At 38.8% G+C, this 576,716-nt stretch overlaps 6 protein-coding genes across 16 annotated transcripts; 2 read left to right on the top strand and 4 right to left on the bottom strand.

Annotated features, from left to right (window-relative positions):
• Positions 1–151,219: 151,219 nt before the first annotated feature.
• On the bottom strand, positions 151,220–336,094 carry DCDC2C (doublecortin domain containing 2C). 3 transcript variants are annotated; one of them, XM_078149064.1, is made up of 14 exons: positions 335,305–336,094; positions 330,891–330,942; positions 301,038–301,114; positions 289,874–290,005; positions 283,705–283,842; positions 270,165–270,207; positions 241,140–241,266; positions 235,094–235,194; positions 224,208–224,273; positions 213,558–213,596; positions 188,497–188,557; positions 178,280–178,315; positions 156,877–157,125; positions 151,220–151,538 (listed from the first exon to the last, which is right to left on the bottom strand). In XM_078149064.1, the coding sequence occupies exons 1-13, from the start codon at positions 335,598–335,600 to the stop codon at positions 157,058–157,060; spliced, it is 1,236 nt and encodes a 411-aa protein (XP_078005190.1). In that variant the 5' UTR covers positions 335,601–336,094; the 3' UTR covers positions 151,220–151,538; positions 156,877–157,057. The 3 variants fall into 3 exon arrangements, with proteins under 3 accessions (XP_078005190.1, XP_078005191.1, XP_078005192.1); XM_078149065.1 differs by lacking the exon at positions 178,280–178,315 and having other exon boundaries at positions 335,305–336,092; XM_078149066.1 differs by lacking the exons at positions 151,220–151,538; positions 178,280–178,315 and adding an exon at positions 187,822–187,866 and having other exon boundaries at positions 157,045–157,125.
• A 4,467-nt stretch (positions 336,095–340,561) lies between these two features.
• Positions 340,562–382,873, bottom strand: ALLC (allantoicase). Of its 2 annotated transcripts, XM_078149753.1 has the most exons (12): positions 382,784–382,873; positions 382,400–382,494; positions 371,382–371,432; positions 370,137–370,224; positions 363,344–363,469; positions 361,047–361,126; positions 359,490–359,622; positions 352,132–352,287; positions 349,014–349,087; positions 345,984–346,092; positions 342,613–342,737; positions 340,562–340,935 (listed from the first exon to the last, which is right to left on the bottom strand). In XM_078149753.1, the coding sequence occupies exons 2-12, from the start codon at positions 382,487–382,489 to the stop codon at positions 340,759–340,761; spliced, it is 1,209 nt and encodes a 402-aa protein (XP_078005879.1). In that variant the 5' UTR covers positions 382,490–382,494; positions 382,784–382,873; the 3' UTR covers positions 340,562–340,758. The 2 variants fall into 2 exon arrangements, with proteins under 2 accessions (XP_078005879.1, XP_078005880.1); XM_078149754.1 differs by lacking the exons at positions 382,400–382,494; positions 382,784–382,873 and adding an exon at positions 380,949–381,080.
• A 14,194-nt stretch (positions 382,874–397,067) lies between these two features.
• On the top strand, positions 397,068–399,149 carry LOC144455837 (uncharacterized). Its single transcript, XM_078149752.1, has one exon. The coding sequence runs from the start codon at positions 397,955–397,957 to the stop codon at positions 399,032–399,034; it is 1,080 nt and encodes a 359-aa protein (XP_078005878.1). The 5' UTR covers positions 397,068–397,954; the 3' UTR covers positions 399,035–399,149.
• A 22,959-nt stretch (positions 399,150–422,108) lies between these two features.
• COLEC11 (collectin subfamily member 11) lies at positions 422,109–494,373 on the bottom strand. Of its 4 annotated transcripts, none has more exons than XM_020965862.2 (7): positions 494,160–494,373; positions 484,380–484,535; positions 474,443–474,514; positions 443,372–443,443; positions 434,674–434,727; positions 423,341–423,436; positions 422,109–423,158 (listed from the first exon to the last, which is right to left on the bottom strand). In XM_020965862.2, exons 2-7 carry the CDS (start codon positions 484,507–484,509, stop codon positions 422,749–422,751), a joined length of 834 nt encoding a protein of 277 aa, XP_020821521.1. In that variant the 5' UTR covers positions 484,510–484,535; positions 494,160–494,373; the 3' UTR covers positions 422,109–422,748. The 4 variants fall into 4 exon arrangements, with proteins under 4 accessions (XP_020821521.1, XP_020821523.1, XP_078005876.1 ...); XM_020965864.2 differs by having other exon boundaries at positions 422,109–423,140; positions 494,160–494,372; XM_078149750.1 differs by lacking the exon at positions 443,372–443,443.
• Positions 494,374–506,429: 12,056 nt separating this feature from the next.
• Positions 506,430–519,531, bottom strand: RPS7 (ribosomal protein S7). Its single transcript, XM_020965855.2, is given in 9 exon segments — positions 506,430–506,543; positions 507,528–507,678; positions 514,111–514,175; positions 515,340–515,379; positions 515,381–515,471; positions 518,004–518,013; positions 518,206–518,277; positions 519,170–519,252; positions 519,425–519,531. Coding segments are annotated over 9 exon segments (615 nt in total). The 5' UTR covers positions 519,450–519,531; the 3' UTR covers positions 506,430–506,465.
• A 16,542-nt stretch (positions 519,532–536,073) lies between these two features.
• RNASEH1 (ribonuclease H1) lies at positions 536,074–576,422 on the top strand. 5 transcript variants are annotated; one of them, XM_078149748.1, is made up of 8 exons: positions 536,076–536,348; positions 539,973–540,088; positions 540,772–540,927; positions 545,755–545,854; positions 547,464–547,540; positions 549,934–549,988; positions 551,839–551,923; positions 552,686–552,789. In XM_078149748.1, exons 1-7 carry the CDS (start codon positions 536,218–536,220, stop codon positions 551,918–551,920), a joined length of 717 nt encoding a protein of 238 aa, XP_078005874.1. In that variant the 5' UTR covers positions 536,076–536,217; the 3' UTR covers positions 551,921–551,923; positions 552,686–552,789. The 5 variants fall into 5 exon arrangements, with proteins under 5 accessions (XP_078005875.1, XP_078005874.1, XP_020821490.1 ...); XM_020965831.2 differs by lacking the exon at positions 547,464–547,540 and adding an exon at positions 576,293–576,422 and having other exon boundaries at positions 536,077–536,348; positions 552,686–552,810; XM_020965830.2 differs by lacking the exon at positions 547,464–547,540 and adding an exon at positions 553,134–556,814 and having other exon boundaries at positions 536,079–536,348; positions 552,686–552,810.
• Positions 576,423–576,716: the final 294 nt, after the last annotated feature.

Here is a 576,716-nt window from a genome sequence, read left to right as displayed (position 1 = left end):
CCTTGTTATAGTAATAGATTTATGTTGGTAAAAGTTCTGTATGAAATTTTTATATTCTATATGTGTGCCCTTTCTTCTGTCCATCACCCACTTTTCATTATAAATACATTATTTGCACAAATCAGGACTGTGTTGTTCCAAATTCATTCAGTATCTTTTTTTTTCTTATCTTTCTTCTTCTAGCTGTGTATTAATTTTGATCTTCTAACAAATCAATGATCTCACCAGTACACAGAGAGCTGACTCAGTATTAATGACTCTCAAATTAAAAACAAGTAAATTCCTGTCTATTAAAATGTAATCATTTTTGTGATGTTATCTGGTATTTGACCAATATCTATTAATTCTATTCTCAAGGAAAGTATTCATGATGTAGAGATGTGAGACTGTTGTATAGTCTGTGGGTCATTTAATCAGTCAATCTTTAAGTGCTTAATATGTACCAGGCACTATGCTAAGTGCTAAGAATACAAATTCAAGCAAAAAGAAAGACCAATCCTGCTTTCAAGAAACTTAAATTCTAATGGGGGAAGACAGCACATAAAAGGAAGCTGAAAAACCAGGGTAGGAGGAAGTAGAGAAGGAAGAGGATGTGGTTAAGAAAGAAACTGGGAGAGTCAGGGACAGAGCCCAGGGGGAATAAAGGAATAACCATGGCTGGTCCTGGGCATTTTCTGAAAATAGAGGTTCTGGAGGGAACCAGAGAGTCAGAGGAAGAGGTGGCAGGGGCAAGTCTACACATTTTTAGGCTCCCTTATTCCGTATTTCTGACCCATGATTTCCAACATATCTGTCAGTCAAGTTAGTATTCACTAGGCCTGGGGTCAGGAAGACCTGAGTTCAAATTTGGCCTCAGACACTTACTAGCTGTATGCCCCCAGTCAAGTTATTAAGGCTCTAGTTGCCTCAGTTTCTTCAACTGTAAAAAGGAGAGAATAATAGCACCTACTTTTCAGAGTTATTGTGAAGATCAAATGAGATAATGTCTACAAAGTGCTTAGCACAATGCTTGGCACATACTTGGTACTTAATTGTGTTTGTTTCCTTCTTCTAAAAAGCATTTATTAAGCACCTACAATGTGCTAGGCACTATGCTAAGCACTGGGGATAAAAAGAAAGGCAAAAAGACAAAGCAAAAAAAAAAAAAGCTCCATTCTCAAGAGGCTCACATTCTAATGGGGAGACAAAATACAAACAACTATATTGAAACATGATATACAAAGGAAAATTGAAGATAATACACCATCATTAAGAGTGATAAGGAAAGTCTTTTTGTAGAAGGTAGGATTTTCATTAGGACTTGAAGAAAGCCAAGGATGCCGGGAGGTAGAGATGAGAAGGGCAAGTGTTCTAAGCATGGGGGACAGCCAATGAAAATGCACAAAAGTAGGAGATGGAATGTTGTGTGAGAGAAACAACAAGAAGGTTGTTTCACTGGCCTACTACGTGCCTCACAGGTTGGATGAGTAAGGTGTAAGAAGACTGAAAAAGTAAAAGGGGGCTGGGTAATAAAGGGCTTTGAATGCCAAAGATAAGATTTTATATAAGAACCTGTAGGTCACAGAGAGCCACTGGAGTTGATTGGATGGGGAGGTAGGGGTGGACATGGTCAGATTTGTACTTTAAGAAGAACAATTTAATAGCTGAGTGGATGGGACTGGAGCAGAGACAGGCAGACCCACCAGCCGGCTATTACAATAATCCAGGAATGAGGTGATAGGGCCTACACTAGAGTGGTAGCCACATCAGAGGAGAGAAGGGGGCATGTTTGAGAGATGTTCCAAAGGCAAAATTGACGCACCTGGGTAGAAGTTTGGATATGACAGGGGGAGGGGGTGAGAAATACTGAGGAGTCAAGGGTGACATCTAGATTGTGAGCCTGGGTGACTGGGAGGATAGTGATAACCTTGATAGAACTAGGGAAGGGTGGAAGGGGGAATGGTTTAGGGAGAGAGAAAATGAGTTCAGTTTTGGACATGTTGAGTTTCTGATGTCTACTAGACATTGAGTTTAAGATATCGGGAATGCAATTGGAGATGTGAAACTGCAGGTCAGCAAATCAATTAGAGCAGGATAGGCAGATCTGAGAATCATTGGCATAGGGGGCAGCTAGGTGGCACAGTGGATAGAGCACCAGCCCTGAATTCAGGAGGACCTGAGTTCAAATGTGACCTCAGACATATAAAAACACTTACTAGCTGTGTGACCCTGGGCAAGTCACTTAACCCCATTGCCTAGCCAAAAAAAAAAGAAAAAGAAAAAGAAAAAAGAGAATCATTGGCATAGAAATGTAATTAAATCTTTGTAAGCTGCAAAAATCATATGATCTCATGACCAAACATCTCATGAAATTATATTAACCACTGCTTTTGAAAGCATTACAAAACCAAATCTGTCAACTCCTTTATTTGTTTCTCAAAGAAGGCATAAACCATCTTTCCATAAAGATGCAACTTCCTTCTTTATTTCTGGTTTCTTATAGAGCATAAAAATAAAGATCAATAGGATCTAGTTCCTCCCAGAGTAAGTGGATCCACTAATTGATCACTGGACAAGGATCTGGCATTTAGAATGCCAACAGTCAAATAAAGAACATATATGATCTAAATTCTGTGATTCCTCTCAACCCCTTTCCCCTTTTCCATCACTCTGTCACCATAATTGTAATACTAGAAGGCAGTCATATAGGACTGAGGGCCATTTAGTATTTTTCTTTGTTTCACTGGGTTTCATTACCAAAGAATTAATTACCACATAGCCTATTCTATTGCTGATAATCATTGTCTTAGACTATACAACTCTCAAGTAAAGGAGGAGGGTATGGGGCTTCAGGAGCACAGCAGCTGGCTTAGCTTTCACCACCACTTATGTAAATAGCACCCCCTCCCCCCCCATTGTCCCAGCTCTACCAAACGACCCAAGGAATATCTTGTTCATGATGGCTTCAGCAGCAGAATGTGCACTACAGGGATTTGTCTTTCTACTAGGAGAATGATAATGGATTTTAAACTGTTTATATCAGTCTTAGAAGCAAAGACCTGAGAGATTTGGAAGAGGACAAGGTGCAGAAGGAAATAGTCCTATTAGCTACTATTTGTTAAGATGCATGAATGGAAAAAATAGCCAGAATAACTTGGAGTATCTCCCCAGAGACATTAAGGAGCATTTGAAAATGTTCATCTTTTGTTGTTTTTGTTGTTATTGTCATCTTGAACATTGCAATAACTAATGAACTAACTGTCTCTTTGGTTGATGATCCGAGGACCCCTGCCCCTGCCTCTTTCTTCTTTATACTTAGCCTGGACTTCAGAAAACAGACTTGGTCCAAGACAGGGCTCAAAGCCTTTCCAGCATGGTCTAACCTGCCAGAGCTTACATTCTCTTGGCATAACTTCAGAGAACCCACAGTCATAAAACATGTCACAATGAGGAATAAGAGTAGATCTGTCTTTTCTGTTCAATCATTTCAGTCATGCCCAACTCTTCATGATCCCATTTGGGGTTTTTTTGGCAAAGATACTGGGAGTAGCTTGCCATTTCTTTCTCCAGGTCATTTTACAGATGAGGAAACTAAGGCAAACAAGGTTAAGTGACTTGCCCAGGGTCACACAGCTGGTAAGTGTCTGAGGTTGCAGTTGAACTCACGAATATGAGTCTTCCTGATTCCAAGCCCAGTGCTCTATCCACTGTGCCTCCTACCTACCCCATACAACTGTCTAGAGTTTTTCAAATAGCTTTTTAAAAGAGATCAGAGAGGACAATGCATTCTAGTCCAGTTTAATCCAAATTCATCTGATAGTCTCATTGACATATATTGACAGTGCTTTTATGGATGCAGTCCCTTCACCAGTATAGGTTGTAACTCACCCACACTATCTCATCCACTCTAATTTTTGTTGACATCTTTCCATAAATCTTTCTATAATCCTGATATAAGAGTACCCCTCTTCATGTACAAATTTGCAGATCCCTTTCACAAAAGCTCTCTGGATACTGCCCCAATCTAGAAAAATGCTGGGAATCTCAACATCTAGCTTGTTTTCCTTCCTAAAAAGGAACCTCACTTCTCTTCGCAAGGACCCAAACTATGCCCAGTGTGCTGGGAAGGCATAAATAAGCAAGACCACAGGCAGAAGAGGGCAGCTACAATGATGAGAATGCTTAGAGATCATGCCATTTAAGGATCAGCCAAAGGAACTACGGATGTTTAGCCTGGAGAAGACTTAGGCCATATGTGAGAGTAGTCTTCAAGTTTTTGAAGGCTTGTCATGAGGAAGAGGGATAAGAACTATTCTTTTTGGTCCCAGAGGAAAAAACCAGGAAAGTTGTAGGGAGGAAGATTATGACTACTTATAAGGGAAAACTTCCTAACAACACTATCCAATGTGGAACAAGCTGCCTCGGGAATGATGGATGTCCCCCCATACCCATTCCCCACCCCACCCCCCTACACACACTAGAGGTCTTCAAACATATACTAGATGACCACTTATAAGCAGTACTGTAAAGAGGATTCTTAAGGTGGAAATTGAATTTAATGGCCTCTGACATCCCTTCCAACTCTTGCATTTTATATTCTGAAATCAGAAATATGCTGAACAATTGAAGTGAGAAATGGAGGAGGGAACTTTTCTCCAGAAGCAAAGTATATCCTGACATTTGGAACCTTGGTTCTAGGTCAAAGGACCGTCACATCATTCACCTCCATAGGCTTTAATTCCCCACCGCTTGTATGGGATTGATAGAATGGCTCTCTACATGACCCTCCTCTAGTCTTGACATTAAGCCTCACTATCCAGTCAACACTGATTCATCAGAAATAGTTTTACTTTCATTATTCAGACATGTCCAGAATCCACACTATCTTAAGAAATAATCATAACAGAAACAATGCGATATGATGGAAACATTTGGGATTTATGACCAGAACACCTAGATTCACATCCAACCTGCACAGTTTATTATAGTGTTGTCTTGGGTAAGTCACAACTTCTCTAAGGGGCCTCAATTTCTTCATCTCTAAATGAGGAAATTAAACTAGATGATCATCTTTAAGGCTAGTATCATGCAACAAAAAGAGACTAGCTTCAGAGTCAGATTATCTGGATTTGTTACTACCTAAATAACCTTTAGCAAGTCATTTAACTTCTCTGAGACTCAAGTTTCCTTCATCTGTTAAATGAAGGGGTTGGGCCAGATCTAGGACCCTATGATCCTTCCCTGCTTTAAATCCTCAGATCTTCAAGGTAAGCAACAACACAGAGAAGATGAAACCTCAGGTTATTTTACTGGTAAACATTTAAACAAGAGGAAGAAATGTGAGGTTCCTGCCGTGAGCCTTTACCCATATTTATCCTGAAGCAGTTCCTCTACCAAGCTGAATCCTCTCCCAGTTTTGCTGAGCAGCATGGCCTGCCTGGCAGGAGGAAATCATTACATAGGGATATTTTGTCTAAAGCTGTTCAGACAAAATGTCAATAAGTTGGCTCAGCTTGAAAATATGGCAGAAGTCTAGAATTGTCACTGCAAGATAAAGCATATAACCTTGTCTTCTATAATCAGAATCAGGCTATGTCTTAGGAATACTCTATTTTTCTACCTTTCCCTCTGTGATTGCAGGCCCTTCATTTGATCAGTTTCATATATCCTAAGGAGCACTTGAGTCCTGAACTATTTGTGTGTTACATCAAATTAATCTTTCTTTAAAAAGGGTTATTTTCTTTTTAAAAAAAACTACAATAACTGAGAAAATTGGAGTTGGTATAACTAGTACCTTCCATATTGACATTAGATATTCATTAGAAAGCATTATTACAGTTTACAATAGGAAGTATTTCAGTGATTGGAGTTTTCAGCCCAACCTCATGACCCATGACCTTTCCTCATATTAGAGAACATAGATAAGCATATAGACAGATAAATAAACAGCCAGAAAGATAAAAATGATTGTTTTTATTATCTGCCTTAATGGAATGATACCATAGGCCACCAACTACCCTAAACCTTATTTTAGCCACTTTTAACCCTTCTTACCAGTCATGTCAAAATATAACAATTGTCTATTGACTGGTTTACATTTCAGACACTGACTCTCCTCTTCTTCCCTCTCCCGGAGATATGTGAATGGAATTCTGGTATTTGTAAGTTCAGAGGAAGGACAATTCCCTTGAAGCCTTGAGAGTGATTTCAACTTTTTTGGTCTATGAGCTATAAGGGGTATTTGACTCATGCCTGGGAGTTTTTTGTTGTTGTTGTTGTTGTTGTTGTTGTTGTTTTAAAAGACACACATAGCCTGCAACAAACCAGACAGAGAAGTAGATGCCTTGCTTTAAGAAGGCATGGCAGATTAAGCCTCCAGAGAAAAGTGGGATGAGGAGAGGCCAGTGGCAAAAGAAAAGATTGCAGACTAAAGCGTGTTCCAGGTAGGAGATGGGCAAGGCCTGAAAAGAATTTAGCTCCATCTCAAACTAGCAGGTTAGAGGAAACAGAAATGATCAAGGCCAGGCTAGCCAACTTTCTATACTCCACAGCGATACCCAACAGTGTTCCCTGTGCACAAGCAGGAACGGCAGCACTCAGAACTGTGACTAAGGTAAAAATAAATCAAGCTGATAGCTCTGGGCCCTACACCTCTTTTCACTGAGCAGTGATGCAGGGCAGCAGCTGCTGAGAAAGGAGATGACTTCATTAAATGGTACTAGGGTTTGTTTGTTTTTTTAATCTAAGACTCATAAGTGTACATCTAATCAATGCATAAATTCCTCTCACTATCAATAACAAAGTGGATGAATTGCCCCTTTCCCCCTTTCATATGCCTCCCTTACACTACCATTTGATTTCTTCCTTTACTCATCCTAGCTGCCATTGACCTTTGTCTTGGGCAGATCTGATTTACTTTTCTCCATTAACACCCTCTTCCAATGACTGATCATGGAAAGAAGGGATGGAGGTGACCAGGTCCCACCACGCTGGAAACCTTCATGTACAGGCCTCAGAATAGATTATAGATGTGCTAACCAAGGAATAGACTAGTAATCATTACCAGGCTACCATGAATTAATGAATTTCTAAACTGAAGTAACTCTCAACCACCATCTAAACAGTCATTTAGGGCCTGAGTTGAGAGAAAACCATTACTTCAATTCCTGGATATGTTCAACTTGAAACTGATGCTCAATCACCTATTCAGGAAAGAAAACACAACAAGCAGCAAAGGACAGTAGGGGCCCTGGGTCAAGTTCATCTAATTGAGTAAGGGCTCCAAATGGCATAAGCAGGAGAGTGAAGGGACCACACACACACACACACACACACACACACACACACACACACACACACACACTTACATGGGAAAGTGAAAGCAGAGAATCCATTACTTGCCACACAGGAGAATCACTGACAAGAGGGCCAAACTGGAAACTGTTTCTCCGTTTAACATAGGGCAGGGAAAGGACCAAGGGACCAGGCAGGATTTTCACCATTATCCTAAACTACTATGTCCTTTTATAACTGGGCCACCATATGGCCAGAAGAATCCAGGAAGGTTATTAACCCACAAAAGACCCAAGCAATGACTCATTATGTCCTCAGAATGTCCAAAAGTTTCTTTGTTCTTGTTCAGTTGTATCCAACTATTTATGACCCTGTGGACCATACTGGGGTTTTATTGGCAAAGATACCTGAGTAATTTGCCATTTTCTTCTCCAGTGGATTAAGGCACATAACAGGTTAAATGACTTGCCAGCAACTTACAGGTAGTGTCTGAGTTCAAAACTGAATGCAGGTCTTTCTGATTTTACGTCCAGCACTCTATCTACTGAGCTATCTAGCTGCCCAGAAGTTTCTAGGGAGACTCAATAGGCCCATTTGACTTCCACTGCTCCCAGATTTATCCTGTATTACAAATAGAACAAAATTTTATTGTCTACTATATGTAAGTTACTGTGCTAATTGCTGGGAGGAAAATAACAGTGCCTAACTTCAAGGCTAATTGAAGATTTCCTTGATCCCTGCAGCCTAAAATAAATACCACTTTGAGTTTCTCATATCCTTTTATTTCTGCCTTTAAAATTTTATTTGGAATTATAGAGCCAAAAGGGACCTTAAAGATAATCTACTCTAACTCCCTCATTTAACAGATGAAGGTTTGGAATCAGGGTGGTAAACACTTGCCTTGGGTCACATAGATAGTAAATAGCAGAGTCAGAATTTAAAACCCAGTCCTCTGCCAAATTTAGTGTTTTTTCATGTTTTATTTTTGTATCATGGTTATTTTTACATGTCTTACACAAAGACTGTAAGCTGCCTGAGGTCAGAGGACTTCTGTTTGTATTGGTATAAGAGAAATATGTAACACAATGCATTGACATAGAAGGTACTGAATAAATATCTTTTGAATTATTGAATTTTGTTGAATATCACCAAACCCAATTAGTCTAGAGCAATTATACAACTAGATAATTATATTTTAACATTTCCCCAACCTCTTTTTCTGGGCTTAATATCTTTTCATATTTCATTTGCCAGTAGGCACTCTTCAGCATTCATTATTGTATGTCTTTGTGCTTAACACTTTTATCTTCTTTTGTACCATTCTTCTCTTTGCCCTCTGCCCTTTTACTTTATGCCAGTAGCCCCTAGAGCCACCCGTTATCTTTGGCTCCCAGACCTCTTTAATCTTCCTTATAATGCCTCTCTAGCTACTCCTGCCCTTTCCCATTCCCTTCAGGCCCACTTGACCTCTCTCTAGTCTCCTTGCCTTTTCACACTCTGCTAGGCCATCTCTTTTCTTCTCTACTCAAGGGTATCATTGTTGGGGGACCTAGGAAACCAAAATGCAGACATGGAAGGGATGAGTAATGAGTGAAGCCATGGTTTTACTTTGTGCTGCTGTTTAATAGAGTATAACTCAGTCATCTTTGTCATGAAAAAGTTCAATTCACCAAAAGATGATCCCTAAAAATTAAGGTAGTGCTTGAATGCTGAGTTTATGATCCCAAAGCACTGGTGGATGAAGGAATTCACAGGAATTTGGTTTATTTATGGTAGGTACTAAGGAATAAAATCCACTGTCAAAGTCATATATCCTTTTAACAATGCCAAGATCTGTTTTCTTATATAAAACGATGGTATAGTGGGAAGAACAATTGACTAGAATAATAGCTGATATTTATAAAGCACCTACTATGTGCTAGGCACTGTGCCGAGGGTGTTACTGTTATTTTCTCATTTGCTTCTCACAATAATCCTGGGAGGCAGGTGCTATTATCATTCCCATTTTATAGAAGAAGAAAATGAGAGAGAGGTTAAGTGACTTACCCAGTATCACACAGCTAGGAGTGTCTGAGGCTGGATTTGAATTCAGGTCCTAACTCCAGGCCTGGCACTTTATCCATTGTGCCACCTAACTACTTAGAAGTCAAAAGACCTTTCTTCAAGTCCCAACTCTGACACTAACCATGTGACCTTGGGTAAACCATTTCAACTTACTGGGCCTCAGTTTCTTTTTTTTATTATTATTATTAATTTATTTTGATTTATCAACAATCACTTCCATATGCTTTTGAGTTTAATTTTTTCTCCCCCTTTCTCCCCACCACCCTCTCCAAGACAGCACACAATCTGATATAGGCTATATATATATATATATATATACATTCTTATTAAACATATTTTCAGATTAGTAAGTAAAAATTAGAACCAATAGGAGGAACCACCAGAAAGAGGAAACAAAACTCAACAGAAGAGAAATGGGCCTCAGTTTCTTCATCTGTAAAATGGTTGTTATTCAGTCTTGTCTGACTCTTTGTGACCCCATTTGGGGTTTTCTTGGCAAAGGAGTAGTATGGCATTTCCTTCTCTAGCTCATTTTACAGATAAGGAAACTGAGGTAAACAGGGTTAAATAACTTGCCCAGGGTCACACAACTAATAAGTGTTTAAGGCTGCATTTGAATTCAAGTCTTCCTGACTCCAAGCCTGGCACTCTATACACTGTGACACCTTAGCTGCTCCTAAAATGGTAGGATACATGATCTCTAAGTTTACTTTTAACCCTAACATTTTGTGAGTTTCAAGTTTTAACAAAGGGAAATAGGAGTTTAAGAAAATTTGAATTGCCTAGTACAATTCACCAGGGGGGGAAGGAAATAATTTAAGGCTACTCTGACATCCAGTGTCACTAATATTATTCCCTGTTAACCAACCTGTTTAAAGCACACACACACACACACACACACACACACACACACACACACACACACATTTAAATGGATCTATATCATTAATGTAGTATTCCTTTCAATGATGCAGATCTCAACCCATCCACACCCTTTCACCCTATATGATTCTTGCCTATGTCTTCCTCTAAATCTTCCATGATCCACAAGGTGGGTTTCTTTCTCCAGCTCCTTTGACGTCACATAAGCAAGTACAATGCACACAGGATATATTCACTTGTGTTCATGGAAAATATTAATAATAACAATGACAATAATAATGATAAATAGCTAATGTTTATATAGTATTTACTATGTTCCAGGTACTATGCTAAGAACTAGAAATACTAATCTGAAGGACTAAGGAAAAAAATTACTCAATGCCTCTGTACTCAACAACTTTTCCATAGATCATGATATGTCCTGATTGTGCAGAGCATCTGTGTTTGCAGAGCAACTCTTTTGTGGCAAAGTCTAGATTAGCACTGAACTCAAAAAAGCAAGAGTACCAATGTCTCTATGAGAACTATTAAGAAGTTAGGGGCACTAGGTGCCCCCTTTGGGTACAATACCACCCCAGGGAAACAAGGAAGAGGAAGAGAGAAGAAGAAATGTGATGCAGGAACTCCATTTGGCAAAATATGTGTTCAAGGCCTACAGAGGCTGTTCTTATACAGTACTGTGAAGCACTACCATTTCATTTTAACTGGACTTTTAATTTAAATTTCCATAGTTAACAGATTGCTCACTAAAGCAATGAATAAGTCGAGTTTTCACCTCTAACCTCAATCAGCAGGCTCTTGTGTAGTATGCACAGTATAAAAGCCATAAAGTCACAAAGAAGTTTCTGAGGTTATGTAGATGCTTCTCATGCAGAATGTCATAGAAGGTGCCTGAATAAAGTTGCTTTGAGATGGGTGATTCCATCTCATAGATAAGATACCTTATTTCAGAGGCATGCTAGATAAGCCTCATGCTTAACCCTTGATTTTGAACTCTGAGGCTCCTCCTGGCCTTTGGATTGTATCGCTGTTGCTATGTTCTTTCTCTCTCTCATTTTCAGTGAAGGCTTTTCACTGCACTGCTATTTGGCTGACAAGCCCACAATTCTGAGATTGGGCCAAGGCACGGGGACTAGTCAACACAAATAATAAAGCAATAAGGCATGGAGGAAACATATAGCAACAAACAGTGGCATCTGAACAACACATTAACAACCAATAACTTCACCCTTCCATAACTTCCATATTTCCCTAAAAAATAAATTGGCCCTGGATTTGAGTTAACACTGAGTCTCAGGTTTTATATTTTTAAAGTGTTCTTGGAATTTAATTCTAAGTTTCTAATCATATATTTGGCACAATGTGATATTATGGGAAAAGCAGTATTTAAGCAAATAACATTTTGCATTCTGGAATACAACCTTTAAAAAAAATGTGCATTCCCTTTTAATTCTGTCTCTAATTACTGCACTCTATACCACCCAGAATGGAGGAGAATTGATAAGATATGCAAATGAAGTAGCAATTCATAGCATGTATTAAAATTTACATTTAAACTGTTAGTTAAGCTATATGCATTTGTAAATGTAAACATTAACCCTCAGGAAAATTATTTTTTAAACTACAACACAGTTGGAATGGATGCAATGATATACCACAGAAACATAATCAAACGTGGAGAAGACTCTTCTTATTGCTCCAAATAATCTAGAAATGGGTCCAAAGAGTTGAATTCAGTTACATGATTGAGTTAAGCCAGTCACATAAAAAGCTGTCTTTCCAATATCACATTGTGCCAAATTTCTGATTAGAGAGTTAGAGAATTAAATTATAAGAATACTTTTAAAAATCAAAACAAAGAACCTGAATCCAGGTGTTAACTGAAACTGAGGGTCCATTTTTAGTAAGAAAAATATGAGAATTATAAAGATTGTAGGTTGTTCAGTGTTCTGTGTGGGAATTTGATGCCATCCATTCTCCTCTCCTGTAAAATGAGGGTGTTAAGATTAGATGACTTCTAAATCCCCTTCTAGCTCTGAAGCTGACACTGAAAGCCAGTCTTATATTCTAAAACAATTCAATTCAATGACAATTAAATATATATTTACTAAGCACCTACTACGTGCAAGATTGAATGCTAGGTGCTAAGGAAAATGCAAAGGTAGGGATGTATTAGCAACCCCATCCTCAAGGGGCAACTAGGCGATATAGTGGATAGAGTTCTGGACCTGGAGGCAGGAAGATCTGAGTTAAAATCCAGCCTTCAATACTTAGTAGCTGTGTGACTCTGGGTAAGTCACTTAACCTATGTCTACCTCAGTTTCCTCTTCTGCAAAATAGGGATAATAGCATCCACCTCCCAGAGTTGCTGTGAGAACAAAAAGAGATAATATATGTAAAGTGCTTTGCAAACCTTAAAGCATTATATAAATGCTACATTCTTACAATAATATGGAAGATAAGTAGGCAAATAGCTATAATACATGTGAGAACATGATAATCATATGCAAGAGGTATAAAAAAAGTGCTTAGAGGGAATATACTTACAGAATGAGCTTACTTGCCCTTTGGGAAAATTAAGGAAGGTTCTATGGAGGAGGTGACATTTGAGCCAGACTTTGAAGCACTAAGGGTATATCTCAGCAAATGAGGGAAGGGGGAAGGATATTTCAGTCATGGGAAAGAGTATGAACAAAGGAATAGGAGCAGGAAAATTTAGGGCATGTTCTGTGAATAAGGAGCCCAGAACAGATCTCAAGGTTCTCAAACACCAGGATAAAGAGTTTGACTATTATTTCCCTAGTTATAGGGATCCAGCAACAGATTTTGAACAGTGGAACATCGGTATATAGGATGGACTGAAATGGGAAGAAACTCTACTTGCCTGTCCTGCTAGGGGAGAAGCCACCTATTTCTACCATCACAAAGACCCTTGGAATGCTATTATATGTAGGTTTAAGCCACCTTAGACTTTGGTCTGAGGGTCAGAGAACTGAGCTGACTAAGTAAAAAAAAAAGTAGGGTTGGATAAGAATGTTCAGTATTAGATCAAATATACAACCTCCAAACCCAGACCTGTATCCAATGCCTAGTCAAACAGTATTTGAATCCCTCAGGGCTTCAGTGTAGACCTAAAATAATCTAGTGAAAATCTCCTTCCTTTCTGACAATTTAGTAAGAAAACAGAATCAAGAAAATATGAAAAGTAAATTCACGAAAAGAGAGATTAACTGAATTTCTAATGGTCTCTAAGAAATAGTTCAAATTGAGAAGTTCAAGTTGGTACTGAACCAGCTCGACCCTGCTAGTTCTTAGGCCCATTCTGTCAGCATACAGCCCCATTTCAACATCCAGTGACATGTTTCAATGACTATGATGATGAATATTCAGTAGAGTAAACACCACTGGCATTTCCTAAATCAATATTAATAGAAACTCTCAGGCAATCAATATGCACAATGTAAACCTTCATTGATGCAGCTTACAAATGGCTGCGTTTCCCCTTTTAATGAATAAGCATATACATATATACAAACTCTCTCTATGAAAGCGGGCTGAGACATTCAGAGCTCATGCTTGGGATTTCTACCCTTCCAGGGACTTTTCATTTTCACATCAATATGTATGCCTCATCATGACATAGAAACAATCTGAATTCTCAAAGGTCATGGAGGCAGAACAGCTCTGCTGTCCCTATCAAGCTCAAAATATTTCGAGTACAGGCCTAGACAGATTGCACGGGGATGTTTGTACATTTTTGGTGCTTAATGAATGATAATTGAATTAAATTGAACTGAATTATCATCATGGACCAGCCTAGCTAATTTCAAAGAGGCTCATCACCAGAAAGTCGGCCACTAATAACTTTTTTTAGCCACAGCAATTCAAAAAGACCATCTGCTATGACCTTGTAAAGAAATTGTGATCTTGTGGGTAGGAGCGGTAACTGTATTCACAAAAACATAGATCCTTAAAGGAATGAAGTCAGAAATGTGAGTGGCTGACCCTAGTCTTGCCTCTGAGTTTCACATTTTGGTGCTTTGTAGGATCTCAAGGAAGCAGGGAGGTGGCACCATTGAGAGAGCACTGGTCCTAGAGCTGGGAAGACTTGAGTTCAAATGTGGCCTCAGACACTAGCAAGGTGACCCTGGGCAAGTCACCTAACCTTCAACTGCTTCAGTTTCATGTGTAAAATAAGGATAATGATAGCACCTACTTCTCTAGGTTATGGTGAAGATCAAATGAGATATTTGTGAAGAACGTTGCAAATTTTAAAGCACTACACAAATGCTAGCTATTATTACTAATTTAGATGCAATGGTATAGATTTAAATCTACCCATGCTTTCTCATCCTGTGAAATCTTGTCCATATCAACATAAAATTAAGGGGGCCTTTATCCAGGTCTCTTTTTTTTTTTAGATTTTTGTTGTTGTTGTTGTTGTTGTTAGCTAGACAGTGGGCTTAAGTGACTTGCCCAAGGTCACACAGCTAGTTAAGTGTTATGTGTCTGAGGCCGGATTTGAACTTGGGTCCTCCTGAATTCATGGCCAGTGCTCTATCCACTGTGCCACCTAGCTGCCCCCCTATCCAGGTCTCTTAAACAGATGTGAGTACAAATGGAGTGCATGGGCTACCCAACTATTTTATCAATATACTCTTATCCTCTTTTTAAAAATTTCCCAGATTTGAAGGTTGATAGTATTTTATTTTGAAGCCCAGACCCTTTTCCATTAAGGTTCCTTTACTCTCAAATGGGCCTCTACCCCATATCCCTGGAGATGGTGGCCCTTCTGTCTTCTCTGCCTCCAGTTCCTTCCTGGCCTTTTGGGGCAGCTGAGTTCCCCATCTGTTCCAGACTGGAATAGGAACAAAATCCCTTCTTCCCTTGACCTCAGACTTAATAACATTAAAATAACATTACCAGGTAATAAGAGAAAAAGTAACATTAAGCAAAACTAACCACCAACTGATTTCATGAGCTTGGGCGAGGCACTCTCAATTTCTCCAACTCTAAAATAAGAGGGCTAGTCTGGATCATCAACATTACTTCTAGCTTTGAATTCTATGATGTTATACTCATTTACAACACATTCTAGCTTGTATCTCAGGCATGATTCTATGTATAAAATTGAGTAAAGATCTTGTGATGGCCAAGTTTTTGTGGTATAGAGGTATTTAACCAGTATTCAGGAAGACATGAGTTCAAATCCAGCCTCAGACACATACTAGCTGTGTGGCCCTGGGCAAATCATTTAATCTAGTTTCTTCATCTGTAAAATGAGTTGGAGAAGGAAATGGCAAAGCCCTCCATTATCTTTGCCAAGAAAACCCCAGATGGGATCACAAAGAGTTGGACCCAACTAAACCGACTATCTAATAGGAGGTCAAACAGCCTTCCCATTTTCTTTAAGTTCTCTAAAACTTACTCTTCACTCCTTCCAACCTGATATGGGAGAGGAAAAGGAAATACTGATAAAGGAATAGGGGACACTCTCCCTTCCTTTTCTCTCTAACATTTGGAGTTTGAGGCTACAGTGTAGACACACTAACAGATAGCTCAACGCTGCCAAGAAGAAGGGGAAAACCAGACTCATTGTCCCATCCACCTGAGTGATCAGGAAAGTGCTTCAGGATGCTAGTGAAGCAACTAACCAGAAAAGCTCAGCCTCATCCCCTCTTCAAGGGTGTATCAAATTGCCTGGAAGGTGCTATGTTGGAAAACGGAGAGAGGGAAGGAGAAAAATGGAACAGAAGAAAATTTGCTTCTATACAGCCCCATGTAGAATTTTGATTAAAGAATACTAAACAAAGCAGACTATTTTCTGTGTTTTTTTCACATTTTCAAAGATTTAACTTGGCTTTAGAAAGTAATTTCCACAAGCAAGACCCCAGGGTATATCTTGCAAGAACAGGGTACATTTAGCTATCGAGATACCCTTCTCATTACCCACTAAAACTACCGACCCAGGCTTGAAAATCTGTTTGATTGCTCAATATCTGAAAATCTGGTTTTAGGGAGGGAGGAAGCAAGTATTTATTAAGTGCCCACTATGTGCCAGGCACTGTGCCAGATGTTGCTGTTCAGTCATTTCATCTGTGTCCAACTCTTCTTGATCTCGTCTGGGGTTTTCTTGGCAAAGATACTGGAGTGCTTTGCCATTTCCTTCTCCAGCTCATTTTATAGATGAGGAAACTGAGGCAAATATAGTTAAGTGACTTGCCCAGGGCCACACAGTAAGTAAGTGTCTGAGGCTAGATTTGAACTCAAGGAAATGAGTCAGCATTGTGCTAAGCACTTAACAAATATTATGTCATTTGATCTTCACAACAATAGTGTGAGGTAGGTGTTATTATTATCCCCACTGTGCAGTTGAAGAAACTGAAACAGACAGAGGTTAAGTGACTTGCCCAGGGTCACACAGCAAATAAGTTTCCAGGGCCAGATTTAAACTTGGGTCCTCCTGACTGAAGGCCCAGTGCTTTGTCCACTATACTGCCTGGTTGCTGTTAGGCTCTCTCTCAACACCATAGACCTAGATTCTACATTGGAGGTTAGGGTGGAAGGTGGAGTAATGGAGGGAGAGCTGAAATTTAGAACCAAAGAGAAACAGAAGTCCAGAAGGCCAGCTCTAACTTTACTGCCCCATTTTTGAGGGGACACAAATAATTCTTGAGTGGGCTAACATCTCCCATCTCTTTCTCTTTCCCCTTTCCAATTAAAGAACTATATGGGATAGAGTCACTCAAAGCAGAATAGGCAGGTAATAAAGCCATCATTGATGGTGGGGCCCTATTGAAATTGCATTCTTTGTCTATTTTTTAATATATACCTGCCCAACTTTTGGAGATTTGGGGGGAGGGGGAGTTTCTATTGTGTTGTAGAAGTTGGGATATTATCATCCCCTGAACCAAGATTGAGAATCCAGTTGCAGAAAATACCATCCCATCAAGGGAATCTGAATCATCAGAGAGAACATTAGGGCAAAAGATGACCTTTTATTCATAGGGTCATTGGATTTAGAGCTGGAAGGAAATCTGTTATCTCTTTTACTTTAAAATTGAAATTATTTGCATCAGTCAAGAATGTAACTTATCCTTGTGAATGGATGGCCTCATTTTACAATAGTAGTGCACAGAGATCATGTGAGAATAAACAAAAAATAAATTTACATCTTACATTTTAGGGCTGAACAAATGCTTTTCTCACAACAACCCTCCGAGGTAGGTAATGCAAGTGTTATTATCCTCATTTTGGATACGACAGGGGTTATATGTGCAATCCCATCCGACTAGTTGTGACCTCATCTTGGGTTAGCCCCACCTATACAGCAGAGACTAAATGAAAAGTATCAGCCAAACATCATTCCGGGGCTGGAAAATGTGTAGGTGTGGCTGCTATGTGCAAACATTGAGAGAGGGGGAGAGGAAAAGGGAATGCAATCAACCTGTTTCTGGCCCTGCAGCCATTTTTCAATAATGAGGGGGAGAGAGCCAAGTCTGCTCAGATGGGTAGGACCTGACTCAAGAGGCCAACGGTAAGGCAGAAAAGGCTAAAGTCACAGCTACATCAGAGCAGCCACAAGAGAAGAGCAGACAGCAGAAGAAAATTCAGTGTATGTGTCCAGATTGCTGGTTGCTGCCCTTGAGGAAAAGTCAGAAACCAAACAAGTGTCCCCTGACCTGCACCTAAACAGTTAGATGCACAGTGGTTAGCATTAGGTCTACTCCAGCCTTAGTAGAACTATGACCTGGACAAGTTACTTAATTGCTGTCTGCCTCAGTTTCCCCTACTGTAAAAAGGAGATAATAACAGCACCCACTTAGCTGGGTTATTGTGAGAATCAAAGGAGATTATATTTGTAAAGCACTTGGCACAGTGCCTGGCATATCGTAGGTAGTTAATAAATGATTGCTCCCTTCTTCCTCCACTTCGTGACTTCTATCACCTCACTTGACACTGATCCTCCTGAAGCCTGTAAATTAAACATCACAAGGAAGTGTCTGGCTGTTCCTTGTGGGAGTGAATATCATGGAGGCTAAGTCTAGACACCTCAATAAACTATGACTGAGAAATCTTGGGTTTGGGACACACCTCTAGACTAGCAGAACACTGTCCAGGTCTGCAAAGAGCCGTAGAAGGCACGTAGACCTGCGGCAGTGGTTTTAAATACCACTTGGGTACATTCCTTTTTACTTGTGATATCCTATGATAATAAGTAGGGATCTCTCCTGGACCTGTGCTTTCATCACTATAGGGAGCTTCCAGGTAAGGAAGCTCTCTCTCATAGTGCATATCAACACCTTTTCTAAAATTTAAGCTTAGAACAGGGGTGGCCCTCTAGGTCCTCAAGTGTGACCCTTTGACCGAATCCAAACTTCACAGAACAATTGGATTCGGTCAAAGGGCTGCACTTGAGGACCTAGAGGGCCACATGTGGCCTCAAGGCCACAGGTTCCCCATACCTGTCTTGGAGTATTGCCTAGAGCCCAGAGACCTTAAGCAACTGGCCCAGGGACACACAGGCAGTATGTGTCAAAAGTAACAAGTAAAGAAACGATATACAATCAAATCATGCTCTGTGATGATATCATTTAGAATATGTTCATGTAATTAGGTCCTTTGAAATACTACACAAAGAGGGGAGGGGATAGTTTTCCTAGTAGAGGAAGTTTTATTCCTGACATTCAGCTTACACTTACCTCTCTGAAGATATTATGTCTACTTCTAGCCTCTGGGGCCTAGCAGAACAAGTCTAATCCATCTTCCACATGACACACCTTCAAATATTTAAAGAAAATGATCATGTCCCCTTGCAAATTTTCTCTTCTTCAGGCTAAACATTCCCAGTTCCTTCACAGGTTATCTGTCAGCAAAGTAAGGCTAGGAACTTAGGGAACATGGCAAGGCCAGAGTACAATGAGGAAACCCAGAAAACAAAGGATCACATAGGATTTTCTCATTCACTGGGCTCTGTCTTGCTTTTAACCTGCTCATCTAGGTCCAGGCAGCTAGAGCTGGCAAACAGATGTACTGAGCTTCACAAAATTAAGATTTTGCTCTACACTTCCGAGATAACGTATTAAATTAGAGACATTTTATTAAATCACACAGTCTACTGACTTCACTCACAAGTAATGTTCAAACAAGTGTCCCTGTTCCCTAGATGAACCGCAAAGTAAAAACTCTGACTGGATTTACAAAATAAAAAAGCCTGTCTTGGCAATGTCAATGTTGTTCAAAGAAAAAAAAAATTACACCAACTGGGGAATCTAAGTTTCAGTCAGGAAGCATATCCTGCAACGAATAAGTTAGGCATTGCCCCACCCCCTCGTCCCTTTTTTTTTTCCTTTCCTGATAGAAAACAAGTTACATATGAGAAAACATACTTGAAATCTCAGCACCTGGCCTGGCTGCAAGAGCCATTTTCTATGACCATAGTCGGGGGGAGGACCTAGACATCAGTTGGTGGAGAAATAGTGACATCCAGTGGCCAGTTAGGTTAACCAATAATTCATTTTATTTTTTCAATTGCCCAGGGGGAGGGGGAGGGGAAAGTAACTGTATATCTTGTAAACGTGATATTCCATTGTATTCCTATACGCTACCTACCCCCCCCATAAACATTTGCTTCAAGTTTGTGGTCAGATTTCAAAACTTCCCAAAGCGAGTTGCCCAGGAGTAGTACTGGATTCGAAGACCGGGACAACGTCCTAGGGTTGGAATGGCATTGGGGGGAAATGGGGGAGTATCAAATACAACTCCATATTACAGAGTAGGATACTGAGGCTTTGAGAGGTTGTGGTTTGCATAGGGTCACACAGGTAGTAAGAGTCAAAGCAGGATTCAAACCCATATCTTCCTAATTCTAAATGCAGTACTCTATCTGGAACATAGATAATAGCCATTCCCATGAGTTCTGCTAAGAGCAAGTATAAGTAAATAACACTTTCCACTTTCTCCAAGTGTTGCTGTATGTGTTGATGAGAAGAATGACTGTCACAATACAAATGCCAGAAGATAATGTTTTTCATGTCAGAAGAGATGTTATTTTCCTTGACTTTCCTTCATGGTTCATCTTTACAAACTTCTTACATATGGTTAATATGGTCCCTTCTTCAGTGACTTTTTTTTTAATGACTTCATTTTGAAAAATGGAAAGAGCATCAGGAGGTGCTTTCTGATTCTGGCTCTCATTCCTATGCATGGTATAGCTTCGGTTTACAATAGAAGTACACAGAGATCCTAGTTTTGCTTGGGTTGTTTGGTATCTCTGAACCTTACTTTCCTTACTAATTTAATCTGCCACCAAGTCTTGACTCTCCCTTCACAATATCTCTTCTACATGTGCCTTTCTCTCCTATCAAACAGCCACCCTCTCCCTCAAGTATAACCCCTTCATTACCTTTCATGTGGATTATTGCAACAGCCTTCCTTGTCGGCCTCCCTACTTCAAGTCTCTTCTGAACCCAATTCATTCTCTACCCAATTGACAAAGTGATTTTCTTAAAACATAAATCTGACCCTGTTATTCCACTACTCAGTAATTCCAGTGGCTCTCTCTTACATCCAGGATTAAATATCAAGTTCTCTGTTGGACATTTAAAGCCTTTTGGACCCTCCCTTTTCTGTCTTCTAATATATTACTCCTCTAGATGCACTCTGTGGTCTTTCTACAATGGCCTATTTGCTGTTTCTCATACAAAACACTCCATCTCCTGTCTCCATGTCTATAATTCACTGAAGTATGGGTAGTTGTAGGAGGACAGGTGGGAGGACATTGCTAGACTATCCCCCCCCCACAACTGCTAGCCTTCCTTCTGAGATTACATGTAATCTACTCTCTATATATTGTATATTATGTCTAATTTTTTATTTTTATTTTCAATTTATTGAATAAAACAAGCATTTCCATAACATGGAATAATAAAAAAGATGATTGCGTATGAAGCTACATATCTATGTACAACTTCTATTTCTTTTAAATATATAATAAAGTTATTATGTAAATTTCTTTTTTTTCTTTTTTTCTTCCCTCCCCCTCTACTCTAGAGAGGGCTACCATGAGATTCAAATATATGTGTGTGTGTGTGTATGCACACATACATACACATACACACACACATATATGTAAAGTTGTTCTATACATACTTCTACTTATCAGTTCTTTCTCTGGATACAGATAACATCTTCCTTTAAAAGTCCTTTGTAGTTAATTTGGGTATTTATAATAGTCAAAATGATTTATTTGCTCAAAGTTGTGTGGGGTATATCCTTCATTAGAATGTGAGCTCCTTGAGGGTAGGGAGAGTGTTGTTGTTATTTAAATTATTCTTTAATTTATTTTTAATATTTTACATTTTCCCAATTACATGTAAAGACAATTTTTAACATGAGTTTTTTACAAGTTTGAGTTCCAAATTCTCTCCCACCCAACCATCCTTTCCTCATCATTGAGAAGATTTGATAAAGGTTATATATGTGCTGTCATGCAAAACATTTCAATATTAGTCGTGTTGTGACAAAAAACAGACCAAAAGAAGGGAAAAAAAGAAAGGGGGGAAAAAAGCAGTATGCTTCTATCTGCATTCAGACTCTATCAGTTCTTTCTCTGGAGATGGATAGCATTTTTCGTCATAGGTCCTTCAGAATTGTCTTGGATCTTTGTATTGCTGGGAATAGTTAAGTCATTCACAGTTGATCATAGCATAATTTTGCTGTTACTGTGTACAATCTTCTTCTGGTTCTGCTCACTTCACTTTGCATCAGTTCATGTAAGCATGTCCAGGTTTTTCTTAAAGCATCCTGCTCATCATTTCTTATAACACAATAGTATTTCAGTATAATCATATGCCACAAACTGTTCAACCATTCCCCAATCAATGAGCATCCTCTCAATTTCCAATTCTTTGCCATTGCCAAACAAAAAAAAAGCTGCTACCAATATTTTTGTACATATAGGTCCTTTTCTTTTGTCTTTGATCTTTGGTGTATAGACCTACTAGTAGCATTGTTGGGTCAAAGGGTATGCACAGTTGTATAATCCTTTGGGCATAATTCCAAATTGCTCTCCAGAATGGTTGGATCAGTTCACAACTCCACCAACAGTGCATTAGTAGGGACAGTGTTTTTGCCTTTCTTTATATTCCTAGTACTTAGAACAGTGCCTAGTACACATTAAGCACTTAATAAATGCTTATTGACTGACTAACTTTAACCACCATTTGGTATTGATCATCACTCACCTATCCTGTTCAATTTGAAGGATTTACATCCTGAGAAGTTACTCTAGTGTCTTGTGCATGCTCCACTGGACAGTGACCTTTTGTCCTCTAACTCAGTTCTCACTATAAGCTAGCAAATCTCTGTCAAGTGGTGTGTGAGTTTATGGGTTGATCCAATCAAAAATCAAATTGAATCTTCACCCACTGGCAAACCTGACCTCTTTACACTAGAATTTATATAGTACTTTAAAGTTTGCAAAACACTTTACAATTATTATCTCATCTGATCCTCTCAACAGCCCTGGGAGAAGAGTGCTATTACTATCCCCATTTTACAGATGAGTTAACTGAGGTAGACAGAGATTAAATGATTTGCTTAGGGTCACACAGCTAGTAAATGTATAAGGCTGAATTTGAACTCTGGTCTTCCTGACTTCAGATCCAATGCTCTATTTACTGAATCACGTATAACTCACTGAACCATAGTTTCCTAATCTTGACATAATTGCATTGTCTCTTTATAGAATCAGAAAATATGCTAGAATACTTTATACTGTGGGTTTTCCATTGCATAATGAGGTAGCTAGGTGGTGAGATGGATAGAGCGCCAGGTGTGCAGTCAGGAAGACCTGAGCTCAAATAAACCTCAGACACTAGCTGTGTGACCCTGGGTAAGTCAGTTTCCTCATCTGCAAAATGAGTTAAAGAAAAAATGGCAAACCATTCCAGTATCCCTGCCAAGAAAATCCCAAATGGAGTCACAGAGAGTTGACACAATTGAAAAATAACTGAACAACAACAACAAAAGAACAGCACATAATAACTAGTAAACAAGGCATAATAAAACATCTACCAAGCAGCTGTGCACTTGCCCCAAGCCTCAACCCCTTAGCTCCACCTCTCCTCCACCTCCTTCAATACAGATGATGTCTTAACCTAGGGCTTCTAGGAATTGTGCAGTCTGAGTTTGTTTAGCTTCCCACAACTACGCACCCTGAAAGCAGACAGAGGAGGGCCCTCTTAGTATTGATTTACAAATCCAGCTGTAATAGTCTTTAGATTGAGGCAAAGAAAAGGCAAAGACAGAATTTCTGGAGAAATTATGGATCTGGGGATGACTGTATGGGGGATGGGTTATGGATTTGGATGGATTCAGGGTCTCTGTTCAGCTTCAGACTGGAGGAGAAGAGGAGTTGGTCCTAGTTTTCTTCTTCCTATCCAATCTCTCTAGCCACAACTAACCCACTATCGAGCAAGAGGAGAGTGCTCAAAAGCCTGCCACCACCATCACACTCTTTCTGTCCCCTCTGACTTCGATCTTGGCAGCCCCCTGTCATAGCTGCATCTCTGTCCTCATTTCCCATCACCAGTCCCAGACAAATCTCTAACATTTCAGAAAGCGATGTAGGAGAAGAAGAGACAGAGTGAGGAGGGTGAATCACCTTTATAATAAGTAGATGGGAGAAGATATTCTCTAAGGCCCCTTCAGCTCTAAAATTAGAGAATTTTGTGGAATATTGATTTGTGATGTGGATTACAAGTTGAATGCTAGACACTATAAAGGGCACGGCATCTGGACTAATTATTACTGTTTCAAAAACCTTTACAACTAATTTAAAGATATAAGTAACCATGTACAGTAAGAGAATCAAATCCCTTGGGCTCTAGCTCTAAGGCTTTGTTTATGATCATGTTCTTTTTAAGGAAGTTGATCTTTTTTAAAAATGAATCTAATTCCTCCTAGTTTTGAAGTGTACATAAGTTCAGGCATGTCAGGTTCTATAAAGCAAATATGTCTGTGTCTGTGTCTACATAAACTACTATTTTTACCCACCAATTAATCATTTAGTTTAGTCAAATCACAAGTAATTCAGTCACCCAAAAATCAGTCAATTTGACAGACTGAACTGACTGATGACTTGATTTAATTTTATATATATATATGTATATATATGTGTATATATATATAAAATTTTTTTTAACTGAATTGAAGGTATGTAAAACAACACCATTGCTCTAATCTTTCCTACAGAGCAGAGCCTACATGTGGGAGAATTTAGCTCACTGGATAAACCTTTCAATTATTCATAGTGAAAGAAAAATAGGATAAGAAGTAAAATATCTATGGCATTTAATTTAAATGTCATCTCCCCCCAAAGTAAGCCCTAAAAAAAGTTCGAAGTCATAATAGGATCCTTCTTCGAAAAATGAACTGGAAATTGAATGGAGAAAAAAAAATATGAGATAGAATTCATGAATGATAAGAAAAGTTCACCATATTCATCCACAAGACTTCTGTCATCTTCTTCCAAAAATGACTAGAAAATCTCCTTATTTTCTAGAGCAATTCTTTTCTAGAATTTTGATTACACATTATTTCCATAATGTATTTCCCACCAAACTGACCAATTTGTTCTTTCCCCCTACTCTACATTTCATCTCCCATTACCATTCCTTTACATAAACTGTTGACCATACCTGGAATTCTCTGTCTTTGTCTCTAGCTTCCTTGAAAGTGCTCTGGCACTAGGAAGCCTATCTCTACCCAGTTGCTAGTGTCTTCCTCCTGGAAGTTATTTTGTATCTATTGCAATATATTTTATGTTTAATTTTCTGTGTACATATGCATATTGTTTTCCCACAATAAAACGTAAACCTCTTGTGGGCAACAACTATTTCATTTTTTGTCTTTGTATCATGGTACAATGCCTGCACATAGTAAGCACTTAATAAATGCTTATTGAATGAATGCGTGAAATTAACCTATTTTTCCATTTAAGACTCATCAATAATTTGATTATGTTCCACACATAATGCTAAGAGAGGGAAGTCCACAAAAAGATGATGTTTTCAATAGTGAGAATTGACTCTGTCTCTATAGTTCTGGAAGAACCTGTTAGTTTCCCCTTAGGCTGATAGTTGTTACCTACTATAAGAGTTCTTTCAAAGGCAAAATAACTACAGAGGTAGAAAAAAGGGAGGAAGCTACCACTTGATAGTAATTGCTTCTCTTTCACTCTTGTTGAATAGCCCATGTTTGCACCAGATATGTTTCTTGTGCAGGTCTGTGCTGCCTGCCAAAGGTGTTCCTACCTGGGTTATTGTTGTTTAGTCACTTCAGTTGGGCCTGACTCTTCATGCCCCTGTTTGGGGTTTTCTTGACAAAGATACTGGAGTGCTTTACCATTTCCTTCTCCAGTTTGTTTTACAGATGAGGAAACTGAGGCAAGCAGGGTTAAATGACTTGCCCAGGATCACACAACTAGTAAGTGTCCGGGGCCATATTTGAACCAAGGAAGGTGAATCTTCCTGTCTTTAGGCCTGGGACTCTATCCACTGTACCACCTGGCTGCCCTTCCCAGCTGAGCAGCATATGAAAAAAAGAAAAAAATTTTTACAACCAGTGTCTCTGATAAAGGCTTCATTTCTAAAATATATAGAGAACTGAGTCAAATTTATAAGAATATAAGTCATTCCCCAATTGAGAAATGGTCAAAGGATATGAACAGGCAGTTTTCAGAGGAAGATATTAAAGCTATCTGTAGTCATATGAAAAAATGCTCTAAATCACTATTGATTAGAGAAATGCAAATCAAAACAACTCTGAGCTACCACATCATACCTATCAGATTGGCTCACACGACAAAACAGGAAGATGATAAATGCTGGAGAAGATTTAAAAATTTGGAACACTAATGCATTGTTTGTGGAATTGTGAACTGATCCAACCCTTCTGGAGATCAATTTGGAACTACACACAAAGGGCTATAAAACTGTGCATACCCTTTGACCCAGCAATACCACTTCTAGGTCTATATCGATATCCATATTCTAAGATCATACAAATGGGAAAAGGACCCACGTGTACAAAAATATTTATAGCACTTCTTTTTGTGGTAGCAAAGAATTGGAAATTGATGCCATCAATAGGAAAATGGCTGAACAAGTTGTGGTATATGAACGTAATGGAATACTATTGTGCTATAAGAAATGATGAGCAGGTGGACTTCAGAAAAACCTGGGAAGACTTACATGACCTGATGCTGAGTGAAGTAAACAGAACCAGGAGAACACTTTACACAGTAACAGACACATTGTGTGATGACTAACTTTAATAGACTTAGCTCTTCTCAGCAATTCAATGCAATGCAAACTCCAAAAGATTCATGATGGAAAATGCTGTCCACATCTAGAAAAAGAACTATGGAATCTGAATGCAGATTGAAACATATTATTTGTTCTCTCTCCCTCTTTTTTGGTTTTTTTTTTGGTTCTTCCTTTTTCATGGTTTCTCCCATTGGTTCTAATTCTTCTTTACAACATGACTAATGTGAAAATAGGTTTAATAGGTTTAATATGTTGATCCTATATCAATTTACATGCTGTCTTGAGGTAGGGAGAGAAGAGAGATGGGGAGAAAATTTGGAACTCAAATCTTGTGGAAGTGAATGTTGAAAACAAAAAATAAATAAATTTATAAAAATAAAAAAAAAAAAAGAACATAAGCTCCTCGAAGGCAGTGACTATCTTTCTTTTTGCTTGTGTTTTTATTCTCAGTGCTTAGACATGGTGGCTGGCACATAGGAAGCATTTAATAAATGATAGTTGACTTGACTTACTTTAAAACCCTGAAATCCATTACCTGGCACAAAACAGGTCAATCTGAAGAATCTATGCAGTTCTATAATAAGAGTTTATTAGACACCTACCAGGTGCATAACATTCTGTTTCAGACCTGATAAGACAGTGTAATGTAGTGGGGCAAGCAAAGAACTGAGAATCAAGAAATGGGTCATATGCCTGGCTCAACACTAAATACTCATATGAACAAGTCATTTACCCCTCTCTCTTTCCTTATCTGTAAAATGTGGGTGTCAGGTGATATGATCTCTATGAACTCTGCCAGTTCTAAGATCCTGTAAATTTATTTAACTTTTCTGGACCTTTCTGTTCCCTCATTTGTAAAATAAGAGAATTGGGCTAGAAAACCTTTAATATCCCTTCCTGCTCTAAAGCTTCATGATCCAAGTTCAACGCCCTTAAGGAGTTTACAATCTAATCAGGGACATTAATTAAGGACATGAAATAATACTAATAAAAGGCAGAGAATGTGATAAGGCACAGGAGTGTGTAGGAGTACCACAGAAATATTAATGTGAGGGAAATCAGACAACATGACAAATCAGAGCTTGATTTCCTGTTCTGTGGTTGTCTAGACAATTAAGTGATGGAGAAAATGTTAATAATTCACATTGAACTTAAAAGTATTCCTGCATACATATTTTGGAGAGTCAGTTGTTAAACATGTATCAGCACACCACTGGGTAAGGGCCAAACAATCTGTGAGGTCCCTTCTAGCTCTAGGACTCTATAATACCATCTAAATGCTCTGAGCATACAGAAGAGAACATTGTGGGCTATAGACACCAGGGTGGCCTTTAATGGAAAAGGCAAGCTACAATCTAAGATTCTTTGCTAGCTAGGTTCTTTTGATAATGTGCATGCATAACAAGGAAATATTAAAATCATAGATGTGGGAGCTGACAGGGATCTCAAAGATCTTAGGACCCTAGAGCTGGAAGGAAATTCAATCTCATCTCATTAAAATCCCTCATATTATAGAGGAGGAAAACCAGTGGCCAAGCAAGGATCCAAAAAGAGGTCTCTAATTTCAAGTCAAATATATTTTCCAGGTCACCACACTACCTCACTACAAGGATGTGTTTCTCTGATTCTCTCTTAGAAGCTACACTAGTTCTCTCTCATTCTCTCTCTCTCTCTCTCTCTCTCTCTCTCTCTCTCTCTCTCTCTCTCTCTCTCTCTCTCTCTCTCTCTCTCTCTCTCTCTCTCTCCCCGTGTCTCTCTGTCTCTCTCTCTGTCTAGCTCTCTGTCTCTGTCTCTCTCTTTTTCTTTCTCTCTTTCTCTTTCCTAGCAATTGCATTAATTTCAACCTGCACCAAAGATTAAAGCTCTGGAATAAAGTCTTAAAAGTCTTGGAGAAATCCTTTCAAATTCCACACCAAAGCTTAGAGCTAGCTTTTCCATATTTAATCAAAAGCACTCGGGTGCTTGCTTTCAAAGATGTTACCAGAGAGCCCTATACCCACCAGCAGCAGGCTATAGCTCTTCAAAGTGCCCAGTGGATTGACCTTAGCAAATCATGGAGTGCTTAGAAGCTGAGGGTGCTTCACTGAGCATGGGCTGAATGCTGAGCAAATTTTCAATGTCATTTGTCGCTTAGTAGAACGATGTAATGGGTGCTAGGGTCATTAGCTATGATGTATGGAAAGGGAGACCAGAATCTTTTTTCACTTTCTCTTTACTGTTTTCTAACCTAATTGGCAAAGAGCCTGAAGAGGAACTACAATTAAGGATTCCTTCCAAGTCAATATGTGAATATATGTATCTTGTATAAATAATGTCAAGAAGGGTATGAGGAAAGGAAAGGAAAAACTGGTCTGAATTCCTCCCTTAGAGAAAAAAGAAAAAGTATAGCATCCCCAAAGGGAAGCCAGGACAAGATAAGAGGAAAAATGGAACAGATAAATTAGATAATCGGATTTCTCTTTCCTGGAAGGAATTTCATTAGTGAAATAATTCAGCTTTTTAATTATAAATAGGATCTATTTCATACTCCAAATCTACTACTGATTTCCTGGCTGCTATATACTTCTGACTAGGATGTCAGAATGAGTCATTTCCTGGATCTTGGCAGAAAGCCATATAAATGGATTCTCATCCAGATGAGGACCAAATTGAAAATGAATAGTGGTGGCACTGTTCTGGGAATTCTAGCAATACATGTGCCTAGACTGGACTTTGTGCTGTTCTTTAATTTTTATTGTTATCTTTTGTTTGACAGCTATTTCTGGATATGTCCCTCCCCTACAACTTCCCCTGAGGCTACTCTTTTAGCAAAGAGAAGCATTTAAGTAAAACTACCCATCAGAGCAACCTATCTGACAACATTCCACACCTATAGTCCTCCATCTCTCCAACGAAAAGAGAGAGATGCATTTCCTTATCTCCTCTCCACAGCCAGTGGCAATCATATGGCAATCATAATCATATAGTTGGGTCTTGTCTGATTCTCCTTTCCATTTACTTGTTGTACTCATCATATACATTCTTTTCTTGGTTCTGCTTACTTCATTTCACATCAGTTCATGCAAATTTTCCAACATTCCTCTGAATGCCTCATTTTCCTCATTTCTCATAGCATAATAATATTCCATACCAATCATAAGCATAATTTGTTCAGCTGTCTCCCCAAATCAATGGATACCCACTTTGTTTCTGGTTCTTTGTACCACAAAAGCACTCTGCCATACTTTTTCAAAATAGACTTCAAAAAGTTCCCTGTTACAAATTTAAAATAACTATTTATGCTTGCAACCATGAAGAGTAGGGAGGTCAGGTAAGACAAGTTGTCTATATTCTCATTAGAAATCCTATTTAGCCACTCTGTTTGCAATGGCTGAACAATTTTCTAAAAGAGACCAGGAGATCTTTGTTGTGCCAGGTCAGTGAATAGGAAATAGAAAGGAGAATGTCTTGTGACACTTTTATTGAATATTTACTATAGCAAACTGACACATCTGGTGAAAATGAGAGTAACGCTCTGCTCCCAGTCCCCCAGGATTCTGGTTTCAGACTCTGCTCAGGAAGCTTAAGCTCAAATCAATTATACTGACCCTGTCACCTATATTCACAGGTGCCACCCAAAGCTATGCTTTCCTCACCTCCCCCCCTCATTCTTATTTACCTAGTTACTATACCTCTTCATTATGGTGAATCATTAAAAAGTCAAAACTGAGGGATCTTAGAGATCGTCTAGGCCAACTCACAAATTTCACAGTTGAGGAAACTAAGTCCAAGAGAGAAAAGGTAATTTTCTGGGATCATATAGCTAGGGTCCGAGTTTGAATCCTACCTCAGACATTTACTAACTATGTGACCACTGAGCAAGTCACTTAATCTCTGTTTGTTTCACTTTCCTCAACTTTAAATGGGGATCACAAAAGCACCTACCTCCCCAGGCTGTTATGAGGGTCAAATGAGATAATATATGCAAAATATTTTACAAACTTGAAAATGCTATATGAATGTCAGTTGAGTAATAGTAATGGTGGTGGTAGTAGTAGTAGTAGCAATAGTGGTGCTAGTAGTAGCACTAGTACTAGTGGTGGTGGTAGCAATAGTGTAATAAGAGTAGTGGTGGTGGTAGTAGTAGTAATAGTGGAGTAAGAGTAGTGGTGGTGATGATAGTAGCAGTACTAGTGGTAGTATTGGTGTTAGTAGTGGTGGTGATGATGATTGTAGTAGTAGTGGTATGGTAATAGTAGTGGTGGCTATAGTTGTAAGGGTAATAGTGGTGGGGGGAGGAGAAAGAGGAGGAGGAGGAGGAATGGTGGTGGTGGTGGTGGTGGGAATGGTGGTGGTGGTGGTGGTGGTGGTAATGGTGGTGGTGGTGGTGGTGGTGGTGGTGGTGATGGCAGTGGTGGTGGTAGTAATAATTGTGGTACTAATAGTAGTAGCCCAAAAAACATTTCATTAGATATGGAGGAAACATTAGAACTCATCTAGTCCAGGAGTTAGCAAATTATAGTCCGCTAGCCACTGCTTACATGAGCTAAGAACAGTTTTTACATTCCAGTATCTCTGTGCTCCTTACTAACCCCCAGTCTATAGGCCTCAGGAAATTTTGGAAGCAGGAGAGGGTACTGCTTCAGGGAAAGGTAAGGCCCCTGAAATGGGGAGGGTAAAGGTATATAACCAAAGAGGCAGGTACTTTCTCCTTCCCATGCCATTCCTCCCACCTATAAGGAGCCCCTTACCTGACTTATCATTATAGAGAAAAGGGGAGTCTTCCCAACCTATCATGGGTCTGTAACAGCTACATCTCCATCCTCACCATGGCTGCTCATTGAAGGGACTAGCTGGACCAGGGCCAAGCCTCTTTCCTTATCCTTAAGCCAGGCCAAAGTTTAGATCCTGCTAGCTTCAGCCTGTCTTCTCCCCAGGCAACCTGGGAAGTCATTTATCTATTTTCCCAGTGAGACCCCTGCCTCCACTTTTACCATCCTGTCACTGGTTTGCCTGGACACAACTCTGCCCCCATCCCCAACACACACACACACACACACACACACACACACACACAGAGTCAACTTCAGTGCTTCTACCAGACTTCATTCCTACTTCCTTCCATAAAGGAATATAATGGCTTCTCAGCTGCCCTTTAAATCTCACTTCTGAAAAGTGCAAATTTCCCACCCTTCTACAGTTTCCTCAGGTAAATCCTCTGTTGTCTCACTTTAGTGCTACAGCACTGAAAATTCGTGTTTAGCTTGCTACTGAACTACAACATCCAGGTCTTTTTAAGGTGAATTCTATAAACCAGGTCTTCAGTACTTTTCTGTCTCTAGCTTTGTTTTGTTTTGCTTTTTCATTGTTAATCTATTTTGTCCCAAAGTGGATTGTAAGCTCCTTGGGGAGAAGAAGTATATTTTCCATTTCTTTGGTATCTCACAAAACACTAAATGAAGCTCTGTGTATTTAAGAAATAATCAACCTAGGCAAGGTTCATCGGATAAATGAATATGGATGATGAAAGGGTTGGACAAGAAGCTGCTTCTTCCATATATAAATCTATGATTTTATGACATAGCAAGGATAAATGGAGAGAGATAATACAGATGGATCTTACCACCTCAAAAGAAATAGGCCTGGGGTTTTCACTACACTGAGATGTCTCAGTCATGTGTTAGAAATACAAACGTGGAAATCTAATAATTACATTCATTTAGATCTGGTGGAAGCTAAGGAATGGGCTTATCCTCTGCAGAGATCTTTATACAAGGCTCCTGTACAGGGGAAGAACAGTCTATCCTTACCACTTCACCAAATCTCCTCTGTCATGTTTGAAAGAGACCCAAGATTGAAAAGGCAATTTGCTGTCTAGGCCATTTGGGGCTTAGCCTCTTTGCTGAATCAGCCAAATAACAGCAATAAATTTTGCAAGGTGCTTTGTTCCTTACTAAGGCTGTGTTGTCAGTTTCTTGTTGTTTTGAATCCTAGTGGAATTCCTCCATGTTTGGAGCTCTCATTATTTATGAAGGAATATCTCTCAATTAAAAAAAGGGTGAGAAGTAAGATGAAGATTAGACATATACAATGCTCTGAAGTAGTTTTCAGGTAATGATGCTATTTTTACTATTATCAACAAGAAACTCAAATGGTTATATTATGTTTAAATTAAACTGTCTTTAAGTCAGGAAGACATAGGTGGGGCTGTGGATAGATCACTGGACCTGGAGTCAGGAAAACCTGAACTTAACTCTGGCCTCAGACTTTTACTGTTACCCTGAGCAAGCCACTTAACCTGTTTGTCTCAGTTTTCTATTCTGCAAAATGGGGAATGATAATAGCACCTGCCTCCCAGGGTTGTTGCAAGGATCAAGTGAGATAGTGTTTGAAAACCACTTTGCCAACCTTGAAATGCCATATAAATGGTAGCTATTATTATGATTATTATTACTCAAATCTTGTCTTTGATACATACCAGCTATGTGAGTATGGGCAAGTCTATAGACCTCTCAATACTCCCAGACAATTCTCTAAGGCTTTAAGTTAGTGATTTGAAAATTAGTGAAAGAAGTCTCCACTCCAGGAGTTCTTTAAACCAATATAATCATAATTCTGGACTGAAACAAATACTTGTCAACTACAGACCAAACCTATACCCAAGAGAAAAACCTGCTTAATGGTCTATCATAATCTCTTGCTGCTTCTAGAGAAACTTAATTCTTTCTTGTCCTATACTCAGAGAACTAGAAACAATGTTGTCACCTGTAAATCTTTAAAGTCCTTCCCAGTTCTAAATCTTGTGATATGTAGTCTATGAAATCAGCAGATTGTCATGGCCCCTGCTCTACCCTTCATCTGAATATGTCATTTTCGTATCATTGCGTGTATAGTAAAGCCTCTATAATCTGGGCTTCCACTGAATGAAAATTCCTCATCATTCAGATACAGTGAACATAATTCTTATCCAATCATCTCCAGCATTAAGTACAAAAACCTCTGCTTGGCATTCAAAGCCCTTTATAACAGAGAGAGAGAGAGAGAGAGAGAGAGAGAGAGAGAGAGAGAGAGAGAGAGAGAGAGAGAGAGAGAGAGAGAGAAAGAAGAGAAGAGAAGAGAAGAGAAGAGAAGAGAAGAGAAGAGAAGAGAGAGAAGAGAGAGAAGAGAAGAGAAGAGAAGAGAGAGGAGGAGAGAAGAGAAGAGAGAAAGAAATCCCTTTCCAGTTTTTTTACATCTTATTACAAGCCACATTCTCTTAAATCCAGTGACGCTGGACTCCTTGCTGTTCCATGAACAAGACATTCCATCTCTCAGTCCCAAGAATTTCTCTGGTTTTCCTCCATGCCTGGAACACTGTCTTTCCTCAACTTTGCCTAGTGACTTCCCTGGCTTCATTTAAGACACAATCTATCTTCTACAAGAAACCTCCTTCCCCAACTCCTGTTATTCCTAGTGTCTTTCCCTTTGTTAACTGTTTCCTATTTATGCTGTATATAGTATGTTTGTATATACCTGAATGGTGTCTCCCTCATTAGATTATAAGCTCCTTGAGGGCAGGGCTGTCTTTTGCCCCTATTTGTATGCCTAGAGTTTAGTATAGTGCCTACCACATAGCAAGCACTTAATAAATTTTTATCTATTAATCAATAATCATACCAATAATTTGGTAGGATATGTATGGTATGATGTATATTTGAGCAATAACATATCAAACAATCAATAATCAAACCAAGGTCAAGAGAAGTTAAGTGACTTGACCAGGATCACACAGCTAATAAAAATCTGAGTTAAGATTCAAACTCAGATCTTCCTCATTCCAAGTCCAGCACTCTATATACTGTTCCACCTAGTCACCATTTACTATGAGTCGTTACTGTTACGTCCTAAGGACCTCCCAGCTCTGACTTTTTTAATGAGTCTGAACACATGAACAAAATTAACCCCCCACCCCCTACCAGGATCAATGCTGATCCACACAGATGCATGTTTCCAGTTCCCTGCATCCTCATATTCCTTACATTAATCTCTATCTGGTTATTGAGTTAGAAACTGGATCAGAGCCAAATGGCAACTTCTGTTACAAAATTCATCTTCTATTCTATCCCCATCTGAGAGAAAGGCATTGGTGGCCCCTATGAAAGGCCCAGGCTAGCTTCAAAACTGAAAACCTGAAAGAAAAGCATAATTAATCTATTACCTAAATAACAATCCACTAACAGGTGTTACTGCAGGAAAATGTAAGCCTTCTGAGTGACTGCACTATGATATTAATGAGGCCAAAGTCATGGGGTCAGTCCCCAAATGGACTAATTAGCTTTGCACAGAAAAACAAGAAAAGTCCATTCTATGTCCAGAGACTTCCCCCTAACCTGGCAAGTCCCAAACAGCACACAATTGGTCACAAGTGGGGCCTAAATGGATGAAAGTTTCTCAAGTCAACACTTCACTGTTCTCAGGAAGTAGTGTGCCATAATGGAACAAGAACTGGGCAATCTATTCACCTCCTCTCAGCCTCAATTTCTTCATCTGCCCAATGGAAATTATACTACCTGTCCCCTCAGAGATGTGAGCAATGAAATATTGTAGTGCCTGTTTTCTGACCACAATGAAAATCATCTTTTTAGTACCAGTCCCCTTCTGGTGACTGTATACGGCTATGAATCATGGAGTGAAAGTTATGTGTGACCCAGATAGCGATAAAGACAATGTAAGATGGTGGAAGAATGTTACCAATGATGACTTGTGGACCCAAAATAGTTCAAAGATGTAATTTAAGAAATGTGTACTTGGAAAACCAGGTAGGCTGGTCATATAGTAAGAGTATGGAATAATTTGTACCGCTTAAATGCTAAACATACCTCACAAAGGGCTAAAGAATTTAGAGAAAGGAAGATTCCAAATGCACTAGGTAAATCCTCTATATAGGGCTATATGCTGTGTAATGTTGGGCAAATTGCTTCATCTCTCTGGGACTTAGTTTCCTATCTGGAATATGGAAAATTGGGTTTAGATCACCTATAAGGTCCCTTCTAATTCAAATTCTATAATGCTACGACATAAACAAAAATCACATAGGATAAAAGGACTTAGGGAGTCCCCTGCTCACCTACAGTGAGCTCTAGGATTCGGCAACATATTAAAGCATTGAAAGCATTTTGTAAGTGAAAAAGCACTATATAAATATAGCTATTATTATTATCATTCCTCAAGTACCTCTTCATATTTAGACAAGCAAAGTTACCCAATGTCATAACTGTTTAAGAGGATTGATACATTCAGAGCCAGAACTAGGGAAAAAGTGTGATGTTAGCAAAATTCAGTGCCCCACCACTAATATGAACAAAGTAACACTGTTTCTCCACCACTGCTTCTACCCCTTATTTAGGCAATATTTTCTTTCAGCAGATCACTCCATGAAAGTAACCCTATAAATATAATAACTACTGCTGTCAGGCCTAAGCTCATCCTGCAGTGCTAGAGAGCATAGGACGGCATAAAGTATTCCTCTGCCTAATGTTTATGGCTCTTCATAATCTAGTTCCATCATTTAATTCTGGCCGTTCCTCATATTTCTCATTTTCTCTTCTGCTATACTTCAGCCAAACTAGAACACTATCTATCCCCTGAGCATGCACCTCTCTCTCCCATGGCTATGCCTTTGCTCTGGCTGCTCCCTCCTATCCCTCTTCATCTGTCAAATTCCTACCTACCATTTAAAACCCAACTCAAATTCCATCTCCTCTCTGAAGTTTCCCTTAATTCCACTGGTCAGTAACAACTTTCTTTCTGGACTTCACATAGAATTTGTTCTTAATTACCTTTCTCCTGGCTGCCTATGTTTGTATCTTATGCTCCTGCTAGTGTGTAAGCTCCTGAAGGCAAAGAAATATTATAGAAATATTATAAATATTATCAAAAATGTGCAATTCTTTTAATGCCTAGCACAAGGATTTGTGAACAAAAGAAGCCTCCTAAATATCTGGTAGAGAGCAGTTAGGTGGCACAGTGGGTAGATAGAATGCTGGGCCTGGAATAAGAAAGACTCATCTTCCAGAGTTGAAATCTGGCTGTGTGACACTATGCAAGTCACTTAATTCCATCTACCTCCATTTCTCATCTATAAAATGAGTTAGAGAAGGAAATGGTAAACTCCTCCAGTATCTTTGACAAGAAAACCCCAAATGGAGTCACGAAAAGTCAGACAAGACTAAAACAACTGAACGACAAAAAAAAAATTTGGTGACTCAATGAATGAATGAATTTAATTCATACCTTTACTTCAAATCTTTGGTCAGTGGCCTGGGATTCATACATCTTCCCTTCTTGCTTCATTGTTGCTCAATCTTATTAAGACAAATTCAATTCTATATGATTCAAGAAACATTAATTATTCTTACTGTGATACCGTGCTAGATCATGGACTATCTAATTCGTCCTTAATAACCTCTGACCTGAAAAATTGATTCTAGATAATCCTAGATGTAGTACAAATATTCTGAGAATGATCAATTCATCTCTCCTCATATTAACTCTCTAAGTACAGAAATTATAATTTGGTACACAGTACCCTTGCTCCTGAATTTTTTATAATTTGTGCATCTCCTTTGAGGAAAATAAAGGTGAAACTGTTGAGGAAAATAATAGGATTTAAAGTTAAAAATTAGATTAAGCTTAATAACCATGTTAATAGTAATAATAGCTTGCATTTATATAGAGCTTATATTGTGTCAAGCACTGTGCTAAGTGCTTTAAATTATTACCCACATTCAATATTATTATAGAAGTACAAAATTGGAAGGGATACAGAGTCAGAGGAGCCCACCCAACATCTGAAAAAACAAACAACCATATAACCCTACAATGTATTCAATGAGTTGTCATCCAATCTTCTTTGAAGGCCTCTAGTCAAGGTTGAAGACCTCTTATGAGCAATAACCTTCTACCTCCCTCCAGAGTGTGCTCATTCCAGCATTTAATAGCTGTCACTATTAGGTTGTTTTTTTCTTGACATTAAACCTAAGATAGCCTTTCTGCAACTTTTCCCTCTTGTTCCTAGTCCTGCTCTCTACTTTTAATCAGCAATCCTATCACCAATAAATCACTTCTTCAGGTAAAATATTCCTGATTCCTTCAACAGATCCTCATGTGCCACAGACTTGAGACCCTCTGCCACCCTGATTACCTTCCTCTGGACAATCCCCAAATTTTCTTAAAAGATGATGTCCAGAACTAATCTGTTTTCCAGATGTGGTCATACTAAGGGAGAGTACAAGAAATCTATCACCTCCCTCATTCTGGACATGAGTAGTCTCTTAGTTAAGCTTAAGATAGCATTAGATTGGAGGGAGAAGGTGGTTTGGGTTTGGTTTGGGTTTTTTTTGTTGTTGTTGTTCCCTTCCCTCCCAAGATGGAGGCAGATTAATTTAAAGAGCTAGCTTTCAAGCCAAGAAGATCTGGATTCAGGTTCCACCTCTGATATATACTAGCTGTGTGACCCTCCCTAAGTCACTTAACTCCTCAGTGCATTAGGTCAAACACATAGCCCTAGTTTGGCCCAAATAAAATTAAAATATAATTTGGAAATATTTAAGAAAATAAATAAAAATACAATAAAATATACATAACGTCAATATGTGGTTTTCTAAGTCAACATGTGGCCTACAAGGATCCTTATGTATGGTTTAGCAGCCTCTGTTTCTATTTGAGTTTGACACCACTGCTTTAGGCAACTCTACTGACTATCAATTTGGAGTGGGGGGGGGTCACAATATGTATTGAAAAAGGGAATTTCTTCACCCAGAAATCTGACATATGAATGAAATCACAGATCTATTTGTCCATACCATTGTTGACTCATCTCAATCTTGCAATCCACCAAAACCTCTAATCTTTTTCACAGGAACTATTGTCTAGTTATGCTTCTCCCCTCTGCTATTTGTTTTCAGAGGGAACCAAAGTCCTGAAAAGTGAAGTAAGTTGCCCAAAGTCATACAAAGTCATCAGCAACAGTGCTGGCCCTCAATCCCTGGTTTTCTGACTCTCAATTCAGTGCTCATATACCCATACCACACTGCCCACGAACCAAGCTTGTTAGACTTGTGTATAGAAGAAAAATCAATGGGCGGTAAGTGAAAGGCTGAAGGTTTTTATTTACAGACTCTGATTATTGATTTAGTATAGGGTGCTTAGAAGTTCTGTTTGGGCTGTTGCCTAGCTTTCTTACTGTTCCTTATATAAGACTCTCCTATCTACATATGAGACAGTCCTGTCTACCTACCTTCTTACTGGTTGTTATCAATTCCAGGAATATATTTCCTCTTCACCTCAGCCTCTTAACATCCCTATCCCTCTTCAAGACTAAACTCATACACTGCTTCCTCAATGAAGCCTTCCCTGGTCCCCACAGCTTTTACTGCATAATTACCTTGCAGGGGTAGGGTTGTATATATTTTACATGTGTGTTTTATGTACACATTGTCTCTCTTGAGCAAATGTAAGCTCACTGAGGGCAGGGACTGTTTTACTTTTGTCTTTGTATCACAAATACAGTACCTGGCACAGAATAAATGCTTAAGAAATGCTTATTGATTGATAACTCAAAGCCTCTTGTCAATTACTTAGAATCATAGACATTTAGAGGACAAATAAAACCATCTGCCTGCCAGTAATTCAAGTGGAGGCTTGGTGAGCCTGCATCTAGAAGTGTATGTCAGTCCCTAATGGAGGAGGCCTCTCTCTGGTATAAAGCATGTGTAAGTACTGAATGACTATTTCCTATCACTTTACTGCATGGTGACAGAACACTTTGGATGAGCTATGAGATGGAACTCAGTGTGCCTACAAAAGACACAAATATACAGAATTGTGAGCTCCTTAAGGGCAGGGACATTCTTTGCCTCTTTTTCTATTCCCAGTGCTTAGCGTAGTGCCTGGCAAATGTTGTTGTTTAGTAGATTCAGTCATGTCTGACTCTTCATGACCCCATTTTGGGGGGGTTTTCTTGGCAAATATACTGGAGTGGTTTGCCATTTACTTCTCCAGCTCATTTTATAGTTGAGGAAACAGAGGCAAACAAGGCTATATGACTTACCCAAGGTCACACAGCTAGCAAGTGTCTGAGGCCAGATTTGAATTCATGAAGATGTCTTCCTGATTCTTAGCCCAGTGCCCTATGTACTGCACCACTTAACTGCTCACATATTAGGAGCTAATAAACATTTATTGAATTGAATCTCTCTTCCCTGGTGACAAGAGAGGCAAGAATTACTATAAGCTTCTGGGTAGGGAGAGCAGTAGCAGGTATGGACACTAGCTGCCTTATCTCTGCATCTGGACCACCATGTGGTCATAAACCCCTGGTGTTTTTTGTTTCTACTTTTTCTATTGTGTCTATTTCTTTCTTTAGCTTAGGTGAATGAGTATCAGAGAAAAAATGGATTAGATTATGACCTTGTGAGTTTCAAGAGGTCAGAAGAATCTCCAGAGGTCTAGCAACAAGTCCCTATCAGAGTTTGCCAGTAGCCACAGCTGCTGCCAGACAAGAAGTCAGCCTTGAGTAGACCCCTGCTTGACTCCACCCAGAAGTAAACCAACTGGGAAGTGGAGATACCAGCTCTGCCCAAAGGAGGGAAAAGTTTATGTGTCAGCTTTGCCACAGCCAGAACTGAACTTAGTGAGAGCAATGCTTTATAGCAAGCACTTTCAGCATAGAAGTGATTGTGAGATTTCAGAGGTTTTTGTGCATCCATTTCAGCTTCTCAGTAAACAACCTAATTCTAAAAGCTAATTGAGTCTAGCTGACTAATTGGTATCAACTAATAATCAATGGGAGAAGCGGCCTTGCCCTGGAGACCTGACCTGCTAGCCCGAGTGTGTGTCCAGAGAATAATTCCAGAACCTATACTGCTACACTTAGAATTAAAGAAATTCAGAAGATAAATAAAACAGAAATTCCTGAAACCTGGCCGAAGATAGTATTTGGCCAAACTGTGAGTGCCTCTATCTGATTTGTTAATTATTACTAATAAATTCCTTACTCAATCACAATGATACACGGTTAGCTGTCAGTCATGCTCCTCATAGTATTATGAAGGAATTCACACCTGAAAAAATAATAATACCTCCCTATATAATACTCCCAAGATTCCAAAGCACTTTATGTTGATTATCTCATTTGATTCTTACAACAGCCCCACATGGTGAACCCTTTTATTATGCCCATTTTACAAGAAGAGAAATCTGAGAAGGTGAATGACCTGTCTCTGCTCACATAACTGGTACATATCAGAAGTAGGACTGTAATGAAGCTAACTCATGGATGTATACTTGCACTATTTCCACTACACCACCTTGCTTTTCATATAATAATGAAATAATTAGGGAATTAGGGAATATAAGGTAGAAGAGGGAACACTAACCACCCTGGTGCAGTAGCTGGATGTTTCTGATTGAAAACTCCAAACACCAAAACTGCTGACTGATGCCAATGGACCTTTGAAAAGGCATCAATGCAGCTATATTTCCTTACACTTTCAAAGTAACCTCAACAATGATAGATACTGGGAGGTGAGAGGGAGATAATTTGAAACAGCAAATAAAATAATTTTTTTTAAAAAGAAGAGGAAATTTGGAAGACTTCTGTGGTCAGATAAAGAGTGAAGTGAGAAGCATAAGGAAAACAATCTGCACAATGAAAACATTATGGAGCAAGTCCACTTTGAAAGCCTTTAGAACTCTGATCAATGCAATGATAAACAACGGATCCAGAGCACCACAGATAAAACACGTCTCTCACTTCTTGCCAAAGATGTGATGAACCTAAAATGCAGAATGAGACATATATTCTTGGACATGGCCAATGTAGGGATTTGTTTTGCAGAACTGTGCATATTGTTAAAAGAGCTTTATTTTTCACTTTTAAAATTGTTCAATGTGGGGAAGAGGGGAATGAACAGTAGGGAGGAGAGATAATAAATACTTATTAGAATTTTTTTTTAAAAAAAGCACTAACAGATGTCCTAACTCTTTAACCCAAACAGTGACTAATATGATATTCTGAGTTGAGGATAATCTTCCTAGACATATGTTTTAATTTTCTTCCATTGTGCAATTAAGAAACTAGACATTACTGTATGACTACATTAGCAAACTAGTTTCTTGCAAGTACCACCTTCCCCCCTCATTCCACCCCAAGCACCCCACCCCCAGGTAGTAAAGGTAGAAGATGTCTGGTCTTCATAGAGTCATAGATTCAGAACTGGGAAAAAACCTTAGGTCTCTGCTTTTGTGCATGTGTCTCTATGTCTATCTTTAACTCTCTCTTTTTCTCATTCTCTTGTTTCTTCTTTTGAGACTAGCGCTCCCTCTTACCAGGAGTAGAAGTGAAGTGACTACTCACTGGCTCATTACAATGCTAATCAGTATAATATTGGTTAGGTTTATTATCATCTTTTTTGGTGCCATGAAGAAAGCGCAAATATGCATATTAGCTTATGGATATTTTCTACCTTGTTCAGTTTGTTTTTTTATTATTATGAACTATGTCCCTTTATGGACAGCAGACAACAAATGTTATTCTTCCTTTGTCTTAAAATTTTTTTTTGACCTGAAAGAAGGAGGAAAAAAGGTAGAAGATGAAATACACAGCCTTTATGAAACACTTTAAGGAAAAATAGGTACAATTTGGGGCCTGACAGCCTTAACAGTGTCCCTTTTCAGCTAAATAAAGAACTTGATGAGATAGGTCTCAAAGAAACAAGATACTATAATTTGGTCATATATGCCAGGATAGATTGAAATGTGATAAAAGTAAGATTAATGCAATTTTCAGCATGCCCTTACCTGGAAATAGGATAGGTTTCTAGACATGTTGACCTCTCTGTGAAAATGTAATGTATCAGGATATACAGCACTCCTGAGGGAAATTCTTTTAAAAGACTGAATATATCTGGAAGCAAAGTCGAAGGAAAGCTCTGGAGATGCTAAGAAAATTTCTCACCTAGTATTAAAGAATTGGGATGTCACTCAGCTACTAAAAGTAACTGTAGAAACTTGTAAAAGGGACCTGGGACCTATAGCTAAGAAGAGTCATCAGTAGCATTTTTTTTTTCAAAAGAAGTGACAAAGTGCAAAGTATAACATGGAAAAAAAAAGAAAGAAATGCCATTCAAGTGAGAAAAATTTTATCAGCCTCAACTCAAGACTGAAAAAGAGAATAGGTTTCTTAGAGCAAAACCTAAGGCATCCACTAATAAAATGTCCCCTCCAGACAGTACCATCCATAATAAGGTGCTGGTCCCTTGAAATTTCAAAACATTTTCTTATGAGAGCTTATAGAGAGAACGTATCAAAGAATATAGCACATGAACAAAGAAAAGGGCACTGTGAATCAGGCAAAGAAATGTATACACCAGACTCGCTCACAAGTTCCTTGAAAAGCCAGCCATCGTGCAGTTCATAATTCAAGTCAGAAAGCTGATATCTCCAGAGAAAAACAATCAGCAGGCTCTGGGTGTAGGAATAGTTCTATTAAGGAAATCTAGGCTGTGCCAAAGAAAGGAAGGAGCATTGGAAAGGTGCCTTCCTCATTTCCTGATTCTTTCCCAAACAATATGGGTTCAATGAGGTCCCAATGGGGGTGAGGACGTTGGAGCTGCTAACACCAGCTGTGATGGGAACTCTACCAAAAGAATCAGCTGTGAACATAGTAGAAACATAAGATATAGATAGATGGAGTCTTTAAAAGGAGAGCGATAGCTAACAGTACGTGAGAGTTAGAAGGGACCTGAAAGATTGTACCCAGTTTATAGAGAGAGAAACTGAGGCCCAGAAAAGGGAAGTGGCTTGCTTAGATCACCCAGCAATGTAATAACAAGGCAGGTATTTAAGCCCAGGCTTCCTAAGCATTAGCCTGTACACCACACGGTTTACCACACTATATAAATTTAAATACACATATTAAGGGCAGCTTCTGATGCCTGCTTCGTGTGGAGCTTACCCTGGGTTTCTAATTACTGTGCCAGCAGAGCACAAACTCTGGAAGGTCTTACCAAGCTAGAAAGGCTGTTGTGGTCTCAGATTAAGGACAGAGGGGTAAGTAGAGGCTCATCACTGAGTTGGCCCCCAGGCAATTAGTTTCAGACCAGCACTACTCTTAAAGACTGTCTATTAAATGCAAATTGTAACCAAGGATGGTGTGCTCAACCAATAAAATCCCAGCTCATTGAAGCATTCGAGTATTTAGGGACAGTGTGTACTGTGGAAATAATACTAGCTTTGTCCTCTGAAGACAAAGTGCCTCTGTCATTCATTACCTCTGTGACGCTGGTGGTCATTTGACATCTCTGGGACTCAGTTTCCTCATTTGTAGAATGAGAGTTCTGGATGACACAGTTTCTGAGTTCCCTTCCAGTTCTAAATCTATGATCCCATAATTTCATTATAAGTTATTTAAAGGGGAGGGGGGAAGAACCTTCAATTTGCATGTGTAGATTTTGGAATTTGCTTCTCCCCCTGTCCTAGGGGCTTTCTTTTCTCCATCTTTCTTTATCCATCACTATTGTGGCTTGCCTTCCATACAATCACCTTTTCTCTCCCACAGCTTCTACTCTTCCCTTCTCAGACAAAGTATCTAGGCTTGATTAACCATCAATTTACTCCTCTCCACACATTCTGCTGAGCTGGTTCTGCATGCAGCAACATTCCATTTCCCACCTAAGGGCTTTTGCAGTCCCTCCTCACCTCTGCCTCTCTCTGGTTTTCTTCAGCAGTCAGTTGCTAATACACCTGCCTCCCAAGCTACCTTGTATCCACATTACATATGTTTATGTACAACAGCATGTAAGTTCTTTCAGGACAGGGACTCTTTTACTCTTGTCTTTGTATCTCAGACCTTTGTACAATGTCTGGCATGTAATATGTACTCAATAAATGTTTACTTATTCATGAATAATTTTTTTTTTAAAAAAAACCTATTAGCCTCTGAAGGTCTAGAAAGCGTGGGAAGAAAGTTCAATCATCAAGACATCATTTTATAGACATTGCACTGACTTTCCCAAGGATTTCTTACCCTGAACAACCACACTAAACACCATTTATGGGACCAATGATGCAGATGGGGATAAAGAAGAGAGGGGATGACAGGGTAAGGGAAATACTCAGATGAAATAAAATGCTTGATGTGCTTACAAGCTAGTAAGGATGATAAAACATGTACAAAAATGACAACAAAAAAACTAGAGACTAGTAAATGCATGAGAGAGGCCCACAGTGCTAGGAGAGAACAGGAAAGAGATTCTTTTCAATAGTATGAATTTAGGGAAGGCTTCAGGAAGAAAATGGCAACTGAGAGGTCCTTGAATCATAACAACGAATATTCCCCCACTTCGAGCTTTCAAGCTGCCTTCAGGGGAAAAGATTATTAACTTACATTATATATTATATAATATATATAATAAATTATATAATTTATATATAATATATTATATTATATATAAATTATATAATTTACATGATTATATAATCACAAAATCATAGAATTTCAGGACTGAATGGGACCTTAGTGGCACACTAGTCCGACCAATCCAAGCACTAAAAAGAATCTCTTTGATAATCTATTTAAGTGTTTATCCAGTCCTTGACTGAAGATCCCCAGTAGGGGCTAATTCCCTGTTTCTCAACACAACCCATTCCATTTAGGGACAGCTCTGATTGTTACAAAGTTTTCCTTGACACTAAGCATTAACATTTCTCTTTGCCATGTCAACCCATTACACTTGGTTCTGCCTTTTGAGGCCAAGCAGAAAAAAAAATCTCATTTCTCTTTCACATGACATCCCTTCAGATACTTACTTGAAGACAGCTATCATGTCCACCACTTCCCCCCATGTCCAATCTTCTCTTCTGCAAACTAAACATCTCTGCTGCTTCCTTCATTCAGTCGTTACATGACATGAATTCAAGGTCTTTCAACATTCTGGTAGCCCTTCTCCATCTCTAGTTTATCAATATTCTTCTCAAAATGAGAAGTCCTGGACACAACAGTCCAGATGTGGTCTAAGCAGGGCAGAGTAAGTTTCCACTGTTATTTCTCTACTGCTGGAAGTTTTTTGGTTGCTATATCATTCTGTTAACTCATATTAATCGTGCAGCCCACTAAAACCCCTAGATAATCTTTTTTTTAGACAAACAACTATCAAACCATGTCTCTCCTGTTTTTTTACTTATGCAGAGACAGCTAGGTGATACAATAGATAGAGCACTAGGCCTGGCGACAAGAAGACCTGAGTTCAAATCTGACCTCAGACCCTTACTAATTATGTAACCCTGGGCAAGTCACAGCCTTTGTCTGCTTCAATTTCCTCATCTCTAAAATGGGATTAATAATAATACCTACCATATGGGTTTGTTATGAGGACTGAATGAGATAATATTTTTAAAACACTTAGTACAGTGCCTTGTACATAGTTTGTGCTAAATAAATTCTTATTTCCTCCCTTGCTTGTACTTATAAAGTTTTTTTGAACCCAAGTGTAAGACTTTCTATTTATCCCTACTCAATTTCAACCTACTCGATTCATTTCAACATTTTACACTATCAAGGAATTTTGGAATCCTGACTCTACCAACCGGTGTATTAGCTATCCCTCTAGATTTGTGTCACTTATAAATTTGATAAGTCTACTATCTACCTACCTTTCCATCCTTGTTATATATTACTCCCCTTCACATATCTTGTAGTTGAGCCAAACTGACCTTGTTCCTGTCCTTCACACACAACACTATCTCCTGCTTTTGAATGGGCTATCTCCCTCCCCCACCCTCATACCTGAAACACACTCCCTCCTCACTCCCACTTCCTAGAATTCTTAGTTTCCTTCAAGGCTCAGCTAAAGTACCACCTTCTACATGAAGCCTTTTCTGATTCCCCCTTCCAACTGTTATTGCACCCCCTAAAGATTACTGAGAATTGATTTTTCCATTTGTGTATGAATACATGTTTACATCCACAGACATTCATACACATGTTTATGTGTGTGTTTACATGTGCAACATACATATAAATGCTGTAATCCCTGAATAAGCCTAACCTCCTTGAGGGCAAAGACGATTTCATTTTTACCTTCATATTTCTAGTACCTGATACAGTGCTGGGCACATTAGAGGTACTTAATAAATACTTGTCAGTGGATTGGTTGATTGGTCAATATTTTTATCCAATTTATTTTATTGATAAAAATGTTAAATAACGTAGGACCGAGCACAGATTCCCAGGGCACTCAACTGGAGAAACCTCTTGCCAAAATGACAGTGAATCACTAATAACTATCCTTCAAGTCCAGCCATTCAACTAGTTCCAAATCCACCTAACTATGCACCCCCTATCTTTCTACCTTTTCCATAAGAATAAATAAGACCTTATTAAATGTTTTACTATTTCCCAGCTTAATAACTTTATCAAAGAACTAAGGTAAGAAAAATGCAAAAGGAGTTTACAGAGGCAAAATGCAGTTATCTCTTCCACATTGTGACTTTCCCCAATGTGGTTTCATATATTGTGGGTGGGCATAAGAAATTAAATGGGAATTTTTTGAAAGTTTTGTGAACGCCTGAGACAACACGCAAAGGCCAGAAAACAACACAGAAAAAGTTTTAAAACTCACAAATACATAAAATATATGCACAGTATTTTATACTTCAACATATTTTATCTTTTAATACTATTATAATTCAGACTTCTTCTCTGGTACAAAGGGAGGGTCAAAAAATTTTACACAGATTTTCCAGATTGTGGAGGCAATGAATGGAGAAGAGAAGATTGGAGGCAGGGGAAGTGGTAGACATCATAGTTGTCTTCAAGTAAGTATCTGAAGGATCATCATATGGAAGAGAAACGTGATGTTTTTCTGCTTGGCCTCAAAGGGCAGAGCTAGGTGTAATGGGTCGACATGCCAAAGAAAAACATTAATGCTTGATGTCAAGAAAAACTTCCTAGATTTTGATTCTCAGTCACTGCCCTTTAGGACTCTCCAAGCTTTGAGTCCCCTTTGCAATTCTTAACATGCCAATTCTCTATGGAATTCCTCAAGTTTCATCAAGTATGGAGTCTCTTTGGGCACTTCTAGGTTCCAGCTTTTAGAGGGAAGCTGGAAAAGGGCAACCTCACTTCAGATCACTGAAGCAAATGACTCTGCAAAGACTTGAGAGGAGTCAGCAATCTCCATCATGTCCCTAGCACCAGCATGCTTAAAATAGAGACTTTAGTGAGTTTCTCCTTGGATGAGACAAAGGACAATCTCTCTCGGTTGAGTTGAGTTGTCTCACTCCCAATAGGAGAACTCTCTGTACTCTGTATTGCCTAGTATATATTCTCAGATTTCTGTTTTGCTATGATTAGGATAAATAGATTTCTTTGCTATTCTCTGTGTGTGCTCATTGTCGAACTGGTATTTGGAGGAAAGGGTCAAGCCTTGGATATGAGCTGGGTTCCCCTTGCTCCCAATAATAATGACAAACAGATCAAAAGTTAGACTGAACCCCAATATCACATCCCCTAGACTAACAATATTTAAGGGAGTAGATAGATATAATTCAAGTCTGGTGCCCCCTCTCTCTGAGGAGAGAAGAGAGGCCTCCTGCCCCAAACTCTTGCTTCCTCTCCTGGCAGGTATGAATGTCTCCCCTAGGGGAAGGGTAGGCGGAGAAGAGGCTAGAGATGCCTATTCTGCCTCCCTTCTCTACATTTAGGATCCACTCACTCACAACATACACAGAGAAATCAAAGATCCTTTTGACTGAGTATATTTTGTGTACGTGTGTGTTTGTGTCCATGTGTGTACGTATTGTCTCTCCTGATAGAAGGAAGGAAGGAATGAGCACTATTAAAAGAATTTACTATATGCCAAGTACCATACTAAGCCCTAGAGATACAAACAGAAAAACAAAATTAGTCCATGCTCTCCAGGAGCTTTTTCTCAAATTGGAGAAGACGATACATACAGGAGGGTCCATCTGCAGAATATATAGAAAAGCCTAGAGGTCACAAGGGTACCATGGAGAAAGAGATCACAAGACCTTAGAGTCTTTAAAATATATCCGTTTTCAATTAGATCCTTGAGGACAAGAACTGTGTCATTTTTTGTCTTTGTATTTAGCACTTAGAACGGTGCCTGGTGCTTTTAGATATTTAATAAATGCTTGTTGATTGATCAATCAATATAATCCATATGGAAAGATATAGCTATGTGGGCATTATATTGAAGAATACCCATTTTCCAACCCTTGCATTGACTGCAGTAGAAGATGACTTTGGATCATTTGTATGAGAACAAAGCAGGAGGGGGCAGTCCATTTATAATAAAATATGGCTCTCACCATCCTGATTACTGTCTCCATTGCTGTCCTAACAACAGACAATTTAATTTAATTTCCTTTCAGTGATTGTCAAATCCTCTCCTTATTTATTGGCCAGTGCTCATGTGCCACTGTTGCAAAGCACACATTTCCGTATTGGACAATTTGGTTTTGACAGGGACGATATTTGGATGTATGTTCTTTGTTTATAAAAAGATCCAATCAGCAGGGGAGAAGCAGGGAGGACAAGCCTTGTTTATCCTGTGAGGGTAGTTTTACAAACCAGCACATTATCTCCAGTAGTTTAACTCTGACAAGGTGTTAGGAAGGCAATTTTTCTCACGCAAAGTAATCACGATGAGCCCACTGCTGGATCCAGAAAAGTAAAGAATAAACAGCAAATTTATGTGGTGTCTTTAGGGGCTTTCATCATAGGAATTATTTACCTGTCAGGGATCATCTATCATACAAATGCATATTTAGACAACTTTTAAAATGCATATTAGCTACCTGATAAGCAGCAACAGCTCCGGTGGAATTATTACAAGCTGTCGTGTCCATAGATGGAAGTTTCGGTCTTTTAAAAAATGAAAATGTGTATTGCTTTTCTAGTGAAGCAAGGAGGCTTCTCCCAGCTCTCAAAGTCAATTAGATTCATCCTTGTAAATCAGCTTTTTTGGTCCTCTGGAGTGCTTACAAAGCCCGAGATCTAACTATGGCATGAAAACATTATAAAACAAAATCAAGCAATTTTGATTTGATGCAATTGGCAAAGGCTCAGTATCAATTAAGTCTGATTTGATAGAAAAAAAAGGTTCCGTCTCAAGTGCCATCCTTATGTGTGTCTATTCCTGACCACACACAAATACACCCTGTTGTTAGCAATCCTCCTCTCAAAAAAACGCTTTTTATATAGCTTCCTAGGCCTAGAACTGGAAGGGAATCAAAAAGCTATCTACTCCAAACCTCTCATTTTACAGATGAGAAAACTAAAGCCAGAGAAAGCCAAAGCCTTCTCCCATTGGTAAGTCCCTCTGGGGGCCTCCATTCTGAGGTGGGGCACAGACCAACCATTTTCACCACATTCCTGGCTCCCCTTCTGACCTTCAGCACTTTGACACCAGAACCCACAACAGGTACTATCTGTTCCCAAACCACCTCCCTGTGCCTTCTTCCTCCATAAGAATGTAAATTCCTTGAGGGCAAGGATTGTCTTTCTTTTTGCTTTTAATGTTTATTTAATAAATGCCTATTGACTAAGTGACTGCTTGTATTTGCATCCTCAGGACTAATATAATACTTGGCACACAGTATTTAAATTCTTGTTGACCTTGCCTTGCCAAAGGTTAGAAATAAGATTTTAACCCAAGTCCTCTTATACTGTTTCCACTGTACCACGTTTAATCTCACATCTTCAAATTCCTATTCCTATCCCCAAATTCCTATTTTAAACTGGATATCCCAGAGACATCTCAAACTCAATATTCAAAACAGAACCCATTCTCTTTCCCCTGAAATCTACTTCTCTTCTAAACTCCCATATTTCTGTTGAAGACACCACCATTATTCTAGTATCTCAAGATCATAACCTTGGCATGATTCTCAACTCCTCATTCTCACATGTACCACATATCAAATCTATTAACAAATTTACTGTTTCTACACAACATCTGTACCCTTCTCTCTACTCATACAGCTACCATCTTCGTTCAGGTCCTTATTGCTTCTTGCCTAAATTATTACTATGGCCTCCTAATAGATCTCTGCCCCACTTCAACCTTCAAGTCACTCCTCACTTCAATCTATCTTCCACACAGTTGCCAAAATGCTTTTCCTTAAACATAGTTCTTACCATGGCAATCTTCCTTGTCAATAAACTCCTTTGGCTTCTTATTGACCCTAGAATTTTATATAATCACCTCTGTTTTACTTTTAAAACCCTGTAAAACCAGACCCTAACCTATATTTCCAGTCTCACTACTGACCCTTTCTCACTATTAAAAAACTGAACCGGGCATTCCACCTCCAGTCCCCATGTCTTTGTACTGGCTGTCTTCTGTGCCTGCAATACACTCCTTCCTCACATCCATCTCCTTGAATCTCTCTATTCCTTCAAGTCATATCTTAAGTACCACCTTCCACATAGATCCTTTCCTGATCCCCTTCCCCAAATGTTAGTGTCCTCCCTCTCAAATACCTCAAATACAAGTAGTCTAAAATACTCTCAAATACAAGTACATTTAACTTCTTTGTATGTGTTTGTATTTATTCTCTTCACATTTATTATATATACTTATATATGTCTTTGTTTTCTCTCCATTAGAATGTTTTTTATTTTATTTATTTTATTTTTTTATTTATTTTATTTATATATATAATATATATAAATAAATATATTATTTATTTATTTATTTTGATTTTTAATTTAATTTTAAATTTTTATTTTTATTTTATTCTGAACTTAAGAAATAAAACAATCATTTCCATAACATAGTAGAATAGAAAAAAAATTATTGTACATGAAGCTACAAATCTGTTTTGTACAACTTGCTATTCCTTCTAAATACATAATAAACTTATCATGGACATTTGGGTTTTTTTTCCTTTTTTTTCTTTCCTTTCCCCCACCGCAGAGATGGCTACTATAAGACACAAATATGTCCATACATAGGCACGGTACCCTATGAGCAAAGTAGAATTGAAGCAGAAGAAACATAAGACGCACAAATTTAAATAATCCACCCAAAATGTTCGCATGGATTATTTGTGCCCAACCTGCGATAGAACACCATGAAGTTGTGTTGGTCTGATTAGCCATAGGAGGACATACTGCAACTTGGCTGTACCATAGCGATGTCTTTTCAGTCTTCTTCAAGAATGTAGGACAACAACCAACCAACCAAAACCATTCCATACATACTTCTATTTATCACTTCTTTCCCCGGATACAGATAGCGTCTTCCTCCACGTGCCCTTTGTAGGTAAGTCAGATATTTATAATAGTCACAATGACATTCACTCAAAGTTGTTCTTAAAACAATGTTGCTATTACTATAGTCAACATTCTCTTGATTCTACTCATTTTGCTCTTCATTATTTCATGCAAGTCTATCCATGATTTTCTAACATCATCGAACTCATCATTTCTTTTATAGCACAGTAGTATTCCATCACAATCACACACCACAACCTGTTCAGCCATTCCCCAATGAATGGGCAATTTCCAGTTCTTTGCCACCACAAAGAGAGCTGCTATAAATATGTTAGAACACATAGGTTATTTTCCTTTTCCCCTAATCCCAGTATCTTACACCATTACTATGTTAATTGTTTGCAAGCATGGATTGTTTCACTTGGATCATATCTTCAGTGTCTAGTGCATGCCAAGCATATGGTTGGTGCTTAATAAATGCTTGTTGATTGATTTATTAATTGATATTTACTTTTCTGTATATACACTGTTTCCCATCTGTAGAATTCAAGATCCCTGAGGGCAAGGATGTTTCCATTTTCACCTTTGAATCACCCTTTTTTTGCCTTTGAATCACCAGGGTTTGGTCCACCTACACATATAGGTGCTTAATAAATGCTGTTGAATTGAATTGACCATTCTGTCTTTTTTCTCACTCAAACCTCCAAATTCAGTTCAACTTAAAGAATCATAAGTTTATATCTAGATTTAGATGTAAAATGGACCTTAAAGATTACTTAGGCTAAATCTTTCATTTTAAAGAAAACAGGCCTGGAGACCTTAAATGATTGGTCCAAGGTCACAAAGACAGGCAAATGACAGAATTAGAATTCAAACTCAAGTTCTATGACTCCAAACTCAGGGTACTTTTATACCATCCCATGATGCCTCTACTGAATTCCATCGAACAAATTTTCCAAAGCACCCACTATATGAAAGGCCCTGTGCTATGCTGTGGAAGTACAAAAGCAAAAAGAAAATAGTTCCTTCCCTTAGGGAACTTATATTCTATTAGGGGCATTTTGTTGCTAAGTCATTATCAGTTGTGTCCAACTCTTGGTGACCCCATTTGGGGTTTTCTTGGCAAAGATACTATAGTGCTATTTCCTTCTCCAACTCATTTTACAGATGAGGAAACTAAGACAAACAGAGTTAAGTCACTTGCCCGGAGCCACACAGCTAGTATGTGTCTGGGCTGGATTTGAACCCAGAAAGATGAGTCTTCTTGACTCCAGGTCCAGCAACTCCAACTCTATCCACTGCGCCACCTAGAGGCCATATGAGAGGCATACAGCATGTAAGCAAATAGGTAAAGGGATAGAGATCAGACCTGTGGTTTCATTGGCATAGGGAGTGCCTATGCGAAGAATCTCCTTTCACTAATGCAGGTCGGCTCCTTCACTATAACTTATAGTCACTGAGAGTTGCCTAGGGAACAATAAGACATTAAGTGACTTGTCCTGGATCACATAGCTAGTATGTGTCAGAGAGTGGAAACAAACTCAAGTCTTCATGGTTGTCTGGCTTAAACCCTGCTGACTTTCAAAATAAGTGCTACCTTACACACACACACAGACACACACACACACACACACACACACACACACACACAGAGTAAAGATGAAGCAATTACAACTAGGAGAATTAAGAAAAGTCTTGTTTAGGAGGTGGTATACATAGCTAGGTGACTCAATGGATACAGCACTGGGCCTGGAGTCAGGAAGACTTGAGTTCAGCTCTGGCCTTAGACATTTACTGGCTGTGTGACCCTAGGCAAGTCATTTAACCTCTGTTTGCCTTCATCCACTGGAGAAGAAATGGTGAACAACTTCAGTATCTTTGCCAAGAAAATCCCATGGACAGCATTGGCATGCCATTGTCCATGAGGATGTCCCAGAGTCGGACACAACCGAACAACAACAGGAAATAACTGAGCAGAATCTCAGAGCAAGTTTAGGCATTGAAAATGTGGGTGTGAGGAGGGAGAATGTCTCAGGCCTGGGGAAGAGCCTGTGCAAGGACCTAGAGGGAAAATGGTACATAGGGTAAAGAGTAGGAGCAAGAGTCAGGGCCTAGAACTTGAAGGAGGAAAAGTCTGATGATGTCAGAAATGTATTGTTGCATACTTTTTTTTAATTTAAGAAGAGGGGGGAAATGAAGAGGATGAGGAGAAAGAAAAGGTTATAATAGAAAGAAGTCTGTAGTCAGAAGAATTAATCTGGAGGACATACTATGTCTTTTAGTAGCTGTGAGATTTCACAAAAGTCATTTCACCTCTGAACCATAGTATCTCCATATGTAAAATGGGTATTGACAAGAAAATATTTTGTAAACCTTGAAGGACCATGGAAATGTGAGTTATTATCACTGAGGGGCGAAAGGAGGAAAAGCAATGATAAGAGAAGAGCAATTCCATATAGAATTTGTACTTAAAAGTTCTCTGAGGCTACAAGCTGCTTTCCTTTTTTAACTTCCCTTTCTAACCCAATCAGTTTTAGAAGGGGAAAAAATAACAAAATAAAAAAGCCTTTAAAAGCTTCCAAAGGTATCTGACCACACATCAAATTTGGATTTTAGAAGGCAAAGGAAAAAATATATAATTTTATAAAGCGGGGAAGGGGAAGAGGGTGAATCCTATTTCTAAAGGTAAAATGTGTATACATATCTTTATAAACAGTGTAGGCCTAGATAAAGAGGCCCCATTCCTTTGGGTTTTTCTTGTTTCATTTTTTTTCCTTAAAGAAAGAGAATGTATAAAGTATCCTGGCGCATTAAGCGCTTCTGTTTGAACAGGTCTGAGCAGCCTGGCAGTCTTGCCCATTGCATATGAGCATCACGTGACAGGCTTAGTAGCTTCTCATTCAGCTGAATAGGCCCCCTTTATCTTTAGTCTCTCTGATCTATGGCTTTCAAACTGGACAATATCTAGCTACTTTGTAGACTAGAGGCATGCCTGAAAGGCTTACTATAAATCAGTAAGCCTGACTTCTATGATCATTCCAGCACATAGCTCAGAGCCTGGCATATAGTAGGTGCTTAATAAATGTTTGTGGATAGATTGATTGATTTCAGAAGATTTTCCCTCTGATGTACCTGCCCTCCAACAAACATACAAATGCATACAGGAATGCTGAATAAGTTCCTTGAGGGATATAACAAAAACTGATTCTTGTAATAATCCTTCATTATTCCCTCTCCTTCAATCCCCATATATATTCAGTTACCAAATCTATTCAATTCTACCTTTCCCAAATTTTTTACATCTATCCTCCTCTTTGCCTCCACATGACCTCTTTCCTAGTTCATGCCCTCCCTATTCTTTTTGTCTGAACTGTTAGAAAAGGGTTCTAATTGGTGTCCCTGTTTCCACTTTTTCCTCTTTCCAATCCATCCTACACAAAGCTGACAAATTGACATCCTAGAATACTGATTTGACAACATCACACTCTACTCAAAATTTTTCAATGGCTCTATATTGCTTTTACTTTAAAATACAAACACCTCAGCCTAACTTCTCAGACCTTCCCCAATCTAGCTCCCACTTACTTTCCCACTCATCTCATATTCATTAACTTCACACACTTACCATCTTGGTCAAACTGGCCAGGGCGTTGTTACCCAGCCAGAACAGTGCAGCTCCCACTTCTCTGCCTTTGTACAAGCTGTCCCCTATACCTGGAATACACTCTTCCCCCTCCTCCACTTCCCACTTACTCATAGAAACCAGAACTTGCTTTAAAGAACAGTTCAGGTACTACTTCCTACATAAAACCCTTTCTTGAAATCTCGCCAGTTAGAAGTACTTTCTCCCTCTTGAAAATAATTTGCATATATGACATATTTACTTACTTGTGTACTAGCTATATAACACCAGAAAAATGCAGACTTCTCCAGGACAGGAACTATTTCCTTTCTATCATATATTCCGAGTCTGGCACAGAGCCTTGCACCATAGAAGGACCTAAATGAATGTTTATTAAGTTGAAGTGAATTGTACACTTTCTGGGCCTACCATAGTGGCCTGCCCATAATGCATTAAACAATGCCTCTATACTCCCAGGATGTATAATTTCAGCCATTTCCTGATGGATGGCACAACCCCTCTAAGCCTTAATGGACAGATTATTGGATTGCTATGTTCAAGAAAAGTTAACCCTCTGGTGATCAATCCATTAATCAATTTATGTTTTAAAGCCCCCATTGTATGCTAAGCATCATGCTAAGTACAAGTGATATAAAGAGAAAAATAAATTAAACAGTGTGCCTTTAAGAAATTTACACTCAGGGCAGCTAGATGGCACAGTGGATAGAGTACTGGCCCTGAAGTCAGGAGGACCTGAGTTCAAATGCAGCCTCAAACACATGATATTCACTAGCTATATGACCCTGGGAAAGTCACTTAACCCTATCACCTCACCAAAAAGAAGAGGAAGAAGAAGAAGAAGAAGAAGAAGAAGAAGAAGAAGAAGAAGAAGAAGAAGAAGAAGAAGAAGAAGAAGAAGAAGAAGAAGAAGAAGAAGAAGAAGCAAGCTTACATTCAATGGAGGAGTAACGTGTATACATGTGATAAATTATAAAATCAATACAAGGTAAAGGGCTCTAGGTGGAGCAGTGGATAGAGTGCCAGGCCTGTAGGCAGGAAGATTCACCTTCCTGAGTTTAAACCTGGCCTCAGACACTTACTAGCTGTATGACCCTAGGAAAATCACTTAACCCTGTTTGCTTCAGTTTCCTCATCTGTAAAATGAGCTAAAGAAGGAAATGGCACATCATTCTCATATCTTTGCCAAGAAAATCCCAAATGGGGTTACAAAGAGTCAGACATGACTAAAAATTACTAAACAACAACAAAGGGAACTAGACATTAGGGGATTAGGAAAGACCCTATGTAATAAAGAGCACTTCAGCTGACTTTAATGGTAACCTGTGACAAAATTCTTTGTACTTGATTTACCTGATGCTTAAAGGAGAGCATAATATATATCTGGCATTAGCCAGGTCCTATTCCAGACTTTTCCACCTTGGTAAGACCTGCCAGATCTTGAACTTTACTATCACAGCCTTCTTAGAACCAAGTTCAGTTCATGTCGCCATGAGGTATCAGAGGAGGTAGAGATTACAAATATAGAGTAGATCCTTAATAAAGGTATATTGAATGACTGAATTACTATCTACAACAGCAGCTTCACTCTTTTCTCCATTCATACTATCTTCAAGCACAAGAAAAGAATGGTTAGTAGACACTCCCAGAAAGCTAAGGTGGTGGAATAAGCAGTGAATTGCTGTAACTTTCCCATATTCACCTCTAAAAAAGTCATAAAATAGCACCTCAAAATAAATCTTAGAATAGCAGAATCAGAAAAAGATGGGGTAAAACAATCTTTTAGCCCAAGAAACTTGGAGGAGTGACAAGAAAGGCTGGGGTGAAAAGGGAGTACAGTCCAGGACAGGAAGCATCTCAGCAAGCCAGCAGCAAGTCCCACCTCAGCAAACCAACAGAGGATCCTGAGCCCCATTGTGGTAGAGCAGACAAACACCAATACTAGGACCCACACATACACATGCTTCCGCAGAGCATGAAACAAAGAAGAACTAGAATATGAAATATGAAAGAAAGGATTGGGGTCAAATGATGAAGGATCTCTAACTTGTGTTTTTAATCTTAGCCATAATTTGGATTAATGCAATGTGCAGGCACAATACAACTTTGTCTAAGCCTTCATTTTGTACATGATCTAACATTCTATTGGGTTCCAAAATGTATTAACCTTTAGCAGTAATCATTATCTATCTTTAACACTTCTAGCTCTTTGTATCCAAGTAAGGAAGCTCCCCCTGGACTTAATAGTCCTGACAACTATTGTCCCTGACTCCAAGAAGGTCATATTCTTTGGGTAGACACAACATGTAAATAACTACATACAACAAGATATGTATAGTGTAAATGAAAGGTAATCTCAGAAGGGAAGGCACTAGCAGCTGGGACAACCTCCTCATTGTTATTGCTTATCTTTCATTTTTGAAGAGGACCAATGACATCACAAGGTCATGTCTTGACTCATTGATGAATATCATTCAGACTGCATGCAATGGATTTGGGGTCAACAGACCTTGGTTCAAATCCTAGATTTGTCACAGATCAACTATAAGCCTCAGTTTCCTCATCTGTCCAATAAGTAGTTAGACTAGAAGATTCCTTTTTTATTCTAGATTTCTAAGATTCTGTTCTGGCTTAACATGCTGTGATCCATTCTATCATTTATTCTTTAGGTTAGATGGATTCAAAGCCATCTTGTGAGTTTCCACATGATAGGAGCCCTTTTAACTATATGGTCAATACCTTCCTTGCAAAATGTTGGAAAGACTGAAATAAAGACATGGGCATGAATATATATTTAGGAATCCTACCTGGACAGTAATTTCATAGGCAGCTCAGTGTTATGTGCCAGTCTGATTAACTCAGGATCCCAGTAATAAGTGCTTAAGAGAGCACGGAATTATGCAAGCACATAATCTTAGAGCTGGAAGGGACCTCAGAGGACTTCTGATCCAAGCTGTTTATGAAGCCACTCCACAACATATTCATCCAGCCTTGTCTAGAAAAATCTCCAGTGAGGGAAAATACACTCCGCAGGGTAGACTATCCTACTTGTGGATAGTTCTAATTGTTAGGCAGCTTTGGATGACAACAAAACGAAATCTGTTTCTGTTACTTCTATAAATTCCTCCTAATCCTCCTCTCTGGGGTAAGAAGAACAAATCTATTACCTCTTCCACAGGACTCAATACTCAGTACTCAAATTGGGCTGTCATGTTCTTCTTCCTCACCGAAGTCTTATCTTCTCAAGGCTAAATATGCTTAATTTCTTCAAATAATCCTTACATACCATGAGGCCCTGACAATCATGATGCTCACCTCTCTGGTCATTCTCCAGCTTATCAATGACTTTCCTAAATTATGGGACCCTAAGCTGAACACAATATTCCAGATGTGGTCTGACTAAGAATGAAGATGGCAGGAAGAACAGTTCAGTTCTACACTAGGCCTCTCTTAATGGAGTCTAAGATGGCAATGGTTATTTTGGTTGCCATATAAGACATTAATAGTGATATCACTGATAACTGACTTTTATTGGTTTGCAATTCACAAAAGCCTTAAGATCTTTTTTTAGATGAATTTCCATTTGGCACCCTCCCCTATCTTGTATTTGTGAAATTTGTTTGTTTTTTCTTTAACCTAAATATGAGACTTTATATTGATCCTTATTCATCTTACTCAGTTATGCCCAATATTCTAGTATGTTGATATTTTATTGGAACCTGTCATCTAACATGGTGGATGTCCCTTATGGATATTAGGTCCAATATTCAAACATGTTGATATTTTATTGTTATCTGACTACATTATCCAACATGGAGGCTACACCATATAGCTTTACATGATCTGAAAATCTGTTAATGCTCTATGTCTTTACTCAGATCAGTGATAAAAAACATTAAGTAACAGAAGGCAAAGCCCAGCTTTCTGAGGTACTCCATTGGAGACTCCTTCTAAGTTGGCATTAAACTATTAATTAATGATTATTCTTTGGTTCCAACCATTGGATCAGTTCTGACTCAACCTAATTGTACTGTCATATAACCCACTCTCTAAGTTCAGCTGATGTTCAGATAACATTCATTCACTAGGTATTTACTGATTGTCTCCTTTTCAGCTTAATAAGACCTAGAAGAAGTCACTTTCTTTTTGCATAGCCTTAATGGGTTCAGGATGATATGTGGGTAAAAAGGACTGGATCTGGAGTCAGAACACTCAGATTTAAAATCCCTGTCCACAATGATAGGATGAAACACCTTGCCAAGTATTTGGCTAAAATCTACGTAAACTATATCTAGAACATTCCCCTAAGTCTACCAATCTAGTAATCTTGCCAAAAGAAAAGTAAGATCAGAAGTGTCAAATCTGAGGTTTGCAGGCTTGAAGCAGCCCACAAAACTCTCAAGTATGGACTGAATGAGACTAAAATGCAATTGTGAAATAGTTAACAAAATAAATAAAAATACACTACAACATAGATAATGTCAATTTGTGGTTTTCTGAGTCAAAATGTGGCCCATAGGAATCCATTTGCATTTGAGTTTGACACTCCATTCCCTCTCATTTTATAAATGAAGAAATTGAGATCCAGAAAGGAAGTGACTAGTCTAAGCACATGCAGGTAGTAAGTAAGCAGAGTCAGCTAAGTGGCAAAGGGGATAGAGACCTGTATTTTTAGGCAGAAGGATGTGAGTTTGAATCCTATCTCACACACTTACTAGCTGTCTAATGCTAGGCAGGCAAGTCACTTGATGTTGCCTTGATGATTTCAGCTTCTCTGTCTTTCAAATGCGGACAACAATAATAGCACCTAACTCATTAGGTTGTTGTGAAGATCACCTAAGAAAAGAAATGGAAAGTGCTTTATAAACCTTAAACCACTATATAAATATAAGCTGTCGTTGTTGTTGTTGTTTTTTATGACGATGATGGTGGTGGTGGCAGTGGTGGTGGTGGTGGTGGTGATGATGATGATGATGTAAAGTTTCCAAGTTTTGAACTCAGGTCTTCTGACTCCAAATCTTTCTACTCTTTCCACAGCAACAACAACCACAAATCATAGAACCTATTTGTCCAAAGTCACATAGCAAGTTAGTGATAGAGCAAGGACTAGAACCAGAGGTTTCCTGACTCCTAGTCCAGTATCTTTTACTAATATGGATATTTTATCATGTAACATCAAAGCTGGACAGGACTTTGGAGGTCCTTTAGTCCAACCCGTACTTGAAGCAGGTACATCCTCTAAAGAAAAAAAAAGACACAAGCTCAACAGCTTCCTCTTAAACAGCTTCAGTAACAGGGAAGACACTGATAAGAGAGGTCGTAAGTTTGCTTCTTAAAAAACGTTTTTTGATAATTGAACTTCAACATGATTGGTTTCTCTTATAACCTTATGTGCTGTATTTTATACGATTTTTAAAAATTATTCTGAGAAAGGGTTCATAGGCATCACCAGATAGTCAAACGGAGTCTCTCTCTCTCTTTCTCTGTCTCTGTCTCTCTATCTCTCTCTCTCTCTCTCTCTCTCTCTCTCTCTCTCTCTCTCTCTCTCTCTCTCACACACACACACACACACACACACACACACACACAAAAAGAAATCTTTCTTTAGAAGATTTTCTTTACACTAGAATACTTGCAAATAGCCTGCTAGCTAGGCTCCCTGAGGTGCTTCTTCCCACTCCAATCCATCTTCCACTCAGCTGCCAAGGTGATTTTTCTACAGCATAGGTCTGCCTTTGCCTCTTCCCCTGTTCAATGAGCTCCAAATACAAAGTGCTCTGTTTGGCATTTAAAGCTCTTCACAACCTAGCCCCTTACTACATTTCTGGCCTTCTTACACCTGACTCTTTTCCATGTTCTCTGTGACCCAGCTACACTGACCTACTGGCAGATCCTTAAACATGAGACTCCATCTCCCAACTCTGCCTCTGCACAAGCCATGCCTGCTTTATACCTCACTCCCACATCTCAGTTTCCTTGGCTTTCTTCAAGATTGAGTTCAAAGCCCACTTTTTGCAAAAGAACTTTCCGGGTCTTCCTAGTTGCTAATGTCTTCCCCTTTCAGAAAGCCTTCCATTTATACTAAATACATCTTCTATGTACATAGCTATTTACATCTTTTCTCTCCTGACAGAATTATGTTCTGTGAGGACAAGGACTATATTGTACCTTCCTTTGTATTCCCAGTGTTTAACACAATGTCTAATAAATGCTTTGACTGACATTAAGCCAAAATATGCCCCTCTGAAATTTCTACCCAAATATATTGAGATTGAATTCCTGCAGCTTGAACTGCAACATGCTTCTAGAAAATCAACATACTAAAATCATGCTCAGTTAATGTAGCTGCTGTCACACACACATGCACACTGATATACCAGGTATTTTGCCAGCATCATTTTGAATAGCTAGAATTTGTATAATACTTTAAGGTTTGCCAAGCACTTTACAAATATTACCTCATTTGATGTTCACAACAAACTTGGGAATAGGTGCTACTGTTATCCCCATTTTCCAGATGAGGAAACTGAGGCAGACAGAGATTAAGTCACACAGCTATGTAAGGTCAGATTTGAACCAAGGTTTTCTAGACTCCAGGCCCAGTATTCTCTTTATTTCTCCATCTAGCTGCATCGTTTGTAGCATGGAACCTGAACATTTAAATAAGTGTATAAGCATCTCTAAAAGAGAAATTATTTAACTGATTACTACAGTAGGAAAGCTAGCTAAAGTGTTACATTTTTAAAGAATTCATGCTTCTGGCACATATTAAACCTGAAATCCTGCAAAGGCTGCTGAATAAGGCTGTATTAGCCTGTTTCCAGCTTTTTAGTGGATCTTAATTAGCATCATGAATGCAGCCTTTGAGAGTTAAGTAATGGAAACTCCATCCCTCGAGACAAGTAAAATTATATGAGACAAATCACTACAAAGTATGTTTTAAAGAACCATCTTATCCTGATGGGAGCATAAGTCTAACTTGCAAACAGGACTCTCACATAGAACTTATCAGTGGTATAGTGGAATGAGTACCAGATTTGTCAGAGGGTGCTCATTTGAGGCCCAGTTATCTTTATCATGGAACTGATTTATGGCTCAAATAAGATAATGCCATGTAAATGATTGTAATAAATGTTTGTTACAATGGAAAGAATAGCAGACTTGAGTCAGAGAACCTTAGCTGTCACTTCTTAGCTGGATAATCACAACTTAATCACTAAACCCTATCAAAATCTCAGTTTTCTCATCTATAAAATGGATATAATACCTGTACTGCCTACCTCACAGAATTTCTATGAGGAAAGCACTTTGTGAACTGCAAAGTACCAAATAAGTGTGAACTATTACCCTGTGCTAAACACTGCTTTTGGAATACTGATCCTTTCTGTGAACCGCAGGCACCAAGAAAAATTATGAACATGTTCATGAGATCAGTCCAATATTAAGACTCTATATTTGATCAGCTTGATGTCCTGTAGCATTCTGACTTGATGTGTTGAGGTCATTTATCTTAAACACTGCTACTGCTGCAGCCGTTGTTGTTTGTCCTTCATTCTCAAAGAGGATCATGACATTGGGAAGATGATGTCATGACTTGCAAGTAAAGTGGATTTAAGTAAGGCAGGCTGGGCAAAGTCACCAACTTTACTCTCTCCTCCAGAGCCATCTGGGTCCAGTGGCGAGATACAGATCAGGACAAGTGGAGATGGCCTGGGATGCAGTGGGAGATCTTGCTTTATTAAGCTGAGGTCTTTCTTGGGTCTCAGTTTGTCTAAGGCAACTCCCATTCAATGATTAAGGCTAGGAAAGAAATGAGGCACGGAATGGCCTCTTTTACTTAGTTAAAAAAAAAAAATCAATCTGGAAGGGGAAGACCCTGAGGGTTTCTGGCCAAAACGGATGCAATTGATATTTACAGTCACTCTGAGCCATCAGAGACCAAATGATGACCACATGGGGCTTGGGGTGGGACCTATAGTTAGACAATCAATCAGAGCCAGAATGATTTGGGTTTAAGACATCATCCTTAAAAAGAAATCTAGGGGCAGCTAGGTGGCACAGTAGATAGAGCTCCTGCCTTGGAGTCAGGAGGACTTGAGTTCAAATCCAGCCTCAGACACTTGATACTTACTTACTAGCTGTGTGATCCTGGGCAAGTCACTTAATCCTGATTGCCTCACCAAAAAAGGCAAAAAAAAAAAGTCTAGCCCACAAACCCCAAGATATCTTCTGAGGTTTCAGGGATCAAAATTTATATTCCTTTGGGCAGAGCACCTGCAGGTAAGTGTATGATTCCCTGTGTGGACAGTGGGGGAGGACGAAGGGGAAAAAAAGAGGGAAGGAAGGAAGAAACTGCATTGCCCAAATGGAACTGGCCAGTTGGGTCCCCGGTGGGGCAGCTATTACTACTTACAGATTGCTGATTGTTGTTTGTCCTTCATTCATGAAGAGGACCATGACAGCAGGAAGGTGATGTCATGACTTGCAAGTGAATTGGATTTAAGTGGGGCAGGGCTGTGCAAAGTCACCAGCCTCACTCTCTGCTCCAAGGCCATCCAGGTCCAGTGGCAAGATATGGATCAAGACAACTAGAGATAATACTGCTGTAGCTGATTAGGAAAAGAAAACATTGAGAACTAGACATGTACAAACACTGACAGATGACAATTCCTAACCCAAGAGCAAAATTGAAGACATGATTAATAATGTCTACGTTGTTTCAATCATCAGCAATTTTAAAAAGTGCTATAAGATTACTGGCTCACTTTTTGTCCCTAATAGCCGCTGCAAAACATGACCTTCACAGCACTTTTATTATTTAACAGCCCTCTTTGTAAAAAATGCAAAGTTCCTATTTCCTCTCCAAATGCTAAACATATGCTTTAGTAAGTAAGCCAGTATATGTATGGCTTTGCAAATTTTAAAGTCCTATATAAATACTAGCTATTATTGTTGTTAAGTTATTATTGTTGTTATTATTATTATTAAATAGCCATGAAAAGTAATTATTTGTTTTTCCAAAAAAAACAGGTATCAATACTGTAATCTATTTCAAGGAATTGGCTGAAATAGAGATATTTATTTTTGTGTGTGCAGACATGGGGATTATTCTCCACCATTATATCAGAAGAACAGTTCATTGATAAGCTGGAGAGCAATCGGATGGTGGAAGACCCAGAAATAATGCCATTGGAGAATCACCTAAAGGAACTGGAGATGTTTAACCTAGAGAAGAAAAAAGAGACAGGACACAATAGCTGCCTCTAAGGACATGAGGGGCAATCATGTGGAAGAAGGATGAAACTGGTTTTGCTTGGTCCTACAAGGACAAAACTAGAAGCATTATCAGAAAGTCTTCCTAATAATAAGAGCTATCCAAAAGTGGAATCATCTCCCATGGGAGATATTGTATTCTACCTCACTCAAGGTCTTCATACAAGAACTGGAATGAGCCTATTGGAGATGAGGCAAAGGGGATTCTCAATGAGGTTCTGTGATTCTCTGACTCTTCCTCTGGCGCTTCAGTATGGCATGGATGACCCTGGACTACAAAGGTAATGCTAAGGGACTGCAACCTATAGAGTGTGTTTTCAAGTTACTAAGGCTAGAATAGCAACAAACTATTCCCAGAGCAGGCAGCTAGGTGGCGCAATGGATAGAGTACCAGGCCTAGAGTCAGGAAGATTCATCTTCCTGAGCTCAAATCTGGCCTCAGACACTTACTAGCTGTGTGACCCTAGGCAAGTCACTTTAACCCTGTTTGCTTCAGCTACCTTGCCTGTAAAACAGGTTGGAGAAGGAAACAGCAAACTATTGCAGTATCTTTGCCAAGAAAACCCCAAATGGGGTCACAAGAGTAGGACACAACTGAAAAATGACTGAACAACAACTATTTCCAGAGGATCACCTCACCAAATTCAAAGAGGCTCGTACCCAGTTTGGCTACCAAGAGATAAAAACTTCAAGCCAACACAACTCAATATACTTTATCATCAGCTTTAAAAGATTGCTCGGAGTTAAGCAGAACTGAGAGCAAAGGGTAGATGTAGCAAAGACGCATATTACAATTTGACATATGGGAGGAAAAACTTACTAACAATTAGATCTCTACAAAGACTGAATGGACTACCTTGGGAATGAGCTCCCCTTCCCTAGAGGTCTTCAAGCAAAAGCTAGATGACAACTTTTTAGTTATGTTATAGAGAATATCTTTAGGCACAGGTAGAGCTACAGGGCCTCTTGAGGTCCCATATAACTGAAATACCATGTTTAGGGAGTGGGGGTTGGAAGGAGGCAGGAGAAGATGTTCAGCAAACTGAAATGGAGGAGGGGAGAAGCAATGTGCTATTATTGAACAAACTATCAATTTATTTGCTTCTTAGCTTCTCCTGTGGGTGGGGTGTTGCTGACACAAAGGTGAAAATGCATACTAGCAGGAGAACAAACGTGACAGATACTATTTGTGTACTATTTGACAATGTAATTTTTCAGGGAGCAAAAGGGAAGTTTAGGCCACACTGGAAAAAATCATTACTGTAAATCACTCTTCGGTCACTATCAGAAGTCAGTTGCAATTTGCACTTCTCCTGGCTGAATATATGACCAAAGGTATTCATTAAATGCTAACACAGAAGCTTGCTGAAAGTTTACCTCTTTAGGTTAAAAAAATACTAATAATATATATTTTTATGGTTTTAAGTTTTATAGGGTGCTTCTCTGACAGTAACTCTATGAAGTAGGTAGTAAAATTACAGTTTTCAACATATAGAAATTAAGTGGTTTATTTGCTCAAGGTGCCACTACTTAGCGAGTGTCCAGTTGAGTCTAGAACCCAAATGTCCTGATTCTAATTCCTGCATTATTTCCACTCTGCCACCTGCCTCTCAAAAATATTGTGGTTTTTTTTTACCATGGAAAGTGAAGAAATTTTTGAGATTTTAAAACACTTATTAAGCACACTTCCAAGTACTAGGCACTCAGAAACAAATCAAAAATCAAAGTCAACCAATTAAATTAAATTAAAATTCAACTAGTTTCTATTTGGTGACTACTAATGAACACAATGCTATGTGTTAGGAACACTACGAGAGGTGTCAAGCTTTTAGAACAAAGAGTGGCTAAGTAGTTAATATCTTTAAACTCAAGTCTATCTTGAAGTAAAAGTTCCTAGTCATTGGGCTTGGGATCTCTGTGGACAACCTCATTGGAGCTCAATCAATTTTATCCCCTTATTTTAGATTATGCCTGTTCCTCATAGCTGTTGAATCATTTCAGTCATGTCAGCCTCTTTCTTACCCAATTTGGGGTTTTCTTAGGAAAGATACTGGAGTGGTTAGCCATTTCCATCTCCAGCTCATTTTACAGATGAGGAAACTGAGGCAAACAGGGTTAAGTGACTTGCCCAGAGTCACACAACTAGTAAGTGTCTGAGTCCAGATTTGAACTCAGATCTTCCTGACTCCAGGCCTTGTGCCCTATCCACTGTACCACCTAGCTGCTCCCTTCCTTGTGTGTGCAAAGGCTATTTACCCAATAGCAATTTTAGGGTTTACCTTTATAATATGCATACAGAGAAGTGTAAGATAAGATAAACTGATAAGGTTTAAGATAAGCATAAAATAAACTAAGGAGAGAGAAAGCACAACCAATTGGGGGAATCAGAGAAGGCTTCATGGAGAAGGTGGCAGTGAGAGACTTGAAGCAAGAAACTATTCTAATGAGTGGAAAAGATCCAGGAGCACGTGCTGGTCAAAAAGAATAATTTGTGTGAATTTGCAAAGGTGGGAGATGGAATTACAAGTTGGAGCATGGAGTATGTAAAAATGGGGCTGGAAATGTGTACTGAAGGAAGGTTGGAGAGGGCCTGAAATGCCAGGAAGAGGAGTTTAATTCATAATCTCTGAAGATTCCAAGTTGACAAACCTGGATGAATGAGAGGATAGTGATATCTTCAACAGAAATAGGAAAGATTGGAGGAAGAAAATGTTTAGAGGAGAAGATGTTGAATTCTGTCCTGGCTACATTGAGTTTGATATGTTGAAAGAGACAAGAGTCCAGCAGATCATTGGAAATATAAGAATAGAGTTCAGGAGAGAGATTAGAGCTAAATATAAAGATGTAAGAGTCATTTCCATAGAGATCTTAATTGAACATGGGGGATCAGATCAAAAGACCAAAAGATCCAGAGCTAGAAGGAACCTTAGAAGTCCCGTGGTCCAACTACTTCAATTTACAGAGGAAGAGTGGGAGTATCACACAGGTTAAGTGGTCTACCTAAAGGTACACAGGTGGTGGCCAAAGATTTGAATCTCAGATTCCAAATCCAACATTGTTTCCATTATGCTATACTGAAAAGATCACCAAGAGAGTTTAGAGAAGGAAAAGAGAAGACAGATGCCTGGTCCACATCCAAGAAAAGGAGAAAAGGGACTTCTGGTTAAAGATGGTGGCAGAAAAAGTCAAAGAGGAGTCTATGTCGGCCATATCCGCTGAAAAGGATGACCTAAAAAAAAGCACCAGCTTAACCATTATCAAGAAATACAAAGAGTAAAGTCAACAGTCTGCTTCATCCAGCCTAGGACTGGCCAAAAAGAGGGGCTTTTTTCAGTCTCATTTGATAAGAATAGGCAGGATAGCCAACATAATTTCAGATAAACAGGTTCAAAATGTCCAGCTGTAGCCAGATCAGGACAGTCTGAAGATTATGTCCCCACAACCGCACTTTGACCACAAAGCCCTGGGGAAAGATAGAAACTAGGAACAGTACCCAGAATGGGGAGGATCTATGGTGGTAGAAGCCAAAAGAGGCTTCCAACCAGAGATGGATGCCTGCAAAGCTCTGATTGGAAAACACCAAAGCCTGCCATACCAGACACATCAAAGGAGGTGAAAGACAGAGGCAGAAACATAGAAAGTCAAGTTCAGAACCAATGAGAGCTGACTACCCTGTCCAAGAATACAAGAGGGGAGAAAGCCAGATCTTGGCACAAAAACAAAAATAAGAACTGAAACTGGGGCTGTGTTATAAGCAAATAGAAGGATACAAGAACATAATAAAGACAGAGATCAAGAGATGGCCAAGAGGTAATCCTAGAAGTGACTAACTCCAGAATCATTGCAAACAGAGCCACAGAGAAAGGACTTTATGGACAGCAATGACTACAGAAATAAAGCAAGAAAGAAAAATGGAATTACAGGTGGAATAAGAGTTCTGGAAGAGAGAAATGGAAGGAGAAAAAAATAGTTTAGAAGATAAAATTAACTGGGGAATGGCTGCACAAATAATGGCATTTGAATACAAGGTAATATTAATGAGCTGTCCAGAATAATGAAATGGCTACTTTCAGAGAAACCTGGCAAGACTTGAATGAACTGATGTAGAGCAAGGTGAGCAGAACCAGGAGCACAATAACCACATCATAAAGGAAAAGATTTTGAAAGATTTAAGGACTCTGAACAATGTAATAACCAGCCACGCCTCCAAAAGATGAATGACAAAAGCATTCCTCCCACATCTTGACAGAGGTGATGGATTAGGGATAGAGAATGAGATATACATTTTTGGACATGGCCAATGTGTGGATTTGTTTTGCTTGACATGCTAATGGGCTACAAGGATGCTGAGTTTTTGTTTTGTTTTGTTTCATGAGGAAATATTGATAGGATAAAAAGGAGCTAGTGATAGAAATGCCAAAAAAAAAAAAGAGGAAAAGAAAGAGCATGGATGAAGCATTTGAAGAAGAGATTAAAATAGTTTAGACAGTAATGTAGACAAGTGAAACAACTCTGGAACTGATATGTTAAATTGACTGTGTACTTCATAAAATGAAGAAATAATAAATAAAGGTGTGCATAATAAGGTTTGCTTTTTTTTGTTCTTTATATATGGAATGGTTGGTGGTTGTTGGTGGTTGTCAAATACAGAAAAACAAAAACTCCAAAAATGAAAGGAGACAGGATACATCTGATAAACTGAAGACCAGAAGTCCAATGTTCTTTCCATTACAATGCACTGCCTATCAAAAGAATTAGCAGGCACACACACACACACACACACACACATACATGTGTACACGTGAACACACATATTGTGCTCTGTGATGCTATTTAATTTTTTAACATATTGTGCAGTCCCAGCTCTCCAGAAACTTGACCATCTAAATTGGACAACACTGTCATAGGTTCACATGCAAAAGCTCTTAAATAAAAACAGATATAATCAACACTGACCTATGTGCAAACCTCTTACAAGGAGCCCAGTTCCTAAAAACAATTATTATTATAACAATAATATAACACTTCAGACCCCCCAAGATTATTTTCCCCCACCAGTTTACTACAACATACATACTACTGAAGACCTTACTGGAATATTGGTGGGTCAAAGCCAACTTTTCCTTCAGTTCTAGATGTAGGCCTGCTCCTATGCAATATGCAAGTCTACTCCCAGGAAGAGGCAAGAAGGGAGTTTCCAAGGGCCCTGATTTATGCCATTTGGAACCTACTCAACCCTGAAAGTAGGAAATTATCACCTAATTTTCATAAAATCATAGAATGTGGAAGAGATTTAAGATATAATCTAGTCCAAATGCTTCATTTGATAATGGGGAAAACTAAGGTCCAAAGAGGAAAATCAAATTGCCTAGGACTTCACAGCTAGTCTATGCCAAGTTTCTTGAAGGCCAGTCCAGTGTTCTTCCATTAAATACTCATGGCATACTTCTTAGAGGAAGGAGAATAGAATTACAAGGAGAAAAAGAGCATCATGAAAATATCTTTTTTAATGCTTGGGGGGGAAAGTACAGAAGGGGATTCAGAGTAGTTTTGTTACTCCTCTATTAAATTTAATATACCTCTTAAGAAACAAACTACATAACAGAAATTCACAGCTTCTTTTATAAGACTTTTGTTCCTTTTTGCACATTGAAATGTTTACTAAGGTCACAGTAAAAAAAAAAGTTTTTTTAAATACAATTTCAAGACATATTTGAAATATCTAGTATTTTCAATGTGCTTTTTAATGAAGAGTTCATTCTACAGAAATATGAGGAAAAAGCCTGGAGTCAAGAATCGATAAACAGAGTAAATGAGAAGGTCAACGTGAATGGGAAAACATCAAAGTCTGGCGAAGACCTCTGAAGCTAACTTGAAGGAACTTAGTATTGATTCAACAGACATTCAGCTAAAATTTATACTTGCAAAGCACTGTGTCAGAATTAGGAAAAGAAAGAGAGGAAAATGAAAGAGTCTTGGTCCTCAAGAGGGCTTACATTTTACTGATGCACAAGAAAAGCGGTATGATACATCGAAAAGACCATAGATCTCATTGAGCTGCACACTGTGGACAGTACCTGTGTGACTTTAGGAAAGTTGCTTCCCCTTTCTAGGTCCCAACCTTTTCACCCATAAAAAGAGAATGGCAAACTAGAGAATCTCTAAGGTCTCTTTGAGTTTTAATGGTATAAAACATTCTTATAAGGAGATTAGGTTTTTCTACAATGGCAAAAAGTGAATGGCGAAAGACTACAGTAATAATAATAATAATAATAGCTAACATTTCTATAGCACTTCAAAGGTTTAGAAAGCTTTATATGTGTATGTGGATATAAATATATACGTACATATTCATATACATATACATATATTACCTCATTTGATCTTAATAACAATACTGTGAAATAGGTTCTATTATCTCGTTTTATAGATGATGAAACAGGCTGAAAGAGGTTACCTTAGTGTACACAGCTTTGTACCTAGGATTATACAGCTAATACATGCCTGAAATAGGATACAAAGTTATGTCTTCCTCACTGCAATACTCTATGCACTATGCTATTTAGATGCCTTTAAAGAGGACCTAATCCACTTTGAGTACTTCCAGGGAGGACCCCATCCCTGAAAAACACTTGTATGCCTGTTCCTCTATTTATTTTGGTCAGGTGTTCATTTCAGAGTCAAATAATCCATGTAGTTCTTCCTAAATAAGTAATAAATCCTTCCCATTTTCATAGTGCATAGTACAAAAAACCCAAACACATCCTTTCCAAGATTCTTGGGGTCTTCCAAAATCAACTTGTCCTAAAATGAGGTCCACAAACCCACATTTACCAAGACAACCTACCACTCCTCCTTGATGTTCCCCTGGTTTTTTTTCATGATCATTGTCTCTCCTAGCTTCCCAGCTACTTATCTGACCACTCTTTCTCTATCTCCTTCACTGATTCATCATCCATGCCATATTTAATAACTGTCAATGTAACCAAAAGCTCAGATCCTGGGGCCCTATTCTCTTTTCTCTCTATACTCTATTGCCTAGTGACCTCATTAGTTGCCATGGATTCAATTACCAATATATGCAAATGATTCTCAGATCTATATAACCAGCCTAAGTGTGTCTCCAGTGCTCCAGTCTCATATCACAAACTGCCTATTGGACATTTCAAATTGGACACTCCAACGCATCTCATTTCAAGATGTCCAAAAGAGAACTCATTATCTTTCTCCACAAACTTCCCTCTCCTCCAGACTTCTCTATTACTGACTGGTGTACCACCATCCATCTGACTATCCCAGATTCTCAGCCTTGATGTCATCCTCTATTCTGCATTCTCACTCATTCCAGAAACCAATTCAGGTGACATATCTTGTTCCTATCTCCATAACTCTCCCTTACGTTCCTTTCTCACCACTTACACAGCCACCACTGTAGGTCAAATTCTCATCATCCCTCATCTGAACTGGTACAATAGCCTCCTATTTGGTCATCCGACTTAAACCTTCTCCCCACCTCAATCTATCCTACCACATAACTGCCAAAGTGATTTTCCTAAAGCACAAGTCTGATCTCCCCTCTATTCAAAAAAAGTCCACTGGGTCCCTATTATACCTAGTATTAAATAGAAACTACTCTCTTTGACATTTAAAGGTCTTCACAACCTTCCTAACTTGCCAGACTCTATATATCACTCCCCTCCATGTAATAGGAATCATAAGTTTCCTTTAAGACTCAGTGCCACCTTTTATAAGAAACCTTTGCTGATCCTTTTAGCTTCTATCATACTTTGTATTCATTTTATATATGTTTAATCTATACGTATATATAAAAATATGCTTATTAGAATGTAAGCTCCCTGAGGGCAAGGACTATTTGTTTCACTTTTGTACTTGGGTTTCCAGCATTTAGGACAGGTCCTGGTACAGTGTAATGCTTAATAAGTGCTAATTGGTTGACTGATGCCTCTTTCTACTACTTCCCATAAGCTAAGAGGGCACAAGTAGAAAATACTGTTAGAGTAGACCAAGATCATGAAGTTCTTTCAATGAAAGATTAACAGGAAAGACAAAAGTGAGATCACCAAGTAGAGTGGTAAAGCTCTGTCTCTAGAGACTTGACATGCAATCCAGCCTCTGACACCAGTTGTGGAAGCAGGAGCAAGCCATTTAATCTGTCCTTGCCTCAGCTTATTCATTTGTAAATTGAGGTTGATAATAACAACTGAAGCATTTCCTTCCCAGGATTGCTGAGGCACGGTAAAGTATGTAAAGGACTTTGTCAACCTCAAAGGGTCAGCCATTTATGGTTGTTAGTTTTTGTTTTTTAATGTTTATAGTTGTATTATGGTTGTGTGGTTGTAGTTTGTTTATGGTCATATGGATGTAGGTTGTGTTTAGACCTTAGAAATGATTTTTCTCAAGCCAGCCTTGATTTATTCTAGCCTGGTACAGCAGGCATGTGAATTACTACTTGTAGATTTAATAGACCCTTAGTACTGGAATTCAACCCTTTAATTTTACAGATGAGGAAACTGGAGTTTCCTCAGAGTAACAGGTTTTTTGTTTCTCGTCTTTGAATGTGGGGACCACTGAACCTATTTCCACCCAGAAGACCTTTGTGATGCGTATAGGAAGCAAATGTGAAATCAGACTCTTATCAAAAGAATTAGGAACTGGAAATTACTGGGTGTTTTGCAAGATGGAATTTCATAATAATTATAGCTCCAATTCACCGTACTTAATGGTTGCCTACGATCCAGCAGTACCTGTAGGCAGAGTGAGACTTGATTGTGCGATGTGGGTTAAACTAGAAACCTATACCCAAATCTGCTATTTCTTCCAGACCTCCACAGCCTCAAAAAAAAGAATGTTCTCTCATGCCCCATAGCACTATTTCCTGGTTTAAAGTGAGCTCAGTTAGACTCTTATAGTCCAGAATATCTGCACCTAACCAGGGTAGATAACAGGGAAAACTCTAGTCAGATGTTCATACTTTTACCTCTGAAAGCTATTAAAATTGAAAGCTCCAAGGGGGAATCAGATATTGACACATTAGTGTCAAGGAAGAACCTCTGAGTGATCTTTTAATGGAAGAATCCTGGAGAAAACAAGTGTTCAAGCTATCATGCCAGTCTCCTAATAGATCTCTCACAATTCTCTCCATTCTTGGCATTCACTTCAGCTACCTACCGTCCTAGTTCACTTCTAAGTTGATCTTTCCACCTTCCTCCTTTCTCCTGCTTAATCTATTCTTTATTGTGCTGCCAAAACAATCTTCCTAAGACACAACTTGGACCATAATAATGGCTCACGTTTCTAGAGCACTTCAATGCTAGAGAAGCATTTTACATGTGTTATTTCATGTGAAACGTGGGTAGGTGCTATTGTTATTCTCATTTTATAGAAAACTGATACTCAGATGTTAAGTGACTTACTGTCCAGACAGTGGTTTAGCATCTAGCACAATGGATCATTTAGAACCTGACCGCTCAAATAACCAATTCTTTTAGGAGACAGAGAGACAGGACAGAGAAACAGAGAGATACAAAGATAACCCCAGGTAAAAGCATTTACCAAGGCAGTTAAAATCAATTCATGAAAATAAAAGCAAGTAAAAGTCACAGGCAAAGAAAGAAAAAGCAGTCATAGGGAAAACAATAATATTGAAATACAGTTATCAAAAAAAAAGTTTTTAAGGTCACAGAACCTAGGTTTAGATCCTAGAGACAGGATAAAATACAAACCCATTCTAGCATTAAAGATTCTCTGTAATCTGTCCCTAGCCCACCTTTCCATCTTTATTTTATGTTACTTCCATCCATATGCTCATTCTTCCAGCCAAACTAGATTATTAAACATTCAATCTCTCACCCTTGTATTCCCTCAGGCCATTGTCTATACCTGGGACATATTACCTCCTCATTTCTCTTTTGGATTTCTTGTCTTCTTTCTCTCTTTCTTCAAGGGCCACCTCTTTTGTGAAGCCACCATAAGACCTGTAGCTGATAACATTTTCTCTACCCTCAAATATTGCCACAGCACTTTGTCGTATCTCCTCTTTGCACCCTGTACTCCCCACCTGGTAATATACTTGCCTGTGTGCAAGTTGCAATCCTCCAGGTGAATACAATCTTTGTTGTTGTTGTTCCGGTTGTGTCTCGTTCCATGACCCCATTTAAGGTTTTATTGGCAAAGATATGATTCCTTGAGGAAACTGAGGCACACGGTGTTAAGTGACTTGCCCAAAATTACACAGTTGGTTCATCCAAGGCTGAATTTGAACTCAAGAAGATGTCTTACTGCCTCCAGGCCTGGCACTCTATCCTCTGGGCCACCTAGCTGCCCTGAATACAATCTCCTAACAGACAGTCTATTTGATTTTCATTTTTGTATCAGGTGGCACAGTAGGTAGAACACTGGGCTTAGAATCAGGAAGACTCATCTTCATGAGTTCAAATCCAGCTTCAGACACTACCTGTGTGACCCTGGGCAAGTCACTTAACCTTGTTTGCCTCAGCTTCCTCAGCTATAAAATGAGGAGAAGGAAATGGCAAGCCGCTTCAGTATCTTTGCCAAGAAAATTCCAAAATGGGGTCACGAAGAATTGGACACAAATTCAACAACTCAACAACAACAATTCCCAGACCCTGGCAAAGCTACCATCCCATAGAAGGCTTAATAACTGTTTGCCTGATTGAATTAAAAAGAACAGGACCTCCTTTAGGAATAGGGGGCTGTGCCTGTGATTTCACTGGTATAGGGAAGTCCCAGGTGAGGAAACTACCTTTGCCAATGTAAGTAGGCACTTTTATGTAAATTATTTTCTTATTGAGTTGCCTTGAGAGCAACTTGAGAAGTTAAGTGATTTGCCCAGACCCGCACAGTCAATATGTGTCAAGACAGGATTTGACTCCAGGCCTTCCTCACTTTAAGGCTGGCTCTCTAGGCTTTATGCTATGATACCTCTTAGGGACTAGAAAAAATAGAGCTGTGGGATTGGGGTATACAGGTGATAGTTGACTTACTTCACAGGTTTTGCCCAGGGCCTCAATTTTAATAATGATTATGGTGATGCTGATGGTGGTGGTGGTGATAATGAGGATGACTTTAAGGACAACCTCTACAGCAAAGCCTCTGATAGAGCAGGGACAAGAGGCATCCTACCTGGTCAGTGCCAGAAAGTCTTCAGTGGGGAGGACTCATGTCAAAAAAGGCCATAAACCTGGGATTCTTATCAGAAGGGTAGCATCACTTCCCCTAACTAAAGATGGTCAAAAGGGATGTGGCTACATTCCCAAGCTGGAGTGAAATGCAGAAAGGCATAGTCTTGAGGAGGAACATAACGCTATCTGCTTATGGGGATCAATTTGGATTAGCAAAAGAGGTAGTAGTCAAACAAATCTAGAGACCATGAAACCTATGTTATTGGTCCATTTTTGCAAGATATTACCTACTTTTCCACTCAATTAAACAAGAATTTATTAGATTTCTAACAAGGCATAAGGCACTCTGCTAGTCACTGGGGATGGAATCAAAGATTTTTTTTTAAATGAAAAATAACCCACATCCTCAAGGAGCTTACATTCTATTGGGAGATACATTTATACAGCTAAATATGTACGTGATCATTTGAAAAGAGATAGAACTAACTAGGAGGCTTAGCAAAGGCATGAAGTAGGACCCTGATCTAATCTTTGAATAAAACTAAGCTTTCCAAGAGAGAGAAGTCAAATGGGAGGGCATTCTAGGCATGAGGGACAGCTTGTACAAAGGCAAAGAGTATATCATTTAGGCACTATGTTCTTTGTTATTTTTATCTTTTTCATTTCATCAACACTGGAATCTTCTTAAAGGTATAATAGCACATGATCCTCACTTTAATCTTTTGCTTCTATTTTCTGAACGTGCAATAAACACAGCAGAGCCCAAACAAGTCATATTTCATTTTACATTAGAATAGCTAACAGAATTTAATTGATGCCTTGTCCTAAAGATTATTGGTCATTTAATTTGTAACGCCTTTGCATCAAGCACCTTTCATTCTTACATCAATTGGCATGATCATTCAGTCATTTCTAATTTAAAAGAATTTCTAATTAACAAGTTCCATTTTTCTAATTAATTTTTCTAATTAACAAGCATTTCTAATTTAACAAGTTTTCTCCCCCACCTAAAGAATTTCACAAAAATATTCACATTAAATAAACTATTGGCATATTACCTAATTACAAAAGTTACTAATGGAACTAATTCATTCCTGAAAATCTGATTACATTATAATTATTACTTTTGATTTGCCTAATATTATTTCACTATAATATCCTAGGTTTTCTAAATCATTTGTCATTATAATGAGCACAGATATCCTAAAGATACTTTCTTACATGAACTTCACTGTTACATTGTTTGTTTATCTATATGTCTGTCTTTTCTGCTTATTTTATTGCTACCAAACCTCTGACTTTATCAGCTTGGGAGCTCCTAAAGAGGGAGTTTTCTCTAACAATCCTCATCAGCACCTGCTAAGCACCCTGAAAATAGAAGCAGACCAGGCCTGGGGCTGGCAAGAGAAACAGCAATGAACCCTGGATTGGTGAGCTGGAAGACAACCTCAGTGAAGAAGCAGGAGGCCCTGTCTGAGGCACACCTATGGCAGGTAGGACAACTAGTTTTTGTGTGTTTGTTTGTCTTTTTGCCAGGGAAGGGGGGAACCACTAAAAGGGAAAAGGGAAAGGCATAGAAAACAAATTTCATCTATTTTACAATTTTGTTTTTAAGGTATTCTGGGATACTCATAGCATTTAGAGTTGGACAGAATCTTAGAGATGGTATAGTATAACCCCATGATTTAACAGATGAGAAGACTAAGGTTCAGAAAGTTTCATTTTTTTACCCACACTCACACAGCTAGTAAGTTTTAAAGCCAGGATCCAAATCCATCATTCAAAAAAAAAAAAGCATGGTAGATTTTGGAGCAAATTTGTGTTGGCAGATGTTTAACAATTGGCTCTCCAAGAAACCACATGACACACTTTTAAGTTTAACCTGCATTATTAACATTTTCTCCACAGCTTTAGATAATCAATAAAATAATAAATCAAGTCCTGATTTATAATATTTGCTGATTTCTGAGGTATAAATGCTCACATTTGAATGAAATTAATATTACCTTATTATATTAATAACTAATTTTTAATTTGTGATCCACCCTTTTCTTTTTATTTCTGTTAAAAACCCAACTCCTGAAAAGATCAGTCAGTCTTTGAAAGACATGGCGGAGTGATGAGATTTGCTCCTAGTCCTCAAGCCACATGCTTCTTAGTTGGGTGGAACCCCACCCAACTAGGAGACTTCCTTTCTGGTTATAGAATAAACAGAATTCTCTTTGTTAGGAGGAGGAATACAGGGTCCTTGGTCCTCCTCCATTAGAGTTTAGGGCAATTCAGCTCAAGTAGGAAAAAACTAGCTAGAGATGCCTGGATGAAGATGGCTTCCCCTACCTTGAAGCCACTGAGCTGGAGAAGCTAAAGACTTTTAGCCCACTTCCTCATTAAATGTCCACCAATCAGAGCTGATTTTCACTTGTCAGGTGAGTTTCCTTTCAGAAGGGATTTAATGTATTTCAGGATCTCCCTTGATGTCTTTCATTACAGAAACTGCTAACCACTAATTTATTGATTACCAGCTAGCCTAATTAATAAATTGATTATTAATTACCCAGAAACTATCTCTTCCGGTTTTCATTTGTCTCACATTGAAATTTTACAAACAGTTCTTCAATACACCCCTAATATGGAATCAAAGGACCTGGGTTTGAATCCCAGCTCTGCTACTTACTACCTATGTCATCTTGGGCAAGTCATTTAACCTGTCTGGGCCCCAATTTCCCAATATGTAAATGAAGAGATTGGATTAGATGATCTCTACGGTCTCCTCCAGCTCTAAATCTATGATTCTATGGTCCAATTCCTCTGACTCCAAATCTGGTACTCTCTCCATTACACCAATCACCTCCCTAAGGTAAGAGCAGGACTTAGAATGAAAGAAAGAATAAAAACAGAGTTGCATTAGGGGAGCTCTAAGGACCCTTTGAGCTTTGAAATCCAATGACAGTAAAAGAGAGAGAAAACACACCTTATACATCCTCCTTTCTCAATTTTTTTTGTCAGAAATGAAAGTATATTCAATATCATTCCTCCTTAGTAGTCTGAGGCTGATAGAAACTGGAGCCATTTGTGTTTTCATTAACTTTGTTTATAACACTCATAGAGCTTCGAGGGACCTTAGATATTGTCTGATCCAACCCCATCATTTTACAGATAACCGCAAGAGAGAAGGTAGTCTGCCCAGGGGCACACAGGTAATAACTAAGCTTTCCCCGGCTCCTGGCTGTGTTAATCAATGGTTTGGAGAAAAACTGAGGAGATATAATCAAGGGGATTTGCATTAGAAAATGTGACCTTCATATTAACCTCTCTTGTCAGAGATACATTATTTTTTTGGCTATTCTTGTTGTTTTTAGGCCCCTATTAAGATTCCTTCCTCATGACATGAAAGTAGGCCTGCTTTATCAAAGGCTATGCCAAGAGAAATCAAGCTAAGGCAGGTTCTAAAACATTTAGCCATAGCAAGTCTAAAAAACTCATAAAGGGGTTGCTATCTAGGTTGATAGAAAGAGTAGCCTTAATAACAAAATCTGGGTGCCTGTAGTTTTATTAGTGAATCTCTAGTAAAACCAATTTCTTCATTTACACATTAGGAAATTGGGGCCCAGACAAGTTAAATGACTTGCCCAAGATGACATAGGTAGTAAGTAGCAGAGCTGGGATTCAAACCCAGGTCCTTTGATTCCAAATTAGGGGTGTATTAGAGAGCTGTTTGTAAAATTTCAACATGAGACAAATTAAATATTACTGCTAATGTGACCGTTGGGGCAGTCTCCCTCATGATATGATGGGTTCAGATATGCTTTGGGGGAATTTCACTTTTGTGGATGGGTGGTCCCATCCAGGTAATCTTGGAATTTCAGTATTCAGCACCTCTTCTTCCCAGGGGTTTGTCAGCAATGCCTCTTAGCAGCATATAGATTCACAAGGCTCAAAATATGTGTTCCATTAGAATTTAGCTGAAAAAAAATTTATTAAGCTCTCTGTACCAGGCCACGTGCTGGTCATAAAGGATACAAAGACATAAACAAAACAGCCTCTGCCCTCAAGAACCTTCCTCCCAATCTAAGAAACTTTGCTAAGTGACTTGTTCTTTAGCAGTCTTTTGACTTGTGTCTGACTCTTCATGACCTCTTTTGGGGTTTTCTCGGCAAAGATACTAAGTAGTTTGCCATTTCCTTTTCCAGATGAGGAAACTAAGGCAAACAGGGTTTAGTGACTTGCTCAGGGTCACACTGCTAGTAAGTGGCTGAAGCCTGATTTGAACTCAAATCTTCCTGACTCCAGGCGTGGCACTCTATTCACTGTGCCAGCTGCCCCTACTAAGTGACTATTACATACAAAGCACTGTGCTAGGCACTAGGAGACCACAGGGTACAGTATAAAAAGTGCTAGATATCAATTCAGAGAATTTGTATTTAAATTCTGACTGCTGTTTGACCTTGGACAGGGCACTTAACATCTCTAGGACTCAGTTAACCCATCTGTAAAATAAGGAGGTTTAACTAGATGACCTCTAGGGTTCTTTCTAGTTCTTCATATCCCCACAGAAACTTGCACCCTTGGAGTCATCCTTGATACCTCTCTGTTCCTTACTCCCCATAATCAATAAATAGCCAAGACATCATTTCAATTTCCTCAACATCTCTCATCTCATCCCCTTCTTTTCACTCACAAGGCCACTACAAGAGTTCAAGCCCAGTTTTACTTGAATTTTTCTAATATTCTAATAGCTTCCTAATTTATCTCCCTACCTAAAGTCTCTCCCCTCTCCAATCTATTCTCCACACAGCTGCCAAAATGATTTTCCTATACATCATAGATCTGACCACATCATTCCCCTACTCAAAAAAGAGATAAAATTCAAAAATGTCTGCTTGGGATTTAAAGACCTTCACAACGAGGCTCCAGCTGCCTTTCGCCCTTCACAAACTCATTCAGCCAAATTGGCCAACTTTCTGTTCCTCACACATGCTATCCCATCTGCCCCCCACCCCACCTCCCCATGCCTGGAAAGCACCACCAGCTCAGGTCTGCCTCTTAACATTCACAGTTCTGGAAACCTCAATGTAATTATGAATAATGACAGCTCACATTTATATGGCATGCTACAATTTCTAAAGAGCTTCTCATACATTATCTCATTTGATCCTCTCAAAAAAAACCCATAAGGTTTACAGTTATTACCATACCTATTCTATAAATGACAAAACCGAGGCTTGGCAGTATGTAGGGGATTCCTCCAGGTTACTCAGCCAAAAAGAGGAAAAGCCAGCGCCTCCAACCCAAGTCTTCTGATTCCAAATCCAGGGCACAGGCCACAAGGGGATAGGTAAAACAATTTTACCTCTAGCCTCTACCACATGAACTGAGAGAGTTTGAATGATGTTACAGATAAGGCCTGGAGAAGAAAATTCAATCAATTCCAACATGTCGTCAGTTTTTCCATGCACATCTCCAAGCACTGATGTAGATATACTTCCTTCTCCCTCCTTCTTCCTCACCAGGCTCTTCTGATAAGCATGTTTTTAATTGGACATGACACCATGTAACTATGGAAATGATTTCATGTGGCTGCCTTAGGGTGGCAATAAAGTAGCACTCCAGTACTTGGAAAGAAAAAAAACTGGGAAGGCTTTTAGTTTAACATGCACACTTGTACCTTTGATGAAATGTCCTGTTTTCCTCTGTCAGAGTTTTTCAACCTTCATACTAATACAAACGCTACCCTTGTCTGGAAGTGCACTTCTCAAATTTTCTCTCCAATACTTTATTCGACTCCTTTCTTTGCCTTTATCCCCTGTTTCCTTTGGGTAGAGTCTGAATCTCCCCCACTCAACTGTGAACTCCTTGAGACTAGACCATTTCATTTTTGAACTTTGTATTTCCAACACCTGTCATGTGCTTTCTTTTAAGTTCCTACTATGTACAAGGCCATTGAACACAGCAGATGCTTAATAAATTTCTTGAATTAAATTGGAAGTATAAATCTAAATCTGGAAGGAACCTTAGAGGTCATCTAGTCCAACCCCCTCATTTCGTAGATGAAGAAACTGTGGCCCAGAGGTAAAGCAACTTGCCAGAGGTCTCATGGGGAATAGGAGGCAGTCAGGATTCAAATTCAGGTCCCATAACTCCAAGTTAATCATTCTTTCTACTGAGTCTTGGTGGCTCTGCTGAATTAGTATCAAAATAGATTCCAAAACTATCTTCATTCCTAAAGAAAATACTACTCTCAGGCTCTTTCCTTAGTCATCTCTTCTTTCTGTACTCAATTCCTTTCTGATCTGATCTTTTCTTATAGGTTAAATGATTACCTCTGTACCAATGACTGCCAAATCTACAAATCTAGTACCAATCTATGTTTGAGCTCTAGTCCCATATCTCCAACTACCTGCTGGTATCTTCAGCTTGACATACCTTCCGAAACCAAGATGTCTAAAACAGAACTTATCATCCTCTCTAAAGCTGTTCCCCTCCAAACTTTTCTATTCTTGTTGAAGTCACCACCACCCTTCTAGTCACTGAGATTCAAAACCTGAGAATCATCCTTGATTCTCTTTCCTTGTTCACCGAATCCAATCAACTGCTAAATTCTAACAATCCTACCTCTACAATTACTCTTCAATAGGTCTCCGGCCCACTCATGTTCTTTCCCCTCTCCAATCTATATTCTACAGACCTGCCAAAAATAATTTCTCTAAGCCATAAGGTCTAATTATGCCATTTCCCTGTTCAAAACAAAACTAAACAAAAAAAAAAAACCCTTCAGTAGCTCTATTGCCTCTAGGATGAAGCACAAATTCTTTAACTCAGTATTTATTTTTAATAACATTTTATTTTTCCCTAATTACATGTAAAACGATTTTAATGCTCAATTTTTAAAAAAGTTTTCAAGTTCCAAATTCCTCTCTCCCCTCCCTCTTCCCTGAAGTGGTAAGCAATTTGATATAGGTTATACATACTCAATCATGTAAAACATTTCCATATTAGTCATTTTGTATAAGAAAACTTATAAAGAAAAAAAAGAGAGGGAAGGGAGAAAGAAAGAAAGAAAGAAAGAAAGAAAGAAAGAAAGAAAGAAAGAAAGAAAGAAAGAAAGAAAGAAAGAAAGGAAGGAAGGAAGGAAGGAAGGAAGGAAGGAAGGAAGGAAGGAAGGAAGGAAGGAAGGAAGGAAGGAAGGAAGGAAGGAAGGAAGGAAGGAAGGAAGGAAGGAAGGAAGGAAGGAGAAGGAAGGAAGGAAAAGGAAGGAAGGAAGGAAGGAAGGAAGGAAGGAAGGAAGGAAGGAAGGAAGGAAGGAAGGAAGGAAGGAAGGAAGGAAGGAAGGAAGGAAGGAAGGAAGGAAAAGGAAGGAAGGAAGGAAGGAGAAAGAAAAAGAGAGAAAAAGTGTGTTTCAGTCTCTAAGAGACTGAAGGCAGATAGCATTTTTCATCATGAGTCCTCTGGGTTTTTCTTAGATAGTTATATTGCTGAGACAGTCATTGACAGTTGTCATTATACAATATTGCTATAGTTTGTGCAAGTATTTCCAGGTTTTTCTGAAATCAGTCTGTTATTTTTTATACCACATTATTCTTACACATATATTCCATTGCAATCATATATGACAACTTGTTCTGCCATTCCCCAATTAATGGGCATTCCCTCAATTTCCAATTCTTAGCCACCACAAAAAAAACCTGCTATAAACATTTTTGTACAAATAGGGTTTTTTTCCTTTTTTTTGTATCTCTTTGGGATACAGACCTAGTAGTGGTATTTCTGGATCAAAGGATATGCACAATTTTATAGCCCTTTTGGCATAGTTCCAAATTGCTCTCCATAATGGTTCACAACTCCACCAACAGCACATTAGTTTTCCCTCTGAAGAACAGAGACTATGAATTATCATCCTCTAGATTATTGAAATGAGTGAACTTTGCAAAAATGTATTTTATGACATTGGTTATTTTATCCCACCTTGAAACTGTAGTCACTAGTATCACTAAGCAGTGAGAAGTTCTGGATTGCTATGTTGAAAAGGGGTGGAGAGTCCCTACCTTTCTGAGATAAAGGGAATTATGTAAAATTCTCCTCAGAATTATGGGATAGGAAAGGTTATACAATTGTAGAAAACATTCAGAATACATTAAAAAATAGTTTGGCTCTATGAGGAAATCATAAAGAACTGACACAATTATGCTAGTGTTTCAGGTTTCAATATATTTTTCTCCCATTAATTATCTGCATAACAGCGAATCTTTGAAAGTATTTGGATATCAATAATTCTCTGGCTAAAAGGTAAATGCTAACAATGCATAATTTTTAAGAATAATTTTCTTTTTTTGTTTTTTGTTTTCTTTTTGTGAGGCAATCAGGATTAAGTGACTTTTCCAGGGTCACACAGCTAGTAAGTGTCAAGTGTCTGAGGCCATATTTGAATTCAGGTTCTTCTGACTCCAGGGCCAGTGCTCTAATCAGTGCACCACCTCTCTGCCTTTCAATGACTTTCAACCTAGAATTTGGGGAAAAAAATTAACACTTCAAAAACTACAGAAAAGGTTTATTACTTACAAGCTCTTTTTATCAACTACTTAAGGAGGAACGAAAAATTACAAAATTATTTTATATGCTAAATTGCTTCACACTTCATCAAGTTATTTTATATCACTGGGTAGTGGGTAGAGTGCTGGGATTGGAGTCTGGAAAACCAGAATTCAAATACTACCTCAGATATTTATTAGTTGTGTGACCCTGAGTAAGTCTCTTCACCTCTCACTGCCTAAATTTCCTCATTTTTAAAATGGAGAAAATGAGGGCAACTATCTTGCAGGGGTGTCATAATGATCAACTCTCAAATAAATGTCAGCTATTTTTATAATCTGAATGACAATGCACATTCAGTCCGAAGAGTTAGCTAAAAATGGGCCCTTGGGTGTCATGCTTTAAGCTTTTGGGACACCCTATGACTACAAAGTCAAGCTAGAAAGCCAACTTGTACTAAGCAACCCTTAGCTCTGGGAAAATTCCAGCTCTTTTGCACAAATGCAGAGCGTTGCATTTAATGTCATGCTCCATTTGTATGTGATTAACTTCCAGGGAATCAATTTATCTTTCTTAGAAATAATACATTCAGCATCTTTATTTCCTGGCATGCCAGGGTGTGGCAATTTGCAATTGCAACCAAGTGACTTTACATCTGAGTGCACATGCATTCATTCCAACTGGAGGCCAGACCCTCATTAATTCACTAGATCAGGCTGGAAAAGGGCTGTTTGAGAAAAAAAAAAAAAGGAGGAACAAAAAGGTCTCTCTTGTCTCTTAAACAACATCTACATTGGGAAAATCCTAGAATTACCCATAAGATATTTGGGGAAAGATCAATACATGAAAGTGAAGATACCTACCTTAATAATTGCCACACAATTCAGTTCCAGCTCCTATCACTTTTCCACCAAAGATTCTATGGAATTGAGAAAAGACTCCTTGAAAATAAATTTTTGTCTTGCCTGCTGTCAAAAACTGCACATAAAATCAGGGGACTACCACTGCTTTTCCATTAAACCTTTAGGACCTAGATAGGATGTATTCCATGAAATTCAATTACAACATTGAATTTCAAAGAAGGGCTCTGGGAACATGATGAATACTCTCCAAAGACCCCACAGAAATATATATGCAAACCTTCTAGCAAAGGTCGACCTATTGATTGACCAGGAAAGGACACTTTAAAAGGCAAAGCATTTTAAAAAATTAACACCACCAAGGTTCGCCTTAATGCTTTCAAGCAATGTCTTTACTCATGTAATATCAATCTAAATAGTTCGTTAAAATAGATTGATTCATGTCAGGGAAAAAAAATACAAGAATGATATTAAGAGAGCTCCACATCCTACCTACATTGTGAGCTTGCCTTTAGGAGAAGAACCAACTGGGGGGAAAAACTCAGCTTTCTTTAAGGTTTATAAAATCTCTATCCTTCAAAGCCTACCGAATTCCCACAGTGTTCTTAAGACTGGAATGAGGAGAAGTCATAGGTTACGTGGTTTGCCAGGGAGGTTGCGACCTCTTGAAGCATTAGCTCCATTTGTAAATACCCACAGTTTTCAAGTGAAAAGACTGGAAACTCATTTATGTTTCTGGAAACATAATTGGTCCTATATAGTGAAGTAAGAGGGGCTATGGAAAGGCCCAGGGAGGTAGATCATTAGAGCTAACAATGATGCTGGCAATTATGCATGACAATCAAACATTAAATATCGAGGGCAGTTGAGAAAGGGATACAGTGAAATCTTGCGAAAGTTTAATGCTCCCTAGGATCAGCGTAAGACAGAAAAATTCACATCTTCCATTTGCCGTTCCAACAATTAAATGTGTTTCTTTTAAAAGAGATGTTCGAAAATTGTGCCTCTGCCACCAAGGCCTAGCATGTGTGTACTGTCTGGGCCAGTAGATTAAATGGGGTCAGTGGGATGCGTAGGAAAGAATGATGGACTTGGAGTGAGACGGAACCTAAATTCAAGTTCCACCTCTCTCTCATATTTACCAGATGAATGAATGTAGGCAGGTTCCTTAACATCTTTGAGCCTCAGTTTCCTCATCTATAAAATGGGCATGGTAATACTTGTAAAACTGATCTGTTAGGGTTGTTATAAGGATCAAATGAGATAATATATGTAAAGCACTATTTTAAAAGATGTTTCATTATTTGCTTATTTATAATTAAAGAGCCATGCTTTCCTATGGTCTAAGACTGGATTTTCCATTTTCATCTCATGATTCATTTGCCTCGGTCAGTCCTGCTTATTGATTTTTACCTGGAGTTTTCATTCCTGCAGTATGAGAAGGTGGAAACTTATTTACAGAGAACCCTCTTCTCAGGGACAGCCTGTTCAGGAAAAATGGATTTTTTTAAAGAGAGAATACAAATTAACTTAAGCAAAGGTAAAATCACCTCCAACCTGAGGCCTTTCCTGATTTCCCATAGTTTTCTAGCATCCATGCCACCCCCACGCGCACACACTCACAAGTACAAGCATGCACATACACACACAAACACATGCATGTGTGCGCGCACACACACACATGCACACACAAACATACCTCAAACATTTACCAGTTACCTCAGTTTACCATGTGTTTTATCCTACAAAGCTGTGTTTTCCTGTTCTTTCACATTTGTAAACTTTTCTTTATACCATATTATAAAAAACACTCATTCAACAGTCCAAGTTGAATGAGCCCCTGAGTTGCAGGTGAGTGAAGATACCCCAGTCCTTCACAGACTGGGTGCAGGCCAAGCAGCAACCCTGGATGGGTTTATTGTTTATTATTTATTGTAGAACTTATGTATTTCTCAATTATTTAACATGCATAAAAATGTGCTATCATTTTTATTAGGTTCCTTTTTTGTATGTGTATGTGTCACTGATTAATGTTTTTATTTTTCCCCAATTATACATAAAAACAATTTTTAACATTCATTTTTAAAAAAATTTTTGAGTTCTAAATTCTCTTCCTTCCTCCTTCCTCTCCCCCCTCCTGATGAAATTTTTGAGTGTTAGGCCCCAACCCTATTTTTCCTATGAGCCATGTATTTTTTTTAATTGTATAATTTCGTGTAGCGTGGGGATTTTTAGGAACACACATATTGTATTATAGCAGAGCTAACTGTACTTACATGTGTGCATATGGCCTCCCCCTACAGATAGAAGCTGCTTGAAGCATGGACTCTTTGCTTCATTCATATCTTTATATCCCCATCATCTACTTAGACATGGCTGGCATAGAGTAGACACTTGATGAATTCTTGTTGATTGAAACCATAATTGTGAAAAATCCTCGCACAACGGTTTCAGATGGTCCCATGCAATAGCAGGCATCTTTTGTTTTCTTGGTGGCAAGTAATGTTGCTTGCCTTTCTTTAATTTTATTTATTTTTAAAAATTTTATTAATTTATTTTGATTTATCAATAATCACTTCCATATGCTTTTGAGTTCAAAATTTTTCTTCCCCTTCCTCCCCACTACCCTCCCCAAGACGGCGTACAATCTGATATAGGCTATACATTTACATTCCTATTAAACATATTTTCACATTAGCGGTGTTGTAAGTAAAAAATAAAGTCAATAGGAAGAACCATCAGAAAGAGGAAACAAAATTCAACAGAAGAGAAAAAAAACAGCAATTCAACTTTCATAGCTCTTTCTTTGGATAGCATTCTCCATTACGAGGCCTCTGGAGATGTCTTAGATCTTTGTATTGCTGGGAAGAGTTAAGTTTATCAATATTAGAATTCGCACAATGTGGCTGTTATTGTGTACGACGTTCTCTTGGTTTTGCTCATTTCCCTCAGCATCAGACCATACAAGTCTTTCCAGGCTTTTCTGAAGTCAGCCTGTTCATCATTTCTTATAGCACAACAGTATTCCATTCCATTCATATACCACAGCTTCAATAGCAGGTATCTTCAGAGAATCTTTAATAAATGTTTCATCACATGTGAATCTGCTCCATCTCCTCCCAATCCCAGCCCCATACCACAACCCAAACAACTTCACAGCTTCACAACCCACAAATACCCAGACCAACAACAACAAAAATATAAACAAAAGAATTCTATATTCCAGAGAGCAAGAAGGGTTAGTTTTGTCTCCCCTGAATGATGTTGGCTATGATGTTGGACCAGAAAGAAACACATTCACTATTCATGCAACAGTGGAAGTGACACATTTTAGAGACTGGAGAGTGTTAGAAAAGGATAGCCACCAGACACTGTAGGAGTAGTGTTCCTCAGCAGACGCATAACTCTGCAGTTGCAAATATCAGAGATACCCCAAAATGAAGTGGGCTGCATTAATTCTCCAATACTGGGATTTTTTAAAATAGAGACTGAAAGGCCATTTGTCAGCTAAGTGATTGAGGGGTTCTGTCAAGGAGAAATTGAACTGGATCACCAATTTGAATCGCTTCCAAAACTGTTTCTGGGAAAGATATTTATGAAAAAACCAAAGACAGACAAGGAATAATCTTAAAGCTATGATGGCATAGGGAAGGGTGACTTCCCCTGAACAGGGATACAGGGGTAAGGCATACATGCCCAGGGCAGTGGCATAAGCATATAAATCTCTGCTGCACGGCAGCTGATGTGACAGCTCTCATTAATGTTGCTGTGCCACTATAGGTGAATACTACATGTAGAATATATAACTACTCTCCACTATGAAGTATAAATTGTCATCTACTAAGATTTTCCTTTTCTTTTTTTTTTTTTGATTTTCCTTTCCAGACCAATTTCTTTAATGTGGTGGAAGAAAAGAAAGTCTAAAAAGTGGCTCATGACTTTCGGTGAAGATGCTAAATCTTCCCTATTTCACAATTTCTTACATACAGGAAATTCTTACATATAAGAAAAATAGATCTTCTAAGTTCTAGTAGCTAGCCTGTCTCAAACACTATCTGTGTGATGCTAGGCAAGTCACTTAACCTCCCTGATTCCTAGTTTCTGTAAAATGGGGGTAATAATATCTATGACATCTATACCACAAGACTGATGAGAGGATCAGATGAGGTAAAATATGGAAATGCATTTTATAAACATTAAAGTTAGTTATTATTTTCTTTTTTAACTTGCTCTTTATTTTTTAATTATAACTTTTTTTCAATCACCAAAAATCCACCTTCTCTCCCTCCTACACCAACCCCTTAAGACCACCTAAGAATGAAAGAAAAACAAAATCCCTGTCAGAAACATGCATAGTCAAACAAAACAAATTTCTGCCTTGGCCATATCCAGAAAAAAAAAAAGAGTTTCATTCTGCACTGTGAGTTTTTTACCTCTCTGTCAAGAGGTAAAACTAATGTTTCATCATTAGTTCTCTGTAATCGTGAGAGGACATTTTGCCAGTCAGAGTTTCCAATTACTTCATAGTTGTTTTTCTTTACCATGTTGTTGTCATCATATAAATTATATCCCAGTTCCATTCACCTCACTCTGTATAAGTTCATACAAATCTTCCCAGATTTCTCTGAAACCATCACCTTCATTATTTCCTATAGCAAAATAGTATTCCATCATATTTATACACCAAACTTATTCAACCATTTCCCAGTTGGTGGGTATATCCTCAGATTCCTCTTCTTTGCCACCTCAAAAAGAGCTATAAATATTTTTGTAGATTTTTAGAGTTTGTTTTTCTTAACTCTAATAACAATGATAATGATAATCCCTCAACCTACACTCCCTCTAATCTCCCCTTTTTTCTTCTCTCCTTTCTCTCCTATTTTCCTATTAAGAGAAATGTTTCTCTTGTACATAATTGTGCATGTGTGTGTGTGTGTGTGTGTGTGTGTTCTTCCCTTCTTTGCCCAGTTTGGATGAATGTGAGGTTCAAGTGTCAGCCACTTCCCTTAACCATCTCCTTGTTTAATTAGATTTCCACTTGCATTATGTCCACCTTAATTATGTGAGATAATTTTTCCTAACTCCCCCTTTTCTAGTATATCCTTTTCTCCTCTCTTTCCATTCTTCTCTTAATATTATCCAAGCAGGATGATTTCAGAAAAACCTGGAAAGACTTGTGTGAACTGATGCAAAGTAAAGTGAGATAAACCAGGAGAACATTGTACATGGTAACAGCAGTATTGTACAATGAAGAACTGTGAACAACCTAGCTTTTCTCAGCAATACCATGATCCAAGATAATCCCAAAGGATTCACGATGAAGCACTCTATCTGCCTCCTGAGAAAGTGCTGATAGTGTCTGAATATAGACTGAAGCAGGCTGTTTTTCACTTTCTTTCTTTCTTTTTTTTAAAGTCTTCTTGCACATGATGACTAATATGGTAATGTTTTACATGATTGCACATATATAATCTATATCAGATTACTTACCACCTCAGGGGAAGAAGAGAGGGAAGGAAGGATGGAATTTGGAATTCAAAACTTAAAAAAAAGAAGGGTTAAAGAGTGTTTTAACAGGTAATGGGGGGGCAAATAAAAGATTATTTAAAAAAATATATTATCAAGACATAACAGAACACTCCTAGGCTTTATCTACTTATACTCCCTCTATGACCCCTGATGATGATAGGATTCAGAGGAAAAACATGTATCATTTTCCCATATTAGAATGTAAACAGTCTATCCTTGTTTAGTCTTTTATCATTGTTCCTGTTTACCTTTTTATGTTTCTCTTAAATTCCTGTGTTTGAACTTCAAAGTTTCTACATAGATCTGGTGTTTCCATCAGGAATGCTGAGAAGTTCTCTATTTAATTACAAATCCATTTTTCCCCTCAGGATTATATTGTTTTGCTTGCTAAGATATTTGTGGCTATAAGCTCATATCCTTTGCCTTCTAGAGTATCATCTTACAAGCTCTCTACTCCTTTAGAGTGGTAGCTGCTAAATTATGATCCTGACTGTGGGCCCTTGGTATTTGATTTTTCTTTCCAACTTCTTGTACTATTTTCTTTGACCTGGACTCTCTGGATTTCAATATCCCTTTTAGATAAGTCTAAAGGTGGGGAGGGATAATATAGGTCTAACAGATTGCTAAAAAAAATAGAAGTAAAGATGCATGGCATCTTCTAAATGGGATTACTAAAGAATATATGTATTTCTGGGTATCACATTGAACTTTTATAAAAATTGACCCTATATTAGGGCATGGAGCTATAGCAAACAAATGTAAACCAAGAGAAACAGTAAATATATCCTTTATATAGTGCAATGCAAAATAACTGCAATCAGTTCTGTCACTATAAACAAAAGACACAGGAAATTTAATGATGAAATCCTAAATAATGAGTGGGTCAGAGAACAAATTATAGAAACAATGATACTGTGAAAAATTATAATGACAATAAATAAAAAAACTGTAATAAGCAAAAATAGGAGATGTTAAAATTTTAAAAATAATCTGGAAATTTAAAAAAAAAACCATGGAATTGACAAATAAAAGTATAAGCTAGTTCTTTGAAAAGACCAATAAAGTTTATAAACTTTTAACCAATCTAATTTTTAAAAAGGAAGAAAAATGAATTTTAAAATGAGCTAGGTAAAATCACAATAAAACCAGAAAAATAAAAAGAATAATGAAAATCTATTATTTTACACAGCTATATGCTAACAAAACTGAGAATATACACAAAGAAAAAGTACCTTCAAAAATATAAAGTGCTCAAACTAACAGGAGACCTATTAAAGGTCTCAAACAACAATAACTCAGGCTTAGAAAAAGAAATAAAGTTAGCTATAAAGGAGTTTTTAAAAAAAAAAAACCTTCTTGTCATGATGCATTCACAGTAGAATTTCACCAAACTTTTTTTCCTCAGGCAACTGGGATTAAGTGACTTGCCCAAGGTCACACAGCTAGTAAGTGTCAAGTGTTTGGTCCTAGGCTGCATTTGAACTCAGGTCCTCCTGACTTCAGGGCCAGTGCTGTATCCACTGCCACACCTAGCTGCCCCTCATCAAACTTTTAATGAACAATTATTAGTCCCTATACTACATGAATTATTCTCAACAATTGCAAAAGAAAGCTCCCTATTAGATTCCTTTTGTGAGATACAGTCCCAATACCTAAACCAGGGAAGGATGAAGTACAGAAAGACAATTGTAGATCGACATCATTAATGAATATCAATTCAAAAATTTTAAATAAAATCCTATCAAACTACAGTAATTAATCCAAGAAATCTTCATTATGACCAAATTGGATATATGCCAGAGATTACAAAGATGTATCAACATTAGGCAAACAATCAATACAATTAATCATATTCAAAGTGAAAACGTCCAAAACCACATGATTATGTCAATAGATATGAGGAAAACCTTGGTGGGGGGAAAAGTGCAACACTCACTCGTGCTAAAAATCCTAAAAAGTATATGCATAGTCAGATCTTTTTTAATACTGTGAAAAGTACTTAAAACCAAAAGCAATCATGCAGTGGAGATAGGACTTTTTGTATAGGACCTTTTCTAATAAATACAGGAGAAGCAAGAGACCCTACTCTCCCCATTGTCATTTGATATAGTTCTGGAAATGCTAGCAAAAGCGAAAAGACAAGAAAAAGAAATTGAATTCATAAATATAAGTAAAGATGAGGTAAAACTATCCCTACTTGCTGATAATACAATGAATCACTAAGAAAATCCTGAATGATCAGAAAAGATTCTAAGTGAAACAATAGCTTCAGCAAAGTTGAAGAGTACAAAATAAACCATCAAAAACCAACTGCATTTCTAAGTAATAATAACAAAATCCTAGAGGCAACAATGGGAAGGGAAATCTCACTCCAAATAACTACAAAATGCATAAAGTTTTGGGGATCAATCTACCAAACCACACAAAAGGCTTTTATAGATTCAATTGTAAAATTATCCTTGAGGAAACAACCATTTGAATAGCTAGAGGGATATTCAATGCTCATGGCTTAACCAGGCCAATATAATAAAAATTACCATACCACCAAAGCTAATTTATACTTTTGATACTATACCAATCAAATTATCAAAGGGATACTTTATAAAGCTTGACAAAGTTATACAAAATCCATTTGGAAAAATAAAATATCTAGATTATCAAGGGAAATGATGGAAAAAATGTAGGGGAAATGGAGGAATAGTACTTGCAGACCTCAAACTCTGCTATTGGCTAAAACTAGAGAGGGAGACCAATGGAATAGACTAGACAAGGAAAAATCAGAAACAACGAAATTCAATAACTCAGTGTTCTACAGAAATTTTTAAAAAAGCAAATACTTGGGAAGGAACTCCCTATTTGATTTTTTTTAACTTCTGGGGAAACTGGAAAACAGTTTGGCAGAAATTAGGCTTAGATCAACACTTTACATCATACTCCACAATACATACTGAATAGATAAATGGCCTTAATATTAAAGATGCTATAAAATATTTAATATACTATTAAAATTAGAAAAGAAGCAGGTCATATACTTTTCACATCTATCGGTAGGAGAGTTTTCTTAACCAAACAAAGAACAGAAGATAAAATATATAACCTTGACTAAATAAAACTGAAAAGCTTCTACACATACCAAATTAATGCATCTAGGATCAGAAGGGAAACAGTCAAATGGGGGAAAGAAATTTCACATCAAAGTTTGATATACAGGTACATAAGTTAGAGGGAGGGAAGCAGGGAGAGAGAGAGGTGTCAAAGGACATAAACAAAGAGTTCTTAAAAGGATAATTGCAAACTATTAGTAATTGTACAAAAGAATACTCCAAATTACTAAAAATATGAGAAATTCAAATTAAAATAAATCCAAGGTTACAGCTCATCTCCTGAAAATTGGTAAAGATAACAAAAGATGAGAATACTCAGTGTTGGAGAGGTTGTGGCACACTGGTGCATTGTTGGTAGAGTTATAAATCGGTACAATTATTTTGGGAAACAATTTGTAATTATTCAAATATAGTGATGAAATTTCAATATCCTTTGACCCAAAGATTCCTTTACCAGGCTTAGACAACAAGGAGGCCATTGATAATAAGTCCTTATATATACCAAAACATTTATAGTAACACTTTTTGTGATAGCAAGAATTAGAAACAAAGCAGATGCTCATCAACTGGGAATAGCTAAACAAACTGTGGTACATGTGTATAATGGAATGTTATTGTTGAAATATTAAGAAATGATGAATGTTATGAATACAGAGAAGCATGGAAAAACCTATACAGATTGATACAGAGTGAAGTAAGCAGAGCCAGGAAAACAACATACATGATGAATACAACAATGTAAATGGAATAAACAAACATAGACATACAAAAAAAAAAAAGGAATCAAAAGTGAATGTTGCAAAACTATGAAGAGCAAGTGGTAGAAAGATAAAAATCATCAATAAATTTTTAAATGTTTAAATGAGATGATATATTTAAATGGTTTTGTAACATTTAAAGGGCTGTGAAAATGCTATTTATTCTTATAAATCATTGCTTTATTATTATCTTTATTATTATACTCCAAGCCAAATTACTTCTACAATGTTAGGTATTTGTCATTTGCCTTTATTTTGTTTTGTTTTGTTTCTGTCTGGAAAAGATTTCTTACTATAAATGTATGATGATCTATCTCTCTTTAATCACTAGCTGACAGGGTTATCATTCAAAAAAATTGCCCATGTTTGAACTGTGCTAAAGGGGAAGCACAGGCATCATTGAGCAAGACCCTTCTATAGTTTCCACTTTAGTGCACTTGTTCTGGAGATTAATGGACAGTTTGTTGAGGGGAATGTGAAAATAAGAACAAATGTACCTCTGATTTTCCTTTTAATTTCTCCCAGCTCTGCTTCTCTTTCCAGGTAATTGAATATTGGTTTATTTATTTTTCCTCCTCACTAATTTAATTAGAAGAATGCTATCTCCTGATTGGAGGTGAAGAATGTTTCAGCTTAACACACACATTCCCCCAGGAACCCTTTGGAAATAAGATAGCTTTTTATACCTGGTCTTCCCATGTGGACCTTCTGGGCAGAATAGAACACCAGAGCATTCTGGTCTTCCACTCATCTTTCTTTCTCCTTAAGAAAGGGAAGAAGTTGTGAAGAATTTGATTAGTGGCTAATGAAAACAGTTTGAAACCATTGTGCCGAAAACTTCACTGAAATAATTGCAGCTTTACCTCCAAATTTCAAATGAAATGTATTGGACTCAATCAAAGAACTTAAAACTCTGTTAAGATTAACAAAAACCTCAACTTTTGTGAGCTTAGACCTAAGAATGCAACCTACAGATAAGGGCTGATGGACAATGGCAAATACCTGGGGAGCCCAGCAGAGAGGAATCTGAAAAGGGTTCTTATGCCCAATACAAAATGTCAGAGTCTTTGCATATTTCTCTGTGGACACAGATGACAAAGATAATGTATTACAATGATATCAAGATCTGTGACTTTGATCATTGACATTGGGCTATCTCTACTACAGACTGCAAGCCTGATCCACTTACGATACATAAAATAAAATAAGATGAAATGAAATAAAATAAAAGTAATTCTAATTAAATGGTTCTAACCCTGAAAGAAAGAGAATGACCTTTGTTTTGGTACTTTACAAATGGTAATTATTTTTTATTCAACAGAGAGGCACTTTGTCTTTTTTTCTTTTCACGAAAACCTTATATTTACCCATATATCTCTAGGGAGGGGCTCAAATAATTTTTTCCAGTCCTTTCAATATCCTTATAAAAAATTAGAAAACATAATATAAAGGACAGATTCCCGGGTGAGGGGGGAGCTGCAAAGTAAGATTCAAACCCTGGTTTCAACATTTTCTGGTTGTGTGGTCCCAGGCAAGCCACTTAACCTTTCTCAATCTTGGGTTATTCATCTGTAAAATGAGAATGATAATATTGAACTCAAGCCTGATCCACTTAGGATACTTTTTTTAGTTTTTTTAATTAAATGAAAGAAAGAGAATGACCTTTGTTTTGAAAGAAAGAAAATGACCTTTCTTTTGGTATTTCTTCATTTCCTACCAATTGCACTGCTTGTATTAAACGCCATCATCTCATCATCATGTTCCTTCCTCCTCCCCACTAGGAAACTCATAATCAGATTGCATCAGCTTTGGGGCTCATATCTCATCATTATGCTTAGTTTCCTCTTTTTTGGGGAGGGGGGGAAGAATCACTTACTAGTCCCATTCTCCCTCTCATTCCCTTCACTAACCCCAATTTTTAAAAAATACATTTTAAAAGCCTTATAATACATAAACAAAATTAAGCAAAATAAGTTGGCCCAAACCCCTAATTTTAATGATGAGGAAACTCAGATTCAAGTTGAGTGACTTGGCTAAAGTCACACAGGTAGTAAGTAGGAATTCTACCCCACATACCCTAACTCCAAATCTAGCATTCTTTCTATTGTACTATGTTACTGCTTTATTACTGGATTCTGATATTATGACTACTATCTGAACAGTATATTGATGTTTTAAAGAGTCTTCCTGTTTTGCTACAGCTAAGATGAAGTGATTCAACAATTTATTACTGTGATACTCAAGCTCACAAATGTCTACCATAGCTTTAGTCAAGATTAGTACTATGAACAGCTTTTACAGAAAAAATGTTCTGGTACAGGTTGTACAACTTTCATTCTTCTTCCAGTTATCTCCAAGGATAATTTGAACTAAATGTGCATAGCACTTACTTAATAGAATGGCTTCACAAATGATTATGGGGAGGGGCAGCTAGACAGCATAGTGGATAGAGCATTGGCTCTAGAGTCAGGAGGATCTGAGTTCAAGTCCAGTCTCAGACACTTACTAGCTGTGTGACCTTAGGTAAGTTACTTAACCCCAATCACCTCAAAAAGAAATTGCTGATGGGGAATCCAAAGAGTTTCTGACAGCCTATAATTTTAGGAAGAGATCCAAATGTGAGCCAAGAGAGGAAAGAGTACCCAAAAGAAAGGAAGTGTTTAAAATGTCAAAAACTGCAGAAAAGTCCAGTAGAATGAGAATGAGGAAAAGCCATTGGATTTGGCTGTTTAAAGTAGTTGACTTTTCTAGTCCTGTCTAGCTCAGGACAGTCTCAGAGGCCAGGAGAAATCCTATCCAGGACTATGAATCCCACAAATCCCTGCCACCAGGTCCTAGAACATTTTCTTGCACACAGGAAAAATCTGAATACCCAATTGCACTTAATTTTTTAATGGTGATAACTTGCTGTCTTCCATGTGTTCAGTTACCAGGCTTTGAAAACAGTTTCCCAATTTTCCTCTAATATCCTGATGTCTTATTCTAGGATTAGATATGGCTTCTAATCTTGCCACTGATATTCATGAATGTCCTACCTGGCATCATAGTGCAGAGAAAAGAACATTGGATTTGGGGGGTGCAGAGGGAAGGAGGAGGTTCAAATCACAACTTGGCTACCTGTGTGAACTTGGACAGATCACTCAACTCACCCAGCATTCAATTTACTCACCTGAAAAATAAGGGGATTGGATTAAATGGTTTATAAGGTCCCTTCTAGTTTTAAACCTATGATCCTTTGATCTCCATCTTATTTCTCCTCCAAAATCTAACTCATATCAATCCCAGTTCTAGAAATGACAGAGTAGATTCACCATGGGAACCTCTTTATAGCACATTTTGCCCCCAGCCGTGTTCTCCCATGGCAACAACAGCATCTGGTTCTTTTCTCCAAAAGTATCCTCACCCCTCCTACTCAGGCTAACAAGACATCAGATATCAATCAGTCAATAAGCATTTATTAAAGGTCTACTATCTGGCAGACTCTGTGATAATTGCTAGGGATATGAATACAAAATTGAGACAGAACCAGCCCTCAAGAAGCTTTCCCTCTACTTATAGTGTATTTACAGGGGTAGTTAGGTAGCACAGTGAATAGAATGCCAGCCCTGGAGTGAGGAAGACCTAAATTCTAATGCAGCCTCAGATACTTAATAGCCATGCGACCCTGGGAAAGTAACTTAACCCTGTTTGCCTCCATTTCCTCACCTGTAAAATGAGCTGGAGAAGAAAATAGCAAACCACTCCAGTATCTCTGCCAAAAAAAAAATGCAAAGGGGTCATAGAGAGTCAGACACAGCCAAAAAAACAACAACAAATACAAGACAGGTACATCCAGCTCATCTGGTATCTACTTTATGAAGCTTTCCATGACCCTCCTCTTTCTCTCCCTGCCCCATTTGGCACACAGTAAGTGCTTAATAAATGTTTGTTGTTATTATTATTGTTTGATGATGATAATGTGTCATAGATTTGGACATTTTTTAATTTAAATTGATAACAAAAATAAAACAGGCACCTAAACTCAGGAAAGTTCTCCCCTTCTCTGAAAACTTCAAGCAATTTTCCTCTTCTTGTAGATCCTACCTTTTTAGACCCATCTAGTCATCATGGCTAATAGTGCCATGGTAAGGATTGGTCCAGTTTACTTGTGATTGCATGGGGTTCTCTACTGTGCCAATCTTTCTTCCACTTTAGGAAACCCAAGAATAAATGCATGCATGAATGAACATTTACTAATGTTTACTATGTGCCAACCACCATGCTAAAAGCTAGGGACATAAATTCAAAGACATTCATTGCCCTCAGGAACTCACCTTCTAATAAGGGAGAGGACCTACATGGGGGAAGGAGGCCAAGGAGGAGACCTTTGGACTTGAAAGTTACTTATGTGGGAAATGGGACCATGAAGAAATAGACCTATCTTTCCAGGAACAATGGCAAAGTTGAGGTGATCATCATTCTTAGAGAGGGGGGAAGGAAGGCTGGAAAGGATATAAGTATCCATGAATTAGTAGAAAGATAACTGTTCAAGGGACACATTTTTAGGTAATATATTCAAAGGTCAGAATAGAAAAATCAGGAAGCCACCAGGCCTCAGCTCCTGACTAAGAGAGAATAGAATATGGCCCCAGAATATTGAATTCACTCCCACTGGAAGAGGAAGAATCAACATGGTTTAAGGTAATCTTCCTGATACAGTGTCAGGGTTACACCACTCCTCTACTCATGTGTCTATAGGATCGTTATATTGTAGATTTCTAGCTAGAAAGGACTTGGTTACTATTGTTCAGTAGTTTCCATCATATCTGACTCTTCATGAGCTCATTTGACTATAGGTCATCCAATCCAACCTTTTCCTTTTACTCGGGAGGAAACCAAAGCCCAGAGGAATTAAATGATTTGCTTAAGGTCACATATATAATAAATAGAAGTGCCAGAATTCTCACTTAGGGCCCTTGACTCCAGATGGAGTGCTTTTTTTTCAGAGCTCCACGCTGCCTCCGGATGTTGAGCCCATTACCATAGGAGCCTTACTGACTCCATTTTCCTCAAGCTGCCCTGCCTCTCCTCAATCATGACTAAGTTGTTCTCCTTCATCAGCACCATTCAGCAAAAATATATTAAGCTCCTACTATGTGCTGGTCACTAAGGAGAAAAAGACAAAAAGGCATTCCAGGCATGGAGGACTACTTATACAAAGGGATGGCAACAGAAAATGGAATGCTGAGTTTAAGGGAATAGCAAGTTGGCTAATTTTACTAGAATATAGCATATACAAAGGGAAACAGGATGAAATAAGCCTGGAGTCCAATTATGAAGGGTTTCAAATGCTAAATGGAGAGGTTTATATGTTGTACTGGAGGCAAAAGCAAGTCTGTGAAAGTAAGCTCTTAAGCAGGGAAGTGACATGGTTAGATGTCCTTTAGGAAGATCATTTTGTTTGCGCTATGAAGGATGGAACAGAGAGGAGAGGAATCTGAAGCTTAAAGTCCAATTGGTTATTTCAATAGGCCACTCAAGAGATAATAAGGAACTGAACCAGAATGGTAGCTGAGTGAGTGAAGAGAAGGGGATCTATGTGAAAGATGTTGCAGAAGACTTGGCAATGGTTTGCATATGATTTAGAGTCAAGGGTGATTCTGAGGCTGCAAACCTGAACAACTGTAAGAATGATGGTGTCCTCAACAGAAATAAGGAAGATTGGAGGCTATAGAGATGCAAGCATTTTCTAGGATGACAACAGAATCAGTGTCCAATTGAAAGCCTTGTATTCTGGGACAATCGTTCTGAAATTCTACAGAGGGTCCCAAGGAACACTTCCTCATAAGATATGTCAAGGTTCTCTTAACACTACCTTAAAGAACAAGAAAAAAAATTGGTTGAAATATATGATGGTGACAGATGTACCAGTCAGCCTAGATCTTAAGATCACCTTTGCCCCCCTCCTCCGCTATATGATCAAATCATTCACAAAGTATTTCCACACAGTATTATCCTCCAGTAGTCCTGATCTATTTCTGGCTACTGGACCCAGATGGCTCTGGAGGAGAAAGTGAGGCTGGTGATTTTGCACAGCCCTTCCTCAGTGTAATCCAATTCACTTGCAAGCTATGGCATCATCTTCCTGATTGCATGGTCCTTTTCAAGAATGAAGGACAAAACACATACACACACACACACACACACATACACACACACACAAAATCCCCATCCAAAGTCTTTTTCCCACATCTGTGGTGCGAAAATATGAGAGAGTCCAAGCTTTCTTCCTCTCTCTGAGTCAACTGTAAATGACCCTTGAGGTTCAACAGGTCCAAAAGTCCCCTACCACCTCCACTTCTATTGCATACAGAGCAGATAAGAAAGGTGGAAATGAATCTCTACTTACAAGTATGACTTTAGTTACACCTTAATGATGCTACCTTTTTGTCTACTGAGCATAGTCAGAAACATTCAATTTAACTATCCATAGATTTTCTAAATCTTAGAGCTGGATTGGAACCTTAGAGAACATCAGATCCAACCCTCTAATTTTGCATATGAGGAAACTGAGGCCCAGAAAAAGTGATCAGGCCAAAATCATGCAGAAAGTAAGTAACAAAGCCAGGATTCTAAGCTAGATTTTCTTACTCAACAAGTCCCAAGCTAATAATAAGCATCTATTTTTGCAAGAGGCAGAAATTACCAGCCTTACCTTCTGAAAACAGAGCTATGTTTTATCCTGAAACACTCTTCAGACAACATTGGGTTTCCGGCTGTATCTTCTCTACCCCAGGGAATTGGTTTATAGGACTCCTGACCAAAAAGAAATTCAAGGTATCTTCCCTTTCTATTAATATTATCTTTATGTGTCTTTTTCCATTTATTTATTATTCATATTTTCCAATATAACCTTAAAACCTTTTCTAGATAACAGCCTTTCTTCACTGTGATCATTACTCATTTACAGCAATTTAATAAAGAAATATTATCCATATTCAGGACATTGACTGTAATTGAGGGGAAAAATTAGCACTATACATGCTTCAAAAATAACAAGATCCCAAGGGCAAAATCCTTTTTGTTAGCTATGTGTGCATTTCACTGAAACTGAAGCACATAGGAGAAACAATGAGTGTGTGTGTGTGTGTGTGTGTGTGTATGTGTGTGAAGCTTCAATTTATCTTGCTCAATTTTCATTCCAGTTTAGTCGCTACCATTCTTTGAAGAGTTTTCTAGTATGTCAAATAGTTATCGTTAATGTAAGTTTATCTTGATTTATTATTTGTGTTTGTGACTGAGGGAAATGTGCTGGATTTGGAATTAAGAGACCTAAGCTCAAAAACCAACTATTTGTTATTTGTTATGACCTTGGGTATATCAATAAATTCTCTGCATAGGCAGCTAGGTGGCTCAATGGATAGAGTTCTGGAACTGCAATCAGAAAGAAGTGAGCTCAAATCCAGCCTTAGAAATTCACTGTGTCACCCTGGGCAAGTCATTTAACTTGTCTGCTTAAGCTTCCTCAACTGTTAAACGGGGATAAAAACAGCAACTACCACGTAAGACTGTTGTGGGAATCAAATGAGATACAATTTGTAAAATGCTTAGCACAGTGCCTGGAACATAGTAGGTACTTAATAAATGTTTGTTTTCTCTTTTCCCTTCCCTAAATGATCTCCAATATTTCTTCTAGTTCTATAATCTAGGGTGCTATGGAGTCATTCCTGATTTTTTTTCTAATTGTGCCATCATCAGTTTTCATAATGGTCAAGAAACGTGAGAAATTGTCAGGACTTCAAGAAACATCATCAGTTGCTAAGTAGGGACCTAATGGTGATGAATTATTTCTGTTCCCTTCACACTTGTCACATACAATGCTCATGGTACTTTTTTCTTCATAAAGCATTGACTAAATCAAAAACCTCAAAGAACTTGACATCTTCAAGTATTTGATGGTTCTGCAGTGGAATAAAAATCAGACCTACCCTGCTTGACCACATTGGCTGAACTAGGAACAGTGCAGGAAATCACTGAAAGGCAGATTACTACCCATCATGAGAATTAGTTTACCAATAGTCAGATCTGTCAAAAAAAAATGCAATGGATCTCAACAGGTACCTTAATAGATAGAGCGCCAGGCCTGGAGCCAAGAAGACTCATCTTCCTGAGTTCAAATCCAGCCTCAGATACTTACTAGCTGTGTGCCCCTGAGCAAGTCCCATACCCTTATTTGCCTCAGTTTCTCATATGTAAAAATGACCTAGAGAAGGAAATGGCAAACCACTCCAGAATCTCTGCCAAGAAAACACCAAAAGGGGTCATGAAGAGTCTGAAATGACTGAACAACAACATGTCAGTAGGAACTGAGTACCTCATCGGAAGTATTCGAACACAGGCTTGGATCACTTGCCAGACACATTTAAGAGGACTTTCTGTTTCATTAAATCCAACAAATAGTTAATGTCTATTTTGTGTCAGGCACTGTGCAGGGGCTGGAGTTACAAAAAACAAACAAATAAATCAAATAGGCCCAAACCTTCGGAAAGTTGTATTAGGCGTTCTACTGGGCTCAATTCAATTCAGCAAAGATTTATTAATCACTCAACAGACATTATAATAGGTGCTGGGGATAAAAAGACAAAAACAAGTACACTCGCTGTCCTTAGGGAGCTTACATTTTATATTCTACTGGGTTCAATTCAATTTAATTCAATAAGCATTTATTAAATACCCATTACCATCAGGCCCCATAATAGGTTCTAAAGACACAAAGACAAAAAGTAAATAGTCCATGACTCAAAGACCTTACATTCCATGAGGAAGCAACATTATATTTATAAAAATTAAATACAAAATATATGCAAAGTAATTTAGGGGGGGCGGCCACTGGCTCATAAGTTTCCTATAGAAAATGACATTTGAGCTGGCCTTTGACGGATTGTTGCCGTTTGCCCTTCATTCTCAAAGAGGACCCTGACATCAGGGAGGTGATGACACGACACGCAAGTGAACTGGATTTAAGTGAGGGAGGGCTGTACAAAGTCACCAGCCTCACTGTCTTCTCCGGAGCCATCTGGATCCAGTTCAAATATAGATCAGGACCATTAGAAATGGTCCAGGATGAGGCTTTGATCGAAATCAGGGATCTAAGAGGCCAATGTGAGGAAGGAATATATTCTGGCCACTGGACTAGGTTCATGTGTCAGGTAGAGATTAGACTGACCTCTGAGGTCCATTCTAATTGTGAAATTCTATGATATGTTCTCTTATTAAAGCTACTTTTTCTTGGAGTTTCGTGTTATGATGTCTATGCACAAAAAAATTCCTTCACCACAACTCCTGCCCATGGGTAAACTATGAGATGAAGTTTACACTCTTCAACTTTTCATCATACAAATACTAAGGACCCCAGTGTCAGGCCTCCTTACTCTCATCCCATTAGATGAAAAAAAAAGAGCCAGAATATGAAAGGGGAAAAAAGCTGCTCATTAAAACTGGTATCTCTATTAGTCCAATGTTACTGTACTTTCTCCCAGTATTTAATAATTTTTTTCAACATCATTAGCCAATATGTTCCTTTCAGACTCTGAATTAATTTACTGTCATTACTAACTCTAGTCTAATCACTCTAAAATATATCAGAAACCATCACTATCACTGAGAATATGTAACAGGAGATCTGAATTAGTTTTGTTGTCATTTACGATTATTATTATCTGGTTTCACTCAAAGATAATAACTCACATTTACAAAGACCTTAAGGCTTGCAGAGAACTTTTTTCTCAATGGCCCTATGAGAGATTGTCAGAGGTGTATTGATTGGGGCTGTGTGTAATAAGTGCCAACTTTTGTTTAATTCTGAGAATAGTTGAAATGAGGGCAATTCGTGAAGAATTTTGAACCTAGCAGGATTCATTAGTTCAGGCACAGATGAGAGGAGATATTTCAGCTGAACATAAAAGAAGACACCTTCATGCCATGCCACCTGCCTCTGATCCTGCTCTCCCTCTCCTAGCTTGCCCTCTCCATCTATGGGAGCTGCAATTAATTCAACATTATCATGCTTGAAAAGAATATGTCAATCAATTGCCCCAGTGCTCCACTAGGCATCTCTGTGACTTCTCAGTCCAAAATACTCCTCCCTAGTGACCCTTGCTTTATACGAAGTCCTCTCATTACAAGTTCTTTGAGGGCAGGGACTATCTTTCTTTTTATATTTCTATCTCTAGTGCTTAACACAGTTCCTGGCATTTGGAAAATACTCAATAATTTTCTTTTTGCTCATTAATTCACTTATTCAATCAGAACTATCCAAAAGAGGAGGGAAATTTCCCTATAGTCCTTAACTATGCCCACATTAGTCCTCTTCTGACACCTCTATGAAGCAGACAGAAGTGAGACAGAATTCTGGAAGGCTCTTTTAGGGGACTAGCTAACCTGGAAAGACTTGGTGGGGGAGACAATCCTACTGATGGATTGATATCTCTAGTGCTTTGAAAATAAGCCTAGGTTGATTCCACAAGATTCCTCACCATAGTGGATACAGGATGATAAACTTTTCAGATCTTATGAAGACTATCCACAGAGGTAGCCGCTAGGTAATGCCTAGAGTACTGGGCCTGAAGTCAGAAAGATTTTACTTCAAATATGGCCTTACTAGTTGCCTGACCTTGGGCAAATCCCTTAACCTTTCTCTGTCTCAATTTCCAAATTGCACAATGGAGGTAGTAATAGTACCTATTTTCCAGGGTTATTGTAAAGATCAAATGAGATAATACTTATAAAATGCTTAGCACAGTGCCTGACTTAATAAATGCTTCCTTCTTTCCTTCCTACAACAACATAGAGAGTTGTGATCTTCACCACGTGAGGGAGTATTTATGCCAATGAAATCACAGATCTTTGAAGTACTGACTTAAGGAAAGACATGAATTATATAAAGATTCCTACCAAATCAAGGAAAGTACAGTGAAATCTCAGAATTTTCTTTAGAAGGGATCTCAGAGACCATCAAATCTAACACATACCTGAAGAGGAATCCTCTCTTCAACATCCCTAACAAATGATCATCCAGCCTTTGCCTGAAGACATCCAGTGATAGGAAACTCATTTGCTCCTAAACTGAGCTTTGAAGGAAACAAGGAATCTTAAAAGGTGGAGGCAAAAAGTAGTGCAATCCAGGCACAGAAGACAGCCTGTCACAAAGGTGCAGGGATGAGAGATAGAATGTTGTGTCTGTAGGTCAGATTGGTTAGATAATAAGACTCGAAAAGTAGACTGGAGACAGGTTGTAAAGTGTTTTCTTTTTGGTTTTTTTTTGTTGTTTTGATTGCTTTTTACCATAGCTCAGTTGTTTGTTTGTTTGTTTTAAGGCAATTGGGTTTAAGTGACTTGCCCAGGGTCACACAGCTAGTAAGTATCAAGTGTTTGGTCTGAGGCTGGATTTGAACTCAGGTCCTCCTGACTTCAGGGCCAGAGCTTTATCCACTGCGCCACCTAGTTGCCCCTGTAAAGGGGTTTAAATGCCAAGAAGAGGAGTTTGTATTTGCTCCTAAAGGTAATAAGGGTCCCCTGGGATTTATTGAGCCAGGGAGTACTGTATCAGACCTGTTCTTGAGATCTATTGATTTACAGCTGCGTGGAAGATGGATTGGAGAGGACAGAGACCAATTAGAAAGCTAATATAATAATCCAGGAGAGAGGTGACGAGGGCCTCAGCTAAAATGGTGGCTCCGTGATTGAAAAGAAAGAAACATATCCAAGAGATGTGAGAGAAAGAAATGGCAAGATTTGGCAATTAATTCATCATGTGAGGTGAGTCAGAAGCAATAGTCATAGACAGTATTTTGTATTTATCAATCAAATAATCAACAACCATTTTTAGCGCTAGAATAGAGTGCCAGACGTGGAGTTGAGAAGACCTGAGTTAAAATCTAACCTCAGAAACTTTCTAGCTGAGTGACCCCTGGCAAATCATATAACGTCTGTTTACCTCAGTTTCCTTATTTGTAAAATGGAGATCATAATAGCACCTACCTCCCAGGGTCATTGTGAGTATCAAATTAGATAATAATTATAAAGCATTTAGCACGGTGCCTGGCATATAGTAAGCACTATATAAATGTTAGCTCTTATATTATCATTGTTCTTAATCCTGACTCTACAAACACAAAAAAGGTAATTGGTGGATAGGCACTGGGCAACTTGGTGGGGATCAGGAAAGGCCTCAGGTAGATGGTAACATTTGAGCTAATCCTTGAGGGAAACTAGGGATTGCAAGAGGCAAAAGTGAGGAGGCAGTTCATTCTTAGACACAGGCGACAATCTACATGCAAAAGCATGGAGATAGAAGGTAAAGTATGACATGGGAGGAATAGTACAAAGGCCAATGCAGCTGGACTAAGGAGTGCCAGAAAGAGGAAAGGGGAGAATAAAGCTGGTAAATGCTATTATGACGTCCACTTAACAGTTGAAGAAACTGAGGCAGACTGTATTTGAGTGACTTATTCAGAGTCACACAGCTAGTAAGTTTTTGAAGCCAGATTCTAACTCAGGTTCAAATTTCTAGTCCCTAGATCCCACAGTCTATCAAATGTGCCACCTAACTGCTAGAGGAACTGCAGATACAAGACAAAAGTGAAACAGTCCCTGACCTCAAAGAGCTTACTATCTCTCAGAGGAGATAGCATGTGCATATTTAAGCACACAGATAGGTAATGAATTGATACCAGACCTATGATTTGATTGGCAGAGAGAACTCTCAGATAAGTAATTTTTTTGTTTGTTTGTTTAACACCATATGCCCATAAGCACTGGATATACAAGTATAAGTGAGAAAGACACGCTGCCCTCAAAGAGCTTACATTCTAATGGGAGAAGACAGCATATGGGCAGAAGCTAAAAGGGGTAGAGGAAGGTACATCCACAGGGACATAGTTTGAAAATGCCCAAGATGGGATGTGAAGACCTCAGTTTCAGCAAGACAAGGTTAAAACTCACTTATTAGAGCCCAGGGTCCCAGAATAAGGAATGAAGAAACTTATCCTACCAATGTAGATTGGTTTCTCTGTAACTTACAGTCTTACAGAGTTGACTAGAGTCCTAAGAACTTAGGTGATTTGTCCTGAATCATATAGCCAGTGTGACCCATTAGATTGTAAGCTCATTGAGAGGCTGTCTTTTGCCTCTTTTTTGTATCCCCAGCACTTAGAACGCTGTTGGGCATATAATAAGCACTCGATGAATGTTGATTGATTGACGTGTCAATAGCAAGACTTGAACCCAGGTCTTCCTGGGTCTCATCATGGAGTAGTAGATATAAATTTATATAGGACAAACACAAAACAAACCCTTCCCTGAGCACATCCATACAACAAAGCTTCTGGAACTATCTTCATATATATATTGCATATATTATATATATAGATATAAATAACAATATATAATAATATATTGTATATATTATTTAAGGATGAGAGAACTGTGTAAATGAAAGTGATGCTTACTCACTACATCTCTTGACAAGTAATCATTTAATTAGTACTATAGCTGCATCTGATTAGATATTAGCTGAAAATCTGTCATAACTGAAGAGAAGTCACAGATGTACAAGAACAATATTAGCTACATGTGTACTTAACGATGAAAACTTTAACTGACAAAGACCAATGTTTTTCATTTTCATTTTATATATATTTATAGCAGAGCTTTAAAAAATGATAAATCAATTGAATTTACTAAAACAAATATGTAATGAGTACCCACTATGTAGAAGATCCTTTGTTGGGTACTAGGGATACAAAGTCACAGAGTACTTGGTTTCAGCCCCCAGGAACTTATAATCTATGGGGGGTGGAGAGACATGGTAAAGGACAAAGAGATGACATACTCATGGTGAAGTATACTACCCACCTACTGATGGAGAAATGATGGACTTGCAGTGCAGAATGAAACAACTTATTTCTTGGATACAGGCAATGCTGGAATTTGATTTGCCTGACAATGCATTTTTGTTATCAGGCATTTTGTTTTCTTTTTTTTCCAATAGGGAGAGGCAAAGTGGGAGGGAGAAAAATAGATTTTTGCTCATTGAAAAAAATTAAATTAAATTGTATGAAATAAAATAAAAACACATCTCTGACAAGTCCTTAAATTTAAATGCCTTGTAACATAAAGTAGACAGATTTTTAAAGAGAGAAAGAGAGAATAGATTTTTGTTCTAACAGGATTTCTGGGAACACAGTACAAAGTTCTGAAATATAAATAGTCATGCATGAAATTACCCTAACAAAGAGTAACGAAATAAAAAGGTCCCTTAGCAAAGAGAGTTAGCGCTCACTTGTAACCTCATCATGGATCAATCAAAAAGCCTTTATTCAACACTTACTTGGACCACACACTGTGGTAAACACTGAGGAAACAATGAAAACAATATCTGTCCTCAAGGAGTTTACATTCTAATAGGGAGATAACAAGTACATGGTTCAAACTCTAATTACATCAATATGGCAAAATGGAAAGTCTACAGAGTTTGAAGCCAGAAAAGCTCAAATGGAGCCCTAGTTCTGCTCTTTGCTACCCTTGCTCCCTTACTAACTTTTATGGCTTCAGTTTCCCAAGGTGTTCAAACAAGAAGATTTCTGAAGTCCCTTGCCACTTAGACACTACAATCCTGTGGCTTCTATTATAATAGTTTCCTAACTCACATAGCCTCTCTTCTGTACATCCTTCAAAATGCTATTTCTATAATCTTCCCAACCAGTGATTCTGAGTCTCCCGACTGACAGGATGGGACAATTTAGCTAATACCTACAGCACCCTCTGTATAGGGCCCTACGCTAGAAGATGAGGCATGTGCCCAAATATCCACAGCACAACAAAGAGCTTTCCCCATTTCATTCCCCCACTCAAAGAGCTTATTGTTGCCATTGTTTAGTCATTCATTCATGTCCGACTCACCATTTGGGGTTTTCTTGACAAACGGTTTGCCATTTCCTTCTCCGGCTCATTTTACAGATGAGGAAATTGAGGCAAACAGGGCTAAGTGACTTGCTCAGGGTCACACAGCTAGCTAGGAAGTTTCTGAGACCAGAATGAACTCATGTCTTCCTGAATCCAAGACCAGCATTCTATCCACTGTGCCACCTAGCTAACCCCCTCCTCAAAGAGCTGACACTCCTCCAAACCTACTAAATAAAGTGTACATTTCTTAACCTGTTTCTCATGGCCCTCTACAATCTCCTTCCAATTTATCTTTCTAGCTTCATTTCATATAATACTAACCTAACTGAACCATTATCCATCTCCTATTCTTACCTGCTCTTTCCACCTCCTTGTCTTTTGCTTGTATTACCTCACATGGATGAAATGGACTCTCTACCCCCAAATCTATTTACAGGAATCCCTTCTTTCCTCCTTGAAGCCTTCTCTGATCCTTTCAATTGAAAGTACCCTGTAACTCTTCAAAATTCTCATAGAACTTTGGTCTTCTCCTTTTCATTTCATATTATACTGTGTCCTGTGGATATTTGGGGACATGCCTCATATTCTAGCATCTAGTACAGGCCCCTAAGAATAGCAAGTATTTAATAAATGCTTATGGATTGGATTAAGTCTGGTTATGTATCCACTGATGAGAATTCTTACTTCTAAATATTTCACAGGACCAGGACTGATCTTTGCCCCTGGGGAAATCAAGCCTATGTCACAGCTTCTTTATTGACATCTTACCTAGATTCTGTATGGCTTTCATCTAACCAGACATCTCATTTAGCCAGTGAGCGGTAAAGATTTTCCCAGTCATAGGCCAATACCAAGCTCAGTACTTCTTGTTAGTCTCTGCACACTTTGAAAAAATGGGACAAATTGCATGCTCTAAAAAAGCCTATTGGTTTTTCAATAGATAAAAAATCAAAGGATATGAATAGTTTTCTAAAAATCATTGCAAAGTATAAACAGTGATATGAAAAATTGCTCCAAATAACTAGTAATATGGGAAATATCCTGAAATTACTATAATGTAAAAAATAAAAGTAGAAATAAAAATTAGTTTAAAAAAATTTATAGGGACATTGTGATGAAGTGTTCTGAAGGAGGTGAAGGTTTGGGCAAAAAGGAAAGGGATAAAAATTAAGGAATATAATCACTTAAAGGAAAGGCATCTCATTCCTAATCATTTTAGGACTGTGTGAAAGAAATAACCAAATTTATTTTATTGTAAAACTGAATTACAATTATTAGCTTAGTTTAAGCCTAACAATATAATAGCCCTAAGGTCAATGCATTTCCTTCTGTAGTTTTAGGTAATTTATTTTAGATGAAAAGTTATAAGTTTAATCACTATAGCTGTAAGCCCCCAACTAGGAAAACAGCTAAGATTTATGCAGAAGTTGAACTCTTTTGATTATTTGAGTATTTTATATATTTGAAGGTATTCCTCTCTTTTGTGTTCTAAGTTTTGTTAGTGTATAACTGTTCATAATATGTTCCAATTATTCTTTTTATTTCCTCTGATTTTGTTAGGATCTCACCTTGCTCATTTGCTATTTTGTTGATTTGATTTTCTGCCTTCTTTTTAATCGGATTAACTTAAGGTTTATCAATTTTATTGATCTTTTTATAGAGCTAGCTTTTAGTTTTATTTATCATTTCTATGGGTTTTTTGTTTTCATTTTATCTGTTTCTCCTCTAAATGTTAATACCTCTTCTTTTGTGCTTATTTTAGAAGTGCTTATCTGTTGACTTTCTAATTTTTAAAAATGCATATTCAGTTCATTAATCTTTTTTTCTATTTTGTTCGTGTATATTTGTAGGAACATGGTTTTCATGCAAAGGATTAGTTTAGTTGCACACCAGAAATTTTTGTATGTTGTTTTATCATTATCATTTTCTTTCACATAATTATTCATTGTTTCCATGATTTTTTCTCTGAACCACTCATTATTTAGGATTTCATTGTTAAGTTTCTGTTTGAGTAGGCATCTTTTGCTTGTGTTCCCTGAACCAATGACTATTGCATTCTAATCCATAAAAGCTGTATTAAATATTTCTGCCTTTTTAACATTTGTTTGTAGCATCTCTGTGCCCTCATATATGGTCAACTCTTGTAAAGGTTCTATATAGAACTGAGAAATATGTATATTCTTTTTGCAATTCCATTTAGAAGATGCCATAAGTCTTTAACTCTAGTTTCTCCAACAAAATTTTTAGTTCCCTATTTTCCCTTTTTTAATCTTTCTGTTACACTTGCCCAAAACTGAGAGAAGGATAACATTTTTTGTCACTTGTGTTATTATCTATATCTTCTTTTAGTTTAGTTAATGTTTCCTTTGCGAACTGGAATGCTAAGGTATTTGGAGCATGTAAGTTTATTATATTGGTTTGTAGTTTTTGATTCCTTTCAGAATACTGTAGTTTCCCTGCTTATCTTTTTTATTTTTGAATTTTGTTGTGCTTTGTCAGCATGCTTGCACTTTCTCCTTTTTTGCATTCACTTGATGCATATTAAATTTCTTCCATTCTCTTATTTTTATTTTGTGTATGTCTTTGTTTTTAATGTGTTTTTCATAAGCAATAGATTGTAGGGTTTTATTTTCTTATTAAACCTGTCTCCCTGTTTCATTTTATTGAATTATTTAATCTATTTATTTTTAAAATTATGAGTTAGCTTTATATTTGCCTCCATTTGTCTCTAATATCAGGTTCTTCAAATTATGATTTTTCCCTCTTTTGCTGTCAACCCAGGACTATGTTCCTTCAGTTGTTTTAGCTTAATCTTTTTAAGGTAGCCCTATTCCCACTGTCTCTGTGCCATTTACCCCTGTGTTCCCCCTCCTATATGTTATTCCTTTCCCTTTGAGCTTTTACTTTTTAATTCTTTTTTTCTTTCCTGCTTTTATCAAGTTATGTAGTTCTCTTCCATTTTCCCCTCTCAATTAGTCAAGTAGATTCTCCCTTCTCCACTATTTCAATTAATCCTGTATATTAGTGTTTTAAATGTTATTTGTGTACCCCTTTCCAGAGAGGATTTCCCTCACACTCTTTATCATATATCCTCTCTTTCTGTCTACTCTAGAATTTCATTCTCTGGCTCATGAACCCTATAATTATCTAGTCTCTCTCTATTCTCAATATTCCCCATGCAATCAAAACTTCTGAGATATCCATTGTGAGCTCGCCCCTCTAGACCATTTTTCCCACTACCTTGTAGAGTTTACCCTGAAGATTCCACTTTTCCATTGTGCCTTACTTCCAGAATAATGCCAATTCCTTCAGATGACAGAAAGGACAATGATAGGACCCCATCACCACCACCATATATCCCTGATTATGCAGCCCACAAGTGATCTATATTCTCCCCCTAGTTCCTTCTTTTCCTCATTTACCTCAAAATCTCCTCCCTGAGTCATGTCCTCCCACCAACTCCTCCCCTCCCTAGGTAGGATGAGTGATTTTTTTCAAGCACTAAATCCCCCATGCTCCATCCAATGTAAGGTTTCCATATCCCTTCACAGGATATCTTTCACCCTTAGAAGCATTCATTAGTGGAACCCCTTCCCACCACCAAAACAAGGCCTCCCTCTTTCCCCCTTCTCTTTCTAATACTTACCTCCCCCTCTCACCCTCTCTCCCTCAGGCACTTCTCTTCCTGAAGTCACAGGGGTCACCTTCCCCTCATTGCTAGCCTTCAATTTGAATGAGGCACATCACACTCTTCTTTATGCCACTACTCTCCTCCCCACCTTGCATGAAACCTCCTAATTTATAATGTAGTCCACCAAAAAAAAATATTGATCTACCTGTAGGGAAAATGTTTCCAGGCTCTATCTTTAATTCACCAGGCCCACCCCTTCACTATTACCTGCCCTGGACTTTCACCTTCAATTCTGTCTCCTTGTGCGCTTTTAGAAAGAAGTCTCTTATTAATCTCTTTGCTATAGCTCTGTTGCTGTTGCTGTCCTTGGTTACTACATTCATTCCTCCTGCATTTCTGTTGTCTGGGATGCTCGAGAAGCAAATAATCTCTTCAGTTCTGGTTTTCTTTCTAAGAATGTTTCAAAGGCCTCTTTATTGTTAAACATCCATCTTTTTTTCATTTATGTTTAAGCTCAGACTTGCAGAGCAGGTCATCCTGGGACCATCCTGAGCTTCCATTGTTCTTTGGAACATATTATTCCATTCCTTCCTGCATTTTATGGTGGGTGCAAAATAGTCTTGGGTCATTTAAATTTTTTTTCCTTTGTATTTGAAGAATTTTCTCCTTATTACTTACAAAAACAGGTTGTCCCTGAATTGAATTGTTAAATTTAACCACTATATGCCTTAAAGTTTGTAGTCTTGGGGGGGGGGTTGTTTATTTGTTATGTCTGGAGGCAATCTATGAATTATTTTATAGGTATTTCATTTTCTGTGTTCAGAAATTCTGAGCATTTCTCTTGTATTATTTCTTGAATTATGGTATTCAGATTTTTTGTCTTGGGTTTTTCTGGAAGATTCTTAGGTTGTCAGTATATTAGCTTGGATAGTAAGCATATTTTCTTTTAGCTGTTTGGGGATTTTTTGCTTCTCTTCTTCTAGATTATCTTTCACTTTTGTATGTATGCATTTCCCATCTATTGATATCTTTTTTTCCTTTTTTGGGGAAGACCAGCAGAGGTTCAAGTTTTTTCTATTCTGACCATTATTTTTGCTGTGCAGGCCATAAATTCTGCTCTCATAATTTTCATTTTTCTTTTAAACCACTCATTGGTTTGTGTTGTGGTTCCATGTCCTCCTTGCATTCCATAGGGTCCTCTATCTCATCAAATGTTGGATTGTTTTCCTTTGTTTTATAACATTTATTCATATATCCCTGAATTCATTTATTAGATCTGCAGGAAATATTTCTTTCTACTTTTAACATTTTCCCCACTGATATGTTTGTGTTCAAGGTCTTTGAATTTTCTTTTTCCTGAGATCTTAGGGAATTTCAGTCTTTTCTTCTCCTTACTTTCCTCTAATGCTGATTTTCTGTCTCCTTCCCCTCTGATGGTAATTTTTTTTTAGTGAGGCTTTCAGGGTTAAGTGACTTGCCCAGGGTCACACAGTTGGTCAAGTGTCTGGTCTGAACTCAGGTCCTCCTGACTCCAAGACTGGAGCTCTATCTACTGTGCCACCTAGCTGCCCCCTGATAGTTATTTCTTTAGAGGCTGAATCTTAATACTTCTCAACTTCCTCCTGCACTGGGCAATTTGTGGTTCACCAGCCTGAGTCTCTACCCCAAGTGACTTTTGATGGGAAGGAACTAGGCCCAGCCAGACAGAGGCTGAGTTCTTTCCCTCAGGCTTAGCAGAGTGCAACAAGTACCCTATACACAGCATCCTGTCCTGTTGTATTGTCCTATTCTCTCTGTTCCTTAGTTGTCTGACCTGTCACTAGCAGTTCAGAGAGTTGTAATACTGGTGCTACAGGGTTGGTTTTTGCAGTCTCTGGGGGGTGAGGAGGAGAGGACGGGATTGGGTTTTGCTGCAAACCTGTGTGTTGTATCTTTGGATTGGTTAGTATAGCTTCAATGCTAGTACCATTGTGAGCAGTGCTAAGTGAGGGGAGAGAGTGAGAAAAGAGATTTAGGTAGATGTCAGTTTATGTTTGTTTGGTTTTTTAACCTTCTTTTGGATTCTGGGTGTCCTAGTCTAAGGAGACAGTTGAAGTTGTTTTATCTTTGGTACAAAATTTCTATTCTGGAGATTTTCACAAAGTCATGAGGATGATAGAAAATGTCATGCCCCCAACTTGTTCATCATGTGACAACTTCCCCATCCTAATCCCCCTGTTATTTTCTTTAAGATAACTTTTAAAGTTTCTGTCTCCCTAGGAAATCCTGGCTTTCATGTACTTTTTGAAACAAGGTAAGCAAACAAGTTTTAAGAATTGCCTGTTTATCATTGAGCTTTCTAGAGTCTACAAATAGTTAGTAAATCATCAGTAGATTACAGTGTTTGATTTGTGAGGTCTACAATAATTCTTGTTCTTGAGTGACCCTTGTGAAGGCCAAAGGACTACCAAAGCTTTTTATGGGAATTTATTACTTTTGAAAAAGCCCTAAATTTATGGAACTCAAGAGAAGAAAGGTTTCCATATACATCCATAGGACAAGGTTAGCACAGCAGTAGCTGCTTGACCACTGGATCTAGTCAAGTCCATCAGCATTTATTAAACATATACTATACACAGCATATATATACACACATATATGCATATATATATACATATATTTGTGTGTATGTATGTATGAATGTATTTTGTAAGTTGAACACCATCACAAAAGCAAGCTTTCTCCTTCCTACCTCTCCAGTCTCTTACACGTTATTCCATTGCAACAAGATATCATTTTCTCTAAAAGTAATAAAGCTATGACTAGAACCTTATTGTCTCCTGCCTCCTTTGATGCAGCTTCCTGATCACATAAAAAGCCCTGCACCTATAGATTCAGTGTCCCATGGATCTGGTGCATGTCAGAAGACCAAAAGAATTACCATACCCTGTGCTGCTGACCATATGGAGATGAGGGTGGGGCACATATAGAGAAGCTAAGTATCACTATATCCTTGTTGTTTGCCCTTGATGCATTAGGGCAAAAGGAATTTCCTTTTGTCAACTGCTCAATAATATAAGAGTGCCTTATTTCATCCCAACATCCAACCTGAACTAACACAGTGCTGGAATTAGACTTGCCCCCTAACACTTGTGGTCTATAAGCTTTCAATTTAATTTATTTTTTTAAAACACAGAAACTTTATTTAATCTGTTTTTTTCAGATCCAAATTCTCTCCCTCCTCTTTTCCCACACAATAAGAAGGCAAGAAAAACAAAACCTATTAGAAACACATTTAGTCATACAAAGAGAATTTCTGCATTAGCTACATTCCAGGAGGAGGAAAAAGAAAGAAAGAAAAATATATTTCAGTCTGCCCTCTGCATCCATCAATCTGGAGGTGGATAGGATTCATTGGAATTATAGTGGATCATTTTGTTGATCAAACTTCCTAAATCTTTCAAAGTTGATTATCTTTATAATTGCTCCTATTGTTTAGACTTTCCTTCTCACCTCATTTTGCATCAGTTCATACAAGTCTTCCTGGGTTTTTCTGGAACTATACCCTTCATCATTTCTTATAGCACAAGAATATTGTCATATTCATATAACATAATTTGTTCAGTCATTCCTCAATTGAAGAGTATCCCCTCAGTTTCCAATTCTTTGCCACTACAAAAAGAGCTACTATAAATATTTTTGTACATGTGGATCTTTTTGGTCTTTCTTTGATCTCTTTGGGGTATAACCCTAGTAGGTCTATGAACTTTAAAAAAATATTTTGATAACTATATTTCAGTGTAATTGCTTTCCTTTGTAATCCTGTACAGTTTATTTAAAACAATTATTCTCAGAAGGGTCCCATAAATGACCAGACTGCCAGAAGGGTCCATGACATAAAAAAGGTTAAGAACCACTGACTTAGAAGCTATGTAACCTTGGGCAGGTCCCTTAAAACCTCTCAGCTTTAGTTCCTACCTCTGTTAAGTGAGGCTAAAAATATCTGCCCTATTTACCTCCTGAGGTTATTGTAAGGATCAAATGAGATGATATATGAAAAAGGTCTTCAAAAACTATAAAACGCTATACAAATTGTGGGATTATCATTATTGCTTGACTGCCAGGTTCAAAGAGGTTATCTATGCTCTATTGCCTACTAGGAGCAGTCCTGTAACAAACTGATCTCTCATAAGCTATTGAACAGCTGTCAGGTCCTACCAGACTCAGAGTCAATGATCAGAGGCAATAGCTTAGAATACCTACCCCTCACCTAAGCTATCCAGTCCCCTGAGCATTCATTTTATGGCTACTTTTAGTAGTGTGTCTTTCTCACATTTGACTTTCAGAATTATTAAGTCCTAGGGTCTCTACTTTTTCTAAACTCCAACCTTCTCTTAGTTCCAAGCACATTCTGAGTTTTTACAGTAACTAGAAAAATAAATTAAATGCATTTATAATAAGGCTGTGAAGCATGTTTTCTAAGGCATTCACTAACTGACAGGCAGTGAGCTCAGCTTGTTGAAACAACTTAGCAAAATCCCAGTAAGAGAAGTCAAAGGATAGAAAATAGAATGAGATTTCATGAATAAGAAAGCAATTTTCTTTCAATACAATATTGAATCTTGGAGCAGAGAAATGAGATTATTTTATCATTTAGAGCTATTGGGATGGAGCCATATTGGACTTGGATAAGATATCTAGATTTCAAATCATTTTTTGTCCAGTACTTATTACAAAATACTTCCCTAGCCTGATTTGAAATAGCAGGAATACAGAGATCCCAGGGGTCATAACCATATAGCAGTACCCCCACACCACTCATAAGAGTCACCATATTATTTGTTAAGTAGTAGGTTTATATGTATATCATATTGATCATCAAGCATTTAATAATATGAAATCATCAAAACTCAGTGCTGAACGGGACCTTAAAGGTGATCTGGTCCTATCCATTTATATGAGGAAATTGAGACCTAGGGAGGTAAAATTACTTTACCAAGGTCAACTATTCATCTTTCATTTAATCAACAAACATTTAATAAGCAACTACCATATACAAAGCATTGTTGTTTTTAGTTCTGGGGAAGATAAAAATGATTAAATAATAGAAAAATTTTAAATGATGAAAATTTAAATGATAGAGTCAAAGAAGAGATAATACTATACACAATTACAATTTATAATAAGTGTATCAGAGAAATACAGAACAAAGTTCGGTGTGAAGTCTAAGGAAGAAGTTCATTAGCAACCAAGAAGTTTAAGGAAGGTCATCCATTCAGGTTGCTGTCACCTATATACAGAGACCACAAGTAGCTTACCATCAATAAGGAATATGCTTTTGCACTTGTTTCCTGAAAGTGGTGGTGCATTTGCAGTGATCCATCTAAACTCTTTTACCTGGTTCCTCTTGTGAATAATAAAACATATTTGTAAGGCAGATGACCAGAATCAGGGATACCATTTATGCCTCTAGAACAAAGCAAAACTAATTGAGCCCCCACACAGGGTATGATGTGTGGACCTTTGATGTATTATTGCTATGTTTTCAACAAAGTTAACCAGCCACAGATACGAATACATGCCTACCTACAGCCATCATTGTTCTTAATGTCAGAAACCAATATTGTCAATTTCATTGTAACCCATTAGTAGAATCATTAATAGAATCGTAACTGAAAGGATAGAATACTTGCAGTTTGCAGGACTTTTTAGAGAAGCAGCAAACTTGAAGTCCTGGCTCTATCAATTTTGTTGTTACCCTGGCATGGCATGTAATTTGAGGGAGAGAGGGGTTCAGTTTCTCTACCTGTAAAATTGGAGAAAATCACACTTCTACTACCTATTTCATGGATTTGCTGTAAGAATCAAATAAGAAAATGTTAGAATATAAACTCCAAAATATTGCACAAACATAAGCTATTATTACACCTAATAATTATGCATTCTCTGTAGGTTGCTTTAACTCCAATAAACAGGGACTGAGAGGCAGTAACATGGTAGGTAATGGACTAGCCTAGGGATTATTATGAAAGTCCCATCTCTGACACATCTTGTATAACCCTGGACAAGTTACTTAACCTCTCAGTTGTTGTTCAGTCATTTCAGTCACATCTGACTCTTCATAAGTCCATGGGGTTTTCTTGACAAAGATGCTGGAGTGATTTGCCATTTCCTTCTCCATCTCATTTTACAGATGAGGAAATTGAGGCAAACATAGTTAAATGACTTGCCCAGGGTCATACAGCTAAGTAAGTGTCTGAGACTTGATTTAAACTGAGGTCTTTCTGATTCCAGGCCTGGCTGCACCCCTCTATGCCACTTAGCTGCTCCAACCTCTGGGTGCCTAAAGACAAGTCTCTAACAGTATAAATTGTAGAACAATTGAAATCAGTAGATGTAATTTCCTCACTGGGAGCTCCCTACATTGAAAAAATGCCAGATAAAGACACAGTTCCACTCACTTCTTCAAAACTATGTTCTATAATTTGTAAAATATATTTGGTTAGTGTCTAATGTAAGATATGGGTGATCTGTATGTGGCATCATGTGGCTGATATGGTATCAGCCCTACCTTGTTTTAGGGGAGAATTCCTTTGCAGAATTACTTTCTGCCAACATTGCCATCAGCCTAGCAAGGAAGAGGCAGGCAGCACCTCTGACCACCTTAGCCAAAGTGATCTTTCCTTCACTTTCCTAACTCCAAAAGGTGGTATCAGGCTAGCGTTGTATCTATCTACCTACCACACATAATCACACACAGAAAATATCTGTAGACTAGGGGTACAAAAAGGGGTTCAGAGTAAAAGACACTTTTTTAATGCTTTCAAGGGGAAAGTTAACACTTAACTTACCATCCACAGCATAGGTCCTTTCCACCAAACACTGATTAAACAAAAGAGCACCAGGAATAGTTAGTCAACTTCGTTTTCAAAGTAAGTTTTAAATAGAAACTAAGGAAGTTATACATATTAGAAAAGATGACAGAATATTTAAGAGTTGAGGAGCTCTTCAATAAAGGGATAAGATTTCAGCTCCCAAAGAAAAAAATACCTCATTAAGGGGAATCCATTCTTAGCTATCTCTGGTTGCAGGCACTGGAAGTCAAGAAATGTGTTGGGAGACCAGCTTCCCCAAGTGTCTGCAGCTCTCGGGAGATCTCCTGTCTGCAATTAAAAAACCACACTTGTCTCTCCATCTCAAATTCTGCCTTTCTCAATCCAAAGAAGGTCCATTCTCCATTTGTGCAGGTACACAGCCCTTCAGGCTAAGCAGTCTTAAAGTTAATTGGGTATATCTTCTCTTTAGGGTAGTGATTTCCAAACACTTTAGGTTGTGTATTTCATCAATAAAAAAAAATTGTTAGCATACACTCCTGATCTGTATATATTTACCTACTTATAAATTATATTATATATTACTGTATTAATAAATATACATATACATTACAAAACTTTAACAAAAAAATAGAAGTTATAAAATAAGCCAAAGATGAAATAATTGATCCTATAGTAATCAGTTATTCACTAGAGTTTATCAAGTAAAAGAGAAACATGGTCAGATCTGCACTTTAGGAAAATCACTTTGGGTACTGTAGGGAGAATGGATCAGACAGGAGAGAGACTTGAGACAGGAGGGCCAACAGCTCAGGCAAGGAATGGTGAGGGTCTGAACTAGGGTGATAGCTCCATAAGTAAAGACAAGGGGGCAGAGATTTTGAGGTGGTATATAATAACAACACTATTTGTCCACTGAGTGGTTATATGGAGTGACAGAATGAGGAGTTGAAGATGACACAAAGATGGTGTACCTGAGTGAATAGAAGAATGGGCGTGGGTGCATTCAAAAGTAATAGGGAAGTCTAGAAGAGAAGTGATACAGTGGGAAAGGTAATTTACTAAAATCTGTGATGAGGATCACAAGCCATCCATGGCTGCCCCACTCAAAATGAAACATACCAACCCTCCTAGCTATCATCCTCTCTCTCTGGTTTATATTCTCTGCTGTATATACTCACTGACTCTACTATTCTTTTCCTACTCAATTCTTTTGTAATCTGGTTTCCAACCTCACCATTTGACTGAAACCATTCTCTCCAAATTCACCAGTGATCTATTTACCAAACCTAATGGCCTTTTCTCGATCTCATCTTTCTTAACCTTTGTGAAGCATCCGACACTGTTACTTTCCCTTGGATTCTCTCTCCTCTTTTGGTATTCATTGTCACTGCTGCCTCCAGGTTTTCCTCGTCATTGTCTAACCAATCCTTTTCTTTTGCTGGATCTTAATCCATATAATACTCACTAACCATAGGCATCGCCTAAAATTCTATCCTAGCCCCTATTTCCTTCTCCCTCTATACTGTCTCCCATAATGATCCCATTAGCTCCAATGGACACAACTGTTATTTCTATGTAGATGCTTCTCAAATCTATATATCCAGCCCTAATCTTTCCTGACCCACAATCTTGCATCATTAACAGTGCTTTGGATATCTCTAACTAGATCTATCCTCTAGATCTAAGGCATTTCAAATTCAAAGTGCCCAACACAGAACTTAGTATCTTTTCTTCAAAACTCTTCCCTCTTTCCAAATTCCCTGTTACTGCCAAGGGCACCACCATTGTTTGACACATTGTCTGGTTCCTCTGCTAATAGAGTAATTCTTGAGAAACAGGAGTCCCTATTTGCTTAGACACCAGATTGAGACCCACAGCCCTTGCATTACTTCCTGAATCACAGAACCCTGCTCATCAGGATAGTAGGGTACCTGCTGAGGGTCCTGGACAGCACTTCATATATATTAGAAAAACTGCCCACCGCTAGGCTGGACCTAGTTCCTGTAGTACCAGAAGGAAGGGACAACTCCTAAGTCATTCAGAGGCATAGTTATTGGCTGTACGTTGACAATTGCTACAGCCAGCAGTCAGCAACGGGGGCAGCGAGGTCTAGAGGTAAATGTCCCAGGTGAAGAGGGGAGGAAGGCAGTGACCCAGAAAAGCACATGCCAAGAATGGAGAGTATGCATGTGGCTCTTAGGTGACAGGTAAGAGCTTTCAATTAAAGGGAGGCTTCAGGAATTTTTTAAGGCTTTACCATGGGATCTCCCGTCATCTTCACTATTGTCTTGCCACTAGACTTTGATAACTCTAGAAGAGTGTGAGGCTGATTACTTTGTGCAATTCTGCCTCACTTAAAACCAATTCACTTGCAAGTCAAGCCATCACCCATGATGTTATTGATCCTCTTTGAAAATGAGGGCAGCTAGGTGGCGCACTGGATAGAGTACCAGCCCTGAAGTCAGGAGGACCTAGTTCAAATCCAGACTCAGACCAAACACTTGACCTTTACCGGCTGGGTGACCCTGGGCAAGTCACTTAACCCCAATTGCCTAAAAAAAAAAAATGAAGGATCATCAACAACAACAACAACAAGTATGGGTGGGAGGTCAAATCCTATCAGGGTCAGTTGTCTAGGGTGTTGGTCTAAATGGCTGGCTTCTGGGTTGGTCCAGTTAGGCACTTCCTAATTGGTCCCAAGGTGGATGAGTTTTTCTGTACCTGTCTTCCTGATCATTTATTAGGTGGGTGGGGTGCCTTCACCTTGATGGCCACTTAGGGAGTCTTATCACAGCCCCTCTGGCTTCAAGAACAGGCAGGCCAGAGACTAGATTAAAGGAGAAGGGAAGTACAAGGGACCCTGGGCATAGTGCAGGTCTTGAGGGGTATACACCATTCATTGCACACTAGTAAGCATTGTATACTCTATAACCATCCTCACCCAGGCTCACAACCTCAGTATCAACCCTGACTCCTCTCTCACACTCATTCCAAGTGGCAAATCTGTTGCCAATTCTTGTTTCTAGCTTCACAAAATCTCTTACTTATGCCCCCTTCTGTTTACTCACACAGCCTCCATTCCAGGCAAGCTCTCATCCCCTCCTTCCTGGATTACTACTATAGCTTCCTGATAGGACGCCCTGCTTCACCTGTCCTCCACTCCAGGCCATCCTCCTCTCAGCTACCAAAGTATTTTCTTAAAGCATGGGTCTCCCCATGTCATCCCCCCCGCTCAATAAATTTTAGTAACTCCCTACCTCCAGGATCAAACATAAACTGCTCTGATCAGCATTTAAAGTCTTTCACACACTTTCTCTTCCTGTCTTCACAATCTTACAACTTATTCCCTTCCACAGACTTTACAATCCAGCAATCCCTTGCACATGATATTCCATGCTCAATGCCATGCCTTTTCAGTGGTTGGCCCCAGGATTCTGATGCTTTCCTTCCTCACCTTTGCCTACTTGCTTCGCTGGCTTCCTTCAAGACAACTCCAATGTCCCTTTCTTCAGGAGGTTTTTTCAATCCCTCACCTTCCCCTACCTCCACTCCTTATGCCTTCCCGCCTACCTTGTTGTTGTTCAATCGTGTCTGACTCTTTGTGACCCCATTTGGGGTTTTCTTGGCAGAGATATGGAATGGTTTACTATATCCTTCTTTAGCTCATTTTACAGATGAGAAACTAACAGAGGTAAGTGATTTGCCCAAGGCCACACACAACTAGCAAGTGTCTGAGGCAGAATCTGAACTCAAAAAGATGAGTTTTCCTGACTCCAGGTTGGGCACTCCATCCACTGTGCCACCAAGCTGCTGAATTACCTTCCATCTACTCAGTTTATACCTGTTTCCATGTTGTCCTCCATCATTTAAAAATGAGCCCCTTGAGGGCAGAGTCTGTGTTTCTGCCTTTCTTTGGATCCAAAGAACTGAGCATAACACTTACCGTATAATGAACACTTAATTAATGCTTGTTGATTGATTAAAAAAGGGAATGGCCGGTCTCTTGCTCACTGGTAACTGCACCTAGGCACAAACCCTACCCTCCCAAGGATGTCAGCCACAGACATGAGTTCTTCTGAAGAGAAGAGGTAAAAATGTTGGAGATAAGGAGTAAATTTTCCCTATGGCACCTGCTCAGCTGCTGCAGTGGGTATCCATGGAGTATTTCAGTTATAGCTGTTCTATGGAGCTGATATCAGGTTCAGGAAGGGATAAGTTAGGAGCTCTAATAGTGGAGGCAGGAAGTAGAAGGAAGCAATGTTGGAGATGTATTTGTGGCTGTGTTGGAGACCAGCCCCATAGTTGGTTATCGTGGGGAAGGTGGGACTTGACCCATTTTTCCATCTTCTAATTAGCTGGTCACGCACACCCTTTGGAGTCAGGCCAACCCTCTCCCCTTGGGGTCAGACCACCAGCAGCCACTTTGGAGACCACCGTAATAGGGGAATTAAATTCAAACACAAGTAAATACAGTATATAATATTACATGATCAGCAAATTGCAGGGGTATAAACCAAAGGGTTATGCAAGGAGAAAGATGGGAGAATGGAGGAGGTGGGAGGGATCAGAATAAATAAAGCAATTATCAAGTGCCTATTACATACAAGGTTATCTACATTACCTACATACATTAGGCACCAAGGTTACCTGTACACACACACACACACACACACACACACACATTGAAACAGTTTCTGCTCCTAGGCTTAATGGAGGGGGTAGCATTTCAGCTATGTTAAGATATGAATAGGAATTCAACAGGTAAAATGTGTAAGAGTTTTTCCCTCTGTCTTACTCACTACACAATTTTTGGACCCAAATTGAGTCGCAACATCTTGGACAGAACAATACATCTACCACTATCTCTTCCCTGTGCTTCAGCATATAGATACAGACACTGATACACACACTCCCTGAGTATCATCTCAAATTATTTTAAAGATAGAACTACCAAGGTTATCAGCAACCTCTTCAACCCTTGCACAAAACTAACTCCTCAGGACTGACAGAGCTGATCTGATGGTTTTATCTGTTCCTTAAAAGCAAGAAAATAGCTCATTCGGCACCACAATTATATTTTATCACACTAGATGGCTATGATTACTGAAAAACGCAGAGGACTCAAATAGCTTCTGAGACAACCGATCTCTAGGTCCATCAGGGCTTTTAGGCATGGACTAAAATCTTTCAAATAAATAAGAAAGGCTTTTTTCAAATAATCATAATAATAATAAAAATGAACAATTGGATAGCTGAAATGGCACCTGAAAAAGCTCATTGTTGCCTACATTTGGCCAAGATAAAGATTGGCATGAATTCTATCTCAGTTAATGACTGCTGCATGGGAAAGGTCTTTTCCATCTCTTGGCTTACAGTACCACATGCCAACGAACAATGATTTTGTCAGAAATTGGATGAAATGAAATATAATTGAGAAGAAACATGTGTCATTCTTCTATGCAGGAACTTGACCTACCCTGAGAGCTAGACAACCAGTTACACGTGGATGGTGGAGTGCTCAGAAACAGTTCATACTCTCTCACAATTATAATGAATCTTCCAACATGCGAGGTCTGTCAAACACTGTCATAAATGGAACAATTAACCTACCTAGGCCTCCAAATGCATATGGTTTAGATGTAGTCTTGAAATAGAGTGTCACTATAGGGTGTTCCAAAAGTCTGGGTGCACCAAGACTTTTGGTACACTCTGTACTCTAAATTAAAGAGTAATATCATTTGAGAGACTTCCCATACAATCAATGATCTATAATTCACGTAAAGATGCTCTTACAAATAAGAGACTAGGTAGAATAGTACTAAGAGCATTGGTCTTCAAGTCCAAAGACCTCGGTTTAAATCTGCTTCTTCACTTCTCTATTTATTCATTGCATGATCTCATTTGTCTAATGTTCAGTTTCATTGTCTATAAAATTGGGATGATTTGGACACAATCACATAAGATTTTTGTTAGGCAAGCTCTTTGTAATATTTAAATGCTAGATAAATGGGAGCTTTTGTTATTATTTCTCTGAGAGATTCCATTTTGTGATTATCAGAGGCAAAGTTTTTATACTGACCAACATGTATAGTGCTGTCAAACACAAGTAGAAAGAGAAGCCACTAAATTTTAGACAAGGATCCCTGCAAGTTGCATATTAACATTATTTATATTCTATTGTATTTTTATTTTGTTAAGTATTTCCCAATTACATTTTAATCTGGTTCCTCCACACTCCAGGGTGTTGGAGCAGCAGGGCCACCTACAGGCTATTTGTTTGATACCTATGGCTTCCTGGATAGAGTACTGGACTTGGAGTCAAGAAGACCTACATATGAATTCCACCCCAGACACTTACCATGTACTGGCTAGATGATCTTGGGCAAGTCATTTAACCTCTGTTTCCTCATCTGTAAAATGGGGATAATAGCAACTCTAGCACTTACCACAAAGGGTTGTTATGAAAATAATAACTGGATAATGTATTTAAGGTGCTTTGCAAAGCTTAAAGTTATTCATGTGTGTATATATTTGTGTGCATGAGTTATCATTAATACTATTATATTATTAATTTTGATCTCATCTTTCTCAGTGTTCAGGCAGAGACAACCCTGGTTTAGCACTGGTGTTATTTTTTTACATTAAATGTTTCATAGACATTGCACAAAATGAATAAAATAACTGCCTTTTTGTAATTGAACAAAGGTATTGAAATGTAAGTATTGGGATGTAACATCTGCTTCTGTAGGTTCACTGAAAGCGTGTTTGAGACATCTACATTAACCAACAGAATAATATGGATGATGTGTGTACTTTATCTTGTTCCTACCTAGTTTTTAATTTCTTTCTCTGGATCTCGATATTTTGAATACTATTCATTCCATGTAGCTTAGAGATTGTGTTTATTTGGCATATATTGTTCTTACATTTTTATGGATCAATGTTAGGTCCAAGTGATTGTGGGCAGCAATTTTTTCTATGATAATTATCTAATTCCAATATAGTTTTTACTTGTTGAATTCTCAAGGATATGGGGGGGGTTCTACTTGGAGTACAGTGATTTGTCATCTTTTAATTTATGAAAAAGAGCAAGTTTTCAATGTATTATTCGGCCACCAGATCATATCTTGCTGGGTATTCAACAGGTACTAAAGTTCTTTAACATATAGTAATGTATTGCGTATTTTCCACCATTTCTTTGAATAATATGCACTGATCCATAAATCCAGGATTCTTAAAGATAATCCTTTTGTAATTTCAGGTGGCAATGACCTGATCCTGAATTGCTTTCATAAATCTCTCCATCTCTGCAAACAAATCCATAACACTCATTTGTTCTGTGTATCTTTGCCATCATGTTGCTAGATGAGTTCATGTGGATGATAACAGTAATATATGATTACAATCATTATTATTATTATTTATGTTCTCATCTTTTTCCAAAGAACTGTTTAATGTGTTTTTGGTGAAGCCATATAGCATGATGTCATCCATGTATATCAAACGAGATTATTACTACTATGATTTTAATCTCATTTTCATCTTTTTCATGATAGAGCTAGTATAAGGACATGCTCCTGTCACCCTGTTATTCATTTGTATTTCATGTTCTGAGAACTTTTGCAAAGGCTGTTTTTTGGAATTAGAGTATTGGATCGTAGGCTCAACGAAAATATCTTCAAGACAATTCTAGTAGCAGACAGGATAACAAGGCTGATTTGTACCTGATCTTATTCCTAACTAGTTTTAATTTCTTCTGCTAAGCCTCTATATTTTGAAAGATTTTCATTCCATATATTTTGAAGGATATGAGTATTAAGTATGGTGATATCAATTCAAATGTTGTCCTTAAATTTTTGTCATTAATGTTATGTCCATCTTGTTGTGGGCAGCATTTTGGTCTATGATTATGGTTTGGCCCCAGTAAAGTTTATTTATTGAAATCACAAGGATATTTGGGGATTTGTTTCTGTAATACAAGAATTTGCCTAATATATTAGTTCATAAAGGACAGTGAGCTTCACATACATAATTCTAGGCACCTGATTGTGTCTTCCTGGGTATCTATTAGAGGCTAAATGTGTGCAGCCTTCAAAGAAATGTTGCACAAGTTTCTCCACTACAATGAGTAGTCTTCACTGATCAATAAATCCATCTCTGTTAAGTGCAATCTTTCTAAAATTTCTGGTGGCATGATTTGATCTTAATTTGGTATCATAAACCATTAAGCTTCTATAAACAAATTCGCATGCTTCAGCCAATAGCATGATGTAGGCCTGTTGGCATATTCTTCATTGAATTCATATGCATGATGCCCACAGAATGCTTTTTTATTTCACCCTTGGATCTTAGCCATTTCAAAGGTTCCTTCTATAGAAAACCCCCTTTTGGTTATTCAACAAATCCATTCAGGTGTACCTGTTGTAAGCCTTTATTATTGCTTTGTGAAGTAGGATCTATTTATTTTAAAGACATTTCTGTAAATGTCAATCTGTTTATCATGTATTATAAGAATATCAATTTTCTTCCTCTTTTTTGATGAGGAAGTGTTAATCTTTCTGTACATACCTTTAGATGAGTTCTATGTTAACATTATATCTATAATACCACCTCTACTGCCTGAACTTACATTTGTAACTGCTACACCAGTTTCTAAAGTACTTTGTGCATGGCTACTCAAGAACCCCCACCAGTACTTCCCATTAATATCAGTCAATAATTTATTTCTTATTAGCTAGCATAACAAAAATAGTAGCTTCAGAACATTACACTCATAAACCTGGGGCATACCATCTCACAAATATACACAACATGACATTTGGAAGGATGGGTTGAAGTATAGTGGTATCATATAATGGTAGACACATAAGTAGCATTCTGCACATGTGCCAAAGGCAAGTCAAAACTCCTGGTACTGTGGGGCCTAGAAGTCCTTTCCCTGTTCATAGAGTCCTTACACTGAGTTTCCAAAGTCTTTGCCTCTCTATAGAGTAACTTGATTAGCAGGGGTCATTCTTCTTGAAGCTGGTTTCTCCCTTGGGTGACTGTATTCAAATCTGTCTGCAGTATATATCTCTGATCCCTGTTGGATGTAGCCCCTCTGATTGACCCAGTAGTACTGATGACATGATTGACAAGAAAAGAAATTTCTTCCTCTCCCTTGCAGAATTCTCCTCCACAGATAGCTAGCAGCCAGCAATCTTTCACAGTCTCAAATGGCTAGCTGGAGTATCTTCTGCTGGAAGACTAGATACATTGTTGTTGTTATTGTTATTACTGTTTAGGCACTTCCATTGTGTCCAATTCTACGATCTCATTTGGTGCTTTATCGGCAGACACACAAGAGTGGTTTGCCCTTTGCTTCTCCAGCTCATTTTACAGATGAGGAAACTGAGGCAAACAGAGTTAAGGGACTTGACCAGCATCATACGGCTAGTAAGTGTCTGAGGCCAGAGTCGAACTCAGGAAGATGAATCTTCCTGACTCTAGGCCCAGCACTGTATCCATTGTGCCACTTAGCTGCCCTAATATAATCTCAGAAACAAATCCTAGAAAGTTGCCTGAGACACACAGATCATAAAGTAAGGCAGGTTTGGAACCCACATCTTCCTGATTTCAAGCCCACTAGTCAGTCCACTGTTGTATATCATAGTTGTTTACAAGTTATCTTTACCATTAGAATATAAGCTACTTAAGGAAAGAGACAGTTTTTGCCTCTCTTTGTATCCCCTCTTAGCACATGGCCACAAATATGGTAAAGACTTAATAAATGCCTTAATAAATCAACTGTTGATTGACTAAATGACTGAAGGAATGAATGAATGGATGGATAGATGGATGGATGAATGAATGAATGAATGAATGAATGAATGAATGAATGAATGAACGAATGAATGTACAAGCTACCAATTACTATCAATCATTAAATTAACAGGTCAGGTTAATGAGCTGCCTCTATGCCTTTCATATTTGGCAAGTAAAACAAATATTGTAGTTTTAAGTTCAAGTGACATAAATGCATTAGAAGAATCCAAACTTAATAACTTTATATTTTGGTTGGGGTATTTTATATTTATATGAAGAGAATGAAGGGAAATATCCATAAACTAAAATATTCAATGCTATGAAAACTAAATTCTTAAAATTTGTGCTTAAAGTATGTTTTCCTTGTTTAAAAACTGGTTAAAATGCTCTTCATGACTCCAAATAGAGGTTCATTTCATCTTACACATATGACTATCCTTGAAAACGTATGTGTTAATTGAATTGTGGTTTAGAGGATATAGGAATTCCGTTGTGAATATATGGAGAATAAAGGATCCTTTTGTAGAATAGATAGTTGCTCAGTCATTATGGTCATGCCCAACTCTTTGTGCCCCCGTAGAGTAGATAACCACCCCTCAATTTATTTTTCGAGCTTACTTAGATTTTCTTATAGCATGTTTGCTTAGGGCAAAGAATAGCATTGAGGAGGAGTTCAGGGCAGTCTTTTAGTTCAACCAAACTCACTGGCTATTGCTAGATATATTGCCAATGGCTATTCACCATACCTATGACTTCCAAACTAAAACACCCTTCTCATTACATGTATTTTTTTTTTGTCACACCTAATAGATTGTTACCTCTTGGGAAATGAGGATTATTGCCTTTAAAAAAAAGTTATTCCCCAGAATCTAATAGTGTCTGAAACATAGCAGGCTTATTGACTGATAGACTGTCTTCTTCATTAAAAAGTAAACTGTTTATAGGCAGATACTGTCTAGCTTTTGCACTTGCATCCCCAACACCAAGTATAGAACTTGATACATATTAAGGGCTTAATAAATGCCTTTACATTCATACATTTTACTAAGGAGGACAGGACAGGTACTTAGATGAGTATAATACAGAGTACGGAGTGATGACAATAAAGGATAGATTTTTTTTAAAGTGCTCAAGGAAGATCAGCAACCATTTATATAGTTTGCAAAACACTTTACACATATCTCATTTTAGCCTCACAACAAACCTGTGAAGTAATAATAACAGTTAAGATTTAAATAGTGCTTACAATGTACCAGCACTATGCTATATGCTTTACAATTATTATCTCATTATCATTTCAATTACAGATGAGGAAACTGAGGCAGTCACTGATGAAGTGTTTTGCCCAGGGTCAAAGAACTGGTAAGTGCTTGAAAATGGATTGGAAATCAGGTCTTGCTGACTGCAGGACCAGTACTTTATTCACTGTGCCATCTAGCTGGCTCTAGAAGTAGTTGAGGAGGGCAAGAAGACTTTTAGCTGTGAAAATCAATAAGAAACTTGAAATTGTGGGATTTAGGGCCCAAAAAAACCTTAAATATCAATTAGCTGATACCTCCTCCCCCTTATTTTGTAGAAGAGGGACCTGAGGACTGAGAGAAATTTATGACTTGCCCAAAGTGACTCAGGTAGATAAGTGACAAAGTAGATTCAAATCTGGATTTATTGAATATTCTTAGACCATATTCTGAAGTTCTTATATAGATGCAGTCCCAGCCCCCATCCCACCCCCCCCACACACACACACACTCCCCAAATAATAAAAGAACCTTTCAAGAAATCCCAACAAAATAAACCTCATCCATTTCTTCAGTTGTGCCACAATGGAATTCTACTACCAGTGAAACCAGCCTGATTACAGCTTTTCTCTAGCAAAGCCCCACACTAGTCCTCTGCCCCACCCCCAACTTTGCACATTGTGAGTAATGATGCCCAAGCAGATACTGTCAGAAATCCTTGCATGGGAATGAATGGACCAAGGAGCCAATCACCTCCAGGTCACTAGTTCAAGTACAACTCAAGTGATAAGCAGCTGAAGGCTATTGCCACCTGGTGATTCTCCACTGGCCAGAATTAGTGCTCTTGGGCTATTTGTTAGACAAAATCGAACATGTCCACTGCCCGTAGGGCCCTGAACTCATGTACCCAAATAAATACAGGTGAGATCTTGCTACTGCAAATTTTGTTTCCAGGACAGCTAATGCAGCACCTTTAGCCAGCGGGGGGAAATATCACAAATGGTTTTAGAAGTTCAATGTTCTGCCGAAAATAATCACAGCTTTTAAACACTGGCAATGAAGCACATAGCTGTGAGCACCCTGCTTCAAAAGCACACTATTTGGACTTTAGCAGGAAATTAATAAGCCTGGAAATCTTTTGAAGTGATAAAGCCAGGCTTATAAATTAATTCATTCACAGTAGATAACTCGTTAACATAACACTCTAAAGTTTACAGAATGATTTCCTCTCAACAACTCTGTAAGTGTGCAAATATTATCCTCATTTTATAGATGAGGAAACAGACAGATAGGGGAAATGATTTGTCCACATTCACACAGTTAGTAAAAGCAGAATCTAAATTTAAACCCAGGTCATCTGATTCTAAACCCAATGTGCCTTCCATTGCATCATTTAATTACAGGATCTCAGAGTTGGGATGGACCTCAGAGGCCAGCAAATTCAATCCAGATCTAAATGGGAACTCCCTCTACAATATACCAGACAAATAGTCATCCAGGCTTTATTTTAAGACTTCTCTAATAAGAAGTAGGAACTTTTGCTGTTGTTATTTTTTTCTATTTTGTTTTTGTTTTACTTTGTATCTCCAATCAGCACAATGCTTGGATGTAGTGAGCCCTTAATAAATGCTAGTTGATTGACTGTCTAGAAAAACTGTGTGGCATATTGGCTGAGGAGTTGGCCTCGGAATCAGTAAGACTTGCATTCAAATCCAGCCTTCTGACATATACTGGCTGTGTGACTCTGAGCAAGTCACTTATTTCTTAGTTCCCCCAGAAAACTTTCCAAGACTACAAGTGGCAAAGCAGGGAACCACATACATTGGAAGACATAATTTTTTCATCAGGAATAGAATCACAGGTCTCCCTTCACCTCCAAAATAAAGGAGAACATACATAGAGCACTGGACATTGAGTTAGGAAGATCTAGGTTCAAATCTTGCCTCAGGAACTGCTGCCGAGAAAGGCACATCTCTCAGCTTCCATTTCCTAACCGATAAAACAAGAATAATAGCATCTACCTCATAGGGTCACTGTCAGGATCAAATGAGATATTACATGTGAAGAGTCTTGCAAACCATAAAGCACTATATCTGTCAGATATCATTATTACTTTCCAGACAGTATCTGGAATCCCAAGCACAGACATATCTGCTTACTTAATTTTCTGCTTTGTCTTTTTTAATTCTGATATTCCTACAAAGAGAAGACATTTAAGTGTATTCATTCTGTAAAGATTTCTCAACATATGGGTCTACACAAATCTGCTTTACCATTTCACACAGAAATCTTTCGAGCCTTTTGCTTCCCATTCTTCAACTCCAGCATTACTGGGAAATATAATATGAAACTTTCTACAGCAACTCAATATCAGGGCTATCAATACTTTAATAAGCCAGGGAGAGTCATAATTCCAAATTCCATTTCGGAAATCACTGGGAGCTGTTCTGATAAATCATTTTTTTTCTAGAAGCCAAATATTCTTGCCCTGTCTCTCTTGAGCCATCTGCAATTACCACACGAAGGCAGAAAAGGGTTAGGCAGCAACAGAGGGATTTGCTATCTCATGTACTTCAATCTTGGTGAAGATCTATATTGCAAGCAGCTTCATGAGAAATTCCTCAAGAGATATCAGCCTAGCAGCCAAAGGCCAGCTTCCCCCGTCAGTTGGTTTCTTATATTTATATGCCCTTCCTCTTAATCCAAAGCCCAGGTCATCAAATGGTAGACTCTGTGTCAGAATTAGCAATGTGATGTAGAAAACTGGGTAAAACAAATGAGACTGAAACAGAAAACTGTATTTGTCCTAAAGGAAAAGTTTAGTTTTCAGAATTCATTTCATTCTGTCCTGAATATCTCTGCCCCATTTATCTTAAAATACTGCTTTCAAAATGTTTCCTGCCTGCTACAAAAATAACAATAATAATAATAAATAATAATTTTAAAATGCTACTTGTGCCCCTTCCTTACCTATAAGATAAAATCTGAACTCCTTGGCCCAGCACTCAAGGCCCCTCAAAAATCTGCCCTCAGCCTGCTTTTCTGACTCCTATTGTTCCTATTGTCATCAGGCCAATATGTAGCCACCTGGATTTGGATCCGAAGGACCTGGATTCAATTTCCAACTCTGCTGCCTAATATTGTGTGACCTTAGGCAGGTCAGTTCTTGATCAATAAGATAAGGGTTTGTCCTGGAGGACTTCACAATTCCCCTCCAGCTCTAAATCTTCAATCCTACCTATTAGTCCCTCTGAACACAAAGCATTGTGGGAATGTGGTGATCATCTGAAAAAAAAAAAAGACCCTAAGTATTTATTCGGCATTTATAATTTTCTATATTTGCTCTTCTTTTCATGTGTATATCATACCTCCTTATAAATAGATCCTAAGCACCTTTAGGGCAAAGGCGAGCACATGGTGCAATCAAAGGAACACTGGATTTGCTTGTATGACCCCTTAACAAATCAGTTAACCTCTCTAAATCCTCAGTTTCTTAATCTATAAAATGAGAGGGTTAAAATAGGTTATTCATAGGTCCCTTAGGGCTCTAAATCTATTATCCTATGATCAGATCCCGTGATCTGAGAGAGCTAAGTGGTGCAGTAGATAGAGTGCTGGGCCTGGAATCAACCAGTCAATCAATAAATATTTATTAAGCATGTGCCAATCACTGTGTACTAGGGATACAAAAAGAGCAAACCATAGTCCCTGCCTACAAGGAACTCACAATATAATGGGAAGATAAAAGATCAAAGCTGGCCTTAGACATTTACTAGCCGAGTGACTTTGGACAAGTCACTTAACCTGTGTTTACCTCAGTTTCTTATCTGTAAAATGGGAATAATAATAGCACCTACCTCATAGGGTTGTTCTCAGAATCAAATGAGATATTTGTAAAGTGCCTAGTATAGGCATATAGTAGGCACTATATAAATGCTAGCTATCATTATGATCATCTATAATCCCTGTCTTATACTTCTTCATTTGCCCCCAGGGGTCTAGTATACTGCTATGCAAGTTATGGGTGCTCAAATAGACAATGATGGTGATAAGAAGGTCATAGATTTAGAGCTAGAAGAGACCCAATATATCCCAGAGTCTGACACTTTCATTTTACAGATGAAGAAATTGAGGTGCAGAGAAATTAATGTGATTTGCCCAAGGTCATACTTCTCCTTTGATAGCATGTTGTAACCTTCTCTTGCCCATAATACAGCCTTCTGTTGCCCCTAAAGGAGCCAAAACTCACAGGGTATAGTATTTTGTGTTCTCTCTGTCTCCCAATGCCTGGAATACTCTTCCTCCTTACTTCCACCTTTTAGCTTCCCTGGTTCCCTTCAAAGTTTGGTTCAAATCCCACCTTCTGCAGGAAGCCTTCCCAAGTCCTTCCTGAGAGCAACTTCCTCTCTCAGATTACCTTCCTTATACTAGATGAACAGACAGACAGACAGATAGATGTACAAGATAGACAGACAGGTAGATTGATGAATAGACAGATGGATGGATGGATGGATAGATAGGGAGATAACAACTAGATAAATACAAGATTTTATATATAGATAAACATAGATATATCAAGAGAGATTGATATCAATATTGATAGAGAGATAGAAATAGAGAGACAGAGAGAATAATATAGATAGAGATAAAGATATAACTATAGGCATAGAGAGATGTAGATATAGATAAAGGAGAAAGTTGACACATAGTTAAGTACCATACAACTATTAGTATTGTTATTACTTTATAGTAGATATCAATATCTAGATGCATATTATATATTTAAATATATATATGTATGTATGTATGTATGTGTGTGTGTGTGCATGTGCGTGTGTATCTTGTATTTCTCTAGTTGTTATCTTCCCCCATTACAATGCAGGCTCCTTGAGGACAAGGACTATTTTGACCTTTTTTTTTCTCTTGCATCCCCTGTGCTTAGCAAAGTAAGCACTTCATAAATCCTTTCTGATCTATTAACAGGCATCACTTAAACAAGTTTCATGTTTAAAAACCTAGGCCTTTATTTTATGGAGAAGTTTGGAATTATTAAAAATCCACATTCTGGTGAAGTGTCCCTGAACGAGTCACTTAACCTGTCTTTGCCCTCCAAGATTAAAAATTGCAGAACAAGTGCCAATCTGCACTGGAAGAGTGAATTCAGCACCAGGAGCTCCCTTCACTAATGAAACCACAGGTCCAGTCAAACAAGAACAATAACCAAATAAAATTCCCCATAATGCAATCCAGCTTGCTTTCTTCCTGCTCTTCAGTCTCATGCCAAATTCACTGTCTATTTGTAGAGCCTTTCCAAACCCTATGGCTGTCCTCCAACTGCATATCATAACTTAGACAATAGATATTCTTTATCTGCTCAGTTTTTCCTGTGCAGACAGTAAGGCCAAGCTTTCTTGGTAACTAGTTACCTTTCTCTTTTAGCATAGTTTCATCAGAGTAATAGCATATTGGGAATTAGGATTGGAGAAATTGTCTACTGAAACCCTTTTATTTTACAGATGATGAAACCGAGGCTTAAAAAGAATGTCACACAGGTTAGATACTAGTAAGCTGAAAAGATGGAACTTGAACCCAGAACCTTTTATTCAAAAGATTTTCTTCCATATCCTCGGGACTGCCAATCAGTATGCTTTCCATTATACGCTTGTGCCTTCACTCAAGCAAATTCATCTTGATTCCATGACATTGATCTAGTGGTTAGTAAAGAAATTGGAGCCTAAACCATCACTTTCAAAGCCATTCCTTCTCCAGTCCAATTATATGACATTTCATCAAACCTTTGAAGCTATTCTGCTAATAATTACAAACTGGCCAAACTTGAGGCGGGAACAAGGTGAGTGTAGAATGAGTTCCTTCACATTTGCTGAAGCAATTTTGTATCTGGAAAATGAATCTATTGATTCAAAAGCAAGGAAACCTGTCACCCAGAACCAGAGCTCTGGATAAGCAAAGACATAGGCTCCATCTTAAGTGCTCTCTCAGTAATTCATACCTTCCTTGTCTCATATCCCCACCTCAAATCTCTCTGGGAAAATCAGCAGCCAACATGGTTTCAGTTCTCCCCTAGGGGTAAGTTCAGTTTCCTCCTTGCCAGAAAATTCGAGTTTGTCATCAGCTTTTAAACATAGAGTGTTTACTCAAGACAAATGAGGGCAAATTTACTTCAAAACACATGTAGGACAAGAGAGCACTAGTAACCTAATTCCTCATCACAAAAGCAAAAGAGAACAGTTTATATATCTCACTCGTTTATATCTCCATCTATAATTGAATGATTTTATGGTCCCCAGGTGAGTGGTGGTTCTTATCCCCCATCTCCCAGAATGGATCAAGTCTGTTTCCCCAAATCCATGATAATGGTAGAAGTCCCAGGGGCCTGAATGTACTATAGTCACTGCTCCCATGGCAGAACTGGGTACTGCCTGCCTACCTAACTGCTGCTCATTCCCTCTGGTGCCACTTTTGCCAACACCTCCACCTCTCCCATTGTTGCTCCCATTGGCTGTGGCCACTCCTGTTTTTAGCCCATTCTGAAGGTCCCAGAACTGGAAGTGTCTTCAGTCACAAGGCAGTGACAGAAATCAAACTCTCTTCCATGTCTCATATTCTTTCTTCTTCCCAGATGCCCCTGCTCAGTACTTTTTGCTTTGTGCCTGAGGCCCACGACATTCTGGGAAGTGGAGTCTTTTCATATCACCATGACAGATACATTTTACCTGTTCCCATCTGCCATTCTCCACTATGTTTTCAAAAAAAATACTAAGGAAAAGACACAAAAGAGAGTGAAGACTATCTCTACTGACTACTGCATTCAGATTATCAAGTCTTTCCTGAATACTTGCTGTGGGAAGAAAAGAGTGAATGGAGGTAGCAGAAGGAATAGTCTACAGAGGCAAAAACCTATTTTTCATCTTTGTTCAGGATAAGGGAGGTGATAGTCCCATCTTATTTGGCCCACAACCGACTAGAGTACTGTGTTCATTTCTGTGTGCTAAGAGGGACATCGATAACCTGGAGTTTTCAGAGGAAAGAAACCAAAGTGACAAGGGTGGTACGACTACACCACACAAAGGCAATCACTGAGATATTTATCATGAAGAAGAGAAGACTTAATGGGATCATGACAGTTCTCTTCAAGTATCTTAAGGAAAATATGAAAGTCATGTGAAAGAGGGATTCCAGAATCACAATCAGAGAATTTCATGTTTGGAAGGGACCTCAGTGACCATCCAGTACAATATTTACCAGAAAGAGAGAGAGAGAGAGAGAGAAAGAGAGACACTCCCTTTCGACATATATAACAAGTGGTAATGTAGCCTTTCCATGAAGACTTCAATGAGGGTTAGCCCATTGCCTTCTGAGGCATCCCATTTCACTTTTGTAAAACTGTAATTGTTAGGAAGTGCTTCCTGTCATCAAGCCTAAATTTGTTTTCACCCATTACTCCCAGTTCTGACCTCTGGGGCCAGAGACTCTGATTCTTTATGTTACAGTTCTTCAAATACCTGAAGAAATCATAAGCCCCACCCCCTCCAAAGTTTTCTCTTTTGTAGACTTTACACCCCACCCCCCAAGTTCATTCAACTGTTCTTCATGTGGCATGAATTCAAGGCCCTTCACTATTCTTTTTGTTTGTTTGTTTGTTTTAAGCAATTGGGATTAAGTGACTTGCCCAGGGTCACACAGCTAGTTAAGTGTCAAGTGTATGGTCTAAGGCCACATTTGAACTCAGGTCCTCCTGACTTCAGGGCTGGTGTTCTATCCACCTTGCCACCTAGCTGCTCTGGCCCTTCACTATTCTTGTAGCCTTCTGGATGTCCTCCAACTTCTCAATACTCCTCACCATAGTTGAGGGTTGTGCCTAGAATCAGGCACCATGACCCTGGTGTAAATTAGTGGGTATGGATTATCAAATGTGGATTAGATTTGTCCTTCTTAGTCCCAGAGGGTGGAACTAGGGGTGATGGGTAAAAGTTACAGAGGGGTATACTTCAACTCAATGTAAGAAAGACTTCCTAACAATCAGAGCGATTCTGAAGTGGAACAGGCTGATCTAAGAGGGAGTGAGTTTATGCTTCACTAAAGAATTTCAAGCAAAAACTGAATACTGCTTGTTGTTGATGTAGAGGAGATTCTCAGTCATGTCTGGATCTCGAGTTCCCTTCCAGCTCAGAAACTGTACAATCTCTTTTGCTTATGCTCATCATCAGTACTGCAAGGTTGAATGACCAAGCATCCCACAAAAATGCTATTTCTTATTGCCTTTGGGTATAAAAGAAACCTAATGCACCAATCCCTTAATTTCCCTCTCTAAGACTTCCTTCCATTTAGCTTCAACTTCCTTATATCTTCTGGTTTCATTTACAATGTGAGAATGTCAATATTTATGTGGTACAGTTCCTCCAGTTGCTAACAATCACTGCCAAGTGTCTACGGATATGATATGATATGATATGATATGATATGATATGATATGATATGATATGATATGATTTCTATACGTATAGAGAGATAGACAGAAAGACATTGAGACAGAAAGAATGCTCTGGTGCTAATTTATATGCTAGAGTCCTTCAATACTTAAAGAAAACAAGTATAAACAACCCCTCTATAACTTAACCAACCCCTGCTACATATTGGCAGGATGGGTCCCCAGACAATGGCTACTTCTCCTCTCAGAGCACTAAGACAACATGATGGGTAGTATTTCCAATGCTATTTTTCATAAACCTCCATCAATGTGCTTCTCCCACAGATTATTAGTTGATAGCAATTAGCTAATCAGACTTAATAAGCTTTTAAAAAGCAAGTATTTACTAAAGTAGTAAGGTGAGAACAGCAGTCACACAGCCTCCTGTCTAACCAGAAACACATTCTCCCACTGGTAGGTACAGTGTCCAGGAGAAAGTGGACTGGAGCTTAAAAGCACATGTGACAGAGGTAATAAGAACACCTCTACTGGACCACTATTCAATCAAAGGCATTAAACATATATGTAGATATACATATATGATGTATGTATACATACATATCATATACACATACATATGTATGTATACATACATATCATATACACATACACATAATCTTTGTCATCAAAGATCTCATAGTTGATCACAATGTAACATAAGTTTAAGGTCTGGGGAAAAGCCATTCAATTTAGTGGTTAAGAAATCATCGGTGACTTTTGAGGAAAACTTTGCAGCAGATTGAGGAGTTCAGAAGCTAGATTTCAAGGAGCTGAAGAGTACCAGGTGAGAAAGTGGAATCACTGAGTATGAACAACTCTCCCTAGGAGTTTGTTTCTGAAATGGAAAATGGATGTTGGGTGATCATAAGGAAGAACAAGGGCAAAAGAAAGAAAAAAGGAGAGGTGCAGGAAAAGGAAAAACTTCAATAATTTCAAATTTTTTCCTTAAATTGACCTTGAGATGATAGAATTTTAGCTTTAAAGAACCGAAATATCAAATGGTTCTACCCCTTCATTTCACAAAAGAGAAACCTGAGGCTCGGAGAGATGAGGCCACACAGGAAAAAAAAATATATATATATATATACACACACACACACATATATATATACTGCTTACAGCCATTGTGCCGCTGTCACTCACACCCCGTGCTCCAGATCTGCTTGTGTCCTCTTTTACCTTCTTTACTCATGCTACGACTACAAGGAGCTCAGAACTTGCCATGAAGTTGAGTTGTCCAGTATAGGAGCTGAGCACACTTCATCATCATAGCTTTCCAACACAGAACGGGAAGTATGGAGGCCAGGAGGAGGATAACAGGACCCAAATCAGTATGGTCACCCCTCCTCTGCCAAACGCTCTTTTCATGAGAGTCCCTGTGCAATTCCAGCCTTAAAACACTGACCATCTCCTACAGATCGCCAGGGTTCTAAGCTCCTGACACTCCCTCACACATCCAACTTCTTGTCTCAAATTGTATCTTTCACACTGACTGACTCCTCCATCTCTATATTCTCTAGTCATTTTTCCCTCTAAAATACTGTGCCTTTCAAATATCCCTTCACATATTCTGGGGCTAGTTTCTCTCATCACACCTCTAACACTAGTGTCAAGGGGACAGCTCATTGCCTCGTAAATAAGCCTGTGGAAAAGACAGGTAACTATATCCTGGTACAGCCTCCATATCACAGCTGTCACAACCTTCAAGGTGAGCATTCTCTGACTCTTAGAATTGGAGCAGTAAATACACTGAATTTGGAGTCAGAAGACCCAAGTTTCATTGCTAGTATTGCTACTTGTTAACCTGTGGGGCCTTGAGCAAGTGAGTTTCTCTCTCTAGATCTCAGTAACTTTTTCTTTAAAATGAGGGGTTTGGATTAAATGGACCTCTAAAATTATGATCCTGTGAACTTCCCACAACATGTATCTCTCTTCTTCCTCCCAAACTTTTTTTTGTCTTCTTTCTTTCTTCTTCTTCCCTTTATTTATATCTTAGGCCCCACCAGTGGCCCCTCTTGTGCCCCTTAGCCCTCAAGAGGTCACTATTCCAGATAACAGATTAAGTTGTCTCATCTACAGGCTAGTGGCTAGTAAATCCACATGGCAAAAAATTCAACTTAAGGAAAACAGATGGTGACTGCTCTACATTAAGTCTCTACCAAGTGAAACAACATAACCACTAATCATAGAAGAAGAAATAAATCAGCCCTTCAGCTCTTCCTTTTAGTAAGGAGAGATGAATTATCTTACACTAAAGGGTAACCTGACTCTGAGGGTTTGGAGCGACACAACCCCCTACTCATGAGTTGCAAAATCAGTTTGAAGAAGAAACCACTCCATTTACTATTCATACAGAACTCTTTACCTTGTTGGTGTAAATACCAGGCCAAGGGTCTATTTGTCATCAACAGAAGGCAGAACCAAAATCAATGGGTTACAAAACTGTAAAGAGGCCAACATAGGCTCGATGTCACAAAATGTTTCCCAACAATTAGAGCTGTGCCAACGTGAAATGTGCTGCCTCAGCTTCTCCTCCTAAGAGTTTTTCAAGTAAAAGATGGATGATCACTTATTAAGTGTTTTAACAAAGAGGTAGGGCGATTTTGTGTATGGGTTGGATTGGATGGCTGCTGAGGCCCTTCCTAACTCTCCAAATTTGTTCTTCTGTGAACTTTAACATATCACAATGAATGTGACTTTTATTGAAATTTAGGATTTAAAAATTGCTAACAAGTGTGGTTCTAAGTATCTGAGATAAAAGAACTAGGCTTGCTTAGCCTGCAGAAAAGATGATTGAGGGACCTATCATTGGGAAACAGTGTGCTACAGTTCAAAGCATTGAACTTGCAGTCACAGGACCCAAGTTTGACACCTGGCTCCTCTTTTGAATGCCTGTGTGGTCTTGGACAAATCACAAGGATCTTTGGATTTTGTTTTCCTCACCTGTACAGTAAAGTGGTTTCACTAGATCACCTCTAAGGTCTCCCTCCCACTTCCGTATCTATGATCTTATCATCACTGTTTTCAAATATTCAAAGGACAATAATGTGGAAGAGAGAATAAATTTATTGTTTGATGCCAGAGGGCCAAGGGCCAAACTAAAATCAATCAGCAGAAATTATAGGGAGGCAGAATTTGAATCAATTTGAGAAGTAACTTCCTAACCATCAGAGATGTCCACATATTAAATGGGCTGCCTCAGAAGATAATGTGTTTCCTGTTACTGGGGATCATCAAGCAGATGCTGCTCACTAGACAGAGATACTGTGGGTAGGGTTCATGTTTCAGATGAAGGTTGGACTAGATGACCTCTAAGATACCAACCTAACACTAATTGTATTCAATTCAACAAGCATTTATCAAGCACCTAATGCACACAGAGAACTGCACTGGATGCTGAATGAATACAAAGTTTAGACAAGACACAATTTTTAGAGTCAAGGAGATTACAATATAATATATAAATGCTATCATAACATTGGAGTTGGAGCAGTAAATACAGTGCTTTGGTGCACTGTAGGGTCATTTTTCTCAACTTTATAAAACATTTTAATGTTTACAAGGAATTTCCTCCTGATTTAAATATTAGATTTATTGTCCCCATTCTGCAGATGAAAAGACTGAAGGTTAGTGAGGTTAAGTAAATTGCCCAAGGTCACTCAATTACCAGGTATAAGAGGCAGGATTTAAATCTGGACCTACCAATTCTGAGTCCATCAGAATTTCTACTATATCATGCTGCCTCTGTGGGGGTTTTTTGGTAATCTTTCATTTTACAGGATTAAGAGTTTTACATTGTTATCTCAACTTCTTGTGGCAAACAAGGTGATATTCTTTCATTTTCTAAAACAATAGAACCAATTAGGAGTTCTGATGTTAGTTTGTTATGTTTCCAAGTACATTGGACTATTTTGAGGTGATATTTTCTTCAGTCTAAAGATCATAGGACCACATCTTTGAAACTTAAAGGGACCTTTGAAGTCATCTGAGCAAACCCTCACTTTATATAGGAGGAAACTGAAGCCCACACAGATGAAACTTTACTTTTCCAATATTACTGCCTTAGCAAATTGTGGAATTTGGATTCAAACCCAGGTCCTTTGACTCCAAATCCAGAACTTTTTCCACTGCACCAAGAAGCCCCATCATCAAACTACAATGAAAAATCTGAATGTCATTTGGCTTTTGCATTTCACATAATATCACTTTGTTCTAACTAATTTAATCAACTAATTCATCTCCTGGGATTGTAGTTCCCTTGCAAATGCAATTATGTTTTCACAGTACGCCCAATGATTAGACAAAAAGGCTGAAATTGCCCATCAGAATGTTATAATAAGGGTTATTTTTTAACCAGCATATATGATTTTTATATTGCCCACATGTCAGCTACTGTAAGTCCCTCAAAGACTTGAGTTCATTGGGAGGGGGATGATGAGGAAGGAGACAGAAGGGAGAGGAAGAGGCTTCACATTTTCTCAAAAATATACCTCATTTGGATTGAGCCTTAGTAAAGAAACTAGGAACTTCCAACGTCAAATTTGTCTACACAGTGAACTACTGTGCTGATAGAATCCCACGTAAATATCATAGAATCCATTTTATAAAAATTAATTGGAGCAGAAATTGAAATATAAAACAATGGAAATATTCTCAGCACCCCTTCTTCACTCCCCACCCACCCCACCTTGCTTCCCAGCATAAATCCAAGAAGTTTCTTCCTCTAGGTTCCCACTTGCAAGATAGAGAAACCAGGACAAAATATCAGCAACCTTTAGCATGTACATCACTATGAGATCTAAATGGTAACTGTGTCCCACAAACAGACTGTGTTTGTGTAGGACCAGAGTCTTCATACATTCTAAAGAAAGGCTGTGGCATTTTCTTCAGCTATGAGGACTTAATACCATTTAGCTTGACTGGTAGACTTATATCTAGTCTATCGGCAGATACATTGTTAGTCAATTCCATTCCTGGTGGTCCCCATTGCCTTGGATTATGTGTCATGTCCACTACAAGACCTTTATTCTGCCTGTCATCTGTCTGTCACCTTTCTGAAGCAATCTTACTATTTCTCAAGCACACAGTCCCAGGACAGCTGAAGTCTGAGAAATCACAATCAGGTTCACACTTAAGTCCTGTATTTGTATAAGAAATGTATCTTTTCTCCTTCACAAGGACCTCTATTACATCCTCCTTAAAATTTTTACAATCCTTACAAATTGTACCAGGTGTGCGTATAAGAAGCATACTGTAGACCAATTACATAATACACCTGTAAGCACATAATGCATAGTAAAACATAATAATTATATTTGGTAGATCATGGGTCAGATGTCACTACATAGCACAGAATATCACCCATCAGAAGTATAATTATACTTAACCAATGGAATGATGTCCAACTAACTGTGAAAATTCCTCTCCCACTGGCTGGGAGTATCAAGTCCCATTAGGCCTCCATGGATGGCATATTAGGCAAGAAAGGGGTGGCCTCTGGATTCAGTTTTCCCCATTCCTGTGTCTGGTAGCAGCAATCTTTGTGAGGCTTCCTCAACTCCCAAGCAGGTACCAACATACAACTTCCTCTTAATCTGGGTCTTTATCCAGTCCCTTTCTCTTTTTCTCTTAACACCTGAATCCATTTTTAAAAAAAGCAAAGGTTCCCAAGCAGCCTAAATAAGAAAGAAAACTCACATAAAACAACTATTCCACGTAGAGAGACAGAATATTTGTCATTTACTTCTTTCAAAGCAAGCATTTTCTGCTTCTGAGGCAGATGGTAACTCAGTAGTGATCAAAATTTTCACAGATCAAGTTGCCTTTTAATATTAAGAGAACATAAAAGAAAATCCTAAGTCACAAATGATTGGATTCACTGAATCTTCCTATTTTCAATTCCAGAATATAATCCAAGGTTCCAAGACCTTGTTATTTGCCAACTTCATTTTGAGGATGGGCACAGGATAGCCATCTTTCATTCTTCTCCCATAATAATAGCTCATTTTGAAAATGAAACCTAGGTATATTGATGGAAATAGAGAATACTCTTTTTCCTAGTAAGAATAGGAGAAATCCCTTAGTAATGTTTGTAAATGCATAAGACTAAGTTGATATAATGACTATTTTAGGCCAAATTAATGGACAGCTGAAATTTGGCATGCCATGGCTTGCCTCGGGTAGAAAATCAAACCCCATCCCGTTCCAAACTCATTGCAGATAGAGAGACAGGCAGACAGACAGACAGACACACACACACACACACACACACACACGTACACACAATCTTACTATGTTTTTAAATTAACAAAACATTCCTATTTATATTCACAACATGTCTTACATACACCCCCTTCTCTCCACTCACACAGGTACCACCCTAGTTCAAGTCGTTATCATCGTTCAGCTGGACTATTGCAGGAGCTTTCTAAGTAGTCTCCTTGCCTATGCCTTTTCCCTCTCCTGTCCATCCTCCATACAGTTGTCCAAGGGATGTTCCTAAATCATAGGTCTGATCATATCATATCCCTACCCATCAAATGCCACTAGCTCCGTGGCCTAAGACCACGAACTCCTTGGGTGTATTTACAACAGAAATTTCAGTTGTGGTCTCAGTTAGTCAGTCAATAATAAGCATTTATTAAGTGTTTACTGTGTGCTGTGCATTGTGCTAAACACTGAAGGTTTTTTTAAGAGCAAAAACAGTCCTTACCTAAAAGAAGATCACATCCTAATTGGGAGACAACTACAGATATACAGGCATTTCTAAGCTATATACAGGGTAAATGGAAAGCAGCCTGAAAGGAAGAGGCAGCAGGAGGAGCTAAGAGGACCTAGAAAAGCCTCCTGAAGAAGGTGGCATTTGAGCTGAGTTTTGAAGGCAGCCAGGGAAACTAAGGTGGAGATGAGGAGAAAGAACATCCCATGCATGGAAGACAACCAATGAAAAGATATGGAGCCAGATGAAATGTTGTGTCTGAGGAACTAAAGTAGGCCGGTGCAGCTGGATTATAGAGTGCACGGAGGGGCACAGAGTATGAGAAAACTGTGAGAGTAGGAAGGGAATCCGCTATAAAGAATTCTAAATGCTAAGCAGTACTTGATATTTTAACCCAGAAGTAAAACGGAGCTAGTGGCATTTGATGGGCAGGGATATGATATGATCAGACCTATGATTTAGGAACATCCCTTGGACAACTGTATGGAGGATGGACAGGAGAGGGAAAAGGCATAGGCAAGGAGACTACTTAGAAAGCTCCTGCAATAGTCCAGCTGAACGATGATAACGACTTGAACTAGGGTGGTACCTGTGTGAGTGGAGAGAAGGGGGTGTATGTAAGACATGTTGTGAATATAAAAACAAGGGTTGGCAATGGATTGAATATTGGAGTTAAGATTTGAAGATGACACTGAGGTTATGACCCTGAGTGGTACCTAGGACGGAAGATAGCAGTGCCCTTGTCAATAATAGGGAGGTTCAGGGAGAAGTGAAGTTTTGGAGGAAAACATGACACTTTTCATCTGGATCATCAGTTCTGTTTTGGGCATACTAACTTTGAGATGACCATTGGGACTTCCAATAATCAATATCCAAGAAGTAATTGCTAATGTGAAATTGGAGCTGAAGAGAGATTATTCTTATTCATTCTTTTCAGTCATGTCCAACTCTTCATGACCCCATTTGGAGTTTTCTTGGCAAAGACACTGGGGTGGTTTGCCATTTCCTTCTCCAGTTATTTTACAGATGAAGAAACTGAGGTAAACATGGTTAAGTGACTTGCCCAGGGTCATGAAGGTCAGATGTGAACTCAGATCTTCTTGACTTCAGGCTCAGCACTCTATCCACTGCACCACCTAGCTGCCCTGAAGAGAGATTAGGGTTAGATAAATAGATCGGGGAATCAGCTACATAGACGTAGATGGAAACTAATGGCTTCAACAAGTGAACCTTAGAGGCTCACTCACAGTTAGTAGGCATTGGATAGATGAAGATCCAGCAAAGGAGACTGAGACATAGTCAGATAGGTAGGAGGAGAATTCAGGGAGAGCAGTGTCAGGAAAACCTACAAGAAGATAGTATCATGAAGGAGAAGGTGATCAGCAGGGTCACATGCTACAGAGAAGTCAAGAAGGATGAGGACTGAGAAAAGGCTACCAGATTTAGCAATTAAGAGAGTATTAGTAACTTTTCAGAAAGTAATTTCAATTAAATGGTGAGATCAAGGCCAGACTGTAGAGTACTAAGAAGAGAGTGAGAGGAGAGTAAGATGTCTTTCAGAATGGATGGGTGATAAAGCATTTATTAAGTGCTTGCTATGTGCCAGGCACTGCGCTAGGCAACAGGAATACAAATACAAAAAAGTAAGGTAACATCTGCTGTCAAGAACCTTAAATTCCAATAAGAAATGATAGAATGTACAGGGGAACTATGAAAGGATGACGGGCTGTGCCCACGGAGGTACGATTAGAAAACGGACATGAAGGTCTAATTCTAGACAAGATAAGGCAAAAGCTCACCTATGAAAGATCAGGGTAAACCCAAGAGCCAAGTCCAAGCTTCCCATGGGACAGGAGAAAGAGGACGAAGATAGCCCAAATACAGGAAGCATCAATAGGAAATGCTGGCAAGTCTTGCTAAGAAAAGGAAGTGGGATATGAAGTGATAACTACTATGAATGGAATCAAATGAGAAATTTTTAAGGATGGGGGGAACACATGGGCCTGTTTGTTGGAGCTTCTACACTGATTAAGGTGTTAGCATATCTCAGGTGGAAGAAGCTCAGAGAATTAGAGCAAAGGAAACTGAGTCACAGAATGTTAGAAATGGAAAGAAACTTAAAGGTACAGTGGTGTCAAACTCAAACAGAAAGGCCCCATACCTGCAGAGCACATAATTTCTTAGAATAACACAAATCAACATTTTCTATGTTGTATTGTTTTTGTTTATTTTGTTAAGCATTTCCCAATTACATTTTAATCTAGTTCAGGCAGCTCTAGAGAGTTTTGCTGATGAGTTTGACACCTCTGATCTAGTTTGACCCTTTGTCTTTTACAAATGATTTTCCATTAAAAATTAGTTGGGGGGGGAGGCAGAATCCATATTTGACATTGGATAGAGATTTATTTTTATTAAGAACCACCACCAGGCCACCAAAAAATACTCACACAACAACTGTACCTTTGTCCTTTCCAACAAATACTATCAGTAGTCATTTATTAAGTCAACAAACATATATTAAGTGCTTAATACATACCAGGCACTGGGCCAAATGCTGGAGTTACGACTTCCTGTCTACTGGGTACCTACTACCTAGAAGCACTCCCATTTTCTCCCCCATCCTCAAAAACTTCTTACTTGATCCACCTATCCCTACTAGCTAGTGATCTCTAAAGTTTTATGTCTTTTCTTCTGTTTGTGACTAACTAACTACCTTGAGAAGGCCATCTACAATCGATACCTACATTTCCTTTCCTCTCACTCTCTTCTTAGCTCTCTGAAGGCTGGTTTTTGAACTCATCATTCAACCAGAACTGCTATCCCCAAAATTGTTAATGAACTCTTAATTGCAGGATCAAATGCTTTTCTCAATTCTCATTCTTCTTGACCTTGCTACACCCTCTGATACTATTGATCACCCTCTTATCCTTAATACTCTTTTTTTTAGGTTTTCATGACACTTTCTCCTAGTTCTCCTTCTCCCACCTGTTCTCAGTTTGCTATGCTTGATCATCTACATAAGGCCCACTGACCATGAGTGTCCTTCAAGGCTCTGTCCTGTACCCTGTTTCTATACTATACTAATTCATTAAGTAATACTATCAGCTCCCAAGAAGTCAACTAGTATCTCTACATGGATGATTCTCAGATCTATTTGTCCACCCCTAACATTTTTCCCGACCTCCAGTCTCACGTATCCAACTGCCTAGGAGGCATCTCAAACTGCATATCATGTAAACATCTTAAAGATGGCATGTCTAAAACTGACCTTATTACCTTTACCGCCAAACCCTCTCCTCCTCCTAACTTCCCTATTACTCTTGAGGACACCACCATCATCACTCAGACTTATAGCCCCTATGTGTTTATCCTTGATGCCTCACTCTCTCTCTCACCCTCCATATCCAATCAGTTTTCAAGTCCTATCATTTCCACCTTCTCAATATCTCTCATATGACTCCTTCTCTCCTATGCTCATACAAACATCCTGATGCAAGTTCTAATCATTTCAAGCATGGATGTTTCCAACAGCCTGTTGGTCATCCTGGCTGCCTCTAGTCTCTCCCTACTGTAGTCCATCATCCACTCAGCTGTCAAACTGATCTTGCTAAAGTTCAAGTCTGACCAAGTAATACTCTCCCCTCTCCCCCATTCAATCAACTCCCTATTGCCTCCAGGGTCAACTATAAAATCCTCTGTTTGACTTTTAAAGCCCTCCATAACTTGGCCCTTCCCTATCTTTCCAGTCTTAAAATTGACTCTTTCCCTCTCATCATACTCTACAATCAAGTGACACTGGACTTCTTACTGTTCTTTGCACACAGTACTGGGCTGTCCCCCATGCCTGGAACTCTCTCCCTCCTCAGCTCTGCTTCCTGGCTTCCCTCAAGCCTCAGCAAAGTTCCACCTTCTACATGTGGCCTTTCCCAGTCTTCCTTAATCTTAGTACATTCCTCTCTAAGATAATCTCCAACTTAACGTGTGCATGTATATGTGTGTGTGTGTGTGTGTGTGTGTGTGTGTGTGTGTGTGTGTATATATATATACACACACACACACACATATATATATATATATATACACACACACATATATATATATACACATATGTGTGTACATACACATATAAAAAATGGGAGAGACAAACCTGTTCATACGATAATTTCCAATTTATGAGAGAGTGAGAACTGTTCAGTCCTTTCAGTTGTGTCCAACTCTTTGTGACCCCTTTTGGCATTTTCTTGGCAAAGATACTGGAATGGTTTGCCATTTTCTTCTTGAGCTCATTTTACATATGAGGAAACTGAGGCAAACAGTGACTTGCCCAGGGTCACACAGCAAGTATGTATCTGAATTTAGGTCTTCCTGAATTCAGGCCCAGCACTCTATCCACTGTGCCATCCATATGAAAAGACGAACTTGTTTGTATATTGCTGTTTGCATGTTATCTCCCATTAGATCATGAGCTCCATGTGAACAGGGACTGATTTTTTTTGGGGGGGGGTGGTTTGTTTGTTTTTAGGGGGGTTGTTTTTCTTTGTTTTTCCTGTACTTAGCAAAGTACCTGGCACATAGAAGGTGCTTAATACATTCTTACTGACTATTGACTAAACCTAGTTCTCCTCACCCCACACATACTGATATAGGAAACCTCTTTCAAAATTCAGATGCCAGCCAATTATATACAACATATGTCTAGAAAGAGACATGAAATATATGTGTCCCGATAACAAAAATCCTAAGAATTTTTACCACATATTCAAGATATGACAGGAAATAATGGAAGTTCCTTTGTGAGAACGTCAAAAGTCCAAAGTGACATAAAGCAAAACCTCACCTATAACATACCTCTCCTGGAAGAAAAATTAGGTGTGGAGTTCAGTAAAGTTCAATACACATTGGTAGTTTTCTGGAAGAGTTTTCTGCAGTTTAATTATAATGACCAACATTTCATTCTTTTAAATGTTTGGTAAAAAGAAATATTACCAAGGAAGAGAATTAGAATGATTTGGGACATGAAAAATCTGAAATCCTCCTTCTAAACTGAAACTACTGCTTTGGGGCTCAGGTTTCCACCTCCACCCCCACCCCAAGGCATGATTTCCTTGCTGTTAAGATGTCTGAATGTGAGATGGAAGCAACTACGATAGGAGAAAAATTGGCTTCAAGTAGATTTAAAGGTGATTTTTGTTGTTGTTGTTGTTGTTGAAAAGCACTGGTTTCTCACTCCCAAGGCCACCTGAAAGACACAAATAGAAGCAGATGCCAACAATTTCTTGAAGGGTCTTATGAGGCAATCCACCCCCTTCCCTTCTGCTATTCCTTTGAAGAACACTTGGCTGTAATGACATGCCAGCATTAAATGTTGACCATAGCAAAGACTATTAGACCTGGAAGGGGATTCAGAAGTTATGTGGTCCAACTGCCTCATTTTAGAGATGACTAAACTGAGACCCAGAAAGGCTCATAACAATAATAACAGTAATAAACAGCTACCACTTACATAGCATTTACTGTGTGCCAAGTACCACGCCACTTTACAATTATTATCTCATTTGATCATTACAACAGCCCTGGAAGGTAGGTACTATTATTACCCCCATTTTACAGATGAGGAAACTGAGGCAAACAGAGGTTATGTGACTTGCCCAGGGTCACACAGCTAGTAAGCGTGTGGGGCCAAATTTGAACTCAAGTCATCCCAACTTTATGCCCAGCACTCTATCCATCTTGCCACAAGTCACACAGGTCATAAGTGTGAGTAAGCAAGCATTTGAACCCAGGACTATTTGATTTTGTCTCTCTAAATCATCTAACCCCTAACTAAACAGGCATCCCCTTTACAACACTGCTAAAAAAAAATGTATGATATACCTATAATGATGGGAAGTCCACTACCTCCCAAAAGCAAACTATTCTACTTCTGACTTCAATACATCTTATATTCTCCATTCTCCAACCTAGTGTTGTATTGTGGGTGTGGGGCACAGTCCTGAAGTTCTGCTTTGGTCCAAGGCATGGTTAAGTCTTCTATACCCATATGATTATAGAATCAAAGCCAGACGAGACCTCCAAACATCTAGTCTAGAAATGGTAACCAAAGTTCAGAGATATGAAGTGATTTCCTTGCCTAACATCACATGAGCAGAAAACATCAGAGGTAAGATTTGAATCCAGGCCCTTTGACTGCAAATATAGAACACTTTCCAGTACACCATACACTTCTCTCTTTTAATTAAGGTATTTGGGTACTTAATTAAGTTTGATTAAGGTGTATTCAAGGAGAGACAGTATGGCATAGTGGATAAGGAGATGACCTCAGAGTTCTAGAGACCTGTACTGAAATTTCACCTCTGATGATTTCTATGTATGTGAGTCTGAGCCAGTGATGTAATCTCACAGGGCCCCCTGGGTCACTTTCTGAGACTCTAAATTGTAGACCAGGGACTGACCTGAATCGATGAGCAAATTTCCTCATTGAGGGTTCCCAAAATCAATGAAATCACATGTCTAGTTGGAGAAGAAAAAATGCATCTCTACAACTGAAGCATGCAATAAGTCCAACAATGTCAGATGTATGAAAAACTTTGTGTAGGGGGTGAGGAAAGGTGTTTCCAAATCAGAAATAGAGATTTGCTATTTACAGCAAATTGAATTATAATATCTAATGGTCCATCATAACATACCATCTTTTGTTATTATTATAATTATTTAAATCTGACTTTATTTGTATAAAGTTTTTTGTAATTATGTTTGTGTAGTTCCCGTGTTTGACAAATCATCTCAAGAGATAGCATGTTATAGTGGAAGGAACAATAGAGTTGTATTCTGAAGGTGTAGATCTGCCAATTACTAGCTGTATGACTTTGGGTAAATCATTCACCTTGATAGTACAGTGGGAAAGTACTGAATTTGGAATCAGAGGACCTGGATTTTTTCTTCTCCGCTCCTTGGCGGTCTTTAAGCAGAGGCTGAATGATTTGTTGTTGTTATGTTCAATTGTTTCAGTCATGTCCGACTCTTTGTGACCACATTTGAGGTTTCCTTAGCAAAGATATTAGAGTGGTTTGCCATTTTCTTCTCCAGTTCATTTTACAGATGAGGAAACTGAGGCAAACAGGGTTAAGTGACTTGCGCCAGGGTCACAAGCTAGTAAGTGTGTGAGGCCACTTTTGAACTCACCAAGGTGAGTCTTCCTGATTCCAAACCCAGTGCTCTATCCACGGTACCACCTAGACACCCTAGAATATTTATCTGGTATGTTATATCATGGATTCCTTTTAAGTATAGATTAGACTGGATGCCAGCTGTGGTACCTTCCAAATGGCAAATTCTGTGGTTCTGAAGTTCCAAATTCTGACTCTGTCACTGTACAACCATGGGCAAGACACTTAATCTGGGCCCCAGTTTCTTCATCTGTAAAATAAAGCACTAGACTAAATGACTTTTGAGGACGCTTTTAGCTCTAAATCTATGATCACTCCTTGAGCCTCAGCTTCCTTACGATAAAATGGCAATATTAATGCCGCCACCAACTAGCACATAATAAAGCCATACAGATGCTAGTTTTGATGGAGAAGAACTCTGCTTACTGATGGAGAGGCAGCATGGCATGATAAAAAGAATATTATGCTTGCAATCAAGACCTCCAAATCATATTTATTAATAAAGACATAATTTGTAACTCCCAACAGACATAAAACTAAATAAGGGGTCTTGAAATCTGTTTACTAACTGAACTTTCAAGATATAATAAAAACTAAGAATTTTTTGTGAAAGTTGACTCTTTAAGAGGTATCTATCCTGAAAAAAAAAAGGCATTTCATTTGTACCATATGTTGACAGTGTGGTATATTAGAAAGAGAACCAGAGAAAGTCAAGAGAGAATTTGTCAAAATCCTGTCTCTGATATAATCTTTGTGTGCCTAGGCAAGTCACTTAATTAGCCTAACCCCCAGTTTCTGAGTCTATAAAATGGAAATAATCAGACTTGCCTTACCCTAATCACAGGGTTGCCATGAGGAAAAGCAAGGGCTTTATGTAAGCTATAAAATGGTAGAAAAGTGTGAGTTATTATTACTTGACCATTATGAACAGGATCCAAATCGAAGACATTGGTGGTAACCTGAACAGACAGAAAAGTGAAAGAGAAATCTCATTCATAGGATGTTTTTCCAAGCATACACACAAAAAAAAGTTAAGCATCAGACAGAACACTTTGTTCCAAGCTAGAGCTTCGTGAATTGGCCAAACAAAACCAGGTTTGGGATGTAAACTGAAAGTGAAGAGAGTAAATTTCAAATTTTGTTCTCCATTAGGAAGCTCTTTAAAGAATGACAGAAGTTGTAGCACAAAACCAGGAGAAGCCTGGATATTTTTCCTTTCTTTCACCATATACAAACCTCAGGCAATATGTGTATATACGTATGAGTCATTTTTCCCTGAAGCACTTTCTCTGATAGCTCTAAGAACTATAATTGAGGTCTGAAACAAATATAGAGAAAGTCCCAGTAATCATTTCCCAGTATTATAGGATCAGAGGAAGCTAGGTGGCCCAATAGATAGAGTACTGGGCCCAGAGTCAGGAAGATCTAAATTCAAATCTGACCTCAGACACTCACTAGCTGTATGACCCTGGGGCAAGTCACATTTTCCTTGGAGGCAGAGAGGTGGCTCATTGGATTGACCTGAGTTCAAATCCAGCCTCAGACACTCACTAGCTGTATGATTCTACACAAGTCATTTAACCTCTATGCTTGCCTTAATCTACTGGAGAAGGAAATGGCAAACCATTCCAGTATCTTTACCACGGAAAATCCCCTACGGGGCCACAAAGAGTCAGACAAAAGTGAATGACTAAACAACAAAATCATAGCTTCATTGTTTATTGATCCTTTCATTTTACAGATTAGGAAACTGATGTCTAGAGATGTTAAGTGCCTAGTCATATAGCTAGTCAGTATGTTAGAGCCCAGATTCGACCCCAGGTCCTCTAACTCCAAATCCAATGTCCTTTTGCCTAAGGTAAACCAACTCTTCTCTCAAGAGAAAGATGGGGAACTTCCTCAAGTACTTCCAGAAACATTCTAATATAGTGCAGTTCATATTCATGAATAATAGGCATTTGTTTGGCCTATGCCCAGGTCACCTAAGATGGAGAGACGGAGACACTGATGAGGGAGAGCCCTGTCCTAGAACACAGGAAAATAAGTACAGGTCTGGTTTACTGCATGGTAAGGAGCAGCCTGTTTCCACTGGCTGCATATCTAGAACTGTCTGCATCTTTAAAATCACCTGGTGGGCAGCTAGGTGGCACAGTGGATAGAGCACCAGCCCTGAATTCAGGAGGACCTGAGTTCAAATCCGACCTCAGACACATAACACTTACTTAGCTGTGTGACCCTGGGCAAGTCACTTAGCCCTATTGCCTAACCAAAAAAAAAAAGTTTTAAAAATAAAATAAATAAAATACCATAAAAACCATCTGACTAGGACATTCTCTCTCTCTCTTTTTCTGGTAAGATCCAGGAGTGAAGGATTCATGCACTTACAGAGGAGACATATTGAAGTAAGCCAGGAAAGTTATGACAGCCAACTTCTCCTCCCCTTAGACCATGTGCCAGAGAAACAGCTGTGGGGTTTGTGTCTATTTTGTTTGTCATTTTCAGTTATAGGTGAAGGAAGGGGAATTCAAGCCATGGGGATCTGGGTTATAGGCCAGTTGCCATAAGCCCAGCAGTGAAGCCCTGAGAAGCTAGGGCTCCAGGGCCAATCCCAGACAAGGCTTTGGACTTGAATTTGGTGATGCTAACTCTGTGTGGGAATTGAATTAATCTGTAAACCTAATTCTCCTCCAGTCCTCAGAGACTAAAATAGTACAAGGGGGATGATCACGGCCCTGAGGCATTTGGGGGAAATATTTGTATGCTACCTTCAGGGTATATCTGTAAAGTAAATAATCTTATCGTTAAATGAAACTGGGATGCTCAGACTCCAAAAATTGGGGGACCACAATCAGTGGGAGCTTAAGCTCATAGCAGAGATAAGAGAGCTCCCCCTTACCAGACAACTTTGGAAGAAGGGTAAAATGTAACACACCTGGCCTTTGGGCAATGGGGAGGGGGGAAAGACCAGAGAATCACTGTCACATATGTATCACACTTTAAGGGTTATAAAGCTTTTTCCTCAAAACAACCCTGGAGAATAAACAGAACTATTTTTTATTTCCATTTTGCTGATGAGAAAACTGAGGCTCAGAGAGACTTGCTTAGAGTCAAAGAAATCTCAGAATTCTAGCAGTGGAAAGGATCTCAGCATTTATCTAGTCTAACCCATTCCTGGAAAAGAGTCCCCTCTCCAGCACCCCAACAAGTGGTCATCCTTTGCTTCAAGACTTCCAGTGACGGGGACTCCACCCCCTCCCAGGGCATTCCATTCCACTACTTGGACAGCTGTGTTTTGTTAACAATGAAGTGTCAAGCCAGGCTTTAAACCAAGTCAATTTCCACTTTCATAAAAACCACAATAAGCTACAATTATAAACTACAATTCCAGGAGAAAAAATTCTGATGTCATACCTCTTTAGCTGGCGCAGTGTGAGGTCAAAAGTCAAGTTTTCTCATCAGTTATTTTATGATCGTTTTTGGTCCCATGGCCAGCGTGCCTGGTAAAGCAGCCCTTCTTTGCCACAGTATGGTTTTCCTTGGTACTTTGTTGTTCTGGGTGTCTTGGTCCCTTTGTTAGTGGTGATTCTTGGTATCAAATTTGGTCATGTGGTTGCTTCAATAGTCTTTGTTTTGCCTTGACGGAGGTGTCAGACTTGGTTCCTAATGTGGAGTAGAGAAAATAAAACAAAGCCCACATTAGCAATGTTTTTAAAAGAGTACTCATACATCCGACCAAAACACATAGTGCTTTGTAAGAACGGCCTAGAGCTTGACTGTGCAGTAAGAAATAATAAATATTGGCATTCAGAAAAACATGAAAAGGTTTGCATGAATTGATGTCATGCAAACTAAGTGGAACCTAAAGAACTCTATAGACAATGACTATACCAAGGTAATGAAAAGGTAACCAAAAAGAACTGGAATCGGAGTAACGGAAAGAAACCAGTGAAGGTACTAGAGAACAGATTTTTAAAAAGATAGCTCGTCCCTGGTGGCATCACAGTGGGGGAGCTAATAGGAAAGATTTTGTTACAGATAAGCTTTTGTTTCATCTTTCTGATGGTTCCTCCTATTGGTTTTAATTTTTACTTACAACTTTACTAATGTGAAAATATGTTTAATGGGTATGTAAATGTAAAGCCTATGTCAGATTGTGCGCCGTCTTGGTGAGGGGGAGAAAAAGGGAGAAAAAATTTTCAACTCAAAAGCATGTGGAAAAAAAATTGTTTTAAATAAAAATTAAAGAGATTTGGGAAAAAAAAGCTTTTGTTTAACTATTTTTCCTTGTCAGAGGGAGAGTTCGATTTGGAAGTGATGGGAAATGGGATGTAAGACAAAACGGTTCAAATTAAGTCTTCTTTTAAAGAATATAATACATAACACCTCAGGTGGAATTACATTAGCAATTAGCCGATCAACAAGCAGGTGCCGGGAATTATGCTAAGTGATGAAGACACAAACTGCTCAGGCATAGTATATAATCTCCAGTGGAAGAGGCTGAGGAGTCACTTTCAGTAAGGGAGAATGACATGTAACAGCTACCCTATTTGGAGCAGGTGTAGACATTTCAGCAGCTGGTTTCAGTCTGCAAACTCTCGATCAGCTTGTAGGTTCAAAAGACCCTAATGAGTCAGGGCCTTGCTGGTGGTCTGGCTCTTTCCTGCCCAGCTGTTAATTCTGTGAGAGATTGCTAGAAGAGGAATAACCTCAAAAGTTACTTTAGTGGTGTAAATACTAGGTAGAAACTAACTTAAAGTTTGAGCGCACTGTCCCTAGGGACCAAAGTGGCATAGAAGGGAATGTACTCCCAGGGGCTAAAGTGAAAATGTATATACTTGCTCTATTTTTGTGGTAAATATTCCTTTGTAAAATCTAATTGATATTAATTGGTTGAATGAAAGTGAGGCAACACTCACTTTTTTTAGAACCTCATATTTTTTAAACTCTAACTCTTAGGGCAGAAGGATAAAATGATCTGTTTCTCTCCTTTTCCTTCTCTCAAAAAAATTTTTTAATTAAAGCACTATCTGATAGTGGGGAGAAATGAACTGGAACTGGGGGGGGGGAGGAGAGGAGGATGTCAAGCTGATAGTATTAGAGAAAAGACATCATTTAAGGGTACCTGGGACCCTCAGGGCCTTATGTTAACTATAGCCTTGCTCTGGGAGAGTGAGTCCAGAGCCTTGCTGTCATACTCCATGTCCCACCTCTGTCCGTTGTGCACACTGCCTGCCCCACCATTCATAGAATGCACTTCTTCCTCACCTCTGCCTCTTGCTATTTTCCTTCAAGTCAGTTCATACACTACTCTTTTATGTGAATCCTTTTGTGATTCCCTCTAGATGATAATGCCTCATCTTAAAAATTTACCCAGTATTTATTTTGTATAATATATAGGACCATGTAAATTATAAGATAAAATATTATATGTTATGTATATCATACATGTGAAATTATATTGTATATCTATGTATATATTCATATATGTGTATATAGATTTATCTATTATAGAATCAAAACTTCTTGAGGGAAAAGACTTTCACTTTTGTCTTTGTAAACCCAATATAGCTCTACAGTATTCAAGAATAAGATTAATAAGCATGCAGTACTTAATGCTTATTGATTGACTCAATGATGCATATTCCATAGTGACTAAAGAGCCAACTTTGAAGTCAAGAAGATCTGGGTTCAAGTCCTGCCTCAGATATACTGGCTCTGTGACCCTGAGTAAATCATTTAATCTCTCAGTTCTTTAATATAACTTTCTAAAGCCAAAAGTCGCTAAACAGTTGCCAACATATATTGGTAGAGGGACCCTCCCCCCAAACATTCCCTGAAATGATGAAATCACAAGCTGGAGAAAATAGACATATATAATATGGACATATAGATAAAGAAGTTCTGGAAATTTGAGGATACACATGCAACATGGAAATTACTGTGATTTCTGTTAGTAGTCATTCAACTAATATTGTAATCACAAAATTCGCATAATGCCAGATCCGGAAGAGGTCTTAGAGAACATTTGTGTCCCCTTATGTTACAGAAGAGAAACTAATGCCCAGAAAGATCACATGACTAAGAATCACATAAGACATTGAGAACAGAATAGAGACTCAGTGGGATCTTCTGATCCCAGACTCATGTTCTTTCTGCTATACCACAGTGAGCCCTCTCCTCCCAAAAAAAGGTCACATGGCAGGCTTCCTGAAAGTAATAGATAATTCCTATCCCCAAGTACTTTTCCTGAGGAAAAGGAAAAGTCAACACACGGTTGAGAGGGCAAACGTTTGAAGTCCAGCATCCCTGGACCCAAAGGTAGGCCTTCATGAATATGCATAAACACATACATGCATAGATACTTACACACACATTTTCATTCCTATTTCTAGAACAGGTCAGGATAATGTTTTGCTGCAGGAAGCTATTCATCAAGCACTGAAGAGCAGAGCTCTGAGTGATAACTGCACAATTCCTTGATAAGAGCCCACAGACACTAAAGAATCTTAGAGGGCTCAATTATTCAATAAACATGTAGTGGAGATAATTCACCATAGGACAACCTATGATAGAACCATAGACATTATGAGGTGGAAAGCACTTTAATAATTATCTAGTCAAAATATACAAGAAAGGATATTGATATAGCTCAAAATATGCAAGAAAGGATATTGATATAGCCCAGGAAAACTAAGCAACTTGCCTTAGTTCACACAGCTCTTCAAATGCTGAACTGATGGAATGAGTGATGAAGGAAATAAGAATTTGTATTGTTGTTCAGTCATGTCTGACTATTTACGAATGCATTTGGGGTTTTCTTGGCAAAAATGCTGTAGTAATTTGCCATTTCTTTCTCCAGTTCATTTTACAGAAGAGGAAACTGAGGCAAATAGGATTAAGTGACTTGCCCAGCTTCACACAGCTACTAAGTGTTTAAGGCCAGATTTGAACTCAAGAAGATGAGTCTTCCTGACTCCAGGTATTGTGCTCTATCTACTGCACCAACCTAGCTCTCTCAGGAACGAGAATAACTTATGTAGTCTATAGTAGTATAGTTTATGTAGGTATTTTGGTTTACCAAATGTTCTACATAATTAGTCAATCAATAAATAGATAAACATTTATTAAGTGTCTGCTATGTGCCAGGCACTCTTATTTGCTCTTCAAAACAACCCCTTAAGGAAAGTACTACGGATATTATCATCCCCATTTTAAAGAGGAGGAGACTGAGTTTCAGAGACATTAAGTGGCCCGCCTCTTGTCAAGCAGCTAGTATTGTAGATTTAGAGTTGGAAGGGACCTGAGAGGCCATCTAATCCAACTACCACACCTTACAAATGAGGAAAGAGAAGCCAAAAGAGGTTAAGTAACAAAGACAGGATTCAAACCCACACACCTCAACCCCCAGCCAAACATTCCTTCTACCACCTCCATCTGCCCTTTGAATTACTACCAGAGCAAGAGGCAATAGAATGGAGAGCTATCAGGGACACATACACAGACTTACAGAAGTGTGGTGGAGAGTATGAAGAAGAGGTTGGCTTTTAATATGCATCTCCCTCCCTCTCTCTCTCTCTCTCTCTCTCTCTCTCTCTCTCTCTCTCTCTCTCTCTCTCTCTCTCTCTCTCCCTCTGTCTCACACACACACACACACACACACACACACACACACACACAAAATCTGTTAGAATCTCTTAATGAGAAAGGTGCCAATAGGAAAGCAGCTCTCTCTCTTTTCCCATGAGTCATGATGTGGTTAGAATGTTTTCCGTAAAGTGAAGAAAACAGATGCCAGAGTGGAGGAGATCCAGGAGTAGAAATAGGAGCCTAGTTGTATAAAATCAGAGCTACAGATCAGTTCCAGAGAACCCGACAGATCCAATAAAACTTCCACGTACCTAGCACAGAAACCCGATTTGCAAAAATCACCACCTAGCCCAACAGCCATCTATATTCCCTCAGGCTAGAAATTCAAGACCGATTGCACTGATGAGGTTTTCTTAGGCTGACTGTCCAGTTTCTTTGAGGACAAGAACATCTGGGGAAAAGCTGCTTTTCAAGGTTGGTGGCAAATGTAGGACATAGAAAGAGGCCTGGACTTGGTATCCATTGTATCCAAAGACTTGGGTTCAGGTCTCAGCTCTTATTGATTACTAGCTCTTTGATCTTGAATATGTGACTTTCTTCTCTAGGATTTGGTTTCTTTCTCTGTAAAGGAATACCTGTACTATGCTCATCTTGCAAATTTATTGTGATAATTAAATGAGATAATGTATATAAAGTACTGATAGTCTAGTGCAGTGTAGGGCAAGCCAGTCTTAGATGTAAGAAGGCCTGGATTCAAGTCCTGTTTGTGACCCTGTTACTGTGTAAGTCTCACCTTCTAAGCATCCCAGAAATCTGCTAACATTTTATGCTACAGAGCAGTTGTCAATCTGCAGTTGTAGAAGAAGTCTCCTCATTCAGAATTCTTTTTATCAATGAAAAACAGTACCTGATACACAGTTGTTGCTATTTTAGTTGTGTCCAACTCTTCGTGACTCCATTTTGGATTTTCTTGGTCAAAGATATTGGAGTGTTTGTCATTTTCTTTTCCAGTTCATTTTACAGATGAAGAAACCAAGGGTTAAAAAAACTTGTCCAGGGTCACCCAGCTAGTAAATGTCTGAGGCCAGATTTGAACTCAGGAAGATGAGTCTTTCTGACTCTAGGCCTGGCATTCAAGCTGCTGTGCCACTTAGCTACCCTGCCACATAGCAGGCTATTAATAAATGTTGACTGATTGATTAATTGATTAAAATCTCAGCTCCAGCCCAAAATAAATATATAGACAAGTCCAGAGTCCACATATAATAGCTATGTAACTGAGATTGAGGACCTGAACAAGGGATGGGGAAAATATGTAAAATTTCCAGGGTACAGAGAGCCTGGGGAACTAACTCACGGTACAGTCTACTACCAGGAGAAGAAAATTAAAATGTTAGCTAAACTTTATGGAAAGTGATGTATAAGATAATGTTATATGAAGCCTGTGAGCCTGGAGTCACTCAGAAGCAAAGTAAACACCATTTCAAAAAAGAAAGCTTCTGCTTTGTCTAAGACCTTATCTAAGGCTCCAGTGGACATTCAGAGATGAGAAACATATTCCCTGACTGGAAGGAGCTTACACTATAACCAAGGAACAAAACATGTACACAGATAAATTTAATACAGAGTCTGATGGGGCAAAGAAGAGATTCCATGGAAAAAAATTAAAAAGCACTAACAACTGGAGGGGTCATCAGGGAAATCTTCATGGAAAAGGCAGCAGTTCAGCTGTTCAGGCCCAAAAGATAAGAAAGATTCTGAAAAGCTAATATGGAAGGAATTCCATTCTAGGTATTGCGTATAGCTTGTGGAAGTGCAGAGGGCAAGAGCTGAATAAGAAGTTCAGAGTATAGCTAATAATCCCAATTAGATGGAATGTAGAATTCAAGGAAATAAGACCAGAAGAGTAGATTAGAACCTTACTATTCAGAGTATATCAAGCTAAGGAGTTTATATTTTTATAGGATCTTAGATTTGGAACTGGAAGAGACTTTAGAGATAAACCTTCTAGTCTAACCCCACTTTCTTCATAAAACGGAATTCACAAAACTTGGAACTGATGGGAAATAAGAAATGAAGAGTCAAAGATGTGTGTGTGTGTGTGTGTGTGTGTGTGTGTGTGTGTGTGTGTGTGTGTGTGTACTGGAGATAACAGAGATAATATTTGAACTCACTGTAGTAGATGAGATTATCAAAGTAATGTGTGGGTAATGAATAGGTCCCAGGGAACCAGCTTGGCAGAGCACATTTATGAGGAAAGGAAAGAGAATAATGAACCAGTTAAGGAAACTGAAAATGCTAAGTTCAACATGTAGGAAAACCAGGAGAGAGCAGGGCCATGGAAGCCAAAGGTGAAAAGAATATCCAAGAAGAGGAAATAGTCGACAAGTGTTCTAAATGCTACAGAAATGTTAAGAATAAAAACTGAGAAAAAGGTGGGTTTTTTTAAATTTATAGAATAAAGTTTAAACATATTCTAGGAACAGACATGGGGATTTCTGTTTCTCTGCACAATATGTTCTCATATCTATTCCTTGGGTATTTGTTATCACCAACATTAACCATCAACCAATTGTTATTGATATGTTATCAATATTAAGTCCAAGAGCCCTGAGACTACCAGTGCCCCTCCCATAGACCACTGTTCCTGCTTCCAGATTGACCCTTAGAGCCATCATCCAGGGAAGCTTCCCTAAGGAGATGGGGCTCACCATCCCCAGCAATTGCTACTCATAAGATGGGAAAACTAGCCTAAGTGAAGCAGTAAAGCACTCTGTGGGAGAGAAAGAAAGTGGCATGGGGCAGGCAAGTTCAATAACCATGACCATTTTCCATAGACTTGGATGTTGAAAGCCTGAGACCAAGAGCTAGTGGAAAAAAAAAAATACCAACTCTACTTCCTGCCCAGCCCCCAAAGCCATCAGCCAGAGAATCAACCCTTGTGAATATGTGATCTAACAACTACTTCTGCAGATGCTCTAACCCTGCCTTCTCAGCAGCCAAAAAGCTAGTGAAGACCTGAAAAATAAAGTCCCCCACCACCAAAATCCTTGGCATTGTTAAATTGTCCAGCTTCAGAAATGGAAATAGTCTCATCAGTTGTTCAATTATAAGAAAGATGATGTATTATAGAATTTCTGTATCACGTAATGAACAAGATGAAAGACCAGTAACTTTCTTTCCTCCTTATGATCTCTCAAACCTCTCCAAAACAGGAATTATGTGTCAGACATAAACAATTTCAGCTCTCTCTATTCTCTAAGACACCAAGAACCTAACAAGGTAAAAACCCAATGAACTAATACTGGAGAAGACTAATCCCTAACCCTTCCTTGGCTCTTTCAGTGTTTCCTTGTCTACCACCAGTTACCACTTACCAGTAGATTTAGTATCCAAGATAAACAGTTTACAGATAAATATGACCAAAAGTCATTTCACAACAGATAAGTAGTCAAAGGACATGAAAAAAAGTCTTCAGAATAATTGCAAACTATTAACAACTATATGAATGTTCCAAATCGCTAATAATAAGAGAAATGCAAATCAAAACAAGGTTGCACCTGAAGTTGCACCTAACTCGTTGCTAATCAGCAAACAAGACTAAAGGTAGGAATAGTCAATGTCGAAAAGATTAGGAGAAGACAGGCACATTGGTACAATATTGTGGAGCTGTGAATCATTTTGAAAAATAATTTGGAATTATGTAAATAAAGTGACTATAATGTTCATATCTTTTGACCCAGAGATTCCACTACTAAGCTTATACACCAAGGAGGCCACTGAAAAGTTCCCATATACCCCCCAAAAAAAAATAACTTTTTGTGAAAGCAAAAAAATGAAAACAAAGTAAATGCCTATCAATTGGGAAATGACTAAACAAATTTTGATACATGATGTAATGAAATATATACTATAAGAAATGAGGAATGTGATGAATACAGAGAAGCATAGAAAGATCTGCATGTACTGATACAAAATGAAGTAAACAAAAACCAAGAAAAACAATATATGTAATGACTGTAACAATGAAAATGGAAAGAACCACGCAAAAAAAAGCAAAAGCAAATGTTGCAAAATTGCAAAGGACAAGCATAGTTTGAAAGAAGAGATAGAAGAAGACATATTCACTCTATCCCAATGCAGAGGTGAGAAGTTCATGACTGGAATACATTGCATGTATTTCAGACTTTTTTGATGTAGTGATCCATTATAGGCAGTTATATTTACATATAGACTATATGTATATATGTGTGTCTACATAGATGGATGGATGTGTGTATATAAAAAGACTGTGTGTGTGTGTGTGTGTGTCCAAGGGAAGGGAAGCGAAGGGAAGACATCACTAAAAACCTTCTACACTATCTACATTGCTCCTAAACTTTAACAATGATGCCTTTCCATCTAAAGGGCAGCTGAAACCCCTTGAGATTAGAATTAGTTTTGTCATTTGTACACCCATTGCTGAGATTAGTGTTTTGCACTTAATAATTATTTAATCTATTTACATTCATCTGTTACATTCATCTGTTCATTGGATGAAATTATCCTTGGGGAAGGATCCAGTACATTCATTCATTTAAAATTTTACTAAGCACCTACTGTGTGAAAACCACTATGCTAGTCCAGTTAGATAACATCTAGTCCCAAAAGTCAATAGGGCTTACACACCAAATAGACTCTATGTAATTAGTAATGAGCAAAGTCTTTGAAGATTCCACATTACTTTCTCCTTTTTTAATGGGGAAAACATTTTAACATTTAAACTTTTAACAACTTCCATATAACAGTGACATGAGCTAACCAAAGAATGAGTCTAATTTCAAGGTGAAATTAGTAATTCCAAAATCTTCAGCTTTTTTCTTTTTCTTTTCTATAGAATGTTGGACATCTGATCCTTATGATTTAAGCAGGGATATGTTGATATGTCAGCAGTATTATCCCAGTACTATCATTGACTTGGCATCACGGACAATAGAATGCAAATATCTCTGAAAGGGTAAAATTCAATGTAGGCATAAGAGATCTCACAGGACAGTGACCAGAACAAAACTACACAAAGAATTTAATGCAACAGTAGCAGTTTGTAGTCTTCTAGAGACTGTGCCCCTCTAGGTCATCAAGTTCGACCCTTTGACTGAAACCAAACTTCACAGAACAAAGGATTTCTTCTGTAAAATTTGGGCTCAGTCAAAAGGCCTCACTTGAAGATGGAAAAGGCCGCATGTGGCCTCAAAGCCACAGGTTACCCATCCCTGCCTCAGAACAATTAGTAGCTGCTGCCCAGTGAAAGAGAAAGTTAATATGGGGCCGTTATCATATCAATTCTACTTAGCAAAAATTTGGTTATATTCTCCAGCATTAATTTATAATTCTTTATTAAAGTCTCACAAAAAAGACAATTTATTTTTGCCAAGAGGAATTTGTGGGAAATTTGTATATCTTCCTACTTGTACGTGCATACACACTTTACACATATGCATGTATGCATTAATTATGATAATAGTAATAATAATAATAGCTAACATTTTTATAGTGCTTACTATGTATTAGACACTATGTTAAGTGCTTTACAATTATTATCTCTTCTGATCCTCACAACAACCAGAGGAGATAGGTGCTATTATTTTCCTCATTTTACAGATAAGCAAATTGAGGCAAACAGAAGTTAAGCAACTTGTCCAGGGTCACAATCTAGTAAGTGTCTGAGGCTAGATTTGAACTCAGATGTTCCTTCCTACTCCAGGCCTGGCATTCTATCCACTGCTACACATAGCTACCTAGTACATATGTGCATATATATACAAACAAACAACATAGGATTCAGAGTCCTAAAAATTAGCTTGTTTTAGAAAGACATGATTTGGATAATTTTTTTAAGTTCTTCCGAGGTAATGAACTAAATATACAGACTAAGACACACATTTTTTGATGTGGCTAATGTGGGAATTTGTTTTGCTTGACTATGCTTATTTTTACAAGGGTTGGTTTTCTTTTTGTTTTGTTTTCCATTGGGAAGAAGAGGGAAGTAGGTATGAGAGAAAATAAATGCTTGTAGATTTTAAAAATAATAATTTCTTAAAAGTTTTTCAAGGAATTATTTTAGTTGGAAAAAATGAGGTGGCAAAGCACAAAACCCATGACATGTTAAAAGATGTAAACAAATTATTTTGGGTAAATTATGCCCTGACTTCAGGCCAGAAGTTTTGTTTTTGTTTTGCGTAGGGTTGATTCCTACATTCAAGTGCTCTAATAATCCAAATTGAGTGAAAAATTAAGGCATTTCTTTTTTCTTCTTTTCTGGTGTTTGATCTTGAACATATTCTACTACCATTTGCTTCTGTTTTTCTCTCCTCCCCTCCCTTTTTGTGTGTACCAGAGTCCCCTGTACCAGGATTCTGCTCACCTGATACCCAAACAAAACCTTTTCTGGCACCAATATAACCAGGGTCTCTAACCTGGTTCTCCAGCAGGCTGACCATTTTTGACAAGTGCTCAGCACTCCATTCTTCCCCTACCAGCCTGTGTTGGGAGCCAGGTGGAGGGGTTGAAGAGTGGGAGGATATTTTGCCCTTGATTCGTTCTAGGCTCCCAAATGGATAGCTACTTTCTATTTTTCCTTCTCCTATTTAGTCTTTTTCTCTTAAAGAGGCCCAGTCTGATCAGAACTTGTGTGTGACTGCTGACTTGTTCTTCTGGCCTGACACTGGTTTGGCAAAATACTCCCACACAGCTAGGATACAGATCACTATGGTAGCACTTTCTCTTCATTTGCAGTGATGCAGCTTGGATCTTTCTTAGGAATCTTCTTACCCTATTATTTTTCCAAAAATGCAATCCAAATCTGTTTTACTCAAAAAAGAAAAATCCTTCCCTTTTGTAAATTTCATATAGCTAATATTTTTGAGGGCTTGGTTTTCTCTTGCAAGCTAAACTGTCTTTTCTCCTTGTGATCTGAGAAATCCTTTGCTTCTTGTCCATGGTAATTGTTCATTTCAACAAATGGATTAAATTCATCTTGGGTGAGCAAGCCAGTTGTTTCATAGTTAGCTGATGCTCCAAACCCAGTTGATTGTTTTTAACTTAAATTTTAATATATTCCATGGCCCTTTTGAGTCCCAGCCTATATCCATTCTCTTGGACCATCCCATCTTCTCCAGTAGTTTTTGACCCAACTTGGAATTATTACTCCACATCATGTTCCTTGGGCCACAGACCACTTCTGCTTTTTTGGTGAAGTTCAGTATTTTCAGTATATTTTATTCATCAGTATATTTTCAGTATCATTTCATATAAATTTCCAAAATTCTTCAGTATTTTTGCTGAGGTTCACAGAACATTTTGGAGGATTCAAAATAGTATAGGCACTGGCATCAGACTACCATACCTAATGGGAGACCAGCTGAATCCTTCCCATCCCTAGGAGTATGGTATGATCACCCAACACTATACAAGGGTTTTTAAGATAACTCCACTTCCTATAAAGCCTTCCTCTAAATGCTTCACTGTGGCATCAAGATGACTCCGAGCTCTAGAATGAATTACTAAATGAATGAAAAAACATTTATTAAGTCTTTACAATGTGCCAGACCCTATTCTAATTTGATTGTGATACAAATATGAAAAAGCAAGACAATCTTGGCCTCATGGACCTTACCTTCTAACAGAGGAAAGACTACACAAAAGAGTAAGTAAGTAGAAAGCCAGGGTTGGGAGGTATGTGCATAGTCTGGGAATGTCAAGGAAGTGGCCTGGTGGTGTGTTTTCTAGCAAGACAAGGCAAAAGTTAGCCTATCAGAGCTTAGGATTCTGGTGGCAAAGTCTCAATTCTGATGCGAGGGGGATGAGGAGAAATGCCAGAGTACAAGAGGCATAGCATGCAAATGGCCAGAAAGAGAACAACAGAGCATAGATGTTGGCAAGGTCTTGGAAAATCTAGGAAGGTTCTTAGTCTGTGTCTACAGTCTGAGGATCAGTATGTATAAAATCTGAAGAGGCTCATTAACCAGCACTGTAGCCACTAGGTGATGATTTTTTTTTCGGCTACAATGATCCATTGATAATAAAAAATAAATTAAAAAAATAGCTAGATTAAATAAATAAAAACGTCCACTGTTCTGTACCTTCTCATTGTACTCCTTCTTTGAGTTATCAGGGGGAAAGAAAAGGAGGCTAAATATTCTGGGAATCTCAGAAGATAGCATCTAATGGGTTGAGTGGATCTCCTGTGAAAGACTGTCAGAAAATAAACAAGAATCACGCAAGATGAGAGAGTGGGGGTTGGGAGTAGAACAAGAATAGTGAAAGGAGGCCCCACACATGATGAGATCAAGAAGTTACTGAAGTACAAGCAAGGGCATTCCCAGGCAGATTAGCAGAAGGAGAAGGGGATAAGCACTTATAGAGCACTTCATTTGTGCCAGGCACCGTGCTTAGCAAAAGCCACTGTTGCTTCTGTTGGAGGACTTACAGACTCAAAAGTGAGACAAGAGTTTGGACTGATGGTCCACATGTTGTGGGGTGAAATGAAACAAAACTGAGATAGGGCTAGTCCCTATGGGAAGGAAAGGTCATATCTATATGTATGTACATGTAGGTCATCCATCCAGGAAAGTTTATATCTATATGTATGCACACATAGGCCATCCATGATGTATAACTATAAGCATTATGATATTTGAAAAATATAAATGCATTTATATGGCTGGAATTATAAATAAAACAAGGGAAAATCAAAGGAACCAAGCAAAGAGAAATAAAATTTCACCTTGCCAACTTTTCTACTCAAACGAGCACCTAACAACTGGTGATGAAAAAAGTTGGTGCCAGACACGTCATCTAAAACTTTCACTGATCTTAGAATCATAGGATCATAGCATGAATGAGGTGGAAGAGATCTCACTTGGCATCCTCAAAAAGATAGTCACTTAATATCACCAAGAGCAGAAGACTAGCTTATAAAAGTAGAGAGTGAAAGTATTAGTATGATTCTTTCTGATTCCCACATTGGCAAAAATTGAGCCTTGAGGTTTAAAATGATAATGGAAAAGACATGAGATCATTCTTCAAGTAACTGAAAAGGTAAGATTGGACTTATTCTGATTGGCCTCAAAAGCATACATAGGAACAATGGAAAGATGTTATAGAGGAAATTTAGGCTCACTATCATGAAAAGCTTCCTAACAATTAAAGGCATGAGCTGCTTCAGAAAGCAATGGGTTCGGGCTTACTTAAAGGCTTCAAGCAACTTGACAGGCGTGTTCTAGAGGGCATTCATTTGTAGATATGGATTGGATTTTCAGTTCTGGAGGTCCTTCTAATTCTGAAATTCTAAGATTCTACCCGTCCAACAATTTTACTATTTAATGTCCTATCTTTTAAATCTCCTCCCCCTGAAAACCATCCTATTCAACAGGACTCAGCTCAATGGTCACAACTTCAATTAAGACCTCCTTTGATCTGCTCCTCCAGTGAAAATTTATCTTTTTTCCTTAAACCTCTCATAGTGTCTTGCTTATAAGAGTAACTACTCAGATTTATATAGTACTTTAAAGTTTACAAAATGGTTTCCTCATGACAGCCCTGGGAGATTGGTAGTCACACTTTCATGCACTCTTGTATTGTATAATATAGTTATATGTATACATTCATCTCCTTACTACACTCAAGCTCTTTGAAGATATAGTATGGAAAGAGTGCTGGATTTGTAACATCACTATCTATGTGATCATGGCAGATCATTTACCCTCTTTGGGCCTAAGTTTCCTCATCTATAAAATTAGGGTGGAGGTGAAACTAGATAACCTCTAATTTGCCTTCCAGCACTAAATATATGTTCCCACTTTATACACCTAAAGGCCAACTGAAGGCTTATTAACGGCTTATTAAATGTTTGTAGAATTAAATAAATGTGGAATCTCTCAAAGTGAATGCATCTATAAAGTGCATGTGGACATGTTGGTCCATTAAAAAAAATCAAAGCATCAGCAGGAGAAGAAGAAGCAAGATCAATAACTTTAAAGTCATCTAAAATACAGAAAAATAAATAAAAATAGAAAGCTTTCATGATTTGTGATCTCTTGTGTGTGGAATGGAATTTTGGAGAGGTTGCACATTACTTACAAATTGTGGCTTTGGATTAGGAAGGGTGGGAAGAGGAAAAGCCCAAAGAAATGACATTTGGTTCAAATATATAGTAATTGATATTAGATCTGGAGATATGATAAAAAATAAAATAAAAATAAATGTAATATATGAATATAAGTAATGAACAAAACAGTTCATATTAAATCCAGAAAATGGCATTTTGGCACTGGGAGCAGGGAGCCTGCTAAAGGAGGCATATTCATTTTTTCATGTGAATTGAGAAACATCTACATACGTAATAATGGGCTCTGGGCTGTAGTTAGAATAGAAACATTTCTGTCAGAGCTCTTCTGTAGCTCCCACAACTAAACCCTGAAAAAGTTTCTCTACATGGAACTGAGAAAGAAACAAGAACAATTTACATCTTCTCCAGTTTCTTTCTCCCCTCCTTTGGTCCTGTGATTATGATTTTATATTGAGTTAGTAAAAAAAAAAAAAGTGCTAGCTTTTGAATTAGAAGGAACGTAAGTTCAAATCCTGCCTCAGATACTTACAATATATGTCAGGCAAATCGCTTATTCTCTCTGTGCTGCAGAATTTTCTTATCTGTAAACCAAGGATAATAATGCCAAAAGGCCTTATCTTATAAGGTTATCAATGAGATCATGTACATAAAACATTTTACAAACCCTAAAGTGCCAGATTAATGTTAACTATTATTATCCCCTAATACCCTTATATGTCAGTTATGTGCACGTGTATCTTTCTTTCTTATTAGTCTGTAAACTCCTTGAAAGCTCAGTTTGTGTTGTACATATTTTTATATCCTCAGTACCCTGGATACTCAAAAATTCTTGAACAAATGCATATTATTAGAGAAATATGATACGTGCATCTACGGGGTTAACTCAGTCCAACAAACAGTACTGTATGTTACAGGGTATTACGCTAAGAATACAAAATGGAAAGATGAGTGAGACAAGATCCCTATCCTCAAAGACTTTATAATCTATCAGAGAGAGAGATAAAAATGGGTCCACAAATGACTATAATCCAATAGGTAGCCCTAAAAAGTATGGCAGGAACAAAATACTAGGATAATTCACAGAAGGGAAGAATTATTTCTGTATAAGGAGGAATTGGAAATGTTTTCCTTCTCCAAACTCTCAAGAGTCTCTTGGGTAACTCTCACATTCATTGATTATAGACAAATAGTTATCTGTGCGGTCATCTCTCTCACCAGACTCAAGATCTTTGAGGGCAGTTACTTGGTCCAGTTTCATCAGAATCAAGAATTCTCCCCTCAGGGTTAGAAGGAATCTGTAGCCATTTTAGTCCAACCCATTATCAGATCATGTCTCAGAACATGTTGTCGCTGTTGACACATATTGAGCTTGTAGTCCAATAAACCTCCCAAATCTTTTTTTCTCTTTCTAGCCATACTTCCCCCATTTTGTTTTTGTGAGGTTGATTTTTGAATTCCAATGCTGGACTTTACATTTATTTCTATTAGATTTGATCCAGTACTCTCTCCACCTTTTGAAATCTATCTCAATTTCAACTATCCTCAGTCCTCTGGGCCAGGGTGTTTCCTGTAGGCCGGGTATTATTGTCATATACAAGTCAGCAAAGTATTTTTATTTTTGCTTGTATCTCCTACCGCCACGATACGCAATAGCTGCTAGTTAGGAATTAAGATGTCATGCACACACTTGAGGAAACAAATAACTGGTAACTGACTTGTCAAAGTTGGTAATGCAAATATTTTTTGTAATACATTTATAATACTGTATTACATATTATAATAATATATTATATAATAACGCATAATAATGTAAATGTAATAAAACCTATGCAAATGTAGGCCACCCTAAGTCAACATATTAACTAAATAGTTAGAAATTAATTGGGAATTCATTATAAATTAACGATTTTTATAAAGCCTTAAAGCTATACCACACTATAAATCCACGCCCTTTCCACCGCATTAATAAAACTGCTCATCCTTGAAGAACTGAAGCATAGAGATGCTTGTATCTCCACATATCCATGCACGTTAAAACAGGAAAACAGTTGTTCTCTTGGAGCTGCATATCCCCAAGTTGTATGCCTGACAAAATTCTCCTTGACACAGTCTGCACACTTAGAAATATTTTAGCTAATAAGTATTTGCGTTTAAACTACACTGGAAAGCAAAATAAAGAGACTCAAACTCTTTTGAAGGCTAGACTTTCTGGCATGCAAAAAGAACAAGACGGGCAAGAGCAGCTGGGGGAGCTCACAGTCACTGAAGGAAGAAATTCAAGAAATGGTTAGGAGAGTTGATTGGAAAGATTAAACCACTAACAGGAGCAGCTGGGGAATTGTAAAATTGGAGCAAAGAGAAGGGAATGGAAACCAAGAGCTTCAAGACGAGGCAGATTCTGATTAGAAGATTTTGTCAGGGGGCCTCCAAGAACCTGCCTGAAAAGCAACAGCTGAACGAGGTCAGGAAAGCTGCTACTTTGTGCCTGCCATGGATTACACCAATTGGACATTTTGAAATGCACCATAATGTGCACATGCTGGAAGGACAGTGTTCAACACCAGGCTTAAGGCAGGGATTTTTATTTTTGCTTATGTCTCTGACTGCCACGATATACACAACAGCTGCTAGTGATGAATTAAGACATCATGGAGAAACTTGAGGCAACAAATTCTATATTTTGGCTTAAGGTATAATTAGTTTGGAAATTTTAGAAGCACAGCATGGGGCAGCATTTTTCTTTTGTATTTAGTGATAATTACCTAGCAATGATTTGTCAGTGGGCTACAAATATGAAAAGTTGTTTTATAAAATTACAAAATTCAATAAGAAACGGATTGGATCAATATTAAAAGATTAGCCGTAGGATCATAAGAGCTAGAACTGGAAGGGAGTTTAGAAATTATCTGTTCTACCATTATTTTACAGATGAGGAAGACTACAGATATTAGATGACTTGCCCAAAGGGAAGGGAATAAGCATTTATATAATACCATTCATGTGCCAGGCACCATTCAAAATACTTTACAAATATTATGACATTTGATCCTGACAACAACAACTCTGGGAGGTAGGTGCTATTATGATCCCCATTTGACAGTTGAGGAAACTGAGGCAGACTTGCTAAGGGTAATACAGCTAGCAAGTGTCTGAGGCTGCATTTGAATTCAGGTCTTCCTGACTACAGGTCCAGCTCTCTATCCACTGAGCCACCAGCTGCCTGCCACGTGCAAAGTCTTATAGGTCATAAGTGAAGAGTGGCAATTTAAATCTAGGTATGTGAAGGCTAAATCTACACAGATTAGAGATAACACTGCCTCTCCAATCAAAAGGATCCCTCACCTTCAGTAAGAGAACGTACAGATAGGTTCAGGGGATCATAGACCTTGGAGCTGAAAGGGAACTTGGGGGCCATCAAGGCCAACTCCTTCCTTTTATAGGTAAGGAAATTAAAACAAATGGAGTAAAATGACTTGCCCAGGGTAACACAGGCAGTATGTAGAGGTGGGATTTGAACCCAGATCTTCTGATTCCAGAGCCAGTGTTCTTTCCCCTATAACATGCTGTCTCAAAAAAAAAAAGCTTTTTAAAATGATAATAGAACTTATCAAGGCAATTAGGTGGTGCAGTGGATAGAGTGCCAGGTCCATAGTCAGGAAGACCTGAGTTCGAATATGACTTCAGACACTTCCTAGCTGTGTGACCCTGGGCAAGTCACTTCATTCTGTTTGTTTTGGTTTCCTCGTCTATAAAATGAGCTGGAGAAGGAAATGGTAAACCATTCCGTATCTTTGCCAAGAAAACCCCAAATGGAGTCATGGAAAGTCTGAAATGACCAAACAACAACAAATACAACTTATCAAACCTTTCATTCTATTTTTCTTCTTATATCATAGGTCATAGGATCATAGTTTTAGAGGTAGAAAAGACCTTAGAGGCCATTGAGTCCAACCCCTTCATTTGACAGATGAGGAAACTGAGGCTGAGGATGATTGAGTGACTTTGCCCAGGGTCACACAGCTAACAAGTGTCTGAAGAAGAATTGAAAGCCCATACTTCTGGGTCTGAGTCTAGCATCTTCTCCAATGTTCTATCTAGCTGTTTCTTGGGATACAAAGTTACCTAAGCCTGTTGCTCACTATATGGAGCAATTATTACACTTATCCTAAACCATCCTCTCTCCACAGCCACCCTACTTTGATGCCTCACTGTGTCACATAGGAAACACTCGGTTTTCAAAGGCAATGACAGCAGAGGACAAGCCCTGGAAGGTTCTGTCCCTCTGGAAAGGCTTTAAGAACAATCTCAGTGACAGAATGTGTCTGCTTTCCAAGGCCCAGTTTAGCTAAGAATAGAAGGGCTCAATTCCAGTTGGACACAAGATGATGAATTATTTGGTCATGGCAACTCACAAAACAAAGAAAAATTTAAAATGACCCTCTGCCCTCTGCAGTCCACTTCCACTTTTCTTCAGTGATAGTGACATAGTGGTGGAAAAGAAGGCAGAAGATTCTAAAATCAATAGCCAACCGTCTATAAGCATTAATTTAACTTTCAGTACACTGAATGTGAGATCCTTGTCCAATTACCAAGTAGTTGATCTATTACTGAAGGAAGTAAACTGCTTTGATATTGATATTCTCACTATGAATGAAATCAGAAGATATAAGGAAGACGCAACTAAATAGAAGAATATTTTAAAGGTTATCATTGCAAAGGCAAAAAAAAATTAGTTGGGAAAGTCAGTTTCATTGGGCATCCAAAGGCAACAGGAAACACCATTTCATGAGACGTTTGATTGTTTTTCAATACAGTGCATTCTAGGGTCCACTACACTATGACTGCCATAATTTGTTTCATGGCATCTGGCTTATGTATCAGGATATATTTGTTTCTTAGAATTTTTCAACTGCCGATGCTATCAATCCTCTAAAAGATATGTGTCCTATGGAACTTCCACATGCATGTTTACATTTAGAAACAGCTCTAATAGTAATTAAGATCTTTCTCCTTTGTTGGTATCTTGTGTAATAGAAGTTCATTCCCACTCCTCAATAGAGCCTGAATCAATATGTAGAAGAATCTGAGGGGAAAGGAATGAAAACAAGCACCTCCATGAGGCTTTTGATCCTCGTGCTGAGAGACCAACTTAAGACTATCCTCCTGGCATTGAACGAGCAATTTAGAATTGGTTAATATCCTGTAGATCCATGTAGTTGTGAAAGCTTATTTCTCTCCTTTGTTTTCACCCCTAAGATCAACCAACAAAGTCTTGTCACTTCCCCGATACTAATTTCATAAATAGCTATCTATATGGGCCAAAATGGCCCTTGTACAATTTGGAATTATAGATAAGATCTTCCTTATTCCCCTTTTTAACCAACTGTGAGTAAATGAGGAAATATCCAATCCCATCTTCTTATATCCTTCAACCAATTACTGTATTCAAAAAAGCCCCAAAATAGATCTAGAAGTGAAAGTAATAGATGGCACCTTGTTCCACACCAGTCACATCCTGGAACCACAAAAAAAGGGGGAGCATGTCTTTATACTTGCCAGAGATGGGATTTTTTCCTATACAAAAGGGAAAATTGGGAAACCATTGAGAGGAAGCTGCCACAACATTATCCTTCTTTGAATCTGATGGTCCACAACACCTACTTCTCATCTCCAGCCAGTTGGAATATCCTCGAATAAATCTCTTTTGGACAGCTAAGTTGTATGGGAGTTTCCTCTTTTGTCTTTCACAGGTATACGCTGTGGACAACCACAAAAATGCTCACTTGGAGAAGCATTTGCCTCCAGAGGAACTGAAAAGGAAAGAAGTTGATAAAGTCTTCTCATCTTTAATATTCCTCAAACTCTCACAGAGAGGCCTCATCCTAATTACTGCAATGAGTGGTCCTAATTTAAAATGCTCATGATAAGCATGAGCCACAAAAAAAAAAAAGACATGTGGAATGTGACAAGAGCCTGTGTAGTCTGCATATATGGTTTATACTTGATGACATCAATGTGAAGATGGGAACAGGTGAAAACCAAATATCTATTAGAAAATATGGTTCAGGACTAATAATGAAAGAAAGCAAAGGTTACTCAGAAGGCTCATTACTATATATTATGAATAACCTCTTTAAAAAGAAAGCTCATAGAATAATCAATTATTTTAGATCTGAAAGAGACCTTATAGTATATCTTGTCCAACCTCCTCATTTGCCAGTGAGGAAATTGAGGCCCAGAGAGATTAAATTAAAATCAGCATCAAATTAGGAAAATGAGAAAGATCAGAAGACACTTCTTGTGACGATAACATCTCCAAACTGACCTACTGAAAAAAACATTAATACTTAAAAATGCTACCTGGATAAGAGAAGTCTCCTGCAGGAGCTTTCTGCAGCAGACCAAAGCTTCCAAGTTGAGTTGAACTATCTAGAGCAATGTGTGTTGTTGTTGATCAATCATTTCAGTCATGTCCTACTCTTCGTGACCCCATTTGGTGTTTTGTGGCAAAGATACTACAGTCATTTGCCATTTCCTTCCCCAGCTCATTTTACAGATGAGGAAACTGAGGCAAACCAGGTTAAGTGACTTGCCTAAGTAAGCTAAAAAGTATCTGAGGCCAGACTTGAATTCAGGAAGATGAGTCTTCCTAACTTCAGGCCCTTTACTCTATCCACCCCACCACCTAGCTACCCTACGAAGCAGTGGTGCCAAACTCAAATAGAAACGGGGACCATTAAATTATACAAAAGATCCCTTTGGGTGACTTAGAAAACCACATATTCAAATGATCTATATTTTATTATATATTTTTAATTTATTTTGTTAAATATTTCCCAACGACATTTTAATCTAGTTCGGGCTGCACAGTAGTATCACAGGCAGCTGGCTGCATGTCTGATGTCTCTTGATCTAGAAGATACAGTTTACAACTGAGTTTGATGACTATAAAAAAACCATTTGACTTAGGAGAGCAAAATCCAGTCTTAAAGGCTCTTCTTCAACAACATATTTAGATCATACAAAGTGATCTTAAGATAGCTGCAACCAAAAAGATGATTTTAACAATCGTCTAATTATTAAGAACAAAAAAGGCATAAAATAGAGACATGGGCTCACCAAAGGTGTTCAACATCGTCATGGAGCATAGCATATCTAGAATTAAAGCAGAAGAGGAATTCTCTATAAATTGTGAGGTACCCTAAGTGTTCCTGTTTGCAGATTTCACAATGCTGATTTCATTAAACCCAGGATACTAGACATCCTATTAAAGGAGATACCTGTCAAGTGGAAATCAATCAATCAAAAATGTATCAAGCGCTTACAAGTGCCAAGCCCCATAACTAAGCTCTGGGGCTACAAAAACAAAATAAAACAAAAAGGTCTCTGTCCTCAAGCAGCTCATTTTCCAGTAGGAGAGAGTAGATGAAAAGAAAACTTAGCAAGGTTGGGTATTAACATTTGGGGGACCAGGGCTCCTGGAAGAGATGGCCCTTAAGCTGAGTTTTAAAGGAAACCAGGAATTCTAAGAGTTTGAAGTTGGGAAGAATAGTGTTCCAGGCATAGGCAAAGGCACAAAAATTGAAGATGTAATGTCATATGCAAGGAGCAGGAAGTAGGCCAGCATGGATGAACTGCAGAATATCTGGAGAGGAAAAGAATATAAAAAGATTGTAAAGGGTGAAAGGATAAAGTTTATGAAAAAGCTTTAATGTCAAATAAATGCCTTTATATTTGGAATGAGAGATAATAGAAGGCCATTAGAGTTCAGTTAGGAGGAAGGTGACATGGTCAGCTCTGTGATTTAGGAAAATCGCTCCAGTCACTATTTAAAGGATGAGGTAGGAGGTAGGATGAACAATTAGAGAGCTATTGCAATATTCCAAACAGGAGTGGATGAGGACCTTAACTTAAGAGTAGCTGTGTGTATGGGAGAAGAGGATAGATGAAGAGATGTGGAAGAGAAAAAATCAAAATGATTTGGTGAATGATTAGATATATGGGGTGGGACCGAGAGGAGTTGAAGATAACACTGAGTTTTCAAATCTGAGTAATTGAATGATAGGGCAGCTAGATGGCACAGTGGATAAAGCACTGGGTTTGCTATCAGGAAGGCATCTTCATGAGGTCAGATCTGGCCTCAGACACTTGCTAGCTCTGTTACCCTGGGCAAGTCACTTAACTCTGTTTGCCTCGGTTTCTTCATTTGTAAAATGAGCTGGAGAAGGAACTGGCAAACCACTCTAGTATATCTGCCAAGAAAACCCCAAAATGTGGTCACAGAGAATCAGAATGATGGTGCCTTTGACAGTACAAGTGAAATTCAGAAGGAAAGGGGACCTACAGTTCTCCAGGTAGATGATAAACCAGCTTCTCTTTATGCTAGCTATTGTGTATAAACATTTCTAGTAACTAGAAATGCATTGCTTTGAGCCCTAGTTCATTCCATTGTTGGGCAAAACTAAATGTTAAGAAGTTTCTGTTTATGTAGGATCAAAATCTGCCTTCCTGCACTTTATAGTATGATAAGATTTAGGACTAGAAGGAAAGTTAGAAATGATCATCTAGGCCCACCACCCTTATTTTATAGATGAGGACATTGAGAGGTAAAGTCAACTCACTCAAGGTTACACAGCTAGCAAATAGAAAAGCTGTTTTGCCCCCCTCCCACAGTCCCACTGCTTTAGATCATATTGGTTAAATATAGGGTGTCCCAAAAGTCAATAGTTTAGCTGTAAGAGAGATCACAGAAGCCTCCCTAATTGGAAATGCCCAAAGGCAAAATGGGCTGCTTCATGAAATAGTGAGCTCACAGGCAGTCTTCAAGTGGACTTTGGATAATGACTGGTCAAAGATATTGCAGACAGAATTTCTACCTAGATTTGGGTTAAATGAGGTGGCCTCTGAGGCTCTTTACAAGCTATAAGATTCTGTGATTCTGTGACTAGGCACAAAACCCATCTGCATCACAATTATGCCTCAGGCAACCTTGATAGAGGCTGTCAAGGGACATCAAGGAAAATGGGCACAATGCGACTTGGGCCCGTCACTGTAACTTCACAGAAAGACAGAAGGAAAAGGAGAGCGCGAGAACATTATAATTAACTTTGCTTGAAGTAGGCTGCTTCTGCATGTCAGAGAAGGCTGTCAAAACAGACAGCATTTAGGAAAGAACAACAAAGCCATGATGTGCTTTTTGAACTAGAATCAAAAGGGAAGTCAGCCTCATTATGTGAATGCTTCACTGCTTACAACAGGCCTCTCACTGCCTATTGGGCCTGAAGAGTTAACAACTGGCTCCCTGACTGACAGTCTCCCATCCAGGCCTCAGACACCAAATGGATTTAAAATTGCAAAAGCTGTTGAAAACACATCTTTCCTTTCACCACTCCCTGGGTTCTCAGTCTGGCTGAAATCAGAGCAAAAAGATGAATAAATGAGAATAACAAGACATGAAGGTAGAAAACAGATACTATGTTGGTATTAGGGCTCCTCTAAGAGCTCATGGTGTTATCTCGTGCTCGGGCTTATGACTCCACAAGAACAGATACAGAATGGAAAGGCTCATTTGCACCTGTGCAGGATGAGAAAAGCAGGTTGGTGAAAAGGATGGAAACACATAGGCCACAGGGCATCAGGTAACCTCATCTGTCTAACCTCACCTTTGGCCCACGGGTGTATTCATGGAGTAGTGGCAGAATTCCCAGAATCAGAGCCAGAAAATCTGAATTTGAACTCTGGCTCTGTTTCTAACTACTTGTATAACCTCCAGTACCTCACTTTATTTCTCATTGCCTCTGTTTTCTCATCTCTAAGTCCTATTATCGAGAGCCATAACTAGAAATTGTTGCACCTGGAGCAAGTGCACAAGAGTTTGCCACTGCCCACAGTTTCAGAATTTTCTAGTTGAACTAATTATTCTTGCTAACTTGGTGCTAACCTCTGCTGTTTGTAATCTACTGAAGGGCTACAAGTACAGTCAGCATCCTCTAAATTTGTCACCCTTAGGAAAAACTCAGGTCTCTCTCCACCCTAGTTACACCTCTGCCTAGGATCCTAATTTCTCTAGTCACTATAGCCACCATCACAATGAAACAAGAAATTAGTTGAAAAATACAATAAAAACTATGGACTTGTTTTCTGACTAGGAGCAAATTGGTTCTATTTTTTTTCCTTTTCTTTCTCTCCACTCTCCCCATCCTCAACATACATAATGCTAAATAAGACAGAAGAAAAAAAATCTCCCAGTCAGCAGAGCAATTCACTACAACAGAAGGACGTAACCTTAAAAATGCCTTTTTTCCCTGACAAATTATACCTGAAGCATCAAAAGGCATTTTTCATGATATTCCTATGGTTGGTCAAAAAAATGGAGGATTTGAAAGTCCTTTGAATGGATATGATAGAAGGAACCCTGTATTTGGTATTAGAAGAACTGGGTTTAAAATGAAGTAGTACAGTGGGAAAAGTTCTGGCCTGGTAATCAGAAGGCCTGGGTTACAGTTTGACTATAACTCTAACTACACACACACACACACACACACACACACACACACACACACACACACACACACACCTTCCCCCCATATAACTGTGTACTCTTGGGCAAGTTACCTAACCTTTCTGAAATTTGGTTTCCTTATCTGTAAAATGAAGGGATCTCAGAGGTCATCTAGTCCAAAACCATCATTTTATACTTAAGGAAACTCGTGCCCAGGGAAGGGAAGTAAACTGTCTAAGGTTACACAGGTAGCATGCATCAGAGATGGGATTTGAACTCAGAGCCTCTGACTCCTACATATCACACTGCCACCCCTATTATAATATTTGTACTATCTCATAGAGTTGTGAAAAATCAGATTAGAATTGATCAGTTGAGGTAATTTAGGTAAAGGTAAAACATTTTTTAATGGTAACATATTACATAAATGTTATTATGATCATTATAGCATTTCAGAGGTCATGTGGTCAATTGTGGTTATACACTTCAACAGAAAAACACTCATTAATTCACATGTTTCTTTGTAACTGAAATGCCTCTCAGAGACCTAGCAGGCTGAAATTGTACTACTTGTATATGAGACTCTGGGGTTTTCTTACTTGAAAGGCAACCAGATCACTCAAAAAGCTCAGGAAAAGTCAAAGTGGAAAATAATGTAGAGTTCAATTTAAAGGGGCAGCCGCATCCATGAGTTTTGAAGGAAGGTAAGAATATGAGTTGTAACCTCTGTGGGCCTTGTTTTGGTTTGGCTTTTTTTTTTTCATCTTTCATATAAGAGGGTGGGACCAGATGACCTCAAAGTGAGACAGTGAAAAGCCTGAGAGACAGAGTTTCTGGGTAATTAATAATCAATTTATTAATTATGCTAGCTGATAATAAATAAATTGATGGTCAGTGGCCTCTCTCAGTAACCAAAGACACCTAATGGAGATTTTGAATGCCTTAATATGATTTTAGAAAAGGGGGTGCTCCTGACAGGTGAAAATCAGCCCTGATTGGTGAGCAATTAACGAGGAGGTAGACTTCCAAATGCTGAGGTGAACTTAAAGTCTTCAGCTTCTGCTGAGAACGTGGCTTGTTCATGAAACTCAGCTGCCTCCAGCAATCTGGACAAAGGAATCCATCTCTACCCAGACCACTCTGGTTGGTTTTATCCTTCCTTAGCTGGATTACCCTAAATTCCAATGGAGGGGTACAAGGCTTGACACTTTGGGCAGGAATTCACCTAGATTAGATTCTGATTACACTCTAAACAGAAGCAAGATCTCCTAGATGGGTGAGGTCCTGCACAAGATCTAGGAGGATGTTTCCAATTTGGGCAATCTCATCTATCAGCCATGTCTTTCAGAGACTGATTTTATAGGGGCTGGTCCCTGAATGAGGAAATAGAGAGAAAAATCTCTTAAATTTGATTTAATAATTGGTTATCAAGTTAGCAGAAAATAGTAGTTTCTCTCAAAAGCTTTCCAGCCCTATTAAAAATGAGACATATTACAATGGAATTCTATTATGTTATGGTGTTTTTGTTTTTAAAATATATACTTTCCAGTGTTGATAGATTTTCTTTCTCACAAAAGTTAGCTGACTGACAACCTGCAAAACAGAGGCCTGGATTGGAATATCTGGTCTCTTCCAACCCTGCAGTAAACACAGGCTGGTCAATATTGAGCAGAAAGCCCTCTTACCAGACTCTCACTTATTCACATGCAATCTGTAGCAGAGCTGAATCCTAAAGCTTGGAATTCATCGCATGAGAGGTACTCCTTAAGGGAGACAGTGAAAAGAGCCCAGAAGTCAGAGGGCCTGGGTTTAAATACCTCCTCTGCTACTTAGTACGTTTGTGAAACTTGGAGAGAGTCACTTAAATTGCATAAACATCAGTTTCCTCATCTGAAAAACAGGGAATTGGGTTAGTCTCTGAGGTCCTTTCCAGATATATGACCATACGTATTCTGTCCAGCATTGTGGAAAGAGCTCTGGACACAGAGTGGGAAGAGCTGGACTATGGTCCTAGTTCAGGCACATGCTAGTCAACCTTGGACAATTTATCTTTTGTGAGACTCATCTATAAAATGAGGGTTTCAATACTCGTATTTACCCCCCTTATAGGCTTGTTGTGAGAATCAGATGAGCTATGTGCAAAGTACTCTGTCTTTATAATGTGCTGTAGGGAGAATATACTAATATGATGACGCCAGGTTAATTTATCTGATTAATTTTGAGAATCATGTTCTGGGCCATGGGTCTAATTAGTTCTAATGAGAGGAGAGCAAAAGGAAGGACACTCAGAATTGTTTTCTGAAGGCACAGAAGTGCTTTTATCTAAAATGGAAATCAAAGATCTTTTGAAGTGTCCAAGAAGTGTTCCACCAGATCAGGGCAGAGTGGCCTAGTGGAATGAACCCTGACAGAGAGACTCAAAGCAACCATGGTTCTAGCCTTCGTGCTGCCACTAGTTAGCTCTGTAACGTTGAGTAAGTCATTCTCTCTTTCAGCCTCAGTTTCCCCAGGTATAAAGTGATGGGGCTAGTTGGATCAGGTGACTTCTAAGGTCTCTTCTTGTCCTAATATTTTATTAATCCACTGCTAAAGTTCGTTTGGTACCAGTACGCTCATTCTCACATCACTAGATGGTGCTGTGGAGCTGAAATGTGATTCTGCTCACATAAGATGAGAAGCTTCCTGGATCCTGCTTCAAGGTCATTATACTCATTAGGAAATTATTTGATAAACTTCTCTTGCCATCAAAGTGGTTTCATTTTGTTAGAGGCTCTCAGGATGGAAGGATGAAAGTGTTCCCAGCTACACAGTAATGACAAGTAGAAAATCAGGCCTTCCAAGTAGGGTGTTAATGAGAAGTCCGAATCCCCAGCCATCCTAGGCATAGACTAGAGCCCGGGAAGAATGCAGGAGGATACTAAGAGATTAAGAATTGAACATAGGAAGGAAAGTTAGAGACTGGAGTCTGAAACACCCAGGGATCCAGGATGGACCCCAATTAGACTCATTGCCATTCGTGGGTGACTTTTCACCCAAAACTCAGGTGAGAAATGCTGCTGACCCTAATATCATTTCCTCAGAGTCAATTCTCACTTCTGCCTTTTCTCTATTTAAGAGAGTTCCTTGTTTCCTTTTAAGGTGCTAAAGACGCTTCAGTTTACAAGAGCAATAAGGAGTGGAAGGGGATACATTACAAGCATTCCTTAAACTCCTACTTGGATTGTGACTTGACCATATAATTCCTAAGGCTTGGGTCAAAATGGATGACTTCAGCAGGCTTTCAAACACACCCTGTGCTCTCCAGTCTGTGCCATTGTTATGAATGTCCCCTATGCCTGGAATCTCCTGCTCACTTTTATTTATCTATTATTCCTTTAGGGGAATCCTCTTTTTCACCCTTGGCCTTTTAATGAAATGGAAGGCCAGTGCCTTGCACATAAAAGACAGGTAATAAATATTTGTTGACCAAAAAAAGAAAAATCCAACTATCTGGCCCTTTTTCATTGTGGTGCTACAATCCATACAGTGTGCTATAGGCCCTGGGCAGTCAACAGTCAAGTCTCCTATGGGCTAGCTTCTTAATGACCTCATTATAAAAAGACAAATTGTGTTATTAGGAAAATATCATAATCAAAATTCAAAAGATACTGACAGAGACCTAATCTATTAATCTATACAAGAATGTAGATGTGTTCTCAGTTTATCTATATTTGTCGAAATATTCACAGATATTTAGACTATACAGGAATATATAGAGGCATGAATTCAAGTTCAAAATATAAAAACACAGGAATTAATTTTTTAAAAAACAGATATTGGTAAATAGATATATATCCTTGGAGAAACCATTTCCTCTCTTTGAACCTCTGATCCATCTGTAAAAAGAAAGGTTTGACTAAATAGTGTTTATTTCTCTTCATATTCAGTCAGTCAGTGATCTTGTCTACCACTGTGGCATCAATGATTACTTCTATACAAATGACATTTCAACCTATATATCCAGCTCCAGCCCCTTCCCTAGGCCTCTGGTCCAGCTGCCAGCTGGACATCTCTCCCTAGATTTCTGCAGGCATATCCCATTCAACATATCCAAAACCTGCTTCTCCTCCCAATGTCCTGTTTCTCTTGATGGCAATTCAATTCTCCCAGTCATGCAGGCTGGAAATTTTGAAGTCATAGCTGATTCTTCCCTCTTTGCCATCACCTATATACCCAGGCAGTTGCCAAGTCAATCAGTCAAGGGTTATTAACTTGCTGCAAAGACAGTAAGTTAAGGGAAAAGGTGAAAGTCAGCTAATCCATTTATTAAGTACCTATTGTGAGTCAGGCTGTCTGTTAGGCAGAATACAAAGACAAAAAAATGAAGGTTCCCAACCTCAAGAAGCTTACATTCTATCAGAGGAGATACTTGATACATAAAAATATGGACAAAATATATAGAGAGAGAGAATGGACCTATTATTTCTATCATGTAGGGAGCTCCTAATGTAGAATGTTCTCTATAGCTCAAGGTCAATACCTTCTCTTCAATTTATAAAAAGTTGCCTAGATTCTGGAGAGTAATTTGGAACTATGCCCAAGGGGCTATAAAATTGTACATATCCTTTGACCCAGCAATACTACTACTAGGTCTGTATACCAGAGAGATCAAAGAAAAGTGAAAAGGACCCATATATACAAAAATATCATAGCACCTCTTTTGTGGTGGCAAATTATTGGATATTGAGGGGATGCTCATCAATTGAGGAATGGCTGAACGAGAGAGATGTGGTATATGATTGTGATAGGGTACTATTGTGCTACAAGAAATGATGGGCAGCAAGCTCTCAGAAAAATCTAGGAAGATTTTTGTGAACTGATTCAAAGTGAAATAAGCAGAACCAGGAGACCATTGTATACAGTAACAGCAATATTGTATGATGATCAACTGTGAATGGTATAGCTATTTCCAGCAATACAATGATCCAAGACAATTCTAAAGGACACATGCTGAAAAATGCTGTCTACCTCCAGAGAAAGAACTGATGGAATATGGATGCAGATTGAAACATACCTTTTTTACTTTACTATTCTTGGGTTTTTTTCAGTCTGCATTTTCTTTTGCAACATAGCTAAGACACATGTTTTGCATGACTAAACATGTATAATCTAATGTCAAATTGCTTGCCTTCTCAAGGAGGAGGAAGGGATAGAGGAAAGGAGAAACTATGGAACTCAAAAATTTTTTAAAAGAATGCTAAAAATATTTGTTTACATGTAATTGAGAAAAATAAAATAAAATTTTAATGTAAAAAATGTAAAAATATAAAATGGGCAACCATATTCTAAAAAATGAAAATAAAAAGTTGCCTAGAGCCCTGAGAAGTTATTAGACTTGCCCTGGGTCACACAGCCAGTATGTATCAGAGGTGGAACTTGAAGCTGGGTCTTGCTGGTTCTGAGGCAAGAGAGGCAAGAGACTGGTTCTGAGAGAGAGAGAGACAGAGAGACAGAGAGAGAGAGAGACAGAGAGAGAGAGAGAGAGACACAGAGAGAGAGAGAGAGAGAGACAGAGAGAGAGAGAGAGACAGAGAGAGAGACAGAGACAGACAGAGAGACAGAGAGAGACAGAGAGAGACAGAGGCAGAGAGACAGAGACGAAGGAAGGAAGGAAGGAAGGAAGGAAGGAAGGAAGGAAGGAAGGAAGGAAGGAAGGAAGGAAGGAAGGAAGGAAGGAAGGAAGGAATGGATAGATAGATACAGATAAACAGATAATGAGAGAAAGAAAAAGAGTTATGTATTTCTCTATATCTGTGTAACAGATATGAGGTAATTTTTTGAGGAGAAGCAGCTAGAGGGATCAGGAAAGATGTCATATAGAATGTATAGGTTTGACCATCACATTCCCCTATACAAAAATCTTCAATGACTCTATTGCTTATAAAATAAAATGCAAACTCTTTAACCAGGCATTCAAGACCTCCCGCAATCTTACTCCAACCTTCTTTGGATTCCCTTTTGCACATTCAAATACAACTCTTCACTTTTCCCCAGTCTCATATTACTCCATCCAACTTTCTTCTTTCTGGCCATCCTACCTCTCTCATGGACAGAAGAGACCCACCCCCCCCAATGTCTCTCCCTCTTAAAACTTCTTCCAACCTTAAGAATCCCAACTTACATGCTATCTCTTCAATTAATCAATCAACAAGCATGCATTAAGTACCTACAAAATAACAAGCACAAGAAGAAATGATACTGATGATGATGGTAATTATGATACTAACAAATAACATTTATATATGAGATTAATATTTGGAAATCCCTTTAAATATATATCATTTGGAAACACTAAAGGTTTTGGAGCTAGACACTTTAGTTTCAAATCCTGAGCACTTTCTATTACTACCTGTGTGGGCGTGCACACATCATTTAACCATTCTGAACCTCAATTTCCTCATCTATAAAATGAGGGAGTTGGTTAGATGACCTCAAAGAATCCTTCCACCTCTGACATTCTATAATCTCATGAACTTCAATGTCTATCGGTAAGGTACTTGAGGGCAGAAATCACATCTAGATTTAATTATGTACTTCCCCTATCACCTAGCATGGTACCTTATGTATTTACCCAATACTTGTTGAATGCAGGGAAACAATGAATGAATACAGTAACTGTGTTTCAGGGGATGAAATCTGAACTGAATAATAACCAAATCACTTATAGTTCATTATATTATCACTATATCATTATTATATCATCATGTCTCAAACAGCATTCTAATACACATTTATATTTCATTAAATTACTAAGGAAATAAATATACTGTAATTCTTTACCAGCTACATAGCATACCTTTGACTTTTGGTCTGAAAAAAAAGCCAAACATCTTTAAAGGCCATCCTTTTTTGTTTCCCTGCAATAGAAATCATCAAAGTTAATAATTGATTTCATCTTTTAACTCTTAGAAATTTGAATTTTGAGGATTAAAATATTCAGCTATAATTGGATCCTGAGAAATGAGATAATAACATAAAAATTGGCATTTATAGAGCACTTGAAGGTTCATAAAGTGTTGTATGTACAATGCATAAATTTCATTTGTATTTATGTAGATTACTTCATGGTGATGTAATTACTACAGGTATTATTATCTCCATTTTTCAAATGAAGAAACAGGCTGAGAGAGATTAAGCATTTCAACTATGGTCATATAGCTAATAAGTATCTGAGGTGGAATTCAAACCCAAGGTCTCTCTGACTCTATGTTCAGTGCTCTACCCACCATGCTATGCTACTTTTTCTTGTAAGGAAGGTTAGCCCATTAAAGACAGTAAATTATTTTATAACAAGAGAGAGTGTGTCAGTTACCTCTCTAATTCCACTGCTACAGCATCTAGTTCTGACTCAGAATGAAGGGAAGAAGGTGAATTCTAAGACAAAAATAATAGTCATCATCTTAGGTCACATGTCTATATGTGCTTTCCTAACAACCCTGCAAAGTAGGTGGTACCAATATTATTATCATCCCCATATTATAGAGAAGGAAACTGAGACTTCTAGGCTTTAAATGATTTGTCCATGTTCATATAGTAAATTGCAGAGATGGGATTTGAACCCAAGTCTCCTGACTCCAAGTCTAGTACTCTCTTTTCCACCTGACCTTGCTTCCTAGATAATGAAACACTTGAGTATACCATATTCCAGTCCAGAGTGGCCCTGAGAGGTTTAATCTGGTCTCTACTGATCCCTAGACTTGTGGACTTTTTTTAAAAGGTCAGAGAAATTGCACAGCTCCAGGATTAAAACAATATCTAGGACCCTGTGGAATAACAACATATGGTCTATGGATCCAATTCTGACTACCTAGGATCACCTAGAACACCCTACAAACATTATCCCCCCTCTCCACCCCCAAGGCGACTTCTTTTCAAAGATGACCCAGAGCAAAACCAAAGGTCAGGGGTTCCTCAAATCATATCAGTTTCTGGCTCACCAAAAGGCTCAGCCCAAACTATAACCACTTCCAGGGGTATGAAGAGAGGCAGCATGAACCCAGGACGCTATGGTAAAAACTCACTCATCTGACATTCATTTAGCAAGAATCTAATTTTTTTTAGTTTGTTCTAGAAGTTAAAATGTATTATTTATTCATTGTTAAAGCTATACAGAATATATTGAAGATATGTGAGCAATATATAAAATCAGTCTTCTGTAGAAAACATTAAACTATGTAGTAAAGAACAAAGTTTTTAAAAGCTGCAGCCACCATTGTTTTTGGAAATGATTAAATATTTAGTGTATATTTATGTACTTCTGAAAATTTAACATTCATTTAAGTTGCAATATATGATCAAGAAAATGGAGTTCTTCAGCATCATCATACATCTTCAGCAAACATTTATTGAATACCTATTATGTAGGTACCTTAGCCTAGGTACTAAATATCTATCCCAAGTGCTGGCAAATATACAAAGATAAATAAAACATAGTTCCTGCCCTCGAGGAACTTTGTTGTTGTTGTTGTTCAGTTGTTTCAGACTCTTTGTGACCCCATTTGGGGTTTTCTTGACAAAGATACTGGAGTAGTTTGCATTTCCTTCTCCAGCTCATTTTACAGATGAGGAAACTGAGGGAAATAGGGTTAAATGACTTGCCCAGGGTCACACAGCTAGTAAGTGTGTGAGGCTGGATTTGAACTCAGGTCCTCCTGACTCCAGCCCTTGCACTCTATCCACTGCAACACCTAGCTGACCTCAAGGAACTTACAATTGAATAAGGGTGGTAAAATACATACCAACAAGACACTAAGAATGTTTGATAATGAGAGAGACCATTTCCATCTTGGGAGGAGGGAGAATCAGGGCAAGTTTCACAAAGGAAGTAACATTTGAGTTGGATTTTAAAAGATGGGCATAATTTGAATGTGGATGTGGGAGGAGGAAAGGGAGAGGTGGCTGGGTAAGGACAGAGAGCACAAGGCTACTTACCTAGCAACTTTAACTATAAGAAGCAAGCTGGAAAGAAAAAGAAACTCCTTTGAACAACCAAAACAGATATTACCAAAAAACATATATGCAAGTATATTCCCTTTATTCAAAGGGGAGCCCCAGTCCTTCATTCTTATGAGAGAGTTCTAACAAACAACTCATTTCTCCAGCACTTTAAACTTTACAGAATTTTCCTCACAACAACTCTATGATATAGTACACAAATTTTTGTTGTTGTCTCGTCGATTAGTCATGTCCAACTCTTCGTAACCCCATTTGGGGGGTTTTCTTGGTAAAGATACTAGAGTGATTTGCCGTGGTTTTCTATCACTATTTATTGGAAAGAAAAGCCACCCATCAATCACAATAAGTATAGATATAAGGTAAATTTTGAGACAAAACAGCTGGAGGAATCAGGAAAGATTTCACATAAAATGAATAGGATTTGAAACTGTGGATTCCACAAGACCTGAAATGCACCCCCATTTTGCTGCTTCAGAGGTCAAGGGACATGTGTGATAAAACTAATAGAACTTCCTCACCAAAAAAAGTTCTATAAGCACAAACCAAACAGCATTGAGAAAAGTAAGAGGTGGCTATCTGCTTACATGTACTACCTTGTTGCCCAAGGAGGCCAGATAAAGGAGCTGTGGCTATATTTTCATATGACCAAATCATCCCAATTGGCATAGGATGCTCTTTGAAAGTTTCTGCAGAGCAATTTGTGAGCTCTGAATTCCAACCACTTAAAATTAAATACTGGGAGGGCTATTCGTTATAAACCAGTCATTTCCTTTATGTGTCATAAAAGAGTTTCTAAAACATTCCACCAAAGCAGTGGGCTGCAAAGATGGACACCAGATGACAGAATAGTGCTTTATGGGCTTTTCAGGGGTCAGTGGTAGCAGTTCCTATACAGAACTGGCAAATGGTCTCTTTTGACTATCCAACAAAGTATTGTGGATCTGAACTAATAAAAGGTCTTCTGAGACATAAGGCCACAGATCTAGAGTAGGAATGGATCAGAAAGGACATCTAGTCCAACCTTCTAATTTTACAGAGAAGGAAACTGAGGCCCAGAAAGTAATTTGCCCAAGGTCACAGAGATAGTAAACAGCAGCGCCGAGATTTGAACTTCTGATTCAGCAAGTACATTTTCCACTGGACTAGTCTGAAGCCAACGCTTTACTTTCCAGATTTTAGCCATGCTTAACACAGGAAGAAGGATGAAATTATGTAGACAAACTAATTTCTTCTTGTTCATCCCAAACCATGAATTGATCAAAACATTCACTCCTAACTTCCTCTTCCACTTCTACCGTAGTGAGCTCTGACCCTGACACACAGTCTTAGCAGCTTCAGTGAGGAGAGTGTCCATCTACATCTGAGCCATGACTAGGACCAGGCAAGCAGGGATTTGTCCCAGAATCCACAGATTTTGAAGATGTAGACAGAGTATGCAGATTTTAGCAGCATTATCAATCAATCAACAAACACTTACTAAATATTACTCATTAAATATCTACTACATACCAGGTACTAAGCTATATTTTGGAGATACAAAGACAAAAGCAAAATAGTTCCCTCTCTCAAGTCCTCAAGTTTACATTCTAATGGAGACACAATAAGCATACATACACACACACACATATGTGTGTGTGTGTATACATAATATGTATTGTGTATAGGTATGTATATATTTGTGATATATATATATATATAAAATATATATGTATGTGTATCCGTGTATATATACTAATATATGTGAATGTGTATTTATACATATATACTATTATAAGTTAACTTTATGTGGCACTTACTATATGAAGTAGGTGCTATCATCAGCCTCATTTTACAGTTAAAGAAACTCAAGCAGACAAAGGTTAAGTGACTTGCCCAGGGCCACTCAGTTAATAAATGCTTGAGGCTAGATTTGAGCTCAGGCCTTCCTAACTCCAGACCTGATGCTTTCTCCACTGCACCACCTAACTGCCCCAATGTGTGTGTATATCAGAGACAGACAGAAAGACAGAGAACAAGAAAGAGAAAAAGAGACAGAGACAGAGAGAGAAAGAGAAATGGTGCTTGAGCTGAGTCTTGAAGTAAACCAGGAACTCCAAGAGGTGGAGAATAGGAGAGAATATGCTTCAGGCATTGAGGAAGACAGAAACCACGCACAGCCACAGAGATGAGAGATGGAGCATCACAGGTGGAGAACTACAAAGGAGCAGTTTGGCTAGATCGTAGAGTAGTTAGAGGGAGTAATGTGTAATAACGCATAAAGGCAGTTTACATTAAAATGCATAAAGGTGGTACAGTAGATAGAGCACAGAGCCTGCAGTCCAGAAGGTTTTGTTGTTATTCAGTGGTTTCTGTCATATCTGACTCTTTGTGACCACATTTGGGTTTGGTTTGGGTTTGGGGTTTTTTGGCAAAGAGACTGAAATAGTTTGCCATTTCCTTCTCCAGCTCACTTTACAGGTAAGGAAACTGAGGTAAACAGGATTAAGTGACTTGCCCAGGATCACATAGATAGTAAGTGTCTGAGGCTAAATTTTGACTCAGGAAGATGACTCTTCCTGACTTCAGGCCTGGCTTTCTCCCACTGGAGTTAGGAAGACCTGGGTATAAATCCAGACTCAAACACTAACTCGTTGTGTGCCCCTGGGCAAGTCACTTAACCTCTGTCTGCCTCAGAATCCTCATCTGTAAAATATGGAGAATAATAGTGACTATTATCATGAGGATCATAGGAGTTAATAATTGTGAAATGTTTTATGAATGTTAAAGTGCTATATAAATGCTAACTTTTATCATTATTATTAATAGTATTATTAGAGCTAGAAAGATAGGATGGGACAAAGTTGTGACAAACTTTTCAATAACAAAGAGGAGTTTAGATGTTATTCTGGAGGTAATAGAGAGTCCATATTGTTTATCAGGAAGGGAGTTGATAGGATCAGACACGTCCTTTAGGAATATGAATATCACTTGGGCAGCAGCTATATAAATAAAGAACTAGAGTGAAGATATCTTGTACTATTTGCGCTAGGTACAAAATATTCTAGTTATGGCTCTGGTTCTTATCATACTTAAAGTCTCACTTTGAATTCCCATGTAGCTCCTGGGTACCCTGAATCTCTTATTGCTTTCTATTTCTTATGTTGGATGAGAAGAAAGTTGAAAATGATATAAGATTCAAACCAATGAATAGGTATTTTTATAAACTTAGGAGGAGATTAATCATTTCAATTTACAATCATAGAAAACTTTTTATTATTTATTCATTTTACCCTCAAAAGAACCCTGTGAGTTCAGTATGTAAGCAATTAGTATGCATTTTTTCACATGAAGGAACTGAGGTTTTGAGAGGTGAAATGATTTACCCAAAGTCACATATTAAATAATCGGTGGACCACCACCAGTCAGACCACCAGAGTCCAAATCCTGTGTTTCTCCTTCACCACTACACTGCGGTAATGTATATACCACAACAACCTTCCAATTTGGAGGTAGTACCATAAATGAAATTGTTTTAGGATTATGGATTCCAATTAGTCTTTTTTTTTCTACAATGTAAATTCTTATAATTGTAGGTTAACAATTTGTCAGTCTGCTGCTAATGACCTTCTCCCACCCTAACTACCTTTTATTTAACTACTTTGTGCATATGTTTGCATACATCTGTATTGGTTTTCTACTGATGCTATGTATTTTATATGTACTTATTGTCTCTCCCATCAGAATGTAAGATCTTTGTGAGTAGGAATTGTTTTGTTCATTATGCTTGTAATATCCCTAAGACCTAGCACCATGCCTGTCACATAGTAGGTACTTAATAAATACTTGCTGACTATTAATTATTGGGTTTTGGCCTTTTTGGTCATATTTCTAAACAAGTACGATGTGACCATTTTATCAAATAGAGCCCATGAAATACATCACCAATTGCTATTGTCAATAAAGGATTTACCGTAAAAAGTATTTTATTATAAGTATCTACTCCAGTAGATGTATTTTTTAAATGCTCCAAGGGCTGCTTCTAAGCCACCTTCAGTACAAAAAGATTCTCACTTGTGTCTCATGCATTCTAATGCTGTGAGTCTGTCCCTTTATTTTTCTTTAAGGTAGATGAACTTAGATCTTTTAACAGTCAAAGCCCTCACTTCAGATAGCCAAATTATTTGCTGTGGAAATGACAAGAGCTCAGTAAATATTAATTGATAATAATGGATGATTATGTCCTCTTGGGAAATCGATGACAGGCGCAATAAGAAAAACGTTTCTGAAAAAAATATATATCTGTTCCCACTGCTGAATCTTTCCTTTTATAGATAGACTTTCATCCTGAGAGTGAAATTTAAAAAAAAAAATCAGAAACCAGAAAAGAAAAAGCAGGAAATGATATAATGTGTGAGGCCTAGAGAGAAATGGCAAATGACAGCTTAAATACATTCATTAGGCACAAAGGAAGGATTAAGGAAAACACTGCTTCTTTGTGAAACATGAGAAAAAAGTTCAGTTTCATGAATATTGAAAGAACAAAGCCTTGAAAGGAAATGAGAGAACACTGAAGAGAGAATTACAAAGAAGACCTGAATTGAAGGTCTAGTTCTGCCAATCTACTAATGTGACCTTGAGCAAGTCACTTAATCTCTCTAAGGCTCAGTTTCATCTTCTATAAAATGGGGATAATAATACCTACAACTACGTACCTCACAAGAAGTTTTGTGGGAATGGACTTTAATCTCTTCCATTTTACAATGAGGTGGTTGAACTAGATGATCTCTGAGGTCCTTTCCCACTTCAAATCCTATAGTATGATATGTAACCACCAAGTACTACATACCTAGAAGCCACTATTAGCCTGGTTTTTCATCACTATTCATTGGAAAGAAAAGCCATCCACCAATCAACCAATAAGCGTCTATTGTGGAAGACTGTATTTAACAAAACGGAATATTGTTGCTAACCATAAGAGGCTTACAACATGGTTAATAACATATGCATGATATAAAATAAGTAACAAACAGTATATAATCAAGTGCTAAACTGTATGATCACTGAAAAGAAGCCTCTGTGACTCAAACTTAACCTTAAGGACAGGATTGGCATAAGAGGAGAAAAGAAGAAATTCCAGGTAAAAGGATCATAAGCCAACATTCTGAAAGTGAGAATGAGCACTGTGTATTCATGGGACAGAGAGAAGACTTGCTTGGTTGTAACAGAGTTCCCATTAGGGAACTGTGGGAAGTGCAGTTGAATTGATAGGTTGAGGGGAAATTCCAGAGGCTTGGCCAACCTAGAAGAGGGGATTACAGAGTCAAAGAACCAGAATCAAAGAAACTCAGAGATGGAAGAGAACTCGGAGACTGTCTATTTCAACATATACCCAAACAAGAATACTCACTGAAGGATTGCTGACAAATACCAATCCAACCTCTACATAAAGACCTCAAATGAGAAGGAAGTCATTGTCTCCCAAAGCAGCCCTTTCCATATTTGGAGAGCTCTAATTATTAGTAACTTTCTTTATATCAAGCTGAAGTTTTATTCTTTGCAACTACCACTGATTGCTAGGAGTTCTCCCCTCCAGAGGCAAGCAGAACAAGTCTAAAAACTCTCTTAGACGCAACAACCTTTCAAATACCTGAAGACAAGGTGTTATCCACATGACCACCCCCTTCTTGTCCTCCCTTCCCAGGGTTAAACATCTCTATTTCCTTTAAATGACCCTCATATAAGGCACTGTTTTGAGGCCCTTCATTATCCTGATTGCCCAATGTGTCCCCAAAAAACTATGTTGTCATGGAATATCTGACCTATACCAATTTCAAGGAAGAATTGGAGAATAAGCAAGGAGCATAAAGAAAGAAAGAAAGTGAAGTAATGAAGAGAAAGACCTAGATATCTTGTCTCTCTTCCCTATGGTAACACAGGATCAAAAATTTAGAGCTGGAAGTAGCAGAGGTCATCTAATGACACCTCCTCAATTTACATCCCAAGATGTTGGGGGATGTCACATTTGATAAATCACACAAAGGCATGTGACCAGAAAACCAATATGGAACATAAAATTTAATGTAGAATGTGACACTTGATGTAAATAAAACAAACACAGATTCATGTTTCTTGACTCTATACAGAGACAAGGTAGCATTGTATCTCAGACTTAGTGGGGCTTTCTTTATTCTTTTGACTTGGGGGGCTTCTTAAAGCTGCTAAGCCTGTCATCCATCCACCAGGACCATGGAAAGGTAAATAGATCACCCATGTTTATCTAAAGCAGGGGTTCTTAACCCAAAGTCCACATGCCAAGGGGTACATGGATAGATTTTAGGAGGTCCATGAATATTTTGGTAAATGCATTTCAGTATAATCAGTTTCCGCTGCAATATGAGACACCTTATTTTATTCATTTAATAACATTATTTTGAGGAGTCCATAGCCTTCAGCAGATTGCCAAAGGGATCTATAACACAAAAAAGGCTAAGAAACTCTAATCTAAAGGATATGAATAGTTGGTATCGATGGATTTCTAGCATTTTATATTAAGATTAAATTATCTTTATAAAGAAATTATTTCAAAAGGGTGATACATTGCTTTTCAGTTAATATTCCCCTCAAAGGAGTGAATTTATATTTTAGTCCAGTATGTTTCATTAAATATGGAATTCAATTAAACATATATTTGTTAAGTGTCTATCATCTTTAAGGTGCTAGGAATGCAATGTGCTAGGCTCTGGAAATACAGAAATGAAAAATTACAAAGTCCTTGCCCCCAAAGTCTCTATTTACAATGAACAATCTCCATGTGAGATTTTCCTGGGTACAATCTATCAAAGTGTGTTATTTCCAGTGTCCAAAGGCCTCTTCTACATTTAGAAGAGCAGTTCTGCTAAAGAATATGGAAAGTAATCCAGTAGAGATTGTAATGATCCTTGGAAAGACTTAAGCAGTTTTCAAAACATGGTATCTAGAGATAGTGTAAGAAGGAAGAGAATAAATCCAAGATGAAACTAAGATTTTAGGCTTGAGCAACCTGTGAATGATGATATCACTGACAAAGTCAGGGAAGTTGATAAGGGGAACTCATTTTGTGGTAAGTAAAGATGATGAGTTCAGATTGGAACATAGTATATTTAAGCAAGGTTCTAATCCCACTTCTGACATTTAACTCCTTTATGTCTTAAACCCTAGGACAAAGTCCCTGAGAGGTAAATATGCTCACATAGATCATTTTGTTCTACAACCCACAGAGGAGGGTCCCACATCATTTAAAAGTAATATATTTCTCAAATATTCCTGTATCTAACAGCAAGATGGTATGAAACACAGAACTGGTGCTAGACAGAACTGAAGATAATAGATCTAGCAGTCATCAACATAGATGGGCTATCTGAAGCCTTGACACTAGAAGAGTTCTCTGGGAGATTAAAAAATTAAAAGACTGAGGAATAAGCCATGGGAAATAGCCAAAGCTAAGGAGACAGAAGAGTTAAAAGAGATCATGGAGAAAAGCCAAAGCAGTCAGAGAAATATGACAAGAACCAATATAATATAGAATCATACTACAGGAAAAGAAAGCCTCAAGAAATGGGAGCAGGGATGGTCAACAATATCAAAGGTAGAAAAGGGGTCAAGAAGAATAAGGATAGAGGAGAAGCTATTGGATTTGATAACAAATCACACATCTAACCCTTTGCCAAATATTCTCATTTCTATCTCATACACACCCCCTCCTGTCCTGCCTCTGACACAGGTACCAACTTTGTTCAGCCCCCTGTTACCTCTTACCTGGTTGACTCTAATAGCTTTCTAAATCTAGCTCAAGTCTCTCTCCACTTCAATTCACCCTTCATTCAACTATCAAAATAATTGTCCAAAAGTTCAGGTCTGACTATGTCACTCCCTTACTCAAAAAAATCCATTAGTTCCCTGTTATATCCAAGATCAAATATAAACTCCTCCGTCACTTAAAGCTTTTAGTAATCTGGCCCCTTGCTGCATTCCCAGTGTTTTTTTACACTTTACTTCTCTCATACAGTCTACAATATAGCCATACTGGCATATTTCTTGTTCCTTACACTCAGTTGTCTATCTCCCACCTGGTACCTTTTCATACTGACTCATCCTCTGTACCTAGAATGCTCTCCTTGTTCATCTACACCTCTTTACTTCTCTGGGTTCCTTTGAGACTCAGCTCAAGTCTCACCCTCTCCAAGAGGCCTTTTCTGGTCCCTTCAACCCCAGCAGTGAGTTCATGTTCCATTTTCTTTATATCTTGTATGTTATTTTCATTTTGTCTTCCATACCATAATGTGAGCCCCTTCAGGACAGGAAATATTCTTTGCCTATCTTTATATTCTTGGTACAATAATAAATAACTGATAACCATACAGGAAGATCAGTTTCAGGAGAATAGTGGATATGAAAGCCAGCAAGGAATTAAATGAGTGAATAGGTAGAAAATGGAGGTAGAATACTCCTCATTGGCAAAGTTTGGCAGCCTAAATGTCTAGCACAGAATCTAGCACACAGCAGATGATTGCTTAATATCTATGGAAGGAAGAAAGGAGGGGAAGGTTAAAAAGTAGGGGGAAAACAAGAATGAATGGCAAAGTTTAGTAAGTTTTTGTGGATTGGAGAAGCCATATATGCTGAAAACCAGAGGAAAGAAACTAATTGAGGAGAGATTGAAGATGTTGACCAGGGATGAGATAAATGAGAGAACCAGCTCTCTTAAGAATCAGAAACAGATGGGATCTAGGGTTGAGATAGATGAGTTAGCTTTAGAGAGGAAAAAGGATGTCCCTTTCTCTGAGACTAGGGAAAGGATTCAACTACTAGAAGAGGCAAAACCCAAGAAGGGAAAGTAAGAATCCACCCCACAAAAAAAAAAATATCCTTTAAGTTATAGATGACTTGAACAAATGGAATCTGTCTAAATCTTCAGGGTCTGATTTATATCAAAGGATGCTGAAAGAACTGTCTGAAATCAGTCAAAAGCTACCATTAACTAGTTATAAGAACTTCTAGTGGACATGTGATATGACTGAAGGTTGGGAAAAGAGTCATATAGAACACCTATCTTTCAAGAAAGAGTAGGGAAAAGACATCCCTGGAAATTGGAGACATGTCACTCTGAGTTGTATAAACAGATAAAGAAAAATCCTGGGGTAGTATCAAAAAAATATATAATTGAAAGTCTTTGGAAACTCACAAATTTGAGAATGAATACCAACATGGCTTTGTTGAGGATAAATCAGGTCAGATAAATCTAATTTATTCTCTGAGATGAGATGGTAGATTGATAGAAAAGCAATACCTCTAACTTTTCTCTAAGAATTCTTTTGATTTGCTCCTAAAATCAAGAAAACAAGGAATTTGTAGTTTAGGGCATACTTTTTTTAAAAATCTAAGACTGAATTCTGAGGTCAAAATCTTTGCAACTGACTAGTCACATGAACTTAGGCAAGTAATAATCTCTCTGAGGCTCACTTTTTCCCTCTGTAAAATGTTAGGGTTGGATTCTATCATTTCAAAGTCCTCCTTATTTCAAAATTCTATTAATCTATCATCATTCATAAATTAAGTTCTTATTATGTACTCTATAGCAAGGAAATCACAGGTCCATTCTTCATTCTCTATCCTACTATCTACCTGACACTGTGGAGTATGTGTGTATGTCTGTGTATACATGCAGACATACACACACATACAGATATGTAGATATACATATGTACACATACATATGTACACATATACATAAGTATATGCATACACATGTGTTTATTATGATATTGCATCATACATGCACATGTGTATATTGTGTACATTGCACTGTGTGTATGCATATGTGCATTGTATAATATATAATATTAGTGAAATTGATCAAAAATAATAAAAATCAAAATATGGGGAAATGTGTTAAAAGACAGTGTGTGTATATATATATATATGTATATATAATAATAACTTCTACAAATATATATATATATGTGCATGTTATATACACATTGTGTTTGACATTTTTCCATGGCTTTATTTGATTAATTTGTGGGGAGAGAGAACCAGAACTGTTATTTAATTGCTATAGGAAACCCCCACTACCAATGAAGATTGTCTATTCAAATTAATGTTTTAGAAAGTTGCCTAGGGGCAGCTAGGTGGCACAGTGAATAGAACCCAGCCCTGAAGTCAGCAACACCTGAGTTCAAATCTGGCCTCAGACACTTACTAATTGTGTGAACCTGAGCAAGTCACTTAACCCCAATTGCCTTATATATATATATATATATATAGTCTATATCAGATTGCGCACCATCTTGGGGAGGGAGGTGAGAAGGCAAGGGGAGAAAAATTTAAAACTCAAAAGCTTATGGAAGTTATTGTTGATAAATCAAAATAAATTAATAAAAAAAGAAAAAAGAAAGAAAGAAAGTTGTCTGGGGACACTGGAGGCTATATTAATTTGTCCAGAGACATACATGTATCATAGGCAAAGGTCTTCCTTATTCTAAGGCCAGTTGTCCATCCACTCAAGCCTCTCAGAGCTTACTTTAAATAACATATACCTTTCTAGGCAAAGTAGCCTGTAAATCAAATGGAGTCATTTTTCCATTAACCCAGTTCATTTGAAGTTCTGCATTCTCATTTCTGATTCATCCTCATTTAGAAAAGTTTCCTAACAATCAAGTCTCTGCCAAGTAGTTGATGATCTGTAATGTAAACATTTTAATGTATCAGGAAATCTACTACATCAAAGGCCTTGAAGAAATTGTCATGTAGAATGAAAAATGACTTTTCTCTATCCCTTCCCATACAGCATATCATATTTTGTAATTCTCAAACCTCATATATGTCAAAGTCTTAATTAAGGAAATTTTCCACCTGAGAAAAAAGCACCAGAAATTAAGTGCACACACCCCAGGGGCAAGTAGCACAAAAGTTGCCCCAAACTAGGGGAGGGAGAAAGAGATTCCAGAACACAAGAGAGTGGCTGAGGAAAGAGGAGAGAAATCAGAGCAAGGTGAGGGAAGAGTTCACAGTAACTGCCCACATGCTCACTTCCTATTTTAATTAATTTGTCTTACTAAACAGGTGCTAAAGTCTGCTTAGCATACTTCCATACATGTATAGTCAGACTATCTTGTAAAAGTATTTGGAGATTGTGACTTATCATCATTACCTTAATAATTATTCTTATGCATTACATGTCCAAAAGGTTTCCTTATTATATGTCCGTATAAGGAAACTTTATATATGTACTTTTATATATGAACAAATTACATACATAAACTTTTAATATATTATAGATATATATTATGTGTGTGTTTCTAGAGAGAGAGAATATATTTGTGGATATGTGTACTTATTTATTATATATTTATAAATATATTTGTGTGTTTCTATAGAGAATATATATCATTATATTTAGAGATACACAGGGTACCTAAAAGTCTTCACACAATTTTAAACTTTAATAGGCATGTATGTGTATGTGTGTGTGTGTGTGTGTGTGTGTGTGTGTATATATATATACATACACACACAGAGATATATATACGTATATGTATGCATCTATATTATATATACATACACATATACAAATGCATATACACATATATACATACACACACACACACACATCTATATAAGAGAGGCAGCTTGGTGGGAGGGATAGTTGGCCATAAAGCCCAAACGACATATATGTGTGGTATGTATGTATGGATCCATACATATATACAGAGAAAGAAAGAGAGAGTTGGGTTTTGTTTTATTTTTTTCCACAGGAGAAGCAAACAATATGATTGGAGTCATCTAGCCTGCCCTGTTATCAGATTCAATAGACCTGGATGCCAGCTGCTATTCTAACACAACCTTATTCATTAGGTCCAAGTACACAAGTTATGGTTAGCCAGACAGATGTGATAAATACAAGGATCTCTGTGGCAAGGTCTTCCTCTTGGAAGAATGAACACTCCATTTGAGCTAATCACAGGAAATGAAATCAAAACATAACTTAAAAGCGTCTTCATGCCAACATCCTCCAGAATAACAAAAAAAAATCCTAATTTTGAAAAAAAAATCCATATTTGGGCTATGCCTACAATATGTTCATTAAATTTTACGTGTGTTTTTGAATGACTATAAATAGGCAACTCAGATTTCCTGCAGCCACTACTGCAGTTTGTAAAGAACAGTCTATTTTTCATTCCAGCTTAATAAGCCAACAATGTGATCTGCTTTCATGGGACTACTTTTTTGCACAGGCCTAGAGTTTTTTCCCCCTTCAAATATCAATGTAGACAAACCCTAATGATCAAAAAATGGGAAAATGAATGCCCTGGCTGGGGCAGGATATTATATGGCTCCATGTTATAGAATCTTGGTGTATTCTGAAGAGTAGGGAGAGACCCTCAGTCCCTATTTACCACAGTGCTGCTATTTCTCATCTTGGCTTTCTCTGGGGGGAAGGCTGCCAAGTTCACAGAAGATATGTGGAATGAAGAAAAAGGGCTCCTGAAAAATCTAATTTGTCAATTCTGAGTGCCTGTGGACCTTCAAGCCTCTTTCCGCCTCATGTTTCTGATTTTCTTTTCCTCGAAACTACTCAAGGGAAGGAATTTTTTTTCACCAAAATGTGGCTGTCAATTTAGAGAAACCAAGTAATCAATTCACCTAAAATACCCTCCCAGAGTGGGATCCAGCCTGCCTATCCAAATTTCTCATAAGCCACACAAGTTGCTAATTTGAAGGATTTATTTTTTTTAATCTCTTACTGTAAGTTCTATTTTAGGTTCTAGAGATATGCCAGAAACCTGATACCCAAATCGTTTGGTCCCTGCAATATAAATAGTTCTCTGTGTGTGTGTGTGTGTGTGTGTGTACACATATATATGTATGTGTGTGTGTGTGTGTGTGTGTATATATATATATATATATATATATATATATATATATATATATATATATATATATATATATGTAGTTCTTGTTTTTCAGTCATTTCCATCATGTCTAATTCTTCATGACCCCATTTGGGGTTTTCTAGGCAAAGATACAAGAGTAATTTGCCATTTCCCTCTCCAGCTCATTTTACAGATGAGGAAACAGAGGCAAATAGGATTAAGTGACTTTCCCAGAGTGACAAAGCTAGTAAGTGTCCAAGGCCATGTTTGAACTCAGGGAGATGAGTTCTATCCACTGTGCAACCTAGCTGCATTATATATGCACACCCACACACACAGATACGAATGCATGTGTGTGTGTGTGTATGTATGTATATATATGTGTGTGTGTGTGTGTGTATATATATATATGTGTGTGTGTGTGTGTGTGTATGTATGTATGTATATATGTGTGTGTGTGTGTGTATATATATATATGTGTGTGTGTGTGTGTATATATATATATGTGTGTGTGTGTGTGTGTGTGTGTGTGTGTGTATACACAAACATACATAAGTCCAGATATATAAATATAGATGGCACTTCTTATTTCATGGTATAAGGAACTCTCAGGATAGAAAGTGCTTCCACCAATGTTGACTTCTAACACATGGTCTGGGAATGCTGCCTGGGTCAATGAAAGGGGAATAGGACCCAAGTAACCTGTCAGAGGCAGAGCTTGAACCCAGGTCTTCCCCATATCAAGACTGGCCTTCTACCCAAGCTGCCCCTTAAAGGACCCAAATGACTGAAAATGTTTCAAATGGTATCATATTTCTAATCAGATCTCTGCTTAATGTTTTGGCTTGGACTTTTTCGCAAGTCAGGGTTTATTTTCCTATGCGTCAAAAATGGCATGACCAACTCACTGGACCCCAGGAATGGGTCAGAGGAAAATACAAATTTTATATCAGGCAGATGTGGATGGGAGCTACAATATGGGTTGTTCAGTGAAAACAATTGTATTTGAATACAAATCTGTCCAAAAGTGCAGATGGCTAGAGGCATATGAGGATATTGTTACTCACGGAATTAGGATTGTAAATTCAGCTACCCTCAAAGAAGACAGGATAGGCCTGACTAGACTAAAGCATCTCCTATAAGTCAAAAAGCGGACATTGAGTTGAATTAAAAGAAACTCTTTCCATTCCCATGTACCCTATTCTAGCTGCTTGGATATAACACATTGGTCACAACATTCTAGAAATATTTTAGTGTACATATACACACCCCACCCCATTGATCCTATAGGAATTTCTTACTACAGTAATATTCAATTTTCATAGACATAAAATACTACTGTAGTCCTATGCATGCTTGGACATGGGTTCAAACAGATGACCCAAAGTGACAGAAATTTGTTGATCTGGTTACAAGGACAGCAACTAAGTGGTACAGTGGTTAGAGTACCAGGCCTGAAGTCAGAAAGACTCATCTCCCTGAGTTCAACAGACATTTACTGGCTGTGTGACCCTGGGCAAGTCACTTAACCCTGTTTACTTTAGTTTCCTCATCTGTAAAATGAGCTGGAGAAGGAAATGACAAACCAGTTTGCCAAGAAAACTCCAAATGGGATCATGAAGAGTAGGACATGACTGAAATGACTGAAAAACAACAGTTATAAGGAATTTTAAACAAATATTCCTATACAGAATGAGTTGGGAAACTCTAATCTATGACAATTATACCATACCTCTGCTTATTTCATCTAGTTTCCTAAAATTAGAGATAGGTGGGAAGGGAAGGGGATACTCTAAGTCCTATGGCCTTGCTCTCCTTCAGTCAAGATCAATTCTAATGATTTTTGTGTGTATAATACTTTTAAATGTATAAGAGTTTTGCATCTATTATCTCATATAGAACATAAATTATCAATCGCATTTTATAGCTGAGGAAACTGAGGCTCAGAAAAATTAGGCATATTACCCAGAGTCACATGGTATAGTAAGTGGTAGAACAAGAAGAACCCAGATTACCTAGTGCATTTTTAAGTCCACTGTTTCTTTTGTCTAAAAAGGAGTTCCAGTGGTGTAAAAAAAAAAAAAAAGCAGGTTCAAAAGCCAATGCTCACACTTATTAGTCCTGGGTAGCCCTGGGCAAGTCATTTAACTTGAACATATTTCTTCTACTTTAAGATGAGAATGATACCTTCATTATCTACCTCATAGATAGGTAGAGAGTTGTTGTGAGGGAACCACTATAAAGTTCAAGTTGTTATTTTTGTTTGTTTGTTTGTTTGTTGTTATTCTGACCATTTTGAATAATTTACATGCCACACAGAATTTGCTTCAATGGAACACTCCCTTGTGCTATTAGATCCCTCACTCATGCCAGTTCAATAATGCAACATCATTTAAATAGCTGAAATATCTTACAGCTGAACTTTGCATAGACTTCTATATTATATACCATTTTGAACTTTTAAGGGAAAATTTTATGAATAATTTACATAATATCCTAAGTCTGGATAATGAAATTCATTCCTTATTTTTCTGGTGACTTGTCATCTCTAAGACTTTCATTACTTAATACTTAATTCACCAAGATCCCACTTAGCATTATCGATGACTTGCACTTAGCTTTTTGAGTCTCCTACCTTGATCAATATTGACCTTGCTTCAAAAGGAAGTCATAAAATACTTAGCTCTGGTGACAGAATAGTATCAAGATAATAAAAAGAGAGAAATAGTAAAGATATTGTGTAGGCAATGAATTTTAAAAATCAATAGAGGGATCAATGTCACTATCATTTTTATCACAAAAATCCTAAGCCAGAGACAATACTCCATCACAAAGACTCCTGGTTTTATTGGCAGGTCTGGCAATGCTAATTAAATGGAAACCCTCAATTTACTGACTGATAAGGCATCCAAGAAGAATAAATTATTGTTATAGGCTTTTGCATATATTTTAATTCACTAAGTTGCTGTAATCAACTTTTCCATCAGTAGTGGCAAACACTGAAAAATATTCATTTATTCATTCCATCACCATTTCTTTATTGACTTTCTACTCCATGCAGAGTGATGTGCTGGGCACTGGGAGAGATGCTGAGATCAATAATAGCCTTTTTCTAGGTATCATCCTTCTTGAACTCCCTGTGACTTTCAACACTGTTGACCATCTCTTCCTTCTGGATATTGATTTCTCTTGGTTTCACTCTTCCTATCTGGTGAACCCTTCTCAATCTCCTTGACTAAATCACCATAGTCTTCCCTGTCTACTAAGTGTGAACAGGTTATAAGGCTCTATCCTGGAACCTCTTCTGTTCTCTAATCCCCATTACTTCAATAACCAACTTTATATAAATGGCTAACAAACCTAGGATAGTAGCCTTAATCTCTCTCTCTCGAACTGCAGTCTTGCATTACCACTAGACATCTCCTGTAAGCATTTCAACTCAACATGTCCAAAAGGTTGCTCATCAGATTCTCCCTCAAATCCATTCTTCTTCCTAAGTCCCCCATTTCTATTAATGGCAACAAAATCCTTCCAGTCACCTATACAAACTCGGAATCATTCTTAACTCTCCTACAAATCTCCTATCCCATCAGTTACCAAGTCTCATCAATTCTACCTTTGCACCATTTCCTGTACCCAGCCCCTTCTCCAAACTCAAAGTCTCTACCTTAGTTGAGACTGTCATCACTTCTCACAAGGAATATCTAAATACCCTCCCATTTGGCCTCCTTGTCTCTATTCTCTTCCTTTACCAAATTAATATTTCTAAAACACAAGTCTGGCTATATCACCCAACTAATAGGAAAAAAAAAAACATTCAGTACTCCTTATTGCCCTTAGGATGAAATACAAAATCCTCAACCAAATTTCCATGGGCTGGAACAAATTCCACCTTTCAGGAAAATGAACTGATACATTTCTCTTGCTTAGAAAAAGCACCAAAGGGGCAGCTAGGTGGCATAGTAGACATCAGGAGGACTTGAGTTCAAATCCAGCCTCAGACCAAAACACTTGACACTTACTAGCTGTCTGACCCTGGGCAAGTCACTTAACCCCAATTGCCTAAAACACACACACACACACACACACACACACACACATTCAAAAGCACCAAAGAACTACCTTATTTATAACAGTGAAAAACTGGACATAACCTGCATATTCAGCATTTGGGGAACAATAATAGCTAATAATTGCTAGCATTTGCATAGTGTTTTAAGAATTGCAAAGCACTTTACAAATATTATCTCATTTTAGCCTTGCAACAACCCTGTGAGGTGTTATTATTATCCATGTTTTATTGATAAGGAAACTGAAGCTTAGGGAGGTTCAGTAACTTGCCCAGGGTCACATAGCTACTGAGTGGGGTGGGGCTTTAACTCAGGTCTTCTTGACTGCAGGTCCAGCATTCTATGCAATGTGCCCCACAACTGCCTAAATATCTGAACAAATCAATTCAGTGAAATAAAGAAATATGAGGGATAGAAAGACTTTAGGAAACACATAGATAATAACACAAAACAAAGAAAGCAGAACTAGAATAGCATAGTATAAGCATATAGTAGAACAATAAAAGGTTTCCATGTATACAATAATATATGGAAACAGATCCAGAGAGGAAATAGACTGGATTAGTTGTTACTGTGTATTTTGTATACTAGAGTGTAATTTTTTGTATCTATAATGCTAAAGTATATCTTGGTGTGAATAGTTCTATTATAGATTAAAATTGTTTCTTTTTATTCATCTTTAAGTCCATAATAAAAACTTTTTTTAATTAAGAAAAATAGCAGAGCACATATTTTAATACTTCCAAAACCCGTAATTGATTTCACCAGTATGAGAACTCCTTCCACAGATGCTGCTCACAACTCCTCTACAATGCAGTAGATGATCTTGGAGAATAACTGCAGCCAAAGATTTCATCCTCTCATAGCCCAACTAGTTATAAGGCTCTCTGTACTTAGTAAGTCAAGTCAGCAAACATTTGTTAAGGACCTACTATGAGTCAGGTACTGTGCAAAGGTGGTCACCACACAACAAAAGCCCATCCACAAAGTCTTTCCTTGTAGTTAAGGGCTGACAAAGCTTGGACTTCACTAATATTTCAAAAGTCCTGGATGATTTGCAAGCCATGATGAACCTTTAGTCTGGGGAACTTCCCAGCAGTAACTAACTCATGGCCTAGGATTTCCTGTTAGATGAGGGAAATACATTGCTGGTGATTTAAAACACACACACACACACACACACACACACACACACACACACACACACATACATAATACTAATCCAATTCAGTCAAAGAGCCACACTTGAGGACCTAGAGGGCCACAAATGGCCACTGTACTAAGGGATTCAGCAGCCAAAATCTCAGGATCATTCAGTACTCCTTATACTAAAATTCTTGCTTTAAATCTCCATCTTTAGTTGTGCATGTGTGTGTTGTGTGCATTGTGTGAATGCATATTGTGGTAAGGGGAGAAGAGCAAGCAGATTATGAAAGCTTTCCTAAAGGAGATGTTTCTATGGCGCTGACAAGAGGGTAAAAGGCAGAGATGTAACCAGCATTTTTCATATCCTCGGCAATATTTACAAAACATACTAGGGACGAGCTATAATAAAAGTACCCTCAAATCAATCTTTTAAGACAAATTCAGTTTGGGAGGGGACAGGGGAAACAGAGACTCTAGAACACAGGAGGTCTATTCCACTCAAGATGGGGGATAAGCTCAGCCTGGTGGGAGGCTATTGGTGAGGAGGAATCAAGAGCCTTGAGGTTTCTTCATAGTTTAATTATTCTTTCTAATGAGGTACTAAGCTAAGTTATTTCTGTTCTGCTAAAGGAATGTAAATGTTGTCAGCATTCTCTGTATTTGGATGTCCAAGGTCAACGCCCTAGTCACCCCACCCTCGTTACAGTTCTGGTGAACCATCAGGGCTAGAAACATAGTCTGGGAAAGAAGAGAATACAAAGGCTAGTATGAACCATAAGAGCAAATAAGCACCCCAAAGAGCGCGTGAAGAAAGATCAGGGCCAAAGACTGATCCCATTCCCTGGGAGATTCTCCCCAATAAAAAAGAGAGCCACGTGAGAAATGCTGCGTTCTTATAACCTGAACAGCTGAGGAACCAACTTACACCTCTATCTATTCACTCCTTTTTCACAAAACTGATGATGTCTGTTCCAGTTTAGCTACCCAGAACTACTTGATGAAGAATTTCTCTGGATCAATAAAATGTAAATCAGGAATTTGCCAACTCATGCTCGGTATCACAAAATGTAGGAGAAGATATACAAGACTCACCACCTCAAGTATGTCTTCCATTAGTCCTACAGCAAATAACCTGGAACCTACGGTCAAGAATGTATCTCAATGCTTCATGCCTAAAGCATTCAAGGCCCAAATCTGAATAAAGACCAGAGAGGAGGTACCATCAGAACAAGGGGCACACAACTATACACACACACAAAGTAACTTTACTCAAGGAATAAGGCTCACTAATTGGCATGGGTAATCATTGCCACTGCTTCAAAATTATCTCTTATCATTCCTCAAAGGCAAGGGTCTAATCTTTATTTCCATCTCCAAGTGTGGTGCAGTGGAAAAGATATTGGACTTGGAAGTCAAGAGGACCTGAGTTCTAATGCCAACTCTGCTACTTCCTACATGTGGAACCACGAGTAAATACTTAGATTTCTCTGGGCCTCACCTTCCTAATAAAATTAAAGGGAGTAGGTGGTCTAGAGACCTATAAACATCTCTGTTAACTCTAAATCTATAATCCAATGATATCAGCCTTTGTTCCCCCAATTATGTCTACCCAGTCATTTCCCTAGGACATTTAGACTATTGCTGTATACATAGACATCACTCAATAAATGCTTGGTGTTCACTATCGAAGATGCAAAATTTTTTTTTGCTATAGTCTTATTTCTGTGCCTACATATTTAATGTGTTTTGCCTTGATGCCATTTTAATTATCTTTAATATTATCATGAAACTTGCAAAAAGTCGTTCTAAAATGTAATGTAATACTTCATACTTTCATGTTCAATGCAAATGCTAAAATCTTAAACTATGGGACTTTATTACCTAATAGCATGCACATGATTAACCAGAATTATAATTGTTTTCTTAGCTTTGGCAAGAACTTTGTATAATTCACATTACATTCTTATTATTTTTTATGCATAACCTGGTACCTTTTGCAATGTTTCTAGACACTTGGAAGTCGGAAATGATTTTTATATAAGAACATTAACTATAATAGAAACAATTGAATATCCCAAAATATTCCTAGTGTTCTTTTGTTAGCGAATATTCTAGCTGCTAAAGGTGACAGTCTAAGTTTAAGTACAATACTTTAACTTTGTGATTCATCCTTCCAAGAATTAGCTCCCTGCAAAGCATTTTTATAAGAATATAAGGATAACATATATGAAAGCCATTTATAACCACAAAGTGCCTTATAAATGTGTAATTATTATTATTACCATTATTTCTTCTCTTTGCTTTCATCAGCTATAAATTAGAACTCCATTTAATAACTCTCTAGATCAGACTTGTTCACAATAATCAAGTTAAATATTTGCTACCAAGTAGTCAAGTTGCAGTTCTCTATGCATTAAGAAAGCCATGAACCTGCCCATGGACCAAAGAACATCTGAACCTGCAAAGCCAGTAATAGTTTGGGCTCACAAAGAGTTCCACTAAGAACATAGTTTGTTTTGAAGGTTTTGTGATTTTTTTCAATTGTTAGTTGTGATAGGTTGGATTTTTGGTTTTGGGTTTGGTTTTTTTTTGGTTTACATAAATGTCAATTCTGCTTAGCAATTTTCAAGCCAATTCAACTGGACATAATCTACATTTTGAAACACATCAAAAAATAAGAACTTTTTAAAGTGTGCTTCATACTGATTTAGAGTGTTTGTTCTATTTCTGGAGGCAATTTTTAGCCTCCATATGTCAAAGAGCTATAATAGTTTAAGATGCTACGCAGACAGGTAATGAAAGATTCATGACCAGCAAAACGTCACATCAACAAATATTTCTTTATTGTGAGGCTACTATGTGTGATACACTAAGAGTGGGCTGAGGTATTTGGGAGGAGGGGAAGAAATGAAATGTACTTAAGTACATAGTACATCCTCCAGAAAAGCTTACAATTTAGCTAATTAAGATAAACTCTCCTATACCTTCTTTTTCAAAAAAAGAAGGGCAACTTCATCAAAATTTCTGGTTAATAGATAGCTACTATACCTATCTTACACAACTGATCCATTTCCCCCAACAAGCATTTATTAAGAGCTACTTTGTTCCAGACACTGTGCTAAGTTTCTAAGGATACAAAGAAAGGCAAAACAAAGCAAAACAAAACATACCCTTCTCTGAAGGAGCTCCTAGTTTAGCATATAGCACATAGTGTTCTAAAAATCACCTTCACATTAAGGATCTCATTTAATCCTCACAATAATTCCGTAAGGTAATCAGGGCCAATGTTATCTTAATTTTACAGAGGAGGAACCTGAGGCATAGAGAGGTTATAATTACTTTCCCAAGGACACCAAGCAAGTTAGTGGAAGAACAAAAACTAGACCCTATGGTCTTCTCTAGGATCATGGTCCAGTTCTCTTTGTACTGTCTCCCATTCACTAAACATCTATATAGTAAAAATGGAGCCAGGAAATAAGACTATGTTTTAGTTCTGTGAAAATAACCCAAAAATGTCAATAAAAAAAATCATAAAAGAGTATGATTATAACTTTCTGAAATAGAACTATTGACTAGGCCTAGGGGAGGAAAGGGCAAAGTATAGGGAGAAGACAATTATCATCATTTGACTATTAAATAAGTCAGTGTTCAAGTTTCATCAGCTTCAATGTTTCCTGCAGAACTGCTCAAAGCAGCATTATAAAAATGGAAGTCTGCCCAGTTTTTTTTAATCTACTGCTACAGAACATAGCTACCTAGAGGCAGCCATCATATTCCCCCCCTCAGGGTACCATAACCCCTCTGAGCTATATGGCAATCTATTTCCCACAGCTTAATCCATTCGAATGCCCTTAGCATGATGGAGAGTTCTGGAGTTCAGGTTTTATGACTACCCTAAACATGGGTACTACAATGATGGGGATCCCATCATTGGGACTATTACTCCATGAGGTGCTGAGCTTGGGCGTAACTTATGGTGATGGCTGTTTAATGCACTATACAGGAAGGTTTCCACTTTTCAGCTTTTCATTCCCCTTCAGAGTGAATTGGCCCACCCGTTTAAAATGCTTTAGCACATTTCATTTCCTTCAAGTTCAGTTGCTAACCCAGAAGAAACCAGATGCTAGATTTAGGATGAAGGTGTGGAAGATTATGTACATGATGTGTCCCTGGCTATTGTCAGTCATCCACAGACTAACAACAACAACAACAATAACAACAATGAAATAATCATAAAGATAATGTTTTTTCATCCTCTTACAGAACATAACTACCTCACTAGAGTCATCATCTTTCCCCAATAGTACCATAACCCTTATAATATATAATAATATGTGATATGAATATTAATTATTATTACTATCATCATCATCATCTTTTCGGGATCTGTGATTTCATTGGGATAGGAAACTGCCCATAAAGAAATTCCTTCTACCAAAGTAGATCTTCAACAGTTCTACATCTTTATCTTAAAGAATTACCCAGGGCACTAAGCAGTTAGGTTCACAACCTGGTCACCTGTGGGTAACAGAAGTAGGACTTGAACCCAGATTTTCCAGATTCTAAGGTCATCTGCCTACCTGCTATAGTATACTGTATTATAATAAATATAGTTATGATCATGAGAAAAATAATAGTAATAATAACAATGGCTTAAAATGATATCATGCTTTACTCTCACAGAGTACTTTTGTAAATATTATCCCATATGACTATTCTACCATATACAGTTTAGAAACCAAAATCCCACTCTTCAGTAGAGGAGAAATAAATCTACAGGATGTATTAATACAAACCTTTCTTTCAATCTCTTCGTATGCTTTTTCTTCTGTTTCCTGTCACAGAAAGAAAAAGAAGTAGCAATCAACTATCTTGCAAAGGGTATGTTGGAAAAGGAACAAAAGCTTTTATTTACACACATGTGAGAGCACACACACACATACACACACACACACACCCCTTCCCTTTCTGTTTTCCCCTTCTGGGCTAATACATCATTGACTATTTTTTCATGGCTCTGGTGGACCCTGCCCTTGCTACTTTCTGACCTTGGTGTTGTTTAGTCCTTTTTAGTCATGTCCCAGTCTTCGAGAACTCATTTAGGGTTTTCTTGGCAAAAATACTGGAGTGATTTGCCATTCCTCCAGCTCACTTTACAGATGAGGAAACTGAGGCAAACAGGGTTAAGTGACTTGCCTAGGGTCATACAGCTAGTAAGTGTCTGAGGCTGGATTTAAACTCAGGTCTTCCTGACTCCAGGCCCAGAGCTCCTAGATGCCCTGTCTGACTCTTAGAACATTTTATTCAATCTTCATATAGCAAATACCCTTCCCTTCCTCTTCCATTCCTGATTGCTACTTAAACATATATTATTTTGAGAGCTCTTTAACATGAAATTTATTTTTAGTACTTCCAGTCCTACAGGGATTCTCAACCCTAAAATCAATGAGAATTTTAGAGTATAGAAGTGACCTCACTTCAGATATCTCCGTATCCCTCCAGGGGTATTGTAAAATTCCCAAGACTAAGTGAAATTTAAGCATGGATAGATAGATAGATAGATAGATAGATAGATAGATAGATAGATAGATAGATAGATAGATTGATTTACATATATATGTGTGTGTGTATGTATGTGTGTGTATGTATGTATATATGATAGATATAGATGTGTTTATGTGTGTATGTATGTGTGTATACATACACGCACAAACATATACACATCCACATGTACCATTTTTGGAAATGGAAGGAAAAGGGTACTTCAAAAGCCACAAATTCAAGTCCATTCAGTAAATATTTATAGAGTACATACCCTGGGCATCACCCTGTACCAGATTCTATGGAGGGTACAAATGATGAAAACTAACACAATTTCAACCTCAAGGAGTTTACAATCTAATAGAGGGGCTACAGGTACACCAACAGTGACTGTACAAGAGAAAATAGGACGTGTCAGAAGCAAAATAAAAAATCAAGTGAGCTCAGTGGAAGGATGGATCACATCTGTTTGAGGAAATTCAGGGAAGGTTTCTTAGAAAAATTAAAGTTTGAGCTGGGTGGATAGGCTGCTTTCTCCTGACACTGAGGAATTCAGTAGAGCATTTGAGCTGTCCATCTGTCCTCCCTCTCTTGAATAAGCAGATTAGTGGGGCTTCAGGGGAGGGACAGCTCTATAGGATCTAGAGCTGGAAAGCATCATAAAATTATGGATTTAGAGAAGGAAAGAATCTTAATGGTTCTCTAATCCAACTCCCTCATTTTACAAATGAGGAAACTGAGACCCAAAGAGTGACTTGCCCAAGGCCATATCATAATTTGGACCTGGATCCTCTTATTCCAACTCTAGTGGGTTTTTTTTCCCATTATATCACAATGCCTCATGAAAAGAAAATAGCTTGAACAAAAACATGGAGCCAAGAAAGTGAGGAGTATGTTTGAGCCATTCAGATTTGTGAGAGCATATAGAATTCATAAGAGGTTAGTGTCAAACAAATCTAAAACCAAGACCTTTACCTCTCTAAACTCACCCTTCCACTTCCCTATTTCAGTCAAGTCTTCCAGGTTTGTTACCTTTTTTTTTTCATCCCACATATCCAATCAGTTACCAAACCTTGTCTTTTTACCTCCATAACATCTCTTACATCAAACTCTCTGACAGCCACCATCTTCATTCATCATTGCCTTCCTGTACTGTGACAATGGCCTACCAAAAGCCTCTTTCCTCTCTGATCAATACTCCACACTGCTGCCAAAGTGACTGTCCTTAAGTGTAGATGTTACCATGTCACTCCCTACCTTAGGCAAGTCACAATCTCTCTAGGTCTCATTTTCTTCAAGAACAAGATGACCACTAGGGTCCTTTCCAATCTAAATTTATAATCCTATTGTAGAGAGGTTCAAATTTCATTGTATAAGATTTTCTTCCTTGTTGGAATCTGATTAGTAATGATCTGTACCTGCATGATGGGTAAGTTATTGAGAGCTTGGGAAGAGAGAACTCTTGACCAGCTTCTCTACAAGTCACCTTCTTCCCAGAATCATTCATTCAACCTGTCTCTCTCTGTCTGTCTGTCTCTCTAAGCAAAAATTTTTGCTTGTTTGATATTTCAATTTCAGAAATATCTACCTTTTCTTATACTCTGCAGTCAAGCAAATCTAAACACAAAGAATTAGAGGCTAACAAAACTCATCTCCTTTTCTTCCGATTTGTTTTCAAGCATTCAATTAAATTAAAATTGTGTGTGGTAAATGCAATTAGAAATGAGTAAAAAGAAAAAAACACAAATGTTTTCATTTTTATTACCTCACAGTTGGGTTGTTCAAATCAGTTAATTAATGAATGCTGACAACATTCAATTCAGAAGATGAAAAAAAAGCATTCCTCAAGCCCAGAGTACCATCAGAAGTTGAGAGGACAGGGTAATTAGATACTGAAGGCATTCTCAAGATGAAAAGATATCATGTGAAAAATAAGGACTATATTTGCTTCTCTAAAAATTCCAAAAAAATCATTGCACTTCACCTGTGTCTGTGTCACAGACATACAGAGTAGTCCAAAAAAAAAAACCACTTGCTGTTAGGTCCTGCTTTTTCTGATCACAACCTGGACTCCCATTTCAATAGCTCCTTTGTTCTATAGAACTTGAAATATTGTCAAAGAATGATTGAACTGAAATATCTGGTTGACTCATTAGAAACACGATAAATGAAATAAATAAAAACAACCATCATGGTGCAACTCTACTTGGTAGTTATCATTATATATGCATTGTACAAGTAAGTTGAGTGAATTAAGGAACTTCCTCAAAGTCACATAAATCAATTCAATAAATATATAAGTTCTCGGTGAAATACAAGCTTCTTGCAGAACGATACCAATTCCATTCTTGTCTTTGTAGCTGCACAGACTAGCATAGTGCCACACACACACATCCTCAAATAAATCTATGATCTATAGCTGGATGCTTGCTCCAGTAATGGATACAGGAATCTTTATCTGCCTATGCCTGTATTTTCCCATAATTCATGACAGGTGGTTCAACAGTTGTACTGGAGAACATTCTCCCTTCCTCCTGACATTGTGAAGACACTAGTGAGGCACTCAAACTGTCCATGTGTTATTTCTTTAACCAGAAACCCAACTCCTCTTCTCTTCTTATCATACATTTTTCTGACATTATCTCTTACTCTTGCTCTTCTTCGAAGTTTCTCATTGGTTACATGTTTCTCCTACCCACCATATACCTTTCCTTCACCTTTTATACAACTCATTTTCTAGTCTTTAGAAATGGTTGCATTCTAAGGCTTAGAACACCACTGATAAAATATTGGTTTGAAAAGATGGGCCTTTGTTTCTGAAATGTGGTTTCCTTAAAGCAGTCTGCTCACTGGCTCTCCTCCCTCTGTTTATTTTGGGCCCAACTCATCAACTCTTTGTATTCTCCATCCCAGATACATAGATACAGATATAGATATATGTATATATACTCTTGGCTAAGTTCTCTAGGTTTTCCATCTAATTTTATGCCATCATCTGGGTAATATATGTTCTTCATCCACTTGTCTTTCCTGGATAGATAGCCAGGCAAAACTCTTTTCAGGCATTACAGATCTCTCCCAAAAGGCTCTACAATGCTGTAGGGCTTGCTGCTACTAGCACAATGTCATCTGCAAACAACGGCATCTGGAGGACCTACACTGACAGTGGGGCACTAGATTATACTTCTTCATATTACTCTCATATCTTACTTCTTGCCCTAATGATTGTCAGGAAATCCTCCTTCAATTAGGACTACTATTCTGGATCTCTCCCACCCAGTGGCAAACACTTCTGTTGCACATAGATATCCCTCTTCTATACCTCTTCTGATATTTATGATAAGCTATTGTTGCTGTTCAGCTGTTCTTCATGACCCCAATTGGGGTTTTATTGGCAAAAATACTGGAGTGGTTTGCTAGTTCCTTCTCCAGATCGTTTTATAGATAAGGAAACTAAAAGAAACAGAGTTAAGTGACTTGTCCAGACTCACACAACTAGTAAGTGTTGAGGCTAAATTTGAACTTAGGGCTTCTGGACTCAAAGCCCAGTGTTGTATCCGCTGCATCACCTAGCTGCCCAAATTTATGATCAGAGGGTTACTGAATTTTTGATGTTATATCTTTCAAGTAAACTTAAATGATTACAAAAGACACCTTGGAAGAGGTATTTTGATCTATTGAATTAAATGGTGATTTTTTCCATAATCAACAAAATAAATCTTCCAATAAATTGCATGATAGTAAAGTTGAGTTTGATATTTTATATTACTTGTGAAAGACTATCTCTTCCCTGCTACTACCCCCACCAAGAATGGCTCAGATTCATGTAGAAATGAATCTTTTAAAGACTCACATAAAGCATCTTGCACATAGTAGGTTTGTTGAATTGAATAGCTAGGCACTGTGGGGAATTTTTTTTTCAAATAGGGATAGACAGGGTCCCTGCTTCCCTTAATTCAGTAAGTCAAAAAAATCTTTATTAAACAAAAATCTTTATTAAACTTTCAGTTAAAGACACTGAGAAACTTATTATTCAAGACACTGAGAGAACTATCCCTACTCTCATAGAACTTGCAAGCATCATCATCATTATTACAGGAGAACAAGACACAAACATTAGGTCACACTACAGTACAAAATATTGCCCAAGAAGTGCTTTGTGAAGGTTATTACCACTAGGGGATGTGGTTCAGAATTAGATTTATGGACGAGGTATCCTGGAGCTGGCATTAAAGGATAGGTAGATATCCAGCAGGCAAAGAGAGGAGCAAGAGGACACTCTAGGCCTCAGGAACAACATGAACAAAGTCAAGAAGCTTGAGCAGCACAGGGTTTGTCTGGAACAAAGAGAACAATTTGGCTAGAGTATACATGGCATGAAGTAGACTGTTATAAGGCTAAAAAGGTAAGATCATGCCCTGTTAGGGAGGTCTCAAATTTCAGGCACAGGAGTTTGAACTGTACTTATGGGGAGCCACTAACAATCTTTGAGAAGAAGAATTAGGCCAGACCCATTCATTATCAAAATTAATCTGGCACTGATATGAAGGATGGAGTAGAAGAGGAAGAAACTAGAGGTGGGAAGACCTTGTACCAGAATATTATGAGTGCAGATAGAAAGGAGGTGACAGATGTTAGAAGTGCTTCAAGGATGGGATCAACATGAACCTGAAAACTGATTAGACATGAAGGGTAAGGAGAAATGTAGGACTTAAAGATAGCTCAAAGATTTCAAACACAAGAGACTGAGTACATTGAGAACCACTGACAAAGATAGTAGAGTCAGAAAAAAAAAACAAATTTAGAGGGAAAGATTTATAAGCTTTGTTTCAGACATGATAGGTTTTAGGTATATTTGAGATATCCAAGTGCAAGCAATTGGAAACATGGAGCAGCTTGGTGATACAGTGGATGGAGTGCTGGGCCTAGAATCAGAAAGACCTGAGTTCAAACCTGACCTCAAATACTAGTAGCTGTGTGATGGTAGAAAAGTCACTAAACCCCTGTTAGCCTCAGTTTCCTCTTCTGTGAAATGGGGATAATAATATTTATAGTAATAATTATTATTATATAAAATAATTTTATATTACTTGTGAAAGACTGCCTCTTCCCAACTAAATAAATAATAATTATAAAGTGCTTGTATCTGGCACATAGTAAATGCTGCATAAATGTTAGTTATTATTATTATCCTCATCATCATTATCACAGATTTAGAACTGGAAAGGACCTTAGAGATGATCTAGAGCATTTTAGAGATTTTATCTCATTTTAGAGATAAAGAAACTAAAATCCAGAAGGTCTAAGTGATTTTTCCAAGGTCACATATATATTAAGTAGCATAGCCAAGATTCGAACCTAGTTCCTCAGATTCTAGATTTTGTACTCTTCTTACAGTACTGCATTACTACCACAATAGATCTGGACCTTGAAAGAACTCAGTGGTAAAAATACCAATTTGGGGGGCAGCTAAGTGGTGCAGTGGATAGAGCACTGGCCCTGAAGTCAGGAGGACCTGAGTTCAAATCCGGCCTCAGACCAAACACTTGACACTTACTTAACTGTGTGACCCTGGGCAAGTCACGTAACCCCAATTGCCTAAAAGCAAAAAAAAAAATATACCAATTTGGAAGTCACTTACCTAGGAGGGACTACTGAAGTAATGGGAATGAGTGAGAAAGTAAAGGGAAAGAATATAAAGAAAAAATAAAAGAAGTCTTGGGACAGAGTCTTGGAGGACACTCACCTAAAGATGTCAGAAAGAGCATTAACAGGCAGAAAAAGAGGCAAAGAAGTAGAAGAGTTCAGAGAACCAGAGAAATAAATTAACTCTGAAGCTAAGAGAAGAAATAGCATTCTCAAAGGAAGAGTAATCTACCATTGTCAAATGTATGAGTAGCCAAAGGCTTTGAGGATTGGGGTGGGGAGAGGGGACTGAGACGGGGCAGACCATTGGTTTAATTATTTAGTCACTGGCAAACTTTAGAGGAACAATACTTAGTGTAATGATGGGACTAGAAACCATGATTGCATTAGACTGAGGATAGCAATGAGGAAATTGAGGTAGCGGGTGCAAATGATTTTTTTAAAAAGACATTTGATAATAAAAGACTAAGTGAAGTGAGAGATGAGATGATGGTTGAAGGTATTAAATGGATGAGAGTGACTGTGGAAAGGAAAAGGAACTTGTGAAGAAAGGAGGAATTGAAGACACATGAGAGCATAAAATTGATTAATAGAATAGAATCCTAGAGGTGGAAGGTGGAACTGGGATCAAGAAGAATGGGAAGGTGATTAATCTTCAGAAGAAGTTTGGCTACCTGTCTCTTCTGTAACTAGAAGGAAGGATAAAAAGACTGGGTGCTGATACTAAGTTTTAAGTGAAGGAAGTTAAGGTAATTTCTGCTAGATGGCTTCAGTTTTCTCGGTGAAATAGGAGGCTAAACCATCTACTATTAAGTGTAGTATGTTATACTTAAGGTTTCATGGACAGAGGGAAAACCTTGGAAAAGTTATTCAGAATAATGAAATAAAGAGCTGATAAGAGTAGAGCAGGACTGTCAGGAAGCAGCTGAGGGGCCCGCTAAGGTTATGCACCATAAATCTGCATTGGACCTCAATTCCATTATTTTCTCTAGCATGCTTAGCAATCCAGTAATTACTGTTGTTCAGTCATTTCCTCTTCATGACCCTGTTTGGGGTTTTCTTGGCAAAGATACTGAAGTGTTTTGCCATTTCCTTCTCCAGTTCATTTTACAGATGAGGAAACTCAGGCAAACAGGGTTAAGTGACTTGCCCAGGGTCACACAGGCAGTAAGTGTCTGAGGCCAAATTTGAACTTGGGTCTTCCTGACTCCGGGCCCAGCACTCTATCCACTGTGCCACCTAGTTGCCCTGCAACCCAGTAGTAAGAATAGAGAAATCAATTGCTTGGAATCCCCCTGGGAACAAATGTCCATAATGCTCAAGCTGTGACTTCCAGCCATCTCCACAGCATATCATCTATATTTCGCCAGAACCTTGTACATCAGCTACTCCTGGGACTCCAGACTCTGGAGAATGAGCTTTATTTCTTGCCAAGACCCAGGCCTTCACACATCTTCTGGCATCCCCACAACATGCTGCCAAATCTGTTTACCCTTCCTTTTCAGCTCACCTTTGTGTATTGTCTTCCCCCCATTTGAATGCAAGCTTTCTGAGGACAGGTCTTGACTTGTTTGCCTATATTTGTATTTCCAGTGCTTAGCACAATGCCTGGCACATCCTTTCTCTCTATCTATAACATACAGCTGAATGGACAGACAATAGAATTAGTCCATCAATATAACTTGGACAAAAGCAGCAGATGGACAATGAGCTGAGCCCAGAACAGAGTAGAAGGGAAAGAATGAGATAAATTGCTTTGGGAAACTGTCCAGTGCTTTCAATGATCACAAGGGGCTTGTTACATAAATATATACATACATGCACTAATAATCTTCTGGTGATGTTCTAAGACTATAAAGCATAGACCACCACGACATAAGAGGAACTAGAATTAGAAATAACTCAAAGGAAAATGTAAAGAGCATGATGGAGATAAGCAGGTTGCATCATGCAATGATGATTTGGACTAGAGAAGTAGATTAAAAGACTTTGTTAAAGGTATGTATCACCAGTAAAGGAAATAGAGCAGCTATGTAATGTCAATGAGAAACAGTAGATGGACCAGCCAAGTGGCACGCTGGAAGCCCTGGAATACAAAAGGAATACTAAAAAGAAAGGCTTCCAGTGCTAGGTGGATTCTCTATAGAAAGTGTGTGGGCAAACCTCATAAAGTTTATCCTCATAGAGTCTAGTTAGGCACAATGACATGGATGATCCCTTTCTAATAGAATAATAGGTAGGTATTTCATTCTATTAGCATGCCAGGAATATCATTGCTCCCTTATCACTTGTTAGATTAGTTGGTTTTGTTTTCGGTCCTATATTCAAAAGCAAAAAAAAAAAAACCTTGAGAATCTTAGAAATAAAATAAGAAAGAATAACACTCCAAGAAGAAGAAATTCTATTTTTTTAGCCATATTAGTTCTGTATCTATTTAAATAAAGCTATGTTTCATCAAGAATAGGTCTTCTCTGAAGGAAACAATTTGGTCTCATCATTTCATGGAATCTCACAGGAATTCTGTCAGTGACACACTGATGATACTAAAATGCCTGGATTGGTAGCACAACTTTAAAAGATACAGACACATCAAACAAAACCATAAAGTATAATGGTGAATTAGAAGTCTTTACACTTGCTTCTACTGCCACCTACAGAGCATACCCAATTCAGACTCACAGGACATCAGCTCCATTTACATAGCCCTCTGTAAACATAAAACTAACTAAATGTAGGATTTAAATCTGGAAGGGATATTAGAGATTATTTTGTTGGATGATCTCATCTTAAAAGGAGGAAAACTTTAGCTCAGAGAGGGAAAACAATTTGCTCAAGGTCACAGAGGTAGTAAGTAGCAGAATTAGTGTATGGGCCCAAATTTTCTGGCACCAAAGCTGATACCTCAGTATACCACATTACATCTGTGCTAGACCTCTAAGCCTGCTGGAATATTTCACCTATCTTGACGAAACAGGATGCAAAGGAGGGAGAGGAGATATAAAGAAAAAGCAATGCAGTCCTTGACCTTAAGTTTACAGTCCAGTAGGAAAGGTGAGAACATGGACACATACAAATATATTGTAATATAAAATAAAAGATAAATACCTAAGGAATGAAAATCAGTGAACCCAAGAGTTCTAAGACAGGGATAACTCATTAGTGATTAGGGAACCTCAGGAAAGACCACTGTAGATGGGTTACATTGGATCTGTGTCTTAGAGGATTTCTACAAAGATGGAAAGGGAAGGAATTTCAAGTACAAGGAATGGCTTTGAACAAAGACACACACACATGAAATACAGGAAAGACAGATTGATGCTCATTTGTAAAAGGCTATGATTGCCAGGCTAAGGAGCCTGACTTTTATTCAGTAGGAACCACTAAAGGGTTTTGAGCAGTAGAGTTGGCATAGTCTGGTCTGCGCATCAGTAGGATTAATCTGGAAGGGGTGTAAAGGATAGATTGGAAGTGGGGAGAGACTCTGGGCAGAGAAACTGATTCAAAGAGATTAGACCAAGTGAGAAATAGTGAGGATCTGTACTGGAATGATGATAGTGGGAATGGAAAGGAACAAAATTCTAGAGATCTTAGGGAGATAAAATTGGCAGAACTTGGCAAGTGTTTGGATAAAAGAGGTAAAAAAAAATACGGAAGATTCATCCAAAAGTTTTGACTTGTATATAAGTGGTTAAAAAATGATGATTAGGAAATAAAATCTGAGATTATACAGAAATAACGTGGTATAGTGAATAGTGAATCAGGAATACCTGGGCTTGCATCCTCCCTCAGACACTTACTAATGATATAAACCTAGTAAAATCATGTAACCTCTCTGTGTCCATTTTCCCATCTGTAAAATGGGGATAATAATAGCATCTACCTCACAAGGTTATTATGAAAATCAAATGAGGTAATATAAGTAAAGTGTTTTGTTAACTTTAAAGGGCTATATAAATGTGAGCTATTATTATGAGAATTAAGACAGATTCCCTATACCACTAAGGATTATTTCTGCATAAACATTTTATGCATTAAAGGAATTATGTCCTAGAAATCTAATTACCAAGGGCAAAAATATATATGGAGATGAGATATTGTGTTTGCAATCCTATGCTAACTTTAATTCTCAAATCTGTAATTTGACTCTTATTCTTTCTCACCTGTATCCTCCCCCCATATGGATAAGTACATCTGATAATTAATAATTGATAAGGCATTCCCATATGTTCTAGGATGTTAAGAAAAAGTAACAAACTTACATTGGTATCATGGCTACTGATTGTGTCAAAAATATCTTCATCATCTTTAATCTCTTCAGCTGGTCTCTAGAGGAAAAAAAATGGTCATGAGGTAAATACATGTACATTTAAAATGTCAATGTCCAAAAAAAAATTCAATAGAATTTGTGATATAGTATGACTTAGGGTTTTTTTTTGTTTTAATTGAAGTTGTTACCTCAACTACACATTCAGATTACAGGATGTAGAACTAGAAGAGACCCTGAAGATCATCCAATCCCACTCCCTTTCATTTTATAAAATCTGAAAACCAGGGAGATCAAGTCACTTGCCCAAAGTCACCCAGATAGTGACAGTGTCAGTATTTGAACTCAGGTCCTTGGACTTAGAATCCAAGAGGCTATTATGCATCTGGTTCTACCAAAGAATTACTGTCTGACATGAGTGTCTGAGGAAAATGTAAGAGGGAATGTATACATACATACAATAAGGCCTTAGTGAAGGTAGGATTTAAGAAGTGAACAAATGACTAAGATGATATCTTAAGAAAGAGCACTTAGCTTTCCTTGAATCATGGACCAAAATACAGAAATAGCAGGTTAGAGCTTATCCAAGGAGGGCTAAGAAGAAAGTATTTGCATGAAGATTGGTTGATGTGACTTGGAAGATGGCAAACTGAAATCGATGGGCAGAGAACAGCAAGGAAGAAGAAGACCCAGACGCAGTTGCTAAACCAGATACCACACAGAGCAACAGAATAGGGCATAAGCAGAATAGCAATGGAGAGTCTCAGTAATTCAAAGGATATAATGTTATGGAAAAACAGTAAGAACTTTTATCAGTGCAATGATCATCCATGATCATACAGAAGCATGCTCTCTACCTTCTGACAGAAAGGTGATGGATTCAGGGTGCAGAATGAGACTTTTTTTAATGTGGCTAATAAGGGGGATTTATTTTGCCTCACTATGCATATTTATTATATGGAATTTATTTTTTTCTTTTTTTACCCAATGGGGTGGGGGATGGGAGGGAGAGAAAATAGATTTATGTTAGTTTTGAAATAAAATTTAATTTGAAAAAAAGAAACAGGGGCAGCTAGATGGCACAGTGGATAGAGCACCGGCCCTGGATTCAGGACGACCTGAGTTCAAATCCGGCCTCAGACACATAACACTTACTAGCTGTGTGACCCTGGGCAAGTCACTTAACCCCATTGCCTAGCCAAAAAAAAAAAAAGAAAAAAGAAAAAAAAGAAACAGTATGGTGAAGAAAAAGAGGACCAACCTGGGAATCAAATTATCTGGGTTCAAGTCCAAAAGTTATCCAAGGTCACATGACTATCAAGTGGGGAAATCACTCCCCTCCCCTAGCCTCAGATCCCTTATCTATAAAACGAGCAAGTGGAACCAGATGGTTTCTAAGATACCTCACACCCCTAAAGGTTCTGAGCTTATTATATTATAATTGTTCATCACTAATGACCAGGTCAGTACAGGAGTTTCTGATCAGCAAGTTATAATTTAGCTATTTCACTTGGTGCCTGCTTAGGAACTCAACCAAGTAACTTTGTTCTCTTCCTCCTTTAGGCAGCATTTGCTGAGTCTTCCATCTTCTTGAAATAGTTGGCTGATTGTATTACTCTCACACCAGTCTATCAATTCTCTCCTCATTGATTTTTTCCCATCTCTCATAGCCTTGTCAGGTGTTTCTGATGGTGAGAGAATGATGATGATAGACTTTTCTGGTACAACACAATGCAACTCCCTAACTGGAGAAATGGAACTCATCTCCTCTATTGAGATAAGCCTGGTGATCCCTTAGAGCTACTGATACCTATTGTATGACCCAAGTGTTTTCTAGGAGGTAACTAATTTTGCATTTAAAAAGAAAAAGAAAAACAGCCATAACCTACAAATTCTGGATATCTGGTAATTCAAACAGGACCAAACAGAAATATAAGTAGTACATTGGTTGATTGTTATCCTTCATTCTCAAAAAGGACCAAAATGACATCACTATGTTAGAGTCAAGTTATAGTGTGTCCAATTGTGGCTGATCAGACCACTATGAGCTTGGAATGCTCTACCACAGGTCAAGCACAAATAGTCCATGTGAACATTTGGGGTGGATTCTCTAAATTTGAACATCTCACATTTCTTTTGAGCTACTTCAGTTCTGCTTTGCTCACAGAACACAGCACCTTCTTTGATGAGAGCACACTATACTGGGCAGTCCTGTGCCAGCAGGGACAGGGACAGCTCCCATGTCATGCAATCAATTCCAAAGTTCTTCAGAGAAACCTTCAGAGTGTCCTTGCATTGTTTCATCTGACCTCCTTCATGTCAGCACTTGCCTTGTGAGTTCTGTCAAATAATCTTATAGGCAAGCATGCATTTGGCATTTGAATAACGTGGCCAGCCCATTGGAATCACACTCTCGGTAGTAGAGTTTGAATGCTTAGCAGTTTAATTCAAGAAAAGACCTCAGTGTCTGGTATTTGATCCTGCCAGGTGATCTTCAGACTCTTCCTAAGACAATTCAAATGGAATGGATTCAGTTTCCTACCATGGCACTGGTATACTGTCCGGGTTTCTCAGGCATATATCAATGAGGTAGGCATAATGGCCCTGTAGACCTTCAGTTTGGTAGGCAGTCTAATACATAACTTCTGTGAGAAGGGGGAGTCTCTGTTATTTAATGCTTATGTGATTGTGGGAATGTCATTTAATGTTCCCCACCTCGGGTTCAGTCTCCTCAGCAGAAAGAAGGAGCTGACCTCAATCTCTAGGAAACCTTTTAGCTCTCACTCCTTTGATTAAGGGAGGTAGAGTATTAAGTGTAACAAGTCTTGGACCTGAAGTGAAGAGACACTTGGTTCTAAATCCTACTTCCAGTACTCATTAGCTGGGTGACCATAAGCAAGTTACTTAACCTTTATGACACTCACTGCCCTGAAGCCAACCTGGTGATGATGAGACTCCCTTAACTCAGCTAGACTTGTTTTCAGACATAACATACCAGCACTGAACCAACACTTAAGATTTTTCCATGTTAGTAGTATCTAGCAGCACTTACACTCTTCTTTCATAACCTTCAACCCAGGCTTCTATCTGCCTGTACCACAGCTTCTTAATCTGTAAAATGAAGGAGCTGAACTAGATGGCCCCCGTGCTCCTTTTCAGCTCCACATGTATGATCCTCTGTGACCGGAAGGCTTAGAAGTCCAATGTTAGTGGAAGCTTCTTAATATTAGGGGAAGGTAAGCTAGTATCACAGAAGGTCATAGCCTTAAGGACCATCTAGCCTGATTCCCCTCAGTTTGCTATTTTGAGGAAAATGAGGGCTCACAACGTTTAGTAACTTGCCTAGTGTCACACAGCTAGTAAAAGGCAGAGCCACAATTTGAATCTAGTTCTTCTGACTCTAAGTCCCATGCTCTTTCTTCCACACAATACTGTTATTAAATAAAAACTAAAACTAAATGTCAATGCTTGAAGAGAATAAAAGCAGAAATAGCAACCGATGACATAATCTGCCTATATGAGTCTATGATACTCTATACATCAAACAGTAATGATTATAGCTTGAGGGGAGAGGGAGGAGAGTAAGGAACCCCATATCAAGGCCAAAGACAGATGAAAGACTAAAATAAACTGTTCTTCAGAAAGTTTTTTTAAAAGTGTAAAAGAATACAGCAGCTCAGAAGCAGATAAAATTAAAGGCCAAGTATAATCAAAATCAAAGGAGATGATGGTGGAAAAAAATATTCCTATCATATAGCAGCAAAAAGACTCATTCCATCCTGATTTTATAGCCTACAGTTTCAATCCCTAACAACTTTTCCATTTTGCTTTCATTACATTTTCTAGGAAAACGAGATTTGTACTCCATCCACCAAACAAAAAGGGACAAAAGGCCTTTAGTGTCTTTGAAGTCTTAGCACTGTTTGTTAGATGAACCACCAAGATCACTCAGTTAATGTAAGATGTAATTTTTCTAAGAACAATCTGTACTCTCTCCATCATGGTGCCTTCTTCCTCAACTTATTATGAGCCTAAAAGTTATGGGATTCTTAGAGCCCTCACATAATCAGGTGCTCATGTTAATTTATTTAGGAGTTTTGAGTGGGGAGGGGTTTACAGAATAAATTCATTTTCAGGGAATGGCTTTTTAGGTTTTTTAATTTATTTATAGAATTTTTTTATATCACCTTCATTTCCAAACATATTCCTCCCTCCTTCCTTACCTAAAGAGCTAAGCTATCCCTTGTAATAATAAAAAGTAGTAATTAAAAAAATATTAAATACAAATATCACAATATTAGTAATCGCAATATTTGCATTACTCTGCACCCTAAAGTCCCTCACCTATGCAAAGAAAGAAAGGAGGTGTGTTTTCTCATCTCTTCTTTGGGGCCAAGTTTGGTGATTATAATTACACAACATTCAGTTTAATAGGTTTTTGCTCCTTCCATTGATATTAGTACAGTAATGGACATTGTTTCCTGGTTGTGCTTAATTCATTTACTTTGCATCAATGCGCATCTTCCCATGCTTCTCTGTACTTTTTCCATAGTCATCCTTTCCTATGGTAATAATATTCCACCCCATTCCTGTACCACTATTCATTTAGTCCAAACAAAGAGCATCATTTTGTTCCTAGTTCTTGGTTACCACAAAAAATTACTGCCATGTGTATTTTGTTATATATGGGGCCTTTCTCTTTGACTTCCTTATGCCTAGCAATGGGATTTAACTGACATTAAAAAAGAGACATTACCATCTGTTTACTTCACCCTAAGAACCATAGGATCTTTCCATCTGGCTTGTAGATGAAACCCTTCTATGAATATATATACTGTCTCCCCCATTACAATGTGAGCTCCCTGACAGTGGAGGCTGTCTACCTTTCTATTTGTATCCCCACTGCTTAACACAGTGTTTTACACAGAGTAAGAACTTAATAAATTCTTTATTCAGTTATTCATTCATTCTGGGTCAAGAGTATGAATGGGATTGGCTTTTAATACTAGGAACTCTCAAGTGTTAGGGCGAATCTTCCAAAAATTGTGAGGAAAGCAAAGGATACTGTAGAATTCAACTATCTGTAGTAAGAAGTCTATTGACAGAAAGCTAAGTGACTAAAGCTTAATGGAGATGGGAAAGATGGGAGAGACTGAAATATATGTGTGTGTGTGTGTGTGTGTGTGTGTGTATATCATTACTGCCATAATAAATGATATATATGAAAGATTTCACTCTTTCCCTTCTTCCATACATATACATATAGGTATGAAAGATAAATATTATATTTGTAATATTACTTCCATAAGAAATGATATATTAAACATTTAAGTCTTTCCATATATACGTGTGTGTGTGTGTGTGTGTGTGTGTGTGTGTGTGTGTGTGTGTGTGTGTATATAAAATAAAGACCTACCATATTGAGTAGCTGGGGGAAAACAATTTTATACTAGAGCCAGAAAAATTGAGTAATTTCCAGAATCAGAGGTGTAAGGTCAGAATTTATGATTAATAGGCATCTTGGAATGTCAGGGCAACTAATTCCTCCAGCTACTGATGACTGATCTGTAAAGGCAGAGTTTCTGACACCCTCTGCCCCCACGAGGCTAAGGGAACAAACACCAATGGGAGCTGACCCCCTCTTCTCTATAAGGCCACAAGTATTTCTAGAAATGACTTGAAGTTGTCAGGAGAAAAATTATAAGGCCCTGGAGTTGAACAGGCTGGGGGGGGGGGAGGTTGGGATGGGGGGAGGCAAAGCTAATGGCTGTAGGTTTAATGCTTCAAAATAGAGCTATTTGCCATCTCAGATTAAACATGAGATTACAGGATGCAATTGAGCCTGGCTAAAGAAATACAATCTGCTCTTTTTTTGTTTAGAAAAACCTTAGTTTTGGCTCTTATTCTTGTACACTTCTAAAACTGGCGTTAAATCATTCTGATTTATGCTGTGATGGAAGAGTATAAGTGTACTCCAACTTAAGTGCGCTCCTTACTGAGTACTGCAATCCTCTGGGCTTTGGTGTATATTATACATATTTATAATGTAATGTCAGCTGTTACACTGGCATATTGGATTTAGGGGAGATTCTGCCTTCTTGAGCTCCTTTCTTATAGTGCCTCGCATATAAGAAGCACTCAATAAATATTTGCTGAATCTGAATTCTATCTCAAAAGCCCTACTATTGGCTTCATAAATGTATTCTTCGGTATTAAAAGTCCATAATATGGCAATACTGAAAGCTACACTTGAAAATATGCTGTAGACTTCAGAGCTACAAGAGACCTTAGACCTTGGACCTAGTTCCACCCTTGCTTGTACAGTTGGGCAAATTGAGACCCCATCTGCTCAAGGTTAAAAAAAATAGCATAGCCAGGATTCAAAGTTGGGTCCTTTAACTACAAGTTCAATGCTCTTTCTGCCCTATCTCACTATTCTTTTTATAGTGTACTCATAATAAGACAACAAAACAAGCTAATCTCAAAAATTGCCCTCTCCCTCCCATGCCCATTGTCTGTTTAAGTGGCAGAGCAATGTTATAAAATACTGTTACCTGATTGTCTTCATCAGTAACCCCAGATAACAAATTCCTTGCTTGCCTTTCTGATTATTTTGCCTTTCATAAGGTAGGGAAGCAATTAGAGGAAGGCTACCCTGGGCCCAATGATCTAAGAAGGAGGAACTGGTTGGTATATTGGAAATAAAAAGAACTTGCCAGTTCAAAATTCATGATCAATAAGGAATGCCTCAGACATAATACAGATTACCCAAGACTAAAGGAAAACAGATTTCAGTGAATTCAGCAAAATGATGGACAGGATCCAATGGCCTGAGGCTCTAAAAGAAATATCAATTCAAGAGAGATGGGAAGCTCTTAATTCAAGAAGCAATTATTAAGTACCTACTGTGTGGAGGTGATTGTACTAACTCTGGGAATACAAACACAAAATAAAAAAATAGTCCTGGCTCTCAGAGAGCTTACATTCTTTTGGGGGATTATAATGGGCAATCAGAAGACCCTCTATTAAGTTTGGTCAGCTATGCCCAAAGGACTATAAAACTGCATATCCCTTGATCCAGCAACACCACCACTAAGTCTATATCCCAAAGACATCCAAAAAAAGGGAAAAGGACTTATTTACACAAAAAAAAAATTTATGGCAGGCCTTTTTGTGGTGGCTAAGAATTGGAAATTGAAAGAATGCTTATCAGTTGGGGAATGGCTGAAGAAGCTGTGGCATATGGTTATGACAGAATATTATTGTGCTATAAAAAATTATAAACAGGATGATTTCAGAAAAACCTGGAAAGGTTTATATGAACTGATGCATAATGAAGTGAACAGAACCAAGAGAACATTGTACACAGTAACAGCAATATTGTGCAATGACTTAGCTATTCTCAGCAATATAATGATCCAAGACAATCCCAAAGGACTAATGATGAAGCATACTAAGCTGCCTCCAGAGAAAGAACTGATATTGTTTGGATATAGACTGTAGCATGCTATTTTTCACTTTCTTTCATTCTTTTTTCTTTTATTCAAGTCTTCTTGTACAAAATGACTCATATGGAAATGTTTTTACATGATTACACATATTTAACCTATATCTGATTACTTACTGTCTAAGGGAGGGGGGAGGAGACAAAGGGAGGGAGAGATGGATAGAATTTGAAACTCAAAATTAAAAAAAACCAAATGTTAAAAAAATTGTTTTAACATGTAACTAGAGAAAAAATAAAATATATTTTTGTTAAAAAGTAAGGAGGAAATGTGCTACAGGTATGAAATATTGCATGAACTTTCAGATGTGGTCAATGTATTGTTAGTTTTACTTGTTACAAGAGACCTGTCATGAAGTAGAAATAATCTATAAATGTTTGTAATATAAAAAAAAAGCACCTCAATAAAACTCAAAGTGTTAAAAAAAAAAGTTTGCTTAGCTCAATCAACTTGATGAAATTACAGAGTGTGGCCTTTTTAACTAGACCAGCAACACAGACCCTTAACTGAGACATGGATTCAGACACTTGAGGATTGGACCATGGTGGTACTTGTGCTTTAGAAAGATTATTTTGGTATCAATAAGAAGGATACCAACCTCTTGATGGTGTGACACAGTTAACTCTGACTGGTCTTCTGAGATTGGGGCTGCCTCGTGATAACTGGTGACTGTCAAGGAAGCTGGATTATTGGAGGAACTGCCTCCCACTATGGTCTATAATAGCGAGCTATTCAACTGCTCAACCCTTTTTGGACCATTTTTAAGACTCTCTTTCCCTTGGGTTTCAAAACAGGAATAAAACAAAGACAGGAGGTAGCTTTTCTTGTCACCAATCCCCTCACCGTGCCCAGAAGCAATGATGAGGCACAGGAGAAGCATTAAAGGCCTGAGGATGGAATCTCTGGATGACCCACTCCTACATTCCTTCTACCTTTCTGTTTCCTTTTCTGAGACTAGGTCAGTAATTAGCAGACTCAAGAAATTGGCATTTCTAGTCTTGGGTATGATCATAAATCTTACTGCTCCTAAATTTGAGTCAGGCATCAATCTCCAAGAAGTAAATTTCCTTAAAAGAACATTTTAGCAGAGGGGTTCTGCAGCTTAATAACTAAAGCCATGGCCTGTCTGGGCAAGAGATCTACACCTTGCTAACCTTTCATGATAACTTCTCTGGGTTGCTTGAACAATGTGAGTCTGAGGAGAATGATGAATAACTGCTCAACAGTCCCAGAAAGTCTTTACCTTCTGGGGCAATATAATGAATGTCACAGGCAATTTGGGTGTTTTATTTTTCCTACATTTATCCATGCACACTTATGAGTCATCTGCATTTTATGTAGTTTCTGCAGTAGAGAAAATAAAAAATCCAGAAAGATAACCTGCCTACTTTGTAGCCAGGCTCCCAAGACCAAACCCAGGCCAAAGTGAGCCCTTGGGCCATGGTTCAAATAAATACAATATAATTTTAAGAGGAAAGGAATATTAACAGCTAGGGAACACAGAAAAATCCTCCGATTTGAGTCTTGATTCTAGGAAGTGTAGATGAGAACAAAGTACAGTTCTGAGCTAGCCAATACAAAGCCATGGCAGCTGAAGATGGAACGCTGATTTGGAACGATTAGTAAGGAGGCTAATTTGGCTGGATCTGAGAGTGTATGAAGGGTTGTAGAGTGAAGTGAGTCTGGAAAGATACATACGGAGGGCCTTTATGTGGTTTGTCCTTCATTCTTGAAGAGAACCACGACACTGGGAAGATAATGTCATGACTCATGATTAAGCTGAAGATATTAGGCAACAAAGAGGAAGTACAATTATTCAACATTTGAGGCTCACAATTCTTTCTCTCAGTTCAATTCAATAAACACTTATGTGAATTTCAATGAGCTAGAGCATTTATTTGTAATTATATCTTAATATCCAATTTATTAGTCAATCAAAATCTAATATACTTCTATTAATTAGAAGTTAAAATAAGGATCCACTTATTTGAGACATTAGTAGGAGAGAATTCTATTACAGGTTATATCCCATTACAATAAACTTCAAAGGTACAGATCACTTGTAAGTACTGTATGGTTTATGAAATATGGCTAAAATATGGTTGGCCACAAAGCTAGATCTTAGAAATATTTTCATTGTAATCAAATTCTCAATACAGTGTTATTTGTTTTAATGAGATTTTGAGTATATCACCCTTGGTAGGTGGCAAAGTGAATAAGAGCACTGGACTTAGAGTCATGATGAACTGAGTTTAAATCCTGTCTCGGACAGTTACTAGCTGCGTGACCCTAAGCAAGTCACTTGGTCTGGTTTTTTGGTCTCACCTGACTATTGCATATTTAGGTATGACAATATTTTAGAAAATAAAAACTTTTCAAATAATCACTTCTTCAAAATTTAAATTTATCCAAGTTATTGGTCTGTTCATCATTATTTTCTTGACTATAAAGTCATGGTACCTCCCAAGCAATAAGGAGCAACAAGTATTCTAACTCCCCCACTTTGACCAGTGAGCCAAGTGAAGGTGCAGCCAGTACTGGAAAGCCAGGAAGGTCTCTCTCAGCGGTGCGTGTGTACAGTTTCTAAACAAGTTCACAACAAGTTGTGGCATATGATACTATTGTGCTGTAAGAAATGATGAAGAGAATGGTTTCTGAAAAACATGGAAAGACTTTTGTGGATTGATGCAAAATGAAGTAAATAGAACAAGGAGAGTACTGTACACAGTAACACTAATATCATAATGATAATCAACTGTGAAAGACTTAGCTACTCTTATTAATACAATAATCCATAACAAATCCAAAGGACTCATGATGAAAAATGTTATCCACTTTCAGAGAGAGAACTGATGGACTCTAAGTGCAAATTGAAGCATATTTTTTCCACTGTCTTTATTTTTCTTGGATTTTTTTAAGCATCATAGCTAGTATGGAGATATGTTTTGGGGAGCTAGGTGGCACAGTGGATAGAGTGACAGGCCTGGAGTCAAGAAGATCTGAGTTCAAATCCAGCCTCAGACACTTACTAGCTGGGTGATACTGGGCAAATCACATAACGCCGTTTGCCTCAGTGTCCTCATTTATAAAATGAGTTGGAGAAAGAAATGGCAAACCACTCCAGTATCTTTGCAGAGAAAACCCCAAATGGGGTCACAAAGATTCAAACACAAATGAATGACAACAACAACTTCCCATGTATAGTGGGTATCATATTGCTTGCCTTCTCAATGGGTAGGGGAGGGACTGGAGGGATAGAATTTGAATCTCAAATTTTTTTTCAAATGAATGTTCGAAGAAAAAGGCAAAAAAAGAAACATGTAATAAGACATTTCCCATCCACCTCTCCCCGCCTATCTATTTCCACTTTTGTTACCTGATCAACAGGCAAGTCTATTTGCACATTGTTGTCATCTTTCACATACGGCGCTCCTTGAATTTCTTGTCTAGGGGTGCGTGCTTGAAACACATCGCCTTCTGGAGTAAAAAAAACAAAAAACAAAAAACCACAAACACATAGGAAACTGCATTAAGTCACTGAGCTACATTTACTTTTGCCATAGAGAGAGAGGCAGCCTGATTTTAGCGTAAAGTATGCTCCCCCTGGAGTCAGAATGCCTGGGAGCAAGTCACTTAATCTTTCTAATTTTAAGCTCCTTCATTCGCAAAGTGCAAATCATACTTTCACTGCCTACTTCATAGGGCTGTTGTAAGAAAAGCACTGTGTTCAACTTAAAAATTTCATAATATATGAACTTACCGTCCTACTCCTTTAAATTGTAGCACAATAGAAAATGCACTTACTCTGAGGTTCAAATTCCACTCCTGATAATTATTACCTGTGTGACCCAAGCCAAGTCACCTAACCTCCTTAGGCCTCAGTTTCCTCATCTGTAAAAAGAAGGGGCTAGACAAGATGACCTCTAAAATCCCTTCCAGCCCTACATCTGTTGCTAATTAGTCATAACACAGAATAGCAAAATGTGCCTTCTTTTTTCTATGATGCAGATAACATAAATTTTAGTATAATCTCACTAATTCAAAATAATTGAAGGGTAAGCCCATCAGACTAGGTCAAAATGTCATTTATATATTATTTTAAAAGAAATGTAGGTTTTTTTAATTCCAAGTACATACAGAAACTCAAAGAGACTTAAGAAGGGGTTACCTTGCTTTAATGAATAGGTTATCAATAATATGTAATTGCTGAGCACTGAGACCTAAGCCCTGCTCCTGGGCTGCCCCACAGGGACCTTGTCTTTGCTACTGGCAGAGCTGGTATAAGGTATCGGCACATCCCAGGAAAAGTTAGAAAAGTAACGTTCTGGAATGTTCCTGTCTCTATGAATCTATGAAACTATTTTTAAAACACTTGGTACAGTGCAAAGAGTGACAGGTTTAGAGTCAGAGGACTTAGGTTTAGATCCCAGCTTTGCCCACTTATTACCTGTGTGACACTGGACAAATTACTTAACCTCTCTGGGCTTCCATTTCCAGCCAAATGAGAGAAATAAACTAGATGACCTCTGACATTCCTTCCAGCTCAAAATCTTCGATCTTACAAAATTCTACTTAAAAATAGACCCCTGTGACCAAGCATGACCCCACAGGACTAATGATGAAGCACGCTCCCAACTCTTCTGACAGAGGGGCAATGGACCCAAAGTACAGAATGAGACATACATTTTCAGACATGGCAAATGTGTGGATTTGTTTTGCTTGACTATACTTGTTGTAATGATTTTCCCCTTTTTTTATCGGGGGAGGAAGTCTTGGGGAAAAGGGGAGCTATCAATAGTGTTGCCAAAAAAAAAGACTAAAAGAAAAATGGGTCATTGAAGTAAATTTTAAAATGCACAGAAGGGAAAAGAGTGTAATTCAAGGGGGAACACAGACAATCAGGACAGCTTTGAAAGTAACATGCAGAATTTATTATATACTTTTTAAAAAGCAAGATATATATCAAAGATTCATGGTTTCACATATAATTCTCATTTTCTGTTCTACTTTTTATATGGAAATGTCCTTTTCTGAGGGTTTGTTGAATTCAGAATAAATAAACAAGCAAATAAATAAACAAACATAAATAAACTCCTAAATGCCAGAGAGAGGGGGATTCTTAGACATCAAAAATAGGTACAATGTTGAGCAATTTAGAAGAGTTCCTCTCTGTGCTCCTTCCCGCTGCATATTGCATCCTGGGAAGCTTCCCATCTTGCCTAATCCTGGTTCTATTTAGTGGATACTGAGCTCACATAAAGCTCAGAAATCAACATGTTAAAGTCGAAACAAGCCTTTGTTATCAAGTTTTGCCCCACCAACCAGTGTCTACCCATAATTTTTCCTTTCAAAGAGTTCTCATTTGAGGCATGTGGCCTAAAATCACAGGTGTCCTATGGTTGGATTAATAAGGTCATTTCTCTACTGATGGCCTGCTGCAGCTACACCACCCAGAACTGAGTCCCTGAAAATTAAAAGATTTTTTAAAAAATGATGAATTATAAGCAGTAGTTAATCAGATAATTAGCATATCTGAGGGCAACACCAGTACTCTGAACTGCATCACTGCTGGAGTAAACAGCTGAGTGCAAAAAATATAGTTTCCTAAATTTCAGAACCTGCTGAACAGCTCTTTTCTTCACTAGTTCTTTTGTTTCTGGAGTCAAGAAGACTTGTCTTCATGAGTTCAAATCTGGCCTCAGTCACTTACTGGCTATGTGACCCTGGGCAAGTCACTTAACTCTGTTTGCCTCAGTTTCTTCATCTGAAAAATTATCTGAAGGAGGAAATTGCAAAATACAAACCACTCTAGTATCTTTGCCACAAAAAATCCTAAATGGGTCACAAAGAGTCATATGTGACTAAAATAATTAAATAACAATAAAACCCCTTCTTTTGTTCTCTTTTTCCCCATCTCTCCCTCTTTTCTTCCTTTTTCCTCTCAATAGATTTCTCTAATTACCCTTCATACTTTCTTTCTTTTTCTCCCTAAATTCACCTCTCCTCACCATTTTCTCTGTTGAGAGCAATGTCATCTTTGCAGTCACCAAAGCTGACAATGTCCTTGACTCTTCATTTTCCTCTCTCAATCATAGCTGATGAAACGCTGAATCACCTCCCCAATATCTCTCCACTTCGTCCCTTTCCCTCCACTCACCCAGTCACATGCTGGATTTTGAGTTCAAAGATGTAGGTCTAAACCCTGGCTTATAGCCTGTGTGACCTCTAACAAATAACATCATCTTGCTGGGCCTTAATCCTTCATCAGCAGAATGAGTCAAATGTACTGGATGGCCTGTGAGGACCCTTCAACTGCTACTGTACTTCATTCTATGATTGTGAAGTCATCACAGTAGATCAGGCCCTCATCACTTTTCACCTCTATTATTGCTACAGCCTCCTGCTTGGCCTCCCTGCCTCAGTTCTCTTCCCTCTCAAGTCTCTCTTCTATGTACCTGAGAAACTAATAATCCTTAAGTACAGATCTGACCAAGTCAACACTTATCCAAAAGCTTCAGCAGCACCATATTACCTCTAGGAGAAACAACAAATTTCTTTTTTTGGCATTTGGAGCCCTACCTTTATGGTTCCAACCTTTCTCGTCATTCTGATTTCCCAAGGCTCCTCCTCAAAAACTCTACATTCCAGTCAAATTGGCATACTTTCTCTCCCCTATGCATAACATTCCAACTCTCATCCTTTTGTCTTTGCACAGACTATTCCTATTACTTGAGATATTTTCCCTCTTCACTTCCACTTTCTTGGACTCCTCTTAATTCCCCTTCAAGACTCAGATGAAGGGCCACCTTCTATAAAAGGCCTTTCATGTTTCCCCCAATTGTAAGATCCCCTCAAAGAAATTTTCTAATTTTAATGTATTTTGATTTACTTGTCTGCATATATATTGTTTCTTCCCAGTAGAATGTAAGCTTCTTCAGGAGAGCAATAGATTTCTTTTTCTCTTTCCATTTCTAGCACCTAGTATAGCGTCTGGTATAGTAATAATAGTTAGCATCTCTATAGCACTTTAAGGTTTGCAAAGGGCTTTACAATTATCTCATTTTATGCTCACAACAACCCTGAGAAGTAAGTGGTATGATTATTGCCATTTTACAGATAAGAAAACTAAGGTTGAGAGAAGATAAGTGACTTGCCCAAGGTCACACAGCTACTAAGGATCCAAAGCAGAATTTGAACTCAGATCTTCTGACTTCAGGATCAGAGTTCTATGTATGGCATCACCCAGCTGTCTCCTACGGTATACACACAGCCAGTGCTTAGTGAATGGTTTTTCTTGTTGCTTTTCCAATTCTCACTTCCCCCTTATAGATCATAAGCCATAGGATTTAGTGATGAAAGAGATCTTTGAGATCACCTAGCCCAGTAACCTCTTGTTAGAATGTTAGAATGGCAGCCAGTGACACAGTGGATAGAGTGCTGGGCCTGGAGTCGGGAAGACTCATCTCTCTGAGTTCAAATCTGGCCTCAGATGCTTACTGGCTATGTGACCCTAAGTAAATCACTTAACCCTTTTTGCCTCTGTTTCCTCATCTCTAAAATGATCTGGAGAAGGAAATGGCAAATCCCTCTGGCATCCCTGCCAAGAAAACCCCAAATGGGGTCATGAAGAGGATGACACAACTGAACAACAACAAGGTCAAATAGGTTACAAAAACAGGACCAAAGAGGGTCAAAATGCACATGGCTAGTGAGCGGCAGAGCCAGGATCCAAACCCAGATGCTCTGAAACCAGACAGTCCCTTATACTGTCCTTGTCCATCACACTGCTTCTCTCGTAACTGGGCATAATGTGGAATCAAAGTATGTCGGCAGTATTCTTCGTATGCAATGAATTCTTTCCAATTAGACGGTAATGTCAAATTCAAACAGAAGCAGGGGCCACCAAGCCCTAAATAAGGACCCCGCAGGTGCATTTTCACTAAGAAAACTATATAGTAACATTATTTATGTTCTATTATATTTTTATTTCCTTTATTAAATATTTCCCAATTATATTTTCATTGAGTTCAGACCACACTGGGGAGTGTCATAGGCCGCATGTTTGATACCTCTGGCAGAGGATAGAGTGGGATAAAGACCTGAGTTCAAATTCTGCCCCTGGTGTGTCCTAGCTATGAGACTGAGCAAGGTCTTTAACCTCTCTGAAATTCAGTTTCTTTCACTGTGAAAAGAGGATAAAAGTAACCATAATGATAACATCTCATCAAAAATGTCACTTGTATTTTATATTCTTAATTAAAAAGGCAGATAGGTTTAATCTTATAGATCTGTTTAAAAAAAAGAACAACCTAAGCTAATTGAATGAAATTTGTTTTCATCAACTGATTTTTCCTGTGGACCAGTGGATGTGTGGATGTGTGTGTGTGTGTGGGTAGGTGGGTGGGTGTGGATGCACAAGAATGCACAGGGTATATATAGCTTTAAAGCTTGAAAGACCTAGCACCCTGCACATGTATATTCATGTGTATATGTACACACATCAATATAAACATATACTCATATAACTCCATTTTTATATTTTTTGGTTGCTGAAGCGTATAACAAGAGTGTTGGACTTAGAGTCAAAAAGACCAGAGTCTGAATCCTGCCTCAGGCATTTACCAACCAGATGATTTTAGGCAAGTCATTTATCCTGTTCTCAGCTCCAGTTTCCTTACCTGCAAAATGAAGATAATAACAGCACCTATCTCCCAGAGTTGTCATGTGGATTAACTGAGATAACATGTTAAGTGCTTTGCAAACTTTAAAAAAGGTGTATAAATCCTAGCTGTTAATATATATAATAATTGTATATAATATGATATAAACCTAAATTATCATGAAAATATTGACTTCAATTTCAGGCACATAAAGCTCCAACAAACACTTCTTTTTTTTTTTTTTTTTTTTTTTTTTTTGGTGAGGCAATTGGGGTTAAGTGACTTGCCCAGAGTCACACAACTAGTAAGTGCCAAGTGTTTGGTCTGAGGCCAGCTTTGAACTCAGGTCCTCCTGACTTCAGGGCCGGTGCTTTATCCACTGCACCACCTAGCTGCTCCCCAACCACCTCTTTTTGCTCATCATTAGTGGCCAATAGTAGAAAGCCAAATGCTGCTGTAGAAATACTGTAAGTTTTATATGGTATTTTATATTTATATATTTTTATTTTCTCTTTCAGGCTACTGAAGACCTCATCACTCCTTTCAGTCTCTTATTTAGGAGTGCCCACATTTTTCAGCATTCATCTTGAGGCCTTCTGTTACCCATGATGGTCTTACTCTGGGTATTGGAACTTTTCCCCAAATAATACTAGAAATACTCTCATAGAAGTCTTATCAACATTTTTAAATGTATCTTATAGAAAATACCAAAAAATACTAGTATGTTTGACCATATAAACCAAATATAATATTTCCCCTTACCTGTACCACGTAGAGTTAAAGGTTCTGTATAACTTGGCTTCTGGTCTATTTTTGCATAGTACACTGAGTTCTCACTCTCATGTAGTATTTCTTCATATAAATGATGATCTACTACTTCTTTTAATTCCTGGTTAAAGCATACATTGTAAACAAAATGGCATTAAGTAAACCTCATGGTCCAATAAGTCTAAACAGTCATTCTCACTGATCTAGTTTGAGGTACAAGATTCATGAGAGTAAGCATTAGAAGTTGATGGCAGAGGGTTGTCAATCACCTCTGAGGAAACCTCCCCTCCTCCACTGGCTTGATTACAAAGGGCCTTATATTTCCCACCCGTAAAATGACAATAATAATTCTGTCATCCCTTCCTTCCCATAGCTAATTACTAGAAGGCACTCTACCTCTAGTCTGATCGTGAGTGTCTCTAGCATCTGATATGTAGCTTGGACAAGAGGACTTTTTTATGAGAACAAACAAGTTAAGCAAGATACTTCTCTCATTTTTCTCTTCGCATCAAAGTAACAAAACTGTTTAGAAAAGACTAAACAAGTAAGTTCTGTCCAAGCATATGAGTGCAACAAGCATCTTTGGTATAGAAATAAAATATGTGGCATGTACATTAGGAGGCATATTGAAGAAGAATTAAAGTGGTTTCCAAAATATATTAATATTATATATTAATAGAATAGATATTAATATTCTAGATATTTCTAGAAAAACATAACTTTGCTCAATATATTAATGCATAGTACATAAAATATATTAATCAGATAACATATTAATTGAGCTAATATAATATTTTACCATATTCTGTTCTAAAAGGATGTCTAAAACTGCCCTGTTGAATTTAAGCTTTTTGAGGGCAAAGACTATTCTATGTCTATCTTTGTATTCTCAGCAATAGCTCAAAGCTTGGTACATGCTAGGTACTTAGCAAATATTTGTTGATTGTTTTTATTGTGGTCTCTACTGACACATTTAGGCATGTGGCATGATATGTGTGTATGTAACTAAATATAAGGTGTGCATTTGCTCTTAGAGTGGACCTGTGATCATACCAGAAAACTCCAGTAAAGAAATGCCTTCTGCCAATACCAGTCAGTAACTGCTTCACATTTTGCATTCTTAAAAGAGTTGTCTGACTCAGAAAGACTGAGTAATTTAGAGGGAGGACCTGACCTCAGGTCTTCCTAACTCCAGACTTTGCCCTCTGTCTGCTATGATGTACTACCTCATGAATATGTACACATAGATGATGATGATGATGATGATGATGATGATGATGATCCTGATGATGATGATGATGATGATAACTAGAAGATATATAATACTTTAAGGTTTGCAAAGCTCTTTACATATATTACCTCATTTGATCCTCACAACAACCCTGTGAGGTCTATTATTCTCCATTTTACAAATGAAGAAACTGAGGCTGATTCAAGAGACTTACCTGGGTCCAGGTCACAATTTGTAAGTGTCTAAAGCAGGGCTCAAATTCAGATCTACCTAACTTCAAATCTAACACTCTATCCCCTGCACAACAGATAGATGGATAGATAGACAGAAAGACACACAAATATACATACATATAGATATATACATATGCATATATACACATATATATTTCTCATATATATGCACACATATACATAATACCTACTTATATATTACAAATATGTACACATGTGTGTGTATATATAAGTATATATATATATATATGTATATGTATATATGTGTGTATATATATATATGATGGATTATACATTTATATCAACAAGTATTTATTTTTTACTTCCTCTGTGCCACATACTGTGGTAGTTGCTAGGGATATAAAAACATAGACTAGATCTTGTCCTCAAATAGCTTACATTCAATGGACATAAAATGTATGTCTCTAATATGCATATTGCACATATATATGTATCAATATGAACAAATATAATAATATATAAAATAGATATAATGAATATCAGCTAATTGGGGGAGGCACTGTTAGTGACTGAAGCCATCAGGGGAGTCCCTACATACAAAGAAGCATTTGAACTGAGATTTGGAGGAGGTAGAGCGAAGATGAAGAATAAAGTCAGGAATTCATCTGAATTCTCCCAAATTCCCCTCCAGTCAACTTTAAAGTAATGCCTCAAATCAATTTCTGAAGTGACAGAACCAACAAAAGGTTGAAGTGAAATGATTTTCCACACCAAGACAACTTAGGAGGTCAGCAGGAAAGATGCCTCACCAGGGTGATGGTCAGAGCTGGAGTGCAGCACAGTGCAGGCCCCCAGCAAGCCAGCAGCAGCTAGGGGTGGCTGCACCAGCAACAGCAGCAACCCTAGGAGCTCTTAGGACCCAGAAAGGGGACAGGGGTAAGATGTTGGACATTTGATCAGAAGGAGATTACTGGTAATGGATGCAAAACCCTATGGGAGACTATTTTCATTTTTGCATGTTTGATACCTCTGGCATAAAATATAGAGTGTTATACTTGAAGTCATAATGACCTGAATTAAAATCCTGCCTCTGGTGTTTCCTTACTATGAGACTATGATCAAGGCCTTTACCCTCTGAAAAATGTCAGTTATTACATTTTCTTTTTTTAATTAAAAAAGCAGTTATTTTTAATCTTTTAGGTCTGTTTTTTTTTAAGCAATCTTTGCCTATACACAGTTCCAGGTCAAAGTCCCAGGGCAAAGAGGAGCACTACAGCTTGCAACCACAGGTGAACAGGGTTCCTGGTCACAGTTCCAGGGAGTAGAAGAGTGCTTGTGGTCAGGCACAGGCCAGGACATCAATGACCACACCTCTCCTTAAATCAGACTACCTTGGAAGAACCAAAAATGTACAGACTGTCAGACCTAGCTCTGAAAACAGCAGCATGAAAAACCTAAAATGGGACAGTGCCTCGCCTATCCTGGAAGCAGAGCCCAACTTTAACAAAAGTTAAAACTCAAGAAATAGGCTGGGAAAATGAGTTAAAAAAAAAAGAACCTGACCATAGAAAGTTACTATGGTGACAGGGTAGCTCAAGACACAAATTCAGAAGACAAGGAACTCAAAATAGCTAAATGTAAAGTCTCAAAGAAAAATGTGAATTTTACACAAGCCCAAAAAGAATTCCTGGAAGAGCTCAAAAAGGATTTTCAAACTCAAATTAGAGAGGAAGAGGGAACATTGGGAAAATAAATAAGAGCAATACAAGAAAATTATGAAAAGAGAGTCAACAGCTTGATAAAAGAGGCACAAAGAAGAAAATAATGCCTTAAAAAACAGAATGGTAAAGAGGTACAAATATCCACTGAAGAGAACTCCTTAAGAAAGCAGAATTGGCTAAGTAGAAAAAGAGGTACAAAAATTCACTAAGGAAACAGCTCCCTAAAAAATAAAATTGGCCAAATGGAAAAAGAGACATAAAAGCTCACTGAAAAAAATAATTCTTTAAAAATTAGAATTGGTCAAGTGGAAGCTAATGGCATCAAGAAACAATAAAACAAAATCAAAAATGAAAAAAATAGAAAATGTGAAATATCTCATCAGAAAAGCAACTGACCTGGAAAAATAGATTGAAGAGAGATAGTTTAAGAATTTTTGGACCACCTGAAAGCTATGATCAAAAAAAGAGCCTAGATAACATCTTTCAAGAAATTGTCAAGAAAAACTGTCCTGGTATTTTAGGTCCAGAGGGTAAAATAGAAATTGAAGAAATCCACTGATTAACTCCTATAAGAGATATCAAAATGAAAACTCCCAGCAATATTATATCCAAATTCCAGAACTCCCATGTCAAGGAGAAAATATTGCAAGCAACCAGAAAGAAATGATTCAAATATCATGGAGCACAGTCAGAAAAACACAAGATTCTATAACATCTACATTAAAGGATCTGAGGGTTTGGCATATAATTTTCCAGAAGGCAAAGGAGCTAGTATTACAACAAAGAATCACCTACCCAGAAAAACTGAGTATAAACTTTTGGGGGGAGGGGGATGGACATTTAATGAAATAGAAGACTTTCAAGTGTGCCTGATGAAAAGACCAGAGCTGAATAGAAATTTTGAATTTCAAAGACAAGACTCAAGAGAATCATAAAAAGATAAACATGAAAGAGAAATCATAAATGATTCAATAAGACTAAACTGTTTACATCCCCATACAGGAAGATGATACTTGTAACTCCCAAGAACTTTCTAGTTACTAGGGCAAGTTAGGAGTACACATAGACAGAGGGCATTGATTATGAGATGATTTTTAAAATATTAAGGGGTAAGAAGGTAGAAGCACTGGGAAAAGGGGGAAGGGAGAGGTAGAATGGGAGAAATTATCTCCCAAAAAGAGGTACAAAAGGAAGAGCTTTTCCAGTGAGGGGAAGATTGGGGGTGGGCAACACTTAAAACTTACTCACATCAGAATTGGCTCAAAGATGGAATAACATACACATCTACAGGAAAGTAAGACAGGAAAGGGATAAAGTGGGGCTTATAGAAGGGAGGGCTGAATAAGAGTGGCAGCAGTGATAAGCAGAACTGAGATTTTAAGGAAACTAGGAATTTTAAGAGGAAGAAAATGCATGGTGAACAACTTCTCCAAAAAGATAAAAACAAGAGACAGAATGTCTTACGTTAAGAAATAGAAAGATGACCAATTTAAGCCTGAAAGATGTAGAAAATGGCACAATGTGTAATGTGGTTAAAAAGATAGGTTGGATCCAGATTTTAAAGACCTTTAAACACCAAACAGAAGACAGTTTGTATTTCATCTTATGGGTAATAAGGAGCCACTTAAGCTTATTAAGCAGAACTGACATGGTCAGAATAGTGGAATATCATTTAGGAATATTGTTTCAGCAGCTATATAGAGGGTAGACTGGAGAGGAGAAAGACTTGGAACAAAAAGAACAATTACAAGGTTCTTATAATAGTACAGTCAAGATGTGATGAGTACCTAAACTAGGGTGGGGGCCACTTGAAGGAAGAGAGGGGGATTATTGATTGTAAGAGATGTAATGAGGTAGAATTAATAAGACTTGGAAACTAATTAGATATGTGAAGTGAGTAAGAATGAGGAGTTGAGGATTACACCAGAGTTATGAACCTATATGACCAGAGGGATGGTGGTGCCTTGTATAGAAACTGAAAAATTCAAAAAAGATATGGATTTGGGAGAAAATATAATGAGTTCTCTATTAGACATATTGGGCAGCTAGGTGGTGCAATAGATAGAGTATTAGGGCTGGAGCCGGGGAGACTCATCTTCCTGAGTTCAAATCCAGCTTCAGACACTTACTAGCTGTCTGACCCTGAGCAAGTCACTCAACCCTATTTTCCTCAGTTTCCTCACCTGTAAAATGAGCTATAAAAGGAAATGTCAAACTATTCCAGTATCTTTGCCAAGAAAATCCAAAATGGGATCACAAAAAGCCAGACATGACCAAAAGACAAGTCAACAACAAAAACTGGACATATTGTATTTGAGATGTCATATGGACATCCAATCTAAATGTCTAATAAGCTGTTGCTATAGCAAGACTAGAAGTGAGGAGACAGACTAGGGGCTAGGCATATAGGTCTGAGAGCTTTCTGTGTACAGATAATAATTGAGTCCATAGGAGTTGATGAAGTCACCAAAGCAGAGTGTAGAGAGAAAAAAAGACAAAGTTCCAGGACAGAACCTCATAATACACACACAGTTAGCAGTGGTATTTGGAAGATGATTCATTACAGGAAGCATGAAAGAAGCTATTGGACAAGCAAGAAGAGAAACAAGAGAATAATGTAATGAAAACTCAAAGAAGAAAGAGTATCCAGAAGGAAAGGGAGATTCACAATAAGTGTTGCAGACAAGTCAGAAAGGATAAGGATTAAGAAAAAGTCAATTAGACTATTAAGAAACCATTAGTAACTTTGAAGAGTAATTTTAGTTGAGTGAATAAATCAGAAGGCAGAGTCCAAAGGATTGAGAAGTGAGTGAGAAATGTTGAGGCAATAAGTGGACTCAGCTTTTTCTAGGAGTTTGCCTACGAAAGGGAGGAAAGACAAAAGACAGCTTAAAGGGATAGTAGGACTAAGGAGGGTCTCTTAAGGATGGGGAGACCTAGATGTTTGTAGGCAGCATGGAATGGGCTGGTACATAGGGAGAAATCAAGACTGGATAGAAAGGGACGACTGTGGGAGGGGGCAGGCAATCTGCTGGAAGTGAGTAGAGGCAATAGGATCAAGTGTACAACTAGAAAGATCATGGAAAGGAAAAGGGCCTTCTCTTTGATCAAAGCAGAAGAGAAAAGGAAATGATATGGAAAAAATGTATAGAATAGTCAAGAAGAGTTCATAGTGAATGACCTCTCTGCTCAGTAAGGTATGAGGGAAGGTCTTCTGGTGAGGTGGAACAGTGGGATAGAGCACAAGGTTTAAGGTGAGAAGAGGAGGTCTGGGATGGCCCCTGTGGCAATTATGACAGAGAATCAATTAAGAAGGAGTAAAAAGATCGCCTTGCTGCAGTGAGGATCCATTTGAGATTAGATAGCAGAAATTTGAAGTAGACTCAGTCAGTATGGCATAACTTCCTCCAGCAGCATTCAGGAACTCACCAGTAAGATCAGAAAAGGCAGATGGTAGGAGGAATCCTGAATTGAGAATTGGCAAGGCATGAGTAATAGGACAAGTGGGCAAGGGATTCCAGAGCAGATGTGTGTACTATTGAACTGGTTAATGACAGAATCAGGATTGGTTAGGTAAGAAAATTATGTTGAAGTAAGAGCAGTGGCCTAGAAGACTCCTGAGGGGTGGAGTTGTAGTTTACAATGAGAAGGAATAATTGGTTTAGGAGGAATGAGATGGAGAGAGAATGTTAGGAGATTATGGTCATATAAAGGAATTTCAGAATGCTTGATCACGGAAATGGAACACTTTGCGAGTGATTTCAAGATCAAGAGTAGACTGTCCCTGTGTGTGCTTGAAGCAAAATGGAGCACGTTGTGGCTACTTGTTTCAGTTGAAATATATAGTGTAAAAAATAAAAAGTCAAATCCACAAGTTCATTGTATGATTTCACCTTACAATGAGGATAAACCCAAACACAAAAGTATAAGGAATACATAATGCAACAAGTTCAGATAGGCATTTGTACTCCTCACTTCATTAGAAGTCTGTCATAAATTTCTTTCAGCAGTGACCAGAAACAAAGCAGTAGTCAGTGAAAATCTAGTGATGGGACCATGAAGGTTAGTTCAATTTTCCATTTCACTCAGTATTACCTAATTAACCATTATGAGCCAAAAAATGCCTCACTTTTCTTATCTTATTCAACTCCTCTAGTAAATGAAAATTATTACAAAATATTCAAACAAAGCAGTAGTCAGTGAAAATCTAGTGATGGGACCATGAAGGTTAGTTCAATTTTCCATTTCACTCAGTGTTACATAATTAACCATTATGAGCCAAAAAATGCCTCACTTTTCTTATCTTATTCAACTCCTATAGTAAATGAAAATTATTACAAAATATTCAAACCTTCTTTTTATTTTTTTCATTTTACTAGAGCACCAACAAAAATATTTTTAGAAAACCAACTATCATTTTTCTGTGTGTATATGTTTGTATATTTCTTTTTCAAACTGTCCCTGTCACTTAAAACATCTAACAATCCCACACCTTGTAGCATTAATATAAGCATATACCATGAAAAACCATCTAGGTTTTTTTTCCCCTTGGAAAAGTAAAGTGTGAAAACTGCCCTTTCACCCTCATAAAATCAAGTCCAAACAAATTTATCTATGCTCAGATTTTTACTATAACATTTAGGAAATTTTCACACATCTAGGAAACAAGATTTTAACAGAGCTTTTTTATTTTTTGTACAAACAGGAAATGGAATGTAGATAGGTGTTTATGTTTGTTGGGTTGGGGGAGGGTGTTGAGAGAAGAAACAGCAGTTTGGCTATGTATAGTGAATCCGAACCTTGAAATTTTGTCTGTGGTCGTGCAATTTTTTTTCTATTCTTTATTTCAAAAACAAAGTCTAAAGACACCAAATATTTACCTCCTTGCCTTTAAATAAAATTGAAAGGACAATGACCCTCATTAAGAAGGGGAAATCATGACAGCCTGATTTGTCTTTGTATGCAGTACATAGTCTACGGGGAGTAAATATGTACAGACCCAGATGAAAATCAGTTATGCTGCTGCCGCATCAGATATTTTATTCTAGTGTTAACTTACTCTGAGTGCATAAAGTACCTCAAAAATCTCTCCCCCATCTGTCTCTCTTATTCTCTCCCCACTCTTACTCTCATTCTCACTCTTCCTGTCTTGCTTCCCTCCCTCCCTTCATCTCACCTTCCTCTCCTTTTCCCTTCTTTAGCTCTCTAATCCTTCCCCACCTTTGTCTCTACAGCCCAATTTATCTCTCCTCTCTGCCCATCTTTGTCTCTCAAGCCCTTGTCCATTTTTCTCTCTCCCTCTCTTTTTGTCCTTTCCTCTCTCTCTTCCTCCCTCCCTTCCTTTTTCTCCCTTTCTTTTGTTGTACCTGCTCTCCAAGTATTAGTATAAGGAAAAGAGAGGTTGATCACCCGTTAGGTGATGATTTTTTTGGCCGTGACAACACAACACAGACAAAAATTTAAATGGTCTTTAATCCTGTGTAAACACTTTGCACTTTTGCAGTGTGGGTGACTACTGCAAAAGACAGCAAACAGTGCTATGAACTTGCTGTTACACATACATGACTCTCCATCTCACATTTCCATGCCTTTGTACTGGCTATCCCCCACATCTGGAATACACTTTTTCCTCACCTCTGCTTCTCAGAATCCCTGGTTTTAAGACTTATTTCAAGCATCACATTCTACACGAAACCTGTCTTGGTCCCTGCCCCAAGTTGCTATTGCCCAACCCTGTAGTCATTTTGTATATATTATGTATAACTATATGTTTGTGTGTGTGTGTGAGAGATTGTTTGGTGAGTGTTATATTCATCTCATTCTGATTCTCTTGAAAAAAAAATTCTTGATAGACACACATTGTCTCTGCTATTAGAATGCAAGTGCCTTGAGGGGCAAAAACTTTTGTCTCAGGATAACCCAGTAGCTTAACACAGTGCCTAGCACATAGTAGGTGTGTAATACTGTTGGTTAATTGTGAATTCCACGGTCTGATAGTCTATAAACATAAATTTAGTTCTTAATACTCTAAATGTGAACTCCTTACAAGTTGACTAACTTTTCTACTGGAAGAACTGAATTATATCAATATTGATACTCTAAGAATTTGCTCCTAGATGGAAAGAAGGGTCACAGGGTTCTCACATGCAAAGTCAATAAAGATGTTGGTAGATTTGGTTTCTTCACATGCACAGAGAAACAAGAAACATCAGTTAATGAGACATGATCACCTCATCCATGGTGCTCATGCTGAATATGTGCAAAAAAGATCACCTATAAGATAATCACATGTTAGGACCAATTCCCTGCTGGAAAAGGTGAACAAAGCAGAGAAATTCTATGAAAAACATGGCAAGATCCTCCAAACCAAATCAACCTGATACCTTGATAATTGGTATGAAAATGGTATGAAGAAAACAGAATATAAAAGAAAATCATTTGGGGTAAAGAAATTGGGAAGTAGGTAGTTCATAAGCCTCATATCTATCAAGAATTATTTTTTTCAAGAGAATCAGAATGAGATGAACATAACAAGCACCAAACAATGACACACAAACACAAAATGAAACTGACTATATCTAAAAGATAGAAAAAGACAGTTTTAGATGTAAGACTTATTCCAGAATCAGCTGTCAAATCATTACCTAGTTAGAATAAAAGTTAACATTAACATCAAGGTAGAAGGAAGAATAAGTATTACAAGAAGCTCCAACACCTAATTAAATACGCTGTTAGCTAAAAAGTGGGAAATTCTGTCAAAGGAAAGACATTGACTCTAATGATTACCATTTCTTGGAGTCACCACAGGAGGCCAAAAGAACCCCAAAACTGTCTCTACCAGCAAACATTTGATTTCTTTTTCAAAGAAGTAGAAAGAGGAGCTGTCTAAATCACAAGGAATCTACCCACCAAATTGGATGAGGATGGAAGCAAAGAAAGGTTAAGGCAAGTAAGAGTTCAGAAGCATGACACAATCCTGTAAGAATAATGTTAGGCAGAAAGGTGAAGGACTCACAGTATAGAATGAGACATACATATATTTTTGGACATGGCTAGAGAATTTGTTTTGCTTGACTACACATATTTATTCCAGAGGTTTCATTTTTCCATTTTTCAGTGGTGGAGAGACATTGGGGGGAGACTCAAATTTTAATTGAAAAGAAATTTTAATTAATAAAGAATAGTCAGAAATGTTAAAACACGGCCTCCCTTCCCAGGAACCACAAATAGCTACCTTAGACAAGGAGAGACAAAGGCGTGTTGCAGGTGTACATACTTTCAAGAATATGAATTTTTCAAAAGGAAAACATTTTGTTCAATAAGAGCTGTCAATAATAGATAATGGCAGAGCCTCTTAACAATGCTGATCTAGAATAGGATTGAGCCACATAATTCCACCTTCTAGAAAGAAAGTGGGGAGGGGTATTTCCTAGGCAGTTCTAGTAATTAGGAAAAAAATTGGATCCAGAAACCTAGCCTTCTCCCAGAAAAAAAGGGGAGAAGGCTCAGTTTCTGGATCTATTTTCCCCCATAGAAAAGGGGGAAGGTTTCTGGACAATGCCAGACTCTTGAAGAAAAGAGGATCCAGGGATATTACCTTCTAGAGAGAGAAGAGAGTGTTCATGGATAGTACCAGCCTCATGGAGAGAAGAGAATAGTACATGTGATCCTAGAGTTAAAAGAGCAGTCAGGGACTGAGACATGCTATACAGCAAACATTTGAACTTCACTTTCCACTATTGCCCTAAGCTCTCTATACTTGGAGGTGTAGGGCAGTAGAATGGAGTGCTAGGCCTGCAGTCACTTCTTGAGTTCAAATCTGGCCTCAGACACTTAACAGTTGTATGACCCTGGACAAGTCACTTAACCTCAATTGCCTCACAAAAAAACAAAGAGTTATATATGACCGAACAACACAACACAAAATATTTATGCTACACTGGAAAGGAGGCAGCCTCTATAGCAACCCTCAGTTCATTTCATTCTGTAGGAGTCCAAGAACTGATGGTGATAGCATAAGACCAGTAGCCTTCACGGATTCCTCAAAGAAGGTAGGATTTAACCTAAATGTAAAGAGCTGCCTCACATTCATTGCCCCAACTTCATTTTTCTTCTGGAAGATTCTAAACCCTTAGGGTAGCAACATAAGGCTGGAAGTCAATGTAGGTCCCTTTAAGGTGGAAAGTGAGACTTATCAGAGAGAATTTGAGTATCTTGATGGTATATGGGCTGCTGTCAATTCTTTGCGCTCTCTGAATTCTGCCTATAAAGTAAAATAAAGGCCTTCCTATGCTATGAATTGTTGCCTTGAGTGCTTGCGTTAGAACTGAGGACCCTTTTACTCAGGTTCTTGGAGGCCTACACACAGGTTATACTTTTAGGTCCCCAGAGGAAATCTTCAATTAAGGCAAAATGAACAATTAGTCAGTTGCACTCTGTGTAGCCCCGCAGCTTTAGACCCTATAGACTTTAGGTCCATAAACTACAAGGGGAAATTAGTCTGAAGAAAGTTTGATACAACACCAAACTAAGCTGGATCGTCCCAAGAACACTTGTAGAGGAAATAAAGAGATCAACAAGGGGACGGACAGATTGGTCTGTTTCTATTAATATTTAGTCTCATAATTGATGATGATGGAACACCACATTTAGATTCAGTACTCAATATAAAGAACTAGAAATGACATTCAAATAGCTGGATCTGAGCAAACAAACTTGGGGGGAAAGTGTTGGTAGATACTCCTTAGTGATTGCTTTTCAAGATATCTTAAAGAGAGATGATTCCAAAAGAAATGAGAAGATCCCAAACAGTATTAATATGAAGACATTGGCAACTACTGGCCTCCGTTCATACTTTGCTCTACAAAAATTTTCATTAAAATGTCTTTAATATAGATCATAGATCATAGATTTAGAATTAAAAGATATCTTAAAAGCCATCTAGTACAATTCCTCATTTTACAGGTGACAAAACAAATGCCCAGAGGGTAAGTGGTTTGTTCAACATCACACAGGTGGCAAATGACAGGGGCAGAATTTTAACCCAGGTCCTCTGATTCTAAAGTCAATGCTGCTTCTATTCTGCCTCTGAAGGAATCAAAGGTATCCTTGATGAATATATCATAAGAGAACAGGCAGGCCTTTACAAACAATTTTTCCAAAGTAGACCATACCCTTTAGAGTCACCCAACTGGCTGAGAGGAGGCACAGAATACATTATATCGTTATGTATTCTGTGTTAATGACAAATAAAATTTAAAAAAAATAAAGGTATTTGATGAGCAGAGTCAAACATCTCTTTAAAGGCCATACTAGGAGCAGCTAGGTGGCACAGTGGATAGAGCTCTGGCCTTGGAGTCAGGAGGACCTGAGTTCAAATCCAACCTCAGATACCTGACACTTACCAGCCATGTGACCCTGATTGCCTCACTAAAAAGAAAAAAAAAGAGCTCTTACTGCATTGCAATAAAGGTTTTCCCATGCATGTGTTAAAATAAGAAGAAGGGAACACACTTTTATTAAGTACATACTATGTACCAGCCATGGCACTAAGCACTTAGAATTATCTCATTTTTTCCTCACAGCAATCCTAGGAGATAGGTACTATTACCGGGGAACTGAGGTTGACAGAGATTAAGTGACTTCCCCAAAGTCACACATCTAGAAAATGTCTGAGGTAGGATTTGAACTCAGGTCTTCATAACTCCTAACTAATATTGCCCAGTATTCTTATCTCCTGCTGCCTTATCCCTAGCTGCCTATGTATAGAATGTTATCACTTTTAATATTTCTTTAATTATCAGTATCTGTCCTTGGCCCTGTTGGCATAGACAAAGCCTTTCCTAAGCATTTCCTATGTGCCAGGCACTATGCTAAGCATTGCAAATAAAAAATACAGGGAATTAGTTCCTATCTTCAAGAGGCATACATTCTAATGCAGGAAGATACCCATAAGAGGGAACTGGAAAGAGTAAGCATGTGGAGACATTCTAGATATCACATATCATAATTGTGTAATGACGCTACCTAGGAGACATTCTACAGAGATGGCCTACATGTGCAGTGGAGATCTGGATCCAGGCAAAATAAAGTAAAAGCTGGTCAATAAGAGCCCAGAAAGATTCCGGGGGACAGAATCCAAGGTTGTGGTAGGAGAAGGTGATGATGATCCCAGAGAAGAAGGCATGAAATGAAGGTGACTAGGAAGTTCTTAGCAAACTTGTAATAGCACAAGACAAGGAAGGACAGCTACCCACTGGATAAAATAGGATCCAAGAACAATGGGGTAGTGAATCTAATAAAATGAAATTTAATCCAACAGTCCAACTAAGAATAAGGAACAATGGATACAAAGATGAAACAAAAACCTCCCCTCCCCCGAGTAGTAAGTTACATTCTATTGGGATTAATATGTTCTTGTCTTTGACTAAATCTGTGACTTCACCAGTGATGAGAGACCCCAATGAGGACCTCCCTCAACTAACATAAATCAACACCTGTTCTGCAATTTGTAACCTTAGATGGTTGCCTGCAGGTACTGAGAGAATAAGTGACTTGTCCAGTAACCCAAAACTAGTATAGGGATAAACAATAAAATGATAAACAAAACAACTGAGGCTCACAGGGATAAAATTATTTTCCCAATGCCCCTCAGCTAGTGCTACAGCCAAGAACTGAACACGGGTCACCTCACCCTATCATTCAACCCACTCTAGCAAATACAAGTCATTCTCAAAGTAGGCACATAACAATTTTTTAATTACTGGAATGAATCCAAAGTATTTCACATATATATTATCCTTTGTTCTTGCAGAATTTTCAGAGAGAATTAACCACTGTGAAGTAACATGCTGGTATTTTGCCATGTACTTCATGGATACAAAAATATATAGTGATGATATGTAATGAGGCTGTCCCAATTTGCCTTGAAAGGAGGCGAGAATAAATACATCTTCAGTATCTCCTCCCCAGACCTTTCTCCCAGAAGACTTTGGTTCCTGCCCTGAAAGGAAACAGGAGGCTAGGGTCAGAGGTTGTTCCACTCTCCTCAGAGAGAGAGGCTACCAGTTGAGAATTATATCTGTTCCATTAAATATTACCAGTCTAAGGAGTGTAGTTTTCAGGTTCAAGCTAAACTCCTGATTGTTATATCCCAACAGAAAAAAGAGAACCCCAAGCTTTATATCCAAAGCTTAACTCCCTTCCCACAAAATAGCAGTTCCACAGTGAAATAGCAAAGAAACCCATTGATCCAAGTTGATAGCACAACAAAAATTAGAGAACAGATATGTAGGAGAATATATACCAGACAATACAGATTGAAAGAGTTCTCCTTTTAGGAGCAAAGCAACTCAGTTCATCCAAAAGGAAGAGTCCTGGCTCTCAGCCAAAAGTAACTCCTCAAAATCTCTAGTGTAGCAAGCTAGAAATAGGATGTGATGAAGATTGCCAGGTCCTCAGTCAGCTTCTTCCCAGAGTTTTTTTTTTCTCCCTTTTACTCCCTTGAGTAATCTGACATGGGATTAGCATTGTCCATTACCTGCCACTCAAAGATGGAAGTCAGAATACCCCAAAGAGTCCAAGAACCTGAAGAGAGTGAAGAGAGCCCTCTTCTCTCCTGATACTACCAATTCCACCCTGCCCCTCACAAAGGTGCAGGGCACACTAATCTCAATCAATGAGAAGAGAGCTGCATGCCAATGGATTTTGGGGCTTGGGTTACAGATGAACTGTCAGTGGTTATAAAGATAACAATTATTCTGTGATGGTGCTAGCACCAACAAGATTTTTATTTTAAAAAAATCTAATTATTGGGCAGCTGGGTGGTGCAATGGATAGCACAGTGGCCCTGGACTCAGGAGGACCTGAGTTCAAATCCAGCCTCAGACACTTAGCAGCTAGCTGTGTGACCCTGGGCAAGTCACTTAACCCCCATTGCCTTTAAAAACTTTTTAAAAATCTAGTTATTATATTTAAAAACTTTCTTCAAAAACTGTTACAACACACCAGAATTTTTAATTGTGTTGAACTGTTTAATAAATAACATTGCTCTTTAAGTGCTATTGAAAATGTGAAAGAGTTTCTAGCTAAGTATAACACAGAAAGTATAGCATGAATGTACCAGACTAAAGCATTTTCTAGTATATCTTCTGGGTCTCCTTGATGAAACATGCTTTTAAATTGTCTATCAAATACTACTGGAAAGGAGAGGGAATGCTAAAAACAGAGCTTCAAATGAGTATTCACTCAGAGGCTCCAATTCCAACCTCCATCATTAAAGAAGTATTTTAATTATTTTGGTAAAATAATGATCAAAATTAACCAGCTGAAAAAAGTGGTGGCTTTTTTCTTCACTCAACCAATAAACAATTATCTATTAAATGCCCACTGAGTGCTAGGTTCTGAGGACACCAAAACAAAAATAAAATGGCCTCTGCCTTCAAGGAGTTTACATTGTCTATTTTCTTTCCAGTAAGCAAGCCCCTTCCCTTTCCAAAGAAGCAACATGGTATAGTGGAAGGAACATGAGATTTAGATGTTAGAAATTTTGAGGTTTGCATTCTGGCTCAGCTACTTGCTGCCTGTGTAATCATTAAACAAAAGCATTTATTAAGCATATACTAGTGCCAGGAACTATATCAGGTGCTAGAGATAATGGAGAATGAAATAATTCCTCCTCTCAAGGAGCTTAGGCAAAACCAATAAACTTCTTTTATAAAAAAAAAAGGAGCAGAAACTACATGATCACTAAGGTTCCCTTCAGCTTTAAATTTTATGATTTTGTGAGTCTGTGGCCTTCCACTACCATCGATAGTGGAACCAATTTCCATGACTTACAACCCTGAAGATATATTGCACTTCTCTTTTTTATAATGCTCAGAGTCCCTCTGTCCCAAAGTTAGAATGACTTTTTCCCTTTCTTCTGTCTGTTGAATTAGCCCCTTCCATTCAATTTTCTAATCAATTCAATGGTAAGGGGTGGACTAAATGACCTTTGAGGTCCTCACAATCTCTGAAATTCTCTAATTTGACTTCCATAGTCTCCCAAGAAGCCCTCAACTTTGCTCCTGAGTGATTTCTTATAGCCCACAAGCTGGTTATTTTATCTATTGTTTTTAGCTATTGATCATTAGGCTCTCAAACCATCCCTATGGTTAGTGGGGCCAGGACTCAGACAGGAATTGTAATTGGACAAGGTATCTCAAGCTGTTTAAGGAAGCTGCCTAATCATCACAGGCTTGCCTAATACCATAAAATTGATTCCTGACTCCACCCCCAAACCAATTAGGAAGTAACGAGTATATCCATAACATACAAGACATATGGCAAGGGATATATTGAATCCCTCAGTAGAATGTAAACTCCTCAACAGCAGGTACTACTTCACTTTTGCATCTGTGTCCCCAGTGCCTAGTACAGTGGCTCACACATACTGTAGCAGGTGCTTAATAGATACTTGTTGATTGATTGAGGGGGGAAATACAATGCAAACTCACATACCACTCCCCTAGCTCCCTTCTTAGCAGTGGGTGGTCTGTGGAAAAATACAAAGTGAGGTGACAACATGTTTTCAAGGTTACCAATCTCATTTGCATTTCCAATTAACTCGCTATTTAGATTTGAGCTTATTATATAACACAGCTGACACACCAAAAGCCAGGCTCTCTGCCCCTGAGTCTACCCCCAAACCTCTAGACTAGATGGGATAAAATAGATTGTACCAGAAGGTGAAGCAAAAGGATTTCCCCTAAGATCAAAAGAGAGTAGAAATCCTAATATCTGGGAAAACTAGCAAGCTAACTACTGAAACTTTTCCTTCCTGAGACAATATGTGGGACATAATGGGAAAAATATTGGACTGGGAATTCAACAACAGCTCTGATAATGACTAGTATTGTGACCAAGAGGAAGGTATTTAATATTGTAAGCCTCAGTTTCCTCTTATGCAAAATGGAGATATTAATACTTGCATCCCCCACCTCAGAGAGTGGTCATAAAGTGCTTTGTAAACTTTAAAGTACTGTAGAAATGTGCATTGTTACTGTTGTTATTCAAGAGTGCAGACTGTAGACCTACTGATCAACTTTAAATGTGCCATCTGCATATTCCAGCAAATACATGAAGACTGCAGCAATAGAAAACCATCAATGGCTGAATCCAGTCTTAGTGGAATTAACAATGAAATAAGGTCACCCCTACTTACCAGGTCTGAGAGACGCTGACCAGATCCAAGATGAATTCACCTATATATCTCCATTCTAATCCCTCTTCCAAGTTACAGGTCTTCAAATACTTCAAAATAACTATCACTTCATCCCCTAAGTCTTCTCTTTCCTAATGATTCCAGTAACAGAAAGGAAAAGATATCTGGGGGAGGGTTTATGTGTACATCTAAACTATACTAACAGGTGACATTAGCAGGTGAGCTTAGGGACCTAGTGGATACCCAAGGGCTCTGTGGCAGATACTAGAGTGGTTTGCCATTTCCTTCTCTAGCTCATTTTATAGAGATGAAGAAATTGATTCAAACAGGGTTAAGTGACTACTTCAAGGTCACTCAGCTAGTAAGTGTCTAAGGCCAGATTTGAGCTCAGGAAGAGTATTCCTGACTCCAGGGGAAGACAACACATAAAGGTAATCTGAACATTAGGGGTGAGAGGAGAGAAAGTTTACATGGGAGCATATTGGGGGGGGTTGTCTAGACAGTCAGAAACAGAGCTGGGAGGGAAATGAAGTATGGCTAGCCTGAGCCTATCTCCAAAATGGTATCTCCAAGGAGGAACTCACCAATGAGAGAAGGGGGCTGGCATTGTGGAGTATGTTCCAATGTGAGAAGTCTCAAGGAACAGATGGAAGTTTTGGGGTGAGAAGGCAGCTCTGAGTCATACTGATAAAGTCCAGGAGATCAAATGTATAGCTGGGAGGGCAATGTTTCTCTTCATTAAGAGAATCATAATGTCCAATACAAGAGAAGTTACAGTACTAATGACATTTCCTGAGCATGCCACATCTAGAATATTGCATTTAATTCTGGGTGCTTTGTTACAGGAGGATCATAGACAAGGTGTAGCAGATCCAGAAGATGAAAAGAATTATGGGAGGATCAGAGACCAACTATGTTAGGATTATTTAAAGAAACAGAAGTTGTTTAGCCTAGAAAAAGGCAGCCCTGGAGTGAGAAACATGATAGTCTGCAAGTATAAATTCTGATCACGGAAAGGGGAAGGGGGAGAGAGAAAGGGTGAACCAGAAGCAAAGGTTAGAAGTTGCTAAGAGTTTTCTATAATAAAAAATCCAAACAATGCAGGGTCATTCTTCCCAAACTCTAGAGGTTTAACTAGGTCTTGCTGTTTCCCTACGAAAAATCCAGACTTCCAAAATGCCCAAAAGTGGGTCACTCTAATTAGATCAACCAGCTCTAATAACAGCCATTCCTTCTAGCTACCACCCAAACAGCTTGGTGCTGTCCACAGCTTCAGTGCTGAACCAGCTGGTTTTCTCAGCATTGCTACAACTGCTGGCTGTGATGCTGAAACTTCTTTGATCACAACAGTGCTAACACACTTTTTCAAGATAACTTGGAATAAATTAGATAATTACCAAGCAGACTACTTGCGAGCTAATCCATTCTCATATGTAAAGTTACTGAAGCTTCTGCCAGAGAAAACATCAATTACCTCAATCTTGGTATGCACAAAAGAGTTAAATTTGGTCCAGCTTCCAAATTTTATATTAAGACATTTACAATTAGGAATTCAATGCTGATATACTGAGGCTGGTAATAATATTTTATTTATTTCCCACCCTTTTAGCTCAGTGGGAAATGCCTTTAGGTTTAATTTTGCATAACAAACAACATCACAAATATTTGTACAACTAGCAAGGTATAATATCCCTATATTTTCCAGTCATATTTTAAAATCCAATTCATTTAGTTGTAAATAACCAGATAGAAAGGTTTGATGAGCATGGATCACTTGCAAGTCTTCTTTGAAGATATTAATTATAATTACAATTTGCTTCCCCCAAAGGTAAATGAATTTTAGTCGGCCTGTACTCTGGTAGGCTAAAAAGCTCCAGGGATATCTTTAAGAACAGGATTCAAATTTCCTATTAATTTTCCTAGTCTCTGAGCAAGCAATCACCGGGGAATTCAGATAATTTTAAATCTAGCTTAGACCAGAGTATGCATAAATGAATCAAGATATACAGCACAGAAACATCCTGGAACCAAATCTGAGCCCTTTACTTCAAAGTTCTCTTTAAAATGTGCTTTTTTTCCATATAGACACAAGAAATTCCTTCAGCATCCTTTCCATAATACTGCAACTCCTACATGCCACTTCATAAGAGCACTATGACCCTAGCTACCTACTCTCAGTTCCAACACTCCCACTCACCCCATGCTAGAATGCCTTCATCTTGGACGAAGCTCCATCAGAGTGTCCAGCCTTTGACAATGTTCCACAAATAATTGATGTGATAGTCATGCCCAGTGAATAATTTTTACTTGATGTTAACCTGAGTGGACATATCCCATAGGAATTTAACTTGAGGACTCATTCTACTCAGAGTTTTTAGAGTGGAAATTAATTGATTGGTTTATAATCAACTTCTTTAAATGGCTTGTCAATAATAACCATTACCATTTTTAAGTGTTTTATTCTGAAATAGCACAGTTTTTAGATGCTATTTTTATGTAGAGGATATTCAAGAAAGGCAGTGTGTCACATCAGAAAGGGTACCAGACTGAGAGCAAAGAAATCTGAGTTTTAGTCTGTTTTATTTGCCAAATCACTTAATGTCCTGTTCTTTAGTTTTCACATCTGTAAAATGAGGGCGTTGGACTGTATCGCCATCAACTGAGTCATTTCCTATCCCATGTCTCTAATTTTGTGTATGCTTTAATCCAGCTGAGTTTTGCTTATTGGTTATATAGAGATATATAGCGCACAACAGTTCTCTAAGATCATTGTTAATTCCTCAACCCAGAAGCACTCTACATACATGATCCCTGGTACCATCAACTGATATGTGCTGTAGATTTGGTACCCAAAATACACAAAAAGAAGAAAGAAAAGTTAGAAAATTTCCTTAGTGAGAAAAATGCCCAGGCAAAAACACATTCACCTTTGGAATCTTTAATTTCTATAACTTTGCCGGGGAAAAGACACTGATTCTTTCATATTCCAAAATCTCTCAGGGTCTAAAAAAGATCACAATTCAAGCCAAGTCAGTTCACCAAATGTTTATTAAGTCCTAAAGCAAAGCACTGTGCTATGTCCTGGGATATGAATATGAAAATGAGACAGTATCAGTTCATAGACAGCCTACCTTGTGTAAGGAGTGAGACCATGTGTGCCCAAAAAAATAAAATATACATACATATACACATATGTATGTGTGTGTGTGTGTGTGTGTGTGTGTGTGTGTATATGTCATAAGAGGCAGAGTACAGTAGAAGCAAAGGAGAGATTGAGACAAAGTGCTCTACGAAATTTGAGGAGTGAAAGAATTCAATTTCCTTACTATTCCCTAAATCATACTTATTTAGTTCAAATAAAGAAGCTGGGAATCCAGGTACATATCATTTGATTTTAAATTCCAAAACATGCAAATTTCATTTCCTATTTAAATAAAAATATGGCAAACATCCCTTTTGTCCTATTTTGTCTCAGAAAGGATTCATGCGACTTTCTCATCCCCAGAGACCCTGTTCAAACTTGAATTAAGCAGGACACAGGTATGGAGTTTTCTATGGCGCATAGTGAGTGACAAGTTGAGCAGGAAAGGGGAAAATTCTATTGCTGATGAAGTGAAATTTTGTATTAGTGAATCAAATAGAATTACAGAGAAAACTGATACTTTAGAATATGTTGGGAGGACCATGATTTCTTCATGTTGAGAACTCTGTGACAATTCCCTCCAATGATGCAGACTAGAAACTCACCTATATTTTATACTATTAGAAAGTTGCCTGCCAGTTACTTTCCCATAGTCAGATAAGTAGTATGTATCAGAAGCAGAACTTAAATATATGTCTCCCAGGCTCCAAGGCTACCTTTCTTTACTCACTACACCATGCTGTCCCTCATATGTCTCTGTACCTCTGTTTACACATTCTTTAAGATTGATATTGTAAAATGTAGAATATCAGTGTCAGAAGAGGCCTGAGGACATTAAGTGTCAGGACTGAAAGGGACCTTAGAACAGTAGCATCATATTCAAATAGGAATGGATCTCTGTTGGTTGCATATTAACTTAGAAAACCACAAATTAACATTAACTACATTGTGCTGTATTTTTATTTACTTTGTTAAGTATTTACCAATTATATTTTAATCTGGTTCAGGCAGTACTCAGTTGTCTCATTAGTTTGACACCTCTACCTTAAATCACAGAATATTAAAGCTGGGAGAGACCTTAGACTCTAAGGCTTAGAGATTCACTAATCCAACCCTCTTAATTTATATATGTGGAAACTGAAGCCCAGAGAAGTTAAATAACTTATCCAGGGTCACCCAATTAGTAAGTAGCAAAGCCAGGATTTGAACCTGGTCCTCTGATTCCAAGTCTGGCTCCTCTTTTTCCACTATTCCACCCTGTTTCTCATTCCCCTGTCTGCATCTGTGTTCATCACTGCCTGGGAAATTAAAAATAAATTCTACTTACAAAGGCAGAAATTTTGTTATTTTGGCATGGTCTTTCAACTTTATTGTATTAACCTCCCACTCTCTAGTTAAAACCTACCATTTACAGAAAATAAAATCCAAGGAATGCTGTGTGTTTTGTTCTCTGTAGCACTCTAAGACATATTATTAATTTCTATCCTGAGCCTATTTCAATCAATCTTATTATAGTTTAATGCTATTGTAATGGATTATCTTTGTCAAGCACACGAAAATCAGTTTCCCAAGATAATTTGGGCTGAATTAGATCATTTGTCTAATTGAATAATAGTAACAACCTATCATGGAATCAATCCATCCTCATGTATAAAATGACATGAGCTGCAGGCAAAAGGCATTTCACTTTTCTCCCAAGTGGATCTGTTGATTCCAGAGGGATTTGTGAGATTCCAGTGCAGGATCTGAACATTTATTAAAGTGGAAGCCTTGCTAACGTTTGAACTCAGGCATTGCATCTTTATGCTGCTGGAAGATGACAAGGAACTCTTATTGTGAAGTATTGCTTCAGCCTTGGAATTATTAGCCTGAAAATGTCAATTCCAAAGTATTTATTTTACCCTGAATTTTCTACATTGCAGACTCCATTATTAAAGTATAGTTCTCAATTTTTCACATATACTTTTAAGTTTATTTGTGTATGCATTTGTGTGGGATTTAAAGGAAACCAGGGAATCCAGTAGGTAGTTATGAAGAGGGAGAGAATACAAGGCATAAGAGACAGCCAGGAAAAATTCCTGGAGCTGGAGATGGAGTATCTTGTTTATAGAACAGCTAGGATGCCAGTATCACTGGATCAGGGTGTGTGGTAGGGAGTAAGGTGTAAGAAGACAGGAAAGGAGGGGGAGTTATGACAGGCACTGAAAAAGAAAGAGGATTTTATATTTGATACTGGAGATGACAAGGAGACACTGGAATTTATTGAGTAGGAGGATGAGTAGGAGGTCTGTGTTTTAAGAAATCCACTTGTTTTGGCTGAATGGAAGATGGATTGGAGTGGGGAGAGACTTAAGGCAGGCAGAACCACCAGCAAGATGTTGCAATAGTTTAGCATGAGGTGATGACAGCCTGCACTAGAGTGGTAGCCATGTCAGAGGAGAGAAGAAGACAAATTTGAGAGACGTTGCAAAAGTGAAATTGACAGGCCTTGGTAACAGATTGGATACAGGAGCTGTAAGACATAGTAAGGAGTCCAGGGTGACTCCTAGGTTGCAAGCTAGGGGGGCCTGGGAGGGTGGTGTTATCCTCTACAGTAATAGAAAAGACAGGCAGAAGGAAGGGTTTAGGGGGAAAGATAATGAGTTCCATTTTTGATATGTTGAGTTTAAGATGTCTCCTGGATGTCCAGTTTAAGATGTCTGAAAGGCAGTCATAGCTGCAAGACTGGAGGAAAGCAGAGGCAGGGACATAGATTTGAGAAGCTTCAGCGTAGAAATGTTAATTAAATCCATGGGAGCTGATGAGATCACCAACTGAAGAAGTACAGAGGGAAAAGAGAGGAGGGCCCAAGACAGAACCAGGTAGAATATCTACAGTTAGAAGAAATTATCTGGATGAGGATCCATCAAAGGACACTGAGAAGGAATGATCAGATAGGTAGAAGGAGAACCAGGAGAGAGTAGAGTCCCAAAAAAACAGAGAAAAGAGAGAATCAAGGAGAGAGCAATCAACATTGTCAAAAAGATTGAATGCAGTTTGCAAAAAGAATGCAGACTGAGAAAAGGCCATTGGATTTGGCTACTAAGAAATCATTGGTGATTTTGGAGAGATCAGTTTTAGTGGAACGATAAGATCAGAAACTAGATTGTAATGGGTTAAGAAGAGAGTAAGCAAAGACAAAGCAGAGGCACCTAGTGCAGATGGCCTTTTCAAGGACTTACTGCCCACAAAGAGCAGAGGAGAGATGGAGCAACAGTTAGCCAGGATGGAAAGATCAAATGATGATTTTTCTTTCAGGATAGGATCGACATACACACATTTGTAAGCAGTGAGGAATGAGCCAGTAGACAGGAACAGACTGCAAATGAGTGCCTTAAAATGACAGAAAGGGAAATCTGTTAGAAGAGAAGGGAAGGAATTGGATCGCTTGAGCAGATATAGGGGTTAGCCTTGGTAACGAGTAAGGCCATTTCATGTGAGACAGAGGAGGAGGAAATAATGACAGAAGGCATCTGAGAGATATAAGATGAGGACAAGGGAAAAAGAGGGGCCTCACAGTAAATGGCCTCAATATTTTTCTGTAAAATATGAGGCAAGGTTCTTAGCTGAGAGGCTTTATGCCTCTGCAATCCTTCCAAGAATAACTAGGACTCCAGGTATTAGCCTAACTCCTAAAGCATACCTCATAAGAGCACTATGGCCCTAGCTACTTGCTCCCCTGCCACTATGAATGCCTCAATTTCAACATCCCCACCAAATCTAAGTTAGAATGTCCTAGCCTCAGACCAGACTCCATCAGTGTCCAACTCTGGTTGAATACCACCTCTCCCTCTTACTCTCACTCACTCATGGTCAGAAGAGCAACTATCACAGCTCCTACTATTATCTGGGACATGTAGTGTTAAGTCAAGCTTGGTTGTAGAGGTGGGCTAGAAAAAAGATAAATGACTGTTGACTCACCCCATCACCTCTTCTAGCAAAGCCCCACCTACCCTAGACCAGTCACAGAAAATAGTACCTATGCTTCAAAAGAATAAAAAATATTTATCAACAATGAGGCATTCTTATTCTTCTTATACTCTAGCTGCTTCATTCAAATTCATTCTCAAAACCCGTTTTACCTATTAAGTCCTTCTTTAAGTACGACTTTGATAGCTTTGAGCTAAAAGGAATGTCTGATTGTCAACTACTTCACTAATAAAAGGCTATATCACCCATCTTCCTCTGGCATTCTGAGTCTCAGTGATTTATGTGTCTAGCTGTCTCTTCAACAGAGAACCAACCATCAGCATATTCAGTCTTAGATGTTGCTTGCTAAATATGACTTCATGATTCAACCAATATTACAATGTTTTGCCATAATAACTCATGAATATTCTCTACCAAGACATGAAGTCATGATTTCAAATGGTAGAGGGAAGAGTCACACTGACCACATCACAGAATAGTACAGTGGAGAGCACACTAGATTTGAGGTCAGGGGACTCTAGGTCAAATCTTGCCACACAGCATGTGTGTGACCTCAGGCAAGCCTTACTTTCTCTGGGGCTTAGTATTCTTACTTTAAAAAATGAGGTTACATTAGATGACCTTTGAGGTCCCTTCCATCTCTACATGTGTGATCTCATAGAGAAGCTGTATCTTTGACAATATGAAAGTAAACAATCCTCTAGCAACCAGACTAACGGTGTGGGGGAAGGGAAAGAGGAAGGGAATAAGTATTTATTAAGCACTTACTATGTTCCAGGCACTATGTAAATGCTTTACAAATACTATCTCATTTGATCCTCACAAGAACCTATGAGGTAAGTGCTGTTATTATTCCCTTTTTACAGTTGAGGAAACTGACACAGACAGAGGATGAGTGGCTGCCCAAGGTCACACAGCCAGTAAGTGTCTGAGCTCACATTTGAACTCAGGTTTTTCTGACTCAGGGTCCAGCACACTATTCACCTAGCCATGCTAGTTCAGTGCAAGTAGAAGCTATAAATAAAGCACGAGGCATTTTCTCATTCCCCTGGTCGTTAGTGCTCTCCCCCAACCCACCCCCAAATTACTTGGTATTTACTTTTCTGTGTACTACTTTCTTTCTCCTAAGAGATTGTAAACTCCTTGAGGATAGAGAAACTTTTATTTTTGTCTTTGTATCCTCCAGCACCTAATACAGTGCACAAAATGCTTTGGTACATCATAGGCACTTTATAAGAATTTGTTGAATTCAATTTGAGGTCATCTGTTCTAAGTTTTTGTTTTGTTTTTCTACCAATGCATGTTGGCAACTATTCTGAAATGTGTAGTCTTAGAGTTGCCTGAGATACTAAAAAGTGACTAGCCAGAGCCAGTAAGTGTCAGAAATAAGATGTGAACCCAGGTCTTATCTTGTCTCAGAGGACAGTTACCTATGTATTATGGCACACTGGCTCTAAAAAGCCTTCTTACATCTCATTTTCTCCACAAGGTGCCTAACTCCTCATTTTATCCTCTTCTTCATCAAATTCTACTACATTTAATTAGTTATATGTCTTGAGCTCTTTCCCACAGTCTTACACTTCAGAAATCTGATTCCTGGTCATCTCCTTCCAATTCTATTCACTTAGTTAACATGACAGCAGCAAAAATAGTTATGAGGAAGAGGTGTCATCATTCACTTGAGGGCAAAATTTTATCCAGTTTAAGTGCATCCAAGCATTAGCCCTCAGGGGTATCTTATTGTTTTATTCATAAAAGAATGCTTGGTGATGATGTTAGATTCATATTACCAAAGGACTGCATTGGGCTATATCTTCCCATAAAATCTGTATAATGCTAAAAGCAAACAATGCATAGAAAGGCCATCTAGATTTAGCAAATGTTACATTTGTGATTTTTGCAAAGAAAGATCAAAATTGGTTTTAACTAAATATTTTCATCTAGACTTTGCATGGGAACTGAAAACATTTTTTTTCTGTTGCTGCAATTCAGAATCCCAAAATGTCAACATTTTCACAGAGAATCTTCAAGACATAGGGAGCCATAGAAATATCAGCTGATATCTCTTCCCATATGCCTTCTTTTTCTGCACACACAAGACTTCCCATAAAGAGGAGCCCATTCAGAGATCACCTTGGCTTAGCACCACAACCCTCTCCATTCCCTAGAGCAAAGATTTTTAACCTGTGACTCATGGAGCCCCAAAGGATCACTAGAGAGATTTGAGGAGATCTGTAAACTTGGGTGGGAAAAAATACATCTTTATTTTCACTAACCTCTAACTGAAATTTAGAATTTCCTTCAATTATTTCAAAATATTATTCTGAAAAACAATCTATAGATATCATCAGACAACCAATGGAGTCCTTGACTCAAAAAAAGATTAAGAACCTTTGCTCTAGCTGGGTTTTTTTAATTTTTCATCAGATTTGGTGTGACATATCCCACAAAGACACTTGAAAATTGGCAGCCACAATCTTTAGTGTAGTGTATAGAGTTTGAGATATTCACTTTGGATCTCTAAGACAAATGAATTCTTCAGGAAAGAGAAAATTAAAAATAGAAGTGTGGTAATGGGAGCAAGTTGCCATGTGGTAGTGGTTCCCAAACCTAAACCAAAACTCAAACTAAAGACACTGAGGGTCTAGGTCTACAAAAAGCTCAATAAGGAGCTTCTGAAAAGTTTCAAAGAGAGAGCTGAGCATATCTGAATTTGATGTTTCCTGGTCCATAGGTAGAGCCAGTGGAAGCCCCCTCTCAACCCCATCCATTTCCTTCTCCTCCCCATCCAGGTTGCAGAATCCAACTCTAAGAGATTAGTCATGGTGGAACCTGGCCTTCTGAAAAGTCTCCTAAGTTAGCCTCTAAGGGTTTCCCTAGGGTCAAAGCCTTGAGAGGATAAAGCTGGGAATAATTGATAAAAGAAATTGTTTGATGAAAAGAAGAGTGAATTTGAAATCAGGATATCTTAGTTCAAAGTATGAGTTCTTCAAATTACTAACTATATAATTTTAGGCAAGTCATTGTTACCCTAAATGGCTTACTTCTCAGTTTCTTCATCTATGAACTTAGAGGGTTAAACTAGATGATCTCTAGGGTCCCTTGAACTCAAAGGGAATAGGAACTGATTTTCCATCTTATCTTAGACACTTGCTATCTTTGTGACCATTGGCAAGTCACATAACATCCTCTAGGCCTCAATTTCCTCATTTGTAAAGTGGTCAGCTAACCTTAAAGCTCTAACATGTAACATAAAAATTCTAACATGCAAATGTTAGCTATCATGATTGTTGTCATTTCTCAAATTACAGAGAGGCTGATTTAAGCTTAAAAATTGTGGAAAAACTTGATAATGATTAGAGCTGTCTAAAAGTGGATGGGCTTCCTCAAGGGATGTGGGTTTTCCATCACTAGAGGTCTTCACACAGACAGATGATTACTTATTAAAGATGTTATCAAAGGGATTCCTGTTCAGGTATGGGGTTGAAAGTCTATGGTTCTGTGAATGGCCACAGTTAGTTCTGTGGACTTAAGAGTGGTGTGCTCTTCTGTAGATTCAGATAAGATTCTGTCAAAAATGCTAGCCACCACAATGAAACTTTTAAGTACCATGGAGACCTAGCACCCAGGATTTGCTAAGCCATATACCAAAGTAAACTACTGACCTTTCGACTATCCCAGAGCTCAAATACGCATAATGCGTAAGTTTAGCCTAACACTGACAATTAGCTTCATGGAGGAGATGGTGCCTGGGCTAGGTCTTAGAATATGACCATGTACATTTCCATACTGTATATTTCCAGAACATTCTTCTTCTTCATAAAATATCTATAGTGTAACTTAAATTCTATTAATTTCTCCTTCTGTTGCCATCTCCTGGTGCAAGGGTGACCCTGGACCCTCAAAGTTTTTGGAGTGAGCACAAGCTCTGGAAGGTCCTAATGTGCTAGAAAAGCTTTAAGTGTATGTGTGACTATAGACTATACAATTGCTGTGCAAGGATCAGTCTAGCTAAGTATGGGGAGGTTCATTGACTGAAGAATTATTTTGGCCAGAGCAACTCATAAAACCATGTACATATGTTAAGGCACTAAAGAGTTTGCAATGTCATCAGTAGAAGGAATACCAATGCAAGGAAATCAGGTGTGTTTGAGATCTTAAAGTATGACTTAGTTGACTAGCACATTTGTTTCTCTCTCTGTAATCCTTTAATCAACACAGCCTTGACCACGAAAATCTATTCCATTCTAACCACCAAGTTTTCCTCAAGGTCATATTAGATGGAACTAGTAAAACTACAATGACAGGAGCCCATTTTGAGGGATAAGGATGAACATGGAGTAGATTTCAGCCTACTTAATCCTACAATGGCTAAGCTAGTAACTTGTTCTGATAACAAACTGTTGATAACAAAAAGTTGGCTATTTGTCCATCTGTTTAACCAAAATGTTTAGTGATTCTCCTGAAGTAGCCAGATAGATTTGAGATAGTTAGGTAATGACAATGATGATTATAATGATGATAATGATAAGTACTTCTAAGAATTTTTTAATACTTACTTTTCTCTTTCTTCTTGGGATCTTTTCAAATTCAGCATACCTTCTAAAACACAAAATATGTGTCAAATGGAAGTTCAGAATATCTTAAACATATCTTTTATAAGAATCCTAACAAAAATATCTCCCTGGAACACTAACTTGACAGACACAATTAAAACTAAATGGTGAAAAATTCAATGGGGCTGGTGTTTCAAATGGCTTTGACCATCAGACCAGGACAGAAGGACGTAATAACACGGAAAGCAAATATGCTTGACCACCATCCTCAGTCTTTGCAGGAAGCACCATTAAGGGCAGTGAGACAAAAAGGGCTTTCATGAAGTCATTACTTACAGAAACTGATAGTCTGAAGAAGCTGCTGAGGCAATCTATGAAACCTTCTAGAGATTTGTCCAAATAGGATGGATCCTCATGACCAGAGGCTTTCTCATTTATAAAATGAGGGAATTAGACTAAATAATCTCTAAGGTCTTTCCCAGTTCCAAATCCTATTTAGTAAAAACCTTTTTTAGGTATTATCTAGCCTAAAGATAGGGATATGGCAATCGCAATTCTAAAGTTCTCTCATTTTCCCTCATTAAAGTCCCACAACCACATTCTACAGCTGGGAAAGGTGCAAAGATGATCATCCTATACTATATATAAGGCTCTTTTGTCTATAATCACTGAAAATTTAGCTATAAATTTTCCAAAATGAAAATATATATATACCATACCAGATTATAGAACTATAGATTTAGTTCTGGAATGGACTTCAGAAACCATCCAATCCAAAGCCTTCACTTTAATGATTAGATAATTAAGGCATTTCAATAATTCTTGTATATTACATGTGAAACACTTTCTGCCATGCAATAGCCAGCTAGAAGAGCAATTCTTTTGTCCTTTTTTTCCCTTGAATGTTAAATGCATCTTAATCTCTTAGTTATAGTGTTTGGCTACAAAAAGTCTTCTCAACTTATGTCCACATCTGTATTGTCTCCTTTGGAGTGTAAGCTTTGTAAGGCTAGAGAGCTTGACTTTTTATTCCTGCCTTCACTCAATGATCATTTACTAAGTACCCATTATGTGCAAAACACTCTGCTAGGGACAAGAGAAACTACAAAAATAATTAAGATATGACTGACTCCTATGCTCATGTGGTTTACAATCCAGTAAGGGAGGTAAGAGTTTGACATGTATAAATATGTAGTAACTATATGAATGCCATCTACATGATCTAGATCTATACAATCTTAATCAATACTATAATATGCTCAGTAGTTTAAGATTTGTACTATACTGAGCCCTGTGCTATACTTTTAGGATGTATTAAGTATATTCATATGACAAAGATAATTTGGTTTACTTTACCTTAAGGTTGAACTAGATTTCCAGTGACTGACATTTATAATCTTCCCTATGGATTTAACAGGCAAATATGGTTGTCTCTTTGTAGTATAGCTTGTCAGATGTATATGTGTGTGTATAATATCTTACAATGTAAGATATGTATATACATATTTTATAAATGATATGTAACATATATGACATAATATTGTACATGCCATGTACATTATACATATTATATAATTTACATATGTATGTGTACATCAGATCTTCTAGATTCCTGTGTGTATATACATATGCATCTGACAAGCTATACATACAAGTGTGATTGTCTCTTTGAAGTATAGCTTGTCAGATATGTGTGTGTAGACATATAGACATTTAAAAGATGTATGTGTATATATGCAAAAGATGCATATGTATATATTTACACATATACATCTGATAAGCTATTCTGCAAAGAGACAATCACATTTGTATGCATACTTGTCAGATAAATATATGTATGTACACATATAAGTGTGCACACACATATACCAAGTACATAAAGTAGTATTACTTACATTGTACAAAATGGTTTGAAATAATAAGGAAGGTGAGTACTCCAAAATGCTTCCATCCTTGACAGTTATTTTTCTACCAAAGTATGTGTGCTTAAAATCCAATTGTTTCCTCATCAAAACTTTATGTTTATCCAATCAATTCAATGTGAAAAGTATTTATTCAGCACCTCCTATATGCAGTGCATCACGCTGGGCAGGTGGGGTACAAAGTCCCTATAGGGACAGGGAACATTAACACAGAAAAGTAAATACAAAGTAATTTCAAGAGGTGGAAAGAGTAATAAGAACTCAGAAAAGGCCTCACATCAGAAGTAGCAACTGGGCTACTTCTGTTTTTTTACAGACACTGAAACTCAGGGAGGAGATTGTATCTGGACAAAGGTTATATAGGTATTATCAAAGCTGAGATTAGCACCTACACTGTTTAAATTCTAGCCTAAGGGTCAGTTCACTATACCACCTCATCACTTGGAGAAATACTTCATAGTCATAAATTTAGAGTTGGAAGGAACCTTGAAGTTCATCAAGTCCAGCCCCCTTATTTTACAAATAAGGAAACTGAGCCCCAGAGAAGTTAAGTGACCAGCCCAAGATCACACAGATAAAAAATATGTAAGCCAGGATTTGATGGAGGATTCAGACTCCAAATCTGGTACTCTGTCATACAAATAAGGGTAGGTGCAAGCTCAATGTAAAGCAACCGCAAAGAACAAGATAAGTTTTCTCTAGCAGTCAACTAGCAGTTACCAAGTGCCTGCTGGGTTAAACATTGTATTAAGTGATAAAGGTATAAAGAAAGGTAAAAGACAGTCTCTGCTCATAAGAAGCTCATATTCTAGCAAAGAACTGGGAAAGGAAGGGAGAAGTGTACATATAAAAAAGGACCATTCGACTTAATTCTACAGCCTCAGATAATCCTGTAAGGACAGTATTTGCACAACACTCTCCTATGACAGAAGACACAGTCAGCCATCAACTAGTCAGTCAGGGCAATCAGCGGTTGACAAGACATACCTGAGCTTGTCAGGCAGGCTGGCAAGGGCCCCAACCACCTGGCTGGAAATCAAATTGCCAGAGGACTAACCATCAGGAGACACACAGCACTAGGCTGTCTTAAAGAGATTTTATTGCAAAAATATTACCTGGCCTAAAGTAGATAACATAAAATAGCATAGGCTGACATGAGGACAGGGTCTCCCATGGAGAAACCAACCATGGACACTGTGCCTACAGTGGTATTTCACATTTCCTAAATGTACTTTCCACCCCAGAGAAGGCCCTTCCTGAGCACAACTGAGCTAAATAAATATATAAGCCAATCACCCCCACACACTGACTATACTACAAATAGGCTGACCAACCTAAAATCATCCATCCATTGCCACAATCAGATGGAAAATGACAGATATTTTTCTTTCTTTGATAGAATGACCATTAAGAAACTTGACAGAAAAAAACAGCCATAGGAAAAGTCTCCTGCAAACCCGCTAATGCTTCCACTATATTTCAAACACACCAATCAAGGCCAAGCAATCTGCAGCCCACAATTCCACAGAGAGACTTTACAGGAACTGCTTAACTCAGCAGAGCCTGAAAGACATGAAAACCCATCACAGGGTGAGAAAGGGGAGTCAATGCCTATTTGTTCTAAATTACATGAGATACAGGCGAAAGCAAGGAACCCTCAGGCTTGGCCTCACTGGCCAGTATGAGGCAGAGAGCTAGAAAGTGATCCAAGGATTCTGGTATGATTGAATTACAAGATAGAGTCATAAAGGCAGATCAGTGAGGGAGGAGGGAGAGTATTGGCTTTCATGTCAGGAGGCCTAGATTCAAATGTTGGCTCTGTTGTTACCCTTTGATACATCTCTGGTCATCTCTATGCAGGTACTCCCTTCAACAATGCTGTTCACAACACATTCTGACTCTTATTCATGTCCTCCCCCAAATCTGCAGAAGGCATCAAACCAACAATGTGCTAGAGGCTTTCCTCTTGTCATTTCATGGATACCAGTAGTATCCCAACACTTATCACAATGCCTGGCACATAGTAGGTTGCTTAATAAATATATATTGAGGGGCAGCTAGGTGGCGCAGTGGATACAGCACCGGCCCTGGATTCAGGAGGAACTGAGTTCAAATTCGGCCTCAGACACATAACACTTACTAGCTGTGTGACCCTGGGCAAGTCACTTAACCCCATTGCCTAACGAAAAAAAAATATATACATATGTGTGTGTGTATGTATATATATATATATATATATATATATATATATATATATATATATGGACTGACTGACTGACTGACCAATGGAGCATGTAGCTGTCCAGTGGTTACCCCTTGTTCTTAGAAATAGAAAAGTCACCTTCTCTCTCTAGATCTTAGCTCCTTTATTAATAAAATGGAGAAAATATCTTTCTATAAGCCAATTTATAAAGTTGCTATGAGAAAAATACTTTGTAAAGTGTCATGTGATTTCTTTAACAAGACCTGTGATTTCATTGATATAAGGAACTCCCAGGAAGGAAATTCCCTTCACCAAAGCAGATCAGCACTTGCTCTGCCACTTTAAGAATTTTAGAGATGCCTGGGGCATTATGACATAATGTCACCTGCCTAAAGTCACAAAACCAATCAAGACCTGAACCTAGATTTTCCTCTGAGGCTGCTTTTCTATTCACTATCCATCTGACTTGCCTCTCAAGAATAAAAATCCCACCATTCCAAAGTAGGTAAAATGTTCAAAGACTCCAAAGATAGGTCTCCTCTCCATTATGGAAAGATATTGTTCCATTAAAAACCTACACCAGTATCTCAATGAGAGTTAAATTGGGTTTCTTCAAGACTCTACTAGCAAAAATAGAGGATATCCCAAAAGTAGACTATACCCCTGAAAGTAAGGACTCTTGAAAAGGAAAAAAGCATATACAATTTGTCCCAATTAGTATAAATAATAATTTCTCTGAATGAGTTGTATTATTTGAATTCTCACTGTATAATTTCATATGGACGAAAACAACTACCATGTTACAAATTTTTAATTTCAGATAATGCTGATTCAAATACATGCAACCACTGTGGAAGGTTCATTATTCACAGTAATGGTGACCTAGCTATGTGGGAGAGATAGAGCCCTGAACAAAGGCCACACTCGGGTTTTATACATGCCAAATTTAGGAAGAAAAGATACCCTATATTCAAACCAGTACAATAGTACAGTCATACATTTCAAGCTAGAAGGAGCCTTAGAGGTCATCTAGGTAATGCAAGCCCCTTATTTTAGAGATGAGGTATTAAAGCCCATGGAGATTAAATGACTTGCCAACTCATACCGGTAACAAGGAGCCAGGATTCAAACCAAGTCTTCTGACTCTACATCATGTACCCTTCCTACTGCTTCCCAGTACAGCATATTTAAAGTTATTTGACCAAAATGCATAGTCTAGGTGGTTAGCTTGTGTACTGTATGTGTAATTCAATATCCTGCTTTGAGTTTGACTCCCAATTAAATTAAAAAACAGCCTTTCTCCTTGAGATGGGTCAATAGTTCAGTTGAGGTGAGGAGCCTTGTGACCAGTCTAGGATTATGGGCAATTCAAGGGGTCCTTCCAAATTTACTTTGGAGTTTTCAAAGCTGACAGTTTTGTGCTGAAAACTGGCCTCACCTAAGATTAAATCAGTGAGTATAATAGTTTATCATTAAACATATTCTCATATGAAATTCAATTCAATTCAACCAACATTTCTTATGTCCCTACCACATACCCAACACTATACTAGGAGATGAAGACATTACAAAGGGCACAGTCCTTGTCCTTAAGAAGCGTGCAATCAATATGGTGAGCATGACTTTTTCAGAAATAAGTTTGAAACATTACCAGCAGAAGTGCAGTAGGGTCAAATAAAAGAGCCAGGCAGCATGCTCTAGGAAAAATCGAGGAGAGAAAGAACACATTCATCTGAGACTGATGAGGGAAAGCTTCATGGAGGAGGTGAAAAGAAGCCTTTCAATAGGTCAAGATGAGAGGGGAGTACACTACAGTCATGGGAAACATATGACCTAATGAATTCAAGGCATTGAATGGAAGCTATTGGAGAACAGCTAGCCATCAAGTTTGGCTGGAAGAGGGTGGGGAAAGGATGGTGGAATGAAATACAGTAGCAGGTTAGAACTAAATTGTGGGAGGTATTAAATGCCAAGCTAAGGAATCTATATTTTATCCCATAGATTTTTTAGCACAGAGGTGGCATTATCAGTCCTGTGTTTTAGGAAAATTATATTAGTAGCTCTATAGAGAATGACTGGAGAAGAGAGAAAATGGAGGCAGAAAGGAATAGGGATACAGGCTGGATCTTTCATTTTGTTTGTACGTAGAACTACTGAGGAAATGCTTTCTAGCACTAGAGGCTGGCATCTTCTCTGCAATGTGGGGCATTAAAAGGTTAAGTGACTTCCTCAGGGTCACCAATAGGTATAGGAAGTAGGACATAAACATCTTTCTGTACCCAAGGCTAGCTTTCTGTCAACTACACAACACTGCCTCCTGGCTAGAAGCAGAGACTACTCAAAAAGTTATTACAAGGCAAACAACTTTGAAAAACTTAGGAACTCTGATCAACACAGTCAAATCAACCACACATCCAAAGGACTCATGATAAAAAAACACACCATCTACCTCCTGATATAGAGGTGATGGACTCAAGTTGAAGCATACTTTTTTGGGGGGACTTGGCTAATGCAGGAATTCATTTTGCATGACTATATATATACATATATATATATATATTTGTAACAAGTTTTGTTTTTCTTGCTTTCTCAATGGGTGTGGGGAGGAAGTAGGAAGGAAAAAATCCAGGATTAAAAATAAAAATTGAATTTTTAAAAGTTTTACAAATTTGAAAAGCAAAAAGATATAATAGTCCAGGTGACAAGTGACAAAAGAAAAGTTGTGCTAGTCAAATCATTTCAATTATATTCTTATTAGCAGGGCCATAAATAGACATTTTTGTACTTAGAACAAATCAGGGATGCTGACTGGGTGGGGAAGAAAAATAAAGCAGGATGAAGTCACCGAGGGTGCAGCCCCCAGAGATAGGAAATCTACCCCAACACAATGCTTTCACTGCCCTCTAAATTCTGGTCCCCTAGGAGAAAGTACCTATTGCCCTAACCTGGTTATTCCTTTGTTCAATAGGTACTTAAGCTCTTAAATTAACAAAGATAGAGTTGTTTTTTTCCTCTTGTTTTCCTAACCAGTTGATATTCCAAAAAAAGAATAAATCAGAGACAGAATTTTCCAAGTTCAATTCCTTCTGCTTTGATAGATGAGATAAGGAAGATTGAAGTTTGCTCTCTGCTCAAAAGCCCATCATAAGAGAAAGAGAGGACAAACTGGGCAGAAAATATATTCTAAATAAAAGCTTATTCTCTAAGAATCTATCTGCTTGACTACAGTGAAATTTCCTTACAGGTGCTTCATCTGTGATTCTGTCTTCACCCCATAAATCAAACTGCTTCATTACATTACTTTTAAAGGACAGTTACTTTCAAGTAGGGCTCTCAGGAGAGAGATGAGGAAACAGGCTCCTGGGTTACATGACTGTTAGTGCATGGCATTGGGGAAGCAACTCTAAGCTCAACTGGCTAAGCTTTTCTGCCTCAAGGTAAAACCATTAGGCATAGCTCATGCATGACTTTACAAGAGGAACATTGGCCATTACTCATATTTAATTATAAGCTCCTATTTGACCTACTCTATAAACTAAGCCTTAGAGTGACCAAGTCATCAAAGGGAAGAAAAGGCAGTTGCCTTTCTCACAAACAATGGGATTGCAATTCCTTGCTGTGTGCCCATATTCCCATCACCTTCATTTCCATAAAGATTCTCATAAACTCCATCCAATGAAACCATTTAGAGAAGTCTAGCAACTACAATAAATCACAGATTTATTCAGTATGAGCACTGTCAACCAGCACACACTCAGAATTTAAGATAAAGCTAAGCAAGTCAACTTAAGAAGGTAGTATTTTCAGGTAGAAGGAACATGAGACAGAGAAAAGGAGTCCTGGATTTTTGACTTAACTCTGTTACAAACCAGTTATGTAACCTTAAGCAAATTATATTACCTCTCTAGCCTTCAATTTCATGAGTGGGGTTAGACTAGATGATCCCTAAGGATTCTGCCAAGTCTAAAATAGTTTTCTTGGCTATGGAGGTGGTATTTCCATTATCCTTTGGACCACTTGCAATTGTGATTCTTCTGAGATTGTGATGTTCCATGATTTCCAGCTATATAGCCATGCTAAGGAAATACTGATGTTAAAGAATGGACTTATTTAGTTAGCAGCTTGTCTTCATTGCTCTTACCTATGCACATTGTATGTTAGCAAGCTGAAACATAGTGGCATAAAGCAATCTTGGTCCCAGAGAACAGAACATAAAACACAATTTGCACCTCTCATAAAGAGTCAGACTACAGGTGCAGAATGTTGTAGACATCATCAAAGTCATTCTGTGGGTCTTTTAAACTGACTAATTTTGCTTTAAAAAAAAAAAAAGGTAAATTCCATGGTGGCGGTAGGGGGAGGGGAATACCTGGAAACAATTATGGTATAAAAAACAAAAGTCTTCAATAAATAAGAGACATGGCATAAGACTGGAGAAGGACAAACATTGTCTTGATTTTCAAACAAACTATAAGCCAGTAAGATCAACATCAGTTTCTTGGGAAGATTTTTGACCAGGTTATTAAAGAGACAAGTAATGAACACGTAGAAAAAGAAGTGATTTTAAAAAGCTTGTATTGCTTCATCCAAACAAATCGTTATAACCCTGTTTCCTTTTTTTGACTGATTACTTGATTGGTAGATAAGGGTAACAATACAGATATGGTTTACCTAGATTGTAGTGATGAATTTAATAAAGAATTCCATGCTATTATTGTGGACAAGATGGAGAAATGTGGGCTATATGTAAGGATACCATTAGATGAATTCAGTGCTGGTGGAATGCTAGATTCAGAGAGTAATTATTAATGGTTCAATAACAACTGGGAAGGTAGTCTCCAGTGGGGTGCCCCAGGGATCTAGGCTTGGACCTATACTATATAACATTTTATCAATGAATTAGATGAAGGCATGCTTTCAGATTTTCAAATGACATAAAGCTTGGAGGGATAGCTAACATACCAAATGACAAAGTCAGGAACCAAAAAAAGAAAATAAACTACAGGGACTGTAGCCAAAGAGATAATCCTAAAACCCAAGTTTTTAAAACTGACCATGTCATTGCCCTGCACAAAAAGCTCCAGCATTCCCATTGCCTCTAGGATGAATGTGAATGTTTGAAGGAACACCAGAGATGACTGAATCTGTAATCAATATATGAATTATCCAATATTCATGGATGTTGGACTTTTAGCAATATTCACTTAGATTGGATCACAAAGTTGGTGTCTTAGTGCTATTCTGAATCATCTAAGTCAAGCATTTGGGTTCCAACAGAAATTCAAAAAGAAAGGTTCCTCATCTGGATTCTGGGCTTCTGTCCAAATGTTACTTTAGAGAAATATAAAGATGTAAAATTTCTAAAGCCATTAGGGGAAGGTGACATTCAAAATAGACATTTTTGAGATTTGAAACTTCCATCTTGGAGCAGCAAGGTGGTGTAGTGGATAGAGCTCTGACCTTGGAATCAGGAGGACCTGAGTTCAAATCCCATCTCAAACACATAACACTTACTAGCTGTGTGACCCTGGGCAAGTCATTTAACCCCAATTGCCTCACCAAAAAGAAAAACATACTTCCATCTCGAATATGTTTTTAAGAAAAAATACTGAATGCTATCTAATTATAAAGATCAAATTTGGCCTAAAAGAAATGAGAAGATGCGCCTCCCTTCCTATCTCATAGAGGTAGAGAATTACAGATGTGATACACTGCCAGATTCTGTCGATAAGTGGTTACTTTTTCTGATCTGCTTTTTTCTCTTTCTTTTCTATTCTTTATTACAAAAGATTACTCTATCTCAGGGATCAAGCAATCTAGGGAAGGAGAGAATACCTTCAGAAATGAATATGATATAGAAATGAAAAGGAATCAGTAAGAAATTTTAAAATTAAAAACAATATCATTTAAACACCAACATTCTCCAAATAAGAATATTGAGAATCATTGAATACCATTTGGATGAACCAGAGAGTAAGTAGAGAGATGAATAGTGGACAAAATAGCATATTACCAATGTTAACTTATATTTTAAAAGTGATATAAAAGCCTACACTATTGCAATAGCCTCCAATTGGTCTCCTCTGCCTTATGTTTGTCCCTTCTCCAATCCATCCTCCTTTTTCTGCCAAACTGTTAGGATTAGGGCATGGAACTGGAAAGACCTGAGTTCAAATATATTCTCAGAAACTTACTAGTAATGTGACCCTGGACAAGTCACTTAATCTATCTGTTTCAGTTTCCTCAACAGTAAAATGGGGATCATAATAATAGCACTTATAATAGCCCAGAGTTGTTGGGAGGATCTCAAATGTGATATCTGTAAAGAGCTTAGGACAGTGCCTGGCACGTGGTAACTGCTTAATAAATGCTTATTTCCTTGCTTTCCTTCTTAAATCTCCCACCTTGTAATAAGCTTTTCTCAGTTCCCTTCTCTCTTTCTCATCCACCTCCCTTCACTGATAGTGCCTTCCCTGGGAGATTACCTTCCACTTAACTCTCAATGTGTCTTGGGGACATAGTTATTTGTAAGTTGTCTCCTCCCAACAGTTATAAGCTCCTTGAGGGCAAGAACTGTCCTCAAAGCTTAGCAGGGTGCTGGTCACACAGTAAACACTTAAATGCTATCTGTGGCTACTGTGGTGGTGGTTTTTAATTTTGTTGTTGTGGTGGTTGCTGTTGTTGCTGTTGCTGTTGCTGATGTTGCTGTTGTGGTTGAAATGTTGAAGCAAGTAATAAGGGCAGTGGATAGAGGGCTGAACTGGAGGCAGAAAGATCTGAGTTTAAATCCTGCCTCAGATACTTCCTTGATGTATGAAATTGGGCAAGTCCCTTAATCAACTTCAATCTAACTCTGCTTTACAGATGAGGATACCTCCCGAGGCTGTTGTGAGGGTAAAAGGCAATGATATTTATAAGGTGCCTCACAAACTTTAAAATACTATATAAATGCTAGCTTTTATTATTATTATTATTATTATTGTTATTATGCTTAGAAAATGGTGAACTAAGCATGCAGTGAAAGCAAAGGATAGCAGAGGCATAGCGGGTGCAGTGGAAAGAACTCTGGCTTTGGAGTCAGAGGTTCTCCATTAAAATGCTCACTATGCCACTCACTACTTGGGAGTTATTGGGTAAGTGACTTAATCTCCCCGCCCTCAGACTCTTTGTCCATAAAATGAGAAGCTTGGCCTAGGAGACTTTTAAGTCTCTCACAGCTCTAAATCTATGCTGCTATGATACCCTGCTGGACTCCAGTGTGGCAGTCTTCCATCCAAAATGTCAGAAAGAACAGAGGAAGTCATCCCATGTGCTAAGTGGATCCTCTATGAAGGCTCTGTATGAGGATGTGGAGGACAATCACCCAAGGTGAGAGATAGATGGACCGTGATCTGTACCAGTGGAGTATGACCCCAAATCAATGAGTTCACAGACTTATGTGAGCATTTATGCAGTGTTTTTAGCACCCTTCAGAGATCTAAAGTGGCCTTGTTGGATAGGAATAAAAAAAAAAGTATTGTATCTTTAGTCATAAAATTATCATGTTTAATATGAATAGAGATATTAAATGACAATCAAAAATATTTGAGGAATGATTTTGCCTGCCCTATCCCTTCCCTTTTCAAAATTGGGAGTAGGGAGCATAAATAAAGTCTTTGAGAGTAAAATGTCATTTTTTTCCTCAGTTTTTTCCCATTGTTCCTAGGCCTTCATGAGTGCTAGCTCTGCTACTAATATGTTGTATGACGTTATGAAAGTCACTTCCTCTCTGTGGCTTCAGCTCCCTCCTCTTTCAGAAGAGGGAGCTGGAATTAATGGCCTCTGAGGCTCCTTCCAATTCTTAACAATCTATCCCTAGCCAACGGGAATATAGTTTTCAATGACTATCTTAGACATACACTAATAAAGTCAGTACAATGCTAACACTTACAAAAGATGTTTTTCTTGTACTCAATGAACACTAACACTAATCCAAGATCAGAATGACTTATGCAAACAAAATGTCTTACACTCACTACACTGTGTTGGTTTTTATCACTATGCATTACATTAAAAAGGAAAAAATGAAAACAGAAAAGCAAGGCAGTGATTTGAAGTTCCATATTGTTTATTCATAAAAACATGTTCAGTTTAAATGCAAATTCAGTCTTCCCTCACTATACACAAATAATCCAAAAACTGTGGCAAATCACAGAATCTTAGAATAGGAAAAGACCTCAGAGGACAATCAACCAAATGTGCCTGACCAATTGATGCATAGTAAATATTTAATCCACAAATATTTTGGACAATAAGAAAAACAGATGGTTCAGAAACTCCTTCTGAATCCATCTTCCTAAATACTTCTCAAACAGCAAGGGAGGGGAGGTATCAAGACCCTAAGAAATAATCACCCTGAGATTCCAAGAAAGTCAAATAGACCAAAATAGTGGAAGTTCCAAAGTTGACTTTCTGGATGTAATGACTGCTTCTTCTGCCTCCTGAACTTCCACCTTGCAAGGTCTTCCTCTCATAGTTAAGAGTTCCCAAAACATAAAGAGAGGCATCATAGTATATAGTGGATGGGGGCCAGCCTTGGGATCAAGAAAACTAGGGTTCCAGTCCTGTCTCAAGCACATTCTAGTTGTGTGGCCATAGGCAAATCTAAGGTGGGTCTCTAGAACTATATAGGTAGAGAAAATTTTCAGCAGGGGAGTTCCTTACTGACGAAATCATAGCTCTAAACACCACCACCCCCTACAAGAAGATGTAAAAGAATATAACAATAATTAGTAATGGTAATATCTATAAAATATACCACAGGCTTCTTCCATCATCATGGTAACCACTAGACTAGCCTAAGAACAGATTAAAATGGTCATAGGATCATAGATTTCAAGCTGGGCTTCAAAGTTCATCCAGTCCAGCATCCTCATTTTACAAATGAGGAAGTTGGACCCAAAATGATTAGGCAACTTGTCCAATGTCATAGAAGCAGCAGAGCCAAGATTTGAACTAAGATCTTCAGACTCCAAATCCAGTGCTCTTTCCATTGCATGAACTCTGGGTCACTTCATGTTTTGATTTTTATCTAATACCACAATAAGAAATAAGTCAAGAGGGTATCTGACTTCATTTCAGCCTGGAAATCTATCTCTGAACTCTAGATCCTAACATTCGTTGACACTTAGCAAGTCATTAAGGAGACCAAAGACAACACATCCAAGGCCTTCCTAACACGCTCACGAAAATACAAAAGAAACGCCCATCAACTCCTGCCAATACAGTCACTCAATCCCTCATCCCTAAAATTTAAGGAATCCAAGCTATCATTCTTTACCAAAGAAGATCATCACATTCCAGTTCAAAGAATTTCAAATAATCCTGAAAAACAAGTTTTTCCTAGACACTGAAAAACAAAAGAATAAAATGTGCTTACTCTTTGATGTCTTCAGGAACCTTCTGTGTTTCCCAGTAGGGTAAATGTTTAAAGGGCTCCAGTCCTGATGCAACATAGTAATGGTGGTCAATCAAGTCATTTGAGCCATCCAGAAGAAGTCCATCCATTGTATATAGTCTATAAGCAGAGAAAGAAGAAAAAAAAACATATCTCATGCTATGATATTCAGTGTAATATAGTTTGAATATTCTAGCATTTAATGCAACTATAATTTATGTCAAGAAATTATATATTCTCAATACAAGCAAACTTGAAATGGAAGCAATTATAATGGTACGGTGGCTGCTATTCTATGACCAGGTTTTTTTTTAACCTGATGCTACTCCCTCCCAATTTTTAATTATTTTTATATCACATACAAGAGTAAAATGATCTTAGGAACTTGGGAATTTTAAAGCTAACTGTTGGTGTTCAGTAAATGTTAAATGATAATAACTAAAAATCATGTAAATTGTTTTTTATTATTAGTAATACTTGTTTGATAGAGTAATGCAAATTAAAACAACTCTGAGATACCACCTCACACCTATCAGAATTGGCTAATATGACAGAAAAGGAAAATGACAAATGCTGGAGGGGATATGGGGAAATGGAGACACTAATGTATTGTCAGTGGAGTTGTGAACTGATCCAACCATTCTGGAGAGCAATTTGGAACTATGCCCAAAGGGCTATAAAACTGTGCATACCCTTTAGCTCAGCAATAGCACTACTAGGTCTATACCCCCAAAGAGTTCAAAGGGAAAGGACTCATATGTACAAAAAAAATTTTATAAAAGCTCTTTTTGTGGTGACAAAAACTTGAAAATTGAGGGGATATTTGGGGAATGGCTGAACAAGTTGTGGTATATGAGTGTGATAGAATACTATTGCATCATAAGAAATGATGAGGGTGTAGTTTCGGAAAAACCTGGGAAGACTTATATGAAACTGATGCAAAGTGAAGTGAGCAGAATCAGGAGAACATTGTATACAGTAACAGCAATATTGTAATGATGATCAACTGTGAATGACTTGGTTATTCTCAGCAATACAATGCAAATAAAATGATCCAAAACAATTCCAAAGGACTTATCATGAAAAATGCTATCCACCTCCAGAGAAAGAAGTGATGGAGTCGGAATGCAGATAGAAACAAGTTTTTTTTTACTTGACTATTCTTGGTTTTTGGTCTGTGTTTTCTTTTGCAACATGGCTAATATGGAAATGGTCTGCATGATTGCACACATATAATCTATATCAAATTGCTTGCCTTCTCAAGCAGGGGAAGGGGAGGGAGGGAGAGAATTTAGAACTCAAAATTTAAAAAAAAAATAAATGTCAAAATTTTTTGTTTACATGTAATTGAGAAAAATAAAATTAAAATTAAAGGTCAAAAAAAGCTATTCAATTTTTAAAATGCTTATATGACAAAGTGATGTACTTTTCATGAATTCTGATGAAATCACATCATCCTCAATTTCACTCAGGAATTTTCCCCCCAATAAATTATTCATTCATTCACATACTTTGTGTAAAAGGGATTCTACTCATTGCTGGGTGAATTTTAAAAATGAATATAAATACCTTTGTCAAGGAATATACACTGTAGTTGTGAAAACAAAACTGAAAATAAAAGTAACTCTAGAACACAAAGTACCATCAACACTATACAAAGTACTGCTAAGAATCAAAGGATGAGGAAATCACATCCAGTTGGGGGACAATCAGGGAAGGAGGTACTATGTGAACTAAACCTTAAAGGATGAATAAGATTTCAATAGGTAACATATGGTAGGGGAAGGAAAAAGAAACACTTCAATTTAATTCAATAAGCATTTAATGAGTATGAGTCCTGTTTCTGGCACATAATAGTTATGTGACTATGTACAATTCACTTAACCTCAGGCAACGGTCTAAGATTATAAATTATAGATGAGTTGCCAATCTGCGCTAGTAGAGGCAGTACTCACTAGAAGTTTCCCACACAGATGAAATTATAGATCCAGGTTTTTTTTAAGACAGTACACTAGGTTTGGAGAAAGTCCCTTACCTCAAGGACCTTCCATAGGTACATAAAAGTAAACACAATACCATTTAATGAAGGATGAAGCACTAACAATTGGGGAGGGGGTCGGAAAAGGCTTCTTAGAGCGGGTGATGTCTAATGTACACTCTGAAGGAAGTTAAGGATTCCAGGAGGTAGAGAACAGAAAGTATTATATTCCAGGCATAGGGTTAATATAACTTGTATTCACACACATCCAAACTGCCGCTCACTCAAAGGGGCTACCTATGATCTAGAGCTGAGAGGAGAGGTGGGGGAAAACCACGCCGACTGGAGAAAGGTTCTCCCAGTCTCTGTGGACTGTCGGTTGCTTCAAAAACTACAACTTCCTTCCTCAGCTTTCCATTTTTTCCCTTCTTTTACTCCCAAGAGATGCTGATGCAAGAAGAAGGAGGCATCTCAAGTGACTTGGTCATCCCCTGCGGTCCAGACCCCCTCGATAAGCCTCCTTCCAGATGCTCTGCATCGTGCTGCCTCACCTCCTCCAGTGACATTTCTTTTTGATGAAGTCATTTCTGTCACATCTGGGCTGGTTTCCATCCTTCTTCCTACCCCCAGGAGAACTTGAATCTACCGCTTCCCAGGCAAGGAAAAATCAAAACATTTTTGTTCCCCTTTGACTCCTCTGACCACTTTGTTTTTCATGATTCAGCTCATGCTAAGTGGCCCTGAACCTCTGGTTGGTATGCATGAGAAAAGCAAAAAGGTTAAAGTTTTACATTTTAAAAAGATGCATAGTCATTATCCCTTAAACTCTACCACTGATGCTTCATGTCAAAGTGCAGGGTTAGAGTGCAGAATACAACAGAAAAAAAATGTTTTTAACCAATTAGATAAGGACTGAAAAGGCTGTTCTATATTTTAGGGGAAGATGAAGGTCTAGATTGACAGAAGGCCTTTGTAAAGTTTTATTTTTAAGCATCTCAGTTGTTCTTTTTTTAAATTGTTTAGCTAAGTTTGTAATTGGAAAAAAAAATTTTAAGAGGAAGATACAGCTAAAAATGTTTTTCCATACTTTTAGGGGAAAGGGAAAGATTTGATTAACAATACCCCTTTGCAAAGTTTTGGTTTTAAGTAATTAAGTTGTTAGGGTTAGGTTTTTTAGTTATTTAGCTATCTTAGTTTCTTTAAAAATAAAAATATTTTACATGTTTAAAAATAAGATATCATGGATGTGTATCCTAATGAAAATGTCCTGCATGTGCCTGTGATTTTAGGCTTTGGGGATAGTCTTTACAATGTCCCAAAAGTAGAAGATGGGAACTTTTGGATTCTGGCACCAACACTAGCTAAGTGATTGTGAGCAAGTTACTTCGCTTCCCTGTGCTTTAGCTCCGTTATCTGTAAAATGAGGATGTTGACCTGGTTCAGGGAATGAGACATCTTTAGAGGAATCATGATCTAGAGCTGGCCAAAAGTGCAATGGAATACTTCAAAAATTAATGGATTGCCACCTGAGCCCTCCTTAGAATTCTTCAAGACTCCTATAGGGCAGACAAGTCAGCCTAGCTGAAGTAGCAAGGTTCCCTGAGTAAGAGAAAACTAGGTAACATGTGTCAAATGGTTCAAACCACCACAATAATTATTATTGTTATTATTACCAGCATTTGCATGGTACTTTAAGATTTGCAACACATCATTAATTCCTTCTCCTCTCAGTCTCTAGTGGAGATAGTTCAGGACCCTGAGCCCAAGAGTCCCAGAAATAACAGTACCTTCCAGACCACCCTTGTGCAAAAGAACAACCTTACCAACATATACCATCTAATCAATAGTCACTGACAGTCAGGTAAGTCCAAGAACCCCAGGAACAGTAGCATACCCAGAACAATGGCCCTGCTTTCAGTCTGGCTCCAGCAACCACCATCCAAGGGCTTGTGAAGAAAGGGCTTGTCATTCCTATTACTGCTACCAATGCCAAGTGCTAACCAACTACAAAGCACCGTATGGAAGAAAGAGGAAGCAACATGTGCCAGATGGGTAAAATCATTGCAACTACCACATCCTATCAAATCCTGGTAGAGACAGTGCAATGCCCTAAACCAAAAGTCCCTGGAATAGCAAGATCACCCAACTTTGCCCTTACAGCCATCATCAAGTGGAGTAATCCTTGTGGACAAAGAATCTAGCATCCCTGCCACCACCACCCAACTGACACTGATAGACAGGTAAAAACACAAGAGTCCTGGGAGTGGCATCATCCCCAAGACCACTAGCCCAACTTTTAGTCTAGCCCCTGCAGTCAGTTTAGGGAAGAAATTGTGGAAATTATGCCCTGGCAACTTCCTTCCTCTGCAAGTGCTGCAAACCCCCATTTCTTGGGCAGCCACATCTAAAGAAGACCCAGTCAGGCCTTGACACAAAAGTCCTTGGCACTGTCAAATGATTCAACATCAGAAAATTATATGGATTTGTTAATGGAGATGATATTCAAGAAGATATTGCCATATGTTTTACCACTTCATGTGTTCACTGTCTGGCTTTTTATTTGTGTATCCCATGCTTAAGGCAGTGCTTTGCACATATTAAACACTTAAATATTTTTCATTCATTCAAGGAGAAACTAAATGGCCACTTGCCAGGTATATTATAGTAGGGATTCCTTTTATGTATGGATGGATTATATAGCTGCTGGAGTGCCTTCCATCAAATTCTGTGATTCTATAATTCTGTGATACTGGGGTCAGAGCATGGAAGTCATTGAAAACCAGGAAAAGGAGTTTATATTTGATTTGGTAGGCAACAGGAAGCCACTGAAGATTTTTAAGGGTGAGGGGAGGAAGAATGACATGATCTAAACTGTTCCTTAGGAAGATTAATCTGGAAGTTGTGAGAATGATGGAGAGGGACAAGATTGGAGTCAGGAGGTTATTATATTAATAAGTAAAGAGATGCCACAGTACCATGAAAAAGCATCAGGGGGACTCAGGAAACTGGTCTCTAATCTTAACTCCTTTACTGTTTTTAATTATCTCTTCATTTCTCTATGCCTAACTAGTTCCTCCTCCCAGATTCCAAGTGGATATTATTAGCTCCACTGTTCTCCCAGGCTCTCAGGTTCTAAGCTTTCCAGTTCTCTTCTAAGAGTGCTAGTCTTAGTCAGAAGACCAAGCTTTGGATCCTGGCACCAACACTAGCTAAGGGACTATAAACAAGTTACCTTTCTTCCCTGTGTCTTAGCTTCCTTATCTGTAAAATGAGCATGTTGACCAAGGTAACTTTATTTTTTAATCTGGACCTGTCATTTCATTTTTTGGTAGGAAATTCCTAGCCAAAAAGCCAAATTCAAGTCCAACTATATGACCATTACACTACATGTCCCTTTTCTTTGTGTCTTAAGAATTATTCATAGATATTCATATATATAGATATAGATAATCATAGATAGATATAGATATATACATGTGCATGCAGATATGCTGAATTAATGAAAGAATCTTGACTGTAAATCAATTTTGCCTGCTTCCTTTTTATTCCTAGGAGGACTTTGCATAACAAAAACAAAGATAAATATCATTAACTGCTTTGGAGACTGATTCAGGAGAAATAGAGGGCTAATTCAAGAAATTCAAGAGAAAGCATCCCATACCATACTGTACGTGTGTGCGTGTATACACACACACACACACACACACATACACACACATATAGTATAGAATATATGTATATAGTCTATACAACAAGAAGGAACTCAGCCAAAAGTCCCAAATAAAAATCTCACTTTATATAGGAAGCTTGTCCTAATCCCCGTTAGTTCTAATGTCCTCACTCTGAGATTATCCCCAATTTATCCCATATAGAGCTCGTTTGCATGTCATCTCTCCCCACTCCCACCCCTCCATTCCCCACCTCTACCATTAGACTGTGAGCTCCTTGAGAGCAGGGACTGTCTTTTACCTTTCTTTGTAACCCTAGCACTTAGTGCAGTGCCTGGAATATAGTAGGCAATTAACAAATGCTTATTGATTGATTGACCAAAAGGCCAGTCTCCAAAATTACAGGATGAAGATATTTTAAGCTATGTAGGAGAATCTTTCTTGGAAACATGAAGACAATTCCTCTGACCTCTGGGTTGCGTTATGGGGTCACTACATTCCTTACCTTCGCACACCCCCTGAGATGGGGTGAATTTTTTCTCCAATCATGGCCAGGACATTATCCCAATCATATAGAGTGAATCTGGGTATAATTAATTTTGCAGGTGGAATGAATAGATTCCCATTTGTGAAAACACTGTCAAAAGACAAAAATATGCAAATGCATCAAAAGGGTACATTACAGAGAAAAAAGGGAAACTGTGGCTCTGAGAGTAATAAAATTAAATACTTCTTCAACTATAGACTTATAAAAAGTTACTGTGTCAATTGGTAACATTCTGTCATGAATCCTCAGGGAGCTGCATTGCAGATTTTTCAATGTTGTAATTTTTAAATACTTTTAACCTAGTTTTCCATAAAATGTAAAATGTCTATACACACAAACACATTTGGAGCTGACATGATGGGTGAGTCAGAAGTAAATTTTGTCTACTTGGAAAGCATAGAAAAATTCAGTCCTTGAAAATGCAGTTCTTTATCTTCTATATGGTACCAAGACATCCTCACAACTCCCTGAGGAAATAATGTGCCATCCTTTAAAAAAAAAAATAATGGAATTGATTGGTTTCTCTAACACCATTTTTTGAGGGCAGTTTCTGCTTGACCTTGGCAGGTTTGTGTGCTTATTCCTTCCTTTTCCTGGGTACTTTGGATTGATAGGTTTTACTTTTATCTGAGTTCCAGGTAAAGGCACTGGTTCTCTCTCTATCTGGCACATCGTGTCCTGGTACTCAAATCTACCTGTGAAAGACATGCCACTTCTGCCTTCTCAAAGGACCACAAAGAGATCCTAGATTTAGAGCTGGAAGAGATGTTAAAGGCTGTCTAATCCAACCCATTCATTTTACTAATGAAGAAACTAAGGCACAAGGAAATGAAATGATCTATTCAAGGGTATCAGTGGCGAGTCCAGGATTCCAACCTAGGTCTTCTGACTCTAGGTGCAGTGTTCTGTCCAAAGTACCATTCTGTCTCTTCCAACAAACGACATGAAAGGAAAGGAGATTTGCATAATTCTGAAATGTCTACTGAGTTCATCAGTTTGGCTTCAATAATGCCTGTTTGATTACTCATAAGGCCCCATATGGCTCTTCAGGGCTTTCTAATATCTGCTAATATATCACTGTTTGCATCTTCTCATCCCTTCTTTGAGTCTGAACTCACTAACTTGAGATCCTGAAAATGGAACTTGCAGCAATCACAAATTAATTCTTTTTTTCTCCATCCAGCATTAACATACAAGAATACAAGAAGACTCTATGATTTTGTCACAACAGGAAGCATCTATTGTGGGAACTCCTTTCAACATAGATCCCACTGACAGATCCCAATCTATCTATGACTGCCTAGATAAGACTTAGAAAATTGCTCCAGTTAGAGAGAGGTTTGTAGCGACTTGCCCAGGGTCATACATATCTTCAGAGGGATTTGAACCCAAGTATTCGTGATGCTATAAGCCCAACACTCAATCCATTCTAATAATAGCATAATGATAGAGAATTCAGATTTGAAGTAAATATGACTAAATGCTGACTAAAACTTTCATTTAAACATCTACTGCCACTAAGTCAAATAGTTTACTCTTTATTTATTCCCACCACCAACCCAGGATCATAGAGGTAGAGGAATCTTCAAGTCCAAAATCCTCATTTTACAGGCGAAGAAACTGAGGGTAAAACAGAAGTGGCCTAGCCAAAGCTATACCTACATTAAGTAACTTAACTGGAATTTGAACCCATGTCTCTGACCTATATCTGATCATTTCTAAGAGACCACAACACCACATCCATAACCAAATATCAAAAACTTCACACCAAGGGGCAGCTAGGTGAAGTAGTGGATAGAGCATTGGCCCTGAAGTCAGGGGGACCAGAGTTCAAATCCAGCCTCAGACCAAACACTTGACACTTACTAGCTGCATGACCCTGGGCAAGTCACTTAACCCCAATTGCCTTAAAAAAAAAATTTACACCAAAACAAATTTTAACAAACTACTATTCCTCTAGAAAATAACAAGGCCATTATTAACCACCTTTAGAACAATGATATGACTTTTTGTTTCCTTCTAGTTACTATCAAACTTTGAAGATTTTAAAACTCCAGAAATGATACCCTGTGTGAAAGGGGAAAAAATTATATTCACTTTATACTTCAATAAATTATATTTTCAAAAGTTATAGAAGTCCCTGTATTACCCACTATGAGCAGAAGGAGCATCATTCTTTATTTCTTTTTAAAATATTTTAAAATAATTGACATCTTTTGTTCTTATTTAACCTAGATTTTCCTCTATATTTCTCCCCTATATTTCTTAACTGCTCCCCACCCCAAGAACCATCTCATAATAAATAATTTGGTTTTTTAAAGAAAAAAAGGAAGGAGGAAAAAATCAGTAAATTGGATCAATACATCAAAAAAATCTGATGTTGCATATAATGTCCTATATCCATAGACCTCAACCCCTCCTGCAAAGCAGCAGAATAATCTTTTCATGTCTCTTCTTTGAGGTCAAGATTATACTTTACAATTTGCCGGCCTTCTGCTTCAAAAGTCTTTCCCTTTACATTGTTACAGACATTGGGTACATTGTTTTCCTGGGCTCTGGTTACTTTCTCTTGTATCCATTCATATGAGTCTTTTCCATGCACCTTTTGTTCATCACATGTCATGTCTTACCTCACAGAAAGCTTCCATCACTTTCACATCACAATTTATTTAGCCATTCCTGAATTGATAGGCGTCTACTTTCTTTCAAATTCTTTGCTACCATAAAAAGTGTTTCAGTATTTTGGCATATATGGGTACTTTTTTTTTTTATCAATGACCTCCTTTAGATATAAGTCTAGTAATGGCATCTCTGGTCAAAGTGTACGAATATAGTTAGTCTCTTTGCATAATTCCAAATTGTTGTTGGCATTTTAACCCTTATTTTTCTACTATATTACATCTCCTTCATAGGAAAGTGATCAGAAATATTCCTTTCTACAGAACATCACAGTTTGTGAGTTTTGGCCTAGGAAAGAGAAAGAAATGTGGAATGTCATGAGATCTGTAGCACCAGAGAAACAGATGGAACAAAAGAAATGGTAACAGATAGGAGTAGGTAAGAACATGGGACTGGAAAGGAAGAAGAATGGTCAAGAATCCTCAGGTAACAAGGCAGGTTTTGAGGGAAGGGATCAGAGTTCCACAAAGAAGGGGAATACCAACATTGAGCCTTGAAGAAAGGGGAAAGAATATTAAAGTATTATGTAGACTATAAAGCAGCATATAATTTAAGGTATTATTTTTGTTTTTAATAGCCTGTGATTTGATCAAGGGGATGAATTTGATAAATAAGCACCTACTATGTACAAGATAAAAAGCAGGACATGGCAGAGTAGACAGAGGATTGGACTTGAGTTGGGTTTCAAATCCTTTCTCTGTAAACGTGAGCAAAAAACACTGTCTCTGAGCTCCAGCAACTATCTGAGGTTCTAAGTTACAGAATGATTTTGATTTTCATTGACAGAGAGAATTCCCCACCCCCAGGAATTGCCACAACAAAATCGCCACAAGCCTTAACATGCTGACATGCATGCAATGCACTGGGCAATATGCCAACATAGAATTTATAAATTCTGTTCTCAAGGAACTTACAATTTAATTTTTTCTTAAAAAGAGACAGAATAGTCCAGTTTGGGTAGAATATAAAATATGTGATAAGAAGCAGTCAGTCAACAAACATTTATTAAGTGCCCCGGCTATATGCTAAACACTATGCTAAGTGTTGAGGATACAAAGAAAGGCAAAAACATAGCCCTTTTGTCCTCAGGAAATTCACATTCTATCAATCAATCAAAAATCAACAAACAGGTATTAAGTGCCTACTATGTGCCAGGCAATAATGGACATGGGAATGTGCATCATGAATACATATAGGTACATACAAGAGATATTCAAAGGAGCAAAGGGAACCAGAAAGGAAAATTTGCCCTTTTTGGTGCAGCTAGAGGCATAGTGAATTGAGACCAGGGTCTAAAGACCTGAATTCAAATCCATCCTCAGATATTTACTGGCTGTGTGACCCTGGACAAGTCACTTAACCTCTGTTTGCCTCCATTTCCTCAACTGAAAATGGGGATAATAATAGTATCTACCTCCCAGTGTTGTTATGAAGCTCAAATGAGATAATATTTATAAAGTGCTTAGAGCGCAGTGCCTGTCACGGAGTAGGCATTATATAAATCTTAGCTATTATTATTATTCCTGCAGATTATGGAATTTGAGCTGAGACTTAAAGGAAGCCAGAGAAACCATGGGGCTGACTGTTTCAAGACTGGGGGACGGGCAGTGCAAGAGACTGGAGAAATTGAGTTTCATGTATAAGAAACAGCAATTAGGCTAGTATTTGATAATCAGAGCTCATGGAGAGGAATAAAGGATAAAAAAAACTGGGAAGATTGGAAGAAGCCAGATTATAAAGATCTTTAAAGGACAAACAGCACTTTCTGTTTTATCCAAAGGGTAAGGGGGAGGACTGAGTCAGGGGACAAGATGACATGCGCAAAGCTACACTTAAAGAAAATACTTTGGTATCTGGATGGAGAATGAGTTGGAAAGAGGAAAGACTTCTGGCAAGGAGACCATTTAGGATGCTATTGTGATAGGTCAAGCAAGAGATGATGAGGACGTAAGCCAGAGCAGAGGCTATATAAGTAGAAAGAAGATGACATAGATGACGTGAAGGTAGAAAGGACAAGATTTGGCAATGGATTGGATATAGGGGTCAACTGAGGATGGCAAATAGAAAATGGCACCGAGATTGAGAGCCTGGGCAAACTAGGAGAATGGTGGTACTTTAGACAGAAAGAGGGAAGTTCAGACAAAGAAATGGGTTTTAGGAAAAAGATAATTAATTTTGTTTTGGATATGTTGAATTTGGATCAGACAGTTCAAGAGTAGAAGGTAAGTGTGAAAACCACACTGGAGTCAGAATGTGGAAAGCTTTGAATGCCAGGGTTGTGACTACTCATCTTATCTGATTCCCAATGTGAAACTGCTAAAGTTTTTTGTTTGTTTGTTTGTTTGTTTGCATAGTTGCATAACAAAAGGAGAGCACTATGTTAGGAAGATTACTTAGGCAGTAATTTGAAAGATGGATTGGATTGGGACTATCCTAGAAGCAAGAAGACCAATTAAGAAGCTATTAGGAATCTAAGCAAGAGGTAATGAGGGTCTGAACTAGGGTGGATACACCAGGAGTAGGAAGGAGAGGATGGATTTGAGACATATTGCACAGGCATAATCAGTAAGACATTGCAATTGATTAGATGTGAAGACTGAGAAATGACTCTGAGCTTGTGAGCCTGGAAGACTGTAAAGATGGATAGTGGTGCCATCAATAGAAAGAAATTAGGGGGAGGGTCAGACTTTAGGGGAAAAGGTAATGGGTTCCATTTTGAGTATGCTGACCTTGAGGTGCTAGTAGGTCACCTAATGGAGAGACCAGCAAGCAGTTGAAAATACAGACCTGGAGATTTCAGAAGGTAGCATAGTATAGGAAAGAGGACTGGATTTGAAGTCAGAGGTTCTGGCCCTGAATCTCAGTTCTGCCATTTACTAAATGTGATAACTTGAGCTGGAATTAGTCATCTCACCTGAGGCTCAGTTTGCTCACCTGTAAAATTAATGGATTTGGACTAGTTGGTCTGTTCCATTTCTAAATCCTACAATCCTATATTATTATAATCAAAGCTACATGAGTAAATGAGGGTACAAAGGGAGACAAATGAAGAGGAGAGAGAGAGAAAAAAAAAAAAACCATGGGCAAAACCATAGTGTACAGTTATATCTAAGGGACAGGGGGATGATTGGGGGGGGGGAACTAGCAAAAGTGGTGGAGACTAGCTGTGTGACCCTGGGCAAGTCACTTAACCCCAATTGCCTAAAAAAAGTGATGGGAGAAGGTGCTGTTAAAGAAACAGGAGAACAAAGAGAGCATAGTGTCATGAAGAAGAGAAATAGCAAGAAAGAATATCTAAGAAAGAAAAGGAAGTTAACACTGTCAAATGCCACAGAAAGGTCAAGTCAATTCACTTTATGGAAACTATTTTGTCCTGCTGTAAGGTCAAAAAGGTGATTCTGAATGGTTTACAGGTCAGGACTACATCAAACTTCTTATCCTAACAGCAGGCTTCTTAGTGGGAAGGAAATGGTATATGAGACCTGAGAATGGACAGGCACACATGGAAACAGGGCAGCCACTTCTGCCTGAGCCATTTCAAAGCTGACTATTGATTGAAAAACAGAAAGCGGGAGGAGTCAGTGCTGTGTTGCTACCAGGAACACAGTGGGCAGATTAGACATCAGAGAGAAATGCTAAATCAGCATGGCTTCTCTAAAACTACTCACGCCTATGACCAGGATCTGGCTCTTGACCAAAATGGGGCAGGAAAGTGGAGCAGAGAAGTTGGTTGTGACTGCTTAGCTTGGATGACCCATCACCGCCTTTCTTTGAGGAGTTTACTCACACTCAAGAACTAACTTGCATGAGGTCCAGTGCCACCAAGCAACAATGGCTTTAGTTTATCCCAGCTAAGCTGAAAAAAAAATATCTGCTAGACAGTCAGATTTTGGCTCTTACCCACATTCTGTCAGCAGCTAGGTGGCACAGTAGATAGAGTGCTGGGACAGCAGTCAGGAAGACTCATCTTCATGAGTTCTAATCTGGCCTCAGATACTTACTAGTTGTGTGACCCTGGGCAAGTCACTTAACCATATTTGCCTCAGTTTCCTCATCTGTAAAATGAGCTGGAGAAGAAAATGGCAAACCACTCCAGTAACTTTGCCAAGAAAACCCCAAACGGGATCATGAAGAGTCGGACACAACTGAAATAACCGAACAACAATAAACTGGTTCTATCACCAGCTCATTGACATCCTTCTCTGGTCTCCATTTACCATCTGTAAAATGGAAAATTTATAACATTTGCCTTCTATACTTCACCAGAATGTTTTGAGGATAAAATTAGATAATAGCTAGAATGTTTATTTAAAGAAAAAAATTATTTGTAAATGTTAATCAAAATGGTAGTTGTTCTACATGTATTACTGTAATATTAGTTTTGTTAAAGGAAAAAATAGGGATTGGGGGAAAGCTTCCTCTGAGCTGTGATTTTCAGGCAACATAGATCAAAAACTGGAAGCAATTTAAGTTGACATTTCTTTCTGGTCTCGATCATTACTCATCTTTAAAATGAGAAGGTTGAGCCAGAATGAATGAATGAATAAATGGATGCATGAATGAATGAATGAAAATGATCATGTTTTAAATGTTCTACCCTTTTATGATTTGAACCAGCATCCACTAGAACATTCTGGTAGCAGGCAGGGACTGAGAGGTGTTTTTGCACCCCTAACATAGATCTTGGGCCTCAGTTGCCTTTCCCCTATTGATTATTCCAATTTAATCTGTGTAAGTCTTGTATGTTTTGAGTTGTTTTAATGCTATCTCCCGTATTAGACTGTGAGCTTCCTTAAGAACAGAAATTGTTTATTCGTTTCCTTTGCTTTGCTTTTGCATCCCCAGCACTTGGCACAGTGACTGATAAATAGCAGGCCTTCAGTAATGCTTATTGACTGAGAAAAACAGATGAGAAACTGAAAAACCCCAGGCCAACCTACCCACGATGACACATTCATTCTAAAGGAATGGACAAGTGACTATTTCTGAAAGAGATTTAAATAACAATCACAGTTTACATCCCAAAATATGTAATTATATCTTATATATTTTTAATTTATTTTTAAACCACACCTGCGATTTCAGCAGGGTATGGGACTCTCAAGGAAGAAGTTCCTCTACCAATGTACTTCTGCATCTTCTTTAGCAACTTTTCATCAAAAACTATCTAGGGAACTAAGAGATTGAGTGAATTGCCCAGGGTCACATGGTCAGTATGTATCATAAGCAGGACTTGAACTCAGGGTCTTTCTGATTCTGAGGTCAGCTCTCCATTCATATCATACTGCATTTTTTTAGAACATCATGCTAGAGCCAGTGTGGTATAATGTGTAAAGAGCTAGCCTTAGAACTTAAAAGACCTAGGTTCAAATTCTACCTTCAAAGTTATCACCACCTGCAAGGGAATTTCCACAACAGGAATTTCCCCACACCAGTGGCACCACTGATCTAGATATCTTACAAGGAGCTTTAAAAAAAAAAAAAGAAAGAAAAGAAAGGGGAAAAAAAGCACTTCCATAGCCATTATCTCATCTTTTATATAACAGCTTTGGATAGGATATATCCATTTGACAGGTGAAGAAAATGGGGTTGAGAGGGTAAGTGAATTGCCTGAGGTCATGCAAACCATTTTTTTCGGTCCTTTAGCACATAGTTCAGACAAGTTAAACTATTACAATTTACAACCTAAAACAAGCCAATGTTGTCATTTGGACAATTAGCCCTCTATTAGGTTCCAAAGTTTTCTGTATATAAAGTAGAAGCAGTAATTCTGCATCCCTTTTAATGTCTTAGCTTATTACAACTAACATAACCAGTTTGGGGGTTGTATACTTAGGATGTCAAATCTCGAGAATAAAAGAAATTGTATTTGGATGGCTATTTGGGTCCATCTAGTGGAATTTTCAGGGCATTTTTATAAAGCAAGGACTACACAACATAACAGTTCATCATTTTATGTGTGGGTGTGGAGGGAGGCAGGTTATGAGGGAAGGAACCCAATCATGCAATACTTTAAGTTATCAATGTCTTTAGGTTTTATGCATAAAAATAGGCACGAATATGCCAACTTATGAACAAGACCCCACAGTTTGTCTCAAAAGTTCCAATATTTATTCTCAATCAGAAAAGGATCTTTTTAAATTCATTAAGAAAATTTTCTGTATTTCCCAGCAGAATATTAATCCCTTGAGGGCAAGGACTATGTTTTTGTTTTCTTTCTGAATCCCCAGTACATACCAAAGTGCTTTGCACATAACAGCTGCTTAAATGATGGTTAGACTAGTTTGAATTTGTTTTAGAATTGCTTGGTATTTCTGCATGCTTAAGGGTCCTGTAACCATACTTTCCATGTATTAAGTGAAACATCCAAGAATTTCAGCCAAAGTTTAGCATAACAAACTGGTGATATTTGTCAATAAAATCCTCCCAATACACAAATGACTGGTCCACATTGCAGATCAATATTTTTCAGTCTTATATAAACCTTTTCAAAAATCTGATTTCACTAAACTTTGGCCCTGGCATTTCAAGAAGAGAATGCATTCTCTATAGAATATTTCTCATATCTGCCTCAGTCTTTCCACTCACAAGGCTATACCACCTTAATTCAAGCCAAGAATGACACAAAGGTAATAAACCTGAGTGTCCAGAAAGATGGTGTTGCCCTTGATAGGGAAAAAAAAGTTCAGAAAAGTTATGGATTTGGGGGAAAGATAATGAGTTTTGTTTTAGATCTGTTGAGTTTTAGAGGCCTATAGAACATCCAGACGGAATATTTCAATTCTCATTTGGTGATGTGGACCTTGGACCTAAGGAAAAAGAACGAGGTTGGATATATCAAACTGGGAGATATCAGCAGAGAGATGATACTTGAATTCCTGGGAATTTGTTCTGAGAGCCAAAGAGAGACCAGCCTCATTCTGCAAAGAGCCCAGCAGAAAAAAAAACTACCACTTACCTAAGGTGAACATCTTAGCAAAAGGATTTCCAGGAACTGTGAGTTACTCCTTTGCCACATGTTCTCTCCAAGCCTGAAGCCCACTCTCCCTCAGCCTCTATCTACTTATGGGAAAATGTGTCAGACATATTCAGATGTTTGTACCAATTGTTCTTAGACCTCAGTAAATATTCCATCCTAAAAATTCTGTCTAGCTAATTGATATCAACTGATAATCATGGTAGGAAGGCACACTGTTATATTTCTATATATTGGGAGTCATATTTCTAGGGGAAAAAAACTCTGAACTCCTTAGGATTACCCCTGGAACCCTGAGGAAGATGTAGCAGTTATGCTGATTCACGAGTAGGAGTGAGAGTTAAGTTTGCAGCTCTAAAGTGCATGCTACATAAAGTAACAGATACAGAATTCAAACTGAGGCTGCTACCACCATTTCTTCTACCATATATTACTGCCTTACAGAGGCAGTGTTGTCAAAAAAAAAAGTTGCTCATAACAAGACATCTCTTGATAATGAAAGCTCCTATACATTTAAAAAAACTTCATTTTGCAGCCACTAGATATGAATTTTAAAGGAACCAACAAAAGCCACCAAGTATTTACTAAATACCTACTGGAAACGAAGTCTCATTTGCTTCTGCCCTCATCTTTGCCTCTCTACACAAATGTTATTAAACAAATATTTATTGTCTAGAATAAGCTACAATGAGCACTGTCCTAGACCCTGGAAGGATACACTGTTATGATGGTATTCTAGAAGAATAACTTTTCAAAAGGCCAGAATGGGGAACAATCATGGTTCTTCATAGGGAGAAATAAAAGGAAATGTGAAGTCCTAGAAACACTGATCAAGAGATAACAAAATCAGAGAACTGAAAGGGACCTCAGAAGTGGTCTATTCAGGGTCAGCTAGGTGGCACAGTGGATAGAGCACTGGCCCTGAAGTCAGGAGGACCTAAACTCAAATCTGGCCTCAAAGACATAACACTTACTAGCTTGCATGACTCTGGGCAAGTCACTTAATCCCAATTGCCTCACCAAAACAGAAAAAAAAAGTGATCTATTCCAAACCCTACCTAATAGAGGAATTCCTTCCAAAATAAATATTGAGCACTGGATTTAGAATTGGAGGACCTAATTGTAGGTCCTCCACTATATATATATATATATATATATATATATATATATATATATAATTATAGCTCTATTACTTGCTTCCTGTGTTAGCTAGAGCAAGTAACATGGCTTTACTGGGTCTCAGTTTCCTCACCTATAAAATAAGGGGTTTGGATGAAGTGATTTCTAAGATTCCTCCTAGCTCTAAATCTATGCTCCTACTAACATTGCCAACAAGTGGTCAGTCATTCAGTCTCCCCTTAAAAAGGACTATAGAGGAAAATGAGGAAAACATGCAGAAGTTGTTGCCAGACGAGAGACAGTCATTTTCCGAGAACTTCACACAGTCACAAATAATAACATACTTACTTTATATGGCGTGGCTTTCGATGGGATGTTTGCCACCTAGAAGGCACAACCATGTCACTGTGCACAACTGGTCTGATCTGGAAAGGTGGGAAAAGCACACAATCAGGGAATATTCCAAATACTGCTCATCTCTCTCAAAAGTTCCTGGTAGCTTCAAAAATTCAGTATCTGAAGTGAGACCCACAAAGTAAAGAGAATGTTTTTCATGTGTGGCTGAGGAAATTATAGGATCACAAATTTAAAGCTGTAAGGGGTCTTCAGAGATTTAACAAATCTCATTTTTCAGATGAGGAAACTGGGCTAGAAGACCTTGGTTCCTGTCTTGGCTCTCATAGATACTAGCTACATGACCTTGATCAGTTCACTTAACTTCTGACTATCCTAAGCAACTCTCTAAAACTATAAATCACCACTAAGTTGCTAATCTACATCTGTGGAGAGTTCTTCCCCACTAAAGAGTTCCCTCCACTGATGAAATCACAGCTGTACTCTACCCCCAAGAAAAACAGCAAAATGTTTTGTTGTTATGTAGGATATCAACCACAGGCAAAAACAAAATTTCTTTTTCTCCTCATTACCCCCATGGGGACACGATTAAGGAAAGAAATGTTTCTAATAAGGGACCAGGGAAAACAAAAAGCTAAAGAGAAAAATGTTCTTAAGGCAGTCAGTAACAGAACAAGGAAGCTGTCACCTCTCGGAAGAGAATCTGTAACTAAGGGCATCTTCCTACATAATCACCTCTCTGTTCTAAAGCTGGGGTGCTTGTACAGATGACTTAAAATCAGCTGGAGACACATTTCTGAGACTCCGTTTTCTCTTTAGTGATATTCACCTACTTATAAAATCTTTCTATCTACTACCAGGATCATAGGAAGAAATCTTAGAGCAAAGAATGCTACAGCTACAGAGGTCCTTAGAAATCATCTAGTTCCCACTTCCTCATTTTACAGAGGAGGAAATAGAGGCCTCGGACAACCAGCCCAAAATCACAAAGGCACTGAGAGGAAGAGCCAAAATCTAAGTGCAGGTTTCTGAACTCTAGCACTTTTTCCACTAAAAGGAAAAAGAAAAAAGCACCTGTGATTTTAGGTGTCCTAGGAAATCCTTCCAAGTCTAGCCCCACCTCCACAAAATCTTTGACACTGTCTCATTCCTACTTCTTAAAATTTTGCTTAGGAAAATGATTTTCCTCAGCTTAACAGGGGTGGGGAGCCTGCAGCCTCAAGGCCACATGAGGCCCTATAGGTTCTCAATTATGGCCCTGTGCCTGAATCCAAACTTCACAGAACTTTGTCCCCCATTAAAAGAAACAAGAAGACTAAACATTTTTCCAGATCTCCAGAACCTTCAAAATTCTTGAAATAAGAATTCCACTGAAGAAGTAAAACAATTGAAGCCGTCTCCACAAGCCAAGACACCAACAACCCTAACAGAGTAACAAACTGAAATATTATCGGCAGAGAAATCTAATCCCCAGTGATTCACTAATCACCCTCTCCTTCATGAGTTCTTTGACACACTTTCACACAACCTTCAGAGTTACACTCTAGGATTCATTCAGCAAGTTCTTTGTTGCTGTTATAGTCTCAGCCAACACACCCTACTCCTACTCTCCTATAATGATTCTGTGTCAACAAGCAGCAGAACATAACTACCTACCCTACTCTAGAGAAGAGGAGGGCACATACAAGAAAATGGACTTGCGCTCTGCTTGGGGAGAAAGACACAGGAGAGAGGAAAGCAGCATGCTGGAACAGCCACTCAGGCAAAGAACTAACTAATGGAAAGAATGGAGCAGGATACCAGCATGTAGGGGGCTGTACCAGGCCTGAAGGAAAGGAGACCGTGACTAACCTAGAGCCAGTTCTGTTCCTGCACGCTCCATCACCACCCCTAGAAGTTAGTTGGGAAAGAGACTGAAACCTACAAAAAGTTAAGGTCCAGCCCTCAGGGATATACCATCAAAGTGGGAGAAGTCAAAAAGTGAGCATTAAAGGAACATAACAGCTGGAAATTATAAAAGATCACAGAAAGAAGTTTAAGACCTTGAGCATGAGCAGACAAATCAACAGGGGTAATATTAATAACAGAAGAGAAGATGACATCTATACAAATCCAACTATCCATAAATAAATACTGTAAAACAAAGGAAATCAAACCAAAACCTATGAGGAAGATGACCCTGAAGATTACCAAGAGAGTAGAGAAGAACATGGATAGTTCAAGAAAGAAATAAGAATTATAAGAGCAGAATTTATTATAAACATATAGCAGAGATAGTTGACAGACTAGAAAATTTTGAGTTGAGAGTGGCTAGGTTCTCTAAAGAAGTGACAGAACAAGTTATTGGGTATGCAAATATAATGAAGTTAAGAAAAATATGGAAGAAAAACAAGCAATAATGTTCAAAGAAAACATGATCTCTACACCAAAAAAAATATTAATCTCAAAGACAAGATATACAGAGACAAATTAAGAATTATAGGTTTCCCAGAAGAACATGACAAATCCAAAAATTTGAACAACATAATTCAAGAAATAATACAAGAAAACTTCCCAGAACTTTTGAACACAGAAAATAAAGTAAAATGCCAATTGAACCTATAGAATTCCTCCAGGGGGAAAAAATATGATACAAACTCCAAGACACACATTAGTTAAACTTAGTAATTCTGATGACAAACAACAAATTCTGCAAATGACCAGGAGAAAAACCTTGAAATAAAAGAGAAAGAAAATGTGAATAGCACAAGACAATTTTATACCACCACTAGAAACCAGAGAAGAGAGTGGAATATTGTATTCTGAAGAACAAAGGAGCTCAAGATACAACTCAAGTTGACATATCCTACAAATCTGAGCCTAATTATGATGAAAAAAAGATAAATGTTCAATAAAAAGGGAAGCATTTGAAGCATTGAGACAGAGAGAGAGAGAGAGAGAGAGAGAGAGAGAGAGAGAGAGAGAGAGAGAGAGAGATGAGCACATTATTCACCTTACAAATACCTGAGCAACAGAAAACCAAGAAAGGCAAATAAGTACAGCTACCAAGCAAAGTACAAATAACAAAATAAATTACCCTACCCCTGAATCTCTATTAGATAGAGAAATAAAAAGAGAATGAGAAGGGCCCCGATGAGGTAAAAAAAAAAAGCCACAACAAAGTAAGAATATAGGAAGAACTGATGATAAGGATTGATGATGATGATGATAAATAGGGCTTGCTATATGCCAGGCACTATGCTAAGTGCTTTACAATCACTATCTCATTTGATCCTCACAACCCTGGCAGGTAGGTGCTATTGTTATCCCCATTTTATAGATGAGGAAACTCAGGCAAACAGAGTTTAAGTGACATATCCAGGGTCATATAGCTAGTAAGAGTTTGAGGACAGATTTAAACTCAGTTCTTCTTGATTATAGGTCCAACAGTCTATCTGCTGCACCACCTAGCTGCCCCATTAAAAGATTCCAGTAAAAAAAAAGTATCTGCATATATATACACATATGTGTGTGTGTGTGTGTGTGTGTGTGTGTGTGTGTGTGTGTGTGTATACAGAGAGAGAGAAGAGTGAGAGAGAGAGAGAGAGAGAGAGAGAGAGAGAGAGATAAAGATGAAAACAAAACTGAGATAGAAGAGATGGGAGCAAAACATACCTGAAACACCATGGACTAAACCCCAACACACACACACACACACACACACACACACACACACACACACATACACACACACACACACACATACATACATACAGACACCCTTGTACTGGTGAACCAATTATTGTATTGTGAATAAAACTGAAGAATGGAAGTATAAAAGTGTAGAACAGGTAGAAGACAATGTACATTGTTACCTAATACCCTTATCAATTTAATGATAATGAGAAAAGGAAAAATTACTCCTGTAGGCACTCAGGAAAAAGAGAGGCACCTCAGAAGAATTGGTGAGGTGGTAAAAAGAGAGGGATTGAAATAGGGGAAATAATTGGAGAAATCTTGATTCAGTAGTGGGAGGGAATCCCACTAAAAAGCACTTCTATGGTAGGAAGAAATAGTCTGTAATGAAAGACAGGATGTTAAAATAATAGGTATAATCTTCAGGGATTTGGGGCTCAGAGTGACTCCTAATTCAGAAAGCATTGTGCCTCCATGCCTCAAAAGTGGAATCAGAGCTCCTGAGGGCAATCAGCATCCAGAAGGTTGAGAGTGCATCTATGCAGAAAGGAGAATTCATGGCAAATCAAAACAAAAATGGTCATGGGGATGGTAGGGGGTGGAATTGGAGGAAATATTAGAGACATGGAAAATTTTCTATGATAGGACAATAGTTCTCTTTATCTCCTGCAAGAATTGATACTTCTAAGAGTGAGACACAACAGAGAAAAAGGGGGAAAGTGGAAAGACCTATAAGGCAATAACATAAAAATTTCTTAAAAGAGGGAACCCAAAATATGTACCTTGGCAGCTTTAATTCCATGAAGAACATGGGGACTAAAGGAGAAACATAGAAGCTTAATAAGGACCATGAATCAAAGCACAAAAGTTTAGAATAGACAGAAAGGGAAGAGAACTAATGAAGAGAACAAGATAGAATCATTTTCAGAAAAAGGTGCAAAAAAATGAAAAAAGGAAAAACAAAAGAAGTTGAAGGGAAAGAGAAAAGGCAGGATTGAGGGGGGGGAAAGAGGAGACAAATTATATAACTAGATAAAATGGAAAAAGAAAAAGGAGTTAATATGTTAATAAAATTCCGGAAGTAGGGAAAGGTGATAAATGGAGGAGATTGGGGGTTGTGGCAGAGAGGCCTTGAGGTTGAGAAAGAAAGAGCAGAAAAAACAGGCTTGGCTTCAAGTTGAGCAAGCAAAAATCACTGAAGAAACAATGTACTGTCTTTAAAGAGGAAGAGGAATGAAAACAAATCCCAAATCGAGGGGGGAAATAGCAATACAAATGAAGAAAAACCTAAATCTGACTGTAACTTAAAAGGTGAATGGATTAAATAATCAAATAAAAAGAAAAAAGTGACAGAATAAGAAAATAAAACCCCACAATCTCTTGCTTACAAGAAGCAAATCTACAAAACAAAAACATACTTAGAATAAAAATGAGAGTCCAGAATAAAATTTACTGTGCATCATGTGAATCCAAAAGAGTAGGAGTTGGAATCATGCTGTCAGACACCTAGTATGTTAAAAAGATACAAAACACAAGAATTGATGAACTGAATATTCATTTTTAAAAATTAGGAAGCCAACAAAAAATTACACACCCAAAATAAACACAAAAAGAGAGACTGAAAATTAGAGAAGAAATAAATTAGAAGCTAAATAATTGTAGAAATTATAAACAAAACAAAAACTGATTCTTTGAAAAGATTAACAAAATTGATAAACTTTTAGCTAATCTGACTTAAAAGAGGGCAACAAATCAAATCAACAAAATAGTGAATGAACAAAGTAAAAATCACCGGAGAAAAAAAGAATTATCAGAACCTAACACACAGAGTTGTATGCTACCAAACTGAGACCCCAAAAGAAATAGAGGAATACCTAAAAAATATAAAATACGCAGACTAACAGAACACCAAATAGAGATCTTAAACAATAAGATATCAGAAAAGAAAATAGAACTAACTATAAGGAACTACAAAATAAAAATAATTTCTGCTCCTGATGAATAGATTCACAGGAGAATTCTATGAAACTCTTAAAGAACAATTAGTACTAATACTATACAAATCATTCCCAAAAATTAAGAAAGAAAACACTCTACCAGACTCCATTGATGAAACACAAAAATAGTATTAATATCTAAATGAAGTAAAGATAAAGTAAAGAAGGAAAACTATAGAACAATATCATTAGTGAATATAAATTCAAAAAATTAAATAAAATTCTATCAGACTTCAGCAAATCATCCAAAAAAATCATTCATTATGACTAAGTTGGGTTTATACCAGGATACAAGGGTGGTTCCACATTAGGAAAATAGTCAACAGACTTAATCATTTTAAAAACAAAAACATCCAAAACCACATGATTATCTCAATACATACAGAAAAGGCCTTTGACAAAGTACAATACTCATCTAAATTATTTTTTAAAAAACTCTATGCAAAGTACAGGCATAAAAAGATCTTTTTTTAATATTCAGCTTTCCCATTAAATACAGGAGTAAAGCAAGGACACATGTTCTCACTGGTATTATTTTGTATAATTCTAGAAATGCTAGCTAATGAAAAAAGAAGGAAGGTAAATATGAAACAGGAAAAAAGGAAATAAAACTGACCCTGTACTGGTACACTGATGACAGGATTTATTTAGAAAATACAAGGAAATCAGCAAATAGTTTAATTGAAATAATTAATAGCTTTAGCAAAGTTGTAGCTACAAAATAAAGCCTCAAAAATCAACAACATATCTACATGATAACAAAATCCAAGAGGCAATAATAATATAAAGGGAAATGTGATTCAAAATAACTAAAAGAATGTATAAAAATTTAAGAATCAACCTACCAAAACACACTAAATATTTGTATAGATTTAATTACAAAATTCTCCTTAAACAAATTAATGAATGAATGAATGAACAGATAGATAGATAGATGAATGAATGAATGAATGAATAGATGAATGAATGAATGAATGAAATGAATGAATAGCTGGAAGAATGTTTGGTACTCATGGCTGGGCCATGCCAAAATATGTTATTTTTTAAATGACAATATTACAAAAGTTAATTTGCATTTTAATGCAATACCAGGCTGTCAAAGGGATACTTTATAGAACTTGATAAAATAATAACAAAATCATTTAGAAAAACAAAAATTTAGATGATCAAGAGAAAATAATGAAAAAAGGTAGAGATGAAGGTGTAATATCACTTCCAGATGTCAACTATATTATAAAGCAGCAGTCATCAGAAACCATTTGGTATTGGTTAAAAAACAGAGAAGTAGACAACTAGAATAGACTAGAAAAGGGAAAATATAAAGCAACTGACTTTCCCAATGTTCAATAAACTCAAAAATATAAATAAATTATGGGGGGGGGGAGGTGAACTCCCTATTGATTAAAAACTACCAAGAAAGCAGTATGGAAGGAATTAGGCTTAGGCAAACATTTCATATCATATTCCACAATAAATTCTAAATGGATATGTGGCCTCGATATAAAGATAGTATTTTTTTAATCAAATAGAAGTAGATTATACACTTTTCACAGCTATGGGTAATGGATATGCATTTTTAACCAACCAAGAAATTTTTAAAATTACAAAATGAAATGGATACTTCTGATTATATGAAATGGAAAATCTTCTACACAAACAAAATTAATGCATCTATGTTAAGAAAGGAAGGAGTTGATCAGGGGTAAAAAAATCTATATCAAAATTCTCAGATAAGGGTTTTATATCATATTGTGTGTTCATACATATGTGTATATATGTGTATGAATATACATGTATTATATGTACATACAACCAAAATCCATTCCCAGTAGAAAATTAGTCAAAAGATATGAATAGTTCTCAAAAGAAGAATTGCAAACTATTAATAATCAGATGAAAGAATGTACCAAGTCAGTAATAATAAGATAAATGTAAATCAAAGCAACCCTGAGGCTTTATCTCATAGCTAGCAAATTATTAATGACAAAAGACGGTGGAGTTGTGGAATGATAAGCATACTAGTGCGATGTTAGAAGACATGTGAATCAGTACAGCCATTTTGGAAGGCAATTCGGAATTATGCATATTCAGTAACTAAAATGTTTATACCCTTTGACCTAGAGATTCAAATACTAGGCATATGTCCTAAGGAGATCATTGATAGAAGAAAGTCCCCACTAAAATATTTATAAAAGCACTTTTGTGATAGAAAAGAACTGGAAGCAAAGTAGATGTCTTTCCAAAGGGGAATGGCTAAGTACATTATGGTACATGAATATAATAAAAATATCTGTGCTATAAGAAACAGTGGACATGATGAATACAGAGAAGCATGGAAAGACTTAGATGGACAGTTGCAGAAGGAGTAAGCAGGGCAAGAAAACAATATATACAATGACCACAACCAGTGTTAATGAAAAGAACAATCATAAAATAATTGAAAATAAATGTTACAGAATTACCAAGAACAAGCGTGGTTCCAGACAAAATATGAGAAGATTATTTCCCTTTACTCCTCTGCAGATGTAGGAGGTCCTTGTGTGTGGAACATTGCATATATTTTTATATCTTTTCAATGTATTGATCAATTTTGCTGATTTTTTTCTCTTCTTCCTCCTTTGCTCTCTTTTTTTCCCCTAAAAATATTTTTTTGTTATATAGGATATCTCTCTGGGAGGAAGGAGAGAAGGGATACTAGGAGAAATTTAAGTAATGCAAAAAAAAAGATACAAATAAAAATTCATTTTTAAAAATGTTTTCAAAAATAAAATATTTTTTTCAGGTAGAAAAAATATGATGTAGTAGAAAGGGAATCTGGGTTCAAATTTGGTTCTGCTTTTTATTACCTGTCTGACTTTAAGCAAGTCACTCAACCTCTCTTAGTCTACCTTTCCTCCATAAATTAAGGTGTGTTGGCCTCAATTCTAAGTGATTTAAGTTCTTCTAATTATGATAGCTGACACATAAAACACTTCATGTCAGTTCTGTGAGAAAGGTGCCATAGAAATTATTCATAGGATAATCTTCCCACAATCCCCAAATTTTTGGATGAGAAAGAGATTCATAGAGGTTAAGTGACTTGCCTGGGGTAAACAGCTGTTATACACTGAAGGTAGTACTAAAAATCAGTTCCCCTGTATCTAAATCCAATAATCATCTATTCTACCACATGGCTTAGCTGACTTTTGAGGGTAGATGACTAGTGGTATGCCGTTAAATGTTTAACAACCAGTTCTCCAAAAATAGATGCATACACAACATACTTTTAAATTTGATCTGCATTATAAACATCTTCTCCATCACTTTAGTAACTCTAGATAATCAACAAAACAGTTGATTAAGTTCTGATTTATAGTGTTTGCCAATTTCTGAAAGGTAAATGTTCACACTGAAAGTTTAACAATCAGTTTTTACAGGCCAGTTCAAGCTGAGTCTAGCATACCTCTGGGATTTAAGAAAGAAAATCACAGGATCATAGATTTAGAACGAGAAGGGATCTTGCTGTCAATCTTACCTAACTCCTTATTTTGTAGATGAGGAACTAAAAGCCAACATGGATTAAGTGATTTGTCCAAGGTCACACTGATAGTAAAAGGAACAGAATTGATACTTGAACCCAGGTCCTCTAACTCTAAAAAAACAGCTCACTTTCCCGATACAATCATTCTGGGTAATGGTGACTGCCATCTCAACCAACAAAGGAGTGAATAAAGAATTTGAAAGTTAAAGACTTCAGTAACAAATCATTTACCTCTATCTCTAGTCTCTTCCCTCTTCAATTGGTTCCCTATATAGCTGCCTAATATTTTTAAAGGATAGGTCTGACCATGGCACTCTTGATCCTGTCACTATAAAGCTCAAGAAAATTCAGTGAGTCCCCATTGCCACTGAGATAAAATAAACTTCTCTGCTGGGCATGTAAGCTCATTACAATCTGATTCCAACTCATCTCCCCCAAATTATTTTCCTGACCTATTTGCTGCTCTACAAACAAAATATCCCATCTTCTCACTATGGTGCCTTGTACAGTCTGTTACCCATGCATGGAACTCTTTCCTTCCTTATCTAGCTTTTGGAATCCCCAGCTGATTCAAGGCTCAATTCAAGTCATTTCATGAGGCCCCCAGTTGCTGGTGCTCCCTCCCAAAAAATTATTTGGTTACAAACACACACACACACACACACACACACACACACACACATATGTATAAATTTATGTATGTATGCATGTATGTATGTATGTGTGTATGTATGTATGTGTATATGTATAATTTATCTGAAGATTTTCTTTTCCCCCAGTAGAATTTAAGCTCCTTGAGGGTAGGGACTGTTTCTTTGGCTTTAACCTAATCCACCAGCCTCAATCTCCATGGCAGCATCACCATACCTAGCCAAAAATATATTCTACAATTAAAACCTTTCAGTTGAATTTATATCCTGTTTAATACAGTTATATTTATGTTTGGATAACCAAATTAAAAATTTAATCAAATAACTTATATTTTCCCAAAAGTATAAATGATGGTTTCTCTTTTCAGAGGTCCTGGATCACTTGTAAGGAAGGCAGGACTAAGTGACTTATGAGATTTCTTCCAATGTTAATATTGTGAGACATTAGAATTTTTTCTGAGAGCAAATTTTGATGAGAGATGGTGAGACAAGAGCAGGGAGGTAGTATGAGGAGAAAGGGCCCCAGGGTGGAGCTAGAACACCTCTAAAAGGGAAGGCTAGGCTTTTGAAGTATTCTGAGACCACACAATTTTGCTTAGAGAGCCCTCTGATGTTTCAGGAGCCATTAGTCACTGGGTAGACACAAAGTGAGAAGCTATGAATGAAGAATTAAAAGCCATCACCATTACCACTAAATTATCTATGCATATACATTTATATGCACATGTATATGTGTATGTATATATGTATATATGACTTGGAGGGCATACTCTGACAAAAGGGATAATAGCATCCTTTAGTAAGGATAATACATAGGATTTAGAGATCATCTAATCCAACTGCTTTATTTCACTGAAATGAGACCCAATGAGGGAAAATTACTTAGGATCATAACAATCATTAGGGCTTGGAAAAGCCCTCATAAACTTTCTAGTCCAAACTTCTTATTTTATAGATGAGGAGACTGAGGCCTTGAGAGGGAATGTGACTAACCCAAGGTAACACAGAAAAGAGTCAGTAGAGTTTCAGTTCTAATCTAGGCCTTCTGAATCCAAATCCAATACTTTTTCTATGATACTTATGACTCAATCTGGAATCTCAAACAGTAACATTAGTGTTGTAGCATATACAAAATGTACTCATATAGTGAAAATCAATGCCATTAAAATTTTCACAGCCTTACCTTAAAAGACAAATGCAGGGCCTATATTCTTTATGATCTGATTAAGGTACCCAAACATTAAGAAACAGCTTTCTGCCCGATTGCACAAAAATATGGAAACAATGAACTTATTACTCTTTTGATGTGCTAATGAGTCATTAACCTCAAAATCATCTGTGTAATTAATACCTCCAGTAATTAGACACAGGATTCTTGGGTTGTTATTGTTTTCCCTCCTATTCCTTTACAGCAAGCTATTGGGAAATATCAAGACAATGCACTTTTCAAGGCACTTACTGATGAAGATAAGGGTTTCATTTCACACCTGTCAAAGCAAAGGACTTATGTCATTGGTCTTCACCATGAGACTGAGTGATCCAACAGGCTTTAGGCCCCTTGCTCTATTAACCAGGGGTGATTACTAAGCCGGGCTGAATCAGTAATAGTGGTATTTTCCCAGACACATACAGTACACTAGGCTTGCCTTTTTATCATCATCTCTCCCCCTAAAAACCAAAGGTTGGGTACCCTCAGTGAACACACCAAACTCCCCATTTTTCCCATGCTACATCACATACCTGGAAGGAAAATGGCAACAAATAACAAAAACCACTTTATTCCTCTATTCCTGACCTTCCGGGATCAAAAAGCTCAGTTTCAAACTCTGCTATATACTTTGAGCAAGTCATTTAATTTCTCTGAGCCTCAGTTTTCTCACTTAGAAAATAATGGGGGGGAGAGGGGAGTACCTAATGTCCCTTTCAATTCTAAACACTATGATGCTATCAGTTATCTTTGATTCATTCCACTCCCTTAATGGCCTCCCCATTCAATTCCTCCTCTATGCCAATAGTAACAAATCCTCCCAGAAATGTCTCTAGCATTGGTACCCTCCCTCTCAATCTTACTGCTCTTACTCTGAGATCCTCAGTGCCTATCACATAAACTACAATAATAATAATGATGATGATAATAATAATAATAGCTGCTATATATGTACTTCAAACCTTCAAAGCACTTTATACATATTCTCACTTGATCCTCACAATAACCACATACGATTAGTGCTGTTATTATGGTAAGGCTGCTTATGTGAGACCAAAAAAAAATATATTAAAAGCAAGAATATCCCTGGGAAGGAAGACTACGATGACACTTTGCCCTCTAAGCTTATCTTTTGTGCCAGCTCAGATTTATTTTTATAGCAGGCCCACAGGCCTCCTAAAAAAATTGCAATTGGTCAGAAGTAGCTCTGTAGGGATTTTTGGAAAAGTCATCAGAGAATGGGTTGGGGGGGCAGAGGAGGAAGGCACGTTGAACAGTATCTCCATGAAGTAATTGATCAGAGAGGAAAAAGGAATTTCTAACTCTAAATCAGAATGAGGCTTCTAACAAAGAACCTATTCCTAACAAACAGAAAATCAAAGTTTATAAAAAAAAAAAAGACTAAAGCCTGTTGTCACTAGTTAGCTATTCTGTGTTTCAGAGAGTTTAGTTTCTGGAACAAGGTCCTTCCTTTTAGAAAGGAAATGTTCATTATTATCAGCGCTTGAAAAATAGCCCCTTTTCATGAAAGGAAAAATAACTAAGAGTTTTTCTTTCTAGTCCAATGATATGGTAGGTTAATGCCCTGTCTTTTAGAGAATACTGGACCTAGAGTCATCTTCCTAAGTTTATATCTGGCCTCATACACTTACTAGCTGTCTGACCCTGGGCAAGCTACTTAACTCTGTTTGCCTCAGTTTCTTTATCTGTAAAATGAGCTGGAGAAGGAAATGGTAAACTGCAGTATCTTTGACAAGAAAATTCCAAATGGAGTCAGGAAAAGTGAAAATGACTGAACAACAACAAATGACCAAAAAAAGACTATCTCTTAGACTAAAAGAATAAGGACAGAACCCACTCTTCTCTTATATAGAAAAGACAGCACCTCAGCTAAGGAATCCAGCTGAAACCAGAAGCTAGACACAGAAAGAAGCTCCATAAACATGTACCCAGCACAGCCGTGTCTGTACATTACTGCAGTACCAAAAGAGCAATGTTATACAGCTACTGAAAGAAAAAAAAAGGAACAAGAAGCCATGCCCAAAGAGGCTAGAAACCACAACCACAGGTCCAGGAGAGACTACGCACCCAGAAGTAACTATGCCCTGCAAGTCGAGCAGGAAGTAGGTCCACTAGAAGGCAAGAGCAGTACTGAAGTACTACAAGTATGAGACGCCCCTCTATTCAAGTGCCCTGGACACTCATGTTTTCTATCTGTGAAGGCAGCTAATTGGCACAGTGGGTAGAGTGCCAGGCTTGGAGTTCAGGAAGATCTGAGTTCAAATCCACCCTCAGACACTTACTAACTATGTGATGCCAGGCAAGTCACTCAAACTCTGTTTGCCTTAGCTTTCTTCACAGGATTGTTGTGAGATCAAATGATATAATTTTTTGTTTGTTTGTTTTGTTTTGTTAGGCAGTTGGGGTTAAGTGACTTGCCCAGAGTCATACAGCTAGTGTTATATGTGTCTGAGGTCAGATTTGAACTCAGGTCCTCCTGACTCCAGTGCTCTATCCACTACATCACCTAGCTGCCCCCAAATGACATAATTTTAAAGCACTTAGCTCAGTGCCTGGCACATAATAAGTGCTATATAAATGTTAGTTAGCTGTTGTTGTTATTGTTATTAAATGTGTGTGCCTTTCCATGCATTCCTTATTGTCAATTCTGTGTATATTTTTGGGAAAGTGTATTCTACATCTTTGGGGAAATATCTTATAGCTATTTTTCTTACTGTAGTGGCCCCTCTGGAAAACTCTCAACTCACACTTTTAGAATAGGTCTCCCAGGGAATAAATACACCAGGTTCAAGGTATTCTATGAGTCTGCACTTAAACTAGCTTCTGAGCCCCCACTGATGTGTTTATGTCCCAATAATCAGCCAAAAGTCACAATTAGCTAAAAGCAATGGCATTTACTGAAATAGCATTATAAGAACAAAAGCAACAAAGAATCTTCCCCCTAAACCAAGAACACAGATTCACAGAACTATACTCAGTCTCTACAGGGAATTGTGGATACACACAAATGTCACATAAATAAGGAATAAATTCAGCCAAAGGATGTGTGAAAAGGAGCAACTCATGCCTCTGATGCCACAGGGTTACAGAGCTACTGATGTCCTTACATGGTTCCCAATGACCTGGATCTCAAAGTCTCTCCCTGGCATTTTTTCACCAGTCCCTTCTGGACACTGCTTGACTACAGCCTCCTCCATCTTCAGCTTCTGGCTCAGTTATATTCTTAGTGGTTTCATGCACCAAATAGGATGCTGCCCTTCCAAAGACTGAAATGCAGAAGAAATATAGACTGTCTTCTTTCTCTAAGCAATAGGATGTGTAAGAAAATTTATCTCTAGAAAATCTAATACCTGAAATTCTAAAACTCAGGAACTCTTGAATCTGGAGCTACTCATGAGGCAACTTGTAAAGTTGGTACTGCCATGAAAATGTCCTTTCTGGGCTAGAAGGCTAGATTCCAGACTCCTGATATGTAGGAAGTTTAGCATCCCATTGCCTCTGCATGCTTCCATGCTTGAGTTCAGTAACATGTTTGCATTCCCTTCTCATGCTGCATGTAAATACTAATGCTTTGAAGTGGATGGAAAGGCAATAACTAAAGACATAAATTCGGAACTGTTAACATCCTACTTTGTTTCTATTTTCTCTACAAAGAAGAATGATCTTCAGACCGAAATGGATAGAACAAATATACTCAAAAAGGAAAAATAGGACAAATTAGGAAATAAGCATTGAAGCAATCATACTCAGATGAACTGCCTCCCAGATAGTGAATATGTTGGATGTTACCATAAAAATGATGAATATGAAGATTTCAGAGAAATGTACAGTCATATGTGAACATACGAGCAAATGTAGACTGAAGGAAGCAGAAAATAAACAATCACTACACCAATGTAAACAGAAAGGACAAAAATTTAAAAGTGAAAAACTGAATGTTGTATAATTATAATGACCGTGCTTGTCCCCCAAAGAAGAGATAAGAAAATGCGCCTTGCTGCCAGCATTGGAATGGAGAGTAACTATGAGTGGGAAACATTTCATACCCTGTCAGACTCCAGTGATGTATTACAAAGTTTTCCTAAATTGCTCTGTTGTTGTTGTTGTTGTTGTTAAAAAGGAAGTCTCAATCATAAGCCCAGAAAGAAAGGAAATATTAAAAAGTATCAGTAAAAAAATTGTTTAAAAATAAACCCATGGAGAATAGGTAGTGTGATGCAAGACTGGAAATGGACAAACAGTGTTCCAGTCTTCAAAATGAGGATGCCATGTTTCCAGACAATAAGCTAATGAGTTTGATCAACTTCAGTTCCTGACAATATTTTCAAACACATTGTCAGAGGGGATTTTTTTTATAAATATTCAGAAATAATTGGCTCATTAAGAACAAATCATAGCAGGCTAACCTCATCATTTCCTTTTATGGCAGGATTGCTAGACTGGTACATCAGTGAGCTGCAGTTGACAAAATATACCTGGATTTCAGAAAAGCATTTGGCAAACTATCTCCTGCTATCCTGGTGGACAAGAGAAGTGTGGGTTGAAAGATTGTAGTTAGGCGATTTTGGAACTACCTGAATAAGTCTCCAGGAGTGGTGATCAGAGAATCATTGTCACTGCGGAGGGAAATCTTCATAGGGAAGCTACAGTGTCCTCACTGTCCTTGATCCTGCTTGGCTTGCTAGCTTTATCAATGACTTGGTTAAAAATATAATATATTCATATCAAGTTTGCTCATGCCTTGAGGTTGGAAAGAGGAGCTAACACATTGGATGACAGAACTGGGAACCTAAAAGGTCTTCATAGCCTAGAATAATGAGATGATTCTATTAAGATGACATTTAATAGGAATAAATTTCAAGCATACATTTAAGGAAGACATAATTTTTGTCTTCATATATTTAAAGGTTTGTCATCTGCATGAAGGATTAATACTTGCTCTGCCTGGATTCATAGGACAGAACTAGGAGTCACTTGTGGAAGTTATTAAGTAGCAAATTTTAGCTCATCTCAAGGCTTGGCAACACAGAGATGACATTCTGGAAGGGATGCATGGACAGTAACTTTCCCAGATAGTTCCAAAGCCCTGAGCAGGGCATAGTTGATATGGTACATCAGACCAGGATGCATAATAAAGGCTAGGGGGAAACTAGTATAGATTTAGGAAACTTAAGAGTTGTCCAGGCACTAACCAGATTATTTTCTAGTATTACAATTTCTGGTAAGTTCCATGCTATTGGTGGTATGATGAAAAAAAAGAAAAAGAAAAAAATCATCTTAGAATCAAAAGAGCTGGGTTCAATAACTGGCTCCTTCACTTATTACTAAATGACCACTGGAAAGTCACTGGGGCCCAAACCCAGTGCTTAGATTGGTAAACTAGGTTCCAGGAGGAGACAGGAACAAGGATTCTTCTAGGGCTACATACATCCCTTCCAAAATGTTCTTGGATTTTTATACAACATTGCTGAATTTTAAATTTGCAGGGATTCCTAGGCCAACCCCCTTATTTTATAGATAAGAAAACTGAGGCTCAGAGAAACCAACCCGGCCATTTGGTAGCAAAACTAGGCATAGAACCCAAGTCTTCTAATGCTATGATGCTATACTCCCTGAAGAATATGAAAACCAATTCATTATAAACCAAATTGTTTTCTCACGGACTTGAACTATAAATCTGAAGATGCTTTTGTCCACCTTCAGATAGCTTTTTTAAATGACAATGGCACTTTTGATTTAAGCTTTTCTGTCCTTCCAGACATCTTTCTTTGCTTTCTTTATCAGCAAAAGGCAACCCCTTATATACAAATAAATAAACCTTTGAAAGTCAGAGTGAAAAGTCGGAGCTGAAAGGGACCTTAGACTTTATAGAATGTGAGAGCTGAAAAGGACCTTAGAAGATAGAACCACAGAACTAGAAAGGAAAAAAAGACTTAGAGAACATAGAGGTGGAGAGACCCTTAGAACATAGAATGTCAGTGCTTAGAAGGAACCTTAGAGAACACAGACTACTCGAGCAAGAAGGTACCTGCCTTAGAGACCTAGCCTTACCCTGGAGTTTTACAAGTCCTAAAAGAAATTGTCCAAAATTCACCTCTTTAGTTAATGGACAAAAGCCAGAACAAGAACCTAGGTCTTCTGACCTCCAGACTAATGTTCCTCCACTACACTGTAAGCCACACATTTCTTGGCAGCACAATATTTCAAGGTGTCCTTCAGTTAATCATCAGTTTTAAACAAGGATAAATGTTGAATAAAAATATAATCACACCGGAATGATCTATCTTGTATTGAGTACCTATATTATCAAAGTGACATCTAGTATTATCAGTGATATCAAGTATTGAAAAGGCAACTCATGATAGAAGGAAACAGGAAAAATAAGAGGCAACTATGTGGCATTATGAATAGAGTGGGGGACTTGGAGGCAGGAAGATGTGAGTGTGAATCCTGCCTCAGATATTTACTAGCTATCACAACAACAACACTGTTGCATAGCCCACTGCAAATATCATCCCCTCATTAGAAATAAAGGAACTGAGATTCAGAGAGTTTAAATAATTAGTCTAGATCCTCTGGCTCCATAGCCAACTTGCAAGTGGTTTTTGTTCAGTCGTGTCTGACTCTTCCTGATACCATTTGAGGTTTTCTTGGCAAAGCTACTGGAATGGTTTGCCATTTCCTTTTCCAACTCATTTCACAGATGATAAAACTGAGGCAAAGAGGGTGACTTGCCCAGGATCAAGCTAGTAAGAGTCTGACGTCAGATTTGAACTCAGGGAGATATCTTCCTGCCTCCAGACCTGGTGCTCTATCCACAATGCCACCTAGCAGCCCAGTAAGTGATAGAGCTGGGATGTAACCCTCTATGCCTCCATTTCCTCATCAGCAAAGTGATGGTGTTGCCTGGACAATATAATCTCTAAGATCCTCTTCTACCTCTAAAACAGATGATATGGAGAGGTAGTATGACAAAGTAATGGGGAGAAAGGGCCACCTTGCAGTCAGAATGACTGGTTCACTTCCAACTTCTGATGCTGTTGGACCCTGGGCAAGCACCTTGGGCAATTTTCTAATACTATAAGATGAAGAACAGTTTCTGATCTGCAAAGGTAAATGGAGTTTCCTAACCAGGAGCCCTGAAGATGACAAAATAACAGGATAGGAAACAAAAAAAGGAAAAAACAAACTGTCACTCTTAATTCTGTTTCCCCACTACTTCATATTTGCCAGGAAATAGCACAGAATTTTGAGCTGAAGCTTGGGTTACAATCCTATCCCTGCTACTAATTTGCTCTGTGACCTTAGAGAAGTCATTTTTCCACTCTGGGTCCCAAGTCTGAGATTCTGTAATTCTACCTGCTTGATCTCCAGAAGGCTTCTGGGGGGAAAAAATGTGACTATATTTTGTGGTCATTGTTCAGTCGTGTCCAATTCTTTGTGACCTCATTTGGAGTTTTCTTGGCAAAGATACTGGAACAGTTTGCCGTTACATTCTCCAACTCATAAGGAAACTGAAGCAAACAGGGTTAAGTGACTTGCCTGAGGTCACACAACTAGTAAGTGTCTGAGGCTAAATTTGAACCATAAATATGTGTCTTCCTGATTCCAAGCCCAGTGTTCTATCTACTGTGCATCTAGCTGCCCCCGTGGGAGGAAGGAAAGGAAAAAAAGGAGAGAGGAAGGAAAGGGAAAAAGGAAAAAGCTGGAACAAAGGGAATCTCACCAAAGACAAACTTCTCCCACTTAACAATTTTGCCCCAGTTCATTGTCAGAAGCTAGAGTTGAGACTCTGAAATCGTACATAGGCACACCTGAGAAAGAAAGTGTTGTCAGGAATTCAATTGTTGCTGACCCTCTAACACAGAATTATCACCACTGAACTGCTTTGTGTTCTTTGTGTCTCAGACTTCAGACAGCCTGGCATCATGATCCTAGCACATTAGAGCATCCCCCTAAGGCACACACAATTCACATGGGGGCAAAACACTCAAGAGACACAGAGGAAAAATACCCCTAGGATACTTGAATCTCTTACTTGTGCTGCTTTGAATACTGAACCATTACAGCTAATCTCAACCATTAGAGATGAAAATTCTATCTTTCGGTACACGATGAGAGGGAGGTTATTGCCCTCCCTCTTCAGGCTTATTGACCATAACTACTCCTTTATTACACCCACAACTCAGCTACCTTCCTTAGTACCAGGCTAACATTTCCCCCTCCCCTTCTCCCTTCAGACCAATTCAATCCTCTTTAATTAAGCTTTTTTGACAGCAGACTTGGAGGTGGAACAAACAATGGTCACCCAACCTTGTAAGCAATCCAGTAATTTTATCAATGACCCTTACCCCCACCACCACTATTGGAAGGGAAGGGAAGGAAAGAGAAGATGAGATGAAATGATTGGAAAGGGCTCATGAATCAGGTCTGTATTCATTCTGAAGTTATGAGGCAGAATTAAAACCAAAAAGAACCAAGAATGAGAGTGAGCTTTTCTCTCTTTTTTTGCCATTATCACCCCTCTTACAACACTGCTTTAAGATGGTGACTGATCTCTTCTTCATAATAGAATAAACATAACTAATGTTTACAATTATCCCTTCCACATGGGGGGGGTGGTTAGGGGCATAGTGCTCCCACAATTTGGAAAATCCTTGTAAAATATTTTGGCTCTCCATTTGTACCAGAAATGTCTGGGTTTTTTTTCCTTTTTCTTTTATGGTGTGTTTACAGTACCTTATTGTGAAATTTGGGTTAAGTATTTGATCATAGGCTATACGTAAGTTAAAGTTAAGTGAAAAATGCTGTATGAAAAAGAACTTTTTCTGTGTTGTCTGCTGACCTTCACATGTCATCTGTAGCTTCTGCAAAACTCCCAAAAAGTTCCCCTTTAATTTCTTACACCAACCTGACATGTATCAAAACCATAAAGGGGTAAGTTGCAATGTGGAAGGGATAATTATATTATTCCTTTAAAGTTTACAAAGTGCTTTATTCCCAATAACCTTATGAGGTAGGTGATATAAAGCAGTAGGGTAAAGCTGCAAAAGCACTGGATTTGGGGTGAGAACAGGATTTAAATCCTACTTCTATCATGTAGCAACCTGGTGACCTTGGGCAAAGTCACTTCATTTCTTTGGGTCTCAGTTTCCTCAACTGTAAAATGAGGAGTTTGGACTGACTAGTTGGCCTCCATTATAAAGTCCTTTTTATCTCTAAATCTATAACCTATGACCTACATTTTGCAGATAAGAACACAGTTTCCAATAGGTGAAGATATTCGTCAGTCTCTGAATCCAAGTCCTCCAGCACCACATCCACATAGGACCCAAATGGAATGAAGCATGGGACTGCTACATTTTTTACTGAAAGATGTGAAGAGGGGGATGCAAAAATTTGGAGCATAAATTTCCCTCCAGAAACATGTCCAAAAACATCATGTTTAGATTAAGGGACACTTCTTTGGGGAGCCTGGGTATTGAGATAAGAGCTGGTGGCTTGAGGTTTGGGGGGGAAAGTTGGACAAACTACTAGCGAGTCTTGGAGTCAAAAATCAAAGCCAGGTCTCCCAACTCTAAGTTCAACATGATCAGAATGAGATCTGTCCCTCAGAAGAGCTGAGAACCCTCTAGGAGAGCAGTTCTTAAACTCTGTTGTGTTTTGTAACATCATTAATGGTCTTCTGAAACCCACTGACCCCTTCTCAGAATAATTTTTTGCCCACATTCATAACTGAAGAAAATTTCAATTGGAGATTGGTGAAAATAAAGATATAACAGTTTTTCCCATCCAACTTCACAGACTCTTTTAAAATCTATTCACAAACCCCATGTTTATTTGTAGAACCCAGATTAAAAACTCCTGCTGTACAGCAGGGTTCAAAAGAGGTCCAAGTTTCTGGACTAGGCTGGATATGCAGCTGTGCGGTACCCATGTGTGTCAAAAAAAATAATTCCCCTAAGTCTTGCATCCCACATTATAAAGCACCTTCCACTGAAAAGGGTGGAAGAAAGGAATTTACAGCTTGGAACCATCATTTTTAATGCTTCCACAAATGCTGAATCAGCTGGTCAAGGGGTAGCCAGGTAGAGAAAACCATCAGTAGGAACAAGCTGCTGGGAGAGATTTATAGGGGCCTTCTGGCTATCCTGGCAAGTGATACTCTCTCCTAAAAGCCAATTCTCTCCTAAAGTCATAGATCAACCAAAGGGAAGAACTGGAGAATTTTGATCCTAGATTTTCAAAGATTTGGGAACATACTTTGTAATCAAAGCCAAATATGCAAGGATTGCCCCATATTTCAGGTCCTTGCCTCATTACTTTCCACTTCACTAAGGACCTATGATAATCTTATATTCTATACTGTCAGTTTGATGCCCTTTGTTTTTTATATCATGGCCATTTCTTAATATACTCCTCAATTGACCTCCTCCTCTTCCCTTCTAGCAAAGAAAATGCTTAAATTGAACCAACTGACACAGAGACTACATCTAATATTGTAGACAACCTTTCACACCTCTGGTTGCCCACCTTTCTGCTGAGAGAAAGCATTTTTCACATGGAGGAGAAACATTTTTCTGCCTTCTAGTGTATAACTATAAAAACCTCAAAAGGTCCATCTGCTTCCCTAAATAACCTTTAATCCATGGCTAGCACCTTCCCCAAAAAAGAGGAATAAGGTTACAGTAAAATTGATAAATTTTGTCTCATTGAGTCAACCACTAGGTCTTAAGCCATGTTTAAATTCATATCAAGATGTATTTTGTTATGTTTTGAGGATGTATTAATATCATTTTATGTATTATGCTTCAGTTGTTAAGCCAGGTATTCTATTTAATGGTACATAGAATTGAATAAAAGCAGGAGAGCGTGTGATATGGCATTTGGGGAAATAATGAATGATTTCAACAATCCCAAATTTCTTGATGTGAAATCCCATCTTTGTAACATAAATATTCATCCACTAATACTACAGAATATGGCTAGAAACTATAAAAGGCTACAAGCTCCAAAGAATTAATATTCTAGCTGTCAAAGACCAATTTAGAAAGGCATAGAGAGTCGTGCACTCATTCTACATCATGTGACAAACATAGTATGGACAAGTTATGTCATGTGATGAGCATGCCAGTCATGTGATGAATGTGCTTTGCAAACCACTACACTGCATGATAAGCATGCTATGTCATGTGACAAACACACCATATTATGCAACAAACACAGCTAACATAGTATGTTATAAGACAAATACATTATATCATGTGACTAGCAAGACAGGTAACTGATAAACAGGTTATATAGCATACTATATATCATGTAAAAAGTATGCCATTTCACTGGATGAACATGTTATGTGATGCTAGTGCCACCTCTTATGATGCACATGTCATCTCATGTGACAAATACATTCTCATATGACAAACACATCACAATGCTGTGTTATGTATATACCACATAATTGGTGAACACGTCATATGTGACAAGCACATCATGTAATACATTGTGTAACATGTGTCATGTGATGAACTTGCTACATTGTGGTAGGCCTGTCACAATCTAGACATGCTATATACTGTGTCATATTATTAAAATATCATGCCACATGGTGTACATGCTGTATCATGTGACCAGTTGTCATGTTGTATGGCAATCATGTTGGGTACGTGTTGTATCATGTGACAGACATGCTGCAACAGGTGACAAACATTCCACTTCTTGTGGTCCATGCGCTATGTTGTATGACAGGCACTGCATCATGTGATAAACATGCCACTTCATCTGATTACATGATTTTTGTGGGGCAGACACCACATCAAGTGATGGACATGCCACATCATGTGACAGACACACTTCACATGCTTTTGATCTTATATTCACACACATTTTTTTTAATTTATGGAATAAAACAAACTTTCCATAAAATGGTATGATAAAAAAGATGATTGCACATGAAACTGCAAATCTGTTATGTACAATTTGCTGTTCCTTTTAAATACATAAGTTATCATGTAAATTTCTTTTCTTCCCTCCCTCCCCTGCCCTAGGGATGGCTACCATTAGACACAAATAGATATATAGATACATATGTGTGTGTGTGTGTGTGTGTGTGTGTGTGTGTGTGTGTGTGTGTGTAAAATTTGTCTATACATACTTCTATTTATAAGTTCTCTCTTTGGATGCAGAGAGCATCTTTCTTCATATGTCCTTTATAGTTAATTTGGATATTTATAATAGTCAAAATGACTTATTTGCTCAAAGTTGTTCTTAAAACAATATTGTTGTTACTATATACGATGTTCTCTTGGTTCTGCTCATTTTACACACATTTCTGATCACATATACTCACACTTATTATCCTATCATCACCCACACTTCTGATTCATAGTCTCTCACACAAACACACACACATACACCTGATCCCACAATCATACACACACATTTCTGATCCTACAGTCATATAAACACACACTTCTGATCTCACATTCATGCTATAGACACATCATGTCTTGTGATATACGCCATGTCATGTGACAGACATGCTATGCACTGTTATGATCACACTACATAAAACACTACATCATGTGAAAAATCTGTAATGAACATGCCATGTCTTGTAATAAACATGCCACACAGCATTCTGCATGTTATTGACTGTCATACCATGTGATGAGCATGCTAGGTCATGTGATGAGCACGTTGCATAACATGTAGTGTGACATGTTGTCCTTTGGTATCATGTACTGCATGTGTTATACAACTTATGGTGGACGTGCTATGTCATGTTATGATCCCGCTGCATTACATGTTGTGTCATGGTTTATGTTCTGTGCCATGTGGTGACATACCATCTCATGTGACCAACATGCTATGTTGGGTCCTATGATGGGCATGCTGCATCATGTGATAGCATGCCACATCATGTGACAGGCACACATCATACCTCCGATCTTACAACTCACAGATTTCTGATCCCACAATCACGAAGAGTAATGATCTCATAATCACACACACACTTCTGATCACACAATCATACACATACACTTTCTGATCCAAGTCATACACATACACGCTTCTCATCCCACAGTCAAACATGCTTCTGATCATACAATCATGTGATGCATGTGTGACATCATGTGACAGACAAACTATATTGTGTGACAGGCAAAATACATCATGTGAGAGACACACCATGTCATGTGACAGACATTATGTTGTGTGGCAGGCTTACTGCATCATGTGACAGACATACTGTCATGTGATTACATTACAAAACATGCTACATCATGTGAAGAGCATGCTATGTAACACTTTTTATGTCTTAAGTTTTATTGATGTGGTTTTTTACATTTCAAACATTTCCAGATTACCCCTACTCTGTGTGAGCTCTCTAGTCACAAAGTATCAGAAATCTATTTTCCCTCCCTCCTATTCCTTCCCACTATTGTGTTAGTTCATACAAGTGTTCTCATGTTCCTATTGTTAAGGGATGTTAAGGGTCCCATGAACATGTCTTTTTGAGTTGCCATATTTTCCAGAGACACCAGACCCAAGGCATACAAGAGGACCTGAATATGTCAAGGATGAAGCCCCAACTCCTCCTCCTCCACCCCTGCTGAGCTGACATAATTTGTTGTTTGCACCCCATGCTGTATTCCCTGTGTACCCTTGGGAGGCAAGACAGGTCCCATCCAGTCTGTGCCAGGCTGGGAAAAATACTTGTGCAGTTGGGGTCCTTTGCAGATAAGTAGACCCTCCTATCTTCATAGCCTAGCAGTTCCCAAGGGAAAAGAATCACCTTGCTCCTCCCCTTCAGGAGGGTCTGTATGAATTGTGAATTCTTTGGGTTCCACATGCATATTCATTCTTCTTGTAATAAACCTAGTTTTCACATAAGTTTCATGATGTTGTGATTGCCTGTGGATATACCCACGCCAATTTATGTGTAAAAGGTGCCACAAAAGTAAGAACAAGGTGTTAACCTTCTATGGAAGATTTGTGAAAAGACATGTACAAAAACAGCACAGGATTAGGAGGAGTAAATGCACCACCATGGAGAGTCACCATGCCAGAAAGAACAGAGAGCCATTAAAATAGAGTGTCTTCCACATTTCATGAGCATACATATTGTCTGCTAAAAGTCGAAGGCAGTTACACCGGGTTTTGTGTTTCTCAGGATGTCCAGCAGGTGGGGAGCACTCTGCACTCAGCACCTTGGAGTTGGACCCCTAGAAAATGAACCCTCACTCAGATCTATTAAAAGAGTTGTCTCACTCAGGGGCTCATAGAAAACAATTTTAATTCACCAGTTCCTGGGCATGTTATCAAGGGGACTAGCCAGGATCTCTAGGCCTCAATAAATCTTTACAGATGATAAACTGGAGCCTACTGAACTGTTGGAAGCCTCTGGAGTTCAAATGAGACTTTTCTCATTAAAACAAATGTGAAAAGCCAGCAATAAGCCAAGGCCCCAAGGGTGTTTACCTAAAGTCTTCCTCTACCCACCCATCCTAGTCCCCAATTAAGTGAAATGTGATTGCAAATGCATTACACTACAATATTTTACAAATCACGTCTATGGGCTTCATTAAGTGTATAAAATGGCTTTCTAATTAATTGTAAGTGAATTTCTATACTCAGTGGAGGTCTCTGGAGCTTTGTCTTCAATTTTTCCACTAATACATTTTTGCCCAAACACAAAGTCAATGAAACTGAATGACTCACATTCCTACTGTTTCCTGAAGTACATGGAAACTCTTCCTTCAACAAACCCCTTGAATGTTAATTGTTCCATTTTAGCAAAAGGTTGATGGGCCACTGTGTTTAGATCATCTAACTTTTCCATTTAAACTCAAATTGCAAAACATTCATTGGTTGCTAATATGCAAATGTCTGGAGGGCAGGGACCATTACACTTTAGTCTCTGGGGGTCCCTTTAGCACCTAGCACAGAACCTCAAATATGGCAGGTGCTTAATAAAGGATTTATTGGCTAATTAGTGGCAGCTGGGTAGCCCAGTGGATAGAGGACTAGGCCTAGGCCTAGCGTCAGGAAGACCCAAGTTCAAATCCAGCCTCAGACATTTTCTTGCTGTGTGATCTTGGACAAGTCACTTGGTTTTAGTTTTCTTAACTGTAAAATGAGGATGACAATAGCACCTAACTCCCAGAGTTGTTTATGAGGACCAAATGAGATAATATTTCTAAAACATTTAGCCCAGTGCCTGTCACATAGTAATCATCATGAAATCACAGTGAAATGGAAAGACTACTATACATGTAATCAGACCACCTAACTGCTGGACAAAGTCATTTTATCTCTCTGAGACTCAACTTCCCGAACTATAAAATTGGAACAATAATATACTATTTACCTCATGAGGCTCTCGTAAGGAAAATAGTTTAGAAATATAAAGTCAGTATGATGCCTCTTATTGGAATCCAGACCAAAAGCCAAATCATCAATGAGTTCCTTCGGTATTTCTAGTAATTAAACATATAGGGTTCAAGTTGGTCCCACTTTTAGCAGAATGCTTGCAATGAAAGTCTAGTATATAATTCTCCTTCTGGCATTTACTACTTGTGTGACTTTGGACTAGTTCATTTAACTTCCTCAGGTTTGGGCTCTCTATAAAATGAGGAGGCTGGATGAAATGGCTTCTGAAATCACTTAGATCTATGATCCTTTGGTTAAGAGTCATTAAATTCTGCTTACAATATGAAGGGACAGTCAGGGAAGACAATGGCAGCGGATTAGGTCTGCTGGGCCCTTGGGTAGATCTGGAAACTTCACTGGTACCTTGCAAGGAATGGTATACTTTCACCCCAACCAGTAAAGTCTGCTGAGTTTTTAAAGAATTTTTGTCTGGGTTTAGCAGGACCAGGCATTTTGAAAAATATGCAGGGAGTCTAAACCTAGGGATCAACCATGCTAGCTGGGGAGGGAAGACACCTGAGAAACTGGCAGATAGTTGATATACAATCCCCACCAGTGGGGAAAGGGACTCTGGGCAATAACTGCTACTCTTAGGCTGACAGGGTGATTTAGCTTTCCTGTCAGGGTTTTTGGGCTTCCCCATAGGGCATCAAGGTGGTGTAGTGAATAGAGTATTAGGTCTAGACTCAGGAAGACCCCTCTTCTCAAATTCAAAAATTACCTTGGTCACTAGCTGGGTGACCCTAGGTAAGTCACTTAACCCTGTTTGCCTCAGTTTCCTCATTTGTAAAATGAACTGGAGAAGGAAATGGCAAACTATTCCAGAGAAAACCCCAAAGGAGGACATAAAGAGTCAAATACAACTGAAAAATGACTGAGCAACAAAATGGAAACTGACTGGGAAGCCTACTTGTATTCCATATACTTTCTCTCCTGGTTCTGCTGGCTTCCTTCAAGACTCAGCTCAAATCCCAACTTCTACAGCAGTTCTTTTCTGGTCTGCTTATGCCTTCCCTCAGGGATTACCTTCCATTTATACTACATATATAGCATGTGCATAATTATTTGCACGTTATTCAATGTCTTCTTGAGGACAAAGACTATATATTTGCTGTTCATTGTATTCCCAGCCTTTAGCAGTGTGTTTGAAATAGTAAATGCTTTTAAAATGGGGGGGGAGGGGAAGAGTCATTAAATTCCTTTTAACATTAAAATCAAGCACATAGATTCATACTCCATCCATGCATCTTAGTGCAGTGTCTGGCACATAGTAGGCACTTTATAAATGTTTATTCCCTTCCCTTCCCCACCCCAACCCAGAGTATTCCTCCACCCTAGTCCGAACAGCTTGCAACAAGCTTACATTCCCATCCAAAGCCTCCAGGAGAGTCCCTGTCCCCCTAGAAATGTGGGTCCATCCACAGAAATGAGCTTCCCCTTTAAACTCTCAGATGAAGTTGTAAGTCTACATTCTAAAGGAGCATTCAGGTGTTGCTCTTAGATCATCACGAAGAGATACATTCTGTAAGTGCTCACCTGTCACTATCACTGAGGAATGCATTGGGAGTAAGGGTAAGGAAATGAATTGTTGTGTCAGATTCATAGAATCACAGAATATCACAAGTACGAAGGACATCAGATATCAACTAGTTCAACTTCGACCTCATTGGGAATCCCCTCTATGACATCCCTGACAACTGAATATCCAGACTCCGGCTTCTAAGGTCTCTTCCAGTTCTGACAGTCAATGTTCTAAGGTCTTTCCAATTCTAACACTCTATATCATGTTCTTTCATCCCTAATATCCCTTTCAAATGGACAAGTTCCAATACATGTATGTGTTAAGCAAACAGGGAGTGACTTTGAAAAATGCTGTGTCGCAGGAATTGAATTAAAGCATAGCCCATGGAGCATCCATGGAGCTGATCTGAGCCCACCCTAGAAGCCATTTTCAGGGACACATGTGCTTAGTGCTGAGGATTTCATGCTTTGGAATGATGCAGCAATCCCTTGGTCCCCGTGACCTCTGCAGAGGAAAGGGAATATGTTAAAAAAAAAAAAGCGTTGGCCGTTGAGTCCAAAAGAGTCAGCCATCTATCAAAAGCCTTTAATAAATAACTTCCTCGCTTGCTATATATTCTTCCTTTCCCCAGACCTTGAGGAATGAAACTCCAACTCCTATTCCTATTCCTACTTCTCTCTGTCTCTCTGTGTCTTTGTGTCTCTCTGTCTCTCTCTGTCTCTGTCTCTCTCTCTCTCTCTCTCTCTCTCTCTCTCTCTCTCTCTCTCTCTCTCTCCCTCCCTCCCTCCCTCCCTCTTTTTCTGCTATATACTAAGTCCGAGTCAGTATCTCAAGGTCCTGGCTGACTCTTCTGCTCTCTGTTTCTTTCTCTGAACATACGTGACACAATAGCAATTCTGAGAAAGGCATTTCCAGACTAGGAGGTAACAAGTTTGAAAGGTGGGAAGCTCCTGGCTCTCTGTCAGCATCAGCTACATTGCAGGAAGTGCTCTCCGTAACTACCAGGACACCTCTCAGAGGAAAAGGTGACTGCTGATGGGAAGATAAGCCCAAGGCCTGGCACACCAAATGGGATGAACTTTGAGGAAGGGGTTTGTTTGAATGCTGCAGAGCTAAGGTAAAGGTAAAAGTTCTTTGAATAGTCCCTGCTAAATGTTCCATGTTTTAAGTGTCAGCCCTTCAGAGTTATGAGCTACTGTAGTATATTCTAAGTCTTTGTCAATGTGGGCTTATAAGTCTTTTGGTGTTTTAAACATTTCTTTTGTATTGAGGAAATAAATAACTAATCTTCATCATATATTGAACAATATATCATATATTGGGAAGAACTTAATTTAACCATGATCCAAAGTTCAGCTTTAAGTGATTTTTCCCTGGAGGTGACCTCGGGCAAGTTTCCCCTATAAAAAGGATTAGATCACCTCTAGGATCCCTTTAGATCTAAATCTTATGTTACTATGATTCAGAATTAGTCACCTTAATTCACCCAGTCTAACATACCTTTTCCTGACATCCATCCTTCTGTATCCTGAACATCAAATTTTAAAAATTAAGTTTTTATAAATACTGGTGTACAGGGCCTACCAGAAAAAGTTTTAGTAATCATGATAAAGGCAGGAGTTTTTATTAATTCCAATCATCACAGTTACTTTGAAAAGTATGACAAGATTTCAAAGCTAATTCTGATCTTGAACTTCAAACTTCTGCAAACATTTCCTATGAAACACTGTCAGTACTTCTAAAATATCAAGGCATTTGATGCTGATGAAACTTCTATGATAGTCTAATTCCATACTTACTAGTTAGCAGTATACACTTACTTCTTTGACTTTTTTCATCCTTGTAGCCTTTTGAGGAGCTATGTGGAAATAACTGCAAATAGAAATAAATATAATTAGGAAATAATGTTTCAGCAGATGGACAAAAATATGAAGTATAGACTAAACACCCTTCCTAACATGAAAACAATCAGATTTCTGTTTGTTTGGGTTGGGGGTGGGGTGGGGTTGAAACTGAATCTTCTTATCTTGACTGAGTAGGGAATGCAACAGTCACTCATAGGCCCAATCCCAATGGGTACAGAAACTTTAATCTGTGTTCCCAGAGAACTCACCATATTGGTGCTGGCTTTAGTGCTGACATCTCACCAGCTTTACCCCACTGAAGTTTAGAATTCCCCAGCCCAAACAATCCACCAGTCTCAGCTTGCCCCAGCTGTAGGGATTACAGATGACTGTCACCACTCCTGGCTTGGTATGATAGTTTTAATAGTGAAACAAGCAGCATTTTAAGTACCAATAACTCATGTCTCTAAGGTTTAGGCATTGTTTAGACTATAATTGCAAGTTTTACATAATGTTTTTCTATGAACAACCCTGTGAAGTAAACAGCACAAGCATTCCAATTTTGTAGATGAGGAAAGTGGAATTCTGAAAATCTAAGTGATTTTCCCCAAGCTAAATAGCAAATTAAGGACAGAACTGAAACACAAACCCAAGTCTCCCGATTTTTAGCTCACTGTACCAGGTCATTCCACATCTCGATCATTTTCAAAACATGCCACCTACTCTGGGTCTCCTCCTTCCAGGTCGCCTCCTTCTCCCCTCTCCCAACAAAACCTTGGACCCTGCCCCTGGGATGCTGGACACTGAGAGCTGAGTTTTCACCATATCATGTCCAGAAGTAGGTCCCCAAGACATTTCCCAGACATATCCAAACCAACCTACCTGGTTCTTTCTAGTTCCCCTTTATATATTGTCTTCCCTTACTTGACTGTAAGCTCCTTAAGGGCAGGGACTGCCTAAATTCCCTAAATATCCCCATCACTTAGCATAGTACCTGACACGAAGGAAGTGCTAAATAAAAACTTTATCACCATGCATTCATATATTCAATTGTCTGGAGCTTTTTTAAGTGTTTAGATCACTTCAAACTTTGATCTAGGTTTTAAGGGTATAGCCTCTTTGCTTAAAGAAAAAAGTCTAGGATTCTTGGGATATGAAACTGCTACCAAAAACAGTAATAATTATGAGCTTACAAGTTTTTTGGAGGAATGAAAAAGTTTTTTCCCCATTATTTATCAATGATTTTCAAAGAAGTCCTTTATAATTAATTTAATTTAGAGGATTTGGACAATGATTGGGTATTGGATAGAAAAACTATTTAGTCTTCTCAAACAACTATTATGAGATGTAGCCCTGGGGTGGCTAATATTATTACAGAGCTTCACTTCTAAGTCCATTTGCTGGTCTTGTCATTATGATGAAATTTTCTGAGAAGTGAGAAGTTATTTAAACTGCTCAGTGGCTCAGTAATTACAAAATATACATTTCCAACCAATTATGCCCTACTGATATAAATGAAAATTAAGCCAAAAGTATATAACAAGGCCTTCTTCACAAAAATAGAATTTCGAATACTATTTACATAAGAAAAAATCACTATAAATGCTGGAGTTCCTCTTCAAGGTCAGTATTGCTTGCTCATGAAGAATGGAAGCAATCTATGGTATAAAGAGCTCTGGACCAGGAATTAAGAGACCTGGGTTCAAATCCCAGTTCTGCCAAGCATGCAAATATTATAAAGCTATGAATCTATGAAGAGGACTCCAAGGTCATACACATCTCATCCATAGACAAGATTCTGTTTCCTTTTCCATGGAATCACAGAATGTCAGACCTAGAAAACACTTTTGAAATCACTTGTCCAACAAGTTTACAGATGAGGAAAACTGAGGCACAGAGAGGTCAATTTGACTTGTCTGCTATACTCAGTCCTCTTAGTTTTCCATTGCAACATATACCTCCACTCACACCTCACATTGCCACTGTTTTAAGTTTATGGCATCCATCTTGTTGCACTACTGATAGCATCTTTGTTTCTGCTCACAGCTTCTCTTGGCTGAATTTTGCATTCCATCACCACTTCTGAGAAGATCATTCCCTGTGCCTGGAATGCACTCCTCATCACTGCCTCTTCAAATCTAGTTTCCCTCAAGGCTCAATAAGGAGCTTTTCCCCATTTCCCTAATGGTTTGTGCCCTCTCCCACCTTCTCAGATTATTAGGTATATATTTATTAAATTATATTTTGTATTATCCCAGTATAATGTAAGCTCCTTGAGGGCAGAAACCATTTTCCATTTTGTCTTTTTTTACTCCCAGCACCTAGCACATAGTCGGCACTTGGGATCCTAGATTTAAAGCTGGAAGAGTTCTTAGAGGTCACCTAAATCCAACCCCTCTCCTTTTACAGATAAGTAAACTGAGGCCTAGACAACTTAAGTAATTTGTCTAGATAAAAAGTGGTAGAACCAGGTTTTAAATCCAGGTCCTCTGACTTCAAATCCATCACTCTTTTTCCCATGTCATGTTGCATCTCACAATAAATACATATTGAATTGGGTTGGATTAAATGGGACAGAGGGATGTTAATATTCCACTTACAACTCAATAAATGACTGGGATGGGGGAGAAGGTTTCAGCTTGAAACGCTGCCATTAGATCCCATTTTCTCCTTATCTGGAAAACATTTTTGGAAGGATGAGAAAATAAATTCCTTACAGTCTTTTCTTTGAAAGCATATTGGACCCCAAAAAAAGTGAGCTATTAAAAAAAACCACCAGAAAGTAGGGCAGAAACAAAATCAAATGAAACAACATGTCATAAAGTGGGAAGTACTGTATTAATAGAGTAAAAGATAATTTATTAAGTGCCTACTTAATAAATTCTTGCTGATAGATAACTTATGTTCTACACTTTACGTTGAACTGCTTTGTAGTTTTCTAAGCATCACACACACACACGTGCGCACACACACACACACACACACCCCTTAACCCTGTGAATTTGACAGCAGCAAGAATTACATTCAATTTGTAGATGAGGAAAGGGAGGCTCAGAATGGAAAAGTAACTTGCCCAAGATAACCTGAATTATAAACAGCAGAACCAAGATTCCAACTCAGGTCTGATATAAGTCCAATACACTTTCCTTAGGCTATGCTACTCACTGGTTAGAGTCATAAAATGTTGAAAGTAAATGGGATATACAATACTCAATGTCAAAGGTGTAGGAGAAAATAGGATGTAAAAGGGACCCTAGGGATCATCTAGTCCAACCTCATATTTTATAGATTGTGGAAATTGAGGATTCTTGATGATGATAAGAAGTCAGAACCTGTGGAACACTGTAGAAGCAAGTGAAATGATTCCCAGCTTTATCCAATTGAAGTTCAATTGAAGAGACAATATTTGGCAACATTACACTGCAGTCTATTTGTCAACGTGTGCTAAGCAATCATTAGAGAGGAGTCAGGATAATCAGGGAAGGTTATGGGTGAGTTTTGAGTGGTATTTTAAAGGACTGTGGTGAGGAAAGCACTTTGTGAAGCACTGTATAAATGAGAACTATTATTATTATGAGAAAGGAGACATAAAGAAAATAGAGAGGAAAAGATTTGGGGCAGCCTGGAGTCAGGAAGACTCATCTTCATGAGTTCAAATCTGGCCTCAGACACTTACTAGTTGTGTGACCCTAGTCAAGTCACTTAATCCCGTTTGCCTCAGTTTCCTCATCTGTAAAATGAGCTGGAGAAGAAAATGGTAAAACACTCCAGTAGCTTTGCCAAGAAAATCCCAAATGGAGTCAATATTGAACAACAACAACAAAATAAACTGACAGTGAGACTTAACAATCCTCACTATTAGAGAGTTGAATATGTGTTATCATAGAATATTAAGAGAAAGATCATCAGATGGAAAGACATGGGCTCAAATCCCAGTCTGACTTCCTAGTTACATGTCACTTCTTTCCCCCCTCATTTTTCTTATCTGTTAAATGGGCTCAAATCCCAGTCCACCTTCTTTACTCTCATATTGTCACTTTCCCTCTCCCCAGCCTCATTTTTCTGATGAGTTCAATGAGAGGATTGGACTAGATGACCTCTAAAGTCTCTTCCAGCTCTTAATCCTAGCTCAGTAGTGTATATTTGACACAATCCAGGTGGTTAAATATTTTCCCTAAGCAGTTCCCTTACTGAGGAACAAAGCTGAAGCCAGCAATGTCTAGACTCTCCTTCAATCCCCAGGACACTGCTGATCTATTTGATCCAGTCACTCTCTTCTGTCTACTTACTCCCTCCTCCCCCCCCACCACACACACACACACACACACACACACACACACACACACACACACACACACACACACACACACACACACACACGCCGACTTACTCCAGTTTCCTGAACCTTTCTCTCCCAGCTGCTACATATCTGCCCCCTTGCTGTAGCTCCTCCAGGTCCTGGACCAGATGTCCGTGACAAGGCGTGTAGAGCCGCCTCACTCCGAAGGGTACTGCCACCTTCTCATTCAACTGAGTCATCAAGGCTTCAAAGCTGGGGACCCGCTTGCGATTGATCACAAACTTCTTGCCCACGTAGAACTTGTCTCCGTTACAGTACACCAGGATGGTCTTGGCTGGAGTGGTGTCCAACAGGTTGTAAGAGCAGCAGGGTCCCCGGGTGCCCATGGTGGGTGGGGAAGGGGAGGCCAACTATCCAATCAACTAAGAGACATGTACCTCGGGAAGGGACCTTTCCCCTGCCCTGCAGCCCCCAGCCCTTCGTGGGGGCGGAGGTCCAGGGGATAGTAAGGTTCTGAGTGAGGTGCACCAGTGAAGGCAGCTCTCTCCAAGAAGCGGTTTGGAGAGGTTGGTCTGGGCTTCGACTTTTCCTTGGCTTTTCTTGCCTTCTCTCTCTAGGTGGACTGGGGGTCAGAGAGCAGGAGACTCAAGTTATCTAGCAGTAGGAGCAGAGCAGCGCCTGAGACTCTGGTCCCTGGAGCATCACTTCATGCCTGCGGCCGTGGGGTGAGCCCCCAGGGCTGGGGAGGACTTTCTCTTGCCTGCAAATCCGCTCCCCGGCCGCAGCAGCTGCGCAGGATGCCGCGGCCAGGTGGGATCTCGGGTGGTAACAGGTCTGGCGGTCAGGCTAGGGTAGTGACCGCTGTACCTAGACTCCCACCTGTCCCCGCCCCTGTGGGCCGGGCATTGACGCGGGCTAGGAGCGATTGTGACCGCTTGCTCGGGTGGGACAGCCTAGGTAGAGAAAGAGAAAGAAGAGGAACCCTTGAGAGGGGGTGGAGAGAGGTGGAAAAGGATGGGGATGGGGGGAGGAGAGGGATGGAAGGCGCAGGTGGTAGGATTTAGCACAAGAAAGGAGTTCTCATAGGTCGTCTGGTCCAATTCCCTACCGTCCCACTAGGTGGGGACACGGAGGCCTGAAATGGAGATGTGGCTTGCTCCTGGTCACACTGCCAGATGGTAATGGAGCCGATTCGAACTGGAGGAAGAGACAGGGAGGTGCCCTGCAAAGAGCGTTGAACTTGGAAACTTTGGACCTTGGTCCACATCTTGACTGCCTAATACCAGCGTGACCCTGGGCAAATCATTCTCCTCTCTAGGCCTCAGTTTCCTCATATGTAAAAAGAGAGGCAGCTAATTAATGTCAGTGGATAGAGTGCCTGGCCTGGAGTCAGGAAGACCCTAGTTCAAATTTTACTTCAGACACTTACTAGTACTAGCTGTGTGACTCTGGGCAAGTCACTTACCCGTTTGCCTCAGTTTCTTCATCTGTAAAATGAGCTGGAGAAGGAAAAGACAAACCACTCCAGTATCTTTACCAAGAAAACCTCAATGGGGTCAGGAAGAGTCAGACACAACTAAAACAACCAAACAACAACAACAACAAAAAGGAGAAGGTTGACTTCTAATGCCCCTTCCAGTTCTACATCAGTGATTCTCTGAGCCCGACAGTGTTGGTGCACAGGGAAGTGAGCTCAGTTTGGAACTAAACCTAATTTGGCAATCTTAGGTACTCTCAGCCTTTGGGCTAGTCTATCCTCCCTCTGGAAGAAATTTTAAAAATCAGATATTTAATCCAATTTCTCTATCCCTCATTTTTTAAAAGAGGGAAGTGAAGCACAGAGAAATTAAATGACTTTCCAAGGTCACATCAGTATTAAGTGCCCAGATTTTCTGTCCCCCAAGATTAGTGCTCCTTTCCTTGTACTGTCTGGGGAAGAACAAAGCTGCAAAACAGAGGAAATCTGGGGCTATTGGGAAATCAATAGAATGACTGTCAAGAACTAGGATGAGTCCAGATTGAGAGAGAAGAGGTCCTGAGCTGTGTTCACAATGATGACCAAAGACAGTGAACTTCATCTGTTTGAAACTTCCCTTTTGTTCAGACTTGAGCCAAGATCACCTGTCTCAGCAAACCAGGGCAGTGACTTTCCTGAGACAGAAAAATGGTCTGATGCTTCCAAACTGACTTCTTGAAGTCTGTTTCTGGTTCTGCCTCTCATGTGCTTCAGTGACTTTGAATAAGTCATTTGCCCTTTTAGGGCCTCAATTTCCTCTTCTGTAGAATGGAGGGTCCAGAATAGATAACATCTAAGGTTCCTTAGAGTTCTAAAATCCTGTGATTCAGAGAGGATCATAGATTGACTTGGAAGAGGCCTAAAAGTTCATCTAGTCCTACCCCTCATCTGAAGCCCAGAAAGAAAAAATCACTTTCCCAAGACCTTTCACATTTTTAAGGGGTCCCCTGAACTTGTTGACTTAGGTGGCATATTTTCCAGAAACACTGGATCCAGAGTGTGCAGGAGACCCTGAATGTGTCAAAGTCCCTGAGCTTTGTCATAATGTGCTGTTTGCACCCAAAGCCGGATTCCTCGTGTGTCCTTGGAAGTCAAGATAGGTACCAGTCAGTCTGCACTAGGCTGAGAAACTGCTTGTGTAGCTGGGACCCTGGTAGATAAGCAGACCATGCTATCTTCATGGCCTAGCAGTTCCCAAGAGAAAAGAATCTGGCTTTTGCCATGTCTTTGCTCCTTCCCTTGAGGAGAGGTTTTGTTCTTTTCCCACCTTTACTACTGCACACTTTCCTCCTCCTAAGCCATGCCCCTTTAGGTGGAGATCTGTGTTTCGCCTCCTCCTGTTGTCCTACTCTCATAAATATACAAACTTCTGTATGGATTGTGAACTCTTGGGGTTCCACATGCATGCTTATTTCTCTTGTAATAAACCTAATTTTCAAGTTAAGTTTCATGTTATAATTGCCTGTTGACACATAGTACCAAAACTAGAATTCAAATCCTTTTTGCCTCTGCCCAGAGATAACCTACCTTTAGGAATAAGTGGACAAGTCATTCTAATTTTTCTTTTTAAAGTAGAATGCAAACATCTTGTGGCAGGGAATGTTTGGATGTGTTTGTTGTCTTTGTATCTCTCTAGCACCTAGCATAATGACTTGTATGTAGGTGGATAATGCATGATGTTTGTTGTATTAAACAAATATATCATTTTCCATAGGCTAAAATGAATTCAAAGAACAGATTCTTCAGAACTGAGTTCTAAAGAAACAGAAATTATGCATGAAGCAGAGGGCAATGGAGAGGGTATGTGGGATTGAGTAAATTTCAGGATGTTGTCAATTATGACCTACCCACAATGAATAGCATGAGGAATAGTATCTTGGAAATGGGTTGTCAGATCAGGCAGTAGCCTGATCATATATTGAGAGATAGGGGTGCCAGATAAATAGCTCAAGTATGGCACTGGAAGGTCAACACAATGCAGAAAGACCTCGATGGTTAGGGATGTTATCGGAGCTAAATCCATCCAGCTCATGGGTGCCAATTGTTAAATTCTCCCTGTAAGCATTTATACCAGCACACCCCTGCTTCCAGCACATTGGGCAAATGCTTTGTGAAGGCTCCATGGGAAAATTGTGCAAGAAATCACCCAGATTAAAAGGAGTGGGTTATGTTCTGTTCCAAGGGAGGAAATAAATACCGACATCAATGACATCCTGTCCACTGAAGTAGTTCATAGCTTATAAGCAGTAGTTGTTCAGTACTCACTCGTGTAGTTCTCAGTCATCTGAGATGTCACACAACTTAACAGATACCTTACTCAAATTTTATAGCACATTAGAGTTTTAGAAACACTTTCTTCATCAGTTGAATGGAAGCTCCCCCAATAAAATGTAAGTATCTCCATGCAGAGATTGTGTAATTTCTTTGTCTTTGTACCATAGTGCCTAGAATAGTGCCAGACACATAGTGTAGGCTCTTAATAAGTAGTGAGTGAAGGAGTGAATGAATGACAACCCTATGAGGCACAAAGAATAAGAATTACTGCCCCCATTCTACAGATTAATAAATTGAGGCTCAAAAAGTACCTTGCCGAGGGTTACACAGATACTACATATCAAGGCTGGGATTTTTGTCTTCTGCTGCCAAGGTATAGAGTTGTCACTGGTTTCGTTGCCTCAAAAATAACCTCCAGATAACTATTTTCCTCACCAAGCTGCTTTGAAGGAAAAGGCCTATCTAGCCTTCTAGGCAACTAGGTGGATCAGTGGATAGAGTACAGTATGTAGTGTGGAAGACCTGAGTTTGAATCCTGTCCAGACATCTTACTAGCTGAATTATCCTGGGCAAGTCATTTAAGCCCTCTGTGCCTTTGTTAATTGATCTGCAAAATGGATATAATAAACACCTAACTCATGGGGTTTTTGTAACAAACAAATGAGTTAACACATGTAAAGCGCTTTGCAAACCTTAAAGCACTCTATAAATACTAGTTATTGTTATCATCATCATCATCATCACCACCACCATTTTCTTCTCTAAACAGAAGTGCCAGTGTTATACAGACAATTGGTTCCATAGGCATAGATTTGGAAGGGACCTGAGAATCCATCTATTCCAACTCCCTCATTTTAAAGATGAGGAAACTGAGACCCATAGATGTTAAATGACTTATCCATATGTCATACAGGTAAGCAAGTGACAAGTCCAGGATTTGAACCCAGGCCTTCTGGTTCCAAAACCATTACTTTCTCACTGACTTTGTTGAATCAAACATAAACTCCACTCAAATACTTTTGACCATAAGCTCCATGAAGATAAGTGCCAGCAAAATGTCAGAAATGGAACTTGAAACCCAGGCTCCTGTCTCCAGACCATATTTAATGTTTGTTGAATGAATGAATTATGTACATACAAATACATACACATATGTGTATAAATTATGAAATGAAAGTATTCCATAATTATATATTTTCTATAAGTGAAAAAGAGGCAAATAGGTGGCCTACAGTCAGGAAGACCTGAGTTCAAATCTGGCCTCAGACACTAGCTGTGTAACCCTGAGCAAGTCGCTTAACTTCTTTTTGCCTCAATCCACTGGAGAAGGAAATAACCACTCCAGCATCACGGCCAAGAAAACCCCATGGACAATATCTCCATGCTATTGTCTATGGGGTCACGAAGAGTCGAATACAACTAAAAAACAACTGTACAACTACAATAAATGAAAAAGAAAACTCCCTTACAGAGCCTCATATTACATTCCCACTTACATGAAAACAGCTTCCTTCTAAGATAGCCAAAGTTTACACATTCATCCAGAGTACATGAATCTTTTGGGGGGGGGGGAATGTTTTATTATGTCACCAGGAATCATCTCAATCTGAAAGCACAAACGTTTCTAAAGGTCCAGGTGTTCAAAATGTTGCAAGAAAGCATGTTACCGCAGCGCTTAACATTTAACTACTATTCCAATTTCATGTGATTTTGAAGGTAGAACTCATTGCCATCAAAGGCACAATCACAGGGAATCATCTGGAGGACAACACTCCTTCACTGGGCCGTAGAAGGCAAATGGAGCTGGGGAAGCCCCGCAAACAAAGCCGGCTCAGTCCCCCATCTGGAGCAATGGTAATTTTTACATGGGTGATGACATTCTGCAGCTGGAGAGCAACACTATCAAAGAGATGCCTCTTGTTGGACGACAGCTGAGGAAGAGAACCGAGGACAACAGAAACCCTGGTGAGAACATGGCTGATAGTTTTGAGAGAAATGATTATTTTTTTTATATTAATATCAGGGAGGGGGCGGCATAGAGGGGTTTTTTCCCTTTCTGTCTCCTCATTCAAAGCCCAGTCTCTCAAGGACGTTTCTGAACTTGCCCAAAAATTTACCTCATGTAGACCACGTGTCTAGGTGGAATTCTTACCCCACCCTGGTTCATTGTTCACTGGCTGGGTGGACAATAGATCCTTTTGTATACCTTTCCGAAGGTGGGAATAGTCTGGCTTGGGATGAGTCTCTCTCTGTCCATGATTGACATTCTCAGAGTCATTTCCCAGCCCTCCATTAGAATAGGATCATAAATTTAGAGCTACTTAGAACGTGGAGAGTGCCCAATTCATTTTTACCACAAGGCATCCAAACGTAAATTTTTCAAATGCCTGCCAGATCTAAGGTCTGGTTAATTCCATCTTAGCTCCTGAGAAAAACTCCTGACTTCCTCTCAAGTAGAGGTCAGAGGAGCTACCCAGTGGGGTTGGGGTGGGGGTAAGATGGAGAGAGGAAGGGTTAAAGGGAAGCATTCCCAGAGCCCGTTTTGGTTTTAGAGCCATGGAGACAGGGAAGGAGAGAAGAGGAGAAGGAAGAAAAGGAGGAGGAAGGAAATGATGAAGAGAAGGAGAAGGAGAGGAAGAAGGGGGAGAAGAGGGAGAAGGAAGAGGAGGAAGGAAAGAAGAAACATTTATTAAGAGCTAAGCACTTGACAAATATTAACTCATCCGATCCTCACAACAATCCTGGGAGGTAGGTGTTATTTATTCTCCCCATTTTACAGTTGAAGAACTGAAGCAGCCAGACATTATTTGACTTGCCCAAGGTCACATAGCAAGTATTTGAAGCTAGATTTGAATTCGGGTCTTTCTAACTCTGGGTCCAGCACTATCTACTTCACTACCAAGCTGCCTCTAGGAGGGAAGAGTTCTCACTCATGAGATCACAAATCCATTGAAGAAATCCAGAACCTACTATGTGCTCATCAATTAATTACATAAATTTCTAAATGGACATCGCTATTCAAAGTTAATCTAAAAAACTCGCTATCCAATTATTCTCTTTACATCATTCTCTTTAAGAGGCAATAGCTAGGTGGCAGTCAGGAAGACCTGAGCTCAAGTCTGGACTCAAACACCTACTAGCTTTATGACCTTAGGCAAGTCATTTAACCTCTATTTGACTCAGTTTCCTCTGCTGTAAAATGTGGAGAATAATAGCATCTGTCTACCAGGGTTGTTGTGAGGATCAAATGAGATAATATTTGTAAATTGCTTAACATAGTGCCTGGCACATGGTAGATGCTGAATAAATACCTGTTCCATTCCTTCTTTGCATTTATTCTGTATATATTCATAGGTGAGTTTGCCATCTCCCATTAGAATGTAAGCTTCTTAAAATTAGGGATTGCTTCCTTTTCTGTATATAATTCCCCCAATACAGTACTTAGGTCCTTAATAAGTTCTTGTTGATTAATTGATGTTCAACTTCACTGCACAGGAGAGATCTGAGGTCAAGTCACAATTTCTCCCAAAACAGGCATTTTGGCCAACGACTTGCCTGTGCTATCCTATCCATTTGGTGAACAAACAACGTCTACATCAGTCACTCACCTTTGTGACAGAAAGCAGTGGTTTCCACTTGACATTTGGTAAATGCCACTTTTGCAAAATGCCTTCTTCTTCCTCTGGACTCGTTAGAACACAACCATCAAGTTTGCAGGTATCTGGGTAATTCCCTAATAGAAGAGAATGGAGACATAGGCAGTATCGTACTTAGCCATAAATGCAGAGTTCTTGCTGATGTCAGACACAAACCTTTTTGCTGCAAGGCAAGGCAAGGTATCTTTCCATGGCTTGAATTTGAGCTAGGGAATGAGAGAGAGAGAGAGAGGAGAGAAAAAAAGAGTACACAGAGAATTTTCAAAGTAAGTCACCCAGTATATGCCCAAGCTGCCATTGCCTCGAAGAATAAATGAGGATATGTTTTTCTAAGGCATGAGGGATGGCCTGACATATGCTAATTGTCAGGCACATTAAGTTTAAATGAATAATATTCTGTCTTTGAAGGTGGAATGTGTTTAATAAACTTCCTAGCCTACAATTTAATCACTCGTGTGCTGCTATGTGGCACATCTGGAAATTATCATGAAGCTGGGAAAATATTTTCATGGTGGCATCATATTTCCTAATGTGACAATAAAATAAGATATATAGGGTTATGATAACAAATATCCTGCATGAACAAAGTACACTGTAGTCAAGGGTTTCACAGTGTTCTGCCATAGTCTATATTTGTCCAGAATCTCTCTCAATTATTAGGGCTTTTGTGGGAGCTGTGTATGTAGGAGAAGAGGACCTAGGAAAGGGGACCCCAATATTTTTGTGTGAAGCACCATCTTCTAATTACCCTACAAGTCTATATGAATTCTGTAGTCCCTCCCAACCCTGAGACTGATTTTCTTGTGCATTACGCCCATCTTAGAAGGGGGGCTTAAAGTTGGGATTATGGTCATCTTCTTCTTCACAGAGCCCTTCAGAAGTCAAAAAGTCAGAGTTTTGGAACCATGAAGATCACATAGACTGACCTTTTCATTTTATATAAGGGGAAACTAAGAACCAGAGATAAGAGGTTTATAGAAGGTACACAATTAAAAAATAACAAAGCTGGGATACAAATCCGAGTCCATAGGAGGTAGTAAGAAATCATAAGACTGAGGCAGTTAGGTGGCACAGTGGATAAGAGCACTAGCCCTGGAGTCAGGAAGACCTGAGTTCAAATCCTGCCTCAGACATATAACACTTACTAGCTGTGTGACCCTGGGCAAGTCACTTAACTCCCTTGCCTGGCAAAAAAAAGAAAAGAAAAGAAAAAATAAATCATGGGATTTGGACCTGAAAGGGTCCTTAGAAATCATCCAATCCAATTCCCCCACTTTACAGATGAAGAAACTGAGGCTCAGAAAAGTTAAGGAACACGCCCAAGGTCACCCATGCAATAAATAGTAGATCCAGGATTCAAATCCAAGTCTTATGATACCAAATTCCAATGCTCTTTTCATTACTGCCTATCTGAAATCCAGCTCCTTATAAAACAAGGCCCTCCCTGTTAAACTCTCAGAGAAACTTAAAGAAAAGTAATAGGAAGTCCCATCACTCCTTAACCTGCCTCCAGGCCCTCCAACCTCAGGAAGCCCAAATAATAATGCTGGGATAATGTATAATGCTGGAGTTGAGAACCTTGGAAACTAGAAGAATGGTAGTGCTGACAGAAAAAGAAAAGTTTAGAAGGAATGGAGGGAAGTTGGGCAGAAAGATTCAAGGGAGTTGGGTCAAAAGATAATGAGTTCTGTTTCGGACATGTTGAATTTGAAATGTCTGTAGGACATCCAATATGAAATGGTAGAGGAACTTCCCTGCCGACTACCAAAATACCTTCTTTTCCCCAATCCCTACTGATACCTGAGATTCCTTTATCCAGGAAGATAAATCCTTTTATTCCACAACTTGAGACAAGACTTAAAATGTATATATCCTTTGGAGGGAGAACACAGTGACTTACATTTGCACTAAGGTATAAATGGCTGATATGAGGTCCTTTGTGAATTCCCACTTTTACAGGGAAAGGGTCCTCTGTGGTTGGAGGGGGTTGCCCCAGAGAAAGAGGAGTCTGTAACAACCTCACCCATTTGATACCCAGAGTCTGGTGTTAGAAGGGGGGAGGGAGGAGGATCAGACTGTTCTGTGGTTCTTTCCACGGTACTAGAGACCATAAAAAGTGACAGTGGGGCAGGAAGCATTACAGAAATGTATGAATTAGGGTTTTTCTGCCCCACTAGACATGAAATTCCATAAGTACTAGGAACACCAGTGACTAAACTCCTGCTGCAGAAATTCCCTCCAGCAAAGCACATCAATACCTTCTCTGAAATGTATAGTCTTAGGGAGTTGACTAAGACACTGAAAGATTAAGTGGGTTTTCCAGTCAGGATGTCAGAGATGGGACCTGAACTCAACTCTCTAGTTGATAAACATATTATTAATACCAGAAATAATATTAATACCCTTCAGGGCACACAGAGAGTCATTTTGAGATGTCAGTTTCCATGTCTTAATTACAAGGAATGCTACCAATTGCAATGTTTGTGCTTTGCCTGGAAAACACAAATGGCACATTTGAAATTTCTGTGCAGACAATTATTAATAATGCTTACATGCTATGGCAAGTGAAAGATGAAATGACTGAGGAAACAAAGGTCTGAGCTTCCGATCATTTCGATTATTAAGCAATGCATGCCAATTACCTAACAAATTGGGCCAGGCCCCTTCCTCAGCTTAGGGCTAGATCCCAAATACAGAGGAAGACAGATTTTTATACATTAAAAATAATCAAATAAGACCAATTAATTAAGAGGAAACAATACAACATGGATAATCTGATTTCTAATTGTAGGAAAAATTAGGGACTTTCCAAGCTGGGAGGGAGTAAACAAACAGGTATAATTCCCTGAATTCAGAAAAAAGGGTGTCCCACTCTCCCCCTTCCAAGTGTCTGTAAACGATCAAAGAAACATGAAAACAATAACTGATTGATTAGTATGGGGCCAGTTTTCAGATAAGACATATGCGTTGCTTGAGAGGTACAATTGTGAGAAAACTCCTTGCATCAATCTTTGTATCTGACTGGGTTTCTGGTCAGCATAAACTAGGTCCTTGGTTAAGGGTAGAGGTGATCCAGCTTCCCAGCCATGCAGGGCTAGAGTCAAACGATGCAAGTTTTCCCATGTTCCCTTAATTGAATAAAGCTTTCTCACAAGACAGAAATTGGTCTAGACCCATAACTGAATAGAAAAGAGAACTGAGCTAGCTCCAGAATTGAGTCACAAGATGGAGTCAGTGTGGTTCACTCATTTCCCACAATTAACCATTTGCTGTCCTAATCCCCTCAATTCCTTCAGTGCATATACTAATGGAATTTCATTTACCTTTAAAATGATGTGTGTCTATCTCTATTTGAGTGACTACCCCAGGATGTGCCAGTCTGAAAATCGCCCATTCACTACCAGGTACCAGGAGAACTCCATCTTCATCAGTCTATAATTCGAAAAGAAGAACAGACACACTTGAAACCTTCTTAAGAAATTAACCATAAAAATAAGTAGGAGAAAATTAAGATTCAATTTCAAATTTTGGTTTCCCTATATTGTTCTCCTAGTTTTAAATCATGGAAATCTCAAAGTATCAAAGAATATTTCCATTCCAGTGATTTTCTATGTTTTAATGTATCTGTAGTTTCATCAATATGGGCATTGCTTCTAACAATGTAGACAGAAATTCCTCCATATTTTTCCATATTGTTCAGTATTGTTATTCATATCTTTTCATAAAGTTATATATTCAATTATTTGAAAGTTTTATTCTGAAACTAAAGTATACCTGAGAAATTTTGCTTTGAACTTGATTGGAAATTTCTTGGAAGTTTATCTTTGATAAACAACCAACCTCCCAAATCCCCAATTCATGGTCATGACTCAACCATGAGTGCATTCAGTAAATATCAATCAATGATAAATTCCTTATGAGTCGTATGTAAACAATCTCTCACATGGCAAGTGTTTTTTTCCTATTCAAATCTACACACTGAAACACTCTGTCCTCCAGGTGATTTACCTCCATATCGAGGAGGCAGATATTCTATACCATGTGGAACCTAACCATGTGGAACAATAAAGCCTATCCTAAAAAGGTATAGGTAAGAGTAGGTGTCAGATCAAACAAAATGGAAAATTTGTCTTAGCATTATAAATACAAAGAACAGTTGTTTTATTTTATTTTTCTCTTTTGGCTCTCTGGGGCCGTCCTCCTCTAGATCCCCATCACACTATGGAGGTGATCCTGAAAGCTTTACCAGCAAAGTACAATCTCTAGCAGATCCTACCTATCTGAAAAGTCTTCAGGTAGAGGCCAAAGGATTGATTGGCATGTAGTCCAACACCTGAAGACCAGCCTAAGCAAGTTCAACCACATAGAATGGACCACCAAGGAATGAGGGGTGTTTGGGGTTTCATTTTCAGGGACAATGTATAAGTATAAAGGCACTGGAATCTTTATCAGTGGAAAGAATCTTTAGCAGAGCCACATAAAAATGAAATCACAGATTCCTCAAAATAGCAAAGAATATTTTCAATTCAATGATCTTCGATATTTCAAGGTATCTGGGATCTCATCCATGTGGCACTGCCTCCCAGAATAAAGATGGCCACTTCTCCACATTTTCCCATATAGTTAGTTCAATATCCTTGTTCACGTCTTTCCATAAAGAAAGGGACATGCCCAGTTCTCTGAAGGTCTTCCTCTATCCAATGATTTCTTTTTTAAAAAAAAAGACCAGTTGAATGAATTCTAGCCACCATCACCACCACCACCCCCTCTCAAACGTAAATGCTCATACTATGTGTCATTTCCCCAAGCCTGTCCAGACATGTGATTTCATAGGCATAAGGAACTCCCAGTATGGAAAGTCCTTCCACAATGCAAATTAACCTCCCTTGTCTTCCCTCCCCCCCCCAAAAAAAATCCTTAGTAATTTGTAGCCTTGAGGTCATTTCTTCTTACGAAATGTTCAATGACTTGCCTACGGTCACAGAGTTAGCATGTATCAGAGAAAGGACTTGAGCCCAAGTATTCCTAACTAAGCCCTACTCTCTATACCACACTCTCAGGCATCTCATTCAGGTATCTGCAAACATTAAGCAATGTCAATTTGAAGGGGCTTTTCCCTAAATTTGACAAGTAATTTTGTTATTAAATTGCAATGTTGCTTAAAAGATGATTTCATCATTTAACCCCAATTGCCTAAAAAAAAAAGTTGATTTCAGAAGCAATAAGCATAGAATAAGAAAGTAAGCTCCTGATGGCAAAAATTATTTTTGTCTTTCTAACATGAGTGTTCAGCACAGTACTTAGAACATAGTGAGCATTTGACAAATGCTTCTTGATTGAATATTCCAAGAACATAGTAATATTATCAACTGTTGTTTTTCAGTCATGTCTGACTCTTCATGACCCTGTTTGGGGTTTTCTTGGCATATACTAGAGTGATTTGCCATTCGCTTCTCCAGCTCATTTTACAGATGAGGAAACTGAGGCAAACAGGGTTAAGTAACTCACCCAAGGCCACATAGCTAGTAAGTATCTGAGACCAGGTCTGAATTCTTAAAGACTCCAGGCCCAGCACTCTATCCATTGTGCCACCAATCAATAGTAACCAGAATATCCGGGTTCAGAGTTCTTCCAAGCATTAATCAAAATCCCTAAGTGCTTTGTAATCCCTAAATCTCTACAAAAAACATTTTTAGCAACTTTGTTCAGAACTAGGAGTTTCTTTTACTTTTTTAGAAAAAGTTTTATTAAGAATTTTTCAACTTCTTGTACACTACTCCTCTTCACACAGACTACATTCCAACCAAACTGGCCTATTTGCTGTTCCTCTAAACTTGGCATCCTATCTCCCACCTCTCAGCCTTTGCTTAGGCTGGGCCCTGCTCCTGGACTTCATTTGCTCATTACTGATACCTCTCCAGAGGTATTATTTTCCTTCAAGTCAAATGCTTACTATATTCTAAGTACTGTGCTGAACACTCATGTTAGAAAGACAAAAATAATTTTTGCCATCAGGGCTTACTTTCTTATTCTATGCTTATTGCTTCTGAAATCAACTTTTAAGCAACATTCCTTCGTTCAGGTGCCACCTACATCTTATGGGAAACTTTTCCTGATCTAGTTGTTAGTGCTTTCTGCCTCCTCAAAATATACTGTATTTGTTTCTTTCTAAAACACTTTGTTATCTGTGTAAATGTTGTATGCAACCTTCCAAATAAAGCTCTGAAAGACTGTCTTTGTTTCTCTCTTTATCTCCCCAGAGCCTAATCCAAGATCTCACACATTATAGGTGCTTAACATATTTGTTGAATTGAATCTAATTTATAAACCACAGTCATATTTCATCTCCTTACTTCTATTATTGGTGGCCTGTCCAATCTTCTTGCAGTTTCCCAGCCATCAGCCATGGACTTTGGCTTTCCTATACCTTATTGAAAAATAATATGCAACAGCATGTTATATGATTTTCTTTCAAAGGTAACAAGGCATTCATAAGGGATAATTCAATTATAAGCTATAACTACCTAAGCATTCCAGCATATTTTATTTGAATTACAGTTAATGAACCTGTAAATTCAGATATAACCACAGGGCTAATAAATGTTATTTTATCTTTTAGTTCAATGACCTATGCCAAAAATTATGAAAGAGTGTTACTACAATTGATCTGCTTCATGTCGTAAAATCACCTGGTTGGTCCCCTAGGTCAATAACCTCCTACCCTTTCAGACCTCACATGGGACTTTGAACCTCTCCTAAAGTGCTAATCATGTAATATGGTATTCTGTGTTATTACCCTTGTTAAGATCCATGACCTCAGAGGCCTTGTCTCATCTAAACTTTGTATTTCCCCAAGGTGTTCAATAAATGTTTGTTGAATGAGTAGGAAAGTGAATCTGAAAGATTACAAGTACAAAAGACCTGAAGCCCATAGGTAAACTTACTCCCTCACTATTACCCAGTTAAGAGGTGGGACTATTCCCACCCTCTTTCCATACACACCCCTCCCAAGACAGAATGCCCTATTTTGGCTCTTTCTTGCACTTAAACGCGCGCGCGCACACACACACACACACACACACACACACACACACACACACACACGCACGCGCACGCACACACACAGCTGCTTGTAATTTCATAGCAAATAACTGTTGGGTGAGAACTGGAAATTAACAGATGAATTTATTCCACTCCTAGCATGGTCCCTGAGCATAACCCTGTGGTCAGTATATTTTAAAATAGATGTTGAAAAGCTTGAGCAGATAAAACTAGTTAGAAGAATCAGAAATGTTTCTTTTGGAGAAGAAAAGAGTTAGTGCGGACGACTCAAAACTGTCTTCAAATGTTTAAAAGGCTCTTTGCTCATACTATTGCAAAAACCTAAACCAATCTATCTCCCATTTGACTCTTTCCAATCCATCATGATCATAAATATAGGAAGGAGGCAGAATCACCCTGTTCTGTCTATCATCCAAAGGATGGACCTAGAGTCAGAAGGTGAAATTTATATGGATGAATATTTTGGTAAACCTCAGTAATAACTTTCTACCAGATCTGTCCAATAACAGAACAGACTACCTCAGAGACAGTGAACTGAATGTTCTGAGAAGTGTTCACACAGAAGCTAGATGACCACGGCCATCTCCAGTCACCCCGATATGTATCTGGCCACTGGACCCAGATGGCTCCAGAGGAAAAAGTGAGACTGGGGACTTTGCACAGCCCTTCCTCGTTTAAATCCAATTCACTTTCATGTCATGGCATCACCTCCATGATGTCATGGTCCTCTTCGAGAGCAAAGGACAAACAACAACAGATGACCACCTATCAGTAAGCTAGTATAGGAATATACCAGAAGAGATTCCGGTCTAAGGGTTAGACTAGACAGTCTTCAAGGTTTCTTCCAGTTTGAAGATTCCATGAATCTATTTTTAAAAAATGGGCCACCCAGTTGCCCCAGGTTCCTGAAAGTAACTCTCTGGCACAAACCTAGCCAGAGTAGTCTGAGACCAATTTTCAAAAGCAAGTGTTAGCCTTGGGAACCCAAGCCAAGTGTGTTGACCCATAAGAACCTCTCCACTTCACACGCACGCACACGCACACACACACACACACACACACACACACACACACACACTGAAATCATCTATAAAATGGGAAATAATGATGTGCATTTATATGTGTGTGTGTATGTAATCTATCTCAAATGATTGTTGGGTAGAACAAATATGATAATACATGAAAGGTGCTTTTCAAATTGTAAAAGGCTGTACAAATGTCAGCTGTTATTAAAGTGCTATATAAATGTCTCTTATGGTTATTCTATTAGTCATATTATCCCTAGAAGGGATAGCAGAAGTTATGTGATCCAACCCCTCAATGTACAAATGAGGAAACTGAGGTCCAGAGAGTTGAAGCAATTTACTCAACATCACACAACTAAAGTTACCAACAGCCAGGATGAGAAACCAGTTTATATAGTAAGGTCAGCCTTACTGATTCCAAGTAGGACCAGTGCCCTCATCTGTGATTGTAGCCAGAGCTTTAATTTATAGAACCATAACTAGGGGAGGGTGACTGGTACTTTGCACTAGGGTAGTGAAATTCAGAGGGTACTGACAGCATTTACATTCCTTAAGCATCCAAAAATAATTGAACTTTGTAGAGCTAACTCTCTTATCAGTAAGTTAAAATTTGAAGCTACCAGATGACCTCACTCTGGCAGCAGCACCCTTACAATGGAGCCATGCTGCACACACCCCTTCTTTGAAGTGAGGAAACTCTCCCCATGAGGCAGTCTCCTGGGATCTCTGCCTACCCCCAAATGATTTGTCTTTAAAAGTATACTGGAGGGCATGGTTCACACTCTACCTCAATGCCAAAATTGTTTGGACTCTGGATTCATGGGAGGCAGCTTCCACCTGTGCCAGCTCTGTGTCCCTGATCCCTGAGATAGCCACAGAGCTGCAAAGAGCTGTTACCTCTGAGCCACTATCAACAACCCTTGTGTTTATTGTTGTAAAATTAAAGGATTTAAAGCGGGAAAGGACCTAGTCCAACAGTCTCAAATTCAAATAGAATAAGGATTTGGGGGAGGGGAGGAGACTAAACCATATATAAGAATCTGTAAAGGCTACATATTGACTTAATTTTAAATGTAATGTAATCTAGGTTTAATTGTATTCTTATTTATTTTGTTAAACATTTCCCAATTACATTTTAATCTGGTTCCATCAGTTGACTGCCCTTGTCTGGCACCTGATCTAGCCTAACTTCTTGATTTTAAGAAGCAACAAACTGAGTGCCCCCAGAAAGGAAAGGCACCTTGCTCATGTTGACAGAGGTAAGAAGGAAGAGAACTAGAATGGGAAACCAGCTTCTAGGGCCCCCAAACTTGCGGCTGTGATTTTTTTCTGGATTCTAAATTTTTCTTAATTAAAAAACAAACCCCCGGAACTATTTATTTACCTATAAGATTTTTGGGATGGCCAAAATGGGCATTGCTATAGCCCACACAAGCCCCTCCATGCACCATTGACACAAGATCAATCAATTCTTTAGGATCAGCAGAAGACCAATCTTTCTGTCCAGTACCATAGACTCGCAGGCGTGCAACTCCACCATCTGAAAGAGAAGGGGAAAAAAAGCAAATCATTTTGTTTCTTGGGGGTTTTGGTAATCCCAAATTTTAACTACCACAACCAGTATCAATTTTTCAGCCTTTGTACCTTTCTAAAGTCACCGCAAGTTTGCATAGTATAGGACAAAAATGTTTCCTCGATTTCACAGACTTGACTATAGATTATTCAAGCTAAAAGAGACCTTAGAGATCATTTCTTCCAACACTTCACTTTATAGATGAGTAAATCTAAGTCTAGAGAGGAGAAATCACTTGCCCATGGCCACACAGAGCATTACTGGCAAAGCTGGGACTGTAACCCCAATCTCCAGACTCCCAATCCAGGGTGCTTTCCATTTAACAAACTACCTCCACATGAGATATGGTATTGATGTCATTTGAAAGTATACATATGATATTCTCAGGATTCATTTTCTTATTGCTCAAAATACTACTATCTGCCAGACTATTGGACATTTGTAAAAAAAAAAAAATTATGGCCAAATCTAGATTACAGTGAAATCAGTTAATAGAATTAGCACTCGAAGACAACTTAGAAATGATATCGCCTCAGATGAGGAAACCCAAGGCCAGAGAGGGAGAGTGACTACACTTATCCCTTCCACATCAGGATGTTCCCCATAGCAATCTTGATATATCTCTGGTCTGCGTAAGAAATTAAATGGGGGGGGGGCAGCTAGGTGGCACAGTGGATAGAGCACCAGCCCTGGATTCAGGAGGACCTGAGTTCAAATCTGGCCTCAGACACATAACACTTATTAGCTGTGTGACCCTGGGCAAGTCACTTAACCCCATTGCCTAGCCAAAAAAAAAAAAGTTAAATGGGAATTTTAGGGGATTTTTGTGGAAGCCACAGAAAACACAGAGAGGCCAGCAGACTACACAAAAAAAAGTTCGGAAATTCAGAAATGCAAAAAATAGTATTGTATAATATAGCCTATGACCAAATACTTAACCCGAATTTTACAATAAAGATGGAAAATAGCTCAGAAAATGAAAAGAAAAAAAAACATTCAGATTTCTTCTCTTATACAAGGGGAGGGCCAAAAAGTTTTACACAGATTTTCCAGATCTCAGGGGCACCATGCCCCAAACCCCCATGATATGGAAGAGATAACTATATTTAACATTCATACGTGTAGTTAGTAGCAGAGCTGAGATTTGAACCCATACATGGGCCCATATGGTGGTGAATCCCTTAGCCGCATTTCATTCCAGTTGCATTTCTTATACACAGATACCACAGTCCATCTTCTTATCAGTCAGTGACCTGCTGTATTCTCTGAATAAGAGATCATGCCCTGGGGGACTTTAAACCCTTTCAACTCTAGAAATCCTGCCATGGGGCCCATGCTAACCTGATTGGTTAGTGTGCTAACCTGCCTTACCATATTCATATTTTTTAGCCCCAAGCCATCTTCTTGCCAGTTGACAGGCCCATAACCCTTCCCCATCACCTGTTTCCTGCTATGAAACGATAATAAAATCAGCACTACCATTGCCTAGAATCTGTTCCCCTCCTACTCCACTCATTTTCCATCTGACTTTCCAAACCAAAAAATTCCTCCTTAGCCACTACTCCTCTATATGTATTGTCTTCTCCAATAAAATATAAAAGCCCCTTGAGGATAAGGACTATCTGGCTTTTGTAGTTCTATCCCCAACACTTAGCACAGTGCTAAACGCATGCTAGGAACATGTCTTTCATTCATTTTTTCATTCATTCAACATAGTCAGTATTGTTCACCTCAAAAAGATCTCCATGAAACATCAATGATTAGTTTTATTTATATACTCCTAATTAAAACAGCAAAAAAAAAAAGACCTCCACTTTGATGTTCTTTTTTGTCATTGTTCAGTCAAGCAGGGAAGATAGTCCCTGCCCTCAAGGAGCTTCCATTCTAATGTCACTCAGTTGTATCTTTGAGACCACATTTGGGGTTTTTTGGGCAGAGATACTGGACTGCTTTACCATTTCCTTCTCCGGCTCATTTTACAGATGAGGTAACTGAGGCAAACAGGGTTAAGTGACATGGCCAGGGTCACATAGCTACTAAATGTCCTTAGAGACTTCAGATTCAACATGTTCAAAAACAAACTTATCTTCCCCCTCAAACCAGCTCCTTATTCTGAATTTCTTATTTCTTTGATTGGTGCCACCATTTTATCCAGGGTGGAAATCTAATTGTCTAATCAATCACTAAAGGAATAAGTATTTATCATACACCTGCTACTATGTGCCAAGCACAGTACTAAACGCTAGGGATACAATGAAAGTAAAAGACACAGACCTTGCCCTCAAGGAGCTTAGATTCTAATGGGTAAGACAACATACAAATAACTACATACATACAAAATTTATGCAGTGTAAATGGGGAGTGGGAAGATGGCGGGGGGGGGGCATGGAGAAGAGTGACATGGCCAGACTTGCACTTTAGTGAGATCACTTTGGCAGCTGAATGAAGGATGGCCTGAAGAGGCTCCAGTCTCCATCCCCAACCAGAAGGCTATTGCAATAGTCCAAGTGTGAAATGAGTGCTACACCAGGATGGTGATTGGAGAAAAAGGAATTTAGAGGAGAGATATTATCATCTTTGACTCCTCTCCTCTGTATTCAGTCAGTCACTATGTCCTATCTCTACAATATCTCTCATGACAGATCCTTCCCAACATCTCCCCCACTCCACCCCTGCTAGAAATGTAGACTCCACCTCTTGAGCCACCCTGGACTTTGATAGATGAGCCTTCACCTTATCTTAACTGAATCCAGGCGTCTACCTCACCTCCTTAGCACTAGCATTCCCCTCTGCAGCTCCTCTTTTATGTATCTTCCTCATTATAATGTGAGGCAGATAGATGGCACAGTGGATAGAGTGATAGGCCTGAAATCAGGAAAACTCATCTTCCTGAGTTCAAATCTGGACTCAGACATTTACTAGCTATGTGCCTCTGGCCAAATTACTTAACCCATTTGCCTCAGTTTCCTCATTTGTAAAAATGAGTGGGAAAAGGAAATGGCAAAGCACTCCAGGATCTCTGCCAAGAAAACTCCAAATGGAATGACAAATATATGACTGAGTGACTTTAGAATGGAAGTTCCTTGAGGACAGGGACTATTTTCCTTGCTTTTATTTGTATGCTCAGGGCTTAACACCAGGTCTGGAACATAGTCGTATTTAGTCATATTTAAACTATCTTCCCTGACACCTAATACAGACAAAGAGAATTTAATAAATGTTTGCTGAATATGTGAAAAATAACCAGAAAAATTTGCATTTCCAGGGCTCCTTTATGGCTTAAAGAGTACTTTCCTCACAACAGGAATCTGTTGCTGGATATTAATCTTCCTTATACACAGATCTGATCACACCTCTCCTCTGCTCAAAACACTCTAAAGTTTACCTAAGGATCTAGTACAAACCTGTGATTTTTAATCAATCAGTGTAGGGAACTCCCAGTATGGAAATTCTCACCACTAATGCAGAATAACAACTCAATTGTAAGTTACAGACTTATACTGAGTTGCCTGGAGTGAGAGAGCACTGAAAAGTTAAGGGATTTCCCCATGTCATGAAGCTAGACAAGGCTTGAACTCAGGTATTCTTGATGACAAGACTGGCCCTCATTCCACCACGCCAATGTTCTTCTTGTTGTTTAGTTGTTTCCCAGTAATGTCCAACTCTTTGTGACCCCTTAGGGGGTTTAAATGGCAAAGATACTGGAGAGGTTTGTCATTTCCTTCTCCCAATTCATTTTACAGATGAGGAAACTGAGGAAAATAGGGTTAAGTGACTTGCCCAGGGTCACACAGCTGGTAGGTGTCTGAGGATGGATTTGAACTAAAGAAAAGGAATCTTCCTGACTCCAGGCCACTGTGCAACCTACTTGCCCTAATGTTCCATATTATATACTAAATGAAATACAAACTCACTTAGCATTCAGGCTCTCCACAACCTGGTGCTGCCCTACCCTTCCAGTCTAATCTATCCCTACCTCCACACACACACTGCCTGCTTTCTACATCTTGTTCTGGGCACAGTAGTCAAATTAATAGTACCATTATATATAGAAATAGCATGCCAATTGACTTCCCTCAACATAATTTCACCACATCCATAACCTTCCCAACCACCACTCTCCCACATATGCATTATCTTCTCCTGTCAGAATATAAGCTTATGGAGGTCAGTGACTATCTCTTTTTATATTTCTATCCCCAGCACTCATACAGGGCTTAGAGAGTAGTAAGTGCTTCATAAGTGCTTTTTCCTTTCATTCACTCATTCAGACATACAATACCCTTCTCCATGCCCAGACAAATTAGACTTGACCTTTCCCAAACACGGCCAGTGATTTCTTGTTTCCATGCCTTTTTGAACACTGTTCTTTATACTTAGAATGCTCCCAATTCTTCAAGAACCTGTTCAAATGCCACTTTCTTATGAAATTTCCCTGATAACCGTCCTAATTAGAAATCCTCAAATAGCCCTTGTTGGCACCTCTTTCATCCTTGTATATTTTATTTGGTGTTATATTTATTTGTGCGTGTGTCTATTCCTTTTACTAAATGGTGAGCTATGTCATTTACCTTTGTATGTTTAGCACATAATAAGTACTTTCTGTTGAATTTGAATTTCTATTTCATTTAAATATGTCTCCTACAGTTGCCACCATGAATTTTGATATGATAAAACTTCCCTGATGATATATATTCTTTATACCTGTTTCTCCTGCAATAGTCTTCATTTATAATTCATTGCAGCCTACTCATGCTCATTATATGTCTCTCCATTCGCTTTTGGGCAATCCTCAATTTTAGTTTTTCAGAAACTCCTGAAGTGTTCCATGTCTTACCATATACATCCATCCAAAGAATGTTAATTTTATGGAAAAAAAAGGTATCATTGTTTGAGGATGTCATAGCTAATAGATAGTGCCTACTATGTGCCAGGCACTACACTAAACACTTTGCAAATATTAGCTCATTTGATCCTTGCAACAACCCTAGGAAGTAGATGCTATTACTGTCATTCTACAGATGAGGAAACTGAGATAAACAGAGCTTAAGTGATTTGCCCAAGTCCTACAGCTAGTAAATGGTGTTTGAGGTCAGCTTTTAACTCAGGTCTTCCTAACTCTGGGCCCAGGACTCTATCTACTGTGACACTTAGTTGCCATCAGAGAGCAAAAAGAAAAAAATACATGGGATGGGCACAGACACACTAAAGGCTAAGTTATATACATGCTGTGTGTTCCATTGGTGTCCTTGCACACACACACACACACACACACACACACACACCCCAGATACCCTCCAGCACACTAGATTCCCTATAGAAGATTTTTGGAAGGACATGGACATGAGCTGCACAAGATGGGCACATGTGGATGGATATAACTGGTAGAACCACTCACATCCATAAGAACCCAAAGCAACTAAAATATTAGATACTAAAAATAAAAACAAAGAAACTCCTTATTTAGCCAAATTCTTCTCTAGACACTAGGTACTAAATATGTAAGAAAGAAAAAATTGATCAAACGGGACCTGGATACTGGCAAGTGGAATTATGGAAGCTCTGCTACTCATAACATAGAAAGGTAAACAACATTGGTGTGAAGCACAGGAAAATATAATGTTAGAAGTAAATCAGCAAGAGAGGCCTATAAAAGTGATATCAGTGTTCTAGATCACCGAACATTATGACTAGTCCTAATGTTAGAAAAGACATTCTTTTGCTAAATGTAGAGATGCTATAATGTAACGTTAGCAAGTTAATATCCTCCCTCATTTTTTCAATCAACACCATCAAGGACCCCTAAAGAACTCAGATATCATTCCATTAGCCAAATTCAGTATTGTACCGTGTTATGATTGCCCCCTGTCCTTTCTCATCTTTAATACTTTATTCACACTCTCTGCACAAATCACTGCCATTGTAATCCTTCCCTTTCTTCTAGGCCTAAATCAGATGTCACCTCCACCACGAAAGTTTTCTCTGGCCTCGTCAGCTCAAAGAGATTACTCCCTGCTCAGATTTCTCATAGAAAGCTCCCTGGAACTTAGCTTATTTTATTGTCTCTCCTTGTAGCTACTTGTAAATTTGTCCTTCCTGTTACTGTTGTTCAGTCATGTGCAACTCTCCATGACTTTACTTAGGGTTTTCTTGACAAAGATACTGGAGTGGTTTGCCATTTTACTTCTCCAGCTCATTTAAGTGAGGCAAACAGAGGTTAAGTGACTTGCCCAGGGTCACACAGCTAGTGAGTGTCTGAGGCCATATTGGAAATCAGATCTTCCTGATTCCAGGCCCAGAGCTCTATTCACTTACTGCTCCACCTAGCTGCCTCCTATGTTACAGCCAAATTAGCTGCTACGCTTAGTTTGGCTGTAACATAGAATGAATGAAAAGAAGTAATAAATAAAACATGAAATGCCAATTCAATAATCCTACAAACTGTTTCATATTATGATATTTGAGCCTCAACCTCCCAAGAAAGTATAACAGTAGTTATATTATTGCTACTGCTTGCTTAAGTTTTTCTTGTAATGTTTATCAGTAGCCCTTATGAGTATTTATCAAATCTTTTGTGTAGAAGGATTAGATAGCTGTCCTATGCCTGATTTGAACTGCACAGTGAATACCTTTCTACTCTCTGCTTTTTGAGAGATGCTAGACATAGCTGAACCTAAATTTTAGGCAATTTTCCCAAGGGCTTCAGAGTGGGATTACAAATAGCTAAAGAGGTTGAGGAAAAGATACTGCTCCTCCTTTTTGAAGGCCAGAATCCCTCAGAACTGAACCTAGCCCAAACATAGATCTAGAACTGAGAAGGGCCCCTTAGTGGACTCAAGGAGAGAGTGAACACCCCATTCACTCTGGACCCAAAAAGCAGTTTGGTCCTTTATTATTACACAGGCATTGTCATTAAGGATTAAAACTCCAAGTCAGAGATCCTAGTGCATGGTGGTTGTTCAATTCAATCCAACAATTCAACAACCTGCTACAGGTAAGTCAGGTAGGTCCAATACATACTTAATGTAAATCAATTAATAAGGATTATACAAAGCTCAAAGGGGGTAAAACAACCTCAAAATCTAAAGATATAGAAAAAAAGCACTTCTCTTTTTTTTTCTTTGAACCATAAAGAAACCATAGAAATAGAAATGAGTTGCCAGTATTACCTGGAAAGATGTTGAGCCTTAGATGAGTCCATCTTTGGTGAGAAGAGATAGGAAAATAATTGTGATTACTGCCTGAATATCCTGGTTTGAGTTCTTCCATAGGAACCAGACAATGCCAATTCTCTGACTCCAGCTAGTGAGAAACAGCAGTATGTTAAAGAGCAGATCCTTGGTAAAAGCAAATGTCTCCATCCTACTGACTTGTGGGACATGAGGAAAAGGAAGCTCTAGTTATAAAAAAAAAAATCAGATGTCTAATGGAATAGGCAAGTAGAAATTAGTAATCAAGATTCCAAGGGTTTATTAATAATAAATGGGATAAGGTATAGTGACTGGACCTCTGATTTCATTGTTGTAGAGAGTTCCCAGGAAGGCATTTCCTTTACCAGCGTGGATCAGCATCTTCTTTCCAACCTAAAAGTCTTAGAGTTGCCTAGAGCACTGAGACTTACCCAAGGTCATACAGTCAACATGTATCAGAGGTGGGACTTTAACTCAGGTCTTCCAGGCTTCAAGGCCAGCACTCTATTCACTACATCATACTGCCTCTTCTAAATGGGATAGACCGAGCTATCATTGGCAATGTTTGCACCTGGGGAAGCAGCATTAAATGTGTCTTCATATCAAGCATTGCGGGGAGGGGATAAATGGGGGGAGGAGACATCCAAGTCAACATTGTACAAAAGACCTTGGAACAGGATACCATTGCCATGGTGTCCAACAATTAAGGGAGGAGCAGGAAGGGTCCAGAAATTCATCTAGTGTAAATTTTTGTACCATCTAAATTTCAGGACAAAATTCCAGTTGCCCCCTACTCTTATTACCACTCTGGAGATAAAAAAGGAAAATGGGCAAAGGCTTAGTTCTTCCATACTGACCACATACCCACTAAATTGTGGCACATCTCCTTAACCCATTTATTTTATAATATTGTGTATTATAGCCAGGTATGCTGGAACCAGGTGAAACTGGATAATTTTCAATGTGGAAAATTTACAACTCAGAAATCTGCAAATCAAGGGCTTGATTATTGTTTTGTTGATTGTCTAGAGCTAAGAAAGTGGTGGAGAAAATGTAATTAGACATACATGGGAGAGGGGGAACAGTCAATTGTTAACTCCTGGATGTACAGCTATTGTAGTTAATGCCTTATGCCCCTATTAGACTATAAGCTCTGTAAGTCTTTTCTAAATTTTGTATTTCCCCATCCCCACCCCAGCTCCTCTCAATATTCTGCTTATTATTGAGCACACTAGGTGCTTAATAAATTTTTGGCATATCTGTATTGACATTCCATGAGGTTCTCTCAATTTAGTCTTTTCAAGAATAGAACCCTGGGACAGAAATGAAGAATTACAATATCTTTTGCGGTTATTTCCATAAGCCTGCCCATAAAACCTAGGGCAGGTCAGCTGATCTCTCTTTGTAACATTTTCCTCTTATTTTTATAAAGAGGATCATGAAACTGTATCAGGTGAGGGCTTTAGGGAGGATTTAATTAAATAATGATGAATTTATAAAACATCCCAGAGCCTCTTCAGTTCTTTGGTAATGCACCTTTTCAATGGCTTCGAATTCTTCAGCAGTGGCAGCACATCCTAATTTTGTCCCTCTTGGTGGTATGTCTGGTATGTCCTCTAAAAGAAACAGAACAAAAAAGGCAGTGATGATCTTCATCTCACTACTAAATAACAGAGATTCTTTTAGAAATTTAAATCTACAACCTTAAATAAATGGTCAACTCGAGTATCCCAGTTTTAGCATAAAGGGGACACCTCAGAGATCATCTACTTCAATTTTACAGATGAAACTGACACCCAGAGAGGAGACATCTTATCCTACATCACATCACATAGCTTGTTAACTGCTAAGCCAGAATTCAAACCAATTCCTTTAACTTCAAATGCAGTGGGGGAAGTGGAGGGGGGGTTTCCTAGTGTTCCATGCTGCCTATAAGGAGACACACACATTGGTTAAATACTTGGGGTAGCTGTGGTATGGTGGAATGTTCCATTTGTCTTGCACTTAGAAGGCCATGGTTTAATTCCTGCCTCCGATATTAACTACCTGGGTGACCCCCCGAACAAGACTCATCACCTCTGTGAAACTCAGTTTCTTCATCTTTAAAAGATTAGACAAAATGATATCTAAGACTCCTTCTAGATCTAAACCCTGTAGCCTTTCTTCATTGTTAAAATACACATTTATGATGAAATGAGCTAACAAAGTATATTTTGCAGTGCATTGCTTGTCAAATATATTTAGTATTATTTCTTAGTTGTGTCTCAGTTATAACAAATCTGCACACAGACAGCATTCTCCAGGTTTTGACAAGCCAAGATTTTGTACAGTGGAAGGTGAGTTACAGAAACAAAGCTTTCCTAATGCAATGTTTGTCAGCAGCCAAAGCCCCATTCATAGATGGATTTTTCAACATAGACCATTTGCTTGAAACTTCAACACATCACATTCTCATATTTCTGTCTGATGCCATCATTTAACTTCATGCATATGTCCCATCTCCCTAGTGACAGTGCAATCCCCTGGAGTGCAGAAATTATGTGTTACACTTTTCTGGTTCTATTCCTGTTCTCCAAGACACTGTCACAATAATTCACATATAATATATGTGCAACAAATTAAATACCCCTTCTTAAATGTGTGAGGGGAGAGAAGAGAAGTATTTCTAGTAATACAGCATCAGATTCTGTTACCTAAAGGCATGTGACATTACCTATGGGCAAGTCACTTAACCCGACTGGGCCTCAGTTTTTCATCAATAAATTGAAAGGCTTAGACTAGATGGCCTCTGAGCATCCTTCCTGCTCTAAATATCTGAGTTTATACATATAGTGAAGTCATAGGTGTAACTCATGACTCCACTAGGCCCTTTGGGGAGTCCCAAGGTACAAGATTAGAGCCTCTTTACATCTATTTATAGCATCACCAAACTCACTGGAAGCCACTGAGAAAGACAGTGTAACCAATATATGAATATATACTTATGACTGGTGTAGTCTTAGACAAGTTCCTCTCTGTGTACTGGTTTCCCCATATATCAAATGAAGGGGTTGCATGAGACTATCACTAAGTCCCCATCTAACTCTGATCCCAATTCAAATTCCATAATTGGAATACTTTATATCAAGAACCTGTATAGCAGAGCAAAAAGAGCTCTGGATTTGGTGTTAAAGGCTTGGGATTTAAATCCCAGCCTGGTTGCTTACTCATGGTGTGACCTTAAGGTAAGACACTTCATTTCTCTGGGCCTCAATTTCCTCATCCACAATATAAGAGGGTTTAACTAGATGGTTGCTAAGATCTTTTTCCAGTTCTAAATCTTAGGATCCAGCAACTGGGACCAACTTCCAAGTTTCAAAACTTTCCTGAATAAAGCACTTGACAGTACATTCTCTGCCTCTACTTTCTATCACCTTTGACCGGCTTACTTCCTCGCCCCCTGATCAGTGCCAAGAACAAAGTCATGTTACCAAAAGAAAAAACCTAAGGAATACAAGGAATAGGAAATTTGCCTTGTAGAAAATTCTTTAGCTAAAAATTCTAGAAAGAGGGAAGGAAAAGACTCTTGGGCTGGTTCTGCCACTAACTAACTGTGCGACCTGTGTGAACAAGTCATTTCACCTCAGTTTCCTCATATGTTAAATTAGGAAGTTGAGCCAAAGAGCAGGAAACCTAGACCATAGTGCTAAGGTATACCACTAACTTTGTGACCTGTGTGGGCCAGGCATTTCACCTCAGTTTCCTCATTTGTAAAATGAGGAAGCTGGCCTAAAGAGTCTCGATGGTCCCTTCCATATCTTCATTTCTTTGAGACTAAGTTTCCTATTGGATACCATTTTGTAAGCATGCTGCCTGTATTGACATTCTGGGAGCATGGTTTCCAGTGAAGAAAGCAGTGTCGATGTCAAAGCCACGAATAAGACCTTGTATTCCTAGTTGGATAATACACCAGTCGTGACCTATGAAACACAAACAGCAAATACATGTTGTTTACATCGAGTGCAGGAAGTAAAGGATATTTTTTTTCTCCAATTATGTTTTTCAATGAGAAAACATTTATTTTCTCTCTCTCCCACCTCCCCACCATTGGGAGCAAAACAACAAAACCATTATAACAAATATGCATTCAAACAAATTCTCACACTAACCATGTCTAAAAATGTAAGATTTTCAATTCAATCCAAATCATCAAATATTTATTAAGCCCGCTGTGCCAGAAGACAAAAATAATGCATCCTCTACTCTCAAGCAGTTTTTGTTTTTACAGAGGGATACAACATGTACACAAGTAAATATAATGAAAGGTAATTATAGGGAGAGCACTGGTTTCAGAAAGAAGTCTGAGATAGTTGCATGTAAGAAGTGGCACCTGCGGTAAGCCTTAAAGGAAGATAAAGATTCAGAGAGGAAGATCTGAAGAGTGCTTAGCAGGCATGGGATACAATTTTACTGGATGCATAGAGATAGGAGAGGAAATCTCTAGTTCAGGAAACAATGACTTTTCCAATAGGAAATGGAGTGATTAAAAAAAGTAATGTTGATGAAACAAAATTGGAAAGATAGTTTGGAATAAGTCTATGAAGAATCTTTAATGCCAGGTTGGGAAGTTTACTCTCTGTCCTAGATGCAATTGAGAGTCAATTAAGAGTTTGAGCGTGGCATTGTCATGGGAAGATCATTTTAGACAGCAGTAAAAAGAGGATTGGAGAAAGAAAAGACTAGAAACATGGAGATCGATCAGGAGAGGGATATTGCTAAAGAGGTTGAAGGCTTGATCTGGGATGGCAGCAATGGCAGCAGAGAGAAGAAGATGGATACCAGAGATGCTCTGGTAGAATCAACAGGACTCGACCACTAATGGGGTGAGTGGGATGAAAGAAAACCAGAAGGCAAGAATGATTCCAAGGTTATAAAGGATGGTGCTCCCCTCAATAGAAATAAAGAAGTTTGGAAGAAGGAAAGATTTTACAAGGAAAGAGGATGATTTTGGTTTGGGACGTGTTGAATTTCATTCTGATACCAAAAGCAAGCATTTAGTTCCTTGAGTTGTAATGACAGGGATTCTCTCCTGCTCCTATTTTTGTTGTTGCTGTTCAGACGTTTAGGTCGTGTCTGACTCTTCATGATCTCATTTGGGGTTTTCTTGCCAAAGATATTGGAAGTGTTTGCCTTTCCTTCTCCAGGTCATTTTAAAGATGAGGAAAACTGAGGCAGACAGATTAAATGACTTGCCCAAGGTCACACAGCTATAATATGATTTATATAAAATGAACATAATACTTTTCCCAGATTTTATGACCATCATTAATCTGGTGACATCCTGCCATTCACTTTTTTTTTCATCTAGACCCATGATTTCATTACTATTAGGAAACTCCCTCCACCAATTCAGATTGACAATGGCTCTGCAACTTACTGTCTAGAGAGCTGCAGGGGCACCAAAAGGTTAAGTGATTTGCCCAGAGTCACTCAGATAAAATGTTCAAGGCAGGATGTGAATTCATTATCCTGAGTCCTCTGGAATTCATTGACCAAGGTCCCCATAATGCTGACTGCTGGTGTTTCAGGGCTTCTGACACAGGTCCTGGCAAGGGTGCTCACGCTGCTGATTTTATAACAAAATCATCACTATCTAGCCCTTTGCTGTACCTAAAGCCTTGGGCATGTCTAAAAGTAGCCCAATATCTGACTCTTCCTAGGGATACATACAACACAGAGAGGACACAAAATTCCAAACCACAGGGTAAGCCCACCCAGAAAAGTAGACATACTGCCATTTTAATAAAGGGTCTTAGTTGGGCTTCTTTCCTCCCCCTGCAAACATAGGAAGCTCTACTCCCAGAGTATTCCACTTTACTTACAAATTAAGTAAAGGCCAGGTAAGAAACAGTTCAAGAATACAAACTCACTAGAGGGAGAAGGGAAGTTGCCTATGATTATGAGCAGTATTGCACAGAATCAGGCATGTACACCATTTCCTAGTCATCATGATAGCAGGCTACCATTTCCATCACCATTCTTCTTTCTAGCTCCCCTTGATGTATTTATGGTCTTTCCCCATCAGATTATTTGTTTGTTTTTTTTAATGACACCTTACATTTGTATCTCCAGCATTTAACAGAGTTCCTAGTTAAGGAGTAAATAGTAGTAAGCACTTAAGGGGCAGGTAGGTGGTGCAGTGATTAGAGCACCAGCCCTGGAATCAGGAGAACCTGAGTTCAAATGTGGTCTCAGACACATAATACTCACCAGCTGTGTGACTCTGGGCAAGTCATTTAACCTCAATTGCCTCACCAAAAAAAAAGGAAAAAAATAGTAAGCACTTAATAAATGCTTTATCCATTTATCTGATAAATATTATCAAGTGATTGATTAAACATTGACTATGGACCAGGTACTGTGCTAGGAGCTAGGGATACAAAGACAAAAAAAAATAGAACATTTCTTATCCTCAATGAGCTTATATTCTACTGGATGAACTGGGCCCTAAATTGAATTGAAGGAAAAGCCTGGATACCTTTGGGAAACTGCGTGGTGCTTTCAACAATCCCAAGTTGCAACTTGGTACCAAAACCTCTCTTTTTAACCTAATAAAGCTGGATAGTGTTGAATCTTATGATACTGCCTCTCTGAAAAGTCAAAGTTGAAGTGAACTAGAGGGTATAGTATATTTGCAATGACATGTACACAAGAAGCAGCATAGGGAAGGATGTCAAGAAAATGTATGATTGGAAAAGGAAATGGAACAGTCATATAGCAAGAGAGAAAGATAAGAGATAGACAGCCAAATGTTACATTTTGTGATATCCATAAAAGGCAAGAAGGCCTAGAAGGAAGATTCCATCTGGATGTATAGACCCTCCATGAAGGACCTATGAAGGAAAATGGATAAGACTCTCACAGGATGAGAAGGAATTCATACCAATGAAGGGAATATCTACATCAATAAGATTGCACAAATGCTGAAATATTAAAGTATTAAAACACAATAACCCAGATTCCCAGATTCTACCTGATTTTATCTGCTAACTATCTACGACATCAGAGAAACGCAGAGGCTCTACAGGGACCCTTGAGAATATTGGCCACAGCTGCTGCCTTTCTGGTCCCACAGCCCAATTGCCCTGGCTTTTTCCCCCTTTCCCCAGACAGACAGACAGGACAGTTAAGACAGACAGACACACACACACACACACACTCACACACACACAAACACACACAATATAGCAACAAAATGTGCTTATTGTAACCCCTATGTCATGTCCCTAACTTTGACGTAGAATGCCTTTAAATAGTGGGGAAGGGGTCCCAGATGGGTCAGATACACAGCTTCCACTGACCCTAACACATACTCAGAGCCTACACTGCCCTGACACACACAAACACACACATATCCAGTCTGTGGTCAGACTCTGGAACAAAACAAACGCAGCTGTAAGTACATAAAACATGTGGAAAGACACATGCCACTCATTCTCTTGGACATTTTCCCAAGAAGGCCAGCCAGCAAACAGAGCACAGAGATTCCCAGCACCCAAGGTCTAATAGGACAAACATTGCCAAGCTGTGCATAAAAATCCTACCTGACTCTGTCCTTGATCACCTCTTCACATAAAATCACTCATCAGCAATAGGATCCTGTGAGTTGGCCTCAGTGATTAAAGAAGCAACACCAGTAATATTGATAGCTGTCTATGGCCTAACTACACTTGACTATAATGCCCAGGAATTCTCCCCTCTACATAGGCCATAGCCCCTGGGCTCCTGTATCAGTAACATTCCTTTTCCTGTCATGGAGGTTCTCTGTGCCTATGTTGATGCTGTCCATGAACATAGATATCTGTCATGTTTCTCCCTCTCTCCCTTCTACCTGTCCAAATCCTATCCATCCTTTAAGGGCCCTGTTCAGATCTCCCCTCTTCCTTGATGACTCCAGCCCACATTGTGCTCTGAGGATACATCACAATGGAACCGTTATTCCTCTCAGGCAAATACCCATTTTAAAGTGATCCAAATTAGTCGGAATCATCCAGTTCAATTTTTTTCAAATGTAGATATTCATACACAACCAAAGAGATTAGAATGTAGGTAAACATGTACTTCTATAACATAAACATATATTTCTATAACATAAATATTCATCACAATTTTAAATGAAATCACTTCCTTAAAGATTGATGGGAAACAACAATAAATGGAATATTATTGTGCTATAGATGACAACTGTGATGAATTCAGAGAATCATGAGATTTGTATGAATGAAGAGTGAAATAAGCAGAAACAAAAGAACAATATCCACATTGACTATAATGTGAACTAAAAGATCACTAAAAGGAAGCTCAACTCTGAGTAATATACTTAATAGATAACTAATTTTTGTTCCAGAAGAGAAACAAAACATTGTTTTGGCACAGAGATAAGGGACTCTGGGGACAGAATGTTACACAACATATCAGACAAAGTCACTGTAGTGCTTAATTATTTTTCTTTTTTTACCAGAAGGTTCAATTTGGTCAAGGAAGCATGAGAGATAGATAGATAGATAGATAGATAGATAGATAGATAGATAGATAGATAGATAGATAGACAGACAGAAAGATGTGTATATGTATATATATATATATAATATGTGTGTATAGGTATATGTATGGATATAACACACATACATGTACATATATATACAGATATATCTAAGAATAACTATGATGTAAAAGGGAAAGCATCAATAAAACTCATTTTAGAATAAAATTTTAAATATCAATAAAATAGGTTCTTTTCTAAAAATGATTTTTCAAAATGAGTAGACTGGGAGGAGGTTATAAAAAATATTTCAGATTATTTGAGATTTATTTCATCATTGTGGGCAACTCCTTCCACTGATGCAAAGCACAACTGTTTTGTGATTTTGTGGGTGGTGTCCAGTGTTGCTATGGCCAAAAATATAAAATCCTCACCCTGTTGCCAACCTTTTGGTGATATGGCTCTCCACACTTAGGTGATCTGGTTCTGGAACAGTGCAATTTCTAACCAACACTTGAAGCCTTTCCAGCTTAACATAGCCTGGCAAAGCTTACCCATGACCATCAGTCAGTCAATAAACATTTAGTAAGCAGCTATTTATGTGCCAGGCACTGTGCTAATGGTAGGGATACTAAGAGACACAAAAGACAGTCCCTGTCCTCAAGGAGCTCACAATCGGGGGGGGGGAAGGGCAGGAACAACAAGCAAAAAATACATACAAACAAGCTCTATACAGAATAAATGGGAAATAATTTACAGATGGAAGGGACTAGAATTAAGAGAGGTTAGGAAAGGCTTCCTGTAGAAGACAGGATTTTAGTTGGAACTTGAAGGAAGCCAGTGAAGCCAAAAGTCAGAGATGGGGAGGGAGAGCTTTCCAAGCGTAGAGGACAGCCAGAGTCAATGCCTTGAGAGAGAAAAGCTGGTTTGACTTGTTTGTAGAACAGAAAGGAGACCAGTGAGCTGAAATGAGAAGTATTGTGGTTGGGGGGCGGGGGGTCAGAGTAGAGGATGTGGTGTGAAAGTATAAGATTACAAAGGTAGGAGGGAGTGTGCTAGGTTGTAAAGGGCTTTGAATGTCAAATAGAGGATTTTCTATTTGCTTATGGGGACAGTAGGGAGCTACTGGAATTTATTGAGTGGACTGTGATATGGTCGGACCCGAGCTTCATTTTGGCAACTCAAAGTAGGCTGTATTGGAATGGGGAGAGACTTGAGGCAAGCAAACCCAATAGCAGGCTATTGTAAAAGTCCAGGTGTGAGATGCTGATGTGATACCCTGCACCAGGCAATATCAGAGTTGGGGAGCAGGGCGGAAGGAGAATGTTTGAGAGATGTTGCAAATATGAAATTGATAGACCTTGGCAACAGATTGTATACTGGTGAGGACAGGGGAGGATTGTAAGGGGCTGAGGATGACATCTAGATTGCAAGTCTGGGGGACTGGGAGGATGTTAGTCTCCTTGAGAGTAACGGAGAGATTTGGGAGAGGGGAGGATTTAAGGGGAAAGACAATGAGTTCAGTTTTGGACTTGTTGAGTTGAAGATGTTTGCTGGACATCCAATCTGAGACGTCTGAAAGGCAGTTGGATATGAGAGACTGGACGATTGCAGCAAGATTAAGACTTGATAGATGGATCTGAGAGTCGTCAGCATGGATGGCATACAGATTATGAACATAGTCACCTTGGTGCCACAACAAGGCATAGAAGGACTTTAAAACACAGATACACTAAATAATCCCAGCCTCTTGGTTGCCCAGGAACAGGATTCAGTAGAGGGACAAAATCAACACACTGACAAAATATAAAGTCAATTTCTAATTGAAAACAAGTCTGGTTACAGGCCTTATTCAGAAGTGACACACTCTACTTCCACATTAGCTTTCTCAGCTTTCTAATCAGATGGTAAGTAAACAAACAAAAACAATCTTGGAAAATACCAGTCGAAATGAACCACTCTACCACTAGAATAAACTTGTTCAAATTGAGTTGGAACCCACTTAGACCTTACTTTTAAAGCTACAGAACACTGGTCATTTCTATCCCCATAACAGCCTAGCAGCTTCTTAAGAACCTTAATTAGCCTAAAGATGATTTTATTACCTGCAGTTCTCCTCCTTCTGGTCTCCCACCCATCCATCCATTTTCCGAACTCAGTGTATTCCTTTGGTTTGTAGCTTGGTCTGTGTTTCTAAAGCAAATGTGTAGAACAATTTTCAGAATTAATATTCATGAGTTCTCAGCCATGGGGAGGCAATATGGCACTAGAGAAAGAACCAACCACATTAAGACTCAAGAGACCTGTGCCCTAGTCCTAACTTTATCACTAGGCAGCTGAGTGATCTTGGCCATGGCCTTTGATCCCTGTAGGTTACAGTGTCCTCTTTATAAAATGAAGGGATTAAATTAAATAGTCTCCAAAGTTCTTTCTAGCTTTATCACACATAAACATAAAAATTTAGGACTAGAAGGGTCCTTTGTAAGTCCTATGCTGTAACCTTTAGGGACTTCTACTATACTGTACTCAGATGGATGAAAGTCTAACAAATTTTTTTAAATACCCAGAGAAGAAAATTCTACTCTTTCAAATCATAGCCTCTGGGTTTTAACCCCTATTGGCATTTGTTAATAGAAATAAAATCCCCTTATAATTAATTCCACAGGATCTTCAAATTACTTTACAGTCAGTCCCCAGCAGCCATTTTGGTTATTCCATCTAACCTTGAGAAGAAGATAGAACAGGTATTATCCCCATTCTGACAGACTAGGAAGCTATAGATCAGAAAAGTTAAGTAATTTTCTCATGGTCCCACAACAAGTAAGTAACAGAGCTACATTTGAAACCCAGGTCATTTCTGGCCCAGTTTCTTTCCAATCCACTATGACTGTCTTTGGAAATTAAATATAGATTCCTCAAAACTCTTCTGAGTTCTTGATCTTCATATGAAATTTTTATTATTTTCATTGATTCTTTTTTTTTCAAAATTAGGGATTCTTTTCATAATAGAAAATATAAAATTATATCAATATATAAATATAAATATATAAAAATGTTTAAGTAGCCCATTGATAAGTATGAGAAGTTCAGTATTTTCCCCAGAAAGTGATGTATCCACAACAAAAATTGTGTTGAGAAATCAGAGTATCCATGTAAATAGAGTAAGAAAAAGTTCCATGTTTTAGCAAGAAAAAATGCAAATTTTCATGTCTTCTTCTGATGTTCTGACAGTCTCATTCACTGGCACACACAGTTCCCATCACAAATGTACTAGTGGATTTTAATTAACATGTCTCCATAGATCACTTCCATGCCAACCCTCCAAATTGCAGGATGTCAATTTACTATACCTTTAAAAGGTTTTCCGCGGGAGCAAAAAAGTCATCTGTTGCAAATAAAACCTAGACAAATAAAAAAAGAAGTAAAGATAAAATAACCATAAATTAAAAACCATTTTATTTCACTCCCCAGTGAAACATTAGGAGCGGCAGTAAAAAGAAGATACGAAATTGCCCTAGGGGAGAGAAACAATCTGCAGTTAAGAGATGGTGCTTTTTAAATGTTGAGATTGCTTTGCCAGCAGACAAACACATCCTAATCTCTCCTCTCCCACCCTTTGTTCACAATTCCCTTTAACCATCTGGATGCAGAGGCGATAACTTCTTACCCTTTGCAAAAAGAAAAAAGAAAAGTGAGGTGGAAGGGAAGTAACACTCTCCTTTTTAAGAAGCCAAGGCTTTGTGGAAAAGAAGTAAATGCGTACTTGGGTCCAACACACAGCTATCCAGGCCCAATTAAATTTCTAACAGTGGTTTGACTAAGCTCAAGTCATGAGAAAGTGAGCTCACTTTTTTACAGGGCCTTTTATATGTACTAAAATTTCCTCAGCCCTTTGAGATAGGAAGAGCATATATTATTTATCCTCATTTTATAAGTGAAGAAACAGAGATTCAGAGTACAGCTAGTAGTTAGATTTCCAACCCAAATCTAAGTCTAGGGCCCAGAATATAAGAAACAATACTATCTTAAAAAGGTATTTGCTATTAAAAAAATTAAAGACACATTATGGAATTTTCATTAGGTATTATTAAACACTTTGTCAAACTTACGCAAAATAAAATCACACTACACATTTTTACTTAATCATCATGTCGGAATTAGATCTATACCTATGTGAAAATGACAGTGTGCCCCAAGTGGGTTCAATACCACGGTATAGTGGATAGTACACTGGTGGGGGGGGGGGGAGGTGCTGCTAATTGCCAACAGAACGGATAGAGTACTGGGTCTGGACTAAGGAAGACTCATCTTCTCGAGTTCAAATCCAGCCTCAGACACTTACTAACTACGTGATCCTGAGCAATTCACTTAACCCTATTTGTAGGACCTGGAGCTAAGAAAACCTAGGATTAAATCTCATCTCTTGAGATTGTGTGACCATGATCAAGTTACTGAATCTCTCTCAGCCTCAGTTTCCTCATTTCTAAAATGGTGAAGATAATATCACCTACCTCATAAGGCTGTTATGAGACCCTCATAACAATAATAATAATAATAATAGACATTTATATAGTACCTACTATGTGCCAGGTGCTGTGCTCAGTATTTTATAAATATTATGTCATGAACTGAATAATCACAATAATAGCTAGCATTTATGCAGCACCTACTATGTGCTAGGCACTGTGCTAAGTGCTTTACAAATATCTTATTTGATCCTCACAACAACCATGGGAGGTAGATGTTATTATTCCCATTTTACAGTTAAGGAAACTGAGGCAAACTGTTTAAGTGACTTGCCCAGGGTCTCACAGCTACTAAGTATCTGAGACCAGATTTGAACTCATGTCTTCCTAATTCCAGGTCCAGCACTCTAACCATTGAACTACCTAACTACCTCTGAATAAGATAACAAATAAGAGAGAGTATATAAATCAAGATTCTCATTATTACTACTGCATATAGACCCCCCAGGATGTCAGGTATCCCACCCAATGACCATGCACACGCTCTCCCACGTAAGCTCCGTGGGGCCATGGGCTGGCTGTTTCATTTCTATCTCTATATCCTCAGTGCTTACATTATAGTCTCAGATTAAGTGCTTAATAAATCTTTGTTCATGGATTGATTGATTGACCAGAAGAAACAAATGGAGAAACAAGTTTCTTGTAACCAAGTGAGGTTTTCCAATCGTTTGTCCAACCCAATCCTGCCCCAACATCTGCCCTTCTCTGTGCTTCCCTCCATAACTAATAGGCCTATGAACCCACCGCCAGCACCAATTGCGTTCTATTCATGCTGTCATGTCACATACAGTCTTAATCTATGTCATTCCATAAATCCTCTGGAGAGGATCAGCAGAAAGTGGTGGCAGCTTTCCTCTGGCTCCTTTGATATTTCATAGATGCTATATCAAACTGAGCAGACCACTTCCTTGTCAAGTCACCCACAGCCTTGATGCCATGTTTGAGACCACTTAAGCTGCTCAAACTATCATTAGAAAAATGCGGCCATCTCCTATGCACCTTCTCCTCTGTCCTCCAGCTCACCTGCATTTGGGATTCTTCTGATATCATAGTGGCCACATTTCATAGCCACAAAGTACCACCAGGAGAATATCATTGTTAAAGAAATGGCCTTTTGTGGCAGTGAGCAGCTTGGAACCACTGAAAGTGATATAGAATTTCCCAGTGGGGAACATGGCTTCCATCAAAAACACACCACAAACCACTTAATGATCCAGAATTTCTCCTTGATATACAACTTTTCCTAAACTGGCCTAAGTGCTCTTTTCTTAAGCTGTAAGTCTTATATCATGCTGAATCTCTGTTCTCTCTTCTTGCTTTTTCAGCTATGCAAGGCTGTAGGATCATAGGATTTATACCACACCTTAAGGTCTACACCTTAAAGATCTGGAAACAAGAATTCCAAACTCCCCAAGGGCTGCCAGGAGTTATTGGAAGGACCTGCAAATCCATGTAGGCACCAAGATTTGTTACTTACATCTGAAATGCTGCCTTTAAACAAAAAAGTAACACGAGTGAACCTTTGTAAAGCCCCCAAGTACCACTAAAGGAGGACTTGCCTGCTCCTGAACAAAGATAGGGCTGGATTAGAAACTCTTTTAACAATGTCCATAATTTCATACTCCCAGAACATTCACGTGACAAGTCTTTAAAACTCATCTTCACACAAAAGCACCAAGCTGATTTCAAGCTCCACATTCCTTTTGAGTATTTAGAACTGTCTGGTAAATTGTTGAAGTACTTGATGCCTTTTCCCACAACATGTGCTTTTGAAAGTGGATTTTCTGCCCTTGTGGCGTTGAAATCTAAATTCCCAAAGAAGATGAATGCAGAACAGGATCAAAGGTTGAACCTTTGATTGCTTAGACCAAAAATCCAATCTCTTGAAAGTCACAATTATGTACTAGTTCATTAAGTGACTCAGGATAATAATAACTTACATTTCTAAAGCATTCTAAGATTTACAATGAGACAGGGGCATCTAAGAGTCTAAGAATCCAGGCTTGGTGTTGCAGCCTGACCACAACAAGATGCTTACCCACTGGGATTTGGGCCTTGCTGGGAGTAAGACCTGAGCTACGCTGTGAGCCTTATCTCCAATTTCTCAGAGACCGAGGAAATTTAGGAAGGGAATTATATGCCCCAGTTATGGGGGAGAAAGCCTTTGTTCTTTTTATACACTTGAAAAAGTATCTCTTTGGGAAAAGCTAATCTGATTTTAAGTGGTTAAATAGAACTGGAGTGGTAGGCCTCTAAAATGGGGGGAACAGGTTCCACAAGGGCTCAAGCCAATGGCAGAGGCAAGAGATTTCCGAAGTCCCTCAGTCCCTCGTCCCTGAGAACCCTAGTGGGAGTGGGGTGGGAAGGGGCATAAAATGTAATAGACCTGGCCTGAGAGAGTGGGGCCTGAGTGAATCATATTATATTACAATGTTACATATTATATAATATTATATATTACATCATATTACAGGTAAAATAAGGAGAGAATTCATTCCAGTTGAGAGGGACAAATTGTTCAGTCCAATGGAGGCAAGACCAGTGCAGGAAAACTATTAATAGTATCATTGAACATATTGTAAATTAAGCACATTATGAGTAATAATGTAAAATAAGCCTGGAAAAATAAGTTGGAGCCAGATAATTAAGGACCTTAAAAACCAGACTGAAGTGTTTCTATTTTATTCTAGCAGCAATATGAAGCTTCTTCAAGAAGCTCCTGAAGAGAGGAGTGACATAGGTTCAACCCCTGCCTTAGGATGAGACAGTCCCTACCTTCAAGAAGCTTACATTTTACTGCCTGAGATGAGGGATACAATGCATGTACAGATAATAATAATGATGATATTGATTGTTTAAGGACAAAGGAGAGGTCTAGACAATGTTTTCTAGGAAAATGAGGAAGAGAAAAAACACTAATAATTGTTGGGGAAGGAGGAGGAGGGTAGGGCAGGGAAGAATTTCTGGAAGAAGTGACACCCAAGGTGAATCTTGAAGAGACAGGTTTTGGAAGGCAGAAATAAGAAAGCAGGGAACTCCAGACATAGGGAAGAGGAAGATGATGTACTAAGTTTGGGAAACAATGAGTTCCATTAGAAAGTAGAGTGAGTGAAAGAGAGAAATGTAAAAATACGCAAGCAGGTTGTACGCAGATGGTAGAGGACCCTTAAATGCTATCTAGGAAGTTTATATTTTATCCAACAGGAAAAACAGAATCACTGAAAGTTTTTTAGTTGGGAGAGGAAGGGTGGGGATGGGTGGAAAATGGTCAGATATGTGTCTTCAGATTATTTTGGAAGATGTGTAGAGGACGGTTGGGAAAGAAGAGAGCCTAGGAACATGAAAACACGTTACGAGGTTCTGGCAATAGTCTAGGTAGGAAGTGACGAACAAGGCTTGAACAAAGAGAGTAGTCATGTGAGTGGAGAGGAGGAAACAGATGTGAGAGATGTTCTGGACATAGAATTGACAGGACTGGGCAGCTTATTGGATGTGAGCAGTAACGAAGAAGGAAAAACCATAGATGCCACTGAGGTTTCAAACCTGGATAGTGATGGGGACATCAACAGAAAAAGGGAAATTGGAAGGGGAAAATCTAGAGGAAAGATAGTAAGTTCACTTATTGAGTCTGAGGTCCTGTCAAGAATATCCAGGTAGAGATGTCTACCAGGAGGTTAAATACATAAAGCAAAATTATAACTGGATAAATAGATTTGAAAATTATCTTACAGGAGTGATAACTGAACCCACAGAAGTGAATTAAATCATCAAGGGAGATGGCATTGAGAGAAAAGGCAGCCCAGGAGATTAATTTATTCAACTAAACTTCAACCTCTGTAAGAGCACTGACTGCATCTTATTCTTCCTATGTGTTCAAGTGACCATGAGAAAGCCTCTTGAAATCTCTTGGCCTTAGTTTCCAAATCTGTAAAATAGGAATGATAATAGCACCTACCTCCCAAGGTTGTTATAAAGACTAAATGAAATAATACATATAAAGCAATTTGTAAACCTTAAAGCACAACGTAAATGTTAATTATGATTATTATTGTTTCCTCATCTAAAAAAATGGAGATAATACTTTCTCTACTTACCTCACAAGTTTGTTGAGAGGAAAGCACTTCATAAACCCTAAAGTACTGTGTAAATTAATTCCTCCTGATGTCTAGCATGTTGGAATCTTCGACTCACAGAGACGCAATGGATCTTGGGAATCATCTAATCTAACTACCTGAGCAAGAATCCCCTCTACAGTTTCCCTGACATCTGGTCATCCAAGTCTCTGCTTAAAAAATAGAGCTTCCCGCCCCCCCCATAAAATGATGGGTAACTCACTACCTCCTGAGGCCACCCATTCCACTATTTTAGAAAACTCTCACCATTGAGAAAAGTTTCCTTACATCAAACTTGAATCTGTTCCTTTGCAACTTCCTTTCATCATTCTTAGTTCTGCTCCCTGGGGCCAAAGAGAACAAATGTAATACCTCTTCTGTTTAAAAACCCTTCCAATACTAAACATTCAATAAAGATTGGTGGAAGGAAGGAAGGAGGGAAGGAAGGATAGGTGGATGAATAACAAAAAGCTATACTTATCCTATTTTAAAAGCTTAATAAATACACAGTCAGTTTTGGGAACACTGGCTCCCAAAGAAAAACAGAAAATGTCCCAATTGAAAACTTCTTAAATTTAATTTAGAATGGAGAACCTTGAATTCATCAAGTGGACCCTAGAGTTGACTGGTTGACTATAGGTTCTCTCCCATCCTTAAAGTGTGTGGGGAAATGGAGAAGTGGGGAACGAAGAGGGTTTTTTTTTTTCAATTGGTCAACAAGCCCTAATTAAGCATCTATTATGTTCCAGGTCCTGTGTCAGACGCTAGGGATAAAAAGACAAAAAAAAAAAAAGACTAGACCCTTCATAAGCCCTCAAAGAGCTTATGTCCTATCAAAAGAGACAAAATAAGTATAAACAAAATACAAAATAAATGCAAGTTGATTAGGGGTATAATTATGTGAATATTATAAAATGTGGCAAATGTTCTTGAAAAGAAAGTGGAAAAACTTTCCTCACTACAACTTTGAAAGCAGAAAGAAATTCAAACCATAATTTCTCTGAGAATTAGAAGCTATTCAGTAAAGAGAGCCATGGAGGCAAAGAATTCTACAACTGGAAGGTGCTTTGTGCCTGTCACGTGGTTCATCTCTGACTTTCTAACTCCATGTGCTGTTGCCAAAGGCAGAGTGATGGCAGGAAAACAAGCCAACTAAACTGTCTTTAACAAGAAGCCCTATAGCTCCTCCTTTTAGTAGCTATTTTATGGTAGAAGTAGAGGTCAGGGTAGCACGGGTAGCCTGACTAAGACAAAAGCATAATTTAGTAAAATTCTCTTATCTAGACCATAAGATGTGCTCAGGGCAAGCAGACAGATTCAGTTTACAAAGTGGAAAGGGCAGACTGGGTCCAGGCCAGATAAGAAGAGTAACTTACAAGCATGGAAAAAGCAATCTATCTGGTAGCTCCTTATTTTAAATAATTATTCTGGCTAAGTAAGTGCTATTATGTTTCTGCCTGCTTAGGAATAGATAACCAGTTGTCAGGGAAACTGTAGAGGGGATCCCTACTCAGATAATTAGATTAGGTGATTCCCAAGATCCCTTGCATCTCTGATAATTCCAGCATTTACACAATGCTAGACAACTGTGGAAATTATTTATACCTCCCCTTTTTACCTCCTCTAAATTTCTGCACTCTAGGGCAAACCTCCAGTTACTCCACCCTAGTGGAGTTTGTATGCATGTAGCTGTGTTGTATGTAGTTTTTCCTTTAAAAAGATTTATTTAGGGGCAGCTAGGTGGTGAAGTGGATAGAGCACTGGCCCTGAATTCAGGAGGACCTGAGTTCAAATCCAGCCTCAGACACATAACACTTACTAGCTGTGTGACCCTGGGCAAGTCACTTAACCCCATTGCCTAGCAAAAACAAACAAACCAAAAAAAAGATTTATTTAAAAAATTCCTAAGACACTAAGTCAATTTGGAATGTAGATTCCAAGCAGAAAGTAACCCAGTTCACACTTAAAAAAAAAACTATCGGAGGTTTCAATATGTGTTCTCAATTTATGGCTCTCAATTTAAAAGAATTAGAGATTCCCTAATTTAACCTTCTCATTTTACGGATAATCAATTATGGTGGTAGATTTCTGTCTTTTACTGCTGACAGAATGGACCAGGGAACTCCAAGAACAATTCATCTACTACCTACATAGACTAAAGATTTGGTAACAGGTGTGCTAGAGGTATAAATACCTAGGCCTCTCTCTGCTCTGGTCCATTAAGCATCATAAGGCTTGATAGCAGAGATGTCGAAATCAGAGAGGATCTCAGGCTGAATACTGGCCATGCTACTTACCTCTGAAACAGCTTCTTCATCTGTAAAATGGGGAAGTAGGTGCTGAACCACATCATCTCATAGGTCCCTTTCAATCCTAAATCCAATTCCAGCTTCTTTTAGGTTTTTTTCTTTTTTACTTTTTTCTTTTGCTTTTATTCCAAGTCTTTAGAACTACTAATAATCACAGAAACTTGATGAGAAGGGAAAGCTTCCATATTTCTTTCCCAGAATTAGAGATAAGGAATGGATAAATATGGCATAAGAGAAGCATGATAATAATAGCTCACATCTCTCTTGTGCTCTAAGATTTATAAAGGTCTTCCTCACAACAAGCCTATGGGGGAGGTAGTAAGATGATGATTATTATTTATTATTATTTTATTATTATTTTTTTTATTATTATTATTCCCATTTTCCTAATGGTGAAACAAAGTGTCAGAGAGGTAAAATGATTTGTCCCATCTCATACAGCTAAAGAAGAGTCAGAAGAGTGTAACCTTCACTCACTCCACCACCACCACCAAGCCTAAGGCTTTTTCTTCAAAATCATTGCTGCTGGGGAAATGAAAGAAAAGAGAGAAAGTCTGAGAGAAAAGGGGGCAGGGGACTAAAAGAAAGGGAGAATAGTGACCTGACAAGGTTAAGCTTGCTAGACTATCCAAACAAATTTCGTACACCTCCGAGAGTAGATAAACTTGGAGAATGATCTGAACCTTGAGATGCTTATCTGAAGCCAACCCAAATTCTGAACCCCTGCAGTTTAGCCAATCAGAGGTAAAAGGCAATTTCTATGCAAGTAGCTTGGAGGTAAAGTGCACCATCCTTATGTTTTGCCATTTCTACAAGCTTTTTTAAGGGTTCCTGGGGAGACTGAGAGTGGAGACAAGGGGTACGGGCTGGTCAGTTAAGGGTGTTGGCAAATGAATAGAAATTAAAGAATTGTACCAAAGACAAAATTCTCCTTTCTTCTCACCACATCTATACAGTACCTCAAACATAGCAGATGCTCAACAAATGATGTTGGATTTGAATTTGCCTTATGTTTAAAGACAACAAAGCCTTCCTAGAGCAAGGTCTCCAATACATTGGGCAGACCCCTTTCAGCTACATTTATGAGGGGCACAGAAAAGAGTGGTACAGGATGAAAAGGTGTGGAAGGGTTACAGTCTGCTCTGCTGGAGGCTATACCCACTTTAATGAAATCAAGATCCATTGAAGTATTACACATAGATTATTATTTTTAAATCATTGTCTCAGTATTGGTATAATTGGTATAATTGCAGTTAGAAGATGTGTGACCTCAGGCAAAGTATTTCCCATCTATGGACCTCAGTTTCCTCATCTGTAAAATAGGCAAGTTGAACTAGATCAAGGTTTCTTAACCAGGAGTCAAAGGACCCCCATGGGATCGATCCATGGAGAGATTTCAGGGGATCACTGAACTTGGAGAAAAAAGAAATACATCTTTATTTTCACTAACTTCTAACTGAAACTTAGTATTATCTTAAATTATGATTTTTTAAACAAGTATTTCCATAACATTATACAATAAAAAGATGACCGTACATGAAATTGTAAATCTACTATGCACAACTTGCTATTCCTTTCAAATATACAACAAAATTATCATGTAAATTTTTTTCCTTTTTTTCTTCCCTCCTCCCCCCACCCCATCCTAGAAGTGGCTACCATTAGACATAAGTAAGGATATATATGTAAGATTATTCTTTACATATTTCTATTTATCAGTTCTTTCTCTAGATGCAGATAGTGTCTTTCTTCATATGTCCTTTATAGTTATTTTGAGGTATTTATAATAGACAAAATAACTTATTCGCTCAAAGTCATCCTTAAAACAATATTGCTATTACTATATTCAATATATTAATTTTTAAAAACTATGTATTTTCTGAGAAGAGAACCATAAGCTTCAGCAGACTGCCAAACAGGTCTATGACACAAAAAAGTTAAGAACCCCGGATAATCTCTAAGGGCCCTACCACTTCTAAATCCTGTGGTCTCATGAAATTCACAGATTTAAAAAGCATGTAGTCCATGATTTCAAGTAAACACTTGTTAAATGTCAATGTGTGCCAGGCAGTTAAGAAGATACCTTCGGAGGTACATTAAATAAGACATTGTCCCTGCTTTCAAAGAGGTTGGAGTCTAGAAGGAGAGACAAAACACACACCAGTAACTATGATGCAAAATAGACAATTATGAGGACGTAACAAATGTACAGATAAGGTACTATGAGGATATAAAGGTATGAAAGACCATTTCTGACTGGTCAATCAGGGAACGTGTCACAAAGAAGGTAGCATGTGAGTTGAACTGGAAAAAACTGCTAAAATTTTGAGCAGAGATTAGGGAATTTAATGAGCAAAGGCAGAGAAACTGGAAAAATCAAGATGTACTTGGTGATGAAGATGAATCCAGGGGGCTTCACTGCATACTGATAAAATACAACAACATACCTAGCTAGAGTCAGTTCACTGTAGGCAACAGATAGGCATTGGACTTGCAGTCATAAAACCTGGGTTCACGTCACAATTCTACTGCTTACTAGCTATCTGATTATGGTCCCTGTCTCATTTCAAATCTTAGTTTCCTCATTTGTAAGACGGGCCTAATAATATTTGATCTACCTACTTCATAGGACTGTTGTTGAAAGGAAAGCTCTTTTTAACCCTTAAACCACAATAGAAATACTAGCTATTATTAGTGACCCTACATAAAATCACATACAGAAGCAAGCAGCAACAGTGTAGTGGATAGAAAGCTAGGAAGATCTCAGTGACAGTCCTACTTCTGACACACATGAGCTATATCACCCTAAGCAAGTCACCTTCCATCTCCTTCCATCTCTCTAAGACTGCAATTTGCAGAGCAATTGCTAATCTGTGTGGATAAATTAGCAGGGTAATCAATCACAGGTGCACACCAAAAACAAAACCAAAAACTTCAATTGAATTCCAATTAATAAATAAAACTATATAGCCTGTTCTTCTATATTAGTAGCACCATGCATAGAATAGGCATCCAAGAGCTTTTATTTTCTTTTATCTATTCTACATAGTCCTTCCCTCTATGTGATACACATTTGGTTTATGCTGGGCTATGCCCAGTCAACTGATATGAGTTAAAAATAAGCATAATTGGGACGGAGGGAAGGGGGTGGCAGAACGTTATCTTTACAGACACTTAACGTTTGTAAAACTTATAAAAATTCGACATGAGTGCTCAGTATTTATCACCCGTTTTAGAAAAGGGGGGGCTTCTTTTGACATCCTTAAAAATAATGGGTTTGTTCACAGGAAATAATAGGCAGACATTTTCTGCAGCCTGATTCTTATGGTTCTAATTATGCCTTTGCATCAGCTCATTTCTGTCATTAGAGTGAGCACATTCAATACTTGATGGTGCTAATAGGACTGCAAATTCCACTTACCTTTCCTCCCACATGTTCAGATGCCAAATCAGTAAGCTGGATGAAGTTTGGAATTTCATCAGTTTTGCCTTCCTTAGGATAATCAGCCATCCTTCCTACAAAAATAACAAAAGCCAGAATGAATAGCCAGGACTACTAGCTCTTGTAATACTGTACAATCAGTGAGTGGATGGATAGGATTTCACCCTCCACATCCTAGCCCATGCAAAAGACCACAGAGGCATAAAACTGGATGGGCAATGGGAAAGTTACATGTAGTGAATCTTCCCTCTGGTTTTAAAAAAATGGGAGAACTGCCCACCCTTTCTGATTTTATTTTTGAAGTGGGGAGACTTCATTTTCCTTTTTTTTTTTAAAGAGAAAAATTGAGAAAAAAAAAGCGACCTTGAGTAAGTTACTTCCCACTCTGGACCTCAGTTTCTTCATCAGTAAGACGATGGAATTTTACTAGATGATCTCTAAGGTCCTGTCCAGTTTAATATTCTATGAACCTTATGCAAAGTTTGGTTTAAACATTACCAGGAAAAGCAATATTGTGGGCTGGCACAAAATGTATGCTTAGGTTTGGTGCAATAAGTGTGCTTAGGTTTTAACAGTAAGAAAATGTTTGGAAAATATCAGATTAGGACCCACAGAAAGCTAGGTTCTCCCAGGTCTGCCTCCTACAGAAGGACAAATATTTACCCTACATTTATTTTTTTTCTTGGATTTTTCTTAAACATTTTAGGGAATGGCATAAATACTTGACCAGAAAATTATGTTCATAAATTAAGCATAATGGAGTGATAAAGTTGGAATGAAACTTCCATTTGGATTCTGGCTTTGCTATTTACTAGCTGTGTTATCGTGAGCAAGTCACTTGGCCTCACTTTGCTTAATTTAGAAAATATAGGGCATAATAGGTACAAGTGCCCTCAAGGCTTATATGCAAATTCAATTAAATTTAACAAGCGTTTACTGAGCACCCATTATGTAGCAGGCACTGAGTTAGGTGCTGGGGATACAAAAATTAAAATGAAACAATCTCTTGTAGGAGTCTCTGTTCTCTTAACCTCTCTCTAAGCCTCAGTTTTATCATCTGTGAAATCAGAGGAATGGAGTTGATCACCTTGATAGTATTTGTAGGCCTAACCCTTTCTTACAAATTATCTCTTATTCTAGATACACACACCCTCTTCTGCCTGTTCCCTTTCTCCCTCCCCATATCCACCTTACCCTTTTCTGGAACAATTCTCCCCACTCATGCCCACTTTGTCTGGAAACTTCCATTCCCGTGGGGCAGCTAGGTGGGGCAGTGGATAGAACACTGTCCCTGAAGTCAGGAGGACCTGAGTTCAAATCTGTCCTAAGACCAAAAACTTGGCACTTACTAGCTGGGCCCTGGGCAAGTCACTTAACCCTAATTGCCAAAAAAAAAAAAAACTTCCATGCCCTCAAAGCAATGAAACTGGCTTCCCTGCAGTTCCTCAGGGAAGACACTCCATCTCCAATTCCAAGCATTTTCACAGGCTGTCCTCCACGCCTGCAAACATTCTCCCTTTTCATCTTCCTCTCCCAGTTTCCCCGATTTCTTTCAAGTTTCAGCTAAAGTCCTACCTTCTGCAACAAACCTTTCCTGGTCCTCCTTAATCTTTGTGCTTTCCCTCTGAGACTACCTCCAATTTATTCTGCCTATATCTTGTTTGTACACAGTTGTTTGCATGTTGTCTATCCTTTTGGACTTTCAACTCCTTGAGGTCAGGAACTATTTTTTGCCTTTCTTTGTATCCCCACAGTGTTTGACACATAGTAGATGCTTAATAAATGCTACCTGATTGGCAGGTGGATGTGAACAGTCACCTGAGGACAATGACAATTTCAAGAATTCTAGAAAGGCACCAATCCTCATCCCAGAAGACAATTTTGACTAAAGAGGTCTTAACAAGGACTTCATGAAGGAAAAAAGGACTTCCAGGAGCAGGAATAGGAAGCACCCCTTCACTACCATTATACTTTTAAATTTGCACCCACTCTCCTCAGGTATCTTGTATGGTAAGGGGAAAGTACATCCCCTACTTTGGGGGAATTGTTTTGAAAAACTGTTCCTATTATCCCTTCTCAGTAAATCCCATTTTAAAAAGTAAATGGAGTTCAATTGGCTGATTGATATTGAGAAGCATACCAGGAGCTATATATACTATTAGAAACCCTTGCCTTTAAGGATTACTCCTAGATCCGAAGAAAGCAGTAGTCAGCCCCTCTCTGGGGACCCCATCTGATAAATGAATCAGTAATTGGAAGACTGAACTCAATGGGAGGGAAAGAGATTAAGCATTAATATAGTACCTACTATGTGTCAGACACTATGCTAAGGACTTTTTAAAAAAACAATAATTATCTTATTTTATCCTCACAACAACCTTGAGAGGTGAGTGCTATTATTATCTCCATTTTACAATTGAGGTTAAGTAAATTGGCCAAGATCATATAGCTAGTAAGCATCTGAGGCTGGATTTGAATGCCTTCCCACTGTTGATTATTTCCAATTTATCCTGTTTGTGCATAGCTATTTGCATGTGGTCTTTTCCATTAAACATTGAGGTCCTTGGGAGCAAACTACCCTTTGCCTATCTTTATATTTCTAGCTACTTAACCACCAGCACCCTAGGAACCCTAGGGTGTCCTCATGCTGAGGAACACCGGTCACAACATATTATCCAGCACTACCCTTCCTTGGGAATCCCAGGCTCCTGGTCTACCTACCCATGCCCCTAATTTCAATCTCTAAATCTTACCTCTCCCTCAAGATATAGATTAATTCAGTTTAACAGCTATAAGCAGCACTGAGCTCTAGTTGAAAGACAGCCCAGCTAGAAGTCAAAAGACTGAGAAGAGAGTTTGAATTCTGGATCCTTTATTTTTTAGCTGTGGAATCCATATGCTGGTCAGCTGCCCTCTCTGGGCCTAGACTTCCTTGTCTTTAAAATGGCAGAGTTCATAGAATCTAAAGTTAAAAGGGCCCTTAAAGATTACAGAGAAAGGTCTACCAGAGGTGGGGAACCTGCATCCTCGAGGCCACGTGCGGCCCTCTATGACCTCAAGTGCGGCCCTTTGACTGAATCCGAACATCACAGAACAATTGGATTCAAAGGGCCGCATGTGGCCTGGAGGCCACAGGTTCCCTAACCCTGTAGCCCCTTCATTTTCGAGATGAGAAAAGAGTCACAAAGATAGAGAGGTAGAGATTTACCCAAGGCCATACATATAACAATTAGTAGAGTTGGAATTCAAACCCTGTGCTATTTCTAGCACGCTATAATTGGACTTCGTGACTACCAAAGTATTTTTCATGTATGTGATTCTGTGATCTTGTCTTCTGGAGATCTTGTGGGCTAAAGGATTATTGAATTAATTCCTAAGACATTATTAATTTAAAAGTCTATCCCATTTTTAAAACTATTTTTTAAAGAGAGAAGGCAATATCTTAACCTAGCATAATGTAATTGGAAAAGTACTGAACTTGGAATCAAAAGATCTGGGTATTAGGTCCCAACTTTGGCATTGAATATCTCTATTTTCGAGATGTTGGGCAAGTCACTTCTTTCTGGCTCTGTTTTCCTCACCTATAATATGAGAGATTTAGACTAGGTGACACAGTGCAAACAGTCTACAATTACTTGAAAACTTCTCCAGTGGTAGAAATTTGAGGTGTCACAGGAGCGGAAAAAGAAGGAAGGGGTCAAGGAGCTTTTGGTGGCCAGAGGGTTAATTTCTGGTGACAGCCACCTCCAACTGGAACACAGTAGTAACACCTCTGGCCTCAAATAACCCATTCCATTCCACAAAGTTCTACAAATCTAAGTATTTCTGAGTAAGGCTCAGGATTCCCAAGTGCACCTCTGAGTCAGATGACAGCGAGTTGGCCGATCCTCAGTAGATTCAGAGGGGCTGTGAGTCTGTGATACAACTGGGACAGAGACCAGACCTAGGGGCAAGCTCTTTATCCCTCATCATACCCTGCCTAGGCTGGCAGAAGGGATTGCTTTCCCTTAGTAAACAAACCAATCCATTACTTTCTGCAAACACCTTTCACCTTAAGGTATTGGATTCTTTCCCTTTCTTAATTTCTTCTCTCCTGTGATTCTGCACAGTTACCCCTTGCTAATATTATTGCAGGCTGCATGCCCTGCATTCGATTTCACCACATTTTCATTAAGTTCTTAGCTTATTGCTGAGCTAATAAATGGTGTCTGGGCAACTTTTGCCTGTGGCCCTGAAAAAAAGTGGGAGGGACTGGGAGGCTGAATTTTAGTCCCAAATCAATTTGATTACTTTCCCCTTCATTGTCAGTCTAGAAGACACACCCCCATGGGGGCAGCTAGGTGGCACAGTGGATAGAGCACTGGACCCGAAGTCAGGAGGACCTGCGTTCAAATCCAGCCTCAGACTAAACACTTGACACTTACTAGCTGTGTTACTCTGGGCAAGTCACTTAATCCCAATTGCCTAAAAAAAAACAAAAACAACAACAACAACAACAACAAAAAGAAAATGAAAATGCATCTCCTTCTGTCTAGCAAGAGGAGATATTAGTCACATCTATATATTCCTTTCCGTTCCCAATGCCACCACCCTAGAATCAGCCCTCTCATCTGGACTATTGAGATAGCCTCTAGCTGATCTACCCACCTTCAGTCTCTTTTTGCTCCAATACACCCTACACACACCGCTCAGATCATGAGCTCATATATTTAGAGCTGAAAAAGATCTTAGAAATTATCTAATCCATCATCATTTGAAAGATAAAGAAATGGTGATCTAGAAATGGAAGCAATTTGCCCAGAGTTACATAAGTAGGGAGTGATAGAGCAGTTGACTGATATTCAAACTCAGGTCTTCTGGCTCCAAACCCAATGCTCCTGCACATTTCTGATTACATTATTCCCTGGCTCAAAAACCTTCACTAGACTCAAATCCAAACTCCTTAGCCTAGAATTCAAGAGCCCACTACCATCTGGCTCTAACCTACTTTCCAGCTTATCACTTACTATTCTCCCTCAAGTACTTAACCTACCTTCCTAGTGAACTGAATTACTGGTTGTTTTCCCAAAGACATTCCAGAATTTCCTGCCCCAGTGCCTTATGCTCATGCAGTTCCATCTATATAGAGTGTCTTCTCCTCTATCTTTGTCTGTTGAAATCCTACCCCTCTTTCAAAGCTCAGTTTAAATGCTTTTCCTCCATGAAAACCTCTACCACTTCTTTCACCTACAAGTGTTATTTCTCTGCTCTAAACACCCACAACAACTTTTTGTGCTACTTCAGCATCTTAGCACAGTGCCTTGTGCTAAGGTACTCGGTAAGTATCTACTTTGTGTAGGTATTCAGTAAGAGCTTTTTGAATTACCACATCCAGCTTCATCTGACCCAGGATCACTCTGGAACTAAAAAGTTTGGATAACCCAGAGGAACAGGAATAGTTCTGTTTAAGCTGGCACCCTGAGACTTCTTTACTACACAGGAAATTTTTATTTAAAAAATATTTTAAAGCACCTTTCCTGTGCTAGACATACAAAGGATACAAAAGACAAAAAATTGTGGGATATGACTCCCTTCCCTCTGATGAAGACTGCAAAGTGGTTTTCTTGTGAAAACTACTATTCTAAAATACTGAAGCTCCCATAAGACTTGGATCTTCTTTCATATAAACCTAAAAACACTACATAAATGTTATTATTACTAGTATTACTATGTCCTCTCTTACATTGCAGTTATTTGTGTTCATCTATGTTGGTTAATTAAAGAATCATCACTGTGTGTGTTACCTGTACCCACCAGTTTCCTCTATACTTGAGTGAGTGGTCTTCATATGTTGCTGCCACTGGGAAAAAACTTACCCCCGGCCACCCTTCTGGTTGAAAGCCTCTCTGAGCTTAGCCATTGATTCTACATAATACCTAGTATTACTTGCTACTTCATTATAGGCACAGGACGGCAGCCTGTTATGGAGTATCAGTGTGATGTGGTAGAAAGATTTGGAGTATAGAGTTCAAAGCTCTGCTACTTGCTGCCTGGGTTACACCAGGAAAAATCACTTCTTTTGGGGCCTCAGTTTCCTCTTCTGTAAAATGAACGAATTTGACTAGGTGATCTTTAATGTCCCTTCCAGTTCTAGAGCCAATAATCTAGACCAGGGCATGCCTCATAAGCCTCGTCCATCTCCCAATGATTCCTCTAAATTCAACCTCTTCAAGAAACTTGAAATTGCACAATTAGCCATTCATTCTTTGGATATTCTAAAGTTTCTCAGCTTTCTTATTAATAGAATGTGCAGCATCTTAAACCAGTTGAAGTCAACGGACCTCATGTTCCAGTTCTAGCCCTTGATACCTTCTAGTTTTATTGTTCAGTCATTTCAGTTGTATCTGACTCTTCGTCACCCCATTTGGGATTTTCTTGGCGGAGATACTGGAGTGATTTGCCATTTCCTTCTCCAGCTCCTTTGAAGGATGAGGAAACTGAAGCAAACAGGCTTAAGTGGCTTGTCCAGGGTCACACAGCAATTAAGTGTCCAAAACCAGATTTGAACTCAGAATCATCTTATTCTCTGAACCTCAGTTTTCTTCTCTCAAAAGTGAGGATCATAATATTTGTAGTACCTATCTATCTACCTCATAAGACTGTTGTGGGGAAAGTGCTTTGTAAATTTTGAGGCTTGCAATTAATATTATCAGCCAAAAACTTTAAGGGCATCGTAATATCTACCCAAGAGCAAGTAATTGGCTAGAGGGTACAAAGAATATCTCAAGGGCTGATATTAGCATCTGCAAGTGTTAAGAGTCCTGAGCTGCGCTCAAGCTGCCTTGACTTGAGGATTTATAAATTAATAAATAGATGCACAGTATCCATGACCCAGAAGCACCTGGCATCAGCTAAGTCTAGAGGTCCTCAAAAGAAGCCCTTTGTAGCTGAAACATCCCCAGGGCTGAAGGGTAAGGGTGAATGGTCATCAGTTAGAAAAGAGGTGGATTGGAAAAATCCTTCTACTTAAGAGACTTAGCAGGGCATTCTCCAGTTCTAAAATAGTGTTAACTATAGATATCATTTTACACTTATCAGATCAGCTAAAAGGATTGAAGGAGGAAGCAACAAATGTTGGAGGGGATGTGGAAAAATTGGGACATTAATTCACTGTTGATGGCACTGTGAACTGATCCGACCATCTTGGAAAGCAATCTGGAATTATGCTCAAAGAGTTATTAAATTGCCTATACCCTTTAACCCAGTAATATCACTACTAGGTCTATTTCCAAAGATGATTAGGGGAAAAAGGAAAAGAACATATATGTTCTAAAATATTGATAGCAGCTTTCTTTGTGGTGGCAAAGAACTGGAAATTGTAGAGATGCCCATCAATCAGGGAATGGCTAAACAAGTTTCGTGGAATATGATCGTGATGCTATAAGAAATGAGGAACTTGTTGATAAACATGGAGAGAAACTTGCACAAAATAATGAGGATCAAAATGAGCAGAATCAAGAGAACATTGTATAGAGAGTAACAGCAATATTGTTTTAAGAACAACTTTGAACCACTAAGTCATTTTGACTATTATAAGTACTTCCTAGGACAGAAGATTTTATCTTTATCCAGAGAAATAACTGATAAATAGAAATATATAGAGAATGATTTTATATATATATATACACACACACACACACACACACACACACATATTTGCTTCTAATGATAGCCATGTCTTTGAGGGTTGGGGGGAGGAAAAGAAGGGGAAAAAATGTACATGTTAACTTTATTATATATTTTTAAAGAATAGCAGGTTATACATAATAGATTTTCAGTTTCATGTGAAATCATCTTTTTATTCTACTATGGTATGGAAATTCTTGTTTTATTTCATAACTTAAAAATAAAATGAAACAAAAATGCTAAATACAAATAATCAAGGAAAATAGAAGAATGAAGATGTTGAGTAGAAAGTAACTCACTTTCTTTTATCCACTAGGTGGCAGCAGCCACCTACTACTGAATTATAAATAAGCCATCAGTAGGTATTGGAACAAACAAGTAGATAATATCTTTCCATCAGACTTTTAGCTCCTGTCTAAACCCTTGCTCAAAATCTACCATTGCCAAGTAGCTTTTTCCACCTAACTGTATCCTAACTACACTGATAAATCTTTTTGGCATCTAGCTTGGTCAGATTGCAGTGAAAGGAAGGAAGGGTAAATAAAAAAATAATGCTTAGTAATTCACCTCCTGTTTCCTGTGGGAACATCCGGTCTCCCCAACTAAAATCACAATATTTTGTGGGCTGCCCATAGAAGAAGGTGAGATCTATCCTTCCCTTCTTAGCTTGAAAAATAGGAACAACAAGTAGAAATAAGTATTAAGGAGGCAGATTTGGCTCCCTGTGTAAGGAAAACCTTCCAAACAATCAGAACTGTGCAGAAATGGAATGGTCTGCCTGAAGGCATGGTGAGTTCCTTGTCACTAGAGGTTTTCAAGTGGACGCTAGGCTCCATTTGTCAGAGATATTATAGGGATCGCGGCTTCACATTTAGTTTGGAATACATGACTTGCAGCATCCCTTGCAACTCTAAAATGCTATGACTTTTATGTCTGATAATCAGTAAATATTCATTAAGTGCTAACGTCAATGTGCCAGCACTACACTAGGCATTGCAGATACAAAGACAAGGTGAAAAACAAGGCTGCCCTCAAATACCTTAGCTTTGGTTGGGGGGATATACTCTGTAAGTAGATACAAAGGACATAAAAGGTAGTTTGAGGGGGGAGTGGGAAGAACTAGCAGCTTTAGGGGTTAGGACAGATCTCATGAAGGCAGTGGCATCTGAACAAACTTTGAAGGAAGCTAAGGATCCTAAGAGTCAGAGTGAGGGGGTAATACATTCCAACGTGAGGGGGAGCCTGTGAAAAGCCACAGAAATGGTAAAAGGAATATCACGTATGCAAGAAGACAAGAAAGCTAGTTTGGCTGGACCATAGAGTGCATAAGGGGAATAATATGTAATGTCTGGAAATATAGGCTGATGCCAGCTGTGATATGCTTTAAATTCCAGAAATGTTTGTATTTGACCTTAGGATAGTAGGGAGCCAGTGAAGCTTACTGAGTAGGGGAGCTATGTGGAGGATGGTTTAAAAAGGGAATGTCTGGAAGATGATCACTTAAGCCATTGCAAAAGTCCAGGTGAGACATGATGCAAATAGCACACCTTTAAAGATACAGTTTTTGCATCCCACCTACCTACAAAATACTCACTGTTGAATGTACAATAGATATTCAAAACATTTTTAATGAAAAACAAAATTATTTCTTCCTATGATTGTTTCCATTTGCTGTAAAGGAAAACAGCAATAATCTTTTCCCTTAGGAGAGTGGTACCCAGTAGATTTTGATCTGAGGCTACTGTTCTAAGGGTACCTAGATCCCCACAATCACTCTGTGAGTATCCTGTCTTATGTCAAAAAGGGAGTCACAGTTTCTAGAGCAAAGAAGTCATAGTCCCAGTAGGAAGGTGACAGTCCCAATGTATTCTGCATTGATCAGGCAACATAGGGAACGGAGTTTAGTTCCGGGAACCACATTTTAGCTAGAGGCATCCATTGGAAGGTGAACAGAATGATGAAGGCCCCTGAAATCTTGCCATGTGAAATTTGGTTGAAGGAAGTGGGGATATTTACCTGGAGAAGAAAAGATTCACAGGGATATGACGGTGATCTTCAAGTATTTGAAGGGCTGTTCAGTGGAAAAGAGACTAGACTTGAGAGGAAGGCAAATGGGACAGAGAAGTCAAGAAGGATGAGGACTGAAAAAAAAAAGGCTATTAGATGTAAGAGGAGTTTGGTGATATTAGAGACAGAAACATCCCAGAGGCCATGAGGACCTAGAACTTATCTGTTGGATGCTTGACCTGGGCAAATCACTTAACCCTTCTATACCTCAGGCAATAGCCTAGGATTTCTCCATTAAGTTTCTATATACCTAGGAGTTATCCCCTTACTGTTTGTATCACTGACCCCAGTGTGCTATGGAAAGAAGTTGAAATGAGATTAAAGAAAACAAGGAATAGTGGACTAGACCAAGTATATACAGAAGAGGTCTGTGCCTGAGGTAATATTGTGAATGTGTTGGAGCAATGTGGCGCAATGGCTAGAGAGTTAAAGACCAGCAGTGTGAGCCTGGACTAGTCACTCAATTTTTAGTGCCCTACCCAGTTCTCCTAAACTCTCTTCTCTAGTTGAAGAGAGAGTTCCAAAGGGCATTTCCAATGCCAAAGAAATTACAGGTCTAACTCCTATCTCTTGTCCCTATTCTATTGAGAAATCAGGTCTTACAATATCAAAGGAGATGAGGCTAAAAATTTCCAAAAAAAAAAAAAAAAGTAAGAGCATCATTGTGTCCTACTGCCATACAAAAAAAAGGGGGGGGGGAGGCAGGAGGCAATCAAGAAAATATCTCTAGTCTGGGCTTGTCTGCTCATACCCAGTTTGCCTATCATGGAGGGGTCTTTGAAAGGCCTTTGGAGCATGTCTAGATTGCCTAACATGGAGGCCTTGCCTCTCCTACCATGAAGGTAGGTATAGCCTCGTTTGATTGGCTGCCCACATCCTTGAAACTGTTGGAACTAAGCCAATGGCCTTCTTTTTCTCCACTTTCTGCTACTTTTCTTTTTTTTTTTTGCCATAATTTTTTTTCTGCTGTACTTTTTTTGGTGGTTGTTGTTACTCTTATCTGTTGTATCCAGAGGGCAAAGATCACCATTCACCTACAGCTTGAGTACCATGAACTAAATAATAATATTATCTCATTTGGTTCTCACAACAATCCTGAGAAACAGTACTATTATTATCCCAGTTTTATAGTTGAGGAAACTGAGGTAATCAAAGGCTAAATGACTTGCTCACTGGCATGTAGTTAGTAAGTAGGTGTCTGAGGCTGGATTTTAATTTAGGTTTTTCTGACTCCTAACTCAGGGCTCTACCTACTGCTTCACCTAATTGACCAATGAGAGGAGAGCTTTCCCTACCTACTCTTCCTATTTCAGCTGGCTCAGAGAAATGGGTCTGGAGGTGTTAATTTCCATTCTGTGTTGTTTGATCTCCTCCACTTCAGCCTGAGGTGATTCCAAGATTGAAGGATGGTGCAGCCAGCCATCTAGGCATGGATGCCCTCAGAAGCCAGGATCCCTGGGGACTTTAGCCCAAGGGTAGGGGGTGGGGAGCACAGGTTGGACTTGGAAATGGGACTATGATCTGTGGGAGGTGAGCTAAACAATGAGCCTAATCCCCTTCTCCTCCAAAGACAATGAGATGATGCAAAGGGGAAGGGGAGGAGGGGGATTCCGTATCCCATATGCTGTGGGAGTAAGTTTGTATATTTATGATTATGCCTTCTAAAGTAAATATTCCTGTGTAAAAAGCTAATCTGATTGTTAGTGGCTAAATGGAACTGAGGTGTAGGGGACTACCCCTACAACTGAGAAAAACCCATGGGCTCGGGCTGGCGCCATTTGCTCCAATCTTCTTAAACACCCAGAGATCCCTGGAGAAAGAATGAAAACCTAACCTAGCTGGCCTTCCAGGTCGTGAGAATCAGCCTGTATTACATATAATCAACTACTGACCCATGTGCCACATTCCATCACTTCAAAGTATTTTAATAAAAATCTATGTACACGTCAAAAGTTGTGAGAAGATAACTGGCAAGCTTTCACAATTTTTATTTTACAGCAGGCCACATCTTTACAGATACACAGCTGACTGAAGAGTACAGAGAATGCAAGATCCCACTATGATGGTTTGTGGATTATAAAAAGGCATTTTATTTGGCACTGCAAAATGTCAACTCAAAGGCTCTCCTCCAAAAGGGGATTTCCCATACAAATGTCAAAATCATACAAAATTCCTTGAAAAATACAACAATAGAGATGACTTTGTTTGACAAGCCTCCAATCATTATTATCAAGAAAGCTTAAAACAGGGAGGTATAAGACATTTGTTGTTGTCAAATCAATAAGCATTTATTAAATGCCTATACTATGCTAAGTGCTGGGAAAACAAAAAAGATAGAAACAGTTCCTACCCTCAAGAAGCTCATGGTCTAATGCAGCAGGCAATATGCAAACTACTATGTAGAAATAAGATATGTACAAAATAAACTAGAGATGACCCCAGGAGAAAGGCACTAGCTAATATTGAGGGAGATGGGGAAAGCCGCCTTGTAGAAGGCAAAATTTTAACTGGGACTTGAAGGAAGCCAGGGACACCAGGAGGTGCAAGTGAGGAGGCAGAAATCTAGGCATAGCCATGTGGCCATGTCCTATACAGGGACCAGATAGACCAGCTGGTGAGATGTTCCAGATGTTCCTTTTTGCATATGACATTGTATACCATGCCAAGGAACATTGAGGACTGCTAAATAAAATCCATAATCATTCATTGATTTTACATGTGATTGGAAAAAAATAAAATAAAATAATTTTTTTAAAAAGATGAGTGGCTTAGTTCTTCTAGGGCAGGGCCTCTTGAGAGTTCAGACTATCTATCCACACAGAGAAAAGTTTCTTGTATGACATACAGTTGGAGGGATAATCTTTAGGTAGGGCAGATCCATCACTGCACATATCTTAAACAGACGCTACAGATGGACAATGAACCTGACCCACAACTGAACAGGAAAAAGAGCAAACTGAATTTCCTTGGGAAACCGTGTAATAATATTAGTGAACTCCAACTGCTCCCTAAAATTAAACCCCATTATATAATACCAAAATTCTTTGGGTGATGCTATAGGGCTAGGATATCGGTCTCTAAAGAATTTAAGTTATACATTGCCCAGAAAAGTAGCATTTCACAGTGGATAGAGAGATGGCCTCAAAACCAGAAAGATCTGAGATCAAATCTTGCTGCCAAAACACCCTAGCTGTATAACTCAGGGTCAGGTAACTCTTGGTACCTCAAGATAGCTCTCTAAGACTATAATTCAGAGAAGATACTTACCTGCATTGGTAAAGGAAGTTCCTCACAAGGAGCTCCCTACGCTGATGAAATCATAGGTCTAATTTTAAAAAAATTGTTCTAAGGTCAAAGACTCAAAATATTAATAATAATAATAATAATAACAACAACAACAAGAATAACTAACATTTATATATCACTTACATGATGCTAAGGGCTTTACAAATACTGTCTCATTTGATGCTCACAACAACCCCAGAAAGGTAGGTGTAATTATTATTGTTGTTATTTTAAAGATGAGGAAACTGAAGTATACACAGATTAAATGACTTGCCCAGGGTCACACAGCTAGTGTCTGAGGCCAGATAAGAATTCAGGTCTTCCTGATTCCAGGCCCAGTGCTCTATCTACTATGCCATTCATAATAAGTAAGGATCAGCTGTACCATAGTATCAACAAGGAATCAGCATAAAAGAAAAGAAAAGAAGGTGGGCAGGTCATAAACATAAAAAAAGTGATAACAAATATTGTCCATGTTTTCTCTACTGGGGCCTACATAATATCAAGAGATTAGAAAAATGCCCTAGCTCATTGGGAGCCTCCATGGAGGATTTATAGGAGGGTATTTACAAGAGAAGGGCAATTAGGTGGCATAGTAGATAGAGTACCAGACCTGAAGTGAAGAAGACTTGTCTTCATGAGTTCAAATCTAGCCTCAGACATTTAACTAGCTAGGTGATCTTGGGTAAATCATTTAATCCTGTTTGCCTCAGTTCTTCACCTGGAGAAGAAAACATTAAATTACTCCAGTATCTTTGCCAAAAAAATCCCAAATGGGGTCACAAAGAATTGGACATGACTGAAAACGACTGAACAGCAACATCTACAAGAGAATTACACTAAGTTGAGAAGGCAGGTGAGTTGTGATCTGCATCTTAAGAAAAAAAAGAAGTACCCATCATGATGAGATCACTGATTCTTGTAGTATAATCATAATTGAGGTAGGAGAGGAAAACCAAATGCATTATACCCCACAGCTCATAGACTAACAGAGCCAAGATCCAAACCTAGTTCTTTTGACTTTGCTGTTCTCTTCTATGTCACAGTCTACCAAATTATAAGACAAGGTGAAGGAGGCAGAAATCATGAGGCAGAAATCATTCCGTGGAGTATGGAAACTACCCGGAGGGCCCAAGGTTTAGGGACAGGTGCAGCCAGGCACAGTAAAAGGTCAGAGCAAGAAAAACAAGGAAGATTTGGAGTGCCAAACAGGATATCTGTGGTCATGCACCTGAGTCCCCACCCCGGACTTATGCAAACAATTCCCAGAAATAGCTGAGCTCATAACAGTTTCTAGGGTGCCCCTCAGCAGTTTCTAGAACCCTCTCGTGACCGGAGTTTTTATTCAAACTAACCAATGATCTTGCTCCTCGCTTCTGTACCCGCGCTTTTTTGCTATAAAATGAGACCAAAGAATCCACCCGGCGCGCCAGTCCCTCTAGGTGACTGAGTCGCCCGAGTACTCGTAAGTTCAATAAACCTCTTGCTATTTGCATCCGGAGTTGTGTTCGCGTTGATCCTGGGAGGGTTTCTCAAGGTCGGTGGACTACCCGAACATTGGGGTCTTTCATTTGGGGGCTCGTCCGGGATCTGAGATTCCCACCCAAGGACCGCCGAACCACCGACGGGAGGTAAGCTGGCCAGCGATCGCTCTATGTTCTCTCTGTGTCTGACTCCGAAAACTCTGACTGTCTATTCGGTGTGCGCGCATTTTTGGTTTCAGTTTATTCCGGGTTAATCGATCTAAGATCGAGGCGTGAGTAGCGGACAGACGTGTTCGGGGGCTCACCGCCCGGCAATCCTGGGAGACGTCCCAGGATCAGGGGAGGACCAGGGACGCCTGGTGGACCCCACGGCAAGGGATAATTCTCTTCTGATCTCACAGTTGCACTGTCTTGAGAGACATACCCTACCTTCTGACTCTTTTTCCTGTCTTTTTAATATACGTCTACGCCGCCATATAATTTTTTTTCCTTTTTATTTCAATAATAATCATTATCTGGGTCGTAATTCCACTCTTCGGGACCCCCAGAATGGGACAGGGTGAGTCGACCCCTCTCTCTCTTACACTAGATCACTGGAAAGACGTGAAGACAAGGGCTCACAATCTTTCCGTGGAGATAAGAAAGGGAAAGTGGCAAACCTTCTGTTCCTCCGAGTGGCCCACGTTCGAAGTGGGATGGCCACCGGAGGGGACTTTTAATCCTTCTATTATTTCTGCAGTCAAAAGGATTGTCTTCCAGGAGACTGGAGGACACCCGGACCAGGTTCCCTACATCATAGTTTGGCAGGACCTCTCCAACAGCCCCCCCCATGGGTGCCACCCTTAGCCAAGATCGCCGTTGCCTCTGGTCAAGATAACGGGCGAAAGTCGGCGGGGGGAGGCCGTCCGCTCCTTCCCGGCTCCCCATCTACCCGGAGACGGACAGCCTGTTCCTCCTCTCAGAACCCCCGCCCTATCCAACGTCCCCTCCACCTCCCCCAGCCCCTCACGCGGCCAGACCAGCGCCAGGCCTAATGGCTGAGGGACTCGGCTCTGAGGGACCGGCCGCTGGAACTAGGAGTCGCCGTCCCCGCAGTCCTACGGGTGACACTGGTCCTGACTCCACTGTGGCCCTGCCCCTCCGGGCCGTGGGACCCCCGGCCGAACCAAACGGCTTAGTCCCCTTGCAATATTGGCCTTTCTCCTCAGCAGATCTCTATAATTGGAAATCTAATCATCCTTCTTTTTCCGAGAATCCTACAGGACTCACGGGACTCCTTGAGTCCCTCATGTTTTCCCACCAGCCTACTTGGGACGATTGCCAGCAGCTCCTGCAAGTCCTCTTTACCACCGAGGAAAGAGAAAGGATTCTTTTGGAGGCTCGCAAGAACGTCCTTGGAGTTAACGGGGCCCCTACACAACTCGAGAACCTCATTAATGAGGCCTTCCCCCTTAATCGACCTCAGTGGGATCACAACACGGCTGAAGGTAGGGAGCGTCTCCTGGTCTACCGCCGGACTCTAGTGGCGGGTCTCAAAGGGGCAGCAAGGCGCCCCACCAATTTGGCCAAGGTAAGAGAAGTCTTGCAGGGACCAACAGAACCCCCGTCCGTTTTTCTAGAACGTCTAATGGAGGCTTATAGGAGATATACCCCATTTGATCCCTCTTCTGAGGGACAAAAGGCGGCGGTGGCCATGTCCTTTATCGGACAGTCTGCCCCGGATATTAAAAAGAAATTACAAAGACTGGAAGGACTCCAGGACCATTCCTTGCAGGATCTCATAAAGGAGGCAGAGAAGGTATATCATAAGAGAGAGACAGAGGAAGAAAAGCAAGAAAGAGAGAAAAAGGAGACAGAGGAAAGAGAGAGACGGCGTGACAGGCGCCAGGAGAAAAACTTGACCAAAATCTTGGCCGCGGTAGTAAGTGAGAAAGGGTCCAGAGGGAGACAGGCAGGGAATCTGAGCAACAGGGCAATGAGGGCACCTAGGGAAGGAAGACCGCCTCTGGACAAAGATCAGTGCGCATACTGTAAAGAAAGGGGCCATTGGGCAAGGGAGTGCCCCCGGAAGAAGAACGCCAGGGAAACCAATGTCCTGACCCTGGGTGACTAGGGGAGTCGGGGTTCGGACCCCCTCCCCGAGCCCAGGGTAACGTTAACTGTGGAGGGGATCCCCACTGAGTTTTTGGTTGATACCGGGGCCGAACATTCAGTATTGACCAAGCCTATGGGAAAGATGGGACCCAAACGGACAGTCGTGGCTGGGGCGACGGGCAGCAAAGTTTACCCTTGGACCACCAAGAGACTTTTGAAAATTGGACAAAAGCAAGTGACCCACTCATTCTTGGTCATACCCGAATGCCCTGCTCCCCTGTTAGGCAGGGACCTCCTCACCAAGCTAAAAGCTCAAATCCAGTTTTCCACAGAGGGCCCACAGGTAACATGGGAAGACCGCCCCGCCATGTGTTTAGTCCTGAACTTGGAGGAGGAATACCGATTACACGAAAAGCCGGTCCCTCCTTCTATCGACCCGTCATGGCTCCAACTCTTTCCCATGGTTTGGGCCGAGAAGGCAGGTATGGGACTGGCCAATCAAGTCCCACCAGTGGTAGTGGAACTGAAGTCAGATGCCTCACCAGTGGCTGTTCGACAGTACCCAATGAGCAAGGAAGCCCGGGAGGGTATCAGGCCCCACATCCAAAGATTCTTGGATTTGGGGATTCTGGTACCTTGCCAGTCGCCCTGGAACACCCCTTTGTTACCTGTAAAAAAACCTGGAACCAATGACTATCGGCCAGTCCAAGATTTGAGGGAGGTCAACAAAAGAGTACAGGACATTCATCCCACAGTCCCGAACCCCTATAACCTACTCAGTTCCCTCCCGCCCAGCCACACCTGGTATTCAGTTTTAGACCTCAAAGATGCTTTCTTTTGCCTCAAGCTACACCCCAACAGCCAGCCATTGTTCGCGTTTGAATGGAGAGATCCAGAAAAAGGCAATACTGGCCAGCTAACCTGGACTCGGCTACCGCAAGGATTCAAGAACTCTCCCACCCTCTTCGATGAGGCCCTCCACCGGGATCTGGCATCCTTCAGGGCTCTCAACCCCCAGGTAGTGATGCTCCAATATGTTGATGACCTCCTGGTAGCGGCCCCAACGTACCGAGACTGCAAAGAAGGGACACGAAGGCTCTTACAGGAACTAAGTAAGTTGGGATACCGAGTGTCGGCCAAAAAGGCCCAGCTTTGCCGGGAGGAAGTTACGTATCTCGGGTATTTGCTAAAAGGGGGGAAGAGATGGCTGACCCCAGCCCGAAAGGCCACTGTAATGAAGATCCCCACCCCTACAACCCCCAGACAAGTCCGTGAGTTTTTGGGCACTGCTGGATTCTGTAGGCTCTGGATCCCTGGTTTCGCTTCCCTGGCTGCACCCCTGTACCCCCTGACGAGAGAAAAGGTTCCCTTTACCTGGACTGAGGCCCACCAGGAAGCCTTTGGCCGTATAAAAGAGGCCCTGCTATCGGCCCCCGCCCTGGCCCTTCCGGACCTCACCAAGCCATTTGCTCTGTACGTGGATGAAAAAGAGGGTGTTGCCCGGGGGGTGCTTACTCAAACCCTAGGACCATGGCGACGCCCGGTAGCTTACCTGTCAAAAAAATTAGATCCGGTGGCCAGTGGGTGGCCAACTTGCCTAAAAGCAATTGCGGCCGTAGCACTCCTTCTCAAGGACGCTGATAAGTTAACCCTAGGACAGAACGTGTTGGTGATTGCACCTCACAACCTGGAAAGTATTGTGAGACAGCCCCCGACCGATGGATGACAAATGCCAGGATGACCCATTACCAAAGTCTGCTGCTGAATGAGAGGGTGTCTTTTGCGCCCCCGGCCATTCTGAATCCTGCCACCCTGCTCCCCGTAGAGTCAGACGACACCCCAATACACATATGCTCAGAAATCCTTGCCGAGGAGACAGGAACCCGACCTGATCTGAGAGATCAGCCGTTGCCCGGGGTACCCGCTTGGTATACGGATGGCAGCAGTTTCATCATGGATGGCAGGCGACAAGCAGGTGCTGCCATTGTGGACAACAAGCGGACGGTGTGGGCGAGCAACCTGCCAGAGGGAACGTCAGCTCAGAAGGCCGAACTAATCGCCTTGACACAAGCATTACGCTTGGCCGAAGGAAAAAGCATCAACATCTACACGGACAGCAGGTACGCTTTTGCCACCGCTCATGTTCACGGGGCTATATACAAACAAAGAGGACTGCTCACTTCCGCTGGAAAAGACATCAAGAACAAAGAGGAGATTTTGGCCCTGCTAGAGGCCATCCATCTCCCTAAGCGAGTCGCTATCATCCATTGCCCCGGCCACCAAAGAGGGACTGACCCTGTGGCTACCGGAAACCGAAAGGCCGATGAGGCCGCGAAACAAGCTGCCCAGTCAACCAGAATACTGACGGAGACCACGAAAAATCAAGAACACTTCGAGCCTACACGGGGGAAGATCAAGCCGAGAGAGCTCACCCCTGACCAGGGAAGGGAATTCATTCAACGGCTGCATCAGCTCACGCACTTAGGGCCAGACAAGCTTCTCCAGCTTGTAGGTCGCACCAGTTTTCACATCCCGAATCTCCAGTCTGTAGTGCGTGAAATCACCAGCAAGTGTCAGGTTTGTGCTGTAACTAACGCAGTCACCACCTACCGAGAGTCTGGAAGGAGGCAAAGGGGAGATCGACCCGGCGTGTATTGGGAAGTAGACTTCACAGAGGTTAAGCCTGGCCGGTATGGTAATAGATATTTGCTAGTGTTTATCGATACATTTTCTGGGTGGGTAGAAGCTTTCCCTACAAAAACAGAGACAGCCCTGACCGTCTGCAAGAAGATACTTGAGGAAATCCTACCTCGTTTCGGGATCCCTAAGGTACTCGGGTCCGACAATGGCCCTGCCTTCGTTGCTCAGGTAAGCCAGGGGTTGGCCACTCAACTGGGGATTAATTGGAAATTACATTGTGCATATAGACCCCAGAGCTCAGGTCAGGTAGAAAGGATGAATAGGACAATTAAAGAGACCTTGACAAAATTGGCCTTAGAGACCGGTGGAAAAGACTGGGTGACCCTCCTCCCTTTGGCGCTACTTAGGGCCCGGAATACCCCTGGCCAGTTTGGCCTGACTCCTTATGAGATTCTTCATGGGGGGCCGCCCCCTGTACTTGCGTCTGGGGAAGTCGTGGGTTCTAATGGTGATTTTTTTCCCGTTCTATTTACCCACTTGAAGGCTTTAGAGGTTGTGAGGACTCAGATCTGGGACCAGATAAAAGAAGCCTACAGGCCTGGTACTGTGGCCATTCCCCACCCGTTCCAGGTCGGTGACCGAGTGCTGGTTAGACGTCATCGGTCCGGCAGCCTTGAGCCTCGGTGGAAAGGCCCATACCTGGTGCTACTGACCACCCCGACCGCGGTGAAGGTTGACGGTATTGCTGCCTGGGTCCATGCTTCTCATCTCAAACCCGCGCCACCTGGGGCACCCGATGAGTCCTGGGAACTGGAAAAGACTGATCATCCTCTTAAGTTGCGTGTTCGGCGGCGCCGAAATGAATCAACAGCATAACAACCCTCACCAACCCATGACTCTCACCTGGCAGGTACTGTCCCAGACGGGAAGTGTCGTTTGGGAAAAGAAAGCAGTCGAGCCACCCTGGACGTGGTGGCCCTCTCTTGAGCCTGATGTGTGCGCGCTGGTAGCCGGTCTCGAGTCCTGGGACATCCCGGAACTCACTGCATCGGCCTCTCAACAGGCCAGGCCCCCTGATTCAAACTATGAACATGCTTATAATCAGATCACTTGGGGAACCCTGGGATGTAGCTATCCCCGGGCCAGAACAAGAATTGCTAGGTCCCAGTTCTACGTGTGCCCCCGGGATGGCCGTTCCCTGTCCGAGGCCCGGAGGTGCGGAGGACTTGAATCTTTGTACTGTAAAGAGTGGGGTTGTGAGACCGCGGGAACCGCCTACTGGCAACCCCGGTCCTCGTGGGACCTTATAACTGTAGGCCAGGGTCACCCTACAGGGACATGCGAGCGCACCGGTTGGTGCAACCCACTCAAGATAGAGTTCACCGAGCCTGGCAAACGGTTCCGAAACTGGCTACAGGGGCGAACCTGGGGTCTAAGGTTCTATGTGACTGGACACCCAGGCGTGCAGTTGACCATACGACTAGTGATCACAAGTCCCCCACCGGTAGTAGTGGGCCCCGATCCTGTCCTCGCAGAACAAGGACCTCCCAGAAAAATTCCCTTCCTCCCCAGAGTGCCGGTTCCTACCCTATCACCCCAGCGTCCCCTATCCCCACGGTACAGGCTAGCCCCCGGCCCCTAGTACTCCATCTCCCACCACGGGCGACCGGCTCTTTGGCCTCGTACAAGGGGCCTTTCTGGCCTTGAATGCCACCAACCCGGAGGCCACGGAGTCTTGCTGGCTCTGTCTAGCCCTCGGCCCTCCTTATTACGAAGGAATCGCAACTCCAGGGCAAGTCACTTATGCCTCCACAGATTCCCAATGTCGCTGGGGAGGAAAAGGGAAGCTCACCCTCACTGAAGTCTCTGGACTCGGGTTATGTATAGGGAAAGTACCTCCTACTCACCAACATCTCTGCAACCTGACTATACCCTTAAACGCCTCACATACTCACAAGTACCTCCTCCCCTCCAACCACAGCTGGTGGGCTTGTAATTCTGGCCTCACCCCCTGCCTCTCTACATCAGTCTTCAACCAGTCTAACGATTTCTGTATCCAGATCCAGCTTGTCCCTCGCATCTACTATCACCCAGACGGTACCTTGCTACAGGCCTATGAGTCCCCCCACCCTAGAAACAAGAGAGAGCCTGTCTCACTCACCCTGGCTGTCCTTCTCGGATTAGGGGTCGCAGCAGGTATAGGTACCGGCTCGACCGCCCTAATAAAAGGGCCATAGACCTCCAACAAGGTTTGACTAGCCTCCAGATTGCCATGGATACAGACCTTAGGGCCCTTCAAGACTCCATAAGTAAACTAGAGGATTCCTTAACCTCCCTGTCTGAAGTAGTGCTCCAGAATAGGAGAGGCCTTGATCTGCTATTTTTGAAGGAAGGGGGCCTTTGTGCAGCCCTAAAAGAGGAATGCTGTTTCTATGTTGACCACTCAGGCGCGGTGCGAGACTCCATGAGGAGACTCAAGGAAAGGTTAGATAAGAGGCAGTTAGAGCACCAAAAGAATTTAAGTTGGTACGAGGGATGGTTCAACCGTTCCCCCTGGCTTACTACTTTACTGTCTGCCCTTGCTGGTCCCCTGCTACTCCTCCTTCTGTTACTCACCCTCGGGCCTTGTGTCATCAATAAGTTAGTGCAATTCATCAATGATAGGGTTAGTGCAGTAAGGATTCTGGTTCTCAGGCACAAGTACCAGACCCTAGACAACGAGGATAACCTTTAATTCTGCTCTATGATTAGAGCTACCCTCAAAGAAAATGGGGGAATGAAGGAGGCAGAAATCATGAGGCAGAAATCATTCCGTGGAGTATGGAAACTACCCGGAGGGCCCAAGGTTTAGGGACAGGTGCAGCCAGGCACAGTAAAAGGTCAGAGCAAGAAAAACAAGGAAGATTTGGAGTGCCAAACAGGATATCTGTGGTCATGCACCTGAGTCCCCACCCCGGACTTATGCAAACAATTCCCAGAAATAGCTGAGCTCATAACAGTTTCTAGGTGCCCTCAGCAGTTTCTAGAACCCTCTCGTGACCGGAGTTTTTATTCAAACTAACCAATGATCTTGCTCCTCGCTTCTGTACCCGCGCTTTTTTGCTATAAAATGAGACCAAAGAATCCACCCGGCGCGCCAGTCCCTCTAGGTGACTGAGTCGCCCGAGTACTCGTAAGTTCAATAAACCTCTTGCTATTTGCATCCGGAGTTGTGTTCGCGTTGATCCTGGGAGGGTTTCTCAAGGTCGGTGGACTACCCGAACATTGGGGTCTTTCAAAGGAAAAATAAATCCATAGCATCTACTCAAAAAAAAGAAACATGGAACCCAAACAGGATTGAAAAGGAAAGAAGTGGGTTTAAGAGTGAAGATGGAAACCTCTACCCTAATTAATGTGGATGCTCAGGGCCCAGATTTCTAGACTGAATCAAACAAGGTGTAACCTAGTAGCAAATAAGTTTTTAATAAATTTAGGAGCAAGTACTTGATCATTAGATAAGATCAACTGATGCCACACAGGAAATGCAATGGGATTAGTTGAAAGAAGTAGACACACCTTTGGGCCTATGTATACTATAGCAGCAGATTCTGGTAAGGGACTCCAGCATTAAGGCAGTCTAGTGGTAAAAGGGAGAATTACTCTTGTCAAGAGCAGGAGAAGAGGCACTGGTGAGATCAGAGAAAGGGGCCAGGGGAATATTCCCATCCCATTGATATAGATGGCATTGTCCCTGGAGGAGCACTGTCTGATGGCAATGCTTCAAGAGCTGCGAGAAAGACACACTTGCAAGAAAGGCAGCTTTGGGACTCTACAAAGAAATCAACCATTGGAGTTCAGAAGGGGAAAAAAAAGCTGCACTTAAGGAAAACTTCTTAAAAACTGGACAAATGGAGAAAAGGACTTTCAGTAACCACAAATCCAGAGTTACCCTTTGGTCACATGTGCTCTCAAGTCTGATCCCACTCTTCTCAGGGACCTTGTATACAGAAGGTGTTTGGTGAGAATGTTCTATTCCTCCTCTATGATTTCAGTAAATATCCTTTTGTATAAGCTAATTAACTCTGGCTGATTAATTGATGTAGAAATAGAGAGCATGCTGAGTAGGGACTCATGAATGATAACATTAGAAGCCACAACCCCCCAAGATTACCCCTAGAACCTGAATGGATAAGTTGTCAGCTATCCACTGGGGCCCCAGCTTGTGAGTCCAAGAGGCAGTTGGGAAGTAGCCCCAAAACGGCTGCTGCTACCTAGGAATGGAGGTATGTGTAGGGTCCCTTCCCTTCTTTCACTAGGTTCAGAGCTCTGTTCTTTTTGCCTGTAACTTTGAAGCCTAAAACTATACTTTTTTTTTCTAATAAAATACCACTATCATTTTTAGTAAAGCTGTTAATGCCCTCTGGAATTTGTTCTAATGAGATTTAATTGTTAGTCAAAGAAACAGAGCTAAAAGTAAAAATCTTTGTATTTTATAACTTGACAACTTATGTAAGGCTCTCCACACAATCTGGCCCCCACCTACCTTTCCATCCTTTTTTGTACATTTTCCCTAACACTGCAACCAAACATAATTTGTCATTCCCTGAACACACTTGACACTTTCTTACTTACACATCTTTGTTCATTCCTATCCTTCCCATCTCATTCTTTTATATATATATATATTTATTTTGTTTTTAATTTATAGAATAAAACAAGCATTTCTGTAATATAGTATAATTAAAAAGATGATTGCACATGAAACTGCAAATCTATTACAGACAACTTGCAATTTCTTTAAAATGTATAAAAAAGTTACCATGTAAATTTCTTTTTTTTTCTTTTTGTCATTTATTTTTTCTTCTTCCCCCTCCCCCTATCCTTCAGGGTCCAACAAAAACATCCTCTACCCTTCATGAAGCCTCCTCTGACCCAGAAAATAACTCTGAATTCCTATGGCAGAGTCTGCATCTTTCTTATGAAGTTACCACATTCTATTCTAGGTTGAATAATAGTCAATTGTATACATAATCTCCTTCACTAGACTCTAAGCTGCTTAAGAGCAGGGACCAGAGTCTCATTCATTTTTTTATTCATTCCCCCTTAGCACCTGGACAAGGACTTCATACATAATAGGTGCTCAGTAAAAATTAAGTACTGCAATACTTCAAGCATCCAACGTGAAACATGGGTTTCTCCCTCCAAGCTAACCCCCCTCTTAATAACTCCCAATAGGGTTGGATGACCCTCATCTTGGTAAATGTCTTCATGCATTTCTGTAATTGAAAATTTCATCACCTTGTGGCTTATACGGGGATCATAAAGCTAGAAGGAACCTTGGATGTAGTCATTTTACAAATGAGGAAACTGAGGATCATGGAAATGAAGTGAATTGCCCCAAATCATACAGGCAGCTTCAAAGCATCAGAGATGAGATTTGAACCAGACTCCTCTGGCTCCAGAGCCATTCATTGCTTTTTCTGCTATCCAATAGATAAAGCTCTCTAGGAAAGTGCTATAATCCTCCATGAAGAGGTCCAGGGGTTTTGGGGTGCTGGGACCCCAAGATCGCGGTACCAGGCCCTGTCTGAAAGAATTCAACTCAAATCTTCTTCAGCCAGAGGAAAAGTTCATTAGTGGTAAAACATATAGGCCAGGTGACACCCATAAGGACAAGGGCATGAGAGGTTCTCAGCCTTGTGGGCCTGAGATTCTCAGCATCTGGTGGATCTTAAATACTAAAGTAACTTTGGGTGGCCAGAGAAGGGGGTTGGGAAGAGGGTCTAGGTAAGAATTCTAATTGGGGAGGTCAGAGAGATTGAATAGACAATGGGAATAGATAATGGAGGGAACAGGAAGGCAGAAGTTTGAAAGGCATCTGCACAAAATCAAGGTGGGGCTAGGACTTTCAAAAGGAGATAAAGGGAGGCCTTTCTGGGGCCTACAGACAAAAGGGAGCCAGATTCTTTTAGGGCATATCTGAATAAGATTAAAAGGTAAGGCTAAGGCTTTCAAAGGGAGATGAGGGTCTGGGGCCTGTGAGTCAGATTCCCTTTGGGGCAAAGGGTGAAGATCTTGGCTTGGGCCCCGCCCCCATCACTCCACACAGTCTTTCATGCTTGTAGCCTTTCCAGTTTTTTAGGACTTGCTGCTCTAGCTTTTGAGAAGACAACTTTATGGAAGATATCGAATAAAGGAATCAATTCATTACATTCCCTTTCAAAATTCTAAAAATGGGATTTCTAATGGGAAAGTTACCCAGTTTTCCCAGAAACAAATTATCTCTGAGATGAGACCATCACTAAAATTACACATGGCAGAGGGAAAGCACTGATAGGTTATAAGTTGGGGATAACAATGGTTATCATGGTCCTCAGGTATTACGTGTCCTGTGAGAGAAATGATTATTAAATAACCAATTATTGGGAAGGTCCAGAGGGTTTTTTTTCCCTTTTTCCTATTTCCTCAAAGTCTAGTCCTTCAAGGAGATCTGTGACCTTGGTCAAAAATTTACCCCACCTAGACCATCTTATCTAGGTGGAGCTGTTGCCCCACCCAACTGGAGAAACTTTATAAAGAATTTAATGGGGTGAGTTTTAGCCCATTGTGTTCTTCCCCTTTGTTTATATTGCCTGAGGCTGGGTGGTGGTCAGGGAGTAAAAGTAACATAATCAGTCATGTCCCCCAGCCCCTCATTAGAATGGGCTCTGTGCTGCGCTCGCGCTCTCGCTCGCGCTCTCTCTCTCTCTCTCTCTCTCTCTCTCTCTCTCTCTCTCTCTCATTAAAATATTTATTCACTCATTAATTGTTAACCAATCAGAATTGATCGCCATCAAGGAACACCCACTCCTCCAAGTGCATGTAAACTGCCGTAATCTGTCTTTAGTTTAGGGGAGTCACCCTTTCATTAATTACTCGCTAGCATAATTATATAATAATTATTAGCATAATAATAATTAGCATAATTAACAAAACGTTTAATTACCCAGAAATTATGTCTCTCAGACTTTTTATACAATCACACATATCTCCCCCAGAGCCCAAATCTAGCACTACCCAGAGCCATCTACAGGTATTGTCATCTGAATAAAAGATAACCAGGGTATTCACATGTACCTTTCAAATGTGCAAAATGCTCATTGCCTGGTTGAGATAGTTTTCCTGCTGTGGCCTTACTAGGTTGGCAATGGTAACCAAAATTAAAAAGTGGGGTGTGAGGCTGATTCTGGTGGCAAACCAACCTGGCACAAGAGTAGAGAAACATAGATTCAGGGTTAATCAATCTTTCCCCAAGAGGCCAGGCAAGTTCCCATGATGTCAGGGTGCCAGCTGGGACAGAACTAGTAAGAGTCTGACTGACGAGGCCCAGGCTTTAGTGGTTAATGATGTCCTGAGTGATGTCACAAGGAGTTGGAGTGAGGATGGAGCTTGGCAACTGAGTGCCAACTACCCCTAGAAAAGTAGGGGGCCACCCTGCAGGCTACCAAGCTAGCTGCCCAAATAACCCTCAGGCAACTAATAGAGTCATCAAATAGTAGAACTAAAAGGATCCTCAGAGGGCCCCCAAACCATACTCATGTCTTCCTATCACTTGCTATAGTATATAAAATTCCAACTCCCAATTAGAATCATTTCTTGGAGTTAAAATCTCTAGAAAGTCTTTACTAATACACACACACACACACACACACACACACACATTTCTAGAAAGGATCCACATAGTAACACTTTAACAATCATTAACACATTAGTCTGAATTTAATGAAAAGATTGGCTAACTGTTTCCTAGCATAGACAGAACCTGGACTACATAGGACACATTGAGATGATGGAGGGGGGAAGGATCTAAAGAGGTTTAGAGCTGATAGATGCCTATGACACAAAGTTGGCATTCTTCACCTTCTTTGATGCCCCTCACCCCAGCTGGTTACTACCTCAATTCCACCTCCACATCCAATGTTGGTAACATCTCCCATTCAGCCCCTTTTTTCCATTTCCCCTAGTGGTCTACCCAACTTTAGAACTCAACATATCTTTCCTGGATATTGTAATATCCTAATTAGATTTAGAATGCTAACATCCTAATTAGAATCCCTTCTACTTTCTCTCCTCTATTCTATCCTACACACAACTGTCCAAATCATCTCCCAAAAGCATAGTTTTAACCATCTCATTCTCTGTTGGAGAATACTCCACAGCTTTTTACTGTCTCTGGCATAAAATGTAAACCCCATTGTGGGAGAGGGACAGAGTCCAGCCTATATTTCCAGACTTGTTTCACAATGTTCCCCTAAATAACGTGTGGGATTTCACCATTGGAGATAGGAGAGATGGTACCAAATAGTGAGCAAAAAGCCCACCTTGGAAACAGGAGATAGAGCATCACATCCTACTTCTGAAACTTCTTGGCCATTGGATTCTTCAAGTTATTTAATTTCTCAATGCTCCAGGCAACTCTCTATGACTCTATGTCACAGAGAAGGGGCCAACTTGCATTAGTAGAGGGAATTACCTCATCTCACCAATGAAAATCACAGTTCTGCTCCTTATCCCCCATTCATGCACTCTACAATCCAGCCAAAGGGGCCTATTTGCTTTTTGCCAAACTTGGGGATCAGTTCCTTTGCAAGATTCAAATGGGGAATGTACACGCCCCCTCAACTTCTACCTCTTCAAATCCTTAGCTTCTTTCAAAATTCATCTCAGCTGCCACTACCCCTCTCCAATCACCTTGAATTGACTTCTTCTTTTACACATTGTACCCTTGCCCAGTAGAGCTCTTTGAGGGCAAGGACTATTTCTTTGTCCTTCTATCTAAAGAACCTAGTATAAAGCCTTGCACATAGTAGGCCCTTGATAAATGCTTGTTCAATTAAATTAACAAATGTTTGGCAAATTTAAATTTTATTTTAGTCAATGAATAACCAAAACTAATAGGAAGAATCCCTAAAATCTGACACCAATAAACTTAGAAGGCAAAATTTTTTTTTCATTTTTGTCTTTGTATGCCCAAGGCCTAGCATAGTGACTTGTATATATAAGATGGTAGGTTGAAGTAGACCTGTACTTTCAGTGGTATAGGGAACTCCCTTTCTCCACTGATGCAGATTAGTACTTTCTCTTCAATTTATACTCACAGAGAGTTGCCTGAGAGTAATGAAAGGTTAAGTGATCTGCCCAGGATCACATGGCCACTATGTGTCAGAGGAAGGACTCTATCCATTGTGCCATGGTGTCATTGTGTCTTGTGCCTACAAGTCACTTAATACATGTTTGAGAATTGAATCAAATGTGTTTCCCTCTAAAATGTATGCTATCAGTACAAAATGGGATTGAGGTTGCCATCAACAGCAGTAACCCATCTAAGAGGTGACTAATTAATGTGTTGCTGAGAGGACTAGGTATCAGATTTCCCTGACCTTTGACACAAAAGAGAACTGCTAAGAAGATACACAGCTTCCACCAAATTTGTGACAGGTTCAACACTACAGGATCCTTTCTGTGGTCTCTGTTGTTCTCCACTACTACCTTGAGAAGGCTCAGCTGAATGGCTTGGCAAAGCCCCCACCACCAAGGGAAATGCTCACTACACAGAGGAACTAGACCAGAAGACATAGAAAGGGAAGAGAACATAAACACCTGGCCACCTGTCTGCCCTGCTCTTCTGCAGCAAGGTTACAACTGTCTCTTTCTCCTTTCTTCCTCCAAGCACCTCTAAGGTTCTCCATAGGCAGGGTGGTGGGGGGGATTGTTTCCAAACATACACAGTGGGAACTCCACTCCACCCTGCTTGTAATATGCTGGCTGCAAGCCGCCTTAGCAAGGGAGAGGCACAGGTGCACTCCTTGGGGCTATTGGCAGTGGCTACTGTCTTCCTACTCCCGCTCAGCTGCACCACCTTCCTTGTTAAGGATCATAGGATTTAGAGCTCTGTGGGACCTCAACAATCATTCTAGCTCAACACCTTCATTTTACAAATGAGGAAGCTAATGGCCAGAGAGTTGACATGATTTGTTGGAGGTCACACAGGTTGTAAATAGCAGAGCTGGGATTTTAATCCGGGAACTCTTGATTTCCTAATTCAATGCCCTCTCCACTACACCAGACTGCTACAGTCTCTTACATTGGAGCCCTCCCCAAATCTCATCAAGAGACTGCACCTTCTCCCAAATCTCATCAGAGACTAAAATGTAACTAGCTTAAAATGAGCTACAATCTAATTAACTGTAACTCATCTAAGGTAATGTTGTCATAACAAAAGAGTTGGGCTCTGCACAGTCTTCAAAAAGAAAAGCCAGCTTTTATCAGTGATTATACAGACCCATCCAAAGGAGAGAGATTTAGTAATCTAGCAAACATAAGTATTCTGTGTTTTCTAAATAGGGACAGGTCACATTCTCCAGACTCAACCTCAGCCGATGTAAATTATACCAAAATATCAACCATCTCTCTTTTCCTTGTCAATACTCATCAGATTCTTTCTGTTTCCTGAGCACCTTGAGAGTGAATAGAGAGTAAGGAGCAGTTAGGTGGCACAGTGGATAGAGCACCGGCCCTGAAGTCAGGAGGACCTGAGTTCAAATCCAGCCTCAGACCAAACACTTGATACTTACTAGCTGTGTGACTCTGGGCAAGTCACTTAACCCCAATAGCGGGGGGGGGGAGGAATAGGGCACCCTATATAATGAAAGACACCATGGGATAGAGTTATAGAGCTCTGGACTTAGAGATAAGAAGATAGATTTAAATCTTGCCTCAGACACTTGCTAGCTATGTGACTGAGCAAGTCACTTTATCTTCCTAGATGCCAGTTTCCTCACCTGTAAAAATGAGAGGCTTTGTCTTAATGGCTTGAAGGTCCCTTTTAGCTCTAAACCTATGGTTCTATGATAGGTAGAAGAGTGGTGAGGAAGGGTGAAGAGTGCCTACTTTCTGCCCAAGGCACAACCCAGTTTCATAGGTTTCTTCACACTCCACTATTACTTCTTGTTGTTATTCAATCGTTTCAGTCATGTCTAACTCTTTGTGACCCCATCTGGGGTTTTCTTAGCAAAGATACTAAAGTGGTTTGTCATTTCCATCTTTAGCTCATTTTGCAGATGAGGAAACTGAAGTCAACAGGGTTAAGTGACTTGCCCAGGGTCACATAGCTAATAAGTGTCTGAGGCAGGATTTGAACCCAGGTCTTCCTCATTCCAAGCCTGGTGCTTTACCCACTGTGCCCCCTAGCTGCCACCATTACTTATCCTGTGTCCAATCTAGCCTAGGTGCTTTTGTTGGCTAGATAGAATGTAAACTCTTTGAGAACAGAGACAGATTCTTTGTTGCCCAGCACCTGGCAGATGTTTAATAAATTCTATTGCTGGATTAGAATGGCTTATTCTCCATTATAAATTAATAACCTGATTTCATGGTTCCTATAAGTCTATTGTCAATCAGTTCCCACCCACCCCCATATCTGATCACCCCCAGGGACAAACTGATAAAATTGAGTTTCTCATTTGCTGAAAACCTTATGTTATCATTGGCATTATTTAGAGCTTTAAGAAATCTGAGAAATCACGCTAGATGACTTTTTCATTTTGCAGGCAAGAAAACTTAAACCCAAAGAGAGAAAGTGACTTCTCCAAGGTCAAAAATGAAATAGCCGAGCTAGGATATGAACCTGGGTCTTGTGACTGTAAACCCAGTGTTCTTTCCATCAGAGTTATAAATAAGAGCTTGAGCACTTAGTTAAAATTCAATTGAGCAGGAGTGGAGGGGATTCCAAGATGTGATGACTCTTGCACTTAGTCAAAGTAGACTGTAAACAGTTCGTGAGAGTGGAGGAGATGGAGGAGCTAGAAGGCTAGGCTATTCAAATGAAAACAAGAATAACTGGAAACTTACGGGGTGTTCATCAATTGACGAATGACTAAATAAGTTAAAGCACATAAGATGGGGGCGGGGCCCAAGCCAAGATCTTCCGCACTTTGCCCCAAAGGGAATCTGACTCACAGGCCCCAGACCCTCATCTCCCTTTGAAAGCCTTAGGTTCCCTTTTGTCTATAGGCCTCAGAAAGGTCTTCTCTGGTCTCAAACTGTTCCTTATCGACTTCCTTTATCTCCTTTTGAAAGTCCTAGCCCCACCTTGATTTTGTGCAGATGCCTTTCAAACTTCTGCCTTCCTGTTCCCTCCATTATCTATTCCCATTGTCTATTCAATCTCTCTGACCTCCCCAATTAGAATTCTTACTTAGACCCTTTTCCCAACCCCCTTCTCTGGCCACCCAAAGTTACTTTAGTACCACTATCTTGGGGTCCCAGCACCCCAAAACCCCTAGACCTCTTCACATGTGTATATATATATATATATGTGTGTGTGTGTGTGTGTGTGTGTGTGTGTGTGTGTGTGTGTATGATATACATTTTGTGCTATAAGAAATTATGAAAGGAATGGTTTCCAAAAACCCTGAGAAGACTTGTACAAACTGAGGCAAAGTGAAGTGAGCAGAACCAGGAGAACAATTTATGCAATAATAACAATATTGCCAAAACAGTCAACTTTGAAAGATTTAGGAGCTCTGATCAATGACCAATCACAGTTCCAAAGGACTTGTGATAAAACATGTTATCCAATGCCAGATAGAAAGGTGATGGACTGAGAGTTCAGTTTGAATCATATTTGAGTTTGTTTGTTTGTTTGGACATGGCTAATGTGGGAATTTGTTTTGCTTAACTATACATATTTATAACAGGTTTTGGTTTTCTTTCCTTTCCAATGTGTGGGGGAGGGGGAGATGGGAGAGAGAGAATTTGGAAATTAAAGTAAAATGAAATTGAATTTAGAAAACCAAAACCAAGGGAGACAGGGGTGGGTGGAGGTAGAGATTATAAACTACTCCTGACAAGCTCCTTTGGGAAGGAACCTGGTCTTAGATATCTTTTTATCTCCCACATAATACTAGCATAGTTCCAAGAATAAAGGAGGTACTCAATAAATGTCAATTGAGCTTAACCAAATTGAATTCATCCTCCAGGATCCATCCTTTGGTCTTCCCTCCTCTTACCCCTTGCTCTTTAGAAACAAGCCTCTCCACTTGCTGGAACGTTGGCAGCCTCACCCACTGTGATATTAGCTTTGGAGAGCCCTGATGAAAGCCTTGTATTATGTGTCCAGGATATTTCATTTCCCTGTGAAGAAATGACCTCAACACACACACACACACACACACACACACACACACACACACACACTTCCCAAGTATAGATGTCTAAATCCTTTCTGAACAGAATCTGTATGGCAAACAGTATCCTCTAAACTATGATTTAGAACTACATTACAGTGTTTATAACATAAATACTATAATATAGAATAATACATGGGTAGTATATTTGAGAGGTATGAAACAAAGTGGAGGGAGAGGGTATTACTAAGACAATGAGAATCAAGGCAGGCTTCATGGAGGAAATAGCATTCAAGCTGGGCTTTAAAGAATGGATAGGAATTCAACAGACAAAAACAGTTAGGGAAAATATTCCTAGTTGTAGAGGGAACGTCATGAACAAAGTCCTGAAGGCAGGAGAGCATAAGTCATATTCAGGAGACAGAGAAGTCCAGTTTGGTGTTAACATAGCATGAGACAAAAGTAGAAAGGTAAGGTAGCACCAGATCACTAAGAACTCTGAACTCAGGGACAGAGTCTGAACTTTAATCATTAGGCAATAGGAACCATTAAAGATTTATAGGCAGCTAGGTGGCACAGTGAATAGAGTCCCAGACCCGGAGGCAGGAAGACCTGAGTTCAAATCCGGCCTCAGACACTTACTAGATGTGTGACCCTGAACAAGTCACTTAACCCTGTTTGCCTCAGTTTCCTCATCTGTAAAATGAGCTGGAGAAGAAAATGGCAAACCACTCCAGTAATCTTTGCCAATAAAACCCCAAATAGAGTCCTAAAGAGTTGGACATGACAGAATAACTGAACAGATTTTCAAGCAGAGGAGTCACATAACAGGATCTCCAGATAGAAAGAATATGTCTGGCTGTAGCGTGAAGGATGGAGAGAGAATGAAGGTGGAAAGACCAGTTAGGAGGCTATGGCAATAGCCTGATGGGGGCGGGGTCCAAGCCAAGATCTTCGCCCCTTGACCCAAAGGGAATCTGGCTCCCTTTTGTCTGAGCCCCAGAAAGGCCTTACTCTGGCCTCAAACAGTTCCTTATCGACTCCCCTTATCTCCCTTTGAAAGTCCTAGCCCCACCTTGATTTTGTGCAGATGCCTTTCAAACTTCTGCCTTTCGTTCCCTCCATTGTCTATTCCCATAGTCTGTTTAATCTCTCAGATCTCCCCAATTAGAATTCTTACCTAGACCCTCTTCCCAACCCCCTTCTCTGGCCACCCAAAGTTACTTTAGTATTTAAGATCCACCCTGGCCCCCATTCAGATTCTGAGAATCTCAGGCCCACAAGGCTGAGAACCTCTTATGCCCGCTCGTCTTTATGGGCGTCACCCGGCTGAGAATCTCTCCTGCGCCAAAGGCTGAGCTTTTCTCATTGCCCACCTGTCCTTACGGGCGTCACCTGAACTATGTGATTTATCACTAATAAACTTTTCCTCTGGCTGAAGAAGATTTGAATTGAATTCATTCAGCAGGGCCCCGTACCGCGATTTTGGGTTTGCAGCACCCCAAAAGTCCTAGACCTCTTCAAGCCCGGATACTGAGACAAAGACAAAATGGGTACAAAGTGAAGGGTGAAGGTCACACCAGCATAGCCAAGGGCAGGAGAGGGACCAGGCAAACAAGAAGCTTTAGGATCACAGATTTTGAGCTGAAAGGGGACCGAGAGGCTATCTAATCCAACCTCCTCATTTTATAGACAAAAATCTGAGGCTGGGGAAGTGAAGTGACCTACCTACCCAATGCCTCACAGGCAGTGAGTAGCAGAGACAAAGACCACCAGGGTAGAGACAATGGAATCAGAAAGGAGAATGACTCCATTAGAACGTATCTGTCTCCTCTGTCTCTCACTTTTTTATGTGTCTCCTTCCTTGTCCTCTTTGCGTGACACCCATATCTTTTAAAGGACTGCCATCTGAACCACAAAGAGAAGCTTCCCTCGATATGTACAACACATCCTCCAGGCGGACATTTCTGAAAAGCGGAGGATGGGGGACTTTGATTTTCCCCATAAATCCCACAGTTGTCCATGAGATGGCAGTATAGAAATGCAGATTTCCAGACGCCGGCTCCATTACAGCATTTATCTCTCCCAGATCCATCATTGCCCACGCGTCTCCTTGTGAGGCCCTGGAAGAATTTGTATGCCAGCCTTTTGGTCATGCCCCACTGAAGTACCTAATAAATCCTGGCTTTCCAAAATGATCACTAGACTTACTTCCCTCTCCATTAGAGAAGAGAATGCTGCTGTGGGTGTACCTCTCTTTACACAAGAGATGTTCTTTTGTTCTCAAATTGGGAGTACACCACATTTGGGTCAATGAAGCCTATTTTAAATTCATTAGAAAAGCTGACTATTTAAAGCACCCTCATGCTAATCATTTTGTAAACCAGAAAATCCTTTGTGTGCATGAGAAAAATCACAGGTTTCGTGTTGCATAAAAGGGTTTTTTTCCTTCATTCTTTGGATTCACACACGCTAGTGCCAGGCACATAGTAGGAGCTTAATAAATTCTTGTTAATTGACTGCTTAAAGCTAAATGGGTCTTGAAGATCACCTAATCAAGCTCTCCTTATTGTGCAGATCAGGAAATGGAGGCTTAGAGAGAAAAGAGGGAAAGAAAATGTTGTTCACAGCCAGGATTTCAAACCCAGGAAGTCTGACTCCAAATCTAGGGCCCCCATCATTGGATCACAGTGGCAGTGGATACAGAATTAGGCTTCTGCATCAAGACGCTTTTTCTATGCGTCAGAATAAAGAACTGAGTGGCTGGCTTCAACCAATTTTTTAAAATGAAAATTCCTTTTTTGAGAGTTTGTAGTTATGTAAGTCATTTCTATGTTAATCAAATAAGAAGCATATATTAAACACTTACAGTGTGCCAGGCTCTATGCCAGGCAGGGGGGAGAAAACTACAATATGCACACAAAGAAGTGAAATAGCAACATAATACTAACAGCAGGAGAGAATACCAGGCAGCAAAGCCTTAAAGAGTATATACATTTAGAGCTGGAACAGACCTTGGAGACTTCCTAGAGCAAACTCCTCATTTTACAGATCTTGTTTATATCCTGTCTGTACACCATTATTCATGTTATCTTGCCCATTACGCTGTAAGATCCCTGAAAGAAGGGACTATCTTTTACCTTTCTTTGTAACCTCAGCACTTAGCAGAGCTCCTGACACATATGCTATTGCTCAGTCATGTCCAACTCTTTGTGATCCCATTTGGGATTTTCTTGGCAAAGATCCTGGAGTGGTTTCTGGTTTCCTTCTCTAGCTCATCTTACAGATGAGGAAACTGAGGCAGCTAGGGTTAAGTGACTCGCCCAGGGTCACATAGCTAGTAAGTGCCTGACACATAGTAAGTGCTTAATAAAAGCTTGTTGACTGACTAACTGAAGTAACTTGTTCCAAGTCACACAGGCAGTGAGCGAGTAGTTGGGACAGGATTTAGATAAAGTTCCTCCAGCTCCAAGCCCAATACTCTTTCCAAGGAGCTATACTACCTCTCAATGAATCTACTATATTACAAGATAGAAAATGGTCCCTAGATGAAGCCGGGGTAGAGGGGAGGTCTTGGAGTAAGGAACGCCTGAGTTCAAATCCAGTCTCAGATTCAATAGGTATATGGCTCTGGGTAAGTTTAACCACTTCTGTCTCAGTTTCCTCCTCTATAAAATGGGGATAATAGTAGCACCTAGCTCCCAGGGTTGTTGTGAGGATTAAATGAGGTAATATCTGTAAAGCACTTTCTAAGCCTTAAAGTATTATGCTATTTGGGGGCAGCTAGGTGGCCCAGCGAATAGCACACCAGCCCTAGATTCAGGAAGACCTGAGTTCAAATCCAACCTCAGACACATAACACTTACTAGCTGTGTGACCCTAGGCAAGTCACTTAACCCCATTGCCTAGGCAAAAAAAAAAAAGTATTATGCTATTGTTTTTATTAGCTAGCTAGCAATTAAAGGGGTTCTAAAACTTAGCGGCCTGTTCTGTTCCTAGTTCCTGCAACTCCTCAGTTTCATAGCCATTTCTCTAGGGTTCTAAGCTGAATGGCTACACTTTAAAATTTAAAATAAAGACTTTAAAATAAAGTCCAGAACAGACGCTTTGAATCATAGCCCTAGAAGGGAGCCCACGTACCATCTCTAGTCTAAGTCTGAATTTTACAGATAAGAAAACCAAGGGCTAGGGAGGTCTAGCGATGTTGCCAAGGAGGCTGGCACAGACGAAGAGTGAATGTGAACCCAGGTCCTCTGACTCCAGGGCCAACAAGCTCTCCACTATGCCACACTGCAGGCCTGCCAGAACCCAGCCTCACTCCCTTCCCCTGCAGCAGAAATTGGCCAGACTGAGAGCTAACCAGGGCTGAAAACAGGGTTCCCATGGGACCTCCTGCCCCCAACCAGATTCTCTCCCTCATAAAAATCCTTACTAACAGGCTTATGGTTATCTCACAGCATTCACGTAAGACCAAGAAGTCGAAAGGCAGTGAGGCAGCACAGTAAAGAACATTCCACTTGGAGTTAGGAAGACCTGAATTCAAATCCAGCCTCAGGTGCTTACTAGCTGTGTGACCCTGGCCAAGTCACGTAACTTCTGCCAGCCTCAGTTTTCTCAACTGCAAAATGGTGATAATAACAGCACCTGCCTCACAGGATTATTGTGATGATCACAAGATAATATTTGTAAAGCCCCCTGACACATAGTAGGTGCTTAATAAATTAGCATTTCCCCTTCCCCTGTAGTTTAGAGTGGAAAGAGTACTGGATTCAGTACCTGAATTCAGTCAGAATTCTGACTGTGACATTATTGTCTGACTTTTAACAAGACATTTATATTCTTTGGATCTTGGGCTTCAGTTTCCTCACTTGTAAAATGAAGGGTTCAAAGTAAATGCTCCCTAGGGGCTCTGTCAGCTATAAATCCTATTTCTGGAACAGAGTCCAATGCCTACTTAATATCTCACCCTCTTCCCAATAGTGAAGGAAGGAGGAAAAGACAGGCAGATAGGGAGGCCATGAGAAATACTCAGTCTTCTAGCCATGATTAAGCCTTATGAAGAGAAAGCACAGACTTTCTCTTTAGGAGATTAAAGTTCCATCCTCTGAAGGAAATCAATAGAACATGGGCTTAGGAAAGAAGCAGAAGAGGCTAGCAGAAGCTGAGGGTATCTTTGCTCCCTGAGACTAAGCAGAGCTGGCTTTGCCAATACAGAAACTTAATTAAGAGTAAATATGACCACCACTCCCCCTTCCAACTTGACAGATAATAAATATAGAGCAGTCTTTCAGGGCAAGGCTATCAGGCTCATCCACAAAGCAATTAAATTTTCTCCTGAGGGGAAAACTATATTAAAAGAATATAAGCCTGGGTGGACAGAACTCACAGAATCTCAGCGATTCACTCAGAGGGCACCTAGTCCTCCTCGTACCTGTGATCATGGCAGAACTAGAAGGAAGCTTGAAGATCATCCATCCTCTTACCAGTCAGGAAATCAAGGCCCAAAGAATTCAAATGATCTCCCCAAGGTCACACAGGTGGAAAATGGCACAGATGAAATGTGAACTTCCAAGACGCTGCTGCTGTTCAGTCATTTTTATCATGTCCAGCTCTTCATGACCCATTTGGGGTCTTCCTGGCAAAGATACTAGAGTGGGTTTACCATTTCCTTCTCCAGCTCATTTAACAGACGAGGATACTGAGGCAAACAGGGTTAAGTGACTTGTCCGGGGTCACACAGCTAGTAAGGTTCTGAGGCCAGATTTGAACTCAGGAAGATGAGTCAGACTCTGTGTTTGGCACACTACCCACTGTGCCACCTAACTGCCTCTATAATTCCAAAGCCAATATTTATTCCACTGAATCATTCTGCCTCTTCCAAATGTTCCATATCCCATTTCAAGATAGTGCCTTAAGTGAATATAGAGAGATCATGAATTTTGTGCCCGGCAACAAGAGGGATTTTGTTGCTGGCAGGTATGCATAATAATGTCAGAAATTTAGAGCAGAGGATCCAAGCCTAACCCCAGTCCTTTTGTTCTCATCTCGGAATTTATTTGCATAGCCACCTCAGAGCATTAGAGGCACATAGATTTAAAGCTGGAAGGATGTAAGGCTCAAAAGATACTATGCAATGCCCAGCAGAGAGGACAGTGTGCTACCCAGCAAAGCAAATGACAGGGGACATCAGAGGCTCTGCCAAGGGTTCCCCCCAGTCACACACATCCCTACATACATGTGCTCTGACTACTCATAATCCTAGCATGTGGTTTCCTTCATACATGTTCCCACATATATACATTCCAGGTCTATCCCCTCCATGTATATTCACTGGTCACATATGTTCTCTGCATAGGTACCACCCAACACCTCACAATATGGTAAGCTGATGAAGAATATATCCTACGTGTCACTTTGGTGTGGTCTGGTTATAGCTTAGATACCCCAGCACAGGGGGGAAAAATCTTGTCATTTAATTCACTATGTTCTCTAAATATCCTTTGCTTTGAACTTCCGTGTCCTCTGGCCTTGTTTAAAAAAAAAAGCCATTTTGGAGGGCAGGGCAGGGCAGGGCAGCTCACAAGCTGTGATTCTGAGAAGACGCTAACCCACAAAGTATCTCAAACCTGAGGTAGCATTGAAGGGAGTGATATTATATATCAGGGGAGCCCAACTAGATATGTTACTCCTCCCACATAACATATTTGTTTTCTCAAAGTCACCTTTCTCACCTTATCTCAAAGGTATGATTAATTTAGGAATTTTAGAACAGTGGTTAATGAGGGAAATGCTTTTATATCATGATAGCTGCCTGTAAAAAGTAGTAAACAGTAAATGAAGATTGGTCAGTGTAATGGAATCTTGAGTCAAAGGACCATGTCCAAATCTTGCCCTAGCTTTAGAGTCTGTGTGACCTTGGACAAATGACCTTCACCTCTCTGAGACTCATTTTAAGAGGCTGTAAAATGAGAGGATAGGACTACATAGATAATCTCCAAGGCCCTTTCCAGCTTTCAATCTCAGGATCCTCTTGTCCTTTGAGGGTTCATGTCAGAGGTAAACTACCTGATCACATAATTTAGCAAGGCCTTCTGGTGAAGTGAATAATTTAGTCCCCTGAAACACCAACCTTGAAAAGAATTCTCTCCTTTTTTCGTTTTCTTCTTAGAGAAATGAAGGGTTTTGTTGGTCAGTTTGTGACTAGAGAATATGTGATGGGGAGGGAAAATGGGCCAATGGAGTGGTGTGACAATAATAGAGGCAAAAGCGTGGGTAATACAGGAACAAAGAGACACTCACTCAAAGGAATTTGTTTTGGGAGTCATTTTTTTTTTCTTCCTGAAATCCGAGTTTGAAGCACAGCAAAGTTGTTTCCTTTTGGGACAATTCAAGCCCAGCAGGCATACAGAAATAAAAAGAGATATTTTCAAACCATCGACAGTAATTTCTGCAAAAGGAAAAAAGGGTTCTTTTTCCCCCTCCACAGTAACCAGAAGGAAGCTAGTCGACTATAGCCCCCACTGCCAATATCTGCGAGTAACTACTGTAACATTTTAAAATTCCATTTTACAGCTTAGAGACCGCCAAGGGCTTTTTTTTTTCTGTAGTGGGAACAATTCTGAGAGACATCCACACAATTAACATTTTGACTAAAGTAAAACAAAGATATTAAAACTTTACTTCAGAAATCACAACCTGAGAAACATTTTTCTTTTCCTTCTAAACCCAGAACATTCTCTTAGGCTAAGATGAATGAGGCCCTGATTGGCTAAAACTCTTCCCTTTTGAAGAGTAAACACTGATATTGGAAATACCTCTCATATTTACAGCTGTACATGTTATCTGATGTTATCGGATACTTGGAGACTGTAGCATTAATAATTTTACTTTATAAACAAATAGCGACTTAGCCAGACCCTGCTCGAGATTAAATAAGGGGGTCTCTGCCTCACACATTCTCCTTGTCAAATTCACAGATGAAATACATGGTGATGTGACAGGCCACATCATTCCAGCCCCCAGAGGCTACCATCTCAACACAGTCCTCCTCGTCGTAAGCATTATTGGGTTCTCCATTCCGCCATTTGTTAAAGGTCTGCATGGGGGATCGATCAGAATAGACGAAAGTGCCCTCTCTTTCCAGGTCATTAATTCCAATGAAAACTCGAGTGAGGCCGGCTTGATTGATGTAAGATGCAAGCAGGCCATTTGCGGCCTCGTCCTTGGGCATGCCCAGGTTCCCTCCTCTGCCATGGCAGTACAGCTGGGCATCGATGTATCTTTTCTCTTCCTTCACCAGCAGATATATCTTAGTATCTGTCTCGCGCACACCAGCGACAGCTGCGGGGGAGGGCAGTGCTGAAAAGTGAGCACTCGCATTTCTATAAACAAACTTAATGCACACCACAAAAACAAAATAGACACAGACAGCAAAGAGGATAACATGGCAACATTACTTAAGAGCAATTTTATCTTTTGGGGGGGGAGGGAAAAAATGCGGAGGGGAGAGGGTGGGGTGGAAAACATTGACATGAACATACCATTTTTAATGAATTTTAATTCAGTCGTCAGTTGAGCCACCTGGTTATCCATCTCACCAATGGCCTTTCGGAGCTGGCTACACTCACAAGGTATGCCTGTGGAGACCAGGGTTCGTCTCATCATGAGGTTAAACATGGCAACAAACAAAGAAGGTGAGGATTCCCTACTTACAGCATCAAGGGAAGGAAGCTGAAACCACCATCAAATCCAATACCATTATTTCACGGATGAAGAAACTGAGGGCCTCAGAGGTTAAATGAGGTATCAGAGATCACAGAACTGAAGCCTTCTCAGTCCTAGTCTGGTGTTCACATAGTAATCATAGTTTTAGAGCTGGAAGAGAAATCTGAAAAGTCATTAAGTCTGACCCCCTCATTTTACAGATGAGGAAACTGAGGCCCGAAAGGTTAACTGGCTTGCTCAGGTTCACATAGCCAGTAACAACAACAACAACAACTAACATGTATATAGCTTTTCCTATGTGCCCAGCGCTGTGCTAAGCATTTTACAAATACTGTCTCATTGGATCTTCACCACAACTCTGTGATAGGTTCGATTATCCCTATTTTACTGATGAGGAAACTGAGGCAAACAGAGGTTAAATGACTTGCCCAGGATCACACAGCTAGGAAGCTATGAGGCTGGATTTGAACTCAGGTCTTCCTGACTTCACAACCAATGCTGGATTCATTGCACCACCTAGCTGCCTCTGCACTACACCAAGATGCATTTTAAAATCTCTGAGAGAGGTAGTGGCTATGGGTGTACAACAACATATTTACTGTTAGGCTCAACTGATGTGTTGGTTAATTTTTGCTGAGTTTTTTCCTCTTTCTTTTTTTATTCTTTGTTATAAGGAATGTCTCTGCAAGTGGAGTATGGGAAATTAATATTGAGAAATGAAAGTAAAACAAAAACAAAAGATATCAATGAAAGAACTTTTTAAAATTATCTCTGAGAAAGAAGAATCTACAACCCTCTTTGGTAATCTATTCTATACATTTAGGGGTGGGGAGGATGGAAATGTTTTCATTACACTTAATCTTATCCCTCCTGATGGATTTTTATGTTTTCCAAGAAGGAGTAGACAGGACTGATATAGAAAATAACTACTCGGGCTCCATGACATAGCCATTCATTTATTTAAAGATGGCCATCCATTCATAGAATGTCCTAATTGGCAGGGATTTTTAGGCCTTATTTGGTCAAGCAGAGCCTCATATCCCACACAAAACAAGGTTTCTTCTCTACAACATCCTTAATAGGTAACCAAAGAGTGAAAGTTGAAAAGCACCTTAGAGGTCGTATCTACCCCCTCTCCCCACCATAGGATCATAGATCTAGAACAGGAAGGACCCTCAGAGGCCATCAAGTCCAACCTTTTTTCACAGATTAGGAGGCCCACGGACATTAAAGGATTTGCCCAAGGTCACATAGCTACTAAGTGCCAGAGGCAAGATTTGAACCCTAGTTCTGCCCTCTAAGCTTTGCAAAACCAACCCAATCACTCCTCCAGGAGACAGACCCTAAAACGTTTTTTTTAATATAAATTTATTTATTTTTAGTTTTCAACATTTACTTCCACGAGATTTTGAATTCCATATTTTCACACCATTTTGCCCCTCCCCCACCCCAAGATGGCATGCATTCTGAATACCCCTTCCCTAGCCTGCCCTCCCTTCTATCTCCCCCCCTTCTCTTATCCCCTTCCCCTTCTATTTTCCTGTAGGGCAGGATAGATTTCTGCACCTCATTTCCTGTATTTCTTATTTCCCAGTTGCATGTGGAAACATTTTTTTAAGCATGTGTTTTTAAAACTTTGGGTTCCAAATTTTCTCCCTTCCTCCTACCCCACCCACCCTCATTGAAAATGCAAGCAAGTCAATACAGGCCATACATGTGCAATTATGCAATACACTTCCACAGTAGACGGTGAAAAACTAACTCTATTTCCCTTAATCCTATCCGCGCCCCCCATTTACTCTGTTCTTTCTTTTGACCCTGTCCCTCCTCAGAAGTACCCTTCTGATTACCCCTTTCCCAATCTGCCCTCTCTATCATCCCCCTCTCTCCCCCTTCCTCCCCTATTTTCCTGTAGGGTAAGACAGATTTCCATACCCAATTGAGTGTGTATGTTATTCCCTCCTTAAGCCAAATCCTATGAGAATAAGATTCCCTCATTTCCTCTCACCTTCCCCTGTTTCCCCTCCACTGTAAGAACTTTTTCTTGTCTGTTTTGTACAAGATAATGTACCCCATTCTACCTCTCCCTTTCTCCTTCTCCTAGTATAATCTCTCTCACCCCTTAATTTTATTCTCCAGATATCACCCCTTCATCTTCAACTCACCCTGTGCCCTCTATCTATCTATCTATCTATCTATCTATCTATCTATCTATCTATCAATACATACATACATGTAATTTTTCCCCTCCCACTACCCTAATACTGATAAAGGTCTCAGGAGTTATAAATATCATCTTTCCATGCAGGAATGTAAACAGTTTAGCCTTAATAAGTCTATTATGATTTCTCTTTCCTGTTCACCTCTTCATGTTCCACTTCAGTCTTGTATATGAAAGTAAAATTTTCTATTCAGCTCTGGTCTTTTCACCAAGAATGCTTGAAATTTCTTTATTTCACTGAATGAACATTTTTTCCCCTGAAGGATTATATTCAGTTTTTCTGGGTAGGTGATTCTCAGTTGTAATCCTATCTCCTTTGCCCTCTGGAATATTATATTCCATGCCGTCCAGTCCCTTAACGTAGAAGCTGCTAAATCTTGTGTTATCCTGATTGTGTTTCCACCATACTTGAATTGTTTCTTTCTGGCTGCTTGCAGTATTTTCTCCTTGACCTGGGACTAAAACTTTTTTTAACAGCCATAATGTCCCACTTAAGTCTTTTTTCTCTTAGTTTATGATTCCCATTTCCCTCAACTCTTCCTCATAATAATAGCCAGAGTGTATATATTGCTTCAAGATTTGTAAAGAGCTTTACATTACATTAGCTCATATGCAATTTCAAGTGCCTTCAATATCTGGTCACCCTCTTCTAATGACACTACTATTTGTCATTGTCCCAGAGCAGAGGTCAGTGGAACCATCAAACAATGAATCAATAAACATTTATTAAGCACCTACTATGTGTCAGACACTGTGCTAAGTGCTGGGGATACTAAAGAGGCAAAAGACAGTCCCTGCCCTCATTAGCTGTCATGGCCCCTGTATCACATTATTGACTTATTTTAAACTTTTGATCAACAAAAACACACACACATATTCATATTCTCTCTCACTCTCTCTCTCACTCACTCTCTCTTTCTCTCTCCCTCCCCTCTTCTTCCTTCCCTCCCTTCCTCTTCCCACCACCTGTCTCTGTCCTTTCTGTCTGTCTCTGTCCCTGTCTCTCTCTCTTCCGCTCTCCCTCTGTCTGTCTCTCCCCCTCATCTGTCTCTGCCTCTCCTTTCTGTCTCTCCTCCCTGTTATCTCTCTCTTCCTCCTCTACTCCTGTATCTCTCCCTCTCTGTCTGTCTGTTCCTTTTCTCCCTCTCTGTCTCTGTCTCTCTTTGTTTCTCTGTCTCTGTCTTTCTGTCTCTTCCCCCCATCTCTGTCTCTCTCTGTGTCTCTCTGTTTCTCTCTCTCTCTCTCTCTCTCTCTCTCTCTCTCTCTCTCTCTCTCTCTCTCTCTCTCTCTCTCTCTCTCTCTCTCTCTCATTAACCTAAGTGCAGGACTCCACATTAATCCCTGTTAAGTTCTACCTTTCCAACTTCTGCATATCTTCTGACCTGTCAAGCTCTTTTTGCACCTGAACTCTGTACTCAGTGTCCTTGCTATCCCTTCCAGCCTAGTGTCAGAAGCATTCATGTCACTTCTTCCACACAATATTTTCTTTTTATATTTGAACTTTGGAGTTCTGCTTTTTTTTTTTTTAATTCTGAAAGTTTCTCTGAGGCACTTGCTATGGTCAGGTTCATTGATGCTTGCAGTATATTATGACTCTCTGGAGAAGATTCCCTTCAGAGAGAAACTAGAGTTTTAAAGATTTATTTCCTCATCTTCCTTCCAAACTTTCTGACCCCAGAGTGGCCTGACAAGTCCTCCCCCAACTATTAAAATAGGATCCTCTGAGGAAGGGAAGCTCCTGTTTTCCATTTGTGAGGTCCACCTCTCTCCCCAGAGACAGACTCAGAGCTGTCTCGGAGCTTATTCTAAAGTGATTCTGACTTGTGGAGTATTCCGAGATGTAACCCAGTGAATAACACTCTCATTTTTGTGACTGACTTTTAACTGAAAGAGACATGAATAGGACAATCACACACAAAGGAAAAAAACCAGTAGTTGTTATCTTATTGAGAGGCAGTGTGGTATAATATATAGATTACTGGACTTTGTCAGAAAGATCTGGGTTCAAATATTGTGTCTGCTACTCATCTGTGCAACCAACCATGGACAAGTCGCTTAACCTCTATCATCTTCAGTTTCTTTACAGGTAAGATGGAGATAATGGTAGCTATAGTACCTACCTTTGTTGTGAGGCTATTTCAGATCCTTCCTGTACATAAAGCATGTTGACAAACTTTGAAGTGCTATACATGTTATTATTGTCCTTGCTCCTCTGATATTTTTTAACAGACTATTTTTTTCCCTTCCTATACCCAATGACTCTTTTCCCTCCAGACAAAACTCAGCTTTTATTGCTGTTCATTTGTTCAGTTGTATCCAATTCTTCATGAGCCCATGGACTTGACCATGTGATTTTCCTGGCAAAGATACTAGAATGGATTGCCATTTCCTTCTCCAGTATGTTCCCATTTTACAGAATGAGGAGCTGAGGCAAACAGGGTTAAGTGATTTGCCCAGGGTCATGCAGTTAGTAAGTGTTTGAGGCCAGATTTGAACTCAGATCTTCCTGACTCCAGGTCTGGTGCTCTATCCACTGCATCATTTAGTTGCTCCATTCTTTACTCAGATGTTACTTATTTGAACAGGATGTTGAAAATGATTGTAATATGCTGCTTAAAAACACACACAGAGGAAGCAGTCAAATGTCCAACAATGGCTACATGGCTGAATAAACTGAGGCATAGCAATGTGATGGAATACTGTAATGCAATTGCGATTGATGATTCTAGTAAAAATAAAGAAATCTAGAAAGACCTGTATGAAATAGTATGAAGTAAAGAAAGTACAATCAAAAGAACCAAGCAGTTACTATGACCATTTTTTTAACCAGACTCAGATTTCTTCAGTATAAGGAACTGCCAACGAGGACATTACCTCCAACAATGCAGATTGGCTCCTATACTGCAATCTATAATCTTAGAGTGTGGCCTGGGACACTGAGAGGTGAAGGAACTTGTACAAGGTCACACGACCAGGATATTTCAGGGGCAGGATGGAAATCCAGGATTTCCTAACTCTGAGACCAGCTCTCTATCTGATATTACATCTTGCCTCCCAACTATGACTATATAGAAGGGAAAATTAAACATGAAAAAAAACTGACTTTTTTTTTAAGTTAAGGAGATGGGGGAGAATTGGTGAGTCATTGTGGAAATTTTACTGATGCAATTGATTTATTTACATTTAAATAATTGTGAAAGAGAAGTAGTGTCGAGTCATGCATAGAGAACTGCCCTTAGAGTCAGGGAAACTGAGGTACAAGTCTTTCCTCTGGCCCACTTTGGCTGCATGAGTCTGGACAAGACAGTCTCTCAGTGCTGCAGGCCCCCAGTCCTTTCTCAGTTATAGACAAGGTGCCGGTCCACATTGGGAAAAGAATCGTCTTCACCTAGAGTTCACTGTGCCAGAAAATCATAAGCCTGACTTTAACAAATTAGTTTTACAATGTGTGTAATTAGTTTTGTGGGTGTTTCAAGATAAATATCACTTAAAATTCAAATGATTTATCATAGAGTTCAATAAAACTTGTCTTTTTCTTTCTTGAGGGTGGGTGAAGGGAAGGGATTGAGAGGGGGTGAGGAGAGTGGGAAGGAATGGCAAAGACTTGTGATTTCTTTGGTGTACGTAGGGAATTCCCAGTAAAGAAATTCCTATATAGTAGCTAAGTGGTGCAGTGGATGGATCACTGGTCCTAGAGTCCAGAAGACCTGAGTTCAAATCCACCTTCAGATACTTTCTAGCTGTGTGAAACTTGACACATCACTTAACCCCTGCTTGCCTCGATTTCCTCAACTATAAAATGGGGACAATAATAGCACCTACCTTGAAAGGATGTTGTGAGGATAAAATGAGGCCATATTTGTAAAGCACATAGCACAGTGCCTGGCACATAGTAGGCTACAGATATGCTCATTCCTTCTCTTCAGCCTAGAATAACAGATCCAGTATCTATTAAACCTAGCTAGATCTTCCCGGCTCTAAGGTCGACTCTCTCAACAAAACATCTGAGGCAGAGCCATAAGCAGAAAGAGCTTAAAATTGGAAAGCAGTATACGATCTATTGGCTCTTCAGCCTTACAATTTATCATAGGCCTGGCCAGTGGCAAGAAAGATGGGTCAAATCGATTTTCTACTTAGGTCGTGGCTGGAATAAGCAGGTTTCTAAATGGAAGAAGGGTAGACCAGAAAGGTTTGTCTGCAATAATGTTCTAATCACACTGTTACATAGAGTCAGAGGTCAGTATTCTGGAGAATACAAATATCTAGACGGCACATAAAAAGTTAAATGGAATGTGAGCCTAAGTATTGTCCAATAATATTCAGATATAGCACTTGGGTGCCCTTGGAATGTAAATCTCCATATTCTTCCCCCCCTTTACACATCCTTTCTTGGATTATGATGTTGTTATTCTATGATATTAAAAGGTAGTTTAATGTAGTAAAAGGAATATTGGACTAGGAATGTACATATTTGTAGATCTGTGATAGATAGATAGATAGATAGATAGATAGATAGATAGATAGATGTATCTTAAATCCATCTGTCTAAAATCTCATCTCTCTTTTATTTATTTCTGAAGAAAAAAACATCCATGCATAATGCCTCTACATGTTCTCCACATCCCCTAGCACTATGGTGTCAGCCCATACCACTCTCCAAGGTCTTCTAATTATTAAACCCAATGCCCTTCTTTGAGCAGCTCCTTGACCTGTCTGTAGTATTTGACACTCTTATCCATACCCTCCTATAAGGTGCTTTTAGCTTCAGAAACAACACACTCTCCTGGTTCTCCTCTCACCTCTCAAACAGCTCCTTCTCTATCTCTATTGCTAACTCCTCTTTCTAGCACCTTAGAATGAGTGCTTCCTAAGGTTCTGTCCTAGGGCCCTGTCTCTTCCCTCTCTACCCACTTTCCCCTTAACAATCTCATGTGTTCCCATGGCTCCAACCACCTCTTCTATGCTGATGACTTCTAAATCTATAACCCTAGCCCTTACTTATCTCCTGAGCTATCTGCCTACCTCTCCGTTACCACAGGATGCCTCCAGCTAGGTGTTCCACTGGTATTTCAAACTTAATTACTCCAAAAGTATACTGATTATATTTCTCTAAAACCTACTCTTCTCACAATTTCATTCTTTTTCAGCTGTCCCACCTTTCACCTAATCTCAGCTTTCAGAACGTTCAGTTAAATTTTACTCTTTCCCCTCCTTCACCTCATATCCAAACTGTCATTAATTTAATCTCTGCATCTTCTCTGGCATTCATGGCATCCCTTTTACTTTCATAGCAACCATCCTAATCAAACTCTCATGACTATTTACCCATGTTATTTCTATAGTTTCCCTACAAGTTTTCCCATCTCTGTTTTCATCCTGGTCCAATCTTTCCCCAATCCACTAGCAGAATAATTTTTCTTACCCAAAGATATGGTTATATCATTCCCTTGCTCAATGATCTTCAGTGGTTCCCTACTCCCTATAGAATAAAGTTTCTTTGCCTGGCATTCAAAGCTCTCCCAATGACTTTCCTTCCCTTTGTTGTTGTGCATCCTACATTGGGTGCAGTGCCCTTTGGGCGTAGCTACATGGTAGAGTAGATAGAGCACTGGGTTTGGAATCAGAAAAACTCATCTTCATGGGTTCAAATCAAATACTAGCTGTGTGACCCTGGGCAAGTCACTTAACCTTGTTTACCTCTGTTTCTTCATCTGTAAAATGAGCTGAAGAAGGAAATGGTAAACCATGCTAGTATCTTTGCCAAGAAAACCCCAATCGGGGTCACAAAGATTGTCAGAGATGACTAAACAAAAAACATGCCTTATGTTTTCCAGATTTCAGGACTTTGCTCAACTGTTTCCTAGCCATGGCATTACCTCTCTTTCTTAGCCTGTCAAATTCCTACCTATCATTTAAAACCAAATACAAATGCCAGCTCCTTCAGGAAGCTTTCCTCCTCTTAAGGAGCTTTCCTTCTCTGACCTCATATGGCACTAATCTGCATCTCTCTAACGTACTTATGGAATTTTGGGAACTATAGTTTTCCGTGTTTGGGTTTTATTCCTTTGCTAAACTCTGAACTTGATGACAGCAGGGATCATGTTTACCTAACTTTTGGATCTCCCCACAGTCCCTACCAGAGGGCTCAGTAAACAAAAAGCACTCAAATGTTTGGCGAAAACAGAAGGTAGCAATACTAATGACCCAAGGAGCCTCCCTTCTTATTCCTTCTCTACCACTGTTTTCCTGATTTGCATAATGCAGCTTCTTCATCTACCAAATGGAGGTAATATCATCTGTACTGCATATTTTACAAAAATATTGTGAGATCCAAGTGAGATAGTGGATATGAAAGTCCTTAACGAAGCACTGTACAAATGCAACAAACTGTTACACACAAGTTATACACATGAAGAATAACACGCTTGGCAGCACTCCTAGATGAAAAAGCATTGAGATAGGTCCTGAAGCTAGCCCTTCTACTTGCTAAAAGACCTTGAACAAGTCACTTCTCAGAGCCTCAGTTTCCTCATCTATAAAATGGGAGTAAAAATGCTTACATCACCAACTTCATAGGGATATTCACAGTGTTGGCAGGATCCAATGAGATAATGTAGGTAATGTGCCTTATAATTGTAATGCATTTTACAAACACACAGTGTGTGTATCAAAGAGACAGTGCTCAACTTATCTGTGATGTGACTGCCAACAATTCACATTAGGAGTTTAAGTTCTTACTTACAGCTCATTGCTGGCAGCACAGGATTAGGCTCATGTTACATCATCAGTCCACTTCCTAAAGGACTTCATACTAAGACTCCCTCCAGATTCCCAACATTGTGTCTGACCTCACAGCTTCTCCCTCACACCCTGCTGCCAGCTCCAAGCAAGTACCAGCACAGATCCTTTCTAGAGCTCCTTGGACTATTGGTTTAAGCAGCAGCAGAAGGAGGAATAAAACAGAGAAGAGAGGAAGCATGGTGTACTAGACTTAGAGTCAAAAAGATCCAAGTTCCAATCCTACCTCAGACACTTATTAGCCATGTGACTGTGGGCAAGTCACTTAATTTCTCTGTGCCTCAGTTTCCTCCTCTATAAAAAAATGAAGGGGTTAGACTCAATGGCCCCTAAGGTCCCTGCCAGCTCTAAAATCCATCATGCTCTGTCAAAGCTAATTCTTCACAATATCTATGTGCTGGGCAGCAAAGACGAAAAAAAAGGAAATAATCCTTACCCTCAAAGCCTTTACATCTCACTGTGGGGAGGAGGGATATGACACGTGGACAGATAATACAGTACAATATGGAAACCTAAGGGAGAGGATGAGGGATCAAGGGGAAATGGGGAAGAAGTCAGGGCAAAAGATTCTATGACTACACAATGGATTGTGTGAGTATGTGTATGAGAGAGAGAGAGAGAGAGAGATATGAAGAAGAAGAAGAAGAGAAGAGAAGAAGAAGAAGAAAGAAGAAGAAGAAGAAGAAGAAGAAGAAGAAGAAGAAGAAGAGAAGAAGAAGAAAGAGGAGGAAAAGGAACTAGTAGAGGAGAGGAGAGAGAGAAAAAAGGAGAAGAGAAAAAGAGAAGAAAAGAGAGGGAGAAAGAGAGAAAAAAGAGAGGAAAAAAGAGAAAAGAGAGAAGAGGAAAAAGAAGAGAAGAGAAAAGAGGGGAAGAGAGAAGAGTAAAAGAGAAGAGAGAGGGAAGAGAGAGAATAGAGAGAGAAAGAGAGGGAGGAGAGTGAGAAAGAGAAGGAGGAGAGAAAGAGAGAGGAGAAAAGAAGGAGGGAGGGAGGGAGAGAGGGAGAGACAGAGACAGAGACAGAAAGACAGAGAGAGGCTAGTTCTGAAGTCAATTCCCAAAGAAGGGGTCCAAGAAAGTGGAAAGCTTGGACAACAATCCTGAGGTACACACATGGCTGGATTTCATTATTTTGTAATCACATCTCATAATCAAGCCTTTCAAAATGGTCACTGAAAGGAAAAAGAGGGCTCTAGATAGTCAATGGAAGAAATGCTTATTAAGTCATTTGTTGGGTCTCAGGACACAGCACACTATGCCATCATCCTCATCTCCCTTGCATTCTACCTCTGGCCCCTTGCTAATACTTCCTTGCCCTCTCCAAACCACTCCCTTACCTCCCCATTTCCAGCACCCCTTTATGTGATGCCTTCTGCCATTGGAATGTAATCTTCTTGAAGGCAAGAACTGTCTTACTTGCTTGTATTTCTGTTCCCACAGTGTTTGACATATGGCAAGTGATGAATAGATGTTTTCTTTATCCATCTATTTATCTAAGGATTGTGCCAGGCATTATGCTCTGTTTTAGGGGATTAAAGCACAAAAATTGTCTTGTCGCTGTACCTCTTCCCACCTCCATCCTCCAGCTAACGTTCTACTAAGGAGAACAGAAAGCTTTCACATTTACAAAGCAAGAAGAAATGGGGATTAAAAAAAAGTGATCCAAAAATTAAAAAAAAAAGTGACCTAGGAAAAGGTGAGAAGGGAGGGTTTTCCTTCATTTTCAGGAAAGGCAGGATATGAAAAAAAGGGACCTCAGGTGAAATGAGGAAAAGGCTTTTATGGAGAAGAGAGCACCCACTCAAAAATGCCTATTAAAATCTCCCTGATAAAATCCTTCTGAAGTCCATGGACCAAATGAAAAGCATTCATTCACCTTCTCACTTGTCATAGTCAAAATAAGGTAGTAATTACAAAGGAAGATAGAACATTTATAGTTAGCACCTATGTTCTACCATGTTAAATACAATTTGATGCGATCGGTTACTGTACTTCCCTGCGTAACCAGGAAAGCGTATTTCAACTATCTATGCTGCCTGTTTTCAAGCTTTTAAAAATTACCATGCAGGGGGCTGCTTTTTTTCAAAGATGGTATTTTTAAAGTGAATTGTTCTCACCCCCTGAATACTTTACCTGGTTCTCCATTAGGACCTGGTGGTCCTACATCTCCCATCTCTCCCTTTTCACCTATGAAAGGAAAAGAAAGAGCTTCGTCAGCATACCAAATGGGTCACACGTTTCATTAGTTAAGAAACTTCATGGTTGGAATCATTATTGAATCTTTCATGTTTAATGCCCCAGAGTTTCTCCCAAGACCCCATCTCTGTCTGCCATATAACAACAGGGAGTCGCTACATTCTGTAAATTGCTCTTGCTTTGGGCTTTATTAACAGTATATTTGAAGTAATGCACATTTTGGGATTTTAGGCAATAGTGAATGATCATTCCTTAAACTAGTTCTGTAAAATTAAGTGCATTTCATCTAACACTTCACAGACATTACCTCCTGAATCCTTAACATCATTAGTGATTCTGAACTCCCTTTCCCCTACCTCCCTCCTTTATAGAAAGGAAATTCAAAAATGTTAACATGGGTAGGCAGTGTGAGACAGTGAAAGAACCATAGATTTTATTTCAAATACTAGCTCTGCCTCTTATTACCAGTATAATCTTGGTCAAGTCAACATCATCATCATCATCGCTAACGTTTATATAGTTCTCACTATGTTCCAGCACTGGGAACTTTATAATCGTTATCTCATTAATCCTCATAACAACAATGGGAGGTAGGTGCTATTATCCCCATTTTACAGTTAAGAAAGCTGAGGCCCACAGTGGTTAAGTGGTTCTCCCAGGGTCACACAGCTAGTAAGTGTCCGAGACCAAATTTGAATTCAGGTCTTCCTTACTCCAGGCCCAGTGCTCTATCCACTGAACAATCCAGTCACCTCATATATTTCTCCTGTTTCCCTATCTGTAAAATGAGGGGTTAGTCTAGACTATCTCTAGGGTTCCTTCTCACTCTAAATCTATGGCCCTAGGACCTTTAAATCTAGAAGAGACATTTGACAAAGAAACTGAACAGGTCAAGAGAGTTTAAGTGATTTCCACAATGTCACACAGGGAGCTAGCCCAGTCCCTTTTCCTCTACAAGGAGATAATGCTACAGACTTTTCCTCTTCACACCCTACTTTCTTCTACGGAGGATCTAGGTACCCTTCCTGTATTTTCTTAGCTCCCAAAACCGAGTTTCAACAATATCAGAATCTTAGAATGTCAGAGGTAGGAAGGACCATCCAAATTATTAATCCTAATTCCATCATCTTCCAGAGAAGGAAACTGAACCAGAGTGGGTGTGTCACCTAAAGTCATATAACTAGTTGGGAATAGAGCCTGCTAGGACTCCAAACTCTAACCGAATGCTCTGTCCTCTACTTCTTTACCTTTTGCATATGATTATACTCACTTTGGAGCAGCTAGATGGAACAGTGGATAGAGTGCCACAGGAAGTGAGTCTTCCTGAGATCAAATCTGATCTCAGAACCTTACTAGCTACATGACGCTGGGCAAGTTACTTAACCCTGTTTGCCTTAGTTTCCTCTTCTATAAAATGAGCTGGGGAAGGAAATGGCAAACCACTCCAGTGTCTTTGCCAAGAAAACCCCAAATGGAGTCATGAACAGTCAAACACAACTGAACAACAACAAAAATACTTACGCTTTAATTGTTTTTAACCTTTTACTTATAGTACTCATCTTTCATTTGGGATATTCCATAGATCTCAGTGTAAAACACAGAACAACCTGTTTTTTGCTTAAAAATCCATATTGGCTTACATTTTTTTTAAAATGACAGCATATACATAAGACTATATTCAGAAGTAGCCTGATTTTCAATTAAATTTGATGCTTAGAGAAATTATTCTAAACAATTCGCTATCAGGATGGATTTAGAATTTGGATGTTAGAATTGGAGGAACTTTAAAGATTATAAATGTCAGTTATCATTATAATGAGAATATAAAGATCACTTTATTCATGAACCTAACACAGTCCCTAGCACATAGTAGGCATTTTGTAAATATTAGTTGATTGATCAATTGATTGCTGACATCATTAGTTGTGTTGCTGTTGCTTTCAGATTTAAAAAAAAAAAACCCTGAGGCCCAGACACTTGACTACACTGCTAGTTAGTGGCAGAGCCAGGATTAGAACCAGAGCCTTCTGACACCCATCCACCTTGTAGCACGCACTGCACCACCCAAATTACACTATGCACCAGTACAATACGATTTAAGGTGACTCTCACTCCGCAAGGGAAGTTTGAAATCAAGGCACATAAAGTCATTTGCAATAGCTCAAAATAAAACCTATTGAACCATGATCATTTAAAAAAAAAAAAAGCGAGAATTCCTGATAGGAATATGTTGTTATCTTGGCCATGCTTCATCTCTAAGAGGAAGGGATCGTACTAGATTCTGGCTCTAAATCTATGATCCCCTAATCTTCTAAGCAAAGGACAATAGGACTTCCAGGAAATTGCCCAGCTCCAGCCTAATGAAGTGAATCCAGGGCAATCTGAACTGACATATTTACTTTCATGAATGTGAAAGATGGCATCACTTAACACCAGGGAGAGTTGTTTCTTGGGCTGAATAGAAAACATTCTTATTAATAATGCAACTTCTCCCAATATGCAAATTTTCATCCCTCTCCTCAAATGAATGTAAAGAACACCAGCTCTATAGGAAATCTGAATTTCAAACACATTGGGATGTCTCAGTGAAAGTTATACAGTAGTTTATCATCTTGTGCTGAGTTCAGAACAGACTCCCTGACTATTATGAAGCCACTAACCATCTGTGACCTTGGGCTGCCCCCTTCTCTGGGCTTCTTCAGGTCACATGATCATAGATTTAGAGGCAGAAAAAACTTAGAGGCCATTGAATCTAATGCCTTTGTTTTACAGATGAGGAAATTGTAGGCAAGAGAGATATTCAGTGACTTACCCAGGATCACACAGCTAATAATTGTCTGAGGCTGTATGGGTAGTGGAAAGACACTGAACGTGGAGTCACAGATCTTGAGTTCAAATTCTGACTCCATTTACTCCCAGTGTGTTCTTGGGCAAGTCATTCAATGACTCTGTATCTCAGCTTCTTTATCTATAAAATCATGAGGTTGGACTAGATGGCCTCTGAGCTATCTAAATCTATGAACCATTAATGAAATGCTTCTAAATTTACAATTCAATGATTCTAAATGTTTATATTGAATTTTTGGACAACACCAAAACATTTTTTTCCCATAGCAAAAGACAGTGCAGTGTAGGATCTAGAGGGTCTCCAAGTCAGGAAGACTTAACATCTTGCCTCTAACAAAAAGTCTGTGTAACCCTCGTTGTCATTTTCGTTGCTCAGTCATGTCTGACTCTTGTGACCCCATGGACCATAGCATACCAATACTGTCCATGGGGTATTCTTGACAAAGATACTGGAGTGGTTTGCCATTTCCTTCTCCACTGGATTAAGGCAGACAGAGGTTAAGAGATTTACCCCGGGTCACACAGCTAGTAAGCATCTGAAATCAATTTGAACTCCGGTCTTCCTGACTCCAGGCCCCACACTGCATCCACTGAGCCATCTAGCTGCCTACATATAACCCTGGGGAAGTGACTTAACCTCAGTGCTCTAGGCAACTCTCTAAGATAATAAACTGGAAAAAAAATTATAGAATATATCAGTAGCTAAAGTTTCCTCATGGGGTAGGAGTTCCCTACTCCAGTGAAATCACAACTCCGTACCCTAAAAAAGGCAACTTCAACCTAGCTGGGCACAGGAGAAAGTGTAGCTTTCATAGACACGGCTCCATGTTCCACACAAGAACAAAAGGGATATACAAACTCTTTTCTCTTTGGTTCCTTTGTGGTCTTTTGTTAATGCATAAAAAGTGACTAAAAATTTCAGCTTGTCAGAGATCCAAGATCATGATGTATTAAAGCAGATCAAAATAAGCCAAGCTCTAGTCAGGAAAGAGCTTTGCGAGATGCCAAATAAGGCTCTGTCTGGCCTTATTCAGATTATCCAGGGGCTGAATATGGAAACTCACTCTCTTCTTCCTCCAGCACATCCTTCATACCATTGTCTAAATACTCTTTTTTATACAGAGACCTGGTCATGTCATTGCACTACTCAAAAATCTTCTGTAAATCTGTACCAGTTGGTGAGTGAAACTCAAACTCCTCTCCCCACTTTCCAAGCCCCTGATGGTTTTGGCAGTGCCCTACCTTTCCAGATTTATCTTCTCTGACACCCTGCTCCAGCCAAACTGTATTGCCCTTTGCACCCCAAAACATGATCCTTTTCTCATGCCTCAGTGCCTTTGCTCTGGCCATATCCTCTGCTGGAAATGTTCTTCCTCCCATTCTTTATCTATTACATTCCTCCCTATCCTTTAAAGTTCAACTCAAACTCCATCTCCTTCAGGAAGCCTTGTCTGCTTCCCTTGGTTGGTAAGAATCATTACTCTCTAACCTCCCATAATATTTTCATATTTTGTTGCATATCTCTCTAATGAACAAAGTATGTAATAGCATGCATTAGAATTATCTATGTTTGTGATCTATCCCCCTACTAGACTGAGAGTTCAATGAAGGCAGGAACTATACCCTTTTCCTTCTAGTGCCTAGCAGAATGAGTACTCCAAAAATATCTGTTGAATGAATGAGTGAATGAAAGAATTTATCCAAAGCATAAACTATTTTTTTCACTATAATAAAAAATAAAATGTGCTATTAATTCACTATTAATAGAGCGCAAACTTTAAGATCCTTCTCTAGATGTGGGGAGAGGTGTTCCCTAACTCATTCCCACTCTTTATGAGTCCCTCTCAGCATATTTGCAAGATGGCTGCATAAGACAGAGGTAGTCTTGGAACAGAACCATGTTTTTATCCTTAGTAGTCCAAGATTCTCACCTACCATTTTCTAACCAGCATACTGACAGAAATAGCACAGAACAGGGGCTAAAGAGTTAGTCTTAGACCCAGGAAGAACTGAGTTCAAGTACTGGCTCTGACACATACTGACTGTGTGATTCTGGGTAATCTACTTAGCCTCTCAGTACTCTAAATAGTTCTCTAAGAATTTAAGCTGTTAGAGGGAGTTTCCTCCCAGGCAAGTTTCCTACACCAATGAAATAGTAGATTTAGTTCCAATTCCCACTGGGAAAATTTAGTATACACAGAAGATATCCTAGATTTCCTCACTTCCTTTTGTCAATTTCTGTGGTATGGTTGGACAAGAAGGCTGGACTACTTGGTCAAAGGGGAAATGTAGAGGATCCTCTCCCTTGTTATCCCCTGCAGCCAAAAATAATCCCCTCAAAACTCTAATTGTGCTTTGTACCTCTCTCATGTACTTAAAAACAAATTTGTATTATAATTATTTATGTAAATATCTCATTTTCCCTACTAAACTGTAAGCTGCTTGAGGGTTAGGAACAAGTTTTATTCTTCATGTCTCTATCACCTTCTGCAAAATGCCTTAAACACAACAGGAATGTAACATGCATTTGTTGAACTGATGGAAACTAAACTGAATTGAATAGAATAAAATGTTCCTTGAGAGTTCATTGGTTGAAATAATGTTGAAAAACTATTCTAAAGCTCAAAGCTAACCAGCTACACACTAGGAGAAGTATAATGAAAAAAGAACAAAGGGAACCATGAATCTGTTAGAGACTATAATACTGTTAGTAAATCACATGAAACATGATAAAAATCAAGTGTTTTCAACTCATTTGTTTTAATAGTTATCTCTTTGCCAGTCACCAAAAATGAAATGGCAGTGGGGGAGGGGGCAGAGAAGACAGTTTGAATTGTGATTTCATCAGTGTGGGGAATGCCTGGTATGGAAACTCTACGTATTAACACAGGTTGTCATCTCCTTAATAACTTCAAGTCTCAAAGAATTACCTGAGGAACTGATGCCAGTTAAGTGACTTGTCTAGGGTCATAGAGCTGGTAAATGTCAGAGCAGAACTTTTTTTTTTGGATAGGCAATGGGGTTAAGTCACTTGCCCAGGGTCATACAGCTAGTAAGTGTCAAGTTTCTGAGGCCAGATTTGAACTCAGTTCCTCCTGACTCCAGGACCGGTGCTCTACCAGCTCACCAAGCTGCCTCTAGAGCAGAACTTTAACCAATCAATCAATATTTATTAAATATCTACCATGTGTCAGGCACCATGGCAAGCTGCTGGGGACATGAAAAAAAAGGCAAAGGACAGTCTCTGCCCTCTAGAAGCTTTACAATCCACTGGAAGAGACAACATGCAAACAAATACATACACAGCAAATTATATACAGGATAAATAGGAAATAATTAACAGAAGGAAGGCTATAAAATTAAGGTTTAAACTCAAGCCTTCCTAACTTCAAGGCCAGCCAAATATATCCAATATGCCATGCTATTTCTCAAGAATACAACGAATCACGATAAAGTTGAAGATACAGTGGAAGGAACACGAAAGCAGTCTGAGGTTAGACAAGTCAATTATAGTCTTGGAGCTTGTTTTTCCATTAGTAAAGGGAGATAACAATACCTGCATTGCCTTCCTCGCAAGATTTGGGGAACAAATAAGAAAAAATGTACGTGAAAGCATTTTGAAGATTGTAAAGTTCTATAAAAATATGAGATTTTTATTATCACCATGCCCTGCTTAGTGTATCAGAGCATCAATCTACAATCTTAGAAATACCTAAGAAATAGGAGGTAAAGATTAATGGATGGGATATTGTATGAGCACAGCCCACTGATTACCTAAACTATACTTTAATTTTTTTATACTTGTTAAGGATAACGATGTTTGAGGCAGTTTAGCATAGTAGACAGAACTAACCTTATATTCAGGAAAACCTGTCTCCCCATTGCCTTCAGAATCAAACATAAAATTCTCTTGTTTTGCTTTTAAAGCCCTCCATAATGTAACCCTTTCCTGCCTTTCCAGTCTTCTTACTCTTTACACATGCACACATTCTATGATTCTAAGGATAACAGCCTTTTTGCTGTTCTCTACCCCAAGACACTCTATCTTCTGATTGGCTGGTTTTCATTTGCTATCCCTCTTACCTGGAATTCTCCCCTCCTCATCTCTACCTCCAGGCTTCCTTGGCTTCCTTGAAGTCTCCGCTAAAATCCCACTTTCTGCAAGACACCTTGCGTGATTCCTCTTCATGCTTTCTGTGCCTTTTCTCTGAGATGTACTCCAATGGTATATCTGGTTCGTACATAGTTGCACCCTGCTCCCAACTAGACTGTGAACTCCTTGAGAGCAGGAGTTGTCTTTTATCTTTCTTTATATGCCCAGCATTTAGTACAGTGCCTGGCATATAGTGGCCGCTTAAAAAATGCTTGTTGACTGAATGACATATACATATTGGCTTTAGGATCATGAGGAAGTCACTTAAACTCACTCCATCCCCACTCCCAAACTTTCTCCTAGTACCTAGCAGAATGAATGCTTCAAGGTATCTGTTGAGGGGCAGCTAGGTGGTGCAGTGGATAGAGCACCAGCCCTGAAGTCAGGAGGACCTGAGATCAAATGCGGCCTCAGACCAAACACTTGACACTTACTATTTGTGTGACCCTGGGCAAGTCACTTAACCCCAATTGTCTTGAAAAAAAAATGTTAAATGAATGAGTGAATGAATGAATTTATCCAAAGCATAAACTATGTTTTTCACTATAATAAAAAATAAAGTGTGCTATCAATTCACCATTAATAGAGCATAAATTTTAAGATCCTTCTCTAGATGTGGGGAGGGGTGTTCCCTAACTCATTCCCATTCTTTATGAATCCCTCTCAGCATGTTTGCAAGATGGCTGCCTAAGACAGAGGTTGTCTTGGAACAGAACCACGTCCTTAGTAGTCCAAGATTCTCACCCACCATTTTCTAACCAGGATTACTGAGTGGAAATTGAAGTATAATTTTTCAGTTTCTTTAATATTATTGCTTTATTTTGTGACAGTTATCTTGTCTGACACCCTGCTCCAACCAAATTGTATTGTCCTTTGCACCCCAAAACATGATCCTTTTCTCATACTTCAATGCCTTTGTTCTGGCCATGTCTTCTGCCAGGAATGTTCTTCCTCCCATTCTTCATCTATTGCACTCTTCCCTATCCTTTAAAGTCCAACTCAAACTCTATCTCCTTTAGCAAGCCTTGTCTGATCCCTTTGGTTAGTAAGAACCATTACTCTCTAACTTCATGTAATATTTTAGTATTCTGCTGCATATGGCTCTAATGCACAAAAGTATGTAATAGTATGCATTAGAATTATCTATGTTTGTGACCTACCCCCTACTAGACTGGGAGCTCAATGAAGGTAGGAACCATATCCTTTTTCTTTTATGACACGGCTAATATGGAAACGTGTTTTGCATGATTTCACATGTATAATTGATATTATGTTATTTGCCTTCTCAATAAGTTGGGGAGGAGCTGGGGAGAAGCAAGGGAATTTGGAAATATAATTTCCAAAATAATTTTTCAAAAAGAATGTTAAAAAATAAATAAATAACTGGAAGGGAAAAAAGCTCCCCAGTTATCACTAATCTCTCTCCAAACTCCATCTGAGAGCTCTCAAACATTTTGATGAGTAATTAAAGCAAGACAAGGTCTGTCATTCACAAAAGACCAAAAACAAAACCCAAAAAGAGTCCTCTGGCAAAAGTGTTCTCTCTTCCAGCAATTGTTAGATTCATCTTAAAGGTAAATGGCACTACAGATTTCTAGTTAACATAGGGAGGGGATAAGATTGAGTCAAAGATACCTTTAGAACCAATGGGACCTATTTTTCCATGACGACCCACACTGCCTTTCTGCCCTCTGTCTCCTATGTCTCCTGTACAAAAAGAAAAAAGAAAAGGAAAGAAAATTAAAGATGGGTTTTAACACATTATTTAAGATATTACCTTTTCATAGATTTCCTGAATAGCTAGAAAATCTAAGAAGCCTACAACTTACATTCTAATACTTTTAAGGTTCTGTACAGGTCACATGGGCTTCACATATTCCGTCCACAGAAAGAAGTAATTCCCTTGAAACCAGCAGCTTCAAAGGCCATATGCACTTTAAAGCTCAAGAGGGTTAAGTGATCTCTTCCTGGTTCTAAACCCATGAGATCCACAATTTACATTGTGATTTTACAGCAGGAATAAAGATCCCCTTTGCTCCAAACCAACCAAAAGAATGGCTTTACCAGTCTTTTTTTTCTGAATCCTTACAAAAGTACCCAGTTCAAAAATCAAGAAAAGTCTCAACTTTTTCTATGCATGAGATTTTCTTTTCTACTTGTGATCTAACTTCATGGTACATCGACAGAATCAAAATGGTTCCTGTTTCTTATTACAAAGGAAGACTTACTACATCCTTCCTGTTAGAAGCAGGAAACAAATAGTGCTTTGATTATTTCACTGGTGATTGTTTGGGGCAGCATATAGGATGGATCAAAAGAGACTCCCATGCCAATGGTGAATGGCATGAAAATTAGACTTTACCTAGAAACAAATATAGAAAAAAAGTTTGATGTTAATGCATTTAGAAAAAGGCCTTCATTGTGTTGGATGTACTCTTTACAGATAAAAATGCACAAGATGAGAAGGTATAAAGCAGTTATAATCTGTGTTCATGTGTAGAGATTGCTCATATTAATGAATTTACAGATCCATCAAAATGAGGATCTTCTGCTCTTCTGATTGTTGGGGTTTTCTTTGTCCAAAATGAAAGAAGGCCCTTTTTGCTTTCAGGAGAGAAATGCTACGCTTCATCAGGGATAAGGATTGGTGTATTAGATACCAGCTCTGTCAACCCAGTTTCCTGCCAAAATATGTATCCTTTCTTCCCTCTTCCTCTCTCTTTCCCCATAGAGGACTGGCTACAAGAAGTAGTCACTTTCTCACCCACATGCACTTTTACTTTTGCACAATGAAGAGTCCTAGAATTAGGAACAAGAAACCTGGGTTCAAATCTCCACTCTGACACTTACTAGCTAGATGACTGTGGGCAACTCACCTAATAGCTCTGGGTCTCAATTTCCAAATTTGTAAATAGGGGATAATGATACTTAAACTAAACACTCCATCAGGCTGTTCTGAGGAAAGTGCTTTGGCAACTATGAACAGTTCTTACACCTCCATAACTAGACATATATGCAAATGCATATATGCACACTCCCATACATCCTTATAAATTCATACAAATTCACAAGCCTAAGCAGGCATGCACATTCCCTACAGGTGGCCAGGCTAAAAAAGGATGAAAGTCAGAATTCACTAGAAGAATATCACTATGTAAATTAAGTAAGGAGAACCAGGAAAACAATACACACGTGAATATAACAAGGTAAGTTGAAAGAACCACAACAAAACAATTTAAACTAAATGCTGAAGAATTATAATGACCAAGCTTGGCCCCAAGGAAGAGATATTTTGGCACTTAACCCCACTTCTTTGAAGAGGTGGAGGACTATGGGTGTGGGACACTACATATAATATCAATCTTTTTCAGTATGTTGGTTAGTTTACTGAACTATTTTTTTCTCTTCTCTATTATTTGTTATAAAGACACTTGGAGTTATAAAGACTCTTGGAGTGCAAGGCAGGGGGAGAGATACGTTAGGAAATGTTAGTGATGTAAAAACAGAATATGTCCAGAAAAAATTCAGGGATAAGAAATGGACCTATGATTTCTTACATAACAGCCTCCCAGGGAAGAGTTTCAATGCAGGTTGGCACATTCTTTGCAACTAAGAGAATGAAAGAGAGCTGCCTAGAACTCTGAGAGGTTGTGACTTAACTAGAATCTCACAGCCTTGGGCAATATGTGTTAGAGGAAGGACTTGAACCCAGGTCTTTCTGGCTTTAAGACTATCTCTATCCACTATGCCATATTGCCTCTTATATGAAGAATAGCAACACTAAACCAAAGAAACAATACAATTGTGCCCTAACTCCACAAAGGTTAGATTTATCTATTGGAAATCTCAACCTAGGTCTATCATCTCTCCATGATTGTTGTTGTTGTTCAGGCATTCAGGCCTGTTGGACTCATTGTAACCTATGGACCACAGCATATCAGGCCCTTCCATCCTCCACTATCTCTTCAAGTCCGTCCAAGTTCATGTTCCTTGTTTCCATGACACCATCTCTCATCACTCTCATCCTCTGCCATCCCCCCTTTCCTTTTTGCCTTCAATCTTTCCTAATATCAGGGCCTTTTCCAATGAGCCCTGTCTTCTCATTATGTGACCAAAGTATTTAAGCTCCAGCTTCAGTATTTGACCTTCCAGTGAATAGCCTGAATTAATTGCTTTAAGTATTGACTGATTTGATCTTGTTGTCCAAGGGACTTTCAAAAGTATTCTCCAACACAACTGGAAAGCGCCAATTCTACAGCGCTCAGCTTTCCTTTTACTCCAACTCTCACAGCCACACATTGCTCCTGGAAAAACCATAGCTTTGATGGTACAGATCTTTGTCAGTGAGGTGATAGCGCTGCTTTTTATTATGCTGTCCAGATTTGCCTTAGCTTTCCTTCCAACTAGCCAGCATCTTTTAATTTCATGGCTGCAGTCACTATCTGCAGCGATCTTTGTGCCCAAGACTATAAAATCTGATGCTGCTTCCATTTCTTCTACTTCTATTTGCCAGGAAGTGATAGGATCAATCAGCAAGATCTTAGTTTTTTTAATGTTAAGCTTCAAAGCAGCTTTGACACTCTCCTCTTTCACTCTCATCAAGGGGCTTCTAAATTATTCTTCACTTCCTATCACTCTCTTTCCACAGTAATCCTTGTGAAACAGAAAAGGATTCAGAGTTCCCCAGAACATGACCCCCCCATCAGGATATTAACGTAATTTATATTACTGATATTTATAGATAATGGTAATTAAAGAATCTCTCATTTAGTTGGTATTGGTACTCCCTCCAACACAGCCCTTCTAAATCTTCCTAGGAGATGACCTTCAATGGTTACAGTGGCTGAAAAATATTTTATCCTATGGCCAAGCCAGTGATAAGCCTCTTCAAAACTGACTGATCCTTTGACAAAAGATGCACATCAATTGCTAGACCCATGCTGGAAGCCTTCTTGCTTTTTAGGACCTTACCAGAACTTATACTCTGCTGGCATGGACCTCAATAATCCAGGCTCACCTCTATGACTCCATGAGGTATCCCTGATCGTCTATAGAAGTAATCATAACCATCAACAACAAATCAGATTTCTAGAGCGTTTTAAGGTTTACCAAGCACTTTTCTCACAATAACTCTACGAAGTATGTCATAAAAATATGATTATCTCCATTTTTGTAGAAAGAAAATATCTGAGGCACAGAAAGTTTACGTGAATTGCCTGAGGAAACAGCTAATTGGTGTCAGAGTCAGCATTTGACTCAACATTCTCAAATTCCAAATCCAGCATTCTTTCCATGATACCACAATGCCTTGGGGTAGTAAGAACATAACATTAAGAACTAAGGCTCCTACCAAGCAAAAGTTTCCAACTATTTGGTGTTGAGGCATCAGGTCCCTTAAAATGAGAAGTTGGTAGGCCTACATCCCAGTTCTGCTACTTACCATTTATGGGATATTGGGTTAATTACTTCTCTGGGGCCCAGTTCTGCATCTTTAAAACAAATAAGGAGGTTGGATCTCTGTTCTTTTCCACTTATTAATCCTATGATCCTGCCCACTTCACAGGGAAATTTTGAGGAAAGTCCTTTACAAGCTTCCATCCACCCTATAGCTGAACCCTCCCAAGTATTCTCTCCCTTGATTTGAATGCGAGCTCCTCGAGAACCAGACCATCTTGCTTCACTATTTGTATCCTCTAATGCTTCGCACAATGCTTGCCACACAGTAAACAACCAATAAATGCCTTTTTATTCACTTGTTTATAAGTCTCAAAGTGATATAAAAATGTGACTTTTAAATTAAGATTATTAGCTCAGATATAAGGTCATCTATAGGGAAGATGAACGAAAGACTGTGCAAAGTAGCCAAAGAGAGGGAGATGTCAGAAAAAGGCAAAATGCCATTCCAAAAGCTCTTGTTCACACAGTCAGGTAACGGTGAAGAGGGATGGCACTAGTTCAGTTCAGTTCAATTTAACAAGCTAGGTAGTACGAAACATCTAGGTGGTGGGACAAGTGCTACAAAACCAGATAAAAATATAATTGGGAAACGTTTAATAAAAATAGTGGATAGAGCTTCAGCCTTGGAGTCAAGAGGACCTGAGTTCAAATGCAGCCTCAGACACATAATACCTCCTAGCTGTGTGACTCTGGGCAAGTCACTTAGCCCCAGTTGCCTTACTAAAAAAATAAAAAATAAAAGAAGTGAAAATACAATACAACATAGATAATGTTAAGTTGTGGTTTTCTTTTTTTTTTAAGTTGTGGTTTTCTAAGTCAATATGTCACCCATAGGGATCCATTTCCATTTGAGTTTGACACCACTGATTTAGTGGATATGGATAGAGCTCTGGACTTAGAGTGAAACCAGAATTTGAATCTTGCCTTAGGAGCTTACTAAATTAAATGACTTGCCTTAGTTTCCTCCCTGTAAAATTGGGATAACTAGAACCCCTCCCTTACAGGTTGTTTCAAGAATCAAGTGAGAAAATATATGCAAAATTACTAGTAAACCTTACAGTATTACAAATTAGTTATTATTAATATTTAAGTACATACTATATGCTTTAGGGGAGACAAAGACAAAAATGAAACAGCCGCTGCCCTCAAGAAGCTTACATTCTGCCAGAAATACACAAATAAGTATATTGTCTATGTGTGGGTGCCATTGGCAACACCAAACCTCCTCCTCCTTCACTCCTTCCACCAGCTGCTGCCCCTGATCAAAGTCGTCTTCCCATATGCCATACCCAAAGCTTGGCTCAGCCTAAATAGGCTCTAATAAACAGGCTACTTTTATCTACTTTTTGCTATGACACAGACTCTCTCATTATGTTTAGTTCCTCTAAGAGAAAAACATCATCGCAACAACAGAGAAGAGAAAGAAAAGGGGGGTGGGGAGAGACGGTTACCAAAATAAAGCAAAGTGCACAGACTGAATTAGTAATGCTACATGGATAAAGAAATAATGGGGCCGACATCAGTGCAAAGCACCGTGTCACAGTGAAAGATGACAGAAATTAGCTTTTATGGAGCAAACTCTTAAGAGGATGGCACCTATTTCGTAAAGCGTGATTAAAAGGAAAATGATTTTGTTAGCTGCAAAGGGGAAAGAGTGGGAGTTGAAGAGAAGGCTTGATTATAGTATTTTGCTCAAAGACTCTGGCTGCTTGACCAGACTTCTGCATGGAAATTAATCTACCTGGGGTGCAGCTTGTGTAACACAGCCATGCCAAGGCCAGCTCACTCGTGACAAAGGCCAGAGAGATAATGTGTTCTTTCAGGCATTTCTGAAAGGGTTGATTTCCCACACACACACATACCCTTTTATAATCCTTATGGCTGTCCTCTGAAACCTTCCCAAATTCTCTCCATCCTGAAAAGCTACAGAGTCCAAACCTAGAACCACAATGGTGGAGATTGAATTCAATAAGCATGTATTATTCCTTAGGAGGGAAAGGGATAATAACCAGACCTGTGATTTCTGAAATTTAGTTAATATGAAGAAAATCCCCCTACTAATAGAGATCACACTCTGAAATCTATAGTCTAATAAGCACTACCTCTAGTATTATGTGTGAGGAGGTCATGTGCTAGGGACTGGGAATACAAAAGTTTTAAAAAGCAACACAATTCCTGCCCTCAAAGAGCTTACCGTCTAACAGGGAAAGCTATAAAATATACATAAATAAGCAATACACAACACAAGATAACATGAATAGGGGTAAGAGATAGCTAAAATGGTATTCTAGAAAATTTTAGGAAGGGAGAGATCAGTTTAAACATAAGAAATTGGGGAAAATTTCAGTGAGGAGATGGCAACTGACCTGGTCCTTAAGAGATTTAGTGGGTGGAGAAAAGGGAATTACATCCCAGGCACAGAAGACAAGTTTTGTGAATGCAGCTGGATAAGACAGAGGAATTGATAGTATTCCAGTTTGGGTGAAAGACAAAATATGTGAAGGAAAAGAATTGTGTGAAATGAAGCTAGAAAGTAGCTTGGTGCTGGATTGTGAAAAGGTTTAAATGCCAGGTTAAGGAGCTTGTATTTTTACCTCTTCAGCAACAGGAAGCCACCGAGGGTTTCTGAGCAGAGAAGTGACAGGATTAGACTATCCTTTAAGGTTTGAATCTTACTCTCATTTTTTAAATCATTTTTAAAATTTTACTCTCATTTTTTAAATCTCTTGCTATCCTGCATCCTGATATCCTTCCTAATACCATGAGTTAGTCCACTATTCAGGTGGTGATTCACTACAACCACAGAAGGATTCCACCAGGCAGGGAAGTTTAGAGAAATCCCTACATAATTGTGATGGATTGTTCTGATTAGCACACACAAGAACCCCACTATCCCACTGTTAGGGAATCACAGAATTCATCAGACCGGGAAGGATCTGTAGCAATTTCTTAACAGAAGAATAAACTGATTCCCAGAGAGATTAGGTGACTGGTGAAAGTCACATGAGTAAGTAGCACAGCTGGGGCAAAAAGGCAAGTGACTTTTGGTCCATAACTCCAGGCCATATCAGATCCACGTGGGAGGTGATTCTGTCATAATGAAACTCCTCTGGAACATTCAATAATAAACCTCTTGAGACATTGTCCAGGATCCACCTATACTGTACTGAATTCTGCCTCCAAGAGTCATGTTATGGTGGCAGCCCCACTGGTCCCCTGGGATGCAAATATAAGCACACACCCTCAAAATTTAACTTCCACTTATTGAGGGTAGAATGACAGAACATTAGAGTTAGGATAGATCTTAGAAATCATATAGTCCAACCCCCTCCTCTATGAAGAAATTGATTACCTGCCATGAGGGAATAAAATTCAGTCCTGATAAGGAACTCTCTATTTGGAAGGACAATTTGCTACTTGCTAGAAAAATTTCAACTGGGAAAGATGGCAAAGTGCAAACTCAGCCTCTACCCAAATCGTGTAACCTTTTTGGAAGATTTGGCCTGCGGAGAGGCTGAGCCATTTCCAGAAATTTGACCTCAAGGGGGAAGAGAAGCTGCAATGACCCTTACAGAGAGGAATTCACAAGTAGATGCAGCTAGCCGCCATTCTCTCTTCTCTCCACCTCTTAGCTGCCTCTTCCTCTGTGAAAGAAGAGGTCTGAGAGCAAAGACAGACAAGTAGACAGAGGGATAATTAGACCCTGGAGGGGATTCACTCCAGAAGAAACACCTGGGATGATGAATATAATTGGGCCTTTTTTTTTCCACATAAATTTTCCCACCTTAGCTGAGAGATTAATTAATGATTCATTTCATCAGCTGAAGGATTCAGTGAGAGTCTAGGACACATCCTGCTGTTGTAAATAAGTTATAACCTGAAAAGGAGTTGAAAGCTTTTGGCTGTTAGCCCATCTCAGAGATTTCACAGTGAAATAAATGCTAGTACTAATTTAGGGAGGTTGCTCATATTTGTGTGTTTATTTCTTCTCCTTGATTATTTGCCAATCAATCAAGAAATATTTATTGAGAGCTTTTCACAAGGCACCATGGGGGGACAAAAGCTGTAGAAGGCAGCTCTAAATCATAGGATTTAGAGCTAACAGCTTAGAGATCCTCTAGTCCAATGTCTTTAACATTTTTTGTGTAGTGAACAGCCTGATGAAGCCTACGGGTGGACCCCTTCTCAAAATAATGTTTTTAAATAATTGAAGGAAATGCTAAATTTCAGTTAGAGGTAAATGAAAATAAAGATGTGATTTTTTCCCCCATCCAAGTCCGTCTGATATAGATCCATGAACTTTCAGGTCTTAACTCCGGATTTAAGAATCCCTGATCTAATCTATACCTCTCATTTTTGAGGTGAGGCAACTGAAACCCAGAGGAGATAAGGGACTTACTCAAGGTCTCATAAGAAGTTAGTAACCAAATCAATACCAGAACTCCTGACTCCAACTTAAAATTTACACTACACTGCACTGCCTCATTTTCCAAGTTCAAAGCTCTCCTCAGACACTTACTAGCTGTGTGACCCTGGGCAAGTCACTTAACCCCTTTTGCCTCCAATTCCTTGTCTATAAAATGAGCTGGAAAAGGAAATGGCACACCACTCCATTATCTTTGCCAAGAAAATTCCAAAAGGGGTCCCAAAGAGTCAGACACAACAAGAAAATGACTAAGTAACAAAAAGCATTGCCTCAAGAGGCTGGCAATCCAGGTGGAACACAAGGGCCTAAAAAAGATCAAAAATAACTAAATAAGTAATAATCAAGAGTCAACTCAATACAAGAGATGTCAAAAATGTAGGACGTGATTCATCACCAAGGGGGTAGCATAGGCAATAAACACTACGAGTTCACTGTGAACTAATATGGGAAGCCTTCATGCAAGAGGCAGGACTTGTGCTTTTGTACAAAAACACCCAAACGGCTTTAACATGAAGAATATTGTGCCTTACTGTGCTGGTCTGTGATCTGAAGATGGATTTATTCTTCTTAGAAACCACACCATCCATGGTACTATTTGAATGTTATGGATAGTGTCAACTTTATAATGTTATGATTAGGTTGCAAACTTTTTCACTGTAAACTAGTTACTTGCAAGCACAAGATTATTGGCCTATAAAAGACAGAGCCGTTGAAGGATCAAAGTAATCTAAGTGCTGGAACAGAGGTCAGAGGACCTGGGTGCAAATCCAAGCTCTGTTCCCTTCTACCTATATAAGCTTTGACATGTCATTGACCCTCTTTGGGCCTCAGTTTCTTCATCTGTATAATGAGAGGGTTGGACTAGATAACCTCTGAGGTCCCTGACAACTTTAAAGCTTTGATCTTGTAATCTTGTGACTTTTCATTGCATCAGTACCCTCCGTTATATTTCTGAAAAAGACTAAAGCAGTGAAATGTCAGATCATACGTGAATGTGTCTCTGTCATATTTGAATCTTGCTGACATTTATATAACGATTAAAGGTTTAGGAAGTACTTAAATTCAACCTTTACCATGACAGATACTCTAGGTATTACTATACCCAATTTACAGAGGATTCTCAGAGGCTCAGAGAAGTTAAATTGTTGACCCATGGACACACCGCTAGTATCAGAGGTGAGATTTGAACTCATGCCTCTCATGATTCCCAATCTAATGCTCTTCCTCATATATTATTCAGTCTTATCTTTTGTTCCTCTGACCAATCTCTAAGGGAGACTTTGATACAAGGATAAGGAAGATCATGGATAACTGGATGTAAGCCATACATCACCAACAGTCAGCTTGGAGTGCTAGACTTGAATTTTGGAAGACCTAGATTCAAACCCCAACTCAGATACTCCTGGATAAGTGATTCTGGATAAGTAACTTAACCTCTCTTTGTTTCAGTATTCTCATCCACCAAAAGAGGGTAACAATGCCTTCATTTTAATTTCCTGGAAAGCTTGATATTGCTAGAGCCAAGCAGTAAATGGGATGAGGAAGCTTTACTGACAGTAAAGACCCCAAGTGGCTGTTATACGGATGGAGACATTGGCAATCTTAACATATTTAGCAGAGTGGTGGATCAGGTGGGTCGTGACAACCAGCTTGCAGATCTATCAGGTAAAGTTTCTATATCCACCTTGTCATGGGTTCATGAATTCTCTCCACAAATTAAGAGGTTCAGTCTGACAAAGCATGATGGTCTATCAGGCTGATTTCAGTGACTGGTCCTGTCGGTTGAGTGTTTTCAGCCAAGTCAAGTTTAGCTTCCTTCCTTCCAGTCTTTGACCAAGCAGTAGAGGGCCCTGATCTCTCAGATTTGATTCTCAGTAGGGGAGAAAAGGAGGCTTATACTTAAACAGGATTCTCTACTGATGGTGAATCTGTTCATTCTGCCCCTGTGGCAAATTGAGTGGGTCTCTGGCTGGATAGGGTAGAGTTCAAATGACTGGCAAGAGGAGATAACAATCTGATGGAGGATGGATTGCTTTTTGGAAATAATGAGACAAACAAATAGGCACCCAACTGTCTCCTGCTGCTCTCCAGCCTTTATTAGAATAAGAATCAAATCCATGTTTTCAGCCAGTGCTATGTGAGGAATAAAGAACCAGGCTTAAAAAGTGCTTTTGCAGATACGTCTTTCTAAAAACGTGTCATACTGACTTTCTAGACTCACTGTCATGTGAAATGCAATGGAGATGAAAGGGGGAACCGCCCCTATGTTCTTGTAGTGCTGGAAACCCGGGACACCCCTGAACTTGGAACCTGGCAGGTCACTGTGAACTCGGTGGCAAGATTTCTGGGGCTTATAATGGGCACATGATAAATCTTCATTAAAAATTGCTGAGGAAGCTGATTTCCAAGTGCCTCTTTTTGCCCCATCTCCACTTTAAAGGGCTGTATGATATCTTCATTAAAATTAATAAGAATTACATTCCTGCTGTGAGTTACTCAAGCTCCTTGTGTGTGTCTAGAGGACAAATGTAAGGCTTTCTCCACTTCTCATTAATGTAATGGAATGTGAGAATAGTGATATTAGATTAGCTCACTGCACTCTAGGGTGTCGGAGCCACAGAGTGGTTTAAAACTTAAAGGACCAGGATGGAAGTAATTGTGTCTAGTGCATTTTCAAATCTCCTTGTAGAAAGATGTGGTGAGGGCATGTTATGTGCTCTCTTTGGATGCTTTGTCCCATGTGGAGTTGGGAAAAGAAAGAGGACCTGTTAAGTAGGAGAAAGAACAGGGGAGTTCTCAATCCTCTTCCCTAGAATCTTTGGTTTCAAAACTACATGAACATTTCTGCCCGAAGAGCATTTTTCCCCCTAGAAAGTTCCTGCAAGCCTGGTTGAACCAATTATTTCCAAGACCATTTTTTAAAAACAAGAGCTGTGAGATTCTTTATCAGTGAGGGCTCTGCTCTGCAATTTCTAGTCTTACAGAATTTCCTGGGAAGCTCAGTGACTTGCTGGTAAATGCCAGAAGTGGAATTTGAACTTCTGTCTTTTTGAATCTGAAGCCAGTTCTCTAGCCACTACACTACACTGCCTCGCTCTGATGCTGTTCTGTCATCACAGATAGATCCTCCAGAGCTTCAGTCCCGCCTGAGAGGGACAATACTATCTATTTTTAGGAGTCAGTGGAAGGATAAGGATGTGATGATGTTGCTGTGAGCAGCTGGCAGTAGGAAGGCATCACTTGCAAATGACTAAGGAGAAGCTGTAGGCCGTAGTGGATAGAGTACTGGCTTAGAGCCAGGAAGACCTGGGTTCAGATCTTGCCCCTGAAACTTAATAGTGATGGACATTTCTCTGAGCCTCATATTCTTTATTTGGGAAATGAGCAAGCTAAACCAGATGACCATCTAGCTTTAAATCTATGATCCTATAATACTCATGGCTAACATTTCCACAGTGCCTTAAGGTTTACAAGGGCAGCTAGGTAGCACAGTGGATAGAGTGCTGGGTCTGGAGTCAGGAAGACCTGAGTTCAAATTTGACCTCAAATCCTTACTAGTTATGTGACCCCAGGCAATGTTACCCTGTTTGCCTCAGTTTTCTCATCTTAAAATGAACCAGAAAAGGAAATGGCAAACCACTCCAGTATCTTTGCCAAGAAAACCCCAAATGAAGTCATGAAGAGTCGAACCTGACTGAACAACAATAAATCAAGGTTTACAAAGTGCTTTACATATATTATCTCTACCATTTGACTGTCACGGCTACCCTGTGAAGTAAGTAGGAAAGGTATTATTAAGAAATTAAAAAGAGCTTCTCAGTTTCCTAATTGATAAAATAGGAGTACTAATATGAAAATGAAAGGCATCTTGGTATAGGGGATAGAACACTGGATTTGGAGCCAGGAAGACTCAAGCTTAAATCCTACTTCAAACAGTTACTAACTGCGTGACCCTGAGAAAGTAACTTAACCTTCCTCAAGCCTCATCTGTGAAATGGGAATAATAATAATTAGCACACATACTCCCTCACAGGAATGTTGAGAGGACCAAATAAGATAACATATATAATGGGTTTTTGCAAACCCTAAAGTACTATCTAAATGTTAGCATTTAGTATTATTATTACTAATTATTACTGCTACAATATTTGTACTCCCTACCTGATAGCACGATTGTGGGAAGACAGGTTTGTCAACCAACAGAGGTTATAGAAATTGGACTCATTAGTAGCAGTCATCACAAAATAAGTGGGGAGCTCTGAGATGAATCTATTTTCTCCTTTCTACAGAGAGCCTTCTTCCTGTCGAAGGTAGAGAGCTGCCTTGCCTCAAGTGGCCTTCCTGAGGAACCCTATCTGGAGAACAGACTCTTCAGAAACACTTGGCTCTGCTTCTGAATCCAACCCCAAATCCCAATTTGGCCTTTCCCAGTAGAAATAAGCTCCCTGGCTTCATCTTTGATGTGTTTTGCACACCATCAACTGGAATAATAATCATTCCCTGCTGTGGGCAGTCACTACTGGGAGAGAGAACTGTTTGCTAAGCATCAGATATCTGTGATTATGTCTAATCCCACTAGAAAACAGATGCATGTGATTGTCCACAATTGTCTGAAAACACATCCATCCACACACTGGTGAATCTGTCAAATCAGGGACAAGTTTTTTCAGCAAAAAAACAAGTGTTCCAAACACAATGAGCCTGCAGTAACTTTGCTCCATATCCTAGTTCCATGGTTTATTAGCTGTGTATCCCTGGGCAAGTCACCTGACCTCTTGAGCCTCAGTTTCTTCACGTGTAAAACAGTAATAACAGTGACCATACTAATGACCTCACAAAGCTATTGTGAACTTCAACTGAAAATGTTTGCGAAAGCCCTTTTTAAAAAGCAATATAAACGAGATGATTTTTACATTAAGTTGAGATAAAAGGAGAGCAGATTCCCAGTGTGGTAGTAGAAGAATTACTGGTCTTGGGGTCAGAACACCTGAGTTTTAAATTCTGGTTTTGCTAAGGAAAAGGAGGAGGAAGAAAAGGGGAGGAGAGGAGCAGCTAGGTGGTGCAGAGAATAGAGCACCGGCCATGGAGTCAGGAGGACTTGAATTCAAATCCAGCCTCAGACACATAACACTTACTAGCTGTGTGACCCTGGGCAAGTCACTTAGCCCTGATTGCCTCACCAAAAAAGGGGGTGGGGGAGGAAAAGAGAGAGAGAAAGAAGAGAAAGAGGAAGAAAAGGAAAAGGGGGAAGAGGAAAAAGAGGAAGAGAAAGAAGAGGAAGAAAAGGGGAAAGAGGAGGAAGAGGAGAAGGAGGAAGAGAGGAAGAGGAAAAGAGAGAAGAGGAGGAGAAGCATTTAAGTGCTTACTTTCTGGTGCTGGGCACTATGCTAAGCACAATTTAATGGAGGAGGCAACATGTAAACAACTATGTACAAGCAAGCTACATACAATATAAATTAGAGGTAATCAAAGAGGGAAAGCACTAGCATTAAGGGAAACCGGGAAAGGCTTCTTGCAGAAGGTAAGATTGTAGCTGAAACTTGAAGCAAGCCACAAGACAGAGATGAAGAGGAAAAGCGTTGTAGGCACTGGGGACAGCTGGTGAAAACGTATAAACCTGGGAGATGGAGCATCTTATACAAAGAACGGGAGGGGCTGTAGGGTACTTGAAACTGAGTAAAGTGTAAGACTAAAAAAGGAAGTGAAAGGGAACAGGCATTTATATGGTACCTACTACATGCCAGGCACTATACTAAATGTTTTACAATTATTATGTCATTGATCCTCACAACAACCTTGTAATGGAGGGGCTGTGATTATCCCTGTTGTACAGTTGAAGAAACTGAGGTAAACAGAGCTTTAAGTGATTTGCCTAGGGCCACAAAGCTAATACGTGTCTGATGGACACCTACAGAACTAGTACAATAGCACATATATATGAGATAGCCAGTACAGATGGACAATGAATTGGACCCAGAGTTAATCAGGAGGAGAGTGGACTGGCTTGTTTTGGAGAAATTACAAAGCTCTTTTGTTGAAGCCTCCTAGGAAAACAAAGGCCCACCTTTTCAATAATAATATTTCACCACTGTTGCTGCTATAAAGCAACAAGATATGCAACACCTCTGACTCCAGAAAACTAAAAATGAGTATCACACAAAGAGGAGACAATGGCGAGGTACGCAGTGGATGTGAGAAAGCTAAAGCAACAAAGAACTCCAAAGAAGAATGTGAACCAAAGTCACATTAAGGAATTGAGAAGATGAGTTGGTCACATGGAAAGCGCAATAAATGACAGGTATACCACCGCATTCCCCATTAACACAAAACAAGAAAGACCTCCACCACGTTGGGTGGACCCCTTGTGGCGAACTCTCAGAAGGGCATGGACAAGAGTCACAAAATATGGACAGGAATGGATGCTTTAGCATCTATACCATTGGAGAGAACTCCTGAGTTGAGGAGTTCATAGATCCATTTGAATAATGCCTACTTCCCAATGTTGTAGGGGAAAGAGCCCTGTAAACCCATAGCACCATGGAAATATGCATCATTATGATTATTGTGCTATGGTAGCATTGGAATTCAGAGCTATCAAGGGATTGCTGCGGATAACATCAGAAGTCTGAACCTTCTATCTGGGATTTCCATAGTTCTCAGGAAATCCTTTCAAGGAATTGTTTTTTTAAATGAAACATATGAATTTAGCCTGTGACTGATTATAGCTTAATATATAAATACCTAGCCTTTTCCTCTTGTGACCTAGTGTCTTTTGGGATAAACAGTGGCCAGAAATGGCTTCTCAGTAATAGCCAACAAACTAATGCTGGCACTAATTATTGAAGACGACGAGTTTCAGGAATCTCAAAGTCCAAGAAATAAGTCTTGGTCTCCTAATCTGTAAAATGAAAAAGCTAGACAAATGGAACCTATGGTCCCTTCTAGTTCTAAATCCTATGGTCCTATGAATTGGACCCTGTCCAGATGTTGGTCTTTTCAGGCATACCTTGCCTTGGAAAGCTCACAGGGGATCCTATGAATTGCCCTTGATCCTCTATAATAATAATAATATTATTACAGTAATAATAATGATAAATAACATTCATATAGTGCTTTCTACATGCCAGGCACTGTGCTAAGCACTTTCCAATCATTATCTCATTTAATCCTCACAACAACTCTGGGAGATAGGTGCTACTATTATCCTCACTTTTCATATAAAGAAACTGAGGCAAACAGGAACTGAGTGACTTTCCCAGGGTCACACATCTACTAAGTATCTGAGGCTGGATTTGAACTCAAGTCTTCCTGACTCCAAGCCTGGCACTCTATCCACAGCACCAGCTAGTCTTTGATCTTCTTTGCTAAAGGAGAATGATAATGACAGCAGTCACGTATCTTGTTATCTATGTCTCTCAGAAAACCCACAATATTGCACAAAACCTGCAAACTGATACTAATGGGGGCGGGGCCCAAGCCAAGATCTTCGCCCTTTGCCCCAAAAGGAATCTGACTCACAGGCCCCAGACCCTCATCTCCCTTTGAAAGCCTTAGGTTCCCTTTTGTCTATAGGCCCCAGAAAGGTCTTCTCTGGTCTCAAACTGTTCCTTATCAACTTCCTTTATCTCCTTTTGAAAGTCCTAGCCCCACCTTGATTTTGTGCAGATGCCTTTCAAACTTCTGCCTTCCTGTTCCCTCCGTTATCTATTCCCATTGTCTATTCAATCTCTCTGACCTCCCCAATTAGAATTCTTACCTAGACCCTCTTCCCAACCCCCTTCTCTGGCCACCCAAAGTTACTTTAGTATTTAAGATCCACCTTGGCCCTCATTCAGGGGCTGAGAATCTCAGGCCCACAAGGCTGAGAACCTCTCATGCCCGCTCATCTTTACGGGCGTCACCTGGTCAATGTGATTTATCACTAATAAACTTTTCCTCTGGCTGAAGAAGATTTGAGTTGAATTCATTCAGCAGGGCCCGGTACCGTGATCTTGGGGTCCCAGCACCCCAAAACCCCTAGACCTCTTCAATACCAATCCCCTCTAAGACAGCCCCAACAAGGAATCATCCAGTCTTTGCCCAAAGACCTCTGCTGCAGACAAACTCCAAGACAATTCCAAAAGACTCATATGGGAAAATGTGATCATCCAGAGAAAGAACTGATGGAGTCTGAATGCAGATCAAAGCATACTATTTTCCCTTTTTTGCTGTTTTTTTTCATGATTTTTTCCTTTTTGTTATGTTTCTTCTTTCACAAAATGACTAATATAGAAATAGGTTTTACAGGATTGTGCATGTATAACCTATATCACATTGTTTGATGTATTGGGGAGAGGGAAGGGAAGGGAAGGGAAGGGAAGGGAGGGAAAAAATTTGGAACTCAAAATCTTTCAAAAAATTAATGTTAAAAATTGTTTTTACATGTAATTGGAAAAAATAAAAAACTATTAATTTTAAAAATAAAATAAAATGATTATCATATCCCCTCTAAATCTCCTGTCTAGACTAAACAACCCTAGTTCCTTCAGTCAGTCTTTACCTGGCATGGTCTATAGTGCCATCATCATTCAGATTACCCTTTTCTGGATACTTTCCAACTTGTCATTGTCTCTCCTAATAAATAGCCTGCAGAACTGGACATGAAACTTCTTGAAGTGGTCTGACCAGGACACAGCAGGGCAGGACCAAGGCCTATCATCTTCATCACTTTAGACACTGTGTTTAAGTAAGCCTAGGCCTGAGTTAGCCTTTTAGCATTTTTGTCTGCTATTGCCAACTTTGTGATTCCTACTGGGTTTACCTACAGCTGACTAATGCTAAGCTAGTACCTATCTCTTCTCATCACTGGGCTGAGACCTAGGAGACCTAGAGTGCTAGCTCTGTCACTAGCCAGCTGTAAGACCTTGGGCTAGTTCTTTAACCTCTACGAGTTTCAGTTTCCTCCTCAGCAAAGTGAAGATTTGGGTCTTAGCTGATTTCTTATTGCATGCCAGTTCCATATATGATAATGGCATTTACACAGAGTTCCATTTTAGTAATGAGCATCAGAGCATCATAGGTCGAGTGGGAGAGGGCCTGGGAAGCCTTCTAATCCCAGTCCTTTGTTTTACAGGTAAGGAAACCAAGGGCCAGGGAAGTCAAGTAACTTACCCAGTCACACAAGCCATAAGTATCCGAGGTAGGATTTTAAGCAGGGTCCTCTGACTGTAAAGCCAGTGTTTCTTATGCTGAACCAAGTCCTCTGTATATCTGTAATTCAGCTTATTCTGAGTCACATATCATGTGACAATTAGATGACAAAAGACTGAGCATAGTTTTGTGGGAGAATATATTATTAGCTCAGAAGCCAGGGTTCTGGTTTCATCTCTGCCATTTTTGAGCCAGATGATTATGAGCAAGTCTCTGGGCCTCAGTTTCCTTGTGTATAAAATAAGAAGGCTGAGCAGAATTATCGGTAAGAGTTCTTCCAGATTTAGCATTCTGTGAGTCCTTAATGTCCTGAACCAGGAGACAGGTCTTGGTTCTCATGTCATGGTTCTACCGTGTGATGTTTGGACAATTCATTTGATTAACCTTTGTCTCCATTTCCCTATCTTTAAATGGAAATAATGCAACCCACACCCTCTAGATTTCATGAGAATACAAAGAAAATAGAGTGTTTCTAGAATCTGTGAATTTGTCATAAACAAGTCTGCCATCATTGTGGTACTTGTATCAATTCCCCTAGGGAGAAGAAAAGAAGAAATACCTTCCAAATGTGTTATGGTTTGCCCAAATTTGAATATGTAGATGGAACTGTCAATCCCATACCAAAGTAGTGGGAGAAAACTTCATTTGGTGCAGAAAGGAATCTATTTTTAGAGAAGTAGACTTTGTTTTGCTCCTCAGGGACTGATTGAAGGGTTGGTGTTTTGGTGGTAGCTGTGTAAACAGTTATGATGGGACTGGACATCATTGAAATGAAACAATCTTTCTCCAGGCTTTCATCAAGACTCAGATTTTTCCAGAAACTCAGCAGAAGGAAAAACCAAAATGGGTGAATCAAATTAAACAACAGAGGTTGGTATTTTAAAATACTCCCTTTCCCCTAGCAGTGCCAGATTTCAAACTATACTACAAAGCAATAGTCATCAAAAACAATTTGGCAGTATCTAAAAAATATAAAAGTTGATCAGTGGAACAGATTAGAAAAACAATATGCAAAAGCAAACAAACACAGTAACATAGGGTTCAATAAACCCAAACAGCACAGCTACTGGGGTAAGGGCTCAGGGTTGGATGAAATCTTCTAGGATGGTGGAAAGAAGCTGGCAGGAATTGGGTTTAGACAAAAATCTCATACTATATGTTACAATAAGCTCTCAGTGGGATACATGACCTGGATATAGAATTTCATATCATAAGCAAATTAAAGAAGCAAGGAACATAATACTTTTTACAACTATAAATAGGAGAAGTATTGATGATCAGACAAGGAATAAAGAACATCACAGGAGATAAATGGACAATGTTGATTATATAAAATTGCATAGTTTATATGCAAATAGAAACTAATATATCTAAAATTAAAAGGAAAACAGTTAACTAGGGGAAATATTTGCATCAAGTTTCTCTGATAAACATTTCCTATCCAAACTATGTAAGAAGTTGATTCAAATACATAAATGTAACAGCCATTCTCTCAATAGATAAATAATTAAAAGATATAGACAAAGTAATATATCCAAGCTCTTATATAAAAAAGTGTTCCAAATAACTAAAAAAATGCAAATTAAAACAACATTAAAGTTATATAGGGAAAGACAACTCTGAAAGATTTAAGAACTCTGATTAATGCATTGACCAACCACAACTCCAAAGGACCAGTGATGAAGCATGCTACCCATCCTGTAACAGAGTGGTGATAGAATCTGAGTAAAGGATAAAACATTCCTTTGGGGGCATGGCAAATGTGTAGGTTTGTTTTTCTGTCTTGTGTTTATTTGTTATTAAGATTGTATTTTTGAAAGTGGGATTTGGTGGGAAGAAGGAAGCTAGCAATAATATTGCCAAGAAGAAAAGGGGGCTCTTGATGCATTTTTTAAATACACAGAAAAGAAGGAAGTTCAGAAGGAAACACGACAACCAGGACAACTCTGAAAGTAACCCTGAATTTATTAGATATTTTTAAAGTAAGATGAAAGCATGAAAAAGATTAAAAGTATACTAGAGACTTTAGATCACATGTACTCTTTTTTCTGTTTTATATTATATGTGAAAAAAATCTTTTTGGTGCTCATTAAATTTGGAATTTAAAAAAAATTCACATTAGGTTAAGTACCCTGTGTTCTGTAAATGTGGAGAATCACTGAGAGCAGATGCAGAATGGGAGCTTGAGCCACAAATTTCCTATCTGTAATATTTTGAATAATATAATTCCCTAGATATTCTGTTTGTTTGTTTGCTTTTTGGGTTTTCGGGGGGATTAGGCAGTGGGGTTAAGTGACTTGCCCAGGGTCACACAGCTAGTAAGTGTTAAATGTCTGAGGCAGGATTGGAACTCAGGTCCTCCTGAATCCAGGGCCGGGGTTCCCTAGGTATTCTGAACCAGGCCAGTGTGGGTCTTAAACTTCTCAGCACTACTACTTGGGACCACATAGACATGTGAGATGCTTTCTTATACATACTCCAGAGACTCTCATGACCCCCTTGTAGCTAGCCACCCTAGTGGACTGACTCTACTCCCTTTCTGGATAACCCATACCATGACACAGTGTCATGCTACAGGTTTAAGGAAGGCCTCCTACAAGCCAAATTTGGGCTGCTTACACTACAAAGTCAACACTCAGTCCTCCAAAAATCACACTTTGCACACAAAAGATTAAATTCAAATGGAGAAACAGGTACAGAAGGGAGCCGTGAATTGCCTAAAGTCATATTGCTAAGTAGTAGAAATAAAGCTTGGACCTGAATGTTCATGACTTTGAGACTTTTTTTCCAATACAACATGATTCCTTCTATCTGAATCACGTATTTGAAGGCAACTCAGTTTACTGATAAAGTTCTGGACATGGAGCCAACATGACCTGCATTTCAAATCCTATCTCTGACACTTATGTGTGATCCTGGGCATCCTTTAATCTCCCTGAATCTCAGGTCTTCATTTGTGAAATGATGAGGTTGGACTAAAGAAATTTTAAGGTCCCTTCCAGCTCCAAATTTTTAATTTTCCAATCTAATATTCACATGGTCTAAATACTTACAGTCATAAGATTTAGAGCTAAAGAGATATTAGACCACTTAATCCCATACCTTTATTTTAAAGAAGGAAAAAATGAGGCCCAAAGAGGGACAAGGTCACATAGGTAGCAAGTAATACAACAAGATTTTGAACTCAGGTCTTCTGACTCCGATTCCAGTGTTTTTTCAACTGCCTTCCTCCATATTGCCCTTACTAACAATTCATGGTATTATATGTTTAAGTTCCAAATGAATGATATAGAGTTGGTCCTATCCAACTTAAGCAATAAGAAGATAGAGATTATTTTTTTTTCATTTTTTAATAGCAGCTATAATAATTGCTTCCCAGAACTCGGTATATTCAAAAGAATAGATTGCTCTTTAGAATTAGATTGAACAAAAATTTGTTGTACTGGCTTTAGAGTCAGAGGACCTATATGTGTGACCTGGTGTAAATTATTTAACCTCTCTGGGCCTACATTTTCTTATCTGTAAAGTGAAGGGAGTTGGACATTACCTCTAAGGTCCTTCTAGATCTAGATCTAGAGCTTATGAAAGAGGACATCTCTAACACTTGGAGTCTGATAAAGAGCCTGTCCTAAAAAGGCTTCTGTCCTGGAAAAAAACAATTACCAATCTCTGCTATTAACTAACTGCATGGTCTTAGGCAAGTTGTTTCTAGGCTCCAGCCCAAAGTTTCCTCCTCTATAAAACAATAAAGATGGACCACTCCTAAAATAATTTTAAGTGCTGGAAGCAACCTTAAGGGAAAGGAGTGGGAGGGAGGGAGAAACATTCCATAAACTATAATTACTTTTGCCTCAGAACTGGAAAGAGGAAAGGTTAATTCTTGGGAGATAGGAAGTAAAGAAGACTTGAGAGAGAGATCACCAGGATTTAGAGGCCTCTAAATTTGGTTCTGAAAGTGAGGTCACTTGGAGCTTTGGATGAAAAAGCAATACTGCCAAAAGACCAAAAACAGGAAAACTCTTAGCTAGTTTAGTAAAGAAAGATTAAGACAAAGATGGAAGGTGGCTGAAGTCCAAAAAAGATGAGGACAAACAAAGTAGATTCAATGAGGGAAACTCAAGGATCCCAGTGCTGACTATAGGACTTTTTCCACCCCACAGTGCCTCAAGTTCCTCCACATTAGGTTGTTAACATGATATTGCCCTCATCCCAGCTACAGATTTCACTCTTAAAGGCAAATAAGAATTACAAAGATTCCTTCTCCTCCTTGTTTCCATAAAAGTTCCTTTCCTCTTCTGATCTGTGGCTTGAAAGATTTGTTCAACGTGATAGAATCTCCTAATATGATCTTAGATTGGGTACCTCTTTTATAAAACAAAAAAATGCAGTGCCATTTTTGATCTGCCCCAAATGCCTAAGAAAATGTTTGCTTGCTTGAAATGAGGGCAAAATTGTGTCTAGGTAATTTTGTTCCACTATAAGTACCACAAACTATGTCAAAGTCCTTCTATTAGGCAGGAAAGAACTTCACCGTTCAGGAAGATGAACCCCTGCACAACAGAGTGATGCTTCAGAAGAATTCACCGAAGAGTGGTGGGGGAAGGGGAAGGGGGAAGAAGCCCACCCCAGAATGATATCTAGTAGCTTCCTACTTTTTTTCTTTTCACAATTTTTCTGTTACCACTCATCTTTTTTTATTTTTTTACTTTAATTAATTTATTTTGAATTATCAAAAATCATTTCCATAAGCTTTTGAGTTTTTAATTTTTCTACCTCTCCCTACCTCCCTCCCTCCCCAAGATGGCATGCAATCTGATATAGGCTATACACATACATTCCTATTAAACATATTTTCACATTAGTGATATTGTAAGCAAGAATTAGAACTAATAGGAGGAACCACCAGAAAGAGGAAACAAAACACAACAGAAGAAAAAAATAGCAAATAGTATGCTTCGATCCGCATTCAAACTCCATAGTTCTTTCTCTGGATGTGGACAGCATTTTCCATCATGAGGCCTTTGGAGATGTCTTAGATCCTTGTAGTAGCTTCCTATTTTGAGTAATCATTCTTGCTTACCTGAGAGGCAGTCTCAACATAGAGGCTAAGTAAGGCCTCAGTTTAAGTCTCGTTTTGTATTCAGACTGGACTTGACTGTTAATCTCTCAGTGCCCCCAGGCAACTCTTTAAGAACTGGAGTTGCAGAGTAGTTAGGATATGCATAAGTGGAGGGAACTCTCCCACTGAGATTTTCCTATCAGATTTATCCACAGATTTGGTTCCCTGCCCCGACCCTCCCCTTCCCCAAATTGTTGTGAACTAGGTGCTTGGTTCTGTTGTTTCTTTACTTTAGAAGAACTGCAAGACCGTCAGTACCTCTAAAATTCTGGTCCTCCCCCCAAATCATCCCCCTACCCAGTTATATAATGCTGGCACATATCAAGCACCTAATAAATACTTGTTGACTACACGAAGGGAATCAGATTTAACTTCTTTTGTTTCATAGTGATAACTTCTAACCAAATGTACCTTTTCTCAGGGCCAGGGTTCCTTTGTTTTGGGGTGGGGAAAATACAGGAAGTAATACGATTTCATGATCCCATGGGAAATTTAAACTTACTTCAATATTACTGCCACCTCTGACATAGATAACTCCTCTGTTAACTTGGTAGACAGCCTTCAAGAGTTTCCTCAGACAAAAAAAAATTCATAATTTTGTAGCCAATCTGGTAATGATCCTCTCTTATTTAGGTAGGCTAGTCCTCAGACCACTGACGTGACCTGTCAACAAGTCCGCACCTGAAGCCTTTCCAACTTGGCAAGACTTTCTAGAGATTGAGTTTTGCTGGCACAGTCTTCAAGAACCCAGGGTCACCTCTACACAAAAGGGTTTAGTGAAGGACTGGATTTATGCCATAGAAAAACCTCCATCTGTCTAGAGATGTGTTGTTGCAAATCAGAAGAGAATTAAATTCAGCTCAACTGCAAGGCCTGGAACTCAGCAGGTGCTTTGCTCCTAGGAAGTAGGACTGGAGTGTTGTCCATCTTTCCTCGCTCCAAAAACAACACTGATAGACACAAAGAAAGGACAAAGCAGACAGGAAGTGTTTTGTTTTGTTTCCTTTTTTTTTTCTTTCTGAAATTCTCTCTCAGGTGTTTTGCTATGAGAAGGAAATAAGGTGATGCAGCTGGCTACCCTTTCATAAATGAAGTGGAGGGCACAGCAGGGGTTTTGCTGAAAATACAGGAGCTTAGAAACCTGGAAAAGCAGCACTCACAGTAATTCACAGTCATTTCCTATGAGTTTGCATCCTTCACTCAGGAGACAGGACTTAGTCTCCAGCTGCAAATGATACTTTAGAAATGAGTGATGGAAGGGGGTGGGGGAGGAAGGAGCAACTCCCTTTTGTACTTGTGGGGCTGCTCTGCTGCAGACTATTCATTTCCTCAACAATCAGCAGATAGAATCATTGAAAATCTCGGTTGACAGGAAAGGTGAAACTACAGTGATGCTTAGGACAATGTCATAGTACAACCTGACATGGAGGAACTTTATGTACGCTGGTGGAAAAAGAGACCAAGATCCAAATTGACACCTGGTTTTGTTAGGCCACTAACTCACCATTTTTTTCAGCACCTTGGCCAGCAGAAGAGGGCGAGGCAGAGTTGCTAAGTAGTAGGTAACAAGTTTAGTCAGCACCATGGCTAAGTAAAGCAAGGGAGACAGCCATAGCTATCTGTATCATCCTTTCTTTATATCCTCAGCCCTTAGCACAATGCCTGGAACACAGAAAGGGCTTAATAAATGCTTGTTATTGACTGACTGACCAAAGGAAAGTCTCGATGAACCAATCTTGTCTGTGGTGCAGAGGGATAAACAAGAGGATAAAAATTCATCCCAGTCATTTCTATTTTTCTCAGTCCCCAGATCAGAAATTGATTTAGCCTTCTCACTAAATTATCCAAATTATGTGAAACATTATCTGAAACAATTATCTGAACAAGGTTGGGTGGGGAAATAAGGAATACCGCTCCTGCATTTGCCTGGCATTCTTTGGCTTACGAAAGACTTTCATGCATATATAATCTGACTGGACCCTCAAAACTACTTTATGATGTAGGCAGGACATGAATTTTTAACCCTATTTTATAATGATGCTAAGATCCTATGTGACCAGAAGAGTCATATATGACAGTAGGTTAGTCATATTTGACCAGGAGATGTTCATAGAACTAGAGATATGAAAGGGATGCGCAGAGATCAAAAGATCCATTACCCTGCTCTAATCCATATAGACTATGGGAGGATGTGACCTTAGACATAACACAACTTCTCTGAACCTCAGTTTTATAATCTGTGACATAGGGATAATACAAATGCGATTGTTATGAGAAGAACATTTTAGAAATCTTAAAGCATTAAAAAATAATAGGTATTAATAATTGTGATTATCCATGATAATAAAAACTTCTTGGAAAGAAATGTTTACTCAGTAACCTGGCTCTATTGTTTCACAATCAGGATAACCCTGACACCCTATTCCCACTTTACCCTGGTCATCATTATTATAATGTACCTGGAGCACAGAGCCAAAGCAGCTCACATTTTGAGTGAGAGTATCAGATCAAAATAATAACTACATTTAAAAAGTTATTCAAAGCTCAACAGCAGTGTTCCTAATGAGCATGTCACTATTTTATCCTGAAATTTTTAATGGCCCCTTATTGCTTTATAAAATGTTTTCTTGTTTATCAAAGCTATTCCTTGTTAGCACAGAGTCAGTTAAGATGACTCAGAGAGCAAGAATGAGAGTATCCACTATTTGACAAAAACTGCTGGGAAAACTGGAAATGGTGGGAGGGGCAGATGGGGAGAGAAAGTGTTAATCTGAAACTTAAAATTTTAAAAATCAACATTAAAAAATTTTACATGTAGTAGGAAAATAATAAAATATTTTAAAATAAAGCAATATATAAGTACTAAAACAAAAACAATAGTATGAAGGTCAAATCAGGATCATTTAATAGTGATTGGTAGCTGATACCTGCAGCATAATATAGTAGAAAACATGCTGGATTTGGCATCTAAGAAAATAAGGGTTCAAATTTTGGCTCTGCTATGTACCTGGAAAAGTCATTTAATGTACTTGGGTCTTAGTTTCCCCATTTATAAAATGAGGAAATTAGATTAGATAATCTCCAAAGTCCTATTAAGCTCCAACAGTCTATGATTCACTTTATGTTCTTCTATGATCACAGCTTTGTAACCACTTTGAATGAAATGAAATTAAGAAAATGAACCAATAACCATCTGGAAAAGAAGGAAAATAACTTCCCAAAGCTAGCCTATGAAATAGCTCCCAACAACCTGTGTATTAGGCAAAGCACACCAATGTGAGTTCTCTATAATAAATATAATAACACCACCTCATACGTTTATGTACTTTTAACTTTTCAGTGTGCTTCCATCTCTGTCTTTATTATCTTATTTTAATCTTCTTAAAAAAAAAAAACCTGTGAAGAAGATCAGACAAGTATTATCTGCATCTCCAGCTGCCTGCTAGACATCTCCATCTGGAGGTCCTGCCGGCACCTCTAACTCAATATGTCCAAGATGAAACTCCTCATCTTCCTGCCTAACACCTGCCTCTCCTCTCTATTTCCTTGTATTGGCGGATGCCAACCAGCATCCTCCCTCAACCGGACTTGAAACCTCACCCTCCACGTCTACTCAGTTGCCAAGCATCGTCAATTCCACCTCCACAAACTAGCTCATATCTGCCCTCTCCTCCCCACTTGTGGTGCCTCCATCTCCAGTTTAGGCTTTTTTAAACAGCTTTAACCTGGTCAATTAGAATGGCTTTCTAATTGTTCTCCCTGCCTCTGGGCGCTTAAATCCACGCTCCTTAGGGGCAGCTAGGTGGCGCAATGGATCAAGTGCTAGAACTGGGGCTCTGAAGACCTGAGCTCAAATCTAGTCTCGAGCACTTTCTAGCTGTGTAACCCTGAGCAAATCACTTAACCTCTATCTATCTCAGTTTTCTCATCTGTAAAATGTGGATAACAGTAGCACCTACCTCCCAGAGCTGTTGTGAAGATCAAATGAAATGTTATTTGTAAAGTACTTTGCAAAACTTAAAGTGCTATATAATACACTATATAATATAATGCTATATATGTATATAATAACATAATGCTATATAACATGAAATGCTAGCTATTGTTAAATCTACTAAAATAATCTTCCTAAAGCACAAATCAGACCATGCCTCTCCTCTCCCCAGAAACCTTTAGTGGCTGCCTACTGTCTGTAAGATAAAGGACATACTCTTTAGCTTGGTATTTAAGGCATTTCAAAAACATTCATACAGCCTAACCAAGAGCTTAACACTGAAGACAGAGCATTGGAGTTGGAGTCAAGGTGACCTGAGTTTAAATCTTCCCTCAGATTGGATTGTGACCCTGTGCAAGTCATTTAACCTCTTTCAGACTCAATTTCCTCCTCTGTAAAAATAGAGGTGTTAATAGCACCTACCTCACAGAATTGTTGTGAGGATCAAATAAAACAATGTTGTGTTTTGTAAACTTTAAAAGGGTCTCTATAAATATTAGCTTATTACTGTCACCTTTCTAGTGCTTTTCATAGACTCTAAATTCCAGTCAAAGTGGCTGCTTCCCTACCATCTGCCTCACAATATTTTCTTTATCATCTTTCTTCCCTTTTACTCCTATCTTTGAAGACGTGTCCCTCTCCTCTTCACCAAGCCTGAACTTTCTACCTGGACTACCAATCTAATTTCTTCCCCTAGGACCTTGCTCTATCAATTATTTCCACCTCTCTTGAATCATCAGTCTCTCTTTTTCCACTGACTCCTTTATTTTCAGCCACAAATGTGTTCTGGTTTTCCCTAACCTGAAAATAAACAAATAAAAAACCTCAAACTACCATCCTTTTCTTCCTTTCCCTGCCAAACTCCTAGAAAATGGTCTCTACTCTTTCTATTCTTGCTTTGTTATCTTCTACTTACTCCTCAGCCCCTTAAAAATGGATTTCCCCTCCCCCACCACCATTTAATAGAAACTGCTCTCAAAGGTTACCTACCATTCACCTCTTAATCCAATGGCATTTTCTTAGTGCTTATCTTTGTGTTGGATTTGTTGAATTTCTCTATATGCTATGTCCCCAGTTCTTTAAACTCATGGTCACCAAAACTGAACTTATAATCTTCCCTGTCCATCTTCCCAAAATCGGCTGACTTCCCTATTTTAGGTAATGCTATGCACACTCTGAACCACAAGCATCTATGACTTCTCCCTCTCCTTTCCAGATATCCAATTGTACCTTCCTGCAAGTTCCCTCTGTATCTGTCCCTTCCTTGGCATTCATCCTGCCAGTACTCTAAGTCTTTCCTGGACTATTGCAATAGCTTCCTTACTGGTTTCCTTTTTTTTTTTCTTTTCTCCTCCTACACATCACTAGCAGATTAATCTTTCTGCTTTTGTTATTCCTTTACCCAAAAACCTTTAAGATCTCCCTGCTGCCTCCTGAACAGATTCTGTACAAAGCCTGTACTCGTGACCTTCCAAAATCTGGTGTCACCCTAATTTTTTAGCTTCATCTTATTATTTTCCTCTACATACTGTACTCTCCAATCAAAACTGAATTATTCTGCCACCTCCCCTCTCCACAAACACTCTAAGCCTTCTCCCATTTCCATGTTTTTAGGCCCTCCCTCTTCCTCTTTGCTGTTGGCTTCCTACCTATCCTTTAAAGCCCAGATTAAATACCACTTTCTCCAAGAACTTTTCCTTGATCCATCCAAGTGATCTCACATAACACTTTGTTCTTCCCACAGCTAGAGGTGCTGGGGTAGCTAGGTGGTATAGTGGGTAGAGAACTGGTCTTGGTATCAAGAAGGCTGAATTCAAATATAATCTCAGACATTTACTAACTATGTGACCCTGGGCAATCACTTAAATGCTGTTTGCCTCAGTTTCCTCATCTGTAAAATGAGGATAATAATAGTGTCTACCTCTCAAAGTTGTTGTGAGTTTCAGTTGAAATAATAATTAGCATAAGGTGCTTAACAACAGTGACTGACACATTTTTGTTGTTGTTCAGTCATTTTCAGTGATGTCCAATCCTTTGTGGCCCTGTTTTTCCTGGCAAAGATACTGTGGTGGTTTGCCATTTCCTTCTCCAACTCATTGACAGATAAGGAAACTGAGTCAAACAGAGTTAAGTGACTTGCCCGGGGTCACATAACTAGTAAGTGTCTGAGGCCAGATATGAACTCAGGAAGGTGAGTCTTCCTGACTCCAGGCCCAGCACTCTATCCACTGCACCACCCAGCTGCCCACCTGACACATAGTAAGTCCTGTATAAATGTTAGCTATCATTATCATTATTAATACACTGACCAATCACTACAGTGTATCATAGTTATCTGTTTGCTTTTTATTTCCCTAGTAAAATGCAAGATCCATGGGAGTAAGGACCATGTTTTTGCTAAAGTTCTTACCTTCCCCATTGCCTAAAACAATGCTCTGCACGCTGGTACTCCATAAAGGGTTGCTGAATGAATGAATACATGAATGAAAAATGAAAAAAAAGATGAATGAATGAATGAATGAATGAATTATTAAAAGTTGCAGGGAGGCAATATGGACTTGATATTAAGAAATAGAGCTTGTCAAAGTTAAAATGGGCTTTCTCCAGAAGTAATAGATTCCCCTTCAACAAAGGTTGTAGGATCAAAACTCTGGAACAGGAAAGGATCTCAAAGGCCATCAACTTCAATTCTCTCAATTTATAGTTAAGAAAACTGAGGCCCAAGGTTACCTAGGTATTAATTATCAGAGGCAAAGTCTGAACCTAGCTCTTCTGACTTTAGAGCCAATGGCCTTCCACTCTACAATGCTACCTTCAAGTGGAAACTGGATAACCACTTACTAGAAATCTTATACTATAAAACAGATTCCTGTCCAGGTATTCATTGGACTAGTTATCTTCTGAAGCCCCCTCCACATGTGAGATTCTGCAGGTAGAGAGGCTTTTTAGGAGCTCTCAGACAACATCACCAAAGCAGCTATGTGACCTTGGACGAGTCCCTTAACCTCCCTGGTCCTCAGTTTATTCACCTGTAAAATGAAGAGGTTCACCATATGGCCTCTGGAGTGCCTTCCAGCTTTAGATATATGATGCTATTATCCTATTCCACATATGCATTCCCACAGTACCTTCTTCCTGCAGAAAGACCTGCACCAGAGCCAGCAAACCCTTGGTTTCTTTTCCACTGTGGATAAGGGCACTAGCCCCAAGAGCTTTATAAGGCCCACATATGCAGAGAAGTTTATCTTCAGAGGGGTTGACCATCAGGCAACGAATTTTTTGGCCATAGCAACTTACGAATCTTCCAACAAATACCATGATCTGGGCCAGTAGAGATAATACCTCCACCCATGAAATTACAGAACTTTGAAGCATTGCATAAACAGTGCTGTACATGTACTGCTGGGTGGTATAAGCACTTGCATAGTGCAGGTCCTTACATTTCCATATAAGGGGAAGTACTTTTTTAAAAAGATAACTTTGTATTTTCAAAGCACCAGTGAGGTGCCAAGTAGCAGACTGAACCCTAAATAAATCATTATCTGATTGTCAAGATTAACCCATAGAAAAGTACTTGATAAGTGGGGAGAGAGGCAGAGTAGGGTAGGTAAAATAAGCTTAGTGGAAGAAGCTTTCAGCAGAACAGAAAAGCTAGAAATGTATAGTCTTTCTTATTGTTGTTCAGTCATTTCAATCCTGTCTGACTCTTCATGGTCGCATTTGGTGTTTTCTTGACAAAGATATGGAGTGATTTGCCTTTTCCTTCTCCAGCTCATTTTACAGATGAGGAAACTGAGGCAAAGAGGGTCAAGTGACTTACCCAGGGTCACACAGCTAGTAAGTATCTGAGGCCAGATTTGAACTCAGGCCCTCCTAACTCCTGGGCTGGCACTCTAAACACTGTGCCACCTACTCTTTCTACATTTGTTTTAATTGACTTCCAAGGTATTACAGTTTCATAAAAGAAGTCTGTCTTGAAGGAAAATTTGAAAGATTTGGAGGGGTCAGGGTGGCATAGCACCCTTAGGAGTTAAGGGCTTTGGGTTCTAGTTCTGCTATCACTAGTGTTGTCCTTTCTATTTCCTCCTCTGTAAAATGAGGGACGCCCCTTCCAGGCAGCTAGGTGGCACAGCGGTTAGAGTGCTGGGGCCTGGAGTCAAGAAGACCTGAGCTCAAATATGTCCTTAGGTACTTACTAGCTGTGTGACCCTGGGTAAGTTATTTGATCCTGTCTGCCTCAGTTCTCATCTGTAAAGTGAGCTGGAGAAAGAAATGACAAACCACTCCAGTATCTTTGCCAAGAAAATCCCAAATGGGTCGGAAAGAGTCAGATATGACAGAAATGACTGAACAACAATACCAATATATGCTCCAGTTATCCAAGTCTGTGGCAGCCTATCTTCCATTCCCTCCCTTTCCCTTCCCACTTTGATTTCTCCCACTGTCTGTCTTCCTTCTCTCCCTACTACCTTTAGCATCGAGTGCTAGTCCTGTATCGGTGTCTAAATGTCTGGACTTTACCTTTTTCTCCTGAAGGACCAACTCTCCCAGGCCGGCCTGGTGACCCTTTCTCTCCCTTTTCTCCAGCATCCCCTGTGGAAGAAATTCACAAACATTTAGGGGGTACCTCTAGTAAGCATGGTAAGGATCCTATAATCCTGGCTACTAAGATCCCCAACCCTCTGGCACAGGCACTCCCAGAAGGATAGACAAATGTGCATAAGGAGGTGTCAAGGCCACAGCTATCACTGACCTAAACCTTTTAAAAATCAACTTCACAAGTACAGGATAAGAGAAGCATAGCTACAGTTTACGTCCAAAAGACCTGAGAGTCTACAAACTCAGTACAAGCCAATAATGTGACACTTCAACCAAAAAAAAAGTTAGTGCAATCTTCAGTAGCATTAAGAGGGAACATTCAGGAAGATGGTACTCCTCAGGCCACAGCTGAGTGCTCTATTCAGATTTATATACCATCCAATGGAATCAAACTGAAATAGAAGAAAGGACCACTAACTCATACAGAAAGATTCCTACAAGCCACCTTATAGGAGATTGGAGCTACTCAGAAGCCCATTTGCGTATGAAAAGGCCAACCGAGGCAAAGAACCTTACCACAACACAGAGAGTGCCTCACCAAATTTTTCCCCCAGATAATTCATTTACTTAGACCTAAGGGAAACCCTTGAAGGTTTGGTGGTGATGATTGTTGCTGTTGTTGTTGTTGTTTTGACCAGGAAATCTTGAACTCCTAGAACTGTTTGGTGATTATTTAGCAAACGTTCCCTTTCTAGTTACAGTCTAGCTGTCCAAGAAGAAGATTTGGGAAACGTTTTGGATGATCACCAAAAATTAAGGTAAGATCCCTTGCCAAGGGAACTTAGCCCTGAGCCAGAAAGAGCTGTTGAAAAGGAGATTCTCTATCTTTCCTACCTCCTGCTAGACATATCAAAACCTCAGCGCCAAGGCTCTGAAGGAGAATTGTAGAGTTTCCTGCCCAACCTAGGCTAAGGCTCGCTGCCCTTTCTTAAAGAATACCATAGCACCCCAGATAAAAGAGCAAAGGAACACTTTGCTGAGTTTGAGGTTGGAGGTAATGGTGATTAAAACTTGGCCCATCAAAGATGAGGCCCAAGAAGAACAGTGGATGGACTGATTGTATTGTGGTTTCTAGCAATCCAGCAACAACTGGGAAAGAGAATATCAATCTTTGTGATTTCCAGGTGAAAGGAAAAATATGACAGAGACCTTTGACAAAACTGGGATCTGGAATCCTGGGTCTCCCACTCAGAGAGTGAAAATCGATGGTTTAGGACTATGTCCTGAGATAAACTCAGGTTATTAAACATAATGTGGCAAGAAGCAGCCCAATATCAGCTTATTGCATTGAGAAACAGCCTTTAAAAGAGAATAGTCCAGAGTCATATCCTCAAGTCCTCTCCCCATGCCTCCCTCCAGGGACTGCTTGGGTGATCTTTGTTAAGCTCGGGGCTTTGCTTCAACACTTGTATTGAGGTATTAGAAATATCACTTGCATGAGGTTATCAGAAACGCTTTATCCAAAGCCAGTGAGAAGTTCTCAGTATTCAAGAGTGACCTGGAAAACAAACAAATAAACCACAAATCTGTGATTAGTTGCAGAAAAATAAAAGAGATCAAACCCAGCTTGGGAAGAGGATGAGATGCTTTGAGAGCAGTCCCCAGGGAAACCACCATCAGAGGGCAGGGAGTCAGAAAGTGAATAATAGGAGGGAAAAAGGGGAAAAAATACTAAAATTATCAAAGCCCTCAGGAAGAAGAAAACTCAAAAATCTTGAATGTAAATAGATAAGTCAACAGAGAAAATACTAACAACAACAACCAATCTGTCCTCCAGATCTAATAAATGAATTCAGGCATCTATAAATACTGCAAAACAAAGGAAAACAATACAACACTTGATGAGACAGAGGACCCTGCAGAATGTGAAGAGAACAAGGAACCACAACACACTATTCCTTAGTGGTTTAAAAGAAAAATAAGAAGGGGCAGCTAGATGGCACAGTGAATAGAGCTCTGGCCCTGGAGTCAGGAGGACCTGAGTTCAAATCCAGCCTCAGACACTTAACACTTACTAGCTGTATGAACCTAGGCAAGTCACTTAACCCCTATTGCCTCACTAAAAAGCAAAAGAAAAAAAAGAGAAATAAGAATTAAAAGAGCAGAATTTGTGGCCCACACAGCAATATATATTGGATAATTCAATTCAATTTAAAAACAAGTTCTGCAAGCAATCAGGAGAGAGACCTTTAAATAAAAAGGAAAGGAAATTTGAATAACACAAGACTATTCTATACCCACTAAAAATGGAGGAGAGAATGTAATAATGTGTTTGAAAGAGCAATGGAGCTCAGAAATTAGCCCAAGGTGACCCACTCTGCAAAACTTAGCTTGATGATAAACGGGGGGAAAAAAAGACATCCAATACTAAAGAGGTGTTTGAAATGTTTTTAAAAAGAAATCCAGACCTAAAGAGATTGTTTGCTTTTTGAACATTCCAGACGACAAAAATGAAGGTGAGGTGAACAAATGCATCAGTCAAGGGCAGAAAAAGCAATAGAGAGATAGCAGAGAGACCTGTGAGAGACTTCTTTCTAAATGTACCCAAGGAGACAGAGGTGAAGGTAAAAGTCCTGTGAAGGTAACAAGAAAGAAGAGAGCCTGGGGCATTGTGGACAGAGCCTGCCTTGTCTACAGGCAAATCAATGCTTTTGTGGGACTACATTACAAAATGGGAGGGTGTATTAATGGTGGGGAGGGGAGCAAGGGGATAGAGACGAATATGTGATGTGCCTGGGCCAGATCAAGGCTAGCAAGGAGGGAAAGGAATCTCCTGTGGTCTCGGAAGAGAAGAGCCTGCAGTGAAATGAGTGAAAAGGAGAAGGAAAGAACTTTAAAAGGGGAGAGGAAGTAAGGAAGCCTTGCTTTGGTGGTGGAAGGGGATGCCCCTGATGAATACACCTATGGATGAAGAAAGATATTCTGTGAAGGGAGATGAGGACCTTGTGATGGGCGTGGTCTGGGGGATTTGATGCTTGAAAAGACCACTCATCCTACCAGAGGAAGAGAGAATTGAAACTGCTACAGCAATTGGGATCTAGAAGAGTAGGAGAGCTTGGATATAGGGAGAAGATTTTTAGGCGAATGGGGAAAAAAAGGTAACTAGGAAGGCATAGCTCAATAGTGTTTCTACATAATCAGGGACACTGAACTGAGTCCTCTCTGACCCCCCTCAATAATTGGCTTTGTTCAGGGAGTGAGGCACAATGGAAGAGGGCAAGTCTCCAGGCAACCTCTACCAAGCAATGGCAGAAACTGCCTAAGGTGAGAGCCCAGAGTGGACATCTTAGACGTTTTGATTCTGTGAGGTACAATATAGTGAAAAGAGAAAGACTACATAATTATGATTCAAGAGCCAAAGAATGAAGGTCTAGACTAAATAGAAAGACAGGATAATTAAGAGAAAGAGCTCTCTCTGGAAAGGTATGAAAAATGAAATTAAAGAACTAATGAATGGGACTAGTTGAAGGGGAGGGGAGGAAGGGAGAATCTACTTGACTGGGAAGAAAGCCCACCTGAGCTGGAAATAAACTATAGGGTAAGGAACAAACAGAAGTAGCTGAACTCAATCACCACCACTATCACTGCTACAAATAAATAGGGGACAGGAATTGTAATTGTGATTTCCTTAGTATATGGAACTCCCAGATGAGGAAAGTCCCTCTAACAATTCAGGTCAGTAGGTTCTATGCAATTTATAGTCTTAAAGAGTCACCTAGAAGACTGAGAGGAGTGATTTGCCCATGGTCACACATAAGCATATAATACAAATTAGAATATGAGTACACAAGAGAAGGACAGAGTGTTATGAGCTCAGATAAGGGAAAGGCCAAGATCAGAGAAGCCTCTCTGGAGGAGGAGGCATTTGTATTAGACCTTATAGGATAAGTAGAATTTTATGAAGTAGAAATTTGGGGGCAGGAGATGGTCATAATCTTGGCTTGAAGAAAAACATGGAAGCATAAAATTACAAACCACAGGTGAGGTCAAATGAATATCCAAATTTGACACAGAATATATGATAGGGAATAGTTATAAAAGCCACCTGGAAAAAAAGTAAACTAGAGCCAGACTGCAAAGAGCCTTGAATGTCAAAATATGTAAATTAGTTTTGTGGAAGCATTAAAATCCTACTCTGATAACTCACTGAGGCACAAAGTTAACCCTGGGTTATTGAGGGCTATGCCACAAGCTCTGGCTTTGGGACCCTCCCAAGCTAGAAAGGCTTTGGGAACAGGCTTGGCAACTGATTGTTTGCCTGCTATTCGAGGACCAACCTGGCTCGTGGCCAGGTTGTACACAGGGGGATGAATCTTATCAGCTATCATAATTTATGAAGACTGTTAACCCAGTAGTGGAGAGTTTTTCATCTGTATCAGTGAAGGAAGTACCCAAGCTGATGAAATAAAAAATCCTCTATGAATTAAAATATGGAATAACACATCAACCATTTGTGAGCTGAGGAAGGAAAGTTGCAGGCCTCATTCCCCAGCTGAATGAATTTGAGTTTCCGCATCAGTTTATTCCACTCTACTTTGCAGCTTAGTTATAAATATTGCACAGAGTCAACTCTGCTGTTCTGTGGCAGGGGTTGGGAGAGGGCTAGAGAAGAAGATAGCCTTCCTCCCCTCTGCTCAGTGATGCTTTGTGATTGCTGGGGGGAGGGAGAAGTTAGAGACACCATCATTTACAATTTCGCTACTATCTAGCAGCTTTTCTTTCCCTTGCTCCAATTTAAATATCGAGATGTTCCATATTCCCAATGTAATGCCTAGCCTTCTCTACATTCACCAGCAAAAGCCTCTGAGTTGAAATGATAACAGTGGTTGTTATATTTGTAATCAAGGTAATCATTGTCAGGGAAATGAATTAATATTGGGTCCACCTGTTCCTCCTAGCAGATTAAGACATTATAATTTTTTATTAATTTATTTTGATTTATCAACAATCACTTCCATAAGCTTTTGAGCTTTAAATTTTTCTCCCCTTCCCTTCCCAAGATAGCACACAATTTGATATAGGCTATACATATACATTCCTATTAAATATATTTTCACATTAGCCATGTTGTAAGGAAGAATTAGAATCAATAGAAGGATACACAAGAAAGAAAACAAAACAAAACAGAAGAAAAAAAGAGCAAATAGTAAGCTTCGATCTGCATTCAAACTCCATAGCTTTTTCTTTGGATGTGGATAGCATTTTCCATCATGAGACCTTTGGAGAAGTCTTACATCCTTGCATTGCTGAGAAGGGCTAAGTCTATCAACACTAGTCACTGGACAGTGTAACTGTTATCATGTACAACATTCTCCCGGTTCTGCTCACTTCACTCAGCATCAGCTCATACAAGTCTTTCCAGGTTTTTCTGAAGTAAGACATCATAATTTTAAAGGTTCCTATAAATATACTAATGAACTTGACTGTGAAATTTTTCCCTGTTGGTAGTGACAAAGTTAGGTTTATCTGGAGAAACAATTCTGCTAAGTAATTCTGTATATGCGAAAATAAGAATTAGATGCAAATAGAGCCAATTCAATGTGGAATGCAACTCAGATGAATAAGTTTGAAATTCAAGTGAAATTCTCTATGGCAGGTAGGTATTTTGATACATTCGGGACCTCTGAATAGTTATACAGCTCAAAAAAAGATGCATAAGCCTATCTGAAAAGTTGAATCATTTGCAAAATGCTTTTTATTGGCTGATTCAACAAGCACTTGTTAAGTACCTACTATGTGCCCAGCATTGCTATAGGCACTAGGCAAACAAGACAAAAACAAAATGGTCTCTGAGTTCAATTCTGACTCTAATTCTTACTACTTCTGTGAATCTGAGCCAGTCATTCAACTCTCTGAGCCTCAATTTCCTCACCAGTAAAATGAAGGCAAAAATACCTTCACTGTTTGTTGTGACAATTGAATGAAGTAATGTATGGAAAGCACTTTCACAAACCTTATATGCTATATAAATGTCAGGAATTATTATTATTATTATTATTATTTATTATTATTTTGTGAGTCCCTGGGAAGGATCTCATGCATTAGGCTGTGTTTTAAGTCTCAGGCACAGAATATACCAAATAACTTGGTGAAGAATGTTTAATGTCATAGAGTCAGAAACAGCCTACTGTCCTTGATGACACTGTTAGAGGCTTCCCCATTCTTTTATATGTGTCTGTGTCATGTCAGAAAGAAAAGATATGGGACCTTCCTATACATCTTACATAACACACACAAGGCTGACATTAACTAGCAATGAAGTTGTCCACTTGCAGATGCTTACATCTTGGAAGCACTTTCTTGCCTTGCCATGTTGTTCTCTTTTTTCCAAATCCCCCATATGCTTGCTACCCTAAACATACAAAGTCATTTTGAGGAAGATCCAAAGGCCCTTTTTTAACTGAGGAAAAATGCTTGATTGGGCACCATCCTACTGTATATTCTACTGTTCATTGAGGTCTGAAAGCAGCTGAATATTAAACTTTTCCATCCTTTGCTCCCAAAAAGCAATCACTTAAGCTACCCCTTGCTTTTCCAGTTACAAAGACCTACTCTCTATTTTTTTTTTCTGCGACGGATTCCAGATTTGGAGTTTGTTTATTTTCCAGCTCTCTCTGAAATACTAAGAACTTCTTATTGGCTTTGGATAAACTGTTTCTAATAACCCTATAGAAGTATCCCAACAAAGCTCGGAGCTTCAGAACAATGACTGCCCAAGGGATCCCTGGGGGAGACAGTGAGGAGGGACATGAGGATATGACTTCTGTGCTGTTCCCTTTTAAAGGCCATTCTTAATCCAGTAAATTAATGATGAGCTGCTTGCCACATTATGCTTGGGAACCTGAGTTTATCTCAGGACACAGTCTTAAATCATCAATTTTTACTCTCTAAGTAGGAGACCCAAGATTCCATATCCCAGTTTCGCCAAAGGTCTCTGTCAGTTTCTTCCTTTCACCTGTGAATCACAAAGAGGGGATAGTCTCTTTCTCATTCATTGCTGGGCTGGTAGAAATAATGGCATTCTTTCTCTTAAGTGAAGAACCCACACCAAGAGTTGATACTCTCCTCTCTCGCTGCTCTTCGAAGTGCTAATGAACTGCTGAACTGTCTAAATCAAAAATCTGGCATAGACGAAGTTACAATAGGTGAGAGCAATGTCTCTGTGAGTTCATGGGGACTATTGGACGTAAGAAAATTGGATTACATGCAATGTGGAACAGTCTAAACTATGGGTGAATCCTTACCTCATGTCATTCACTCAAACACTGCTATGCTTAAGACAAGACACTGATTAAAAAAAAAACATAATTCCAGGGGCAGCTAGCTGTCGGTGGATAGAGAACAAGCCCTGGAGTCAGGAGGACCTGAGTTCAGATCCTGCCTCAGACACATAACACTCACTAGTTGTGTGACCCTGGGCAAGTCACTTAACCCTAATTGCCTCACCAAAAAAAAAAAACAACCCCATAATTCCTGCCCTCAGAGAGCTCTTGATCTAGTAAGAGAGATTGGATAGGTTATACAAAATAGTTAGAAGGTGACATGTGATAAATGGGAGGCAGAATAGCTAAGTGAAAACAGCCCTGGATATGGAATCAGAGGACCTGAATTCAAATGCTAGCTTTGCCAGTTACTACCTGTATCATTTTAGGAAAGTCATTTAACCATCTTAGATCTCAGTTTCCTCTTATATAAAATTGGAGGATTGGACTACACGACCTCTAAGACCCCTTCCAGTTCCAAATGAACCTCTGATCCTACACACTACACGGGCAGTAAAAATAACAAATGCTGCGAGGAGGCCATGGAAGGCTGCGTGAAGGAAGGAGTATTTGTGCTGGACCTAGAATAGGATGTCTAGTGGCAGCAAAAGTGAGAGGGAGGAGATGAGCAAACAGAAGACCAAAGGCACTAGGGAACACTCTACTTTCCTAGATGACAGTGGGAAATAGAGCCAACAAAGGAGCCAGAGGCGTGGTCTACTTTTCTTTCTACATCCCTGTACTGTACAGTGTCACAGACTGCAGGCAGGGAGACAGTTTCAGGAAGGATAGAGAGGTTAATAGCATTGACTGCTATAGAAAGGTCAAGGAGGATGAGGACCAAGAAAAGTAATGGAAAAGATGAGCTAAGAGTCTGAGATTTGTTCACACGATGCTGCAGAATCTCCATTACATTTTAGTCTTCCTGAAGAAACCATGAATGATAGCAAATGAGAGACCCCTTTCATAGATTCTTGATCTATCAGATTACCTTGAAAGGGGGAGGGGAAAAAAATCATCAATTCCATTAGAATAACCAATATGCTTAAAATTAAAAATTAGCACTGATCCACAAGCCCAACATCAAAAAGAAATGGGGTTGGACCTAAAACAAAAGACTACAAGCAGACAAGATTTTAGATCTCCACTGAAAATGTAACTCTACAGTACTGGTAGTATTCATAGACTTAAGAGCTGGAAGTCCCATTAAAGATTACCTAATCCAACGATTCTTAATTTTTTGTGTGTGACATGAACCCTTTCGGCAGTCTGGTGAAGCATATAGCCCCTTCTTAAAATAATGTTTTTAAATGCAAAAAAGAAAATATGCAGAATTACAAAGACAATGAATTATATTGAAATAATTATCAAAATGTTTTTAAAAAACAAGTTCACATAGATCCCCAAATTAAGAACCCCTGAATTCTAGTCTAATGCCCTCCTTTTATAAATCGAAAACTGGTAAAGTGATTTTCCAAAGGTTGCAAAATGAGTTAGGAACAATTAGGATTCAAACCTAATCCTATGGATCCAAATCTAGAGTTATTTACATACAGGAGCAGCTAGGTGGCACAGTGGATAGAGCAATGGCTCTGAAGTCAGGAGGACCTGAGTTCAAATGTGACCTCAGACACATGATACTTACTAGCTGTGTGATCCTAGGCAAGTCACTTAACCCCGATTGCCTCACACCGCTCCCCCAAAAAAAGGTTTACTTTCATTTGGGGTCACCTAGGTGGTACAATGGATAGAACACCAGCCCTGGAGTCAGGAGGACCTGACTTCAAATTCAACCTCAGATACTTACTAGCTACCTGTGTGACCCTGGGCAAGTCACTTAACCCCCACTGCCTCCAAAACAGAACAAAGCATAGAGTTATTTACACACAACACACTGAATCTCCAAAAGACTGACATTTTATAAATGTTTGTTGGTAGATGTTCTCTGAGAGTTGTTATGGCTAAAAATTAATTTATTTTCTAGCCAACCCTTTTGTGACGATGTTCTTCAAATTTAGACAAATGGATAAACAAAAAAATCATTTAATAAGTGCTCACTGTGCCAGGTATTAGGAATGCAAATATAAAAGGGAGAGAACAGGCCTTCATGGAGTTACATTTGTCTTCGGTCAGCTGGGCCTGTCCTCGGATGACACACCCTGAATTTAGGGTTTGTTCTTGGAACAATTCTGTCTTGGTAGAACCTATTAGCATGCTTATGCTTTTCTGGCATCCAGGGTCACTTCTATTCTATGACGAAGCATCAGATGAGGACTTAAATGGAAGAATCTACTTTCATTTGAATAAAAATGTTGAGGGAGAAAGGGATACACAGGTATGATTTATTCCAGTCCTGTGGCCTTGCCAGGAATGACACTCCCCCCTCACCCAAATCATTCAGTGATATCTCTATGCACAGAGACATACCCAGAGCCTGGGGGAAGCTCACCTTATCTGCCCAGTCCCCAGAGCTGTACAGATATCAGGTGTCTGGCTCCAGAGATTGGTAGCTGCTTGAGACCCACTTGAAAAGAAATCTCTAAGCAACTGCCCAGACAGAGGGTGAATCAAAGAGAAAGAAGGGACTGCTAGGTTACCTTTAAGGCCTGGGACAAGAATCTGGACAGAGCAGGCTTCTTCTGCAAGATGTTGAGGCGATCCAGATCTTAGCAAGGACAGGAAGACCAGGCTAATTAGAGTCCCCAGGAAAACCAGATCTCTCCTCATAATGAGTATTTGCAGGTCATTGACTCCTAAATAAAAGAATGGATAAACAGTTATGGGAAGTCTTTAAAAGAAAAAAAAGGGAAAGAAAAAAACGGAACTCTTTACCCTGCTTGTACTTGTGGAAAGAAGTTCTTCAGATGAAAGCCATCATAACTGGTAGTGGTTATCTGTGACTATCCACTATGGTTCTTATTGCCCTTATCACTTATTTTGTCTCTGTGTGGTTCAGTGGAAGGGTGGACTTGGGAATCAGTCCACTATACTTAGGAGTGGAGTTGTGGGGGGGAGGTATAGTTAGCAGGAAAAAGGGATTTAAATTCCATCTCTGACAGTTGCTAGCTTTGTGTGATCACAGACAGCACACTTTACCTCTCCAACCATCAGTTTTCTCTTCTGTAAAAAGGTAATAATATACCTTCACTGCCTGTTATAAGGTTATTGTGAAGAAAGTGCTTTGTAAACCTTAAAGGCACTCTAGAAATGGTACTGTTTTTCTTAACAGCAAATTGTTCATTAATGTTCCTGTCTCTTCAATTAGATTGTAAGCTCCTGAAGAAAAAGGACAGCGTCTCACTTTCTTTACTTTGGTGTCCTGTCCTTCCTAATACCCAGGAACTCAATAAATGACTTAATATATCAAAAAAGCCCAGTAAGCATCTGCTGTAGGTCATTCAAGCCACTTTAATGTTTCTATTTATTTTTAAGGAGAAAAACTGAAGACTCGATTTATCACAGAATCTTAGAGTGGGAAGAGAAAGTAGATGTCATCTAGGTCAGTCTCCTACCCTGAAGGGATATTGTCTAAAACTCTCCATGGTGGTAAATCAAGAACTCAGAAGAAATCTTCAGTTGACAGGGAATATGCTACCCTTATAATATAAACTTGGCAACTGCAAACTTCTGAGCATTCTCTGTTGCAAGTGCCCCTACGTTATCAATGTAATTTTTCTAGCAAATAGCACAAAGAGTATCCATTAAGAATATCCATTTGCAAGGCTTATAATCCTCATGAAGCTAACTCTAGGCCAAGGCTACCAATAGCTTCAGTCCCTTAAAACCAGGGTGAACAAAGGGCTACAAAAATGTGCATACCCTTTGACCCAGCAATAGCACTTCTAGGGCTGTATCCCAAAGAGATCAAACAAATGGGAAAAGGACCCACATGTACAAAAATATTCATAGCAGCTCTTTTTGTGGTGGCAAAGAATTGGAAATTGAGAGGATGCTCATCAATTGGGGAATGGCTGAGCAAGTTGTGGTATATGAATGTAATGGAATACTATTGTGCTATAAGAAATGATGAACAGGCTGATTTCAGAAAAGCCTGGAAAGACTTATATGGTCTGATGCCGAGTGAAGTGAGCAAAACCAAGAGGACTTTGTACACAATAACAGCCATGTTATGCAATGACTAAGATTGTTAAACTGAACCCTTCTCAGCATTACAAGGATCTAAGACATCTCCAGAGGCCTCAGGATGGAAAATGCTGTCCACATCCAAAGAAAGAACTATGGAAGTTGAATCGCTATCACTTATTTTTACCTTCTGTTGAGTTTTGTTTCATCTTTCTGATGGTTCCTCCTATTGGTTTTAATTTTTCTTACAACTTCACTAATGTGAAAATATGTTTAGTGGGCATGTAAATGTAAAGCCTATATCAGATTGTGCGCCATCTTGGGGGGGGGGGGGGAGGAAGGGGGAGAAAAATTTTCAACTCAAAGCATATGGAAGTGATTGTTGATAAATCAAAATAAATTAATAAAAATTTTTTAAAAAGAAGAAAAAGCAATAAATAAATAAATAAATAAATAAAGCCAGGGTGAAAATGTTGGAGCTTTTGCTTCCCCTTTTCTTCACCAACCTCCTGACAGGCAATGGCCCTCTCAGACCCAATCTGAGGAGCTAGGGACTGACATACGGGACTTTCAGTGGGGAAAATGGCTATGTGGAATCATTATTGCTCTCTCTCTCCATTCAGTCTGTGTGTGTGTGTGTGTGTGTGTGTGTGTGTGTGTGTGTGTGTGTGTGTCCTCTTCTCTTCCCTCCCTTCCCTTTTTTTTCCTCTTCATTCTCTCCCTCCCTCCCTCTTTTATTCTCTGCTAAACAAGGTCACAGGGTTTTGACAGAGTCTTCAGGCCTCCCGTCTTGGGACCTTCTGACTAGCTCAAAGAATTCCAGTCACTGGGAAAATATGTAATTTCTGATTCCCAAATTTCTGTTTTAATCACTCACCACTCAATCTCTTGCCAACTATACCACTTAGGGACTCATAACTGAAAAGATGTCTTAATACATCTATCCAACCAAAGATCTATTGGCTTTTGAGTCAGTAATAATAGCTTGTTTTTATATAACACTTTATAGTTTATTCATAACAATATTTTACATATCTATGGGGCTTTAAGATTTACAAAAAACTTTATTCACACAACTCTATGAGGTGGTAGTATTACTTGCTCCGGTTTATAGATGAGGAAACAGGCTTTAAAAAGTTGAGTAATTTGCCCGTGGTCAACAAAAATGCACTTTGCTCACAACTGAGTTAAGTGTTGCAAGGATTATCACCTCCATTTTAAAGACAGGAAAACTAAGGCTTAGGGGGGCCTAATAATGACTAGCCCATGGTTGCAGGCCTAGTAAAGAAAAGAACCAGGACTCAAACTCTTGTCTTCAGACTCCAGGTCCACTATACCACACCACCTCAGACAGTAAGTAGTATCTTCTGTCCAGGAAGCAAGTCCTGTTTTCCAAAGTGTATGGTAATTTTGACATCATTTCTGAAAGTCTGAAAAAGAGATTTACCTGCTAATGAAAAAATGCCTGAGAGACCAAGTAGAGATTATCTCTTAATATTGTCAGCCTTGAAAGTTAAATATTAAGTGTTGACAAAGGTTAAAGGAATGATGACTGAGAAGGAAAGGGCAGATGAGAGAAAAAAGATCTTGAATGAGCCCACATGAATGTGTGCTTCAGAAGCTAAAGCAAAGGAAAAGTGGAAACCTTGGTGTTACAAAGGACTTAAGCTTAGTTTAGAGAGAAATCTAAATTTGAGGTCATTTTTGACTTAACTTCGCAAAAATGAAGAAAAGTGAAAAAGGATGCTGGGGGGGGGAAGCTACTTTTCACTTCTGGTGTTCTGAGCCTCTTAAAAAATATTTCGAAGCTATAAAGAATAAGGAAGCTGGAGTGAGCTAAGGTTAAATGAAGCTTTTGGAGTCTCCATATTTGAATAACAAGTTGGATTTTCTCTGCTAAGAGCCTGTACACTCTGTTCACAAAGCCCAGATTTCTTCTCCTGGCAGGGAATGCTTGGGCTAGGGAGGAGCGGGTGCCTTTGGGGTATGCAGATGTCCTTCCCTCTCACACACAAGGGAGCTTGCCTGATGAAAGTGGGAAGATTAACAGCAATAGAAAGAAGCTCAGATCCATGAGCTGCAGATGAATACACAAGATGTCTAAATGGATATGATCAGAAGCTTACTCAAATCATTCTGACGTCAGAAGCTTGGAACAATCAGAAACATCAGTCATTTTAAAAGTGGATACAAGCCTGAAAAAAAAAACAGGGAGCTGAAAACATTTTGTTAAAGTGAGGTCAAGGAACAGATTTAGTTTTGTTTAATTAGACAAAATTTAGCCAAAGCAATCTCAAGCGTCAGTATCAAGAAAACTTCAGGATGTAAAAGCCAGATGGATGAAGGTGTGATTCTCATACTTTGGCTTAAGGAGGCCAAACTATTCTACTGATGAAAAATGCAGAATATTTCATGGTGATTTTCTCAATCCTGTAAGGAAGATCAGTTTACAAATTTTTCAATAGTCACTCTATCATGTGCCAAGGTAGACGTAATAGTGGTCTGAGAGAAGCTCATAAGATCACAGAATCATAGGTCTAGAGCCAGAGCTTACCTCAGAAGCCATCTAGTCCAACTCCTGAAATTGTCAGAGGAGGAACTTGTGTGCCAGTAAAGGGAAGAGGCACTTCAAAAAATAAAATAAATAACATCAAAAATTTTAAACATCAATAAATATTTATTAAGCACATTGAAAAAGTAGGTAATATTTGACCTTGAAGGTTGAGTGAAATTTCAATAGGTAAAGATGGGGCAGACGGGCCTTCCATTTTATATTAAGACAAGAACACAGGAGATGAATCAAGAACACTGGAACTAGATCTCTTTGGCTGAAGCATAACTAATCAACAAATGCCTATTAAGCTTTTGGTATGTGCCAGGCACTGTGCTAAGTGCTAGGAATGAAAAAAAAAAAAATATATATATATATATATGTATGTGTGCAAAAAAACAAGTCCAGCTGTCAAGCAGCTTGCATTCAAATAAGGAAGATAATATATACATAAACTGATACATGTAAGATAAATATAAAATAAATAGAAATGTTAGAGAGGAAGGCACCAGCAGCTTCACATAAAATATGTGATAAAGAGTAGTATGAGATAAAGCTGGAGAGGTGGGTTGGGATCAAATTGTTGTAGGCCTTATACACCAACCTATACACCATGAATTTCATTCAGTAGGCATTGGGGAGGCATTGATAGCTTTTGAAATGAAGAATGACATGATCAGATTTGTGCATTAAGAAGATTACCTTGAAAGTAAGAAAAATTAATTGAAGAGGGAGAAGAGAATAGAGGGTGAGAGTACACTCAAGAGGCTACCATAATAGTTAAGTCCTCATTTCCTTTTACCTGAACTAGGATGGTAGCAGTAGGAATGGAAAGGAGATAAAGAATGCAAGAAATATTGGGGAGATAGCATCAACAGGATTTGGAGACTGATATAGAGGATCAATTGAACAAGAGCCAAAGATGACTTTTTTAAGCTAATGTACCTGGGAAGATAATGGTGTCCTTAAAAATAGAGAAATCAGGAAAAGAGGCCAGTGTTGGAGGCAAGATGACATGTCCCTTCAAGTTACTTACTCGCTTTAAGCTGGAGAAAGCAAACATACACAGGACGAAACAAGTGAAGATTACTCACAAAGCTACCTGTGCAAGTGTTCCTACCTTACAAAGAGGAGTGCACAAGCATTGAAGGGGCACAGAATTCTTTTTCTGGCAGAGACTTCAAAAGGCAGCATGTTATGGCAGAAGTAACCCTGACCAACCTACAAATTGGGAAGCCTGTGATCTGTCCTGACTTCATCATGATCTCACTGTGAGGGCCTAGACAGTTAACTTGGCCTCTCTGGAACTCATCTTTTCCATCTGTAAAATGGGCTGGTGATTCCAGAAACATGCTACCCACCCCATGAAAGAGATGAAATGGACTGAAGATACAAAATGAGACATACATTTTTGAACATGGCCAATGTGAGAATTGGTTTTGCTTAACTATACATACGTGTCAACCAAGGTTTGGTTTGGTTTGGTTTGGTTTTGTTCAGTGGAGATGGGGGGGGGGTGAGAAAAATGCTTGTTATTGAAAAAGAAATTAAATTAAAATAAAATAAGGTGGTGGGGCTAGATGATTTCTAAGGTCCCTTAGAAGCTCTAAATCCTTCAATCTTATATCCAGATAGTCTGTAAAGTCCCTTCCTTCCAGCTATCTATGACTCCCAGAGAGTAATTTGGTCAGTTGATTCTGTTTAATTCTTTTTCTTTGAGACAAGTTAAAGCCTCAAGGAGGGTAGATACTGAGGGCAGGTAATTTCCAGAAATGATTGTAATGCAAGGACAAAAAGCAGCAATAAAAGTGTCATTTTTTTTAAAGAAAGAGTTCATGACTTTAAAGAAAGGCCAGGATTAGCAGGAATTAAAACTTTTGAAATTGACCATCCCAGAAACCAGTAATTAATGTCAATTATTTTGGTTTTCATGATAATTTTCAAGTAATTCAGTTTTTCTCCCAAAGAGCTAGAAGAGGTAGGAGTTTTATTCAATAAATATCCAAAGAGAAGTAATAAATACAGCCTCACAGAATATACCTGGAAGAGGAGGAGGAGGAGGAAAAGAAGGCAGAAAACTTGTATGACTTACTCACAGTCCCACAAGGCCACAGGGAAACTGCGGAGACTGGAAAGCCTTACTTTGGCTTCTCCATGATGCCCCATACTCTGTGTACTCTGTTCTCCTTTTCCCAGGGTTTTTCTTGCTTTTAGGTAACTAGCCTTCAATAAAGTATTTGGAGACAGTGTAGCATGGTGTGAAGAGCTTCTGATTTTGAGTCAGAGAACCTGAGTTTGAATCCTACCTCTGCCATTTACTATCTGTATAACCCTGGGCAAGTTACCAATCTGTCTGCACCTCAGTTTCCTCATCTGTAAAATAAGGGGTTTGAACTTCATGGTTCCTTCCAGCTTTAAATATATTTTGGCTTAAGATATTGCTCCTCATAGATGGATTTACATTTTAATAAAGGAACTTTAAATAACAAAAAGGCTTTAGGTAATGATTGAATGTCTAATGGCAGAACTTCAGACCTGAGGTGATTGGGAAATTTTTTTGGAGGAGAGTTAGATGTAAAAGAGGGGTATTAGGGACATGAAGAACAGTAACATGGTGTATTACAAAAAGTACTGGACTTGGAGTTAGGAGCTCTGGGTTTGAGTTTCTAGCCATCACTTAACTTCTCTAAATGTCACTTTCCTCGACTGTAAAATGGAGATAATTACTTATATTTATATCATCATTTACATAGCAACTTAAAACTTCTAAAGCATACTCCTCAAATCACCCCTGTGAGATAGGTAGTGCAAATATTATTCTCCTTGTTTTACAGATGAAGAAACTGAGGCTCAGAGCAATTAAACCGTTTGCCCAAGGTTGCAGAGTTGAGTTTCAGAGCTAGGATAATACATGCACCACCCACCTCACAGTGGTGGTGTGAGGAAAATGCTTCCTAAACCATGAAGTGCTATATAAACATTATGGGGGGGGTTTTGTATTTTTAGTCCTGGTGAGCACCAAGTCACAACTGTAGGCAGATTCCTATTCCATCTACGTTCAAAGACCTTTATAATGAGTAATGACTCAGTATTATCAATCATTAGAATGTAATTTCCTTGAGGGCAGGGACTGTCTTTGCTTTTGCATTTGCATTCCCAAAGCTTAGCTTGGCATCTAGTAAGTGTTTAATAAGTGTTTTTTCATTCGTTTATTCATCATAGACAGCAGTTAGACATAATTTTTATGGCATTTCCAAAACTAACATGGAAATTCCCTCCCTCCTAGGACTAAAAATTCCAGCAGATGAAGTGACCAGAGATGGTGAAGCAGACAGACTTTCTAACTCTCTCCCTGTTTTTAGGCCTAAGCAGAAGCTTAAGGAAAGTTATCACCTTTGCTGAAAAGAAAGGGGTCCCTTAGGGACAGATGGCATGGAATGGCACAGTTGCCAACCAGGAGGAGAGCTGACTGAAACCCATTCTCTCAGTTCTTACTACCAACTTGCTGAGACAAGAATGTGGTGTTAAAATCTAAATCATTTCACACACACACACACACACACACACACACACACACACACACACACACACACACAAACACACACACCACACCACACACCCCATATACACACATCATCCTTATCTTTCCCAGTAGGGGTTAACAAAGATTAATCCCTTCATTTCAGATGGGGAGCTCTTTAAAAAAAAAAAGCAAACTATAAAAAAACTTCTTGAGGGAGTTTGGGGAAAAGAAATTCTAATTCTGAATAGCTGGCCAGGAAATGTTGTAAGAATCAATGAGACCATGAATAAAAGGTCCCCCTTGGTCCCAGAGAAAAGGCACTATATTATTATTGAATTTCTACCACAGGACTCAGTATTTTTATGTGTGCCATAAATATTTTGTCAGTGGTCATTTCAGAAGGTGGGTTTGGGAGCTCAGTTGGTGAATTCCCAGCTCATAATTTTCCCTCCTGTGGCATTTGTGTGCCTTTGTCCAGAAACCAAAGCATCACAGATTTCAGCACCAATTCTAGGGCAAAACCTTTTCCTCATCTTCTAAAGCCCTGAAAACATCGGCCAAGATAAAAGGTATAGGCATGCTTTTCCAATTACCTTTCTCAAGCTTTAAACAACTATCAATTTATCCTCTCGGTTTTCATTCTAAGGCTGCAGTATGCTCTCTTTCAGAAGTTGTTTTATTCCCTTAATCTCAATGTAACTCTAGAAAACTACTTCACCTCCCCAGATTCCCCAGCCAATCCATAACTCATCATTACATATAGATGCTCTTGTTTATGCTTTCACCCTACAAGTCGGGAGCCCTTCTATGAATCATACTTCACTTCAGTTTCAATGACACAGTCCTTCCCCGATTGTATTTTATCTGAGCATAGCTCTACTTCAGCATGAAATTAGGACAGGATGATTTTTCCTCCCTTCATTCGAGCTTTAGAGACTATATAAAATAATCCCATTGGGGAGGATAAAGCCCCCTCCTTTCCTCTTGGCGCCCTGCATCCCATCCTTCCACCATAATTTGCATTTCTATAGTTGGAGTCATAGAATGTTAGAACTAGAAGGGATGTTAGTGCTAGAAGGGATCTTGGTGATCATTCTAGCCCAATTCTCCCATTTCACAAGTGAGGATTACTAGACCTAGAGTGGTCAAGTAATTCACCCAATGCCATACAAGTAATCCCTGGTAAAGTCAAGGCTACAAAAAACCCAAGTGACTCAATTCCTGATCCAATGCTCCCTTCATTACAGAATACAGACCTCTCAACTATTTTGAAAAGCACTATTGATTATTTACTAGGGATTACTTTGTCAGTCTCACCTGACTTTCACTCAATGAGCAAATCAAATTGGGATACATATTTATATTGGGATAATACATATGTGTATGTATACATATATTAGAACATATATATACATATATATGTCCTAATATATGTGTGTATATACACATACACATATATACATATATACGTGTATACCTACGTATAATCAGAAATTTTTAACCAGGTTCTAAAGACACTTGATATAGTTCTACTACTATCTGTGACATTGGTTGGGCAGATAACTTCCCCTCTGTGGGCCTCAATTTCCTAATCTGTAAAGTGAAGGCAAATCACTTAATCTCTGAACCTCCATGAGATTATTCTGCTATAAAAGATGAACAAAGAGTTATTGTGAAATTTAAATGTATATAAAATGCCTTATAAGCCTTAGAGGACTGTATAAATGTAAGCTATTATTATTAAATGATTTCTGAGGCCCCTTTCTGCTCTAATATTCTCAGACACAAAGTTCTTTTCTTAGAACAATACTTTCTTCACTTCGGTAGGGATATTTCAAAATGAACTAGTCATTCCTTCTAACCAATTTAAAAAAAAACTTAAAGTATTATTTTTTTAAATGTGAGTTGTAATTGCTATTTTTCTTTTCCCAAAGGGTACTCTAAAGGTTGCACCTATCAATCAGGTTACCTAACTCAAGTTTACTGAAAGTCCCTCGAAACAAATCCCTTAATTTTTTGAGAAATTAGTTCTCATACTATAGTAGAAAAAGACTTGTCTTCCATTTTCATCAGTTCTATCTTGCGTCCAGCCACACCTCTTCGCCTCTGCTATTATTTGGATTTGGATTACCTTCTCAGTACTTCATTTATATTTGAAATGTTGGCTGGGTGGCTTACTCCTTTTAGGTATAAAAATTATAAAGTTTCAGGCTTTCCTACCTTAGGCTCGCTGGGTGAAGAAGGGGGCCTCCTGACCATCGCCTGCCTGTGGGGACACTGCACCAGGGAACCTCATCGCTGCTGTTTACAGAAGCCTGGCGGTCTTAAATTGGGAGCACTGGTGCCTTCTGCTTTCAGACAGTTCAGCAAACCAGGCAGATCAGTTGCAAGTGTTATCTGTAAACAGCTTCCTGTTTGAAATAGATCAGCTGTCCAGCCCAGATAATAATTAGGAGGAAAAAGTGTGGGAAAGTTGAAAACATGATGTCAGGGTTCTCATTACAGCCATGTAGATGGCCCTGTTGGAGAATCCTTTTTTAACCCTTTAGCAGTAACTGTGATCACAAAAACCCTCCAGCATTTCAGAAGATCATAGACCAAGAACTGAATGAATCTGGGGACAAAACTCTTCATTTTACATTTAGGGAAATTGAGGCTCCAGAAGACTAAGTGACTTGCCCAAGGTCATATAGGTAGTAAGTTGACAGAGGTCCTATTTTAAACCAGATTCTACTAATTGGCTTATACCGCAAGGAGGTCACTGATTTAAAAAAATAAGGAAAAAAGTGTTATTTATACCACAATATTTATAGTAACACTTTTTGTGGTAGTAGAGAATTAGAAACAAAGTACATGTCCATCAACTGGGGGATGGTTAAACAAATTCTGGTGCATGAATGTAATGGATTATTACTTTGACATAAGAAACAATGAACATAATAAATGCAGAGGACCAGGGAAAGTGTTCTCAGTAAGTCAATAAGCATTTACTAAGTGTCTAGTATAGGAGGGCACCATACTAAGCACAAGGAGATACAAAGGTGAAGGACAGTCCTGGTTCTCAAGTTCACAGCTAATGAGGAGACAACATGCAAACAACTATGTACAGATGTGAACTCATGCAAAGTGAAGTAAGCAGAACCAAGAAAACAAACATGTACAAATTCTACATCAATATGCTGTCGATGGAAAGAACAGCAGCCACAAAACCAAGTGAAAATGAATGTTGCAAAATTAGAAAGAACAAGCTTGGCCCCAAAGAAGAGACACAAGAAAATACCTCCCCCACTCCTTTGGAACATTGCATATGGATTGTTCAAAGGGATGTGCTGGAAAATGTTTAACAACGGGGTGGGGGGGGGGTGGCGCGCGGTGTCTCCACAATATACGTTTAGTTTAATCTGCATTATTAACATTTTTTAACCACTTTCTTAAGTCTAAACAATCAACAAAATAAGTCAAGTTCTGGTTTGTAGTATTTGCCAGTTTTTGCGGTGTAAATTCTCAAACTGAAAATTTAATAATCGGCCCTTGATAGCTGGTTCCAACTGAGTACGTGACATAGAAAAGAATCCCTGCATGAGACAGAGTTGGTAGGAGGTGGGGCCCCAGGAAGTGGAAGTTTGTTTCTGAGATCTCTCAACCCCTATATCAGGTATCCTGCTATCAACCTATTGCCACCCAGGACTTCCCACTGGTCAGTGGTACAGCAGCAAGCTGACTCAGGTCTTTGGACTCCAAAATTCCAGTGTTCTTTCTACTATTCCATAGTCTCTGAATTGGAAACCCAGAGAGCTGCGGTGTAAGAGACTAAAATCACAGAATTTTATTTCAGGAAGGGATCTCAGAGGTCATCAAGTACATAGACCACCCCTTTCATCTTACAAAAGAAGAAACTGAGTTTCAGGGTGTGGCCTTGCTAAAAGTCACAAGACTAATTAAGGGTAGGGAATCCATATAAGAGATTATAATTCAGATATGAAGCTATTCAGAAGTCAATTCTATTCAACAATGTGATTTCTAAGATCAGTCAGACAAGTAACGTTTATTAAGCATCTACTATGTGCCAGGCACTGTGCTGAAGATTCAAAGAAAGGCAAATACTGTCCCAGATCTCAAGGGGTTCTGAGTCTAATGAGTGAGCAACATGCAAAGAATCATGTACAAACATGATAGAGAAAAGATCAATTGGAGATGACCTTTAAAAGAAGGCAGGGCTGGGAAAGGCTTCTTATAGAAGGTGGAATATTAGCTGGGACTTGAAGGAAGCCAGAAAAGCTAAGAGACAATGACAAGGAAGGAGGGGGTTTCAGGCCGGGGAAGGGGGGGAGAAGAGCAGATGGACCAGTGAAAACATTGTGATTCAGGTAACGGAGTGTCCAGAAGCAGGAAAAACAAAGGAGACCAGGGTCACTGGATTTGCAGAGTATTTTAGAGGGGTAAGGTGTAAAAAGCCTGGAATGGTAGGAAGGTGCCAAGTTATAAAGGGCTTTAAAAGTCAAACCAAGGTTTTTATTCTTGATCTTGATGGAAATAGGTAGCCACTGGAGTTTGTTCACTAGGAGGTTAGTGGGGGTGGTGAAGGGTGACATAGTCAGACTTGTGTTACAGGAAAATCATTTAAATAGGTGAGAGGTGGGTAGGTTGGAGTGGGGAGAGACTTAAGGCAGAGAGATCAACCAGCAAGCTATGACAATAATCCAGATGTGAAGAGATGAGGCCCTACACCAGGGTTGGAGCAGTATCAGAAGAGAGAAAGTAGAAGTATAGAAGAGGTGTGACAACAGTAAAAACTGATTGGATATGGGGAGTGGGTAAAAGAAAGTGAGGAGTCAAGGATGACACCTCAAGTATCAAAATTAAATTCTCTATTTGCCATTTAAAGCTTTTTATAACCTGGCACCTTCCTACTTTTCCTGCCTTATTTCACATCACTCCCCTCCAGGCACTTGACTGTCAGTCCAAACTGGCATTCTCCCTGTTCCTCACATAGCAGGTATTTAATAAAATGTTTGTCGATTGAACAAAACACATTAAGCACATACTATATACAAGACACATAGAATGGGGGAGGTAATAATAACAACAAAATAATAACTAGCATTTATATAGCACTTTAAAATTTGCAAAGCAAGAGGACACATTGCAGAATGTAGACAGGTAACATTTCTATATTTATCTATGAAGGTGAAAGAAATATGTCCCCTATCATAATAGCAGTGCTGAATGCAAGAGATCAATGTGAGATGCTGGAGAAAGAATCATAAGGAGTTGGTGACTGACTGGATTTGCAAGTAGGCAGAGAGCAGAGAGAAACTAAGATAACTCCATATTCAAGGCTGGGTTACTGGAAGAATGATGATCCTATTCTTTATTCTCCTAGAATGACAGTGGGGGATAATGGATTAATTAAACAAATCTTTTAGGTGTTCACCAGATGATGAGTTACGCCTCTCTAGGTCACAGAGTGCCCTTTGACTAATTACAATACGACATTTCCCCCCAAAAAAAGCATCCCCCAAAAGTCAAGCTAGTGGTGGGAACTCGGCAATCTAGGTACCTTTTTGGTGAGAAAAGAAATACTTTTTCCTAGGTGTGTGACTCTGGGCAAGTCACTTAACCCCAGTTTCCTCACTGAAAAAAAAAAACAGAGAGAGAGAAAAGAAATACTTTGTGGAAGGCAAATATTTCTGTTCTCCACAAATCAGATCTCAAAGATTGCCTATACCTAAGGTTAGCCAGGTCTTATAGACTCTACCTAGGATATAATATTGTCATCTTTTTATATCACTCTGGATAACTAGGGAGCTCCCAACAGGAGAAACTCCATCTAACCTTGATTTTAAGAAGGCAAGATGGTGTCATGGAGCAAACACTTGATTTGGAATCAGAGAATAAGGATTCCATTCCTGATTCTGTCACTTTGTACCTGTGTGACCTTGGGTAAGATGGAGGGGTTGAACTAATTTGCGTCTTCCCATTACTTTTGCCTGCTACTTCTGTTCCTATCTCTTCAGAGGCATGGCTTTTTATTTTCCTATCTGATCTTGTTTGTCCTAAGGACTTAATCCACAAAGTGTTTCTTTAACCCAAGAGCAATCTTTAGCTGTAAAAACAGAGGTACATTTATAAGAAATTGTATATTGCATAGTGTTGTAAAAGCTTGGGAGATTCCATGTTAGCTTAGGAGATATGTTTGGGCCATCCTCGTAAATAATATGGAAAAGTTACCAGCCCACATTCAGCAAATGAAAAAGTATAGACACATTCATCTTTGTCTTTCCTTTTCTCTTTATTTCCAAAGATCCAATGCCTGAAAACATCAATGGCATTGTCACAGTTAACATTTGGAATAGCCTTTTCCCTCATGACCCCTGATGCGCTCAATTTAACATTCTGGTCTCTTCCAGTGAGGTCAGGCTAAAACCTGGAATATATCCCAGCTATTATTTACTTTTTACAGAGATAGACAAGAAACTTGGGTACCAAGAGCCAGATTCACACACTGAGTTTGTCACTCTATGGGAATTTTCACATTCACAGTCATATTCATGTAACTCTTTGACACTTTGCTTGTGGAGAAATAATGATCTACTGCTTGCCTTACTCTCACCAGGTAAGATGATTGTCATCTTTTACAGTACTTTCTCAACAAAGGAGTAGCAACAATAATAAGAAAAACATTTTATACATTTACTTAACACTTTAAGGGGAATAAAAACCTTTCCTTGTCATAGGTGGGCAATAAATTCATTATTTCCACTTTGCATATGGGGAAACTGAGGCTGAGAGAGCTGAAGTCCCTTACCTAAGGCGACACAGCTAAAAACCAGGAATCAAATTCATCTTCTGTTGCCAGATCTAGTGCTTCTTGCATAAAATTAAAGACACTGACAAGGGATTTAGTCCCCTTTAACACAATTCCACTGGATGTGCCCCTTTTTCAGACCCCAAATCAAAACAAAATTTTATAATGCTGCAATATGTTCCCACCACCCTTTGTTGCCCAAACAAAATCAATACTATGATGATTTAAAAAAAAAAAAGCTTTAGAATGAACTGGAGCAAAGTAAAGTAAGCATAACCAGGAAAGCTACATGCATGATGTCCACAACAATGTCAGTGGAAGGAATAATAAATGCACCTATCTCACAGGATTGTTGTGAGGCTCAAATGAGATAATCATTGCAAAGCCCTTAGCACAGTGCTTGGCACATAGTAAGCATTATATAAGTGTTGGCTATTATTACTAAGAACAACAAAAAAAGTAGAAATAAAATCCTTTCCAATTATAACAACCAAATAGTCCCAAAGTAAAGATAGGAGAAGGCACCGGTCCCATCTCTGCAGAGACAGGGGACTAAGGGTGTGGAACACTCTATATGACGTCAGACTTTTTTTCATTGTATTGGTTGGTTTTGCTAAATTGTTTTCTTTCTTTTTTGTTTTTGTAATTAGACTCTCCAGGAGGGGGAGGATGGATATATTGGGGAAAGTTGATGAAGTAAAAACAAAAAATGCCAATTAAAAACTTAAAAAGCATTAGAGGAAGCTCTTTAAGGTGATAACTTACAGACTACCTTCCAACAAGTTATTTAATTGACGTTAGTATCATATAAAATTTCTTCATAGATACAACCGATGGGGTACTAATGATGGACCCCTAAAAGGCCCTGACCTTTCCCACAAATTTCAGCAACCAATGCAATTCCTGAGACATCCAGCCCATCTCAGTATAATCCTTTTAACTGCCCTTTCACTCTGGTCTTCCCTTGTCTGTACCTGATCCCACTCCAGGGTTCTTGCCACTCCTTGATCCCATCCAGATTTTCACACAGTCTTTTTCTGTATAAAAATGTCAGTCCCCTCTCCATCAAATGTGCAGATTCTTAGAATCTGGTCCACTTGTATTGGCAGCACAAAAACCCAGACTCACTAGGAATCTTGCCCACCCAACCAGTGTCTTAACAAACTCACTACTTGGACTGAAAGTTTAAGTGATTGAATTTGGGGGGGCAGACCCCTACCCTCTGCCCTTGCATTTTGGAGTTCCTAGCACCCCTAGACCACAACACAATCACAAGAAAATTGTGTCAACAATCTTCTAATTAGTAGTGAGTCATAATATACAGGAGAGGTATGCTCAAAGTATTTGCTACTGTCATGAAGAACGCCCTGTAATAGTCCAAATGGAAGGATTCCTTATAGAGGATGGAGTCCTCCAGATGCTCTCATTTGCTGATGCGGTAGTCCCACTTCCACCCAGCACTAGAATTTCTCAGTGAGATCCATGGCCACTCAGAAGAGATCTATATAATCACTCATACAAGCCAAATGAATAAAGGATGCCTGTTGTCCAGATTATGACATGAAGAACAATCCATTTAATTAGATTATTAATACATATATCTAGGACAAGCACTGCAAAAGAACAATGAACTGTGAATGGCTCTAAATATCAAGTTGAGAAATTTATAGTTTATCCTATAGGTAATAGGGAACCTCTGAAAAGACTTAAGTAAGGGAGTGGCAAGGTCAGATCTGTGTTGTAAGATTTTTTTGGGTAGTTTATGGAAGACAGGTCGAGAGGAGATATTGGAAGCAAGGATATAGTAGGAGATTACTGATATTCAAGTGAGATGTTACTGACTGATGTTTAATCTCATCATGATAAGACAGTAGGCAACTGCTGTACTTGCATACAGACCTTTTAACTTTTTAAAGAATAAGACATTTAGCAGATAGTAAAATCCCACCAAGCAGTATTACCTCTTAAATCCCTCATTTGGACTTCTCAGTTACCTCAAGTTCACACAACCCCAAACAAGGACATGATTGTGAAGCAAATTAACAGAATGATTACCTTGTTTATGAAGCATGCTGTGTTCTGTCAAATAATGATTAAAACTTGAATAAGTCGTGATTGGTTCCATTTTCAAAGGGATGGTTAGGCAATTTTTAGGTGCTGGCAATAAACAGTATACTAAGTGAAATGACAGCCTCATTTAAATATATTATTACAGAGCATGAACTTGATTTTACCCATATAGAATTTTGAGTAAAAACATAATTGCCAAAGAAGCATTCAGACTAAACTTCATTATAATCACTCACCCATTGTTGTATGCCATTATTGATTACAGTGAGAACAATTCATCTAAGCTAAAAGCATTTTAAAAAAAGAATTCATGTTGTATTAATCCACTTCTTAGTAACCAGGCACATCTCTGGTAATTGAAATGTCTCTACTTGAATTGTACGGAGGCTGTGTTATACCAGTTACAAATTTCAATAAATGTCAATAGTCTGATTTTTATTTTAAATGTCTAATTGCATGCATTTTAACTATGCAAGGTGCTGAAATGGTAGAGTAGTATTTAGTAACTACCAAGCTTTGTGATGCTTCATCAGGTCTATTAAAACCAAATTTTGTGTGACTATGAGAATTAGAATGGATTAAGCTATTTTTACAAGGAAAAGGAAGCAATAGGGGGTGAGGAAAAACCACTTCCCTACAGATTAACATTTGTTCTTGCATGTTGGGGACCCAGGCATGTCAATACTGCTTATTGCTGTATCAAAGGCCAGACACAGGGATCCATTCTTATCTGGTGTAGACATTTCCTAACATCTTTTCAAAGTACTACATTTATTTAGACTTTTTTGTTGTTGTTTTTCATACTTTGCTTCTTCACTAAAGCCCCCTACAGATGGCTCCTCATGTTGTGAAGACTGAGTACAGAACAAGACATGCATTTTTTTTTTGACATAACTAATGCAAGAATGTGTTTTGTTTGAATATGACATTCTTTACAAAGGTTTAGTTTTTCTTTTTTCCCCCAGTGGGAGAAGAGAGAAAATAGATGTCTGTTAATTGAAAAAATTAAATTAAACTTTAAATTTCAAAATAGATGTAAGGTAAATGGGGATCAGGGAAGGCACTAGCAGGAAGTACCCATGCCAACCATGCCTACATCAAACCTAGCTTAGCTTATGACTGACTCCTGGGACTGTTCCACATCCAACCCATTAGCCTTTTCAGGTTGGAAATGCCCCAACATCAATAGCCCCCTCCTCCAATTTGTGAATTTGTCCCAAGAACCTCCATTTAAGGAAGTACCCATGTCAACCATTCTCACTTCAAACCTAGATCAGACCACGTCTCCTTGCACTGTTTCTACTTCCTTCCTCCCAGCCTCCCCTCCCCCCATTTCCCCCTTTCTAGTTCCTTTTTATATGTAGTCTTCCCCCATTAGAATAAGGTCCTTGAAGACAGGGAGTATTTTTTTTTAATTCCCAATGTTCTATTTATCTAACATCTATCTATCATCTATGTATCTGTATGCCTCATTTTATTGTACTTCAACTTCATTACACTTTATAGATAATTTTTTTTTGGCTTTGTTTTGTTTTGTTTACAAACTAAAGGTTTGTGGCAACTCCACAATGAGCAAGTCTATGGGTGCCATTTTTCCAACAGTATGTGCTCACATCATAACTCTGTCACATTTTGGCAATTTTCACAACTATTTCAAACTTTTTCATTATTATATCTGTTATGGTGATGTGTGGTCAGTGAGCTAGCTGTGATGTTACTATTATAATTGTTTTAGGGTGCCACAAACATCGCCCAGATGAGACAGGGAACTTAATAAATGCTGTGTTCTGATTGCTTCATGAACCAGTCTTTCCCCATCTTTCTCCCTCTTCTTGGGCCTCTCTACTCCCTGAGACACAACAATATTGAAGAATGTTACATAAACTGAGTTGATAAAGCAGCAGCAAGGTTTGAGATGACTGACTCCAATTTTGAAAGTTCTACTCTAAGCAAAATGCTATCAAACAGCATCACATATTACAGAGAAATCCTTCATGAAAAAGAGTCAATCAATGCAGCAAACTTCATTGTCTTATAAGAAATTCCAACAGCCACCCCAACTTTCAGCAACCACCACCCTAATCAGTCAGCAGCCATCAACAGCTAGGAAAGCCCCTCCACCAGCAAAAAGATTAGGATTCACTGAAAGCTCAGATGATGGTCACCATTTTTTAGCAATAAAGTATTTTTGATTAAGGTATACATGGGGTTTTTTAGACATAATACTATTACTCACTTAATAGACTACAGTACAGTGTAAACATAACTTTTGTGTGCACTGGGAAAACAGAAAATTCGTATGATTTACTTTATTATGATAGTCACTTTATTGCAGTGGTCTAGAACTGAACCTCCGAAATCTCCTAAGCATACCTTTATCTATCTATTATAGCTAGGAGAGATAACAAAGGACTCATGTAGGTGGTCCTTGAGCAGAATCTTGAAGAAAACAGGATTTTAATGAAGATGGAGAATGTTCTAGATAGGGTGGACACCAGGTGCAAAGACAGAGCAAGAAAGTAGAATATTAGAGGAACAGAAAGACAAAAAAAAGTGGGAAGAGTCAAGGTGAAACAAAGGAGCACACAAACACACAGCAAGGAAACATGCATTTATCAAGCCTTTAAAAAGTGCCAGCTTTAAAATGCACTGACTTTTGATGGTTTCTCAGTTGTGTCTAACTCTTCATGACCCCTTTTGGGTGTTTTCTCGGCCATGATACTGGAGTAGTTTGGCAGTTCTTTTTCCAGCTGATTTTACAGATGAGGAAACTGAAGCAAACAGGGTTAAGTGACTTGCCCACAGTCACACAGCTAACAGCTATCTGAGGCCAGATTTGAACTCCGAAAATTGAGTCTTCCTGACTCTAGGCCTGGCACTCTACCCATTGTGCCACCTCGCTGCCCTTATAAACATATGTATGGCTATATATAAACATACATTATTCCCACTTCAACTCAATCTCCTGAGTGCTCCACATCCTTACCAGCCTCTCAGAATGACTCATCTTGAACTCTGCTCTCCTTAGTAGCTAGTCCCTGGTCAGCATCACCGTATCTTAATGAGCCTCAGCCACCATCAGTTTATTGTCAACTCATTTTTACCACTGCTATACTTTCTCAGCAGCCTTACCACCACACCCCCTCAGCCTGGCTTTCCCCTTTATGTGTAGTCACCCCCCAATTAATACATAAGCTCCTTCAAAGTAGAGACCCTTTGTCCTCTTGCATTTACAAAGCCAGCACTTAGTACAATGCCTAGCATATAAAATATTTAATATTTTGTAAAGATTTCATATTGAATCCTCTTTTCATGTTCTGCTGTCCTAAAATGTTTTTTGATGTTTAAGTTCAGAATAAAAAATAAAATTTTAGAAAATGAAATCTTCTTTCTCAAAAGCAGCAGTGAAGAGACCGAAATGGTATAATAAAAAGGCTTAGTCTAATACCCATCTTGATCTCATTTTCTCCCTTACACTCTCCCAAGTCCAAATTCTCTCCACATCACCATGTGAAGTACTTAAAATTAAAAGAAATAACCTTTGTAAAAACTTCTCTGGGGCACAGGTCTGATTCACTGAGGGAAAACCACCCACTCAAACTGGCACCTCAATCTGGTTGTTTAAGCAAACATATTTAGAGGACAGGTTCTAGGGTTGATCACATATTCTTGGGGTGAACTTGTCTAGAAGTCCTTATTGAAAGTACAAGGCCTTAGAAAGTTGTTCTGACCATTTACATCACTACAGTCATTGCATACAAGGCATTCCAAAAAAATCTTAGTGGTTTTAGGTTCTAAAGCTTGAAAACTGGACTTTTTAAGACATGCTTTATATCATTTTCTTGGTATGCATATTTGACACACTAAATGTTTTTAAAAACCTAAGTGTTGGTTCTGAGGAATGGGAAAAAATGAACCTTTTGGGGGATCCGAAGGGTAGCTATAAATATTGCTTATTATCAACACAATGTGGCTAGTCAATTTTGTTCCTATTTTGTCACAACAGATTATTTTCTGGCAATATTTGGAAGTGACAAAAATAAGGTATCAAAAAACTTAAAATAAGGCTATCTTAACTTGCGGAATAAAAGGGTACAATAGAAGGTAATCACAGTTGGTTTGGTAATCTGGGAAACTTGGTGATAGGCTTACAAAAATTAGCTGCATTGTAGTCACCTAGACCATTGCTAAATATTAATAAAAATCGCTACTTGTCTCTGGTCAATCTTACAATCCCCTTTTAAAAAGTTGCCAAAATTCATCTAGAAATATAACCAAGCCACACAATCCAGCTATGTTGGATTGAGTTACAGGACTGGGATCAGATCCTAACTCACTACTAAACCATTAGGTTTATACCCTCTCATCTTGACACTTAACAGCTCTACATGATTCTATGAACTTCTATTTTGTAATGCATATTCAAATAGACATACAAATGTCACTTCCTTAACATTTTCATGGCATATGGTGTGTGTGTGTGTGTGTGTGTATATATATATATATGTAAATATAAAAGAACACCCCTAGACTGAACCAAGTTCCTTGAAAACAGGAATTGCCACTCACCCTTTGATCTCCCTAAGAATCAAGATGTTAATAAAAACATGAAGTTCTACTTATTTATACAACACACATATCAAATGTACTAAACTACTAAAACGAAAAAGTAGATGAGTAATTCAGAGAATATGAAGACCTGTCCAAACCGAGAGCTGAGAATGCATTCTCAAGAGCAATATATAAAACCATAGGATTCTAGGTTTGTCTAGCTATAGAAGTGACTTTTGTTGAGGTCATCTAGTCTAACCCTTTCATTTTAAAGTAAACTGAGGTTCAGGAGTTGTTACTTGCCCAAGGTACACAAGCACTGAAACACTGACATTCTGCCTTCTCAGCATGACTATAGACCTGAAAACAGAGCTGGCTTGAGAGCAACCATAACCTTGGTTCAGAGTATTAGTGATGAAACAAACTTCCCTCTCTCCTCTAGGGAAGGTGGTATAAGGACAAAAGCTCTTAGTGACAAATTAAAAGAAAAATTTAAAACCATGACCAACAATGCCATCTCAAGTTTCTTCAAAAGATTACTTAAGATATTATTTCAGGATATGCTTTATTCTAAAATTCGTCCCCTCCCCTTTCCCTATAAGACTGATTCCTAGTGAGATCTATCTTTCCAAAATGGCACAGATTTTAGCTATAAATGTCATAAAACTAAAAGTTTACTTAGTAGTCCTTTAATCCGAAGATACTAAATTAAAATACACTTCAAATTACATGTCACTCATCCATCATAATGCAGACAACTACATAAACATGCAACTTAGCTTCAAGTGCCCCTGGAGTCCTTAATTTATATTCTCCTGATGCCAATAAAGACACCAGTGCTCTGAGAAACACCGCCAATTTCCTGCACAAGTACTTCAAGGTACTTGACCTGAGATCACCTTTCTGCTTAAAATTCTCATGTAGAAAATCACACTTAATTTCAATAATTACTACATTCTGCAATTTGAATGCAGTCTCATGACCTATGTGAGATTATTAATATAGATAACTGTGCTGCTACTTGTATAATTTTGGAGAAACAATTGTGAATTCAGACAAGGTTATGAACAATGGACTTTATTTAATCATTTCTGCATTTACAGCTGGAACTCTGGGAATTCAAAATTAACATCTTTGCCTGTCAGCTTCTTATAAACGCCAGAAAACGTTTCTACCTGTAAGAAAAAAAAATAACAACATAATATTTTTCATTCCACGTTTCAACAGTTTGACAAAGAATGATTTTATAAAAATGAGTTGTGCATGAATTAAGAGGAATATAGAGAACAATTCCCTGAAGAGTATAACTGAAGGCAAACTTGTCACGATAGACCCCATACCCCATTATAATACTATATAGGCTCCTCCTGTAACACATGGATATAATCATGACAGTCAACTCTGTGGGTTTTGAAACTGGAGAATTTCAAAAAGCCTCATGTGTAATATGCAACTCAAATTTAAAACACTTCCACCTAATTCTTTCACTTGTCAAACTGGACAAGGCACTCACTGATGACATCTGCCATCACACAATGAATGTGTTTTCACTTCTCAGGGATTTACCACTGCGTATAAAACTTCAGAAATGACCTTTACTTTCAGAAAGCCAACATTTCATCTTTAAAAAATGTGTCCTTAAAATCTGTGAGAGTGGCAAGTAGAGTGCACAAGGGTTCAGTTTCAAATTAATCATTTCAATGAAAACAATCTCTTCCTGAAGTGCTCCCTTTCAAACAGCAACCTACCACCATTGTGGAGAAACAGAAGAGGTAAAAATATTATTTTAAACCTGTGCCCACAACAAATGAAAGCTCAACTATAAAATAAGGCAATTTTTTATTCAGAGAAATCAAACAGTCAATTCAAGGTAAAGTTGAACCAGTTTGCAATTTAGTTTGCAGTATAAAAAGTTCATGCCCAAGGACACATGAGGCTATCCTGTTTCTGTGGGGGGGGGGGGGCAATCGGGGTTAAGTGACTTGCCCAGAGTCACACAGCTAGTGAGTGTTATCTGTCCAAGGATGGATTTGAACACAGGTACTCCTGACTTCAGGGCCGGTGCTCTATTCACTGCACCACCTAGCTGTCCCGAGGCTATCTTAAAAGATGAATATCAAGTCAAACTAATCCTAACAAATATGGTTGATCTACATTACCTTGTGCTCCACGTTGTTCTGCTGTGCTTTATCCAAATGGACCTTTATGAGTCTGCTGCCATCTAGTTTTACACGGATTCTCTTGCCAACAATTTCACTTGGAAAGACAAGGTCTTCAAGGATTGCATCATGCACAGCAGTCAGAGTACGGCTAAAAGACAATACAGTTATAAAATCAACTGAACTCAGGCTTTTTGGTGAACTGACACCTATATACTGTTTCATTTGCTATAAACAAATTGTTAAATGATAAGCCAGTTTTTTCAATGGAGCAATCAATAGGAAAATAATTTCACTGTAGAGAAAGTAATATTAAGATGCAAGTACATTATATGACCATATATGACATTGTACGAGTGAAACACAAGCTTTTGCAAACTAAGCTGGAAACCCTTTAAGCATGGACCCAAAGACAGACACTCTTAACTATAAATCTGAGAGGTTCACCAGCAGGATGACCAAAGTGATTTTTTGACTGCAGCAATTAAAGAAGTTGTGATTTGGATTAGTGGATTGAGTTATATATAATTCAAGTACTACAAACCCCAACAAGCCAGGCTCAACTTTTTAAATAGATTAAATCATTACAACATGTTATCTTTATAAATTATAACAAATATATTATTTTTGCATCAAGCATGCATTTTACATCTCCATTTGTCATAACGTGATTTTAAGTCTTATTCTCAAGGCAGTTAAATTGTATGAAAAATACCTTTACCCATAAGTCCATAAGATTTAATTGTATAAAGTACATTTGATAAAGACAGTTTCCTCTATATGTTTTATAGAATCATAATGCATGCTAGTGAATATGAGGCTTTCCCATTTAATACCCTATAAAATTTCTTTGGCGTGTTCAAGCATTTCATACTCCGTTAACTTTTTCAGAACATACAGTCTAACAAAACCCACTGACATTTAAACAGAAAACTAGAGATTATAAAACTTAACTGACAAAAATCATGCCATACCAATAAACAATAAAACTGTATTCCATCTAAGAGGATATTGAACTAGTGATGGATTTTTCCAGGCTTCCAAAGAATACAACTAAATTCTCACTTCCCTCTTATAGCAGATAAGGTATTTAAGAGGAAAGAAACAAACACCAGTACCTAATGTTTTATTTTGACAATTGTCTGAAAATGCTATGTAGCACTCTTACATAGGCAAATGCAAATCAATAAAATGGATAAAAATTAGGCCTCCTACTCCATTCACTTGGACACGACCCTGAAAGTAAAACCTCATACTACTCAACTTCAGAATTATAATAGGCCAATTAGTTCAAAATCCTTATTTTACAGAAAAACTGAAACCCATTAAAGTTTAGTGACTTGCCCAAAGTCACATGGATGAGAAGCAGGATTTGAACCCAAGTCATCTGATTCCAAACCCAGTTCTCTTCACAGTTCTACACTGCCTCCCTTTCTGTTTCCTAAAATTGATACTGCAAATGGCAGCTGACAACGCACATATTTTTACTGTAGTTCCTGATTCTTTACATTGTCACTAGATGCCTGTCTCTCAAATATCACAACAGGTAAATGATCCAATTCTTCCCTACACAACTTCCAAACGTACAGTAGCAATTTAGAAATGTAAAAAAGAAAGGAAGCACCACTACTTGGGCTCCTAATAATGGCCATACTGAATTGTGTAGTGGAGAGAACACTGGATTAGAAGTTAAAGGACAACTGGTTGATTACTAGCTATATGACTTTGGACAAATCACAAAAACTTCTCTTGGTCTTAGTTTCCTCACCTATTACAATGAAGTGTTTAGACTAGATTTCAAAAGATCCCTTCCAATTTTATATCTATGATCCCAGGCACATGAACTTAAAAAGGCTTCTAAACCTATTATCACATTAACTTATCTCCAAACATCTTTGCTACATTTATTCCTCCCACTCATTCCCACAAGATCAGGTCCTCCTTTCTTTGACTACCAACCTAATTCAGACTTTTATTGCCTCACAGTCCAAATATTATGGTCTTCTATCCTCTACTATCTCCTTCCCATTTTGCTGTCTTCCACTACTCTTCCTAAAGTGCATATTACTCCCTAGCTTAAATACTTTCAATAGTTCCCCATAATCTACAAGTTAAGTTCCATCTCCTCAGCCTCTTATCAGTATTCCCTAATAAGGTCCCAACCTACTCATTGCCTCACACAAAACCTATAAACCACATGCCTTTCAATTACTTACCTTAATTCCATTTCCCCTGCCTGATAAGATCCCTATAGTACATAGGCTTATGTGTATGCTAGCCCCTCTCAATCAACATTTCAAATTATATACTCCTGGATGACTAATACCACCAGTGATAACTATGACTTCTAATTTCAAACCACCACCACCAAAAAACCAAAACAAACAACCCCCCCACCACAGAAATCAAACAACCATCAACCATCAAGATTAACCTGCAATCATGTTTCAAAGGCCCTAGCACTGTGAAGAAGTTAAATGTCAATGGCACAAAACAAATTGTACAAAGATCCTTAGAGTTTAATGGTCTCCCAGTGCTGTGCAAAGAACATGTGCTTTTGGAAACATTTGAAAAATTTCGAAAAGGCTAGGTCTTTGAAGTTGCTTCACCTCTAGTCTAGAAAAATGAGCATTTCAATTCAAAACTATTAACTAATCACCTTGTTTAGACAGGGTCTTTTTACAAAATTTTCTCACTAGTCTTCTAGTGTCTAACCCATGTTACACACCATTATCAGAATTAATTTTTTTTAATACTTTAATACTTTGATCACCACTTGGAACTCAGTCCAAATTAAGTTAGATCAAAGACCAAATGTTACTCAGAGAAACTTTCTACTATCCAGCCATGTATTTTTGCATACCTCAAAGTTAAAGAGGAATGTGTACCATGAATTTACCCATTATTTATTCAATCTGCACTAGAATGAACTGGGTTCAATGACAAACTTTAGGCAAATGACATTTTTCTAATAGAGATCTCTCTTTATATACACATATCCCACTTTCTGTATAAAGACACACATCGTAATCTCCATCTTTGTGACAACTGCCCAGTGGATATTTTCAAATGTCCAGTAAGCATCTTAAAATTCAACATGTCTAAAGCAGAACTCATCTACCCTATTTCTGTCAATAATGCCACCATCTTGCCTTTAATTCCTCACTTCACACTTCCAATTAGTTGCTGAAGTGTTGTCAATTCTACCTCCCCAATAAAGTCCATATGCATTCCCTTTAGTCACATGACCACCATTCTCATTTGTCACTTTTTATACCTAAGCTATTGCAGTAGCCACCCAGTTGGCCTCCTCGCCTCAAGACCTCCCCTAGCTACCACCACACACCCCTCCCCCCATCCAAGAGATATTCCCAAAATACAAAGCTCTGACTACATTACTCCAGTGGCTCTCCACTACTTTAAAAAACAAACTCCTGTTTTCTTTTCCAGGCTTATTACATATACAATACTCTCCTCCTTCAATCACTTCATGTTCTAGCCAAACTGTGCTGTTTCTTACACACACCCCATCTCTGGGCATCTTAACTTTGCACAGGCTGTCTCCCAAACCTGAAATGTGTTCCTTCTCTTTATTTCCACTCCTCAGAAACCCAAGCTTCCTTCAAAACTTATCTAAGTGTCACCACTTATAAGATACTTCCTCCTCTCTTAGCGGTTTCTCTTCTGGCCAAATTATCTTGCATTTACTTTGTATAAATTTTATTTATGTCTACATATTGGTTTCCCCAGGTAGAAGATAACTTTCCTCACTGTTCTATTTTTGTCTTTCCATCCTCAGTGCCTACCACAGCCACAAGTGCTTGTTGATTGATCCAATTACTGCAAAATAACACTCAAAGGAACCAGTTACTACCAAACAGCATTAAGATATTTTAGGTTTCTTACACAACTAATTCAAAAGAAAACTACTGCAACATTTTCAAAACGAAAATAAGCATTTGTTTTGGAATGGCACAGTTCTTATAGGAAAACTTCATTTTATTTTATTTTTTTTTGGGGGGGGAAGCAAATCTTGTAACTTCCATCCTGATATAAGACAGACAGAATGTTAGAGCAACAAGATGCCCCTACCTTGTTAAAATGTCTTTTTGGAAGAGTAAATTAAGCACTCCTTGCCATCCATACCTCTTAGGGTCAATAATGAAAGGTCCTACTATGAAACTGAGTCAGGTCAAGGCAGGTTAGTTCAAAAATTTTGCCAGACCACAGCAGACCTTAATGCATTTGGGTTTTTCTAGAGTGTATCTGCTACAGAGCAGTTACCTCAGTAATTTTAGTTCTGACCTCTCCTCAGTGATGATTTTCCCCATACTGATATAAAACTGGCCATTTAAAAAATACCCTAAAGTATAGGTGAATTTCTTTTTTGTTCTCATTTCAAGATCGATTCACTTTTGAACACATGAATCTAACAAAACATGTCATAAAACATAAAAACAAATGCCTTTCTGAAACTATTTCCTTTAATACTGAACTTTAATTCAATGCTGAGTTCTCTTAATTTATTCACAGTAATGCAACTACAATAAGATAATAAACTCCTTACCAATTTTATTTTAGTCTCCAATATTTTACTAACCTTTAGAACACTTTGCAGTTGGCTTTATGATTTTCTTCTCCAACCAATCCCAACATAATCTTAAGTAACTTGCATTGACTTATTTGTCCAATGGACTCTTGCTTCACAATTCCTAAGAGCTCCTCAACTGCAGTGACTATTTCTTGTTGTTGCTGTTTTCTGGTGAGGCAGTCAGGATTAGGTGACTTGCCCAGGGTCACACAGCTAGCAAGTGTCAAGTGTCTCAGGTTGCATTTGAACTCGGGTCCTCCTGACTTCAAGGCTGGAGCTCAATTCCACTGTGCCACCTAGCTGGCCCTTGTGGTGATTTTCCCCACCAGGACACATAACCTCACTTTGAAACAGTGTGCAGTGCAGAACAATGGAAACAGTACTAGTTTAAAATCAAGTCTCACTAGGTTAAGTCACTTACCCTTCCTCATGTCTAAAGTAAGGGATTAAACAAGATGACCTCTAATTTCTCTTCCAGCTCCAAACCTATGATCTATGATACTCTACTTCTTTATATTTAATGTGATCCTAAAGTTAAAGATACTTTCTGGTACCTCATCTTAGAATAGCTTGCCCCTTTTAATCTTTCACAACTTTCTAAGCCAGTTGCCAAATGTAGCCCATCCACCATCTACTTTTGTTCCTGGACTGCCAATTATTATTGGAGTTAAAAACAAACAAACAAATAAAAAAAAACCCCCACACACCAAACCAGGCTTGACTATGTCAATTACAAACTTATATCACAAACCCACCAGAGTCCTGTCTTACTCAGAAATGTCTTCTCTTGTTGATTCCTTTGCTCTTCCCCATGGCCCCTACCATACTCCCTCCAGCTGTGTCAACCTCATTCTTCTCTTCCCAAGGTGCTGAATGTAGCACCACTGGGCAGTGGAAAGAGTACTGGACTTGGAGTCAGGAAACAACTGAAGACAAATCCTAACTTTGACACAGTAAGACAAATGACAAGTCCCTTAACCTGTTTCCTCATCGGCAAAATGAAAAACCCATAAAGACTACCTCATGGATCTAGCTGTAAGGATTTATTATTTGTAAAGGTCTTTGCAAAAGTGCTGCATAAATGTTAGCCATTAACTAGCAAGTTTACCTGTGCTCCAAAATTGCCCCCCCCTTTTTATTAAAATAAGGGAGTTCATAATAACAAACTAGGTTATCTTAAAGGTGCCTCTATTATTTAAATGGTGCCTATTTCCCTAACCATACCAGGTTCCATCATTCCTATATAAAAAATTACTCATGTTTTGCGGTACTTATTATTCAATGTAAATTTCATCTTGTCTATGTTGGACTCACATAAGGAATTAATGGATTCATTCACCCCACATTTGGATGCTGTTTTTAGTTTAAGTTGGCCAATAAGACAGAAAAAGAGAATGGCATAAATATTAAATACACAAATAATACAATAACTCAGATTTCTATAGCATTTAAAGTGTTACAAACTATTTTCCTGACAATCCAGTAAGTAACATGGAAACCGGTATCTTTTAAAGAAAAATCTGATTTTCTCAGCATCAGGAAATTAATACCAACTGAGATTCAAATCTAAGTCTCCAGATTTCAGGTATGATCTCCATATAGCATCTCAAGAATCATTTAGCCTATCACTACCTGAACATTTTAAAAGCCTTTATAATTGATCACAAGTATTTTTAAGCAAGTGAAATCTAGTTATGGAATGGACTCTAAAATACTGTCTTGGTATGAATGTAGCTCACTCTAAAATGAAATTTCCTTAAATAGATAAATAACATCACTATAGACTGTGCTCTACTCAAGGTAAATTTCTGGAAGGGAGGTGGAAAGTGAACATACTCAGTACTTAAACCAGATATATTACTTAAAATGGTCCAAGGTAAAATATCCTGAATATCCTTTCCAAAGCCTATAAATTTGGCTCTACTAAATTACCCTTTCTGTCCTGTTAATTATAGTTGTATGACTCCTAATGAGCTAAAAGGGTATACTCACCTCCTGGGACGCTTTTGCTTATTTTTTGTACGGCTTTTTCTCGTTGGCTTAGGAAGAATTCTTCTCTGTAAAAGATTATAAGTGCTTCATTATTTCAGAAACAAAAACTACTGTGAAAATTAGCAAAAAGCTTACCATCATCATCCCTACATCTTTTATTATGCATGTACTATATGTATGCATAAATGAGTTTCAAAGGGCAAAGAAACTCAAATATTGTAAAATACAATTTTTGAATATCCCAGAGAAATCCAGAGCAATCCCATCTTAGTATCTTTGGTCTGCAGTTTCACAGTGGAGATATAACTCTCTCACTTAACACAAACCATCTTTCCCAACCAGATACAAAAAACAGTACCAGAAAATAGCTGGTTCAAAAAAAATTGTCCAAGAAATACCAAGAACTATGAAAAAATTTTCAAATCAAATAAATATGCCTCTATCCTTCCTCCAAATCACAAATCTAATAAAGTTACTTCAAGACTCTACTTGAACCACAGCAATGTAAATTCTATGACATTGTTCCAAAAATATGGCTAATTAGAAATGTTTTCTTCAGTTACTTCACATTTGTATGTGATTCTCTTTGAGGGCAAGGCCCCTAATATTGTTTTGTTCCCCATGTTCTTGGTGGGTTAGATATATCTAGCAGCATTCTATACAAAATAGGATCCTTTCACTTAACCTCTCTTCAGTTTTATTTTCATCTGGAATCTAGACCAACAGTGCTCGGTCTTGTCTCTTTTTAAAAAATAGTCTTTTATAGTCCCTTAAACCTTAAATCTAGTCATTGCTCCCTCATTACTAACCAACAATGTTTACAGATGATCTTTTAAAGAAAACCAAGGCTTCAAACACACCACATATTTCTATTTAATCATTTCCAAAATAACATTCTTCACCACCCACAGGGACCAGTCCTTTTCAAAGAATAGCCTCAGAATTCTTTAAATAGTCTATAACATCTTCAAAACTTTTTTGACTTTTTCTCCTAGCTTGTCTAATAAAAGCAATTTTTAGTCAATGCTATTTCTGTCTCTTAAGCTCTTTTCAAAGATTCTGAGATATTTTAATCATATTTCAGAGATAACTCAAATGTGCAAATGACTCTCCCCTACACAATCTAGAATGCGTTCTCTCACATGTTTAAATGGTCCCATTTTAAAATTATTATCCCTCAAAATCAACCTCCCTAGAAAATTTTAAAGATCTAACATGACAGTATTTACCTGAGCAATAAAGACCACATGTTTGCCACTGAATTTTTTCCAATTCACGAACTAGTCGTACTTGAATCTTCTGAAAAGATTTTAGCTGAGGAACTGGAACAAAGATGATGATAGCTTTTCTGCCACCACCAACTTCATTTCCTGAGAATGAAAACAATTCAGTCATGCAACTAATTTATCAACTCACTCCTTTGATTCAAAAAATCAGCACTGCAGAATAAAATACTGTTCACCACACATGATTTACCACCTTTCAAATTAAAACTTATTCAGTTGCCTAGGTGGCAAACTACAGTACCTGAACTAAAAGAGGAAAAAATACATTTCCATCGTAAAGTATTAAATATTAACACAACCAACCAAACTTCCTTTGCAACTACTTAGTCAAACAAATCAATTTCATCCAAAAAATAACTTTTTTCATTTGTTCAAGCACACCAAAAGAATTCTCTGTCCATTTACCGTCAATTCCCTTTTACTCTAACATATGGTTAGTAAGCATGTATTATTCTAGCTCACAATTTCTTCACTTGCCATTATTTCATAGGTCTGTTTTTTCTTTATGTATTTCACACTTCTCTATCTTAACTACATGATATCATTCCCTTCATAATTTATTTAGCCATTCCCTTATTGGACATTTAGGTGGCTTCCATATTTTTAAAATAACAAATAATGCTATCACAATTTTTGAAGAGATAAGACTTATTACTAGATAGAGGAAGGGAAGAGCAGTTCTTGATAATATTTTAAGGGTATAGTCCCCAAAATGATCTATTGGGTTTGATTGCATACTGCAAGATCTTTCCCAAATACATTCTACTAGTTTACAACTCTACCAGCAATGAATAAAAACTCACTTTATTTCAAAATTGTTTTAATACGCATCTCTGATTATTAACAAAATTGAACTCTTTCTACCTAGGATAATAACACCATTTCTTCTTTCAAGAGCAATCTGGTTTTATCTTTTGCCCATTTACCCACTGTGGAATGAATGAAAATTAACTTTATAAGTGGGCGTTTATTTTCACTTTTTATAAGAGTTGGCATGATGTAAAGAAAGAGCTGGACTTGGAGTCAGGATAGATCTCCATTTAAAATATTCGTGCAATGATGAGCAAATCACTTGAATTCTGACCCGTTTCCACAGACCAGTAAAATGGGGATACTAACCACAATACTTAACTTGAAAGGGTTGTTATGAGGAAAAAATAGTAAAATACTACATAGTGTTACACAAAGTGCTATAAAAATGTCAGTTATTTTCAGATGTCATGTTCTTAATGCATTTTTATGCTTTTATATGGATTGAAGAACACAGAATTACAAAGGAAACCATCATCATTATATATTATTCAAACAAGGATAAAATCTCACCATCCCCTCACCCGAGTTCACAGCCTCCTGTTAAGAACCCGATCTACATGATTTCTAAACTCATTTCTAACACCAACATTCATTTTTATGGCAACATGCTTAAGTTTCCATATTATCTTTTCTCTGCCACTAACATGTGACAAGTTTCCAAAGTCTGGTAGATCCAACCAAAAACCTTTGAATCCAACTGTCAGAGATTATTTGACATGCACATAACATGCTACCAGTTATAGCTACATGTGGCAGTAAAATTGCTAAATCTATGTATACTGTGGATGTTCTCTTCCCAAAATATTTCTAAACATTTATTAGGCAAGAGCCTATAACAACTGAAGTGCTAGGGATATAAAGGCAAAAGACATCCTTGTTCTCAAGGACCTCAGTCTAACCAAATGAAATAACATGCAAAATAACTATGTACAAACTACGTTCAGGATTAATTTGAAATAATCAACAGAGGGAAGGCACAAGAATTAGGAGGATCAAGAAAAGCTTCTTGTAGAAGGTACAGTTTTAGCTGGAACCTGTAGGAAGTCATAGAAGCTAGGAGGGAGAACAATTCAGGCATGGGAGTTGTGAAATGAATTCAGGTGAACAGCAGGGAGGCCAGTGTCACCAGAAGATTGAAGAGTACCTGGTGGGGAGGGATGTAAGAAGACTGCAAAGGTGAGGGGACAATCAAGTTATAAAGGATTCTGAACAACAAACAGGATTTTATATTGGAGAATGAAGATGACTGGAAGTCAATGGAGTTTAATGAGCAGACCACTGAGGAGGTCAGACATGTAGAGGGATTTGAGTGGGGTGGGAAAAGAATTGTGACAGGGAGACCAACCAGCAGGCTACTACAGTAGTCCAAGTATCTGTACCAGGATAATGGCCATGTCAGAGGAGGGAAGGGGTAGTATAAGAGAGATGTAACAAGGTTAACCAACAGGCCTTGCCAACAAATTGGACATAGGGGTGAGAAACCAAGGAATCAAGCATGACCCTTAGGTTTTCCAGCCTGGGTGACTGAGAAGAGGTGGTAGTCTCTTGATGGTAAGAACTGGAAGAGGGGAGGGTTTGCATTTTGATTGGCTCCCAAACCCTCTCCTCTTCCAGCTCTTTATTACCATTCCACCCAACCTGGGTAGAATTCACTTGCACAATGTAACAAAGAAAAAAAACCCAAACAAAAAAGACCTAGAAAAACTAACCAAAAGCTATCTTTGAGATTTACACTCATTCAAAACGGACAATTTTTAATTTTCTTGCTAGAACCCATGAGTTTTCAACACCAACCCTCCATTTCCTAGAATCTGGATATATTCCATCCTTTCTGATATAGTTCTACCTCATGAAAAAAGCTGACAAAATTTTTTAAGTCATACCCTAGTAAGTGATTTAGTAGTAAAACAGCTCTAGTTACTCTTTGGAACAAACATATATATTCATCATCATCCACACACCCCCAAACCAAGACCAAAATTAAGAGTTTCTTTACCTTAGCTGCTGTGATATTCAGCTCTCTTAATTGAGCCTTTAAGTCAGAGTTCATCTCCAACTCCAATAGAGCCTGAAAAAAAATTGGGAAATTATTAAATATAAATCTCAGTATTTTGCTACAAGGTAGGAGAGTCTGCAAAACAAGGATTCCCCTTCCCTTTTCAAAACACCAAAAAGCTACCACGACCTGTGTACCAATTTAATACAAGCAGAATGTGGGTCAAGGTATTAGCCCTCAGAGTTTTCCTTTCCCTCTCCTTCCCCACAGAAACCAGCTCTACATGTCCTGATAATTACCAGCTAAGACCCTCGGTTTGTAGATAGAATCTGGCTTAAGCATTCCTGGATACCTATTACCTGCGCCCCCCCAGCCTCAGTTTCCTTAGCTGTAAAACGAGGAGTTTTGCATCTGTAAGGTCCTTTGCTTCAAGTATCAGCTCAAATCAAACATTTCTCCAAGATGCCATACCCACTCCCCCCTTAAAGCTATTAGTTCCCTCAGTAACTATCTCCAATCTATCCTCTGTCTACATATTTTGTTTGTACCTCGTGTCCCCCATTAAATTGGGAATTCCTTGAGGGCATGGACTTTCTCTGTGATTCCCTAAGTGGAGCAACTCCCTTAAGTAGGTTGGCACATAGAAGCTTAAATGCTTGCACCTTCTAATTCTAAATCTTATGATCTTAACTTTTTTCCCTCTTCTGAGCCTCAGCTGTCAGCAGTACAGAGGAAAATGCACTGGATTTGGAATCAGTCCAGCAGGTACTAGAATAACATTGTTCTAGGTACTGGGAAACAGAGCCTGTTCAGATCTCCGCTTGCCCCCCTATTTCTGAGTTTCGTTTTCTGTAAATCGGGTTAATATGCAAGCTCTATATCCTATGATCCTATGTCCCAAGGAGAGAGGAACCCTCACTTGTGGGCGAGGAAGTCACCTGTCAGGGACCCCAAATGGACCCACCTGTGAAATGCCAGACTCGAACTCGTCTGGCTTCTCGCCATTGGGCTTCACAATCTTGGCGCTGGAGCTGAACATGGCACCGCCTGTGAAGCACAACACAGAACGCCTGTGAGACGTGTGTGCGGCCCCCTCCCTCCCGGTGCCCGAGCTGACCCAGGCCCCTTCCCCCCCTTGCCGCCACGCGGGACGCCAGGCGGTCAGGACGCGGCTGTTCCGCGCGCGAGCGCCCAACCCCCAACCGTGGGCGCCACCGGCCTGCAAAGTCTCCCGCCGAGGCCATCCGCGACCCCGAACAGGACAATCCGTCGTATCCCCATCCCAGCAGACGGCCCCGCCGCTTTAACGCCGACTTCGGAGCGATATTCAAGGAAGTAACAGCCTGGAGAGCAGACCTAGGCCCGGGAAGCAGCAGATCGCTCACCCACCTCGATGAGCGCCGGCCTAGGAAGAGGGAGAGCTCTCGCGAGAACACCACAAATCTCGGCTACAGGAAGAAGGTCCGGGGCGAGGGCGGGGCGGCCGGGAACTGGAGCATTAAACCGGAAGATAACCGCTGAAAAGCTCCAGGATGCCTCGAATGGGAACAGGAAGTGATGGGGGCGGGAGGGGAAATGTAATTTGGTAATTGGTCTACCTGGAGAGGCGTTACTCTGGTACTCCGCACAAGTGTGACCAAGAAGTTTGCTCTTCCTGCGTGGAAATAGTAACCCTTTGGGTTGGAGCCCCCAGCAGCCTCCATTCTTTGCGTCTTTCCTTCTTTGTTCTGCTTTTTTTTTTTTTTGGTCTATCTTTCCTTCTAATCCCGGGACTTCTGGTTCCGTCTTGCGTTCTGCTTCTGACTCCCTCTGCCTGCTGACTGGACAGGATAATGGAAAAAATATAATAGCAAGTCACATTTGTATCGTACTTTAAGGTCATAAAAAGCACTTTCCATAATAACCCTATGAGGGAAGTAGTGCAAGATTGTTATTCCCATTTTACAAAAGAAACTGAGACCTAGCGATCATAGGATCTTAGAACTGAAAGGGACTTTAAAAGATCATCTCCTAAAATTTTCTGTTTACACAGGACAGTGATTTCCACTGCGGGATTTGAATCCAGTTAGTTAACAAACATCATACCATGTATTAAGTGCCTACTTTGTAGCTAAGTGAAGGAGGGATTGGAGTAGAAAGAGACATGAAGGTAGGGAGACCAGTTAGAAGCCTATTGAAATAGTCTGAGAAGTAATAACGTCCTGTTATGGCTGTGGGAGCTGAGAGAAGAGAACATGTAGGAAAGATGTTAAGAAGGTAGAAATGACAGGACTTGGCAACTGGTTGGTCAGTCATGTCTGACTCTTCGTGACCCCATTTGGGGTTTTCTTGCAAAGATACTGGAATGGTTTGCCATTTCCTTGTCCAGTTCATTTTTATAGATGAGGAAACTGAAGCAAAGAGGCTTAAGTGACTGCCCAGGGTCACACAGCTAGGAAGTGTCTGAGGCCACATTTGAACCCAGGTCTTCCTGACTCCTGGCCCAGCTGCCCCGAATTCTTAGGTAGTAAGTATCAAAAAAGAGAGATGAGTCTTGGATCCTCTAACTCCAACGGCAGTTTTCTTTTAGCTACACCAAAATTCTACTTATTTAAATTCAAATGTTTATAATTGGTTTTGTTGTTATTAAAGTTAAGCTAAAGCAAATTAATTTGTTTAAGCTCCTACTTAAATACAAGACATTGTTCGAAGCTGTTGGGATGTGGAGGCAAAATAGTGGCTTGTTCCCCTCAAAAAAGGGTGTCAGTGGCACACCCAGAGGAGTCAAGAGTATTAACAATTGGAGATAGGGAAAGGCTTCACGGAGGTGATGGCACTTGAGCTGAGCCTTGAAGACCAAGAAGCGTGCAAAGAAGTAGAAGGAGAAGGTAAATTCCAGATATGGAGATGTATTGTTCAGACTCACAGAGTTGGAAAAGAGACTGTCAGTGGCCAATATGGGGATCTGTGTTTGATTCTGCTTATTTGTTATAAGAGACTTTTGTTGTTTTTTCCCCATAGGAGGAGGGACTAAGAAAAAAAAAGACTTCTGTATTTCCTTATTAGGAAGGAAACTTTCCTAATAAGAAAGGTTTTGAAAAAGTTTTTTTATTGTTAATTGAAAAAAATAAAATTTAATTAAAAAAAGAAAGGGAGACTCACAATGGAAAAAGCTATCCACATCTAGAGAAAGAACTATGGAATCTGAATACAGATGATAGCATACTATTTGTTCTCCTTTTCTTTTGTTGTTTTGTTTTGATTCTTCTTTTTTGTGATTACTCCCATTGGTTCTAATTCTTCTTTACATCATGACTAATGTGAAAATATGCTTAATATTAATGTATAAGTAGAGCCTGTATCAAATTGCATGCTGTTTTGGGAAGAGAGGGGGAGAAAAATTAAAACTTGAAATTTTATGGAAGTGAATGTTGAAAACTAAAAATAGATAGTTTATTAAAAAAAAAAAGAAAGGGAATGTCAGTTTCAGAAATACGCAGTAATCTAGTTTGGCTGGAATATAACTTTTGAAGAGAATCTTATTAAATAAGACTAAAAAATAGTTTAGAGTCAAATTATGAAGGGTTTTACATGCCAAGGAGGAGTACTGTAGTTTAATTTTATCCTAGGGACAATAGGGAGCCAATGAAGGTTTCGGAGTAGGGAAGTGATATGATCAGATTTTTGTCGCAGGAGAATTATTTTTGCACCTATGGAAGACAGATTAGAAAGGAGAGAGATTAGAATCAGTGAGGCTAATCACAATAGTTCAATTAAGAGGCATCAGGTCTTGAACTAGGTTAGTGGTCATATTATTGAAGAAAAAGGTATAATTACTAGAGGTACTGATGAGGGCGGGGCCCAAGACAAGATCTTCGCCCTTTGCCCCAAAGGGAATCTGACTCACAGGCCCCAGACCCTCATCTCCCTTGAAAGCCCTAGCTTACCTTTAGATCTTATTCAGATGCACCTTCAACCCTTGCCCTGAATAGAATCTGGTTCCTATTTGTCTACAGGACCAGAAAACCCTTAAACCTTCAAATTTCTAATCGACTCCCCTCACCTCCCTTTGAAAGCCTTAGGCTCCCTCTTGTCTATAGGCCCCAGAAAGGCCTTCCTTTATCTCCTTTTGAAAGTCCTAGCTCCACCTTGATTTTGTGCAGATGCCTTTCAAACTTCTGCCTTCCTGTTCCTCCATTATCTATTCCCATTGTCTATTCAATCTCTCAGACCTCCCCAATTAGAATTGTTACCTAGACCCTTTACCCAACCCCCTTCTCTGGCCACCCAAAGTTACTTTAGTATTTAAGATCCACCTTGGCCCTCATTCAGATGCTGAGAATCTCAGGCCCACAAGGCTGAGAACCTCTCATGCCCGCTCATCTTTATGGGCGTCACCTGGCTGAGAATCTCAGACCAATAAGGCTGAGAACCTCTCATGCCCGCTCGTCCTTACGGGTGTCACCCAGCCTATGTTTTACCACTAATAAACTTTTCCTCTGGCTGAAGAATATTTGAGTTGAATTCTTTCAGGCAGGGCCCGGTACCACGATCTTGGGGTCCCCGCACCCCAAAACCCCTAGACCTCTTCAGTACTATAGGAGTAGAATCAGTTACTTGACAGCTGATTGGAAATAAAGAGTGAGGGAGGAAGAATTATAGAGCACTCTGAGGGTAGGAACAGCTGAGAGAGAAATTTTGTTGATAAATTGGAGGGAACAAATTACATCCACTTGGAGCATACTGAATGATACAGCTTAAGAGATGTTACTGGACATATAGATGGATATGTGCATCAGGCAGCTCTTGATTCAGAACTAGAGTTCTAGGGAGAGACTGAGGAGGAATAAATTTAGAAGTTATCTGAGGAGAGATGATCATTGAACTTTCATGAAAGGATCACATTTTCTCTAAATTTTGCATTGCTTCCAGCACCTTGCACAGTGCTTTGTATATAGTAGGTGTTTGATAAATGTTTGTTTTATTGTATAATTTTTTTTCCTGAGATAAGGAGTATTTCTTTGTTTCTGCTCCTGAGTTCTGAAAGTTGCTGGAGGAAGTCACATAACTAGGCTGATTGGGTCCACTACAAATTCATATTATCTAACTTCAACTTTGATTGATCTTTCCCAGGCTCTTCTCTCTCAGTTTATTACCTTACTTCCTATTTCACTAAGGAAAACGATACCATATATTATAGAGTCCCTCATTTGCACTATTCTGCATCTCAATATCTCTTTACATCTTAATCTATCCTGTTAGGTTGAGGTGGCCCTTCTTCTCGGCAAGGTTAAGCCCTCTGTTTGTGTCCTTGATCTCATCTTCTTTCCTCCTCAACACTGACCATTCTTCCCTTGTCCCCTCCCTAAGCTCAATCACTCTATTGGTTCTTTCTTCACTGTCTGTAAACATGCTTTGGTTACCCCTATCCTTAAAAAAACAACTCTTCACTTCAACCTCCTGTACCCCCAAGTTAACATTCTATACCTTTTTTCCCTTTCACTGCCAAACTTCTAGAAAGAGTGATCTATACCAACTGCCCCTATTTCCTTACCATCCACTCACTTTTTCAACTCCTTATAATCTGATTTCTGACCCAGTCACTTCACTGAAACTATTCAAAGGTTACCAATGATTTCTTTTTTTTAAATTAACAGTGCCTTTCTTTTTAAAATCATCAATTAGTTACTTTGAGGCGTTTTATATTAACATTTTACCATATGTTAACATCTGTATTTTATATAGGATACTCCTCTGGGCCCCAGTTTCTTTATCTATAAAATAAAATAGTTGCAGTGTATATAGTGAAAAGAGCTTTGAGCCTGAAATTAAGAGATATGGATTCAGTATGGCAGCATGGTATAATGGAAAGGGCATTTGAATTTAAATAATTAGACCAAGCTGATTTGAACCCTGGCTCTGCTATCTATTCTCTTTGTAACCTTGGACAAGACAATTCCCCTCTCTGGCCCTCAGTTACTTATAAAATGAGATGATTTCAAAGGTCCATTTTGGCTCCAAATCCTATGATCCTAGGAATGTTTGCCATTTACTAGTTCTGAGCTACCATTTCTTTTTTTTTTTAAACATTCATTTTTGTAAGATTTTGAGTTCCAAATTTTTTTCTCCCTCCTTCCCTCCCCTTCCGCACCCCAAAATGGCAAGCAATCTGATATAGACTATACATGTACAATCATATTAAACCTATTTCCACATTAGTTATGTTGTGAAAGAAGAATCAGAACAAAAGGGAAAAAATACAGGAAAGAAAGAAAAAAAGAGAGAAAATAGTATGCTTCGATCTGCATTCAGACTCCATAGTTCTTTCTCTGAATGTGGATATCATTTTCTTTCTTGAGTCTTTTGGAATTGTCTTAGATCATTGCTGAGAAGGGCTAGGTCTATCAAACTTGATGTTGCTGTGTACATAGCATCAGTTCATGTAAGTCTTTTCAAGTTTTTCTAAAATCTGCCTGCTCGAAACTAGGCATAGACCAAAATCTCACACCATATACCAAAATAAAGTCAAAATGGGCTCACGATTTAGATATAAAGGCTGATACTATAAGCAACCTGGGAAAGCAAGGAATAGTTTACCTGTCAGATTTATTGAAAACAGAAGAATTCATGACCAAACAGGAGATAGAGAACATTATGAAATACAAAATGAATAATTTTGATTACATTAAATTGAAAAGTTTTTGCACAAACAAAGCTAGTACAAAAATTAGGAGGGAAGCAGAAAACTGGGAAAGAATTTTTATAACCAGTATCTCTGATAAGGGCCTCATTTCTAAAATATGTAGAGAACTAAGTCAAATTTGTAGGAATACAAGTCATTCCCCAAATGATAAATGGTCAAAGGATATGAATAGGCAGCTGTTCTCTAAATACTCTAAATCATTATTGATTAGAGAAATACAAATCAAAACAACTCTGAGGTACCATATCATACCTATCAGATTGGCCTATCAGATGATAAAACAGGACCGTGATAAATGTTGGAGAAGATGTGGGAAAATTGGAACTCTAATGCATTGTTGGTGGAGTTGTGAAATGACCCAACCATTTTGGAAAGCAATTTGGAACTATTCCCAAAGGACTATAAAAATGTGCATACCCTTTGACCCAGCAATAGCACTTCTAGGGCTGTATCCCAAAGAGATCATACAAATGGGAAAAGGACCCCCATGTACAAAAATATTTATAGCTTCTTTTTCTGTGGTGGCAAAGCATTGGAAATTGAGGGGATGCCCATCAATTGGGGAACGTCTGAACAAATTGTGGTATATGAATGTAATGGAATACTAGTGTGCTGTAAGAAATGACAAGCAGACAGACTTCAGAAAAAACTGGAGAGACTTGTATGGACTGATGCAGAGTGAAGTGAGCAAAACCAAGAGAACATTGTACACAATAACAGCCACGTTGTGAGATGACTAACTTTGATAGACTTAGCCCTTCTCAGCAATGCAAGGATCTAAGGCATCTCCAAAGGCCTATGATGGAAAATGCTATCCACATCCAAAGAAAGAACTATGGAGTTTGAATGCAGATTGAAGCATACTGTTTGCACTTTTTTTTTCTCTGTTTTGTTTTGCTTCCTCTTTCTTGTTTCTTCTATTGATTCTAATTCTTCCTTATAATATGACTTATGTGAAAATATATTTAATGGGAATGTATGTGTATAGCCTATATCAGATTGCGTGCCATCTTTGGGAGGGAGTGGAGAGGGAGGGGGAGAAGAATTTAAAACTCAAAAGCTTATGGAAGTGATTGTTGATAAATCAAAATAAATTACTAAAAAAAACCCAATTTACATTAAGAAAAGGTTCATTGATAAAAAAAAAAAATAAAATCCGCCTGCTCATCATTTTTTGTTTTTAGGCAATTGGGTTAAGTGACTTTCCCAGGGTCATACAGCTAGTGGCAAATGTTTGGTCTGAGGCTGAATTTGAACTCAGGTCATCCTGACTTCAGGGACGGTGCTGTATCCACCGTACCACCTAGCTGCCCCTTGCTCATCATTTCTTATAGCACAATAGTAGTCCATTACATTCATATACCACAAGCTTGTTCAGCCATTCCCCAATTGATGGGCATCCCCTCAATTTCCAATTCTTGGCCACCACAAAAAGAGCTGCTATGTATATTTTTGTGCATATGGGTCCCTTTTGCTTTTTTTATGGTCTCTTTGGGATACGGACTTGGTAGTGGTATTGCTGGATCAAAACGTATATACAGTTTTATAGCCCTTTGGGCATAGTTCCAAATTTGAGCTATCATTTCCTAATCTGTAGTATATGTATTACAGCATTCGGTAATTCTTCTCAAGGTTTTTGTGATGTGCTTTGTAGACTATAAAGCACTTTATAAACATGAGTTTACCTACCAAGCTGGAAAGACTATGAATAGTGTTAAGGGCTGTTAAGGGGTCCCCTGAACTGGTCTTTTTGAGTTGCCATATTTTCCAGAGACACTGGATCCAGAACATGCAGGAGGCCCTGGATGTGTCAAGGACAAAGTCCTTCCGCCTGTTTGTTGTTTGCACCCCAAGCTGGATTCCCTGCTTGGGAGGCAAGACCGGCATTATCAGCCAGCCTGTGCCAGGCTGAGGAAAATGGCTGGTGCAGCTAGATGCTTTAAGGATAAGTGGATCCTCCTATCTTCATAGTCTAGTGGTTCCCAAGGGAAAAGAATTCGGCTTTTGCCATCACCTTGCTCCTCCCCTTCAGGAGGGCGTTACTGCACCTTTCCTCTGCCATGCCATGCCATGCCATGCCCCTTCCTGTTTTCTCCTCCTTTTGTTTTACTGTCACAAGTATGCAAAATTCTGTAAGTACTGTGAACTCTTCGGGTTCCACACGCATGTTCAGTTCTCTTCTAATAAGCCTGGTTTTCACTTAAGTCTCATGACACTGTGATTGCCTGTTGACAGTAGAGGGACTGCACTCGTAGGACTAGTCTAAATAAATTTGGAAACACATCACAAGGTTGGCCACCAGCTAATGAGTTTTATTCTTTTAATTTTTTAAAAATACATCATCTTAAGAATAGAAGGGGTGTCATGGAAAAATAGAGAGCTGCCCTGGGAATCTTGAAAACCTAGGTTCAATTTCAGGCTCTGACACATACTGACTTGACCTTGGGCAAGTCCCTTAACCTTCTAGTGCCCAAGATGACTCTCAGACTAACACAACTGTTGCTGAACTAACTGCATTGGTAGTTTCCTCATTGGGAATTCTCTATATCCTTTTAAATCACAGGTCTGAACAACAATTTAGGAATAATTGTCACCTAGCAAACTTTGGAAAGGTTGTAATCTCTACTTTGGTGCACAAAAGGGGGCATACACGCGAAAAAATTATGAATCTTGTGAAGCATTAGGTTTAAATGTGAGCTTATTATTAAATGATCAATCTCTGAAGTCCCTTTCAGCTCTAACATTGTGTGATTCTAGGACTAAATGATCTCTAAGGGATCTTCTAGTTTTACTGTTCTATGATTCTATGACTCAATAGTCTTTAAGTTTCCTTAATAATGCTCTAATGATTCTACTTAGTCCTGAATCACGTTAAACAAAGAGATTGTAGGAGAGTTGGACCAGGACAATTCTTGATACTCCTGTCTACCGGTAAAATTACATACAGCAATGCTAGCAAATTCCCTCTCTCCCTGCTCCTAGCCTTCAACATACATATTTCCTGCCAAAAAGGTGAAGAATTCTCTAAATTACCTGTAAATTGCATCATGTTTTGGGAATGTGTAATCTCAGTATTTGAGGCAGAGAGATTGTCTAAAGGTCAGACAAATGGGAGAGGGGGTAGGGGAAATGGCAGTTAACAGACCTCAAAGTCATTTCCCTCTCTCTCCAAATCCCTCCTCCCAACGTTAGTGCTATAGTGACAGAAGGAGAGTTACTGATCAATCCTTGCATGTAAATTGAATTTATGGACCTGTCTGTTCAACCAAAAATTAATGGGTTGAATTTAACAGAAGGTCTTTTCTCTCCCCTCCACTTACAGTTGGCAACTTTTTTTTAGGAAAAAATTTATTATCTATTGGCCAAAGGAGGATATAAGTAAAATGAATGTGCAAGCCTGTAATGAATGTGAAAAGTCTGAGCTAGCATGCATTTAATTAAAACAAGGTCATGAGCATGTCTTGGGATTTTTAAAGTCCCTCTCTCAGTAAAGCAGGATTTTACAAAGAATGATCTTAATACATTAGTAATCCTCATGGTAGTTTGAAGGCTGTTCTCTAATGTTACTAATATTTGTAGCATGACAAGCTCTATACTTTTGTTTCTAGAATGGATAGATAATTTCTTCATGATTCCACCTCACTGATGTCTGGTCAACATTCTAATCTTCCCACTCATCCCAATAAATATGTGCTGTTCTTTTTTGTGATGACTTTTTTTCAGCCATAGCAGCTCATGAAAAGTCTACTAATATGTAGAAGAGTTTTGATCTACATTGTTGGTGGCCATACCAATGAAACTACAGCTAGTTGGAACAGTGGATAGTGCTAGACTTGAAGTCAGGAAGATTTGAGTTTAAATCCTTTCTCAGGTACTTAGTAGTTGTGGTACCCTGGGCAAGTTACTTAACCTCTGGCTCAGTTTCCTCCATTATGAAATGGAGGTACTAATAGCGCCCATCTCCCAAGGTTGCTGTGAGGGTCAAATGAAGTATTTGTTAAAGTGCTTAGCCCAGTGCCTGGCATATAGTAGGCACTATGTAGATGTCTATTTCCTTTCCCTTCCCCCAGCTAGTGAAATCATTAAAACCTATTTCAGCTTCAGTTTCCCATTTGAAAATGAGGATAATAGTAGCACCTTACCTCATAGGCTTGTTGTGAGGATCAAATGAGATAACATAAGCAAAGCACTCTGCAAACCTTAAATTGCTTTATTAGTGCTACCTGTTATTGTTATTAGCTATAGTTGAGAAAGGAAGAAAGGAAGAAAACAGCACTTTTTATAACAATAATAATAATTGCTATTATTGTAGCTAATATTTATGTAGTGCCTACCATGTGCCAGGTACTGTATTTTACAAATAATTGCTCATTTGCCCCACACAACAACCTTGGGACATAGGTGCTATTATGATCCCCATTTTACAGTTGAGGAAACTGAAGCAAACAGGTTACTTGCAAGTGACTTGCCCTGGGTCACAAAGTTAGCAAGTGTCTGAACATGAACTTGGGTTGTCCTGATTCCAGGCCCAGAACATGTTTACTTAGGTCTAATCTGCTCCCTGGGACTTCACATTCTTAAGCACCATTGCTGCTTTTTCACATACAACATTTATTCTGAGGTAGTAGTCCCAATGCAGTGATTCTGCCTTTGGCCATGATAAGGGCACAGAGCTGCTATTCCACTTCATATATTTATTGGGCTCCTTCTTCTTTTACCTCTAAATAATCCCCAGATGTTCTAACTTAATTGGGTTCCATATCAAGCTCTCTGTTAACTGATTTTAAAAATGTTTATTTTTATTTCTTCTTTTAAGCACAAAGACTTTTTTTTCAGTTCCAAATTCCCCCTTCTTTACTTCCTCCCCTACCCAATAAGAAGGCAAGAAAAACATAACCTATTACAAATACGTATAGTCATGCAAAAAAAAATTGCGAATTAACTGTGTTCAGAAAAAAGGAAAAGAAAGAAAGAGGAAAAATATGTTTCAGTCAATACTTCAAGTCTATCAGTTCTCTATCAGGAGGTAGATAGTAGTATGTTTCAGCATGAGTCCTTTGGAATTGTGGTGGGTCATTAGGTTGATCAGAATTCTAAGTCCTTAAAGTTAATTATCTTTTTTCCTTAATAGTATTTTATTTTTTTCCAATTACATGTAAAGATAGTTTTCAACATTCACTTTTGTAAAATTTTGAATTCCAAATTTTTCTCCCTCCCTCCCTCCACTCTCTCTCCCTAAGACAGCAAGCAATCTAGTATAGGTTTTACATGTACAATCATGTTAAACATATTTTCACATTAGTTACATTGTGAAAGAATCAGAACAAAAGGCAAAAACCACGAGAAAGAAAAAAACAACAAAAAACTGAAAATAGTATGCTTCGATCTCCATTCAGACTCCATAGTTCTTTCTCTGGATGTGGTTAGCATTTTGTGTCACGAGTCTTTTGGAATTGTCTTGGATCATTTCAATGTATTGCTGAAAAGAGCTAAGTCTATCTTAGTTAATCACTACACAATGTTGCTGTTGCTGTGTACAATGTCCTCCTGGTTCTGCTCACTTCAGTTAACATCAGTTTGTACAAGTCTTTCCAGGTTTTTCTGAAATCCACCTGCTCGTCATTTCTTATAGTACGGTAGTATTACATTACATTCATCTACCACAACTTGTTCAGCCATTCCCGAGTTGATGGGCTTCCCCTCAATTTCCAGTTCTTTGCCACCACAAAAAGAGCTACTATAAATATTTTTGTACATGTGGATCTAAATTATAATTATATTCATAATATTGTATATTATACACTGTATTGTATATGTAATTAAATAATGTATATTATATTAATATATAATTATATATATTATATATGTAATATTGTAATTATCTTTATAATATTGCTGTTACCATGTAGATTGTTCTCCTGCTTCCACTCCTTTTAACTCCCTTCAAACCTGTTCATACAGGTTTTTCCAAAACCATTGCCTTCATCATTTCTTATAACACAGTAGCATTCTATCACATTCATAATACTGCAGCTTGTTCAGCCATTCCTCAATTAATGAGCATCCCCTCAGTTTTCAATTTTTTGCCACCACAAAAAGTGCTGCTAAAAACATTTTTGTACATGTGGATCTTTTTTCTTCCTTCTTTGATCTCTTGGAGTATATCCCTAGTAGCAGTATTGCTGGATCAAATGGTATGTATACCTTAATAGCCATTTGGGCCCAGTTCCAAGTTGCTTTCTAGAATGATTGAACTATGAACTAGTTCATAGCTGTACTAACAGTGCATTAATATGCTTATATTCCCACATCCCTCCAGCATTTATCATTTTCCTTCGTTGTTATCCTACCCAATTGTTATGGGTAACAATTGGGTATGTTATTCATACGCAATCTGATGGGTATGAATTGCTACTTTAGAATTGTTTAATTTGACTATTTCTAATTATTACTAATTTAGAACATTTTTTTCATATGGCTTATAAATAGCTTTGATTTCTTTCTCTGAAAACTGCCTATTCCTATCTGTGGACCACTTATCAATTGGGAAATGGCTCTTATTCTTGTAAATTTGACTCAGAAATGAGACCTTTATTAGAGAAACTTGCTGCAAAGATTCCCGCCTCCCTCACTCCCAGTTTTCTGCTTTTCTTCTAATTATAGCTGCATTACTTCTGTTAGTACAAAACCTTTTTAATTTTATATATTCAAATTAACCACTTTACCTCTTGTTCATTCTCTGTTCTTGTTTGGTCATGAATTTCCCCCCATCTGTAGGTCATTTCTTCTCTGCTCCACTAATTTGCTTATGATATCACCATTTATTTCTAAGTCTTGCACCATTTTGAGCTTATTTTGGTATATGTTGTGAGATGTCAGTCTAAGTTTCTGCCAGACTACTTTCCAGTTTTCCCAATGATTTTTGTCATTTGACAAAAAGTCTGTTACAATATTAATTTATTTCTGTATATTGTGTACCTAACTTGGTCTATTTGGGCCCTTCTGACAGTCTGGTGAAGTCTCTGGACCTCTTCTCAGAATGTTTTAAATGTATAAAATGAAATTAATAAGATTACAAAGGAAATCATTATATTGAAATACAATTATCAAATATATATATTTTTAAAAGATTCCAGATCCCAGGTTAAGAAACCTTGTCCTATATAATGTTTTGAAAGTAAACGTATATTCTTTTATAAAAAATTACTTATTTTTAGTTTTCAACATTCATTTCCATAAGATTTTGAGTTTTAAATTTTCTTTTGCCTCCCACTTTTTCTCTCCCCCTACCCATGGCATACAATCTGCTATAGGCTCTACATATACATTCATGTTAAGCATATTTTCCCATTCGTCATGATGTAAAGAACAATTAGAACTAATGGGAGGAACCACAAGAATGAAACAATAAAACAAAACAACAAGGAAAAGGAGACCAAATAGTATGCTTCCATCTGCATTCAAATTCCATATTTCTTTCTCTGGGTTCCATCATGAATCTTTGGGAGTTGTCTTAGATTCTTGCATTACTGTGAAGAGCCAAGTCTATCAAAGTCAGTCAGCCCATAATGTGGCTATTACTATGTACAATGTTTCTCCTGGTTCTGCTTATTTTCCTCTGCATCAGTTCATGTAAGTCTTTCCAAGTTTTTTTGAAGTCTGCCTACTCATCATTTCCTATAGCACAATAATATTACATTCATATACCACAAAAAGGGGCAGCTAGGTGACACAGTGGATAGAGCATGGGCCTTGGAGTCAGGAGGACCTGAGTTCAAATATGGCCTCAGACACTTGATACTTATTAGCTGTGTGACCCTGGGCAAGTCATTTAACCCCGACTACCTCACTGAAAAACAAAACAAAACCAAAAACAACCAACCAACAACAACAACAAAATCAAACCTATGTCATACATTCCTATCCCACAACTTGTTCAGCCATTCCCCAATTGATGGGCATTCCCTCAATTTCAATTCTTTGCCACCACAGAAAGAACTGCTATAAATATTTTTGTATATGTGGGTCCTTTTCCTGTTTTTATGATCTCTTTGGGACACAGACCTAGAAGTGGTATTGCTGGGTCAAAAGGTAAGTACAATTTTATATGGGCATAGTTCCAAATTGCTCTCCAAAATGGTTGGATCAGTTCACAATTCCACCAGCAATGCATTAGAGTTCCAATTTTCCCACATCTTCTCCAACATTTATCATTGTCAACTATTTTGTCATGTTAGCCAATCTGATAGGTGTGATGTGGTACCTCAGAATCATTTTGATTTGCATTTCTCTAATCAATAGTGATTTAAAACATTTTTTCATATGACTATAGCTTTATTTTCTTTGTCTGAGAACTGCCTGTTCATATCCTTTGACCATTTATCAATTGGGGAATGACTTGTATTCTTATAAATTTGACTCAGTTCTCTATATATTTTAGAAATTAGGCCTTTATCAAAGACACTGGTTGTCAAAATTCTTTCCCAGTTTTCTGCTTCTCTCCTAATCTTGGATGCATTGGCTTTATTTGTGCAAAAAACTTTTCAATTTAATGTAATCAAAATTATCCATTTTGCATTTCATAATGCTCTCTGCCTCTTGTTTGGTCATAAATTCTTCCCTTCCCCATAGATCTGAAAGGTAAATTATTCCTTGCTCTTCTAGTTTGCTTGTGGTATCAGTCTTTATATCTAAATCTTGTACCCATTTTGACTTTATCTTGGTATAGGATGTAAGATGTTGGTCTATGCCCAGTTTCTGCCATCCATTTTTCCAGTTTTCCCAGAAGCTTTTGCTAAATAGTGATTTCTTATCCCAGAAGCTGTAGTCTTTGGATTTATCAAATAGTAGGTAAGTATAGTCATTAACTCTTGTGTCTTGCATACCTAACCTATTCCACTGATCCACCACCACTCTGTTTCTTAGCTAGTACCAAGTAGTTTTGATTATTGCTGCTTAATAATACGATTTGAGATCAGATTCAGCTAGGCTACCTTTGCTTATATTTCTTTTCATTAGTTCCTTTGATATTCTGGACTTTTTGTTCTTCCAGATCAATTTTGTTATTGTTTTTTCTAGCTCTATGAAATAATTTTTTGGTAGTTTGATTGGTATGGCACTGAATAAGTAAAATAATTTAGGTAGCACTGTCATTTTTATTATATTAGCTCGGCCTACCCATAAGCAAGTGAGATGCCTTAAATACCTTCTGAAAAGGAATTCCCCTGACACGTGAAAAATCAACCTTGATTGGTGGACATTTAATGAGGAGGTAGGTTAAAAGTCTTCAGCTCTCCTGCTGAGAAACGTGGCTTGTCAGGAGACTCAGCAGCCTCCAGCAAACTGGGCAGGGGGAAGCCATCTCCATCCAACCTCCCTGGCCAGTTTTCTCCTTCATGAGCTGAGTCATCTTAAACTCTAATGAGGGAGATCAAGGACAGCGGTTCCCTCCCTCAGGGAAAGGTTTCACCCACACTAGATTTTGTTCATACTCCAAACAGAAATTAAGTCTCTTGGTGAGCATTGTGCCTGGCCCTAGATAGAAGAGAATGTTCCTTGAGGTCTAGAACAATCCCATCAATCAGTCATGTCCTTCAGAGAAGGGCTGACCTTAACTAGTTAGGATTCTAAACAGAAATTAGGAGAAAATCCTTGATTACTAATTAATTATTCATATAATAGTATGATAATAAGTCTCTCAAGTGACTAGGTGCCACATTGGATGGAGTGCCAGGCCTGCAGTCAGGAAGACTTCTTTTCCTGAGTTCAAATCCTGACTCAAACACTAATTTTGACCCTGAGCAAGTCACTTAATTGCCTTTGTCTCAGTTTCCTCATCTATAAAATGAGCTAGAGAAGGAAATGGCAAACCACTCCCAATATCTTTGCCAAGAAAACCCTAAATAGGGTCATGAAGAGTTGGACACCACTGAAAAGCAACTGAACAGTGAGGCATTCATGGAGCATACAGATGACAAAGGTAACTTATAACTCTTGATTCTGCAGGACCTAGAAGTTCTTTCTCTCATTATGGAGTCCTTATGCATACGGTGCCTCTGCAGGGCTAGTTGCTCTGCTAGGTTCCCAGGGTCCAGTCTGCTCTTCTCTATAGTGTCACCAGGTGATCCATTTTTCTGGCTTTGTTTATAAAGATAGCTAGGCTACTGAGGCATAATGGAGTTGAGATCTTCATCTGTGGTAGGAGGACCTACATTGATGAAACCATAGATAACATGAAGCATTATCATTTGTCATTGTTCTCAAAATGTTCTAAGCATGCCTCTAAATCTTCTGTGTTGATGGAAAGAGACCTCTCTTTCCCTTAGTTTAATCAAGGACTTTCTTGATGAAGCACCATGGCTTTTGGGTTATGGATAGATTTCGGGAAGATTGCCAGAATACCGCTATTAGTAAAGGTAGCAAACATGTATTAAGCTAAAATTCAGCAGGGAACAGGGGAGCTACAAGCAAAATAGAAACTACGGTCCTTGCCTTGAAGAAATATATTAAAGCACCCAATTGAGATAAAAATAAGGACTTTAGAGATCATCTGTTGCGTCAAATAAAAATGGGGAGAGGGAGCGATCTTTGCAACTTGTTCACTTAGAAAACCACATATTAACATTATCTATGTTCTATTATATTTTCTTTATTTTGTTAATTATCCCTCAATTACATTTAGATCTGGTTGGGTTGCACTCATAAGTGCCAAAGCCACATGTCTGACACTCCAGAACTCCTTCAATTCATAAAGAATTCTGTGTATTCAGTGCCCTAAGGTTTACAAAGTACTTTCTCCACATCCCTAGGAAGGGGGCTTACCCAGAGGCCAATTGCTTCCACGATTTACAACCTTATTAAAACTCATCATTAAAAAAAAAAAAACAACCTCACCATATGTTTCTTAACAACGTCCAGTTCAGTTTCTTAAAACAATTATTTTCTGGTCTTCGTAGCTAGGAATGTTAATGTTTTCTGTAGCTAAGTTCACAATAAAAAAGAAAACTTTTAAAAACACAAAGGTTGGGGGAGTGCCCCCAGTACAGTACAGGTACTTTCCCCGCCCCTGCAGTCTCCTCATTTGAACTGAGGACCCCCTGGCCTTCCTCGGCGTAACCCGCTGCCCCCTCCCCTTGGCCTTTCAAACGCGCCCCGGGGGCGGGCTGTGAGGTGGCTCCTCCCAAGGCCGGAAGCCCGACTCTGGGTGTGCGGCCCGAGCCCCGGCGCGGAAAACGTCACAGCTGCCGCGTGCGCGGAAGCCTCGGCCCCGCGTCCTTTCCTGCCCCGGCGCGGGGAGCGTCTTCCCCGGCCACTATGCCCCAGAGCGGGCCATGCTGAGGCTCTGGGCCGCTGTCCCCAGAGTTGTCGCGGGTGCCTTCGGCCGCTGTGGCCCGCGCCGCCTGAGCGCCGGCATGTTCTACGCGGTGAAGAGGGGCCGCAAGACCGGCGTGTTCCCCACTTGGTGAGTGGGGAGGGAGTGAGGGTTTGTGGGAGTGAGTGTGCCCTCCTGGGCAGTGAGGCTGTCCTCCTGGCCACTGGGTGGGTGTGCACTCCTAGTGGTGAGTGTGCCCTCCTGGTGGGTGGGTGAGAGTAGCCTCCTCCAGCCTCCCAGGTGGGTTGGCTTCCTCCCTTCCACCTCTCCGCCGTCCACAAAGTCCACAGCAGTCAAGACACACCTCAGACACATCTTTGTTCCCTTGCACAGGAAGGTCAGAGAGTGCCAACTTGAGCCTTCTGACCTACTCCCCTTGGCATGGCCTGGCTCCATCAGTGAGAAAAGGTCAGCCTTTTGGGGAGATGTTTAGATGACAGTCTTTGGCAGGGTCTGTGATCTGCTGCATTTTATAATTGACCAAGGAGTTATTCAAAGTTTTGTCATTCTGCCAGCCCTGTTTTCTGTCAATTAATTTCCCTCCCTTACCAAACAAAGAAGATCTTAATTTCAGCCTTTTGGGCCCCAAAGTGGGACCATGCGTAGATAGCCCTGAAACCATTCCTGGAATTTTAGAGGTGGAAGGGATTTTAGAGGGCAACAAGCCCCTAGAATAACAATTTAAAGCTGGAAACAACCTGAAAGCTCATCCAGTTCAGTCCTAACAATTTACAGATGAGAAAAATGAAGAGATCTTGGGGACTAGGACTTGGGCCCAGGAGCTTTCCAAGGTAGAATATTTTTCACTGTAACCTGACAGTTAATGTTTTTTTTTTTTACCTTGAATGTCTAAACTACCTACTGAAGGGCTGATAGAGCCCATGAGAGCCCATGAGAGATTGCAGAATCAAAATTAAACATTTGGTATCTGTTGTACGTTCAGAGAGAGCAATTGAGATAGATGGTTGGACAGATGCAGTCTGGCCAACTCTCAGTCTTAGCCTTAAGAGTGTTTCCAATAAAGCAGAATCCTTTAGAAACACTTTTTGCTCATCTTTCCTTCTTCTTAGGAAAGGATAGATTAATAAACTGCTTCTAACAAGGTAGTTGTTCAGTTGAGGATCTTTTATGTTGTTTTCTCTTGTTGAGTCATTTCAGTCCTGTACAATTCTTCATGAGCCCATTTGGAGTTTTCTTGGCAGAAATACTGAAGTGGTTTGCCATTTCCTTCTCCAGCTCATTTTTACAGATGAGGAAGTGGAGGCGAACAGGGTGGAGTGACTTGTCCAGGGTCAGAGAGCTAATAAGTGTCTGAGACTCAATTTGAACTTAGGTCTTACTGACTTGCAGGCCTGGCATTCTATCCACTTCACTATCTAGTGCCACTTGTTTATATCTAAGATTGGACTAATCAGTCTATAAGAAGATTCTGGTGAGCACCTGCTATGTGACTAGTATTGTGCTAGGTGCTATAAAAAACACAGTATTTGTATTAGATGGGGCTGCTGCCCCCAACAAGCTTATAATCTTATTTGTGAAACGGTAAAATTAACACACCAAAACAGCAGTAATTGAGGATCATTCTCACCTGAATTATATGGAAAGAAGCCTCAACAAAGTTGATAACACCATAACAGACTGATATTCTAAAAATAAGCATAGTGTTTTGTAAACCTTAAAGCACTACATAAATTAGAACAGTTTATTATTATTGCTAACATATAATTAGAAGAAATCTGTGCTGGAAGTGACACTTTTGAAAGCATTGAAAATTATGTCTGAAGATACATGAAAAAGGGGAAACTTACCGAACAACAACAAAAAAAGATGGTTTTGCTACCAGAAATAAAGCCATAACTCTACCAGTGCCTACTATCTCATTTTATAAAAATGAGCGTGGTGTGTACACACACACACATACACACACACACACAGAGAAGAGGTTTCCTTGAAAAGATGAGAAGGCAGGTTTTCACAAACTTCTTTTTACAGCTGACCACATTTTAATTGACTTAATTGAAAGGTGCAGATAATATAGTATCCCATGGTTTGATTGTTTTTAAAACATTTGACTTAGTAGAGAAAAAGAAACTTTAAAGGTATCTTCTTAATATGTTATGATCACATAAGATTCCTTGATAAGTATGATAGATAGAATTTTGTTTAAAGATCCTATGATTTATCAATATCAAGCAAGGCATGAAAGATTATGTTCACTACTATCTGAAGGATGAGTTTAGAATCCAAATGAAAAGAAATTCCTTATAGCAGATGATAATAATAGGCAAGTTCTTTGGATCATAGTTTAGAGTTAGAAGAGGCCCCAGAGGTCTTCAAGTTCAAATCCCTCATGTTACAGGTGAAGAAACTAAAACTCAAGAGTTGCTGAGTGGCTTGGTTGGTCACAGTTGCACAGCTAGTGTTTGAGATGGGATTTAAACCCCAGGTCTTTCTGACCAAATTCTTCTAGCAGTTCCATTTTCTGGATGACATTGTATTGATTGAAATGAGCCCCGGAACTTTCCAAAATCTCAATTACAAGATCTACAACCACTCAAGAATTCAACCTGCATAGTGAGTAACAGGAAAATCCAAATGTATGAAGAATGTCCATTGTGAAAACTGATATGCAGGTGGTATGTGGGTATGTATGCATGTGTGAAAACGCATACATATGCATTGTACGTATGTGTGTATATCTTGAATAGGCACTTTAGATGGATATTGGGGTGGGCTTGGATCAGTCATGAAGAGCCACATAAGATGAGAAGGTATAAATGGTTTATGATTTATGCTTTGGAAAAGTGTTCTCATATCAATCAGATCATGGTTCCATTAAAGTCTTTCCAGTATACAAGCCCAAATCCCGTATATTAGAAAGCAGCTGGATAGTAGCTAACACAGTGCCTTGAACATTGTACGTAGAAAAAAAATTTGTTAAGTGAATGAAAATTCAAACAAGTTTAGCACGTTTTGTACTAGAACAGTGATTTTTAACCTTTTCATGGATCCTTTTGGCAGTCTGGTAAAACCTATGGACCCTTTCTTAGAAAGATGTTTTCAGATGCATAAATAAAATGCATAGGTTTACAAATGAAACTGATTATATGGAAATACAGCTTTCAAAATACTTTAAAAACAAGCAAAACAGGTTCAGAGACCTCGGGTTAAAAACTCTTTGATTAGGAGGAAGCCGTGTAGTCTCATTATCTAGTTAACATATAGTAGAGTGGATAATAGAGCAGGTGTACTAGGTATATTGAGAATAAAGAATAAGATAGTTCTGTTAGGTAGTTCAGAATCAAATCACTTTTCATCCTGAAGCTAGGTTTGAAAAACAAAGCCAAATTTTTAACACCTCATTGAAAGGCAGGTAACATTGTATAAGCAATTCTTATAAAGCACTTCTTTAAGTGTTAACAGCAGCTAGTTTGGACAGTGAATAGTATGTTGGACTTAAGAGTAGGGAAAACCTGAGTTCAAATCCTTCCTCAGATATTTATTAGCTTTGTTATCCTAGACAAGTCAGTTATCTATATCCCAGTTTCCTCATCTGTGAAATGGGAATTATAATAGTATTTACCTCACAAAGTTATTGTGAAGTTCAAGTGAGATAACATATCTTTGCAAGGCTTTGCAAACCTTAAAATGTTCTCTAAGTTCTCTTATTGTTATTATTGTACCCTTTGTAAGTGATCTATGTCACTGTTTCAGGAGTGAATGTCAAGCACAAGTGAACCGATTTCCTGCTGCCAGGTTCAAGAAGTTTGCTACTGAGGATGAGGCTTGGGCCTTTGTCCGAAATACTGCAACCCCTGATCGTTCAACAGGTACCGTACCTTATGTTTTTATCTCTCCCGCCCTTTCAAAGCATTTTCACATCTGTTGTGTCTCATTGGATCTTCATAATTCTATGACCTTTTTCCTTTTCTAGACTTCTTTACATTCTCTTCATGGACCATAATTAATTAAATAGATGCCCTTGAGAGGTCTCTTCCTGGTTTTGGAATATTGACAGAAAAACTATATCGTTACCCAAATTTTGTTCCACAAGAATATGTGCTCTAAATCTCCTCCTGTACCCTCAGCCTAGAATGAAAGAACTACAAGATAAATCAATGTGCAAAAATTTTTACATAATAAAGGCAGAACAGTTTGTATAATTCTTTGTACAGTTGGGTTCTTGAAGACAGTCCTTAAATAGAGAAGGTGATATTTGAGGATGCCTTGAGGCCAAGATGATAGTAAAACAGTATCTAGATTCCTCCTCCCTTCCCCACAAAAGCTCCTTGAGGAGCAGAGACTGATTCATTTTCTTCCTTGTATGTAGTGTCTATGTAGAAGGTGCTTAATAAATGCTTTCTAATTTGGAGTTTAAGTCATTTAACCTCTTTATACCTCTGTTTTCCAAACTAAAATGTGGATGTTGGACTACAGTCTTCATATTAGAAGTAAAAACTTGGTGAAAGCTTGTGTTTATTTTCTTGCTATACATGGATTTTTTTCCTTGTAGAGCAGAAAAAGGAAAGTGACACGGAAGACCTGAAAGTGAAGCCACACAAGAGACCCTGTGAGTCATCAGGTGAAGAGGAAGAGCCTTGCTCAAAACTTAAAAAACAAAATACAGACTCAGTACCGTCACTTAGCAAAGATACATTTTCTTACATGGGTAAGTGTAAAATTTGTTTTATATTATATGAACATTTATATCTAACTTGTTTACTTTTGGGAGGCTAACTTAACTGAAAACTTAGTAAAAACTTTTATAGAATTTCATGCAAAACTAAGTAGAAAACTGCTATATTCACTAGTTAAACAAATACTATTGTATGGAATTTTTGAAATTGTTTTTGTTTCATTTCTAAATAAGTCTCTTTCTTGCCTGCTTTTAAAAAAAAATCTGTATGTTTATTTTTATCTGCTATGTCTTTGTATAAAATGCTTATTTCCAAATATATCCTTTTCCCTTACCCTACTCAGTGTGCTATCATTTGTAGCAAAGAAGTTTTAAAAAGAGAAGAAAGAAAAACAATTCAGCAAACAAGCCAACATATCAGTCCAGTCTAATAATTTATGCAGTCTTCCATACCCATACCTTCCATACCTTTACCATTGTAAAGAAAGGAAGGAAATTTATTTCCTCAACTCTTCTCTGGGGCCAAGCTTGTTATATTTACAAAGCATTCAGTTCTCTATTTACATTGTTATTGGGTTGTTTTCTTGATTTTGCTTCTGCATCAGTTCATATAAGTCTTCCCGTGCTTCTTTGAATCATGAATCAATGAGCATTTATTAAAAGCCTACCGTGTACCAGGTACTGCTCTACAGTGTGCTAGACAGACAAATACAATGAATGAAAAATCCTTGCTCACTAGTACATAGTACAAGTACATAAATAAGTATAGACAGAATTAATCCAAACTAGTTAACTACAAAGTCATTTGAGAGAAAGGGCACTTAGTATTTGGGGGAGGGGGAAAGATATCATTTAGAAAATGGTACTTGAGCTGCATCTTATGGCATAGTAATATTCTATACCATTCTTGTGCTGCAATTTATTTAGCCATTACCCAGCACATGGGCATCTGCTTTGTTTCTATGTCTTTGCTACCGCTACCACAAAAAGTGGTGCTATGAATATTTTGGTCTATATGGAACCTTTTTTTTCTGTCTTGACTTCATTGAGATATATACTAAGTAATGGAATTTGGGGGTCAAAGTGTGTAAGCAATTTAGTCACTTTTTTATTGTAATTCTAAATTGCTTTCAAGGAAAGCTGGACAAGTTTGCAACTTGACCAACAGTGCATTAGTGTGCTTGTCTTCCCATGGTTCCTCCACCATTCACTATTTCCAGCATTTGTCGTCTTTGCCAATTTGCTGGAAATTATTTTGATTTACATTTCTCTTATTAGTGACTTGGAGCAATCTTTTATATGGTTATTAATAGTTTGCAGTTCTTTTGAGAATTTTCTGTTCATATATCTGACCATTTAACCATGAGAATGGCTCTTGGTCTTTATGTTGGTATTAGTACTGTATATATCTTGACTGGTCAGGTCCTTATAAAAGGTATTTGATGCAAAGAATTTTTCCCATTTGACCCTTTCCTTTTTATCCTATAATGCATTGATTTTGTTTATGCAGAAACTTTTCAGTTTCATATAATTGAAATTATATATTTTATTTTATGATAATGTCTATCCTTTGTTGTGTAAGCAGCTAGATGTTGCAGTGAATAGACTGCTGGGCCTGGAATCAGGAGTTTAAATCTAGCCTTTAGATGTTAACTAACTATGTGACCCTGGGCAGGTCAAATAATTTTTACTTGCTATCTCCCATGCTTGGAATTCTCATGCTTTCCTCATCTCTGCCTCCTGGCTTTCCTGAAGTCTCAGCTAAAGTCCCACCTTTTACAAAAAGCTTTTTCCCCAATTCTCCTTAATCTTAGCACTTTCCCTCTGAGATTATGTCCAGTTTCCTCTGTATGTACCTTGTCTGGACAGCTGTTTGCCTGTTGTCTCCTGCAAGGCCTTATTTTTGCCTTTCTTTGCATCCTCAGTGCTTAGCACAGTGCCTGACAACATAGTACGTGCTTAATAAATTCTTGATGACTATCAAGGAATATATTGTTTTAATTTGGATGGTCTTAGTGTGTTCTAGAATTTGTGTTCCTTTTCATCCTTTGCAACAGATGTTGGTGAATAAGCTTAAATTATTTGCATGATGATGATGCCAATCATTCATGGTGTTCTTTTCAATACAAGATGACTCAATGTGTCAGTAAATCAGTAAATGCTGTTTCTTGTTGCCTTTTGATCACTGAAAAAAGACAAACTCTTTACTTCTCCAAGTTTAACCTGCCGGCCAGCCTTCCATTTAAATGGTTTTGTTTTCATTAAGAATGTCAGGATTAATACAGTTTATTTCCTCCAGTGTAATGACCCCTTGTTGATCACTAGACAAGGATCTTACAGTGAGAAGACCAACAGCTAAGTTAAAGTTTAGAGGGTCTGAAAAGCTGTGGGAGTCTTAGCACCCATTCTTGCTATTCTACCCCCATCACTACAAGCAGAAGAAACCATGTAGGACTGGGGACCATTAAAATATTTTCCTTTGGCACCATGGTAACTCGTGAAACAAAGTATGCAAAAGATTCATTCACCAAGTGGCCAGCCTGCTAGATTTACAATTACTAGAGTTTACATTACTTTTGCCTCTTGGTACTTAGCTTTGCTGGTCCTAAAAAAGCAAACATTTCAGACTAAAAGCTTGTTGCCAGGACTGTGTCAAAGCTTTTCTGTCATGGCAGATTTTGTCAACCTGAGCATGTCACTTGCATAGCCTTCACGAACTTAGTGGCAACACCATGCTGTGGTGAGATGTCAGAGTTGGATTTTGCATATACCTAGTAGTCAGCTCTTAGTTGAATGAGAGGTGAGGACTGGACATGTGGACTTGAGTGTCATCCTCAGAAAAGGCAGTGAGCAAATGGAATCTTAAAGTATAGGAAAAGAGAAGCAGAGGGCTGAGAATGGAGCTTTGGAGAAGGCAGAAAACAGCGAAGAGTAAGTAAGATAACAAGGGATTGGTCAAGGAGGTAAGAGAACTGGAAAAGTATGATGTCTTAATTGACAGCTAAAGGAGTGCAGAAGTTACAAGAATGCTAGGCACTATAGATCTATTTATGTTAGATTTCTGGCTGTTTTTAGTCAGTTGGGTTATATAATTTGAATAAATGAATGAATAAAGCATTTATTAAGCACTTACTATGTGCAAAGCACTGCATGAAGCAACAGGGATACAAATAGAAAAGCAAAACAGTCCCTACTCCCCAGGAGCTGGAGTTCTTTTGGAGGGGGTGGGGAGACAGCACAAAGGGAAGGTTTCAGCTGTAAGTTGAATGGAAAGGTCCCATAGTCCTTAACGTGCAAGTGACAAAATGCTTTGTTTTGTTTATGCAAAAGCTTTGGACCCTGGACATTTGCATCCTTACCCTAGGTTATTAGGAAGATCACATGGGATTCAGGGTGTATCAAGGGGCAAAGCAGATGTTCATAGTTCTTTTTTAATGTTACTTCCACTGACAAAATCATATTGTTTCTGATTGAATTACTTGACAGTGCCAAGGGCTTTGGTGACGAACTTTCCTTTCTGTGTCTTTGGTAGCTACAACTGAAGCATTTGCAGGAGTGCTTGTCATACTATATCTCCACAGAGCTTGCTTTCTAGGATAATGGCTGAGGGCCCTGTCTGGAAGCAATGCTGTTCCTAAGATTCTTGAATTCAGGGTCCTGGGCTCTTTCCACTGGGGTCTGAGGGAAGATGGTCAAAGTGGAAGTGTTGGTTTGACTTGCTTAGCACATGCTGCCTCCTGCCTCTCCCTCAGGGTGTCTTGATGCTTCACCTCAGTTGGTTGGCCAGCCTTGTGGGTGGCAGTTGATGGGGATAGGTGATACTTTCTCCATAGTAATTGCTTCCCCAGGCGAGGGCTTCAAAAAGTTAAATTTACTTTTGACAACATTTTTTAATGGTGACTCTCCATTGCAAAAGTGTCTCTCCATTGCTTCCAATAGCCATCTGGACAGATTTCACATTTTAACAACTGTCCACTTTGGAGGCATAACAAAAAAATTTCTTCTTTTTCCTGCCTTGTTTAGACACACATATCCTTGTCCACTTTCTGATTGAAGGTTCTGGGATAAGGACCAAGAATTTGATTTTTGTCAGAACAGACACTCCACTGACACACATTGCATCCATTCTCTGATTTAGTAAATGGATTTCAAAGGTTGCTTTGGCCAAGAGGTCATTGTCCTGTGGCCCATCTGGTCATGAGCCTCTTCAATCTTACCTGGGCTGATCATTGGATAACAATCATACTTCCTTTCTGTCCTTCTTTGAATGTGTACAGAAATCCTTTCCAGTTTTGTAGGACCTACAAGTGCTTATATAGATTTTGATAACCTAAGGTCATCCTCATTCCACTGTGAGTCATCAGAGGAACACTTCACTGAAGAACTGGTGGCATAGATATTTAAAAATCTTTTGGGGGTCCATTTAATATTAGGCAGGAGACCTGATCTGCTAGAACGTTGATCATTGTTGTACTTGGGCACTGTGTATCATTTTGGTTCAGAGATGCTTGGTGTGTAAAAAGAATCATGCTACACAAAAAGACAGTTTTGCTGTTCTCTGATGATCTTTCCTTCTAATTTAGAACCCAAACAGATGGTGCTTGATCACTCATGTGTGACCCTGTTGCACAAAGTAGTTTCATTACCCATTGATTTGCACATGAATGCTGGATTCCAAGAAAAAGATGGGATCTAAAAGTAAAACCCCAGAAGGAAAAATGAGGTTATTCGCCTTGGCCTTAAGTTGAATTTGGCCATCATAAAAATTCCTCATTAGAAATGATAGTAAACTTTTGAAAAGTAATTGGTGTTATTAATAATTTTCCTTGTGCAGCACTGATCAAATTTTTTGTTTCACAGGAGATGCAGCTGTGGTTTATACAGATGGCTGCTGCTCCAGTAATGGGAGGAGGAAAGCACGAGCAGGCATTGGTGTTTATTGGGGGCCAGACCATCCCCTGTAAGTAACATGTGGCTTTATTTTAAACCTTACATCAGTTTATGAAATTCACATTTAACCCAGTTGCTTTGACATATTTTAAAACTTGTCAGCACTTGTAGGAGAATCGACTGTAATTGAGAAGTAGTTTTGCTGTGGCAAGAACACTGAACTAGGAGTCTGGAGAGACTTTAGTTCAGATCCTACCTTCAGCACTTAGTTGCTGTGGGACCCTGGGCAAATACATCCCTTAGCTTCTCTTAGCCTAGGTTATTAGGAAGATCAAATGGGATAGAGGGGGTGCAAACCTTGAAGCACTACATAAATATCACAGAGTAACAGAATTTGGGAGCTGAAATAGATCTTACCAGTCATCTAGTCCAACCTGTACACAAAAAAGAATCCCCATTATAACATACTTGACAAGTGGTCATCCACCTTCTGCTTGAAGACCTCTAACAAGGGGGAATTTCCACCTCTTCAGGTATCTCATTCCACTTTGGGACAGCTCTAATTTTTAGGAAGTTTTCCCTGACATCAAGTCTAAATTGGTTTCTTTGCAGCTTCTACCCACAGCTCCTTAGTTCTGCCTTCTGAGCTGGTCAGAATAAGTCCAATCCCTACCCCATAAGACAGACCTTCTGATTCTTGAAAACAACTATCATGTCCCTCTGAACCTTATTTTCTCCAGTTAAATATGCACAGTTCTTTCAAATAATCCTCAGGTAAAGTAAATCAAGGCCCTTCATCCTGGTACACTCTCTGTACACTCTCCAGCTTATCAATATCCTGGCACTCCGGACTGAACACAGCAATGAACATGGCTCCAGGTGAGATCTGATGAAGGCAGAGTACGGTGGCCTTATCACCTCTTTATTCCTGCCTCTCAGTGCTAGCTTTTTTAGTTGCCACAGCCCATTACTGACTCATTGAGCTTTCAGTCTGCTAAAACTCCCTGATCTTTTTCAGAACTGCTCTCTAACCATGCCTCCCCCATCTTTTACTTGTGAAGGTGATTTTTTTGTAAGCAAATGTAACACCAAATTTCTCCCTATTGAATTTTCACTTTGTTAGATTTAGTCTAATGCTCTAGCCTGTAAAAGATCCAGTTTTGTGTTTTCTGCAGATTTTGTGAGCAAGCCGTCTGTCTTTATCCCAATCAGAGGTAAACCAGCACAGGGCCAAGCAGAGATCCCTGACAGACACAACTGGAGACCTACTGTCAGAACTGATATGAACCATTAATAACTTCTCTTTGAAACTAGTTGTAAATCTATCTAATTGCATTATCATCTAATCCATATCCACATTTTCTACAAGAATAGTATCAGATATTTATCAGAAGCTTTGCTAAAATCTAGATAAACCATATCCACAATATTTTCCTCATCTACTAAATTAGAGATCTTATCTTTTCCATGATATCTCAGACATCACTAATAGTGGTTCTGAAGTCACAGCTGCCATTTCTTTCAGTACTCAAGGATGCAGTTCATGTGAGCCAGGTGACTTTAATTCATCAAGGTCAATTAAAACCTCTTGACAATGGCCTCACTTCCTGGGTATCAATTCTCCATCAGTCATTTTTGTTTTGTCATTTCTAGTGCAAAGAGCTTTCTTTTTGTTATAGAAAACAGAAGAAAATTAGAATTGAGCACCTCTGTCTTCCCCTGTTGGCACTTATAGTCCCTACCACCCCAAGCAAAGGTAAATCACTTCTTTGATCCTCCTCTTTCTTCCAATATAGCTAAAAGATCAACTATTGTTTAAAAGGCCTGTGAATGTTAGAAACAAAGCATTGTTCCAGTTCAGCACTATTCAGATTTACCCTTCAGAAAGGCTGTAGGTATGATTGAGACTTTTCCTTTTCTTTCTCCAAGCCTCTCATAGCAAGTCTGTTCAAAATATTTTGTGCCAAAATTAGTCATCTACTTAAGTGAGCACATACCCCATAGTAGAGCAGTGTTACCTAATGCAAAATTTCCTTTTTTTTTTTTAAAGATTACTTTTATTTTCAGTTTTGAATTTTCTCTCTCCCTCTCCCCATCATGAGTCCTTTGGATATGTGGTTGGTTCCATTGTGTTGATCAGAGTTCCTGAGTCTTTCAAAGTTGTTTATCTTTACAGTATTGTTGTTATTGTATAGAATATTCTCTTGGTTCTACTCACTTCACTTTGCATCAATTCATACAAGTTTTCCCAGGTTTTTCCAAAACATTTCTTTCATTAAGGCAGAGATTTGGGGGGTCCACAGATAGATTTCTGAGGGTATGTACATTTATTTGGATAGGGAAAAATTACATCTTTGTTTTCATTAACCTCTAACTGACATTTGTTATTTCTTTCATTTATGAATTAAAAAAAACCAAAACAATATTATTCTGAGAAGGGTCTATTGGCTTTACCACACTGCCAAAAGAGTCACGAAAAAGGTTAAGAACCCTGACCTAATGGAATGATCATTGGATATGAAGTTAGAGTACTAGTCTTTTATTTTGTGAGAATAAAGGGAATTTAACAGATGAATTGCTTGTAAAAATCTTTTTGTGCAAGTATATGTGAAGTCATAGTAATATCATAAAGTTGAGCCACACAAACCCATGCCTGAAAACATAGGGCCTGAAAGAAATTTAATTATATCTAAAAGCCATTTAGCTGAAGGTAAATAAAAAGAAATTATCTAGAAATAAGGAGGTGGCCTACTAGGGTTGCCCAGCTCAAGTCCTGTGTTCTCTTCACTAAGTACATTGTTCTTCTCTAGCATTATTATATGTATTTAATATAAAGTATTTAATGTGATACTAGCAAATACATACAATTTTGGACCTGATCTATAATTTTTTTTATTCTTTTTAAAATTTTTAAAAAATTTTATTAATTTATTTTGATTTATCAGTAATCACTTCCATATGCTTTTGAGTTTAAAATTTTTCTCCCCCTTCCTCCCCACCACCCTCCCCAAGACTGGGCACAATCTGATATAGGCTATACATTTACATTCCTATTGAACATTTTCACATTAATGATGTTGTAAGTAAAAATTAAAACCAATAGGAGGAACCATCAGAAAGAGGAAACAAAACTCAACAGAAGAGAAAAAAAACAGCAATTCAACTTCCATAGTTCTTTCTTTGGATGTGGATAGCATTTTCTATCCCGAGGCCTCTGGAGATGTCTTAGATCCTTGTATTGCTGGGAAGGGTTAAGTTTATCAATATTAGTCATCGCACAACGTGGTTGTTATTGTGTACAATGTTCTCTTGTTTCTCCCTATTTCACTCAGCATCAGACCATACAAGTCTTTCCAGGTTTTTCTGAAGTCAGCCTGTTCATCATTACTTATAGCACAATTCCATTACATTCATATACCACAACTTGTTCAGCCATTCCCCAATTGATGGGCATCCTCTCAATTTCCAATTCTTTGCCACCACAAAAAGAGCTGCTGTAAATATTTTTGTACATGTGGGTCCTTTTCCCATTTGTATGATCTCTTTGGGATATAGCCCTAGAAGTGCTGTTGCTGGGTCAAAGGGTATGCACATTTTTATAGCCCTTTGGGCATAGTTCCAAATTATTCTCCAAAATGGTTGGATCATTCTACAACTCCACCAACAATGCATTAGTGTTCCAATTTTCCCACATCTTCTCCAATATTTATCATTTTCCTGTTTTATCATGTTTGCCAATCTGATAGGTGTGATGTGGTACCTCAGAGTTGTTTTGATTTGCATTTCTCTACTGATCTATAATTTAGTTGGCCTAGGGAACTCTTGGTAAGGAATCTTCTCTACCTATGCAGATCAGCATCTCCTCCATGTTAAGTGACTTGCCCAGGATCAAAGGCAGGTCTTCCTGACTCCAAGGCCAACTCTGTAGTGTGCTGCTAATCAAGTGTGTGTGTCTGCATCCTTGTGCACACATGTCTGTATATTTAAACATGCTAGATTTTTATCTAGTATTTGTAATGCCTACAGAGTGATTTATAAATCTTTCTTTTTTCATTCTCTCCCCGCCTCCTGTCCTTGCACACTTCCCTCTCCCTCTTTTTCTTTTTATTTTCTTTCCTCTTTCTTCCTTTTCTCTCTCCACTTTCATAGAAATGTGGGTGATAGACTTCGTGGGCGACAGACAAACCAAAGAGCAGAAATACATGTAAGTTGTGAGCTATCAGAATTTTGTATATTTTTAAAATAATAATTATTAAAAATTAGTAGATCTCTGCTTAATATTTTAGGGGTTTTTTTTACTTAATTATGAAATCAAATCTAGGGTTGTATTGCCTGAATTATCTAAAATAGTCCAGGTATAGAAAAGGCTTAGTCAAAAAGCATTTTATTAAATATTTACTATGTCCTAGCCACTGTTCTGTGCTAAGCACTTGTGATACAAAGGAAAGCAATAACAGTCTCTGCTTTTTAGTAGTTCACATTCTGATGGGAGAGAAAACATGTAAATAACTAGCTACATACAAGATATATGCAGAATAAATAAAACATGATCTCACAGTAGAGGGCTTATTAGCTGGGGCAGATCAGGAAAGATCTACTGCATAGGGTAGGCTTTGAGCTAAATTTGTAGGAAGCCAGGAAAACAGAGTCAGGTAGGAAGGAAGAGCATTCCAGGCATGGAATTCAGCCAGTATAAAAGTAAGGAGTATTATATATAAGGAACAGCAAGTAGGCTAGTGCATATAGCTGGGTCATAGAGTGCATAGAAGACAGTGAAGCATAAAAGGACTGGAAAGATATGAAGGAGCCAGGTTGTAAAGGGCTTTAAATGCCAAATAGAGGACTTTATATTTCCTCCTTGGGGTAAAAATAAACAACTAGAATTTACTGAGTAAAAGAGTGACATAGTCAGGCCTGTGCTTTAAGAAAACCATTTTGGCATTAGGATAGAGGTTGGATTGCAGAGGGGAGAGATGTAAAGCAGGAGATGTAAGTTATAAGACTATTGCAGTAGGCAAGAGGTAGTAAGGGTGCTAGCTATGAAAGTTGAGAGAACAGTATCAATGACAAGATTTGGCCATGGATTGGTTATGTGCTGTGAGTGAGAATGAAGAGTGGAAGATGACACTGAGGTTGTGAGGTTGTGAGCCTGGTTGGGAAGATGATGGAGCTCTTGATAATAATGGTTCAGATAAGGGGAGTAAAATGATTGTCTAGCTCTGATGAAGGCTCAGTAGAGATTAGATAACTTTAAATTTGGAGTAGACCCAGGCAGCACAGTTGTGATTTCCTCTAGCTCTATTCAGCAATACATAAATAGGAGTGAAGGACATAGGAGTAATCCAGGGTTGGGGCTTGGCAAGGTGTGATCAGGAATAGGATAAGGGAGGAAGGAACTCAAGAGTACAAGATAAATTTGAGGGTCATTTGGTTTACAAAGGAGTTGAGCTAGGGAAGGGAGGAGATTGTAGCCAGTGCATGGGTAAGGGCCCAGAAAGAGTTGTAGAAAGAATGGAGGTTTCAGGGAAGACAAAGAACAGGATTAGATGTTTTAAGGCAGGAAAAGTTGGAATGCTTCAGGATTAGCTTAGGATGTGGTAATATATTCTGGAAAAGGCTTTTTTACAAAAGTAAACTGTTTTTCACATAACTTTCCACTTAGACTAGTGACATTATATCAGATAGGGAATATAATGACTTGGAGTCACTTAACCTTTCCATTTCCTCACTTGTAAAATAAGGAGATTGGGTTAGATTAGGGGTTCTTAACATCTTTATTTCAATGTAACTGGTTTCCTTAGTGACCCTCTGCACTTTATTTTATGCATTTAATGACAGTGGGCTTCACCAGACTGCTGGGGGGGGGGGGGTAACATGACATGAACAAGAACCTCTGGATTAGATACAGACTAAAGTGTCTTCTAGATCTAAGAATCATCAGTTCTGTGAATCTGGTGCGATATTAGAGCAAATAGACTTTATAGTCATTATAGACATGAAGTGTTGTAAGTTAACTACTTTTTCATTGTATAATTGTCAAAATATCTCTTCAAGGCTGCCTGTAAAGCAATCGAACAAGCCAAGAATCAAAACATCAGTAAGCTGGTTCTCTACACAGATAGTATGTTTACTATAAATGGTAAGTTATTATTTTATTTCTTATAGTGGCTTTTATATGTAGAAAGACTAAGACAACTGCTTACCTGGAAGAGAGGTTCCTACAGCACTTCCAGGAGATCAGGTTCAGCTCAAAATGGCAAACTGTGAATCGAGGTTGGTCTAGAGCAGGAATTCTTAACCTGCAGCCTGTGAACTTAAAAAAATATATTTTAATAAGTATATTTTAATATGGTTGGTTTCTTTTGTAATTCTTTGTATTTTATTTTATGCATTTAGAAACATTCTGAGAATGGCATCCACAGACTTCACTAGACTGCTAAAGATGTCCATTATGCAAAAAAATTAAGAATCTTTCCCTGGTCAAGAGGTTTCTTGTGAATTAAATCCATCTTTTGGACAATTGGATCATCCCAAAATCCTTCATATTGAATGGACCCCACCTCTCAAGTGTTCTGGGGAATTCCCTTTGATCCATTGTTCTCCTGAACATTTTTGCAAGGCTAGTCACAGCTTATGGGCAATAGAATGCCAAATGATATGTCTAGAGTAAAGTGTCTTCCAGAAAAGTTTGCTTTAAGACAACTGAATGTCTCTTAGTGGAATCTAACATTAGTTTCAGCAAATTAAATTGAAGCACAAATGGTCCTTATGTAGCTATGGCTATAGAGTGCATAGCTATGGAAATTCCTGGAACGCCTGATAATTCAAGAAAGTTGAGGATAAAACACAATGAAGTCATTTGTGAAATGGTGTAATGACTGGTTACATTTTAACTACTTAGGTATAACAAGTTGGGTTAAAGACTGGAAGAAAAATGGCTGGAAAACAAGCACAGGAAAAGATGTCATTAACAAAGAAGACTTTGTTAAGCTTGATACACTTATTCAAGGCATAGACATTAAATGGGTGAGTAGTTGTGTTTCTTTTGTCATTGTGGTAAGCTTACTTGACATTTATAATCTTTCTAAATAACTTAATCATCTGAAAAATTAAAACAATAGTTGAAAAAGGCTAATATCACAATTTTGGTGAAAAATACATTTCTTTTATCTCTTTTTTTTGTGCTGTTTACTTGATTGCATCTGAAATCAGTCAGACTAATTGAGACAATTTTCATATAGACATAACTTTAGTGTGAATTCACACTACTTTTTAAGGTTCTTTCAGTAATGGTAGTAATGTTATTGACCAAAGACTAAGTAACAATATTTAAACTTATCTTTCAACAGGTGCATGTTCCTGGTCATTCAGGGTTTGCAGGCAATGAAGAAGCTGATAGATTAGCAAGAGAAGGAGCTAAGAAATCTCAAGAATCAACATAGCATAATTTTTATAATCTAGTTAAAGAAGCAAACCAAGTGCTCTTTAGTCATTATTTGTGTGAAAATTTGCCCACAAGACATGAACTATTGCAGGTAGACTTGGAAACATTCTTGTTTGATTAGAAGGACTGTGTAGTTTTCTGTTGAAGTATGGTTCAGTATATTAAATTATCCTTCACTTTACCCTGACCAAAATATTGTGTATCTTTGGGAATTGTTTGGCACTTCAGCATAAAGTAGATATAGCTGACCAACATTGTTCTCATTTTTTTTGCATTGAAGTTTGATTCTGAAATTGAGGAGTTAGTGTTGTGTTTAGAAACTCAAACTGCTAGGTAAAATGATGATGATGATGATAATTATCTTCTGATCCACCCCAGGTGAGAAGAGTAAATGCATTCTCAGGCCACTAGAATACTAAAGTTTCTGTTTCCATATAGGGAAATGCATTAGGCATAATATTTTTAAAAGTTAAATTAACTTCTTAAGTCTCTTTCATTTTTTTAAAAGGATTGCTTTGCAGCTAGAATAGAATTGAATATGATACTAGACTTCAAATGATCCATAATTTCATCAGTGTGAGCATTTCCTCCAAAAAAAGATGGCAGACTGCTTGCCTTAGACTCTTTATTAGGGTTTTTGTTTTATTTTGTTGTTTTGACAGAAAAATTCATCAGCAGGTGTCCAGCCTCTTGATGTTAAGCTTCTTGGAACTTAGCTTTGCTGGTCTGTGGATGACACACGTACATGACTAAGTGCAAAGCCTTTCCAGTTTGGTAGGACCTCTCGTATCATAGACTGGTAGAATTACTTTCAGCAACCTTGATCCATTTCTATGATGTTGTGTAGACGTTGTAGGCTCTAGTGGAAGATATATGGTACCATGCAGGTATAAATAAACACTTAGAAACAAATTTGTACAAATAAAACTTTCTTTGACCGTTCATGTGAAAATGCTGCACAGACTATCAAGCCATACATGGTACCCATTTGGTCTATAGCTACATTTTAGTTATTAGAAAGAAATATAGTAAACCCACAGCGACCCGTAAAGGCCTTTATAATGACATACTGTTTATATATTCATGACGTATATTCATAACATATTTATTAATTGTCTTAAAAAGTGAAAGAAAACATCAACATTTTAAACTTGATTTAAGACAGTTTATCTCCTATTATGAAGCCTTTCTAGCAGAGTAGGACTTATCAAATGTTCCCAGTATTTGATGGTTTAAAAAATGTAACCCATTCAGATATCCCTTCTTATTCCAGCTTCTCAGGAATAGGTCTTTTCTTAATCCTAGTCTTCTCAGGAATACTGTAGGTAATTGCCAGAACGGTGGATGTTGCCCACTCATTATTTGGTAAGGCCTGTATATAAAAGGCAGAGAATCAACCTGCCTCTAGTTTGAGCAGCACACTCCAGTAACATGGCAGCAGCCTAATCTGGATCTCACTTCTGTCTAGCCTTGGCTCTGCCATTGTCTCAGTGTGTGACTTTGGGCAAGACCTGGATCCTTGCGGGTCTCAATTTCCTCATCCATACAGTTAAGGGGTTGGACTACACTCTCTTAATATCATAAAACTGCCATTTTTACAGCACTTAAAAGTTTCTAGAGTGCCTTTACACCTGTCATCTTACTTGAGATAGAAAAGTCTGTGCTTCTATAAGAAAGTTGTCAGGAGAAGCCTACCCCTTCCCCCCTAAACTTCATTTTCCAGTCAACAAATTTGGTGAATTGATGATTAAAGTTTGGCAAAAGGATGTAATTAATATTAATTGTTGACTTTGCATAAATGTTTGCTCTTGTAATCTGTGTATGATTATGTGCTGCTTTCACATAGGGAGATGATAACTGACTCCTAACAGGGCATGTGCTTTTGAGCAATCCGTTTTGTTTGTTTTTTTAATCCAGCTGTATTTTCTCATTCAACTGGCATATAAGCAAATCATGCTTTGCTAGAATGAGTTAACTGGTCTATTTAAATACGTGCTGTCAGTTGGTAGTATTAATCTGCATAATTCTATCAAAACTCAATACCTAATTTTTTTTTTTAGGCAGTTGGGGTTAAGTGACTTGCCTAAGTCACAGAGCTACTACGTATCAAGTGTTGGTCTGAGGCTGGATTTGAACTCAGGTCCTCCTGACTCCAGGGCCAGTGCTCTATCCACTGCACCACCTACCTGTCCCTCAGTATTTAATTTTTAATAGCATAATAGATATCGTTCATTCACCTTGGTGACAGTTTTCCTCATAAAATTATTTGAACGGTGGCAGCTTAATTTTTTTTTTTTGCTAAAACCTAAAATTTTAAAAAAAGTTTGACATTACATTTTAGAAATGGAGTCATGATCTTTGGGCTTGAAATATTTATTATGGATTATATGTTCAGTTTTTTTATTTTGAAAAACATCAGATGTCCTAGTTTTAATTTTTACAAGCCCAGTTGATAGTAAGTGGAGGACCCTGAAAGATTTGGTGTCTTAGACAACCAATAGTTTATAAGTAGAAGAAATGTCTCTAATAGAGAGCATTAAAGGTTTTTCTTAGTGGCCTTTTTATATGCGTAGTCTATGCTACACAATGTTAGAGGCAACATGGCACAGTAGATAGTGTGCTGAACCTGGCATCAGAAAGCCCTCAGTTCAAATCTTGCCTCAGACACTTAATACTTGTGGGTTTTGGGCAAATCACTTAATTGCTCTGAGTCTCTATTTGTGAAAGGGTGTTGTGAAGATCAAATAGACATACGTATGTATATATGGCTGTGTGTGTATGTAAAGTGCTTTGCCAACTTTAAAGGACTAAGTGCAAGCTATTATCATTAGACATATTCCTAATAGTGTTTTTTTATAAATTGAGCTAGGGGAGGTCAATTTTAACAGAATTTGATTGTGAATTCTGTATCTACTAGGAATGACAATTCTTTATCTCCTTTATGTGGTACCAAGAGGACAGTGCAGCTCCTCTCTTCTGTTTCAGATGTTTCAGGAAACAAATATGCAGTTCTTTGAATAACTTTGCCCAATGGGAAGTCTGGAGGATGGTGGGACATTTGGATAGAATGAAGTACTCTCATGGAAGGGAGCTAACAAAGAAAAAATGTTAACAATAATGTCATTATGAGCCTGCATGAAATTGGAGGGAGAAACCTAGGTGTAAGATAGAAGGATCTCCTAGGAGCCCTGTTGTGAAGGAGATTTGAGGCTGTGAAACTGACCCTTTCTCTGAAGGCTTCATAAAGTGGAGTGTCCTGCAAACCCTCTTGTATGAAAAGGGTCTAGAGTGAATGTTCATCCCAAAGGGACTGTGTTACAGAGTAGCTCCCCTAAGAAAGAGAATGTCATCTGTTAAAAGAAAAGGAAAATTAAGAATTAATGGAAAATAGAGAATAGAGTCCTTGGATGAACCACCTGCTAGAGGCTGATGAGAGCCTCAAGAAGCAGAGCTGCAGAGGCCTGAAATTGGGAGTAGCAATGTGATGCTTATCTACTAAGAAGAACTAGAGCAGCAGTCCTTAACCTGGAAACTGAACCTTAAAAAAATTTTTATAGCTATTTTAATAAAGTTGGCTTCCTTTTAATATGGTGTATTTCATTTAATGCATTTTGAAACATTCTAAGAAAGGATCTATAGGCTTCACTAGACTTCCAGAAGGGGTCCATGACACAAAAGATTAAGAGCCCCTGACCTAAAGGCAAAAGCTTCCAGAAATGGCAGTGCAGGCACATACGAAGGAGCCATGGAGGGGCATCTTGAGGTTCCCCCTCCCCAGCCCTACTTAGAACAGTGCTATACTGAATGACCAAAACTGGGGAAAGGGTGTACTATGTGCAGTGCCTAGAGCCAAACTCGTAGAAACTCAAAAATTATTAGAATAATGTAATGATAGAATTAGAACTAGGGTTTCCAACCAGTTGGTAATACTAGCATTTTTTATCATGGAAACCAGTTATCTCTTACTGATGTATTTGTTACGACTGCTTCTTGAAGCTTTTTTATTTTGGTACACCTAGCTAGAAAGGGCCAAAGTTGTCATTTAATGTAGCTCCCTCATTTAACATATGAGGAAATTGAGGCTTTAGAACAATTCGATTTGTCAGGTGTTACACAGGTAGTAAGTAGGTATCCAGAAATAGAGTCCAAGTTCTCTGATTTGGGATTAAATGTTCTGGCCACTAAACCACACTGCCTGACCCTCTAAGCAAGTATTTGACTGTTCTGGATTCTGTTACCTCATCTGTCAAATGGAGATAATGCTTGACAAATATTTCATACTACTTTTCTGAGGAAAGTATTTTATAAACTGTAAAAGTACCATAAAACTGAGTGATTATTAATATTCAGAAAATAAGTCCTGTAACACACACACACACACACACACACACACACACACACACACACACACACACACAAAAGAATTCCCAGGAGGGGGAACTGCTAATTTGTTGAGGAAACTCAAGATTCTGGAATGCTATTAGGGGAGGGCGATTTTCCAGCTCCAATATTCTACCAGGTATTACCTGGACCGAACTGAACTAAGGCTCTTCTTGGAAAGAGGAGCTTCAATTGAATTATGAGGACCAAAGGCAGATTGCAAGAAGCTCAGCGAGAGTGTGAGATGAAGCAATGGGTGCCAAAACAAAACTTTTTTTCTAAAGAATTTAGAGATACAGAATAATAGCTTGAAGGTATGGTAGCATCAAGTGAAGATTTTTTAAAGATGGGTTACTTTCACATGTTTGTAATCCATTGGAAAGAAACCAATGGATAGAGAGATTTCTGGCTAAAAGATGTGGCAGGTTGGGACCCAGAGGAACCTAGATCTCCCACAAACACTGCAGTAGAGCTTTAAAAATAAAATGCACTAGAAGGAACAATAATAAAACCAGAGAAAGACTGGCTCTTCCATTCAGGACTATACAAGAAAACTGCCAAGATTATGAGAAAAAAATCTACAAGCATGTTGCAAATCATAATGCAGATAACATGAAGTGAATCAAAACCTTATAGCTAGATAAACTTAATGTCCATTTAACATAGTGCATTAAATAACCACATCAAAACATTTTGCGTGGCAGCATTTTTAGGTTGGCAACCATGATTATGGAAGCAAGCCTTGTCCCTTTCTGGGGGCATTATCCAACAAAATGTAAATTCCAGGTAAAATTGAAAATAAAGACAGCCGGAAAGTGTCATAAAATCTATACACACAAAAAATGAAAATGCATTCAGAAGGGAGCTTGAGTAATGATGATCTCACATTAAATGAATAAAGAGTGGGAAGGTGAAAATCTCTTTAGAGTCAAAACAGAAAATATTAAATGACCAAAAATAACAGGTTTTACTTTAAAAAATAATCACAAACCTATTTAAAATTAAACAACTGAATCATAAAAGTACGAGAAAAATGAATGAGGCAGAATTCAGTCTAGCCAGCATCAAGAAAATCTGACCTATATCACCAACTCAAATTCAAAACCATCACTAACAATCCCAGACATAAAAGAGAATTCAAATGACCCTTCAAAAATAAGAGCATAAATTTCAATAATACAGAAATAACAGCAAAAAGAAAAATAATCATTCAAAAATTAATTCCCATAGACAAGGCACCCACATAGAAGGAATAGTTAGGGATTGTGTGGCCTTTACAAGTCAAGGCATAGATTGCTGTAGCCCAGAGGTCTGCAGGATCTCTTCCAACCAAAGATCACAATTCTGGGCTCCTGATGGTACCAGACTGAGTTCTGATGTGTGACAAGTGACAGGTGTAGTAATGGGTATCCAATCACTCCTTTCCTTGATATACCCATTTTTATCTCAAGGATTTATCTCTATTAGGGTGTGTGTGTAAAACTGGCTTTCTTACAGCCTCTCCCACAAAGAGTATAGAGACTATTAAAGTATCTTTGAGTGGAAATAGAATCTTTAAAAATTGGCAGTTTAGGCAATTTAACTGTCATTCTGGAGAAACTTAACCTGACATGATAGAAGAGAGATGATGGGGATACAGAAAGAAAAAGGATGAAGAGAACTTCTTTCCTGAGAGAACTGTCTTTCCTTGCAAAGAAACATTTCAAAGAGAATTCTTGGCAGACTCTGGTTGAGAGAACTGAGTGGTACAGAGCTGAGAAGTCAGCAGTTGTGGTATCGATTAAAAGTAACTTTGGGTGTAATTGTTCTTACATTTGATGCATTATAAATAATTATTTACATCATGTTTATTGTTTGTGACACAATAAGTAGTAGAGCCTTTAACCTGATGTATATTTAGACGTAGGGAGTTTTGGGGTTTGGCAGAGAAAGACATGAGTAAAAGCTTATGGGAAGGAGTTTCTTGTTTTCCCAATGGATAAATGATCAAAGGATATGGATAAACAGTTTTAAAAGAATTGCAAACTATTAAAGAGGCCTCCAAAGAATCCTCCAAATCATAATAATAAGTAAATGCAAACCAAAACTACCTTCAAGTTCCATCTCACATCCTGCAAATTGGCAAAGATGACAGGAGATGGAAATAATATTGTAGGGGTTGTAGAAAGATTGGCACATTATTATATTGTTGGAGGAACTGGGAATCAGTACAGCTATTTTGGAAAAGTTATACAAATAGACTAAAATGTCAGCCCTTTAACACAGAGATTTCACTACCAGGCACAACCCAAGGAAACTATTAATAAGAAGAAAGTCATCATATACACCAAAATATTTGCAGCAGCATTTTTTGATTGCAAAGAATTAAAAATAAAGCAAATGCCCATCATTTAGGGAATGGCTAAATATATTGTTGTCCATGAATTTACTGGAATATTACTAGTGTTAAAAGAAATGATAAATATGATGAATACAAATAAGTGTGGAAAGATGAACTGATGCAGAATACTTCCACTACAAACATAAATATGTAATCATACACAGTGACTTGAAGTATGCCAACCAAATGACAAAAATCAAAAGCGATTATTGTAAAATTACAAAAAACAAGCATGGCTCCAAAGGAAAAAAATAATAAAGTAAAATGCTCCTACTCTGCCCCTTTGCAGAGGTGAGAGGTCCATGAGTGTGGTACATTGCACATTTTCATTTTCAGATTTTTGTGATGCCTTAATCAATTTTGCTGCTTTTCTTTTTCTACTTCAGATAAAATGGAAAAAAAAAAGGCAAGAGGTGATAAATGTCTAAACTAGGATAGTGGCTATGTGAATGGAGAGGAAAGGATGTATACAAAAGATATTGTGGAAAGAAACAAGATTTAGCAACTGTTTGGATATGTGAGGTAAGTGAGAGTTATGATTTTAGGGTGATATTATTCTTAGGAATCTGGGTGACTGGAAGGATACTGTCCCCTCCTCTACCCTTTCCCATTAGTTACAGGGAAGTTCAAAAGATAGGCATGTTTGCTGGAGAAGATGATGAGTTCTGTTTGGGTATGCTGAGTTTGAGACACCCAAAGGACATCCAACTGAAAATGTCCATTAGGTAGTTGGTGATTTAGGACCCTAGAGCTCAGGAGAGGAAACCAGGGCAGCATATTTAGATTTGGCAGTCATCTACATAGAGATGGTGAGTGAATCATGGAAGTTGATAAGGCTACCATGTGAGAGAAAAGCGAGAGAAAAGAAGTCCCCAGGACAGGGAACCAATGACATTTACTGGAGTGGGGTGGACGTGGCGGGGGTGGGGGTGGGGGTTGACATAATCTGACCTGTTTAGAGTAGAGTTGGGAGAGACCTGAGGAAGGAGATCATTTAGAAGGCTGTCGCAATAGTCTGGGAGAGAGGTGATGAGGCCCTGAAGTAGTTGGAGGGCTACGTGAGTGGAGGGAAGATGTACAGAAGAGACGCTATGATGATAGAAATGACAAAATCTGACAACAGACTGGATATGTGGAATGAGACAGATGACGCTGAGATTATCGGCCTGGTACCTGGGAGGATGGTAATGCCCTAGACAGCAATGGGGAAGTTCTAACCAGAAGATTTTGTGTGGGGCAGCTATTTTCTGTTATAGCCATGATGAGCTTGTGATACCACTGGGACACCTAGTTCATGAGAGCTAGAAAACATTTTGGTGATTTGGGACTGGAGTTTAGAAGAGAGATTAGAGCTGAATAAATAGATCTGAGAATTATCTGTATAGAGGTGGTAATTGAACTAATGGGATCTGATGAAATTATCAAAATAGTATAGAGTAATGAAGAGGGCCTAGGACTTAGCTTTCGGGGATGCATAGTTAGTGGGTATGATCAGGTGACTAAAAAGAGGTGATCAGACAGATAGGAGGAAAACTGTAAGAGAACAGTATTCTGAGGGTGAATATGCAGGAGCAGATGGCGATCAATAATATCAAAGTCTATAGAGAAGTGGAGAAGGATGAGGTTGGGCAGTAGAGTTGGAAAGTAGTTTAAAAGATCACGAATGACTTTAGAAAGGACAGTTTCAATTGGAACATATCAGAAGCCAGATTTCAGAAAGTTTAAAAATTAGAAGAGAGGAAGTACAAGCAATTAGTTTATAACAGCTTTCTGAAGAATTTAAACAAGAAGAGAAATATGCAACAATAACTTTTGGATTTTGTCAGATCAAGGATCAAGCTAAGGTTTTTAAGGACAGGGGAGATATGAGCAGGCTTGTAGGCAAAAGGGAAGGAGAACTGAAGATTAGATAGTGGGGGGGCAATCTGCTAGAGAAGATTAGAGGGATGCAGGAAGTCACTTAACTTCCCAATGACCCAAGCAACTCTCAAAGATTGTAAATTACAAATGAATTGCTGATCTATGTCACTATGGGGACATTCTATATAATAACGAGTCTCCCTACACCCATGAAATCTCAGGTATAGACCAGACCCAACAAAAGAACCAAACTGTTTAGTTTTTGCTTAAGTTTGGAGGTAATCAAACTTAATAGCTGTATTTTTCTGTAATTTAAAATAAAGGAAATACCTTAGGATATGCTTTTATGTGTCTATTTAATATGGTATTGGAGAAGCAAGAATTGCTTTTGCAAAGAAACAAAAATTACTATACAGAAGCTATGTGAAAAATGTTGCAGTGGCTATAACTCAAAATAACCAGAAAGTAAATACAAAAATCTAAAAAAGAATGTGAGCATCATTTACAGTTCTAGAACTTATCAGCCCTAAGAGGTACTAGGATGCCTTTTTTTTTAAAGCTTCTACTTTTTTGAGGACAGAGTGCCGTGATCTTATAAATGAATCTGGTCATATCACTCCTCTGCTCAAAAACTATCAGTGGTTTCCTTTTACCTACTAGGAAGGTTCAGACTTCTTTGATTGGCATTTAAGACCTTCCACCTTCTGGCACTGCCCTACCTTTCTAGCCTCATCTAGCATTTAACTAGACTTTCCTTCAGTCATTCAGTTGTGTGTTACTTTTCATGACCCTATGGACCATGCTGTCCTGGGGTTTTCTTGGCAAAGATCCTGGAGTGGTTTGCCATTTCCTTCTCTAGTGGATTGAAGCAGAGAGTAAATTACTTTCCCAGGGTCACAGCCAATAAGTATCTGAGGCCACATTTGAACTCAGGGCTTCCTGACTCCAGGCCCAGTTCTCTATCTACTGAGTCATCTAGCAGCCTTTAACTGGACATACAACATTCTTAAGGTCCATGCAAATTGGACTGCACTCTATACCTTCCTCTACATATTCCTTGTCTTTGCTCATATTTTTCCCTAAGTTTGGAATGTCTTATTTCCTAACTTTTAATTCCTAGGCATCCTTTAAAGCCCAACTCAAAAAAGGCAGTGATCACCTAGGCATGATTATTTTTCCCTTTAGAGCACAAAACACTTTTATACATAACATACCAGGAAGTGACATTGGAGGTTAAATAGTTCATCCACTCTCATTTTTGCTTTACACCTCTCTTAATGCATTTATCATAAAATATAGAATCCAATTCAACTCAATATTTCTTTTTACAAAGTTAAATTATTTTTCCAAGTTCCAGGAAAAAGCAGAGTATTCCTGTTTTCCTCCAACAAGCATGAGGTCCTATAAACAACATAATACTAGACAAGTTCTAGCACTGACACTGACAAAATGAGTGGGAAGTTGCTGACACTCTCAGCACCATTTGTCACACAGGGAAAGGGGCACATACAGCCAAGGGCATAGAAAAGAGAGGGAGAAGTTTAACTCAATATTTTTAACATCTACTATTTTGAAGAGCAGCTAGGTGGCACAGTGGATAGAGCACTGGGTTTGAAATCAGGGAGACTCATTTCTGTGAGTTCAGATCTAACCACAGGTATTAGCTGTGTGACCCTAGGCAAGTCACTTAACCCTGTTTGCTTCAGTTTCCTCATCTGTAAAATGAGCTGGAGAAGAAAATGGTAAACCACTCTAGTTTCTTTTCCAAGAAAATGGGGTCACAGACATGACTGAAAAACTAAAACAAAAGATCTGGTACTAGGCCATTTCACACTTTTTTCATTTTTTTCTTGGAGATTCTTGATTTTTTATTCCTCCAGATGAATTTTGTTATTTTTTTTCTTGCTCTATAAAACAATCCTTTGGGAGTAAGAGGTGAGTCACTTTTACCCTCCCTTATTAACCTCTGAAAGCCCAGAAAATATCACCCCAGGAAAAACCCTAGAACAGCTGAACCAGAAGAAAGGTGGGGTGCAGCAGTCCAGTAGCCCAGGTAGCTTGAGGGATTAACGGGAAAGGCCCTTCTTACCCTGAGGGAAGGGGAGCAGTACAGAATGGGAGGCGTCCCTGCAATCTAGTGGAAAGCCCCACCTCAGCATACCAGGAGGAAATCCTGAAGCCCAGGTGGTGGAGTAGGCAAACACCAACACCTGGACCCCCGAGTGCCTCAATGAGGGTGAGGGAACCGGTGGAAATCAGCTTGGAAAACTATCAGGTGCCTCAGCATTCTACAGCAACCAGCTCTTCCAGTGCCTCAGCAAAACTAAGAGAAGCAGCACTGTAAGGCCCCAGGTGGATAAACACTGTACAACATCCATCTGAAAGGAGCTGAAGAAAGTGAAAGGAAGGAAAGGCCCGGGTGAGCAGGCAACATCCAGGGGCCACACTACCTAATCCTACCCCTAGAGTCCCAGTGTTGCTGATTCCAGCCCAACACCAGATAAGCTGCCAGAATCATACAGCCTCCAACAGCCAACATTAGAGGCCCCAGCACACAAAGCCAGTGACCAGGCCCTAGGCTTCCAACACAAGAAGCCTGGGTCAGTGCCCTCTGCTACCCAGCAGGAGAGCTCAATCTCTTTACAGGCCAGGAAGTAAGCAAACACCATGAGCAAAAAAAAAATGTACCATAGATTCTTATTATGGGAAGAGCAAAGATCAAGGCAGAAATTCTGAAGAGGACAACATTGTCAACAAACCCAGATCTGGAACCTCAAAAGGGAGTGTGAACTGGTCTGAAGCCCAAAAAGCCTTCTTAGAAGAGCTCAGGAAGGATTTTAAAAGTCAAATGAGAGAGGTAGAAAAAAATGGGAAAAGAAATAAGAAATATGCAAGACAGAGTCAATAGCTTGGAAAAGGAAGGACAAAAATTAACTGTAGAAAACAAGTGCTTAAAAATATAATTGGCCAACTGGAAAAAAAGTACACTGATGAAAACAAGTTCCTAAAAAATACAGTTGGCCAAATGGGGAAGGAGGTACAAAATCTAATAAAAGAAAACAATTTATTAAAAATTAGAATTGGGCAAATGGAAGCTAATGACTATGAGAGAGCAAGAATCAGTCAAACAAAAACAAAAGAATGAAAAAATAGATGAAAATGTAAAATACCTCATTGGTAAAACAACTGACCTGAAAAATCGATCCAGGAGAGACAATTTAAAAATTATTGGTCTTCCTCAAAATTCAGGATGAAACAAAGAACCTGGACAATGTTTTTCAGGAAATCATAAAGGAAAACTGCCCTGAGGTCCTAGAACCTGAGGGTAAAATAGCCATAGAAAGAATCCACAGATCACCTCCTGAAAGAGATCTCAAATTGAAAACACCAAGGAATATAGTAGCCAAATTCCAAAATTACCAGGTCAAAGAGAAAATACTGCAAGCAGCCAGAAACAAACAATTTAAATATCATGGAACCACAGTCAGGATTACATAGGACCTTGCAGCTTCTACATTAAAAGACCGTAGGGCGTGGAATATGATATTCCATAAGGCAAAGGAGCTTGGATTACAACAAAGGATCAACTACCCAGTGAAAATGAGCATGATCTTTCAGGGATGGAGATGGATATTCAATGAAATAGGGGACTTCCATACCTTCAGTATAAAAAGAGCAGAGCTCAACAGAAAATTTGATCTTCAAATACAAGACTCAAGAAAGACACAAAAAGGTAATGGGACAGAAAGAAACAGCATGTTGTTAATAAGGGCAAACTGTTTACATCTCCACAAGGGAAGATGACACTTGTAATTCTTGAGAACTGTATTGTTATTAACACCATGTCAAAGGGGTATACATAAAGGGGGTGGGTATAAATTGACTTTGATGTAATGATGAAAAAAATCTAATCAAGTGGGTTAAATGGATCCAAGTAAGTGGATTAATCTGATCTAACTAAGAAAATGTACTAAGAGAAAAGGAAAGGAGGAGGCAGACAAGGGTAAAATTACATTACAGGAAAAGACACAAAAACCTATTACAGCAGAGGGAAAGAAGGGAGGGAGATGAGCATTGTTTGAATCTGTCATCAGATTTGGCTCAAGAAGGGTCAAAAACATAATCAGGTATAGAAATCTAACATGCCCTATAGGCACAAGGAGGGAAAAGGGGAAAGAAAAGGGCTAATAGAAAGGAGGTGGGACTGAGAGAAGCGGTGGTCAAAAGCAAAGCATTAGTGAGGGGGGGAAAGGATGGAGAGAAAGACACAGATAGTAATCGTAATTATGAATGTGATATATGAATATAATGGAATATCATTGTGCTGTAAGAAATGATAAACAGGTAGATTTCAGAAAAACTTGGAAAGACTTGTACGGATTGATGCTGAGTGAAGTGAGCAGAACCAGGAGAATGTTGTACACCACATTGTGTGATGACTCTCAGCAATACAAGGATCTAAGACATCTCTAAAGGCCTCAGAATGGAAAATGCTATCCACATCCAAAGAAAGAACTATTTGCTATTTTTTTCTTTCTGTTTTGTTTTGTTTACTCTTTCTAGTGGTTCCTCCTATTAGTTCTAATTCTTACTTACAATATCATTAATATGAAAATATGTTTAATAGGAATGTATATGTATAGCCTATATCAGATTGTGTGCCGTCTTGGGGAGGGAAGGGGAGAAAAATTTAAAACTCAAAAGCTTATGGAAGTGATTATTGAAAATCAAGATAAATTAATTAAAAAAAAAGAAAAACAAAAACCCAATCCTTTGTTAATTTGATTGACATGGTACCGAATAAATAAATTAAGTCATATTAACATTTCTATTATATTCCCAAGGTCTACTCACAAGCAATTAATATATTTCCCCAATTGTTTACATTTGTCTTTATTTTTATAAAAAACTATTTTTATTTATACTCATAAAGTCCCTGTATGTATCTTGCTAGGTAGACTGACAATAGTTCCTATAGTAGTTATTTCAAATGGATTTTATCTTTCTGTCTCTTCCTTTTAGGTTTGTTGATAATCTACAGAAGTGCTCATGTTTTATATGGGTTTATTTTATATCTTGCAACTTTGCTGAAGTTCTAGGTTCAGTTAATTTTTTAGTTGATTCTTTAGATAGGTCATCATATATCATCTGAAAAAACAATTTTTTTTTTGCACCAGTTTTGCCAGAGTTTATTACCTGCAGCCTTTTTCTCTGATAAACTGGTACCTCCCAGAATCTCCAATTTAAGGAGGAGGAGACTCAGGCCAATCGTTTCTTCATTCCTCTCAAGGCTTCACTGCTAACTCATCTCTACCTTTCTTCCTACTTGAAGTCAGGGACTGTCTTCCTTTCTGCTTGCATTTATATCCCCAGTGCTTAGCACAGTGCTCTTTTTTTTATCTTATTACTATAGATAGCATTTCTATAATTGATACAAGTAAAAATGGTGTTAATGGACATCCTTATTTTAGCCTTGTAAAAGTCTAACCTCTAGCCTTTCTCAGATAGAGAGATAGGTTGTTCTTCATGCTCAAAGAGGACCAAAATGACATCACTATGTCAAGGTACAGTGTGCTCAACAGTGTCTGATCAGACTAACGTGAGCTAGGAATGCTCTACCACAGGTTGGGTACAAATAGTCCATATGAACATTTGGAGTAGATATGTCTCAGTTTGCACATCTCATGTTTCTTTTTAGCTATTGCAATTCTACTTTGCTCATGGAGCACAGCACCTTCTTTGATGTGGACACACCATGCGAGGTGGTCCTGTGCCAGAGCCTCCCATGTCTCACAATCAATTCCAAAGATCTTCAGAGAAACTTTGAGAATGTCTTTGTATCCCTTCTTCTGACCGCCATGTGAGCGCTTGTTTTGTGTGAGTTCTCCATGAAATAGTCTTTTAGGCAGACATACATTTGGCATTTGAACAACATGGCCATCCCATCAGAGTTGCTCTTGAGATAGGACCTCAGTGTCTGGTACCTTACGTTGCCAAGTGATCTTCAGAATCTTCCTAAAACAATTCAAATGGAAGCAATTCAGTTTCCTGGCATGGTGCTGGCAAACTGTCCAGATTTCACAGGCATACAACAATGAGGTCAGCATAACAGCTCTGTAGACCTTCAGTTTGGTAGGCAGCCTAATATCTCTTCTCTCCCATACTTTGCTTTATAGCTTCCCAAAACTGAGCTAGCTCTGGCAATACATGTGTCAACCTCATCATCTATGTGTACATCCCTGGAAAGTATACTGCCAAAATAAGTGAATTTGTCCACAGCATTCAAAATTTCTCCATTTGTTGTAACTGATGCTTCTATATACGGATGGTGTGGTGCTGGCTGGTGGAGAACCTCTGTTTACTTGGCGCTAATTGTCAGGCCAAAATTAGCACAAGTGGCAAAGAACTGATCCATACTCTGTTGCGTGTCAGCCTCAGAAGCTGCACTGAGTGAACAATGATCTGTAAGCAAAAAGTCATGCACCAATTCTCTCTCCATTTTAGTCTTGGCTTATAGCATTTTCAAGTTAAATAATTTACCATTAGTGCAATATCTGACCTTAATGTGATTTTCACCTTTGTTGAAGGCATCCAACAACATTGCTGGAAAAATCATGCTAAAAAAGACAGAAACCCCCTTGTGATTGTCACGGGAAAACCTATTTCCTTTTCCTTTATAGAGATGGACAGTGGAGGCATCCTTAAACTCCTGGGGATAATCTCCTCTTGCCATATGATTTGGAAGATTTCAGTTAGCTTTTGTTTGAGCAATGGACCCCTTGCCTTGTAAATCTCTGCTGGAATAAAATCAGTACCAGGTGCTTTGCCACAGGAGAGGAGCCTAATTCTGGCATTCAAAACCTCTTCTTTAGTTGGAAATTCAACTAGAGAGGGATTGACTTCAATCTGAGGTAAACAGTCAATGATTTCAGCATTGGTTGATGAAGGTCTGTTGAGAATACTATGGAAGCATTTAGTCCATCTCTCCAGGGTTATGTCCTTATCACTAATCGATGTGGCTCCATCAGCACTGAGTAGTTGAGATGCACCACAGGTCTTTGGTCCATAAGTAGCCTTCGGGACATAATAAAAGTGCTTTGGGTTATTACTATTAGTGTAAAACTGAATTTCATCTGCCTTCTCACCGAGCCAAGAATCCTGCATCTCTCTAAAGCTTCCATTACATTTTGTATCCTTGTTTCATTTTGCCAAGGTATTTTTGTAATCATATGGCCAGGTCGTTGTTTTCTCTGAAGCTCTACTTGGAGTTGCTATGGAATTACTATCTTCTGGACTTATTTGTCTCTTCTGCCCCTTTCAATTCATAGTATTTCTTCATTATATTCAGCATTTTCTTCTGTTTATTTATATCTCAGCCTCAGTTTCTGATTGCTTCACAAAATAGTTTGAAGTGTCCAGTTTTGGCCCTGGTTCCTTCTCTGCCTCCTCAAACAATCCTGAAACTGGAATTGGCTCTGTCTCTTTTTGTGACAGGTCTATGACAGGTGTCTTGCCACACTCTCAGCTACAGGCATACCTTGGAGATATTGAGGTTTTGGTTCCAGACCACTGCAATAAAGTCAATATTGCAATAAAGAAAGTCACACAATTTTTTTTTGTTTCTCAGGACATGTAAAAGTTATATTTATATAATACTGTAGTCTATTATATATATATATATATATAATATATATATCTAAAAAATGTACATAGTTTAATTAAAAAATACTTTATTGCTAAAAAATGCTAACCATCATCTGAGCCTTCAGGGAATCATAATCTTTTTTGCTGGTGGAGAGTCTTGCCTCCATGTTGATGGCTACTGACTGATCAGGGTGGTGGTTGCTGAAAGTTGGGGTGTCTGTGACAGTTTCTTAAAAAAGATAACAATGAAGTTCGAAGCATTGGTGGACTCTTCCTTTCACTTGAACACTTAGAGGCCATAGTAGGGTTGGTTATTAATTAGACTAATTTCATTATCATTGAGTCTCAGGGAATAGGGAGGTCCAAGGAGAGGGAGAGACTGGGATGGCTGGTCAGTGAAACAGTCAGAACACACACATTTATGCCCATCTTATGTGGGCACAGTTAATGATACCCCAAAATAATTACAGTAGTAACATCAAAGATCAGTGATCACAGATCACGGTAACAGATATGATAATGATGAAAAAGTATGAGATATTGTGAAAATAACCAAAATGTGACACAGAGACATGATGTGAACACATGCTGTTGGAATAATGGCACCAATAGACTTGCTTGATTTAGGGTTGCCAAAAACCTTTATTGATGCACGTGTTTTTTTTTTAACATTCATTGTTAAAAATTTTGAGTTCCAAATTATCTCCCTCCAGTCTCTCCCTTACCCATTGAGAGGGCCAGAAATATGTTTATACACATATTAAATAATAAGTGTTTTGGAGTTATGATTCTGCTTTTTACTTTGCTGTTTATTATGATGTACATAATAATATTAGACATATAGTATAGTAACATCTTTCTATTAGGTACTTCTTGTTTTGCTGTTTATATGTATAACAATAAAGATGAACTTTTCAGAATATAAAGTAATGCTTATAATGCTTGTAAGTTTTTATGTAGGCTTTTTGATATTATTATTACTACTATGGCTTTTTTTTTGCTGTTATTTTTATTTGTTGGTGTACTATGGTGATTCTTCTGTTATCATGGTATGCATATATAATATGTCCTGCATATCATTTAGAAAGCTGGTCCCTGAAGCAGCCACTCAAATACTGCTTTATAGTGAGTTCTGTCTTTTGCATAACATACTAGTAAGGATTTGTATAAATAGTTCCATGGGATGATAATCCAGGATGCTAGAATAATCATCTTTTTTATTTTAAGTGTTAATATTTATTTAGGTAAGTTTTGGGGCAGCTACATGGTGGTATGGATAGGTTGCTGGGCCAGGAAGACTCATCTTCATGAGTTCAAATCTAGCCTCAGACACTTAATAACTGTGTAGGTAAGTTACTTAATCCTATTTGCCTCAGTTCCTCATCTGTAAAATGAGCTGGAGAAGGAAATAGCAAACTGGTCCAGGATCTTTGCCAAGAAAAGCCCAAATGGGCTCACAACGAGTTGTACATGACTGAAACACATGCACAACAACAAAATTATTTTAATATTTATCAAATACACCTTACTGACTTTGCAAGAGACAGCAAACATTTATTTATGGCTTCAGGGAAATCTATAACCTGGCCTTACCGTAACTCACCCCTCAGAGTCATTACCTTGAAAACTTGGGGAGCCAGATATCTTGAGAAGTTATTGAGGATGAGGCACGGAGGACAAACTATTGAAGAAAGGCACAGACCAGAGAAATCACAAGAAAGTGGGGTGAAGTGGTGACGAAGTGCGAGCCAGGAGAAGCAAAGAAGTGACTAGGAAACCCTGGGCTTGATGAAGAACATCAACCCAATTAACCCCTTTCCCTCCCATTCCCCTTCATATTTCCAGTAGGAGAAGCCAATCTTTTACTTCCTGCTTTCATCCCTTTCCCCCTTGGGTTAATTATCCTTTGATTGCTTACTTTCAGCTTCTGGGCTATTTAAACTATTACAAGAATTGATGGCATCAACTTAACTGTTTGCTTATTGAATGCATGGCATGAGGGGGAGGGGAGGGTAGAAAACAGGTAACTCCTTTAAAAGGGCAGAAGACATTTTCCCTCAATACAATTTGGGGTAAGGTGGAACCAATTAGAAAGGGAAGGGAAGCTAAACCATGGGAAAAGATATTTAGCTGATTTTACTTCAGGTAGATTCAGGGCCCATTTCTATAATTTTAGTAATTTATTAAGAATATTCTAGAGAATATCAACTAGATTGCTCTTTGAACCCAGAAAGAGGATGAATTAATAAGGCAATAAGCCAGCAGTGGAGAGGAGGAAGGAAGGAAACAACAAACATATATTAAGTGTCTACTGTGTGCAGGGCGCCGTGCTAGGTGTTTTATAATTATCTTGTGATCCTCACAATATCTGGGAGGAAGGTGCTATTATTATCCCTATTTTCCACTTGAGAAAACTGAGGCAGGGTTACACAACCAGTAAGTGTCTAAGGTCAAAGTTGCACATAGGTCTTCCTAAAAAATGGGGTCAGAAGAATAGTACAGGATTGAAACAACCAAACAACTTCCTAACTTCAAGTCCGTGGGCAGTTAGGTGGCACAGCGGATAGAGTGCTGGACCTGGAGTCAGGAAGACATCTTTCTGAGTTCAAATCTGGTCTCAGACACTCACTAGCAGTGTGGCCCTGGACAAGTCACTTAACCCAGCTTGCCTCAGTTCCTCATCTGTAAAATGAACTGGAGAAGGAAATGGCCAACTACCCCAGTATCTTTGCCAGGAAAACCTTAAATGGGGTCACAAAGAGTTGAACAGCACTAAAATGACTAAATAACAACAACAAACTTGAAAGGCTCTTATCACTGAGCCCCTAGCGGCACCTCGGGCAGTTTCCTCATCTGTAAAATGAAGATAATAATAGTACCTACCTCACAGGATTATTGTGAGGATCAAAGATAATATTTGTAAATCGATGAGGTCAATGCCTGGCACAGAATAGGCACTTAATAAAGGCTTATTAAGTCTAAACCTAAAATCTAAAGACAGAAGTTAAGTCATTTGCCAAGGGTCACACAGCTAGTAAATGACTGAGGCTGGATTTATGCCAGGTTATCATAATCTCCAGAAAGGGATGAGTGTGGATGTGGTTGTCTCTGATTGTGCCCTGAATCACACACTTACCCCACAAGAGCTATAATTCCCCTTGGAAAATAAAGATGCCTTCCAATGACTGATAAAGACTTTCTCAAAGACTGATGAAGAATTTCATTCACAGTCACAACTTGGCAAGGTTCCCGTCAACCTTCACCTCTAAAAATCCTTTTGCAGTCCTACCAGTATCAACCTAAATTGGTCGTTAGTTCTTTGTGCGTCTACATTGATCCCTGAGGGCTCCCATCCTGGCCCCTGAGTGTACCCAAACAACTTGGGCTGAGCCTTAAAGGAAGATGAGAATTCTGAGAGGGAGAGATGAACTGATAACTCACCACCAACTTAGATTTTTTTAAAGGCATGTACAGAGGGAAGCAAGGTAGGTAACAAAGGATAAATATGAAAGTGTGGCACAGTATTGGAAAAATAGTGTCAGAAGTGCTAAAACTCAAAAATGAACAAAGCCTAGGAAGGAAAGCTGAGGACAGCAAAAAACATAATGGGTTTTTAAAAACTATATTAGAAGATCAAAGAAGTGATAGGACTGCTTCTTGGAGTGATTGGTTGGAATAATGACAACAGATAACAGAAGGCAGAAACGCTCCATTTTTATTTTACTTTTTCAGTAAATTTTCTTCTTTTTGTTTGAAAAACATCAATAAACATGAACTCTTCTATATAAAAAGAATGGAAAATGAGGACTGTATATGAAATTCACGAATCTTATTTTAAAAAAGTATACATTAAATTTAATGTGACGGTGTAAATAGTACCTTATGAACTTCTCTCTCTCCTTTTCTTCTTTTTTTACATCACTATTAATATTTCTCTCCCTTCCTATTCTCCCCTACTACATTTTAACAAATAAGTACATAAGAAAATAAATCCACACATTAATTATGTTTGGAAATGTATGCTTCATTCTGTACCTCTAGTCCATCACTTCTCTGACAAGAGGAGGAAAATAAAATATGATTTTGCTTCTCTTTTCTCAGCAAAAAAGAATGACTTTGTGTGGAAGAAAACCTCAGTACCCTGCCAGGTTGGCACAAGCCTCTCAGAAACAAATTTATTAATTAAATTCTGAACAGTGTAGCTTAGAGAAAAGAAATCCAAAAAGGGCAGAATTTCCCCCTGCCTTTGAAAATCTCTAACCCAAACCACTTTATGATTACAATTTTAAAGCGTTCGAAAACAAAGACATTACCCTTTGGGCAGTTCTCATGTCAGTATTTCCATGTTACCTTATGTTCATTTCTTTCGGCAAAGTAATGTTCCATTACATTCATGTGCCACCACAATTTGTTTAGCCATTCCCCAATCAAGGGCTATGGGTGGATGGGTATGGACATTTTAGTCACTTTCTTTATATAACTATAAATCAATTTCCAAAATTATTGTGCCAATTCATAGCCCTAATAATTATATCCCTCTTTCCACAATTTCTCCAATATTGACTGTATCTTTTGGCATCTTTGTGAATTTATTGGGTGTGTTGTAAAGAACCTGGGAAGTTTTCTGGGTTTTGTCTTGGGTTTTTTTTTTTTTTTGCATATGTCATATTAGAGATTCAGAGAATCTTTTCATATAGTGACTAATAGTTTGCAGTTTGTTTTTTTTTTTGAGAGCTATATGTTAGTATTCTTTGATCACCCATTAAGGGATGACTTTAGATTTTATATTAGTTGTTTCTTAGATAACAAACCCTTAGCAGATATTTGATACAAAGATTTTCTCTGCAGTTGACCACATTCATTCTTATCTTAGCTGCATTAATTTTATTCCTTCAAACTTTAAAATTTATATAGTCAAAATAATTTTATTTTTTATAATCACTTTTTTCTCTTATTTAAGAATGCACCCCTGCAGTAGTTGTGAAAGGTACCCGATCTGTTTCTCTATTTATTTTTGGCATGACCTTAATATTTGAAGCATATATCCAGTTTGAATTTATTATGGTATATAATGTAAGATGTTGGTCTAAACCTAATTTCTGACAGCTTTCCCATTTTCCCAGGAGTTTTTGTCTAGCCTTATTTTTAAAGGCAGAATTTCACATTTGAAACGACCAGGTGGGCTATAGCAGTTATATAAAGAAATATCCAGCAAAATACAACCAAAACATTGTGTATATGAATGTTGATAAATGAAGATGCCTAAATAAACGTCAAGAGACTAGAACTTTTTACTGGCCAGAATGATAAACAAAGAAAAGGGACTTTGTTCTTCCCAGGTTTACATAATAAAGGCTGGAATGTAGAGCCAGGTGCCTGTAGTCCTTCCAATTGGACACAGCTCTTTTGTTTTTGCTCCTGAATTTTTCTGAGTAGCAGCCAGGGAGTGAGGCCTTGAAGTTTGTTTGTGCTAAAGTACAGAAATGGTTTGTGGAGATAAGAGATTGATGGTCATGGATCTGTCAGGAGTTAAAATGAATTTTCCATGTCCAAATCAGATAACACACCCGAACCTCATCTAGGGACACCAACTACTAACAGAGCAGTCAGAAAGACTAGATTTTAACGTGAGGCTTTCTGCTGGTTTTTTTCTGGCCCTGGCATGCTGTAGTAGCTCAGAAACCTGGGGTTTGAACTAAAAGGGCTTTATCTCAATTTCCAGGAATAAGCTAACTGCTACTGCCCAATTAGTAAAACAGATAATTGTAGACCAGAGGTCTAGAGCACAGGTCTCTTTTCTCCAGTCTACTGCTATTTCTGCACAAAGGAGTGAGTGGTGATATGGAATCGATCAATCTGGGCTATTTGGGGGATTCATCTATTTTTAAATTGTTGGATATGTGCAAGAGACATATTTAAACTAGCATGATTAGAAAGCATCATTTTAAATAGTTTACTTTCATTGAACATTTATTATCTCAAAATCTATTCCTGTGACTCTCCATTCAGAATCTGTCCTTTCTTCATGCATGTGTTTCTTGCTGCTATAACTAACAAAAGTTAGCATGAAATAATGTATTTGGCCCTTGCATTACACTTGTTCATGAGTTATATTGCAATTTTTTATACATCCTTTTTCTCCTCCTTATATGAAAAAGTAGTTGGAGTATATTAATGGACTGCCATCTCCAGTTTCCTGGCTTTGACAGCTAAAATTTGGACAATAATTCTTGTTCAAAGATATTTGCAAAATCACATATTACTCATGCCATTGAATGTATCTTTTTAGACTGTTATTATAAGGTCATCTTGGTATCCTTGGTAGGATTCCTGGGATCTTAGTCCTAGAGAACTTTCTATTAGTTCTTCAGTTTAATAGAACACATATTTACTCTTAAAATTTATTTATAGATTGAGCCTTTGCATCCCTGGTAACTTCTTATCCTTAGCTCTCATAAAATGGGCCTAACAGGACTTGTCCATCACGTCGCCCAATGTACCTTCTAGCTATTGCTATATTTTCTATTATTTATACCTCATTCTACCCCCACTGTCTACACTATCCAGATAGCTCTTTAGCTTCTTCATTTTAGAATACATTATTTCAATTTTAGCCTAGAGGGGAAAAAGTTTTGCACAGAAAATCCCACATGGAATTGATTTTGTTCCAACATATCATAACTGGATTGATTTCCAGCAGTGAAGGAAGTGGAAGGGATGGAGGCCTAGAGACACAAGTAGGAATATCCAGTTTAAAACAATTTTACTGATCCCTTTTCCTCTTTTTATTATTTTTACAGACATCTGCAAAGTAACAGAACTTTGTCATTTAACATTTCACACAGTACTGTTATGTTTCCAAGTAAATTCAGAAGGGCTAAGAGACAAGTAAAGGTAATAAAACAAATTAAAGACAAGTTTTAAAGTCTTTCCAATGTTGAGATGCTCCTGAATTTTTTTTAAAAAAGCAATTGCTTTAATATTCATATACTTTTTTGCTTCTAGGAAGCTGGGAGATCTGGGAGAAAATACTATTATCCTTAGAAATGTCTTACAGAATTACAAAATCTTTCTGTGTTTTATACGAACTCTAGAGGTCCCCATCCCAATTCCCATTGGCACTAACAAGTCAGGTTCACAGAGCAGACATGTATCTCTTCCTCATGGTTCTTAAGCCTACCTCTGAAGGGTTGGGATGTCTTTTTAATGCAAAGTGGCACAAGG

The sequence above is a fragment of the Phascolarctos cinereus genome, unplaced genomic scaffold, assembly GCF_003287225.1.
Source record: "Phascolarctos cinereus isolate Bilbo 61053 unplaced genomic scaffold, phaCin_HiC Scaffold_2;HRSCAF=192, whole genome shotgun sequence".
Taxonomy (NCBI): domain Eukaryota; kingdom Metazoa; phylum Chordata; class Mammalia; order Diprotodontia; family Phascolarctidae; genus Phascolarctos; species Phascolarctos cinereus.
The sequence above is the reverse complement of the archived record's forward strand: the minus strand, read 5'-3'. Positions and strand labels throughout refer to the sequence as shown.

Coding starts and splice junctions, on each gene's coding strand:
- DCDC2C (XM_078149064.1), bottom strand. CDS start 335,600: ATGGGCACCCGGGGACCCTGCTGCTCTTACAACCTGTTGGACACCACT. Junction 224,274..235,093: donor TAGACTTGCCTGTTGATCAG/GTAACAAAAGTG, acceptor TTTTTCCTCTAG/AGACCAGCTGAAGAGATTAA. Junction 178,316..188,496: donor TTTCAGACCAAAAGTCAAAG/GTATGCTATGTA, acceptor CTTTAATTCTAG/ATATGCTATGCTCCATGACG.
- ALLC (XM_078149753.1), bottom strand. CDS start 382,489: ATGGCTGATTATCCTAAGGAAGGCAAAACTGATGAAATTCCAAACTTC. Junction 342,738..345,983: donor AGACACACATCATTTTAAAG/GTAAATGAAATT, acceptor CTCTTCTATTAG/GGAATTACCCAGATACCTGC. Junction 340,936..342,612: donor CACTGCTTTCTGTCACAAAG/GTGAGTGACTGA, acceptor TCTCTTCCTCAG/CTGTCGTCCAACAAGAGGCA.
- LOC144455837 (XM_078149752.1), top strand. CDS start 397,955: ATGGCTGAGGGACTCGGCTCTGAGGGACCGGCCGCTGGAACTAGGAGT.
- COLEC11 (XM_020965862.2), bottom strand. CDS start 484,509: ATGAGGAGAGATCTGGTTTTCCTGGGGACTCTAATTAGCCTGGTCTTC. Junction 434,728..443,371: donor AGGTCCCATTGGTTCTAAAG/GTATCTTTGACT, acceptor TTCCTTTCATAG/GTGAAAAGGGAGAGATGGGA. Junction 423,159..423,340: donor ATTAAAATTCATTAAAAATG/GTATGTTCATGT, acceptor CTCACTTTTCAG/CACTGCCCTCCCCCGCAGCT.
- RNASEH1 (XM_020965830.2), top strand. CDS start 536,218: ATGCTGAGGCTCTGGGCCGCTGTCCCCAGAGTTGTCGCGGGTGCCTTC. Junction 536,349..539,972: donor ACCGGCGTGTTCCCCACTTG/GTGAGTGGGGAG, acceptor TCACTGTTTCAG/GAGTGAATGTCAAGCACAAG. Junction 545,855..549,933: donor TGGGGGCCAGACCATCCCCT/GTAAGTAACATG, acceptor CCACTTTCATAG/AAATGTGGGTGATAGACTTC.